Source organism: Lagopus muta, chromosome 1 (assembly GCF_023343835.1).
Source record: "Lagopus muta isolate bLagMut1 chromosome 1, bLagMut1 primary, whole genome shotgun sequence".
NCBI lineage: Eukaryota > Metazoa > Chordata > Aves > Galliformes > Phasianidae > Lagopus > Lagopus muta.
This window is the reverse complement of record NC_064433.1, coordinates 78,975,075-79,448,251: the sequence shown is the minus strand read 5'-3', so window position 1 is coordinate 79,448,251 and position 473,177 is coordinate 78,975,075. Positions and strand designations below refer to the sequence as shown.

The 473,177-nt window shown below is 41.8% G+C and overlaps 16 protein-coding genes and 4 non-coding genes across 38 annotated transcripts; 6 read left to right on the top strand and 14 right to left on the bottom strand.

The window, feature by feature from the left end:
- Positions 1 to 3,220: 3,220 nt before the first annotated feature.
- On the bottom strand, positions 3,221 to 59,341 carry POLQ (DNA polymerase theta). Of its 2 annotated transcripts, XR_007376230.1 has the most exons (31): positions 59,140 to 59,341; positions 56,994 to 57,176; positions 55,920 to 56,050; positions 54,763 to 54,919; positions 50,776 to 50,884; positions 48,356 to 48,575; positions 46,537 to 46,681; positions 46,283 to 46,429; positions 45,001 to 45,213; positions 39,106 to 39,248; positions 37,752 to 37,953; positions 36,215 to 36,357; positions 33,551 to 33,744; positions 33,106 to 33,230; positions 31,412 to 31,655; positions 27,501 to 30,637; positions 26,326 to 26,469; positions 25,555 to 25,745; positions 23,842 to 24,082; positions 22,607 to 22,800; positions 20,913 to 21,050; positions 19,371 to 19,545; positions 18,200 to 18,335; positions 15,731 to 15,849; positions 14,684 to 14,868; positions 14,217 to 14,328; positions 12,513 to 12,637; positions 10,922 to 11,075; positions 8,173 to 8,288; positions 4,576 to 4,854; positions 3,221 to 3,479 (listed from the first exon to the last, which is right to left on the bottom strand). XR_007376230.1 is itself a non-coding variant. In XM_048941416.1 (30 exons), exons 1-30 carry the CDS (start codon positions 59,339 to 59,341, stop codon positions 4,741 to 4,743), a joined length of 7,839 nt encoding a protein of 2,612 aa, XP_048797373.1. In that variant the 3' UTR covers positions 4,165 to 4,740. The 2 variants fall into 2 exon arrangements, 1 of the variants encoding a protein (XP_048797373.1); XM_048941416.1 differs by lacking the exon at positions 3,221 to 3,479 and having other exon boundaries at positions 4,165 to 4,854.
- A 524-nt stretch (positions 59,342 to 59,865) lies between these two features.
- METTL16 (methyltransferase 16, N6-methyladenosine) lies at positions 59,866 to 71,948 on the bottom strand. The gene is made up of 9 exons (XM_048941566.1): positions 71,735 to 71,948; positions 71,459 to 71,658; positions 69,236 to 69,376; positions 67,744 to 67,859; positions 67,153 to 67,295; positions 65,232 to 65,301; positions 64,019 to 64,108; positions 60,715 to 60,888; positions 59,866 to 60,631 (listed from the first exon to the last, which is right to left on the bottom strand). Exons 1-9 carry the CDS (start codon positions 71,860 to 71,862, stop codon positions 60,017 to 60,019), a joined length of 1,677 nt encoding a protein of 558 aa, XP_048797523.1. The 5' UTR covers positions 71,863 to 71,948; the 3' UTR covers positions 59,866 to 60,016.
- Positions 71,949 to 75,026: 3,078 nt separating this feature from the next.
- TNFRSF1A (TNF receptor superfamily member 1A) lies at positions 75,027 to 87,397 on the bottom strand. Of its 2 annotated transcripts, none has more exons than XM_048929967.1 (10): positions 87,229 to 87,397; positions 81,226 to 81,427; positions 80,803 to 80,931; positions 80,340 to 80,483; positions 78,683 to 78,764; positions 78,310 to 78,377; positions 77,964 to 78,086; positions 77,587 to 77,624; positions 76,707 to 76,860; positions 75,027 to 76,264 (listed from the first exon to the last, which is right to left on the bottom strand). In XM_048929967.1, the coding sequence occupies exons 1-10, from the start codon at positions 87,265 to 87,267 to the stop codon at positions 75,963 to 75,965; spliced, it is 1,281 nt and encodes a 426-aa protein (XP_048785924.1). In that variant the 5' UTR covers positions 87,268 to 87,397; the 3' UTR covers positions 75,027 to 75,962. The 2 variants fall into 2 exon arrangements, with proteins under 2 accessions (XP_048785924.1, XP_048785919.1); XM_048929962.1 differs by lacking the exon at positions 87,229 to 87,397 and adding an exon at positions 86,444 to 86,690.
- Positions 87,398 to 89,570: 2,173 nt separating this feature from the next.
- Positions 89,571 to 108,797, top strand: CTC1 (CST telomere replication complex component 1). Of its 2 annotated transcripts, XM_048927514.1 has the most exons (24): positions 89,571 to 89,667; positions 89,745 to 89,893; positions 92,209 to 92,443; positions 93,344 to 93,543; positions 94,353 to 94,497; positions 95,390 to 95,689; positions 95,837 to 95,965; positions 97,134 to 97,360; positions 98,573 to 98,747; positions 98,824 to 99,024; positions 99,275 to 99,401; positions 99,603 to 99,717; positions 100,042 to 100,492; positions 100,832 to 100,921; positions 101,181 to 101,324; positions 101,603 to 101,673; positions 102,457 to 102,566; positions 102,709 to 102,874; positions 103,115 to 103,201; positions 103,282 to 103,441; positions 103,896 to 103,960; positions 104,214 to 104,376; positions 104,516 to 104,642; positions 105,805 to 108,797. In XM_048927514.1, exons 1-24 carry the CDS (start codon positions 89,647 to 89,649, stop codon positions 105,981 to 105,983), a joined length of 3,837 nt encoding a protein of 1,278 aa, XP_048783471.1. In that variant the 5' UTR covers positions 89,571 to 89,646; the 3' UTR covers positions 105,984 to 108,797. The 2 variants fall into 2 exon arrangements, with proteins under 2 accessions (XP_048783471.1, XP_048783478.1); XM_048927521.1 differs by lacking the exons at positions 103,896 to 103,960; positions 104,516 to 104,642; positions 105,805 to 108,797 and having other exon boundaries at positions 104,214 to 104,347.
- A 176-nt stretch (positions 108,798 to 108,973) lies between these two features.
- On the bottom strand, positions 108,974 to 114,301 carry VTCN1 (V-set domain containing T cell activation inhibitor 1). 2 transcript variants are annotated; one of them, XM_048927676.1, is made up of 4 exons: positions 114,182 to 114,301; positions 113,091 to 113,155; positions 111,404 to 111,751; positions 108,974 to 110,146 (listed from the first exon to the last, which is right to left on the bottom strand). In XM_048927676.1, exons 1-4 carry the CDS (start codon positions 114,211 to 114,213, stop codon positions 109,857 to 109,859), a joined length of 735 nt encoding a protein of 244 aa, XP_048783633.1. In that variant the 5' UTR covers positions 114,214 to 114,301; the 3' UTR covers positions 108,974 to 109,856. The 2 variants fall into 2 exon arrangements, with proteins under 2 accessions (XP_048783633.1, XP_048783624.1); XM_048927667.1 differs by lacking the exon at positions 114,182 to 114,301 and having other exon boundaries at positions 113,091 to 113,384.
- Positions 114,302 to 120,058: 5,757 nt separating this feature from the next.
- TRIM45 (tripartite motif containing 45) lies at positions 120,059 to 131,242 on the bottom strand. Its single transcript, XM_048927634.1, has 6 exons — positions 127,128 to 131,242; positions 124,105 to 124,838; positions 123,379 to 123,508; positions 121,563 to 121,677; positions 121,218 to 121,344; positions 120,059 to 120,388 (listed from the first exon to the last, which is right to left on the bottom strand). The coding sequence occupies exons 1-6, from the start codon at positions 127,460 to 127,462 to the stop codon at positions 120,237 to 120,239; spliced, it is 1,593 nt and encodes a 530-aa protein (XP_048783591.1). The 5' UTR covers positions 127,463 to 131,242; the 3' UTR covers positions 120,059 to 120,236.
- Positions 131,243 to 136,773: 5,531 nt separating this feature from the next.
- Positions 136,774 to 167,543, bottom strand: SPICE1 (spindle and centriole associated protein 1). Of its 5 annotated transcripts, XM_048927558.1 has the most exons (17): positions 167,366 to 167,542; positions 166,926 to 166,973; positions 166,311 to 166,457; positions 162,327 to 162,429; positions 161,444 to 161,565; positions 157,271 to 157,371; positions 156,789 to 156,925; positions 156,416 to 156,556; positions 155,363 to 155,628; positions 146,018 to 146,149; positions 145,282 to 145,432; positions 142,436 to 142,552; positions 141,229 to 141,623; positions 139,938 to 140,109; positions 138,939 to 139,041; positions 138,524 to 138,611; positions 136,774 to 137,709 (listed from the first exon to the last, which is right to left on the bottom strand). In XM_048927558.1, the coding sequence occupies exons 1-17, from the start codon at positions 167,453 to 167,455 to the stop codon at positions 137,656 to 137,658; spliced, it is 2,367 nt and encodes a 788-aa protein (XP_048783515.1). In that variant the 5' UTR covers positions 167,456 to 167,542; the 3' UTR covers positions 136,774 to 137,655. The 5 variants fall into 5 exon arrangements, 4 of the variants coding, with proteins under 4 accessions (XP_048783515.1, XP_048783536.1, XP_048783524.1 ...); XM_048927579.1 differs by lacking the exon at positions 142,436 to 142,552; XR_007373360.1 differs by lacking the exons at positions 136,774 to 137,709; positions 138,524 to 138,611 and adding an exon at positions 139,314 to 139,429 and having other exon boundaries at positions 138,937 to 139,041; positions 142,328 to 142,552; positions 167,366 to 167,543.
- On the bottom strand, positions 150,002 to 150,083 carry TRNAS-AGA (transfer RNA serine (anticodon AGA)). The gene has a single exon. It is a non-coding gene; the product is annotated as a tRNA-Ser (tRNA).
- Positions 152,961 to 153,042, bottom strand: TRNAS-AGA (transfer RNA serine (anticodon AGA)). Its single transcript has one exon. It is a non-coding gene; the product is annotated as a tRNA-Ser (tRNA).
- TRNAS-AGA (transfer RNA serine (anticodon AGA)) lies at positions 154,402 to 154,483 on the bottom strand. The gene has a single exon. It is a non-coding gene; the product is annotated as a tRNA-Ser (tRNA).
- On the top strand, positions 157,858 to 157,939 carry TRNAS-AGA (transfer RNA serine (anticodon AGA)). The gene has a single exon. It is a non-coding gene; the product is annotated as a tRNA-Ser (tRNA).
- A 4,625-nt stretch (positions 167,544 to 172,168) lies between the features above and the next one.
- Positions 172,169 to 213,601, top strand: SIDT1 (SID1 transmembrane family member 1). 2 transcript variants are annotated; one of them, XM_048927534.1, is made up of 26 exons: positions 172,169 to 172,594; positions 186,012 to 186,133; positions 187,061 to 187,231; positions 187,379 to 187,424; positions 189,726 to 189,827; positions 190,919 to 191,002; positions 191,584 to 191,677; positions 193,252 to 193,323; positions 193,701 to 193,794; positions 195,454 to 195,497; positions 198,760 to 198,831; positions 200,288 to 200,436; positions 200,870 to 200,943; positions 202,038 to 202,104; positions 203,103 to 203,176; positions 203,759 to 203,882; positions 204,602 to 204,719; positions 205,276 to 205,412; positions 206,768 to 206,876; positions 207,219 to 207,233; positions 207,969 to 208,045; positions 209,160 to 209,206; positions 210,857 to 210,962; positions 211,270 to 211,380; positions 212,148 to 212,261; positions 212,366 to 213,601. In XM_048927534.1, exons 1-26 carry the CDS (start codon positions 172,415 to 172,417, stop codon positions 212,426 to 212,428), a joined length of 2,466 nt encoding a protein of 821 aa, XP_048783491.1. In that variant the 5' UTR covers positions 172,169 to 172,414; the 3' UTR covers positions 212,429 to 213,601. The 2 variants fall into 2 exon arrangements, with proteins under 2 accessions (XP_048783491.1, XP_048783502.1); XM_048927545.1 differs by lacking the exon at positions 207,219 to 207,233.
- A 2,831-nt stretch (positions 213,602 to 216,432) lies between these two features.
- USF3 (upstream transcription factor family member 3) lies at positions 216,433 to 246,355 on the bottom strand. 4 transcript variants are annotated; one of them, XR_007373354.1, is made up of 7 exons: positions 246,243 to 246,355; positions 235,147 to 235,211; positions 233,317 to 233,345; positions 231,146 to 231,228; positions 230,396 to 230,492; positions 222,784 to 229,338; positions 216,433 to 217,430 (listed from the first exon to the last, which is right to left on the bottom strand). XR_007373354.1 is itself a non-coding variant. In XM_048927499.1 (7 exons), the coding sequence occupies exons 3-7, from the start codon at positions 235,191 to 235,193 to the stop codon at positions 222,902 to 222,904; spliced, it is 6,693 nt and encodes a 2,230-aa protein (XP_048783456.1). In that variant the 5' UTR covers positions 235,194 to 235,211; positions 235,801 to 235,901; positions 246,243 to 246,348; the 3' UTR covers positions 220,485 to 222,901. The 4 variants fall into 4 exon arrangements, 3 of the variants coding, with proteins under 3 accessions (XP_048783456.1, XP_048783435.1, XP_048783448.1); XM_048927499.1 differs by lacking the exon at positions 216,433 to 217,430 and adding an exon at positions 235,801 to 235,901 and having other exon boundaries at positions 220,485 to 229,338; positions 246,243 to 246,348; XM_048927478.1 differs by lacking the exon at positions 216,433 to 217,430 and having other exon boundaries at positions 220,485 to 229,338.
- Positions 246,356 to 248,404: 2,049 nt separating this feature from the next.
- NAA50 (N-alpha-acetyltransferase 50, NatE catalytic subunit) lies at positions 248,405 to 270,571 on the bottom strand. 2 transcript variants are annotated; one of them, XM_048927698.1, is made up of 5 exons: positions 270,317 to 270,571; positions 256,863 to 256,996; positions 256,297 to 256,416; positions 254,619 to 254,685; positions 248,405 to 252,283 (listed from the first exon to the last, which is right to left on the bottom strand). In XM_048927698.1, exons 1-5 carry the CDS (start codon positions 270,322 to 270,324, stop codon positions 252,103 to 252,105), a joined length of 510 nt encoding a protein of 169 aa, XP_048783655.1. In that variant the 5' UTR covers positions 270,325 to 270,571; the 3' UTR covers positions 248,405 to 252,102. The 2 variants fall into 2 exon arrangements, with proteins under 2 accessions (XP_048783655.1, XP_048783647.1); XM_048927690.1 differs by having other exon boundaries at positions 256,863 to 256,999; positions 270,317 to 270,570.
- A 74-nt stretch (positions 270,572 to 270,645) lies between these two features.
- On the top strand, positions 270,646 to 298,352 carry ATP6V1A (ATPase H+ transporting V1 subunit A). 3 transcript variants are annotated; one of them, XM_048927601.1, is made up of 15 exons: positions 270,646 to 270,758; positions 282,201 to 282,295; positions 284,409 to 284,537; positions 286,062 to 286,276; positions 286,974 to 287,111; positions 287,560 to 287,711; positions 288,541 to 288,703; positions 289,794 to 289,902; positions 290,814 to 290,936; positions 291,026 to 291,140; positions 292,460 to 292,523; positions 293,362 to 293,565; positions 293,847 to 293,941; positions 295,092 to 295,263; positions 296,130 to 298,352. In XM_048927601.1, exons 2-15 carry the CDS (start codon positions 282,214 to 282,216, stop codon positions 296,220 to 296,222), a joined length of 1,854 nt encoding a protein of 617 aa, XP_048783558.1. In that variant the 5' UTR covers positions 270,646 to 270,758; positions 282,201 to 282,213; the 3' UTR covers positions 296,223 to 298,352. The 3 variants fall into 3 exon arrangements, with proteins under 3 accessions (XP_048783558.1, XP_048783577.1, XP_048783567.1); XM_048927620.1 differs by having other exon boundaries at positions 270,712 to 270,836; XM_048927610.1 differs by lacking the exon at positions 270,646 to 270,758 and adding an exon at positions 279,313 to 279,507.
- Positions 298,353 to 298,835: 483 nt separating this feature from the next.
- On the bottom strand, positions 298,836 to 302,677 carry DUSP12 (dual specificity phosphatase 12). Its single transcript, XM_048927656.1, has 6 exons — positions 302,411 to 302,677; positions 302,207 to 302,320; positions 302,016 to 302,134; positions 300,742 to 300,838; positions 299,872 to 300,058; positions 298,836 to 299,300 (listed from the first exon to the last, which is right to left on the bottom strand). Exons 1-6 carry the CDS (start codon positions 302,659 to 302,661, stop codon positions 299,139 to 299,141), a joined length of 930 nt encoding a protein of 309 aa, XP_048783613.1. The 5' UTR covers positions 302,662 to 302,677; the 3' UTR covers positions 298,836 to 299,138.
- Positions 302,678 to 310,059: 7,382 nt separating this feature from the next.
- Positions 310,060 to 318,519, top strand: TENT5C (terminal nucleotidyltransferase 5C). The gene is made up of 2 exons (XM_048927640.1): positions 310,060 to 310,158; positions 312,723 to 318,519. The coding sequence occupies exon 2, from the start codon at positions 312,749 to 312,751 to the stop codon at positions 313,919 to 313,921; it is 1,173 nt and encodes a 390-aa protein (XP_048783597.1). The 5' UTR covers positions 310,060 to 310,158; positions 312,723 to 312,748; the 3' UTR covers positions 313,922 to 318,519.
- An 18,523-nt stretch (positions 318,520 to 337,042) lies between these two features.
- On the bottom strand, positions 337,043 to 358,696 carry GDAP2 (ganglioside induced differentiation associated protein 2). 2 transcript variants are annotated; one of them, XM_048941395.1, is made up of 14 exons: positions 358,590 to 358,696; positions 357,442 to 357,689; positions 355,833 to 355,972; positions 351,494 to 351,647; positions 349,937 to 350,025; positions 348,333 to 348,409; positions 347,241 to 347,400; positions 345,473 to 345,623; positions 344,590 to 344,666; positions 343,190 to 343,266; positions 342,204 to 342,343; positions 341,592 to 341,646; positions 338,679 to 338,822; positions 337,043 to 337,797 (listed from the first exon to the last, which is right to left on the bottom strand). In XM_048941395.1, exons 2-14 carry the CDS (start codon positions 357,615 to 357,617, stop codon positions 337,750 to 337,752), a joined length of 1,488 nt encoding a protein of 495 aa, XP_048797352.1. In that variant the 5' UTR covers positions 357,618 to 357,689; positions 358,590 to 358,696; the 3' UTR covers positions 337,043 to 337,749. The 2 variants fall into 2 exon arrangements, with proteins under 2 accessions (XP_048797352.1, XP_048797358.1); XM_048941401.1 differs by having other exon boundaries at positions 358,531 to 358,644.
- WDR3 (WD repeat domain 3) lies at positions 358,662 to 380,082 on the top strand. The gene is made up of 26 exons (XM_048941380.1): positions 358,662 to 358,930; positions 359,479 to 359,688; positions 360,268 to 360,386; positions 361,963 to 362,041; positions 362,389 to 362,484; positions 362,949 to 363,059; positions 364,085 to 364,186; positions 364,301 to 364,398; positions 365,313 to 365,411; positions 365,746 to 365,976; positions 366,268 to 366,361; positions 367,047 to 367,148; positions 369,570 to 369,655; positions 370,072 to 370,207; positions 370,912 to 370,968; positions 371,851 to 371,951; positions 372,436 to 372,547; positions 372,660 to 372,794; positions 374,320 to 374,370; positions 374,974 to 375,039; positions 375,470 to 375,562; positions 376,083 to 376,130; positions 377,488 to 377,531; positions 377,991 to 378,119; positions 378,618 to 378,711; positions 379,299 to 380,082. The coding sequence occupies exons 1-26, from the start codon at positions 358,760 to 358,762 to the stop codon at positions 379,452 to 379,454; spliced, it is 2,820 nt and encodes a 939-aa protein (XP_048797337.1). The 5' UTR covers positions 358,662 to 358,759; the 3' UTR covers positions 379,455 to 380,082.
- A 14-nt stretch (positions 380,083 to 380,096) lies between these two features.
- Positions 380,097 to 472,738, bottom strand: SPAG17 (sperm associated antigen 17). Of its 3 annotated transcripts, none has more exons than XM_048941345.1 (48): positions 472,564 to 472,738; positions 465,235 to 465,375; positions 464,858 to 464,917; positions 453,391 to 453,519; positions 451,441 to 451,645; positions 449,577 to 449,771; positions 445,998 to 446,179; positions 442,916 to 443,062; positions 442,113 to 442,194; positions 441,662 to 441,783; positions 440,663 to 440,800; positions 440,471 to 440,581; positions 439,741 to 439,891; positions 437,909 to 438,139; positions 435,287 to 435,387; positions 434,530 to 434,646; positions 432,607 to 432,761; positions 428,551 to 428,663; positions 427,117 to 427,211; positions 426,050 to 426,286; positions 424,462 to 424,573; positions 423,809 to 423,937; positions 421,728 to 421,841; positions 417,079 to 417,284; positions 412,986 to 413,106; positions 411,732 to 412,150; positions 409,964 to 410,093; positions 408,141 to 408,361; positions 407,698 to 407,842; positions 406,993 to 407,147; positions 406,507 to 406,683; positions 404,795 to 404,922; positions 402,913 to 403,043; positions 401,348 to 401,475; positions 400,766 to 400,939; positions 397,393 to 397,506; positions 395,276 to 395,321; positions 393,874 to 393,973; positions 393,384 to 393,437; positions 391,908 to 392,010; positions 391,208 to 391,304; positions 389,788 to 389,886; positions 388,688 to 388,839; positions 388,015 to 388,184; positions 386,053 to 386,113; positions 385,141 to 385,285; positions 383,687 to 383,824; positions 380,097 to 381,448 (listed from the first exon to the last, which is right to left on the bottom strand). In XM_048941345.1, the coding sequence occupies exons 1-47, from the start codon at positions 472,666 to 472,668 to the stop codon at positions 383,688 to 383,690; spliced, it is 6,585 nt and encodes a 2,194-aa protein (XP_048797302.1). In that variant the 5' UTR covers positions 472,669 to 472,738; the 3' UTR covers positions 380,097 to 381,448; position 383,687. The 3 variants fall into 3 exon arrangements, with proteins under 3 accessions (XP_048797302.1, XP_048797322.1, XP_048797312.1); XM_048941365.1 differs by having other exon boundaries at positions 417,079 to 417,200; XM_048941355.1 differs by having other exon boundaries at positions 435,305 to 435,387.
- Between the last annotated feature and the right edge of the window lie 439 nt (positions 472,739 to 473,177).

Here is a 473,177-nt window from a genome sequence, read left to right as displayed (position 1 = left end):
CATTAAACATCCCCTTTATTACCACTATAACTTCCTACATGAATGGTTAAATTCTCTATTTGCTGCACGTTGTATAAAATTACCACATATAGAAATCCTCTAAAAGTTTACAAAGCCCTTTTACAAAAGCCATTTTACAGTAGGAACAGTACGTACAAAAATAAGTTTTTTTCAAGATAAAAGTGAAGAAAATGCTGCAGCTTAGATCAAAGCTGTGTTACACCTCAGGGCTCCTCCATTTATGAACTGGGTGCATTGTAACAGAAGCAAAAAGCCCAAGTTCGTTTAGTTACACCCCTGGCGTATCGTTTTCCATAACCTAAAGGTGAATTCAAGCACAGACTATTTCAGTGTGGAATGGTTTTTTGCCTTGGCGTGGGCTCGGTGTGAACACACTCTCTCTCATTAAGGAGCCACATGTGGCCATTTTGGAGTCTGCGCTTCATCTCGGTGTGAGCGCTAGGCACGTAAATCTGTGTTTCCATTCATGTGTTCTGTTCTGTGATTAAATCAGCAGCTCAAACGTTGTAATTTTTTAGATAGCAACCAGTGCTCAGATTTGGTGTCATTTCGGTGGACAGAGTCTGTGTGGCTTTAACAGTCATCGCTTCCATCGCAGAAGGAGGGCAGTGCTGGGGTGAGCCACACGCGCTGAGCTAAGCCCATCCTGTTCCCATGGGTATCCCAGGGCAGCTCCACAATAGGAAACCTACAGCAGCTTTAACTGAAGCTGTTTTGAGTTCCCAATTTAGGAGGAAAAAAGAGGGAAAGAAAATAAAGAATTGCTAAAAAAACGAGTTGGTGTAGATCGCTTTTTTTTTTTTTTTTTTCAATGCGTACTCCTATGTTATTTGCAGCAGTTCAGAAGGCAAGGGGCTTGTGCAGAACATTTGGATGGAGTTTACACTGCTCACATAGAAACACAGAAAATCCTGTGGCACCTGTTGCTGAGACTGGGATGCTCAAATCCCTTCCTCTGACAGCAAAAATGGAGTCACAGCCTGAACCCAGGCAATGCTCCTGTGCTTTACAAGTTGCTATAGCACCCATCCCTGGGAGTATGAGCCCCATTATGGACTTCTCCGCTGAGTGTCCTTCATGTCACTTCCACCACGGGGCAAGAACAGTCCTGTACAGGCTGACCTCTCAGCAGTGCAGAAGCATGCTTGTTTAATTACCAGCAATATGATGCACTTGCTCTGCCAGGAACACCACACTTTCATTCTAGTTCACCTTCCATATTCCAGCTACAGATTTAGAGGACAAAATGGTAAGAAAAACCGTGCAAGTCTCAATAAAATGAGAGAAGAAGGGGAGAAAAGCCAAAGGACTGAACCAGTTCAGAGCAGATGCCAGCTTTTGTCATCTGTCTGTCTGTCTTTTTCTGCTGCCCTGTACAGGAGTGTGCAGCGCTCTTTTAGTAGGCAGTGCTACCAAGGAGAGCTTTGTCAAAACAAGCAGGACTAAACAAGGTTGCTGTATGCATATGAGGAAAGTGCCGGGGGAGCCGTATCAGCTACTGATGGCAGTGGTTCCTGTACCGAGTCTGGAAAGCTTTGCCCCGTACTGAAAGGGGTTCAGTGTTAGGATGAAATGTGAGCCATTTTGATAGGAAAGTGGATGTGAACCAAGGAGAACAAGGCTGCTCAATAAGTCGTGGGAATGGGCTGTACATGTGAGAGTTTGGGGCATGTAGGGTCACACTGAGTGAAGAAAGTGCAGCCTCGGTGACTGCAGCTGTTTGTTGGCACTGGATCCTGTCCCTGTTGGCAGCCAGACACCCACCTGCTGCTGCAAGGCAGGAGCAGGCAGGAGCAACTCTGAGTGACAAAATGCCAAAAGAAACATGACTGTTACCCTACCTCTGGGTCCCTCCATCTTCCTCCTGGGCAGCCAGACCACGAGTGGTGCTGTGCTCACTGCGGTGCTGACTGACAAAAGCAGGCAGGCTGGAAAGAGACTCCAACAGCCAGAGGAACAGAGAGCAAGCACACAGAGGCATTGCATCCTGGCTACAGGAAGATAAAGAGGGACCTGTGCTCTGAGTACACACTCCTGAGCCAGAGAAAAGCTATTTCAACCGGGCCTCAGCCCACTGCAGGGGTGTGGGGACGGAGACACAGGCAAAAATACGTGAATAATGCACACAGCCAACCTCTTCCTGGCTCACCTACCAGCTTCAGAAATTAACGAGTTTCATTTTCAGCAGCATTCCCAGCAGTGCCTCAACTTACTGAAGTCCTGTTTTGCTTCCCATGCTTGGGGGAATCAATGAGACTCATTGGTAGTTAAAGCCTAATCAGAATGAAGGGATGCAAATAGCAGCAATCAGGCAGCAGCTCAGAACCAGTTTTGCTATCATGACTCAAACACAGCAGCTGCCTCATAGAGCAGTGGCCACTTTTATCTTCCCATTTGCTCCAAATTACTGCTTAATTATAATGAAGTCATCAAGTTTGTTTATCAAAATAAGTTTAGTTCTGTGTCAGTCATTTCATTGATTAGCATCCCCATCTGGGGGCCTTGCTGAGAACCACCTTCTGCACTCCTAAAGGCAGTCTGCAGGAAGGGAATGCTGCCATGTGCCAGAGAGTGGCTGAAATCACAGAGGCTGCAGCAAGGCCTGAAATCCAGCACAGGTGCGTCACTGCATGACACCTAGGAACAGGAACTCATTCACAAGCTGTGTGAATCGGTAATGAATCCAACCCAGCATCGATAAAGGCAGAGCACACAAATGGTCTGACACCAGGGGGCTGCTGTTCAGGTCTGGTAATAACAAAGCTTTAATACGCCCACAATAGAAAGGAAGCGGCTGCCTTATCAAGTGAATGCCGTGGATAAAGAGCTCGGCTATCAGGTGACAGATGTGGTGGAAAACCACCATGCAGAGAGGGCAGAAAGGAAACAAAAAAAAAATCTCAATGCAAAGAGAAGAAAAACATAAATCAAAACAGGCAGATGGGTCAGCTCCATACTGGGAAGGGCAGTGGGGCATCGCTGCTTAGTGCCTGCCTCCATACCATGTGTCTGTTCTGCTGCGTGCATCCTTTGCAGTAAGGGTGACACAGCACTGGCACAGGCTGCCCAGAGAGGTTGTGCAGTCTCCTTCCATGGAGATATTCAAGACCCATCTGGATATTTACTGTGTGACCTACTGTAAGGTACGTGCTTTAGCAGGGGAGTTGGACTTGATATGTTGAGGTCTCTTCCAACCCCTGTGATTCTGTGATTGTGTGATTAAAGCCCAGGATGTGGCCTTTTGTGCATGGGCCCCATTAACACCTTTTGAAACTCACCATTCCCATGAAAACTTGGTGCCCAATGCTTCTTTCTGATGTCAGGATAACAGCCACTCCAAAACCACCACATCTGAAGTTCACAGCTCCAACATGCTCTCAGGCTGCTCAAAGCCAACTGCACAGGATCGCCAGTCCAGTTATAAAGGAAACTTCAAAAGGACACTTCTGACAAAGGATCTGGCAAAGTTCAGAAGTGAAAGGAGAATAATTAGGAGGGGAAAATATCTCAGAGGAGGCAGGTATGGGAAGATAGAGGTTATCTGCACCAAGGAGGAGCTGCAGATGAGAAGACGTGATAAAGCAATTACAACAAAGAAGATGGCAGGAGGCACCCATCCTCCCTGTCTTTTAATATACAACGGCCACACAATGAAAATCATGAATCCAAGGTCAGGCATTGTTTAAAATTAACAAAAACAGTTGAACTTGCACAGTCCATGCAACAATCTGGAAGGGAAATGAAAATATGTGATGTGAAGCTTAGCCAAAGCAAAAGGTGTTAGTGAGCAGTGCCACCACACATGGGCAGATCACTTCCCTGCCAGCTCCTCCCTCAGTCTGAGGAGCCTCAGGTGGCTCCTGTGTGCAGCCTCCTCCTGCATAAGCAAACCTTCCTGCCTGTGTCAAAGACACAGAAGCTGAGCATAGGATGAGAGCCAAGCAGCTTTCAGCAGGCCACCGACGTGAGGCTTCCCCACAAGAGCAGTCTGCACCAAGAGACACAGCTCACACCCACTGCTCAAGGAAACTCTGGTAACACAACCAATCTCAACCACCACCAAGGTGAGCACCTGAGCTCACCACACCAAGATGTTTTTCATATTTTTTTTTCTCATTATTTAAAATGAAGGCTTTGGCTGGAGATTTTGTTAGTTACAAGAGTTCTAACGCTGCCCCCCACTTGCATTCAATGTGAGCACTGCACAGCTGCTCCATGAGAAATGCAGCCAGCTGAAAACCACCTCTGCACTTCAACATCAGCTGCAGAAACCACTGCAGAATGCTCCTAGCGGATGGCTGTGGAATTCAACAGTAAGTAATGTACAAACACTGTGATATTTTATTTGTTTGTCCTGTACACAATTACACATAAAAACTTCCAAGTAATCTTTGTTTTAATTAAATAATCTAGTTCATTTCATATGTAGTAAATTCATTAGGCTTTGTTTTAAATTACAAGAACAATTAATTTAAATACTGTGCTTTTAGTAATTAATAGTTTCCACAGTTCCATAAACATGTCTCAGCACCATCTGACCTTTGGAAGGCTCACCATGGTAAATTCATAGCAGTTTCCACATCCCTGTTCAGAAGATGGTTCACAGTGATGACCATAGAAACACAAGCAGGACACCTGCTGCTGCCTGCTGGTGTGCTGGGCATTGCCCTGAGCAGCTCATGGTGTCTTCCAAAAACAAGAAAGCCATGTTTCACACATCTATAGCTCCAGGTCCTGCAGGTCTCCCCAGCTAGGTCCAATTTTCACTTTAACATTCAGTTTTACTGAGAGTTTGACAGCATTTTCCATCTCGTGCTTGACAATCTGAGCTACCTGCAAGAAAACACACACTGAGTTTTGCAGCACTGTGTAGGACCCAAAACACAGCAGCTCGGTGCTCTTTCTGTTGGTAGCTGTGGTGGTTGGGCATCTGAAGCTCTTCCATGCATTCACTGGCACTGACTTCCCACTGATGGACATGTAAAGGAACAATTTAATCCTGATTAGGATTTATGAACTGGGAACCTGCTTGAAACAAGTAACATTTTATGCATTGCAGATTTGGGTTTCAGATTATTTAAAATTACTTTAAAAAAAAACAAAAAACAGAAGTAAATTCCCATTGAATGCTTCAGAGTACAGCATTCTCCTCTTCCACTTTGTTTGCATAAGTGAGCATTTCATGGAGTCTGCTCTAAAAACAGCAATGTACAGGAAGCAACACACAAAAAATAAACCAGTGCAAAGAGCTGAAGAGCTGTGTTTGTCCTCCTTTCAGTGTGAGAGGCAACCTGTGAAACAAATTCTATGGACTGCTGAGAAATACAAGTGGATTTGCCCTCAGTTTGGTTGCAGCAACTCCAACTTGCTGCCCTCCAAAGATATTTCTAAGAAAATCTTCATTTAGGTACAGTGTTGGGAACCCAGAGGATATTTTTGCTCTGGACGTTCTGGATTGTGAGACTGGGTATTTTTTTACCATGGTAAATAGCTGTCATGGAGCAAAAGCCCACATGGAGCCAGCCTGTTCTGCTTCCTTGTATGAGAGAATCATTTCATCCACACTCATCCCATGAACCACAGCTGAGTAAGAAGCAGCTCTGAAATGATTGAGGCACATCTCAGCCAGAAACTGCTGAGACAGACTGTGAGAGCTGTCCAGATATCCAACCCTTCAGAGCTTTCCATTCCTCACGGAGCCCACAGGAAAAATTACCTCATAACACTTTCACAGAATCATAGAAATTTTGCTGGGGAAGGGACAAAGGATGCTGAGAAGATCATAGCAGATATGCTCACAACAGCATTACGAAGCAGAGGGAGATCTGTCTTACAAAATCTACACTCTTACTTACCATATTTCATAATTTCTTGATAACCTAGAAAAAGCCTTTGAAATAGGACATAATTCAGTACAGACAAGTATAGAGAATGGGGAAGTAGAACAGAAAACTAGGGTAGAAATAATCTCCTGTTCAAAATTAGGATGAAAAATAACCATCCGTGGATGAGAAGAAAAAAAAGGCATTATCAGAAATTAAAAGCTGAACAGAGCCTAAGGCACACTGTTGTGTGAAAGCAAGCTAATGCAGTTCTGGGATATGGAAAAAGAAAATGTTGCTTGTGTGACATATGGATCAGTTCTCCACTCTACAGAAAACCACTGCAGCCTCGATTAAGAGCTGGGAGCAGTATTTCAAAAGAAATGTGAACCCTATAGAGGGAGCTCTCTGAGAACAGCAACAGGCCCAGCCAGCCTGCCCAGTGAGGAACACGGGATAGCACCACTGCCTTCACAGCTACAGCCTACAGAAGACAGCAGTAGAGATGCAGGAACCTGTGTGGGTCCCCTGGGGAAGCTGATGGGATGAGACAGGTCGTGCACCAACCCTCATCTGGGGGAATTTGGACTCTGAATTTCCTGTACATTAAACAAGTGTTGCCGCTTCCAGTGTTCTCAATGGCCAGCTAAAACACACTGGGAAAAATACTGGTCAACTTGTATACGTAAAAATGATGATGGTGGGATTGAGTAGGCAGTTAAAAAAACATCTAGAAAGCACCAAGCCTTTGATTCCCAATCTAGCCCAGAATTTAATATTCCTTCCTGACTCCTCCTTGCTGAGATCGGCACAGCAGGTTGGAGGTTGAGCCACTTTCTCCCATTTTGGTAATATTCTCACCATGTTGCTGTTGTGAGGAGCTCTGAAAGCTCCCTCCTTCCACTTTGTCATCCTGCACAGCCTATAAAAGCTCTGATATCTCATACTTTTCATATCTTTAGCTCAAGGAAAAACAGCTGTTACCCCAATTTGGTCTTCTAAGAGAGGCAGGCTAGCTCAGATAGTCTGCAAATGAAAACCAGAGGATCACTTGCATTGTTTCTCTCCCAAACTATCTGCAAGGACACTGTTGACTGCAACATAGACTACTAGATATATGAGAAGATATTTTTAGTTTTCCCTCGTGCATTTTCACAGCTGAAAATAAGCTGAAGCCAGCATCAAGCATGTGACCACACAAACTTGTCTGAATACAAATTACTATTGCAGCCAAGAGACACATGACTTACAGTGCAATAAAATTTTGGTGCCAGCAAGATGAAAAAGTCACCAACACAGCAACCAAGTTATTCCCACTTTTTACTAAAAAGTGTTTAGTGGGCATGGAGGTGATGGACTGATGATTGGAGCAGATAATCTTAGTGGCCTTCTCCAACCATAATGGTTATATGACTCTATGATTCTATGAAAAGGACTTATTAATTCAGACCCTACTTTGAGTAAGGGCTGAGTGGGGTGGATTTAAAGAGATCCTTCCCAGCCTGTATCTTTCCACTAGAGGAAAATTCTAATGGTGCATTTGAAAGCAGGCAGCATTATCACAAAAAGGGTCCTTTCTGGCCCTACAAACAATTAAGTGAAAGGACAGGAAGCATATTGTCATTTTGGTAGAAGGAAATCCTTGAAAAACTTGCAAGCTCAGTCAGTAACACAAATGGAAAGTCTGGGAAATATGCCTTGGGTACATGACATGCATTGTTCTATTTGACTGCCAGAGAATCAATTCTCTAATTTCCTTCAGAGATCAGAAACTACTAATAATTGTACTGGAACTGAAGGCTGTTATTGAAAAAATATAAAACAGTAAATAAAAAATATAAAACAGTAAATACTGCTACCCCTAACAATATTGCCAGAAAGATGGGTATGCAGGGATGAGAAAAGAGTACCAAATGCAGACATCTCCTTTCCCTACATAGGATACAAACTACAGTGGTATGTATTACATGCACTGAGTTAGGCAGCAAAAGATAAAGAGGCAAAAATACATGCAAACTTAGGAATTTCCAAATGATAAATACTTTCCCCTGCAGCTATCAATAGTACTAAGCTATTTCACTCATGTCTTGAGGAGAAACTGGAAGAACTGCTCCAACAGGCACTGGAAAAGAAGCTATGAACTTCAGTCACAGGGATGGTTCAAGTCTGAAAGTAAAGGAATCAAGAACATAATTGTAATTTTTCAACCAATTTAATATTTCTTTCACAGGCCCTTCAGCACACATCAAGAGAAGATCCATCTTAATTAAGGCTTGTATAAACATCCTAATGCTGTAGATAGCTAAAAAAATCAACTGCACAGCCCTACCTGGATCACATCATCTTCTGCAACTTCATAGAGGAGCTCATCATGGAGCTGAAGGATAAAGAAACCTCCACTGATGGGATGCAACATCTCTCTGTTTCTCTTCCTTGACAGCCTTCCTACATAGGTGAAGAGCACAGTTTGTTAGATACCACCAAACAGAAGCATGGTTTTGCAACCAAAAAAACCTTCACACATTCCTAATGCTATGAAAAAGAATACAATGAAAATGAAAAATCCCATGTCAATGGATAAAACCAGAAAACTTTTCTATCCTGTCAATATTTGTTTACCTACTGAGGCAAAAAAAAAAAATGTAAAACGAAAAGCATTTTAAATACAAACATTTCAGCCTTAATTTGCAAAGATGTGAATCAGAACAGAAACAAGAGACAGTTGTGTCTCCTGAACCATCTGCTTTAAAAGTAAATTTTAAACAAAATCATGCCGAGTTTAATCAGAAGTTGTCTATAATGTTCTCTCTGACAACAAATTAGGATCCTGGTTTCTCCCAAAATAATGTTAATGGCTAGTTTAAAAACACAGTAATCTCCTCCTAAATGCAATTATCTGAAACAGTAACTACTACTTCTGATTAAAAATGATAATAAAAATTAAAAAGCAGTTTTTGAGTTAGCTGGTAAAAAAAAAAATATGATCCTCACGGACCTTGTGGGCCCTTTACGGGTTCAAGAGCACCCTCAGCAAGTTTGCCAGTGACAAGAAGCTGAGTGGTGTGGTTGACATGTTAGAAGGAAGGGATGCCATTCAGAGGGACCTCAGCCAACTCAAAAGGTGGGCCCATGTGAACCAAATGAGGTTCAACATAGCAAAGTACAAGGTTCTGCACTTCAGTCGGAGTAATCCCAGATATGTATTCAGACTGGGAGAACTCCTGGAGAGTAGCCCTGCAGAGAAGGACTTGGGGGTTCTGGTGAATGAAAAACTGAACATGAGCCAGCAGCTTGGAAGGCCAATAGTATCCTGGGCTTCACCAGGATAGGAGTAGCCAGCAGCAATAGGGAGGTGCTTGTCCCTCTGCCCTTGTGAGGCCTCATCTGGAGTACTGCATAGAGGTCTGGGACCCCCAGCACAGGAAAGATGTGGAGCTGTTGGAAAGGGTCCAGAGAAGAGCCACAAGGATGATCAGAGGGCTGGAGCACCTCTCCTGCAAAGACAGGCTGAGGGAGCTTCTCCAGGCTTAATCAGAGACCTCATTGCAGCCTTCCAGTATGTAACAGGAGATTAAAAGGAGGGGAATCAATTCTTTTTACTCAGATACCAAATGGGGAATAGTTTTAAGCTCAAGGTTTAGATTAGATATCAGGGAGAAATTCTTCACAGAGTGGTGAGGTGCTGGAACGGGCTGCTTGGGGAGGCTATGGATGCTCCATGCCGAGTTGAATGGGGCCCTGGGAAACCTGGTCTGGTACCAGATCTGGAGACTGTTGGCCCTGCCTGTGGAGGGGGAGGGTCAGAATTTGATGATCCTTGAGGTCCCTTCCAATCCAAGCCATTCTATGATTCTTACTCACCACAAGTAACAGTTCCATGGCAAAAGTTGAATGCATACAAACAAAAATCCTAACACACGCTCAAAAGTTATTTGTTTTGCAGGTTAGCTAAAGGAGGACTGGAGCTCACAACTGCATTAAGGGTTTCACTGCTTGTTCCTCACATAAACCTCACACTCAACATAACTGCTTCAAAGAAGCCACCTGACACAGCGTGCATCTCTAAAGGGAGAGGCACCTACAACTTGCTCAAAGGGAATTCTTCCAAGTTCTTGAGGTAGCTTGTGTTATGAAGAAGCAAAAACTGTCTCAAAGGAATCTACTCTCCCTCCTACTTATTCTCCTTGGTGACCAAAGACCAAAGCTTCTGCCTCTGGAGAGGTAAGTTGCTGTAGATGCATGCCAACTGTCCATAGCAAACCTCTGAAATTTGCCTCCCTAAAACAAAGCTCCTTGAGATTTTGAGAGATTTGAGAATTAATTATTTTGTTTTCCTTCTCATGTTCAAAAATCATTATTCACATTAAGACAGCTTCACGCTTCAGGCTGAAGCACAGAGCTATCGATGAAACACAGCATTCTGTCCCTTATTTCTTTCTAAAAATATATGATTGATGAACAAAACGCTGTCTACATTATACACAGGAAGTCCTCATAGCACTTCTCTGGGAATGGGTACCCCAGCATAGCTTTGCTATCTGCAGCCAGAAGAAATTTATGCTGATAATTGCTTCATTGTACCACCATCGTGGAGCCTCTGTACATCAAAGGTCAGCAAATTCTGAACTTAATTCTAACTAATGAAGTATATATATATATATATATATATATATATATATATATATATATATATATATATATATATATATATATATATTTGTGGAACTAGAAGTTATTTCACTCTATCTTTTCACAGCTTTTGAAGCCTGTGTATCTGCTCAGTCTCTTCCTCCTACTTTTCAACAAATCTGTAGCAGCAACAGAATTTGCAACATCTACTTTGAGGCAAAATAGAGTTTCTAATATAATCACAGCATTTTCTTTACTATGTCTGTTGAACAGACATTCTCTCTCATTCCTTACAACTCCTCTGCCTGTTGAGCACATTCGTACTACTGTCAGGAAATAAAATTTGTGTCCCCCCTAAGACAAAGCCCCAAAGATTTTACAGACACTTATTTTTTCTCATTACTATCAGAGAAGTTTTACTTCAGAGTGCAAGGAAGAGGTGCATATACCTGTGTTATCTCTTTGGAATGAGTTCTCCCGATGTCCATGGGACTTGGTCACAGAAGAGAGAGCTTCCAAACGTCTCTGAATGTTCACAGTGGCTGTTTTGACAATGTCAGCAGCAGATCCCTGAACAGTTGTGTTCACAGCCTGGCGCTCTGCCTAAACAAAAACACTTTTTCTCAAACCCCCCCCAAAAAAATAAATGCCACGTGTACTTCATTGAAAAATAATAAGCGTATGGCCAAGTCCAGGCACAGTAAAACCTCCAGAGTTCAGTATACCTACCTGAGACATTATAAACCAACTTCCTGCACAGTACTTCTCCAGCTGACTGAGAAGAGCAGTATATACACACATTTAAAATGCATTGCTGGTATCAGGGGCAATAACCTGAAAAGTCATATGCCACAAGAGGGAGAATGATAGCACACATGGTTATGAGCTTTCGTAAGAGCCGGAAAGTCTCCCAGATAATTGAAGCACCATGCCTATCTTCAAAACTATCTATCAAAACTATTTAACAGGAATGGATAACGATCAGTTTTACTACACTAGCCCCTAACTGCCCCATCACAGCTGTGCAAAACCACACCAAACTGCACTATCATACAATGGCAGGTTTTCCACACATGGAAACTCCACCAGTCCCCTCCTCCAACAAGAAAAGCGTATTTGTAAGTTCTTCTGTCTCTCAGCTTCGAACTGAGATGTGTCAAAAAGTAATGAGGAAGCTGAAATAAAAGGGAAGATAACACACTAATTGATCTTTAGTAAGATTTTAAAGAATAAATCAAAGTTGAACAGAGAGCACCTCCACAAAGCTTCACACTGAAGATCCCTTCAGTTTAAATAGCCAAATAATCTCAAATAAAAGTTTTAAACATCTCCAGGTTTCACTTTCAACTACCTAAAGTACAAACTCCCACACCCTGTTCTTGTTCCACTCGAATCTTTAATTCCACACAACCTGACTCAGCTTCCTACTGAGAAGTGCAATGCTTCCTCCCCACTGAAATGCCAACACCTCTCCAGGAAGTCAATCACTCTTACTGAAGTACAGAGCCTATGACAGACGTGTCCAAAATGACCTTGAAAAAAATAACACCAATATGTAGGCATATACAAGTAAATATTTATCTAACAAGTCAGGGCAATTTTCCTTTGAGAGTACATAATAAAAGGAACAAATACCCCAAAATGTAGGACTTTTAATACTCTTTCTTCAACTGATGAAAGCATGTAACACGCAAAGACTGCTGAGTGGGAACAGCGCAGCCTGAAGAGTTAAAATGCATCACAATGTGGAGGCTTTTTAAAATCATGTCCACTTATATCAATAAATTACTCACTCCGTTTCCAACGTGGGAGTTCTGAAGTGAGACACAGTGATGACAGCTGCACACCCAGTAACACAAGACTTACGTCAAACAGATCATGACAAAAGCTTTGTTATTTGCAGAAGAACTGGGGGAACAATGAAGTAAGTGACAAGGGGAAGTTGCAACCAAAATGGCTCACAGGCCCTTTAGAACACAGCTATGGATAATCTGGAGGAATTTAACACCAAAAAAGGAGAAAGTACTGCACCCAACTTACATGAGCTTTACTGTAGGGATTTGAATCTCTGATAGCTGGCAGGTATCTCCGTCTTCCCAGTATGGTCTGCACAAACCCATCTCTTCTGCAGTTCCTTACTGTTTCCTGCAAGAATTTCTGAATACCTGTAAAAGGAAGAGAAAGTTTTCATTAAGATAAGTTGATTAACTTGACTAAGACAACTGATGCTTCACACTGATTCCTCACTGGTGTAAATAAAGACTGTCTGGGAAACTCAAGCCACACATTTTACATTTCCTTTAGACCCTGTCAGTGAAGGAGACAAAGCACACGATCACTTATTCAGCCTATTCTCAAGCTCTGCTGGGAAACTTATAAATGCTTATGAGGTATAAAAGAAGGCATAGTGCCAGGATATCTGGCTGTGCCTAAGGAGGTAGGAAGTAATTTCTGTACGGTGGCCAGACACAGAGGATCATGTACACACTATTGGTAATGGAGAGGTCAGGACCTGGAGCAACATTGGAAAGATAAGCAGCAGAAAGAGGGTAAGTTGAAAGCAGAAGTCAGAGCTCTTGATGACTCAGGTTGGCTTACTTCAGACTGTCACTTCAGATTCTAGGATGAAAAGCTCACCCACCTGTGCTCTGCAAAGGAAGGAGTCAATCCATCAAAGGTGTTAAAAATAAATTTAGGTCAAAGAAAGATGAGACACAGAAGAGCCCCTTTCACTGCAAGTTCAAGTAATAACTGCACTGAACTGGAAAAAGTTAACTTCAATTACTTTTCAAGGCTTTCAAAATACAAAGCATAAAAGGAGCTGTTCAAGATCAAGACTGGCAGCAGTAGCCAATCAATTACGTATGTAATTTAGCAACAGCGATATACAGAAGTGAAAATTCATAGGAATTGAAATTACAATATATGGTGTTTGTACGTTGCAATTGCGATTGCACGTACATTGGGAAGGGAAGGACACAAGAAGTCATTTCTAACAGTCTTTGAAGGACAAACTATCCAGAAATTACTGAAGACTAAACAGACTCAGCATTTGTCTCCTAAAGAAACAAACCCCAAACCTTGAAAACATACCTTATTTGTTCATTTCTAAGTTTTATGATTAGAGATAGTTCCTCCCAGTTGCCCTGCATTCATTTTCTGATTGTAGCCCTATTCTTTCTATAGCTTTCCTAAAAATTTATGTGCTGCTTCATAAAAAGACATTGCTCCATTTCTAAGTATGGAAGAACTACTCTGAACAACTGGATAAGAATGTAATGGTTACAAGCACAACAGCTAAAAGTTCAAAGAAATCAGAAGACAAAAATAGAAGAGACTACTATTTACATTTAAAAATTATAAATGTGATCTGAAATCCATTACACATCCCTTAAAACTGTGTGTTTTAATAAAGAAAAGAGTATTTCTTATTCATAAAGTTGAGACCTTTAAAATTAATCCCTGGGGCTGATAAATGTAATAACCAGACAGTGGTGCTCTCAGGACAAATACAATATGAGAGTAGAGTAAAATGTTATGGAGTACCAAACTGGTCTGTTCATAGACTGGACTTCTGCAAAATGAAAAGCTTTTTCAAAAAAAAAAAAATTGGAGGAGTGAGAGAGCAAAGATGAATTCAGGATTTGAAGAGACATGGAGTGAAGGGAATTTAGAAACAGAAAAACAACAAACAAAACAAAAAAGAAAAAAAAAAAAAGAGCTCCCAAATAGTCTTATCCTAACCTGGGTATCTTGATTTGAAGGATTCGATGTAATTGGCAGCTTTATTGTCATCAATGCCCATCTGCTCGCCTAAAGATTTTGCTCCTATTCCATAGATGATTCCATAGCAAATCTGCCAGAGGACAGGGCAAAGAACCATAATAATGTGGTGAGCCATGCAGAGAAGAACAAGCCAAAACAAAATGTGATTCACTGGAAGGCAAGTGTATCGTAACAAGGGCAAGGATTCAGGAACAGAGGTGACCTCTAAGTGCAGCCATTTATTCTCCATTTCTCCACTCTTATCCCCTAAAACTCAGAAGCTCCAACTAAAACTTACTGAAAGCAGGAGGACTTACAAAGCAATTACTGAACAGTCACAGCCAAACTCAAACTGCAAATGACATTCCTGTGACTCCCAATGTTTTGAACACCAAACCTTTCTGCCCAGAAAGCTGATTTTTTTTTTTTTTTTTCCTGAAATATACCTGCTTAGCTTGTTGCCTGGTGCTGTCTCCAACAGCTTCAGAATCAATCATCTTCCATTCTGCTGCGATGCTCTTAAAGACGTCGGTACCCCTGTTCAAGGCTTCAATGAGTCGACAGTCACGAGACAAATGTGCAAGGATCCTCAATTCAAGCTGACAATAATCAGCAGCCAAGATAAAACCACCTGAAGTCAACAAATTAGGACAAGTCATTATTTTATATATTACTCCAACAACATTCCAACCACACAACTCTCCATCTCCTGAGAAACAGAAGGTTTGAATTGCATCTTCTTGACTGTTGACATAATTTATGTCCATGTGGGCACATGCTACTAAACCACAGAACTTTCTTTCATTTGCAGCTTATCTCACAGAGGCTAACCACAGTGAAAAGGACTGATGCTTCTTAGGTAGTTGCACCTTCTGCAGTGGAAGTTATATGCAGCTGTTTCTATGCAACTTCAGACTCTGTTTTTTTGTGAATACTTTCAGGAATCACTTTTGCATCTGGTAAAAGTTCTACCTGTCAACAGTAGAAATAAAATCAAACCTAATATCTAAAATCCATCAAATGTACCCAGACAGTTATCTGTCCAGGTGCTTGTGTACAAATCTAGCACCTGATGGGAATGCACAACACAGAGACCAGACCAGCAGCTTGTATTGAGCCAGGGCAGTGTGAAAACAGGCACTAGAATACAGAATGCTAGATACAGTGTGCATTAAGAGCTCTATAGACAGAGTGCAATTTGTGTATTAAAAGCTCTGCAAATATAACTCCTCACAAAACATGTATTCTTAAAGAGAGAATGAAGGTGTGAACATTTGATTTATAACATTAGAATATTTTACTGAGTTGAAATATTCTCCTTTACAGCCTTCCTGTGAGTAATTTTGAGACCATGCTACCAACTGCATTTGTTTCCCAAGGAGGCTACTCAGATATGTACTGTCAGCATTTCTTAACTCTTCATCAGATCTAGGATGTTTTTGTTAATTACATTCTTAACAAATAGCTTGCACAGAGAGGGATCTGAGTGTTACCTGGGAAGGGAACAAAGGCATGCCGCATGCTAACAGAAAACGGGATTCCTCTTCCTTCAGCTCTGTCTTCAGCCCAAGCATTTACACCATTAGGCAAAACACTGGAATGCTTTCTACCTCTGTGGAGACAAAGAATCACTTTTCTTCACCAATTTCTAAAACACTAAAAGATGCATAATCATTTTTGCCACAAAGAAGCCATGCATGCAAACAAGACAGTAACTTCTATTCCCCAATCCATAAAAAAAATTGACTATGGGAGAATTAGCCAGAGGCCATATGCACAACTGAATGGATTTACAGAGCAGATTTAGAGGTAATTATTCCTATTACATTCAGAGTTCGGTTCAGAAATTGGGTGATTCCACTCCAAAACAGGGAAGATTAAAAGCTCCAGATCTGTGATAAATGCATTCCAGAAACAAAGCAAAGACACTCTACAGGAATCTTGGAAATTCAGTATTCCAGCCTGAGTGCCAGGTCTTTTATTAGTACTGGTCTCTTAAGTGGAACATCTATGCTACCCGATTGTTGATAAAGAAAGAACTCCCCCACCCTAGCACCATGAGTGTATGAGTGCACACAGACATAGGCCTTTAAAAATAGAGCTGAAGTTGCAGATGACATGCTTATGACATACAGTACATTTCCTCGCTAAGGACTGAGCAATACATGGACCCCAAGGCAACCTTATTTTCTTTCTCTCAAGGTTTGCTTCAGTCTCCTTGTCCCAAAGTCCTGCCTATCTGCAGCTGCAGATGGAATTGTATCCATCAGTGCAGCAACTAAACACAACTGTGACATTTAGAGTGCACACTGTGACTCTTCTTCCATCAGTCACCAGCCTGCCAGCCAGTTGATTGTGTTCTACACTAGAAGTCCAGTCAAAGCCCTTAATTAACCTTTGAAACTTGGGTTAGGGACTGTGAGATCCTAGCTAATTCCAGGAGAGCAAAGTGTGGAAGACATAATCTGCTCTTCCTTTGGGCACTCCATTTTCTTCTTATTCCTTATCTTTTCAGAGATGGTAGGGATCAAGATGAAGGACTGCATAAAAATAATGGAAAACAGGTTGTATGATGCTGTTGAATGGAAGTTCCCAACTTCTTTAAATGAGTAATGTCTTTTTATCACTATCTAATTTTGTTATATTCCTTTGGTCAGAAGATTCTTAGAGCAAGATGAAAGAGAGAACCAAGCACAGTAATTACAGACAGTTTGGATTCAAGTTCAGGAGGCCTATCATATTTGGACTACAAGACAATCTCTTTTGTGCCAGCAGTCTGTGATTTTGCACCTTCCCAACACAATGACTTAATTAAGGAATGTAGAAACTTGCCTAAAAAGCAGGCCTTTCTCAAAGTTTAGCAAGGACTCCATTCCTTCAATGATCTGCTTCTCTACAGAACCCAGCCCCCTCTACAACTGTCCAGCTAAGCTGCTGCAAGCCCAAGCACTGCCAGTGCTGTTTGTCAAGACAATGCTTCTGCCTCCATGGCTTGGTCTGGTTCCTTTTCTAGAGAAGAGGCATTGACAAGATTCTGTTACTTCTGGGCTCTCTTCCTCTGACCTACTCAAGGCACAAGGATATAATACACATGGTAAGAAAAGAAAGAGAGAAGAGCCAGAAAATTTCTGAAAATTCTCACATCTTTCTGTGCGACAAAGATGATGAAAGTCACTCAGGTGACGTATATATGACAAGAATCTGAGTGGAAGAAGAAAAGAAACTGAAAGGACAGAATCTCACCACCAAGTATGAAGTCCCTGGGCTCACTAGCTGGCTGCCAAAAGTCAACTTTGCTACTCACATGGACTTACACACACTTCTAATTTTGACATCATTATATGCCAGTGAATAGGGTTCTTAGATTAAAAAGTAGATTCAGAAATCTTGCTTTGCAGCCTAGGTGCTTATGAAGGCTGATATCTTTATCACACACGAAATTACTAACAAAGAACAAAAATGTATATCCGTGTTCCCTGACACAGGGAGATGTACAGCATAAAATGGCTGACCTCTCTTCTTCTTCTTCCACAATATCCCACCCCTCTTCAGCACAGCTTTTAGAAAGTTAAAACAGATCCTAACCAGTTAGTTACTCTTCAGACTCACACTTTCCATCCAACAGTAGTGTGTATAACACTAGTCTGATTGCTGCTGAGATTCATAAATGACTATAAAAAGTAACTACATGAGGCCACGTGCTATATATATAGATAGATAGATAGATAGATAGATATAGATATATAGATATATATATCTTTCACATGCCACTGATTTTTTTCTTATTTATACTTCTGAATCAAGCATTTTTGGTATTTATTCCCCTGAAAGTGTAAGGGAAACACTGAGAAATTAGTCACATTGACAATGACAGCAGCCACAGGCAAAGACAGAAAAAAAACATCACAACTCAACCACATTTGGATCAGGGGAGTAAACACAAACTTTGCCAAGATCCTCACCTGACCCTGGAAACAGCACAAGAATAAACACCTCTATGGGTTCTGAAGGGTGGGCTTTCTTCAACTACAATTGGCATTTCAATCTCAAAATCTCTTGGCACATTCTGGATATTTGGCTCTGCAAAACTTACTCGACCTGAGAAGGAAGATGAGGTATAATTAAATAAGAGTCCAAAAAGAAGCTCTCCAATTGGGAACACACCAATCTCTCCAATTGGTTTTGCATTATAGTGCAAAACGCAATTGCCAAGTGTTTTGGGGAAAAGAAAAAAATAAAAAAGAAAACTGAAGAAAAAGAAAAATGAGCTCATGTTAATTAAGCTGGTTCCTGTGCAACATTTTCTTATAGCTAACAGGAAATTCCAAGATTCAGAATCTGTTCTGGGGTCAGAGATTTGCAAGATAATAAGCCAGAAATAAATTATACTTCTCACAGGACAAATACATCTATGTAGGTCTCTCCAAAAGTAATGCCTCCTATTTATTTTCATGGAAACTACAACAGATACAAAGAGTGCATTAACACTATTTGGTAGAGAAAATTCTCAGCTACAACACACTATTTTTCAACATAGTAACCATAATTAGCTATGTATTTTTATTATCAATGAACAAGAGCCTGCATACCATGCTTGTAAAAATCTGCACCAACAGAGGTGACTTACAGTCACTGGTGCCACTGTTGAAATGCACTACCCACTTCCTCACTGTGCTCACACCCACTGTTTGGTCTCCATAAACATTCAGCAAACATCAATGAATGTTGATGGATGCCATTTTTTTCCATATGGAGGACTCATGTTACATACCCTTGCTTCATACATGCTTCCACGTCAGTTGCCATTTCATCAGACTGCCCCTCTGCTGCCATCTGTCATGCAGCAACAACATGTAATGGAATACTGGTGGGAAGGTTCAGCCTCTACTGCCATACTGCCAACATCTAACTCTGACATTGTGGGCCAACATAATAAAACAGGAGGTGTTACTTTTGGAGTAAACCTCATATTTTAACACATTTAGACTTACAGGACAGATTAACGTGAAACAGATACTTACGTACTCTCATTTGGTTTGAAAGAAAGCACAAGCTTGATTTCTTTACTCTTTTCCCCACAGAAAAGCTGTCAAAATTCAATAACAAGGAAGGATTTTGCAGACATTTCTTTACCTGTAGCTGTGTGAGTCTGTGACACTGGATATATCCTTTCCATTCCTAGAGCAGAATTGAATCGTTTTTCCCTCTGTAGTGGAAACACCACTTTAGAAATGGCATTGTTGATTCTTCTCCATTCCAGTATGAGCCCTGGCAACGGGTGAAGTGTCTTTAATTTCTCCAAAACATCCTTAGTGGAGAGAAACACAGTTGTAATTAATTGCCTTAAAAGCTTTATTTATAAAGCTTTGTCTTGCAGCTTTGTGGGAAGAAGTATCTCCATCAGTGAGCTTCCAGTGTCACTGACTGTAAATCAAATGGATATCTCTTCTACTTATACTGTCTACACCAGAACAATGAAAACACCATAAGACACTAGAAAGGCAATGACGTCTCTTTGGACTTCTTACATCCACCATTATTGGTCTGCACCTGAAATGAGCAAAAAAGCATCGCTTGCCATGAGTCCTCTATGTTGCCTCCTCTTGCATAGTGTTAATGATTCTCTTCCATTTACTTGTGTATTTACCTCCCTGTTGGAGGTGGGCAGGCTTGCCCATGGTAGGTGTTGGAACTAGATGACTTCCAACTCCAAGGTCCCTTCCAACTCAATGCATTCTATGATTGCTTCCTATTTTCATGCTAGGAACACAATGAAGCTCTTGACCATGCTCTTTGAAAGGCAAAGTTCATCACTAGCGATGAAGGGACTAAAATCAAAAGATAATGTCATGCAAATATTTCTCCAGTACAGCATTTTTTGTATGCAGCAGGCTGTTATTGCCTCTGCCTTTTACATCACAAAAGGAGGGAATCCTCACTGTGCTTTTGCTTCTCGGTTCTTCCACCACGAGAATACTTAATTCTTCACTGCTACTTAAGTTTTAAAGATCTTTAAAGATTTAAATATTTGCTTTCCAGTCACTGACTACTCTGAACAAGGGGACACAACAACACGTTAACGAGTACTGAAAACAGGGAACATAGGTGTTAGCCTGCATCACTTGTCTGACAAGAGCACCTATTAGCCTGCAGAAGTTGATATTATTGCAGCTGCACAGTGTCTAGCACCTGCTCAGCATGTTGATCACCTTCACATACATACAAGCTTTTGAACTACTAAATTCAACATGCCATAACATCAACCATTCTGAAGACAAATTCTGTGAAGCACCAAATATAGACTGGGCATTAGCTGGTAGGGAAGATACTGTATTTAATCACCGTGATATTTAAGTGCCTTTCAAGCTTATGTTGAAAGACACTTTTACTATTGGCTTTACAAAATCATTAACTATTTTGGTCTTGATTCAAATTCTGCCTGACTATTCTCATTGCAACTATTAGGTCCTCACTAAAATTGGGCTTTAGAAGATTAGGAGGAGTTAACAGCTCTGCTAAATGAGAAGCCAAATTTAAATTTCCAGTGGTAACTGGGGGAATAAAAGGCAAGAAAAAGTTTACTTTTGTCTAAATCAACATATCTAATTCCAACAGTACATGTGTGAAGTAAGAATTTTTCAGACAATTTCAGATTAGAACCAGACTTTACTGTACCTTGGTTGTACTGAACTGCTTGCTCAACCTAACCCGGTTTCCTTTAATAGTTGTTCTTCTGGTGTAACCCAGAGTTTTCTTGTTCCCTTGAGCTTTCATATCTCCATTTTGTGGCAACTTCAACTCTAGGAACAAAACCTGAAATAGGCCAGCATCTCAGATCAGTTTCTGCACGCTACTCCTAGGAGAATGCAGCTCTTGAACAGCTTATTACAGCCAGAGGATAGCAGGAAAGCCCCAAGTAATTAAAAAGCTGATTAAAAATCTATGCTATCAAAGTCATCTCTCCTTATTTTAATTAACTACAAAATGCAATCTAAAATATCATTTTCTAAGTACTGTAAGTTTGAGTTCAGATGTACGTTTTTAGGAAAGGTAATTAACTCCATCCATTAAGTGAGTTTACTGTTATAAAACATGGAATTAAGAAGACTAAAAATGGGAAGAACATTAGTGAAGAAAAGCAGTGTTAGTGGAGAACAGGCTTCAGCATAACAACACTGGCACTGGAGGAGGTGGCCACAGAACATTAGTTTCTCTAACAAATTGCCAAAATCTGGAAAATGAAATACATGCTCACTACTTGACAGATACAAAGCAGTTCTTCACTTTCCATTCTATACAGCATTATACACTGTTTTACAGGTATTGCATTTAATTTCACCGCTGGGAGAAGGGAATAGAAGTTTCTCTATCACAAGTTTATTTAGCACAAAAGTTTTGCTGTCACAAAATAAGAAGAGTAAAGCTCCACTAAACTATAAAAAAATACTTCATGTGATTTCAAACAAGATTTCTGTATGAAAAACAAGCAGAAAACAGAGAAATATTTCTTCCCCTTTTCTATGAAGCAGAATAAAATCAGAGTTGAGCATTATTTGAGGAGTTCTAACTCACACAAATACTGCAAAACAAAACTTCTGCATTTGCAACATGGGTGGAATATTTCTGGAGCTTCCTTTAGTGATCACTGTTTGCAAATTCCATAACAAGCCCCTCAAAATGAAATTAGTGTATCAAACAGAACTAATCTGAAGAAAATATATGCATAGCATTTCTAATCTATTCCTAACACGAAACATACATAAAAAATAGAAAGTAATGTTCTTCAGAAATAAAAGTATTAGTAATTCAAATCCAAATCTGTTTCTTAGGCTTTTTAAAAAGAAATCCGTTCTATAAACAAATGTTCAGATTCTTAAAAACAGATTGCAATTCTTTCTAAACTTGTAAGACAATCTTCTCTTTCATGTCTGTGTTAAAGACAAAAGCAATATCCCAGCCTGTTCAGATCATGTGATACCACATCTAGTGTATGTCAAATACTGCTGTTGCATCAAAGCTATTCTAGCCCTGCACCATTAACCCAAAATAATCCAAAAGCTTTTTGACTGGCAGGTGATCTCATGCTTCATGAGGAGCCAGGTCCTATAAAGGCAAGTTCATTTCCACTTCATTTCTACCTCCTTCATTCTGCAGAACTTAGCAGAAATCATAACGATCACTATCAAGCAGAAGATGCACAGCACCTTGCAGGCAGCAAGCTCATAAATGAGCACAGACAAATAAACTCTGACCAGAGTTCCTTCTTCATACAGAGTCTTCCCATGAGAGTTTTTCATTCAATGTAAGCTAAAACACCTGGAGGATATCTTCTGAAAAGTACTCCACCTCCCATCCGAGTTCTCACATACCTCTGCAACGTCATCAGGGCTGGTCAAGGAGAAACTATGGCCTGCCAGTTGATAAGCCTTGGTCTCAATCTCAGTTAGTTTTGCTTGCATGACCTGTTTCTGGGTTTCATATGCTGCTGTGCTAAAACCAATGCCATTCAGCTCCAGCAGAGCCAAGCAATAATGGTTGGGCATCTCCACTTTAGAAAACACATCTGGAGTAAGAACAAATGTCAAGAAAAACTTCTATAACATCAAAAACATATTAACTGTCACAGATTTGTCAAAAAAAAATTAAAAAAAATTAAAAAAAAAAAAAAAAAAAAAAGCAACAGGGAACCCTTGGATTTAAAAAACCCAAGTGTCCCGACACACTGAGACCTTTTAATAGACCTAGTTTAAATATTTCTGTTTCTGGAATATTTCATAATAAAACATTTATATCAAAAGTTGGTAAGTTAACTTCTGTCAAAAAAAAAAGTGGTTTTTTTCCTAATACACATCTCCTTGGATATCAACATTTTATGAACCGTGGATGTGATTAATGTAAAGCTTTCTAAATGGATAAACTTTCATTCCACCACCTACATCTTTTAAAAACCTTCTAAGGTTTAGCTGTCACAATCAGAGCCTAGACCCCACATCACCACAACCTCTTTTCAGGTAATTATAGGGCGCAATTAGGTCTCCTCTGAGCCTCCTCTTCTCCAGACTGAACAATCCCATTTCCCTCAGCTGCTCTCCATAAGACTTTTGCTTCAGACCCCTCACAGCTTTGTTGCCCATCTCTGGACACACTCCAGCACCTCAGTGTCTTTTTTGTAGTGAGGGGCCCAAAACTGAACACAGTACTTAAGATGCGACCTCACCAGAGCTGTGTACAGAGGGAACAAACACAGAAAGACCCCTCAGAGTAGCCAAGGTACTCACCTGGGAGGTAAGGACCCTTTTGATTCACAGATTTTAAACAGACTATAATCCAGATGGGTTCCTTAGCCAAAGGAACCAATGGATACTTGGGATACAAAAAAAGCATCTTAAATCCTATAATGAACTCCCAAACTCTCCTCTGGTTGTTTTTGCAAAACAGATGTATTTCCAAAGAAAGTTCCCTCTTTTCTTCTAAAAGATTCGATTTTTACCACAGAATACACTTGAATAAGAAGTCCCAAACCTCTTCTGCTCTCTACTGATCACTTACTTTGTGGTAGTATAGCTACCCTATCTCTGCCCTCGAGAGGAGGAGGTCTATTTACCTGTCAGATTTTCCTTCTGTAGTTCACTATGGAGTTGGTTCATGACATTGAAGATGAGCACAGACTCTATTGCTGCTCTGTACCGCCCAGAATGATCTTCACTGGAGCTAAGCCCCAGGCTCTGCACCCCCTGGCCAGTGCTTATCCCTTCCAGGAGAGGTAGCTCACTGGGTAGAAAGTTAGTTACCATGTTGTGAAGGGTACGTTCCTTTGAGCCAGAATCAAGCAGCCAACAAGCAACCTTAAAAAGACACTTCCATGAGACTTTTTCTCCATTTTAATCATAATACAACTTTAATACTTGACTGGGGGGTAAGGCAAGTTTATAGTGCACATCATTTTTCATTTGTCAGGCAGACTGGAATAATTTGTGAAAAAGTTACGTGATTTCAGATAAAACTTCTAAGAGGTCATGTCACTTACATGCTTTATTCTCACTGAAAATTAATTCTACAGATTTGAAAGTCTTGCCTATTGTCAACTTAAAACATCTAAGGGTACTATTCTTCATTGTTTTACTTATATCATCCTAAAACAAAGGGGACTCAATATGACAACCAGGATCAAAATGTGTTTACTCTGAAAACTGAGTTTGTAAAAATCAGGACTTGCTATTGATCTAGAATATATGAGCCAAGCTGAGCTCTTCTATTTTCTCCATATCAGCACCAACAGCAAGAATATTGTGAGGCAAATTTTATTCTCAGTAAGCCTCATGCCTCCCACTGTTTTCAAAGCAATTCTGCTCATAACTATATTTCAAATTGTTGTGTCAAAACAGGATGAAGCACAGGTTTCTTTTACGTTGTCTCTGACATACAAGCAGAAGATTAAAAATGCGTACATATGTAGGGGTCTGTGGGAGGTGTGGGGGTGTGACTGTGTATGTATGTATGTATCTATTCATTGCATTGCTACAATGAATAAGTATGACTCCTTTTCATATACAGAACAGTGTGGGGAAAGGTGCTACTTTTATTGCTCTTTAATTTTATCCCAAAGCCACACATCAGTATGAAAAGCTAAGTTTGTCCTTCTGTTGAACAGCTTTGCTACTTACCTGCAGGCTTTAATATTGCCTTGATGCTATTCAGCCCACATGTGATGTAAGATATAAATACCGACCCTAGAAATTTCTGTACTTCTAAAGCTTTTCCTAATAAGGACAAGAAGGCCATTTTAACTCTTTCAGGAGTTTCACTTGAATTGTAGATGGCATTCATAACTTTTGAAATTACATATAAATTTAGTTTTGTTTTGAGAAAATAGTGGTAGTAGAGTAATCCAGACACACAGCAGATAAACTCTTTGGTAACAAAATCTTCTAATCTCAGATTCAATAATATGATCAGAAATGCTTCCAACATTTCAGTCTCTGGCTTCTTATAAGCAACAGTATAAGCAACAGTTCAGCCCTGTCCACTACGACGGGTGAGATTTAAACTTATCCTCTCAATTTAAGTATTCAGGAATGAAATATTAATGTGTTATAAATAACATTGAATCTGGCCTGTTTCTCTTGTAGGCAACACGAACACGCGCATTGCATGAAAATTTCTCTTAATATTGTTCTACATTTTCCACTGGAAAAAAGTTTCCCAAAACCCTCTGATGTACATTCATATTCAAATCTAAATTAGAGAAGCACCAGAAGGTACTCCTGCATTTCCACTTATGTGTTTCACCCAAGTTAAATTTCTTAATCCTGCCAACCTTTGGGTCCTCAAAACTTCCTTCCAAGGAGATGCCACAAGCCAGCAGCAGGGTCTTGTAGTGCTGAATGAAGTTATACATGACAAGTGAGCGCTCGTGCTTCTCCTGCAGGTACAGCTGCAGATGATGCAGTCTCTCTGTTACAGATAGGTTTTTGTCCAAAGGTGGTGGTGCCAAACTCGGACTGATTTCTAAAGTAGAAAATGCAACCATAATCAACATTTTACCCAATGTAAAAGAAAAGAGAGATAATCTTAAATGCAAGTAACTAACATAAAAAGAAAGTACACTAGGACAGTAAATTCGTAACAATAAACCTATACAGACTTTATCTATTTTTTCAAAATAGACGTGATTCCAAAAAACATGCTGTGTTTATACTACTAAATAAGGAGGGCCAGGAATCAAAACTTAGCGATAAGAGCAGACTGGGCCTTATTCTAATGTCAGATTTAGAGTGAAAGCTAAAAGAGGTTGAAAGAGAAAAGCAGGTAAGCTAAAGAGAACGCAGGAGTAAGTCAAGATGTAAGTGGTCCACCACACGAGCAGCAGTTCTTTGCTTGTGCCAATCACCTGGTAGTACAAATCTATAGATAGCAACTTGTTCAAGCCTGCTGAACACTTAAAGTGATGAAAAATAACATGGTTAATTTACTCCATCACACAACTGAGCTGAGTAAGGAATAACCGTAACACTTCCAAAAAACTATCACAAGTACTTTCTTGAAATGCATTGTCACATAAAGCAGCACAGCCTGTCTGCTCACTTACCAGTCTGGTCTTGCATCTGCTGCAAAGATATATAGTAGGCATCTTTTCCACCCCAACAGACTGCCAGTCCAACTACCAATATGTCTTCACAGTACTGGACAGGAAATCCATCATCTTTGACCTGCATCCACTGGGGAGAATTTCCTAAGGGAATATTTTTAAGTTATAATTACAAAATGACATCTATAAATATAGGAGAGTTTGGTTCTGGAAAATGTAGACACATACAGCTGAGCTTAAATTTGTTAAATGTGAATATATACCTTTATTTCTATCTATATGGAGAAAATATCTGTGTTTCTCTTTTTTTTTGGGGGGGGGGGGGGGGGGGGGGGGGGAGGAAAGGGGGACGGTGAAGATGTTTAGGACACAGCAGTTTCTCTTCTCTTGTAGTAGAAACAATCACGAATGCAGCATTCCTGCAAAACTCCTAGAAATCTCTTCAGAAGTTCAGGCAGAACAACACTGTTTCCTTTCACTCTGTAAAACGTTACAGATTTGTCCATCGAAACTATATTTTCATAGAGAAATATTTTTTTGTTGTTGTTATTATGATTATACAATAGCAAAAACTATAACTCCATCTTATGTTTTTTAAGAAATAGCTTATATGGCAGCAAACAATCTGCAGCAAATGCATACTTCTGTGGGAAGGAAAATTAAACACTATTGCAAGAATCCAGAGGCTGACCCTGAATTTCATACATGGATACAGTTTACCAAATTAATATTCTCCAAATGTGGAAATATTTGCTTCAGAAGCACTCTCACAAGTACTGCTGCCTGGTAGAGACCCTGAACAATCCCTAGAGGTCACTGTTAAATACATAATTTTATTTAAATTTATACTAAAATTTATGACATGGAATGATATGTGTGATAAAGGGACTGCACAACAGATTTGTTTAAAATTAGATATGAGATGTTAAATACGTTTAGATGTTTTCATATATACAAACAAGCTGCTAACACTTCACCGCAACCAGCAAAGAACTAGGAGTACAGTGTCTGACATCAGTTCTCCATTCTCTACTAACATTTATCTCCTTTGCTTTACTGAGATAGACAACATTAAATTAGTGCCAGTAATTTTCCTCCTTTTTCAAATTCTTTTCTTCATCACTGCTGCTTTAAGCTGAAGATGCCGTCATGTTGTTCACAAACATGGAACTAACCTTGTTTGAATCTGCCACCAATTGTTGATTTGGTTGACAAAAGACATTTTCTTCTTTCGCATGCCACTGAGATGGAGAATCTGCTTTTCTCCTTCCATTCTGCAAGAAAAGTCTGGAAAAGTGTTTTGTTACCTGCTACATCAACAATAGTGAACCCTTCAGCACTTGAGGGAGTGAGTGGAAAAACATCCTGAGACAGCTGCAGTGAAAAGTCTTTGTCTATAGTGGAATCATCTTTTATCTCATCAGCCTCAGTTGAGGCTACCCTCCCAACTGCCTGCTGCTCCATGTCACTCTCACAATTGTGTTGTGGCAGAACCAGTTGCTCTTCATTCATGTTGGCAACCTGTCTCTTCCTTGCAGATTTCACAGAGAAAGATACAGAACTTTTTGGAAAAAGCTCTTTGGGAGGTGTTGGAGGAATAAATCCATTACAATTATCTGGTGGAGGATAGGATGTCCTGTTGCTTCCCCTGAGCATAAGCGTTACACAGTCTGATTTTTGGTTATCCGAGTCTTTTGTTTTGTTTTCTTTAACTTTGCAATAGTCTTTTAAATCCCAACAATTAGGCAAAGGCTCTAGCTGATGATGTTCAAATTCAAAAATTGCATCTGGCTTTTGATTAGCAATTGAAGCAACTAAATTTCCTTTCAGACAGGAGTTTCTTACATTCACTTGAACAAGTTCAGTGTCTGAAGGACTAGGCCATTTGTCTAGTACATCCTGAAGTCCTGGACTCAGTTCAAACGAGTGGTCAGTCCACACTAATGGATGGGTTTTCTTATCTAATACTTGCTGGCTACACTGGAGCTTTTTACTATGATCTACTTCTAAATCCTTTGGATTGGAATCATTTTCACAAATCACCATGTTTCTTAATTTAGACTGACCGTGAGATGTACAAGGAAAATCTCCTAAAAAAGTTGGGGAGTTTGCATGATCTAAAACTTCAGCTATGAGATCAGAGAATACTAGAGATGCATCATTATTCTGTGCTGGATCCTCATGCTCCCTCCAATTGTCACTGGCATCAGATTTATTCTCAACAAGACCACCTGCAGGAAGCAAAGCTCCCTGCCTCCCCTCAGCTTCCTTTCTGTCAGTTTCCATGATGTTCACAGCTGAGAGATCACTGACATTAGTGAAGCTATCATCAAACAACAAGCCATCACTCATATTCAGGCTTGTATCCATGACAGGATGGTATTCTTCTTCCACAAAGTGCTCCCTATCAAGAGGGCAGGTTGCATTATTGGGACCTTTAGAAGCACTCTCCCCTTTCAATGAATTTTGGGTCTGATAATACTGTAGAAAACTGTTTAGCTGAGAATCAGTCACTGAGTAGTCGCTTCCTTTAAGGACAGGTGCAGATTCTATTTCTTTTGCTACAGGCTGTGCATTAAGGTCTTCAGACTCCAACATTTTGTTACTGCAGTGCTGATCTGTGTTTTTTATAACATTATTTGCTGTGATAATACTTGATAAGCCTAGTTTCCTTACTGTTGCATCTAACCTTTCCCCAGTAGCATTCCCAGACTGCAAAGTGCTCAGTTTCATGGAGATTTCCTGCTGAGGTACTACTGCCAGTTCTGAATCCTGTATTCCCTGCTGTCGCGTGATTTCAGCTGCTGCCTCCTGTTTTATTATCCTCTCAGTCTGAGTATCCAACTGGAAGCTATCTTCAAAGTCTGTAGAGACACAAATCAAACCAGAGGATGGACAATTCTGAACATCATCTGCATCACAAATAGCTCTGAATTTTACTATAGAGTCTTTCATAAAATCCTTAGGATGATCGTAGCCTTTTTGTAGTGCTCCAGCTTGTAACAATTTTCCATTGGGTATTTTGTTCCCACTTATACCACCATTCTGGATCTCAGCATGGTAGAATTTATCACCACCAGGACAAAAGTACACAGACTTCTGTTTCCTATTGTCATCAAGGACACATATGTTTCCAGAGCAGTTAGTGTTTACATTACAATGACCTGCATCTAAAGCAGTATGCTGCTTATCAACCTTCAACTCAGCAGAGCTCACATCTGTTTGCATTTTACTGATTTTATTGTACGTATCAGCAGTAGTTTTATTTCTCTGTATTCTAGCCTTAGAAGGTATTACTTTACTTTCTACATTATCATGTGTCTCCTTGTTGATGTGTGGAATACTCTGTAATGTAACAGTTGCCTGAAAATCTGCTCTCTCCATATGCTTGCCTTCATTGGAGTTAGAAAGTTCTGTAAATAAAATATCCAATTTATCTTTTCTCCCTACATTATTTTCCCTCATCTGTACAGAATTTGAAACCTTTTGAGTTACAGACATTTTTTCTGGACATTCCTTATTGTTTTGGTCTGAAAATAAGTTATCTTTAGAAATGCTGGAGAGGAAAGCAGAAGGTTTTTTAATGTCCATGATAACCATATCTGTATCTTCAAGCAGTGACTTCTGCAGTTTTGAAGAAGCGTTTTTGTTCCTAGTCCGGTTTAAATGTGTGTCCTCACTTCTTAACAATCTAGAGGCTGAAGACATTTTTGCTAATGTTGGTGTCTTTCCTTGCTCAGTATGGAGTTCTGGATTTACTTTTTTGGAATCTGTCTTGTTTTTGACCCTAAGAATTCCTTCCACATTTTCTTTGTCTCTGCTCATATTGGGCCATTTTCTAGCACTGTGGGCAGTATCACCATTTCTTTCATCTGCTTGAGCCTGTTTCTTGCATGTGACTTCACTCTCAAATCTAGAGCGTGTTGTACTACTGCTTAGCTGCCTTTTATACCCCTTTTTAGTATCTGATATGTTTCCAGACTGAGAGCCAAGGCCCTTATGATCCTGAACTCCACACTCTTTTTTGTTTAACATCACAGAAGATTCAGAAGATAGCTCTGCAACTGGCTTATGTAGTCTGTCTTCCATCTCTGACTCACTGCTGATCATAGATGATGCCTCAAGAAAAGACTCTGGGTTCCACTGCACTCCCATCGCTGCCAAGTCCTGCTGAAGAAGTTCCCTGGCTTCCTCCACAATGAGGGAAGCTGCTTCACTTTCTGTTAAGCCCTTCATTCCAGCCATCCAGATGCTGCGCACAGTCCGACGCTCCTCTACCGATTCTTCATCTTCATCCACAGCCCTGCGACCACTAAGGGAAAGGCAACAAACAGATGTGAAATTTATGCAGAAAATAGCAAACAACGTGAGGAGCTGACCTTATTCTGCTCTGCTCCTATTTCAGTTAGTGCTTCTGTGAAGCCATAAATGCATCTTGCTTAATAGGAGATAACAATTTCAGTTTTCTACCAAATTTCAATGATGTCAATGAAAGATATTACTGACTACATCTACAGTGCATACCCTAGAATTCCAAGCTTCTGCATACAAATACGTGCCCCAGATAAGTCCCAGCTCCCTACCGGGATAAAATCTAGGTCTGAATTGATCCTCTTCCGTGAACTCATGCAAAGAAAGGTAACCTCAGGAGCATGAATCAGGGAGGTATCATGGCAGAGTCCAACAGGTACCTGATGTACGAATTTTGCCGTTATACTAACATGAAAATCCCAAGAGAATCTGAAATTAAATACAGTAATAAACCATGCACTCATTTGATCATATGGCAGAGCACGAAAGCATTAGTCTTTTAGAGGCAGCAAATAGCCTCCAAAAACCATTTTCAATTCAGGAAGAGGAAAATTCAGGTCTCACAATCTCTTGCTGCAAATACAACATGTTATTATTAATTTCAAAGTAATCATGTAATTACTGTGATCAGTCACAGAGACTTACAAGTTATTTTTAAGTAACATTTAGCAACAAGTCCCAAAAGATTGTCAAATTTAATTACAGGTTTCATCCTGAAATCCTTCACCTTGTAAATGAACTTCTGACTTGACTTCTGGACTCACTGATTTCTCACCTTTTGAATGGTACTGAATTCTTCAGAGCAGCTGCCACATCACCAGGACTGGCTTTAGCAAGATCAGCAATTGTGACAAAGCCAGCGTTGTAAAGCATCCTTGCACGCTGTGCATTCAGCAGAGAGACTCGTACCAGGTCACAAAGCTCCCTGTGAACCCCAAAAGTGAGGCGGCTCTGGAACTGGGAGAGCAACAGCTCCATGTTGTGCCAACCCAATCGGTTACAGAAAACTGTTACCATGCCTGGAACACAGAAGTTGCATCAGTCTCAACTCCACATCCGAACAGTCATCCTCTTCACATTTCTCTTTCCCAGTACTTACAGAAATGGCCACCTAATTCATGTTTATTACAACATTCTGCTTAGGAACTGCTCTTGCAGAAGTCAACTTTATCTAGAACTAAATAGTTCGTAAGTGAGGCAGAAATTCTGAACAACACTGCTTTTTTAAAGACTCTAGTTATGCAAATATGAAATGAAACACATGCATATCCTGTAACAGGATATAAACCAAACACACTGAAGAAGAGTGGAAAAGCAATGATGAGAGGCACTAAGAGAAGGCACTCTGCAGTGATGTCCTTACAAGAAGAACTTGACTTGCTCAATTTCATTTACTGACAGCACTATAGGAGCTAGCGAAGTTCACTATAAAGATTATAGCTGCAGTCCTCAGAACATTGGAGGAGGAAAAGAGCAGGGAAAAGACAGTTTCTTACTCATAGATTGTATTTATAAGAGTATGAAAATAACTGAAAGACACAGCACACCTCACTGCCATATTTTAACAGTAATTATAGAATACAGCTTTTTTATCATCTCTCCTAACTATATGTCATGTCAACAGTTCATTTTACTTTCCAAATTACTCTTGATCCTGCAGTTACCTACTTGATTGCTGAAAAAATGATTAACACTGGGAATAGAGAATTGTGAAACCATTATAACAAGAAGTTATTTATACTATCAAAATTAATTTAAACTACTCAGCATCAGTTGGCGTGACCTTTTCATTTTGGGGCTTTGACTCATGCTGCAACCCACGCATAGGGTTTCACAAGTTGAGATAAAACTGTATTAGAAACTGAAGCTCCATCTACAGAGTAACGAAAGACTTGGTTTAAATAATAGAAAGAAATTCTCACATGGTGAGCAGCTACCTCTACTCTTACACAGCTGTCTGAAAGAGGTTATGGTAAATATGGCCTCTCTGACCTCTTGTTATTTGGTGATAAATGACCTGGAAACTATCCACTCTGATTTTAAAACTGTAAAATTATGTTTTATGATCTATTACCTTTGTAACCAGGAAAAAGCCACTCTGTCTCAGAGATCCAAGACCTAACCCATTCTGAAATGTTCTCTTTCTGATACAGCAAAGATTCAGAATTGACTTGTACGTTTTTCCACACTTACTATCAGACAAACTTTGTTTCTGCACATTACACAGATGGTTCCCATAGCCATTAGCATGCTTCAGCACTGCTTGATTTCACCCAGCTGGCCCCATTCCCACAGCATGCACCGGGGTTCCATCTTAAAGCAGGGGCAGCCACAGATAAAGCTATAAATTTGGAAGTGGTTTTACAAGACTGCTTGTTGTTATACACTGTGACTCTTATCTCCTTACCTGGAAGGAAAGAAAATAGACTACCTGAAGTTTCCTGCTGAGTTTTTGCACACAAAACTCACCTGCATAGGTGGCAGCAGACTGCTGTAAGGACTGAAGTTGGCCACGACTACAACCATATTTGTTGGTCATATCTTTTAAGGGAACTTCACTGATCAAATCCAGGAGGGCAAGACTGGTGAAAAATCTAAAGAATAAAAAAAAAAAAAGCATCCTCAGTGATCATCATCCAGGTCACATTAGAGTACTCTGTGAATGGGATAGACAGAGTAGTACTATAGCATAGCACAATAAAGAAACACAGAAGTTGGCTTCCAAATAACACGACACAAACATCTTCTGGCAGTGCGTTCTTGGTACAGAGCACACTGGGCCCATGGTGTCTGTAGATATATCTGACCTAATCAGGTCAGTCAGCAAGAAAACCACTCCCTGAAAACAAAGAACCTATCAATTCTTCAAGCTATAGACTCCTGTCTTTGCACATTCAGATCTGTTTGTGGCTACCTTTTGTGGATGGCCATTTGTCTGTACTGTTTTTCGGTTTTAGCTGTAATTTTGCCTTTTACAGAGCGAGCCAGAAAGCCTTCTTCAATCCCCACCAGCTCAGCCACACGCTTCATTGAGGCAGGCAGCTTCTCCCATAAGCAGAAAAACTGGTACCAATCAATTGTGGTCCAATCCTCATACACTGGGGTGACCTAAGAAAACAAGATAATGCCAAAAACTATTTCGGAGAAACAGAGCAGCTCTCAGTAAACAAAAATGCAGTCTATAGAATGTGGTTGAGGCATCCCACACATAACTCAGAGGCACTGAGTCATAACCACGTACCTTGAAAAAAGTGAAAGATTTTCTAACCTAGTTTTTTAATATTTGTACTGATTAGATATGAGATATGATATGATTCATGTGGGTATTCTAACAATGAAAGAACTTGGAATCTTTGCCAGATCGCTCCATAAATCTGAGCCACTGTAAGATTTTTTAAGTAGTGTTTTTATTCTCTTTTAACAAAAGTGACAGATTATCTATCAGCCTCTTAGAACCACAATAACTACTGCCATAACACCTGATAAAGCAGTAGGGAACACAGGTTTTGCCAGTACTTAGTGTCCTCAAGGTAAGGTTCAATAAGTCTCAACTATTACTTATACTAACAAAAAAAGCTATTCAAAGCTTTCACATACTTTTAGACAGAAAAACAATTATGTTATCATTCAGTCAGCACAGTCAGTTTGAATATACGAGGGTATAACTGGGGCTGTTCAGTCTGGGGAAAAGTAGGCTGAAGGGAGACATTATTGCTCTCTTCCAGTGTCTGAAAGGTGCTGACAGCAAGAGCAGGGCTGGCCTCTTCTCACTGGTGACAGGACGAGGGGAGATGGCCTCAAGTTGCACCAGAGGAAGTTTAGGTTAGCTATCAGGAAAAACTTCTTTATAGAAAGGGTTGTGAAGCACTGGAATAGGCTCCCCATGCAGGTGGTTGAGTCACCATCCCTGGATGTGTTTGAAAACCATTTGGATGTGGTGCTCAGTGACATGATTTAGTGAAAGGTTGTTAGAGTTAGGGTAGTATGGTTAGGCTGTGGTTGGATTTGGTGATCTTTAAGGTCTGTTCCAAACTGAGAAATTCTATGATTCTATGAGGGAAAAGAACATCTCCGTATCTGTATCAACATGCTGCAAGAGAAAAACAAGACATAAAAGGTGGAGACTGTGTTTAAATGTCTGCTATTGGTTGTCTTTTTGCCATTTGTTTTTAAAGAAAACCCTTATCCTAGAGTAATATTTTTGTTTTAATTTAATTTTCTAAAATACAACTTGTTCAAATTCATTTTTGAAAAAGTAATAGACTCAAGCCTGAGAAATTGAAAGCATTATAGTGGATAATTCCCCTGCAACTCATAAGAAACCTGTAAAGAATAACACTTCCATTTAAAAAAAAAAATCTTCAGCCTTGAAAATGAATGAACTTTGCAAGAAAGTGCTTTAGACTGGGTTAATGGAAGCAAATCTCAATAATATTTTGCTTGAGACTGTATTTGATTTAAAATAACATCAGACAACCTGCTGCAACAAGAAAATACAAGATAAAAACAATTTTTTTTAATCATTGACTCTACCTCAGAACATCAACAGAATTCTTTTTTTTTCTTTTTCTTGTTTTAGAGGTACAAACAGGGAAAAATTCACTGTTGCATAGCATAAAACAGATCACTTTGCCTAGCAGGAATAGAACGAAATATTATGTGGTCTTCTAGAACTACAGAATAATGTGTAAATATGGGAAACTAGTAGGTTCTAAATAAATAAATAAATAAATAAATAAATCCATTTCAGTCAGTAACTAGGCTAACGAATACAGCCAAAACATTCCCAACATCCAGCCTCCCCTTGATTCCTACTTCAACAACACCTATAATGCCAAGCAGATTCTTCTCGGCATGAACTCTTTTTTGATTAGTCTGGTAAAGAGAATATACTTTACACTTAAGGAGGCTAAAGACATCTGTCAAATCTGGGGTGATGCTTGAATGACAGGCCTCGTAGCCATGAATTCTAAGATGTTCACTGCAACTCCTCGCTAATCTTGACAGGTTCATGATTTCTTCTCCAAAGGTCTCAAATAGCAGTTTTCAAGTGCACATGCACATAACCCTTGACAAACTCAAAAGATTTAGCACACTCCTTCCTTTCGCCCTGGCAGGATCATCAAGCAAATAAACTCTATCAGAGATAAATGAACCCACAAGCATCCCACTCACAGGACAAAAAAAATCACAGAGTTCTCAGAGACTTTTTGTAGGCAAAATAGATGCTAAACCCTCCAGTGTTTTCTGAGCCTCCCGATTCCAAACACAAATCAAAACCAATTAGTTTAATCATCTTCAAATGTCTCAGAAAAATTGCAAGTATTCCACCTCTAAACCTTACAAACTTCTGACATCTTTAGAAGTCAGGGGTGATAAAAATGGGCTTATATGGATATGCAGCATCAGTCTACACTATGGAAACAGGTTATCTCAGAAGGACTTTTCTCCATCAAGGATTACTCAAGCAAGGTAGGAAAAAAACAAAAACATGTCCATGGAGCCCTGAATTGTTTTCTCTCAATCATTTCTTTCGATTTTGAAGTAAAAGATTCAAAACAGAGAATGAAAAACCTACCAGATAGACAATATGCAGATCATTCTCCAAAACAAAGCTTTTCATAGCTCGCTGTAGGTCAGAAAAAATTTCCATTGCTTCTGTTGGTGAAAGAGAAGATGAAAGAGTAGCAGAGCCAAGATGTGTGGGGTGAAAAATCTTTGCTGTTAAAAATAAATAAATAACACATAAATACACATTTAAGTGTAAGTTTATACCTCACATTCATATTGCAGTGTGCATGGATCTCTCCAAAAATAATGCCTCCTATTTACTTCCATGGAAACTACAACAGATACAAAGAGCACAATTACATCAGCTGATAGAGAAAATTCTCAGCTACAAAAAACTACTTTTACACAGACACCACCACTAGCTGTGCATTTTTGACAGCAATGAACAAGAGCCTGCATGCCATGCTTTAAAATATCTGCAGCAACGGAGGTGACTCACTGTCACTGTTACCACTGCTGAAACCACCACCCACTGCCCCACTGTGCTCACATCCACTGCTTGATCCCCAGAAACATTCAGCAAGCTTTAAGGAATGTCAATGGGTGCCATTTTTTCTGTGTGGAGGAATTCAATGACATGCTTTTGCTTCACACACACTTCCATGTCAGCTGCAATTTTTCAGACTGCTCCTCTGCTGCCCTCTGTCACACGGCAGCAGCATGTAATGGAATAATAGTGGGAAGGTTAAACCTCTACTGCCATGTCACCAACATCTGTCTCTGCCATCACAGGCCAACATAATAAAATAGGAAGCATAACTTTCAGAGCAGGCATCATATTTTACAGATTCTATTAACTTTTTCCAACTGCTTTTTCAAACAGAAATGGAGTACTGCCCCACATTGAAGGCAGGAAATTAGAAACAATAAATTAAGATATTTTCTAGAGCCTACCCTAGGTTTTTTGAGAGGCCAGATCACAAGTTTCGATCCCTCTAACTACTGAGATTAACACTTACGGTAGCTATTTTAACAAAAAGCATCGCAATTCCAGCTGACATTCTGCCTAGGAGTTAATGGACTTTTCTTTCTTGAGACCATCAAGTACATCATCTTTCCTTAATAAAAGACATACAATCAAATTGTAACATGGATTCTATTACTGTAAAGAGTCTCATCTGAAGCCCATCTTAAGAACATTGCCCAAATAAGGAGAAAGTGCAAACTAATGCAACAAACAGTTCTAGTACAGTACTTCACTCTCTCAGAATGTACCAGCTCTTCTTCAGAAAAAATTAAAATTATAGTCTATAATTCATCTGCACAAATCCTGCAGTAAATGTTCACCTTTTTTAAAGATAGCTGAGAAACCTGTAGATTAGAATGTATCAGTCTTAAGGGTGATGTGCAGAGGCCTCCCAAGAACTCATGATGCAAAAATGTTTAAGCAGGTATGAAGACACTTCCTTGAAAGCTAAAATCTTCTTGACACCGTTAAACAAAATAAATGCATCCGACATTTACTCATCTGCAAAAGATACACTGGTTGAAAACTGCTAACTGCAATCACTAGTAAGAAAAAGAATGCAGAACAACAGTGTTACCTTTCTTATCATTGCATTCCAGAATCTGAATGAATTCATTCTCCAGCAGCCATGCTATACAAGCTTCAATAGGTCCTTTCTGCACTTTGTCTTGTTCTTTCTCATTTTCTTGCTTGTTCTCTTTCAAGCTGGATGCAAGAAGAGTGCAAGAGGCATAGGTCTGCACATCATCTGGAGTGCTGGCAACTCCACTCACAATGATCTGTTGAAGGAAATGACTTGCTCATCTTGTCAGAGAAACAGCAGGGTAGAACATCAGATCTGAGAAAAGACTGATCCATCACCTACTCAAATTTTAAAGAACCATTACAAGAGAAGAACATGAGGCAAATTAACTGCCAACCTGTAAGAGTATCTCCTGACAAAAAGTTAGACACTTTATCAAAAAGTGAAGGACTTAATAATAACCTTATCCTAGTATTTTGAAAGTGAACATGAACAGAGTAGCAATTTTGAATTGGGACTAGATATAGGCATTTTGCTTAGATCATATTGCAACATGCATTTATCTATTTATTATTTGTTTTTCACATAACTGTTTTTCCCCTGTGGGTCACTCACCTATGTGCATCTTCCTTGAGACAGAAAGGTATTTCACTAAAAGCTCTCTTTCATGACTTCAGAGGATTTATTTCATGTAATAAAGTGCTCCCACCAGAAAGGAGGACATCTTTAGATAGTTCTTATGTAGAAAAGTAAACTCAAATTTGGAATGGTCTGGTTAAAATTCTATAACCATGGAATCACAAACCAAGCTCTAAGTACAAAAGATGCTTTCATAAAAGATAGTAGGAACAGTACAGCAAAGAAAATCACTCTACTTAAAATGTCTAAGCTCAGTTCAAGCCCAAAATCAACTTTGGAAAAGCAAATAAGCTCATCTATGTGAAAAAAATGAACATTTATTCCTTTTTTAATGAAGTTTCAATGATTTCTGGTAAAAGCAGCAGATAATTTTAGGGCTGATATGGGAAAATCTTTAAGGCTCTACAAATGTTATTTAGCCTTAATCAGTCCAGCAAGCCTCAGGAACTGGTAATATACAAGTATTTCCTATTGAAGACTGACAGATTATGTTACTATGTTTGAAGGTTAAGAATTACACACAATTCTGCCTGCAGTTTGAGTATAAATAATGAAAAAGCCAAGCTTAATATCTTGCTGGAGAATTCTTAACATACAAAACAAAATGCTAAATATTGCAGCAAGCTGGCATATTCAAATAATTTTTTTCTGAAGCTGCTTGGGTTGACAAGGAAGAAACAAAAGAATGTGCACATAAAATATTTGATGGTGTCACAAAATAAACTGGCAGTGCAGGCTGTGTTCTACTTTCTCTCCACATGTCCTGTACCTCAAGTATTGCTCTTTTCATGCTAGAAGCAACACCTTCCCCTTCTCTTCTGAGCAAACAACTGCAAACAGGCTTGAGAGATCCCTGAAGTAGAGCAGTTCCTTTTGATCTTTCTGATGGCTTGCAAACCAAAATGCTCTCACCTATGCAGGAAGAAAAAGAGAAGAAAAAAAACCAAAACATTAATGACATCACTGCATCTCAGTATTGAAATAGCTACATACAGGTCATCGAGGACATTACTGGAATGGAAAGCTGCAGGCACTTTCGAAAAAGCTGTGTAAAAATATTAAAAACCTTTTTGAGGTTTCAAAGAGTGTATGGCCTTTGCTATTTAAGGACTCCGGAGATGCATAATATTTAAGAATTTAAAGCTCAGAGAAGAACAAATTTCAAATTTTCCTTAGGCAGGCTTTATCAAATCAGCTTTTACCATCTCCAGGGATGGGGATTCCATAGATTCTCTGAGCACCTGCTTCACTGTTGAACTACTCTTACTTCTTGTTGTGGAATTGACTGGAACAATGACACACAGTGGCATCATTTTTATTTTTTTTTCTATGTTAAACTGACAGAATTATTAAGTTGAAAGGATCCTTAAAAGTTAGAATAAAACATACAAGCTGCACATCACTTCAGAAGTTTGTGCTGTCAACCAGATTCCATTCTCAGATATCAAAGTAATTCAGAATTCCTTTGAAGTTATTAATCTAACTATGCATTCTCTTAACTTTCATAAATATAAATTTGTATGCACACTGATCTATCCATATATGCACATACATACACAGGCTTATAAAATCTTAAGTATCCTGAATGGCTTCCACTGAAAGTACATCTGAGTATACCTTACCTAACAACATCTAATAAAGAATTTTGAAGTTATCCTGAAAATCTATGAAAGACGAAAAAAAGGTGAGCTCTGAAACAAGAAGTAAAAATAATAAGTTAATGTATTTAGGAGATATTAGTACAGACCACAAGAGGGAAATGCAATGGTCACATAAAGCCAAGGTTTTCTTCAAACAAAACTATTACAGAGAAACTAGGTAACTAGGTCCCTAAGAGACATAGCTTTGCCAATTGTCACAGAATAGATGAATTCTTGTCTCTGACAAAGAAGAGAGCATTAGATTTGGATTAGCTGAGCAATGAATATGTTTTATTATAAGAAGATTTAAGTGCACATAGGCTGAAAACCAAGGTAATTTTGTCAGTTGATATCTTAGTAACATTCTAGGAACATTAAGTTATGGTAAGACTATAGCCACAATACTGCCGCAGTAATAAGCAAATCCAGAGCGAATGAAAACACAACTGCACAGGCACAGAATAAATACTACAAATGCACTGTAGGTTAAGTAACCATATACAACTAAATATAACTAAGTAAATGAACCGAAGGATGAAAGACATGCTTAGAGGATGTCTCTTTGGGATTCACTTATCCTGACAGGTGAAACTTTCGACACGTGTTGACCCTGTAACTTTTGCCATTGTTGAGAGAGGCAACATAACAAACTGCCTGTAAGCATTTTTGTGAAATCATAGCTTATTTTGATTTTAGCAATAAGGAATATCAACTCATTTCATATTTAGGTTATGATGTGACCTAGAATTCTCTAGGATAACTTTGACACCTCAGCATGATAAATATAACAAAAAAATGGATATTCACATTATTTGATAGTCACTCAAAATTTGGGTGGAACCCTTTCTCAAAGTGTTGCTGTGAAATTGAATCCATTAACTGCAACCTAGTAAGTAGTTTGAAAAAATAAAAGAAGCAACTGAGCTTTTTATAAGATTCCCCACTGAACATTTCAGATGAGAATAAAAGTCTTGGCTAGAACCAGATTCAATAAACACTAGACTGTTGGCTAGCCAGGCAAAAAAATACTCTATTAAAAGCAGTTCAAGTTGGTCATTAGGAAAAAATTATTCTCTGAAAGAATGGTTAGGCACCAGAACAAGCTGCCCAGGGAGATGGTGGAGTTATCATCCTTGGAGGTGTTCAACAACATTTAGATGTTGTAATAAGGGACATGGTTTAAGTGGGGAAATCTTGGTGGTAGGTGGAGAGAAGGACCAGATGATGTTGGAGGTCCTTTCCTACCTTCGTGACACTGTGAAAAAAGATTGTATTATGTTTTATACATAATAATGTATTCAACGTATCTCTACCTGTAAGTGGAAAAGAAATAAATGTGTTACCTGGTTTCTAGTTTTGTTTGCCAGTAAAACTTTACCAGTGACTTCCTGGCTAGATTCTCCCCTCTGATTACTACCCTTCACTGACAGTTCTGGCTGGCAGTGACGAATTTGCTGAGAGAAGCCTAAGGGCTATCAAAAGGGACTTCAGAGGATTAGGGTGGTTAGTTTTTGGAGAGGGAGTATAGAGTACAGCTTATCCCTTCAGTGGCAAGGAGGGATACTGAGAGGACCAGAAAAACCCATCTGATAAAAAGTTTAGAGGCTGATACCACCACAGGAATTTGGGGTTTTCTGAACATGGGGCAGTTCACTCAGCACCTGGCCTGATGACTGCAGAAGGGTCTCAAAAAGAGAAACAGATCCTAGCTTAGGAGCTGGCAGAGCTCATTGACAGGACTTTAGGCTAGGTATGAAGAGGGAAGGGGATGAAACAAGGCTCACTAAGAAGTGAGTCTGGGGGAACAATGCCAGGACTGTGGCTGAGGCCAATGGCTCAGCTGAAGTGCATCTACACCAATGTAGGCAGCATGGGAAACAAAGTGGAAGAGCTGGAAACTATTGTGTGGCAGGCAAACTATGACTTAGTTACCATTGCTGAAATATGGTGTGTTTGCTCCTGCAAGTGGAGTACTGCAGTGAATGGCTATAAGCTCTTCAGAAGGATAAGCAAGGAAGAAGGGGCAATGGCTTGGCTCACTATGTTAGAGTACATTTCAGTGTTGTAGTGCTTGGGGCTGGGAATGCTAAGATCCAGCCTCTGTGTGTAAGGATCACAGGGAGGGCAAACAAGGCAGACATCCAGGTGGGGGTCTGTTATAGATTGCCTAACCAAGACAAAGAGACAGTCAAGGCATTCTACAGCTCCTGGCAGAAGTTGCACAATTGCCTGCGGTTGTTCTCGTGGGAGATTTCAACTTCCCTGATATATGCTGGAAATACAATACAGCCCAGAGGAATCAGTCTAGGACATACATATCCAACCCACAGCCTGTAAGCTGCAAGCAGCCCAGCTCAGCCTGCAATGCAGCCCGCTCACTGGCAGCAGGTCTTCCCTGCTTAGCAGGTACCCATCGCTCGTACCAACCAAATGTCAGTGTGCAATCAGCTCTGCCTGGGCTGTAATCAAGACACAGGGACTGCACAGTGCAGTCCATTTTGATACACTGGCTAAACATTGGCTAAACACAGTTCTGTGATCAATTAAGAATACGTGGCCTTGCTTCCCATTTTGATTCACGAATTTGAGAATAGGCTTCAAGATTGTCAATATTAGTAAATTTCTGTTTGCAACTCCATTTTCATTTAACATAAATATTTTACCTGCAAGTTTTAAATGGAATGCATAGAGCTGCAATCAGATATTCAACTCAAACATTTGATCATATCTTTTTCCAGACTTTTGTAAGCCCTAAATTACCAGAGAAAAATATCCCTCAGTTCACAGTCACAACTTATTCATGTCATTGCTTTTTGGCAGTGCATACATTTGTGAACAGCTGTCAAAGGGAAAAGTACAGGAAGAGTAAAACTTCAAGAAAAATCGCCGATGAACACTTTTGAACTCACTAAGAACTGCAACAACTGCCATCAGATTGGAACAGACAGCCCAAGGAAGTGGTGGAGCCACTGTCCCTGGAAGTGTTTAAAGAAAGGGTTGACGTAGTACTTAGAGACGCTATGGTTTAGTGTCCAATATTGGTGGTAGGTGGACAGTTGGACTAGATGATCACAGAGTTCTTCTCCAACCTTCATGATTCTCTGATTCTATACTAATGAACATATTCACTTATTTCACTTTAGGAATTTGACACTTGATGAATGCAAAAATAACCCCATTTCAATTTCTAAAATAATGTTTTTAAATTTGCATCCAATCACATGTCATATTTTCAGCACGGAATTGTTTTCTTCATAGTATCTGGTATGATGTTATGTTTTGCTTCTAGGAGAAAAACTATGTTGATAAACACACCGATGCTCATAGTTACTGCTAAGCAGTGTTGTACAAGAGCCAAGGCCATTCTCTGCGAAGGGCCCAAGGAGCTGGAAGGAAACAGAAGTAGGACAGCTGAGTTAAGAGATATTCCATATTATATACATCAAGTAGAAGGAGTTTAGAAGAAGGTAGGAGTTCATCTCGCTCTTCCATTGCTTAAGGGGCTAGCTGGTCAGGAGATGGTGAGCAATTGCTTTGTATATCAGTTGTTATATACAATATATAAATATGTATGTTATAATCATTATCCTTTTCTCTAGCTTAGTAAATAATTTTATCTCAACCCATGAGTTCTACTTTTTTTTTTTCTTTTTTTTTTTTTTTTTCAGTTCTCTCCCTAATCCCACTGGGAAGGTGGGGAGTGAGCAAATGACTGCGTGGTGCTCAGCCACCTTCCAGGTTAAAGCACAACATCAGGGGGAAAAAAAAACTTCTGAGACAATTCAATACTAATATGTTTGGGAGAGGGGAACCTTCATCCCAGCAGAAATTATCTTTTGTCTGTCAGAAGAATTCTTATGGCACTTTTTTCCAGCTGAAGTTGCTGCCTTCCAGTCTTGTTATTCAGTGGAAGAGTAGCAGCTGGTAATGTAGCTTTATGTTCTCATTCAAAACACCACATGAAATGGGAAAAAATGGTACATTCATGAAGCTCATCATCATAATATCAACTGCTTACTGTGCAAAACAGTCACACCAGAACCGTCTAAAAAGGATACTAATTATTGTAACTTGAAGGGGAAAAAAGAAATAATGTAATTTTACACCTGCCAGCTATTTTCAAATGACAAAGTCTGGAAAATTTCAAAATACAACATGCAGCTGCCTTTTTCTTCAACATAAAGAGATAGCTGATTGAGAAATAGGTCACAAAATGCCATGTTGCTATGCCATTTCAGCAAAAATAGAAAGTTAAATATAAGAACTGTTTGCTTACACAGGGCTCCAGCAAGCACCAATGAAACCATCAGCAGGGCAAATCTCACTTTCTTCTTCTGCTGAACTTCATATTTCAGCAGAAATGGGTTTATGCTGAACTGGATTTATACTCATATAATGCATTTTTTTTCGACTGACATCCAGAAAAAAGTTTCCACCACAAATTAAAATAGCAGGCAGGATTATTTTGTTGAGCATCAATTGGTTTCACTGTTTTCATGAAAACATCTTATCTTTGAACAACTGTCCAAATTTCCCTGTCTCTATGTTGCATTACTACTTTTAACATCCACAAAAAGTATGTTTAGAGGAAGTTTAATAAACTCAAATCAGAACTTCAGACAACAAGAGCAGTTGTGGACTTCCTTAAATTTTAGGCATGTCTATTAGCAGTTTACTTTAAATTTTCTCACTGAAACTGTAAATGTTTTAATGAACTGACCATGTATTTCAGAATTAAGACAAATGCACAGAGCTTTAGAAGATAACAAGAATTCAAAGAAGAAAATACTGCATTCTTAGAATAACTGACATGTAAATACCAAAGTCAACCTCACGCAGTGAAAAGAGTCCTCTGGGAATTACAATTTTTACTCTATTAATACCAAAAAAATTCATCTCAATTAACTTGATCGTACTGAATAGCAAAGAAATTCATCACAATTAGTCACTAATTGCAAAGCACTGCCCTGGATTTAATCAGGTTAACACTGTTCTTAGAGAATGTTAATAAAGCCTCTGCTTACCCTCCGTGTCTACTCCTTTCCTGCCAGCCCTTCCAGCCATCTGTTTGTAAGTGAGAACATCCAGCAGTGTGCCACCAAACATAGGAGTTCGTATAATTACTCTGCGTGCAGGCAAATTCACTCCAGAGGAGAGTGTGGATGTTGCTGCTAGAACTCTAATCATGCCCCGCCGAAAGGCTCCTTCAATGATGTCCCGTTCATCAAACGTAAGACCTGAAGAAGGATGACGTTTTGCAAACCCAGTCATGTAGGGATTGGATTAAAGAGCTAATGTTATTAGTCAAACAAAAGGAAGAATAAACAAACTCAATGAATGTGTGCCATTCATTGCTAGAAACAAGAAATGCAACACTACCTCAGTTAATTTATTTCATAACAGAACTGCAAACAAAATTTCCACAAAGCTTTCTTTGTGGAATAGTTAACTGACAAAAATAGTTATGAAGTAGCTTTCCTAAGGTATTTGTACACATTGTAGCAAGATGAACAATTTACTACATATTTACATGTGTTGCCAAGAAAATAAATAAGGAAAATAAATAAGGAAATGCAATGAAAAAAAGGAAAGTGGCTATAACACACAGCAAGAAATTAGGATTCAGTCATTTGCTGGAATCCTACATCCTGTAATCCTTCCTCATTTCCATTCTAGGTTACAGGTCTAATTTGCATCTTTCTACATTTCCTTGAGAGTTTTAGACCACATTTATTCTTCAGAAGAAAAAATTCATACTCTATAAGCATTTGGAGTTATGTCCCCTATATATTCAATGCCATAAATACTCTTCTATCTTCCACAGTTGATTCTTTCCCTCAGTAAGTCAGCAGGTTACATGTACTCCTGCAGGTAAGAAATAAAAGATCCTGCCAGAAGCCTTGGTGGCACTCTCATTTTATTTTGATTTTCATAGTAAACTTCTTCTATTTACTCATCTCTTTCATTACTACGTTGAGAAAAATTGCTCTGAAATACCATAGCAGCTTTAGGAAGAATCTGAAAATCTATGGGCTGCAAATTGGTTAATTTTTTAGGTATTTCATATAAATTTTTATGTTGCATCTAGAAAGTTGCTGTTAACTAACACAGTAGAGAAGAAATCTATCATATTAGTGAGTTAAGTCTTTGTTCACAATAAAAGAATTTCAAGTTTACCCCTTCCTGTATGTTAAGTCATAAGCTACAGAAAGCTAAAAGAAACTGGTAAATTGCTGGTAACTACAGCAGTAAGAACGCATACGACTTAACTTTTACAGAACTCAAGACCTACATATTCAGAAATACCTGCATGATGAAATGCCACTCCCCACGGTAAGGTACGTTGGAGCACAGAGTCCAGACCTGAGAGAGAGCGCCTCAGCTGATCCAGGACCTCATCTATACCTTCTCTGTCCACAACAACTGGGGAAAGGGATGAGTTTTTTGCAGAACCTTCAGAGAGAAAATATTTTTAGAAAATATTTTTCTACTAAAATTAACTTAACATTAAAGTTATTACAGATACTACTACAGTCTTCGATTAAATACTTTTCTCTTACTTTCTGCCTGTTGCAAACTGTAGAATTCCCTGGCAATGATGTCTGCCAGCTTCTCACACCAATTCTTGGATGGACAGAAAAGCAGGACTGAGTGGCCATCGCAAACAGTCTCGTAGCACAGGCTCACAACATGGTCTTCGTCTCCCTGAATTGAGATAAAATATTTTCAGCTCACTCTGATATTGTACGGGGTCTGTGAATGCTGTCACTGCTCAGCTTTACAGTAGGAATCTTCTATGAAGAATTGGAAAGAGGAGCAAAGAGGAAGGAGCACTGTCCTCTTAGCTTCTGTTTTGTTTAAGGGAGTCTAGGCTCTAGGATGATTATACTGTTGATGATAACCGTAACCGTTCCCTTCTGAGGGAAAACATTCCTCCACAGTAACAAAGAAAGAAGAATTAACAGTTTGGCAGGTTGAACTAAAAGCATGAGGCATAGTAGTCTGAGCATGCCCAAAAAGATGCACGCTGTAAGTGCTGTTGATCAAAGAACGTGGGTATATACATGGATGTGCACAGAAAACCCTACCATTCACACCCTGCCTTTTTGATCACAAGACTGCAGGAGAGTTCCTGCAACAAACTGCTTGGCTTGGCTAAGCCAGGTTGCTTTCCAGAAAGCAGGACATTGGAGAAAAAGGTAGGAGTAAAGAAACAAATAAAAAGCACTGAAATGTAAGCAAAAATACGGGATCAAAGGCAAGAACTGTACATAATTGTCAGAAGTTCAATAAAGATTCATTCAAATTCAGCAGAAGTGGTGAGGGTCATCAAATATTGTCCTGTGCCTCAAAGTGGGCTTGGACAGGCAAGTCTGAAGGTCCAGCACCCAAGAGGATTGCCTGGTCTTATGAAAGAAGCTAACTCCCCTAAAGTGTTGAGTCACAAGCCTAGTTTAGTCCTTACCTTAATTTAGGACCCATCCAAAACAAGTAAATAAAAAAATATCTAAAAGGTTGAAATGTAACATCACATTCTCAGTACAAATACATAAAAATAATGATACTCTTGTCATAAACACTTTATTTATTTTTCCCTTTTTGAGGACCCACCATGCTACTGCTGCTTGCACACAAGAAGGTGTGAGTGCTCTCAAGACATTTCTGACATTTAGCCCACCTTGTCCAATTGCCCCACTAGTATTTACACACAGCAGCTCAAAGGACTGGGAAGAGAATTCACAGTTCAAAGACTCCAAATCTACAAGTAGGAATGGCACATTTCTCACCCATTTTGTTCTTCCAAATCATTATACTCATTATCCATAATTTTTTTTTTTCAGTGCAGAGAAATAGTAAATACTGAAAATAGATTCAGAAGAATTAGAGTGGACACCCACCTTATAATCACTGACAAAACTAGATCATTCAGCAGCTTAACATAAGCAGGTACAATACAGTATTTAAAGAAAATACATTTTCCCAATGATTAATGCAAATTTGTTGGGATATCTAGGAAATCCTCGTCTATAAAAATTAAGTCAATTTCAGGACACAAGGTAGAGGGGTGGCTAAGAGGGAGAACCAAGCTTGTTGTATCTATCAAGTGTTCAGAGACAAGAACTAACTGCTTCAAATCTAACTTCTTCAAGTCAGATTCAAGAAACTTCAAGGAGTTCATGACTGTTTGTTTGGATAATCAGTAACGACAAAAATGTAGTACATTTTTCCCTTAGTGTAAGCATACAATCTATAAAATAAACAACAAAGTTGGGAATATCACCTATTAAAAAAAAACTAAAAACATACCAGTAGCTGTCTTTTTAACTTGAGCTAGAGAAAAAGTCCTATGCCAAAAGCCACTGCTTAGAGTTTTGTTACCTTCAGTTGAAGTTTGGGCTGGAATTCTCGCACCAAATTCATGGAAGAGTCATAAATGTTGTTGCCAATTTTCACCCACTCCTTGAGGGGCACAGGGCGAAAATCTGTACGATACAATTCCGCATCTAACCATGAGGCTAGGAGTCCCAAGTTAGGGAGGGTAGCACTCATGCCTACTACCTGTATTCCTCCAAAACCAGGACTCGTCATCTTTACCTTTCTGGAAGCAGTTAAAGAAATTGAAAGTTAGTTACAAGACAAGCTAGTCTTCTGGAAAAAAGCCTTCAGAAAAAAATGAACCTATTTCCTTCAAGGGTCTAAAGGATAAAGCTATTTTTATAAGCTTCTTGAAAAAGATAGCAGTCACATTATGTTCTTAACAAACACACTGAAAAGATATGCATTCAATACTTTTTATCATTTTGAATCTAAACTTTACGCTTCTTTAAACTGCGTATTTGGAGAAACTGAAAGTAAACAACCATTTCCTTGCAATTAACAAGAGCACTGAAATAAGCAAAGCCCAGTTCCCACTGCAGTGTTTCTACACTTAAATGTCTTAATTAAGATACTTCAATTTGTTTTGATTTCAGGACAAATAACACTAGACTAAGGTCTTCCTAGAGTTTGGAACCAAAGCCCTTACTTCAGCAAAGAAGAAAGCAGCTTCAGTTCTCAGTGTCGATCAATAACTTCCACTGAAGTCAGTGGGAAGTAATGAATTCATAACAGACACGAAAACACAAACTATTAATTTAGATACCCCAAGTGTATATTGTAATTCAGGCTTTTAGACCCACATTATAATTCTGTGGGCTTTTTTTATGCTCCTGAGCCTACATTTTAAATCTACTTGTTTGTACTGTCCATCTACAATACTAGTAATAAATTGAGGCTTTAAAAAACTAAAAATGTCTCATAAGTCAATGTGAGCTCAGAGATGGCCTGAATCTGGCAACCCTGGAAGAGGCAAGATAAAGGAAACAAGACAACCCAAGAGCAAGAGTAAAAAAGCAAGACAGAAATAAGAAGAAGTGGAGAAAAAGACTCTTATCCAAGCTCTTCTAGCATTTCCTAGAACACCACGTATGTTGTCTGTTTTTCCTCCAGAGCAAATTTTTACCATGAAGGATTAAAAAAAAGAAAAAAATCCAGTTCCAAGGCATTCTTTTTGACTGGTGGGAGATAAAAATCCACTGCAGAAATTTGTTTTGCAAAAGCTTTGCTAAGGAGCAACAGCACTGATACTGACAGTAGCCATCAGAGAACATTTCTTTTGGTGCAAAGACACAGATTCATACTTCAGTGGGATATCCAATTAACCATTTAAGAAGCTCTCAAAAGCACTGGTCATTCTGACAATAGGTCAGGTTGGAATGACCTATTAAAAACTTTGAACAAATGGGCTCCCATTAAAAATTAAAAGTACAAAAATAAAACAAAAGGGAAAGGGTTGCATCCTTCCTGACAGCAAGTGGCATGAAGGACCGCTGTCCACTTGGCCATGACAGAGATGAAGGATCTGAGCCACAGTGTTTATATAGCGAAGGCTGAAGTATTGTGTCTTCCTAAGAACATTTCTTGATGTATCTTTTTTTCCCTGACAGATGTTTTCGCCTTCCCAGTTCTTCAATGCAAGGAAGGAAATTGAGAGTGGTCTTACATCTATCCTGCACATGCAAGACAACACAAGGGAAATAAAGTGTCAAAGCCACTCATGCTGATCTTAAGTATAGTGGACTCCAGAATAAGAAAAATGTCAGAAATGCTTCAATCTAGGGCAGTGCTGTATCCTGGAAATTAACAAGGAAAATGCTGTCTAGATGATCCAGCTGGGTGTCAGGTGCCAAAAAAGCAGTTACTCTAGAACTAATGAGGTACTGTAGGCTTACTCTAGAACTAGTATGACTCACAAGACAGGAAGCAGCTATGAAAAGCTGCCAAAATCTGAGTTTCAGTGTGCAGAAAAAACTTCATTTTAACTCTTCTGTCAGCTTAACTAGTAAAGACTAGGAAGTTGAATACAACATTTTTTCCATTTGCCTTTGTCTAGGAAAAATATTACAAAAAAACCTAAGTCAGTTTTGTTATTTTGTGGTTTGGATTGTCTTGTTGTTTGTTTGTTTGTTTGTTTAAATAAACAGGATTAAAAAAAAAAAAGTAAAGGAAAGCTTCACCTTCTTTCTTTTCCTGAGAGAATGACTCCCAAGGTAGCACACAAATTAAAAACCTTGAGGAAAAGAAGTTTTGTCTACAAAAGCAGGACCCTGGAGAGATAATATGATGAGATCTTAATAACCAAAATAGTCCAAGTCGCGTAAAAGCCGTGGAGCTAACCCAAATTTCCAATTACTCAGAGAACAAAATATTTAAGCCACCTGTAATTTGGCATTATAAGGCAAACATCCTGGTCTACCCACCTTTTTGCAGCTTTCTCTGTAATGTATCGAACTTTGGTCAGAAGGAGTTCCAACAGATATCCTCGATGAGAGTCTCCAAGCATATGCAACTCATCCACAACCACCACTCCTAATAATGAGAAGCACTCAGGTTATAACTAATAAACATCCAAACTATTGACAGCTTCAATCCTTTCATATTTCACATGATTAACTGAAATTCCATAGCATTTGAAAGATCAGTAAAAGTACTGGAAAAAATATTGTCTGAGAAACTTTCTGAGTATCAGCATCCGGAGATAACAGGGCAGATTAGGGTCTCCCCAGGGGTAAAATCACAGGATGGCAACATCTCAGCCACTCAGCATACCTTCTGCATACGTCCCAACTTGCCAAAGTTTGCTCCTTTTCTGAGCAGCCAGCAGAGCCACAGGAACTTGGGAGAGGCTGAAGAAAGGCTGTGCAGGTTTTTCGCTGTTGCTCTTTGTTTATTTTTAAAAGGGACAGGTCATACAGGACCTCAGGCTTCATTAGTTCTACTGCTGTGGAAATTTTCTTCTATGGCAGAGCTACGTAATATCTTCCTGGTACAACTATGATAGCAGGAGCTAAAGGGCAAATGTGACCTTATATTATCTACTTCAATGCTATTTTCCTTCTCGTTATTTTCTCCTTCCTACACACGTTCCTTCTTTCTCTGTTTTTTCCTCCCTTTTCTTTCAAGCCACTTAAGTTACAAAAGCACTGCAGACGCTTTTACAAAATCCCACCCAGGCAGTCCCTCTGTCTTCCTCTACTTCTTCTTTTTGGTGCTTTCTTGTAAAATTCCTGACTCACTGATCAAAAAATGCACAATTATTCAGGTACCAGAAGAAGCTGTCCTTGCTTTCCCATACAGCAGTCCAACTAAATTCTTCCAGCAATTCAGACAGGACAGTATAATAAGTCTACCAAACCAAAATTCACACAACCTTTGTGTCAAAAAGCAGCAGATTTTGCTTCCTAAAATGAAATATAGGACACTAGTGGACAAGATCTATAGGACAAAACACAGGCCATGTCGCTATTTTTCTACACGTTCTATACCTTCTATTGCTATTTAGCTATAAAAAAAAAAAAAAAAAAAACACACTAAAGCTGTGTTGTATGCTACCATAGCAGTGTCTATGCTGGTGAGACCTGGCTGTCACACACACATGGTTCCTCCCTCTGAGCAGAACTCAGAATGCATCACAGGGATGACATAGCAGGAGCTATCACATAAATGGTATTTTTCACAAGGCTGTTCTCAGCTTAAAATGGAACTGTAGTCAAGGAAAACTACATCTCCCAGCATTCTATGACATTTTATACTCAGCAATAAGCTCAGGAGTACAAATAGGGCCGTAATTTCATCATTCTGCATTGCTACTGAAATGAGACTACCCACAGTTTCTGCTTTCTGCCTGCAAATTAGGTGCCCCTAGAAGACTGCTGACCAAAAAAAAAGGCCAGAAGTACCTGAGAAATCTCACACAGCAGTATTTTACAATAACTAGACTACTTCAGGCCCAAATTCAGTTCAAAGATCTTAATGACAGGCAGGATTTGATTTTCTTTTTGCTTTCAAATACAAAGAAGCTAGAAATTTTTTTAATCTCAAGTTTAAATTCAGAAACAACTTTGGTAACACAACTGCACATTACAAATCCACTCCCAGATCCTTCTCTATTCTGCTCTCCTAAAAACATCTCTAGCGTCAGTATCAAGACTCTGAACAACAAGAACAGCATTTCCTGTGTATCTAGATCTCTAAAACTGTCATACGTTGTACAGTAATTACCAACATGAAAGTGCTTTTAACTGTTTCATATAGCAAAGAGAGCTCTGCCAGGCAGGGAATTTGAATTTCTCTCAACAGCTTCCAAAGGCAATGTGAGCTATCAGCAGGGGGCTGACATCAACAAAAGGAACAGTTTGAGCTGAAGATGGAATCCGGCCAGAACTGCAGTCATCTCTCAATAACTCATCTCAAAGATAAGACACCCTTGTTACGAAGCAGTCTAAATTTAGAATTAATTAGAAGGCATCATGCAACCTTGCAGTATTAGACAAGTTTACTTGAGGTGATAGTTAAAAGGCACTTTCAGCTCATGCCTGTATTTTGCAATTTTTATGAAGATGTATCTCCAAATAGAAAAAGATGTTGATTTCTTAAAGATTATTTTTTAAATTTGAATTCAAAAATTGCTTTCAAGTAAACAAATAAAGAAAAAAACATTCTTATTTCAGGTGTATAGTTATGCTGGGACACAAGGAAAACAAAGGGTTGCAGCAGAGGTGTTTCCAAATGGTGAAAGAAAAATATCACACTTTAGAGCTATTAGTGCTGGGGACACAATACTGAAACTCAGATTTAGCGTTCACTTCTCTGGTTATACTGCTTTGTGAGAAGAATGTGCCTGAAAAGAGCCATATAACTCCTGGTACTTGGAAGTATATGACACTTCTCATGCACATTCTTCTTACAGAGTACCAAAAACTGTGGTGATGGAATGGAGCTGCCAAAAAAGGAACTTGGCATGTCTCCAGCTTCTGAAAATTGCTAGCATTAAACAATACATTTTAGTACCCTGGTTATGCTTACAAAGCACACAAGTCAACATAAATAAGGATGTTAGAACCATGCTCTTTGCCTCGTGCTGGCAGTGCAGCTTGGAAAACATGGTGACCTATCACCTATCACCAAATAAACCCTACTTAAAACAAACAAACAAAAAAAAAATCTTTTACTGAGTAGCACACTTTGAACCATATATTGAAATCAATAACTGCATGATTATCAGTTCTCTTGCTAGGGAAGAGATGAAGACATGCATTTGAGAACTGAGTCAGATTGCAGCAGCTTCAATTCAAATGATTTAAAAATGCAGCACAGCCATGGTTACCTACTCATCTTCCAGTCTACTGGCAGTATAAAGAGTTCACAGTGATCCAGCCCCTGTTGTCCTGGTATGAATGTTCTATCTCATGATCTCATACTCCTACAAAATCTGAAAGGCTTTATTTCTCTTACTGTCTGTTGTGTTTAAAAAACTATTCTCAAGAATATTAGGACCCCAGATGAACATGGAACAGCAATTTTTTAAGTGGAAGTCTCATATCAGCTTGGTAGTCATTTATTTTTCCTGCTTTTGTACTTCAGAAATAGCAGCCAGCTATGTTACAGGCCAGAGCAAAGACAGGAGGGAGTATTGTATAAAATAAAACTAGGTATAGTTTTTCTGAGCAGACAAGCAAATAGAAGAACAAATTTCTAATTGGTCTAGGAAAACACATCTCTCTCCAAGGGCACATATGGTTCTTCCAGGTTTTATATCTCCTCCCAAGCATTAAATGAGTACCAATATTATCTAGTGGCTGTCAGGGCCATGATGACCCAGAAGTCTATGCTACAAAGACAGAGAGATTTTGAGTATACTACAAGAGAGAAATGTGTGTGCCAAAGCCCTTCTAGTCACCATGCCTACCCAGAGGATCTCTACGTATTCAATATTTAGAACCCAGTGAGCAATTAACTTAATTCCTCCTCTTCCTCAAACTAGCTGAAGATATACCATTGATGGCATATGTACAGTCCTTGTCCCAAACAAACAAAATGTTCTTGGACTTAAATTTCAGAATTTTAACTCAACTTCACTAATTAGAAGACACTTTTTAGTTATGAGAATCGCTGGTTATTGCAAATGATTCCTACCCATGGACTGTCTTTCATAGCAGACAAAATAAAGCTGCAGTTTTACCAATATACTTTCCTGCCACTTGGCTACATAGAATAGCCCAGACTGGATTCCTAAATCCAAATCAGAAATGCTCTGAAAGAAGAAAAAATTTTTTTTCAGATTTACTGTACATCATGTCTGTCAGACAGGGAACTGAGTAAACACAAACTATCTCATGAATTTAGATGCAATCAGATTACGTAAAAAAAAATCTCATCCCCTTGGCAATCAGGCCTTAGCATTTTACCCAGTGAGTCCATTTGGTTTTCTTCTATTAGCCTATTGATTAGACCATTGGCTTTCTCAATGGTGCAGACAGCAACATCCAGCGAGGAGAAACGTCCAGCAGGAGAGATGCTTCCCATGTAGCCTTCGACTCTCACATTCACCTCCTGAAATAGGGCCTGTTTTCCAAAGGATACAGAATGTTGTGCCAAGGTTATAAATCTGAATTCTGACCGACACTTGCTGGAATTACTGAAAGTCTATGCATGCTGCAACCATGATCCCTAACACTTTTAATGCCAACAAATCAAATTAAAACCATAGCTCTGACAGTTACTGCTCCTTATCCCACACTCCACTGTCATTTGTATTTATTCCCAAAGCCAAAGAAGCCAAACAATACATATTGCAGGATAATGTAAATATAACTGAGATGGAGAACACTTTTTCATATGAAAGCGTAACTTACTATTAAGGAAGTTAGAGAGCACACAGTACAACAGTTTATAATTGCAGTTGTACAGAGAAGCTTCACTCTCAAAAAAAAATATGGAGCAAAAGCTAAATGTTGGGCATCAAACACAGAAACATCAAATATCTCAGCTGAAAGTCAAGGAACAGTGACTTCTTTTCTTCCAAGGCACATCATTGTAATGACAAAGCTTTGGCGTACTACGCACATATTAACAAAAGATACAAATATTTTGAAGCAGATGAGTAGGATATCTTATGATTTCAAGTGCGCAGCTAAAACCAAACCACTGGCCCGAAGAATCAGAATATGATATTGATAATTCTCCAGCTTTACAAGATTAAAGAAATAGCACTTTTCTACTATCAGTCTCTACAAAGTAGCTTTTGCACTCAGCTGGTATCTTAACTAGGAAATAATACTAAGTTTAATAAAATCCAAAGTGTCAAACTAATGAAAAAAAAAAAAAAAAGGCCTTCTGATTTCACTATTGCCTTTAGTAATTTTTATGATTTTGACACATTAGCTAATGGAAACAATATTTTACATGAAAATCTTTCCCCCCCAAAAATATCATTCTATCTACACATTCTCTCTGAAACAACTCTGGAATATTTTTTCCCCTCAAATCCATGAAAATCATTTATTTAATAAACATGACTCAACAGCTATAAGCCATACAATCACTATCCTTGCATGCTACTCACCTGCAGATAACATTTCTTCTCTTTGGCCACAGAGACAAAGGGAAGGATGAAAAGAGCTTTCTTACGAGTCTCTAAGACTCGCTTCAAAATGAGCAATTCTGCAACAAGAGTCTTTCCAGCACTGGTAGGAGCTGAAAATAAATGTATATTTTTATTAATTTTTAAAGTAATAGAAAAAAAATATATCAAAGAATCAAACATCTTAAAACTAGCACAAAAAACAATAGGAAGCTTGGGGCAAGACTCTTCAATTTTCTTCTCTACAACTGCTTTTGCAGTTATCCCCACAAATGGGTCAAGAGGTCTGCAGACAATTTCTCTTCTAGTGTCTTTTACTCTGTTTTCACCAAGGCTTGTGCTCTCATTTCTGCTCTGGAAGAAACAGCAGCTTAGATAAGCAAGTGAGAGGTAAGAAATGAAAAAAGCACTACAGTCTCTTGGTTGGAAAGGAGAGCTTAGCCACCTTCTCACTGACCTAGCCCCTCAGTATGCTAACCCAACATCTTCTGGAGCCAAGTAATAAAACTCAAATACAAGCCTCAGAAAAATCATTCTACCCCTCCTCTAAGCTGATCATGTGCTGATTGGGACCAATCTGGGGTAGACATCCCAAATTGTAATTTCCTATGGATTTCTAGCCCACCCATCCCACCTCCCCTTCTATTCCATGCACCCCAACCACATTAAGAATAATTGATGGAAGTATTGAAGGAATTAGATAAAAAATAAAAAAAAATCAGGAGTATTTAAATCTGCCATTGCTGTTATCATTCAGTTCCTGGTTACCTAGTCTGTAATGAAAGAGAGTGTGGACTTCAAATTATCAGTTTCTAAAGGAACTGTAATAGAGAAAATAGAAAATTACTCCCCCCATCTGAAAAGCGGGCCATCAAGCCACATACGTTTTACAGCAACAGGACAGAAAAGTAAATTTTCTCTTAGGGGAGTCTCTCCAGAATAAAGAGAATGTCGACCTTTTATTCTGCCAGTTCAGCAACATTCTGCAGCAGTATGTTCTTGGAATGGCACTGGGAAATTTAGGGGGTTAAATTTAGTTCTGTTATGTTTGCATACCTGAGTAAACCAGGTTCTTCCCTTCCAGAACTTGTCCGAGCATTAGGCACTCTGCTTGCCATTCAAACATCTGTACTACTCCTAGACTGTGATATTTCTCCAAGACTGCCTTAGGAAGACCCCAGCTTGCAAGGAGCAACTTGTCAGCTTGATCTTCAGGAATATTTACCTGTTGATATTGCCCTTTGGAAGGAAAACAAAAACAAGAACAGAAACAGTACTACCCTTGAACATAAGGTCACTTAGGTAATATACCTAAAGGTCAAACTTCTTTACAGCCTCATCATTATGCGGAAAACTTAACAGAACATTAACATGCCTATATTTTTCAATATTTCCCATGCATATTTTATCATTCTTCTCATCTCTTGACATCATCTTTTTAATTTCTCCTCCAATTAGTTTTTTCACAGCCAAATAATTTCTTCGCCAAACTCTCACTCTGATATTTGCTTTTGAGACAGAGTAATCAGGACCAAATACAGACTGGAGCAGAATTTCAGCACTGATTAGGTTAGCAGCATTACAATGTATTTGCCATCTTACCCTTACTCAGACCATTTGCTTTTTAGATTACCGCTGCGGAGCCCTCAGTAGTTCTCACAGATTACAGAACTGCCCAGGCTCTTTCTCACTTCACAGAAAAAAATCTAAATAATGTAAAATCAAAAGGCAGCTCAAGCTACTCTGCACAGTTACATCTGTTTTTCAACACTGATTAGTATCTTCACCACACTGCCAGCTCCTTTAGTTTAATTAAGTTCTTTGCTTCTCATTTCTTGTCTAAATACTTTTGTGCTGGCTACAGATACTGCCTCCTCTACAGTTCTCTCTTTTTCCTAATCATTAAGGAAACTCAAACCTTTTGTCCTTTTCCTCATCTGAGACAGAAAACAGATTTCTGATCCACAGTAATGCCTTCCATGTCTACTTAGTTCCCATAGCAGCACTTTGTGAAAGACATTATCAAATCCACATGAAAAACAAGTAACTGTGTATAATGACACAATTGCACCCATTCTTCCAACACCATATTAAAAAAAGTAATAACCTAAAAAGGGTTTAACACTGTTGTAAAAGAATAAGGGCAAACATGATCAGGAAAATACAGGCTGCTTATGCATGCTAGTATTTACAGATAACAAACAAAAACTGCAGCTACTTTTTTAGGTTAACTCCAATCTAGCTATCAATGGTGCATAACCATTCTCCCCTGCACAATTACATAAAAACTATCACATCTTAGCTCTGAAATAGTTGTTTCACTGTTTATGATCTGGGCACTATGAAATACTAAATAAAACGTTCAGCATATCCAGAGTGAACAACAGTGTGTTACAAGCAAAACAAGTTTCCATGGGGCATTTAGAAGTGGCCAGATTTCTCTACCCTAAAATATCACTAGTATGGCAGAATGAGGGTTCATAATAACTTAAAAAAAAAACAAACCCAAACAAATAGATGTATAATTGGATCTCAAGCTTCTCTCCTAATGCTAACACCAACAAGCTGCCTATGAAAGACTGCACAGGTAAAGGATGACATGGCTCTAGTGTTGGAAGAATTCCTTTAGATTAACACTGAATGCGAGTTTGAAAACTCGTGCCTTAGGAAGCTTCAAATTTAAAGTTTACATGCGTAGGTATAATACTGCATCAACCTTTTTTTACCTACTAGAAAAACGCTACGAGAGAATAAAAAGCAGGATGATGCACGATAACCAGAAACGTGATGCTTCCAGATGCAACCACTCCAGCGGCTGGAATCGTTAGCGCAGCCGGACAGACTGCGCTGATTGCTGTATTAGGGCAGCACCTAGAGGCCAAGGCCCGCCGATACACGGCGTGCACCATAAACGAGCCCCGCTTCAGCGGCGTGTGGGGAACCAGCACGCTTTTGCCTTCCTCAGCTAAACGCCGAATTTATGATAAAGACAGAAAGACCCTTGGCTTCACCTTTGTGCACTGCCGGCCTTTTAGCGCGAACGCACACCCCAGCTGCGGCCGCTTCCCGCAAGGAGAAACCAGCCGGTGCTTCACACCGGCGAGCCCACCCGGCTCCCCTCCTCCCGCCGGGACGTCCCTTCACCCACACGGGGCCCCCAGCCCAGCGCACCCCGCCGCCCCTCCGCCTGCCCTCTTGCTACCTGCCGAGCCACCGCCGGGGCTCCCGCTGCATCGTAGGGAGACCTCGAGGCCGGGCGGGGGGCTGAGCACTGCGCGGCAGGGAGCCGCGGGGCCGAACGGGGCAGCCCGGGCCGTCCTGCCGCCAGCCGCGCCGCGAAGCCCTGCCGCCGAGGCCGCGGCGACGCTGTTAGAGGTGTCGCCGCCATCTTCCCGCCGCGCCATTCAAACGGCAGCCCCGCCCCGCGGCTTCCAGCCCGGGTGCCCCTAGCGGTCGGGTCGGCTCCACGAGGTGTAAACCGAAGAACAGTACAGAAATACACCGTGTTTCTAAAACGTTTCTTTCTTTAATCAGTCAACGCTTAAAGGATGTATGCATGTTGCTACGCTGTAGGCCAAAGGCTAATCACATCAAAGGGACGAGAGGTGTACTTAAAGCCCTGGCTGAGGATTTGTCGCTGCAGAAGGCAACTCCCAAGGCAGACCAATTTCCTGCATTTGTACAAAAATACTGAAGAAAATATTTCAGCAAAGTACTAGTCTATATTTCAGTAAAGTACTAGTCTACATACTAACAATATATAAACCTATTACACAAGATAAGAAAAAAAGAGCATTGTCATTATTTGAAATGGTCACAGCATAGATGCGTTTCACTGCAACACATAGTTTTATAACTGAAAAATAAGATATATTACTTCTTTGTCCTTCATTGCACATGAAGTCATACTTCATGTACTCCTTGCAGCTTTAAAAAAAAAAAGCTATTTAACATTAAAAAGAGCTTTAATTTTCATTTTACTAATGTTTAAGGGGAAATCTTATTTTGCTAACCATTTAAACCATCAAAAATAGTTTATAAAACTTGAAGACTCATTTTTACCAAAGTGAGATAAAAGGCTAACTAGCAACCAACCGAAGAACTTGGTTCCGTAGGTATGTGCACAGCTGGTTCATTAAGTCTCTGTTCTGTCCTTCAACCCAGTGCATTTCTACTAGTACATCATTTCCTTCTTTCTTCACGTTCATTAAACACTTAAAGAGGAAACACCTACTGGTTTCCTTGGGACTTTGTCCTTTTTCAGCTGATAGATCTCTAGTTTGCTCTGAAGGCTGAGGTCCCTGCTTTGCACTACTGGAACCTTCATTATATGATGCTTCTGCCTGCTTTGCTTCCATCTCCTCCTCCTCCATACGCTCACTAAGTTCTTTGGTGGCCGATTCATCCCTTAGCTCATTGTCTGCAGTCAAGTGGACATCCTCATCAGGTGCCACAAGCTCAGTTTCAGAGTCTTCAGTCTTGGGTTTTTCACAGTCCAAACTGTTGCTCACACTGTTCTGACTGTTTTTTCCCTCTTCCATTGCTTGCAGAACATCATTAGAAGCTCGAGGAAGTTCTCGTAATTGCCTTACTCTCTCTCGTTTCTTTCTCCTCAGATGAACCCAGGAGTTTTCAATGGCAGTCACAAAAAGGCTAACTTCATCTTTCCCACAAGGAACACGCTTATGCTGAACCTATTGAACACAGAAGAACTTCAAATTATTCATTCACACACATTAAAGTAGGCTATTGTAACATCTAACACTTAATATTTTACCTTTAGATCAGCAAGAATCTTCTCTATCCAGGCTCTAACAACAGCAATGCCTTCTACGGCATCCCAGCCCATCGCTGCAGCTTTGATGGACAACTCTTTAACTGTAGAAGCCAAGACTGTAAATGTAATTGGTTTTCGAGGTTTTTCTAGCTTTCTTTTCTTAGAGGGAGGTGACTAAAAGAAGAAACAAAAGCAGTATAACACCAAAAAAATACAATGCTATGCAGTATTAATGACTTTTGTACTCACAATATCTGTGTTTGTACTCACAATAGCTATGTATTAACAGTGTATCTAAACCACTAAATAGTTGCTAACATACCCTGTGTTTCACTTTACTCCAAAGAGTTATCAGATAGAAAGATCTCGAATGTACTTTGTGCTAGTCTGATAAACAGAGGGACTTTATCTTCTTATGTCAGCCAAAAACCTTAACCAGTTCTTTCAAACTGTTAGCTCTTGGTGAGCTGACAACATTTGGCTGCTCTTGAGAATACAGATCAGGTGCTAATATCCACACAGTGATTCAAGTTAATTGAAAATTTACTTGTAAAATCCTCCAAGTTTGATTATTGCCTGTACTTATCTTACATTACATGTAGATATAGATCAAAAAAGCAACAGTCTCACCTTAAGGTGAACAAGCTCTACTTATGATCATGTTTGGGCTTTTTTAAACCATGCCCTGATTGAGTTCATGATCTCAAGGAACACAGGCCTGGCAAAGAATGGAGTTAGGACCTTAAACTTCAGGAGAGCAAACTTCAGGCTGTTTAAGGAATTCTTGGATGAGGTCTCCTGGGAAGAAGTCCTTAGAGACAAAGGAGTGGAACAAAGCTGGCTACTCTTGAAAGATGCCTTTCCGAGAGCGCAAGAGCTCTCCATCCCTCAGAATAAGCAGGCAGAGAACACAGGAAACTAATGTGGCTTGGCAAGAACCTACTGGTCAAACTGAAAGAAGGACAAGTACAGGTAGTGGAAGCAACGATGTGTCACCTGGGAAGAATACAGGGATGCTGTCTGGACTTGCAGAGATGGGATTAGGAAAGTCAAGGCACAGCTGGAACTGAACTTGGTGAGGGACATTCAGATCAACAAGACAGGATTCACAGGTACAATGGTCAGAAGAGACAAGCCAAAGAGAGTGCACCTCCTCTGCTAAATGAGAAAGGAGAACTGACTACAACAGAAATGGGGAAGGCTCAGATACTCAATGGGTTATTTAACTCAGTCTTCACAGGCAGCCAGGATTCTCACATACCTGAACCTGAACCTCCAGATAGGAACTGGGGGAGCAAACTGCCCCCCACTGTAAAGGCAGAGCAAATCCGAGACCATTTCACAAGACTGAATGGGACCAGATGGCATGCATCCCAGGGTCATAAGAGAGCTGGCTGATGTGGTTGCTGAGCTGCTCTCCACAATATTTGAAAAGTCACTGAACTCCCTGGGGACTGGAAAAAGGAAAACATTACTTCCATTTTAAGAAAGGGAGAAAGGAAGACCTGAAGAACTACAGGCCTCATATAGCACCTCACCTCTATACCTGGGTAGATCATGGAACACTTTTTTCTGGAAGACACATTAAGGCACATGAGGGATGAGCAGGTGATCCAGGACAACCAGCAAGGCTTCACCAAGGGAAGGTTATATCTCACCAATCTGGTGGCCTTCTAAGATGGAGTGACAGCTTTGGTGGACAAAGGGAAGGCAACTCATGTTACCTACCTGGACTTCTGCAAGGCCTTTGACATGATCCCCCACCACAGCCTCATCTCCAAATTGGAGAGAGATGGACTGAAGGGTGGACTATTCGATGGATAAGGAATTGGTTGGAAGTTCCAATCAGAGGGTTATGGTCAATGAATCTATAACCAGGTGGAGGCCAGTCATGAGCAGCATCCCCCAGCAGTCCATCTTGGGTCCGGTACTCTTTTAATGCCTTTATCGATGACATAGATGAAGGGGGTTGAGTGCACCCTCAGTAAGTTTACTGATGACACCAAGTTGAGAGATGCAATTGATACAGCAGACGGAAGTAATGCCATCCAGAGGGACCTTAATAAACTCAAAATGTGGGCCCTTGTGATTTAATGAGGTTCAACAAAGCTAAGTGCAAGGTATTGCATTTGGGTTGAGATAATCTCAGATATGTATACAAGCTGGAAGAAGAACTCCTTGAGAGTAGTCCTACTGAAAAAGACTTAAGGGTCATGACCGATAAAAAACTTAACATGAGCCAGCAGTGTGTACTTGCAGCTGGGAAGGACAATGGTATCCTCAGTACCATCAGAAGAGAGGGGGGCAGCAGGGCAAGGGTGGTGACTGTCCCACTGTACTCTGCCCTTATAAAACCACTGCTAGGAGTACTTTGTCTAAATCTGGGGCCTACAACACAGGAAAGATGTGGAGCTTCTGGTGAGGGTCCAGAGGAAGGCCACAGAGATTATCCAAGGGCTGGAGCACCTCTCCTATGAAGATAGGCTGAAGGAACTGAGCTTGTTCAGCCTGGAAAAGAGAAAGCTGTAGGAAGACCTCATTGCGGCCTTTCAATATTTAAGGGGAGTTTATAAACATGAGCAAAATCAACTTTTTACAGGGGTAGATAGTGATAAGACAAGAGGGAATGGTTTTAAACTAAAGGAGAGAAGATTGAGACTTGATATCGGGGGAAACTTTTTACTGAGAATGGTGAACAATGAGATGCTGGAACAGGCTGCCCAGAGAAGTTGCGAACGCCCCATCCTTTAGGATGTTTAAGGCCAGGTTGGATGGGGCCCTGGGAAATCTGATCTAGAACTTGATTTAGCAGTTGGCAACTTTGCCTGTGGCAAGTTGGAACCTGATGATCCTTGGGGTCCCTTCCAACCCAAGCCATTCTATGAAATATTCAGGTCTAAAGCAGCTAAAACATATTCATATTTATTTGGTAACAAGAATCCACATGAAAATTAAAATCAAGTTCTCAGGAGAAAATTTTAAGTTTAAATCTAGCCCAAATTTGTAATATCTACATACGCTTTCTGGAGTTACAAGTGACCCATACCTCCACTGAAACTCACAGGAAATCCCTGCAGGTTTCTTTTTCCCTCCCGATACACAGGTCATAATGGATCACATGTAACAACTGCTAACAGACTGGAAGCCAATTAACAAAACCCACTGTCCACACAGCTTACTCCATCAATATTCCTTTCTGATGGAGAGCAGCTCCTTTCACAGCTGTTGTACTTACATCTCATTAGGCTCTTCCTCAAATAAGAAGCACAGACATAGAAAAGCAAGACAAAACTAAGGTACTTACAGGTACTTGCACATCATCATAGAAACTCCATGCCAGTGCCCATCTCATAGTACGTCCTTGACAGAATTCTGTGTGAGTAACTTTAGGAACCTATGTGAAGTAGCAATGTAAAATTTTCGTTTGTATTAATAAATAACACTGTTGTACTCCATACATTCTTAAGCAACAAGAGTTAGCACAGTTCCTCAAGGCAGGAACGGAAATTCCTTCTGACACAGCTCATAGTTGTTAGTGACACATGAAGCTGTTAGGTGCCAAGGCTGGTAACGGTGACTGAAATTTCCCATCGCTACCTACCACATCTGTGCACTCTGAGGACTCCAAGTTCAAGTTCAGAGACATACAACACTACCCTTTAGGTGCATTCTGTCTCTGCAAAAAGCACATTCTTTTTCCCTGTTCAGAACCTGCTCCTGTTCCACATTTGAATGTTGAATAAAAGGGACATAGAACAAAGGCAATGTATCGCTGGGAAAGTAAGCAGGGCTATTTTTCTGGGCATGTCTGTATCTTTGTTTAAAAAAAAAAAAAAAAAAAAAAAAAAAAATTGCCCTTAAACATAAAACTCAGACCCAATGTTAGCATTATATAGTCTTTCCATACATGAATGTCATGAATGTTGTACAGTATTTATGTATGGTATTAAGGATGTGCTATATACAGTCCAGGATAACTACCAACCATCCCAGTTCACTCTGAACTGTTGTCAGCTCCAGAGCATAAGCCCCAGCTCTATACAGCAAAAACCAAACAAACAGAAAAATATAACTTTTGAGTACTGCCTAAAACAGAGCACACATGTACAAGAGAAAGAGAAAGAGAGGGAGAGGGAGGGAGACAGAAATGAGACACGGAGACAGACAGACAGAGGAAAATCTCTATTCTAGATTTTTTTCCTACCTTTGAATTCCTATATCTATCAAAATTCCAATAATAAATTGAATTTTTTGGAACATGAATGCCATATTCTAATCTGAACCATCACACAGCTTGGTTAAAACAAATGTAACTCCAGATCTACTATAATAGTGATTACGAAACTAATCAAAATGGAATTCATAGTCCCAAGAATACAAAAGGAAACCTCAGCTCTTCTGTACAAAGCTCACAAGGATTTCTCTCATTTTAATGAGGTGCTGACAGTACAGCACAGGGAAGAAAGTGTGTAAAAGTTCATACTGAATTCAACATACACAGGATATGTTGAACTTACCCCCTGGATTTTAAGTTCCTCTTTCAATGGTGCTAAACTGCATTTCTTCCCCAGCATACAACTGTACCACCTGCAGACAATAAACAACGAAGAGTTTTTACAAACACAGATCAAGGGAAAAGGGAAACTAACAAATAGAACTATCTGGATCTGAAATCTGCATGAACAATATCAAATTAAAAAACAAAAAGAGCAGTCTTAAAGAGTCTTAAGAGCAGTCTTAGTCTTAAATAGAGCACTACGACAGTACAACATGAAACAGGAAAGGAGCAAAGACAGACTAGAGAGGAGAATGTGTTCTCAGAAAGTATGATGATATTAATATTGAAACAGCATCTGAACAAGCAGGAATCATGTCTCAAAAAGTGACCTTAATTACATGTAAGATATCATTCCTTACAATAATCTGTAACTTTCCTTGGAGCACAATCAGCATAAGAAGAAATATTCAGTTACTGACAAGCATATGTGCTTAAGAGGCTGACCTATTGATTGCCAATTCTGCTCATTCATAACTGATTATCCAGGTTCCTATTACCATATGAGAAATAAAACACTCTCCCACCTTAAAAAAAAGAAATTTGTTTAGCTGGAGCTAATCCTTTCACTTAGCTTCTCATCTTCAGTATCTCCAAGCAATACACTTCTGTTCTTCATTTAACTTACTTCTCAAGTCTTGTTATCCTCTCTTAAATAACTGTTCCTTAATACTGCAGTTAAGTTGATTTTCCGCACAGTACAATATAAAGAATTTCACAGAGTAATACTTACACAAAATCCCAATATTCCTGGCAAAAATAAAACACACTTCTTCCACAAAACTACTAAATACCAAACCTTCAACTTCTAGTTGAAGAAGAAGGGACGAGGAGGTGGAATAAGTCAATAAAGCCTCCTGGCCAACAGGAGTCTCAGTCCTCTCTATTAACAGTTCACAACTCATGCCCTTTGGTACTGTTGCCAAACCTTGTTTCTAACAAAACACGAAAGAGTATTTTAAGCAAGCTGTTATTTCTGTATCAAGTTCTCCCAGGTTTACAAAACTGAAACCTCCTTTTTTTTTTTTCCTTGAAAGAACTACAAGACACAAGCACTTCTAATAGAGTCCTATTTCACTTTGTCCTACTTTTCCAAAAAATGAACATATTCTTTACATTTTTTTTTTCCACAGATTCATCAGTAGAAAACATACATTCTAAATAAAAGAACTGGCATCAGACGGATGAGATCATAATGCAGTGCCCCAGAAGAGTCTCAAGAAGCACACCTTGAATATACAGACAGAAGGCTGAATTTCCTTTGCTTGGAACACTGATGAAGCTCTGGTAGTAACACCAAAATTGTGGCAGCTGTATTTTAGAAGTATATTAAAAAATCTGAAGGAAGCTCCCAGAAGAGCTAGAGGAATAACATACAGAACAACACTGCTTGGTGGGAAGGGCTGTCTGAAAAACTGAAGACATGCTATTTTTTCTTGTTCAGTAGAAGATCTCACTACAGTTATTATTTCAGCTTATATTCACATCAGATAGCATTCAGTACAACAGTGCCCTTTAGTAAATAAATCTGTAAGATATCAAAATTCAACCAGGAAAAGAGAAGAGCTTCCAGGTGATGAAGAGATTACTAGGAGTTGACATACATCCTCCTATCCTAGATGAACCTAACAATAAATGGTGACCACATGTGCTAATTCAGATGCAAGCTATGAGTGCCACTGGTAAGGGCTTTTTTGCTTTCTGCCTTCAAACAACTCCTCTAATGACTTGTAATCATTTGATGTCAGGAACAATTAATTTGATATAAACTGAGACTGAGTAAGTGAACTAAACTGGACCACAGTTACATTCTTTACTAAAACACCACTTTCACATTACTTCAGACAAAGAAGCAGGTCAACATTTAACCAGAAGGCACTTACCGTAACCTCTTTTTCAGTTGTAAGCTATCATGAATAATTCTCTTGACAAACTCTAGCTCTCCCCCCTCAGCCATGATTTCAGTGATCCCTCCTGTATTTACAGAACTTGGGGGAGGGCGCCGTGGGTTTCGAGAATTTACTCCCTGGATAAGAAAGATTATTTGAGATTAATTAAAACTGTTAAACATTTTTTAAAAGGATTACTTTCAAACTATATCCTAACTCAATTTTCAGTCAGTAGCAAAAGTCACCGCCTCTATCCTCCCCACATTGCCACCATGGGTAATAGACAAAAATATGTTACAAATAAGCCTATGTAGTGGGCACTGAATTTTAGATATAGAATTTTAGACAACAAAATCTTGTGAAAAAAATCCACTTGAGATAGGATAGCAGTTCTGAGTTCTTCAATATTTCTTTTGGGGCAGAGGGGCACAGAAAGAAAATACTTCAATGCTATTTTGTAACAATTTGGGATTTTCCATTGAACTTCCCCAAAGAGAAGAGGTTTAAGGTGACAAAGAGGATACCCTCCCACTCAGTGAACACAGGAGTAAGTACTGACTCACAACTTGTAGTTTGCTAACTTACCTTCGCTTCCAATTGGTTGGCAAAAAAAGGAGGGTTGCACATGCAGAAATCGTAAATTATCTCAGATTCTTCTTTCAGCGCATCCATTAGAAGAGTCTTCTGTGGTACCTTAACCACTAATAGAAAAGAAGGATTTAGTCAGTAAGGAGTGCTATATTTCATCAAATGTGTCATTTTTATTTCTGCATTTCTTGAAGCAATATACTGGATAAAAACTGCACTTTCTTAGCAATATACTCTACAAAAAAAGCATAGCATCAGCATGCAAATAAAGACTTTAGGTTAAGGAGTAGCATATAAACAGTTTATGGGTATACACATAGTGGAAGACATGAGTCTTTAAATCAACAATTAACTGCATGAGTTGCACTAAGTTCTCTGCTGCAACTACAAATGTAAAAGCTTTCATTTGAAGAATAAAGATTATATTGTAAAATAATCTCCGGATAAAGCTACCCAGCAAAAATTTCAAGACAGTCTTTTGAAACATGACAAAAATCATTTGGAGGAAAAAAGGAACAGATGCTGAACCATTTTCAACCTGACACCAGAACGCACGTTGCTAAATTAGTTACTGATTACAGCAGCATAATCAGCTCTAGCTAAACACTTCAGACCCAGGAATTAAGAAGTCACAGGGTAGATCAATTACAGGAAGCTGCCAGCTACATGTACCCTTAGTGGCACTCCCTGCCCTGTTGCTCTGCTCAACAGCAGTCAATTATTTACCTCAGACTATCACTGTTGGCATTACAGCTACAACTAAGACATTTTCCTATGCTGGAGCTATTTCCTGTGAAGTGTAACACCACCACACCACTAAGAATCCTACGATGGCAGTGGTTAAATACCCTCATTGTTCCCCACATCAAGATCTGGGTCTTCAAGACTGACAGGGACAGGCCAAGAGGAAAATATTCCGGTAGAAAGAATACTCCCAAAATCTTGCAGAACCAGAATTTTTATTTCAGAGATGAATAATGGACCAGCTTTACAGTGTATAAAACCCTCATTGATATCTTTCCAAGCTCTTCCATAGATAGAGTCTAGCACTCTGCTACTACCACACTGTTAAGCACTGCTAAGACTTAACTCAGAAGTGAAGAATAAGGATTGACTCTGTACAAAGTATATGTATTAGTGTCATGTAAATTATTTGAGGGGAATACTCCATGTCTCCTAGTAGCCGAAACAGCACGGACTCTAAGAAATGCTTCAGTAACAGAAGGAAACATGGAGAGAGAAAAGCTCCCTAGGATTTAGTTTAACTTATAGATTTTTGTAAAGATGAATAGCTCTTTTTCCACACTTGCCATTTTGAACAAGCTGTGACTTTTCGTTTTAAGCATACATGGACCTTAGCAAACACTCTGCCAGTAAAAATGACAGAGCACATATTGGCAGGAATATTGGTTCTGATATGCCACTTGAACATGACAAAAAAAATAGGCCACAACATTCGTTTGCCACTAAATAGCCTATTACACCATACCTTTTATAAGATCAGACAAGTTATTCTGTTCCACATTCTTCTTGGCATAATTGAAGCACATGTCATCCACTTCTGTTGCAAGAAAATACCAGCCATTCAATGTTGATCCAAGTAATGGGTATATGCACGATGCCCCTGTCCCTGCAGATATAAAAAACATATGAAGAAAGCAAAATAAGTCTCTAGCATTATACACAGCAATCATGCACGTTAAGTAACAAAAAGAATTAATTTCAAGAAAGCACTGCTCACCAATCACCCATTACTCAGTTCTTTAGTGAATAAATTTAAGAAGTAATTTAAAACACAGCATTGTGAAAGATGCATTATGAACAGAGAACGCTGCAATCCTCCCTAGAATACGTTTTCTAGTAGATTATCAACTTCTTCAGCAATTTTCCCACTTTTGCAATAATTTATACAGAGAAAGCCAAATGTATCCTGTTTCACTAAGAAAAAATGCCAAAATATATCTTTTTCTGTATTTTTCTATCTTCTTTCAAGTATCACGAGCAATTTTACTTTGATGCACGCAGCAACCACTCACACACAAAAAGGAAATCTGATATCACAGACTTTTTTCCTGTTGACAAAAAGAAAAAAAAAAAAAAAAGAACAGCAGGGGTGCCAGTTAAGATCTCTACAAAGGTAACCAGATAAAAACTTGGTAATGAACTGAAATACACTGCAGCACAAAAGGATTATTTTTAAAACGTATGGCACATCCAGGTGATCCAATTACTAAAAACTTTAAAAACCAGAGATCAGAGATTTATCAGGCATCTACTATTATATGGATTTATTGAAACATAAAAAAACGACAACAGTAAGCAAGAAAAAGCATGCACACTTATATCCAGAGGTCCATGGGAATTGTTTTTGAAAATACTGTCTAATGACAACTGTGTTGAAGTCAGCTATCGAGTTTTAAAGTTATGAAAGTAGCTGTGCACATGCCACATGATGATACAAATCTTCACAGCCTACTTGAAACCAAGCCAAGAATGCAAGAACTGAAAAATTACACCAACAAATAACAATAAACTAGAAAACGTTCATGACAAATATTTGCATAGTAACTGAGATTACTGAACCCAAACTTTGAGGAAAGTCAGTAACTGCAGCATTTTCATAATAAAGACAAGCAAAGCTCTCAGACACATGCACTGGCTGGTATCATACACCCGTGGCTGTTCAGTCCAATTTAAACTATATCTTGTTTTCTACAGAAAATCTTTTTCAATCAACAGATACCTATGCTAGTAGCTTCCTTGGTTCCTAATTAAGCCTCTTCTAAAACTTAAATAATTAAAGAACTAAGAAAATAATAATTCAAGGTTTTTGTTGTGTTTTTTTTTAAACACAGACCAATCATCTGTCACACACACCTGAAACCACAGAATTTCAGGTGGGACAGAATGCCCTCCTAGTGTCTGCTATGATGCTGTGCTTTGGCTTTAGGAGAAAAACAGTTTTGATAACACACTGATGTTTCAGCTGTTGCTGAGCAGTGCTGTACAGAGCCAAGGATGTTTCAGTTTCTCAGCTTCTCATACTGTCCTGCCTGCGAGGAGGTTGGAGGCACAAGGAGCTGGGAGGGAACAGAACCAAGAGAGCTCACCTAACCTGGCCAAAGGGATATTCCATACCATATGACTTCATGTGAAGATAAACTATAAAATTGAGGGGAGCTGGCAAATGGAAGGGGGGAAAGGAGGGTCTGTCACTGCTGGGGGCTGGTAGGGCATTGGTTGTTGAGTAGTAAGCAACTGAACTGTGTGTCACGTGTTTTGTGTGTGTGTGTATATATATATATATATAAATAATTATAATCAGAATTACTGCTCTATCTTCCTTTTCTGGCCCAGTGAACCGTTTTTATCTCAGCCTAGGAGTTCTGCCATTTTTTCCCCAATTCTCCTCCCCATCCCACTGCAGGGGGGAGTGAGCAAAGTGCTGAACGGCATTCAGCTGCTTGCTGGGTTAAACCACAACACATAGAAAAAATACCTTACTGAAGGAACCCTAGAAAGAATTACTACGCAGTTCATAAGCTCTAGTGTGTGTGTCTAAAATGCTAACATAACTCATCAGTTAGAAGAATACAGGGAAAAAAAAAATACAACCGACTTCCCACACATTTGTTTTCTCAAAAACACCTCATTAGCCGTAAATAACAGACTAATTAAACACTTTGCCTCACAAACAGCTCGCAGTAAATACCTATGTCAATGCCCCGCCTAAGCACTCGCTTGTCAGCATCCTGATGGCCAATGAGATCCTCCACCCAGTGGATGTAGTTCAGTCTCAAGGGGACGGTCGGAATGAGCCTTTCCAGAGGGATGTCAATGGTGAGTCCAAAATCCTCCTTCAGAAGGGTACACGTCAGAGCTCTCACCGCCTCGGGGTCCTTGAAGTTCAGGCTGAAAACACAAACAGGCGTCGCGTTGAGGCCCGACACGCGCGCAGCTCGGAAACCCGCTCCCCGCGGCCGCCTACCTCACCCTGCCGGCCAGGGTGGTCTGTACGTGCTGCCGGAACTCGGGGTACTTGCCGGCCAGGTAGGCGAAGTCGGGCGGCTTGTCCTTGTAGCGGTTGCGCGCGTGCATCGACTTGTTGAGCGCCATGGCGGGAGCAGCCCGCCGCCCGCACCCAGCGGCCCCACCGCAGAGCCTCCCGGCACGCACCGCGGGCCGCCGGGACGTACCAAAGGCGGAGGGCGGGGGGAGCTGCGAGGGGACGGAGCGGTGGGTTGGAAAACCCGGAGGTTTGATACGCTCGATGGATAACGGTGGCTTTTTTTTTTTTTTTTTTTTTTAATAATGTGCACACAAACATGCAAAAATCCCATTTTCCTGAAGGTGGCCGTCCAAGATCGGAGTTGCTTCTGATTGGAAGAAGTATTTACTATAAATTACTTCTAATAGGCGTTCTACTGAGCGCGCAGCAATGAAAGCTCATCCGGAGGGCAGGCGAGGAACACCATTGGCTGAAGCAAAAGGCTGTCTGCTGGACTGTCATGATGCTGAAAGGACGCTAGACGGTAGAAGAGACCATGGAATAGAATCATAGTGTGGAAAATGAAGATGTTTCTGCATTGGATATTGAAAAGGGAATTGATCTAAAGAAGTAAGGTATAGCATATCCTTAGAAATAGCTGATGTGAAAAGTAGAAATACCATATACATATTAGTAACATATTTTAGAAACATAGTTACCAAATTACTCGACAAACTCTTTCTCACAAAGCTGCAGTAGACTTCAAATGTTCTGAACAATGTGGGCACAGTATTCTGAACTAGGAAACATATTGTAAGGTTGTTCGTTAGGCCAGCAGAAGTGAAATACATTTAACAAGCTTTCAAGGAGTCAGGGCCTTTACACAAAGCAGAACTGTCCCACTCTGTGGGAATGTTAGGATGCCATAGGCAGGCTACAAGATACTCCCCTCTGTCCTCCTTCGAAGCTTATCTCTATACAAGGACAGATGGATGACCAGAACAATGAGCCAGTGTAAAGGGCACAAATGCTAGGGGTTAATTAAACAATTAAGAGGTTACATTTATGTTGTAAAGCAGGCATCTGAAAGTTATGACCAGATGTTTAAGAAAGCAATTGTTAGGAGGCAATTAACCAATTAAAATATTTGTGTTTGGGTGGCAAGGATTTGTGTTTACTTGGTATTTGTATGATTAGGGAAGCATTGCAAAAGAGTGTGAACCTGCAGCACCCAGCCAGTGAGGAACCAGGGGAGAAAGAGATAAGTGTCAGGCAATAGGGGATAAAAGATGTAACACTGTTTTCTGTGTGCGCTCCTGTTTGCAGGAGGCCCGCCATTGCAATTGTGAATAAAATCTGCTTTATCACAGATACCAGCCTGGAAAATTATTTGGATATTTCCAACACATAGAATCACAGAATCGTGCAGGTTGGAAAAGACCTTCAAGATCACCAAATCCAACCACAGCCTAACCATACCACCCTAACTCTAACAACCTTTCACTAAATCATGTCCCCGAGCACCACATCCAAATGGTTTTTAAACACATCCAGGGATGGTGACTCAATCACCTCCCTGTGGAGCGTATTACAGTGCTTCACAACCCTTTCTGTAAAGAATTATTTCCTGATATCCAACCTAAAGTTCCTCTGGTGCAACCTGAGGCCATTTCCCCTCGTCCTGTCACTGCCACCAGTGAGAAGAGACCAGCCCTGCTCTTGCTGCAATCACCTGTCAGGTACTTGAAGAGAGCAATAGTGTTTCTCCTCAGTTTCCTTTTCCCCAGACTGAACAGCCCCAGTTCCTTCAGTCTCTCCTTATAGGGCATATTCTCCAAGCCCTTCACAAGCCTTGTTGCCCTAGAAGACTGGAAACCTCATCAATCACTACCTGAGATAGGCACGTATGTGTTAATGATCTCACAGATAACTGACGAACATGTACTACCTGTGGAAATAGAATGGACTCAGAATCACATCATCTTGGAAGGGCTTATGGTGCAAATACCCCAGTGCTTCCTGGTGCTGCTAATAAAGAATACCTGATTTAATGGTAGAAAAACTTTGCCATTCAGTTCCTATGCATTGATTTCTATCGTTCGCTTCTCACAACTATACCCACAATGTGCCAAAATGGCTTAGTTACTCTGAAGGTATCTTTAAAATCCTCTGAAGCCTCTCAACACCGCGAATTGCTTTCTGTATAATTAGTTTGGGCCTGCAGCCCCCAATGGCCTGGCAGCAGCCTACCATTGGCATACCTGGTTTCCCCGTTTCATCCGTAACATGAAGAGTACACCCTTCTAGTTATTATCATACTGCTGTTTGTTGAACACAGATTTCGAAAGAAACATAACAAGGATTTTATGATGAGCTTTGATTTTAAAAAGTGGCAAAACAAAGGCTGAAAATGGGACTTAAAGCAGGCTTCAGCTCCCAGCTGTGTTCTCAACAGCTTGGGCACATTTCATTTCTACACAAGTTTTCCCATCAATACAGGAGGAACTTACTGTCTGATTATACTGTTTTGGTTCCTTGGATAACTTGGATAAATACTTGCCTCAGCAAGAGTAACATTGAAGTATAATCTATTAGTATTCTTTTATAATTTTTTCATTGTTAAACCTCCAAATGCTTGCACATTGTTTCAAAATGAACTTTATGTAGGCATCCCAGTTGACTCTCAAATGTCTGAAATGACTTGCTTTCATTCCTAGTTCCTGCCCTCACAGATGTCTGTGTCTTAAGGGCACCTAAGCTGCTAAGCTTCACACAGAAAAGACTAATTTTTTTTTTATTATTTATTTTTTTTAAACACAAACCTTTTTCACCAGAGCAACAGCCCAGCTCATGTACAACCCACCCTTTCTGCTTCTGGAAGTCATTCTCCACTTTCTGCCCTCACCCACAGCCAGAGAAGTGAAGCTGATATGGACAAAAGCAGAATGGAGGCAGAGTTAAAAATATGAATTTTAATTTGGAGCACTTAGTGTATTTACAGTAGAAAGGTTCTCTCTAGTCAAGGGACAACAGATTTTTAAAAATCCACATTCACAAATATGTGGACCTGCACCTGATGCAGGCTAATTGCTTTTTGCTACTTCTGCTTCACTCAGGGTAACAGCCATGAGAAAACAATGGTGAGAGCTTGTAGATGGAATTAGACGTCTCTTATACCCAAGTAGCACTTACATAATGGAGTCCAGAAAGTAGTGTGAAGTTATCCAACAGCTGCTAAAAAATGTCTCATATATATGTACATATACACAGTCCCATTTGCAGCTAATCAGTGAATCATTCAGGGAGAGACAGGCAAGCAGACACAAGCCTACCAACCTGTGTGCAAGCACAGGTATTCAGGGACACTCACTGCCAGGTACAAAGGTACCTCCTCACCCACACAGACACGTGCATTCTTTTCCACTCAGCACTAGAACATACACACGTTTTGTTAATGCTGTTTCACATGGTTTTTACACACAAAAGAAACTTTAGAAAAAGCACCAACCCCTTCATCTGACTCACTGGCTCAGAATCCTTATTCCTCTTGAACCAGAGGGAAATGGGAGCGTGAAAAGGATAATGCCCTCCTGTTTCTCTGAGCCACCCCTTCTAAATCTCTGCAATGTCTGCCATAGTAAGAAGGCTGAAGGCGCAGCACTTTGTAGCTGATACCAAAAGGGAGCAATCCTCTCCTGCTCCCAGAAGTAATGTGCCAGTTGCAGGCATGTCCTCTCACAACTTCCCTTGAGTCAGATTTCGCAATCAAATGGCTGCAATGTGAGCCAGTTTAAGTATCTGATATTGCAGAAAAATACATCTGCAAAAAGTGAGTAAATATTTTAGCATTTGAACAGCCAGTTCAGCATTTGAACAGCCAGTTAGCCTGTCACGTGGTGAGTGAAGCACCTGCTTTAGCAACAACTTGTCTGCAGAGTAGCTGAGGTATCACGTCACTCTGAGCTCCTGTTTTCATCTTGATCAGAGTCCACGTATCACTTCCTTTACGAGGTGCTTTCCCTCTTTGGGAAAGGAGTTGTTGCAGAGGTGTCTCTTGGCTTAAAAGGAGTTGAACTAACATGGTGGCTGCAAAGCAAACGTCCAGCATATGCTGCTGCTGTTTCCAACAACCCATTTAAGGAGGGATAGAAAGATAGGAGGGAATGGGAAAAGAAAAACAAGAAACGGAGTTATGATCCTCTCTCAGAAGTCAGAGCAAGGGGAAAGATCAAAGATCACTGTGGAAACTGCAAGGTTGATGAGAGTTCTGGTTTAACAAAGCCTCTTGAATAGCTTCACTGCAGCCACTCAGCTCCATTTGGTTGAGAACGCAGCTGATGTGCTCCACAGTAGCAGCATGGCCCATCTGCAGTTTCCAGAGTCTGACCATTTCATACTGGGCATCTCGTAAACGTCGATGCTCCATCTCAATTCGCTCCAGATCATAGTCAGTCAGACCCAGACGCCTCACAAACTCTTTCCACCGAGATGGTGGTACATGATCCACCACAGTGTACAGAATAGCAGGGTCTGAAAGAAGAGAAGAAATAAAGTGTAAGAATCAGGGTTCTGCAGCCTGAAGGGGAACGTGTCTTAAGACTGTGCATTGCCCCCTCCTGTTCAGGTCTTCTATAGACCCACATGATGTCCAGACTCACTCTTAACCCTCAAAAAACAATGTGATACTTCCATATGCATTTATAAGGTTATGAGCAGACTTAAACATACAAGCTTAGGGCCTTGCTGCCACATTTTTGTTGAAAATAATAATAATAATAATAAAGAGGCATTAAAACTGACACTACGGCAGCATATGAGACAATCCATTCTGCTGGTTGCAAAAAATGGGCGACAGGGAAGTATGCATGCACATACACAGGGCATGCACACCTGGTAAGGTCTCATCCTCCCAGACATATCTGCATAATCAACTCCTGATTTGCCTAGGGAGGGATACTGGAGTTACACTTACTGTCTGGAAGCTGCCTCTTCCTGGCAGGTCTGACGCAGTCTGGTAGCTCGTGTGAACTTTGTAGCAGAGGTACAGATGGTGGTGCATTCACTAGCAATTCTTTTTCTTTCTGGATCTCAGGAAGGACAGCAATTGCACTTCCTTTTACCTCCACCTGAAAGAGACAATGTCTCAGTTCACAATCACCCACAGTAGCACAGTACTCCCATTGCAAGGAATCACCAGCTTTATAAAAGAAAATGTTGCAAAGATAGGTGGGAAGCAGCCCAAGTTTGATTTTTCCCTATATCTCTTTTTTAAGCAGAAGGCATCAAAAGTCTATTTCACAAGGAATTTAATTCTTCTTTGAACATCAAGAAAGTGGTAACTTCGAAGAAAGCCTGGAATCCCAACTCATCACCATTCTAGAAGTTCCACAGGCCACCTCTCTCAACAACCCTCTTTGTAACGCTGTGGGAACCCGACTTTGACTACTGCTCTTAATTGCTGCTGATTAACAACGCACCTGAGGAAACACTGTAAAGCTGGACTGAGAGGCTTATGGATTGAAGTTCTGAAGTGAAATAAAACCATCTAAATTTTCTCATCTTAAAATATATAAGGAGACAATGGGATTAAGGATTAGCTGTCTGAAAAAAACAATGCATCCAGAAAGAAAAAAAGTCAGGAGCTTGAAAAGCACCTCCTAGCAAAAAGAAAGTAAAATTTTAATGGTTCCACCCGCTACAATGAAAGACTTTTGAATTAAACAGCCCTATTATTCAGCCTATTTGAAAACACAAGGTTTGAAAACAGCCCATGGGGAACAATTTTACTCTGGATCCCAGGTTAACATGGTTGAAAGAGGAAGGGAAGCTCTTATAATCACCATCTTGCTCACCTCAGATACAGGCTCCTTGCTTGTCTGCGGCAAAGATACTTGAATGAAAAAGAAAGAAAACAAATTATTTTCACTTCCTCTCTTCCCAGAGAAAACAGGAAAGCAGCTATTCACAATCCTGACCTCAAAAGGTTTTTATAGCAAACTGTCATCTGCCAGAAATGAGCTCACATGCACTTCCAGTCACAACACAGAAGCAGAGCTGCAGGAAGCATACCAGCAAGCTTGGCTGTTGAGTTTTCATGTTCCTTCTGGCCTTGTATCAGAGCAGAGTAATGGATCCCACTGTCTTCCTCACACACGTGTGCATGCATACATTCACACATCTGAGTGATGTCTATCACAGTTAGTATCACAGCATATGCTGCTATACTCACCACAGGAGTAGAAAGAAGAAGCTATCCCATTTTTCTGAACCAGCTTCACTGCTTTATTTACAATGTAGAGGACACAGATAACTACAATTATTGCCACAATGATGCCAAGAATAAGGTTCCCATCTGGACAAAAGGGAGAGGGCAAATGAGTGAGTGACTGAGAAAGGAACAGGTAAGTACTTAAATACTCGAGAAAGAAGAGCAAGGGAGCGCATGCAAATGGTAGTGAGAAAAAGAATAATGATTTGAAACAGTAAAGAGAGCAAGGGGATGACAGGTAATGTCAAGAAAACAAAAGTTCACACTGAAAAGATTCCATTGTCCCTGAGGTTCCCCCAGTACTCACTTAGCTCAGATGAATTCGGAGAGGTAGTCACTGGGCTATTGCACTGCAAGCACTCTTCTCCAATGCAGCTGAAAGAGTAAATCAGAGATGTGAGCATGCAACACCAGACATTTGCAGCAATCCTAGAATGAGTCCAGAGGAGCCTGCAAAGCAAAGCAATGTAGTGTATTTATTGACTGTGGTCCTCAGTGGTTCTCCACAATGACTACATGGAGAGGACTGGAATGGAGGACAATACTAATTGCCCCGAAAAGCCAGAGTCGTGTAAACTCAAGATGGACAGAACCTTGAGAAAAATTCCCTCCCCTTGTAGAACTTGAATCAGCTCTCTCTCCTATTTGACAGTCACACAGAGAAAAAGAAAAAAGCCTACCTGTTGCAATGCTTGCAAACGTTATTAAGTGTCAGGAAGAACATAGGCTTACACCTGCAAATTGCATCTCTGTCCTTTGAACCTGCAGAGAAAAGAAGAAAGTCTTGGCAAAATCTGGACAACAAAGAAACCAAAAGGAGAAAAATTCATCCCAAGACAGGTGAGAGATTATTCCTCTTTGAGCCTGAAGAACTGTTACTGGAGAAAGAAGACTCAGTTTACTTGGGGCAGGGGAAGAAGAAAATAACAATAAAGGTGAGCGCATCACTGTTCTGGTAGGTCAGACACCTCTGTTGAGGTTGGGAAAAGGAAAAAAAAAAAAAAAAAAAAAGAAAAGACTGCATCTGAGATTCTGAGCTGGGTCTGATGGATAAGAATTGTTGCAATGCAGAATGGGGAAAGTCACTCCAGTTCAAGTGTGACAGGAAGGGGAAATTGCATTAGGCAAAAATAAGGAAGAAGTGGTCTCTGAGCAGCTGGGACTGCTGAGGAAGTCAGTCCACAGCAGGGAGAAATCACTTCAAGCCATAGGACACACATATTCACGCTTGTGATCTGTTGTTCTGTGACTATGAAGGGTGAGAAATTGAAAAGTTATTGCTTTTAAGCAAGCCACAGCACAAGTGCTGAAATTAACAATAACAAAAAAAAAAAAACAGGCAAGAGTAGTGAAGAAAAGGCAAAGTTAAAAGAAGAGAGGTAAAAAGGCGCTAGAATAAGCAGCATACATTCTGTTACATGTGAGGGACAAGACAAAGATCAGACAAGGGAATGAAGTCACTCAAGGACAGTGTATGATGATGACCCTTGAGAGCAGGTGTAAGCACACAAACTGTAAGCGAGTTCATTAAACTCCACAGGGAATGCATTTAAAAAGAGACCAAAAAAATCACATTGAAGGGGACAGGAAAAGCAGAATTTATGAGGAAGAGGGATTGCTTTAGGACAGCGAGGTAAGGAGCATTTAAGGGATGTGAGCAGAATTAGACTTCAGGACAAACTGGAAGGTGGCAAACAGAATGGGGTTAACATCTCTGATCCCCCACTAGAAAGGAGACAGGTTGGGATAGCTAACATGGCTAGTTCTTTCAGACATCTGCACCATCCCCACATCCCAGTGATGGCAATGAAATGCACTTGGTATACTTCAGTATTACATTAAGATGCTGCACGGTATACTGTGATGGTTCAGCATTCAACTGATGAGCAATTCAACTGGACACTGACAACAGTGGCATTTTCAGCCTCTATACCTACAGTGTGTAGAGCAGTTAGTAAGGGAAATGCAACGAGCATAAGGAGAAATATCCAAGGAAAGACAAAAAGAGGAAAGCAAGTAGGAAATTGGCATTCAAACATAAAGATATTAGTTCAGTACATGCAAGGAAGGCAGAGCTACTGAAATTAAGTAGCAAATATATCATAATAGCCAACACAAGAAAACACACATTAAGGTATAGCCTGTGACAGAAAACAGGAACTGATTCCAAGGCAGGCAAAAAATGACAGTCTTCCTCAGGAAAGCAGGCAAGCAAGACAGAGTTGTCCCAAAGCTAAGATCACTTAAAGGCAAGCTGCTGCAGCACGTTAGCAAGCAAGGAGAAGGATGCTAACATCTATCATAATGGCATCTGTACCATACCCATGCTATACTCACAGTTGGCAATAACTCCATTAACACATGGGCTGCAGTTCTTGCACTGGAAGAAATCAGCCTGGCCAAACTGATATTGATTCTTCCGACAGCCACACACAGTATCCTGCTTTAGGGTGCATGGGGTCTCTTCTATCTGCTGCAATTCTGAGGAAAAGAATGAAAAGTGACTGTACCAACCCCACCTTCAGCTCAGACAATTAAGACAACAGGTGTTATTAGCCCCTAATCTACACACAGGGAAAAAAGAAAAAAAAAAAAAAAAAGAACAAAGGCTGCAAAGAGCATCTCAGACTGTAGTAACTTTGCAAGTCTTATCCCTGTTGTCCCTGAATCCCTTCCCCTACGCTGTCCCTGTACCCACTCAGTCACTTTTTTTCCAGGCTTGCTCACTCATCTTGCCACCCCCTCCAGACCCTCACCTACTAACACCACCCATGTTTCTCAGGACCCACAGATAACTCACCTGCACGGCATCGTGTACACTGGAAGCATTTTTTCATGATGTTGTCAACAGCTGTGAACGTGCCATTAGGACAGGGAAGACAGACAGGGGCCTGGTCAGGCCATTTACAGTCTTTTGACTTGTAGGTACCTGCAACAAAAACAGCTTAAGAGAGATCTGACAGGAAGATACACATGTTGTCTTACGGAGAATTGGAGTCACTGAATCCTCAAAGAAACCCTGGAGTCAACACAGAAAGGACTGAGCATGCTGCTTCTCACGAGCATGGAGGAGACTGACAGTCCAAGAGAAGAGGCAGGGAGAAAGAATTCCTACCAAGGAAATGGAGCACTGATGTAGCTAGAGGACAAGATAGTTTGAGAGCACCGGACAAGGGAATGCAATTGAGGTGAAGAGTAATGCACTTATTCTACTGTACTGTACCTGCATGGCACCTCATGCAGCAGTGGGTCCCTTTGGGATGTAGATATTGTCCAAGCTGACACCGCACTTGCCTCTTTTCTCTCCTCAAGATGTTAAAGGGATATCTTCCATCCAAAGTTACCCGACGGAGTTGCAGCATATATGGCACTGGAGCAATTCCCTCTGATTCATCCATCAGCACACAGACAAATGTTAGGATAACCTGCAAACAGGGAAAGGGAGAAAAACAAAGAAAAACATTAGAGAATCTCCCATCTCCTGGCAGACTGCACAGTTGACTTCAGCAGAGTACAGTATTAGAGGGAGTCATGCCTGTCACCTCTATTATTAATACAAGCTAGCTGTACACAGAGCAAATATTTCTTGTGAGGTACAACATATAGATGGAATGCCTTGAAGATGCTGCAGCTTGCAGGAAAATTACTCAAGAGCAAAGGAATGCTTTCATTAGGGAAAAGAACAAGTCAATCTCAAAACAGTTCCAGAAAGAAGAATGCATCCAGTACTTGCAGAACAACTGAATAAGTAAACCAGATGGCAAGTCTGGAATAAAAAGGCGCAGAATGATATCACAGTAGGCAAGTACAGAAAAGCTTCAAAACTTTTTACTGAGCAGGCCAGCCCTAGAGAAGTGGGAAATATAGGTATTCGACTTCTCCCCAGCAAATACATTTTTCGTTTTAAACTGATACTGTTAGCAGTCAGTCTGAGCAGCCTGCCACAAAGCTCTAGACTTTTTCTTTTTTACGCCTTTAAGATTTACTTTCCAGTTTTAATTTTGAAGGTTACTGTTACCAAGAATTTTAACAACAAAATCTTATTATATTATAATCTAATAATTTAATTAGGATTACTTTATAAAATGATTACATTATTATTTATTTTAACAATAAAAATATTATGATTGCCTTGACTGCAGTACGATGTGTGCGTGTATGCACTGGAAGGAACAGCAAAACAAAGAGTTAAAAGAACAGCTTGAATTGGTAATGAAGGACACCATTCCCAGCAGTAGAATTGAGAAATGTGCTTTCTGTGTCATGGCCAAAAGGTCTGCATCCTGCTAGGACCACAGAACAGATGACTCATCAGCCAAAGACCCTGCGCATGAGAATGTAGGCAGGCTCAGCACAACACATGAAGAAGAACCTTAGCCTGCAGCCCCAACAGAAAAAGTAGACCCTGGACACATATTCCAACCACGCACTCAGACAAGCCAAAATTAAACAACATCAAAATGAAAAGGAATACCATCTCTCCATCTCTCCTGCCCACACAATTTCACACTGAGCTTCATTATATTAACATTTCCACACTGCAATGTGTTCCCAGCTTTCATTTTTGAAATCAGTGAGGTACCTTGCTGCACAAGCTCAACTACAACTACAGAGCTCTCTTTTTTGCTTGCTTTTTTTTTTTTTTGGGGGGGGGGGGGGGGGGGGGGGGGGCAGGGCTAGGAGAGCTGTAGCAAAAGAGCAGCAAACCAGTAAGGGTAAACCACAACGCTGATACCAGTTTTGTGGTTGCAGTATTCAGAGAGGATATGCAAAAAGCGATGGCTATGACAGCCCCACACAATCCTGTTTCTCTCCCAAAACTGAAGCCCTGGAGGAGAAAGTTAACACATTTAAAACCTTAAGAAGGCTAGGCCTTGGCAAACTCTGACAAAGCAATAACTCAGTTTTTTCCAAGAATTTCAGAGCTCTTTGTCACACAACAGACATATTCAATACACCAGCTGCTAAAATGGTAACAATTAAAAAAAAAAAAAAAAAAAAAAAAAAGAAATCACACATGCAAATAGCTATCATTTCAAGCTTGATTAGCTGACCACAGGATAAATGCAAACATTCCAAAATTAAGTAAGAAACAAAACTTGTTCCAGCAGCTGACAGCCTCGCAAGATTGACTGTCTGCAGGAAAATGGGTAAAAGATCATTCACACAGATGGTCTGATAGTAACAATAAAAACTGATCCTTCAGCCAATGATGCATCTTCCAACAAGGGAATATATACAGCTAGACCAAAAGTCAAACAAGCCAGTAATATAAACAACAGAGGGAAGCATCAAGCATCAAGCCAAAAACAGATGCGAGATTGGACAGATACTTCTTCAGAAAGGAAAGGAAAACAGGAAAGGTGTTTGCAATCATTCAGATTAAGTGAAAGCATATCAATAAGTGTAATCAAACCAGAATCAGCACATTAATTATTACTGATTGAAATCTGAGGATCAGATTGTGTCAGACCACAGATGACTCACAGCCAATGATTCAGCCCTTAAAAAAAAAAAAAAAGAAAGAAAGAAAGAAAAAAAAAATACCACCATCTTAAGCAACTCCCGGACCATTCAGCAACTACACTTGTTTACACCCACAATAAACCTAAAAGAGTTCAGGAAATTATCAAGCAAGGAAGCCTCAAGTCTAGGCAGCAGGTCACCAAGACAGAGTTTACAGGTCCTGTACAAGTGAAATGGGTGATTCTCCACTGCTGGATATACAACTCTATGCTCCTATCTCACTCGCCAGGAGAACAAACAAGTGCCCAAAAACCAGCACCGCTCAGAAAAATGGACAGCCTGGATTACTGAAGCTGAATGATAACTCAAACCACCAAACCACATTGTGCACACCGGTGATTCATGGTTTTAGCTAGCGGGGACTGCCCAGGAAAAACGAGTCAGCAGAAACTCAAGGCTTCACTTCTGAAACTGACGCAGAAATAAACAAAATACTGCAGGCAAAAACATGCACAGCTTTCTCAAAACATTTCACTCCTCCAGGTGACAGCCACACATGCATGCTCATCACCTGGGAGGCAATCCTAGCTCCTTTTCAGACCTTCCACGCAACTTGGTGGATGACAGCTCCAGTTGATACAACAGTGTCATGCAAACTAGTAGGTCGGGGAGTTGGGAAAAAAAACAAGAGTGAGGAGACTCCAAAGAAATCAGGGTGCAGTATTACCCTTCTTGTGTGACTGCTTCAGCCAAAAGCTCCTTCTTTGAGGTTTTTAGAGATTTTGATGTACAAAGATGCATGGGAAACCGGCACTTCTGCTTTCGGCGCTGAGAAATGTATATTAAAGCAACATTTACAGGAAGCTTTTTTCATTGCTCACTAAAACCTGGAAAGGTCACGAGGAGGATACATTAGCTATTATTATACATAATCCTCCGTTTTATAAAGATCAAATGGTGGAATTCTGGGCCTTGTCTAAAACCAGGAGACTGTGCCTGCGTCCTGAGCACACACGCACAACCACCACCCAGCAGTCTGACCCTGAGGGTGCAGCCACACACCTCAAATCAGAGCACTGTTCCGATGGGGGCCTCCCCCTTCACACTTCCCTTCCCAGGGCTTTAATTTTGAGAGAGGAGCTGCTAAGCTGGGCAGCTGTCCTGGGGCCACGCACAGGTCCCTGTATCAGTGATTCACTAGGTGGATTTTTTTAGGAGTCAAGTAATTGCCACATGCTGAATCCAATTCCTTAGAATCGACAACCTCTGTTTAACAGAAAAAATGTAATGATGTTTCTTTGAGATCCTCCTTCTGTTCTCAGGTTCACTAGGCTGGATTTTCAGGCATGCCAAGAAAGCACAGGGACAAGGCCAAGACCATAACATAGAATATCCTGCTCTGTCCCAAATAAAAGCAAAGCCACCTTGGGATGACCAAAGACAATATTGTCTTTACCTCAAATAATAAGACTAGTTCAAAGTAAACCTGTAGATTAGAAAAATAAAGCCATCCAAATTGGCAATACTGATTGCTTGTGAGAACTGAAATTACCATGCAATGCTGATTGGCACAGGCCCAGCTTCATTTGGCTGGAAGTCATCAAAAATAGAAATGAAAATTGCACTAATAAGCAGATACAAATGGAATGAACTTGGATGGACAAAGCAGAAATCCAAGCAGATGCTATGAACTCTTAGGAAGGGACTTAAGAACAAAACAGAGTGTGCTGTTACATACAAATCCATGAGGACCCCACACTTGGAATCCAGACTATTGGGCTGGTCCCCCGTCCTAAGAATGTGAGTTAACCCAGAAATGACAATGGACAGAGCTACAGAACAGCTGCTACAAGAAAAGTGATTTAAAAACGCCACTCTGTAAAAGAGGCAGCTGAGAAGTGAGTCCCAAAGTCACGAACACCATGGAGAAGATGAAACAGGATGGCTGTTCTCCATTTCTTCCAAAGAAAAAACTGACAGATCTCACAAGAAACATACAAGTGACAGGTACCAAACACACAGAGAGGTATTTTTTAGGCCAACACCCAGCCAAGGAGTGGGGCTCCCCACCAGGAATATGCCAGGACTCCAAAAGCGACCACCACATCTGTCAGCAGGAGAAACATGCGCAGGGCTCCTAGGACAAAGACACTGTTCTGACTTGGGAATTTCACAGATGTCTGGAAGCTGGGAAACTTCTATTTTCCAGTATCACACGCTTGCCCTGGTCTGAAACCTCAACAGACGAACAAGACATGGTGCCCAATGCCTCTGGTAACAAACAGGGCAGCTGAGTTTACAGCTCTTGTGAAAAGAGGCTTCCAGTTTCAAAACCTTAGCCTTCAACATCAACCACTGTCAGAAGCACCCTTGTAACTGTTTCATCATTTTTTCTCATAAAACCAAACCAACTTTATATTTATTTATTTATATGCAAACACTGGCCTCAGTGAAGGGAGCCATCATTTTTTCCACTACTAAAGTTGTGGGAATACATGGTGAAAACACAGAGGATGAGGAAATGAGGTTAAGAATGCAAAGAGAATGCATACGAACAAGTTATAGTAAATCTTTAAGAATCAGAAAAACAGAATAGAGACATCAAAGAAGTAAGAAAGGCCATGAGAGCATGAGGGTGAATGCAGAAAGGAAAATAAGCAGTAGATAAAAGGACAAGCAACAGAGCGGGAATTGTAACGCTGACGAAAACAGCATGATTTTATGGAAAAGGCATAAATTATCTGTAACGAGCATGTGGTGCAATTACAAAGTTGACTCTGACCAAAGGTAAGTAGGAGGGAAATAATTCCCTGAAAAAGAACAGTAATCCTACTAAGGAGCACTCTTCCTCCACCACACCATGTAACTGAGGACAAGGTAACATATCAAGGAATTCAATGCCTTCTGTGCATTTTGTTTCTAATAACATCAGTAATATTACATACGGCATATGAATTACAGAAAAATACACGTACCACTATCATTAGGTCAGAAATGTGCTTTTTCAGGTTTGCTGCTTTAAAACCTGTATGCAAGCCACCTCTACAAATCCCAACCAGGCTCTGAGATGCCAGCGCTCTGCAGTCAGGTGAAGGGGTGGAGCGCTTCGCAGCCCCAACCATGCTGCCTTGCCAGGAGCTAAAGGACAAGACAGTCAGCCAGCTGAAGTTTGAGAAACACTTAGAAATTGGATCCAGGGTCGCCAAGAAGGAAATTTACCAGCCAACTCGCTTTGTAATGCCCCCCCAGCTGCAGAGGTCGGGCACAGCCGCCGCTCGCCCTGCACAGGGCAGCACAGCAGACAGCAACAGCGCCCACAGACACCAGGACTGCCCGACGGCGGAGCTTTCCCAGCGCCCTGGGGCAGCGGCAGCCTCGCGAACGGGAGCGGCCCGCGGTGCCTCGGGAGTTAACGGCCTCTGGGAAGCCGTCACGCATTCCTGTAAATCCAGCGGTGCGTTCCCTGACTCAGGGATAAATCCCGGAAACGGCGCAGCCCCGCCTACCCCCGGGACAGACCTCCTGGCCCGCGCCCCCCGCTCCCCTCAGCGAGAGAAAATGGGCGCTGCGGGGCGCTGCCGCGGGGTAACACGAACCCCGGCAGCGGGCTACGAATCGAATTCCCGGATCGATCCCACAGCGGAGGGCTCACCCGGCCGTGGATCCGGGGCCGACGTCTCCCAGTTTGCCCCCTCCGAGCCGCTGCCCGCAGCCCCGTCCCGAGCTCGGGGTGCGGCAGAACCCCCTCTGAGTGACTTACCGTCCCCAGCGAGCTGCGGGGCAGCGCCAGTCCGCGCATGGCTCTGCGCCCCTCTACGTCCCCATAGCGGGGTCCCGGCGCGCAGAGAAGCCGGCGACGCAGCCCAGCCCCGGACGGAGCGGCGCGGAGCGAAACCAGCCCGTCTCCAACTTCCTGCCGGCGGCAGCAGCAGCAGCAGCTAGGCGGCAGGAAAGAGGGCGGCGAGACACCGAGCTCCCTGCCCTCCCCCGCGCAGGACGGGCGCAGATCCGAAGGCAGCTGCCGTGTGCCGGGGCGGTGCCACTTCCAGCCTGGGGCGCGAAGAACGAAGGTTTCACCGCACGCTGAGCGCAGAGCTGCAGAGCTGAACTGAGCGGCGGCGGTCTCATGCGGCACCTCTTGCCGCTTTCTGGCAAAAAGTTATCTGTTAGTGCCGGTTTTCTCTGAAGTGGGCAATCTGGAGGAAAGTAATGGGTAGTATCGTGTGACTGAAACAATAAATATACGGAATTGGAGCAGAATGAAGCTTGCTGCAATCTTACATTTCCTTGCATGTGGCCTTGCTGTTCTTCAGGTACAAGCTCATGGGAAACTGAACCACTCGGCTGTAAGGCAGTAACTTGGCATTTTAACTGCCTTGTAAACACGTTTGTTTGTTTGTTTGTCTGTTTGTAAGATTTCTTGGTCAGCCCAGCTTGCATATGTTTTGAGAATACATGCCCCGCATGTACTATTTTTGGTAAAACATACATTTCCCATATGTGTCAGTGAACCACCTGCATCAATGTTGTAAGGCAAAAGCGCAGTGCAGGCAACTTTTGGGATGAGCTCTGCTTCATTCAGTATTTACTTCTAAAGACAGCATTTAACAGCGTATTCAGAGAAGTGGCTTAATCATCCAGAACTTGCCTTTATCTGCTGCCCCTTAAGCCCTGAGTTGTTTCAGCTCCAGGTGCAGGAGTTAGCCAATGGGGAAAGGGCTCACTAGCATTGGGGTATGGGGATAAGAGAGGGGCTGCGTTCCCAAAAAATGTGAGGGTCCCCACAGGGGTATGCCCCAGTGGACTCTCCCTTTATTCAAATAAAGAAAGCTGAAGACTCTCTTCTGTCTCTTTTTGGGATAAAGATAACTGAGCAAGTCTATTGGAGCAGAAACCTTCCCAACAGCATCATAATCATAGAATCACAGAATCATAGAATGGCCTGTGTTGAAAAGAACTACAATGCTCATCTAGTTTCAACTCCCCTGCTATGTGCAGGGTCGCCAACCATCAGACCAGGCTGCCCAGAGCCACATCCAGCCTGGCCTTGAATACCTCCACGGATGGGGACATCCACAGCCTCCTTGGGCAACCTGTTCCAGTGTGTCACCATCTTCTGTGTGAAATAGGAGGTATTACTTTCAGAGCAGCCCTCATATATACTATGTCTATTGGTTGTTTTGTTCCATGGGCAGGAAGGTTCACATGTGGGAACAGCTGTGCACCATTTGTCAGAAAGGGAGGACAGCCTGCCACAGGGAGTGCTCCTGACAGGGAACACTGCAGTTATCTCTGTGCTGCAGCCTGAAGTTGAATTGCTATGCTTTGTTTTGGAAGGATATTCCTGTTTTGTAAGTCCAAAAACATGCACACAACCCACACTAAGCCTTCTGTGAACTGTTTCAGATGAAGCCACGAATCTCTGTTCCTGCTTTTGCTCTGAGCTTGCTTATCTATTGTACAGGAGCCAGCAGTGGATATGCACGAGACAAAGCTGGAGCTGTGTAACCACACAGCACTTCCACACCTGGGGCAGCTCTGACTGCTCTGCAAGAGGGTTCCAGCAAGGCTGCAAACAGCCAGGCAGCTTGAAGCTGGGCAGTATCTGTCTCTGGGATGATGATGGAAGAGGCTTAGCAGGTTTGGTCTGGTTTGTGTCCTTGCTTTGAGCAAGAGCAATAATGAACAGGCCCTAAAGAGAAAAATATTCACACACTGATGGAACACACGGGAGAAAGTTACAAATCTCACAGAATTTTTTCAAGTTTACCTCAGACTGTCACGTAAGTGAATGAGAACTCAGACTGCATAGAGCTTCAGGGAAAGGGGAGAGAGGAGCTTATTGAGAATGGCGGGAGTGGCAGAGAAATCCCCACAAACCCCCACGTTTGATACTTCAGAAGAGTAGCCACACGGCTCGCAGCACGCTCGACATTTGCGGTAACCCAAGCACACCGCCTCCTAGCTTTTCACACCAAACCAAGCCGTCCTACCCGGCCCCCACAGCGGCCTTTTCGGAGCCGACGCGCGGCGCGCAGCCCCTGACCCCACCCCCCCTAAGGGGAGGAGCGGGGGGCGGGCAGGCAGCGCCAGGAGGGCGGCGGTGATTGGCCAGATGGAGAGAGGGGGCGGAGACCGGCGGGCGCGCGGCTGAGCGCGTTGCTGTGGCGACGCTGTCATGGCGGAGCCCAGCGCGGCGGTGAGTGACCCGCGGGTTGTGGGCCCCCCTCCCTTCGCCTCCCCGAGCTGAAGCCCCGTGTTTCTGCTTCTCCCTAGGAGCAGCGGTGGCTGCAGACGGCTCGGGATTTTGTTCTTCGGGCTCTCCCAGCCAGCCCGGGTCCTGGCGGGACGGAGCGGCCGCCACTGGACGCGGTGCTGAGGTGCGTGAGGAGCGCGGGCGGCGGGGACCTGCCGCTGGGCTACAGGTAAGGTGGACGGGCCGTCGCGTTGCCGTACGGGACTGCGGAGTGTGGAGCGGAGCTGGGGTCCCGCTGCTGAGCTGAGGCCTCTCCGGATGCCGGGTGTGGGGGGGGTGTTGAGCGCTGGTAACCGCACGCCTCGCCTAGGCTTTGCCGCGCCCCCGTGGCGCTTGCGGTATGACTGAACGGCGCATCCGCCGGTCTGCGGCAGGCTGGGGTGCCGGCAAACTGAGGCACCTTGCCGGGACACGGCTGCTGCGCTGCGCCGCGGCTGCAAGGCTCGATCCCACCGGGCTGCTCGGGCTCGGCCTCTTTCAGCTCAGCCAGGTGAGGGTCGCCCTCGAGAGTGGGCTCTCACAAATGAGCAGTTCAGGATAGGGGTGTCCTGGCTTTAAATGGTGAAGGGCTTTAGGGTGCTTACCATCATGAAAATGTGCAGCTTAGAGTCATGGGATGGCTTGGGTTGAAAGAGACCTCAAAGCCCGTCCAATTTCAACCTACCTGCCACGGGCAGGGCTGCCAGCCACCAGTTCAGGCTGCCCAGGGCTCCATCCAACCTGGCTGTGAATGCCTCCAAGGATGGGGCACCCATAGCTTCTCTTTCTTAGAGGCTGAAGGAACTGGGGCTGTTCAGTCTGGGGAAAAGAAGGCCAAGGGGAGACCTTATTGCTCTCTTCCAGTATCATAAAGATGCTTACAGTGAGAGCATGGCTGACCTCTTCTCACTGGTGACAGGTGACAGGACAAGGGGAAATGGCCTCAAGTTGCACCAGGAAAGATTTAGATATCAGGAAAAACTTCTTTACAGAAGGAGTTGTTAAACACTGAAATAGGCTCCCCATGGAGGTGGTTGAGTCACCGTCCCTGGATGTGTTTAAAAATCATTTGAATGTGGTGCTCAGGGACATGGTTTAGTGAAAGGTTGTTACAGTAGTATGGTTAGGCTGCGGTTGGACTCTTTGATCTTCAAGATCTTTTCCAACCTGAGCAATTCTATGATTCTGTGATTCTTTGAGCAGCCTGTGCTAGCATCTCACCGCCCTCATTATGCTGAGAGGGATTTAGACTAGAAGGTCCAGCACACTTGAATTTATTTAACTCCAGCTCCAACCCATGTTGAGGGAATGTCTGTTAAAGCCCCTGGCTTGTGTGAGGTCAGTGGGCTGTTTGTTTGTGAGTAGGCTGTGCCCACAGCTAGCTGTCAAGATTTAGAGCATTGTAGGGTCCAGGATTTAGCTGCATGTGACAACCAGGATCCAGTGTACTGCCGTTGTTTTGGTTTCTCCCAGAAAATGATCAGTACATATAATTGAAACAGGGGTGGCACTGTGTTCTCCTTGTAGGTCAAAGGCATCAGTATTAATCCCAGCTTGCTCTGTCGCTGAAGGTGCAGCAGTTTACTTATATCTTTTTCAGATAATCCATTTCCAGTTCAGGTTCCTGTCAAATACACAAGTACCTGCATACATTTAACTCTTCTGATTATTTTTTTAATGTGAATACAGTTTACAGCTTATTCTGACCCATCACTTGTCTGGATTCATTTCTGGCTTTGAACCTTTGATACCTGACTAATCATGTGAAATTCTTCAAATTCATATTCTCCGAGTTAGATTATTTTCTGCCACTGAGCAAGTGGGTGTTGTGAATACAGCCGCTGTTTCACAACCTAACATTGTCAGCTAACCTCAGTGGAAACCTCAGTGGAAAGCTATCAAAATCACAAGATGGAAACCAGTTTGTAGTAGCTCTTTAACCTTAGTGCAGACAAAGGACTTTTGTTCTCTAGCATAGACAGCCAGGATGTAAACAGTGATGATGAATACTACTATGTTGCATAAACCCTGAAAAGGTTAGACTCCTGTGAAGATACTGTCTTGTTCTCCCTTATTCACTACTATGGTCAGTCTAAGCGTGACAGCTGGGATCAGCCTCAATTGTGGTGGTTACCTGACAGTATTTCTCCTACCTCGCCAAAGCCAAGAATTTAGGCAGAAAGATTCAGGACTGCATGCACTGGTGTACTTGAAAACATGTTCTTTTACTCTCAGTTAATATTTTAAGCCAGCATTCTGTCTCTGTTTTCAGAGGGGATGCTCAGGCAGAACTGACACATCAGCTGAGATGTGAGAGATTCCTAATAAATGCCAGTGGGTGGGTTGATTCTTGCCATATGATATCAAACTATGCCAGCAGCTGAGGCTCTGCTGACTTAGCCAGGCTTTGTCCACTGCACTGATCACTGTAATCCCCCAACTTTGCAGACTGAGTTCATCCTTCTGAGTTCTTGTTTTTCTTTCTTTTTTTTTGTTTCCCTCCAGTTTCATCTCCATCTCTGACCTAAAGCATCAACAGCGTGCTCCGTGCTGCAGCCACCTGACCTTTAGCACTAACAAATTTAAAGAATGGGCTCACCAAGGACAAGGTGCTTTACCCATGCACAGCTCTTTGCCAAGGGCTTACCTGATCTTGTTTGGCTATTTAACCGATGGAAGGCAAGAGGACAAAGATGGTTGTCTTTATGTGAAAGACAATACTGGGATAATTGCGTGTGAGGTATGTCCTTGGCCTGAGGGAGTCTGTGTTTATTTCCCCTTCAGGGGCTGTATCGCAGAACACTGCAGATTTCAGATGGTTTGCCAGAGTCTGTACTGAGAAGATAATGCATTTTTGTAAAAAGCAGGAGAACAGCATGTTCAGATCAGATTCTTTTCCTAGAGAAAGGACAGACAGAACGTGTCAAATTTGTCATTGCTAGGAGAGCAAATATCAAGTCTACTGTCATGGATTAAAAAGATAAGTAAGTTTAATGTATAGTTCTGTTACACCTTGAACTGCACGAGGTGGCCTGAGACATGGAGGTCTGTGTTTGTTGAGCAGAAATAACCTTCTGGAGAGGTGTACTGGTCGTTCATTGATGCATTGATGACATACTTTCAGGAAATAATAACCTGTGTGACAGTGATATTGGATGAAAAGTCTTCATAGGAAGGGAATGTAAATACAAAATAACTGATAGAATGGGAATGAAAGAACAGTGAGGTTGTGCCTTCCAGGGAGGTGAAGACTGGGTGAAAAACTGCATTAGTTGTATTGGTATCAACTTCTAACTGAAAACACAGGAGAAAAGAAAGGAGATTAGAATTCTAGAAAAATAGTCTGGAAATAATGAAGTCTTACAGTGAATTATGACTTTACTGCAAAGGAATATGTGTAATCCAGGAAATGTGTGGAGCTCAGCACGTCTCCAGATTTGTGTCTGGAAGGCCAGAAGTTCTCTGTGCAAGACAGAGAAGTGGACAGAAGACATTGCTCTCATTTAATAATGAAGCCCAGAAGTAGAATAAGAATTTATGATGCTTGTGCAAGGGCAAATTAGTAGATTAACTTTGTAAATAATGCTGTAAATAATGCTTAATTCATCTCAAGCTTTTTTTTCACTGTCTTTTGCCTTAGCTGCTGCATTTTGAACTGGAGTGGCTGGAGTCACTGTTCCTTTTCCCAAGCTGGGCATATATACCACAGACTGACCACAGTGCAGCAGGATACATAGAAATCCTGGCGGATCCAGTGCCAGTAAATCGCCTCCCAAAGGAAGTGTCTGAGACCATCCCAGTCATCTACCCAGCGTTGGCTGAGCCACTCCTTGTCTCCAGGTAAACACCAAGCATGGCCAACTGCATCGTAGTGCTGCTGCTCTGGTTTCTCAGGTATTGTGAAGAGCATTTGGCTTAGGAAGCACTTTGTTAAGCCTCTGCCAGAGGTGGAAGCAGGACAGTGAGTGATGGAAGTCAAAGTTGTATAATAATGCTACTTTTCACTAATAAACTGTTTTCCAGGAGTTTACTTGAAATTTTAGTCTGTGTTTTGCAAGAATAAGAGAAATTATTTCCTCGTATATTTTGATACTCTAAAAAAAGCATGAGAAGAAAACATTCAAAAGAACTTTCACTGAATTTTTTACTGTTCACTATTTTGATTAGCACTGCTTTTTTTCTTAATTTTTTTTTAACCCATAGTGAAAAAGAATTATTATTAGAACCTAGAGTTACTTTTCAGTATGAAATTAATACATACCACTGGTATGGACCTGCAAAAACTGAGCTCAGTTTTCTGCTGAAGAATTGCTTGTGACTTTTTTATCCCCCACTTGGACCTATGATTAGCTTCTTGTCTGCAGTAAAGGTTCTTATAATCTGACTCTTGTCTTGGAACATGAATCTTTGTAATAGCTCTGTTGTCTTCAAATATTATGGTTTTTTAAAGTGTTGAAGTGATTTAGTATAAAAATTGAAGTAATGTTTGAAATAAGTTTGTTTCGAAAAACTCTCTGACAGATGATCAGCATTACTTTGTTAGATCCATTATTTCTAGAAAAGTGCATTCTACATATTTGTGTATCTTGTTTTTGGGATACTTCTGAGTCCTTGACTGATTTTTCTTTGCTTCCTCAATTGCCTTCTAGGATTCCTTGTAAGAAGAGATCAAAGCTCAGTGTGGCAGGTGAATTGTCCAGACTCAGCCCTCTCCTTTGTATTCACCAGAAGACATTTTTCTTTCTATTTTTGAAGTGCTTCACCTCAGTTGTTTGGGTCCCTGTTCTGGTGAAGGTAAGTAAGTCCTTGTAATTTTACCCAGAAATTTGCCATCCATATTTGCGTATGTGTTGGTTAATCCATTTTTCAAAGTTTGGCCCTTTCCTTTCAGTGATTTATTTGCCCTAGTAAAAACTACTGATGCTATTTTTTTTTCTTATTCCACACAGTCTACAATGATCCTTACGCATTGATCGCTTCAGAAGTAATGCCTCCTATTTATTTCCTTGGAAACTACTGCAGATACAGAGAGTACAATAACACTGATAGAATTGGTTCTTAGCTACAAAGCGCTCTTTCAACATAGTCACCACCATTAGCTGTGCATTTTTGCCAGTGATGAACAGGAGCCTGCATGCCACGCAGGTCAAAATCTGAACCAGCAGAGGTGACCCACTGTTGCCATCACTGCTGCTGAAACACACCACCCACTGCCTCTGTGCTCACATCCACTGTTTGGTCTCATAGCTGTCCAGCAAGCATCAATGAATGTCAATGGGGGCCATTTTTCCACATGGAAGAATTCACTGACACAGCTTTGCTTCATAGGCGTTTCTGTCAGACTCCATTCTGTCAGACTGCCCCTCTGCTGCCATCTGTTGCATGGCAACAACTTGTAACAGAATGTTGGTGAGAAGGCTCAGCCTTCTCTGACATTGTGAGCAACATAATAAAATAGAAGGCATTACTTTCAGAGCAGCCCTCATAGATAAGTCTATTGGTATTTCCTGCTAAAGAAATACAACATTCCTCCCTACTACAATTGCAGTGCCCCTGAGAGTCTTGCAGATACCACTCTTTTGCTAAAAGGAGGAGGTGATCCTCCCAAAAGGAGAGTTTTTCATGTGGGAAGAATATTTTTCCAGTGGAGGAGATGCTGATGTCACTTTTGGTCTCTCTGCTCCAGAAGCCCAACCAGCTGGCGTGGCACCATACCCTCCAGTTGGGCCACAGGTACACGATAACAGGCCTGAGTATATCCAGCCTGAAGAAATCTGGGCAAAGGATGTTTGTCACCAGTATTTCTTCCCGCCTTCTGCCTTACTGTGCAGAGAAGGTAAAGGAGCAGGCATTGGACAGTTCTTGGCAAGGAGAATCCTCTCTGTCAGCTTCACTTGAGACCACAGAGCATTTCAGTGACTCCTCAGAGCTGAGCGCTGAAGAGTGGCCAGGATTAATGAAAGAGTCCAAGATCATCTCGTATGTGGTAAGGATTCATAGCATTAACCCTTACCTACTCATGGTCTAGCAAGATCTCATTGTCATGATGAATTTATTTTCTTTTTGCTCAGGCCTATGAGTTTCTTACATTCTGGAATAAACTCACATAACTTTCTGTTCACTTTTTATGTAGGGAACTGTCACCAAAATACTCAATGCCCAAGCTGGTCTCTATGAGCTCGATAACAAAGTCTGCTTGTGCCTTGCTTACCAGCAGTTGTTGAACTCTGCACGTGGAATCCGACCAGGAGCATGTGTGGAGGTAAAGTTGAGAGACTTATGAAGTACAGCAGGGTTTTGATCTTGTTCAACCACAAAACAGACTGCTCTATTACTTCTCTTAAGGCAGACAGAGGAATTAAATAATACTGGGGAAAAGAAGCTTTTGAGTTGAGGGGGAGATCACTCATCATTACAGGCAGAACAGACTCAAAGTGAGGAAGCTTAGTTTATTACCAGTGAAGAATAGAGTAAGACACTGAGAAAGAAAAATGAAATTCAGACCACCTACCTTTCCTCTGTTCTTCCCAGACTCAACTTCACTCTACTGCTTCTGACTCTTCTGCCTCTTCTTCCCTCAGTTCCTGCCCCTGAGTTGTACAGGAGGATGGGAAATAACACTTTTGTCTCTGCCTTCTCACACTTTTCCTCTGCTGTAGCTTGGAACACTTCTGAAGGGCAGCAGTTCTTGAAACACTGCTTCTGTGGGGGCTCTCCTTCAGGCCACATCCACTGCTACACGGTGGGTTCTTCTGTAGGCTGCACATGGAGATTTGCTCTGCATGGTGCCTGTGGGCTGCAGGGGGACAGCCTGCTCTACCACAGGCCTCTCCACAGGCTGCAGAGAAATTCTGTTCTGCTCCTGTAGCACCTTCTGCCCTCCTGCAAAAACCTGGGTGTCTGCGGGGATATTTCTCTCACATTTTCTCACTCCTTTCCCCAGCCATTCCTGTGCAGCATTTTTTCTTCTTCACACTCAGCACTGCTCATGACTCAGCTCTGGCCAGCAGTGGGTCATTTTTGGAGCCAGCTGGAGCTGGCTGTTACCTGACTTAAGGTGACTTCTGGGCTTTGTTCACAGAGGCCACCCCTGAGCCTCCCTGCTACCAAAACTTAAAGCATTCAGTGAAAAATACTTACGCCCCCAGAGATGGCTTGCAAGTGTGTGTGGGTCAACAAAAGGCTGCAGGAACACTGGAAGTTTTTCAACAAGTCCCTGAAACAAAATCAGGGATTTTGCTTAATGAACTTGGTCATGAAAGTTGAAATGCTAATTATTTGATTCCTCCTTAAGCGGTGCCAGGTCCTTCAGGTCTACAGTTCACAGACAATCCAGCAAAGTGAAAAAGGATTTAGAGTGAGGTGATGGTTTGGGAGAGCGAAGGCAAACTATACTCCTCCATGAAGTCGTAATGTCTGTTTTATCTCAGCTCATCGATGTCCACCTCCTACAGAAGCCTCTGGTATCCTCTCCTTTCATTGTACTTGGCGCTTGCTTGAACAGCACTGTCTTGCTGAGGAGTTTTTCAAGGCTCAGCACTCCTTACCACCCACCAGTCACTTCAAGAAATCTCTACCTACAGTTGCTCTTCCGCTATAATCTTGGTATGCCACTCTACCTCTGGCTGGTGAGCCTTCTGGAGACATTTAAGGAGAGGTAAGGACAGTTCTGAAGTCAGACAATGTGCAGATGTGCTTTGTAAGCTACCTGAGCATCTTCCAGACCAAAGGTTCACAAAGCTTATGTGCTTGTAGACTAATGGCAGCAGCAATTGTGTCTGGTTTACTGGCTTAAGCTGTTTATCTGGATTCCACATCTAATGAAGCCTGCACTTGTAGTTGCTCTAATGAAGAACTCATGATTATTTTTCAAATGCATGTACAGTAAGCCCACTGCTTTCCATAAGCTGCAGCACTCCAGAGCATGTGCTGACCTGTCCCCACCTATGAAGCCTTGTTCTGGAGTATGGAAGCACTGTAGGGATGAGTGCCTTCCAATCTGATTTGCTCAGCAGATTTGAACTTGAGCACTGTGGCTGTAGCTGGAAACTGCTTCTACAACCAGATTATAGATGATACAAAGGCTCTTATTTCCTAGCTCCTCACAAGAGTGGCAGCAACTGCTCAGTATCATCAGTAATGTGAGCACTTGTTGGAGGAACTTTGTTCTAGCAGATTTTCCCACGCGTGCTTATGTCAACTTTAGTTCTGTTCCCAGAATGTTGCTAGCTATCAGTTTCATTTTTTTATTATGTTTTCCACTTGCTTTAAATGTGATTACTAAGTTCTGCCACTGCCTGAAAGTTGTTCCATTGCTTAGTCACTATCTCTTTTTACTTGATTTCATCTTTTGTTATTAAAACTATTTTGACTGGCAGCATGATCACCTGTGGGTGTTCAGAGTGATGAGGTATCCTTCTGAAAGGATCTGAATGCAAAGAAAGTATCAGAACAAGAGCAATCTGTGGTTATTTTGTTCTGTCTTGTGACTTGCATCCTGTGAAAGAAAACCAAGTATACTTAACACAAATAAACATATCAAGTCTAGTTAAAATGCATGAAGATCCATTTGTGTAACTTACAAGGAGATTTTCTTTATGTGTTTTTTTTTGTCCATTTGAGTCTTGAGATGTTGCCAATCTGTCTATTTCTCATGGCTTTTTATTCCTTGTCTGCTTGCCTGACATCAATCTGCTTCACCTTCAGATGTTCCTTTTCTCACCACTTTGCATTCTTTTTACGCTCTCCTTAATTCTTGCCCTGCACAGCACATTCACTGGTAACAAGCAGAAAAAATTCCTGACTTACATGCGAAACCCGCTTTAAAATTGGGATTGCTACTGCTTCTAACTGCTTTAAAATTTTTCAGGTTTTCTTGTTTCTTTGGGCACCAGCGACTGTTGCTTAGCTCTATACACCAAAACCCTGGACCTGCAGAGAAATTCCTTGTCCCAGTTCTGCAAGCTGTGGTACCAGACAGAAGGGAAACAAGAGATATTTATCAAGAAATTCTAGCAAAAATACATCACTGTCCCCTGCAGAAGGTAAATGCACTGTGAGCTGTTCTTAGTTTATTTGATGGGAAGAAACTGTTGATCTTTTTTTTTTTTCCCCCCTTAGTATCTGACCCTGGATCCCCCATACCAGGTCCCATCTCTGTCAGCACTGGGTCGTGTAGCAGAACAGAAGGGCTGGGAAGGCTTCTGTCCATCCCAGCTGCTCTCCCCCTTAGAGGCACAACACATGGGCACCCAAGAGCTGAATCGCAGGCTGGCCTGGTCCTACTGCACACTCTCAGCAGGAAGTTTCCAGCCCCGGCTGGTAAGTGCCTAGTTCTCTTTACTGTTGGCACCCTGAGAGCTCCCAGTTCTCCTAATGCCTTCCAGCACAGCCACTGTCTTTTTGCCCACTCTGATGAGTGCCTGTTCCTTTTGCTTGGCAATGATGCTGATTTTCTTACCTGTGCTGTGTTGAATACAGCCTGAATTTGGGCTGCTGCCATGCACACAGTTTTCTAGCTTTTGAATATGGGAAGTGTTTGATACTTTGTACATCTTCCTTTCTCATGCAGATCCTACTAGGTGTGCTGCGAGTCTCCTCCAGGAGAAGTTCCCTCCAGCTGCAGGACAGCAGTGGCACACTTCCCTGTGTGATTTCCCATAGGGATAGTAGCCCCTTTGCCAATACAGCTCTCATAGGTATGTTCCACAGAACTAAATTTGAAGGTGCTGAAATTGTGGTGCTCTGCCATCCAGCTCCAAAACAAGGAAGAAAAGACTTGGTGTGAAGATGCTGAAATGTCACTGCCTGGCCTCATGACTTTAAAATGAGGAAATTGAGCTTGCTTTTTTTATGTTCTCCTTTCATTAGCTCAACTCCTTTCTCTGTTGTGTTTGCAGGATCACTCTTGCAGGTGGAGAACTATCAACTTGTAGTGGAGAGGTTCATTCAGAGTGATTTTCCTTCCTGGGAGCAGCTAGAAAATTCAGAGCATGTGAGAGAGAAAAAAACCAGGTGGGTTCCTTTATTTGATGCCCTAGTAAAATCATTACTCTGCAGTTTCATAGCAATTTTGGATTATGGTAAAACTGCATATTGGCACAGTATTTTGGTGCTGAAGTCCTTTGCTAGTTACAGGAACAAGATCTTTATTGGAAATAAATCCACCATGTCTATTTTGTTCCGAATACATCCAGCCTGGTAGCTGCCCTCCATTTCACCCTTTCCTGCTTCCCTTTTGAATATCTGCTGAGCGCTTACTTCCAGATAGTTGCTTGTTTTAGACAGCTACCTGTCAGGAGGAGAGGATTTCATTGCTTTCATTGTTTGTCATTTCAGTATCTATGTGCAGTTCTACTTTGAGGATGTTCAGGTTCTCCATTCCGTGGAAGGACAAATACAGAAAGATTGTCGGAGTAACAGCAGGAAAAAGAATGATGGCAGCTCAACATCTGATCTGGAAACCCCGGAGGCGAAAGTGCTGAAATTGGAGGATCCCACCCCAGATCCTGGTGGAGATGAAGGCTGTCAGAGGGGCCAGAGCAGCACTGGAAGAACCAGCTGTGTTTCTCACCTATTCCTGGTTACCCAGAAAGAGGGGCTTATGTTGCGCAACTACCAGTTACTCAGAGAAGGAGGTGGAGAAGAACAGGAGCCACAGCGCAGTTTTCAAGCCACGGTGCTGTGGCTGGGCAGACCTCAGCTGTGGAGCCACCCTAGAGAGACCAAGAGTCTGCCTGAGCTAGAGGAGGCCAGCCATGATGGAGGAGAGGGCATGACACGGCAAGAGGTGAGGCAGGAGTGGGCTTCGGTGGGTGGTTTGATACAGCTGGTAGCTGGGTACGTGGTAAATTGCAGATCTAGATTTCTAATCAATGGGAGGGTGATTTATGTTGAGTAGAAGAGTATGTTTATGCAGGTAACTTCCTTCTGCCACTGCAAGGGGGTTCAATCTCCTCACCATCAACATCCTGTAAATATATTCACCTCACCTTGTCCTTGATGGTGCCAAATTTACTAGTCAATCATCTGCTGGACTTGCTGCAGTTTTGCTGTGCTTTTCATTTTTCACTTTTTTTTCCTAACATTTCTCATCACTTTTGCTCTTTTTCTCCCCATCTCCCACCAGGCACTACTGCTTTTTATGGGGAAGTCATTGCAATGGTTTCCATTTCTGCATCTGGATGGGTTGTATCGCTTCATTGTGCCCCACTGCTCGGTAAGGCAGAGGTTATCTTACAGTTTCCCATTGGAGGAGACTAAATTGTATATGGGAGATGAAGTGTCAGTGACTAAGCTCTTTGCAAGGTGTGGAATTCCCATCTGTCTTGCCAAATTCTGTGTTTAGTTAAAACTCTCAGAGCTTTGAGTTCAGTGTTTTGGTTTTTTTTTCTTTAAATTATTGTTTCTTATCAGTCCTCTTTTGCTTTCATCTTCCTTTGATAATAATTTTCTTTGCATTATGGCTCTTCTTTCAGGACTTGGAAGTGTTTGACAAGCTCAGTTTTCCACCTGTGCCAGCAGAGTTCCTAGGCAGGCCATCCTGCCCTTTATGCCTGCCTGTCCAAGATAACTGGCACTTACAGCATGAGACATGGCTCCCCTTCCCAGCTGAGTGCCAGGTACTGCAGCAACTTTACTGCTCTGGGCTTTCATAGCTGACTTCCTGTTCTCTCCAGAACTAGCTCAGAAAATTGTTGATATAGAGTCTCTTGTTAACAAGACAGGAGATAAGCCCCATAAAAGATTACTGCTGGGCCTCATATTTTCCTGCCTTGGAATTAATCTGAGGAGGAACCGTCAGTTGTTTGATGTAAAGGAACTCTAAGCATGCAAAATTTGTCTCTACTGCTTTGGCTACTATAAATTGAAACCAAATCTGTGTCTCTCTCATTTCCAGCTGGCAGCCAGGGCAGCACTGACAGGCATGGATCAGAGAGTTTCCTCCATTCCAGAAATACTTAGCAACAGGTTTGTTGGTCTGCCTTATACTTGATGTGACTGCCTTAGGGAACGAGGTAGTGTTGGTCATTTTTGAAGACAGTACAATATTAAAAATGAATAATTAATGAATAATGAATTTGCTGCTCTAGAGATATTGTTTGGAAATATTTTTGTGTGCAGATAGCACTGGCTGTGAACCTATCTTGTTTATCAAAGCTTAAAGGAATTGCAGGTTACAAAGCTGCAAAATGGTGTCCAGAAAAAGTTTGAGCCAACTGCTGGTGTAGAGTAGGTGCCAAAAACCTATGCTAAATTCTTGTCAAAAGTAGAAACAGGTGCAGCAGGGAAAATGGGGGTAAATGTGTGAAGTTTGTGGGGTTTGGGTTTTTTGTTTGTTTAACTTGCTTAAGTAAATAATGATGTAAGAAGCTTTTCTTTTCAAAGCACATCTAATCTGCACATGCACTGAAATATTCACCAGTGCCTTATGGTAAGTTGAGTTTTCCCCTGCTTGGCTTCTTCTAATAATGGTGTTAAACAGAAGGGTAAGCTAGGATGTCTCTCTCCTTTTCAATTCTCCCATGCCTGGAAAAGCAGAAGTGACTTCAGAGACCTCTTGGTAGGCTAGGCTGCAGCAAGCTGCTGTAAATCTAGTAGTGGGGTGCCCAAGGGTAAGCTCCCCTGAAGCCAGACTTAAATAACAGCACTTCTCTTCACCCTGTTCTTTGTTGCTGCAATCTTTGGATCAGGATTTATTCCACTCCCTTCGTCTTCCAAGACAGAAATCCAACGATTCTGGTCTGCTCTCAGTTTCAGAGGTTCCCTTGTTTCTTTCTGTGGAGAGATAGTAGAGAGGACCCTGTGTGCTTCTCCTAAGAATGAGAAGCCATCTGCGACTCTCAGCCTTAGAAAGCAGAAAGGTAAGACCATGGAAAACATTTGAGGTGAAACAGTAGCCTTGTTGTGATGCGAAGAAAACACCTCCAGCAAATTCAGCTAAGAGGCAGACTAAGCTGTCTGTGTTTGAGCTCTCATGATGTATGTTTTTCTGTGCTTTCCCAGGGAGTCTGCTGGCCAGTGATCACAGTGTGAAGCTCAGCATTTCAGCTGCTGCAGGCTCCCCTGTTGTGCTGGACATTTACATTGCTGCAACCTATCTGCAGCATCTCAGGGGTTTGCTACCTGGAGCCAAGATCCTCTTTCAGAACTTGGAACGCAAAATCTCAAGGTACTCTGGTCCTGGACTGGATCTGACCTCCCTGCCTTTCTTTGAAATGATCTCCCCTCTTCTTTGGGTTTATCCCTTGTCCACACTTGCCTAAGTCTCCAGCCCTTACTATAAATGACATTCCTACCATGTCAGATTACCAGACCAGCCACCTGGGAAAAAAAAAAAACAAAAAACAAAAAACAACAAGCCATTTGTTTTCTATGAGCTGTTTCTGACATCTGCGCTCTCATATTGCAGATTCCATAATGTTTACTGTGCATACATTGCCTCCAGCTGTGTGACCATCCTGTCTCTCCCAGCTTCTCATCAACTTTTTACCTCCAGGTGAGTCCAGGTTCTGTTCCCACCTCTCAGTGTCCTGAAGATTTCCTGTTGCAAGTTTCTCATGGTCCTGTTTCTTCTAGTTGTGCAGGAAGAGCCTCATCCCCTTCACTGGTGTTTATATCCAACTTGCAACATCACTTACAAACCCTGCCCCAGGCACGGATTTTGTGCCATGTGTCCTGTGTGTTGACTCTCTCCCTGCAGTGGGTTTGCTCTCTTTGCAGCAGCATCTTCAAAGAGGTATGGAAGCTTCCAGAGAGAATCTGGCAGAAGACCTGCAGACTTTCTACTCATATATTTTATGCTACCACGTAGAAGAAATAAGTTCCTATCTAAACCTAGAACCCTTTATTGTAGTGTCTGAAAAATACTTGCGTACTTCTCATCAGTTGTCATTTTGATCCTTCTCCAATATGCATCTGGTATCAGGCAGGTTTGCAGTGAGGAGCAGGGGTAAAGTGAGGACTTTCAGAGGAGAATCCTGCCATGCACTGTGCTCTGCTCTTGAGGTGTATCACACCTTGCAGTATGTTTTTTCTTCTCAAGAAGAACTTTTCTCAAGGCACCCACTGAAAATACAGTGAAGTTCTTTATTCCTTTGCATAGTTAGTTAGGGGAGTTAAAAGAAACAGTGGCCATTCACCTTCTCTCTTGTAGCCACCCATACATAGCTGTAGCTTTACTCTTCCTTCAGGGGAAGTGCACCCGACACAGTCCACCCTGTCCATCACACACTGGAGTGAGGCAAGCCAGTGCACGGTAAGCATGTAGAGGCTGGACATGGGAAGAGGTGGGTAGGAGGGGACAGATGGTGTGACACGGGAGGGGACAGGGCAGTTGTGGATGGGATGTGGACAGAATAGTGAAGATAGGAGTTGAGATTCCTCATGACTTCCCAGAGGTAGACAAACCTCTCTTCACTGGGACTTGTTGCCTGGGAGGTGATGTTTGTGATGGGGCAGGGTGTTGTTCTGACCTCCCTCCACTTCTTCATTGCCTGCTCTCTCCATAGGGTGCTGGTGGAGGATGGAACAGGTGAAGCTTTGGTGCTGTGCAGGAACCAGCATGTGGCAGCAATGCTGGGCCTGAGCCTTCTTGAGTGGGAAGCTGTGCAAAGCTGTGTGCAGAGCAGAGGCAGCCTGTTCATTCAGTATGGAGAAACTACTGGGACTGGGGTGAGTGGGTTATTCAGGCAGGGACTGCTGCATGCAGGGTGTGACTTTCACTGGGACTGGATTTCCTTTTGCTGTGGGTGTTTCAGGGGCTCCCTGCCCCCCTCCACACATACTGACAACACACCCTTTCCTTCCTCAGTGTGTGGAGGAACTGGAGGATCCCATTGCTTGCTACTTAAGGAACCTCTGCAGGAGTTCTCTCATCTGTCGCCCTATTCTGCTGGATTTCAGCCTAGACAGGAAGCCCTCCAAAGTCCTGCAGCCTGGTGAGCAAACACTGTTGGCTTTTGTAATAATGGGTGTGGGAAGGAAGCTAGAAGCTGTTTCACCACTCGGGAAGGGGAGCTGCCTTCTCTGCCTGCAAAACAAGACCTTTGGAGGATTTCCAAGGAATTTCCATGGATGCAAAAAATACAGAGACAGCAATTACAATACAAAAAAATACAACAATTAATATTGTTGTATAAAGTGACACTTACTGCTTTTACTTTACACAAAAGCATATTAAAATAGTATTGAATCATCATTATTGTGGTGACAAACTCGGAATACTTCTGTTCAAGTTTTAAGTGGAAAATACATCATCTAGCCAGGGTAGTGATTGTTCAAGGGTATCAGGCTGGAGAGTTGGGCAGAAAGGAACTTGGTGAGGTTCAACAAGGGCAAATACAGAGTCTTACACCTGGGGAGGAAAAACAGCATGCATCAGTAGAGCTTAGGTGCTGACCTCATGGAAGGGAGCTCTGTAGAGAAGTACCTGGGTGTCCTGGTGGACAACAGGTTGGCCATTTGCCAGCATCATGCCCTTGTGGCCTAGAAGGCCAGAGTTACTTACAAACAAAGTGGCTTTTGGCCTTAGGCAAGACAGCAGGCAGAATTGGCCTTAAACAAGACAGAAGGTAGAATTAAGCATAGGTCTGGAAATCCTCACCACGGCCACAGAAATTGAAACACTGAAGGATTTTAAATTCATGGGTAGTGATGTCTGAGCTCATGCTGCCACAGCTGTGCAGTTACTCATTTAAGGGGACGTTCTCTTCAAGCCACCTTGCTAATACCTAGCCATATGGGTGTGGGTCCAGGCATGCAGAGGCTGATTTGTTAGGCTCACCAAAAGATGCTCTGCTGTTGACACTGTCTTGGGGATATTATGTAACTCTGTAAGGCCAGATTGCTGATGGTAAGAAAAGATACAGAGCTCAGTGCAGCAGCAGTGTGCACAGCTCAGCAAGCAGCACATTGTCCATAGCAATTCACAACATAAAATGTCTGTTTCTTCTTGTATTTGTTAATCTTCCTGTCCTTTGTAGTTTAGGAGATGTCAAGCAGCTGCTGCAAGGCTTTCCCTCCTGCAGAACTTTTAAATTTGTGTGCTAGAGCTTAGGAGCCGTGTACTGAGCAATTACGTGTTGTGTCCTTCCCCTTCAGCTCCAGTGCAAGTGAGAAATTTTCGGTGCGGTGAAATGGAGTTTGTGTCACAAGTGAGACCTCGACAGAGCCTGTTGTGCCTGAATGTGGAAGAAGTAGGACAAAAAGCCTTATGCTGTCTGAACAGAGAGAGGATCGAGAGGATGTCTGGTCACTGCCAAGTGGGAACCACTACTTAACATCTTCCCCAGTGGGAAATGAATCATGGAAATGCCTATGGAATTGGGAGGGGATTTCTTCCCCTCTTTCCTCCTTTCCAGTGGGAGCACAGGCCTGTGAGCACAGCATGAAGACTGTACCCAAGAAGCTGCCTTGAATAGTGGAATTCTTGAACTGGACCATTGCCACCAGCCATTGCGGGCTGTGCTTCAAGGAAGAAATGTTCATTTATCTCCTACGTGGTAGCTATTGCTCTGGGCCTTGGGCATATAATGTGTTTTTTATGTGGCAGTATCTAGTAAATAAGGCTATCACATTGCAGTTTAAATAACAATATCTATTTTAATACCATTTCACTTGCTATATGGGGAACTGAGTCAGGGTGTAGATTAATTTATGAGCCAGAGACCAGCATTTTGCAGTTCATTCACTGTCTTCATGGAAAAGTGTGTAGTTTCCTTAGGGGAAATTCTCCTTAACATGTTTGGAATGACTAAAATGTTTTTAAAGCACTTCCTTCCTCGAAGAAGAGAAAAGAAATAAACAAGTTACTGTTTGGAGACTAAATTATGGCACTAACAGCACTATGCAAGCATTGTTTTGCAGCTTAAACATTATTGCAGCCTGAACGTTATTTGGGGCTGGTAACGAGGAATGCAGAGAGCTATGATACGAGTTGACAGTACACTCCAGGCTTGTCCATCTGCTGCTGATTAGTAAGTTGGGGAAAATATAATGCTATGTGCCTTTATCCGTAGTGGCATAGCAGCCTTGCTGGCACAATGCCATTTAAAGATACTCCACTTCCATCTGTTTGCAGCAATAACTGAGCATTCTGTACTTGTATAGGTTAATAAATTCAACCCAGAATTACTTCCCCACCTTACTCAGTGTGTAGTACCTATTTGAGCAGCTCCTCAAATAGAATTTGGGGTTTTGTTTGCTCATTCTTTCCTTCTGTCTTTTCCCCTTCCCCCTTAGTTTGAGCCTTATATTAATTTTCAGGTGATGGTTTTACTGAGCGTGTGGAAAGTATCTTCAGTCTCAAGGTCTGCTTGCCTCTTCTAGACCAAAGCATGAGTTCCCAAGACCTGACAAATGCTGCTGCTTAATAAAGTTCTGAGACTCCATCCTAAGGGAGGTCACAAAAAGAACAAAGGAAAGATCTTTGAGTTTTGCCACAGTGGCCTTTTTTTCCAGTAGGTGCTTTCTCAGAAAAGGTACAGGTTTTGCTGAAGCTTGCCTGTCTTCCCAAGGAGAAAAAAAAAAAGAAAATTTTCTCATCCTAAAGAAATGTTGACCTAAGATGAACAGATCAAAGTCGAATTAGAAAGTACTACTGAAAGTATCCTGTGAAATAGGTTAGCATAGTTACAGACAATGCTGCAGTGGTAGATAGGAAGTGCCAGATAAGAGACCTATTTAAAAACAATAAGGCAGATTTTCCCTATGTAGGTGAAACTGTTGAAAAACTGGGTTTAATTCTGAACTGGAACTTTCCAATAGCACTAATCTCCCTCTTTTCCTCCTCATTATTTAGTCATCTGTGCTGCCACAATTAATCTCTTTCTGAAGTCAAAATATCCTGTTGTTGGCAGGGATAAGAAATACAAAGGAACAACTGGCTTCATTTTGTGGCACTGCCTGACTCTCAGCTCAAGGTGGAGGAGAGCACAAAGTATGCCCTGCCATCTGTCTGTATCTGCAGTGACTGTTCTGCATGGAGGGACAGAGGTGTTCAATTTAGCTGATTGATTGATTGATTTATTTTGATAGCTCTCCATCATCAGTTTACCTCTCGAGCCCCACACCCAAAACTGATGAATCCTGCAGGCAGTTGACCTATGCTTTGTGATGGCCCCAGTGCTCCTCAGTCTAGGTGGGATTGCTCAGGCTGGCAGCTCCTTATAGCCCTGTTCAAGGTGTTCCCAGTAAGTAGCATTTACTGTAGGTAACACACAGTGCAGTAGGATTATGTGAGTAAAGGGAGTGCAAGCACGGCTTGTGCTGCTTCTCAGGGGGTAGAAGAAGACGTGAACGTGGCCTAGCAGAAGTGAACTGTATTAGAGACTCATAGCCTCTAATGTGTACATAAGGTGTATGCTTATCAGTTTCTCTTTTGAAGCTTACCTCCTCGTCCTACAGCATTTGCAGATGTTCTATATTGACAGCAGACACATGGGAAGCAGGAGCATCCAGTGACAGGCTGGAAGGGAGGAAGACACTGACTCCGTGTTCAGGTTCACCACGTGTAAGCTGGTCTCTGTTGTAATGTTGAAATCTGCAGCGGATGGATAGTGAGAGGAGGCTCCCAGATTGGAGAACATGGCAAAAAAGCAAAATCAGTGGGTAGACCTATTGCTCTTAGCTTTTCTGAATGCTGATAGCTCTTGCTGGACCACACTGTAATGAAGCCCTCACTGCAGAAGAGCCATGACCCTTTCCATGTAGAACACAAAATAATAACCAAGTTCAAGGAGTGTTTGGACAGCGCTCTCAGACAAAGGGTTTGAGTTTTGGGTGGTTGTGGGTAGAGCCAGACGTTGGATTCAGTGATCCTTATGGGTCCCTTCCACCTGGGGATGTTGTGTACAGTTCAATGATTCTGAAACCTTCTTGTGTATAGTAGTTTTACAGGTGCAAGATGCTGAATGGTTTCTGAATTAGGGGAGATAGGGATGATTGAGAAAATAAATCAATGAAAAAAACAAAAAAAGAATTCTGTGATCTCTATTAGGTGGACATATCAGAGCTGAAGTCAAGTGTCCAATGAGTTCCCTTCTGCACAGTGTTCCTCTTCAGAATAATTGAGACATCTAACTGAAAATACAAGCACAAAGCCTCCATACCCAGCTTGGAAATATACATATATGGTTTTAGTCTTATGTGCAATAGAAGATTGCCAGTAGTTAAGCATCTGTCAATCTGAGTGGTACTACAACTCTTCATGCTGTGTCAAGTGTTGCTAACACAAGTTTGTCCTAAAATAATAGACTCTAGATTTAGGATGGTATGGATGACAACTGAACATTCTTAAATCCTGCTACATTTCCTTTCAAACTATGCTTTAGGCTCTCAAGTATTGCATGCAGCTTACTGATCAGATTCTGTTCTGTACAAGCACTGCTTTAAAAACACAGCTATTCCTAATATATTAAGACCCTTCTTTTTATGTACACACGGAGGTGGCAGTAGTTGGTCGTTAACTTAATTGGATAGGATTGTGAAGCCTAACTCTGTTTCTAGAGAAGCACTGATATGTATAATTTATGTATTTGTTTATTTATTCATTTTGTAGGAACTGAACTAATGAATGAGTCTAGCACCAGGAAAAAGGAAAACCTGGTGTTATGGTGATACTAGCGTTGTGTACACATTCCCAAACTAGTTTGAAGGCTGTAATTCTGTTGCCAAACCACAGATTGTGTTACTATTAGTGCTTCAGATATGAGAGAAAAGGATAGAACACCACAAATTCCAGCTGAGGTTTGTTTGAAAGTTTGCTATGCTGTGAATAAGTACTTCTAAATAAAGGGCTGGAGTCAGAGACACTGATACCAGGAACAGCTAAAGGTCAGCTGGTTTGTTACAAATGCAGTTATCTAAGCTGAAGTGGCTAAAGAAAGTCAAAAGTTGGAGGGTTTGGTTTGAGGTTTCAGTGTTTTCAGTGTGTGCTCAGCTCCTCTGCTCTGTGCTGAGCACACACGGGACCTCGTCTACCAAATATGCTAAATAATGCTCTGCTATTTTGAATCCAGCAGAGGAAAGCAAGCAGTGGTCCCTGCCTTCTCCTCCTTTCCCAAAACTGCTCATCAGTACAGAGCAGGCAGTGCTGCAGGATCCCCCATCACACACCACACACTGACTGAACTGCCCGTGGTCTCTGGGTGCTGTTAATCTCTACCTGTCACTTTGATGTTCCCTGTAGCCTTGGCAATGCTGTTTTCAATCACACAGGTGTACGTGGCGTTGGCTGTAATGTTGCGCAGAAAGGAAACCACTTTCACAGTGATGTTCTCAGAGTTCAGCTCATAGCTGGTGTTGGCAGCATGAGGCAGGCACTTCCCAGCGTTGCTGTATGCCGTCCAGCGCACAGTGGGCTGAGGGAACCAGCGCGGCGCTTTGCAGTCCAATGTGTCCCCGCTGCTACTGGTCTGCATGTGGACCCTGGGGGTGCTGAAGGCTTGGGGAGGGAAGCAAGGAGAATCAGAAAGGTAAACATCTGAGAACCGGGCCCTACTTGCTTGCCAGTCCCAGTCGTTCCTCACATCTCACATCTCAGTGCTGCATGTGGCCAAAAACCACAGGCTCAGGCAGTCTTAGAATCATAGAATCATAGTATCATAGAATCACTAAGGTTGGAAAAGACCTAAAAGATCATCCAGTCCAACCGTTCACCTATCACCAATAGCTCCCACTAAACCATGTCCCTCAACAGGGATGTCTGTAGGAGAGCAAAGTCTCCTTGTGACAAGGCACTCCAGTTTGACAAGATCTGCTGAGGTTGTGGCACAGCTTTAGTGTTTTTAAGTAATTCTGCTAGTTACATTTGAGCTTGGTCCTGGACACACAGCCCAGGAGGTTAAATGGTTAAATCTAGCAAATACGTAATGCTTCAGGTAACTACGAGATAGGTTGTTTGTTGCTTTGATAATCACGTTTTAAAGGGGTATAAATTATAAAAACAGGATAAAGATTGTGAATGTACTAGAATTTTGACTATGCAGCAGTTCTGGCTGGAGATATGTCTTAAGTTATGAGAGAAAGAAAAAGAAAAAAACCTTTTATCTTTAACAGGCATAAAATCTGGATCTTTCTGAGATCATTCAGCAACACCCATTCTAAAAATAGGGGTTCTTCATAGACAGATGATTAGCTAGTAAACTGCACTTCTTATCCTCTTTTCCAGTTCTGGATATTCAGCTTGGAGCACGATCTAAAGCCTTGGCAGACCCAAGCGGCACTTTATGTCCTTCAGGACCTGATAGAGGTGGGAAAAAATTGTGTCAGCTTTCACCTTCTGTCATGCCATGGAATAAAGGCAACAGCACACTCACACAATCCAGTTTGGCCTTTCACAAAAATAACATTTCAGACTTCACAAGAAGTTTCCAGCTCAGCCACTGACGCTGGGCTTTGCCCCCTTCTGAACACGTGTAATTCCTTCACCAAGTCTGGTTTCACTGAAACAGCATCTCAGGGAAAAGATCCTCACAACCACCATCAGACTGTCCTACTCAGGTGTGAAGAGCCCCATGGTGACTGCCAGATGGGTCCTCCTTGCCCAACTCCTGCTCAAGCAGGAAGAGTAAGGTGCTCAGGACAACATCCAGGTGGCTTTTCCTGCAGGCGACCTGTTCTAGAGGCCTAACCTGGCCACATCATCCTATGTTTCACAGCGTGGGTTTCTTTTCTGTATCCCCAGACAGCATTTCCTCACCTCCCGTCTGGTACCGCAGCACTGCCGCTCCACTCCCTCGGGATGTGGTGACGGAGCACCTGTAGGTACCAGCATCGGACAGCTGCACCTCTCTCAGCTCCAGGGAAGCATTTCCACCCATCACCTGGTCTGCAAAAATGGCCGTGCGGCCTTGAAACACCACGTCTTGTTCTTGCAGGTGGTCCTTCCCTCCTCTGAACTCATGAACCAATCCGGCCACTCCAACTTTTGCCCACCGAATCACTATGCTGCCCATCCAGATGTCAGGCTCAAAGGTGCAGCCCAGGAGGCCACTCTGGCCAATGTTCCCAGGTGACGTCAAGGCGGTAACGTTGATGGAGTGCTTCCCTGCAAGGAGAAAGCATGGTGGCATGAAATGCAGAGAGATCAGGCCAGTCCCAGATTTGAAGACACTTCCCATCTGTGAGAAGGAGAACGGGGTCTTCAGGATTTTCTGCATGTTTGGCTTTGGGGCTCTGGGCCCTGGGACAATTCCTGCTAACACAGTGTCAAACCCCCATCAGCACAGGCTGCTTCACACTTTTCCACCCCTTTCTTCAGCAGCATAAAAAAGTAAATGTTTCAGTTGCCAGAACCCAAGATTAAAACAACAAAACAAAAGTCCCTTTAATTCTGCTGTGAAAGCAGAGGTCAAGAATTCACTTACTGGGTCAACTGGAATTCAGCCTGATCAGCCAAGCTCATTCATGCCTATGACAAATCTTCTTGGAAATCCTGTGTGTGTAAATCTCTGTGTTATTTATTCCACACGGGAGCTCACAGTCTCCAAAGAGCAAAGTACAGAGCCTCAATGAGGGGGAAAAAAATGGCTGAATTTTGAGAAATCACCAGTCCTGAAAAAAAAGTCCTGAGACACCTCTCAGAAAGGATCCGTCTTGCGTACTTGCTGCCATGATAGGGAAGCAGAGCCCTAGAGTTGACACCATGACAACTCATGTCTCTTGCAGCATCGACCAGTGTCCATGTTCTGGGAGCTCCACCATTGCCTCACAGGCAAGGCTGATCTCAAGTGTAGCTGGCAACGCTTTGTAGGTGGCTTCTTAAATCACAGAATCACAGAATGGCCTGCTATGTGCAGGGTCACCAACCAGCAGACCAGGCTGCCCAGAGCCACATCCAGGCCTTGAATGCCTCCAGGGATGGGGCATCCACAGCCTCCTTGGGCAACCTGTTCCAGTGTGTCACCACCCTCTGTGTGAAAAACTTCCTCCTAATATCTAACCTAAACGTCCTCTGTCTCAGTTTAAAACCATTCCCCTTGTCCTGTCACTATTTACCCTTGTAAACAGCCGTTCTCCCTCCTGTTCATACGTTCCCTTCAAGTACTGGAAGGCCACAACGAGGTCTCCCTGGAGCCTTCTCTTCTCCAAGCTAAACAAGCCCAGTGGTTTTTTTTTTCCCTTTTTCTCTACTTTAAGAGCTATGCAACAGCCAGGCTGTGGTTTAATGCCACGGAGCTTTGCTGAGAAATGTCAGAACGGAAGTCACCTGTGCAACTTTCACTCAGCCATCTTGCAATCATTACATTACATTAAAATGAAGCCTTAACTAAAAGCTGGTGGATGGCCCTTCCACACAGGATCACACCTCAGGATGGAGGCTACTGATGCCAGGGCAGGATTGTGTCACCCCGTGGCACCAGCAAGGAATGCAAGTGGTCACATACCTGAGATACCAAACCCGATGATCAAGGCAATCACGGCAGCTAGGATGATAATGACTGTAGTCATGCTATTCAGGGAAAAAAGAACACCGTTACCATGCAACCTACCTCCCTTACACCTGGCGTATGTCTGCAGAGCTGCTGGTAGGAAAGAGGCTGAGGCAGGAAAGTGACAGACTTGAAGTGAGGTGTTCTGGTGAGGTGCAGGACTGTGGTAGCGACAAGAGTTGCTGTGATTGTTCTTCATCAAAGGTAGTGGATCATGTGGTGGAAGGAGAGGAGCCCCAGGTTCTTCCCCCAGAGCAGAGCTCTCCAGACTGCAGCCTCTGGTTCATGAGTACAGCCCTTCCCTACCAAATCGAATCGTCCTCACTGATGAGGGAACAGTTCCCCAGAGAGGTGAACAGAGAGCACTGAGACCCCACACCCCAAGCCATGCATGAGCAGCACGTTGATATCCACTTTGCAAGCTGCCCAAACCAAGGGGATGTGAAAAAGATGGAGCATGGCTTGTGCACAGACCATCCTGCTCCCAGCTGCTGCTCAGCTTGCATGGGACACGCTCTGAGCAGCTGAAGCCTTTCCTACAGAATAAATCCAAGTGCAAGTGTCTCACACACCTCAGTGGAACCTCTGCCTTCATCCAGCTTGGAAAAGCTCATACATGAGATGAAGAAATGCAGCTTGTTGGTGACTCAACAACAGGGACATGGAACCTTCCTCAAGCCTAGGATACCCTAACCTACCAGAGCAGGCACAAAGAGCCTTCCTCAAGCCATCACTGCCCTGGTCTGCAGCAGCATTCACTTCGAGATGGTATTTATTCCACCCATGCAGTTTCTGGGACGTCTGTCTGCATTCTGGGTGCAATTGATGACCTGCAGGAGGGAGTCCAACAGATGCACTGCCTTACTGACAGTAAAAAAGAAGCTATTCTGGTATTTAAGTAGTCTCAGTGAATGCAGTATAGGGTCAAGCTGCAAAGAACTCTTCTCTAGAAAGCTCCTGGCAGCAGTGTGATACAGTCAAGCAGATTGGAAGAAGCAGCTCCCTCCCTCCTCTCACTCCCAAAGCAGACACAGATTATACTGTACCTCCAGAACATCACCTGGCCTTGGGATGCCATGGTCACTTACAAAGACGAGCCAAAGACCAACTGCCCAAAGGTTGCACACAGTGTGCAGCACAGCCCCTGTCTTTCACACGATGCATTCTCCCAGGCTGTCCTGCTTAAATAACTGAACCCAGCTAAGGAGTGGTGAGTCCAAGCAGTGAACTCCCAGGAATGAGGAAACAGTATCTTGGCTCCCCCCACCAGGCCATTCACTAGAGGGACGGGAGAGAATTCTTAAACCATCCATTTAAGAAGCATTTAATTTGATTTAAACTGAAAAATAGTCCAGCCTTTGGTTTGGTAGCTGGCTGTTCCTGCGATCCGGCTGCAGCAGTCTCCCATGCAGACCCACAGCTGACCTGTCACTGTATTCAGGACTACCTCTGGTCTCCCAGCTTAAAATCTCCAATTATGCTGTTGTCACTGAGTAGACAGGTCCTCCTCCTGGCTCCGTTTGCAATGTACACCTTCTGTTTCTCTGTACTGTGCTAAGAGGCTCCTCTGAGCTCAGAATAGCTGCACAGGTTTGGTGATGGTCACTTTTCTAATTGCTATTTTCTTCTGCTAGACTCTTTCAGACAAAATTACTCTTTCCTGAGCCCAGCTCCTGCTGCTCTGAGAGCTGTGGACATGAGAGCATGTAGAAGAAAGAAAGTGGACCAGACCTTCCAAGTCTTTCCCTCCACGCTTGGTCTCACTCATGGCTGGGGTTGGACTGAATAGCTCTTGGGGATGAAGAGGTTGAGAAGGGCAAAGATTATGAAAGACTGGAGAAGGGAAGGCAGCTTGCACCACTGCTGGGTTTCCCAAAAGGAAACCTGAATATCCTGTCATTTACATATGGATGGTGTTCCAGGGAAGATGGTGAAAAGGGGATTTTTCACAGTTCTTAGATACCTTCAGTATGTTTGGATGGTTACTGGGAGCTAACAGTTTTTCCATGCAAAGATGACGTCTGGAGGAGCTGTCAACAGTCCAGCACAGTGACCAGCCTAACAAACAAAGCAAATTTCTTTCTCTGCAACAACCAGAGGCCTAAATGAAGACCCAGCATATAATCAAAACTCATCAGTGACCAAACCAGCAGCAAACACTGAGTGATGTTCAGGAGCACAGTAACCACCTAATGGTGTATGTGCAAGATGTCAGATGTGTGTGTGCTCAATCTTTTGGATCACAATTCAACTCTAAAACAGCCCATTAACAGCTACAAGGAATGAATGTATCCATAGTGCATGACAGGTAGCAGACTTTCTAGACAACAAGAGAGCTGTAAGAGGCTGTGGCTCTTGTATACACATGCATTGAAGTCAACCAAGTATTCCAAGTCATTTAGCACCCAGAACTCACCACTTCCAACCTTCTCACACCAGGCTGGTTACATGCCTCAGCTTGTGTGGAACCTCCTCCTATGTCTTACTGCCTTGCACTGATGAGAGTGTGTATCTGAATCTGCACTATGCCTAATGACCCCGTAAGAAGCAAAGGAAAATTAGAAAGCAGATGGTTTCCTGCTTGGTTAGGAGGCTGAATTAGCTGTCCATAAGGTCAGAGGAGTGCCACATGCAGTGTTACTCGTGCTGGGATAGGACTGCAGGACAGAGGAGCCAGGCTGGGACCTTCTCCTTTCAATGGTGGGTTTGTTTGCTGTAGGATTTTTGGGTTTCAGTTCTTGATGTGTTGCTTCAGTAGGAGTGCTTAACTGCTAAGGTAATTGCTGTACAGGTAGAGGAGATGCCTGAACACCTTCAGCAAGGCAGAGATGCAGGCAGGGCCTACTTCCAATGCTCCAATTCCAGCTGCTACTGACAGCTCATCCATCACCCTACTGCCTCAGATAAAACCGAGGAGGGGCAATATTTCATTTGATAATCATTGCCACTCTGTGATTTTTGCAATAGTTTAAACTTAGAATGCAGATTTCATACAGCTTTTACTTCCCCTCTCCTTTAGCCTGGAATAAGTCTTTAATCTGAAGAGATCTGATTTATTTTGCAGCATTCTACTGATTACTCAACTTACCATGAACTAGTACAGCATTACTAGAAGCAAAGAATAGTTCTGGGACACAGTGATCTGGTGGGAAAGGGACTTCTGAGAAACATCCAGCTGCCCTCTCTGGGACCTGATTTACAGCTGCCTTTGGTGTACTGTGCAAACTGGGCATCTCCTTTCAGCATTAGTTCACTCTGGGTTGGTGGTTGGGTTACTTCCACTTGGAAAAACCAGGTCTGCATCTCAGGGACAGACTGACAAGGTAGGACAAGGGCAAGACCATTCACCCAGGGTAAAATCACATTAACTAGTGAGCAACTCATGCCAGAGACTACCCCTTACCACGTTTATCCTGTAAAAAAAATGAGGTATTCGGGATATTTGCCAGGAAAAAAAATATCCAGAGTACGTGGCCACAGAGTCTGCTTAGATCTTACTGGATTTATTAGCAATATCTGACCAGATATGACAGCAGGATCTGGTCCCACCTGATCTGGAAGCTGGTGAACACCTGGAGAAGGCAGACAGGAGCTCTTGGCTGAGGGAAGGCCACAGCAGGCAGTAGTTTTGCTGGGCCCACCAGTGTCCTAAAGCTGGCCACATCACATGCTGCCTCTTGCCTGCACAAGGGAACAGTGGGACCAGGAAGGACTGAAAGTTAGGAAAAAAGAAAAAAACCAGCAGGGCACAAGAAGTGGCCTGTGGGAGGCACATGTACAAGTACCAGGCCAGTCACTGCCCTTCATGGTACAACACATTTCTTTCCTCAGAAGCAGTAATTTTTTCAGAACAGTTCTCTTACAGCAAGTTCATGTTTTATTTCAATGTCATTGGAAAACTGGAGGAGGTATCTGTGAAGGAGAGCAACTGGGAGAAGATGGAGTGGCACACTGACAAGCCAAGTTTGATGAAACACTGAAGGTGAAGGCACAGCAAGCTGAAAAAGAAGATGAAATGCTGGAGATCTTTCCAGCCTTCCGCTCCTAACATGAGTAATGATAGCACTGAGGTGCTTGAGAAGCATTGCAAATGGGAGCACCAGCAGACCCACCCTGAAGGCTGGGAGGAGAGTCTGATGCTGCCTTATCAGTTCTACCTGTGCTTGGCCTCACCTGACCTTGAAGGGAAGAAGGAAGCAGCACCAGTCAGAACAAGCTCTCATATTTCAAAATGTGGTGATGAGCCACGTTGAGCTAGAAGCTGGCAAATCCACCTACACGACCTGTGTGCTCCTGCCAAGGTCTGCCCTGATGTGGAACTCCACGTGGTCAGTGCACTCCTGTGGATTACCTTCTGCCTTGGAAAAGCCAAGAAGCCCTGCTGAACCAGCTTCTGTATTTCTGCAGTCTTCTGGGGATAAGCCAGACACTCGTGCATGGAGGTACAAGCACAGTTGTGTCATTGGTGTGCTTTGCCTCCTCTGAGAAAGGAGAGATGCCCTATGATACCCTGCCCTAGATACACCCTCTCTGGAGTCTTCCATGCTGAGGGGACTGTTCCAGGTCTTCCAGTCCCTTGTTCTTGCTGCATTTTTCCCTCCAGCTTTCTCACATTTTCCTGTTTTCCCAATTTGGGGATTAAGTCCTCCTCTTGCCTCTCAAATCCCATCCTCATCATTTTCTATTTTTATCAGCAAGAAAATTTGTCCTGAGAAAAACATGTATCTTTACTGTTGCAGCACTGTGCATACGTCTGTCTTGAAAATGTCTTCACAAACAGAAGGACCAGCTGGTCTGAAATGACATCATGCAAGCCAGCAGGATATCACTACATCCTAATCTACCAACTGCCTAAGACCGATCACCAACATAAGAGTTGAAACCATTCTTGGGCTATCGGGGACCTGTGCAAGACTCCTGCAGGTAAGCATGATACTCAATTGGCAAAACATTTTGAGTAAGGAATACTGAATGCAAACTGCTTGCAAGTAATGGAGGACAATTGCATCTAACTCCACAGAGAGGCTAAAGTCCTTAAATGTTTTCTATGCAAAATTCTTCAGGCTACCATGACACACAACTTTCTTTGCCAAAGCACAGAGAGGCGGTCAGTCCATGAGACTGACTGAGCCTTCAAGTCTACAAAAAGATTGTAACAAGGACCTGGCCCTGGCAGGTTTAGCAGCCCACACTGTCCAAACACTTCTCTCCCCCTTTTAAATGTACAGCTCAGACAAAGCTGACTTGCAGTTCTCTGAAATTTTCTGTTCACAAGTATCATTCTCACAGTTTCTTGGAAAATGTCAGTGACTGGGTGTGTAAGGACGGCCTAACATGAAAACACATTCCTTTGTCTGAGAGAACTATGATGGTTTTAGACTGGAATTACGTGCTTAGAGGACAGTCCTGTGCTTATGTGTTCCCCCTGTAACTCTGCATGGAAGTTCCAATAAAAAAATGCACATGTAAGAGCGGGAAGGCAAAAAACCAGAAAGATGAGACATTTCTTTTCATGTTGCCTTCTGGTACTGAGCACAGAGCAAGGACAAGAATGGGTTACACTTTGTTCCATTAAAGGTTACTTCAAGTTAAACTTTCACTTTGTATTTTCAGAGTCAGCAATTTGGAGACTTAAATTGCCTAACTTGGAGATTTAAACTGCCTAACCTTCCCATGTTTGACAACCCTTTCTGGATGATTAATGGAAAGTTATAAACACCATTTGCATAAGAGTATCTGTCTCCTTTGCTGGGAGGAAGAGGTTCCAAAACTGGCTTTGTAAGACTGAAGAACAATATATCAGTCTTCTAGGTCTAAGCAAACAGTGCAGATTTCTACTATTTACAACCTAGCTACTATTCATCAGAAATCAAGAACCAGTCCTCATGTTGACAGTAGAGCAGCATTCCTCTCACAGAATGACCAACAGTCAGACCTCTGTCCCCACCCCAGCTCCCCAGGCAGCATTACAAGCTCCTAGAAGGAGAGAGCTGTGACTGAGGTTACCTCCAGGGCAGTAGCATTCCCAGCATCAATGCCATGAACGTGTTTTGTTCCAGAAGGTACATGCAGGATCTGCTTCACCCAGGCAAGTAGCAGGCACTAAGTGCCTCTTCTTCCTATCACAGATGTTACTTTCCCAACCATGGGTTGGCAGCAATCATACAAATCCAGGAGAATGAGCCCTCCCTTCCATGCAGAAATTAGAACAAGCTCTCATTCTAAAGAGAGAGCATTGCCAGGGCCATGAAAGACAAATCCAGAAGTTCTGCTTCAAATGCATGCTGCTCTTCCTGTTTGGGACAGATAACTGCAATCTTGTACCTATGACTCCTACAGATAGTCATACTGACTGAGCTGAGTGCTCTCCTGGATCCCGTATCACTCCCAGCAATGCTGCGCCCCACACTATCTCTGTGGACAAAAGGTGGCTTTGCAGTTCCTGTTCCCATCACTGCCATGGGTTTTCTTCAAATTTCTTTCAGTGAAACTACTAACCTGCCTTCCTCCTACTTTGTGGGGAGAGTGTAATGAGACTCCAGCTCACCTGGAAAAAATAGGAGAGCTGCAAACAGAACAGTGGCTTCCAGGGAAGTGAACTGTACTATGAGCACACACACAATGCCAAAATCCAGCTGGGTATCTGAGGTAAAGGCAGAAGCCATTCTGAGGCTGCCAGACCTCTCCAAAGCATGAACACAAACTTTCTGGAATGTGCCCCAACAAGCAGCTTTGGCCATTTTGAGAAGGACAGCAGACTGTCTGTCATGCAGAATGAGGCACATATTGACCCTCTTATGAGGTAGCTCCAAGTTTCCTCTCAGAGCATGAACCCACAGGTCTTGAGTTGTCAGAAGTGCAGGCACTGGTACAATTCCTGGAATTTGCTCTTGTTTAGGCACAAAACAACCTTGCATACACACCCCAGGTAGAATATAAGGCACAGTTTTATTTTCCCTCACCCTCCTTTCTCAGTTCATACCCATCACCGTGTTGTTTTCTGGCAAGATGGCTCTTCAGTAGTTGTGGGGATCCTTGCAACATGTGCTCATTCAGCAGCCAGTAGGAAGGCCCTGAACTCAGGGAGGCTCAACTGGCTGCTCAGAGTTCCACTGTCCTGAGCAAACTCCTCTGTGATCTGTCGCTGGGCAACGCACTCAGACATTCCGAGCTCATTTTGACTTGTCCACAGCATGACCAATGGGGACATCCAGGGTGACCTTTGTGTCCATGGCCACAACCTTGGTACCCACCTGCAAGAGAAGTGGCACCGTCAACTTGAATTAAAAGGCCAGAAAATCCCAGCACCAGTGGCTTTCAGAGGGTGCTTCAGCTCCAGGATTTGTCTAAGAAAGGAAAGCACACGTGTATTTACAACCAAAATTGACAGAGTCCCATAAAGAAAAGGGAACAACCATGAGGGATTTCCCCCTTCCAATCACTGGGGAAAGCTGAAGACTTCTGTCTTCTTCCCTGCCAAGTAATACAAGACATGGGCCTTCAGATCCTCCTGCCAGCTGCTATGGCCAGAGCTGGATACAGAGCAAGCACAAAAAAAAAACAACAACAACAGAGAAGAGGCTGTGTAATAAATTGTGTAATAAAAACATGCAGGATGCACAATGAAACATGCAGGCCAAGGTCAAGGAAACTGGTTGGGATTAAACAAATACGGCAATTGAGCTCTCATCCTAAACAAGGAATGAGACTTCTCCAACAAACATTGGACGCTGTGTGGCACAGCCAGGAAGCTGCCATGTTGGCAGCACTACAGCAGAACAGTCACGCTCAGCCTCACTGAGAAGGGCTGACAGATGATCATGAAGCTGCCCTTCCACATCTCCCACAGAGCTGACTCAGGTCTCTTACAGGGAATGTCCTTTAAAAACCTTCAACACATCTTGCAGCGTTTCTCACAGCTGCAGTCCCTTCCTACCAGAAGGTACATGCACAAGTTATCACAGTCCTGGTGCACAAGCAAGGGAGGAGCTGAGCTAGAATTATTCACACCTATCTACATTGTGAGTCTGAATGCAACAAACCCTTGTGATAGCAGTAGCAGAGGGAAAGCTGCACACTCACCTGGCATAGTCCCTCCACAGGCACAGCGAGCAGCTTTCTTTCCTCCACTGGAGCAAAACGTGCAGCAGTGGAACATGCCTTGGTGCTTGCGGAACTTGCTTTTCACCATCACAATGAATGGAGAGCCCTGCAGAGGACAAGCAAGCAGAGAAGCTGCTGCAGTGCATGCTACCCAACGTTGCGTCTGCATTTCTAAAAAGAAGCTGGGTGATCCTGTCAGTCACAGATCATTGAGACATGTCTTAACTGCCAAGTGATAGAACCAACTCTTAGAGAGATTTAAAGCAAATACTTAGAAAGGAGAAGTATGTAAAGAAGCAATGCATAACAAACAAGAACTGCTACCTGTACATGCTGCCCTTTCACATAGACGCAGACAGCATACAAGCCTGGCTCCTCAGGGCTGTAGGAAATATGGTAGGTCCCATCACCATTATCACACACTGTTGGTTTGACTGCACTATGAACAGAAAAAGAGAAGCCCAAGAGATCAGTGATTGACAGCAAATTGCTGTACCTGTGAACTGCTCTTTGGCCCTAGATTTCTGGTCAAGTCCTCATCCTCACCCCTGTTCAGCAGCTGTGGTTCTTGAGTGAGCCTGACAGAATGCCTAAGCAATGCTCAGGCACTGAGTAGCTTTCATACACACCTGCTACAGGGAGCTGCAGTACACATACAGAGGAAGTTGCACAAAGCTAGCTGTGCTGCAAGGATCTGCAGTAACCCAGAGCTCTGAAGGAGCAGATGACTGACAGAACACTTGCAGGTCAGATCATCCCATCTGATAAGAGCCCTCCAAAAGGGGGTAAACACATAGTCTCATAGAACAGTTTACTTTTAGAGGAGCCCATGAGGAAAACAGGACATAAACAGGGTAGGTTTAAATCACTTCAACTACTGCCCCAAATACACTGACCTCAACTCTTCTGTGACACTCTGAGGAGCTTTAGGTCCCTGCTGGCCAATTCCCCTTCCCAAAATGAAGCTCAATGGGTGTCACACTACTTGTGGACAGTGACAGGAAAAAACATAATCCAGTTACTTGGGAGCTGATTGCCTACTTCACAGAAAGAGCCTTCCACAAAAAAATTAGCAGGCAGCTCTTTAAAGAGGGAGGTAATCTTCCTAATCTCTACCATTTAGTCTCTTGTGCCCCATTTATAGCCTCACAGATTAATAGGTTGTATTCTCCATCCCCCACTATATCACATCAAATATGGCTGCCTGCATCACTTCCTGCCATGAACTGCGTGCTGATACTTCAGGCTCTTCAGCAGCTGCTGTGCCTCACACTGAAGCCAGACAGCTTTCAGCAACAGATGCAGAAACTGCCTAGGCATATGAACAGGAAACTGAGTTAATGTGGCCACAGCAACCTCTACCCTACCAAGCAAAAGCCACATAAACCTTACATGTACACTTCCTCGTACCATCTGTACACCTAATGAAGGTACAAAGGAGCAATATTCTTGAACAATGATCCTTCACTGGCAAGCATCTGTGTACCCAGCTCTGTTTCTGTATGAGCACATCAATACTTTCTCATATGAGAGAAGTTTAGCATCCTGTCTCTTTTCAGGTCATCCCACCAAGAAGAAAGCCTGCAACAATTGTGCTCGCATCTCGACTCAGCTGCAGCGTATGCACCCGAAAACCCCCAAGGATGTGAGAGTGCTCAACACTTGCAACAACAGGAGAAAGTGTGATGAAGTATTAGCAATGCTTTTTTCTCCAGAACACAATTTTAGGCACCTCCATCAGCTGCCAGAGGTTCTGGGGCTTGATGGCTCACAGTGATCGTTCTTGGCATTGCAATGTTGTACGCTCATCAGGTTTTAACAAAAGCAGGAGCTCTAGGTGGCTGCTGGTAGGGGTGGGAAGCAGCAACAGCTCGCTATGCAATACTCACTGTAAGCTGAATCCTCTAAGAAGCCTCAGACCACTAAAAGATTCAATACAAGCACGAGCCAACAGTGTCAAGCTCCACACTGTATACAACTGCTAGAAACCACTGCTACACTGGTGGGAAAAACCACTGTGCCTTTACTTCTTCAGATGTTGAAGGACTTCTTTAAACCTGTCCAAACAAGGAGGGAGTCGGGATAAGGGGGACAGAGAAGCAAACTCAGCGACTGGGGAGTTGTCTAGTGAAATACCCACCAGTCCTTCTTGTCCTTGTGGGTGATGGTGACCATCACAGCTTCTCCTCCTCTCCCCATCTGCTCTCCCATGGTGTCATTGCAGAGTAGGGTAAAGCCTGTCAGCTCATTCTGATGGGCACTGCAGAGATCTGGAAGGTGGAGAAAAAGAAAGGACTCAACAACCACAACTGCTATCTCCCACCCATGTGGTAGTATTTTAATCCTGCTAGAGCACACCTAGGACTCCACCAATAGGGTATATGGCTCCCTCCACCCACAGGAAAATGTAAATAACTACCTAGAGGTCTGCTTCCTAGAGGTCTGCACAAATCAGGTGGCCACCTGCCTACACTTCTGAGCCCAGCAGGTGTCCTCCCTATGGGCTTTAAGGTGCCCCACACACCCAGGAAGGAGCACACCACCATACAGTGCAGAGCCCTAGAGACCTCAGCACTTGCACTGTGACACAGAAAGGACTGAGTGAGCTCTGGGTCTGCCCACCTGTGCTGCGCAGGCCAGAGGTGGCTTCACCCTGAGAGCTAGTCTGAGCATTATCTGTTTGCTGGCTCTGCCCCAAGTCTTTAGAAAGCAAACATCCATGGAACCACCTATGCCAGTTATTCCCTGGGCATTCTCAGAAACTGTAAAGACAAGAAGCCAATACAGCCTTCAGCTGCATCCCACCCAGACACAGAGAATGGAAACATGACTTCAGGGAGTAACCAGTGGTATGGCACCCTGTTACCTTCCCCATGCAGGGTACATTTGGCTGGATCAACAGCTTTGCAGATAATGGCCCCAAAAACCTCATAGCCTTGACATTGCCCTGCCCTCTCCTGGGGAGAGAACTGAATGCTGTCATCCTCTCTGGGGTGGGTGCTGTAAGCAGTACTGTTCAGCTTTGCCAGTCGACTTGCCACCACCCCTTTGGTGACGAGGATTCCCAGGTCTGAGCCACTTGTCAGCAAGCGCTCTGTGAACTCCACGCCTGTCCTCATGTCCAGCAAGAGCTGCTGCAGCTGGGCCTTCTGCAAGTGCAGCAGGTTTTCCTTCTGCACCTTCAGGTCCTCCAGCTGCTTCAGCAGCCGGTCCCGGTGCTCTTCAATCGCTTTCACATATCCTCTGGCAAACAGACTGATCTCCGCGGCCACGGCCTCTGCACGAGCACGGATGGCACTGCCCACACCATCAGTCTGGCTCAGCACATCTTCTAACGTGCTCATGCGCTGCTGGGTGCTTCTCAGCAGCTTCTGCAGGGAGTCCTTGTGCCGGTGCACAGCATTGCTGGTGAAGTCATAGGGGTGCTGCTGGTGCCTTTGTGCAACGCAATCCTGGCATACAGGCTGGTCACACTGCTCGCAGAACAGCCACAGCTCCTCTGAGGGATGGGAAGGGCAGAAGAAAGGCTTCTCAGCCTGGCTGCAATCCCTGGTGCTCTCCAGCTCCATCACGACATGGGAGGCAGTCTTCTTCTGTCTCCTAGAAGGGAGCAACCACAGAACTTTATGCACGTTGGATATGAAACATCCAAGAACGCTTACAAATGCCAGTCTGCAAGTCAAAGTGCACTGCTCCCTCCTGTCTCCCCTGAAATTCATACTGCATGAAGGACTTGCATCTCTTGAGAACAAGGCTCCACACAAAAGAGGACACCATCTGTAAAGACCTCATTAGAAGCTGCTCTCAGGCCCCCCAGATGCCGTCAGCACTATTTTCAGATACAAGAACTGTGTGCCTCACCACTGTCACACACCCCAGGGAACAGGCTGCCAGGCTGCTACTGCCAGCGGCCCCTCCATGGAGCCTGTCAGGAGCGGGATGGTTGCAATCACCTCCAGAGCCCACTGTGACAAAGCCAACAGGAGGAAGGCGTGCACTGCTAAGTGAGAGCTGGCAGAAGCTGTATTAAACAGAACTGCTCACTGACAGTTACTTTTAGATAGAAACAGGTGGTGTCAACCCAATGATTTTCACCAGTGTTAGATCTGCAGAGGCAAAGAAGCTCTAAATGACCCTCCAGGGGAAAATCTACTTCAGGGAATAGGCAACAGTCTGTGGTAAAATGTTTGTTCTGAAAGTCAACCCCCTTTTCCTTTTGGTTAGATGCCACTAAGAGGATATGAGGGGTTGGACACAAAGCGTATTTTAACCAGATAGCCACCATGACACATAGTTCCACTGGAATGTTTCCATTTTCTGTTAGTTTGGACACTGGTAGCCAGTTACTGACTGGGAATGAAAGCCATCTCTCTTTTCTGTCTTCTGGACTGATGACTGTACATAAATAAGCTGTTTGTTGGCAGTTGCAGAGGGAACTCTGAGCCACAAACAATGAAAAAGTCTGTGAAGTGAAAAAGTGAAAAGTACAGTGAAAAAGTACTGTGAAGCTCTAGTGTTGTCCTGGCAATCTCGACATATGGCAAGACATGGCCCATTACACTATTCCTTTTGCTTCCCAGCAATTTCCCTCAGGTACAGCACATTTTCAGTGCTTTCTAGCAGTATTTGCTTACATCCTCCACATTTACACTTCCCAGACTTCACCTAAGATTATCTCACTTATTCCAAGAGGCACAACAGTGTCACTCAGATCCTTAGACATCTTCCTTGTGCAGCAGGAAATCATTTCAAAATTGCTTTTCTTGGCCCTGGTTCTGCTCTGCCATCAAGAGAAAGCAAGTGTTAGTCTGCAGATGCTAATGGGGTGAAAAAATGATATCAAGAAATATGGCCAGAAGTGTGTCATTGGGACAGTCCTCCCACTGCTTTATACCTTGCACAGCTATTTCTGTCAATGCAGTGGGCTGCTATTCAACATCTCTGTTCATTATTCTTCAGCAGCTTGCATGGGCTATAAGGCATTAGCTCATCAGAATGGCATGCTGAAAATTGCAGCCCTGTGGAAAGGTAACTGAGAATCAGAGCCACCTCACAGGCACTGATATCTGCAGGGAGAAGGGAGGTGAGGAATTTGCCTCAATTCTTTCTGTGGAAAGACTTTGCTGTTAAACAGAAAAAGGCAGAAAACATGGAGTGAGTAGGCCAAGCTGATTAACCCTGGCTGTAACTTCCTGGGACAGCATTACTGAAGGTTTTCCTGACCCTGCCTGTTGCCTCTTTGCTTCAGAAGGCTGTTCAGGCTTCTGGTCATTTCTCCTCTGCAGCACTGCCCTCCTCTTCTGCTCGTACATTACCAGAACCCTACCTCTTCTTGCTCAAGTGACACAACTCTCTTTGAGGTGAAAATCTCTCCCCCGCCTTTTCTTCAGTTTCCAACAGAAACTACATTCCAACAGAACTAAACTCCACAATGACTTGCACATGGCAAAGCTATAGCACTACTGCTGTAGGATCCTGGCCTCACACACATGCTGAGAGTGCACGCAGGATCCGTGGGCACAACAGTTAGGAGCATCGGGAGGTGGCAACCATAGCAGTCAGGTCAGGTCAGTGTCAGGCCTGCCATTCCACCTAAAAGTGCCTTTGTACATACTCACGTTTCAGGAGTGAAATGACCCCACAGCATCTTAACCTCCTACCACAGCCCTGGGCGGGCTGTTCCATGCCCAGCGCCCTGTGGTGCAGACCCTGTCCCTAACCCCCAGCTGCCCCTCTCCTGACACAGCTCCACGCCGTTCCCTCGGGCCCCGTCGCTGAACCGTAAGGCTCAGCGCTGCCCCTCCGCTCCCCGTGAGGGCAGCCTCCCCAGCCCACCTCCAAGCAGGCTACAGCGCCTCGGCCGGCTCCCGGCAGCCCCGCCGCCCTCACCTGTGTGCCTGGCAGCAGAAGAGGCAGAGGCGCGCCCCGCAGGTCTGGCAACGCCTCGCAGCCGCTCCGTCGGCGCACAGGTCGCACCCCGCCGCGCCGGCGGCCCCGCCGCGCCTCAGCGCCGTGTAGTCCGGGATGAGCTGCCCGAGGCCGCCCGACGGCAGCGCCACCTCGGCGTCGCACAGCGGGCACAGCACGCTGAGGGCGGCGGCTCGGCCCGGCTCTCCCAGCGTCCCCAGGCGCCGCAGGCAGGGCGCGCACAGCGAGTGCAGGCAGGGCAGGAGCCGCGGCTCCACGCAGGGCTCGGCGCACGCCGGGCAGCGCGACGCGGCCATCCCGCCTCCCGCCCGGCCGCTAAGGGTCTCTCCCGCCGGCTGGCGCGGGCCGCCCCGTTGCTCCGGGCGACGGCGGTTGGGGGCGGGGGCGTCTCACGGCGATCCGCGGTCTTTCTGTGTGAAAGAGGGGGCAGGCCCAGCCGTAAGGCGTCTTCCGAGGACCTCCAGCGACCACTTTCATTATTAACTTCAATGATGCTTTGGTTTCAGTTACATCAATTGCTCATAATAGTAATTTTGCTCTTACCCCTATGTCACCTACCAACTGTGGTAGGCAATTCAAAGGATAGGTATGTGGGTGCCCTGTGAATATCTTCAAGAAACGTAATAGGCTGCAAAGCATTCCAAGAACTAGACAGGAACACCCTTCTCCATCCCTGTTCGGTTTGCTTTGTAGCTGGGCAAAATGGAAGGGTAAAAAGAGAACATGTTAACGTACAGAGCTAGCAGTACTTTAAGGATGCCCTTCTGAGAGCACAAGAGCTCTTCATCATCCAGAATAAGAAATCAGGCAGATGAGGCAGGAAACCAGCATGGCTGAGCAAAGACCTGCTGATCAGGCTGAGGGAAAGAAAGAGAAAGTGTAAGCTGTGAAAGCAAGGATGGGTGGCCTGGGAAGAATATAGGGATGCTGTCTGGATGTGCAGGGATGGAGCCAGGAAAATCAAGGCACAGATGGAATTGAATTTGGCAAGGGATGTGAAAAACAACCAGAGAGGATTCTTTAGGTACGTTTGGCAGAAGACAAGGCAAAGGAGAGTATATCTGCCCTAATAAAATTGAAAAGGGAAAGCTGGCCTCCTCAGATGTGGAGATGGTTGAGGTACTTCATGAATTCTTTGCCTTGGTCTTCACAGCTAGTCAGGCTTCTCATGCTTCTCATGTCCCCAAACTTCTAAGCGGGTATTGGGGGAGCAAAATCACTCCCAGTGTAAGAGCAGAGCAAGTCCAAGACCACCTCATGAGGCTGAATGTGTACAAGTCCATGGGGCCAGATGACATGCATCCCAGGGACCTGAAGGATCTGGCTCACATGGTTGCCAAGTCACTCCATCATATTTGAAAAACTCTCTGGCTGTCAGGTGAAGACCCCAGTGACTGGAAAAAGGGAAACATGACTCCCATTTTTAAGAAAGGGAAAAAGGAAGACCTGGGAAACTACAGGCCATTGAGCTTCACATCTGTGTCCGAGAAGATTGTGGAGCAGATCCATGAGACGTGGAGAGTGATCCGAAACAGCCAGTGTGACTTCATCAAGGACAGATCGTGCCTGACCAACCCAGTGGCCTTCTACAATGGCATAGGTTATAAGCTCTTTAGGAAAGACAGGCAGGGAGAAGGGGAGTGGTATGCCCTCTACATCATTGACCACCTGGAGTCTATGGAGCTCCACCTGCTGATAGACGAGGAGCTGACAGAGAGTTTATAGGTTAGGGTTAAAGGGAAGGCAGAGGAAGGTGACATCATAGTGAGGCCACCTGATGAGGAAGACCAAGTGGATGAGGCTCTCTATAAACAGATAGGAGCAGCCTCAAATTCACAAAACATGGTCCTCATAGGGGACTTCAACCACCCCGATATCTGTTGGCAGGACAATACAGCAGAGCACCAGAAATCAAAGAGGTTCCCGGAATGTGTTGATAACTTCCTCTTCCAAGTGATACAGGAACCCATGAGAAAAGGTGCTATGCTGGACCTTGTCCTCACCAGTGAGGAGGGGCTGGTAAGTAATGTGAAGCTCAAGGACAGAGCTTTGGTTGCTGTGGCTACGGAATGACAGAGTTCAATATCCTCAGGGTATTAAAGAGGGTGCGCAGCAAGCTTGCTACTCTGGACTTCAGGAGAGCAGACTTGGAAGTCTTCAGGGAACTGCTTGGCAGGGAGACATGGGAGAAAGCCCTGGAGGGAAGAGAGGCCCAAGAAAGCTCGGAAGGCCAATGGTATCCTGGGCTGTATCAGGAGAGTGGCCAGCAAATGAGAGGGATGTGGTTGGCTCTACTCTGCCCTTATAAGGCCCCATCTGGAGTAGTGTGTCCAGGCCCAAGGCTCCCAGTACAGAAAGGATGCTGAGCTGTTGGAGCAGGTCCAAAGGAGGGCCACAAAGATGATCAAAGAGAGAGGGATTTGGGCTTGTTTAGCTTGGAGAAGGCTCCAGGGAGGCCACATAGTGGCCTTCCAGTACATGAACGGAGCTATAAGCAGGAGGGAGCCCAACTTTTTACACTATCTGATAGTGATTGGACAAGGAGGAATAGCTTTAACCTAAAAGAGGGTAGATTTAGGTTAGATGTAAGAAATTTTTTACTCAGAGAGTGCAGAGGCACTGAAACAGGTTGCCCAGAGAGTTTGTGGATGATCCATTTCTGGAGGTGTTCAAGGTCAGGTTGGATGGGGCTCTGGGCAGCCTGATCTAACAGTTGGCAACCCTGCCACTTGCGTGGACATTGGAACTAGATGGTCTTTAAGGCTCCCTTCAACCTAAGCCATTCTATGATTCTGTGATAAACGTTGACAGGCAATAGAGTAGCATAGTTACAAAAACAAAACAATGCAAACATCTCATTAAAACAATACACTAAGCAATAAACGTTTCCTTTTGCCACATTTCACAGAAGTTGATGGATGGCTAAATATCCCCATCATTTGACCCGAGATTTACTTGAAGTGGAACCCTCTTCAGACTTTTTCCTGCTATTGTTAAAAATGTCTATCGGAACCACTCAGTACATTTGCACTGGGTGACCTACTCTCCCTATTGCACTTTCTTTGCCAGCTCCTTCTTCTTTTTCCTGTTTATCTGCTTCCTGTTTCCTAACATCAAGCACAGGATCATCATGCAGAGACATGGAAAATTAGGTTTCCTTCCCTCTACCTCTCAAGAGATTTGTATAATATTTCCATTGTATTTGCTCATTAGTCTATCTGTACAAGAACTTTATGCTGCCTTCCCGTTAATATTTTTTCTGATGAAATACTGGTAACACTTTGTACATGTACCAGAAAGTCTTAAAAGCCCTGTTTCCTTCCTAGACTCCTTCCTAGTGAGTAGCGTGGGCATAAATCAATGATTAAATGTGGAAAAGGATATCTCAAGCTTCTTTGATCCTATATACTGTTACTTTTAGGAAGCTCTTCCTGAATATCTTGCCAGGAATAGTGAACATGACAGCAAAGAACAGGGCAGCTGACCTTGGGCTTCCAGAAAAGTCAAAGTGAAAAGACCATTGCTGCTTTCCAACAGCTCCAGCTCCACTGTAGGTCTGCCAGCCCTAGGGAGCTACCGTGGTGTAGACGATTCTGAGAAGCCACACTCATCTGGAAATGCTTTTGAAGCACCATTGCTTGTTTCTGCGCAAACTGTTTATTGTCTATCCCCTAGCCGTGCAGCTAACAACTCTTCCTGTTTATATCAACCTCACCTAGAAAATCCAAATCCCCAGTTCAGCAAGGACTCAACGCTGTCTCCCAGCCTGGGCTGAATCTCTTTCTCATTTAGCAAAATGTGTGCTTAACAGCAAGAGGCACTCAACTAGGGGAAAGCAGTGTTTCTGTACTGTTCACTGGGCTTCTGATTCCAGAATGTTTGCTATGGGCTGGCAGAAAGTCCATCAGGGTGTGCAAGCTGAAGCTGCACTGAACTCTCTGCTTGTGGTATAGCTGCTTGTAAGCCAGGCTACAGACTGAGAAACAGAAGTCAAGAGGAAAATGGGGCAAGTGATGTCATAAAGCTGATGGGAAAATGAGAGAAGGTGAATTCACCTACGCATCTTGGGCCAAGCTTCTGGGCTTTATATGTCCTCTAACACTGCGTCAGTCTAGCTAATGGCCAGTGCCATGTTTCTTATGGAGCCACATAATTGCCTTTTTCTTTCTTTCTCTCTCAGTGACAGAGGTGACTTCAACCAGCAATGAAGGAGTAGGGCTGGTCTCTATAATGGCAAAATCTGCCTTCTGAGAAGGAGGTGCCACTTGGCTTTTGCCTGTGCTGGGCCTGGAAGGCAGAGGAGTACATTGCCCCATGCCAAATCTCACGTGACACATTTTCTACATGCTGAGGCCCGGGGAATGCGACAGCTGCAGCAGGGTGCTCACACTGATCCCCTGCTTGGGTCTCTGACTGGGTAGAGAAGGGAGGCCATCTGCCCTAGAATCTCCCATGGACTTTCTGCAGGGCATTCTGGGTGTGCTTGCTCTTCTGAGAATCACCTTCACTACCAAGCACCTCCCTTCACACATACGCAAACTGCACGCATGGTAGGCAACACCTGTGAAAGATGCACCAGCTTCATATGCAGGTTCTTGGCTGGATCCTGAAAGAGAAAACTGGAAGCAGATGGGAGGGGGGATGGGGGGGGGAGTGGGGGATGGGGTGGCATGAAACAGGCAGCAAAAAGAGAAAGCTTGATCTCTCATCTACCTGATTTGCAAGAGGTTTCAGGCTGGTCAAGTGGAACTCTCTTCAAAGGGCAGCAGCTCTGTAAAGACAAAGGCAGCTGCAGTGAAAGTCCCCAGTCATGCTGGCTGTGCTCTGGCTTGTCCTTGAGCAGGCATTCCTGCACCCTGCAGCCAACCACCTGCTTTCTGTCTGCTATTTATACTCTTTTTAATCTTCCCTGAGTCCTGCCTATATTTTTGGAAAGAAAGATGAAACTGGATTTTTTTCAAGTCAGGTTTTCTAAGGAAGCAATTTGTGTGTGACATCTCTAGGTCCTGCCCATGGCTTTTTAACCTGCGCATAAGCCATAGTTGAGACAGGGAATGTGATCTTAATGATGGTAAGTTCCTATAAGCTAAAGAAGATTGATAAGAGTGCTCACACCAAGATGACAACACAACTGTTCTCCTTTCCCTTCACTGCCCATGGGGGACACAGACATGTTACATACAGTGGAGACTGTTGAATGGGGGTATAGCTATTACAGGGTGACAGCTCCTCTACTTGCTTCACTTGCCCCCTTTACTCCTCTCTTCCCTGTGGCTGAGACATTGCATCCACTCCTGTTTAGATTTTGGCCAGAAAGCACACCTGTATTGGGCAGATGTGTCCCAAACTCTATTTTCCTCCTTGTGTTGCTACTCAGACCTTCTGCTGCACTTAAAAAAAATAAAATAAATATGTGTGTATATGTATATATATACAAACACAGACACACAAGAGCAAGAAAGTGAGTATAAAGGCTTTCACTCAGATATCCCAGGAAGAATTTTGGGATCTCTACTTTGCGATAGCTCTTCTTAAGCACCTCACTCATCATTCTTACCTTGGACAGTCATCCAACATGTTGTCCAGGAGACTGCAGAGGAGGAAAAATAGCCTTTGTAAGAAAACTAGGAAATGCAGGGGTTTTTTTTCTGTCTAAGCTTCTTCTGAGACAATACTTGATAACCTGAGCTGGCAAGCTTGCTATCATGAAAAAAGGCACTCTCCCTTTTCCTCTTTGTTGCTATCTTGCACCCAGCAGTTTTCAAGAGGGCAGGGCTGAGCTGAAACTTGTGACAAATTGCTATTAATTGTGAATTAACTGTACTGCACAGCCTCAGGGAGGGGGAGGAGGCCCAAGCCTGGCAGGTTCTCCCTTCAGCTCTTCCCCGTTCTGTGCTGGAGGTCTGGAAGTCCACTTCTCTGCAGCTAGTGAAGGTGTTGCAAATTACTCCTGCAGTCACAGACTTTTCTCCAAGCTGCCTTTCCATACCTGCCTTGTGCCTTCTTGCTCCTCTGGCTCAGAGAATTGGTAGCTTTGAGGTGAATGACTTGTGCTTCCTGCACCTTGAAGGCACGTTCTCGAGGCACTGTACTTACTTAAATGTCTAAGAACTGAAATATAAAAAGTATATACATATTAATGCATCTACCTGCCTGTTATTAGGATGATAAATTGTATTCTGAGTCTTGCACCTGCTCAGAGCACAGCTGTCACAGTGCTGGGGGAGCTATCTCTAAGACCAGCCCAAAGATGAGATAGCACTGTGGGAGGACTGGAAAACATGGAGTTTTCTACAGCTTGCTCTAGATAACAACCACTAAGTCAAATGCTAATCAAGCACCACATTTAGCTGTATCTGTATCTGTATCTAACCTTCTCATTAAAAATTTAGGATTTTGCAGACCCAGAACAGCCCCACAGAATGAGCTGCCAGACTTGTATTTGCCCAATGCAGTACTGACTGCACCCATCCAGGATAACTGTTACATTAAGACAAACATTCCTCCACCCAGTAGATCTCTTTCTTAAATTTTGTCTCTCCGTCTGCATCACTGGAGGCATAGCTTCACCTCTGCGGCAGGCTCAAAGTGCAAGCCTGAACAGAGTTTTGCCAGTAGCCTACAGGGTTCAATATGGGTTGTGCACGGACTAGGCTTAGAAAGATAGGAGTGGTGCTGCTGCATTGAATTCCTAAGATAGCTCTGACAGTTATGTCAGCATTTTCATTCAAAGGCACGAAATAAGAAGTGCCTGCAGAAATATGTAGAGAAACCTCTGAAGAATAACTTTGATAGCCCTCAGTATGGTAACTTGCAGGTATTAAAATTTAATCATTGGATCTTATACTATAGCTGCTCTGCATCACAGCTGATCAGAACGTCCTAACACTACAGTTCACAAAAGGGGCATCTCCACAAGTGCGTGCGAGAGAGTTCTCTTCTTACATAGAACTCCTTTTGTCTCTCATTCTTAGAGAAACTAGTCACAGATAAAACATTCCAAACTTTGGAAAAGCAAGGCACTCAGATCCCCTAAGGTCTAATTGTCATCACACATTTAAACCCATTATATAACAAAAATTTCAATCCCTTTTTTTTTTCTTTTTCTCCATACAGCTTCTTTTTTGAAGATGAATAAAGCAACTTTTCCTATTAACAAATTAAGCTGAATAAGCATCTTTCAGCAGTAAAATACTATTCCAATGTCCTGGGCCTACAGAGCTTGGCACTTTTATCTCCCTTTTGGAAACACAGCAGCTCTAAAAGCATCTTTAGACTTCATTTTGTCACCGTAGCCTTCCCTTCTCTTCACTGTCATCACAGAAGTTCTTCAGCTTGTAAGTGAGACCTCCTTACTTCTGCAGCTAAAAAAGACAAGGCATCTCAGCAACAGTTTGTCACCCTGGACCTACAGGGCTACATCACTATTGTAAAGGCCGATCTTAATGTGCACCTACACAACGTGCATCAGCAGTGCCAGACTGCCTTCTTAATGGCATTGGCACTTCGCTGTAGCTAAAGATTTCAGAGGGAAATAGTCTCACTTGAGATTTTTCTGCTTAAAAAAGGCATTTTTTATGTCCTCCTAAGGCGTAATGTAAAACAAAGATCAAAGTATCGGTCCTAAAACTTTCCAGTTTTCCTATATAAACAGGATTTAGCAGGTAGAAGTTGAAAAAGTGAGATTTCTTTCCACTTCTCTGCTCCTTGCCCTCAGCTATTTATCAGCTATTTAATATTCCAAAACAAAAGCTAAACAAGGCAAAACATTGCTTTCATGTGCCTACAAAAAGACTGATGACTATGAAAGAGGAAATAGTTGAAAACTCAAGAAAATCTCTTAGGCTTCCCATTTCCAAAACTGAAATTGTGCCACTTTATGGAATTAAGCTTTTCGTTTAGAATTTTGTAATCATAGGAAACTTTCCCATGCTTTTCCTTTGAAACATTTTCAGAGGGAAACCTCTCCCTATTTTGCACATTTATTAAAAGAGGAGGACAAGGGAAAAGCAAAAGGTACAGCGCTTCTCTGTACCTGCCTTTTACATTTGTGCTTAATGTTGCCAGATGTCCATCTGATGACATTTAAGACAAAAAGGAAGAACACGAAAGGCCTGGAAAAGAGGAAGTGAGGCAGTAAGATGTTTCTCATGCAAAATCTTAGTCATTGGCAATAACAACACACTGGGACTGGATGATACCAGCCTATTATTTAACACAACTGAAAAACAAATGAAACGGAGCCCCAGTCTTCTTCCTTCACAACATATGAAAAATCAGATGTGTTACTAGCAGTTACAACTGCTGTGTGTTGTGCAGTCCAGAACAAGCAAAAGACAACCAACAAACAGTAACACCAACAATCCCTTAGCAACAAGTCTTCAGCTTTATGCTGTCACATGGACTTCCATCTAATATGTACGGTATATAAGTCCATGGGGCCAAGTAATATCCATGCTAGGATTCTGAGAGACAACTGATGCTGTTGCTGAGCTGCCCTCCATCATATCTGAAAAATCATGGCCCAATATGAAGAGTTGACTCTCACCATAGGGAAGTCTGCAGCCTACCTGGTGCCCAGATCAGGGATATCACCAAGGTGCTCCCCAGCATTCGATAGACTGCTACCCGCTACTGATCTTCCATAGGAGTGGGTAGGAAGATGCATCCCATGGTCTGAGGGGAATATAATAAGACTTCACGGCCTTGGGTTGGTCGGTGAAAGAGTCTGAGGCACAAGTTATTTTTCTCTTCTTCCATTTTTGGGTGAGTTCTGTCCAGTGACAGATGAGGAATGAGTTGAGTTTGTGGGTGAGAATTAAAGGGCAGGCTGGCATAGGTGATATTCTTGTGGGTGTCTATTACAGGCCACCAGATCAGGACAAGGAAGTTGACAAGGCCTTCTACAGGCAGCTGACAGCAATCTCACAATTACAGGCCCTGGTGATTACGGGGGGTTTTTAACTACCCTGATATCTGCTGGAAGGCATGCTCAGCCAGCCATCCACAGACCAGGAGGTTCCTCTACTGCGCTGGTGATAACTTTCTGATGCAAAAGGTGGATGAACCAACTAGGGGAGGAGTGCTGCTGGATCTTGTTCTCACTAATAAGGAGGGTCTGGTTGAAGCAGTGAACGTCCAGGGCAGCCTCGGTTGCAGCGACTATGAGGTGATGGAGTTCAGGACCTCATGTGGCTAGAACAAAATACCAAGCAGAATCACAACCCTATATTGCAGGTATCATGGCAACAGTCAGCAGTGCTGGCTGCAACCCTTGCTCCCCCATCAGAGGCCTCCCCTCAGCCCCAGCATATTGCTCAAACTGTGAAAGCAAAGGTCCAATACGGGGCTGGGTGTCCTGGAAATTGTTTCCTTCCTTCTAAAACTGAACTGATTGAAAGAATATGGACTGTGCCCTCTGTAAGCCACAATCCACCAATATCCTTAGAGGCATTACACCAATTAAAAAAAAAAAAGTAATACTTTTAAAAAGATTGAAACAACTTCACTCATCAAATCCAGACTTGCTGACTTTTTCATTTTTTATCTAGATTATCAAGGTTTTTGCCTGAGTTTACTACAATGTAAGGATTAAGCATACAAGCACTTTGTGATAATCCTAGATTTTATTGGTTAACATTAATACTAAAATGATGGCTATTTTAAAAAGTCAAATAAAAACAACATACAAACAACATATACGTATGCACACACACACCAGAATACCTTAATACAATTGCACTCTCATCAGTTTTCTGTTGCATCAGAGATGATACTTCAGTATGTTACAAATAGAAACTCTTAATTCAACTTCCACAAGTCAAGTTATGCTTGTTATAAAAAAATACTTAACTTTTTTAAAAAAGCAATCCTCAAGTTCAGAAGCAGTCCTTGGTATGTTAACTGCACTGAAAACACCTTTTTGGGGGGCAACTATAAAGCATAGAAGGAGCAAGTAATTTCTGAAGCAAATTCTTATCCAGCAGGAACAGACGGGCTTCCTGATCCCCACATTGCTTTTGAACACGTATGTGCAGTCCCTCATCTCAGTTTCCCTTTCTTTTTTTCTTTTTTTTCCCAATCCCTTATCTTGTAGAGATACGTGCTGCAGAAATTTCAAGTTTCTCAAATGTTTTCTTGAATCATTTTTCTTCAGCATAGGTAATACAACCTGTACATGTAATGCAACCCACAGATACAATAACAGCTCATTGCTACACCAGCCCTGGTTTACAAACTTACAGAAGACTTATTGAGCGAAAAGGAGTTGCGTTACAGCAGCATGTCTGTTCTGGAAACTCATCCCCAGGACTTCCTACGGTATTCTGTATGGCACAAATACAGTAAGCACTACTGAGCTTTTTAAATTCACAGGAAAGCACTTCAGAGTTAAAGCGTACATCCGGAGAGGGAGACTACAGTGATATAAATGTGATTTGTAAGAAAGTTTATAAAATAAATAAATAATAGTACTTGAGCGCAGCTTCCTTTACATAACGTGCATTGACAATGCAAACCAGCCTTCTTCTTTTTGCTTTTCTGCCTGCAAAAGGGGAAACAAGTTGAAATTTATACATCATAAACTTCCCACAGATTTGCTAGTTAGCACTGTTTCCCTGATAGGAAGCAATTTTCTGCCACAGACACCACAGGGATGGTCACACCACCACCTTTAGAGACCTTGCTTAAGTCACACTTACTACCTTCAGTATTCTGAAGCACCTTTATGTTTACTTCTCTATTAGGATATAAAGTTTAGGACTCCTAATTTAAGTTACTTTGGACATCAAGAAAGCCAGCATTAATATCCCCTGATGGTTGCTACTAACAGAGCTGTGAATGTTTTACCAGACTATACTACTGTCTGGATTTCCATGTGAAAGCACCTCCCTGTAGTCTACTCTTCTTGGAAATCAGGAATTAGAAATCCATACTCATTATCTTCTTTCAGGTTGGATTTATTTAACTTTCAGACTTGCTAGGTAAGAGCTTCCTTGACTCTTACATGTAGCTCCATCAGTACATTATAAAGGTTACTTGAAATTCTCTGGAGCCATAAGTCTGACCGAGTCTGACACAGGTTCCCAGTTCTAACACAAATAGATGCCACAGCAGAAAAAACAGTTACAGGAATACTCACTTGTAAGTAACAGCTCTGTGGTAGCAAACAACTCATGTCACTAGCACTCAGGCCTCCCTTTATCAGTTATCCAGAATCCAGACTGCTATGAATCGATTACCATTAGCATCAGTGCATCCAAAGTAGGACTGAGTTCCTCCCTCCTCTGTATCTGTCTTACATTCTATCTATGTAGCACAGCAATCAAGCCTTCTAGCTGAAGATTCTTCTGTCTTACCTTTGGCCTGTGACTGACAGGATTTAACGTCACACTTTCTGATGTGGTACTTAGGGGTGAAGAAGGTTTGCTAGAGCCTCCTACAGACCTGCAGATGTTAAAAATGAGATTGAAATATTAAAAACATGGAAGTGACTATCAGAATCACGTCTAGGATGCTGATTTAGGATCCCTCATCAATAGCCAACAACCCATGGATAAGTCTTACATGACTCTACAGGTATTTTAAATACAGACAATGAAAGTTGAAGATTATATCGGATGTTTGTGCCATTTCTAAAGAGTAGAGTTTGATAAGTCCATGAAAGTGGACCAGAAAGTCCATGAAGCCAAAAAATATTTATGATTATATTTCATAAGAGTTCTCCGTGTACGTAATCAAGTGAATATAAAGCAGTAAAAGGTCAACATCTACCTTCTCATAGTGGTCACACTGCCAGGGGAAACACTGTCTTCTTTGGAGCTGTCCACAGAAGCTGCCACAGGAACAGACACTTCAACTGTCCTCCTTGCATTTTCTAGGCAAAGAAGTAATAGCTTGATTTTGATGAGACCATTTCAAAATTCCATGGAATACACAGAGCAAACATACAACATCAGGCTGAAGGTCCTTTCAAACCCACATCCACTCTCTGAAAAAGACAGTGCACTAGTCAGCAGCTTTAAGACTTGAGATTTCTCTACTTCTTGTCCTTTACATTCTGCTTTCCATGCTGATTTATGTTACAACAGCCACAGAAGCATTAAAAGTGTTGTGCATGCCATTACATATGGTTACATATGCACCTACATGTATGTGCACACACAGGATCTCCCCTCCTCCTCCTTCTTCTCCACCCTCAAGTCCTTCCCTGGAATACATCCTTTATACATCCTCTAGGTTTAGGAAGCAGGAAAGTCTGGGTCCTACACAGAGCACATGTGAACATGCTGACACAGTTCTGCCTGTAATTACAGTAACTCCACAAAAAAAGATTAAGACGACTTAATCTACTGGAAGGTATTTTTCTTTGTAGTTACATATGGCAGCTCATCTAGGGCTCTTGAATCAGCAAAAACATCCCCTTCACTAATTCATCTATTCACATGACTAGAAACATCAGTTATTTCTTTCTTTTAGCACAGGCAGTAACTTACAAGGGCACAACAAAGAACAAACTGACCATGAAACATAACATTTGCACTGAACTAGTTGCTAGGAAACTAACTTCAGGAGAAGTTCAGCTGGTGTATCTTGCATTACTGTCTGGAATCCATCACCTCTAAAATGAGGGGTGCTTGTAGCATGCAAACACTGATAGAAAGCACGTTGCTGACTGTGTCTGCCGATCCAATCAGTTAAGGAAGAGACCTCCCACAAAAGGGAAAAAAACATTTTAGTAGGTTTTTGTTCCTCCTGAAGCTGGGTACTTACCAGTACAATTTCGGGATGCGGGCAGAACTGGAGATATTCTCTGAGAGACTGTATCAGCAGCAGCTAATTTCTGCTCATCTATTAGCTGCAGCAGTTTATCACGTGCTTCTGTGCTCTGACGATTCAGCTCTGCTATTCTTTCCTCCAAGCTCTTTGGTACCACAACATGAGCCTACTTAGATAAATGGATAATTACTTCTAATTAAAAACTTAAGATGACTAAACACAACGTTTTAGAACAGGTCTTCCTACAAATAGGAAGAAGAGCTCATCTGTATCATTCCAAATAACAAAACAAGGACAGAAAACCTACAACCCTCCAGCAATTAACTACAGTTAAGAAAATATTTAACCAGAAAGCCATGCATTCAAGAGCAAATGTGGAAGAAAAGCAGATTTGTAGCAGAACTATCTTGCAACTCATCTTTAAATCAGGTTTTCATCCATGTGACCCCTTCCCCTCCAGTAATTATTTTCACAAAAACATTTTAAAAGTTTGCATCCTTGTACAACTGAATGACTGAACGTTACACAACATAACACAATGCAGAAAGTGACCACACTCTCAGCCTACATTTAAAATGAGGAAATTTTATATCTTTAGGATCTTTAACTGAACAGCAATTCAGATGAAAGAAGAACAGACAATAACAAGTACAGGGATTGGGCGTTTTTGTGCTGTTAACTCCACTCACTGGGGTGCCACTGAATTTAGCTGCAGATTAAATATATCCTGTGTGAACTGAAGCCTTGAAATTCTTTCCCAAAAATGTTGGGATTTTCACTGCACAATAGGACAAGACAGACCCAAACAGATATATCTACTAGTTTCATGCATTCACAAGATATTAAGCAAAATAAATTTCAAGAGCTTTTACATCACAGTAGCAGAAAGGACACATGGTGTGGGATCTGTGGGTTGATGCAGTGTTTGCACTGTTAATATTATCTGCTGTCATTTCATTGTTAATATTATCCAAACTACAAGAGACATGCAGTAATCTCTCTCTGTGCAGCAGAACCTATTTAAACACTTATAAACCCGCCCCACACTTGGAGATTTTAAACATTCATATATAACATAGGCCCAACATTAGAAATTACTGTTGACCTCAGGGAACAGTAAAATCAAAGTCTCCAAGTGAATGAATGAACATTTGTTCTGCTACTCTTCTTAAAGAAGAAACAAGGAAGAAACACTTATAACACCAGTAAGCTAAGGGAAAGCAGATGCACACAAAAGGGAATCCAGCCTTCCTTTTTTTTTTTTTCTTCTTTTTCTAATTCTCACCTGCCCTTGTGAAGAGTCTGGACAAGAATTTGAATTCTGTATTGGGTCTGGCTGAGGCAAACAGTCACTTATGTCTTCAGAGAAGCTTCTGAATTTGCTCAGCTGAGCTTTAATTAGTGAGTTCTGCCGTGTGAGCTCAGCTATCTGTCCCAGCAGATCACTGCTTTGAGAGAACTCTCCAACTGTGTCATTTTTGGTAGCGTCAGCAGGGCAGGACAAACTGATTTTCTCTTGGGAACTCTGCAAGTCTTTGTCTGCAGGAGGAATTGGTTGCCTTTGAGACATGAGACAGTTTTCTTCAGTCATGCTCCACGTTTTCAGGGGGGAAGGTGAGCTCCTCTCCTTGCATGGCTCTCTCACAGTGTTTTCAGCAGGCTGAGAAACAGTTGTAAATACTACAGACAAGAAGTAAAGGAATAGTTCTGAATTAGCCCTCCATTTTCCACAATCCAATTATCTTATCCAATAAACTACAAATCTGCATTTTCCTTCTGCTAGTTATTTAGGCTGGTAACAAAGCTTTTGGAATAGTACAATACAATAATACAAGGCCTCTATAATAACAACAAACTATTTACCAACCCATTAAGCACACTGGCCAACAAAAATAGTTGGATATTTTTGTGGTCATCATTAGTAAATTCTGAACACACCACACACATGACCACCATGCAACCTATGGACATCCTGCTTTGTCTGCAGAACAGGCTGATTTCTAGTACTCCGTGGTTCCATAGGTGACAGAGAAAGTATTACTCCATCAGCAGATGGAGATCAGAGACAATGTGCTGTAAATCACAGAGAGAGAACTACAGCAAATCAAAAAATCAGTACGAGATAAAAATGTCAGTCTGCACTGCCACTGATAAGCCTATAAATGGAGAACTGTAAGACACAGAAAGTCTGAAGGAAACCTAGCAGGCATAGAAAGAAAAGAAAAGCCCTGGGTGCAGAAGCAAGATATTCCAGCTATAGGGACAAGGTGTCTAGGCAGAATAAAATAAGAGAAAATAACTCCAAAGGTAATATGAGCCTCAGACATTGAAATAGTAACACACAACACAGACTTCCAAATCTACTTTAGCCAGAGAGATCTCACTGTTGTGGAGGGGAGACAATTCCGGACTGTCCTTCTGTCGGGGTGGTGACAACAGTACAGCTGGCTGGAAGACCTGAGCTGGCCAGCTTCTACCTGCTGCCGCATCACCTGGGGCACATGGCCTCTGAGGAGTCCTGACAGGGTGTTCTTCCTGTGGGAATTTCAGCATATTCTTCCTTTCGCCTTCATCAGTCCTGGATTCAAAATAGCTCAGATCAGGTTTTTCTAAAGGAAGAGATGAAGCAGGAGTAGAATTTAAAGAACAGCAGAATTAGCGTTAGTGCGAAACCTGTGTAAAGAAAAATCTCAGTGACAATTCTTACGTTTAGGTATCTGGAAAGACACACTACAGCACATTCCCGACACAATCCCAGCTTTCTTCTGATTCCCAGGTACAAAACTTTCACTGGGTTTAAGAAAGTGGGGAGAAAAAAAAACAAACAATGCTATTATACAAATTCTGCTCAGAAAGTTATGTTTCCTATTTTCTTATGTTGGCCCACAGTGCCAGGGATGGATGTTGGTGGTATGGCAGCAGAGGCTGAACCTTCTCGCCAACACTGTTATGTGTTATTGCCATGTAACAGATAGCAGCAAGAGGGGCAGCCTGACAAAATGGTGCCTGATATAGAAGTGCAAACGAAGCAAAGGGGTGTCGTTAATTCCTCTATGCAGAAGCAAAGGCACACACTGACATTCACTGACATTTGCTGAACATTTATGGAGACCAAACAGTGGATATGAGCACAGTGAGGCGGCGGGTGGTGCGTTTCAACAGTGGTCATTGTGCCAGTGCAGATTTTGACAAGCATGGCATACAGGCTCTTGTTCATTGCTGGCAAAAATGCACAGCTAATGGTGGTGACTATGCTGACAAGTAGTATTTTGTAGCTGAGAACTGGCTCTATCAAGCAGCATTATTGAGCTCTTCATATCTGTAGCATTTCCACAGGAATAAGTAGGAGGCATTACTTTCAAAGCAATCTATGTACATAACCTCCCCACTTCAGGATATTAGATAAAGATCTGTTTGTAGCCCATGCATGAGATGTAAAGACACATGACTTGTGAGGCACAGGTATGTAAGTAAGCTGCATTTGGTAATACACCCAGGAGAGTAAATATACACTATCCCTGTTCATGGCAGAGTGGATAAAAATTCAAAGCTTTTTTGAACTCTCTGGTGCTCTTATTATGACTTAATTCAAATCAAAACATCTCTCCATGAGATGTTTGGGAGAAGAGACGGAGCTATTCCTCAGTACTCAACTAAAACTAGTTTGCGTATCACCTACACTGAACATACCAGGAAGGCATGAAATGCACAAACTCAAAGCTGCAGCTAGCTGTGAGACCACAGTAATTTTAATATACTTGCATGCACTGCTTCCTTAGTGCTACGTTTGAATTATCCCTTCATGATTTTGCTCAGGATATTTGTTCCCAGCAGTAAAGTTACTGGAAATTCAGGGAGAACACACGTGATCCCAAAATACAAGAGACAAAAAGCACTCTGTAAAGCGAAGAGCCGAAAGGAGCTGTTTGCCTAAGATACTGTTGATGGTTCATATTACTGAGATGGAATCTAAGATCTTCCACTCGCTACATAATGACCCTGGCAGGCGATAAGAAAGATGTTCCTCCTCTGCTTTACCACACAGAACCGCATTTCCAAAGCATCCTCCTCATAAGCTCCTTTTCATCACAATATTTCTCCTAATTCTTCCTTCAGCCATTCTTCCTCACTCCAGGGAAGTTTGTTGTTAGCTTTTTTTTTTTTACTGCAGAAACTGTGCATAAACTCTCTTTAATATTCTGCAACCAGATAGAAGCCTTAAGGGTAGAAGAATGAAGAGTTCAGCCACTCAAAAGGAAGAAATACTGTTCCAAATTCAGGAAGCTTCCCCCTCAGGAAGATGCCTCTTTCTGAGAAGAGAGATCAGTAAGGAAGAATTTTTGCAAACCTGTTAAATATGAATTAATGGTGGTTTTTAGAATTTTTTTGTTATTAATTATTACAAAGCTGAGGGAAGTCACACAAAGACATGATCTTGTGTGTGGCTTCTCCTTGAGAACACTACAGAAATAGTCAGAAAGAATGTTTTTGACTGTGCTGTTTACACCACATGAACAGCATTTAACTAAGGAACACAAAACGCTCCAAGCAATCACAGATTCACAAGAAGGTACTGACCTTGAGAGCAAAAATGATAGATTTAAATAAGTGATCAGAAAAGATGAACGGGAAAAAACACAGTCATAAAGGAATATTAGAAGTATAAATTTGGTTAGTTCGGCCATGGATGCCACTAGGTTAACTTTGCCTGTATACATTACATATCTCTCAAGTGGTCATTCACCTCCAATATAATCCACCAACATCAAACAACAGCCTTGTGCTTGATTGCTTCACAAATCAAAGCAACTGCTGTTTCTGGTCAGCAGCGACCTCCAGTGTTTAATGGAAGAACCAATCTCAAACTATTAGTATGCCTCAGCAACAGAAAGGTGGAATCCAGGATGCTGCTTCAGATGGATTTTTTTTAATTTTTTTTTTTGTAAGACCCTCAGGACAAACCTGACCTTACATCTTATTGGGGTAAGGAAAAGGATGCCCCTGATTTGTTGGGAAAGGTTACTCCCCGTCTGTACAAAAGAAGTACATGACTTGTCACTAGAACGTCCGGAGTTGTTTATATGGATAACTTTCAAGTCCAGACTGAGACAGATGGAATTCAGCATACAACAATAAATAAATAAACCTAAAAAAAAAAATAAATAAATCTGTAGATAAGTGCTCATGCTTGCAGCAAACCCACAGCATATGACTTTCCAGAAGTGAGATTCAAGTTCACAAGACGTATTTATTCAAACAGACATCTATTAACCACCACGTTTTCCACTGTAAGAATAAAAGTAGCCTCTCATTTCCTTCACACATGCATACACATTACCTTGGGTGCATGATGGACTTCTGTGTGCAATTCCAAAATGGCTTGGACTTAAGTCTTCTCTCCTAGGTTCTATCAAAGGGAGGCCTTTAAATGCTTGTGTGAGAGAGGTCATCTTTTCATCTGTTTCGATCATGTACTGCTGAAGCTTTTTCTAAGGAAAAAAAGAGACAGATTTTTATTCTAGCAATATGAATCAGAGAACTATAGATCACAAGCAGCAGTGAGAAGAAATCTGGCCTCTTAATATCTCTGCATGAATTTGTGAGATTGCAGTGAGGTATGAATTATCCATGTCTCTACATTTATCCTTTGTTTTTTTCTCTTGGATCAAAGAAATTCTCATTTTTCCTTTTCCTTATCATCTCATTTCTTCTCCAAAGTTGATTTATTGCTTCAATTCCAGACGTAAACAATAATCTACCATCAGTGCAAACTGAAAAAAATGAGAATGTAGTATTGTGTTTATTCTATTTCACAGCTCCAGTAGCTGCAGATGTGGATCATTAGATTGTATGTAATAAAAAAAAGGTCAGCTGCAGGGAATGAGATTTTCTCAGGAATTAAAGTTAAACGTTATAAAGATAAAATGTTTACAAACATCCCTGCCCCATAGCTGACATTCTCAGACTCCTTATTTAATTTTATCATTTTATTTCCTGAACATACAGACAATGCATCTCAGTCTATATGCTTGCAGCAAAACTATTCTAGCAAGTTGGAGAAAGGGGCTTAGTACCTGCATAGCAATGTTTTCTTCCCTTACTAGAAGTATTTCAGCAGTCAGAGCGTCAATTAGTTCTCTGTGCTCATTCAACATCTCTTCATGATGCTGCCTCATCATCTCTTTCTCATGCAGTTGCATTTCACTCTAAACAGGGAGAAAAAGTTAAAAGCCTACGATAGAAATTAATATTTGAAAACAGGAATGACTCACACGCATTATTCTGTAACAGCTCTTCCCACTGTTGTTTGACTGACTGCAGTACCTTCACTACAAAATCCAATTTTCAGTGTTTGAGAACCCTCAGTGACCTTACTGTTGTTTGTTACTCCACAACACCAGAGGGAATCCTTTAAATCCTTGCAACTTTTATAGGCTGAAACAACAAAGGCAGAAAAAAGCATCTTCCTCCCAGAATGGACATCATTTTTTAAGGCACTGAATCTTCTCCATGTAGAAATGAAATAATTCTGGGTATACCAATGCTTGTCACTATCCTTTGCTACCCTGTTCCTTATCTTTGTCTTTCTTAATTCACTAATAAAGACAGATTTGACTAAACAAAAGAGAAAGCACTAGCTCAGTGTTTGCTCTCATAGAGAGAAAAAGTTCTAAGTTTCCTTTTTTTGTACGGTTTGTTTTTTTAAAAAAGAAAAGCGTTGAGGAATCTACTGGAACACAAGGCAAAAAGACCTCACTGTAAAGAATCACTCACCCTCAAAAGACACAGCTGATCTACAATTTTTTAAGGTAGGTACAGCAGCAGACAGGCTTCCTGTACATGACAAAACACCCAAGACTCCCTCCCAGCCATACTGAGTACAGAAACCACACGACTGCCATTTTTACCCCAGCTAGCAGAGCAGATGTTTTACAGAGCATCAGATACATCAGAATTAGGAAATGAGCCCATACCACAAACGGTAGCCTGCATTTACTCAAAGAAATTCTTGAATAAAAGACATACATCCCATCTCCAAAAGGATCCTGAAAAGCAGTTTGGGTCCTCTTCTCTGTGCAGGCAGAATTACAAGAGCTGCCTGTCATGGACTGTAGATTATTTATTATTAGCATCGGTATCGGATGTGGAAAAACACCAAGCATGAGGGCAAAACAGCTCTGCAGCTACAAAGAATGAATGAAGGAGTAGGTATTTTTGAGAATAAACCAGAGTAATTGTTACTAGAGACACTCAGATACATCCCACCTAAGCCAATCAGATGGTCTAACCATTTTCTAGTTCTCTTCCAGGTTGACAGAACAGATTTTTCACACTGACGCAAGTGCAGCAAACTGACGCAGCAAATGTAAACAAACAAAACCCTACCTTTTCAGAAACCAGAGAAAGCACAAAATAAGAACTCCAACCCTGGCAGCAGTGATGAAGCCTATATGGATGCCTCCAAGTGAGTGGAAGAGCTACTGCAACTTCTAACAATACAATGATAATGAATCTTATTTAGTTAATTTAGTTAAACTAGTCTAAGAGGAAAAGATTCCACACAGATATGCATCTTACATTTATGTATGGGGACACTGTCAGCTAACTACTATATATATCATCATAACCACTGAAATTCCTATCATCAGACAGAATGTAAGTCTGCTATATCCTGAAAGAACTGTCTTCATTCCAGCCTACTGCCAGGAGTACCCCAATCACATAAACTTGTTTTAACACTGCAGCAGAATACACAGAAGCAGAGACAGAGAACATATGAGTATGCGCACATTACATGAATGCATCTTGCTATGTATTCATCCCCTGTGTCTTGTGAAGGAATAATGTCTTGAAGAATGGCAAGGAAAAAAAAAAGTAAAATTCTAACATTTTATAGACTTGTTAGGTTGGAAAAGACCTTTAAGATCATCTTAGTCCAACCATCAACTCGTCACCATCATGCCCACTAAACCACATTACTCAGTGCCACATTCACCCTGTTGTGGGAATGGTGGATTAACCATCTCCCTGGGCAGCCTGTTCCAACGCTTCACTCTTCTTTCTGAGAAGACATTTTTTCCTAATATCAAAATGGAAGCTCCCCCAGTGCAACTTAAAGCCATTACTTCTCATCCTATCGTTGTTATCTGAGAAAAGAGACCGACTCCCACATTGCTAAAATCTCCTTACAGGGAATTGTAGAGAGCAATAAGATATCCCCTCAGCCTCCTCTTCTTCAGTCCCACTTCCTTCAGCCACCCCCCATCAGACTTGTGCTCCAGACCTTCCACTAACTTAGCTGCCCTTCTCTGGACATGCTCTCAGGGCCTCAATGTCTTTCTGGTAGTGAGGGGCCCAGAACTGAATGCAGTATACAAGGTGCACTTGAATACAGGGGAGACAATCACCTCCCTGGTCTGCTGTCTACACTATTTCTAATACCAGCCAGGATGCCCACTGGCTTTCTTGGCCAACTGGGCACACTGCTGGCTCACACTCAGCTTGCTGTCAACTAACATACACAGATCCTTTTCCTCCTACACAGCTTTCTGCTCCAAGCCTGTAATGACGCCTGGGCCAGCCTGCTGTTTTAACCAAAACACAGGACCCTGTAACTGACCTTGTTAAAAGGTCATACAATCAGCCTCAGCCCATCGATTCAGACTATCCAGATCCCCCTGCAGAGCCTTTCTACCCTCAGGAAGATCAACACTTGCTCCCAACTTCACGTCATCTGCAAACTTCTGCATGTGTACTCAATCCTCTTGTTCACATCATCAATAAAAATAATAAACAGGGCTGACCCCAACACTGACCTTTGAGGAATACCACTAGTGACCACTCATCAGCTGGATTTAACTCGATTCATCATCACCCTCTGGGCCCAGACATCCAGCCAGTTTTTTACCTAGCAAAGAATACATTTGTCCAGCTCTAGCCATGAGCTGCCAGCACCTCCAGAAGGATGCTGTGGGAGATAGTGTCAAAGGCTTTACTTTAGTCCAGGTAGACTATGTCCACAGCCTCATCCACTAGGCAGGTCATCTAGTCATAAAAGATGAGGCTGGTCAAGTATGACCTGCCTTTCATGCTGGCTACAACTGATCCCTTGGTTGTTCTGCGCTTGCCACATGATCACAGTCAAGATGGTCTTCTCCACAAGCTTTCCGAATACTGAGGTCAAGCTGACAGGACTGCAGTTGCCCTGATCCTCCTTCTGACCCCTTCTGTAGATGGGCATCACATTTGCAAGTCTCCCACTATCTGGGACCTCCCCAGTTGACCAGGACTGCTCATAAATGATGAAAACAGCTTAGCAATCACTTCCACCAGCTCCCTCAGTACCCTCAGATGGATCCTATCTGGTCCTATGGATTTGTGACAGTCCGGATCAAGTAGCACGTTGCTAAACTGTTTCCCCTTCTGAATTACGGAAAGCTTATTCAGTTCCCCATCCCTGTCTTCCAGCTCAGAAAGCTGAGTACTCTGAAGATTACTAGCCTGACTATGAAAGACAGCAGAAACCACTGAGAACATAAACCTTTTCCTTGTCTTCAGTGATAATGTTCCCTGCTGCACCAAATAAAGGTGGGAGACTCTCCTTGGTCCTCCTCTTGCTGTTTATATATTCATAAAAATATTTTTTGTTATCTTCAACGATCATGGCCAGATTAAGTTCTTGCTGGGCCTTTCTAATTTTCCCCATGCATACCACAGCAACATCCTCATACTCTTTCTGAGTAGACTGACCTTTCTTCCAAAGATGGTAAACTCGTTTTTCCCCCAGACTATCAGCAAAACCTCCTTGTTCAGCCAGGACAGCAGATGACATTTAGACTTAATTAGGAACCCATGTTCAGATCTTTAATGAAGATATTTAGAAGAACTGTTCCAGGTATTGAATCCCTGGACACATCTCTCGTGACCAGCCTCCAAGTGGATATAAATCCATTCACCACAATTCCTTGGGCCCAGGCATCCAGGCAGTTTTTTACCCAGAGAACTGCACACCTGTCTAGGCCACAAGCCATGAGTTTCTCCAGGAAAAAGGAGCAGCCCGTAGTCGGCAGGATTCGAACCTGCGCGGGCAGAACCCAATGGATTTCTAGTCCATCGCCTTAACCACTCGGCCACGACTACTGCATGTCATGGGTGTGCACCGTCTGCCTCGAGGAACAACAAAGACAATCAAGCGCACTTTGTAGCTTGAGTAACTGCTGCCCATTTCTACTTATGAATTTGGACAGTACACTTTTACAAGCTGAAGATGATTTATGCATGCCATCAATCAACTCCTGGAAGGAAGAAATGACAACACATCTACCAGATTAAAAAAGAGGTACTTAGTAAAATTTAGAAACACAGAGTCAGGATACGTCTTTCACAACACAGTAGCCTCTACAAAAACTCAGATTCCTTGGCCTTTAAGATGTATTGGATGATTACTTTATAGATGTCCTATCTTTCTTTCTTAGCTGCTACATTTAAAATCCATAAGCAGTTTTGAAAGAATTATTGGCATTAACTAAGATTGGCATTAACTAACTTCTGTGGAACATAAAGAGAAACTAAATAGTGTTATAAATGCAAGTACAGCATGAATTTGATGCTAGCAACTTGATGTTTTCCTACCAAATTGGGATCTCTCCCTCTATAGTCCAAAAATGTCTTTCCCTGTAACTGCACAAACTCTAAATTTATTACCCTGCTCAAGCATTGCAACTTTAACAAAGAATGAGTGTTAAGAGCTGCATTTAAAACATAAGCTCTTCTCAGCCAAGGCCCATCTTCTGGAAATAGTGGCTTCTCACTCCCGAATTGAATATTTACTGTTTGCTTGCAACACAGGTCTCAATCAAAGTAATTTCTTGCATGTAAATTGAATACCACGTGGCACAGGAGTAAGTTACTGCACGTCCCTACAGGAAATAAACAAATAAATAGAATTTCAATTTTTTTTTTTTTTGTATCATTAAACACCCTGAGAAAGATTTTAAAACATTTTTTTCCAACAGTTATACAGTTTGAAGAGGAACTGGAAGAGGACTTTTTACATGGGCAGGTAGTGATAGGACAAGGGGGAATAGTTTTAAATTAAAAAAAGAGATTTAGATTAGATGGTTTGGAGGATACTCTTTACTCAGAGGGTGAAGCATTGGAACAGACTGACCAGAGAATCAAAATCACCAAGGTTGGAAAAGACCTCCAAGATGATGCAGTCCAACTGCCCACATACCACCAATATTTCCCCACTAAACCATGTCCCTTACAGCACCATCTAAATGTTTCTTGAAAACCTCCATGGATGGTGACTCAGCCACCTCCCTGGGCAGCCCATTCCAATGCCTAACTACTCTTTAGAGGAAATCTTTCCTAAAGTCCAACCTAAATCTCTTGTCACAACCTGAGGCCATTCCCTCTAGTTCTGTCGCTAGTTAAACAGGAGAAGAGGCTGACCACCTCCTTGCCACAACCTCTTTCCAGGTGCTTCTACAGAGCTATAATGTCTCTTGAGCCTCCTCTCCTCCAAACAATCCCAGTTCCCTATGCTGCTCATTGTAAGACTTGTGATCCAGTCCTCACCCATTTTGCAGCCCTTCTCTGGGCATGCTCCATGGCCTTGATGTCTATGAGGGGCCCAAAACTGAGTACAGTACTCAAGGTGAAGTTTCACCACTGCTGAATAAGTTGTGGATGTCCCATTTCTGAAGCTGTTCAAGGCTAGTTTGGATGGAGCCCTGGGCGCTTATCTAATGGCTGACAACCCCACACATGGCACAGGGTTTGAACTGGATGGACTTTGAGGTTCCTTCCAACCCACGACTTGTGATTTAAGTCAGGTTTATCTGCTTTGCTTTAAGAATTTCCTATCTGTAGTCAAACATTTCAGCAGGCGCTTTTTTCTTTTCCCCTAGCTTCTTTCATATTCACTATCCTCTTCTTTTAGTAGTTGATATCTTAAAATCATTAATACAATTTTCATGCAAGATTCACTAATTCAAGGTTTTCCTCCTAATTTTTATTATCATTTTGAGAATAAATCAAGCAACAAGTTTTATCATCAACTGTGTTTGGCTTTTCTGCAGCAAAACTGGGAAATCTTTTTCTCCTCAGAAAGGGGAATTTTCCGATAGGCTTCAGTATGTCTTGAAGACTGGTTGCTTACCTGAAATCAGAGACATCTTAAATAGCCAATACTGATTTGTTATCTTGAAACATATTGCCACCTACCTAATGCTGACCTTGGATATTTACTAATACTACTGTGGAGGCAAGATGGTGCACACAAGCACTTTTATTCCTAGCATTGCAGGCACTGGGTTTAAAAAATAAATAAATAAAAAGTACAGAGAAGCTATACATCTTCCCAGTGAATTTGCAAACTCTAAACATAATTTAAAGCTGCATGAGAAGAGGAATAGACAGTGAAGATAACAGAATCATAGAATCATTTAGTTTGGAAAAGACCTATGACTTAACTCAGTGCTAACTTAGTACTGTCAACTGTATTATTACACTACATCCCTAGTCAGCACATCTTTTAGACTTCTCTAAGGATGGGGACTCAACTATTTCACTGAGCAGCCTGTCCAGGTGCTTCACAACCCTCTTAGTGAAGAAATTTTTCCTAGCATCCAACCTAAACCTCCCCCATGCAACCTGAAACCATTACCTCTTGTCCTCTCACTCACTGCATGGAACTGAAAACAAACCCCATCTCACTACAACTTCCTTTGAGGTAGATGAGGAGGACAACAAGGTCTCCTTTTCCCAAGGCTAAACAACCCCAGTTCCCTCAGCTGCTCCTCATAAAGACTTCCTCTTTAGACAACTCACCAGTTTTGCCACTCTTTGTATCAAGTCCTATGGGACACCACCTCTGACCAGCCTCCAACTGGATATAAATCCATTCACCACAATTCCTCGGGCCCAGGCATCCAGGCAGTTTTTTACCCAGAGAACTGCACACCTGTCTAAGCCGCAAGCCATGAGTTTCTCCAGGAAAAAGGAGCAGCCCGTAGTCGGCAGGATTCGAACCTGCGCGGGCAGAACCCAATGGATTTCTAGTCCATCGCCTTAACCACTCGGCCACGACTACTGCACGTCATGGGTGTGCACCGTCTGCCTCGAGGAACAAGGATGAAAATTATATTATAATTATAACATGAATTAGATACTATTAAGTTGATGCTTTCCTACTAAACAGAAAACACATCACTGGCCGAATAAAAAGATCCTTCCCTGTAACTGCACAAAAAAAAAAACAAAAAACAAACCTCAACAAATTTCATACTCTGCTTCCAAAGTGCAATTTTAACACAGAACAAGTGTTATGAGCTACATTTAATACAAAAACACTTTTCACTTTTTCCCAGTGACTATTCAACCTGAAAAAGGCAGCCAAAGAGGAGAGATCTAGTGAGCCTTACCTCAGATCCTTCAGTAAGCTATGTTAAAGTACATGCAGAAAGAGGAGATGACCCAAAGTAGCCAGCACAGCTTCACTAAAGGCAGATGGTATCTGATCAAACCTCGTGGCCTACCATGAAGGAGTGACTGCATTACCAAGGAAGAGGAGACAGGTCCATGTCATCTACCTGGACTACTGCAAGGCCTTTGACATAGTCCCACACTACATCCTTATTTCCATATTGGAGAGATACGGATTTGAAGGGCAGACTATCCAGTGGATAAGGAGTTGGCTGGCTGGTTGCAGCCAGAGGGTTGTAGTCAATGGCCCTACATCCAGGAGGAGAACGGTCATAAGTGCTGTGCCCCAGGAGTCCATCTCGGGACTGGTACTCTTCAACATCTTTATCAACAACACGGACAGTAGGATTGAATGCACCCTCAGCAAGCTTGCTGATGACACCAAGCGAAGTAGCGTAGTTGATGCTGCAGCCAGCAGAGATGCCGCCCTGTGAAACCTGCACAGGCTAGAGAAGTGGGCCGACATCAACCCAGTGAGGTTCAACAAGGCAAGAGCAATGTGTTGCACCTGGTTTGTTACAGTCCCAGATTAGGTTTACGCACTGGGAGAACTCATTAAAAGCAGCCCTGTGGAGAAGAGCCTGGGGATCCAGGTAGATTAAAAGCTTAACGTGAGCTAGGAACGTGCTCTCGCAGCCCAGAAGGCCAAATGCATCCAGGACTACAAAAAGAGGATCGGACAGCAGGGAGGGGAGGTGACTGTTCACCTCTGTTCTGCCCTCAGGAGGACCCAGCCCAAGAAGGATGCAGACTTTCTGGAGCAGGTCCAAAAGGAGGGCCACAAAGACGATCGGAGGACTAGAGAACGTCTCCTAGGAAGACAGGTTGGGGGAGATGGGTTTGTTTAGGCTGGGGAAGAGAAAGCTTCAAGGAGAGCTCTTGGCATCCTTTCACTGCCTGGAGGGAGCTTATAAAAATGGATATCCAAGCCACAAGCCATGAATTTCTCCAGGAAAAAGGAGCAGCCCGTAGTCGGCAGGATTCGAACCTGCGCGGGCAGAACCCAATGGATTTCTAGTCCATCGCCTTAACCACTCGGCCACGACTACTGCATGTCATGGGTGTGCACCGTCTGCCTCGAGGAACGCTATGAAATTGAGAGCAATTTGTGGATTGAGCGACTGGATGACACCGTGGTCAACCTCACCTAGCGGGAGGCACCCTGGCCCATAGCCACAGGGTTGGAGCGAGGTGGTATCTAAGGTCATTTCTGCTATGAAGGAGAGCGTCGGGATTTAGCTAATGTATTCTGCTGCATCTGTTGAAGGTGCAAGAACTGCCTTAATCTTTTTCACAGTTTCTCAAAGGCCCTCTGAATCCATGAGTCACTCCTGCATCTTGAATAGCTTTGGGTTATAGATAATTTTTTTTTTAATGAAAAATTCCACACAGCTTGCAGGTATTGTCTTTGTGGGATTGCGTTCATCTGCAGCTCTGCATTGCTGTTGTCAGCACTACACATTGTTCTTGCTTAAGATGAAGTTGTTGGTATAAATGGAAGAAGAAAGCCAAGGAATCTCTCAAAGAAAAAAAAAAAAAATTGGATTTGGGTACACTTTTGTAGACCCAATCGTATCATTTTGAGAGTGAAAGAAGAAAATAAATTTGTCAACAAAGCTGTAGTGTTATTATCCTGCTACAATTCTGAACATATGTAAAAAATTAAATTCAAAAATCTTCCCATTAATATTTTTTGTGAATAGTCACCAGGAGTCTTTCATTGTAGTCATCTCCTCCCTTTTCATTAGGGATTCCTGTTTCTAACAAGCTGAGCTTTACCTGCTAGTTGCATACAATTCAAGTAAGTAATAATAATTAGACTTCAAAGTAAAATAACTAGGAGCCAGGGAAGATCAATGTTGATTACTCTACAGTAATTTTATATCCTTCTACATTCATTATATGGAAGGAACTCAAAGTCTTCTCACCTCTTTGAGGTAGCGCATCAAACGACAGAGAGCATTCACCAGTGACGAGGTAAATCCGGTGATGCCTTCACTTTTCTGCAGTTTTCTAACCTCACGGCCTGTACATCGCTCATATTCCTCTAATTCATGCTCCACTTCGTGTATCATGCAGCTGAGAACATCTAGGCTGGATTTACTGTCCCTCTGAAGGTCCATGGGGATTGAATAAGCAGGAGAATCATCTCTCCTCTGCCTTGTAGAGTTCTGTGCAGTTTGTTTCCTTTTCACTAGGGAAAAAAAAAAGTCATTGAAATTTCAATTTGTATAGAAAGCTTTGCAAGTAAGAATGAAATTATATTGTTTACTGAAATATATCTAAGGAGAGGTCCTCTTCTGCACTGAGCTGTAATGGACCATCAAAGAATGCCCCCAGACATTCCAATTATTTTCAATAATCCAAAAATACACTTTACGCCACCACGTTGATTCCACTCAAGTTTCACTGGTGCATTTATCTTAGACATCTATTTTTGCTTTTCTTCTTTCAAATTAGAAGCACAGAAACAGTTTGCTAGTGATCATCCAGTGAAAAACCATCAGCTGCTTTCAGGTCTTGTATTTACTAACTTTTACAACAATCTTTTCATGTTAATAGTTGTATATAGGGATTGGCAACAGGTATAAATGATGTGCAGAATAAGGAGATGAAAATTTGTAATATATCTGTGCAGCATAGAACAGAAAGTTGTAAAAGAAATAGAAAAGCACCACAAAGGAGAGAACTCTACGTCCAGCAAGAAAACAGGTTGCATCACAGAATTGTATTTATGGTTTCCTCCTTCCTATGGACTTTGCTTTGTCACTGGCATATACTACATAAGGGTTGCAGAATGTCAACCTTTACAAATTCTCAAAACCTCGGTAGTTGAGCCCCCCCGGAACCTTTGGAGTTAGCTCTCCTCTGAGCAGGGAGCATGAGTACATGACCTCCAAAGATCCCCTTTCAAGACACATTTTCCCATGACAGTAAGGACCTTGGTCAAAGGAAGAATGCTGTTTTTGAAAGTACTAAACTTTTTGCTGAAATTTGCTTTTCTTTGCTTGAGTTTGGGTTCAGCACTTGTCTCACAGTATAAGCAGAGTCTACGGTCTCTTCTTCATCTTGATTCTGATGTCTTGAATGGATTCTCTTGACTACACTGGAAGCATTGAGGGCTGATTTAAATACAAAGCAAAAAAACACACATAAAATTTCAGTTATGTTCTCAATAGTGCTACGTTATAAAGACATTATAAATACTAGAAAATTAGGCTTCTTAGTGTGAAAATTCATCTAAGCCAAATTAACACAACTCTATTTCTCATCTCAACCCAGATAAGAAACTTGAGACAGGGTCCTGTAAACAGCTTAACAACCCTTGAGAGGCTGTGATTAAGCAAATCCAACCTGAATGTTCCAATGATGAAGATGGAATTGTTGGAGTCAAAGGTATTTCCTGTGATACAGTAGTTTTTCTCAAATCTCTTTCAGCCCACAACTCAGAATTTGCTGAGGAATTTTCTTCTCTCAATATACGAAGTAGCCTATATTCAAAACAAGCATAACAACTAATCACGATATAGTAGCATGACTTGAGATTACTTCTGCAATCTACAAAAAGTTTTTTCTCCGTAAGTACTCAGGGGAGCTCTCCATTCAAGCTCATTCACAGGTTTAAGATTAGCACAAAGGCTTCCTTAGAATTCTGAGGTCAATAAAGTAGTGTGGGGGGAACAAAAACAAAAATCACGCAAACAGGAAACAAACCACACAAAACTGAGTTAACTATTCTCATACAACATCTTCTAACACCTTTATAACTCAGCCTATTTAACACTAACTTCTGGTATTAAAAGGGTGAAAACTTAAATGGACATACATGCACTGACCTGTCACAATTGATTCTGGATTTGAAATTCAGAGACTCGTGCTGTCCATTTTCTGATTGGCATATGGATAATGCCTCCTCTTCTCCCCCCTCATTAAGAGCCTTTTTTGAGACAAAGAAATAACACAGACCTCATAGTAACTTCAAATGGTCTCTAGGAAGAAGTTAGATATCAGATGCAGTGCTGACAACAGCAATGCAGAGCTGCAGATGAATGCAATCCCACAAAGACAATACCTGCAAGCTGTGTGGAATTTTTAATTTAAAAAAAAAATTATCTCTAACCCAAAGCTATCCGAGATGCAGGAGTGACTCATGGATTCAGAGGGCCTTTGAGAAACTGTGAAAAAGATTAAGGCAGTTCTTGCACCCTCAACAGATGCAGCAGAGTACATTAGCTAAATCCCAATGCTCTCCTTCATAGCAGAAATGACCTTAGATACCACCTCGCTCCAACCCTGTGGCTATGGGCCAGGGTGCCTCCCGCTAGGTGAGGTTGACCACGGTGTCATCCAGTCGCTCAATCCACAAATTGCTCTCAATTTCATAGCGTTCCTCGAGGCAGACGGTGCACACCCATGACATGCAGTAGTCGTGGCCGAGTGGTTAAGGCGATGGACTAGAAATCCATTGGGTTCTGCCCGCGCAGGTTCGAATCCTGCCGACTACGGGCTGCTCCTTTTTCCTGGAGAAATTCATGGCTTGTGGCTTGGATATCCCTTTTTATAAGCTCCCTCCAGGCAGTGAAAGGATGCCAAGAGCTCTCCTTGGAGCTTTCTCTTCCCCAGCCTAAACAAACCCATCTCCCCCAACCTGTCTTCCTAGGAGACGTTCTCTAGTCCTCCGATCGTCTTTGTGGCCCTCCTTTTGGACCTGCTCCAGAAAGTCTGCATCCTTCTTGGGCTGGGTCCTCCTGAGGGCAGAACGGATGTGAACAGTCACCTCCCCTCCCTGCTGTCCAATCCTCTTTTTGTAGCCCTGGATGCATTTGGCCTTCTGGGCTGCGAGAGCACGTTCCTAGCTCACGTTAAGCTTTTAATCTACCCGGATCCCCAGGCTCTTCTCCACAGGGCTGCTTTTAATGAATTCTCCCAGTGAGTAAACCTAATCTGGGACTGTAACAAACCAGGTGCAACACATTGCTCTTGCCTTGTTGAACCTCACTGGGTTGATGTCGGCCCACTTCTCTAGCCCGTGCAGGTTTCACAGGGCGGCATCTCTGCCGGCTGCAGCATCAACTACGCTACTTCGCTTGGTGTCATCAGCAAGCTTGCTGAGGGTGCATTCAATCCTACTGTCTGTGTTGTTGATAAAGATGTTGAAGAGTACCAGTCCCAAGATGGACTCCTGGGGCACCGCACTTATGACCGTTCTCCACCTGGATGTAGGGCCATTGACTACAACCCTCTGGCTGCAACCAGCCAGCCAACTCCTTATCCACTGGATAGTCTGCCCTTCAAATCCGTATCTCTCCAATATGGAGATAAGGATGTAGTGTGGGACTATGTCAAAGGCCTTGCAGAAGTCCAGGTGGATTACCTCATTTGCTCTTCTTCTGTCCACTGATGCTGTCAGTCCTTCACTGAAGGCCACGAGGTTGATCAGTCCAATCTGCCCTTGGTGAAGTCATGCTGTCTGGCTCAGACCACCTGCTGATCTCACATGTGCCTTATCTTCTCTTCGAGGAGGATCTGTTCCAATATCTTTCTATACACACATATGAGACTTAATGGCCTGTATTTCCATTGTGCTGTTGACCACTTCTCTCTGGGTACGATCTTACAACTATTTGTCTACCAACCAGTCCACCCATCAAATCCATACTTTCCCAATTCAGAAAGAAGGATGCTATGGGGAACCATGTCAAAGGCCTTACTGAATTCCAGACAGTAGCTCTTCCCTTGCTGCTGACACAGTCATACATTCAGCCTCAATAGGGAATCTCAGACTTGCTCTGTTCTTAACACAGGAGGGATTTCACTCCCCTTGTCATGGTTTTATAATTTTGTTATTGGTATTCCACATCATAACATCATGTAAAGCATGGGGAATTAAAGAGTTAATACTCCAGTTCCATGAACTGACAACCTTTCAGATTCCTGGTTCTCAAAAGAGAAGAACTACTTATCTCAGAGGACTTCACATTCAGAGAGGAAGGTAAGTCATGGGATCTATTACTCTCGTTCACTGCCTGGCAGTGTGTGGGTGTGCTCCCAAGCTGTGCACCTTCAGTTCAAAGTAAGGCTTTCAGTTTCTGACACTCTCTCTCTTATTTTATTTATTAGCCTCAATTCCAATTATATTGCATTGTACTGTGTTATCTTGCATTCTGATATGTTCAGTAAAATTGGGTTTCCTCCTTAGATCATTGCTGCTGTTCTGTTTTTGGGCACAGCTCCGATCTCCCTAACCTTCCCTTTTCCCTTCCCATTTTTGGGCTGAGGAACCCACGGGCCTGCTGCCTCCTGTCACGGGCATAGATTGATCTAGACAACTCCGTGACACACCTAAACCCCTCTGGAGGTTCAGGAACATGACAGGCATTGAAAGCTTGACTGGCAGCAAAGATCGAAGTAAAGAACTCATCTTTACCTCACCTCAGCCTCTTCCACATCAACTGAAGCCAGTTCTTCCTTCTCATTTACCAGAGAGGGTACAGTCTCCTTTGCCTGTCTCTTCTGACTAATGCATCTAAAGAAACTCTTGTTATTTTACATATCTCACAATGTTTAATTACATCTGCACCTTGGCTTTCCTGATCTCATCTCTGCACAACTGGACAGCAACCCCATATTCTTCACAGGTCACCCATCCTTGCTTCCGTTGCCTATACTTTCTGTTTTTATCCCTCAGTTTGTCCAGCAAGTCCTTGCTCAATAGTAGAAGTAAGATGGAAAAAAAATTATATATAATAAAAAAAAAAATTATATATAATAAAATATATATATATATAAAAGGCTATGTATTTCTAAAATTTCAGTCACTTGATATTACAAACTAAACAACCTTATCATGAGATCTGCATATTTATATGTCTATATTCTACGTGTAAAACACAAACAACAAACACAGTCCCACATACCATATTCACATAAAGCAAATCAAATTTGGAATTAGTGTTCCTCAAACTACCAGGTTTCTGCCCTTCTGGGTGTGCCTCACCAGATAGCATTTAACTGGGATTTTCATAGGAATATAATGAAAAGAAAATCTCAGAGACACTCAGGCAGACATCTATCAGTACTATTTTCTTCTAAACATCTATGCCTGTCCCACTGCATGCATCCAGTGATACAACTCAGTGATGCTACAGTTATTTTTTCATTATAAAAGCAAAGCAAAACAAAACAATACCTCCACACACTGAAATTATCTGACTACATGAGCACTGCTACAATTCAGAACGCAGACATTTGTGCAAGATAATAAAATACAGGAATAGGGAAACATGAAAATATGACACCAGCACTTTTAGTTCCACAGCCCTTTTGTTATTCATCAGATTGAGCTATTTTTCAGTAGTGTCACATTACACTTCTCAAACCAAAGTATGCATTCCTGCTATAAGTCATGCTATGAGAACACTTGAGGCACTCTAAATAAAATTCTGAATAAGTTTAAACAAGCATTAAGCTTTTACACAAACTAAATAATTGCACAATAACGTGAGGTATTAAAAATAAAACCTATAGGACTGATCAAGGTTTTGGAATTTGGAATTACCTGGGATACATAAACATGCGCGTGATCAGATATAAATTGCAGCCCAGTTGGCTACACATCCATATATGTAGACACAAGTACAAAAAGTCATAGGCATATTTGAATGGATAGCAATTAGGTCTAAGTGACACCAGAGTTGGGCTGTTGGATTTTTTTTAAGCCTGCACTTACTTCACTCTCATACTGGAAATTCCAGAATTTAAAAGGGAGAGCTTGCTATTGTGAGACTTAGAAAGTTTCTTCTACTCAAAGGTTAAGAAATAAAAAAGTTAATGATTCCCAGACTCTCAAAACAAATTCATGTCAATTTAATGCAGTTTTCTCTGCTTGTTATTAGCACTGTATACAGTACACAGAAGAAATGTTTAGGTCTGCTTTAGAAACACTTACCTTTGAATATCCCTATTTTGTGCAAACAAGAAACATGGAACCATACGTATAAATTAATTACCTGGGAATCCATGACAGATTCACTAAGGATGGAAAGCTGAGTGGGAGGTTCCCATTTTTGTACGATGGGTCCCTGAGATGATTCTAAGTCACAGTTAGGAGCCATTGTTACATTAGGGAAACCTAGAGGAATCAGACAAAACAGGGAAGAACAGAAAGGGCTGAGTCAGTACATGATAGGACTAAGTACCAAAACGTAAATTCCTGCATTTTGCACAGAAGTGGTCACAATGATGGGTGTTGTTCAGAATAACTGACAAAGACTGTAGAATTATCTCAATACATTCAACAACCTAGGCTGCTCCACCACCATCAGGCTCCTGTACTTCTCAGCTGTGTAAATAAACTAGTGCAGAAAAAGCACGTCATTCGGAATAGTCATTAAATGCAAAAGAGAAATGCAGCCTGAAGACAAAAGATAAGCTTAACATCTCACATGCAAATGGCCAATCCTTTTCAGAAGTGTAAGGATTCATAAACCAGGATAAGAAATGAAGAAGATTTATTCACATGTTGCTGATATATCTTCAACAATACCTAAGAACAACGAGGCAAACTGGGTAGCAACAAGAATCAGAACTACTACTGTGGCAAAAACTGGTACTCTGTATTGGTTGGTAACTTGGTTGCAGAAATCAGCATCAGGTATTTTAGAATAAGTGATCAGAAATTCCACTATGGAGTGGTACAGTGGAACAACCAGCCACAGTTCACTCTCTCCTGCCACATTAGATATTATCCTTATTTGTGTTTCATCCAACATAAACAGGATCAGTCATATCACATCAGGCAAAAACAGTTACAAAGAATACTTTGTAACTCAAGATTATGAGAAGCAAGAAGTTAGTCTCAATGCACTGTCACGTACAAATGAGATAGTTTACCTGTTCGCATGCGAGGGGCATTCCCAAACAAGTCTTTTACCACAGCCATAACCTGATCAGACCGTTTCAGTACATCTTGCAAATCATATTGATCAGAGAGAATCTGAAAGTATAGCATACAAGGAAATATTTCACACTGTGCAGAATGATTTTTCCTTTGTTTCTGAGTACTGCTCTTCAAAACAGCTAGCAAAAGAACAGCTAAGGTGGTAGTGTTTACAAAGTAGATACTGTGTGGCTAGGTCCTAATTAAGAGAGATAAGAAGACTGTAATCTGTTCCAAATGACTAGAATTCACCTCATTTTTCTGAAAAGTTAAACTGTTATCTCTCCAGAAGTGTCAACACTGACTCATCTGACAGACAACCAAGAACTGAACTAGTTGATTAGATCCAAATGATTTCAGACTGTTTCATTCAGTCTTGATTACTGGAAATCCTGCCTCAAATTAAGCCTCATACCTTCATACAAACTTCAGCAGACATAAATACAGGTGGCTGCATCTGGCAATACAAAATGCTTTGGCCATGTCCACACATTTCTCAAAGATACAGCTTCTATATTCAAGGTATCTCCCTCTCCCACTATCTGAAGTCCATTACCGCAACCATGAAAGCTGCCTCCTAGGGAGGGAAGTTTTTTGAGTTTAAAAGGACGTTCAGCTACTGCTAACTGAACAGAAGTTGATGGAAAAATGTCTCCTGTGGGCAGAACACAATTCTAAACTCACCAATTAGTAGTTTCATTCATTAAGCTAGAAATGGAGAGCAGTGAGAACTAAAAGCAAAGAAAAAACACCTTCCCCTCATCCACCTTCTTCAATTTCTTCTCCCTGAGCAGCCAAAGCAGATGGTGAGTGTGGGTTGTGTCAGTCCATAGCATCACTCATATCTGCTGCTCTTTCATCTTCACATTCCAGCGTCCTCCTATTCCACTCAAGGTCCTTTCCAGAGGACACCATCCTTCCCAAACTGATCCTGCGTGGCCTTCCCTCAAGCTGTAGCTCTTCAAGCACTGCTCCAGCACAGCTCCATACCACAGGGCCATCCCTTCAGGAACCGCTCCATACATGTCTCTACAGGTGGCAGCAAACCCAGACCTCCTGCTCCACTGTGGGCACCTCTTCATGGGCAGCAGCTCTGGCCTGGTGCCTGCTCCTACAGGGGCTCACTATGGCCTCAGCCTCCCTCAGGCCACATCCACTTGCTATACCATGGGCTCCTCCATCAGCTGCACATGGAGATCTGCCTGATGTAGCACCCAATGGGCAGCAGGGGATACAGCCTGCTCTACCACAGGCCTCTCCTCAGGCTGCATGTAACTTGTGCTCCACACGCTGTGCATCTCCTGCCCTCCTTCTGCACTGACCTGGATGTCTGCAAGGCTCATTTACACATTTGTCTAGTCTTTTGAGACTGAATTACACTGCAACGTACCACTCTTCCTCATCATCAATTTAGCAAACCAAAGAACATTCACCTCTTGTAATCATATATTTCAATCCCCAAATCACCATTTACTTTTTACCCTCGATACTAACTTTGCATTTAGCCATCTAATGTTAAAATCAAGCATGTTTTTAGATAATGTCATGCAAGGCCAAACAGGAAAAGAATGCTTACCTATTCCAAAACATGACTCCTTTGCCCAAAGCAATGAAAACTACAGTGACACACTTACTCCAACAAAACTGATCTTGACTAATTTGTTTTCGTGCTCCCTACTAGCTCAGCATTATTAGGTTCCAAAGCTTTGCTCTTCTGCTCAACATTTAAGAACATTTATTTAGACCATGGTTCCTAAGGTAAATTAGCTTACATTTGTTTGCGATCAGCAGATCCAGGCCCATTTACACTCCCTCAACACACTCACTGGGTGCTGTACCTTCTCCCACTTTAATAGCACTCACAAATTTCATTAAAATTCAGAATGTTACTGAAGATAATTAAACAGGACTAATCCTAACCTTCTCAACTACACTAATACATTCACTATGTACCCTTCAGTGTAATGCACTGACATTATTTTAGAAACAGGCTGCAGGACCACTCACAATTCAGTAATTGAAATGAAAGTCATATAAGTTTTCCTTCAGAATTTTAGCAAGTCCCTCCCTCAAAAGCTGAAAGTTAAGCTCATCCATTTGGTAATTTTTACTCTCTCTTCAACATATAGATACAAGAAAAGATATGCTACAGGCAGCATCTTCCTAAATTTTGCCTCCAGTTGATTAAGATTAAAGGGGCTTGAGATCTTGCAACAGTAAACAAAAATCATTGAATAACAGAAGCAAGGAGATAACCCACAGTGCTTATGCTGTACTGGAAAATGCAGATTGAAGAAGTTCTTCAATTACTCTGAACAACAGGACCAGTGACTAACAGAATTTAACTTGGGGATACAGGAAAATAGTGACTCTTCTCCATATTCATAATTTACATTCAAGAAGATGCCAGTACATCAAGAAGCAACAGCAGCATGTGTTTCATTTTGCCTGGAATCATCTTATGTCTTCCTATCTAGAGCAGTTTTTTCTCAGATTCAAAAGTAGACATAGAATATGTTGATTAAAAGTAAGTATTCTTTTAAATACAAGGGAGAAATCTGCTCAGGAGGAATTAAAATTAGTGCAATATCATTACAAATGGCAAGAAATACAGAAGGCTATTCCAAATGTGTGAAACAACCAAGTCGTATATTAAGTAGTCCAAACACACTTAAGAGCTTGTGGTCCTACCTGTATTTGGTATAAATTTCTCTAGAAGGAATTTTTCTTGGATCTAGCTTGCACCAGGGAATTATGTATAAAAGCCTATGGTTTTTTTTCTGGAATACTGCCTTCAAATGGATTTGGTATAAAAGCATGAAAATAACAAATGTTTAAATCAAAGTGATTCTTGGTTACAAATACCCCTAACATAAATTTTGTTGTGGTTGGAGACAAAAAAGGTATTAAATATCAATCTAGTAGGTGATTTTTAAAACCTAATACTTTCATTTGTTTTTGTCTATGCTTCAGTGTTCTCAAAGTTCACAGCAAGATTTCTGAAAATGTACAAAAACAAGATGAGAAATAGAAGTCTTTGACGGTTAACCTACTGTGCATATGCAGGACTGCTGAATTAGTACATCATTGCTTTATCTGCCAGAACACTGTTGACACTGAACGATAATGAACAAGACCAACTTTGGGTTTGTCCAAGTGCTGATGAAGTTTCAAAGCTATTATATTTTGAGATTAGTTTTCATGACATTTGGCAAGTAGTATCCTGCTGTGTGAAACAGAAAGATGGTATTTAACACAGAAATCTATTGTCAGCCACTGAAAGCCTCTTTCTCTGCAAGCTAAACTTAGTTTTGCTGCTATTGTAGAAAGTTCAAAAGCAATTTAAACAGTATTTTCAGTGAGAATAATTCAGACTGCCTAGTAAACAAACATTTATACTCTCAGTTGACAGATCTGTCTGCCAGCCAACTCAACCTTTGTTTCATCATCTTTCCTTCCAGACAAGCTCTTCCTTCTCCACTTCTTGCCTTTCACCTTTTGGTCCCCTGCATTTCCCCTGTGTCAATAAGGAATGGCAGACAAGGATGTCCTTCTCAAAACTATAAATGTTCATGTGTTCATCAAACAAAGAAAAATACTAGGTAGGGAGAAAAGGAGGCAAGATAGAACTGAGGACACAAAGAATGCGCACCCTTTTCACAGCACAGAGTTTAACTCTGCAAACAGTTCCTGTGCAGATGCAAAGAGACCTGCAGGTTACAGAGGGTGTAGACAGTCCATACAGATACTCTAACTGTACAGGTAAGATGTTACACAGTCTATGTCAAGCTACCGCATGTAGAGGAGAAAGAAAGTATGCACACATGAAGGCCAACTATACAAAGAGAGGAACTGATTTTCACTGATGTGCAAAAGCAGTTTTCTACTACTACTGCAAATCATTTGCAGCAGGCTGAAAGCACAGATTTTGCTCTTACCTCATGCATCAGGGCCAATTTCCTTTTCTCCAACGAATCAGGGGCCAACTGTTTTTGCTTCTTCCATTTTCTTCTCAGTGCCTTCTCTTGCAGTTCCAGATGTGCCAGTGCTTTGTTTTTTGATTTGTGTATTTCATGGCGACGCAGCTATGTAAACATGAAAGAAACTAGTTTAAAATGAAAGCACAATGTAAAAGAAAAACCAGTAAGACCATGATGACAACTCTTCTATCTTGATTTTACAACATGGTGGTTGTTTTATTTCATGGTAGTACAAACAAAAAACTCATAAACATCCTCAAGTGTCAAATGCCACCAATACTAGCCATGTTTAAAGTAGTTTCAAAGGTGAATGGAGGAAGCCTCACAGCTTCCATCTGCCCACCACCACTAAATCAAGAGTTTTCTCAACAAATGCACAAACATTCCCATGTAGAAAGCCGTTGCATTTTCCCGATTTAATGCTCGTGTCAATCATCAGTGAAATTCTCACTCTTCTTCTAACGCTGATATATGTATATAGTTTAAATACAAACACGAAAGTGCTTGCTAATGTAGCTGCCTGGAGGCCATCAAAACAACCACTTGTAGAACCAGCTCAGACGTTACACTTACGATGTCCTCAGGAGTTGCACGGTGAACCGTCAAATCATGGACAGTACTCTGCACAAAGGAACAAGAGAAGACAACAGAAGCAATTAAAGAGGAGAAAAAGGATAAAAATAACACAACCGTACGCATCAATATCTAAACTTTCAGGAACTCTTAATTCGCCCTGCTCACTCCAGGCCGGTGAAAAAGGTTGGACGGGAAAACCACCCCACACAACTTAGCCTCCGCAGGGAAGGGGAACGAGGAGGGGAGCTGGCTGTGCAAGCACTGATGGTGGCTGGCTCGCTCCCGCCCAGAGCCCCCCCCAGGTTTCTCTCCAACCGCTCACGGCCGGATCGGGCGGCTCGGCGCCCACGAGCCGCCACACAAGGCTCCCCTAGCCCCGCACGGAGCCCGCCCTGCCCGGCACCGAGCAGGCCGCTCCCGTCGCAGACAGCACTTACGTCCCAATCCCGCTTGGCCGCCGTCGCTTTCCTCGGTCCCTTCCTGGCAGCGCCGCGGAGCCGCTGTCGGGGCCCGCTCAGCAGCGACATGGCCGCCCCGCCGGCGGCTCGAGCGGGCCGCGCGCGCGCACCCTCTCTCCGTTGCCACAGGGACGGAGCCGTTCGCCGCGCCCCGAGGGGTGGAACGTGGCGGCGGCTGGCCCCGCCTTGCGCCACCGCCGGCTCCCCTTAGGGCGGCGCCTTGACGCTCGGCGACCTCCGCCGAAAAGTCATCTTCGTTACCCCCGATCGCGCTTCTTCGCGTCCTGGCTCACCCGCGCCTCATGCCGCCGCCTCCCTATGCTCTGGGTTTTCTATGAGGAAAGCCCCTGACGGGCGCCTCGTAGCACGAGGAGATGCCCCTGAGCGAGCGGCTGAGCCACTTCTTCCCTCTCTCACGCCAATCCTGCTCATTTATGCCAATTATCATCTTTCTTCACTGCAAACACCACCCCAGGACAACTTGTGGTGCCCCTGTCAGAGAGATTTGGAAGCTTCCAGATGTATTTCAAATCTTAATTAAGATAATTAAGAAGCAATTAAGAGCAGAACTTCACACAAGCTCTTAAATGAAGGAAACGTAACGTTAAGGAGTGGCAGCGGGTTGTGTTTTAACAAACAGAACTCACTAGCGGTGCCACCAAGGAAGCGTGCACCTCCCTACCCAAGGAATGTCCAACTCCCACAAAGTAACCGGCTGTTAACACCCATTTATTTACCTTATGACCAAGTGCAGAGCATTTCCTTTAGACTTGCCCCACAAATATGCCACGGCAGGGGGTTGGAACAAGAGGATCTTTAAGGTCCCTTCCAACCTAAGGCATTTTGTGATTCTGTGATCTGCTTCACTGGGTCACATAGGTAGAGACATAAATTATTTTGAAGGCTTGGAGTTAACATTCTGTGTTACAGTGTGAGCTTAATACTGTGTCTGTTGCGTGTGGAAAGAGAAGATGTAGGGTTTATCAGCTTTTCAGTCAAAAATCCTTCCTTAATTAAAAATAAATTTCCTTTCACCAAGATCTGATGGTGCCAAATCCTCATGGATCTAATTCCAGCTTCATCAATCCTGCTGTGAAGATGCAGATGGCAGCGTTGAACGAGCTGAGGAAAGGAATTGCTTGACATGCAACACAAGAAGAAGAGGGAAATTACAAAGGGAGAAAAAGGGCGATAGCAAAATGCTAGCAGCGATTGCCTTTGCTGAAGTGCTGCAAATGTGCCCGGGGTGTTCTTTATGCAGGAGGTTGCACCTGAAATTCAATTTCCATATGCAACCTGAGGCTGAATATCAGACTTCAGTCTGTAGTAAAAGAAACCTCTAATCCTAGGCATACGTGTAAGGCAATGTATTGGGTTGGTTACTCTTTGTTTATTTGAAAATCTGTAACACAAAAATGTAAATTAAAGACACATCTGGAATTCTGTCCTAGTGTGGCTTAAAAAGAACAAGGAGTATTGAAAAGAGAGAAAGAGATCACAGCACAATTAGATCAACGTAGTGTGTACTCTGAAAGCTCTTAAGTCTCTCTGCTATTATTAATTACATGTAAGTGTAACTGCTAAATACCTCATGTAAGCTTGCAGGGACACTCCTCATTCAGCCACCTATATAAGAATGGAGAGCAGGTCTCTGGGCTCCTAGTGTGCTTTGGACTCAAAGATCTTTGTACATCCCATCCAACTTGCGATATTCTATGATATTCTATCAGATGTCCTAGAAGCCCGTCTACCCTTCCTTGTTTTTCTTCACACTGCATTTACAACAGTGTCTGAAAATGATCCATTATCTCCGCAGAAGCCAGCTGAATACCTACATCTATTTGCTCATAATGGAGCTTATGAAACAGAGACTACATACACAGAAAGCAGTGATTTAAGACCCTCAAGTTTCCAACCAGTTTGGTTGGTTATATATTTAAAATCTTTCTCTTTCCAAAATGGTGTCGTTTGGGAAAATTCTTTTGGAATTGAGATCTTTCCCCTATCCTGGCTGTTTGGCAGCACTGGTTACTAGGAGAAATACTGCTTCCTTACAGTTTTGTTTTGTTGTTTTCTCCCAAAGCATTGAGACTTTCTACTTTTGCTGTTTTGCTACAGCAAAACAAACAAAGAAACAAAAAGCACACCAACCAGCAATGACTCTCTTGTGAGCCTCTGCTTCAATGTAGTACCTCCTTCTTTGGTCTTTGCTAAGTTGGGAGAAAGGGTCATGTGAGGAGATATGTGGCCCAGCACACCTCCAGAGGAAATGACCCTGAGAGCATGCCCTCTCCTGTAGGTCTGACACCCCAGGCTTGGTGCCAAAGCAGACACAGTGCAGCCTAGGGCTACCCTGCTTTGCTCTAATGACCCTGGAGGCAGTGCTGCAGGAAGGCTTCAGAGAGGGCTGGCCTCTGCCTTCCCATGGGTGCTGTACTTACACCATGGCTCTGGTGCTGGGCACTGCGTGTCCTCCAGCTACAGCTGTGTGACAGCCGTGATGGAGTTCCTGGCCTGACCAAAGACCTGCCTCGTTGCCATGGTTTGCCAGGCAATCTGGACTCATTATATTGAGCCCAGCTATCATCTTCAGGCCACCCTGTCCTCTGATGCTAGTGTGCTGTGGCACATGTAAGAACTCTCCCACCAATCCTACGCCATGATCTGTCTGGATCAGCCTCTTGTCTCTATATGTACACATTATTTCTTCCAAAACACATGCTGTCATTCAAGAGCAAGATCTAGGTGGACATGAAAAGGGCAAATAGGCTACTTTAGCAACAGGGCTGAGGGAAGAAATATAAATCAGCCAGGCTCCATGTTATCTGGAAAGATAATGAAACAACCTGTTCAGTAATCAGCAGGCGAGCAACCAAATAACAATAAAGTGATGAGAAACAGGCAGTGCGCATTTGTCCAGAACAAATCATGTCAGAGTAACCTAATTTATTGCTTTGCAGAGATAACTGACTTAGGAAGTGCTGAAAGAAACAGATGAAACGTTTGGACTTTAGTAAGGCTTTTGTCATTGCACTGAACACCATCGTCACAAAAGCAAGTAAGGTTCCAATTGGAATTAACACGAAAGGAGTGCGTGATTAAACAGCAATTCCCAAAATGTAACTGCAGGTATTTTCCAGACAATAGGAAGATATAACAAATTAAAAGATCTGATCTGTCTGCTAAGATTGATTATTTTAATTAGTGAGTTGGATGATGGAATTGACTTGTCTTTAAACTTAGAATCATAGTATCATTAAGGTTGGAAAAGACCCATCCCCACCATGCCCCATAAATCATGTCACTTAGTACCTCATCTACATATTTCTTCAACACCTTCAGTGATGGTGAGTCCACCATTTCCCTGGGCAGCCCCAGGGAGAAGAATAAATGTGTAGTCCTCTGTAGGATATCAAAACATACATCCATTCATGGGAAGTAATTGAAGAAATCTGTAATTCTGCACTGGAAGTGTCGACTCTATAGAGACCACTTATTTATCATATGGTCAGTGCAACATAGAAGACAGTACACTGATTCCCTACTGATCTATTGATCTGAAATATACACAACACTAAATGACCCCAAAACTATCAGTAGGTGCCAATGCTCTCTTGGTATTCAGAATACTGGCCTCATACCACCTGTCACATTGCTCTGAGCATCGGCAGAGGCATGCTTTTGCTTTGCCTTAACTCTTTCTGCTCTCTGAGGCTTTTGTCTGTGGCACTGCACAGGTTCTGGTCGGCACAGCACAACATTGCAGGCCGAAAGGCACTCTTGGTAGAATTAGAATGATATCTTAGAATTAGAATGGCCATCTTTCTGTACATCTCTCGTGTGGGGGACTTGCCTTCATGCCACTATTTCTTAGAACTCTGACGGAAGGCAGGGTGGCTTAATGGCAGCCCACTTCAAGACCAAAATAAATCAATGACAATTTTTGTATTTGTTTGCTCTTGGCAGAAACTGCACGAATGCCCAAAGATCAAAACAACAGCATAATGTAAGCTGAGCCGTTCTGCTGAGCTTTACAAATTCTCCTCTTCCTCTGAAGAGCGACCCTCAGGAAATCACTCACTCTTGTCAAGAAACCCCATTGCTCGGACAGCCTCTGTGGCCAAAGACAACATAACTAGAGAATGCAGGCTGGCTTTATAAAATCACATCTTCTATGAATTTGCCTTCAGCCTGAAGAAGCTTTCAGGTTGCTTTCTGGTAATGCTCTTTGACTTAAAAGTCCATCCCTCCGCTTTGGGGTCTGACACATTTCTCAGTGTCACGTTTTCAGTCAGAATATAAGAGGGGAAAGCAGGGGGAGAGAGACCCCTGGCCTAACAGTATCACTCTCATCTGGCTGAAAAGGTTGATTATCAAGGTGATTTTTGTAGCAGTTTCACGAACTACTTAAATAACATAGAATGGAACGAGGCATTCTTGAACTAACGGAATGACATCTTTCTGCAGCCTTTCACACCTTTAGAGCTGTTACCAGCTGAGAAGTCTGGGATGGCTCTGTGCAAAACATATTCCAAGCACCCATCATCACTCCAGCAAGCTGGCAGAGGACAAGGTGAGAACATAGTGGGCTGGGGGTGTTGAAGCCCCGCAGCTCCACTGCCGTGGCACTGTTCCCTCGTACCCTTGTGGCCCTAAACTCACAGCACAAGTCCCAAAGGTGAAAAGCTCCCTGACAACTGACGGCGAGGGCCGGCTCAGAATTTGGGGCCGGGCACACGGAGACCCTCCTCCAGGGGCCAGCCGCCTGCCTCCCTTCCCTCCCTTTCTCCTCCCTTCTCTCCTCCCGGCAGCCGGTTGGCGGAGGGTCCTTTCCCGGGGCAAGTTGCTCGGCACCCCCGGGCGGTGGGGGGGCGGGGGCGCGTCCGGGCCTCGCTGCCTCCCGCCTCCCCCTCGCCGGTGCGTGTGGCCGCGCTAGTGATTCTCACCGCAAATAAAGTACCCGGACGCCCGCACCGCCGGGGAGAGGCGGACCGGGAGCCCGCTCCGGGCGGCGGCACACGCGGGGCCATGGCCGGGGGGGCGGCCGCAGCCCCCGGTGCGCTGCTCTGCGCTTTGCTCTGGGCGGTAACGGCAGCGGCCCCCGGGGTCGGCCCCGCTCCCGGAGCCTTCGGCCGCGTCTACCGGGGAGCCGTGAACATCAGCTCGGAGCGGCTCTACGCCTTCGCCTACAGCAGCGAGCCTGGGCAGGTAGGAGCTGGGAGGCGGCCCCGCTGCCTTCCCCCTGCCCGTTCCAATCCCCTTGGCCGGGGGGAGCCGCCTTGAGGTAGTGGGCTGGGCGTAAGCTTAAAGTCCGGGTGGGAATCAGGAGGGTAAGAGCACGAGCTTAAAAAAGAAAGGGGGGGCATTGGGAGGAGGAGTTGTTTAATAAGCTTTTTAAAATACCGTTTTTCACACTTGAGTGCTTCTGTAGGATCAGGGTGCTCTCTCCCCTGGGAGGTGAGCCGGGGTTGCGCAGGTGAGCCGGGATGTAGGGAGCTGCGAGGCAGTGCTGCTGGAGGCACTGCTGCTAGAGGCACTGCTGCTGCTTGTGCTGCTACTTATGCTGCTGCTGCTTGTGCTGCTACTTGCACCCCTGCTTGCTGTGGGGGGAAGAAAGCATGGCACTCGTGTGTGCCTAGATATTGTAGCTCTCTACTTCTTCCCCCGCCTCCATTTTTTTTTTTTTTTTCTTTTTACGTTTTGTGTTTATATTAAGTAGCCAAGGGGTACCTTGGAAACTCTGCCCCCTTGGGATTGGGCACTAATGACTGGGTAAAATGCTTTGATTTTTATCCAAAAGATAGTGAGCCATACAAGTTAACCTGCCCTCCTGCCCTTGTTGTGTAAAATGGAAAACATCCCTTTATCCATACTGTCTTTCTGATATATATTTTTTTAATTTTAGCATGAAAGGAGTTGGTAGAGAACATGATAAGGAGGGGGAGAGGGTTTGGGGGGAGGGGTGTGTGCTTCTGATAAGGCTTTGCTTTACTCTGCAAGACCATAGATCCATTTAAAGACCTGTCCTCTGTGTGTTACCGTGTAATAAAATGCACCTGGTATTTATGGAGCAGGCATTTTGTTTTGGGACTGATGCAAGAGATCCAGCCCTGCTTTACTTAACCATTGAGTCTCACCACTGGACACAAATGACCAAATGCTGGCTTTGAGCATGAGCCCTCCTGTAGAAGCTCATGGTGTGAACTATGTTAGTGTTTTCCACTGTTATGGGTGCTACTACTAAGACCTGTTAGCAGACCAGATAATGTCTGGGGCTTGTTAACGGAGACAGCATACAACAACCATTGCCCCATTTAAGTGGAAATTTCAGGGCACTAAATCTCCATGTTCCTGTATGCTGGACTCTGAAATCTCCACAGTGATACTGATATATCTAAGTGATACTGAGATATCTAAGAAAGGAAGCATCAGGCCTGAGGCCTGATGTTTTCTTTAATGCAGAACTGTTCAACACTGCTGTGGATGTGTTCAAAGAGGATCATGCAGCAGTTCCTGCTAGTTTGAGAGGAAGAACCACTTAACAGTGGGCTGTCCTAAGAGGCTTTCTAGTAAGGGTTGCCTGACTTAGTGAGAAGACCTGCAAACATTGCTCTTGAGCTGAACCAGTGGAAGCCTGCAGGAAGGTGCCTGGCTTAATCAGGATAGCCAGCAGCAGTGTGCAGCTATGGCCCTGAACCAATGTGTGGCAAATCTGACCTGTTCAGAGCTGGAGGCGGGTCTCTCTTGGTGCTCCTGCATCTTGCTGGTGGTGATTGCTCAAAGTTTGGAAGCTGAATGGTGGAAATCCTGAGTTTAATCAGGAATTGTTCTCTTGTGGGCAGGCTTTCTTGTGCAAGAGTTGTGAAGGTACCTAGGGCCGTGCTGCCCACTCAGTACTTGTTCCTTCTGGAGGTTGACAAATCCTACAAAAGCCTCAGTGTAGTGGTCCTTCCCTTCCACTGCAGTCTTTACCCTCCAACTTTTAGCAAGTAGAGGCATTGTTAACTAGCTGCCTGCCTCTTGCAAGGTCTCTGCTCTTCCTGATCCTTTCAGGCTCCTCCTGTCACTGTGCTGTTGGCAATTCATCCAGAAGCCTCTTATACCTTGAGGCAGATACCACATGGAACATTAACCTTAGTTACAGGAAAATTAATTGAATGAAAAGAGTGTTGTTTCGTGCATAAGGGCTGCAGTGCTTGAGTTTAATTGCTTTCCCTCTGAAACAAAGACAGACCTGGCTTTGAAATGGGGATTTGTTTTGCTGATGCTGTGGGTTCTGCTGTTCCCCTCTGCTGCTCTCTCTTGTGAGAGCAGGCCTTCAAGGCAGGGGACAACTTTGAGCCAAGGACAAGTCATGAGGGCTGGTTTGTGTCCCATAAGTCCGTTCCAAATGCTCTGCTCACGTGCTGTAGCTGCCAAGGCATGTCTGAAAATACAGCTGGATAGAGCAATGCTTGAACAATGGATGAAAGAAAGGAGGAAACAAGACCACTGCTCCTGTTTTAGTGTTTCAGAGACCTGTCACTTTCTGAGAAGTTGTGCTTGCCTGATCTCAAAGGATGTTCTTTATCAACATGGTCCTCCTTGTTCCTGGGATGCAGGTATGGTGCAGTAGGGAGGGGGAAAAGTAAATCCTGTCACATTGTTCACTTTGTATACAACTACTCGTGAGTAATGTGCTGCTCAGCGCTCCAGAGAAGGCTTGTTTTGAGGCAGGCAAGTAACTTCCTTCTGTGCGTCTCCTTCTCTGAGTGTGAAAAATGAGAATCAGGGTATTTATATGCTGACCTTGTCACCTTGATGGAACTTATGCATGTATGAATTGTAAGAACCTCCTAGGTGCTGTGCAGGTATACTTTACCCTGTGACTAGAATTAGGAGAGCTGTCAAGCTTTTCTGTACTTGGCAGCTGTGGTTTAGGCCTTAATTCCTGAAGTGGAGCTGTATGAGTAAGGCCGCGCTGAAAGAGGAAGAGCACAGCCAACTCTGCTGCAAGAGACTCCTAGCATTGGCCTATGAACAGGGATGTGTCCTTCCTCACTCTGCCTTGATGGAAAGTCTTCATTTATTATGGGGTCTTTTAATTGCTTTTCTAGTTCTTTTCTTCCTCCTAGCTACACTGTGAAAATTTTGCCTCTGCACAGCTGTTCATTTAATGTTTAACTGCAAGTGTAATAATAATAATAAAACCAGCTGTTGTTCCTGCCACTATGTGCCCATGCTCTAATAGGAAAGACGCTATAATAGCGGACAACTAGTTGGGCAAGTGTGTTTATCTTAGGGTTGTTTAAACTGGAGATATCCAAGATAGGAAAAAATGAAAGTGTACACTCAGGAGCATCTCAAATTCCATGTATTCAACATGTCCCTTCTTGAGGGGGATGAGGGTTGATATGCTGAAGCTATCTGTGCAGTGTGCGTGCCTGGAAAGGTGAAAAACAGCTTCAGAGGTTTTCTGCTGGGTTTGCTGTTGACTAGAGAAGGATTTATGTAACAAGTGAGACAACCTGCTTAGTTTTACAATTGCAATAATACAAAGGCTTCCAAAAACCCAAAGAAGGGTTGGAGTACTGAGAGAATTCAAGGTGAGCTGTTCCCTCCACTGCTGTAAACTCTGACAGTTACTGCTGGATAACTTGCTGGAAACGCGAACAGCGCTCTTACTGCAGGTATGGGTAATTCCTGTACCAGATCTGAAGTGATGTAGGGGAGCATCTTGAGGAAGAAGACTGTTAGAGACAATGCGGTTTCCTAGTTGGCCAGTCAGCTGAGTGCATCTTTAGGTGGATACCTGCGTTTAGAAAACCAAGAATCTCTTGAGAGAACAAGTTTCCAGCTCTCCTTTTTTAGGCAAAACTGCTGCAATCTAGACAGAGCACACGGACATTCATGCGTTGCATCTTGGCTGTGATGAGCCCAAAAGCTGAGCAGTAGGCTGTACCTATTCTAAGGGAATGAGTGGGTGATATTTTTTTCCTACTCCTCCCTTGCCAGAAGTAGGAACAGAGCCCCAGCCTTGGTTCCCATATGGCCCAGCCTTGCTGTAAGCTGCCGTTGGCAACAAGCTCAGCTGTGGCTTCTCTGCTTAACAGTTATGCCACGTGAGGATGTGCTGGAATGATTCTTTCTTATGTGGAGTCTGTCTCGGGTGCTGAATTAAAACCTCTCAGTGAATGAGGGAGAGGAGCTGTATGTTGCTGTGAGACATGCTAACAATCATTAACCTTCCTTCTTTCATGACTGCGGATAGGGAAAAAGTTGACCAACCCAACACAAAATGGGAAGCAACACCAGCAAGAAGGACAGAATTCTTTTCAAGTGGATGCCTTAAGTTCTGTGATCTTCTGGTAGAATCCTGGTGCAGGTTCTGAGCTGCTTTTATGCTGCATGTGTAGGACTATTTGGGCTTGAAGTATTCTCTTGCATTCCTGCTTGTCTTCTTTGCGATGTTAGTCTTGGCTACAACCCAAGTTTCAACCCACAGCTCTACTATGCATGCAGTAAAACTTTAGTTTCCTGTTCGGAGACAGAACCTGGGCTATAGGGAGGGGAATAGGTTAGGTGCTGTCTTTTCCCTAATGCTGAGTGGAAGCTCTTGAGATGCAGGTAAAAATCAAATAAACTGGGAAGACTGCAAGCTTTTGAGTGAGAAAGAGATCTCTAAAGGCTAACAGAGCTCCTGTTTTTCAGGTTACCCAGGATATGAGCACTGTTGCATTTTGGTTGCTGCATCTACCATGTTCACTGTAGGATACTGGAAGAACCTCAGCTCACCGTTTTTTGGAGCCTAATGTTAAATTAAATGCTTGTGAGGCATAAACAAGGCACCTAAAACCAAGAAAATCAAAGAATTATAATTTGTGGTGTCTGAAACCTAGCGAGGTTTGACAGAATCCCTTTGAAACAATTTTTGCTGTGTAACTTGTTTGCATGAAAGAAAACAAACAATCTCTGTTCCACCCCAGGACAGGGATTACTTTCCACTGGGGTCTCTCTCTGTATGGAGTCATGCCAAAAGCTCTTGCTTACAAAAATCAGCAAAAGTAAACTGGGAGAAATGATGCAGGAATCTGCTGAAAATGCAAGCTTGACTGTTTTCTGCAACAGAAAACCTGGTCTTTAAGGCTCTAGCTCTGGCAAAAACGGGATGACTCAAGTCTTTCAGTCTTTAAGTTATTATTTTTTTCTTTCGTAGGGCTGTTCTGTTACTTAGAATCAAAGTGGATCGGGTTTTTTTTCATCTCTATTTCCCTGGTGTTTAGATTAAGGAAAAAAAAAAAAAGCTCTGAAAAAGAGTAACTTAATCAAAACTCATCTCCTGGTTTGAATTCCTTCCAAGAACAGTGTAATGATTTATAACACAAACATTTGCTCTGTAAGTGAAGGCTGAAATGTCCTTAGATAACTTGTGCAGAAGTTGTTGGGTAGGAAGGTATTTCTTTTCCCATGCAGACCTCATCTGCTATTTCAGGGGATATTCAGGGAATGAAAGTGCAGTCTGTAAAAGCTGTATTGCAGGGGTCTGCCATCTGCTCAGTTGGAGAATACAGTTTAGCATGCTTGCATAAGTGAACATTATTTCCTGCTGTGTGCTCTTATAGAAACACGGAGGATTTCATGAACAGCCCTCTTAGCTCTATCTATGCTGATGTTTTTGTTTGGATGTAGAAAAAAGCTATTCCAATGAGGCTTAGAACAAGTTAGAGTGGTTAAATAGGAAAAAACATGGAGGAGATATAATCCATATCAGTGTGACTGAGGTAGTGAATTTAGGATCAGAACAAGATGTTTGTATTGTGATGGTAATCTGCAGTTACCACTGTGAGTTTGTGCTGGGGGCAGATCGAGAAAGGTTATAAATCCCCTTTGTTTAAAGGGTTGTTCTAGCTCCGAGTTTCAGCTTCTGTGGGCTGGGAAGGTGCTGTTTATTAGAGAATAGTTTGCTCAAAGAAGGATTTCTTTCTTTCTCCTCCCTGAAATCTAAGGGTAATCTGAAGTAGGTAGCTATTTCACACAGCGTGGCAACTGCTAGTTGGTTTTCTTTTTTTTTTCCTTCTGCTTGTCCTAGAGTTTCCCTAGTAACATTGGTTTGAGAATATAATTTAAAAAAAAAAAAAGGAAAATAATAAATATTAGCATGTTTACTATTTGTCTTTCTTCCATTTATGCTCACAGATAGTTTTGCAAACAAGTGAACTCATGAGAATGTCTGTGTCAGACCATAAATCTGCACTGAGCATATTTACACCAAGTAGAACTTCCAAATGAAAGTATTCATCCTGGAACAATTACATGAATATGACTGAAATATCCAGTCTTCTTTGTGCTCCACATGTTTTTGCCTTTGGGAGTAGTAATGCTCAGATCTTGCAAGGGAGCAGGAAGGAGGTTCTGGATCTGCAGTCACACCTGTAGTTATTTTCTGTTGGGGTCTCTATTTCCCTCTGTTGGGCTGGCTGTGAGAAGAGCAGACAAGTTGGACACTTACGGGTATGTGCTTCATTCACCACCTCGGTTGTCTAGCCTCCCTGGCTGCACCCTACTCAACTTAATTCCACGATCTGTATCAAAAGCAGAGCACTACTTCCTTCTGTACCAGCAGAATGCAGCAGTTCAAAGCCTTCTGTGCATGTATCCTGGCCTGAGACCTCCCTCTGTAACCAGCAGGCTGTGTTTGCTTGCTGTCCGTGTTCCCTGCCCACTGGTTTGGCTCAGTGCCTCACCAGGCCCACGATCAGGTGCTGGTGCAACGTGGACAGAAAATTCCCAAAGGTGCTGCATGGAGCAGTTTGTGTGCGGGTGCCTTGAGGAATGTGGCAAAGCCCAGGCACGATCCAGAAGTGTTGCGTAGTGTGAGGTGGTGGGAAGGAATCTGGTGTTCTCAAAAACCTTTGCTTGCAGCAGAAACTGTTGTTGCAGCCTCCCGCCTGCCCATAAATTCACAGCCGTGCAGTCAGTCTTAAGCTGATGTGTAATCTCTGTGGGAAATGCAGGCTTAATAATCAATCCAAGGACTCTTTCATGTCAACAAGAGCTCAGTTTATTTTGCTTAATGTTTGCAGCCATGTTGGTCCTGCTCAGCTGTGAGAGTTTGGAACCAGCTCTTTCTGCCTGTTCCCATCCAGAGAAAGGAATTCAGATGTATGGGTTTTTTCTTTTCTTTTTTTTTTTTAATTTCTCCCTTTTATTTTTTCTCCCCCTATCTCCAAGGTGATAGAGCCAAAACGCAAATATTTGTCTTTCCTGGTCTAACACATTTTAATGTAGTGCTAAGAACTTGTCTCTATTCAGCCAACTGCTCTGTCCACCTTGAAACCTTGAGAGGATGGGGGGAGGGGGAAACGTACAGTCATCTGAGAAACAGAACTTCAGCTAACCTGATTGGTAAATGGGGATGTGCATGGCAGGGACTCAGCAATGAGAAGGGATGCATGGAGGGAAGTCTGCAGCGCAAAGGGTAGCACTGTGAAGTTATTTCTCAAGATGCAGAGTGGCCTGTTCCTCCTTGAACCAACTGCAGGCATCTGCAGGAGGTGTGGATTTTACCTGGGAGAGTATAAATGAAATACTGTGACAGCCTCTTTACTTGTATGTGGGGAAGAGAAAGGTGACTGGTTTTCTGTGGTACTAGTGGATGTCTGGTCCTAAGGCAAGTCGTTCAGCAGTGGTATGATGGAGGACAGTTGGACTTGTTAAGCTTGGAGGAGAGAAAGCTCTGATGAGACCTCATTGTAGCCTCTTAGTACTTGAAGGGAGCTTATAAATGGGAGGAAGACCAATTTTTTGCATGTCTGATAGTGATAGGACAAGGGAGAATGGCTTTAGACTAAAATTGGTGAAATTGAGGTTATAAATTGCAAGGAATTTTTTTACTCAAAGGGTGGTGAGACACTGGAACATTACCCAGTCCCTGGGGGTGCTCAAGGCTGATTCAAATGGGGCTCTGGGCAGCCTGATCTAATGAGTGAAAACTCTGCTAGTGGCATGGTCAGGTTTTAAGGTCCCTTCCAATCCAAGCCATTCTGTGATTCTGTGGCTGTCCATGCAAAGCTTCACCTCACCAGTGCTAAGTAAGAAGGGATGGATGCAGAGGAATCTCACAGTCTTTTGTTCTGCGATGGGGAATTATTACTGCAAGAGGCAAAACTTCTGCTTTCTGTCTGGATTCCTCCTTGTTTTGACATACATAGAGTCTTATTTCTGTGTCCTGAGAGAAGCATGTATATAATAGAAGCAGTGATCCTTGTTGGTTCTTGTGTCAGAACTGCTAATTCATGAAAATAAATGATCTTTGGAGAGGTATAGAAGGAGGCTAAATATTTGAACTCAATAAATCACTTTGTTTTCCTTCCTTCCTGCCTTTTTTCCCACTCTTCTAAAATGCTCTTCTGGAGATAATATCCTTGAGGCAAATGCCAAATGCACTGGCTCACTGGTAAGGTTCTTAAATGTTTTGCATGCAAATGTGTTTATCATCTGTATTCAGAAGATACTCAGGCGATAGAAACCAGAAGCAAAATGTGGACTAAATGTTTAAGACAATTAATTGGCACAAGGCCTGAAAATGCAAATGTCAGGTCATAGGTACTACATTGTTATCCCTGTCTCTTGTGATGCTTTTGTTACAGTTCACCTGCCAAGCAAAATGTCTTCTTTCAAGATGCTAGTTAGGGTTCTTTACATTCTGTAGCACAGACTCAGACAGTGGCTGACAGTAAATGAGAGAAGCCATAATATTGAAGTTTAATACTGATTCTTTCTCTACTTTCCCAAGCTTCCTCATAATTGTACCTAAATTCTGCTGAGCTCTTTGTTTTGGTATCCCCAGCCTTAGATATAAATGATGGGGGGGATCTCAAGGGAATCATTGACTAGGACCTTATTATACCTGTGGGCCAAACCTACACATCCCATCTGCTGTATTGCATCATTTTGGAGGAGTAGGTGTTATGTCAGGCTTTGCGCTGCTGGGACTGCTGCTGTATCCCTGAGACTTAGTGGGAGAGCAGACTGTGTCCTGGGCTTGGAAACTGTTTTATATAGCATATACCGATTTTCACGTGGGTAAAAAGTGAGATTAAACGTTTAGATTTTAAAGAACATTGAGTCCTGAGAATCCTGCCTCCTGGCAATCCTGTTTCTCACTAGTTTAGTGCTAGCAATAATGCAAGAAAATGGAAATAGGAGCAAAACAGAGGTGTATGCTCAGCTTAGTTGCATGGAGAGAGTGAAGCTGAACGATGGATCTGACTGCTGGATCTCTGCATAGGAAATTGACCTTCTTTCTTCTCCTCAAAGGGCCAATCACCAAAGCTCTAGTATCATCTGTGGGAGATCAGCTCCACTAATTTTGTAAAAAAATCTTCAGATCAGTAATTCATGCAACTGTAAATGTAAGCAAAATTGCTTCAAGGTCTGATTGCAAAGACCGAACCTTTGATGACTGCCAGCATTTGAAAAAAGAGGCTGGGTCGGCTTGGTTTCCCTCAAGGTGAAATATCAGCAGAGCATCAATATGGGAGAGGGGGATGTCCTGACCAGCAGAGGGCTGCAGGTCTGTCATGTGGAAGGAAGAATAGTTGGACAACTTCTGAAAAGAGTCAGGTGGATGCAACATGGAGTGGAAAATGCATCACTAGGCGCTTGCAGCTGAGGCAGCTTCTTGGCTGTGCAGTCCTGCAGCAGGCGAGTGACTGAGCTGTGAGCTGCAGGTTTATAGCCCAGTCTCTCTTGTCCTGATGCTTTTGAATGTCATGCAGGAGAAAATGTACAGTGAGCAGACCTTAAGCTTTGAATATCTCAGATGTTCATACACAATTCAGCTCTGAACTCACTGCCTGTTGCCCTCTACCTCTTTTTGCACACTTGAACCTCTGCATCATTAAAATGGGGGTTTCTGCTGTGGGCACATAGCATGCCATTGCAATATCAGAAGCCTTTCAGAAGTTGGATGTTGATGAAAGATAAAACTTGAAAAAGCCTTTGGTGGCCTGAGAAGGCGGTGCAGGCATCTGGGATGGCTGTTGCCAAAAGAGAAGGGCTGTCCTTAACAGAATGAATTAATATTATTCTTAGTTAAGTAAACATCTTGGATTCAGCCTTGGATTCTCTCTCTTCAGACTAATAGGATGTCTAACCTGGAAGTGCCATGAGACCTGAAAAAAGGTTGTGCTTAGTGTGCTTGCTTACAGGGTAAGGAGAGAAATCTGTGTCAACAGCAAAGAGAAGGCAGTGTGTAACCCTGGGACAGGAACTCATGCCCAGGGACATTACAGTTGCCCTGCAAGGAGGATTAGAGGCTTGAACTGCAATGTGGATCCAGTTTAAAATATTTTTCAGCTGTATTATTACACCTGGAGCTGTAGTTTTAATTAGCTTTCTTTTCCCAGGAAACTAAAATGCTTAGACTCAGTAACAGATGTTGAGGTTAGGAGGAAGGTATCAGGGTAAAAGTGAGCGGACTGCTATTAAGTCACTGGACGAGAAGCTTTGCTGTTGGGCTTTTCCAGGAACCTCTTATCAGATCTGATTCTATCTTCTAATTACAGAGTATGCTCTACAGAGCAACTTTTGGCAGTTAGAAAGCTGCATAGCTTTCACATCTGGAAGACTAGGTCTAGTGCTCAGGTTATTTATTTTATAATGGGAACGGTCAGAGACACAAGCAAGTTGCCTGGGACTTTGTGAAGTCTCCATATGTGGAGATACCCAGAACTTGCTGAGTCCTGAGCAGCCAGCTCCAGCTAAACCTACTTGAGCTGAGAGGTTGGACTATGTGATCTCCAGAGGTCCCTTTCAACCACAATTAGTTTATGGCTGTGGAAACAAGACTTATTTCTAGGCTGTCTGGAATGAAAGATGAATTAGGTAAAAGGGGTATGCTCTGGTCACTCTTGCCAGCCTATGTGATACTTGGATTGTCTGTGAAGCAGAGTGTGTTCTCTACATCTGATGGGGATACACAGAGAAGTATCTGGTGAAGATATACATGCACTGCAAACTGTGTTTGAGGAGAAATTCCTTCCTTTCTGGATAGGACTCTGAGAGCCCTGCTTTGTTTGGTTTCTTAATATTTTACAGACTTTTTTATTTTTTTATACCATATGTAGAAATGTTCAGGGCTGTGTCTTAGTGTGGTATTCCCACTTCTTGTTAATATCTAGGCATTCTACAAACTGGACAAACAGAATTTCAAGATCACATCAAATGTCTAGTGAAGGTCTCAAATTATGAAATACTGATGTTAAATTAGTTCTTCAGTCTTGTATTGGCACTGCTCTACCTTTCTGATTATGGAACAGTATTTGGTTACATGGCCACAGCTCATCAGACTACACAGGACAAAATGCAGGTAGTGTGTATTCTTAACCTGTGCAAGCCAAATCATGTAAGAAAGTTGAGAAATATTGCATCGCTGAAAATAAGTGCCTTTCAGTATTTGCACTGCGGTGTGACAGTGGGAAGAACTGGGATTTCCAAGGGGTTTGAGCCTAAGTCATAGGATTATCCCTAAAATATTTTAATGGATCTCAAAAGCTATTCTTTCTAATGACAAAGATAGAGCTTTATGCTGTAGACACCTCAGAAGAAGTCTTTTTTTCCTTTTGGCTGACATTTTCTAAACAGCCAGTAAATTGGTTTATGTACCTCATTTTATTTTAGAATCAGTATTGAAAGTACTTAGTTTACTGAGAGAAGGTGTGAGGTGAGAAGTAACAACATTCTTACTCATACGTTACCTTCACTTCTGTGTGAAAGTAGTACTCCCTGTTCTTAATACTACTATATTTCACACAGCTACTTAGTTCTTAAATTGAGAATATAGAAGTAGAGATTCAACTGTTAAATTTTTCCAGTTACACAACTGAACTAAACTCAATTAACTGTAGCATAAGCATAATCTATGTTGTTAAAGTCAGTGCAGAAGACCATTTCCCAATGTTTCTCTTGTGTTTGTGATGGTTAAGGACATATTACACCGTAGTACTATTTTCCAGGAGTCTGATGTGAGTTCCCAGTTATACTGACACGAACTGGCTTGCTTCCCCAGGCTGAGCAGGGTAGAGACCAAGGAAGTTGCAGAGTGATCTTCCAGTTGTGCCAACTGGCAGTGGCCCATTTTGTTGGCCCGTCAGGTGTTACCTGTGAGTCTTGCTTTGTGGTAGTTTTTCTTCACTTGATTTTAGCACCCTTGTGTGAAATTCACTTTACTTGGAAATGAAGTTGCAACTGTAGTTCTTGTGGACAGAAGGAAAAGCTCAGAGGTGTAGCAAAAGAGTATTGCAAAGATTTAGAAAACTGTAAGGCAAAGGCAAAAGAGTCCAATGTCCTTCAATCTCAGAAGCTTTTTAATTAAAAGATCTCTGATGATGTTTTATTATTTTAGGAGTTGGTTGCTATAGATGCTGAAATACGGTGATGATGGCAGGAAAATTGATAATGATTATGGCTTTCAAGAAGGAAGTATTTTGTTCCAGTAAACAAAACTCCCACACGATCTTAGAATCACTAAACAGGAATAAATAGGAAATTTTCTTCCTTCAGACTTGAGGGTATATGCAAAACCGTTACACTGAACCTTTCTAGCATCTTCATTGTAAGCATAGCTGCCCTTCTTGTGCCCGGCCACCTCTGTTCATTTCAGAAGGTGGCATTTCCCTATGTGTGGAGAATAGAAAGTTATCTGATGAATCCTTCTCTTCACAAGTTAAAATATTGTCACTAGACAAGTTGTGGTGGGTTTAAAATGTGGATATTATCTACCTGATATGCTTTTTACCAATTGATAACGTCTCATCAAGATGTGTCTTCTGATGAACCATACAAGTTCGTACCTTGTTTTCATGACCAATGCATGCAGCACTGGAGAGCAAGCTGAACAAGATGTTCCTTCTGAAATAAAAATGGAGCCTATGCAGACTGCTTGCTTACTTCTCAAAGCAAATAGTAAAGTGAAGACTGCCTTTTCCACTGCTGTCCCATATCTGCAGCCATGTGGTGGCTAGAGAGTGGAAGGCAATATGTCAGTTGCTGGTGCAGTAGGCCATGCCAGAAATCTTGCTCAGAAACCCAGGCAGCTTTTCTTGGCCTGTTGAGGGCACTTACTCCTATTTTATTAACTGATGTAAATATGGGTAATGTCATCTCAGTGTTGTTTACAGTAATCCTAACCTGCTTTTTTCATCATTGTTTTTGAATTCATTAAGTCATCTTTGTGACTTCCCCAGTACTGTTGATTGAGGTTGGGAATGTAAGAGTTCAAGCAAGGAAAGTCTAGTTATAGCCTTGGGTATTTGTTTAATTTTATAACAGAAGTTATTTTGGTTATATATCCTAATCAGGTAAGTAGGCCTCTTTTTCTCTTATTTGCTGCATTTGTCCACTGTGTCTTATCTGAAAGTCAGCTCTGGGCTGGGGCAGGACCCTGATAAGAGCAGCAGCAATGAGGTGCTTCTTAAGTGACTTCTGGTTCTGAGTAACTGGGCCAGTGGCAAACTGCTCATTCCCCTGTGTATGTTGCCAGCATCTAGGTCACCCCGAGGAAGAGGTGGACTCTTCTCACCTGGGTTTGGAGCTGTCTTTGTTTGCATCTGCTAATACCTACCTGTACTCTCCCTTTTCACAGGTAGATGCAGTGCGTGTCTACGTGAACAGCAGTTCGGAGAATCTCCAGTACCCTGTCCTGTTTGTAGTACGTCAGCAGAAGGGAGTACTGTCATGGCAGGTCCCACTAATTTTTCGAGGCCTGTGAGTACTAGGACCTCTGCCTTGTAATGTGTTGGGCTACCGTTTATATCCAGCACCAGCCTCTTTTTGGTGCTAGCTCTTGCTGCATGTGGGAGTAGTTTGGTTGCAAACCATGCTTGATCACTGTCAGTTGAACACAGAAATTTGGTATATAACCTCAAATTTGGCAGTCTGCTTTGGTTTCTCAGCTACGTGTAGAGTACCAAGAGTATGTCTGCTGTGGGTCTGCCTATGCCATTGTTCAGAAGAGTTTACAAATGCCATTGTTGTTATTTCCACAGTTGCTTATGCTGAATGCAGGTAGTTCTTATTCTTTAGTTTGGACCAGGCCTTGGAGGAAAAAAAACTGTCAGAGCCCCCTAACTACTGGATTGCAGTGCATTTGGTAGTGTGGTCTCTCCTCTGTTTTTCATGCACGGTTGAGGTTGGTGATTTGTTTTGGGGTATTTTCTTTGTTTTTGTGATCCTTTTGTGTTGCCTCAGCAACCTCAGTGCTAGTGGGGCTGTAAGTATGGAAACTCTGAGGGCACCTTAGACCATGTGAGATGTAAAGCTTCAGCCTGTAAGCGAAATATAGGCACTAAGTAGCAGGAAGTCTGCAGTCTTGTCTGATTTAGGGAATAGTTACAACAACATCTCTCTTGGGGTGTTCTTTGTGAACCCAGCAAGTGGCAGAAATGCTAAACCAGCAGATGGCACAGGCAGTCTTGGGGAAAGTGAGATACTGAGAGTGGCCAGTCCTATGTGCAGACCACAAAAGGCAACAGAGGTGGAGTTTGAATGAAAGACAGAATAAGCTGAAAAGCTAAGACCTGTATTTAATTTACACAAGCAGGGAAAAATCATATCATTTGCAGTACAATGAAGCAATGTCTTAACTGCTGACTCTTGCTTTCCATCCCTCCCTCCTTCTCCTGGCTGTTACAGCTATCAGAGGACCTACAATTACCAAGAAGTGAGTCGGACTCTCTGTCCGTCTGAGCCAGCACCTGAGACAGGACCATCTGACCAGATCATATTTGTGGATGTTGCTTCTATGGCACCATTTAACATTGCATATGAACTGCTAGTGACCAGACTTGAGAGCTTCCAACTCGAGTAAGCTGGGATGTATGAGTACAAGAGTAATTGCTTCATGTATCTGTCATACAGGGATTTGGTCCTTCTACCTAACCTTCCCTTCCTTACTCTAAATGTACTCTGTGAATATTCCTGCTCTGAAATATGCTGGTATTTCTTTTTTAGGACCAACAAGCCATTTAACTTCACTGCCAGCCCTTCCCAGCCCCAGGTAAGGAGTCTTGCTTAGTGTTTCTTATGTCTTTCCATATCTAAATGATTCACATCATCCTTTGTTAGAGATGATGAAAGCCTTATCAGACTAGGTTCTTTCCCTCCTAGGATGCAGGGGAGTTTCCTTCCTATTGAACTGTTTGTGTGGTTTGTGTGAACATGGTGAAGAGGTAGCAGCATGTTTGGGTCCTCTTGCAAAACCATTAAGTGAACTAAAAACTATGATGAGAGCAAATGAATGGTATCTGTAGTTCAGGAAATTCCAGAGACCATAGGCCTACTGTGCTTTCTTGGGAAGTGAGATGGTGTGCACTAGTGTTTAATTCCAGGCAGCAGTGGTTCAGTTGCTCTGGCAGGACTTGTTAAGATGCAATCCTTCATCAGAAAAAAAACAAATTTGCTGTAAAGGTACAGTGGAGCTCAAAGTGCTATTTCTTGTTCAGGGTAGCAAGTCAAGATGTGAGGTGGTAAATGAAGTGGCTGATAAATCTGGTTATTAGCTCGGTAGAGAGAGCTCACATTTACAGCACATTCAGCTAAACAACCTTGTTTAATGCCCTGCAGAAAGTACATGTCCTCTGTTGAATGAAAATGCTGTTGACAGTAGCTATAGTTATACAGGAGGTTGCGGAGATGGGAGGGTATGTAATTTACCCAGAACTATCTGGTACTCTGTTTTTGCTGTTGCAATCACTGGTAGTAATGCCACTTATTTTTAAGTCTCCTATTATCAAGCATCCCAGTTAATCTGTTCTCAAATATCTTATGTTGTGTGGCATATGAATACAGCATTTTATTCTGTAGAGATGTAGAGAATACTGGTTCTTTTATAAAATCTCTTTTAAATTAACATTTTGTAACTTGAATGCTGAGTATTGAGGATCTAACCTAGGATTTAGCATAGTTGCTTCGCAAAGATAAACTGTTGTCTGCTCAAGGAATCTTTTTTCGTTTTGTGAGGACTTGTGATCTCAGTGCCAGAGCTCCTTTAGCAGTGCTTGGAGTACGGTGGTGGGAATAAATGCTTTAGTAGAAATAGACAAACTAGGGAAAGCTTGAATGATTTCTGACTTACCACTATCCTTGCAGTCCCTTCTTACTTCCTGGGAAGGGAGCAGGGAAATTCTGCTTTATATAATCCAGTTTTGTATTACATAAAGGATCTTTGCCAAGTGGCAATGCCTATTACATGATAGGAGCTACCTGGCCACAGTAGCTCCCTTCCTGAGAGTTCCCTTCTACAGACTGCATGCCTTGGCTGCAGAAGTAACAGATCTTGCAACTGCAAGTGACCATAAGGAAGGATGGGAAGGTAGTTGGTGATAGTTATCTGCCTTGCATCCCCCATGAGATACCCCATCAGGCCCTTGAGGTAGTCACGCCTGTGAGACTGAGCTCTCAGAGCAAGACAGTAGGAGCCCTTGCAGCAAGCCTGCCCACTGATGTGAGCACTGAAACTCTGATTCTCCAGCAGTTACTGTATTTTATTGGGTAAATTTGCAAATAGCCATGTTCCCTGGGACATTTTTTGCCCAAATTTGAAAAGGCCCCTGCAGGGACTGGGAAGGAAAAGCATCTCCTGATCCCACAAGATTGTCCTGTGGACCTGATCAAAGCATGTAAGCATGCATTCCCTGCCTGAAGGAAAAGTAAGAATATTTCCAGATGCTATTCTCTCTTGAATTTTTTTCAGAGCTATAGCTGAATTATTTTCCAAGCTGAAGTGAGTAGAGAACTCTTCTGTTGCCTTCCCAGCTGCACTTGAAACCATCCAGCCAGACAAACCAAAATCCTGTAGTCTTGTATCAAGCATTTACTTATGGGAGTCTTGACTGAGTTCAGCTGTTTGACTTAATACTTTCCATCGTCACTCTTTGAGGCAACCCATCTGAGATAAAACTCCATGATATGTTCCATATGTAAAGTCCAGACAGTAGTACAGAAACATCTGCAAATTGCTCTTTGTGATGTAGAAAGGAACAGGCTATAAAAATGAAGTTGCTTTAACTTGATCAGGTGGAAAAAAGCTTAAGGGGTCTGTAGGCTGTGCTGCATCTTGCATGTTGAAGATGTCTGTGATTAATGGTATGCTCCAAAGGGAGATAAGAATTATCTGTATCTGTTTAATCTGCTCTTCTGTAGTATAAGGTGCTAATATTGAAATCTGAATTTTTGTTCAAGCCTGCTACATCCAACCCAAAGCAGAGATGTGGCCGTGGATTTGCCTTAGGGAAGCTTTGAAGCTACTGGCAGGGGTCATTTCTGGACTGTAACTCTCAGTATTCTGTTTCCTCCTCAGTATTTTCTGTACAAGTTTCCTCAAGATGTTGATTCAGTCATCATTAAAGTGGTGTCTGATGCAGTCTACCCATGCTCAGTTGTCTCTGTTCAGGATATTGTGGTAAGTCTGAGGAGGGGGAGGGCGAAGAGCTGTCTGCCTAGCTCTGCTCCCATCAGTGAGAAGTTCTGTGCCCCATCAGAGAGGAAAAACCCTACGGAAGGCTTTGCCCTTCTGTGATGATTGTGGTTTCTGAAGGAGGAGTGAAAATCCTGTGGGAAGGAGGCAAAGACAGATACTGAGTTCTAGCAGCTCATCCTGAAATATTTATTGCAAATAAGTGAATAAGCTGTACCTTTGCAGCCTGTCCACAGGACACTTGTTATCATGCTCTCTTCTTGAGGTTTAACAGCCCACACATCTGTTTCTCTGTGGAGTGACAGTGACACTGGGTGGGATGCTGGCAGCGAAGGAAAAAGACAGTGCTGTTCCCTTAATTCTCTCCCTGCTCAAGACAGCATGGAGGACTTCCAATTTCTAGCCATGAGGTCTATCCTCCTTTCCATTTCATCTTATTCTCTCTCACAATTGTTTGTTCTCTTTCCTAGAGAGGGGGTAACAGCTGTACCCTTCCTGGGAGGTTGGTTGTAGCCCACAGCTGGGAAGTAGCCCTCCATTTCTCCTCACTTCCTATCTCCCTGAATGATGTAAGGAGGAGCAAAACAGTGAGAAGTGCAAAATGTCCTGGCTACCAGCTCTGTTGTCCCAGCATATGCCTTTAAGACCTGTAGTTAGGAGATAAATGGCTAACATCAACTCCTGCTGTACTTTTCTGTACTTTAGTGGTAGAAGGGCAGAGGAGGAAACAGTAGCAGGTGATTTTCTTAGTCTGGCTGGTACAGAACTAAGAACTATAGTGAAAACGAGTGAAATGAGAACAAGCACTCTGCAAATGGTGCAGACCACAGAGCATGCAATGCACGTAGTGTACAGTTGAGTTAACAAATTGCTCTGTGGGATTGGCAGAGTGATTGATCAGGATTAAATTGCAGCTCTCCTGTAAGGATGATGAAAGAGTGCAAGCAAATGGTGCCTTCAGAGCAGCCTTTCTAACTCCTGAATGAGTCCTGGCTGACCTGTTCTTTTTGTCACCTCATATCCACCTATGTGCCTATCTTGACGCTTAGCTTGACCCTTAGTTGTGTCTATTTCAGTGCCCAGTGTATGATTTGGACCATAATGTGGAATTCAATGGTGTTTACCAGTCTATGACAAAGCAGGCAGCCATAACGGTGCAGGTGAGGCTGATTTTTTTTTTTTTTTTTTTATTTTTTTAATATATATATATTTTTTGTCCCAGTGATGCTTTTCAGTGCCTTGTCCTGTTCTCTCTCTCTCTCTTTTTTTTTTTTTTTATTTACTTTGTTTTAAAGAAGAGATTTTCTCCAGATTATGAAACTTTGCTTATGATTGGTTGGGTAGACGTCTTAGGTGTTGGGACCATTGGTCAGCATGGCTGCAACCTCCATGATCAAGGATCTTCTGTTGAAGCTTTGTCTTTTCCACTTAGTAGTGATGATATGGCCTTTTAATAAGCAGAGCTTCAGTAGATTGTTTCCACTAATTAAAAGAAATGCATTAACATTGGTTTGCTTACATTGGGCTGCTGCTTGTACTGAATACAGGTGAACTCAGCTTGTCATCAAGGATGAGGTGAGCATCTCAAGAAACCAGTCTCTGTTCAGACCAGGCAGGTCTCTGTAGAGCTGCTGTATGTGTAGCAATTAAAACCTGACCTCTTGCTTTTTGGAGCACCACCTCTGCATTGTACAGAGGGAGAGGCTCCTTCACTTCTCATGGATTTGTCTTCTCTGTGCAGAGAAAAGACTTTCCAGGTGAGCAGTTCTTTGTTGTGTTTGTCATCAAGCCAGAGGATTATGCCTGTGGGGGTTCTGTGCCTTCCTCTATCCATGGTAAGTTGTGCTGGGAGACAGATTTTGTTGGTCTGTCTGGGTTATGGAGCAGCAGGAAACCTTTGGAACCTTACTGTGGGAGGGTGCAGGTTGACCAGGTAGCTCTATCCAGATAACTGTGAGGAAGGATGAAATAAAAACACGCTGACAGGCAGCTTAACAAGTCTTTATCATGCAGGGAATGTCTGCATATTGTACAGCACTTGACTTGCTGGGATTATGCATTTTTGTGAGGGGTCACTGTATGGGAGCTGTTGAGTCACAGCCTGAACCACTGATTGATCACCGGGGGAAAGGACTGTCATCCCTAGGAGCGCAGGTGAAAGCAGTTCCCCTGTGTGACTAGAAGGAGTGGAGCCTGGCTGCACCTCTCTTAGACCCCATTTAAGGGCTGACTGGCACCATGGAAGGATCTCAGTTTGGGGATCTGTCCCCTGTGGAGTCCTTTCTGTGAGCTTAGATCTTTGGAGATGGGTGATTGCGTTTACTTTTCCTGTATAATACCATCCTTTCTGTGCTGGTCCCCTTGCTGTTATATTCCTGTTTCACCCTTCCACTGCATTAATCTGTCCAGTTGTTACAGTCACTAATGTCTTGGAAGGTATGGGAGATACCTAGGCAGTGCTAGTCATGGCTTTTTTTCTTCTTGTTCTCCTTCCTTCCCCCTGCCCACTGTTTTTTTTTATGTTCTCCTGCCTGCATGGAAGCCCAGATAACAGTCCTGCAGAAGGCGTTTACTCCCACTACTATCTTGAAATCTGTGGCAGCTCTATACCTGTGGCAGCAGGAAATAGTTATAATTTTGTTGAAATAATTTTGAGAGATTGATTCTAGTGCCTTCTCCAGGCAGAAGATAAATGTATTCATCTCCTTGCCCGTGGTCATTGTTACTCTTGTGATGGCTGAGACTGGAGTGGGTGCACAGCTGTCCTCACAAGAAGCTGGAGTTTTATTTTTATATATATATTTTTTAGGTCAGGGACTTTCCTGTCCTCAAAGCCTGGTAGTTTCCTTCCTTCTGAAAAAGCAAACTGACAGACAACAGATATTCTGGGCTCCTGCAATTCTACCACCACACACTATTCCCCAAACTGTCACTTTTCAGATGTCTTTTTCTTATTCTAAGCTGTCAGCAGAACTCTACTGGTGGAGTGTGCTGAGCTCTGCTGAAGGACAAGAAGCAGCTCCCTGTTCACAACTGTGTTGCCTGTAGCCTTTTGTCCAAGGCAAAAATGGCATGTGAGCTACTTTAATGAGAGAAACTGCTCTTTGGGAACTAGTCAAAGAGCAGAAGAGATGCGCTTTTGAATTTAAGCATTCAGACTTGAGCAACTTATGGGAAGCTCAACCATGTTTTTTTTAGTATGAAAAATAAGTTGTGGATGGAAGAGGGGAGGGGGGGTAAAATGTGGAAAAAGCTCTGTATTGGCAAGTCTGGGGAAGGTGCAAAACCATGCAAAGCTTTTACTGAAAAGCCAGACCCTGGTGTTTCTGCAAATACAGAGAATTGAGATCAGGGCCAGAGATCTTTAAGGCTTGATTGTCTTTGTTTACTGTACCTTTTCATCTCACAGGAAATGTCAACCGTACTTGGAACCTACAGCGGACAAAGAACCTTCAAGTGACAATTGTGCCATCTATTAAAAGTTAGTATCTCTTTGCAGCTCTATGGTGGGGACCTGGCACTTCTGTGGAGGAGGATGTGGCTTGGGTGGCAGCCAGGTGGTGGGTTGGTGCAGAGAGCACCAGCAGAGGAGCTGAAACTGTTGCTAACTTAGAGATCTCAGCTCCTGAAAGGATCTTCTGTGTTATAGACACACTAACTACACGAGGGACAGAGAAATTGGAGGCAAACCTTGCAAAAGGTTTTTGCACCTCCTCTTGAAGAAAGCAGATGGGTCTTAATTACTCTTTGGCCTGCATGTTGTCATCAAGTGATGTTGGGAAGAGTAGGGTAGGATCACAGACTCTTTGAAGGGCTGTCCCTGCTCTGTGAACTGACTGCTGCCTTCTGTTTCCTCAGAGTCTGTTTACATTCAGGCCATGTTGTTCAGCTTCCTGAGCTTCCTCTCTTTTTACGTGGGCTCAGTGGTTGTTGCTTTTGTACACTATATCAGGTAAGTCAAGGCTATTTACAAGAACAGCCTTTTTGTTTCTTTTTATCCTCAGAGGTGCCTCACCCTGCAGTGTGTTTGTTAGGGTGTCAGCTAGCATCTGATCAGAGCAGTGAAATGAGCCCTAGGCTGTTCAGTGGGCTCCTAAAACAACTGTGAAGGAAGACTTCAGCCAGAGAACTTCTCTTCCTCTGCTATGTACAATGGTGAAAACCTAAGGTTCTTTCCTTTGTTTTTTTTTTTTTTCCTCTAGTGTCCCATTCTCTGGGTTTCCATATATAGAGACATAGGGTGACAGATGGGAACTGTGGTGGGGCCTCTCTGGGTTTTGAGGTGCCAGGGCATTGGGGAAACAGAGCACTTTCTGAAATGCTGAACTGAGTACTAAAAGGCGTTAATGACCAAAATGTGGCCTTGGAGGCTCAAAGTTTCCTGCCTGACCTGCATACCCTGTCCCAGAGCTTGATGCCTAGGCTTTTGTTGTGGAATTTTGTTGTGAATATCCATAGCTGAGCTGAACTTAGGCACAGCTGCCATGACAGGTTGCTCCTGGGAGTGGGGGAAGAGTAAACTCTTCCTGGCTATTCCAGCCATTGTTACTTGCTTGTGGTGACCTTGAAGTTTGCTTGCATGAATTCCAGACTAGAGGAGCAGAAAGGGGACAGCAACCCACTTGGGAAGTAAGATTTGCCCCTGCAGGTGAAGTAACCAGTAGCAGATGATAAATTTTTGTGGAACTGCAGGTGCTCTTGAGGTTGAGGATTATGGTGGGGTTTTTGGGGATCAGCCACAGCTGCCTGTGTAGAGAGTATTAGCAGTTAAACAAATCCTTCATCCAAAGCGTGGAGGCTCAAGAGGGAGGGAATCTCTTCTACCTTTTTCCCTGGCCTTCTGGACAAAGGTTGATGTGAGAAGAGCTAAGAAAAGCCTTTGGCAAATAGCAGGTTGGTTTTGTGTGAACTGATTTTTCAGGGAGATGTTTAGAATCAGAATGGCAGAGGTTTTCAACTGCTTCAAAGAAGGGGTCTTAAAAAGTATTGTGTTTGGGGGAAAAAAAATTCAAGATGGAATATTTGGCTAAACTTTGCTTCAATTAACTTTTCATTGCAACAGTTCAGTGAAGTGGTGTGTATGTACTTGTGCATGTACACATGCATACTTTTGTTGTTTTTTTTCCTTACTGCAGGTAATTTATTTTTTTTCTTTCTTGCCTTCTGCATCTTGGCAATCTGTGCTGAAAGAGATGGTATTGACTTTTTGAACATCAAGCATGGCTCTAGCTCCTGCCACCTTTCACTTCAGTGGTTTCTCATGTGTTCAGTTCCTTGAGTGGGACAGTTGGGTTTGGGAAGGTGGCCTGAGAGTCTCTCTCAGTATAGTGAGCAGTGTAGGATGAAGTGATCCTGTAACTCATTGTCCTACCTGTGGTGCATATCCAAAGAAGGAAAATTCTGTTACTTTAGAATTTGGAGAGTTAGACAGTGAGCAGTCATGGCAATCATGTCTAGTCTAGTCTTTGCTTTTTTCTTCTTCTTTTTTGGGTTTTTGTTGTTATCTTCTGGTTTTAATGCTTACACCATTTTGGCTGATGATCCTGATAATCTGGCTGACTGGCAATGGCATTTGTTGCCTTTCTCATGAGTGCTGTCTGCTTATTTTCAGGGTTTGGAGGAAGGCTTCAGCTGAGAGATTGAGTCCTGAGAATGGTAAGCTCTCTTTTCTGTGTTAGGTGAGCAAGATAGATCTTAGGCATAGCAAGAAACAGGCAGTCTGTCAAGTATTTTCTCCTTTCAACTCTTCTTCCTTCCTTGGTCACGTACCATACAATCTCTGGTGCTGCTGAGATATTAGATTCCTCTCTGCCCTTACAAGGAAAGTCATTTGAAGCAGGCTGCACCAAATAATGGTCTGGCTACTTGCACTTCAATTTCTGCTTTTCTGGTGTTTGTTTGTTTGTTTTTTCCCCAGCTCTTATTCCTTAGGATTTCCTCTGCCTGGATTAAGTATAGAGTCTCTCTTTCTCTTCATTTTTTCATTTAAATTTGTTTTTAATTGGGATTTGCAGAGAACAGTAAATGAATGATTAATACTGTTAGTGTTGTCTGTGTTATTTACTTTGGTATTGGATTCTGTTTGCTTTATGCTGCACCCACATTTCTACATCCTGTGGATTTCTGTGTTGCAAAACCATGGCTGCATCTGAGAGGCTGCTGGTGAAAGATGGTAATTTCTGTCATGTGGATGGGGGGCACCAGGGGCTTCTGCTTCCTGGCAAGGTGTGGGAGGCCGGTTGTTTCATTTTGTTTAAATATTTTGTGCCTTAAAAATAGTTCAAAGTATTCAAAGTCTGGAGGTAAAGAAGCATCAACACTTGTACTTCTCTCCTGGGGAATGGGAGGACTTTATGATCTGGCAGCAAGAGCTTGAAGCTTCTTCAGTCTCCTGTATCTTCTACTTAGCATTACTTAAAGCATTCGTGCTTTAAAAACATTTGAATGTCATGGGGATGGATCCTGTTGTGACACAACAGCAGGTCTTGGGGCTGTGGAACAGTGTGAAGGGCATTTGCTGAGGAGTTTGGGGAAGCTCTTTCTTTCTCAGCTGTGTCCTTTCAGAGCATGTCTAACTGATGCATATGAACTGATAGCTCATATTTGCCCTGTCCTTCAGGTCGTCCATGACATGCTGGCTTGCTCTAAATTTTCTTCTCTTCCAACCACTGGAATTCATTTTCCTCCATGGTAGCCCTAGTTCCTGTCTTTTCCATCAGTCCCTTTTCCTTTTTCTTCCCCCACCAAGAAACTGAGAATTCTTAATCTACCTATTGTCTTTGAATACTCTGGGACTCAGTGTGTCCCTTTTGCTCCTGCCACCAGTCCAATGCCTGGCATTTGTGGTTAACTTTTTTTTTTTTTTAATTTGGTGAGATACCTTCTGTCTCCTTCCCCATCATCACTACCAGATGGAAACAATAGCTGGAGGAACCGCACCTAGTGTGCTGCATTTACTTTGCTGACTCACTTTCCTTCTGGGAAGTGGGACTGAAATTACAGGGTGAGTGGAGTCTGAAGTGACTGGCAGGGACACGGCAGGCTGCATTTTCTCCCTGGTGTGCTTGCTGTGTCCAGATTTGGATCTTTTATTGGGAGATTGATGTCAGGGGGAAACTTTTTCACTGAGAGAGCAGCGAGGCACTGGAATGAGTTGTCCAGAGAAGTTGTGGATGCCTCCATACAGGAGGTAGTCAATGCCAGGTTGGGTAGGTGCTGGGCAGCCTGATTTAGTGGGTGGCGACCCTGCCCATGGTTGGGGTTTAGAACTCTGTGAGCTTTGAGGTCCCTTCCAAACCAAGCCATTCTGAGATATTCAGGAGAGAAGATTGATGCATCATTTGAGAGGAAAAAGCTTGCTCCAATGTAAGAATGGAGCATCTCTGTGGAACAGGAATGATCAGAGTAGGAAGTTTGCATGTGTCTCAGTGCTGTGAACACTGGAAAAATGCTTTTCTTGCACTCTTCCCAGTAATCTGTATTTCGAAATGACTTTAAAGCAGCAGGGTAGCTGTGTTGCAAGAGATGGAGTGTTGCACAGCAGAATAGGAGCAGAAGGTGTACCTTCTTTTGCCTCCAATGAGTATGTCCCAGCTCAGAAGTGAATGGATGTATTGTGGGGTGACTGCAGCATATCCTATTGTGTTCTTGGGTGCTTAGTCTGTGCCACATTGCCCACTTTAGAAGATCCTCTTAGCTGTTTGTTGCATTGATAAAAAGTTGAAATGGTGATCAAGTGCTTGCCCTCAGCACAATGAGCAGAAAACATGCTGAAGGAAAGGAGTGATTTAGACTTAAAACTTTAATGTCATTGCTATGCGGGAGCTCACCTGCTGAGGAATAAGGCTTGAGCAGCAGCAGGTTTTGGGGCTAATTTGTTATGTTGTTAATTGAAGTGTTATGAAAACCCATGTGAGATGTTACAGAAGTGCCTGGAGCTGGCATCTGGAGAGAGGAGTCTGATGTGCCTGTCAGTGTGGAAGAAGTCAGATACCAGGAAGCTGGAGACATGGTTTGGGAATGCCAGGCTGAGGAAGGCTGCAGTAATTTAAAGCTGAGCTGCGTCCTGTACCACATTGCTGCTGACTGGCACAATGCTGTTGTGACGCTTTACAAGGAACAGGTCCAGTCTTGCTGCTTACCACCAGAGGAAGGTGCAGTCCTGTTGTCACTGCTCTTGCTCCTTTCCTTCTGGAAAGAGAGAGGTTTGATCCCTGTGTGAGGGTGTTCAGCATGCTGTGTTTGTACTGTTTGCTGTTAATTCAGCAGCTAAGCCCTGTCACAGGGATCAAACAGGCACCAGACAAAAAGGAGTGTAGAGCCAAGAGAGAGAAATCCCAGTGTAACCTGTCTGGCTTCAGGTGTGTGGGAGGGAGGTGGAGATTTGTCAGTCCTCAAAGACATGTCTCTCTTGTCACCAACACAAGATCACAAGCACTTTTAGCGTGGAACGTTTTTCTTTCTCCTTACTCAGTTAAAACTGTGTAGCAGCTGTCTTGCCAAAGACTGATTTTTGCAGGTCTAACTGGAGGTAATGTTATTTGAGTAGACCAATACACAAGGAAGAGAAGAATAGGAAACTCGTAAGGGTGCTCTGAATACCATGGGACTTGCTCTATAATCTGCCAAGTTTTGCAGCCCTGTAATGTGATCTCTGCTGTGTGCTGGATACTTATGCTTTTGTGATTCAGACTGACAGTCTCTGGGAGGAGACTGGAAGAAATGAGTCTTTCATATTGCAAAGTAAGGGTTTCCCCTTCGTATGGTGTACTCTAGAGGGAGACAGTGTAGTCTGCTTGGAGAAATGCTGCTTTTTCCAAGCCTCTCCAGCTCTTCAAGTTATTTGCGTTCACCTAAGAGATGTTTTGAAGCACTACAGTGAAGCTAACTGGCTCTTCTGGGTCTGTTTCTGTTGCAGGATCTGGGATTATGACATCTTCGCATCCCATCACAGCCAGCACACCTGAAGGAAGCAGCTATGGTGCTATTGGTACTGTGTCTTCTAGAACTGGAGACAGAGGGAGGGCCCTGTCTGGGACAGGGGAAGGCACAGATTTGCAATTATCTCGGGCTTTAAGGCCAGAAGGGAATAAAGTTACAAGCTACTTCAGTAGCTGCTTGCAAGTATTTTAAAATGGGTGGCATGAGAGGAAGCAGTTTGGGGATGTCCTGTTTGCACTTCAAGAGTAGGGGAAAAGGTAGGGAAATGTCCACCAAAAAATGGCAGATATCTGGAATAGCTTTTCAGAGAGACTCCATCACTGAGACTCAGCTAGACAAAGCCACAGTCATCAGACAAGTGTTGATGGTAGTCCTGCTTCAGGCAGGCTGACTAGGGACTTGAGAAAGGTTTCTTCCAAGCAAGTTTCTCAGACCTGGTAATGAGTTCATGGAGCCTGTTTTTAGACCCAAGCATGCTTCTTCACTGGAAGGCTTAATGCTTGTGTGCAGGTAGACAGGACAGTGACAAGAGTTCCTTGTGGTCCAGCGTTTTCATTAGCAGGAAGATAATATCATGCTGTTTAATAGGTGAACTCTGCATTGGCAGAAGAGGGGGAGGAAAAAAATCCCTGCTAATCTGGGATGATGGTAAATCCCTTCCTTTGCCAGAGTATTTCTTAGTCTCCTTGGAACTGTTTCCCCTACTGTGGAGGGACTGGTATTGAACAGTTCAATGCTGTGGATTTTTGAGTTGTAATCTTTTGGATTTGACAGCTTGGGGACCCAGATATTGGGCTGTGAAGGTGGGATGTCTCTGAACACTCAATGAAGAAACACAAAACTGAAGCTTCATGGGGTTTGGGGAAAAATTCAGGAGAAACTAAGTCATGGAAAAGAGTTGAGGGTTAATTTTCTCTTCCCTCAACCCCTGAAATGCTTTAAAAGCATTTGGGAGATGAGGAGGAAGATTGTGTTCTGCTCATTCTAGTCTGGGCAAGGAGTGGCTGGAAGCTCAGCCAGCGAGTTGGAAATGTGAGTATATCCCTCTAGCCTGCAGGTGACCAATACTGCGTGTGCAGTGGGAGTAAAGCTGATGCTTTGCTTCCTGTGAAAATTCAACTTTCTTCCTTTTTTGTCTTTGTTCTACAGTATGTTTAGAAAGGCTGAGACCTAAAGCTTATGTAAAATCTGGAGATTAACTAGGTCAGCGTGTTCCTGATCTCTGAGCAGCCTGCTGCTTTTTCTAGAGCTGTATGGCTGGTCTCAGACTTCTGGTTTTCAGAGCTGAGGCCAGTAAAGAGCAGAAAACACTAGAGATGAAAAGTAGTAGAGCAAAACTGTGTGGTTTGTGACTAGGAAGAAGTTTCTTCCTTGAAATGACCATATCAGCTTTCCCCAGTGTATTGTTGCTGATATCTGGGCACCTTTCTTATTGTGTTTGGAGGGATTTAGCCTTTACCCTGCCTGTTTTGTTTGTTTTTTTCCTTCTTCTTGCCCTGCTCCAGATGAGTCTAGCTCCAGTGGTGGACGGCAGTTTTCTTCCCCTGAGCATGGGCCACCAGGAGGCTCTGACACAGACAGCTCTGTGGAGGAAGAGAGCGACTTCGACACCATGCCAGAGATTGAAAGTGACAAAAATGTCATCCGCACAAAGGTATGGCTGGCACATGGCCAGGACCAACACCACTCACTCTCTGTGGGTTTTAACTTTCCACTTAGCTCCGCTGGATTTCATCTAATAGAGATGAACGTGCTTCTTAGTGTTCTTTCAGAGTCTAAGAAGTTTTCCTGATGTGCTAAGCATACTGCTGAAGTGAGTGACTTCATGTGGAAAATCAGAATGTGTTAGAAACAGTTGAGAAAGGAGGAGGAATCCAAGTGTGTCCAAGAATGTACAAGGAGGTGGGACAGCCTAGGGAGAAAATAATGTGCAATGGTAACTGGATATTCAGTAGGAGTAGTGACTCAAGATGCATGTCTTATAAGTACATTGAGATTTTTCTCCTGGCTTTTTCACTAGTTCTTTTCTGGTGTTTTTTATTGTTTGTTTGTTTTCTTCCCTCTTTCTTTTCCCATTAATGTTTTAGGTGTTCCTGTATCTGTCAGACTTGTCCAGGAAGGACAGAAGAATCGTCAGCAAAAAATACAAAATCTATTTTTGGTAAGAAGACAAACTGGTAAGGCCTGATCTCGGGACCTAGTCTCTAGTTGAAAGCTCTCCAGCGATGTCCACATGCTCTTCTTTTGAACCACAGTTTAGTTTGAAGGATATTCTTTCAGCTGTCCTGTTACACTCTGTTCTAAGCAGTCACTGCAGATCCCACGTACCTCAAATGAGGATATTTGTGGGCTGATACATATGTGATCCTGGCAATAGTTACTGGTTTTCATTAGCTTTTTAAAGTGTGGTAATAAGCAGTGTGCTGAAACATACTGGGGAAGGAGGAATTTAAGTGTGGACAGCAGTTTGAGGGAGATGATTGTCCTCCTCTACTCTGCTTTTGTGACACCTCATCTGGAGTATTGCAGGGAGGGGTTCCCAGCACAAGAAATGTGACTCTGAATCTGAGTTGGTCCAGAGAAGGGCCATGAAGGTGGTCAGAGGGCTGGAGCAAAAGAGATTTGTGTTCAGTGCGAAGAAGCAGGAGTCCAGGGAGACTTCATTGTGGCCTCCTAGTACCTAAAGGAGGACTGCAGGAAAGCTGGAGAGGGGCTCTGTCAGGAGTGTAGTGATAGTTATAACAGTTACCCTTTGTACTAAGGGTAGATTTAAGTTTAGATTAGACACTGGGTAGAAGCTCTTAACTCAGAGGGTGGTGAGGCACTGGCACAGGTAGCCCAGAGAAGCTGTGGATGCTCCATCTCTGGAGGTGTTCAGGGTCAGGATGGATGGGGCCTTGGGCGGCCTGATCTAGAAGGAGATGTCCCTGCCTCTGGCAAAGGGTATGGAATGAGGTTATCTTTAAGGTCCTTCCAACACAAATCATTTTTTTTTTAGCTACTCAAATATAAAAGCTTGTGGTTAGCATCCTGACTCTTCTTGTGTTCTTGCTATTTGCCTCCTGTTTGCATAAGTGCATTTTTCTTCTACTTCAGGAGGATTGTAATCTGAGCTGCTATAAAGCTGTGGCTGGGAGAGAAGGGTGTATGCCCTTAGGCAACAGGGTGTACAAACTTCTCCACCTGCACTGTAAGGCTCTGAGATGGGTGTGTGCTAATAATGCTGTAACTGCTGCTCTTACCTTCTCTCTACAGGAACATCATCACCATTGCAGTGTTTTATGCCCTGCCAGTCATCCAGCTTGTCATCACCTACCAGACGGTGCGTCAACCTGTGGCTGTCACCAGCATTTGGTGTCATCTTGCCTTTGAACCTACTCTGGAACAGGAATGACAGTTGCAGTAAAATCGGGATGACTTGGGGATCCTGCTGTGTCTCTGAAGGGCAGATTACTTTAGCTGTTCTCTGTACCAGATTCTGATCACTCTGCTAGCTTGGCTCAGCTTTCTGAGCTTGTTTCTGCTGCTTCTGCCTGGAAAGCAGAGACTGCAGATTCCCTCTCCTCTGTTTTCCTAATCCTCATTTGGGGCCTGTTTTATTTCGCAGTCAGGAGGAACCTGCTATCCTCTCTGGGGATCTGCTGAAAGCAAATGCAGTTTGCTATTATATGAGTGTTCTTTTCTGTTTTGTTTTCCATAGCCCTGAGCTGTTACTCAGAGATTTGCAAGCAGACCTACTTTTCACCCGTGTTGTTTTGTTGCAGGATGCAAACTCAAAGTATGTTTTCTGTAAGGAGTGCTGTCAGGTCTGTGGCCTGTGGCAACATCTTGACTCTTACTCATAAAATCTTCATTTTCAGATGTCAGTACTCCCTTATGGCAGTCCTACTGCTGGGCTGCCTCCAGGTCCCTACATACATCTTTCCATCCTTCCAAACCGATTTCACTTCTACACATTGACTTTCTTCTGGAACAGTGGCAAGTGGTCCCTGCTCTGCCCTGAGCACTTAAACTAGGCAAAGAGAACAAAAAGACCAGCTGACTTTCAAAGCAGTCAAGGGCTCAGCCACATGTCCTGTTTGAAGCACCCTAAGCTGCTGTTGCTAGCTTTGCTGCTTTTCAGGACCCTGTGGGCTCTAAGCTGCAGTGGTTTCTGAAAAGCTGTTTGCAGGCTGTAGTGACTGCAGAGTTGCAGCCCTCAGGTGCTGTATCTGCAGTATGGCACATCAAACTTGTCTAAACACAGTGCATGCATGATGCAAAGACATTCAAACAGAGAGGATTCACTAACATCAGCTCTCCCATCTCCACTCTGTCCAGGTAGTGAATGTGACAGGCAATCAGGACATCTGCTACTACAACTTTCTGTGTGCTCATCCACTTGGGGTGCTGAGGTGAGTCCTGCAGTCACTGCATTATTGCCTTGTGCCTCATGCTGTGCCTAGGCAGGGATTTTTCGTTACTGGGTTCACAGCAACCACACTGAAAAGAATACTGAGAGTCTAGGGCTTTGAGCAGAGTCTCCCTGAGCTTTCAGTTGAGCTCAGCAGTGGCTTTCTGTTGCAGTAAGATGTGCATCCAGGCCTATGTGGCACCAGGTTTGCCCCAGCAAAACTGCTTGCCACCAGTAGTGGGCTTATGTACTCTTTGGATGCTTTCGCATGTATTCAAAGAGAAGCAGCTCTGAAAAGCAATTCAGAATAGTCCTTTCAGTGCAGCATTTTTCTACTGTAACATTGGAGTGCAAAGAGAGCCCAGAGTTGGGAATCTCACAGAGAAAGTGTTAAATCAGTTGAAGCAGATGAAGAAGTACTCAGCCTGCAATTGTCCTCCATTGTGTAAAACTGGCAGGTGTTTGGCAGCTGCTGAAGTGGAGGATGGTGGTGGAGAACTAGATGAATTCAGTTTACTGTGGCCTGGGGTTCACCTTCCTGCTTCTGTGATGCTCTTGTCTTAAACCCTCTTTCTCCCTGCAGTGCCTTCAACAACATCCTTAGCAATGTGGGCCACATGCTGCTGGGCTTTCTCTTTCTCCTCATTGTGTTGCGCAGAGACATTCTCCACCGTCGGGCCATGGAGATGAAAGATGTCTATACCCTAGTGGGTACATGGTTGCATGGGACCAGTGGTGGGAGGGAGGGCGGCATGGGAACAACAAGGGTAATGCACAGTGGTTTTCAGTTTGCACTCCTTGCTGGAGGATGAAATCCTCTTTTTTTTTCCCTGACAAAAGATGGAGGTGGAACACATTCTCACGTACTACTCCACCACTTTGCTGCTTGTGGTGTGTCTGTGTTGCTGTTGTTGCCCAGTCTGGTCTCACAAAGACAGAGATGAGCTGAGGAATGACTCCTGTAGCTCTTCTTCCATTGTTCGCTGTGGAAGAACTGGTGCAGATGAGCTGGATGGGAGCACGCCTGGACCCTTGCTTTGTCCTGTGATGATGAAGCAGGCAGTGGAAAGGACCATCTGCTTTCTACAGAGGAGGAGGCTCCTTTGTACTAAAAGCTGAACGTGTTTCTAACGGGGCTTGTGAAAAGTGCGGCCTGGTTAGTTAACATCCTTCTAAATGTGGTGTTGCAGATTTTTTGGTCTTAAGACATCAGTTCCAAGATACTGAGGTCTTCAGACCAGAAGTTTCTGTGTAATTATTTTGGATTTGTTGCTAGTGGATTCAGCCAGCTCTGCAGTATGATACAATTACATGTGGGCTGAAGGACAAGTGTGGGGGCTTAGGAGGGCTGAGGTAACAAAGAGTGAAAGCTCTCTTGTGATCAGAAGAGTGAGGGTGCCTTCTGTCTGCCTCTGTTCTCTTCTAGGATTATGGGATCCCAAAGCATTTTGGGCTCTTCTATGCTATGGGCATTGCTCTGATGATGGAAGGGGTGCTCAGTGCCTGCTACCATGTCTGCCCCAATTACTCTAATTTCCAGTTTGGTAAGCCAAGTTGCCGTCTTTTGTGCTTGAAGAAGGATTTGCCATCTCTATCTTCTGCAGAGTTACAAGTATTTCTCACCTTTCTACTCTTGCAAAGCTTCCAGGCTTGGTCAGAAGACAGTGAATCTTTGGATGAAAAAAGGAAGCTCCATTCAAAGACAGGGGAATTTTTTTTATTTATTTTTTTTTTAACTGGAAGGGTGGGCAGAGATTGGAATGGATTGCTTGGAGTTTGCGGTTTCCTGTGGAGACATTGAAAGCCTGACAGGGCATGGCCCTTGACAGCCCTGTCACAGCTGACCTTGCTTGAGCAGAGGAACTGAATCAGATCATCTCAAGAGGTCCCATCCAGTCTCAACCATTCTGTAATTTCCTGCCTGTTTCTGTGCCCTGATGCCTTTTTATTGTCTTTGTTGCCCAGGAGCACAGATGTATTGCAAGGTAGCAAAGCGCAAGCTGCTGTACGATGTAGCATAGCTTCACTGTATGTGCTTTGAGCAGCTTTCTCAGCCTGCTGGCACCTGTCTTCACTATTTCTATTGTGCTCCTTCCACAGACACCTCCTTCATGTACATGATTGCAGGACTTTGCATGCTTAAGCTCTACCAGACCCGCCACCCAGACATCAATGCTAGTGCCTACTCTGCCTATGCCTCGTTTGCTGTGGTCATCTGCCTCGCTGTCCTTGGAGTGGTATGGCTTCCTCTTATCTGCCTTTTTCTCTGGGGAGGAAATGCGTGGGGAGACCAGGGAAAGTGTCAGAGCTCAATAAGCTGTTAAGCAGCTACTTGTACTTGCATTCCTAGTACTCTTATTATTTTTTTTTTCTCCTTTCCAAGAGAGCTGTCCTCACAGCCTGGTTGCTTGTGCCTCTTTATACAATTTGCTTCTCTCCAGTTGGAGGACTGTTACATTCAGCGGTAACCAGGCAAAATCTGTTGAATTCTTGCTTTGAACTACTGGCTAGGCCTCAGCAGACTGTTAGCCCCTCTCTGTCCTACAGTAGCACTGAATAGCAATTGATCTCTTGCAGGTAGGAGACTGTGGGATAAGGCATAAAGGAATAGCTGGTAAACTTGAGAATTTCCAAGAATTTCTTGTTACTCTGCTTGATGGGCACTTCCAATCCCTGAAGGTGTTCAAGGCCAGGTTGGACGGGCCTGTGGGCAGCCTGATGTAGTGGTGGCAGCTCTGCTATCAGCAGGGGAATGGAACTAGGTGGGCTTTAAGGTTCTTTCCATCCCAAGTCCTTCTGTGATCCTAGATTTGCATGCCTAGGTTCAAACTGCTGGACTTCTATTATGGGATGGTGAATATTTTGTTGAGAGACGTTTTCAGGTTGTAGAGTGGGGATTCTAAGCTGTATGTGCCTCTTTCTCCATTCATAAAGAGAAGGCTTCTCTGCTTACTTTTTCCCCCATGCAAATTGAGAAGTTCAAGCACCTTCTGTGGCCCCAGAGGAGGGGAGTGCATAGTTGTAGCCTGTCAGCAGACTAGAGTTTTTGAACTCTTCAATGTATCATGGAAATACTGAAGTTTTAACACAGCATTAACTTGGGTTGGTAATTCGCTTCCAGTCCTTAAATAAATAAAAAGGTTATAATAGAAACACTTTGTACTTCTGGGTTTGCCACAGTGCACTTGCTGAAGCAATGGTTGGCTCCCTGACTGCCTGTGTAAAATTTCTCTCTTGGCCAGGGGGGCTGCTGCCTAGCTCTGCAGGGAGAGCTTGCCTGGCTTAATTAGGGGTCCCAGTGTTTTTGCTTCTTGAGCCAGCTGCAGTCCTTCAAGGTCATCAGCCTTATCTGAGGGGACATGCAGAAGTAGTGGCTTATTCTCCAGAAGTGCTAAACTCCTCTTGCTTTCCTCGTCTCTGTTTGGATTTGGAGACTTGATTTTTGACTTGGAAGTTAATAGGGGCTTCTCTTCAGTGTTCAGTAGGATTGTCTAATGCTCTGTGGTGATACAGGAAAGAAAAGGAACAGCCTGCTGGTAACATTCCCCGGGTTTTTCCTTTTTTTCTTTCTCCAATACATCTCTGCTTTCAGGTGTTTGGGAAAAACGACATGTGGTTTTGGGTCATTTTCTCATTGATCCATGTTTTGGCCTCGCTGGCCCTCAGCACCCAGATCTACTACATGGGCCGCTTCAAGATGGGTAAGTGTCACAACCAAACTGTTTTGTGGGTGCTTCTTCATGGAATCTTTGCAAATCACCTCTGTGGCCTTGCGTAGAACTGTAAGGCCAGTCCTGTGGCCTGCACTTGTTTGGGGTTATCCTTTCCTCTCCCTTACCTGAAGCTTTTCCTGGTCTCTGAAGTTTTCCTGCTGTGGCTTCCCAGACAATAGGAATCAGCAGGACCAATTTGCTGTCTCTTGAGCTGTGCTCCAGAAGGGTGTGCTAGGTGGGGAGGGAAGAGAAGGTCTGGTGGGTAGCCTGGCTCATGCGCTCTGCTTACAAACATGTTTCTCCTTCCTCTTCTGCTCCTGTCTGCCTCAGATGGCCCTGACTCAGGTAACTGGCAGCAGCTCCCATTCTTTGAAATGATTGAGCAGTGGTGGAGAAGCTGGGGGTGCATGGATGCATGTGGAAGGTGGGCTTGTGTGCCACCCTGGGGTTGGCTCTTGAGAATTGAAGTTTATTTGCCAGCAGCTCTGCTAGGGCCTGCTCCTTCCTAGGAAGGGGATGGTGTAGCACAGATCTCAACACAGGAGTCTATTCGAGCTCCACGTTTGTGACTAAAGAGAGACCTTTGCATGCATGCGTGTCTGTTTGTCTTCACTGCTACTGATGGCTCTCCAGAGGAGATTCTGCAGTGGTTTTTATTTATTTTCTGTAGCAGGGGCATTGTGTGTTTTGCCTCTCTACACCACTCTCAACAGAGATGAGGGTCTCCTGTGTCTCCCTCCACGTTGTTCCATGGGAAGCACTTTTCCCCTTCCTCCATGAACATCTCCCCTAAAGAGAAGTGGTGGCAAAGCCAACATATTTGCATTCAGACAGGGCCTATCTGACTTCTGAGCAGCACCAGGGTCAAGAATGTTTGGTTTTTAACCTGTTGTTCTGAGTGAACACTGTCCACCTGCTGTCCTGCTCAGCATGGACTACTTCCAGAGGGCTAGAAATGAATCTGTGAACACCCTGACCTTCATAGCCTGCGTCCTCAGCCAGTGTGTGCCTGCATCTTTACTTAGCAGGTGTTATGGAGTTCACTCTAGCTATACTGACTTCTGTTCTCTCCTTTGTCAGACTTGGGGATATTTCGGCGGGCAGCAATGGTGCTGTACACAGACTGTATCCAGCAGTGCAGTCGACCAATGTACATGGTAGGTGATTTCTCACTTTTCTGCACCTCCTTCAGTATTTGTTTGCTTTCTAGGTAGTGTGTAGAAGAGAGGGTTGTGGCTGTTTTAAAAAAGCAGTGCTTCCCTTCTCTCCCTCAACCTCTCACCAGTGTGCAGTTATAGATCTCTGCTGGAGCTTTTTATTTGCACCAGAACTTCCTTGATCTATGGCCTGGTGGATAGAACATAAGAGCAAATGTGACACAAGTATGATAGAATTTGCCATTGCTCTTTCTTTCTAGGGACATCAGCTCAAAGGAGTTGGTGTAGGGCTCAGTGCAGTGCATCCCTTCTAAGGAATGCAGTGACTGCTGCGGTTTCTACAGTGTCTTGGGGCAGACAGGAGGGGAAAAAAGAAACAATAGCTGTTACCTTGCATCCTAGTGATTGCTTTCTTCTCAGCATAGAGCATTAATTAATGCTTGAAGCCAAATTAGATCTTTATGAATTCTACTTTATTGTTTTTATTCTTCAGTCAGACTGTATTTTGCAAGCAAAGTTGGTGCATGCAGGCATAAGATAAGCCTGACTGGCTTGAAATAGCTACTCCATGAAAGTAGCTGTGTAAGCACAAACACATAAGAAACACAGATGTATCTATTTTGCCCTCTATAGTTGGAATTCTTACCTTGTTAATGGTAAAACTGGTTTTAAAGAAAAAAAAAAAAAAAAGGAGGGGGGAAGGGCTCCATGGATGTGTGCAGGAGGCTGTCCAAAGCACCCTGTGTCCTCTTTCAAACATGCCATTTTTCTGTGCAGTATGTTTTTATGTGTAAGGAAGTTAACTAGGAAAACAGTGGAAACTTAGCCAAATGACTTGCAGGCAAGTGAATCTTCAGAGAATGATTCTTGAGGGGTTGACTCTTCTATTTAGATGCTTAATCTTTTCTATGCAATGTTCTCTTCAAATCTGTGAGGGCCAGAGCTGCATCCATCTCACAAATACTCCTTCACATGGAGTAAATACAAGAGCCAGGTACATGTGCAGTTATGGGAACCAGACTCCAAACCCTCAGGCAATGATAGCCTGAATTTCTGAGGCAAAGTCCACTTGTTTCCTTCTGCTTTCATGTAATCATTGGTGTCTTTTCTTCAGGACAGGATGGTGCTGCTCATCGTTGGAAACCTAGTCAACTGGTCCTTGTAAGTAGTGGGCTGTGGTGTTTTGCCTACTTGTATACGTGGGCTTCAGTTTGATACAGGTGGCTTTGGGTGGGGAGGAAATGCAACAGTGTTGTTGTGATTGTTCTGTGCTGGGGCTCTTCTGAGACAGTTTGTATTGCAGCGTGCTCCAGAGATACCTAAGGCACCTCTGAGTGTTTTGCTGGTGCTGTCTATTGGCTTGTTGGACCAAGCTTGCCCAGGGTTGGCCTGATACAACTGTTCAATACAAGCCTGTTCAGAACAAGCCTGTTCTGCTGTGCAAACCCATCTTCTATAGTGGGAGCTCCAGCCCAGCTCAGCTGCGGGAGGCTTGACAGAGACATTTGACACAGTTGCAGAGCCCAGCAGTACCTGCATGGTTGGAGTGACAAGCTTTTGGATAAGACCTGAAATAACTGCCCTTAACTCCTGCTTTTCTCAAAAGCTGCTTCTCAAGGATATGCCTTCTACTAAATACAGAGGTCTGGGGCCAAGCTCTACTGAGTGCAGTGTGTTTGGCCATAGGGTGGAAGCAATGCAGTGCTCCTGCCCGTACAATAGAATCATAGAATCGCCAAGGTTGGGAAAGACCTTCAAAATCATATAGTCCAATCATCCACCAGCCACCTGCCAACCCCCACCTCACCAAAACCTCTTCTCAGGGAATTGCAGAGAGTGATAAGGTCTCCCATGAGTCTTTTCTCCAGACGGAACAACCCAGTTCCCTCAGCTGCTGTTCATAAGGCTTGTGCTCCTGACCCCTCACTGGCTTCATTGTCCTTCTCTCAGCACACTCCAGGGCCTCGATGTCTCACTTGTAGTGAGGGGCCCAAAACTGAACGCAGTACTCAACGTGTGGCCTCACCTGGGCTGAGTACAGGGAGATGAACACTTCCTTTGTTCCTGCTGGCAACACTATTCCTGGTACCAGCCAGGATGTCACTGGCCTTCTTGGCCACCTGGGCACACTGCTGGCTCATGTTCAGCCAAGCATCAATCAATATCCCCAGGTCTGTTTGCTTTACACTGTCTTCCATCCACTCCATCTCAAGCCTATAGTGTTGCCTGGGGTTGTAGTGGCCAGAGTACAGGACCTGACTCTTGGTCATGTTGACCTTCTTTTCACTGGTCTAGGACAAGCTATCCAGCCTGTCCAGATCCCTCTGTAGGGCCTTCCTACCCCCAGGCAGATTGATGCTTCCTCCCAACTTGTACTTTCTCCCAGGTTGCCTGTCTCTTCTTCTATAGGAGGTAGATTGTCTTTTTTTTTCCAGGAGCCTCAGGAAAAAGCTCCTTGTTTGTCCATGCCAGCCTTCTTCCCCACTGGCTCATCTTACAGGGAGACAGTCTGCTCCTGTGCTTTCAAGATTTCCTTCGTGAGGAGTGTCCAGACTTGCTGAACCCATCTACCCTTCTGGAATATCTGGCTGCTCTCAGTGGATGAGCAGATCTGAGGCTGTTTTGCTTTGCTTTGTTTCTTAGCAAGGAGCTGAGGTGAACACTATTTCCTTCAGGAAACTGGGAGGGCTGCAGCCGTTTTGCAATGTCCTGTGGTCTGAGCGGAGCAGCAGGTGTTTGTCAGTTTGGGGATGTATCCTGTCCCCAGTGAAAGAAGCTGTCTAATGTCTCTTGTTCCTTTTCTACCCTCAGTGCTATCTTTGGACTGGTGTATCGGCCCAGAGACTTTGCCTCCTACATACTGGGCATCTTCATCTGTAACCTGTTGCTGTACCTGGCTTTCTACATCATCATGAAGGTAAAAGAGGTGGCTGTGGCTGTCATGCCTCTGCCCATCTCCAAAGAGGATGGTATGAGCCTCCTCTCAGCTGCAATCTGGGTTCTCTGCAGAGGGGCATGGAGAGGCCCTTGTGGGACTTGGGGTGAGATGAGGCACTGGTTGTTTGGGAGGGGATGCTGTGCAGTGATCTTGGTGGCTGGATCACTGGGCATCTTCCTGGGGTTGGCAGCACTTGGTGGAGGTGGTCAGGCCAGGCTTATTTGCCACTGTGCATTGCTCTGGCCCCTGGGAAGCACTTGTTGTGAGGCTACATCCCTCCCTGCAGATCCGCAGCTCTGAGAAGCTCCTGCCTATTCCCTTGTTCTGCATTGTGGCCACAGCAGTGGTGTGGGCGGCTGCCCTCTACTTCTTTTTCCAGACCCTCAGCAGCTGGGAGGTAATGTTTCCCTTTTGCTATCCTTCTGTTCATGTCTGTCTCTTGTCTTCCCTTCCTGTTGTTCTTTTTCTGTAAAAACAAAAAAAAAACAAAGAAAACAAACCACAATACTGTGGGGGAGAGCCTTGGTCTACCTTCCTTCTCAGGTCAGGAAGGGAGTGCAGGAAACTGTGCTGAGGCCAAAATAACTGTACGCATGGTATCATGAAGGTTGAAAAAGACCTTTAAGGTCATCAAGTCCAATGTCAATCCATCACCACCATAGCCACTGTGGAGTGGTGATCTTGAGGCCCTCCTTATGGGAGATAGGGTGACCTGGTGATCTGAAGACAATGGAGCAGATCCTGACCAACAGTAGCTGGCAGAATTGTCCCTGGAGAGATGAGTAATGGGAAATAACATGGGCTGTGGGGACCCCATATGGCCTGGGAGGCTTTTAAATTTGGACTGGATGCATTCTGTATCACCGTGACAATGAGGGGCTTGCTGCAGAAGTATCCAGTGGAGGTTTTGCAGCTTGTGCTATGCTGCACATCAGATGTGGTGATCAGAGGGGGTTCTCCTGAGCTCTATGCCACGATCTCAGACCCATCCCTAGCTGTGCAGTATTGCACTGCATATTGCCATGTCCTCATCTCATGTCTGCTATTTCTCTTGGCTCCTTCATAGAGGGTTAAGGCAGGAAATCCTCCAGAGGGCTCTGTGTATGTGGCCAGGGTTCTTTGTGTGCTGGTGTCGAGTCCTGACTGCCTGCTCTTCCCTTCTAGGAGACTCCGGCAGAGTCCCGAGAGAAGAACCGGTCATGCATCCTGCTGGGCTTCTTTGATGACCATGATGTCTGGCACTTCCTTTCTGCAGCTGCTTTGTTCTTTTCCTTTCTGGTGAGTCCTGCTCTGCTGTGGGGCCTCAGCCTCTCCTTCTCTTCCTTGTTTTCCTTTAACTGTGAGGTGACCAGCGAGACCTGCAACCTTGAGCTTCTCCCCAGGTCCTGCTGACCCTGGATGATGATCTGGACACGGTGCGCAGGGACAAGATCCCAGTGTTCTGAGCCTCGGATGGACAGAGGCATGGGGGTGTGCCAAGCCACTTGGCTGAAGGCACCAGGCTACCGGCGTCCGTGGGAATGAGCCTGTTTCAGTGGCCTGCAGCCCTGTGGGAGCGGAGGAGCTGGACCCACAGTGAGCATGACTGGGTGCCACGGGAACTGGGGCAGAACCAGAAGGGAAGATGACATTGGCTCCCCTGCCACCACACCCCCTGGGGCAGGCATGACCTAGCATTTGCAGCGCTCTGGCTTGTTAGGACAGCGGGTGCTGGAGCTGGTGAAGAGGGAGAGGACAGGAAGCATATTTAAGAACTTTGCTTCCTTTCCTCTAGGTTGACGTGCTCTGCTTTCTCTGTAGTGAGTGAGTTTGAGAATGCATTGCAGCTCCTCCTGTGTCAGCAGCCATTGTCCAGACCCTGCAGACTGCTGCCCTTGGAGAGCCCCTTGGGTAGCATGGGGGGAGAATTTGGTTTCTGTCCCACCACGATCCCAGCATGCAGAGCAGCTGCCAAGTGAGTAAAAGGCTCCAGACAGAGGTGGTAGTGGGGAACTATGTTTCTTTGTTGGAGGAGCTCCTCCTGTAACTGCAGGAACATATCCAAGGGGCTGCAGTGTTTCAGGGACACAGGGACTAGTGCTGCACTGCCAGAGGCAGAGCTTCCTGCCTTGCTATTGCAGCTCCTCTCACCGGTACAAACTTAACAGCCCCCCCACTCCTCTCCAGCAGCTCCTGTGTAGCTGCTTGTCAGTGCAGAGTTCTCCTCTACAGCACCAGAAGCAGCGAGACCATGAGAGAGATGGAGTGATGAGGCCTCAGTCTCATGTGCTGGGCACCTTGTGGGCTCCTGCAGTGTGCCCCAGTCTGGGAGCCTCTTTGAAGGGTTGGAGAGTGGGGAAGCTGTCCAGCAGCTCCTGACTTTCTCCTCCCACAAGTTTACTTTGGATGGGGAGTGTGGAGGAGGTCTTGGAGTCATTGGGGTTGAGCTCTTCAGAGGTGTGGACGAAACTTCTTCCCCCACCTCTTCAAATTTTCTGCATCTGAGGTTTTTAAATGTCTTTGCATTCTTTCTGAATTCTCAGTTATTTAAAAAACAAGAGTAAGGTATGAATTATTGCAGGTGTTGCATTTACAGTGTGACCTGCTTTGCTAATTTTGAATTAAAAAGTATTCTTTGAGGCCTTTGTTGTCCTTGTTTTTTATTATCTGACCGTTTTCCCCTCAATGTATGTGCATGTATCCAGTGTTGTAGAGAGGCTCTGTTCCAGTTGTGTTTACCAACTTTTTACATTGGTAACTTTCTACTCTGAGAAGTCAGCATTTGCCAGGAAGGTTTTGTAGTATCTAGTTCTTAGTTTTTTTTTAAGATGAAGTTTTTCCAAGATGGTCAAAAAGGGAATGTTCCTGGTTCCCTGTTCTGCAGGTCAGCCTGAATTCTTCCTGCTATGGCTCTGAGCAGCGGTGTGGAGAGTTCTTGGGAAAAGGGGCTGCATGATCATATTTGCCAGTCACTGCAATCCTTAAGCTTCACTAGGAGCAACCCATCACTCTTGCAGACTGTTTCCAGAGCGCAGGTACCAGCGGTCTGCTTGTTCTGTTGGCTCCAGTCAGCCCTGTGAGGGCAGTCTGGCCAGAACAGAAGCTCCTGTTTGGCAGAGGGCTGGAGCAGGAATGGCATGAGAGGCTGTTAGCCAGGCTTCTGTCCCACCTCACAGAGCTGCTTGAGACATGGCTGCATTTTGGGCAGGGCGTACAGAAGGCAGCAGTGGTCCTGATGTGCTGGGTTGGGTTATGTGCTTTGGGCTTGACTTGCAGGTTTGTTGTGCAGGTAGAGCTGTGAGCTGTCAGTATGCTAGGAGCAGGGCAGGTCTCTCACACCTGTTGCTAAGCATGCACCAGTCTTTCTTGGAGGTGCCACCATGGGCTGCAGGGAAGAAGAGGATGCTTGGAGGAGGATCAGGCTGAGGAGAGCCCATTTTTTTTATTCTGCCTCCCCTGCAACCCTGCCATCTGTTCTTGGTCTCTCTAAAGTGTCAGGATCCAATACCAGTGACACAGGCTTGCCTGCAGCTTCTTTATTCTTCCCAAAGGAAGAGACTGCAGGAAAGCCTGAGGTGCAAAACCTTCAACTCCTTGCTGCTGAGTGTGGTGAGGCTAAGCTGCTTTGATCAGTGGGGCTGCAGAATTCTGCCTTGCCTGGCAGCTTGCTGTGCAGATGGAGCCTCATGGGCTTTAGTACCCATGTGAATCTTCTGCTACGTGCATTGTGTGCTCTTCTGTCTCCCCCCACCTGCAAATGTGAGGGCTGTTGCAGGAGTCTGAGCTCTGTACTTACAATTATGTGAACAGTGAAACCACACACTGTGGTAATGTCTGTGCCATGAAGGAGTTCAGGACGTGGAGCTTGCCTGTGAGGTCACGCAGGGATGCTCAGGTAGTCCTGCTGCCAGGACCATCTGCTCTCTCTTTTCTCTGTGTTCCTGTTCCCAAAAGCAGGAGCAGAAGGCTGAGACAGGGCTGCATGGAGGCACCTGGGGGCTGTATGAGGAGCTGCAGCTGTGGATCTGCTGGGAGAGTGACAGTGTGTCACTTGGTGGTGAAGTGAGCTAGAGAGCAAGTGGGACAGTCCTCCAGGGGCAGGACTGGAGAGGCAGCAGCAGGAGAGGAGAAAGCTTCTGATGGAGCCCTCACCAGGGGCCCTGCACTGTTTCTGCTAGGTGCAGTCACTTACAGGAACTGGCAGATGCTGCCTTCCGCAGGCTGTCAGATGCAGAACTGGCAAAGGAGGCAGCATCCCTTTACAAACCTGTTGCTCTCAGCAAACTGCCAGGATCCTGGAGTTTGTAGGCTTGAATCCAAAGCCCTGTTTGCTCACTGTGCTGCGTTCAGTCCCTCTCAGCCTGGTGCAAAATGGGCTTTTGCCTTGCAGGGCCGCCCTTAACCTGTGCGTGGCTGTGGAGAAAGAGCAGCAGCTCCTCTTCTTTGTGCAGAAGTCAAAGATGTATCAGAAAGTACCAGCAGTATCATTTACTTGCCTGATTGATGAAGACCCTGTCTTCTCAGGCTTTGTCTGGATTTGTTACAGCTATCCAATGTTTTAATGAAAAATATTCCTTCTCCACATCTGCTGTACTCGTGGAGCTTGTTCCAAGCCTGTATTTGTTTCTCATCGCAAAGCTGGAGATCTTCTCTGTGTGTGAATGTGAGAAGGAGCAGTAATGTTGAGCAGCAGCAGGCAGGGGCAGTGTAGGAGGTAGGAGAGCAGCAGATGGGCTCACTGTGCTGAGCAGAACCGCACAGTGTGCATGGCACTGCACTAGTGGAGTGGGAGACTGGCACAGAGCAAGCAGAAAAACACATGAGAGAATTAAATGTAAGGAGAAATGGATGGAGGCAGAGCTGGAATCATCTTCTTGCTGCTTTCGAGCCTCCTGCTGATGCAGCAGTGTTGAAGATTCTCTCTTGGCTTTGACCTGTCTGGTTTCTGTTGGCACTGCAGGGCTCAGCCCAGCCGTGTGCTGGCAGAGGTGCCTCTGGCTTGGCTGTGCTGGGCTGGTGGCACGGTCCCTGCTTCCCCAGCATGTGCTCATCCCTCCTACGTTCAGTACAGCCTGCTTCTGAAAAGGGGAACAAACAGTTCAGTTTCCTGCTGCATCCTTTCCCATTTATTTTTTCCCTCTGTGAGTTTATGTGACTTCCTAGGGGCTGAGGAGTGTAATGGAAGTAGGAGCTGCTCTCTGTGTGGTGTGAAACCCCACATGCACAGATACAGATTTCAGCAATTGGTCACTAAATACTTGCAGGTATTTCCCAGGTCATGAGAGATGTACTTGCTGTTTTTTATAAGCAGGAGTGCAAACACTGGGCTTAATCTAACTGGTGTTTTTTACCTCCTTCCCTAGTGCTGCATCTGCCTTACCCTCAACCTGAGTGAGAAAAGCTATGCAGCGAGAAAAGCACTGAGTCAGGTGACTGGGTAACTGTGGGGAAGCAGCCTGAATCAGCTTCATTTGTGTTTATATTACAAATACAACTTCAGTTAGGAATGGATATGAATGTTTCTGCTGACAGATGTCGCATTGCTCACACATCCCCTGCCCACTGGCACCACGTGGCAGCCCTGAGCCCATGGCCTCAGCACCATGGTGCTGTGCTGGAACTGGGATCTGCAGGAGCGGTGCAAGCTGCAGAGTGGTGTCATTCCTCAGCCTGTGGAAAGCTGCAGTTTCTCCTCTTGAAAGCGGCAGGAGGTTCCATCCCTGGAGGGGTTTGAGACCAGGTTGGAGGGGCAGCCTGATGTAGTATTAAACGTGGAAGTGGGCAGCCCTGCCTGCGACAGGGGGCTTGGAGCTCGATGATGTTTGAGGTCCCTTCCAGCCCAAAACCTTCTATGATTCTTCAGCTTTATATAGAGAGAGCCCCACACCTCCCTTTTCTTTCACACAGGGAAAGAAGCTGTACTGAACAGAACGCAGACTTTGAAGAACATTTTCCTTTTTTTAATAAAATACTATTGTGTTCATATCTATACAAATAATTATTACAACTATTAAACAAAGTATTACATATAACAATAGAAATCTCAGAGCTCTGAACAAGATCGTGGGTTGAGATATTTACACCTGAATACGACACATTTGTAAAAAGATGTCAAAATAAACAGAACAAGATCTTATTTACAGTTGCAAGACGATGTTCCTCCTCGTTCATTATATTCTTCTACTGCAGATTTCCTTTCTTCATTACAAAATAAGAAGGGCTTTACACTGGGGCTGTATCCAAGTAATTGACAGCTGGATAAAACAGGAGCACAGCAGCTGATTCTGGGCTGAATATAAATAATTTACATTGTGGAGGGCAACAGCATCTCTGAATAATCTCCCGTGGCAAAATCCATCTTTGCTTTCCTTCTCACAGTGAGCAGGCAGGAACGTGGGGACAGCCTACTGCTGTCTTGTTTTGCATTTCTGATTGCTGAAACAGCAAATCGTATCGCAGACTTGAAACCTGCTTGTAAAAATGCAGTTTGATGAGAAAGCAGGAAATGCTTTTTGTAATACAAAAATTTGCTGCTAAGGTAAGGGGCAGCAACTTTAAAGAAGAATATGCTGTTTTTTGGAAATTATCTTGCAACTTAAGAATGGCTTTTGTGTAACCAAGTGAGGACCGTCAGCAAAGAGAAAATGGTTCTTTACCATCACGACCAAACATTTCTGGAAGTCTTTCACCATTCACAGAATAATTGGCTAGCAGTACAACATGTGGAGGTAAAGTGTGGGTGCTTTAACTGAGCTGTACTGTAAGGACAGCAGTGGCGGTGCTCTTAAGGGTTGACAGTGCCATCCTCCTCCTATGTGTGCTCAGCCGTGGAGCACTGCTGGACTGGGCAGAAGGGAAAAGGAGCAGAAGTGAATGCAGACTGGCTGATGGAAGTGGATGGAGCTGCTTACACCGCTCTGTTCAAAAGCAAACACACAGGAAAACCCAACAACGCAAATTTGATCATTTCAGTATGAATAAATTCAGTTCTACCCTTTCTTTCCAAGTCAAGGTGGGATTATTATTGAAGTGACAAGCATTATAATTGTGTGGGAAATAAGGCATGATCACATCTCTCCATGCATCTGACTATGGCCATCCAGAAGCAGAGGGCAGCACAGGTTTGTGAGCAGGGCTGTGAGCATACCTACTTCTCTGAGGAGAAGTAACAAAATGATGCTTGTTACTAGAAACACCTTTGCATTTTGCCCTGCACTTTGCCCTGCCAAATGATGTGTTTTCTGCACCAAAAACCAGTCACTAACCACAGTGGCAGTGCAGCTTTAAAGTGCGTAGGAAACCTGTGCAAAATGTCAGAGGCCCTGCGCTAGCACTGCATCTTTAATTCGGAGGCGCTCCCCTGACGGCAGCCGGGCTGTCAAACACATCCCAGTGTGGCTTAAACCATTCCTGGGAGCTGCACTTTGATGAGCCCCTTGCTCTCAGTGAAACCAGTGAGAATGCTCATACACCACCAGTTTGTTGCCTGCTGTCAACTCAGTCTGATTCTGCTCACATTCTCCTAGTTTTCATAAGGGATTAATTGATAAATTTACGTTGAAGTACATGCAATTCATCCCTAGGCCATTTGCAATTGTTTGCTGAACACGATTAAGACAAGCTGGAGGCCACAGCTCCCCAGTGCTCATTGACTGCAGCAGTCCCACCCCAGAGGTAGTTCTGAACCACTCCCTTTTGCTACTTCTTTTGCTAAATGAAGCAGCGTGGACCATGTGTCTCTTCAAACACAAAGCAAACCTTCCAGAAAGATACTATGAAACCGTTACGGAAGAGACAATTCCACTCTCAGGATAACAAATGGCAATTAAATCTTTTCCAAATACATCTTTAAAAGATTGACGAGGAATTCTTGTTGGAATTGTAGAATTTTGCCAAAGAAAATGTGGTTCTAGTTGTAGAATGAAGAGGCAGGGGTAATTAGCTTGCAGTGAAGAAGAAAACAAAAGCAATTCCATAATTAAAAAACAACAGAAAGTACCTGACATCTCACGTCTTCTCTTTTAATGCAAAATACCCATTCCATCAGCTGTTCAAGAGCACCAGCATGTGAGAAACAATCTGGTAAAAGCACAATCACCCCAAACCGGGGCACCTGGCCAGGCTCAGCAAGGACAATCTTGAACTGTGAACGATGCCACGAGATAGACTACATACTAGAGCCAATTTTTCTTTTAATTAATTGATTTAAATGCCAGTCAGCTGTGAGAATAATAGAATTGGGGAATAAATAGAATTTGACAAATGCCTTCATGTGAATCTCTTGCAGCTAGGTCTTCCTACATTTCCTTTCATCCTAAACAAATGCCATCGAGAACACTTAGCATCATTTATGGCATATAAAAAGACTCACATTGGCCTGTGGTTGAACTTCAACAGCAACTGTCCTATTCAGTTGGGGTGATGGAGTGGTGTCCATCCTGCTCTTGGTAGTTTCCATCAAAAGTCCAGAGAGGCACAGTGATTACATAGGAACTACCACACCCCATAAAAACAATGTAAGGTACATTCCTCTGGAGGAGAATGGTCCCGTGGTATTGAACTTCAGGCCATACACCTCAAAACTGTGCAGCTCCTGCAAAATCACACAGTCTTTGCGTCACTAACGTGACTGAATGGTAACTGCCTGCACTAAAGGTATCCTATGAGTACAATTGCTTTTTGGTCACCTTTGTAAACAGAAAAGGGGAATATGAAACTTACTGCCTGTTCAAAAATCGATTTACAACATAAAAAATGAATACAAAAAAGCCAACACTTCCAACATGTTCTGTTGTGAATGCTCAAGATCACATTTACCTTAATACAACACTGGTGAAATTTATAGTGAAACCAAACAGAAGGAATAAATATACCCATGCAACCTTACAGGCTCCCTGCAGCTTTGACAAACAGCCCAAAGTGCTGGAGCCTTCCCAGCAAAGGAAACCAATGCAAGTAACAAATGAGTGAGGAGTAAAAATGGCACTTCTACATTCCTCTGTACAGAAGACCACATAATACAACATGCAGCTGCTGATTCAGTCCTCCTGACATAATCATCTATAACCCCTGGAGCCACTCAGCATTATGGATATCCTTGCGCTCCTTTATGGCACCCTATTTGGGATCTACAGCATCAAGGAGACCAGCATGGCCCAAGAGTCCGACCAGACAAAAATCAGAGTCACATTTTGCTCAGTCAGAGTCAAGGACCGGTGGTTGTTGCTAATGCAACTGCAATCACTGCTGTTTGGAAGAAAAGCAGGCTTGCTTTGAAGTGAAATAAATATTCCATCAAATATTTGCACTAAACACACACAAAAAAATGAAGCACCACCACTCACGTTTAGTGTCCTAAAGATAAGCCCCATCTGAATTAGGTGGTGATACCCCATTTGAAACAGAACCATTTTAGTTGGCTTTGTGAGAAAACACCAGATCCCAGGTTACAAGAATGAGACATTATCAGCTAACTACAGACAGCCCAATTCTGTTTTATGCTAAAGGTTCTTTTCTTTCCTGAAAAAAAAAAAAGGACTTGGCAAAAATGGGGCCTCGGCAGTCCAGCTATGAATAAACTTTCAGCTACCTCTTTGGGCCTCCTATTCTTCAATATGAGTATTATGAGTATTGAATATGAACCAGCAGTATGACCAGGTGGCCAAGAAGGCCAATGGCAGCCTGGCTTGTATCAGGAATGGAGTGGTGAGCAGGACTAGGGAAGTAATCCTGTGCTGTACTCAGCACTGGTGAGGCCTCACCTCGAGTACTGTGTTCAGTTTGGGGCACCTCAGTACAGAAAGGACATGGAGATGCTGGAGCAGGTCCAAAGAACAGCAACAAGGCTTGTGAAGGGCTTGGAGAATATGTTCTACAAGGAGAGACCGAAGGAACTGGGGCTGTTTAGTCTGGGGAACAGGAGGCTGAGGGGAGACGTTATTGCTCTCTTCCAATATCTGAGAGTGGGGTTGGTCTCTTCTCACTGGTGACAGGTGACAGGATGAGGGGAAATGGCCTTAAGTTGCACCAGGGAAGATTTAGTTTGGATATCAGGAAAAACTCCTTTACAGAAAGGGTTGTTAAACACTGGAATAGGCTCCCCCAGGAGGTGGTTGAGTCACCGTCCCTGGATGTGTTTAAAAACCACTTGGATGTGGTGCTCAGAGACATCATTTAGCCATGGGTTGTTAGAGTTAGGGTAGTATGGTTAGGCTGTGGTTGGACTTGGTGATCTTTAAGGTCTTTTCCAACCTGAGCAATTCTATGAGTCTGTGATTCAAGATGAAGTGCCTTCCTTTCTGCCCTTCAGGAAAACAAAGTAAAACAATTACCCAAAAAACAAGCAAAGAAACAAACAAAAACAAAACAGGGAACCTGCCCCTGCCACATCTCACACAACAGGGACACTGGGAATGAAGCTATCAGAGGTCCCAGGAGCGCTAGTGTGACGTAGAGATACCAAAGCTTTTGGAGCTTACACTCCCCTGCACGTCAGCTGGGTACAGGAGGATTGCTTACTGTTATTTGGAAATGTGATCTGGAATGGTATTTCCAAGAACTTAAAATAAAAGACATTTCTGTCAAAAAAAAAAATCACACCACAGAGCCATTAAATAAATAAGTTACCCAGTTCTTCCCTTTCCTTTAAAAGAAATGGGATCAAAATCTGTGAAAGCATACTGGGGTCTCAGCTTGTACACACACATGCTCTGTCCCTCACACACACAGAAAGTCCCCCTTCCTTGTGATGCTCACATCACATCTTCCTGGCATACAACTTTTCAATCTTGACACATTCACATTCTCCCTTCACCCACAACCACATGGGCTTAGACAAAAGGTGCATTCAAGTGCAAAGTACTGATATTATATTAGGCCCCAATGCTGCCAGCAACAGTAAGCAGACAGCGTGCCCACGATCCCCATGGATTCTGTGGGATGCCATGGGCTCAGTGCTGCTCCCGTGTGCTGACCATTACAACAGGGGGCTGTCACTCACAGAAACCAGTAAGCTGGTGGCTGAGCATGGGCCAAAGAAAAGGAGAGGGGGGAAGGGGGGGAGGAAAACAACACAGAAGACATTAAGAAGGTGCTAAACAAGGTACAAAACCACCCTGAGGTAACTTGCAGCATATGAGCAATGAAATGGCAACAAACAGGACTGCTGTCCCCACAGTACTCCAGTAGGAGTACTAAGTTACATTAAAATGTTGGCCAAGTTCAGCAGCAACAGACGCCATCATTAAACGAGATCTAAACAAATTCTTCTTTGAAATAGAAAGTCACGCATGAAAGAAATTTCAATTTTCTGGAACAGTATTTTTAATTTCTGGCCATGGAAACACATGGCGATTTTTGCCAGATCAAGTTAGCCTTAACTCAAGTGGATGCAACAAGCTTCAAACAGACAAAAGCTGCACAACAAATGCCTTTATCAATTAACACCAGATTAGCAGAGACCTGTCTTCTTATGAGGCTCCCAAAATATTTTACAAAGGAAAAAGAAAAACCTAAGCCACTTGAAGTTCACCTTTAGTCTCAGGTAAACACATTGTAAGTAAAATGAAACCTGTAGCACTTGTTTTCCTGTGTCCTGTTTGGATATTCCCACCTCTTTCTTTACATCCAAGTACTACTGAGAGTGGCAATCAGACATCAGGCTTGATTGTTGTAAAATCAACAATCAGTATTTGCACAGCTCTGAAGTTGCATTCTTACCGTTTATTTGCAAGTAAGCATTGCTATAGGCACTGGTGCTTTAAAGTTAGTAAGGTGGATAGAAAGGTGTGTATATAGATATAGAAGATACCCATATACATACATTTAGGCAAATAAACAGTGATGATACGACTGGTCTCTTCAGGGATGCCGGTAAGATCCACTTTCTTTTTCTTAAATACAGAAACAACTCATCAGACTAGAAGTCAGTCTGTCAGTCTTCATACAGCTGAACTACAGTCATGACCTAGAATATGGCTTATATTGTGGGCAGGTCGGTTTGAGGGCTGCTTGGAAGAATCGGAAGCAGACGTGTTTGCAATGGAAAGCAAAGGTGACATTGCTGAACCATCTGGAGGAAGAGCAGTGGCTATTTCCGGAAACAAAGACGTCAAGTTAAAATTGGATAAGTGTGACGTATTGGTCATGTGCATGGGTGGCATATCCGGAAGCAAAGGAAAACTTGGCTGGGCAAAACCAACAGGCCGGGGAGGAGACAAGATAGATCCAAATCGATTGTTCAAACCTCCACTGCTCGGCTTCTCTGTGCTCGGATTAGGAAACATTTGGTTGGGAAAGTAAGGGATAGAAATGTCATTGGAAAGAGTGGGGTGGGCAGGAGAGTAAGGCGGGTAGAAGGATGGCAGCGTATTTTGGGGATCGACGGGGATTAGGGCTGGTGTTCGAGTGGCACTAGGCTGAGTAACAGGGGGAATGAAGGACGTGTTGGCATTTATGGGTGGATTCATGCCACCCTCTGGGATAAAAGGGAATCCAAAGTTCTGAGAAAGTGTATGTTGGTCAGAGGCTGCGTTGTCATTGGACACTTGAGGGCCATCAGACATGAAGCGGACAATACTTCCTCTCTTTTCTATAGCAGACTGCTGGCGCCCAAGGATCATACTGCTGCTGGTAGACAGGGGCAGGTGGGGAAGACTAGGGTCAAAGACATTCCCGTGCCTTTGATTTCCGGATCGATTCCTTTCAGGCTGCCGTATTTTAGAGCCGTTGTTATCTTGTAGAGGATGCCTCGAGCGCTGAGTAACTGAAGAATTGGGCTGACGAACAGAAGGCTGCCCTTGTTCACCATTTCCATGAGAAACTGCAGGGTGAGGGTGAGTTGGCCTCACAACCCCGTGCATGTTGCTGGAGACAGGTGTATTCATGTGGCTCTTCGTTCCGTGACTGTCTGTCATCCTCATGGGATTGGACTTTTGTACAGAAATGTTTGGGCTTGTATTTCGACCCTGAATATCTCCCGAGGAAGATGAAGTTGAGAAGGGAATAGTTAAAGAGCTGTTCCTGGTGTTAATTGTACTGATGGACATGTCACAGCTTTCCCTGTTCTGAGCATCGCCATCTCTCCGGATGTGGACACTCTCCCGGGCTGGGGGACAGCTGTACTCAATCGTGGACGATGCACCACACTGTGTATTCCTTGGATGTTCTGGGATCGATCGCTGGCTTCCACTGACTTGATCGCCAAGGTTAGGGGCAAGTAAACTCTGCATAAAACTTTGGTGGCATGTATTTTCATTTTCCCTTGATGGAAGGGAATTTCCTGTTGGAATACCTTGTACTGGCTGGTAAGGCAATCTCTTCTGCCTTTCTACGGGTGGCCCAGTATTCTGACCAATTCGAAAAGCTTGTGATTGCATGCCCCGGAGGGACGACACAGAATTACCAATTTCACTGTTTCTTGAGGCCTGCACATCAAAATTGCCTGCAGGTTGTTGGTTGGGTCCTGCTGGCTTAAACGTCTGGCAATCAGAAAGCCGTTGTACATCTGAGCCAACCGTATGATCAATGGATATACGGCCCTGCATATTGTGAATAACCAACCCTTTATTTCTAGAAACATCAATATAGCTCCTCATTTCAAGCTGGTCAGATACTCTAGGGCCTTGAAGAGAGATTCCTATTCTCTGCTCTGAATTAGAGGGTGTCTTCCCAATAAGTGCCTCAGCAGAGTAGCTGGAAACTCTGTTTCTCTCCTGCCTATGAGGGGTGCAGGTCATGTCTGACGGCCTGGTTACAATACTTGCCTGCGATACCATTTGCGGCTCTAAACCCCTGGAGGTCATCAGCCTCTGCATGGGATTGTGCCCTGATACATGCTCAGAAGCTGAACCTTGCTGCCTGCTGCTGACATCTTGCTGCTGTTGATGCATAATGTCCTGATTTATATGGCTCTGAGGGTGGTTATGATGGTTTCTGCTTGTTGCAGGATTTTCACAGTTCTTTTCAGGCTGGGAAGCTCCAAAGTGCTGCTGCATCTGCTGCTGCATTTGCTGGTGGTGAGGATGAGGCTGACCGCCTTTCTGCCGTGTCTGATCACTTCCATGGTGTTTCTGCTGTAAAGAAAGTTGCGGGGCTTGGGTTCCCTGGATGAGATTCCTTTTCTTTTGCATTTGCACTTCCTGCTGTATTGTTCGCTGCTGATGGACGCCGTGGGGTTGTGAGTGGACTGAGCTTTCCCCATGAGTGACATGGTGCTGCAGCTGATACAAGTGATGCCTTTCTCTTAATTGTCCAGCCTGCTGCTGCTTTAAGTAGGGATGATTATTGTGAAGGTGAGATATGCCTTGAGCGGGAACATGCTGAATTGGCTGCAAATGCTGCCCTCCTGTGCCTTGCTGCTCTGAAATTGATGGCTGGGAGTTACACTGAACTTCAGTTTGTCTCAAAGCCGGTGTTACAAAGTTGCTGTTTGATGGGAATAGCCTATTGAGGCCATCTGTGTGCCCCTGATTGCTCAAGGATGCCACCGAACTCGATGAATTAGAAGGCATCTGACTGACCAGCATCTGTGTTTGATCAGCAATACTCTCTGGTGTTCGATTCATCAGTGCCATCCCTTCAAGCCTTAGAGGTGCTGTCTGACACTGCTTTTGTCTCTTTGCTGTAGAAAGCAGAAGGTCATCCTGAACAGCCCGCTTGGCAGAGTCCTTGCGACCTTCGTGGTTTTGCTGCTTTAATCGTGATTCCTGCAGCTGAGGAGCTTGCATGGAGTTTGCCCTAATAGCGTTCAGTTGTTCCTGAGCATACTCACTCATCATAGCTGGTCTTGGAGATGGGTTGACATATGAACCAGATGGAAGAGAGAGACCCACAGTTGCAGGAACGCCTGCTGGCTCTGAAGGCTGGGATAAACTTGAGCAACTCACGAGGGGATGGACGATGCGGCTCTGGTGTATCAGGTTATTCACACTTAAACTGGTTATGCTCGGTGACTGGGAAGCTGAAATCTGCAAAGAAGAGTTGGAGGTTTCCACACCTCCTACAGAACAGCTTGGTTTTTCAACTTGCCTACCAACATTTGTTTGTACTGTATCCTGGGCACTGAATTTGTTTGGCGCTGTTTCTAATGGCCCTGCACTGCTTTCTTTCACTGGTAGAGTTTTAAAAGTCTGTTGCTCTCTCTCCAGAGTTGCAACCTCAGTTGTCTTAGATACGGCATCCCTCATGTTAACTTGCATTCCTCCTCCACTTTTCTCAAGGCTTTCCTGGTCAAAAATAGCTCTCGCTGCAAGAGCAACTATGTCAGGTTGTTCTGAAAATGTGCAGTTGTTGCACGTACTGGTTGACGTGTTGCTAGTAACATCTTCTCTGGTGGTATCTGGTAACATTGATGCCACAGAGAAGCCCCGGCTGCTACCAGAACTGGTTGACATCGGGGAGTCTGCCTGCCTGCTGGCAATGAGGGCAGCACTAACTACTTCCTGATCAGAAACGCAGGTGTGGTGCTGGGAGAGTGCATCACCTGTGTTCATTAACAAGAGTTCCTGCTTCTCAGGCAAATCAACATTTGATTCCACTGATTTAGAGTTTTCCATGGGAAAATTAGAATGCTCCCCTTGAACAGCAAAAGAAGAGCTTTTTTCCACAACTGTTCTTTCTTTTGTGAGATCAGACAGCATTTTGGTCAGACCTTGCCCTTCCAACAAGTCCACATCTTGCATGACAACTGAAGAACCCTGCGGAACGTTGCAGGATTCTGAAGTTGTTCCTGCAGTGGAAGTCTGACCTGCCGTGCTGCTCTCCACTGTTGATGCCCCAGAAACCTGAGAACTTGTCCCATGTGCTTCAGTTTCAGAGGGTGTTAAGGTGCCAGAGGGCTCACAGCGGGAGGAAGACTCTGATGAGGCTGAGCTGGTCAGCGGGTTGCTCTGAGACTGACGCACTGGCAGGAGAGGAGCAGCATCCCTGGCAGTTGGTGGGACCAGTGCCAACCGTTCGGACACCGCAAGCTGCAACGGCAAGGGGGCCGGCAGCTCTGCCAAAGTTGTCTCTGGTGCAGGGCAGGAGCCCACTGTTTGCTCTGAGCACTCAGCTTCTTTGGAAGGAGAAATACTTGCACCGGTCACCTGCACCGTGGCTAAAGCTTGTGACACTGCTGGAATGTTCTCAGGCAACTCCTCACCCTTTGAATGTTTTGCCACAGCTTCTACAGGAGCACCGTCTGTCTTACCTGCATCTGTACAAGGAACTGCTGCACAGGAAACTTTAACGTTGGTAGCTAGGTGTTTTTTTGTACTCTGCTTTTTGTTTGTCCTTTTTGATTTTGTATTAGACAGAAAACCAGCAGCAGCTTTTTTGGGGGAAACATTTGTTGAATTAGATGCACTAGTTAACACTGAACCGTCCAGAGGCACTGAGGGGGGCACTGAAGCTGGTAATGACACACAGTTAACTGTGGTAATCTGATTATGGACAGTTGTGGGATTGGTAGGGTGGCTGAGAGACAAGTGTAAGCAGCTTTGTCCAGCCATTTGTGATATGCTCTGATTGAGGTTAGCTAAAGCACCAAATGTATTGAGAGCAACATTGGTATTTGGATCTTCGCTAGTGGTGGGTTGAATAATTTGCATAGGGGCTTGATTTGAAGCTCCGGATGAAGACATGACAGGCTGCAATGCAAAAAGCTGCCCATTTAATGAGATTGTTTGGGGATGCTGTTGATTTGACATTGTAACTGAAAATGTTTGTGTAGAGCTAGAAGTTGGCAAAGATGATGGCCTTGGTAATATATGGACAAGGTGTTTTCCTCCAAAAGTCTGTGGAAGATGGGCATTTTGTACAGAGTTGTTGGAGTTTGCAACTGCCACAGGCCCATTCACAGGAACTCTCAGAGAAGCAGAAGGCTGGGCAGAGAGGAGAGGAAGAGGATTCTGACTAGCAGCTTGAATAATTACAATTTGTTGACTGACATTCTGGCTAGGAACTTCTGCTCTGACAATTGGAGGACACGGAGCAGTGTTTGGAGGCTGGAGAATGATGACATTCTGGTTCGCTGGTGCTCCTGTCACAGCTGACGCAACCGGCTGAGCCATCTGAATTACCTGCATAGTTGAATTTAATGGAAGGATACTTCCTGCAGCCTGAGTTTTAACCTGTGGTTGGCTGATTAATGGCTGCATAGGTAGGGATGGGCATGAGGGCAAGGTAACTACAATCTGTTCAGCTGCCTGCCCATCTATAGGCAGAGAAGTATTCAAACTAATGCTCGTTGTCAAAGGTCTGCTGTGAGCAGGAGATACGGTACTAGCCCCGTTAACTGGCTCACTTAGCAGCGCGGTCATTATACTGGATGGTGTTTGGCTTAGTGGCTGGACAGTATTTCCTGCTAGCTGCAAAGTTGTCCATGTGGTCTGTGTGTTTCCAGCTGAAGGCATCCGTGTAAGGCTACTCATATTTTTCAAGTCTGACGGGACAACACCTGTAGAGCCTGAAAAAGACCAGCAGTTCTCCAGGGGACTGGCAGGCAGAGTGCTTATTACAGTTACAGCCTTCATTCCTTCTGCTGCAGAAGTCACGGGCATGTCAGCACTACTTATTAAGTTTGTACTTTTGAGAACATTTACAGAGGAAAAACTATCTGCAGCAGACAGTCTCACAGATGGCACAACAGCTGTGCCAGTAGTTGAAATTACAGAGCTTTCCTGAAATTCGTTCCTAGAATTAGGTGTTTTTGAGCTGGTTGCATTTACGTGTTGAACTTTCTCAGCTTCCATGGAGGCACTGGAAGGAAGGCTGATTCCCTGCACGACTGTTTTCTTTGTTGACTTCGAGCCACCTTCATCATTTTTACTTTTGGGGAGACTTTGACCATTCTGCAGTGCGTTACCTGAAGAACACTGTAGGCCCTGTTCTGTTCCGGATTGAGAAGCGTTCTGTGAGCTGGTAGCAGCGAGCACACCTTGCTCATTTTCTGTGATGGAAAGTTCAACAGCGTTCCCTGCTGGAACCACCTGAGTGGGTGCCAGTGGAGAAACTGTACTCTGAGACCGTGGTTTGTTTTCTGCAGGGTAAATACCAGAAATGGTCACAGGAGTCACTAGGTTGCAAGTTCTCTGGACTGGAACAACATTGGCTGTTTGCTTTTGTAAATTATGACCAACATTAAACGTTATTCCCTGGACAGATGCTCCCTGGTTATTTCCGCTGGGTTGACTCCCATTTGAATAGACGATAATGTTCTTTTGAACTTGATCACTAGGAATAACAACTGAGACCTTTGCATTTTTGAGATTCCCCTTCCAGTGGATCGTAGGATCATCATACAGGCAAATATCATTGGCTTTCAGAAGTTCGATGTATCTCCCATTTTCCTTTTGGAGTTCATCCAGTTGTTTCCGCAGTTTTTTTATCTCTTCAGCTAGAAAACAGTGAGAAGAATTCAGGACAACAGCATCAGTGCAAATACTAAGTAACCCTACCAAGTGGTTTGGAGAATAAGTTATATATAATACTGAAATAAGCTCTTAATGTGTGCTTTCTTGAACGTAATAACATAAATGAAGACTACCCCAATAAACCTTTCTACTGGGCAGGAAGGTAACGAACCCCACAAACTACTCCACTCCCAATATTCAGATATGTCTTATTAATTAGTTAAAAACATATAAAATAAATCATGTGAAACCAAACAGTGATCAGCTTCTTTAATTAACAAATGAAAAGCAAATATCTTAATTGATCTTGATGAAATTGATAGCCTTGTGGTTTTCCAGTTTAATTGCATATAAAAATGACATGCAAAACTAAATAGAATGCCCATATGTAAAGCAACAAAACCCAGCAGTGGAATTGGAGAGAGTTCACCTAATAGAAAAATCACCTAGGATTTTCAAAACCAATCACATCAACAACATGATGTATGTAATAGCATCCCACTCTTTGTGGAGAAATAAAAATCACAAACTATAACATTAGCTCTGAGATTATTTCTGTCACATCTCCGCCACTGCATTTGTAAGCCTCTGTTAAAGTAGAATTTAAATGAGGCATCATATTTTTATAAGGTAGGGTGTTACTACTTTCAAAGTGTTTGAAAAGAAGGAGAAAAACAACTGCATGAGGAAAGATCCATCTTTCCAATGAAGAAAATCTAACCCTGAATTTTAACAGAATTTTTTCTGAAGAAAAAAAATCATGATGGAATCTACTAGATGATCTTGCATTACCTGTGAGATTTTTCATTATGTTACATCACAAGATGATTGCTTCAAATCTCATAGCTAGAACACGTGCTTCGGCATTTTCTTCTTTTATTTTTTTGAGGTTATTCTAAGATTTCTTTTTGTATGCATATGCCTTGGGATTCCTTAAGTCTGTTGATACAAGGAATCCCTGGCTTTGTTCTCAGTACTAACAAATACACAGCAGAAAGGACTGACAGAAATTCTAGAGCTTCCAGAGGACTCTGTACTTACCCTGTTCATTGTTCCCTCCATTTAACAGAAGCTCATCATTCTGTCTTTTCATTTCTGTTATGTACTTAAAGGCCTGATCCAGGATCATGTTCTTGCTCTTTAAGGGAAAAACAAACACATGAAATTAGAAAGAAATCTCACTATTACTGGATCTGTCATGATAGATCTTGCACTCGATCCAAGGGTCTTCATTTTTAAAAAGTGCTAAACAGAATGCTTTTCTGAACTTCTTTTGTTTTGTCTTTGCACCTCGCATGAGGACACTGTCTTCCCTTACTATTAATATCTGACTTTCAGAATTGCTTTCATTTCATTATGCCAATGATTACAGAAATAAACACACACGTTTAATGAGAACTTTGGAAAGTTGTGAAAGGACAAGCAGGCATCAGCAAGATGATCAGATGGCTATGGACAAATGAATCTGCTCAGAAACACTGCACACATGAATGAAGGAGAAAGTCAGTGAGCCACATGTCCAACTCGTACTGTTCATTACTTCAGCAGTCAGCTACAACACCTTCAGACACGAAGCTCAAAAATCTGTGCAAATATATTAGCATAGCTTTGTATTTCTAAAAAGAAATTCATAAATACTTTTTAAAATCCTACTAATAACTAGTAAAATCTCAAGCATGTTAATTCAGACACTTTTGTCTTCTTTGTGAGACAAATAGCAAAAGTATTTTTACTTCTACAGACAAGGAAACACAAACATTTTACAGGATGCACATCTGAATGAACACTTACCTGCTTAAGTGCTGGAGAGCAGGGAATGAGTTCTCCAATTCTGTTTATCCCAGCATTAATCTTTTTCTTTCGATGCCTCTCCACTGAGCAAAAATAACATGCACTATGTCATCTAGTTGGGCAAGTCAACACAACAAGACAACTACTACCAATGTAAGGGTTCATAAATACATTATTTCCTGAGTTACTGGAACCATGGTAGAACCATATGGTAGAATAAAAAATCTCCACTGAAGTAAACTTCAGTTACTGAATTAACACTCGGTGAAATTAACAGCTCTAACATAAGAAACAACAACTTTTAAAGGTGAGGATTTTCAGGATAGCTTTATGGAAAAGCAGGGCTGTCGCAATTCAAAATTCAGGTTTTGATAATACTTTCTGGTTCTAGTGATACAGGCTATCAGTTACTCATTTTTATGTTGAAAGCTCTAACTGTTGTGGAAGATCCTATTATGACTGGAACAAAAAAAAGGAATTTTAATGAACAATACTGCCAGTGAATTACCTATTCTGAAGAAAGTCTGATATTGAAATGTTTTGGCGTTCTGAATAAAGTTCTGTCACGGCTCTGTCAAGATTCATATCAATATGTCATTCATTATGAGTTCTGTTTTGTGCAGCAGGGCTGCTTTTGATACATATAGAAACACACAGCAACCCATAGACAAGCGTATGTTCTACAAGCAAAACCATGCTTTACTTCTACATTACGCTCCTTTACAAAGGATATACTGATTTATTTTAAATAATTTTGTTTCAGTAGTCTCTCACTTCCATTTACATTTCTCAAACAAGTGAAGTAATTTTTGTATTTCAGGAGAGGAAGGAAGTGATCCCGGAGACAGCAGTTACATTAAGTACTATTCTAACATAGCAAAATAAAGCCTCTTCTGCACGAAATTTATGAGGATAAAAACACACCAAAACCAACTAACCAACCCCAAACCCCAAGGCACTGTCTTCAGTCTCCATTTAGTTGGGAGCTAAGGCACATGGAGATCAGCAAGTCCAGCATGAGAACAACACATACATCTCATTTGAAGTATTCCCCCAAGGCTCCCTCTGTGCTCTGGGGACTATGTAATTCACCAAGCCTAAGGCACAGGCAATGTGTGAACATCTTTAGACTCCTCCCCAGGTCTAGCATGACTTCAACAAAAGGTCACGTACATTTACAGCAAATGAAGACATAAAAACTAAGCAAAGCTGTTACTCTGAACTAAAGCTGCATTCCATATTATTATTTATAGGCAAGGAAGAAGTTTGTGTACAGCTTTTAAGGAAATCCTGCAGCCTATCTATCTTCTAAAACAATGTAACAGCTCTGAAGAGCCTGTAACTTCTACATAACTTTATCCAATTAAGTCAGTCACACAAGAGCAGCTGTACAAACATTGAAATACGTTATCTTTGGGATTTAATTTTTAAATATCTTACTGTTGCTAATACGTGCAGATACCACAGTGGTCATGAAGCACTGTTCCTTTATTTTGATAGTATCATCCACTCAGTTTGTCCAGACACTTGTGACTAAGCAAGCAATAGGGCTGGAGGGAGCTTGTCCCCACGTCTTGCAGAGATCAGCCCACTAGAGGAAGACTTTCAAAGCTATCAGCAAGTAAAATAGGAACCGAGAATGAGCCATCTTACAATTAACTTCAGATTCTTTCCCAATACTCCTTAGTCTTTAGGAAATTGGCCACATCCTGGTCACGTGGAAACTACTGGGTGTTTTTTTCCAGTTGAGGTCGCAGAGACTACACATTTGCGCTGTTTAATGAAGGGAGAACTAGACTCAAGAGTTTAGTACGTTTTATCTATGTAGATAAACAAGGCCAAAACCTTCAGACTCTACTGAAACCTGACAGTTCTGCTGATAGTTATCAAACGATGTTGAAAGTTGAATTCAGTGGAGAGAAAAGGCTGCATACTGCATGAGGGATGCAAGTCCCACAGCATACAGATGATACTCACACAGAATTGCTGGAGCAGGCCTAAGGGAGCGATCTGTGCATAGGTATTCTAAGCAGGACCACAGAGAGATGTTTGGTAGGATGTTGGGCTTTTTTCTGTTATAAACTATTATAAAGGGACTTTCTCCAGGCAAAATAAGTTATTGAAGAATCTGTGCTTATTTACAGAAGAATCAACAAAAAAAATATTCCTACCTGCATTGTGCGTCTCCCGATTTTTCTTTCTGTTAACGATAAAGGGGGAAACAGTGATGTGAAACAGAAGGAAAAAAAAACTGCATGCAAACAATTTCCTCTTATTTTATTATTTCAATTACAGCTAAAAATACTAAATGTTACACTCTGCTCTGAACAAGAACACAGCAGAAGTAACACTCACAAGGATTGGTATTAAACAGGCATTAAATAGTTTCTAACAGAAAAATCATTAGTGTTCAGACTCGAATTAATTTCAGCATAGCAAGACAGACAATAATAATCCATTTGGTTATTACTGCATATTTATTGGACAGAGCTGGATTTTGATTATTTTGTTCATCAAAAACTAGTATGCTATCCAATGCTAAATATTATAATCCAAAAACTAATTTTGACCAACAGGCTAGGCCAATAATTTGTCTGAAATGTTGCTTTTGCGTTCAAAGAATCAATGAAAAGGGAGAAAATACTGCAGTGCAAACAGATTCTTTCAGATCTGTTCCCTTCAAAAATCAACCTTCTAGTATCAAACATGCTTCCTTTGTTAGAAACCAGAATTATCTTTCCTTTGCAACCATTCCACTGTCCTGCCTCAAAATTCTGTCTAGATATAATGTGGGGATGTGAGGTTTCTCTTTGTTTTCACATGTTCCTCTGGGATTCCTGGACCAACGGCAATCAGATGAGAATCAATGTGCAATGCCTCAAATTGCTTTTGCTGGAAGTCAATAAATTCTAAACACGTACTTCATATAAATAAAACCAAGTGCCCTGTAGCTATGCAGTAAGCCAAATATTTCCAAGAAATACAATAAAACAACACACATTTTTTCTCAAAAAAAGATATTTCATTTAAAAAAAAATAGATAAATATTTCAAAAGACTTCTGCCCACCAGTGCCCTTTCCACCAGTCTGGTGGTTTGGCTACAGTATGCAAAAAACAGTAGTATTTTCTGCTTTCCACTCACTATTAAAGCACAGTCCAGATGTAACAAGAAACCTGGAGTGAGAATATAAGATATATGTGGATGACACGAGTGACTACTATTGGCCACACACCTTTTATACTTTGAGTCAATGTACATTTATTTCTGGTAACTCACCACCAACAGCATGCATCTAGAGTAACTTAGTGGTTACAAGACAGCGCTGTTGCCTGCACATCTAAGTTAACAGTAAACTACAGTTTTCTCAGAAGATGATCACCTTTGGTTACCATAAAAAATATCCTGCATGGCTTACTAGCATAAGTTGGATGCTGTAACTAAGGACTGAAGAAGTACACTGCCAAACCAGGTGTTAGATCAATAAATTACTATGCAGGAACAAAAACTTGTAGAAGTTGTGATGAACCCTAAGCCACTTGGTTATAAACTTTGGTTATAGCATTGCAATTCAACCGCGGGTTGTGTTTTGAATTTCAGCAGAGATTTGTGAAGATCTAGATTCCACTGTAACTGGTGAAAGACAACTATACCACTCCATCAAAATGAGTGCAGTTTCGCAAGGAGTTGCTGTAATAAATACAGCCTGCACTCTAACCTAAGTAGCGGTGCAGTCACATGCATCTGAGTAGCCCGTGTGATAAAGAATCTCTTTTGCCTTCGTGGTCGAGGTAGCTATACCCTTGACAAATAATGTAGCATGGATAGAGGAAGAGAGAAGGGGAGTTTTACAGCCATAGTTAACAAACTTTTGCATGAATCCTCGTCAGCCCTCAGAACTTCTTAATAACCTCATTAGTAAATTTATAACTAGAAATTTTGTCATTACAGTACGACCACAGACTACAGAACTGCAAAATTCATTTTTTCACAGAAACTCACCGATGTTGCTTCTTAGTAGGTGTCTCATTTTCTGTCATCTCTGGCATGGTTTCAGAGAAGAGAACCTGAAGAAAATTACGGAAAGAATTAACAACTGCACTCTTCTGGATTCTTTGCACATGACATCATTTCGCCTTTGACCACAGACACAAGGCCTTGCTGTTACTGGACAAAACACCAGTCTGAAAGAAAACCCTTTAAGATGAATTTACCATTAAGAAGCAGGCATGCTTTATTGTGGCACTGGGTGCACAAGGAATAACCTCACCTAGCAGGCACACTGGACACAAGAAGTCTTCAACTTACATACACTTTAAAGTTGAATAAGCACTAATGATTCATTGCTACAAACTATTTGGTAGAAACAGATTGGATTAAGGCCACTTGGCATGCTTTGTTTGCCTATTCATTTGACTGGCAAATTTAGTGGCTATGTTTAGTTGTTATTCTTCTTTAATTCCCTATGTATGTGTTGCCTCTGTTCCTTGTGGCTTACCACCATTATTACTTCAGTAAATTTTGCAAAATATTGTGAAAGACTTGGCAAGACACATTACAAGTATCCTGCAAGACACTGCAAGAGATATAGAAACGTACACTGTAATATATTGGTACAGTCATTACATTACTACAAGGTGTGCAGAAGTCCATCACCTTTCTGTAGATAGACTGGTCATGTGGCCATTAAAAATGAAGTACACCTGCATCGATGCCTTGTGAACCTCTGCTGTCTGTGAAGAACTGGTTTCCATTTCCTCAGTTAAAAAAAAAAAAAACACAATTATAAACTCAACTATTTTAAGAAAGTAAAAAGGAAAAATAGAACATAAATTTGTTGGGTTTTATTTAATGGGAGGAGGTACAGCCAAACTCTTTTCCAGTCAGCAGGTTTCTTCCAAGGGATGCTGTTCCCTGCCAAATGCCACCACATTGAGTGCCAGCCTCCCTAACTGTCACATGTAAACAATGAAGTTTGCATTTCATATGCTTCCGTTCTGCTGGGATTCACAGCCCTCTTCCTGCAGAAGAAACAGGGTGCAAATGTATGGTTAATATTATTTTATTTTCGCTTTACTGGGAGATTATTTCAAGCCAGAAGTTCATTGAAGTTCATACAATTCAAACAACATTTCAAAACAGTCCTGTAGGGGTGGTAAGAACAAACAGGACCATGTCCATTAGCTAATTGAGCAGTTAGTTTATTTCAAACTCCAATTTTCTCCTAAAAAAAGAAGCAGTTAAGTGTATTAAATAGCTCTTATATACAACGCTTGAGTACCTACTTCAAAATTGTAACTTGAGAAAGATGGGGAACTGAAGATTTTTTTCCTATTCTTATTCTGTAAGCACATAAGCATATAGAATGGGTTGAAAAGGACCACAATGATCATCAAGTTCCAATGCCATTGCTGTGTGCAGGGTCGCCAACCATCAGACCAGGCTGCCCAGAGCCACATCCAGCCTGGCCTTGAATGCCTCCAGGGATGGGGCAAAAACCTTTGCATTTTATTTGATAAACCTCAAAACAGAGCATGCAATGGTAGGGAGGTGGTATCTGAAAGAGCTCCTGAACACACAGGGTCCAAAAATTTTAAAAAGCTGCCCAGGGAGAAACTTTTGTGGACTGCTAAATAATGTTTATCCTCTTTTCTTCCTAGCAGCCATTGCCCCACCAGTGCTTCATTTCTTTACTATTTATTTTATATTAAGTGATACTTTCAGGAGAGATTCATTTTCTGATTTGCTGCAGCAGAAGACAAGTATTTGCTCTATAAGCTCAGGGGCAAATACATTTTAAGTTCACTCATGCAATACGTTCACTCGACCCAGCTGAATAATTTCTGCAGCAATAATGCTGCAAATCCTTAATTCTTCAGACAGATCAAGGATGCAATTGGCCATTTAGGGTTATTTATTCTCAAGTTTTACATAGTTTATAGCTGTCACAATGTCAGCTTGAAATACTGATTTTAGTTTAAATGCAGTGTCATCCCCAGAAATTAAATTCTTTCTCTTCAGGAGATTTAAGTTCAGTGTAATTTAATCAGTGCTATGGTTGCACAGCTCTTATTAGTTTCATGCACTTTCAGTCATGATTTATGGATAAGATCAATTCCAAGGCATAGGTAACTTCTACACAAATGCTCTCTCTTCCTGCAAGCCACAGTTCTCTTTATTCTTATATACTTACTCTTGGAATGCTCTGTTCCAGTCTTCAATGTATGTTTTTACAACAAGGCTAGCTTCAACCAGAGACTTAATTCAAGCTTTTAATCACAAGCAAGGCACCCCTGAGATAAAAATCATCACTGCCTTTGCTTTATCCCCCCCTTGAGACACTTCTATTGCCATTTTGCAGTTAGCTAACAAAACGACAGCAAGAAATGAAACTTGAAACTCTATCTTTGCAATTGTTACCAACATACCAACTACTTTTGCTTATAAAAGTAACCTGTTAAGACTACTGGATAGGAAAACAGAGGGAGAAATGGCCCTACTCAAGGCAGTGAAAATCCCCTTGGTATTTTTTAGTTTCATTCTGAGGAATCCAATGTTTTCTTCTTACTACATTGTGTCTACTCTTCCACACACTCATGACAACTGGGCCCAATGATGAACCTAAGCAAAGTCCCTCGAAGACATGACATTCCCAGATGTTTATAAAAATTGAGCACGGGCAGAGAAGAATGAGTAAGGCCAGCACTGACAGTGACGGTGAGTGAACAGATGCTCCTCTAAGATCAGCATATTCCTGCTGGCTGACTAGTTCAGGTGAGCCAGATCACCACATGTGCTTGTTTACTCTTTATTTCTTTGTTTATTAAATCAAGGAAGGTGTACGAGGGATTGAAGGGCAGGCAAGAGTTATCTTGACTTTTCACAGAATACACATTCCCAATCCATACCAGCTGATTGCTTCCTACAGCAACGAGGCTGCTCTGTGAGCTTCTGCAAGAGTTAGTGACAGCAAACCAATGCCAATAAACTACAGCGTGCTATAAAAAATTAAGTGGGTTGTATAGTGTCTGACAGCAACAACAGATGGGGATAAAAGCTTCACTGCTTTTACAACTTCTTACTTCTTTTGTTTGTACTATCTAAATTCAAAGACTATTTTTCCTCCCACTGACTTAAAGCAATTAAGTTTCACTAAGGCTATTATATAAGATCACGTAAGAGAACTGGAAAGCAAGCTTTCTCCCCCTTTCTCTCCTTGCCCTCTCCCTCTCTCTCTCTCATTTTATTTTTTTTTTTTAAACAATATTGCAGGAAGAAGCAAGCTTATCATGCAAGTGGTGTGCCATCAAATTCATTTTTGTTTATAATTTTCATAATAAAGTCACAGTTGCTCATGACTGTTGACTAACACATGGGTTCGAGAGAGCATTCCTCAGAAGAATCCTGACCAGATTTGCTTACGAAAATTCTGAAGAAGTTCTTAGTTTATTTGTCATTACTCTTGCTCTGGCACTGCTGTCCCTTTAGTCTACAAGTTTAGTATCTCATTCACTTAAACCTTAGAGGAGGCATAAAGACAGGAATATCACTCTACTGAACAAAGCCCCTTACCTGCTGCTGATGTTCTCAAAGCTGCAGAGGCATCTCTGGACCTCTGCACGTAGCTGTGAGCTGCTACCACCCCCCACCCACTGTGTGGATGATCACAGAACTATGGACAGACCAAAACGACATGCAGTGCTAGCAAAGAAAATGCCTACACAAACTGTATCCCATGATCTAGGGGAACTGTTATATGGAAACAGGCATTTGAGGATAAAGAACAAAAATGACACAATTGGTATACAAGCTAAAAATGACAAAGACCAGAGATGTCATCCTAAAGATGGTCTTCAGCCATTTTAGATCAAAATAAGGGGACTAGAGTTCTTATTTGGGAAATCAGAAAAAAGAAGAAAAAAAAATGATGACCATGGAAAGTCTCAAGACGCTGCGCTCTGTGGACACTTTGTTAAGATGCACAAGTCACCATGTAACAATTTCATAAAGGAAGCAAGAAAGGAGAAGGCATTTCTCTAAGTTGCAAGACAGTGCTCATTTCCATGGTTTTCAGTGATCTACTGTGCGTTCCAAAACAGATTAGTTTCAAATTGAAGACACATCTAATTATGTCACATTCAACAAAGCTATCCAAGACTCTGCTTTGGTGGGCAAGGCTAAGTGGGTGCCAAGTAGCTTGTGGACAACTTCCTTCTGTGACAGGACTTCTACCTGCAGTAGCTAACACAAGTGCCACGTACAGGTTGTGAGCACATTTCTACTGCTAGGTAACAGCATCTAGTGGTGAGCCAACTCTTTTTGGCAGCATGCTGCCTAAACAACAAGTGATTTCTTCCTGAAGAAGCTGTAACTTAAGTCTTCATGGTCTCTGACTCCTGGAACCCAGATGATTATTTATAATTGAGGATGCCTTACGCAGGAAAGCTCTGTCTGAAACACCAAGGACTGGTGGAATAAATTAGAAGTTACAGAGTCAGCAACAGCTAACCTAATTCTGCTTTATAATACACCCTTACCTCCAAATGAAATCTCTTGATTTGTCACAGGGTTGCATAATCAATGTAAAATCAAAACAAAAACATTCTGGCTTACAGCATCCAGAATGCTATTGCTCACTTCATTTTTAGGTTTTAATCTAAGCTCTTATCTGTCGTGTACCCATAAACGATCCTCATGTAGTCTGTTTATAAAACTGTGTGAGATCTTAAGGAAGTATCAAGTTAGCCATAAGAATGTTCTCTTACAGCTGTACTGGACACGCAAGCGCTCTAACAAACAAGTAATGCAAAATACCCAAGAACAGAAATGTGCAGGAGAGTTTAAACTTTTTTAATACATCTTAACAGATGAGCATTAACTACAACGGATTACACAACAAAGTTCTTAAACCTTTTACAGGTTGAGGTTTGAGAAATACGACACAAAGAATTGAACATGTGATCTTAAGACCTAAACAGTTGCGCTTCCTGTCTCAACTACAAAGCTCCCTTACAACATGCAGAAGAAATCCATTGTCAGATTTGGTTACAGGGATCTTTCCGTGTGAGAAGATTCTTCCCAATGAATCTTCAGGGCAAAAATAGGCAAGGCACTATGAAACAGTACTTCTGCTGCTGTCTGGACGTGCTTCCAAAGCACCTGTTGAGGCAGCGTACTGCCGCGTCCTTCAGGAAAGGTCAGCACAGTGTTCCTGAAATGGTCCTTTCACTACTATCATCCGCAATAAGCTTTAAAAACAAATTCCACTACCCTATGCCTGACAAAAATGAACAAAACCCCCACAGTTCTGCAGCAGAATTTTCATTGCAGGCTGCTAACAAAAGGCTTTAGTGGATGGAAGAAGGCTATTTCTCTCCTTCACTCTTCACAGGTTTTTTTCTAGATAAAGTGGGCCTAATTTCTAGTTTCAGAAATAAGGGGTTCACCTTGTGATCTGGATGTCTGACAGTTTTGTATCTTGCTGGCAGGGATAAAGCTGCAAACTATTTCAGTTTGATTTAACAGAAGTACAGTTAAAGATATTTGGGAACAGGTGTGCAGCACAGACACTTTCTTAACAAGCACATCTTAAAGAAGAAATTTAAAATCAGAATTAGTATATGCTATATATCAGAATCACAGAATCATAGAATGGGTTGAAAAGGACCACAATGATTATCTGGTTTCAATCCCCCTGCTATGTGCAGGATCACCAACCAGCAGACCAGGCTGCCCAGAGCCACATCCAGCTTGGCCTTGAGTGCCTCCAGGGATGTCCTCCAAGAACAACCTCCTTGGGCAACCTGGAGCTGGTGGTTCCAGTGTGTCACCGCCCTCTGTGTGAAAAACTTCCTCCTAATATCTAACCTAAACCTCCTGTCTCCGTTTAAAACCATTCCCCCTTGTCCTACCACTATCCACCCTCATAAACAGCCGCTGCCCCTTCTGTTTATAAAATGGCACAAGATCCAAATCCATAGGAAACCAGAACTCCATACTTCCACAACTTTAAGAACTAGTTATTCAGCTTGGGGGGGGATTACTGTACACAAGCTATGCAGCGATAAGCAGACCTGTAAGCACCAGAGAAAGCAAACAGGGCACTGTAGAAGTTCAGCACTAATAGTGGAACAGAAGCTGAAAACAGACCTCCAAGTTCTTACTTTGCAGAGGTTCATAAGAACTGAGTAAAGGCAAAGGACAAGAACAACAAACAGACCAATATCACGATTACGCAAGTCTTACGTCATTAGAAAAGCCTTCTCAAAAATGATTTACCTCCATCTGCTTTCTCTACATTGGTCTGAAACCACATTGCAGTTGTCACCTGTGACTGACTTGGCAACAATATCTTGAAAGGAAACCAAGAGAAGGAGATCTCCACTGTGTTCTTCAGCAAAGGATAGCTTGAATATATTAGTTTATCCCCTTTTAAGTGGATAGGCTTATAGTTCATTTTTTTAAAGTTATGTACACTTCTGAGAGTTTATGTTCTGAAGTCACTTAGAGTATTACAGAGAGATGTAGGCAATGCAGAGATATGAAAGACAACTAATAGTTCAAGCCTGGTATATTACAAAAAAATAAAATAAAATAAAATAAAATAAAATAAAATAAAATAAAATAAAAACATTAGCTTTTCTTTATTATTTTCATCAGAAGCCAGATACTGACAGAGTTAACGAGTTTCACTCTAACATGCTAAACTAGGTTTTCTTAGTCAATACACTGTCCTTAGAGCAATAATAGGAAGATGTGCAGGGAGGCCTTAACTATTCCAAAATTACGTGATGTTGCCTCTCCCCACCTTCACTGGCAGCGCTTAGACTTCTCAAATGACTCTAGTCTCTGAATGCAGAACAAGTGAGACTTATGTAGAAGAATCAAACATTTATACTGCATGTACGTAATATTTAAACAGGATCTCTTAAGTACTGAAGATCCTCCAACAGAAATCAAACATGAAACGGGATTTAAGACTAATCTAATTCTAACCTAAGACTTATGTTCAGTTTCTAGCTAACTTCACTGATGAGTGAAAGCAGTGCAGAATTCACTTACATCAAAGAGTGAGAGCTGGCATGAAATAACTGTTCCACAAGGCAACCACTTCTCACAGACTACAGATGCAGCATGCATCCCAAATTGCCAACATTTTTTTCACTTTACACTACAGATAATTGAAGAAATACAATTTTTTGAAGTTGAACTCTCCTTTTCCCCTCATACCTTTATGCTGACTTAATAGAGCCAGCAGCCTAAAGAACAAGATTTTCAACTATCTTCCTCACCACTGACTTCCAGATCTCAGGACCAGAGAAGTCTGTGCTTAGACTTCTGACCCAGCAGACCCAAACCTGGATCTCTCCACCCTCACTAGGAATGGCCCACAAAGAACTGACTTTGGTATGAGAATACCAGCATGACTGAGGTGTGCTTTTAGGTGGAATTGATCACCTTTTGGTCAAGTAACCCGACAGAAGTACAAGTACAGGTAACAGGATGACAAAAGCAATTGCTAAAAGAAAACAAGGAACATTTTTCAGTTTGCTACCTTCCTATCTGCATCACAATGGCATACAGCTTGGCTGATGTAAAAGATTGCTATCAAGTGTCACAGTTGCTGAAGTACCCCATTCATCTCAGAAGGTTAATGCCACAACACTTCATACAGGAAACAAACTCAAGTTACACAAGATCTGTCCATCCTGCACACACCACAGATTACTTTTGCGCTCACTCAGTGCATGACAACAGTTTCACATTTGAAAAGTTGCAACAAAGCACACTTCAGATATACAAAGCACACACATAAAAGCTGGACTTTCATTCTAACCAGCAAGTTAGGCTACCATTAGATAGGTGTGGCAACGCACAGTGTTTCTTAACCAGGGAGTTACGATCTCTACATGTTTTATTGCAGTCAGGCAAAAAGGAACCCTTCTGCTCAACAGTTCAAGCTGAGATGTTCTCACTCAACTTTCCAGAATCACATTATGATCAACGGCCTTCAGAATAGGAGAAGGGGCTCCCAAGGGACCGAACTTGAGCATAAGAGTAAACACGACCGAGATGAAGAATGCTAGTGGAGGATACAAGTTACAAAGTGACTGCAAGTGAGCGGTCCTTAAAGCTGGAGACAAGCAGAATACGTCTTCAGAAGCCTGAGAGTTCTAACTCAATGAATTACGGAACTATTAGAAACATTAATGTTGTCAGATGTTATGCCTACATACATGCTGTACAATCATTTTCATAAGAACTCCTTGCGTGTACACACAGCTAGACACATGTTTCTACTGCCATTCTGATAATCACGGGGAGTATTCAGTTTTATGTTACTTAATGGAATTACAGAATGGCTTGGGCTGGAAGGGATGCCAAGGATCGTTGAGTTCCAATCCTCCACCACAGGCAGGGCCACCAACTTCCACATTTAATACCAGACCAGGCTGCCCAGGGCTCCATCCAACTTGGCCATGATCACCTCCAGGGATGGGGCATCCACAACCTCTCTGGGCAGCTCAGAGAACAATCTCAGCTGAAAGGCTGTGATGCAATACTTACTATCCTTCAAAGTGGTGCAGTGGGTATATTTACAAGTTAACTATTAAATGCATTTCCAATTTAAGATGCAAACAGCCTTATTAAAATAAATATCTTCTTAATTTAGGATCCTTCATGCCAAATGCAACTTCTAACTCCCCACAGGCACATGTCATTTACGGTTATTTTTAAGTGCACCTCGGATCTAAACAGTTATTATAAAGACATGAACGCTTGTGGACTGGTTGTTGTTAAACCCAGCATGTCCTTCTCTCACCCTCCATATGTGTTTGTTTATTACTCCTACCCAGTTTAGTACCCAACTTCAATCCACACGTTAATTAATTTACCTAAAAACTGGCTGTGCCTGGTTACAGTACCACATACCTCACGCCAACCTGCTTTGCAAAGCAAAAGTGCATTTGAACGGAGCTCTATTCCAAATCATTCTGGGGATTAATTTGTTCTATACCTGGAAGCCTGAGGTGTTGTTATGATTTCAGCACACTGGAAAAAAAAACTAACAAATATGCAACACGTAACAGGAGCTCTTTAATTCCTCTCTCTAAAGAAGTCAGACACCCCTCTACATTCACCCAAGAGGCAGAATCAGAAAGCTGGAGCAAGTTGGCCAGTAGTGTCAGCAGAACACCAACACTGAATTTTTGACACCTTGTTCATGTTGCCTTTTGAATTTCAAACTAAAGCTAACGTTCAGCTAGTGTCTCCACAATGCACACAGCAGGGACATGCCAGCAACATATCACAATGTCATGCAGGTGACAGTCAGTTCAGTCCATCCCTGCTCAGCTCCTACATGTACAGACTGCTTGGAAAAACAGGGATTGAAGCAGCAAAGCCATCACCTGGCACCCACAGCCTAATCCCCCCCTTACGGCTATCAGACTCTTCCAGGCTTCACCACTTTTTCTCCTTCCACTCTGTTAAATCTTCTCTAAGGGACTCATATCCAAACAGTTCATCATTTATATCTATTCTCAAGCCACTTCATGCGGCTGATGTTATTTTAGACACATCTTAAAACCATGCTTGGAACAAAATCATTTTCTAAGTTTAGCTCCCACAAACTGATGAGCACTTCATCCCAAAATATACTTTTGGGTCATTATTACAGCATTAATTGAAAGTCAGAATTAAGCCTCTAACACCTCATAATAACAACAACCATTCATCCATAATTTATTCCTTCCTGTTTGTCTGACTACCGCACGTAATTTATGTCTGATAAATAGCACTGTGCAGTTTGTTAGTGCCATATAATACAATCAATGTAACTAAGACTGCCCTAGTGAGCTGTACAGGGAGAGAAAAAAAGCTGAAGTCATGCTTCCAAAGCAAGCCTTTACATTACCTGACTTCAGAATGCTTAATGTACAACATCAAGTTATCTTTGCTCAATATTTTTAATAAACGTGTGTCTGGCTGCATTTAACAGAAAGCCAAGATGTTATGTGAAAAATAAAAATAAAGCAAAAGCAAAGATGCGATTCCCTGTGTGGTTATGGTCAGTGATCCAACATGTTCCCACATCTCTATTTGCCTTCTCACTTTCTCCTCTTCCTTACCAACAGCCCTACACCAATGGCACTGCGTGGCTGCACCCAGCTGTGCGTGTGCAGATGCGTGCTGTCCCTTCTGCTGTCACAGGGAACTGCCTTCTACGTGCCCTACCCTCATTGCAACCCCAAGTCCTGAGCTTCTGTACTTGCGAGGTGCTGGCTTCCATGGAATAAGGGCTTGAATCTCCTTTACTGGCAAACTTAATAGAAATTGGACAATAAGCCAACATTGCAGGGTGGAGAAGGAATAGATGAAGCATGTCCACGAGATTTCTTTCCTTAGGAAATCAAACTGGAAACACACCCAACAGGAAAATGTTAGTTAGCAAGGCAGAAGAAAAGCTGTGAAGAAGGAGGACTTTTGCATCGCACTCTGAAGCCACACTTCTAGCCCGAGCTCTCGCACAACAAAAGCACCGACACGATGCACGACACGTCCTCTGCACTACACCTCAGAGACGTTACAGGTGAGAGCTATCACAAGCGACAGAAAGCACCTGCTTTTCGCTGTCCGAAGTTAAAACTTCCTGAGCACCGGGTGACGGCTCCCGCCTCGGACCTCCAGGATTTTCCTGCAATAACCTCTATTTCCTCAATGCCGTTACCTGCACGTTTCCCCCGCTCCGGGCGCTGCCGTCTCACCCCCTCCCCATCTCGCAGCGATGCCGCCCCATCAGACAAAGGGGCTGCGGTCGCCCTTTACGCCTCGGGGCGCCCCAGAGGCGGAGGAACGCGGGAGGCCGACCGGACGCCTCCAGCCCGGCCGGACGCGGATCCGGAGTGGGCTCGCAGCCCCGCTGTCGCCATGGCGACGGGCCCAAGCGCGGCGCTCGCCCTCGGCCAACCGCCGCCTCCCTCACAGGCAACGGTCGGCGAAGGGGGAGGGGCGGCCACCGGCAGCACCCTCAGCCCCAACCCGCTCCCCTCCGCCCTTCCCCGAGCGCCGGCCCTCCCTCCGCGGCCCGCACTCACGGGGGGACTGGGCGGGCTGGGCGGCGGCGCCCCCACGGCGGGGACCATCCTCCGGGCGGGCGCCCAGTGCCAGCGCGCCGCCGCTGCCTCCGCTCTCCTGTCCTCCCGCGCAGCCTACCCTGCTGTTAGCACGCGCGGCTGGCAACAGCCAATCGGACGGCGAGGGCTCAGCCCTGCGGGCCAATCGACGAGCGTGGGTGCAGGAAGGCGTCCCTCGACACGAGAGGGCGGGGAGAAGAACACGCAAGGCCAATCGCCGCCCCAAACACCTTGAGCGAAGCCCAATCAGCGGCCAAAGAGATTGAGAGTGGCGTGCGGACCGTCAACAAGTTAAGGTGGCCGAAACAGGAACTGTCGTAGAGGGGCATTGCGACCGTCCAATAGGAGAGAGAGACGGGAGATTGGGGGCGGGCGAAAAGTCTTAAAGAGCAAGGAGCCTGCGGGAGACCCCGCCCCTGGCGGCGGCACACTGGAACGGATTGCCCAAAGAGGCTGTGGATGCCCCATCCCTGGAGGCATTCAAGGCCAGGCTGGATGTGGCTCTGAGCAGCCTGGTCTGATGGTTGGCGACCCTGTACATAGGAGGAGGGTTGAAATTAGAGGATCATTGTGGTCCTTTTACCTAGGCCAGTATATGATTCTAAGAGCTCAGCATCAGCAGCAGTCTCTGGCCACCCCCTAAAAACTGCATTTATAGGACAACTCAGCTCCCAGGTAATGAAATAACCTTTGCTGCTTCCTTTTTTTTTCTTCCCCCTCACCCTTTAAGACACTCCATCCTTTAATAGCAAATCTGAAGAATAAATAACTAATTCCAGCTGCTGTAGGCACAGAGAATAATACCCTTGCAGGCACAAAGATGTGATGAAAAGACAGAAGCACAGGGCAGGTATGACAGAAGATAGGGTCTTACAGCTGCAGGTGGCCAATGGTAGAGGCCAGTGCTAGGGCAGAATAGCCTCCTCAGCAGTGCCCCCATAAAGAGGGCACAGGAGGCAAAAGGTTTCTGTAGGCCAGTGGAGGTCATAGGAATGAGGAAGGACAGATGGACCTTCCAGTACTGAGCAATGTGAAGCGTTCTACCACTCAATTAGAGAACCCTGGCATTACAATTGTTGTTGTTGTTTTTTAAATATGAAAAGAAAAAAAAACAAACTTTGTGAAGGGCAGCAAAAGTTACCAAGCCTGTGCAGGTGCTGCTGAGGCCAGCACAGAGGGCAGCTCCAGCTGTGCCTCTCAGGCTCTCCAGCAGAGGTCAGGCTCTCCAGCAGCAGCTCAACACAGCCAAGTCCACTGAGCTTCTTTTTTGCATGGTGTTCTAAAGAGTGCACAGACTGCAGCTACTGATAGAGCATTCTCAATAAGCAAACATGCCGTAGCGTATCTGGGGTTACATTTCTTTCCCTTTCATAGAAACCACATCATCTCAACTTCATTACTTCATGAACAGTACTTTCAAAGTCAGAGAGGAGCAGAAAGAAATCAGTTAAAAGTAGGAAAAAAAAAAAATCAGAGCAGTAACTCATCTTTCTTAAGCAATGTTATTATTAACATTTGCCACACACTGTACACAAGCAGGTACAAACCCTAGCTTTCCTAAGATTGTTGTCAACACTGGAGATAGCTAGCCACTCATTTCAACACTATTCAACCTGTACAATCTGATTTTTTAAATCAGATTTAAAATATAAATTATCTTATAAGTAAATTAATCTTTAACTACAATTATATCCAGGCTGGATGTGCCTCTGGGCAGCCTGGTCTAGTGGTTGGCAACCCTGCACATAGCAGGTGGGTAGAAACTAGATGACCATTGGGATCCTTTTCAACCCAGGCCATTCTATGATTCTATAAAGCACTGAATTCCTCATGCCTGGTCTTCTTCAAGACTGTGCCAAAATAGTTCAGGACAGTTGCTCTCTCTGCTTTCCCTCATCCCCCAAGGCACAGGATTTCTGAGAAAGGCTCATGACTTCAGGGAAAACAGCCAACCCACCCCCACTTTCCTCAGCCATCAGACACGTGGCATCCATCATACAGCAGCCCCACTCTCAGCTCTTGTTTGGAATGCTCACTGTTTGTGAAGTCTTCGTGGAGTAATTCTATATCTGATTTCAGAAGGAAACAGCTGGACTGCAAGAAATGCACATGACAAGTCATAATTGACATAACTCAAATAGTGCACGTTTATTCTGAACAGTATTTCTAAAGAGTCTGAGAAAAACAAAAACATGCTTCTGATGTACAAGGGCAATGATATAGATAATAACGGACCAACTCGTTGGTAAAGAATTTGCTTCCCCTGCAACTTAATTTGTAACGTTGAGAATGCAATTGCCAACTGCAAACAGCATACCTTTAACTAAATTTAAACTCAAGAGACCAGGGGTGGTCTTAGCCAGATTAATCAGAAAGCAGTTGCAGATTCAAAAGAAACATCCAAGTCAGCAAACACTTTACAGAAACACAGACTTTATGCATAGCAGCTGACCCTGGATTACAACATGGGGGAGAACGTAACAATGGATGTTTAGGAGATCAAATTTTTACTAGACATCACAGGGCACCATCAAGAATTACCAAAATATCACAGAAGTTTGTTTCAATTGTAACAGTATGTCATATTTAGTTGGCAACTTCAACCATTAGCTGCATCATGTAAACTCAGCCAGTTTCTGTATACACAAAATAAATTCTCTCCCCTCCCCCTCCCAAAAAAGAGGGATATCTCTCCTGGATGAATCTTTTTCCCCTGTACCATGGTGTCCTCCAGCAGGAGTCTCTCTGTAGATATCATGCTTCAGTCCACGTACAACAAAACCAATTGCAGAGATTCAGGAATAATATGTAAATACACAGTTAACTCTCTAAAGCTGCTAGTTGCATATACCTTTTTCTCACTAGATCCTCATCCAGAACAGAAGTGCTGGCGTGTTTTTTTTTTCTTTTCTCCATTGAAACTCCCACCCAACTTCAAAAAAAGTTTACTTGTTCATAAACAGTTATTTTCAAGCTAGAAAGAGGTCCTGCTGCAGCAAAATATGAAGTAACTGAAGTTCTCTGCAGTAAGCTCATACTTCAGAGTTTCAGTGACTCCGGATAACAGTACTAAGATGCAGCATTCTCTTGGCCAACTCGGCCAATATACTAATACAACTGTTTGTTGTTCACAACTACTGACCTGCACTCTCCTTCATCCATGTACAGGGAACACAGCTTTCTAAGAGACTGAGATTAAACCTTGTATTCAACAACCGTTTTCCAGGATTGGAAAAGGAGTCTTACGTGTGTGGTCACTCTCACTTCCACTTCTTACAACACATTTAATCAGAAGTTACAATGAGGCAGGTTTGCTGTGAAACAGGAGCTCTAAGAATTGTTTTCAGGGATACATTCATAGAATGATGGCAGCCCAAAGCAAAGAGAGACAGAAACAAAGGTTACTCCAAGTAAGTTCAGACATCAGACTTGTACTTTTAAACCTGAAGGAAAACTGTCTGCAAAACACACTGATTTGTGGAAGCCTACGACAACAGCAAATCCTAAGAATTCATATCCCCACACCCATCTACCCAACCCAAACACTTACCATTTAGTTCTAGAAGAATGAAGAGCACTTCGCTTGGCACCAGAGGCAGCTATGGTCTAAGTTACAGCTGTGCTGCATGAACATCCTCAAGTACAATACTATCTCTCTCCCACCACATACTTCTCTTGGTTTGATCTACAGATGGCCAGGGAAACTATGTTGGCATATGACAAGCTAATTGTGCTTCAATACATTCCCTCCTCAAGACAGATATAGAACTGCCAACATAACCAGTGCAAGCAGGTCCTGGCAGTACTAAAAATAAGCTTTTGTCAAAACTAGGTTGCTTCTGGACAAAGAAACTGTTGCTTCCTAGCCAGAGTCTGCTACCAAGTGTTGCAAACACAGGTGCTCAGGCCATGCAGAGGGGCTTTTGTTGTTAGAGACCTGCCCGCCACCAAGACTCAATTAGTGCAAACCTAGCAAACAGAATAGCTATTTTCCAGCATAGGTCTGTCAAGAAGCATTCCAATAACACTACACACCTCTGGGAAAGTAGTAGCAATTCTGGAGCAGCTTGTATAGTCACCCCTCCAGGTAATAAAGGACCATATAGTGTGCAATGAGGGGTACCATCCCTTGCCTCTTCACAACTCCCATCTTGAAATCCTTGGTTCCCAACTCACCTTCAAATGACTGGACAGCACCTGCTAACAAGATGTACGCTGCAATGCGCACTAGAGGTTGGCAGGCTTTCAAAGCAGATGAATTCAAGATGCAGGTTCAAACTTCAAAAGAAAACAAACAGGAAAAGAATGCAGTTTAATATCTACTTGGGAAACAGGGCAGGGTGGTGTTGTCTCAGCTCAGTGCACTTCCCCAGATGCTTGGAGAAAAGTCCAAGCTTAAGCTGGTATCTGTATTGGCATACACAGAATTGCTGGCAACAGTGCATTGAAAGGAGCACTGATTCATGCAAAGAAAGCATTATAGGATGCAAAGCAGAGCTTAGAGTTTGCTGTAGCTTTTCTGAGGTTACAGCACCAGGAAGAAGCCATTCAGCCTATTTTCCAAACCCACAAATTGGTCTAGTACACACTGCTCTCTCCAGTGCTCCACAAAGAAGAGAGGAGAACTGCATTATTATGGCTGAAGGGTAGAAGGAAAAGAATCTTCAAAAGAGCAAACCATACTGTTTTTAAACCACCTCCTTCTGAAGAAGCACATAAACACAGCAAGCCAAGCCAATCCCAAAAAAATCCAGGAGACTCCTGCAAAGCAGTGTGATTGGGGTCAGATTCTTGTTTGCCTTCTCAGCCTTGCTGCCTGGTTTCTTCAACCCTTGACTCATTTCAGGTTTGTCACCACAGGTTTAGCATCTGTAGCAAGTTTATCTGGAGACAGGTGTTTGCCTTACATGATCAACATGGGTAAAGTGGTCACAGTCACTCTTCCCATTCCAACAGTACAGATAAAACTCTCAATGAGCCCTACAGCACTTCACCCATTTTTAAAGCAAGGATCTTGCCTCAGGATTTTTTTTTTTTAATAGGTTTACTCCTGCCAACATTAGCTCTAGCTCTTACTCTGTCAGTCATCTGCTGAGAATGTGATAAATGGAGATAAGGAAAAACAAAGTCCACTCTAAACCCTCCTCAGTCAGTTAAGAAATGTAGCACCAGCTTGGGTGAGATTTAAAAAAAAAAAAAACAAAACAAACATTCAAAAATATCAGCCTAGGCAGAGTGAAAAAGTATGGTAAAGTAGCCTGCCCTTCTCAGCAAATGATGGAGGAAAAAGCCATACTCAAAAAATATTGGGAAGAACTACGTACTTTCTTGAGGTGGGGGGGAACTAGGAAGAAGAGTGGGAAGTATTGAAATAACACTCAAAGGCTGGGGGAGTAAAGTACCCTGTAGGTTATAAAAATAATACAGAAGTCAAAAGGACAAGATATTGCTTTTCCTTTTCTCCCCCTCAGATTTACATTCTGCTTATCGAAAGAATTCTCTGAAGGAAACCTGTCATCAGGATACCCTGCTCAAGCCCTTCACACCTCAAACTAAAGAGATTTGCACACCTCTTCCCACCTCAATCAGAACAACAACAACAACAAAAAAAAACACCTTAAAAAAAAAAAAACCCCAAACATGATCTGACAATCCTTGGAAGAAGCATTACATTTTGTTGGAGAGAGGTCAAGATAAAAAAAAATTAAAAATAAGAGGATGACAATGAAGGTGTGTAATTAAAAAAAAAAAATTATCAATAGGCCTCTCTTTCCTTATTTGGCGACAAGCAAGTGCAAGAAAGTGTTCATTGGGGTTTTGTTCAGTTGTCGGTCTTTTGCACATCTGCGTTCTGGCCAAGACAAGGGGCTTTGAGGTTTTTCTGCAGCACATGAGCATCTGCGGGTTCTATCCTCTTGTAGTAGTTTTTCTTCGTCTCAATGATCTCAAAGCCAAACTTCCTGTAGAAGTCAATTGCTGACTCATTGCTGATCTGGACGTGCCTAGGACAGAAAGGAGGACAGAGAGACAGGTATCAGAACTCTCCACAGTATGAAGTTGTGCATTCATGCTGTGAACAAAGGATAAAGGAAGAAAGAAATGAATTATCTATCTAGAGAGGGATGACTGTAGTTCTAAGACTTGCAGTTTTGGTCTTCCCACAGGTTATCCTGAGCTAACGTGGTTCCTGGATGATCTGTGGCAAATATCATGAGAAATGGCAAATACTTCCCTTCAGGAAAGCTATTCTGAGGAATACAAATAGCTGAGACTTAAATACTGATAGCTCAGTAATTTCAAATTTTCTTCATTTGGAAGTGATGGATAGTTTATGGAAATATATATAACAAAGTCACATAGCAGTAAAGGCTTTGATGTGAAAATTTAACTATTTTTAAACTTCCTTTGGAAACACTTCTTATATGACCCAAAGCAACGTGTAGGATTCATCACTCAGACAGCTCTAACACAAAACTGATGATGACACTGAATAAGATTTTAACTCTTTACTCCTTGCTAACCACACTCCTCTCCTCACAGAAAGCTATGGCAGCACAAAGCAGCCCTTGAGACTTACAGAAGTCCTTTCCCTTTTAACCCCCTGAGTTTTATAGATCTTGCTCCAGTGTATTCCCACAATTTGAAGGCCTCCAAAACAGCCCTTAGTTCTTCATTCTAAGCAGCCAGTGCATTTATTTCCAAAAGTTACACTACAAAAAAAACAGTCTGGCTCAGCAAAAGACATTCACTAAGCACTTCCAAAATCCAGTGGACACTGCACAAGCTCATGAATCACTTTGTCAAACACCAGGCTGCACAACCATAGACACAAAGCAACTCCAGAAGCTAAAGCAGAGCAAAACAATAAAATATTAGTTTAAGCCCAATAAACACCAAATACCTAAAAGAAAGCTTCAAAATAACAAGTTTAAACAATGATATCAAACTAGGGGCCAAAGCTGCACGTTCAGTTTGTAGCTGCACAAATAACAGAGCAACAAAACCAATGGTCAATAGAAAAATTCTGTTGTGCCTGTGAAACCTATTTGCTGTCATCCCAAAATCCTACTCTGGTAAGCTACAAGAAGGATTACAAAGGTTTTGTTTTATTGCACTAAAACCAGCAAACAGTTCTATCACTGTGCACACAGTTATATGCAAAAAAAAAACAAAAAACAAAACAAAGAAGGAAGTTTGTGCCTGTTAGAAGGCATCTGAGAGAATTCATTACTATTTCCTCTAAGAAAGGATAGCAGGAACACAAGCCAAAAGCAGCTTTGACCAAACTCCTCTTTAAAATACCTACTCCTCTTACAGAGCAAGCACAAAGATACAACAGTAGTGGATTTGGAAGAATTTACACCTTCTTGGCAGAGAAGGTCTCAGTTTGAGGAGAAAGTTATTCATTTTTCCAGTGATATCAGTGTCCAAAACACTCTTCACTGCACATCTTTAAAAGTCCTGGCAAGAGTTCATGCTACTGTGGAAACGCATCTTAAGTGCATCCAAGCCACAGACATCGTAGGACTATCCTCACAGCGCCCTGTGATTGTGCCAGTATAGCCAGGAAGTTGTGACCAAGGAGGGAGCTGGCTCTGAAGTGATTTTGGCCAAAACTGTTCTACAGGGAACTATTAAGGCAGCCCTTTCAAGTAGCCCTGTCCTCTACCCCAGTGCTTGCTCACATGTCGATATCACACCAAGCGCTTACAGAGATGTGGCTGATATTTTGGAAACAGACACAAACCAACCAACCCCAGAAGCAAAACACTAAGAAGTTTTCCCCAGCTGTGTCAGATAACTGACCTAGTTTACTGTGCTGCTGCACAAACAGGTGACCTGGCACACTGCAAGAACTAGAGTAAGCAGTCAGGCCTTGCTACTGAATGCAAATACAGAGTGCCTGTTAAGCACCTCTGGGCTATGTTCTAATCTACATGTTAGTATTGTAAGAGACAACAGCAAATAACTTAAGACTGTATGCAGAATTTTCTACTACAGGACAATGCTGGATAGTAAAAAAAAAAAAAAAAAAAAAAATCAACTTATTTCTTCAAATCACGTAGTGCAACACTGCTACAGATCATCACTTTAACTAAAACAATTTCAAAATAAAGCAAGCCTTAGTAAATCAAGCAAGCTTTTGGTTTTCTCTGCATCATACAACAAACTCAGAGTACAGCACATCCTTCCTTCTGCTGTTTTTGTTAAATATTCATGAGGAAAGTTGTCTCATAACCCTACAAAGAGATTATAAAACACTTTTGGATTTCCCTCCATTTGATCCCATGTACATCTCTCATTCTCCATAGAAGTATGGGTGCAACTCTTACTTACAGATAGATGTTGTCGAAAGTGCCATCTTTCTCACAGATGTTTAAGACGTGATTCAGCATTTTAGTTCCTGCCGAAAGTTAAAGAAAGACTTAAAATCAGAAATGCACAATCATGTCTGTACTTAGATCACCAATTGCTTTCTGGAACAGTTAACCGTAAGTAGGATAAAATGACAGATCTCGTGCTGATGACATTGCCACGAAGTTCTAAAATCAGAAAACAGAATTTAATACAAAAGACGTCATCTGTAAGAATTGAAGTTCAGGCAGCAAATATGAATTACAAAAAAAAAAGTTGTAGAGTTGTAAGAAGTATGTGCTGCAAAAATTTTCACTGTGAACAAGAAACCCTTATAATTATTAAGAAGAAATGCTTAGAACAGTTTTGTTTGTGAAATCTCTCATGGAAGGACCTCCAATAGCCTATGATTTTTCCTCTACTGCTGCACTTGAAGAAAAGCTACTAGAGCAGGCAATAAAATACAGTGTATGAGTACTCCACCATCCTTCTGTACACAAAACTCTGCTGAATTTCATTGTTTCTTTGGAGAAAAACAATTGCTCAGAAGCATATTTATAAGTCACCTTCTCTAAATACTAGATTCTAGAACTATAGCGTAGTTCAAATATGGTCAAAGCAAGGCATAGACTAGTGAGAATATTGACTTTTTTTTTTTAAATGACAAAAGCCTATTAAAAATAAAATATTAAGTTATCTTTCCAAAGCAAATAGCAAACACCATGAGCTTTTGATTAACTTGGCCCACAGATCTGCAACAGAGAAAACAACTTACTGCTGCACAGACATTAAAGGGGTACTATCTCCGAGCAGCAGTAACTAGAAACAAAAGATATAATTTAAAAGAATGAAGAAGTAACACAATAAAGGACAGATGCATTTCAGGGCTCCACAATATAAAAAGGATATTAAGGCTCTTGAAAGTAAAGCCTTGGAAAAAAAAAAAAAAAAAAAAAAAGAGGCAGAGAGGCAGCCTCAATCCGTGCAGCTCCCTGAGGAAGGGAAAGAGAATAAGGTGCCAGGTCATGCTCCTCGGAACTGATGGCAGGACAAGATATGCACAAGACTGCACAGGGTAGTGGGGGTGGTGTGTTTAGGCTGTATATTAGGAAACATTCATTTACCTTGAGGGTGTTAAAACCTAGGAGCAGGCTTCCTAGAGAGGTGGCTCATCACCCATGCCTGTCAGCATTAAGAGGCATTTGGACAATGCCCTCATCAACATGCTTTAACTTCCAGTTAGCCTGGAAGAAAGCATGCAGGTAGCTCCCTTCCAAGTGAACTACCCCATCTGAAATGCATACAGGCTCCATATTTTAAACAAACTATTTTAGAATATCTCTCTGCTTCAATTTCATATTTATAGAAGTTTATATCACAGAACTAAAACAGCATGATTAAAAGAATTTGAAATCCTGAACAATAAAGTTCTAAAAAAACAAAAACAAAAACAAACAACCAAAACAAAACAAAAACCACCACCAAAAGACAGGAAAGCAAGAACATGTTATAAGTCATTATTTTCCCAAAGCAACTACTGCTCTAAAAGTACATCTTGAGATATCTTGGCTAAAGCAGCAAAAAACTCTACAAGGCAATTTAAGAGGCTGCCCAGACAACCTTGTTTGTTTGATGACAAGACACAAAAGAGCCTCCTCACCTATTCCTAGCCGTCGGTAGGGTGCCAGACATCCAAGTGTCATGATATACAGCCTCTTCTGGTTCTGGGAGTGATCCACCCTACAACACACTGCTCCCACCGCAATATCATTGAAGTAGGCTGTCAGGAAGAGAAACAAAGCATTATCAGTCACAAATCTCAAACTATCCATACAACTCCTTTGTTTAAACCCTGTATACGCCTTCCTAGCTGTTAACTCCCTGACCCAGATAAAGTCATACATTATGACTAACATCAAGGCAAATTACCAGCGGTACTCTAACATAGGGTTTATTACTTATTCTTAACTGTAATAAGCAAATGGTTTCAGGAGGTAAGTTGGCAGCGCATCTCTATGAAGTCTTCTGCTGTAACAGAAAACATACCTCTTTACAGTAAAATGCAAGCTATTTATAACATAAACCCTTTGAGACTGGGACAGCAGCTTTTTAAGATTCCAGCAGTTATGTGTCATTATGTTAAGCAACCAAATAGCAGAATCTGCTACTGAAAAGCATTAGGGATGGCACACCAGAGCCCACAGTTGCTGGCAAGAACATCTGTACCTAATTTGGCTAGCTCGCCAACCTCCAGTACGTCCTTGTAGAACTTGTCGTTGTAGCTGACAGGAAAGATGACTTGGTTTAGCCTCTTCAGCTGCTTAATGTTGTGGGGTGTCACATCTCCCAGCTCGATCCGGCTACTGGAACAAATCAAAATATGCTTAACATTGACACACTCTAAAATTTCTATGGACACCAAAGATCAGTTGCTTTATATTTAGAGAACTGTTCCATCTAATGATCAGTCTAATACATATTTCAACCGCAGTGTTAACCCACAAAATTAGCTTCCATCAAGTGGCTGCTTTAACTACAAAAATACAATATAAATCAGCACTATACAGTCAAAGTTTGAGGCCACACTACACTGACATATTTATAAGATGTGCTGCTTTATGGAGTGATTGACAGAAAAACATCCAGGAGAATACTAACCTCTGTAGAAGCTTAAAAAAAAAAAAAAAAAAAAAACTTGAACATGAAGGACAGAAGGCTAGGAGAGACCAAGAAAATGAAGAGTTTGTATTGATAGGTGGCAGAATTAAGAAATGAATGAAGTTTATACTTAGAGATGAGTGAAATGCCACCATACATCTATAACACAATAATACTGTGTGCAGTAGAAAACTCATATTAAGCCTATTAATATGCAACAGTGCCACTGCCAAGGTGATATGTGCATCGATATGATCATCACTAAAGTCATCCTTCCTGTTGACTGAGAGCAGAACAACAACCTTGAAACCCTCATACTGCACCAAACTATGCTCAGAAGAAATAACCCAAGCTTTTCCCTTTTCTAAAACTAGTTTTCTGTCAAAAGCACTATCTCAAGGATTACAAGAATGAAAAGTAAAGAACAAGTCCATCAAAATCTTTCTTGGTCATCTGGACATCAGAAGGCATAGGCAGGAACAAAGCCAATACACTCTATGTTAGAAATGTATGCAGTTGCAGGTTTATCTGCAGTCCTGTTCTACCGAACACATACAGGGCAATCAGGTTGTTTAATACCTGATCATTGTTACATACACCATTCACAGCCTTATTATTATTATTTTCCAAGCATGATTTTGAAAAGGCAGTTTTATGAGACTTTTGTATGCCACATTTCAAAATTACTTCTAGTAACGTGCGGTAGTGGCTTTCCATCTCTAATTTCCTTTGGATGGAAAACAAACAACAACAAAACCCAAACTTTAAACAATTAGTACTCCACATCACATGATTTTTAGTGCCATTATCAATGATGGTAATAGATATGCAGTGTTTTCTAGCCATTATATTACAGCTTGCATAATGGTCAGAAATACTACAGGAATGGAGTAATGCTACTTCATAAAGCATAACTTGCCCTCATACCCACTTTTCTTTTACAGCCTTCAGATCTGCAAAGCTATTGCAGTCTCACATGTCAAGGATCGTGACTGCCTACTCTCCGATATGACACAGTCATAGCCACCTACTGAGCATGCAGAAGTTAAACCATTTGTAAGCTTGGCCTATCTTTTAGAGAGACAACTGGCCTTAATTAACGAATTGTTGATGATTGTGTAATTCCATCAGATTAATATGTTCCAGTTAAATACCTTAACTACAAATGGACGAAACAACTGGATGGTATTTAGATTGTGAACTTTGCTGACACCAGAGCCTAATCTTTCACCACGTATTTGCCAAATGGATTAAAAAGCACCCTGGTGTTGAGCATCTCACCCCAGTACCAGTGCTTGCAGGTTGTTCCAATCAGCTTTCTGTGTACTCCATGCCACACTGAAAAGCTGAATCTTCTTCCTTCTCAACTACAGCTTGCCTCATGTTCTGCCCAACTGGATGGCAATCTTCAGATCTCTTATCACAGCTAGACAGTACATTCTCCAACAGTGATCAAGAATGACAGGAGACCACTCTCTCCATATTTTTATCTATTTTAGCCTATGCAGGCATACTAGAAGTAGCACCAATTAGACACTGTTGAAGTTTCTAGCTATAAATCAACACGCTCTGCTGAAACAGCCTGCACTGTCCCTTTTCCACAACCCCTACTGCCTCCAGCCCTTAATTTCACAATCTTTTCCACCTGTAGAATCATAGAATCACAAGGTTGGAAAGGACCTACAAGATCATCTAGTCCAACCGTCTCCTCATCACCATTGCCACCACTAGCACTAACCCATATCACGCAGCATGTCGTCCAGATGCCTCTTGAACACTGCCAGGGACAGCGACTCCACCACCCCCCTGGGCAGCCATTCCAGCGCCTGACCACTCTCTGAGAGAAAAAGTTCTTCCTTATGTCTAATCTAAACCTCCTCTGGTACAACTTGCGGCCATTACCCCGTGTCCTACTCATTGCCTGGGAGAAGAGGCCAAATCCCTCTTCCCCAGCAACCTCCCTTCAGGAAGTTGTAGAGTGCAATGAGGTCTCCCCTGAGCCTCCTCTTCTCCAGACAGAACAATCCCAGCTCCCTCAGCTGCTCCTCATAAGACTTGTTGCTCCAGACCCCTCACCAGTTTCACTGCCCTTTTCTGGACACTCTCCAGGACCTCAACATCTTTCCTGTAGTGAGGAGCCCAAAACTGAACACAGTACTCAAGGTGCAGCCTCACCAGTGCTGAGTACAGGGGGCTGATCACCTCCCTGCTCCTGCTGGCCACACTATTTCTAATGCAGGCCAGGATGCCATTGGCCTTCTTGCCCACCTGGGCACACTGTGGGCTCATGTTCAGCCTCGCATCAACCAACACCCCCAGGTCCTTCTCTTCTTCACACTCATCCAGCCACTCAGCCCCAAGCCTATAACAGTGCATGGGGTTGTTGTGCCCAAAGTGCAGGACCCGACACTTGGCCTTGTTGAACCTCATCCCATTCACCTCAGCCCAGTGGTCCAGCCTGTCTAAATCCCTCTGAAGATAATCTTGCTCTCAAAATTCTTTTCTTCACATACCACAAGCTCTGAGAATTATATTCTAACATAAAGCACTGAGCTAGCAACAGAGGATCTGTACACACCACAGGAATACTGCACTGTAAACAAGCATACTGTTAAATGATAGTTATTAGACAGTGAGGTAACTGTAATGCTTGTTCTACAACCAGCTTAATGCAGCTGTTCAAGCTAGCACAGCTGGCCTTCTTCAGGCACACAAATGGCAACAAGTTGTTCCCCTATCCCAGCCAGCAGCACCACTACTTTGTCTCACAAGGGGCAAGAATAAGACCACAGTGCATGAGGTTCCCTCCCAGATAAATTTATGTCTAGCATCCTGCTTGAGTAAAGCATCTCAGCAGCACTGCAAGAGAAGACTTCTGCACCAAGTGGAAACCAAAGGGAGCAGGTCTCATCCGCCCAGTGAGATCAGATGAGCTGCAAAGTAGAACGTCAATAAGAAAGGAGAAAAATCTCACATTTAGTCTCCCAAAAGCTTAGACCTCTTGTCCAAAATTATTTTATACTAACCTTGGTGATATCTTTCTATTTTTAAGAAGTAGGTTCAAGCCTCAGTAGATCAGTAACACTAGCCTGAACCTTTATGATGAGCTTATGGTAGACTTCTTAGAGCAACTCCTCCTTAACGCTTCAGCAAAAAATCCCCAGACTACAATCACGTACTACATGCTTTCTAATATTTTAGTCTTTGATTAAGTGAAAAGTAAGACATTAGAAGACAGTGGATTGAACATTTCCAATAAATAAAGCTGACATGGCCGAGGAGACATGGCCAGAAGACTGGCCTTCATCAGGAAGGTTCCAGACAGGAAAAACAGAGAAGCAGAGCAAGACACCACCTCTCAGGCTACAAGACCAGAGAAACTGCTCCAGTGGCACACAGCTGAAAGGTGTTGTTGACTAATTTCCCAGAGCCCCTGGGCTCCCCTCACCACCACTTGCAACATTAATTGCTGTCTCCAACATCTCCTTCTGTCCACCTCCTGTGCTCTGCCACTAGCTGTTTCTTCCCAGGGTCAGAATTACAGCAGGGCCAGCAAGATATCCTGGAGGACAGTATGAAAGAAATCTAAGAATCACTACAGCATATTGGTTTTGCTTCCTGAATGTGTCTGTTTAAATACTACATATTCAAACCATAAATTACCTTAATGTACAGCACTAGCTGATTAAATCAGCACCACGTCTATTGTGCTCAAAACCATTTGAGGCAAACTAAATGAGCCCACAGAAAGGGAGACATATACCATGGCTGTTCACTTTGCCTGAGGACAGCTCAGCAAAAGTGCCACTGGAGCCTCGAGTAGAAGCAAGGGAAAGCGAGCATTACTGCTGGAAGAAGCATCTTGTTATCCCTAAGCCACTCATTTCCACCCTCCTACTGGCACAAAGGCGGTAAACCAACCTCAATTAAAACTTTGCCCCCCTGCCTCCCCCCCACCCCCCAAAAAAAGGAAAGTTTAGCTTTAACCCACATCAGTCCCTTGGTTGGGTTTACCATGCAAAATCTTCTGTCAACAGAGGGGGGAAAAAAACCGCCAGAAGCAGAACTGCTTCTTGAGTAGAAGTGCCAGCCTATCCCACACAAAGTTGCTTCTGAAAGAACTGTATAAGAGAAGCATGGGGATCATTTGGTATTCACTTCATCTCAACCTCACATATACAGCAATGTGCACTTTGAACCTAAGGACTTAAAACCACCCAGCCTCAAAAAGAGAAAGAGCCTAGAAGAAAGTACACCAGATAGTCACTCCTTCCATTTCACTGGAGTAAAGGCAATAGCTTTTTTTTTTTTTTTTTTAAAAGCTAGTTACAAGTAGACAGGATTTTTAGTTACTTCTCAGCCAAAACAGCAATATAAATTTACTGTATCAGCTGAGGCCCAGATGGGCCAGCTGTGTATTCCAGCTTGGTAGCAGCTGTAATAGAAATACCTAATCTTTACTGCTGCAAAGAAAAAAATTAAATCACAAAGCATATAAGAACACCTGAAGCACTCAGATGTCATCCCTTAACAGATCATTTTATTCCAATCATGTTCTTAGGAAGATACAGTATACTAGCATCCCAAATAGCATCCCACACAGGAGGTAGCAGTCAATTATATTCATTGCAGGCATCAATGCTTCTGGTTCAGAGATGGAACATCCCAAGGCACCCAACTTAAGTAATTCATTTTCATATGGAGGAACTACAGATTCCCAGCTCATCGTATCAGGCCTCTTATTACATGCAGTGCTCTACCCTTACCTAGGTTGAGCACCAGTGAACTGGAGCCACTCAGACAACACCCACTGCAAGGCTGTTCCCAAGCCATCACTATTCTCATAGTTATGCATTCTTCTGATTTCCACTCAAATTAATTCAAGTTCTAACCATATGTTCTTCCAGTAGTTGATGTGAGTCAATACTCCTTACCCACAGCCTGTATCTTCAGAGAGCTACCATGCCATTCAGCTTCCACTCCATCTAAAGCCAAGATCTCAGCCTCCTTCTTTAGTGCTGCCTCTTAATTCCTGCTACTGTCACACTAGCTCTTCTTCGCAACTCCTTCAGATTAATTCTCCTTAAACACAACTAACCAAAACTGCTTACAGCACTCTAAATGCAAACCCTGTACAACATCAACAGCTTTTCCTCATCTCTACTGGAAGCATCTTTCTGACGTAACCTAGGACTACATTTGCATTTCAGCAACATAATATGACTCAGCTACTGAGAAAAACCACACTCAGAGGTGAACTGGTTTCTGGTCCATAAGGCGCACAGCAATGTTGCCCAGCTACGTCAGAGCCGAGTGAAGCGTGATTCACGAAATCCTGATGGAAATGAGTGCCATGGAGAACTTACTGAAACTGGATGTATGCCCAGAACATCAACATTAAGACTCTGGCTCTTACATGCGTTAACCTAAAGTCCTTTAAGCACTTGCAGGAACAACAAAAAGTGCACACCTTCTGTATGAACAAATGCAATCCAATTAATGATGTTGCAACTGCATTCCTTCACATGCAGCTACTAACAGAGCTGCAGTTTGAACACAGTTGAGTTACTTTTCCTATAATGGCTTAAATTCAGACTGGTGGAAGTAATAGGGGTTATGTGAGAGACCAGCATCTGCTTTTGTTGTTAAGGCTGTACTTTGCTTTTTGATGCATACTAAAGCAGGGCTGCTATAAAGAAGTTCATAAGAAGTTAATTTCCAGAATTAAGAGTTCAGGAGTAAAAATGATTCAGTCACAGGAACAGCCAGTATTGTACGCTAGTTTAAAGCAGACAGTGAGAAAAAGGGGAAATTCCAGATTTCTTAATGCTGGAAGAATCTCAGCCTCATTCAGCTTTAAGCAGTATCAGTCCCTCCCCAGAGGGATGTGCCTGACTGCAACAGATTCTTCGTAACCGATAGCTGGGCCTAGGCTTATTTAAAGCATCTGGTGCTCTAAATTTAGCTGAACTGTATCTGCAACTTGCAAAATGCACTGAGGTACAGTGGAAGAGGCAGGAGAAGAAGCAGGGGAAGAAGACTGCCTGAACAAATGAAAGGACTTCAGAGAAGGTCTGTCACCCCATTACGCAGCCAGCTTGCTTTATTGCTTCTATTTTGGCTTCCAAGTCAAAGAAGGAGTCTAGACAGGATAATCCACTCCCATAAAATAAAACCAAACCAGAGCTAGGAAAGCTATAGACCTGGAGGGTGTGGCTTTACTTAGATTCAGCTCCAAAGCCAAAAGAGCCTCTCTAGTTTTTTTTTTTTTTTTTTTTTTAATATATGTTACTATTATTTTTCAAATAGATGAGCAGTCCTGCTAGGCACACAAGCTAGTCTAGTTCTTGTGGGCAGACCAGAATGTTCCTGATTATTTAGAAGATCTGCTGGCTATGAATTTGCAAGGATAAGTGCAAGTCTAATATGATTCTGAGCCCCAGCCTCCTTTACTGTGACTTATTGCTGAGAGCACATACAACACCTGACATCCTGCTGCAAGTTATCCCCAGCTGTGTGCTGGATTGTACAACAGCACAGTGAAGTGCACAAAGAAATCCAAGTAGTTTCAGAAACAGAATTAACAGAAGACTTCACCCAAGACGTGCGCTTCAAAGGGATCTAGATGCAAAGAGGTTTCTCTGATCTAATTCCACGAAACAGTTCAGACAATACCAGTCCCCTCTATTTCACAACAGAAAGTATGTGCCAACACAACAGAAATTACAGCCAAGGTATCTTTGTCATATTTAGACATTTGCTCTTCTTCAACCTACATCAAACTATCGTACAGAACACCAACTGACCACCCAAACAATAACAACCCTAAAGCTACAGCAGCAATGCTATCATGAAGAGTCTCAGCTGCCTGGTTATGCAAGTGCAAGAGGAAGACAGGGAGATCATTTTAAAAAGAGTCAAAAAAAAAAAAAAATCAACTTTATGGAGAGAAATCAAGAGATGTCATTTTGTAGCTGAATACAAAGAACAGAAATCACCCCATGCAACTGACAAATTTGAACTAACAAAAGTAAGTGACTGCTGATCTAGAAGAGAAAAACAGCCGTACTTTAACATCACTTAGTAGCTCACAATGCTGCTTCTTCAAAGCACTTCATGAAGGCCTATTGTGTTACAACTGCCTGTCCCAGGTACAGTGAAAGAGGAAACAACTTGCCTGCGATCATACAGCAGATAAAGAGCTGCCAGAAATCCCAACTCCCCACTGCTGGTCTAACCACTTTTCCTTATTAGCCAGGTGAGCTCACGAGCACATTCAGATTTTGAACCACAATTCCAGTCAAAGCAAGAATACTTCACCAGTTTGAAATAACTCCAAATTTTTTGTGGCTCCACAACCAATACTCCTGGAATGCTTACAAATTACAGCCCCCTTCCATACCCTCAGTGTTCCTAGATATGAAAACTATAATCCTTATTTGCATCCTAGGAAATAATGAATCTTCACTAATTAATATTCATAAAATACTTAATGATCTTCAAGTGACAGCAGAGGTTTACTTTCAAATTCAAATTAGAAGTGATCCTGAGTTCACCAAGTGCCTTATTTACACAAATCTGAATGGCTGAAAGACATTTCTTGTATTTATAATTAGTTAACCACTCTGTATAGAACTGACTTTCAAGAGACAGGCATTTACCTGCTTTATACAAACTATTTATATGTGTTATGGAAACACCTTTCCTCACAAATGCTTGTGTTCATTTGATTAGTAAAGAAAATACAGCAAGCACCCATACTTAACATTTTAATCCCAGGTTTATTTATAAGATGTTGAAATTATGTATTATATACTACAAAAATGTGTTATCAATTTTATGTGCTTACCTTCAGTACCTCCTAGGCAACAATCACTGCAAGCTCCTAACTAATAAAGCATAGAAGGTGGCTTTATCTCCCCCTCTCCTTTCTAATTCTCAAGAATGAGTTGTGCTCAACTGGAAAGTTTGTGCTAAAGGGCTACTTATTAAAAACAAACAAGGATTCTTTAACTGCAAATTTCGATGTAACTCAATCTTTACTGGCAGAAACTCCAAGCACCAGCTAGAGAAGATTGCTCTAAGCCATAAGTTGCTGCATCGGCCTCCCCCATGCACTCAAGAACATAATACAACGTTAAGATGGTGGAAATGGGAAGATTTTTCAGGAGTCAAGATTCAAGCCTGCTAAGAACCAGAAATGAACAGTCTGTGAAATAATGGGAAGAGGAAGGGCACGTGAGCTCAGGAAGCATTTCGTACATCGACACCTAACTGCTGCATGACATTCTCATCTGCTGCTCTTATTCTCATCACTAACACAGTAACTCCACCCCCAGGAAAATTGAAATACCTTAGTTTAGTGCCCTAGTGACAGCATTATGAAAGTGGGTTTGCTTCTATCTTCTATAAAGCCTCATTTCATTTCCCTTCTTTAATGAATTCAATAACATTTTCTTTGATACAAAGACACAGTTACCCCATTTCAATGCTCCGCTTCTCTGCTCTCAGGTCTTCAAGTATAAGAGTTTTCTAACAATGAGTGAGTCTTCTTTGCAGACTTCTCTGTTATCATCCCCACCTCAAGTCTCCTTCCTGGAAAAACTTCTGCTCTTCTAAGGCTCCCAGGAAGAACACACAGGTCACTTCATCCCTTACCCTCTTTGAACAAGGAGAAGAAAGTAATCCCAAAATTGCCTGCCCTACCTAGAGAAAAAGGGATGCAAGGGACCAACGCACTTCCCCTTTATCAGTTCTCAAAGAAGTAAAGAGACCTGATTTCTCTTGTCCTGCCCTCCTCCTCTTCTGGGAAAAAAGGGTCTAGTGCCTTCTCAGATTCTTGTTTGAACAATTCTACTATTTGCCAAATGGGCAGGCTTTTCAAGTTCTGAATCATTTCCACTTGTATAAAAGTATTTATCTGGCTCAACCATCACTCCTTATTAGCCATGTTAGTGGAAAAGGAAAACGCATAATTTCTCTTGTCTTCAGGAGACAGCAGCAGAATCCATGGCATGTGGTGATTAACTAAAGATACTACATTTTTCACAGAAGAACTGCCTAAGTTAGCATGTTTCAAACTTGCAAGCCCATAAAAAGTCTGTGAATAGTCAAACACCACACAAGAGCAAAGATTAGGCTGCAGGATGCTTTCATAAAACAACCACAGTCCTTGCTGTTTTCCTTTCCTGACAGTCCTTCCTATCTCATGGTGTGTCTTAAGCTGATTACTGAATTAAACTTGAAGTGGCAGAAGTTATAAATTAGATTAAAAGAACCTACAGTAAGCTGCACTGATATAGAAGAGATTAAGTAACTTGTAAGCACACTAAGCAAAGTCTAAATTTACTAACCAAGAGATTAAATGCAGGAAGTACAACTCACACTTGGACATTTCTAGGAGAAATTCCCAAATCAAACATTAATTTTAAGTTCAATTACTTTTTTTTTTTTTAATCCTGCCTCTGGTGCATGTGACAAATCAGCAGTTCTCATAAGCTTGGAGCTTCCTCCCATATACACTGAGCTTAGCACCATGCTGTGTAGAGGCAAACAAATCAACAGACCTGCCTAAACTCTGTAACTCTAACTTGGGAAGGAGTGCAGAGAGAAATACTCCCTGTTCTTGTGAGAATCACAAACAACTACAGGGCCTTGAAAGATATGCTTCACAATTGTGTGAAGCAGTCAGAGGTATGAGAACTTACCTATAACTATTGCATTTAAATATGCTGAATTTGGTACTCTGCTGTTACATTCAGTGCTCTCCAGCTGCAGTGCCACTTCCACAGAGCCAGCTAAAGTGGCACAAGCCAGCACCATGATGTTCCATTGCAGCAGTTGCCTTCTGCATGGGGCTGGTCTGGAGGCTTTGTGGCAGCGAGTGGAACCTCTAGAGACCATAAGGTGTACTGAACTGTAACACAGAAGCTTGAAGGCAGTCTCTTCTGATACATATATATAAGAAAACTATGCAAGGATTTTTAAGACACTGGCAGCGGTTCCCTAGTCCAAGCAATTGTTCATCATGTGGCCAAGATATAATACATAATACAACCAACAAGCAATTCCTGATAAAAATCAAGGAGATCTTTGGTCCTCAGCACAAAACAGCACACCTGCACAGGATCACAGGTGCAGGGCCTTGCTCACTGCACAGCTCATATACAGTGCATGCTATGTAATGCTCTCTCTTGCACAGTGGGTAGAGCATGTGATGGAGCACACACATCACATCCCCTGGGTAATGTGACTTTGAGATAAGGACAATGGGAAAAAGCTGGATTTCTCACAGGCTTCTTCTGAACTGAAACAGATCAGGAAAACACCTATACTGCAAAGCCTCAATGCCACAGACAGTCACCAGCAAGTGTTCAAGAATCAGTGCAAGATTTCCTGTTTTCCTTCCTTAAAAACAATCAGAAAATCTGTAACCAAAATTCAAAGCTGCTGAGCAACAAGTGAATCAGCACTGTGAAAGCAATAAAGAATAGGGGGAATTATTTACATCTGTCTACAAAGACAGTCAGTTTACTACAGACAACACAGTCCTTCTCATTGCTATTTTTCCCCTCAAGCAAATATAGTCTAAAGTAGATTTTCAAATTCCAGAACTAACAATAACAACAATTATGAATGCAATAAATGAAAAAAAAAAAAAAAAAAAAAAAGAAGTGGCCCTCCAGAGATTCGTTAAGTTCACTAAGGAATTAACTTAGTTTTACAAATCACATTTAAGGGGAAAAAAAGGGGGGAAACATAATGGGTTTCTAAATCACTAAAATCATTCAGGAGATGAAGGAAGATTGAACATAAAGCCAAGCAGCACAAAAGCAGGAGAGAGACAACAGTAATTACAAAGTCAGAAGCTGGTATTTAAGCCATCAAATTAAAAACAAAACAAACAAAAAAACCCCACAAACACTTTCCTTGAAATAAGAGGTCCTCTGTAAAAGAGGTCACCTAACTTAACATACTTTGATGACAGAAACACTAATTTAAGTGCCATTAACACATCACGTGTTACTTTGAATTCAGAGTGCTAACAAAGAGGGCTGCAAGCAATGTGTTGTAGAGCCCAGACTTCACCATCTGAAGTGCTCCCAAAATTCTCTATGCTTCATGGTCTGCATGTTACCATGCAACATACGCGCTCCCAGGAAAAAAAGAAAAGACATTCAGATGGAGTCAGTTTGTTCAAAAGAACTGGTCCACAATTCTGAATTAAATACTGAAAACAGATCCAATCCCTTCAAACAACACATTACTTTCTGTATGCCAGAGTTGAAGCTTTAGATCTATTTTGGGACATGCCTTCTAACAGCACCCTGATCTTTGTAGCTTGACAAACAATTTGCTTTTGTTCCAGAGTAACCCAGTGTAATTTAATGTTTTCCTTCTGATGTGTTCATCTAGTCCTTTCCATCTCTCATTGCATTTATACTGGATTTTTGGCTTAATTCTATCATCCCATTTGCCTCTGTGAATTTTAAAAGAACACCTGGATTCAATACGAAGATTTTACCCAGCACAAGAACTTGCCGCGTGATGCTAACTGTACTTTAAAAAGACAGGCACATGATACTCTTCAAAGAGATGAAGAAATACCAGAAAAGCAGAAATATGCCAGCAGAAAACCTGAAGGCATCCATTCTCAAGTCACATTGGTGATAAAGCTACCTTTAAGCAAGGCAAAGAAATATAAGTTAAGTCTGGTGCTCTGAAAGCAAAAGAAGTTAAGGATCGTTGTATTGTTTTTGTTCTGCTTTTTAATAAAAAGAAGTTAGAAAAGTTCCCCAGTAGAACTCCTGTGCAGCACAAGCAAAGCTGGGACCCAGCTTCTGACAGAGCATGGCAGCAGAGCAGGCAGCTCAGGCTGCAATCTGCCTCAGCACCCTCAGGCTCCCACCAGCAGGGCTCCATGCAGCACAGCCAAACCCCACAGCTCAGTCACTCAGTTGGGCCAGTAGAGGGTGGAAGGAAGTAGTCCTCAAATTAGAGCTAAGCAAAGACCAAGCCATTTAGCACTCCGTCCTCACTAAATGCCCCATTTCACCTACAGCATTCCAGAAGATTGTTCAAGACCTTAACACACCTACCTAGCATTAGCTATGAATTGGTTCATTTTTAATTGCAATCAGCAGTGAACTTCTTTCCTACAGATACTCGTCAGCCCCTCACAATGCAGGAAGTGGCTTATGAGCTGTAGGAAATGGCTAAGTACCTGTTATCAGGCAGCCTTCCTGCATGACCTCACCCCAATTGCTAATAAGCTAAACCCCTTACCATTTCTTAGCAAAAGCTTAAGTGCTTCGGCTTCCATTCACCCCTGCCTTAAGCTGCGAAACTGGAATAGTGTTACGCAAGGCTGAGTATTACAAGTTTCAAGAGGACTGGTTTATTGCTGCTTTGAGAAACAGCTGCAGAAAACCACCTTTACATCCAAGAAGAAAGTGAGGCAGGGGGAGGAAGGTCCGTGGAATGCAGATGGCCCTGAACCAAGGAGTAATCTAAGAGGCTGAGACAACCGCCTCAAAGCAACCTGCACAAGGTCACGCGGGTCAGCTGGCCCCGAAGCCAACCCGAGTGCCCCCAGCCCGGTGCTCACATCTCGCTCCCTAGCGGTGGCAGCAGGCAGGGTGCCGCAGCAGGCAGGGTGCCCCATCAGCCACACCTGACCACCGGAAGGTCTTCCGGAGCCACCGAGGTGTAAAGACAGCCTCCCAGCACCGCTCCTTCCACCCATCCATACAAACTATCGCTTCAAGACTTCAACCCACGCTACAATCAGGCGGACGGCGTCAGCTACGATAAAATAAAACAGCCTGCTGGAGACGGGCAGACTTACAGAACCACGAGGGCTCATTTCACTGCCGGACCAGCACTCAGGAGCAGCCCGCAGCCCAAGGCCTCCCCGATCTCCTCGAGAACACGGACAGCCACTCCCATGGGGTGAAGAAGCCTCCAAGCGAGACGGCCTATGCAGGCCCCGCACCCACCGCCCGGCCGGGCCCCACACTCACCCCTTCATGGCGCGGCCTGCCCGTTCCCTGCGTCCCCGCTAGCAGCGCGCAGGGCCCGACGACTCGATTTGGGCCTTTCCCTCCTCCTCCACCGGCTCCTCGGGCCGGGCAGCTCGAGCGGCTCAGCCTCCCGCTCCTGGGACCGCTCCACATGGGCCGCCGCCTCCTCCTCCTTCTTCTTCTTCAACCACCGCCCGCCCTCACGACCCCTCACCTCACGCCGTTGGCGCGCGCGCGCGCCCCGCCCCCGCCGCGCACGCGCCGCGCCGTTGGGCGCGTGCGCGGAGTGGTCGGGGCGCGCGAAGAGCGGCGTGGGGGAGGTGGGGGGGCGGTGCTTTCGGTCACGTGGCTGCGCCGCGCGGAGTGAGGGGACGGCGCGTGCGCGCTGGGTCACCATCAGCTGATCCGCGGGCCGCCGGCGCTGGAACGGAGCGCCGCTTCGGTAAGCCGGCCGTAAGCGAGAGCTATCGCTTCTCCCCTCTCGTTTAACAGGGCCCTGCCGCCGCTCGTTCCCCCTTGGGTAGGTTGCGAGGGGTCGGGCGGTCGCTAGGGGGTCACCTCGTCTCCTCCAGCGGTCATTAACGGGTGCGGCGGGGAGGGGAAGCGCCGCTCTGCCCATTGAAGGGTGCGTGCTGCGCTTTGCCGTCGCCGTGCTGCGCTTTGCCGTCGCCGTCCGCCGGCGGGATGGGATCTGTCCGTGGGAGAGGCCTCTGCGCCTTGACCTTCAGCTCCCGCCCCGCCTGCCTGCGGCATGATGGCAGCTGGGGAACGCCGGATTTTGCGACGGGGAGCCTTCTGAGTTGTTCGACGTAGGCCGAGCCAGATATCCCCGCGGTCTGTCACAAACCGCTTCCCGGTTTCTGTGCGAGTTCTGCCTGCTGTTCTGGATGGGCGAAGCTGGTCCTCGCCGTGCCTTGGGCACTGCGGCGAACGGAGGGTTATGGGGCAGGCATGGCGCTCCCGCTGCTGCTGCTGGCAGCGATTCTCCAGTGACAGCTTTCAGCTGAAGGTGCTGTGACAAATCCCCTGCGTTTCCCATTCCTGTAGGCGATGGTGAAGCCCGAATTTAAATGAGATGTTCCAGTTGTCACCCCTAAGATCCTTTCTTGTCTTTACGTGAATTTTAGCGACTGGATTCTGGGGAATACCGTTGGCTTATGTGCCTGCGTATGACATACGTGTTTCAGGTTCTGTCCCTTCACTGCAGTTGCCCAAAGTGATTTTCTCCTATGTTTTATACCAGGCTCCACTGATGAGAGAATTTGTGCTCTCCTTGGAATAATCTAGTTGGTGATCCTTTTATTCATTGTGATGTGATACTTCAGCAAAGTATCTGGGCTATTTGATCCATCGCAGCATTTCAAATGCAAATACCTCTTGAGGAAGTGAAGGCAAACTCACAGCATGCTGGAGGTGGTTTATTGACCCACCCATCTGTGGCACCTGAGTGAGGATGTGGCAAATGTAGGTTGGCACTGGTGAGGGCAGATAACTGCAAGGCAGATCCTTAACACCTTTTGTAAGTTGTTGTGTTTGTGCTGACTTTGACGCTGCAGAATCCACGGTAGATGAATGTTTGGCTTCTCTACGCTGTAGTTTTAAAGGTGTTCACAGTCAAGCATTCATATTTAATATCTGCACTTTATTACTTTCTACTTAAGAATATGTTAATTGAGATCAGCATGAATCAGTCTTTGAATGACCAAAAATGTTGCAGGTAACTTTGCACTGTGCTTTTCAGTATATTATGTTAAATCTTCTTGAAAACTGTTGTTTGTATGGTAGAAAAAGCATTAATTCCATAATAAGGGACAAAGCCTGGCATTAATGATTAAAAACCAGCATTAGTTTGAGAGCATAGGGAAGGAAAATTAAGACAAGACTGGAAAATGTCTGCCAGCATCAGCTGACTCTTCAAATGGGGGTTGAAGTCTCGTGTTGCAATAGTAACACAAGTTCTTAGTTTCCTGTAAATACAGTATTTCCATTTTCCATATCTGTTTTCTACAGATAGTGCTACTATTGAGGTTCATCCACGAGCAATCAGTACTAGCTTAATTTTCATTTAGTGTTAGCTTAAATGTAGCTTTTATTTTGATCTAAATATATCTTAACTGTTTTATACCTCATTCATCTAGACTTGCACAGCCTGTAGGCTTCAGCGTGCTTCCATGTCTTATTGGTTTCCAAGTATTGCTTCATGTATCTATCTTACAGATGCACACGGGCACAAGTCTCACATGTCATCCAAAGGAGCTGTACACCAGCAGATTACTAGATGATTCCCCTGAAGATGTATTCAGATGCTCTGTGCTTCACCTCTTGTGTTCTGATACCGTGATTCTGTCTCTTTGAGTTTGTGTTGCCAAAACTCCCATCCACGCTTTTCCCTTATGTTTCTAAATTGCTTGTGCTGAAGGTGTGTTTGTAATTAGATGTCCCCAGTTTTTTCAAAAGTATAAAAGGGTTACAGGATAACCTAGCTGATTTGTTCAATTACTTTGGTATTAACAAAAAAAAAGTGATGCTATTGCTTGTCAGTAATACTTACTCTTCGTTATTTATTTGTTTTTAACTACATTGCCTGGAAAAGTGTTGGCACTTACATAGCAGTTACCACAAAGAACTGAAATAGATTTTCTTTCCCTGCCACTTGTATCATTAACACAAAGAAAAGTGTTTTCTTTAGACTTGGAAGCATTGAGAATGTCATCCATGTGATTTTTTTTTTTTTTAGAATGGAACACTATCAAAGACAGCAGATGATGTTCTCAGCTGGAATATCATGCTTGTTCACTATTACTCACTGTCCTCAGGCATGTGACTTCTTCAGCCTTCCAACAGGAGACAGAGAAATGGGGATCTAGTCCAACATATGAAGCTGAATGATTCAACTTGCTCTATTCATACAGAGGCTAAGCTAGTTTTGCAGGAGGTGATTGCCTGTAAATACAGTGTGCAGAGCTGGCTTAATTTGGATCTTCTGGATGCCATGAAAGCACTTTTTATGCTCTGAGAAAGTGTTTTCGTTGTTCCCCTCCTTTTGAAAATGGGAAGCTAAGCTTATATTATGTTAATGGATTTGGCTGTACCTCATGGCAGTAAGTTCCACAACCTGCATCAAATGTTTTTGGTTTGGTTACCTTATATAATCTACAGTTTATGTCTTTGGGAAAACTTGAAAGAAACAAAAGTTGAACACCCCTCTCTTCTTAAAAATAAAAAAAAAAAGACCATTTGTCTCTAGCTTTTTAGACTTCTGTATATAATTTAGGTGTAATCTAGCATCATTTCTTTACTAAAAAGACACGCTTACTCTGAAAACTAAGATCCATATGGATAAATCCTGACAGTCATTGTCTAGCAGACTTTATTACTATTACTTAACCAAATGGCACGTGAAGATCAGTCTTAGCTGCTGAATTTGTTTTCTGAGCTCATCAGCTTGTTTACTACTCCGAGCTTATCAAACAGTAAGTTTCAGAGCTCCTGACCACTCTGCAGAAGTAGTTTGTCTGACAGTGATCTAATGCATGCATGGTAGCTACTGATGGTTTCTTTTGTCCTAATTTACAGTCATGAAGGCCATTGCTATGTCTGTGAACACCTGGAATTTTTCCTTCTAAACTGTCAAGTGAATTAAAACTTATGCTGAAAGTACCCCTGTTGCAGATGCAAGCTCTTAAGGGACAACTGTGTTCCTAGAAGGCATCTCTATGATGTGAAATTCTTTGACCTTGTTAACCAGTTGAAGACCACACGTGCTGTGCAGATTCTTAGGGCCTAGCTGAAATTTTGGTGCACTGGTGAGTTCTGGGGAACCATTTAGTTCCACTTCCTGACAGCCTGCATCCCAAGAAAATTGCAGAAGTCTGTGCTGTTGAAGATACAGTATTCCACTCAACGCGTTCCATCTTTAACATGCTGTAAGCTCTGCTGACTTGCTTGAGCTGCTATTGTTTAAGACCGCATAAAAGACAGGTAGTCTGTATATCTCTGACACTGGGCCAGCATTCTGTGCCCTGAACATGTACCACAGTACTCTGTGGTTGTGATGGTTAAGTCTGAGGAGGGATGGAAAGGTTATAAATAAAAGTATTAGATTTGTAGACAGAAAATTGTTCCTTTGTAAAAGTAGTTTATTATAGCTGGATAAAAACTGTGAAGTGTGCAAGTTTGCTTTAAGGGCCTGAAGAATTACTTGCTTTTTTAAAAAAAATATTTTAGTCTAGCAAATGCTTCTTCCAAAAAGCTCAGTTAATGAGACAAACGTTTGCCCCTTCTCATCATTATATTTATATTATTATTCCCTTTCTTACTGTGAAGACACTACCTTAGAAAGCAGCTCTTCAGGAAGACTAAAATGGTATTTCCTGGCTAAATGCAGATAAAACTGATAAGCAGCTTTTACTTTAAAAGTTAGTTAGTTGAGTTCTTTCTCTCAGTTAGTTTTTTCTCTCACAGGGTGGTCAGGCACTGGAATGGCTGCCCAGGGAGGTGGTGGAGTCGCCATCCCTGGTAGTGTTCAAGAGGCGCCTGGATGAGGAGCTACGAGAGATGGTTTAGTGCTTGTGGTACTGATAGGAATGGGAGGGTGGTTGGACTAGATGATCTTGCAGGTCGTTTCCAACCTTGTGATTCTGTGATTCTGTGATTCTTTATTTTCTCTGTTAGTTCTGAATTTTCTCGAGTTCCATGAGATCTTAGAGGTTTTGGTATCCCAGGATAAATCTGAATCAACCAATAGATATTCAGACAGCTGCTGCAATATGTAGTTTACATTGGAGGGGCTCTGGCTAGTCTGAAGAAACTGTAAATGTTTCAGGTAATTGAACATAAAATCTCCAAATGTGGTTTAACTTGCCTTTAAGTATAAAAATGAAGTTTTTCCATTACAGGAAAAGTCAACCTCAATTTAATTTCCTTTTACTGGAATCCCATGCCTATGTATGTTGTGATTCCAGCCAGGTGTTTCATTATACCAAAGTGCTGTAAAAGAATAGTTTTATCTGCTGGGTGTATTAGATCTTTCTCAATGGCTTTCACACAAAATCATTCCCGGTTCAACTCTTAAAGCAAGCTAGTTTGTCAAATACTTCACATAATAAAATGAAGATTCCATAATATCCCTACTTTCCATTTAACTTTCTGAGCAGTCATCAGTGATGAAATGCTTACTGTGAAGTCTGGATCAGCATTTTGGCTATCCTGTTTAGGGGTGAGAGGTTAGGTAGTGGTGAGGCTCACAGATGAGCCCAATTTGCCAATATTTTTCTGCATGTAAAACTGACCCTAACTGTAAGCCCAGCGATAGTTGCTTTGTGAGTTTGTACACTTTTTGTTCTGTAAACTAAGAATCTCTGACCGTTCAGAAGTTACCCTGCTGAGCTGCAGTGAAGCTTCTGTAATTGCTTACAGCTTTGCATTCATCCCATTCTGATGTTTGTAATCTTAAAGATTAGAATAACAAAAAATATTTCAAGTAACAAAACCAAATGCACCTAAAAGCTGAGTGAGTGTTTTGTTTAGTAAATGTAAGGGTAGATGCTTCAGCTTTGCAGTAGTGTTAGTGAGGTTAATGAAACTATTGCTCATCTAGGGGAAGTGACTGAGCATTGTGCAGAGCAGATGGCTGGAGAACTCAGCCATAGCAGTTGGAAGGATCAAGATAAGAAAAGAGGTTACTATAGGACTTAGAAATGAATATTAATATTCTGTTACAGCTTGGGTCTCTGTTGCATTAGCTCTTTCTTTTGTGTGGAAGTTTATCAGAGAAGGGGCAGGAGGTTTTACAATCTGAAAGGAGTGCCAAATTGTTCGTTGTGAAGCAGTGTAGTAACTAGAAAGAAGGGGAAGCTTGTCCATTTGAACTTCAGAAGCTCTTCTGGAGAAGCCTTCTGGGCTGGGAGGTAAGAATCAGTGTTAGAAAACTGCGTTATGGAAAACTGGCTTTTAACCAGTCAGATGATGATCTGTTCAGATGGACAAAGGGGCTTCTCTCAAAACAGGAGTATTTTAATTGATAAAACAAGGATCCTTACCAATTCTAGGTATTGCATAACCAATTCATTGGAAGTCAAAAGGCTGGTAATCTACTAAGCTAGTCAGGTCTTCAGTGGGTCACAGCAGTTACAGGGTGAAAGACTTGTCTGTCTTTCTGTCTGAAGTTATTGCTGCTGTTAACTTCTCAATCAAGTTCAAACACAACTTTTTTCTAGTCCTTTTTTTGAGCTAACTGAAGAAATGGGCTCCCTGGGAATCTCTTAGAAGAAGTCCAGCAGAGAGCCACAAAGATGATTAAGGACCTGGAGCATCTCCCATATTAACAAAGGCTAAGTAACCTAGGTCTGCTTAGCCAAGGGGAAGAAGACTGAAGGGGTATCTGATTAATGTTCATAAGTATCTGAAGGGAGCTGGGAGGCAAATTAATGAAGCCAGGATTAGCAAAAAGACAAGGAGTAGTGGCCTAAAACTTGAACGTAGGAACTTCCATACAGTTGTGTGGGAGAACTAATTTGTGGTAAGGCTGACAGATCACTGGCACAGGTTGCCCACAGAGATTGTGCAGTCTCCTTCTGTGGAGATGGAGATGTTCAAGAGCCATCTGGATGCCTCTCTGTGCTACCTATTGTAGCAGGGAACCTGCTTTAGCAGCAAGGTTGGCCTTGATGGTCTCTTGAGGTCCTTTCCAAGCCCTGCAATTCTGTGATTCTGTGGAATCTTCCAAGCTTCTGCTAAAAGCTTGGATGCTTGAATGGTGCTTGCTTGGGTAGGTTTCACAGCTGCATTTTGTGGTTGGTGAGAATCTGTTATGTTTTTTTAGATGTATTAGTTATAAAAATTCATGTACTTTACGTATATTTGGCTAATTTGCAAGGTATGACGTTTACTTGAAGTATGAAGCTTGTATGTATTGGCGTGTAGGTCCCTGTGTATTTGAGTAGGAACTTGTAATGGGCATCATGAATTACCACATTGCACAGCATTGGCTTTCCTGAAGGCATTAGACTTCAGGACAAGCATAGTATCCTGGCAGTGGCAGCCTCTTTCAATCTGGAATGTACCTGAATGTATCTGTACATATGTTAAATAGCAAGCCTCACATGAGGGGCAGTAGCTTCATAGCACCCAAGAGAAAGTTACACAAAGGGTAAATTGCCTTGCCTTGCATGGTTGCAGGTGGATCCATAGCATGTAGGTGAGCATTACTGATGCAAATTCCCAACCTGCCAAGCAGAGACAACCTCTTGTGTGTCCTGTGGCAAGTGGAATGGTATGGGGTATTTAAATGGAAGGCTGTCTGTTGAGTGTAAGAACCAGTGATAGTTCCAGCTTGAGCTTCGGGCTAAGAGGTTGGTACAGTTACTATCTTGACTCTATGATGCTTTTTATAAAGAGAAAGGTAAGGCACATTGCTGAGCATAGGTGGTAAATCCTGCATGATTTTCATAGATTGTGGTGCCCTTCAACCCCAGAAATTCTGTTGGTGACTGAGAAATCTGGAGTAATTTTCTCTACTGTGGTAAAATTACAACTGTGTATTCTGAAGGAGTGAATGTCCTGATGATACTATTTGTCATCTGTTCCAAGACACCTGTGCCAGAGTTCTGGGCATGCTGTTCCTTCTGAGAAAATAGCCTGGATTCTCAAAATGCAGCTTAACTTCTGTATTTGTCTAGTAACCCTAGGCACTGTATCTTCTTTTTAACACTTCCTCTTAAAAAATATCATTTGTTAGAAGGGGAAGTATAAACCATCCAGCTTACAGTAAATCTGTGTCATGGATTACCATATTATTTATGGGATCCATGCAACACTTCCTCATACATCCAGATAGTGGGATTTACATCCTGTACTAAAAGCTGTTCAGGAGAACACAGCAAGTGTTGGCAGCCATGATTCTAAAACTTGACTTAAGTGCAGTCTTACATGCCATTTGAGCCAGCTAGGGTTGTTGGCTTACTCCAACATCATAGAATCATGGAATGGCCTGGGTTCAAAAGGACACAAAGATCATCTAGTTTCAACTCCCCTGCTATGTGCAGGGTCGCCAACCACCAGACCAGGCTGCCCAGAGCCACATCCAGCCTGGCTTTGAGTGCTTGCAGGGATGGGGCATCCACAGCCTCCTTGGGCAACCTGTTCCAGTGTGTCACCACCCTCTGTGTGAAAAACTTGAAGAACTTCCTCCTAATATCTAAATTAAACCTCTCCTGTCTCAGTTTAACGTAATGCTTCTGTCTCTGAATCTTGTGGTACTTAATGCAGCTTTGACTGTTGCATTTAGGCTTTTGTGCCAATTTGATGTGTTGCTTATCCTAGAACCTATTAAGATAGACTCGTGATGGCTGCTGGGAGCTCTTGGTATTGTGCAGCTTTCTGGGAGGAGAGAACATGCAGCTGCTTGTCTTTTGTACAGTATGCAGGGAAACATCAGTGCCCACCAGCCTGTGACAGCAGGAGCTAGTGGCTGTCACAAAAGGTGTAACATCAGTCTGCATAAATAAGGTGTTGGGTGTTACACACCAATGCTTCTGCCAGCAAGGCAGAGGGGTTTATGTTACAGCAGTAGGCTGTGACGAGACTATTTTGTTGAGAATCGATACCTATTCTAAACACTCAAGCAATTAGAATTGCAGTGCTTTTGGCGCCTGCCTATGCAGCCTGTTGTTAAGCAGTCGTCTTTTAGGCTGTTGGGGAACAGTGTTCACTGGCAGAGAGATATCACACTGGAGCACTGGTAGGCAAGCTGTGATTCCAGCAGCAAGCATGCGTCTCTTAAGGATTTTTCATGTATTCACATGCAGCACTTGGGCCGTCTGGCACATTGAGGTCATTGGCTTTGTAGGAGGTCCTTACTAGAACGGCGAGGGCTTCTTGTAATTTATTATGTCTGGTACTCTGCTCCAAGGAGGGTGTAGATGGGAGTTCTGCTGGGCTCTAGGTTGCTTGGTTTGCTATTGCGGCATTCCCTGGTGCTGGTGGGAGAGAGACTGATGACTCATCAAGTCAGGTGGTTGTGCCTCTGCTGTGTGTCAGAAATCTCTTTCCCCTCTGCAGCAGGCTTTCTCATCCCTGTGTATAGGGGCATTAGAAGGACAATTATTTGGGAAGTGGTGCTGCTTAACTCCTGAATTCTGGCTTTGCTTCATTTGTGGGGATTTTTGTCCCTCCTGAATTTGCAAAACAAGGTAAGAATCTGTGTTTATATTAGTAAATAGTCGTGGATTTTCTTAAGTGCTGTAAGAAGGCTCCTAAAAATCTCACTAGAAGCTTAATTTGCAGAGATCTTTGTAGTAAGGCAGATCATTGGGAAACCTGGGGCACTGATCAAATGATGGAAGCAAAACTAAAACTGTAGCAGAAAACAGGTTTCTCCAGCATTGGGAGCAGGATACTTCCACTGGGGCTTCCCACGTAGCCAAATTACTGTGCTGGGGAGAAATCAAGATAGAAATCTAGGATTGCTAGAGGATTGCTGGTGTTTTGTTTGTTGTTTTTTTTTTTTTTTTTTTTTTTTAAATGATGACTGTGGTATTACCTTAATAAATTAATAAATCATCTTTGAGTCTGAGATGTTCCTGCAGCAAGTAATATTTCAATTTCTGGCACTGTTAGATAGAAGACGACCACGTTAAAGCTTAAAAGTGTGTCTTAAATTAGTGGTTGAACAGTTTGAGATGAGGAAGATCCCTGTTTGTAAGTATTACAGGGTGCTAGATACATCCTTGTTTATAATATGGGAATTAAAATTGAGCTAATACCCTGTGTTTGTATGCTAGTAGTCTTTGTTAGAGTGAATTGCAAATCCTGTGTTGGTGAGAGGCCCTTAAAGGGCTGTAAGAACCAGTTGGCTTTCAAAATGGCTAGCTGCTGTGGTGTCTGGGTTTGTACGCAGACGAAGCAATGCTTAGCAAATCCCAACATGCTTTAGGGAGTTCTCTTCTGATTGCTAACAAGACAGATGTGTAACAGTACAAGTATGTAAAGCAGCATTTCTGCTTTCTGTGAATTTTTTCATCTAAAACAAACATCTGTAATGCTGATATGCAAGAAGCTGGACAAGAAAACTGTCCATGGACAAACAGGGTAGCATTTCTTAATTTGTACTCAAGGTTAAAAGACGTGCAGCCCCTTAACGAAGGAGTCAGTTTGGCTGGGCGAGTGATGGTGTTTTTTTTCCTGTCTGTGTTGTGCATAGGAGATTGAGCAAAGGTGAGGAAGAATTCCTTACTTTAACTGGCCCTCAGGTTTTGATTTGGATATGAAGGAATGTTGATTTAACTTGAAACTGGCCAGTGCTCTTCCGGCTTTTGTTTGCCTTGGTAGATTGAGTCTTTCCTTTCGAGACCCTCTGCCATATGGCTGCCAAACAGTACCATTAATTCACTTAGAGAGTTGTGTCTAGCGCTTTCTTGTTTATACTCCCGTAGGAGGTTTAGTAGTAGGACTCCAGAGGTTGTTTCGTGTTATGTGTTTGGGTGGATTCAAAGGGCTAGCTGCGTTTTCCAGTGCAAGAGGAGACAGTCGATGTTAGTCAACCAGAATGAGCTCTTACCAGTTGCTCAGGGACTACGGACTGTTTTGTGAGGCCCTCCCTCTGCCACTCGTCAGAAGGGGATTATGAGCAATGAAATAAGCAGTGAAATGAAAATCATCTTCTAGACCTAAAGAGGAGGCAGCTTAAAGGATAGACTGTCATTACAGGGAGTAGGGGGGATCTTACAGATACCCGACTTAGAGGCTTTGAGCTCCCACTCACCAGTTCCACACCAGGCTGATGGCGACTGAGTCACAGTCAACTGTTGGGGTAGCTGCTGGGAAATGAGTCAATGGAAGCTGTGTTACACAAGGTTTGTATTGTTGAATGGCATGCTTTTGCTAGGTAGATAGGCCCTGTAGGTATGCAGGGGCTACCACGCTGCACCTTCCACCAGCATTGTACGATACATTTGCCAATACAGTGGGAGTGGGTAGGCATTTGCCTTGCTGCTCTCTAACTCGTTTCCAAGGTAACGCAAAGCATGATAAGGGCTGACAAACCCCTTACATGTTCTTATCTGCACCAGAAGCAGGACAGCCCAACGGCCAATTACAGGGCAAATGCAGATCCGTGCGGTTTCTGAACAGCTTTTTCTGTGACGGCTGTTCAGCTTTTCCATTCAGTAACTGTCAGGAGATATCAGTCTACTGTTTAACTGTTGTGAGTTGAGTTTTTTAGCTGTTATTCTTCTCTGACGTTCTACAGGTTTCACTTAGAGCAAAGACTGCACGATACCTTTTGCTAACGGTGAGACACGTTGAGCAGTTTTGAGTGCGTGTGATATTAAAATATGTGCTTTCTATTTAAATGCTGATCCATCAGTTTGAGGTGGCAAAAATGGTAATTGTGGAAATTCTCTTTGTAGCACTGCTTTTTAGAGAATGGCGGCTGTTAAGCATCCCTGTGCTGTTCTATTTGCAGTTGCCTATGGATCACTCAGAATCCAGAAAACCTCTGTATTTTGAAGGACCCTAGGGGGGATGTAGAAGGCAGAAGATGTTCTCCATTGTTTAAATAGCCTGTTATTTGACTTGAAAGTAGGCTGGTAGTGTTAGGGTACTTTTGGAGCATATTAGGGTTCTGTGGAGCTTATTAGGGAGTAATGTTCCAGCCCTCTCCCTGCAGTTAGGAGGGATGTAGTTCTTGTTTGCTTAAACAAGTTGTTTTTTAATATTACATAGCTTTAAGATCTGAGTGGTTAAAGTGTTTTAGGGTACATTAGTTCAGAATTCTTCAGTGTTGTTCCTAACGAAAACAACAGACGGCGGGAGAGGAGGAACAAACTGCATATGTGTGTATTCTTTAGAAATGACTTTTTCCTCTTTTTTTCCTTCTATACAGTTAAACAGGCAAAATGGACTTCTCCAAGCTACCAAAAATCCGTGATGAGGACAGAGAAGCTTTTGTTGGCTATGTCCATGGAGTGTCAGGACCTGGTAGGTATTTTGAAAGGGAAATCATAGGTTCTGTTTAATCTAATGTATTGTTAATCCTGATGTTCACTTGGAAGAAGTGTGATAAGTTGTAGGTAGGGTTTTTTGGGGCTTATATTAAGAATGATTGCTGCCTTATATGAAAGATTTATGAAAGATTGAGATGTTTACTAGCGAGGTGTTAATGCTGATTAGTTTTATTAGAAGATATAACGAACAGTAAGTTTTAAAAAAATAAATAAATTGCAAGCATTCTGGTTGAGATAAAGCCGCCTAGTCAGGAATCTGCATTGGGCTTCTCAATGAGGGTGTGTGATGCTTGGTCTGTTCTCATTGAAATCCCGTTTGACCCTTTGCTCTCTGGAATACACAGTCCTCTGCCAGTGTCAGGCTGTTCTGTGTTACTGCACCATTGGCTGAAGGATTGCTGCAAAGGTCAAGGGCGATGTTAGTGTGTATGGGGGAGAACTGCTCCTCCTGTTTTATCAGCATAAATGCAGAGTGTGCTGGCTTTTCTTCTCCCTCCAGCATTCTCTTCACGAGATGTAGGAAAGCATGGCAGTGTGAGAACAGAAGAGCGTACATCTTTTTGATAGGGATTCTGTGATGAATAAGAAGCTACCAGAAGCTACCTTGGCTAGAGACTACCTAAAGAAAAAGCCAGTTTCTTAATTGCAGAAGTGATGATTGAATGCAGTTTAAAACTGATACAGCTTTCTTAAGATGTGGGGAAAAACTTTTTATTTTTTGTAAAGACGTGAAACCTTTATGTAAAATGGATGATAGAATATAAAGGACATGATGAATTTCCTTCTAAAGCAACAACACTGCATGTAAGTAGCAGTCTACATACAACCTGATGTTTATTATGCTGATGTTTAAGTCAAAATTGTAGAAGGCTTCAAGTCCAAAACGTGTTGTGATCTTCATCTGTGGAAGTGTAGCTTAAGACATTTAAGTCATTCATTACTTTTATACAAAACAAAACACCAAAATAGCATTTCCTTAAAACCTGTATAGATGTCTACTGCTTTAGATATAAGTATATATGTTGCCTTTAGGAAATACCTTTAGTTGATCGGTTCACTGGTACTTTATGTTAGCATCAAATGCTATGAAGAGAAATAGAAGTTTATAAACAACTGGAAAATGCCAGTCTCTAGTCATATCTTTCTATAACTATGATGTACTGGGTGTACTTTCACCATTCTCTGATATGTTTTAATTTAGTCAAACGTCTGCAAAGGCCACTGTGTCATTAAAGTCCTTAACATTCACCATCTATCAGGATATGTCAGAGGAATTAGTGTGAATTTTCTGTGTGCTGGCGTGTTCTGGTAATGTACTCTTATGAGCATAAAGGATCAGCCATGAAATGTATAGGAAAGCTTTTTCTTTTAGCTTTTAAACTAATGTCGGAGTTCCAGCCCAGTTTGGTGTAGTACTGTGACTAATGAGGGACCCATGCTGAAGGAGTGGGAAATAGGGAAAAGGTAGGGAGATGGGCCTAAAAACAAAATAGTGGCAGAAGAATGGACCTTAGAAACGAGGCAACAGCAGCAAGCTAAGGGAGAAAACTAATTTAGTAAATATGGTAGCAGAATGTGAGATAACACAATAATACAGTATAACTGGAATTGAAGCTTGTAAGTCAAATAAATGAGAGAGCGACTGAAAGCAAAGGCCTTACTGTAATGCTGTAGGCAAGGTGGCTGGGGAGCACACATTGCAGAGATGAGCAGGAAAAGGAGAGAACAGTCTCATGACTCCCAGTCAGTTTGATCTTTCTGTCTGAATGGAAAACGGAAATGGAATAATGAACTCTTCTGGGAGCTGTATTACACTCTTCTCTTCTGAGATTGCAGCTGCAGCATTAACTTGTTAATTCCCAGTGCACTGCGTGTTGTTGTGCTGTGGAATACCGATCACAAATCGTAAAATATCCTGAAAACACCAGGACTTGTGGCAGCCAGTTTACCCCTGTGTTAAATCAGAGGTGTACTCCTGATCTGAGTGAATGCTAGTCTCATGCTGTCCAGAGTTTAGTAGCTTCTGATCAGAATTTTCTTTTTAACTGTAGGAAAACAAATTATCTCTGTGTGTCTGTCTTCTACAGTGGTCACTGCTTGCAACATGGCAGGTGCTGCTATGTATGAGCTGGTACGAGTAGGCCACAGTGAACTGGTGGGGGAAATTATCCGACTGGAAGGTGATTTGGCAACTGTCCAGGTGTATGAAGAAACATGTATCCTTTCCCTTTGGACCAGGCAGAACATGGTGGTGGTTATGTTAAAGAAGATGAACAAAACTGACCGGGACCAGCAGTTGTTACTTCCAGTGCCAGCATCCAGCATCTGTTTTGTACAACTCTTGTAAATTCTGGTATTTTTGAGGTAGACCTTATATTGGTTGGCTGTGTAAGAAAGAAACTTCTTTGTTGTTTTTCCTGGAAACCAAGCAACGTGTTTGGATTCACTTGCATTGAAATGTTACAGCTCCTTGATGAAAATTTGACAGGTGTCAGCTATGAATGGCAAAACTACCAAGCAGTATGTTGTATTTTTTTCTTTGCTTCTGAAAACTCTGCCTGTGGCATGCTTCTGTAGGAAATGTAGGCAGGATTCCTTCTTCTGTATGGACTGTTCTAACAGATACGATCTGTTCCTTTCTTGTTTCTGCATTGTGATTGCAGAATCTTCATCCAGATGAGAGATGGACAGCATGTATTTAAAATCTAGTTGATGTAAAGTGTATTTTCTGTTGAAAGCATGTAAGAGAGTGTCATAAGAGCAATTCATGAAACTTAGATAGCTTCCCCCCCGCTCCCCCTCAATATTTTTCTGAACTTAAGAGTTGATTTTGTCTACCCATTGATGTTAGGAAGCAGCCTGTACTGGCTCCCAGTGTTTTATTTTGGGGAGCTGAATGGTAAACTGGTCAGTGGTTGTGTCTGTACCTATTAACTTGAAATGTTATTTGCCTCTTCATTGTTATATTTAGTAGTCTTCCATCAATACATTGAACAAGTCCAGTACTTAAGTACAGTTTACTCTTAGATTTCTAATGAGAGGATAGCAAGAGCTTTCTGAATACGACTTGCACTTAATCTCTCTGTGAGTCATACAGAAGCTTTTAAAATGTCTCCTGTATTCTCATAGGGCTTGTTAAACTACTGGCCCTTTGCAGAGAGGCCCATTGAGCATCTTTGGAGCTCAGGTGGTGCCTAAGAGGGACAGCTCAGTGCTGGAGAGAAGGGAGATGCTGGTCTATGACAAACTCTCATTAAAATTAGACTCCTGTCAAAAAAGCTCTGCAAAGCTCAAGGTTAAAACTGTTGTGATGTGTGTTTCTAGCAAACTATAAAGCAAAAAAAAAAAAAAAAAAAAAATCTTTTCATGCCACTGTCTACTTTTAACAGTAAACCTAGAAAACATGTTTGAAGATAAATGAAATGCTTTGATGATGTTTTGCCATCATGCTGTCTTGTACAACAAGAAATTTATGCATATAGTTGACTTGAACTGATGATTGTAACTCAGAACATATGCTCTCAACTTTACCTCTCCAGAGGATGAACAACTTCATTGCTTTAGCAATTTCAGCTGGAGTTTAGTGTAATGTCTACGTGCTTCCCAAATGATGATATGTAATACATTATCAAAACTATCACATCAATGTCAGAAAGGTGCTGTAAGGGTATGATGATGTGGGTGTGATGCCCTCTACCCTGTAATTTCTCTGGATGAACTTTTCCTCAGCAAATCTTTAGCTGGTGTATCCGTAGGAGATCCTGTACTCCGCACTGGGAAACCCCTCTCAGTGGAACTGGGGCCTGGCATTATGGGAGCTATTTTTGATGGTATCCAGAGGCCGCTGTCAGACATCAGCACCCTGACCAAAAGTATCTATATCCCTAGAGGTGTCAATGTGTCAGCTTTGAGCCGAGATGTCAAATGGGATTTCACACCTTCCAAAAACTTGCGGGTAGGTCCTGCTAAGCCTGTCTTCCCTTCTCTCCTTCCTTCTCAGAGCACCGAGGCTGTGACTGCTAGGAACTGTAGTTACAAATAATCAAGCTCATGAAAAGAGGTAATATGGTGTTTTAAGGATATGTGAGAGTGAGAACCAGACAGGGATCACCAGAACTTAGTCCATGTGACTCCCTGTATTGTTGCATATGAGAAACTTGCAAAATTCTAATGTGTTTGCAGTGCCATAAAGAATTTAATGCCTAGTGCGGTTCCACTAGCAGGAACAGGTGTTACCTTGGCAAAATGAATAACAACAGAATACAGTGAAGATAGTTTCAGAGCTAGAAAAAAATCATAGCCCTTGGCATCTTCTTTCTTTTTCAGTCCTGCAGGTTAGCAGATTCTCTACTTAGCACATTAAGCTGAGAGGTATGAAAGAAGCAAGGAGAATTCCTTGCATCAATCAGTAAATGCTACAGTCCAAGCCTTGAAATGCTCCTGAATGCATTCAGTATTGCTAGCAATGTGCTGTTAGAGTAATGAGTTATTTAAATACTCATATGTAAATGGGCTACTGTGTGTAGCAGTGCATTTGTAAAGGAAGTCATAATGGTGCTAGACTTGATAGTTATTTTATGTGATTCTTCACCTGCATTCTTTTTTCAAAATGAAATTCTTGTTTATGGCTAATAGGTGCTTTCTGATTTCAGGTTGGCAGCCACATCACTGGTGGAGACATTTACGGTGTGGTGAATGAAAACTCTCTTATCAAACACAAAATCATGCTGCCCCCACGGAACAGGGGCACAGTTACATACATTGCTCCACCGGGAAATTATGACACTTCAGTAAGTCTCCCAAATAACAGTTACCGAGGTGTTCCATGTTTCTTTCACAAGGTTACAGGACCCTTTCTCTTCTGTGAGATGCCACCTTCAGAGCCTTTTGTGCAACAGAATGTTCGAATTGGCTTCTGTTGCCCTCCCAGCAGGGATTATGTGGTTTTTCCTGTGCAGTTACTTTCTGTGTTTATGACTTACATGTGGCACTTAAGTATGCTATATTTGCCGTTCTGTGTGGGCATCTACAGTATCCAATGAATATGAAAAGTTCCCCCATAGTATTGTAAATGTGGAAACGTGCTTTTCCTCAGGGAGAGGTGACAAGGTGTTAAGATCTGCAAAATCTATGGTCACGTTGAAGTCTTAGTAGCGTGGAGCAGTGGAGGTGAGAATTTGCATGCTGATCTGTTGTGTGGTTGTTGGCTTACTTCACATGTCTGGTGCTCTTTGTTAGGATGTTGTCTTAGAGCTGGAGTTTGAAGGTGTGAAGGAAAAGTTCACTATGGTCCAAGTCTGGCCTGTACGTCAAGTCCGTCCTGTGACTGAAAAGTTACCAGCAAATCATCCTTTGTTAACTGGCCAGCGGGTGCTAGATGCCCTCTTCCCGTAAGTAATATTCTGTCTGTTCCTATACAAGAAATCTGTTTTGGGAGAAAGGATAGTGTTAATTTCTTTAAGGGTGAATAGACCCCAAACATTCATTGTGTACCACAGCATAATCTCAAAACAAGCTGAGTTGATAATATTTCTATCTGACGGAGGAAACTATGAATGGAAAATGGAAGTGGGGAAAAGTTAAAAGGAGGTTTAACAGGATGGTTCTTTTACGTTAATTCAGGAAATAAATGACAAATGTAAAAATGATTTATTCATACCAAACCTCCAGAAAAGCTGGGACTTTCAAGATTGGATATTTGCATTTGAGCACACGAGTAGGATCTCTTTCCATGTTCTTGTGGATGTGTAGTTTGCAATGAGTCTGAAGTTACCACTGACAGAAACTGTCATGTTGAATTTTAACTCAAAATTCTCATGTAAGTGGCTGAGTTCCAAGGTGCAGAATGGAGTAATTTTTTGTCCTAAAATATTGTTCTGCTCATTCTTGTAATGCACATTTAAGTAGCACTGATGTTCTTTTCTTAACGTTTGTGTTCCATCAGTGCTTCCAGCTGTGTAAACTATGTCTCAAGCCTGCAAGTGCAGTTACTGTACCAGCATACCTCATGTATTTCAAAGGCAGTAGAAAGAAAGGATAGTTTATTCCTTTGGTCTTTGGTTTAGTGAAACAGCACTGTGCTTCTCAGACCGAACACTGAATGTGAATCCTGTTGTTCTGCTTTTAATTATGCAGTTGTTTCCTTACTAGAAAACATATTCTGAAATGGAAGAGAGCTGTTTTTGAGTTCCTTGCTAAGAGTCCCTTTTCTTTACTCAGGTGTGTACAAGGGGGTACAACAGCAATTCCTGGGGCATTCGGTTGTGGAAAGACTGTGATCTCGCAGTCTCTCTCAAAATACTCCAACAGTGATGTCATCATTTATGTAGGCTGTGGAGAACGAGGAAATGAAATGTCTGAAGTGCTGAGAGATTTTCCTGAGGTTAGTATGGAAAATTCATGGAGAGTAAACCTTCTTGGAAAGACTTGCTATTATACCAGTACAGCAACTGAATAAAATACCTTATTGGCATAGTGATTTGAAAAAATCTTATTGGCTGTAAGTTTTGACTGTAGCAGCAGAAATCACTTTTGGATATACAAGCATGTCTTTAGTGGCCTCTCAAGAAACATCTGGCCTAGTGTTTGGGCATACCTTTTAACTTGTTTAAAAGAAACCCAAAATGAATGCCTGAGTATAATTTAGCACCGTTACAAGGATGTTTCCTGTTGTTGTTGTTATCTCTAACTTTTCTAGCGTAATCACGTATGCCAGATGTGGCATCTGTATTTACAAGGTGCAAGGTAGTGATGTGTGCTGTTATAAGTATACAAATTTTGCCAGTTAGGCTTCAGAATACTTTCTGAAGGAAGCTGAAAATGCCTAGTTTCACCTTATTGTTGTTATATGTTAGTGGGTTGGTTTTGGTGCAAAGCTCTGTAAAATAAAGAGCAGATTCAAACTGTTAGGTTGAAACCACTGTTAGAAATAATTTTTATGTGCTGATTTGCAATGTGACAATGGGCGAAGGTAAATCTTAGTAAGTAGAGTGCTACACAAATGTCAGGATATGCATTCTGCTGTTCATGTGCATATGAGAGATCATCTGAGTTATGTACGTGGGCTTACGTCCAGTTGTCAAAAATGGACTCAGATTAGCACAGGTGAGGGAAAAAAACTCTCTGTTTCCTAGTGGATTTAAGGATTTTTGGCTCTTTCAGCCTAGTAAAGTGAGGCTGAAAGAGGATAATGTACTTCCTGGAGAAGATTTGTCATCACTTGTTTATTTGTGGTGAGCAGTGGGATAAATAGGCATTGCTATTAGCGGAAGATGGGATGAGGCTGATGCACATGTACAACTCATTCTGGAAGGAAAAACAGTATAGAATCCTGAGATCTCTAATCTAAATACTGCTTTGTTAGACTAGCTGTGAGGAGGCTATCCTGATATAAGGTAATAGAGTTTAAATAAATAAATTGTTAAATTTGTGGGAATCTTTAAAGATGTTGTGTCTTTTTCATTGCATTATAGTTAACAATGGAAGTTGATGGCAAGGTAGAAAGCATCATGAAGAGAACAGCTCTGGTAGCAAATACCTCCAATATGCCTGTGGCTGCCAGAGAGGCCTCTATCTATACTGGTAAGATTTACAGGAGGCTGGAAGAGGCTGCATGTATGGAGCAAGTTATCATGCTCTAGTATTTTCAGTTCCTGGGATGATCAGTACCAGGACCCCTGCTTAATTACGTAAATCAAGCCTTTCAAGCTATGCCTGCATGAAGTCTTAGTATCACAAATGGATTTGTCTTTCTTATCCCCAACTATGATCTCCACATGCTGAATAAATTCTGCTTATAAATTAAACTTAATCACATTACGTAAATCAAGCCTTTCAAGCTATGCCTGCATGAAGTCTTAGTATCACAAATGGATTTGTCTTTCTTATCCCCAACTATGATCTCCACATGCTGAATAAATTCTGCTTATAAATTAAACTTAATCACATTGAATCTCCTGTAGTTCTGCCCCATGTATTAATTATGTAATTGTGTTCTTCATGAGCAGCTTTTTGCTGACAAGTACAGCTTCTCAATGGGTAGAAATAGCTCTCTCTGAGAAGTACTTTTTTCCACTGCAGCCTCTCAGATGATTGTTTTTTCTTAGTAGTTTTTCATGAAAAGCTGTCAGATAAAACATCTTTATATGTTCTGGTGACTTAGAAAGGAAGGAGACATTTTACAATAAGAAGAGGCTTTGTGAGGCAAATAGTAGCATCAATGATATTGCCCTGTCTCCTTAAAGAAATGCACAGGAGCATAAGATTTGCCAGAATGGTTTGTAAGCAAAAATGAGAAGAGTGGAACGAAACAAACAAAAGCAAAAATAATAATAATAATAATAATAATAATAATAATAATAATAATAATAATAAATCCATCATGGGCTTGTGGAAAGGAACAGTAACTTTCAGTCTTTACTGACATCAGACTGTAAACATAAATAACTTATCTTGTTTGCTATCCTGCATTGTGCTGTTGTATTTTGTTCTAGGAATCACCCTGTCAGAGTATTTCCGGGACATGGGCTACCATGTCAGTATGATGGCAGACTCTACTTCCCGATGGGCTGAGGCCCTCAGAGAAATTTCAGGACGACTGGCTGAAATGCCAGCTGGTGAGTTGTTCTTTTCTTCATCTAGACTTGTAAATACATCCTTTAAACTCAGAGCTTTTGACTCGATTTCTGTATGTTCATAATTGCAGACAGTGGTTATCCAGCTTACCTTGGTGCCCGTTTAGCCTCTTTCTATGAGCGAGCTGGCAGAGTGAAGTGTCTGGGAAATCCTGAAAGGGAAGGCAGTGTCAGCATTGTTGGAGCGTGAGTTGCATTTCTTTCCTTTGTATTTGCTGCGGTTCTTCCTCTATCTTTTTTGTATGTCAAAATACTTTCAAACAAGAGGGTCTTGTTGCTGTGTGCAGCTACAGAGCTAGGAATGTATAATGTGCATAAATACATCATGTCTGATCACCCTCTACTGTTGCTAAACTGTGCACAGGAGAAGAGAGAATGAACGTGATTGGTAGTTCTGTGTGATGTAGAACCACAGTCATGGCTGTCTGAGAAAAGGGCTCCAGGAAAAAAGCCATTAGCACTGTCACTGAAAAGTATGTCAAACCATGCTCACAATGGGAAAGAGGGGACGCTTGGAGCAACAGTGTGGGAGCATAATGTATTATGATTCTCTTGCTAAATAACAGAATTACAGGGAACAGGAACAGGATATCTCAAACTGCAGGGCTGTGAAAAGCGTGTAGTGCCCAGACAAATCACGTGAAAATTTTCAGCTAATGTGATAGATGAGAACTTTGTTTGAAAAGCATTCCTGTGTAGCTGTGGTGACAATACTGAGTTACTTCTTACTGTAGCGAAAGAGTGACCAAAAGGAAGGAAAGCAGAGGTGCTTGAAACTTTTGGTGTAAGAGAAGAGAAAACTGATCATCACTGCTTTCCTTTTTGATGTAATGACAGGTGTCTTGCAGCAGTGCAAACTGGAAGCTTACACAGTAGGCAGCCACTTTCTTGTAGGCTGTATTGATCAGTCTAACACGCTGTGAGTAAAATGGCTCTTCCTCCATAGGTTTTATCAGAGCCTCTAGCACCTGCAGCTTCTCCCAGAGTCCATTATTTGTTCTTAATTCTGTTGTCCACAACAAATGCAGCTGCTTTTCAGTTTGGGAAGCTTTTACCTGTTGGGGAAGCAGGTATTGCCATGTCAAGCCCAAAGGAAGTTAGTGCTTGCTGTATAGGTGAATATCTGATAATTATCTAAAATCACTTAAAATGGGGTATTTTGCATAAAATCTTTGCCGCTGTGTTTCAAGCTGCCATATCAGCACACGTCCTGAATCCATTCCAGTTGAGATAGGTTTGATAATCCAAACTGGAGTGACAACCTGGCACTAAATTGACTGAAATGATACCTTGATATTGTCAGTCAGTTACTGATATAACTGTAATTGATATCACACACCTGAGTAGATATGCTGCCACTCTCACTACAGTAAGAATTTGTAGTCCATTACTTATGTGATGTTGGCCTTTCTTGTTTGTATATCATGGACCTGTGTGGTCATATGTTCAGATTAAAGTGTGGCAATGATTCTGATTTACTTTTCCTTCTATGTCTTTCTGCTCAGTGTCTCTCCACCAGGAGGTGACTTCTCAGATCCTGTAACATCAGCTACTTTGGGCATTGTTCAGGTAGGTCTCGCTATGCTGCAGCCCCTTTGTGTAAGCTGCCAGACCTAGACAAAATGGTTGTACTTTAATACATTAGTGCCACTGGTTGTGGTGGGAGAGCTTTAATTTTACACAGACAGCTTTGCAGGATGTATTCCAACAGTGTAGGACGTGAAATCTCTTGTGAGATCTCTGAACTGATGCGTTTGGAAAAGGGAGAAAAAGTAATAATTCCTTCCAGCAGTGACTGCTCAGGAATATTCCTTTGCTTCTTGATTGCAGCTTTTTGAGCTGCAACTTAAGTATGGCCACTCTCAGAGGTAGGATGGAAAGTGAACCACCCTTGGCAGGTGCATTGAAATCATGGAAAAAATCCTCAGAGCAGATGACTGGGAGAAGGATAGCTCACAAGTGATTGCCCATCCCTGTTTTGGTAAAATGAGCTATGTCAAAAAGGACTCCACTTAATTAGACTTGTGTGTTCTTTGCTACTGGTGACTCCTCAATTAGGAGGAATCTCAAGCTGGATAAACCTAAATTCAACTTTTTTTTCTTTTTTTTTGAGATGAATATATGGGGGATTGGAACTTGATGATCTTTGGGGTCTCTTCTACTTCCAGCCCAATCCATTCTATGATTCATTCGATGATTCATATTTGAAAGTCACTGCTACAGTTAAATGAGTAAAAGGCAGGTTTTCTTTCTCAGGCTTTTGTTTGAAGATTTGTGGTAGCCTTTGCTGTGTTGTTTGCTCAAACCTGCTTGTCATACTGGGGGTTGTTTTGATTGTTTTTATGGTTTGTTTTGCTTTCATTTATTTTGTTTTTGAACGCTGGCTGATCTCACTGGCTTCTGGCAGGTTTTCTGGGGCCTGGATAAGAAGCTGGCACAACGCAAACATTTCCCCTCTGTCAACTGGCTGATCAGTTACAGCAAATACACCCGTGCTCTGGATGAATACTATGACAAGCATTTTACAGAGTTTGTCCCTCTCAGGACAAAGGCCAAAGAGATCCTGCAGGAAGAAGAGGATCTTGCAGAGATTGTGCAGCTTGTAGGGAAGGTGAGTAACCAGCTGTGGGAAAGCGTGGGATTCCACGAGAACTGTTTAAGCATAGTACCATAAAAATGGTGGTTTACAGGTACATAGTGTGTGCTAGAGAGGAATTTAATTTCACAATGCTTAGGTGAGCTCTACTGATTTACAAGGTGGTGGTAATGCATGGAAACATGTTTGGGGGTTGGAACTGGGTGATCTTTTTATGTCCCTTCCAGCCCCACCACTCTGAATCTGTGATTTCATGTACATAAGTACTGAACTAACAGTGGACCTTACCTTTCTAGGCTTCTTTGGCAGAAACAGACAAAATTACTCTGGAGGTTGCCAAGCTGATAAAAGATGACTTCTTGCAACAGAATGGTTATACACCTTATGACAGGTAAGGTCTAAATGGCTACAGTGCTGCCTCGTTCATGTGTAGTCTGGATTTCGATAGCTATTTTATTTGGAAGCTAATCGGTGCAGAAGTGAATTTTACTTGCCATAAACAAATGGTAGAACAGAAGCCATAGAACAAAGTATTCATATTGTTTTACCCCAAGGCACACAGACCTCTTCCAAATGCAGTCTGAGTTTCTTCAGCCTTCAACCACTGAAATGAATACAGCTCAGTTAGTTTTTGCAATAGCGTGTCCTCAGGAGAAGACAGCCACTTTGTTTTCACAGGCAACACCCAAAGTCTTCCTGTTTATTCTAGCAGCAGATGATTGCAAGTAACTGAGAAGTTTGATCTGTTTAAAAACTTACTAATTTTTTTCTCCCCTAGTGCTGTGTTTATCATCTTCCTTCACTTTTACTTCCTTCCTCACTATCCTTTCATTTTTAACAGCCTGCCAAGGGGTGCTTTGAACTTCTGCTCACTCCCCAGCCCAGATAGCTCAGGAGGTTTGGAAATATTCTCTAAAAACTTAGATGTGCATCATTCTGTATGGTGTGTGCTTTTAATTATGTTATTGGGGTAAGGCATGCTTTTATGTGATGGAGAAGCACAGGAAGTATCATGATATACTGTATAGATAATAGTGAGGTACTTTCCATCGCAGTCACCTATCCATTTAAAAAAACAAAAAAAAAAAAACGACTGTGTGTGAAGCTTCTGGAGTGCTCTTATCATAGAAAAGCTTCCTTTCCTGTGAGCAAAGAAACTTGCAGAGCTGTCAGGCTCTCGCATGCTGTTTTCAGGAAGCCTGCTCCCATAATGGACAAAACAGGAAGGAGGAATTCCGCTGACTGCTAGTGTTTTCCCTTTCTCATTTGCAGTGGCACAGATTGAGATGTCAGACTTGTATAGCAATGGTTACTGTTCTGTCCCATTTTGTCCAGTGTTTGGATGCTGTTTCAGAAACCTCACTTCAGGAAGGCTCCATGTTTTTAGATAGGTCAATCAATAGGCTGTCTCTCTCCTTTGACATGAAGTAGACTAACACTTTATTTCAGGTGAGAATTCAGAGTTGCTGCAAAGGCAGGAGCAAAGAGTAGTCCTGTTAATTGCTCCAAGATGCCTTACAGATCCTCTTCTGTTTCATCAGATTCTGCCCTTTCTACAAAACAGTGGGAATGCTTTCCAATATGATTGCATTTTATGACATGGCACGCCGTGCTGTAGAAACCACAGCCCAGAGTGACAATAAGATCACGTGGTCCATCATCCGAGAGAACATGAGTGAAATCCTCTATAGACTTACCTCCATGAAATTCAAGGTATGTTCTGAGGAACCAGCTTGGGTTACTTTGGGGGAGTTCTCAGGGCCTCTGAAAGGCTGTAATTAGAAGTGGTTATGAGTTGCCATAGATAAATGTCTATGTACTTGGGTTACCCATCCATGTAGAGCGCAGCTTTTCTACCCCTATACTTAATGCCAGTATCCTCTGGATGAGTTTTAGCATTTACTGCTAGGACGTTAACCTGTAATGCAATCTGATGTTGAAGCAGCTAAGGAATATAAAGTATGATGGTTGTTTCGTGTAAACTCTCTTGAGCCATTGCTAGTATCACCAATCTTTTAGGAACAAATACCATGAGATAACTGCATGCAAAGGTAGTGTTCTTGTGTACCAATGTCTTCTACTCCTGCTGGGTACTGGCTTGTTTCTGCAACAAAGAGATCCCTAGTGTATATTTCTAGAACAGCAAGAGCAGAACAAGGTACACCTGGGCACATAAGCTTGCTTGAGAGCTGTTTATGTAGAGATGGGGAAGTAATCCTTTCATTTACAAACCCTGGCTGTGAGAAGACACTTAGCATGCAGCGTAGCTTTGGCTGAAAAATGGAAACCAGAAGATGAATGCGTGTTAAGTAGAGATGGCCCTCTAATACACTAATAGTTATGAAAGAAAGTGATATTTCCTGGGTAACAGGCTAAGAAACATAAGAATGTAAGTGTTCTGTAGCCTGCCTCAGCAAGACAATGAGTAGTAGTGTAATCCACACATGTAAGTACATTTGGCCTGTTTGCAGGTGTTTAATCCTGAGGTTAAAAAAAATATAGCAGTGGCAAAACAGGGTTGTCTTAAGGATCAGAGGCTTTTCAAGACTGGTCTGTACACTTGATGTATTGTTTTTCAGGACCCCGTCAAAGATGGTGAAACAAAAATCAAGGCAGACTATGCTCAACTGTTTGAGGATATGCAGAATGCATTTCGCAGTCTGGAAGACTAGACTGAACCTCTGTGACCACTCTGGTTTGTCCTCTGAATTCCTCATCTCAGCTCCTCTGCTTCCCTACCTTACAAGAATGATGCAACAGTACTTGAGTTGATAAATAGCCCTATGTTTCCCTCTTCATACTCAGTGTCTTTACAAAACATTCCTTAGTTTGTGTTTGGCATTGCTTTGTGTGTCTGAAATAGTGAGTGATGTGTGAGTGGGCCTGGCTGAGTGATGAAATGCTGTTGTACACTTCTAGGGTGGGAAAAATTCACCTTGCCCTCCCCCAGATCATTTGGTAACACAACCAACTGACCTGCACTGGCAGAGGAGGTGTAGATTTCAATGCAGTCACGCGGTACATTCTGAGCTGGCAGTGGTAAGGGCATTTAGGTCTAGCATTTTGCTAACTGACTATCATGAAACAGAATTTTTGACCATATTCTGACATGACACGTTGATATAACCAAAGTTCTTCCCTACTGCGTCCCTTCTGCAGCCTTTGGCTGAGTCTGTTGTTATTGAAATGTGGTAGATCTGGATCTCTCCAAGGAAGGACTGACTAGAAGATGAGCATGTGCGAGTAGCCAGTACGCTTTTGTACACTGGAGAAATAGAATTTTATTTTCCTACTTAATACAGATAGGACTGTTGGATGGAGCACCAGCTAAAATTGAAGCTATAGGTGCTCAAATTCCAGAATATTTTTGCCTTTTTGCCTCCCACTCACCCCATAATGTTTCACAACACTCAGCTGCTTTAGTTTGTGAAGCTTGTTACTGCTGCTTTGTACTATGACCCGTAACAAGATTCCACACGTGTGGACCAGGCATATAATCTTTCCTAGGTGGTGCTCTCTACCAGCTCTTGCCTACCAGTGCAGTGTCCAGGTGGTGCTTAATCTTCCTGCTCCACCTGTGCTCATTGTGCCTGTTTGGCAGTGGCACAGATGGTCCTCATTTCTTGTGTAGAAAGATTCTGAGATGCTAAACTTCTGGGGGTGGGGGTTAAAGAGGGGAAAGATTGACAGTACAAAATGTATTTACTTCTGCCTTCATTGATAATGATGCAAGAGAAGCTAGCGACTTCTGCACCATGCTCTGGAAGCACAGTCTGTCAAGCAGCTGAAACTCTGCTGTGTCTTGGGCTTGTTGGCAAAACTAGTATGAGATGAGAAATGAGTGTAGAGCAGCTTTTCTGTCAAAATTCAAGCGCCAGCATTCCTATCATTGCTGCAGAGAGGTGAAGATGCTGCCATACTTGCTGGTCTTTGACTCTCTGGTGTCTGATGACATCTAATACTTCTTTGTTGCGCAACACTGTAATGCCCAGCTGGGTGCCAGCTGACATCTAAACTTGTTATGGTCATGAAACAGTAACAGTTGGAGATGCCACTGGTAGTGGCAGGGCTTTGCATTAATTCCACACTGAAGTGTTTTTTCCACCAGCTGCCAGCTTTGAATGGCAATGGTGAAAGGGTATCTTGGCGCCAAGGACCAAATGCTGCCACTTCCATTATGGCTGTTTGCCACGGAGAGCTCAGTTGAAACTTAAGTGGATTTACTGTGTTTAGCTCTCCCAAAATAAACTACTATTCCAGCTGATATTCTGGTAGTGAACAGTTAAGTTTACATACAGTTCACCAAACTTTCAGTGTATGCTGCTTACTTAACAATGAGCATGTGTGAATGAGTGGTCACCATTTGAGCCCTTGCTGGATTCCTCATTGTTTGTACCCTTCACCACTGTACTATGTAGCATTTCATGCTAGAAAACAGATGTTCTTATCTCTTTAAATAGAGGATGTTATAAACTTTACAGAAGATGTCTAAGATAATACAGTTCTAATATTTATTGTGCTGTACCTGGCCCTGAAGTGTGACCAGTTCAAACAGTTTCATATATATTTTTGTCTTTTTTGTTTTGTGTCTCAGTTTTCAGTGTTGAGATTCTGATGTTCACTGTGTACTGCAAGTCTTCCCTCCACAGCTGTGGGAGGAATGAAAAGATGGGCAGAACCCAACCACCTACTTTCTTGTATATTTCATAATGTATGTTGCTGGAAATTGTGTAAAAAAACAAACAAAAAAAAACATTTAAAAAGCTGTTGGGAGTCAATGAGAATAAAATGGATTTAACGTAGATCTTACTTGTTCTCTTTTGTGATGTCAAACCAAAGCTGTGTGCTACAGTGGCATACACAGACCACCATGAGCAAAGCTTACTGCTTGCTTGAAATCTTAATTCATCATTTTGGGATCTCTTTAAATGGGGGTAGACAACTTAGCAGGTATTTAACCTCAGGTCCCCCATTTCAGTACAGCTTACACAGTCTCCTCAGGCATTACATGAAGAGAAGAATTACACTGTAGGATATGCTCTTGGGATACATTTTTGGAACTTTAGCGTAAGAGAAGTAGAAATGCATCTTGCTTTTCAGTGCTAATCCAACAATGGTAACAGTGCCATGTTATGGCACTTCACTGAGCCTTACAGTCTTTCCCTCCCCTGTATACCACATGAACTTCTGTAGCAGAAGGCAAATAGTACTGTTGTCCACAAGCTAAAACAATAACATGATAGCTTATTTTTTTTTTAAATAAGGATTAGAATTTGTAAATAACACTTTTATTCAGTCTGTTGCTATAAACATCATGTTCAGGCATTTTTGTACATCTCTGGCCACTGCTTAACACATCTCTGATGGACATGCTATATTATCCATATATACATGCATTTATTTTATATGTAGATGTGCATATATATAGATGAATGTATACATCCTGTATTTTATATAGACTGAAAGCAGAAACAGATCAGGTGCTCAAGTAATTCCTCTGCTTACAAAGGGATTGAAGTCTCAAGCACTGGCAAACCCACAGTAGTTAAGATTTCTCTGTGGTCAGTCCATTGAAAGAGGCTATGAGTTCAGGTTTTGGTAGCGTGGAAGTTACCAACTGACAGCATTCTCGCTTCATCCACTCGACTTTTGTGTATCTGGAAGGCAGGGGTCACCCAGTGGCCGCAAGAACACTGCTCACCCCACCAGCTGAAAGAACCCAGTTTAGATGTGCATTTGGGACACAAAAGCTGCAAGAAAAACAAATGATCCATTGTAAGATGCATGCAAATGTATTCTATGGTATATTAAGTTACGGCAACCTGCACTAAAGCCAGCTCTTGTATTATTTCACAGAAGTTAAACAGTCTGAAAAACAGTCCAAAAAAACCCAACAACAGCTATGTAGACACGGCTGGAGCTTGCCATGCCCCATGTGTGATAGGCAGCTGTGCTGGCAGAAGGGAAGGCGTGGAAATGCAGCTGCTCTGACCTGGTGTGGTTCCAGGACACTTGCCAATCTTAGACATCTGACAGCCTTGATCAGTGTAAGACCATGACAGGTTTTATATGTCTCACAAACTCTATTACACTAAAAACACAAAAAAACAGTCAAACATCCTTCCTAGTGTACTAAATCCAGCAAGATCACCAGCTCATTTCCTTATACAGGGATATTCTAATATTTGAGAATCTGTTCATAAGCTGCAAAACTGATGCAGTAGAGACTGGGAGATCTAGGATGTTGCCCTGGGGCCTTCGCATCAAGGAACAACAACAGTTTGCTTTACCTTGGCTAGAATATCCCAAAAATGCATTCACCTGTCCTTCCGTTACTCCTAGCAGTGCTGGCTCCATCCACTGCACAGGCTCAATGAAGTAAGAGGTGCACTTATCAGGGCCGCTGCCACGAAGGTGCATAGACTCCGTTATTCTCTTGTGAGCAAAGGCTGTTGGTCCACTTCCTTCCACGTGGGACAAAATGCTGGAACTACGAAACAGAGCGCGCCTGTTCTCCGTGACAGGGAGGGGAAAAAGGTGAAACACTTTTTTAATGGTGGGTGAAGCTTAGAGAGCACAAGGACAAGGACCTTTTGACAGTAACTAGATAAATAGTGCATCTTTTCATAGGCAGGCACTGACTCCATTTAGGGCTGCATCTTAACAAACCTTACAGTCTGTGCAGTGTTGGGCTCTGCTTCACCACTGTATGCTGTTTCTTACACAGATCTGTGTTTAAACAATTCCTTACCAGTGAAGCTTTAAAACTAAGCTCATACCTTTGAGAAAAAAAAAATATCTACACATAAGGAGCAACAGGATCTTCCACCTGTATTTTAGTATAAAAATAGTTAAAATTGGGTCTGGTTTTTTTTTTCCCCTAGAGAAAGCAATTTGCAAAAACAAACTAGAATATATGACTGCAGATCAAGTAGCTTTACACAGTCAAGCAGAATTACACCTGCCTGCATAATGTGGCAAGTTAGGATGCACGAGTGCTGCACAACTTCAAGTTTTGTGATTTCATAATATATTTGTGTTTTATTTCTGTGGCACACATTGTATGGAAACTTACACAAGATCTTATCCCTGTTCCAAAAATAACAACATGGCCTCTAATTTACACAGGCTATTTTCCTCTCATGATCATTTCAAAATGACATTTTGTGGGAAATTCAAAAGGTTCCGTACCTGCACTTCCTGCATCTATACAGAACTTCTGTATTTGGAGTCTGATGTGCATTGGTTGGATCAACAGCAAAGACTTCTTGGGGTAAGTCTTGAAGTTCTGCAGAGGGGACAGTACTGAGTTGTGAGTCAGACTGATAAAGGCACCAATACATTCCAGGGAGAGAAGACAGCATTCTGCCCTGGTCACCATATACAGAAGTCACCTTCTTCACCTTTTTTGCCTTGGCAGAATAAATCCAAAAAATAGATTAAAGACCTCACCCATTCCATTAGGTGAGTTCAAAGCAAAACAGCTTCATCCCACCACATATAAAATAGGGATTCATTTAACACGGTGAAAAGGAATTCAAGATTTAGCCTGAAGAAAGGTAAATGGTTGCTTTTTGCTCTGTTTGGGGGATGATAGATTTGGCTTGCTAGGTGCATAAAAAATAATAATCAGGAAACAGCAATTTGGCCATTATTTCTGCATCTTGACAAAGAAAACAGTCAATCACAGATTTGTTTCTTAGATATGCCTCAAAGACCCTGATAATGAGCAATCAGAGATGTGAACATTTGTCTGGCCAATTCAAGGCTCAGGTACTTTGAGGGTAGCAATCCAAGTCAGCAACAGCAAGCTCTGTATGATGGCATCCCTCTGATATGCTTCTCTGCATTTAAGAATAGATGCATCATGCTCGTCCCCCCTGAGATATGTGACTATGGAAGGACATTCACCAGTTTGCTGTCTGTGCAGAGATACAGCAAATAAGCTCTGCAATGAGTCTTCCGCATTGTTGTTCCTTTTTGTTTTAACAATCTCTGAACCACAGCTCACTGCTATAGCCCCATGCTGTCCTCACGCAGCACACCAGACACAAGGGATCTAACAAGCCACAGCAGCAGGAGTCAGAGGTCACGGATCATGGCATACAGCTTACGACTGGTAACTGTCATAATTTAAAGCAGCTGCACATCAGAAAGTGGGTGCCTGGTGCTGTCCAATGCAACATAAAGCAGACTGCATGGCTGCCATGGGCACAGCCACACATGAGCACTCAGTACACTGCACAGGGGCCAGCAGCAGGACTCACAGAATCATTTGAGTTGGAAGGGACCTCTGAAGGTCATCCAGTCCTATACCCTTGCAATACACACTCCAGCCTGACTGTGAACGTCTCCAAGGACAGGGCATCTCTCTGGGCAACCTGACTCATCCCAAGCTCAGGGTTCAGTGACACGGTGTGGCTTTTGGACAAGGCATCCCCCGGTCCCAAGGCTGCCCCACTCACCGGAGAACCTCTCCGTGAGCACCTGCAGGCGATGCTGCTTGTACAGGGCGCTGCTGCTGTCCACGACACAGCCCATGGCCTCGTAGAGTTTCAGCTGCCTCTGGAAGCCGAGGTTCACCCTGCGGTGCGGGAGAGGAGAGCAGGCTGAGACCGAGCCCATCCGGCCGGGGTGCCGGGGGACGGGCACTCACTCTGCGTCGGGTTTGGCGGCTCTGACGGCGGCGTAGGCTTCCTCCCAGCCGAGCCCCTGGCTCTTCATCAGGTACGCGGTTACCACGGCCACGCTGCGGCTCACTCCGGCCTGGCTGCAGGCGAAAGGCGAGACGAGGCGAGGGCTCAGAGCAGCCCCAGGGCAGCCGGCTGGCCCCGCCACGTCAACCAACCCCGGCCCTCACCACCGCACGAGGACGGCCCCGCCGCCCGCCAGCGCCGCGCCGATGAAGGCAGCGCACTCGTCCAGGCGGCTCAGCAGGTCGGCGCCAGGCTCGTCCAGCGCTCGTATGTACAAGGCCTGCACGCCCGGCACCGGAGGCGGCTCCTCCGCGTCTACCGTCAGCACCGCCATCACCCCCGCCGCCGCCAGCGCCTTCGAGGACGAGCACGACTCCGCGCCGCCCACGTACAGCCCCGGCAGCACCGGCACCATTCCGCCACCCTGCCAGCGGCCGCGGCCCCGCCCACAAGATGGCGGCTTCCGGCGGCCGCCGTCGGTCCCAAGATGGCGGGCCCTGAACGCGGGCTGGCAGTGCGGCAGCCAACGGAGGCAGGCTGGAGCAGCCGCGGCCCAACGGGGGGGTTGGACTGAACTGGGTAGATGTGAGATAAGTCACTGCGGGAAGATCCAGCACCTATGCTTTTTCTCAAGATTTCTGCTATCCTTGCACCTCAAGTTAGCGTGGTGAGGAAAGGAAGCCTGAAGGAGTATTTATCTGGGAAGCCTCTGGAACTGGCACCAGTGTGTGAATCACCTTCTTGGAGATTAAAGCAGGGCTGCGAGGACCCTTCGTTCACGGCGAGATACCCAACTGCTCACAACAAGCAGGGTTCTTTCTTCATCTTAGCTGAGCCACAAGAAAAATCTGCTGGGAAATTAAACCAGCTTGCTTGTAAGATCTGCTACGTGATTGCATCTACATAAGTGACACAGGTTGACTTGCAGAATAAAGCAAACACTGGTAGGCTTTAACTCTTTCCAAATTGAGGCTTCTCATTTAGGATTCAAACAGAAAGCATATTTTTAATGTCACAGGTTTTATATTTCTGGGAAACTTTTTATTATAAAATTGCCAGACTGGCAGTGCTTCTAGCTGTAAGATAAAACCAAATCCAGACCAAATAATTCCTTACAGGCCTTGTGTGAAACATATGAAGAACTTCTTGCCTCTAAAAGTCAAATGCCTGGCCCAATGTGAAACCCGTCTCACAACTCTAGTTTTATGCTGGCTGTAACACAAGCGGAATTTGAACTGCAAAAGAGGAATTGTAACTAACTCCAGGTTTCTATTCCAGTCTCTTATAGCCAGGCTATAGCTTGCATTCATAACTGAAATCCAATCCACTGTAGACATAGCTAGCATGTCTTCTGGTAATCTCCCTTTATTCCAAGATTTGTTGCAAGTGATGACACGGAAGAGATCTTGGTGGGATCTCTTTATGGGGAGATCTTGGTGCAGCCATTTTTTTGCCTGTCATGAGTTTCAGAACTGTTGAGCGGCGAAAGGAAGCAGAGCACTCAGTTTTACTCCTTGTCCTGGTTTCAGATGAGGGTAGAGTCAATTTTTTTTCCCTGCAGATGATGTGGTACCGTGTTTATGATTTTGGATGAGTGCAGCTTGATAGGCATAGACCAAAGCCTGGCATGTTGCAGTGTCTTTTTGGAACTGACAGGGGGTGGCATACCTTTTTCAAATATTTTACTATTTTTTCAAGATTCTGCACTTGCTCAGGACTGAAGTTCCAAGGCACTGGAGGTGCCCATTGTTCTAGGGGATATGTGCCCATATCCTCCCACCCTCTCTGCTGTTCATAACTATCCTGCCTTAGGGCAGATCTCTGGGTGGTACACTTAAATAGTTGCTTACACCTTAAAACCTGGAGCACATTCAGGAGACACAGCAATAGGAACATGTTGGTTGGAAGATCTGGAGTATATTCAAAATTCTCAAGAACCATTGTAACTTGGTTGGAGTGGAAGGGGATGGTGAAGAAGCAGGGGAAAGTGTTTCCCCTTGTCTCTCTCACAGATTGGTTTCCTGCTAACAAAAGGTGAAGAGTGTAATTGTTGATATGTTTCAGAGAGATGGTTCCCAAAGTACAGAGATGATGGCAGTGTCAAGTCTGTACACCAGGTTAGTCTCACAGTTTGTACTTTCATCATATAACAACACAGGTTTGCACAGTACAAAGTGATAACCTTAATCCAGCCTACAGGGATGATTGAAAGCACAGCAGGGACATAGACAGTAAGGTGCTACATAACATAACTCTGAGAACAAGCACAAGTCTGATTAAAAACAGCAACAAAATCAACAGCATTGTAATGAGTAACTACTAAACTAAAAATATGTATATAACAATTTTGTTTTAACATGCTGGGGTCAGGTATGTCAATCTTTGAGGTCCCTTTCAATCCAAGCCATCCTATGATCCTCTAATCTATAATTCTCTAATTCTATGATCACAGCCTCATGTTGAGCACCTAAAGGACTGTTGTGATTTAACCAGCAAGCAGCTCTGCACCCTGCAGTTGTTCGTTCACTTGACCCCCCTGGCAGTGGGATGGGTGAGAGAATTGAGGGGAAAAAAAAAGGCAAAACCTGTGGATTGAGATAAAGAGAGATTAATGGGACAGAGAAGAAAGGTGAAATAATAATTACAAGGATATAAGAATACACTAAACAAGTGATGCACTGTGCAATTCCTCACCACCCACTGACAACCAGACAACCTCTGAGCAGCAACAGCCACCCCTGGTCAGCTCCCCCCAGTTTTGTTGTTCAGCTCAATGCCATATGTTATCAGTCATGCCTTTGGCCATTTGGTGTCAGCTGTCCTGGTTCTGTCCCCTCCCAGCTCCTTGTGCATGTCCAGCCCTTTGCTGGCAGGGCAGTGTGGGAAGCTGAAATGTCCTTGGCTCTGTGCAGCGCTGCTCAGCTACAACTAAAACATGCATGTGCTATCAACATTATTTTCATCCTAAATGCAAAGCACAAGCTACTGGGAAGAAAATTATCTCAGCCAAAAACAAGACACTCTTATAGATGAGAAAGCTCTGTGTTAGCAAGATACCTGTGCAAAACATTACCAGGCAACACATTTACAGCCGGAACTTTTCCTTCTTCTCTCAAAATATCCAGTCATTTCACTTCCTCCTCAAATCTTTTTCCAAAGTGATCTCTATCACATAGCTGCAAGATTTTCACAGCACAGACAGAAAGGCCTGCATGTTGCTTAGCAAGTTTCTGAGGAGAGGTAAAATGTCAAGATTACCATAGAAAGAGGTATGGTAATGTTCTCTCATCAGATGAGATGTGTAATATTACCCTACCTCTTCTGTATTAGATAAGAGAGCCTGAAAGCCCCAATTATCTGTCACTGGGAGCACTGGGAGTTCCTGCAGTACTCTATACCAGACAGCAGTAGGCAAAAACAGTCCACAGGGCCCTCCCGGATCCTTATAGGACAGCATCTGGCCATGGAGATGGAAGGGAGGATGTGAAAATGGTGGTCTTTGATCTGATAGCGTGAGACTAAATTCTGGTGGTAAGATTGTTATCCCCTTCCAGCAGGAGAGCTGGAAAGACCTGGGCACTGGGGAGCAGCTGTCATGCTGAGGGACAGATCACAGCAGAGAGCTGCTGAAGATGCTACCCTATGCTCAGCTCTTCAAGCTGTCATCTTTGTGTTGGAACACATCACCTTCCAGAGTTGTAGAGCTTCCCAGTAGCCCAAGGGGCAGACCAAGACATCTCTTTGTACTTTAGGTGAGCCTAAAGGATTCTGAAAGCATAAGTTCACTGCAGCTTAAATTTTGCTGTCATTCTGCCTCACCTCCCATGCTTGTGTTGCTGGAATGTAAGTACGTGGTGGCCCTACCAGCTGGCTAGCCCTGCTGAATTTGACCTCTGTGGCTGGATCATTTTTCAGTGGGGTCAGTTCCCTGAGCTGCCTCACTGCCCTGTGGCATAAACCTGACCTCTGAGGATGGGTTAGGGGAGACTCTGACAGGTCTAATTTAGATTATTTTAAACTACACAACTGCATTATCTATGCAAAACCTCCTTGTCTGGTTACCATTTCCACCAGCTAGAAATAAAAGGCCTGCTGAAAAATCCTTAAAGAATTCAGACAACTTTCCAATAAAAGCCCCTGTAATCTGTCAGGGAAAAAAAAAACAAAACAAAACATACTGAAAAGAAGGAGAGGTGGAAGTTAAAACCAGATAAAACTGTATGGCCCTGTAGCTGCAAATTTAAGTAACAGATGTGGCAAACTACTATGGTGAAACACTGGGTTATTTAAATCTTGAGGTGCTGAATAAAGTCAGCAGGCAACTATATGTTAGTGAAGGGACTATGAGTTTGATGGCAGGGACATATTATACAGGGATTGGATGAGTACTAAGAGATGTTCAGTTGTGTCTGTGGGCCTTCAAACTGTAAATCTGTGGGGGTGAACAGTAGCATATGTGACTGTTTTTGCAGTGACGGAAGCGGCAGACAGGGCTCATGCACAGAAGGGAGGTGTGGTGCAGGCACCGCACCCTGTGTGCATCATTTCCCAAAGCTGGGGATGGTGAGAGAACGTGAAAAACCTGCAATTTCAAAGTGAAAATCTGTAGTGGGGGAAAGTACATGATTTGTGGGGCAGCTTTGTGTGTCTGGGGCTGTGCTCCCTGAACAATATATTCTCTTTGCCTCCCTTTGCTGTGCTTGCCACCTGCAGCTTGAACATATGGTGATGGATCCTGAGTTTGCTCACAGCTCCCAAAATAGAATAAATGTTATTTTCAGTTTGCAAGGTTGATTTGCAAATCAACCTTCTCCACCAACCTCTGCCTCCTCCCCTCTTCAGTTCTTGTCTTCTCCTACACCACCAAAATTTCTAACCGTTTGTCCTCCCCCGGGTTCTGGGAAACTGTGACTGATTAAAGCTGCTTGAGCAAGCTCAGGTGCAAGGCAAAACAAATCAGAGGACAGACTGCTGCCCACTCTCCTCCACTAAGCACGTTCCACCTCAGCACGTGCTCTGAGGGAAGGCCTGGGCAGGAGAAACTTCATGGAAAGGAAAACCCTCATGTACACATAAACCAATTCATGAGAAGAAGAGTTTGCAGCTTCCAGATGGCATGTGGCAAAGCTGTGCCAGGATGGTGGAGTCACCATCCCTGGAGGTGTTCAAGAAATGTATAGATGAAGCACGTGGTTTAGTGGGCATGGGGGGGTTGGTTGATGGCTGGATGCTCTTAGTGATCTTTTCCAACCTTAATGACTCTATGATTTTATGATTCTATGGGCTGATAGGTAGTGATATCTTGAGTCATTCACAGGAGTCAATAACACTGAGTTTCTGTATCCTCCTCAGATCTCAGTGCAGCCTCAGCTTTGAGAGCCATCTTTGTGCTTTTTTGAAGGGCTCTAGTGGAATTTCTTGCCCCTTAGAGAGAAAGTGCTTCTCAGCTCTTTGCTTTCTGGTGGAAGCTGGTCAGTCCTACAAAGCAACCTCTCACACCTTTGACAGAACCTTCTGGATGCTGCTCTGCTTGTAGAGACAAGTATAATCTCAGATTTCTGTAAGACTGCTGTTCCCAGAACTAGATCCTGTGAATCTATACAGGACTTCCCGTGTCTATTTTTATTAATTAACATTACTGTGTCAAGAGGAAGGATTGCTGCATCACCGTGAAGGAAACCTCAAACACTTGCAAAGATGGCTACCGACTGAGAGAGAAGCTCTCTCTGGGGCTCCAACAGAGGATTTTTGAATAACCCCTTATGGGTGGGATGTTTCTGTCTGTTTCCATGCTCCTAGTGCTGCAGACTCTGCATGTCAAACCAAAGGGAGAGTTTCTCAATGGCACATTTGATGCTCAATTACAGAATAGAGCACTGCAGCTCTTACTACCATGTATTAATAACTCTCCTTCACTTTATGGCTTTAACAATTGCAGCAACCAAGATTTATGTTGACATATTACCTTCAGCAGTGCAACACGGAAGAAGACTAATCTGATAGTGTCAGGTCACTGAGCTGACTTAGAAGTTTTTAGAGTGCATTTCTTCCACCAAACTTGCTGCCCTATTTACTGGATTAAAATGAATGAGCTGCACTGTGTTTATAACATTTCATACCTACCTCTCTCTTGGTGGTCCCAGACTCTCATTTTCCTCTGTTACAGTACCATTCGATGATCTGTTTGGTCCTTGTCCATCCTCCCCTTGAAACAACTTCCACAATGTGTTCCAAATGGAAAGTCAGCCCTGCCTAAGTGTTGGCATCATGGCTGTACCCTGGGACAGAGTCAGAACAACCTCAGCAGTCACAGTGTTCATGCAATTGCCCCTGCCCTTAATCTCTTGTCTCACCAGTGGAGCTGTTTCCACATTTTCTATCCACATCATGCAGTAATCCACGACACAGACACGGAGAGCAGAATGCTGGCCTCTACTGGGGGTATATGGGCCCAATCTTCCAGGTGTCCATTACTCAAGGCTGCATTCCTCTTTCTGCCTGCAACCTACACAACTCTGAACTGGCAAGTTTTAAATGGCATGTCAAGATCTCGTCCCTCTGGCCTTTCTGTAGGACCAGTGGGCTGCGATTGCCAAGAGCAGGTGTACTGTCAGGAGTTTTACATGCACTGCGCTGAGTGCTGCCCTTCCACTGAAGTGTGGTCAATGTCTGCAAAGCAGGAAAGGCAGAAAACATCTCAGGTGTTCAATTTTAAGATGTAGTTGAGGTGTCTGTTTGTTTTTACAAACAGTTCTGTGAATCAGAAACTTTTAAGCAAATACACTGAATCGTTTAGTAATATTTTAACACCTGTAATACTACAATGTGCTACAAGTTTCTTTGCATTTATTGATATCTAATAAATATTACAGACAATATTTTTTCAGCATCATGTAATTGATGTTTGTCTGTGAGGCAGCTGTCCAAATAATCAGTCGCTGCCATCAGACAGTAACATTTTCTTTTTGGCAGGAGTGCAGCTGAAACTGTTGCTTTAAAGGGGGAAACCATTCACTGCTTTAACCTCCAAGTGCAACACTTCCTCACTGGTGGTTCTGCCTCCGTCATTTCTCCTATTACTCCTTTTCGAGTTCCCCATTTCTATTTCTTGTTTCAGAAGACCTGGAAAAAAAGCTGTTTGAAGAGGTGTCCTGGATCCTCAAGTTTAGCTGTATAACTCCACAGACAACCACGTTAAGGATTTTCTTATCTAGCTCCTCCTTGACATGAGTCAGTTTCATTCTACCTGCTCTCCGGTGCTGTGCTCTGAAGGGATGACAATCTAAAATGACAGAAGATGCCTTGGATCTTCTTCTTGCGTCAGTGTTATCCTTTAATTTAAACAGCTCTCCTCGTTTCCTGTAATTTATGCCAACAGTGTGCTGACAGAGAAAAATAAACAGAAGAAACCTGCCCATATTCCTGCTCAGCTTTTGTTTTTTGTCAAAACAGGCCAAGCCTCTTTTTGTTTGCTGAGACTAGAAGGGCTTTCCAGCTTCCTCGTACAGGCACAGCTTTTTTCTACACGCGCTCAGGTTTGAACTCCTCTTCCTTTAGGGTGTAGGAAAGTAACAGTACCCTAGCTGTGATTGGCAAACAGCGTTCTAGCTCCACTAGAAACATTCCAACTCCCTCAGCGGTGGAACAACTTTTCTTTCCCCCCTCCTCTACTGATTACTGTACAAATAACCCAGATCCTTTTCCTCCCCTTTTCGCCGCGCCCGCCCCCGCTCCTCCGCTTCAGGCGGGCGGGGAGGGGGAGCCCGTTGGTCGCCTCAGCGCGGGGAGGCGGAGGCGGGGCGGCTGCGCGGCAATAAAGGGCGGGAGCGGGGGGCAGGGAGGCGTGCGCGTGAGCGTGAGCGAGGCCGGTGAGGCGGCGGCGCGGTGTGCGCGGCTGTGGCTGAGCTGACCGGTGAGCGGGGCGAGGCGGGCCGGGCGGGTTTGACGTCTCCTGAGGGAGCGCGTCGGAGATGGGATGGTTAACGATCATTTTGGGGAACAGCCGCTCGGAGCCGTGTATGGCTCGCTGCTCGTGGTTATCTAATTGGCTGGCTGCGGTCCCCTGGTGCGTTCTGAAGGAAGCTGCGTCCCTCAGCATTTCGGTTCCTGTTAAAGTTGACGCTGTGGTGTCAGAGAGGTGTCTGCCACGGCTCTGAGCTGAGTTCTCTAGGTGTTGCGTCCTGTTATACACTGTTGCAGGGTTCTGTGATCCCTCATCGCGACAGAAACGAGTCTCGCTTTCACTTCTCCCGCCTGTGATTTGGGCATTGCATGTGACTGGAGCTGTGGTACACTTGAAGCTGGATAGCAAAAATATGTAGGGCTTATCCCGGCTGTCTTTCCAGTGGACGAGCACCTCCAGGTGTCTGACCTTGCGGTGGCAGCCAGTGGTAATGAAATACAAGCATGCAAGCCTCCAGTGTTCCAGATGTGTTAATCACTAAGGTCCTGCTGTCATGAACTTAAATCTTGCAGAGCAGGCGACACACGAGTGATTTAAGGGTGAGATGCTTCATCAACTGGCAGCCCAGGAATTAAACTCTCCCCTGAATGGAGGAGGAGAAATAGTTGATCTTCTTTTCCAGCAGGTGCTGGCAGAGAGAGCGTGTGCGCTGTACCTCAGCCCAAAGATCCTCAAGCAGAACCAAGTACGCATGATGAGGTGGAAAGCTCTGCTCAAGTCCTCTCTCTGGTTGCCTGGAGCACTGTATGTGTTGTCTTGGCTGCTAAGGAGCCCGCGAATGGAAAGGAGGAGCTTAGACACTTGCAGCTTGAAGTCAGGGGAATCTTGTGTTCTCTAGTGATCTGAAGGATTTAATGGAAGTAGTATTTTTGGGGGTGAAAGTGTACTTAATGTCTCCGAGGGCAACTCCTGTCAGCTGTGATACCACTGGGATTATGCTCTGTTGAAGCTCCAAGGGTTGAGTTTAAAGAAGCTTCTGTTTTATCCTGAACTAGTTATTTTAAGAATCATGGGCTTATTTGATGCCTACTGAAGCTGATGTGGTACACACAGCAGCAGAGCTTGTAATGCTGCAGCTTGTGCTCAGGGATGGAAATTGCATCCCTGGGAGTTTTGCTTGCTTCACCTTGCTGTGTGTCTGACCTAGTGTTCCTCTTCTCCTAGAGGAGGTGACAGTTCAAATGGTCTGTTCAGAAGCGGAAGCTAGTAGACAACAAGCAAGAAATAACAACAATAGCTACTGTTTGTATCTTGCTTAAAAAGTGCTCCATACACTTTCCTGATGCATGCTAGGAAAATACATGATTGAGTTTTAAACAGTTCTTGGTAGGCAAGAGTTAAGTAAGCTAAATCTGAATAACCTGACCTTGGCAGCTGCAAATACAGCTTTCACAAGTGTTTGAGATGGATGAATGTGAAATCTCAGTCCCCAGCTGTTAAGGAGCACCTGGCTATTATAGAAACCTGGAACAATTGAACAGGGAAGAGTGTATTAATACAATTTGGAGTTGCGCAACTGTAGAATATACGTAAGTGTCCACATACTTCAAAACAGGTCATTGAAGCACAAGGGAATGAAGAGGTCAACTGTGACAAGATTCCTTCAAGTGCTCAAGCTTGAACTAGTTGAGGTTCTCAAGTCCTTACTGTAATGTTAACAAGTGTGCCTTAATCCCATCTGAATACATGCCAGCTCTTATGAACTTGTTTTTCCTTCATAAATGAACAAAAGGACAGGGAAAGTATGAGTATTTCCAAAAAGGTAGCTTAATTGTGTAATGTATCTGAAAAAGGGTTGCTTACAGACTGGAAGTGCACCTTGAAAAACTATGTTATCTGATTTTTTTTTATTTTTTTTTTAATGGATGAAATTCTGTCCAGATGCTGAAGTTCTATCAGTTTTTGCAGAAGCAAGGTAGACTTGACTCTTATCCTGTCAGAGCTATATGCTGGGTGATTAAGAAAGGGAAAAAAAAAAAAAAAAAAAAAAAAAAACCTTCCTTCTCATAGAAGTTGTTTTCTTTTCTCTCACATAATCCACTGAAGGCACTAACTCAATCTCTAAGCTCTGAAACTAGTATTTGAATATCTTTTACCATCATGTTATTTGGAGATAAGTGTTTGAGCTTCAACTATAACAAAGCAAGTTCAGCATTAAGCACAAAACGCTTCCAAATACTATGATTGTCACTTGCTTCAGCTGGTACTGCAGATGATTTTGGAAACTTGTATGAGGTTTATGCATTATTCATTGAGGCTTTCCCTTTGAAACAAGCTACTTCTATCCAATTCTTAATGCTATCCCATGAAAAAGGACACTGACCACTAAATTTTGAGTCCATACTCGTGGGGCAGTTGAGAACCACTTCAGGTGGAAGGCTTGCTGATGACAGTCCATAAAGTTATTTCTCTCTAGTTTGTGTATGTAGACAGAAAGCAGAGCTAGGCAGTGCAAACTGAAAGTCTGACTTGTTTTTTGTTTTTGTTTTGTTTTTTCTCCCACTTCCTTACAGTTTCTTTGGAGAAGAAAAACCTTAACATGGCAAGCAAAGGAAGTAATACAGACTGCATGTCATGCAGTGTGCTGAACTGGGAGCAGGTCAGCCGCCTGCATGAAGTTCTTACAGAGGTGGTTCCAATCCATGGACGGGGTAACTTCCCAACGCTGAAGATAACTCTGAAGGACATAGTTCAGACTGTTCGAAGTAGGCTGAATGAAGCAGGCATTGCAGTACATGATGTCCGTCTGAACGGCTCTGCAGCTGGCCATGTCCTGGTCAAAGATAATGGTCTGGGCTGCAAGGACTTGGATCTCATTTTTCAAGTTTCTCTTCCAAGTGAGGCAGAGTTTCAGTTGGTTCGAGATGTGGTGTTGCGTTCCCTCTTGAATTTCTTACCAGAAGGAGTAAGCAAACTGAAGATCAGTCCAGTAACACTGAAGGAAGCCTACATCCAGAAGCTAGTTAAAGTGTCTACAGAGTCTGATCGTTGGAGCTTGATATCACTTTCCAATAAACATGGCAGGAATGTGGAGCTGAAGTTTGTAGACTGCATAAGACGCCAGTTTGAATTCAGTGTAGACTCTTTCCAAATTATACTGGATTCCCTGCTCTTTTACTATGACTACTCAGAAAACCCCATGTCGGAGCACTTCCATCCAACGGTGATTGGGGAGAGTATGTATGGAGATTTTGAAGCAGCTTTTGATCACCTCCAGAACAAGCTGATAGCTACCAAAAATCCTGAAGAGATCCGAGGTGGTGGGCTTCTGAAATACAGTAACCTCTTAGTGCGAGACTTCCGGCCCATGGATAAAGATGAGATCAAAACATTAGAGCGCTACATGTGCTCCCGGTTCTTCATAGACTTCCCAGATATCCTGGATCAGCAGCGCAAGCTAGAGACCTACCTCCAGAACCACTTCTCCAAAGAAGAAAGGAGCAAATATGACTACCTCATGATTCTGCGCAGGGTGGTGAATGAGAGCACTGTGTGTCTCATGGGACACGAGCGAAGACAGACTCTCAACTTGATTTCTCTTCTGGCACTCAAAGTGCTGGCAGAACAGAACATCATCCCTAACACCACTACTGTTACCTGTTACTACCAGCCAGCACCTTATGTTAGTGATGTAAACTTCAGCAATTACTATCTTGCAAATCCTCCGGTGCCATATAGCCAGTCCTACCCCACTTGGTTGCCTTGCAATTGATTGCTTCACCTGAGCGTTCTTCAGCAGAGGCTTCTAAAAGCTGAATGTACATAGACAAGTGATGGACATTTGTAGGTTTTCTAATAAGTAAGATTGTTGGACTAATTACTTCCTGGAATGCAGTAGTAATATGCGACCAGGCAACCTGTGAAGAACCTTTTCAGTTTATCTCTACAAATGCCGAGAAGCCTTATTACCTCTTCACTGGGAGAAGAGAACCAGCAACCAAATATTAGAGGAATAGTTACAGGACTAGGTACTTGTCTTGGAAGTGGCTGTTGACTTGTCATCTAAGTGGAGTATTCAGTGAACTGTGTTAGTTAATAGAGCTAAGACTGGGAAATATATTGAGCAGAAGCTGATTTAAAACCAAAACTTTCTGTTAACAAACTTTATACATCTTCTATTCAGATTCTAGCCAGCCTTCAATTGAATTGTTGTGTAAGAGTGGTCTTGTCATGCTCGGGCTGCTTCTACTTTTTGGCTGTGTGGAACTGGTAACTGTCTGGATAATGTCCCTCTTGTAGAGGGCCTATTGGCTGTTTCCTGTAGCGCATGGGCATATGTGGTCCTGCTTCAAGTTCAAGGTTTCTTGGAAGTTGGAGATGGATTAATGAGCCTGTCTCTAAAGCACGAGTTGGCTAGATTCTTCTGGAGTATGAAAATATGGAAGTTGACTTCTCTAAACATGCAGCAGAACAGGATCTAAACAATTGCTAATGTGAAGTCCTTGAAATGAGGAAATAAAGCCTTTAATAGAACTGAAACCACTGCTTGAATAGGATGGGAAGAATGCTATTAAGAAGAGGCTCAAGATAAAGCCTTTTTGACTACGTCTACCTAAACAGTTATTGGCACAGCTGAGAAATAGTGCAGCTCTTCCACTGAAGTTTTGAGTTTCTTTGTTGTGGGTCCACAGCAAGCAAAAAATTCCACCAACCTGTAGGCTGATGTGCACTCCTGTCAGTGTGAATTTCTAAAGTGCCGCCTTGTTTTTTCTTGTACAAATTCAGGCAGGTCCTGCAGGCTTGCCTTTGTCTCCACTTAAGAGTCAAGCTTTTTGGTTTATCATCATCCCTTGGTCATTGTGTAGTATGGTCTTTTGGGAGGTTAAGTTCTTGGTCTATTGTGGTCTTAAACTTCACTTGATGAGGTGTATAAACCCTAAGCAGAGCTCTAAGCAGAGACTGTATATGGGGAAAGTCTGCCCCTGGTTTCAGAATAACCTCTGGAGGAGTATCTACTTGGAGGCGTAGGGGGCTGAACTTCTTAAAGGGTATGTGTTGAACTGAGTGCTTTGATGCTTCTGTGCTTTGTAAGGATGGTTCTGTATATAGCAGTACTAGAAACAAGGTAATTGCCTTGACTGGCAACTTTCACTCAATTGCAATAGTAAAATTCATAATGTAAATGATTTTGTTTCTTTGCTTAATCAGAAGTAGACTAGAAAGGCAAAAGTTAGAGCTATTTAATGTACTGGTGCAATGGTTAAGGATACTTAAATACTTGTTAACTCTTGACATCTTGCTGTTCCCTGAGTGTATGAGACCAAAGTGCTGGATTAAACAAATGATTTAAGTGTAGGAAGAAAAGCAGACGAAATAAAACTATATGGTTACTGTTAGATGTGAAGAATGATAGCAGAGCAGCATTTACTTGACAGTGGAAAAGCTGCCTGTTCTTGGTAGGACCAAAGGCTTCTTGTTATGTTACAAGCTCTCCCACTTTTTTGTAACTAATGCATGATGGCCACCTTAGTATAGCAGCAAGGCTACTTTATTTTTTGGTTTTTTTTTTTGTTTTGTTTTCTGTTCAGACTTCACTTAGCTTGGGAAAGCAGGGAGGGATAGGATTGTGAAAGCAGGCTGCAGCCAGGTATGCTTGATGTCAGTATCTTATACAGTTTTGTAAGCATCTTCAGTAGCAAACTTTTTTTATTAAAGGCTCTTGAATAGTCAAAGTATTACTTCCAAGTTTTTCTAGGAATTGAAGCTTGGACTTGATGCAGTTTACAGCAAAGCACTCCTCATCTGGAATACTGACTTGGAAGGCTTATCTTAAAACTGATGTGATGTCATCTGTGTCAAATGTAATGCAAGCTTACTGATGGAATGAGTAACTTCTGCATGCAGAGCAATAATTGGCCTATTAAAGAGTATCGCTAGAAGGAAGTCCTTTTGTTTAAGAATTTGTAATTGCTTTCATCCCTTAAATAGCTTCAGCTGACTCGGGGGGGGGGGAGCTATGCCTGTTCCAGAAGTACATCTAAGCAATGGTTTTGGTTTACAAGTTTCATTTGCGTATCAGCTTAGACCCAAGTCTTGTGGGATTGCATAGCTGGACTTTAAAAACTGTGTGTATCAGCTCATGCAGAAGAAGCAATCAATACTCAAGAGGAGTCCTTAAGTTTGAAGAAATTCTTTTTCCTTACTAGCCTTTGAACGCCTTGGCTGCTGAGTGTCAGGCCACATGTATCTACTGGGAAACAAAGTGCTAGAATAAAGCTCTCCTGTGGTCCTACTGAGGCAGAGCTATGGACACCTAACTCCTCGCAATAAATATTTGTGCTCTTGTTGATGTAACTTATTGCTGAGGCCTCTAAGGAAGCTTTGTGTTGAATGCCTGCTCTCTGAACAGCTGACTCTTGGTATAAGCTTTGCAGGACTACTGGGTCTTAAGTTGTTCTGGCATATTAAATTACTAATGCTTTTCAGCTTGGATGTTAAGTTCTTGAGTAGTTAGACTGTAGCCTGAAGTTGCTTATTACCTAGTGCATTGGCACTAAATAAAAGAAAACAATGTTACTGGGACAATGTTCTGTTTCTGTGCACGCGAAGAATCCTAGTTTGGCAATTCAGATAGAGCTGAGATACTAAATAGATTTGTCAGGGTGCTACCTGCAGTCTACCCCTTTCTGGTTTCAAATTGTTTTGGCGGCCTGATGTCCCAGGTGGCAGCAGTTCAATCTGGTGTGTGCTAGTTGGTTTGTGATCAGGTTTATAAGGACCCTGCAGCTGGGAGTAATATGAGAATGAGTGCTAAGGTAATGACCCATGGCCAAGTTCAGGCTGCCTGCTTGATTCAGTCTCCTGTGGTGCTGAATGGTGCAAACTTCTCTGCTTGCTTCTGTATCAAGTAGAAGTTTGAGAGAGGCTGCTAAACTTCAGGCTATTACCTTAATGCATTCTTTCTAGGCAGTGGCATCATAGCAGAACCGCAGAAATACTGGACTGCAAGATTTGTGTCAGCACATCATTCCTGAGGACTAGGCTTCTAGGAAACTAGACTAGTTTAAAATAGCAATTTTCTTCCTGTTGCTTAATCTCTGCAGGGCTAAACCAGTCTGAAGCTAAGCATCTGTTTGTGAATATTTCTCACCAAGTTCCCTTTAGCTTACAGTTTATTGATATCATTTCCTCATCATAATAGATAAAATCTTTTTATTTGATAAAGATGCTACTTAAGAAACCTACTAGTAAAGAGCATTTCAGTCACTTTTGTGAAATCCCTGTGCTAACCACCAAACTTCTGAAAAGTGATAAGGTAAAGCATACTTCATGCTCCTCAGCTCAAGATGTAACACTGTTTGTTTTCAGCTTGTTTGCTGTGCCACTAAGCTGGACATTGCTTCTGAGCAACCATTTTTCACAATCTTTTGTTTTAACATGAGTAGTCTGTCTACAGAGCAGAAGGTTTAAACCAGGTCTCAATTAGAACTTTAAGTATTTGAGCTATAGATATCCATATTGTTGGACTGAATTATGGGGTTAAGCATATGGATGTCATGGGATTCTGATAGAATAACTGCTGATTTTTGGTAGTGATCTCTGCTTATCGCTACATGAGAAGTCCAAGTCATTTCTAAGAGGCTTTCTCCAAACAAGCTACTTCAGTTTTAAACTGCTGGTGTGCTGATAGTGCTTGTGTAATGAGAGGTACAGAAAACTGATTGAATTGGGTGCCAAAATTGTTAGACACAGGAATAAGCAATAAGCCAGTCACTGTTAGTAGCAAATGTGTGATTTGGGCATTGGGAGCCAAATGCATACTTCTAGCCTTTGCATCTAAGTCTTGCTCAAACCATTACTGTCAAATGTTAAATATGGTGAACTGTATTTCATACGGGCTATTTAATTTCAGTGGAACTTGTTCTGAGGTGGATTGCTGGGCTGTAGTTATAGAAGCTTTGGGAGTGGTTGGAATGCTCCAGCTTTTCTTCTTCACTGGAGGAGGCCACTCACTGAAGTGTTTGCATTGGGCTTGTCTCTCTTTCTGGTTAAAACTGCACTTTTTGTTGAAATGTAAAGGCTTTTTTTTTTCTGTTTATTTTTTTAAATTTTACTATTAGAAGTCAGCTCTTGAAAAATCTATCTTGTACTTGTTTTGGAAAAGTGATTTTTTTTTTTCTTTTTTTTTTTTTTTAAGCTGGCAGAACAAGATACTAGAAAGATTTCAATTTGTGATGAGCCCAAATGTGAGATTAGTTACAGTAACTACCTACTGTCCTGCACTGTGGTGTTCACTTGTCACCCTTGGAAATTGGGTTTTGGAGCTTAATGATTCTGAAATACTTGTACAAATAAACTTGTGCGAAACACTGTTTGCCTCAAGTTGTTTTTGCATCTAAGTAGTGTTGACTGGAAGTATTCGTGGAGCTTATTGTCTGTTCGCAGTACTGTAGGGGTTGGGAGGGCCCCCTGGAGACCTTCTAGCTCAACTCCCTGCTAAAGCAGATTCCTTAGAATAAAGCATGTAAACACACTGAGAGGGGAAGAAGTAGTGATGAATTCATACATTTATACAGTAATGTTTTCCTTCTAGGCCTTCCTCAGGCAAGGAAGACTTCTTATCATGAGCATATTCATCTGCCTCTTGACTGACTGAAGATGAGTCAGTTAAGCAGAATACGGTTAATCTTTGACTTAGTTTATAGTGATGGTTTGTAGAGAAGCACTCGGTCAATGTGGGCTGGTCAGTGCTAAATAAAAGTTAGGGGCATGTGGCAGTGTATGCTCTAGATTCAAAAATAAATGTTCTATTAAAAGCGTGCTTGACATGATGCCTTGGCTCAGGCAACATCTACCCTGTTAGTTAAGTAACACTAGAGAAATTCCAGCCTTCAGGAGCTTGTAATGGCTGTCAGTGGGAGCTTCTCCAGGGACTAGCAGGGAGTGCTGTAGTACCATGAAGACAGTTATGAAGCCTGTGTAGTTGCAATTTCTTCCCCAGATTTAATTGGAGAGCTGATAATCCAACTGTACAGAAGCTGGATGGCACAGACCACTAGTTTGTCATTTGAAACTCTCTTACCTCAGCTCCTCAGTTTATCTTGTGATAAAAGCTTCAGAGGCTTTTTTCTTTTTGGTGGGAGAATGCCATCCTTGGGTTTCTAGAATACCAGGCTTAAATTTGCAGTCAGATACTGAAACACCGAGATAGCCATGCATAGCAAGTGGCTGTATGGATGCTCTCATCTCTGAAAAGTGAGAATTAGGAGAGTACATGTGTACATTGTTCTTTTATCTTGCTATTGCAAGTAAATGCAGATTTCCAAGCATCCAGTTTCTTTGCTCTGCCAGAACCTAGTGTTATCTATGCTGTGCAAATGATCTTAATTTTGTGTTGGTGAGGAATTAGCGGACTAGTACTCTGAACTGTTCCACAGTTCTGGCAGCTGCAATTATTGCTTGCCTTTCTTTTGTGGTAGTAGTTCCTGTCTGAAGTTAGTGTTCAGTGTATCCTTTCAGGCAGGTCAGGTGCTTGTGTAAAAGGCTGTGTGCTTGCTTATTTTGAACACTGCCCACTATGCTTTTAGCATATTTAGCGTACTAATACACAAAGTATGTATAGCTGTTACCTTCCTTAGTAAAATATTTTGCATTTATCCAGCCACTAGAAAGTGAGGTATATTGAAGGATGCAAAACACCACTGGAGCGTGGGTATTAGAAGCACCAGTTATGTTCTGCTATAGTGGCATTACTGTAATCTTCTGCTTTGGCTCAATGATTAAAAAAAAAAAAGGCCCTGTATCCTGTAGGCAAGGTTGCCCAGTGGAAGTAGTAGTCAACCTGCCAAACCTTAGTAATTTTCCTAGTAGGAAGGAGTTGAGTCATCGTGCTGGAAAAATAGTCTTGCCAAGACCCATATGCAAAACAGCTGCTAGATGTGAACTATCAGCTTCAGTTCTGAAAACTAAGGAAAGTTGCACTATCTGCAGTAGATGTTACCACCTTATTTGACTAGGGGCTTTAGTGAACCAGTAAGAACCAGTTGCCTAGTCTGGCTTATCCAGCAAAATGCTGTATGGAGTTCCCCCTGCTGCTAACTGGTGTCTGGGACCCACCATTTTTCCTGTCATTCTGTGGCACGTTGGGTGCTTCTGCTTGCTTAGTTATTTGCAGTGAGTTCAGAGTCCATCTGCTTTTCAAAGCTGCCTCTTCAATCTGGTATTGACAACATCTGTGTTCCTGGCTTCCAGATGTAGTGTTTTGCATCTGGCAGTATTGAAAAAAACGTTTTGTCTGAATCCCACAGTTGAATGCACACAAAATAAATGGACAAAATGTTGTGTGATGGCTGGAAATGGCAAACACTCACAATTCTGCATTGCCCTTGCATGTGGTAGAATATATGGTAGGTGGTTGTGGGTACTTTGTTTTCAACCCACCTGCAGGTTTCAATGTCAGCACAGAGGTGCAGGGTGCAAGTTATTTTAGTCTTTCTTTGTGGATTCAAGGTACAGACAGCAGACAAAGCCTGTGTTCTCTCACTGTACTTTACAGCAGCTCTTCAGTCCTTTCCTCTGAAAGCTCTTAAAATACTTTTACATCTGTAAGTCATCACAACATCTGCCTGTCTTTTTTACTGTTCATGTGGGGCTCCCCTAATGTTGTATACTGCTGAATAATTGCCAGGGCTGATGGAGGTTTATAGACCTCATGAGCTGCCTTCTGCTCACTCCTCCTGGGCAGCTTTTCCCAAGACCAGGGGGAAGCAAGGCTATTTTTGGGGAGAGAGACTGCTGCCAACCCCATGTCCCAGTTCTCTGTGACACCAGAAGGTTTGAGTCATCAAAAAAGGAGGCTGGATCTGCTCGTAGATCAGTGTGTTCAGGGCTCTTGACTTGCCAACAGGCTGTGCTGGGATGCATTGCTGTCCAAAAAGGTTGAAGCCTTTGGGCTTAAATTCATGGAGTTGATCCAGGCAAACAGTCATCTGTCTGTGTTTAAGAATAAATAAAAGTTTATATATATACTATATATATATACTATATATATATACTATATATATATATATATATATATATATATAGTATATATATATATGGTGTGTTTGGGATGGAAGGAAACTAAACAGAGAGCAGTGTTCTAGCTGAGTGTATAGGCATATTGCGTGGGTTGTTAGCCTCCTTCACCACAGCACTTCTGTGACAGCAGGATTCCTGTTTGCTATCATTCCATGGATCAAAAAAGCAAGCCCTGAGGAAAAGCAGCACTGTTAGGTAAGTCAGTGACATGCTGACAGAGCTGGGAGTGAATATTTCGGAAGCACTACATATTGACTGGATTGGGAGAGAAGAGTGGGGGTACTGGGGCATCTATTTCACTTCAGAAATAGGATACTCCGTCATAGTATAACAATGGCATGTTAATCACTATGACTATACCACATGTTACAAACCGGCCTGTCCTCACCAGCTCTGAGTTTTGGTACTCTCAGCTCTTTGGTGTCTGGTTAGGTGTAAGAGAGAACCCTCTGAATAGAACTGCTTGTATGACTAAGAGTCCCAACTGACCATCCCTGAGCTTTTTGTTGAAAATCAAGCTTCACTGGAATATCAGTTAAAATATATGTTTAGTTTAAAAAAAAAAAAAAAAAAAAAAAAGAAAAGGAAATATATTTCATAAATAATATGGACAATAAGGTATTTGACAGAAATCTTGCCTTTAACTGCAAAACTGCTTGCAAAGTTATGATCTTTAGTTCCAGAGTTACTCCTATTACTCTGTAGGCCCATACTACCTGATTAGGGATTTTACTTATTGAAAGCAAAGGAGTAGTAAAAGAATGTACAATTGATTTCAGGAATCATTTCATTTTTCTTGCCATATTATATAACCTGTCTTATCAAAGAGAGTGTATCCATTGCAGACAAAGCCTGTAGATCAGAGACTTCATTGAAAAGTAGTAGTACTGCTGTCATTCCTTATATCAGTCTGTACATGAGTAGAAGAAAATCACAGAAAAGCAGTTTAGTTTCCTTATGGTGGTTGTTCTTGAGGCTGTGTGAGGCACATTTAATAAATCACCATTTATAATTTCTGATGGGGTTATCTTAGAGGGAGTCTTTCACTGTTGCTGTTGTAGTAAATAAAAAATAGGCTGCAATATAAATGGTACTGCCTTGTGTAGATGTTTGAAGCAGCCTGAACTGAATGTCTAAGCCTGTAAGATTATTAAAGGTCCGGGTGCCCAGTGCTACCTAGAATCTGATAGCTAGCAATGGGAAGGGAACCTGTATATCTGGATGTTTTTGGAGAGGACTTGGTGCTTTAAGGCACAGGGCCCTTGATTCTCCTGCGTTGTCTACTGCGCAATGAAATAAATTAGGCATAAAGTAAAATCTTCCTTCCAAATTTCACTGCTCTTGTTAATCAGGATTCATAGCAACCTAACATACTTCTTTTATTTTCTAGTTCTTTAATTTCCTTTTTTATTTCCGTAGAGGTGGATTCTTGAGAATCCAGACATGCCAGAATGCACTTAGACTTTAACCAAATCTTCATTCTCACAATATGAAGCAGCAGAGAACTCAAGCACTTAAAAATAAAATGTAAATGCCACATAAATATTGCAAACTTAAAAAAACAAACAAACAAAGAACAACAAATATACTCACAACCCAAAACTGTTTTTAAAGCTCAGAGAAGTCTATTACTGAAAACATTTTGAAAAACTAAAATCCCACATTTATGAGGTAGTTGTCATTTTAGTTTTTTCTCCCTCCCATTTCTGTTCGTGTGCCAGGAAGCCCTGCTGTGATGACAGGAGCAGAGTGTTCAGGAACAAAGTTTTTAACTCAGAGACTAGAGCTTTGTCAGGGAGAGAGATTCATATCTTTCATGTACGTTTAGCCCATTCTCTTAGCCATTTCCTCCTACTGACTTTGGTCCAAAGATGGATGAAGTCACTGTCAGTCCTGTGAACTTCAAGGATTGCTAATTCCCAAGGTAGAGAAGATGGCTTCAGAACATCTCAGACCAAGCAGGAGAAAACCAGTCCTGGGAAGTGCTGGTGACTGTGCAAACAAGACTGATTCAGACAGTATGGAAACTGTGTGACCAGCAGGGAGGTGATGCTAGATAGCCAAGGAGCTTAATTTTCATGTTTTCCTGAAAGATAATAGGAAAGTGTTTAATTTTTGGAACAAAAATTTATTTTTCTTAGGGTACTTTTTTGGAGGTAATGCTACTAATACATATTAAGAACAATGGAAATGTTTAATACTTCTTTTTTTCTGGTGAAATATTTTGGCAAACTGCCGAACTGCTCTTGAGCTCATTAGCTGTGAGAGAAAATTATGAGAGATCAGCCACTTGGGATAGGAGCTGGCCAAAGGGCAGTTTGGTTTGCTGATGGTGGCATTCAGTCTTGGATTACTGAGTAAATTCTGTGAGAATTAAAGCATATGGTCTCTGTTTCAGTACTGTAAGAACCTAGAAAGAATCACATAAATCCTCATTTCTGACTCCAGTTCTAAAGGTTAGTCCAATAAGTGCCTTGTCCTTGTGGTCTTGGCATGTGAGAGGATGCATCCAATGAGAATCACCATACTGACACTGAAATATATATTTTTTTGGACATGAATCTGAAAGTGAGCTAAGGAGAGACAACACAAGGTATCCCTTTCATTTTGTGGCACCAGCATAAGGAGTCTAATAGCTACAACTGGTTTTCTTTAGTGGAGCTAGCAAATGTGTAAGCCCCCATCCAGCCTCAGCACTTGTGGACAATCTGTCAGCACACCCAAATTTGAGGTCACACATTTCGTGTTGGAGACAGCAGGAAGCCTGGTGTCAGCTCTGAGAGCCCTTCTGCAATTTTGTTTTGCCATAGGGGTTCTCCACACTTAATCTTGTCCCACTCGGTAGTGGCAGTGAGGATGCATACAATAGTGAGCCAGCCTCATCAGTCGCAGCACTTGTCACAGTGCGCACAGTGACTCTGTTGAGTGCAAGGCAGATTTTTCCTTCCTCAGAGACATCCTGGGTGCAACAGGCCTTTACAGTGTTAAAAATATATATATTTTTCTCTGGCAGTCTTTAATATACACCAGGAATCTTCAGTAGCTCACCCTCCTGTCCTCGGGGAGAGAAGAAGGGGGGCCAAACCCCGCGGAGCATCTCAGCACCGCGGACAGCGCCAGACCCGGCTCCCGACGGCGGTGGGAAAAGGGGGATCGGTGCGGGGCAGCCACCGCCATCTTGCTGGGAAGTTGCCTCAGGGAGAGCTGCCTCCCGAAGACCCAGCCCAGCGGCTGTGCCAAAGCAGCTTCCCTTCGGAGCTGAGAATAGCGCAGGTCAGTAGCAAGCAGCAGAGCCCGGTGCTGTGCTTGCACTAGCCTGCAACCAATGGAAGGAATGAAGTTGGAGACTTGCCTTTCAAAGTGTGTCTGAGGAGAAGAAAGTTCTCATGGGCTTGCAGGTTGTGCCTCATGTTGTCCTGTGATTATGAAGAGTACTTTTATATGATACGAAAGGAAGCTGAGGGCTCATTTCCAGCTTTCTCAGGGTCTTTCTAGTACCCGTTGCCTGGACATGTCCTGTGCACTGACTTACCTGCAGCTATGGTATGTGTATACCAGTCCCTCAGCCTCAATTGATCAATATTGTTTCATATGGTTCATTTCCCTGTGAGAGTCTTATAAGGATCCATTAATTTACCTTCCAGCATGAGAGAAGAAAATATTTTCATTCAAATTTTTATTGGTGGAGACCTGTGAACATAAGGAAAGAGATAAGAATTGAAGCAGTCACATGGTGTTATATCCCTTCAGGTTCACCTCTACAGTACAACCCTCCCTGCAACTTGGAACAGCAAGGGTTCCTGTGCTCCTTCATCAAAAATCACAAAGTCTCATGGCAAGTCATTTATAGGAGATGCCTGCACAGAACAGGTAACTCAGGACAAATATGAGAACAGCTTATCCTACTACTCCTACCTAATGCTCAGTGTGTGCTGGTCCAAAGTCCCTAGAGAGTTCATAACATCATAGAATGACTCCAGGCTGGAAGGGACCTTAAAACCCATCCACTTTCAACCCCCTGCCATGGACAGTTTTGCCACCCACTAGATCAAGATACCTAAGATCCTGTCCAACTTGGCCTTGAATACCTCCAGGGATGAGGTATTCACAGCTTCTCCAGGCAGCTTCTTCCAGTGCCTCACATCCTCTTAGAAAATTTCCTCCTACTATCTAACCTAAACCTCCTCTCTTTTAGTTTAAAACCATTCCCCCTTGTCATATCACTATCAGACCACATAAAAAAGTTGGTCCCCCTCCTATTTATAAGCTCCTTTTAAGTCCTTGAAGGCCACAGTGAGATCTCCCTGGTGTCTTTTCTATCCTAAGCAAGCCCAGATCCCTCAACCTTTCTTCATAGGGGAGGTACTGCAGCCCTCTGATCATCTTCATGGCCCTCCTCTGGACTCACTCCAACAGCTTCATGTCTTGTGCTGGGGGCACCTAGGCCTGGTTGCAGTACTCCAGGTAGGGCCTCATGATAATAGAGTGGAGGAGGACAATCATCTCCCTTGCCCTGGCCACCTCTCTTTTGATGCAGCCCAGAATACTATTGGCCTTCTGGGCTGCCAGAGCGCACTGCTGGCTCATATCCATCAGGACCCTTAAATCTTTCTTGGCAGGTCTGTTCTCAATTAATTATTTTCCCAGTATTAGTTATTTTCCCAGATGCATATCTCCGACTGCTTTGACCCTAGTGCAGCATCTTGCACTTGGCCTTACTGAATGTCCAGGAGTTTTATCCAAACAGTTGAGAACATGTAAAAAGCCATACTTACTTGACTGCTGGGTTTGCATAGCAGATTATTTCTTTTCTTCTGATGTCATGGTGGGTGATCATGATGTTGTTTCAGCCCACTCACTCTCTGGGCCAGAAACCACATGTTAGAAGCATTTAAGCAGCAGTTTAACATACAGCTCCTAATCCCTTTGACATTTATTAGAGATAACAGGCAGGCCATGCAGTATGAGTTCTTACGGAGGCCTCTGTATTGAAGAGTGTGATGCTCAAGTGTGAAGGACAGAAATTGTCAGAAAGGAGAATGTGTAACTAAGGATAGTGAAATCAGGACTAGGTCAACTTGACACAGAAATGTCAATAGGAGGAAGGAGCCCAACACAAAATGGTTCTTTCTTCTGCTGCTTATAAAAACTCCATCTGGGACACATGCCTTAATGTATTGATCACCTAGTCCAAGAGGACTCAGTTATCTACCCAGGCTGCATCCCTCCAGTGTGTCCCTCTTGACTAGGGAGAAAAAGGGTGAGGGGACTCAGGGCTGGCTTGGGAATCCAACACGTGTGAGTGAACACCCTGCTCTGAGCATCCCTGCTTTACCAGGTGCTGGACCAGATATCCTCCAGAGGTCCCAGACAACCTCATTCTGTGAGAGATCTTTGATTTCTGAGGTTACCAATGATCCCTTTCAGTAGTAAAAACAAACAACACAACAAGATGAAAAGGTGCTCAGTGGTATGCTACTGAAGGTGGGGGACTTTCTTCTCCTCTTCCATAGGACTCAGCCCTTACTTCCCCTGCTTACAATTCCAAGTCTTCTCCTGTCAGCCTTCCCTCCACATCCCTTTACAGGGACAGAGGAGTTTGGGGCCAAGTACCATATCTATGCCCAGCCTATGCTTCCAGCAGCTCCTTTCCAGCTTCATTATGTGATTGCATTTTGGTGCTGCAGAGCCTGGGGTCTGCATCTGTCTTGCAGGCCTCCTGACCAGGAGCATGTACTCTGGCATGGGATGGGAGCCTAGCCAGGTGTGCAACTGTCCCAGCAGCCTTGGGCAGTGCTTTGTGTACGCAGGAGTGTGTGAATTCAGTCAAATTTCACAAACAAGGATAAGGACAAATGCAGGACATAATCAGCGCTCAAATTTAGAAACTCAAGGTTTCCTGAGAGAGAGAAGAGAAACAGAGAGGCAGAACAGGTGTCGCAGTCCCTTTGGGTTTCACTTCCTCCTACCTTGGATTCTCAGTAATGAATTATGTCCTGGTTAAGGGCCCAATTTAGATGACCTGCAAGAAGACAGTACATCAGGGGCAGCCTTATTGCTGTATGGGGATGCCCCATGTGGAGGCACATCTGGTTGCCTCTGGCAGAGACCCTGCAATAAGAGGACTCTGCGGGCTTGGGCATGGCTTGGGGTGAGGTGGACATGTCCTGAGTAAATGAGAAGAGAGTCTGAAAGTTGCAGCAGGCTTGGGGCTCTCCCAGGGCTGGATTTAGGCAACAGTTGGTTGTTGTTCAGGTCAGGACCTCCAGAGCATCAGCAGCTTCAGAATACAGTCCCAGCATACACACAGCATGCCACTCTGATTTCCTTTTCTCCCCTTTACTGTTTGTATCACTGAATTTCATGGGATGTCTGTGAGTTGCAAGTCCTTTCTATTTGAGGGACTGCATCTGCTGAGCTTTCCTACCAGCACCACAGCCGCATGGCTGGTGGGTGCTAGGGTCAATATGGCCATGCCACTGCCCTGAAAGAGAGGCCAGGACTCTTGAAGAGCTGGATCTAAAAGGGTAAACATTTAAAAACAGGCCTCTTGGTTTTGCTGAAGCTGGGGTTCTTTGAGGCTGCCAGTGCCAAAGGATGCCAGGCACCATTCTGCAAAGCTCATACTTTTCTGAGCAGCTTGATTCTGGTTTTGTCTGGGGTGGAAGACAGCTGGCTGCTCCTGACCTGTGATGGCAGAATAGGTCTGGTGGCTGGAAATAGCTTTCCTCTCAATGCCCTTTCTGACTGAGAACAGCAATCGTGAAAGAGCACGCAGAGGCTAAAATGGGATGAAGCCAGAAGGCCAGGTGCAGCCTACACAGAACCTTTATTAGCATCCCAGGTGGCGATGACATGCTGAACAGAGGAGGGGGAAAAAGAGAGAGAAACCAGCTACATTCTGCTGCACTCAAGATGCTTGGGCTTCCAGACTCCAAGCCAGGTGTCTGTGGGCTGCAAGAGCACTTTTTTGTGAGCTACTTCTGACCCCATCCTCCTTCTCTTCTCTCCTTCATACCTCTGTGACCTTGAGATGTTCTGAGAGGCAAAGCAGCAGTTCAGCATCAGCTGGTGAAAGCCATCATGGAAAGCTTGTTGGTATGACTGTGCTGCTTAGTGACTGCAGGTGTTCTCTGCCTTCGTGCTTGGGAGGAGCTCTGTGCATGATAAGCAGGAGCCTTCCAAAAGAATCAACACAAATCACTCAAGTTAGCTCATTCCATCTACAACACGAAACCTTCCCATTTCTCTAAAATTAGCATTAAAACAGAAAGGAGAGCTGGCTTTCTGTTCCTGCTTGTGAAAGGAGTCAGGGAGAACTGCTTTGTTTGAAGACTTCACTTATTTGTTTCCTTATGTGCAGACATAAATATCTGCAATGTGGTCTGGCTTTGTTTTCCATTTTTGTTTTTTGGGTTTTTTTTTTTTGACAGGAAACTAGTCTCATTGCTCTTCTTCCTGGGAGACTTTGTCCAGAAGCAACCATGTAGAGCATGGATTTGACATGGCCTAACAAAAAGGGGAAAACAAGGGCTACTAAGAGGCAAAAATGTTTCAGTTAGTCTAATTATTCAAAACATATGTGTTCTGTGTTCCTCATAGCAGCTGTTTGCCTCCAGATGTCTGACAAGTTGTCGGAAGGTGGTGTTTTATGTGAAAATTCAGTTTGTTTGCTGTTTTGGTTAGAAAAGGATAGTTTCCATCTCTATCTTATCTAACCATCTTCCAGCAGAAAACAGGGGGGAGGATTGAAACATTAGGAAAGCAGGTCATGGAAAGAGAACCCAGTTCAAGACTAAAAAACAGAAATGCATGAGAAAAAAAAGACCCTAAAAATAAAAATAAACATAGCACAATAATAAGACTCTTCTTGGCTATCTTTGTTTTTTTTTTTTTGTTTTTTTTTGTTTTTTTTTGTTTTTTTTTAATGGAGATGAAAGCAAAAGCCCAACAGCAAATAGGAATAAAATCAACTTCAGGAACCTTGCACACTTAGCAATATCTCCCCGTTCACTATGCTGCTGCTGTCTGTAAATGGTGTCCTTGTAGAGCAACGAGTAAACAGATAGTTTAGAGACAATTTCTTGGCAAAGCAGTAGTGACCCTGGGCTTTTTAGTTCATTTTCTCAGTGGATTTAATCAGCTGCCCATGACCCATCCAGGGGTAGGCAGATGTACCTCATGGGACAAGCTGAGGTTGCCTGCCCAGGGCAGTGGGCACAGCCCTGAGTGCTGGAGTACAAGGTGCATTTGGACACCACTCTCAGACATAGGGTTTATGTTTTGGTTGGTACTCTGTGGAGCCAAGAAATGAAATTGATGTGGGTCCTTTCCAACTCAGGACATTCTGTGATTCCAAAATGACCCCCCAGCTTCTACATGCTGCACTCCTGACCATTCTTTCAGCCTGCAGAGCGCTGTACCCTTTTGCACATTATGACAATAAACTGAGTTCATGAAGGTTTTAACCTGCAACCAGGTTAAAAGTAGGTTTTGGGACCCTGGGAAATGGACCACTCTGTTCCCTCATCCCTGCCCTGCTCCCACATCTTCCCTAAGGAATGGAGGCCGCCCTTGGGCACTCCAGGTTCCATGTTGCGCTGCCTGGTTCTGGGGGAGCAGTCCAAGCACTGCCTCTGCCCTCCCCTCCCAGCAACCACACATGAGGTTACACAACTGTGTGTTTGAAAATTACTCATATACTCTGGCTTATTATTTTTCCTAAGCGGCTGAGCTGGTTGGAGGCTGATCAGAGCAGAGGAGTCTCCTGGTGCATTTGTTCTTCGAACGCTTGGGTGGGCTGCTTCTTGTTATGGCTTGTTCCAGTGCCAAGAGACTTTCACTCTGGCATGGTGTGCACATGCTGTCACTGTCCTCGAGCTGCCACAGCTGCTCTTCTCCTGGGATTTGCCAGACACAGCAAATCTGTTGCTGTTTAGACTGTGCAGGATGCTGGCAGCTGGAAAAGGAGGACTTGGAACAGTGTGAGCTCAAAATCATGGCATGGTTTCATTGATCCCACAGTGTCACGGTGCAGGCATGCACCCAGTCTCGGACCCTGCAGCACATCAGAGAGTGCTGGATAAGTTCAGGTGCTTCTAAACAGCTTTGTCTTTTTCCACAAAAAATAAGCAATCCAGAAACAAGGCCAAACCCTAAGCCTCCAGAAGCATCCAGAGTCAATGTACTTAATGATAACAGATTGAAATTGCATCAAGATGTGCTGTGGGATGGCAGGGGTTTGCTGCCTGTATTGGTTGGTTGCTCCGGGATTGAAGTGCATTTCCATGCGACAGCATTGCTTCAGCGGTGTGTCCAGGCTCACCAAGGCTCATCAGAAAGCCTTGCTGCTGGCTCTGCAGTGCATTATATCCACAGGTCGTAAGACTGTTTTTAGTTCCACAGCTTGCTGTCTGCATGGATCAGTAATATAACTTGCATCCAACTGTAACAGAAGTTGCATCCAACAGCAAGTACCAAAGAATACCTTTCCAACCCAGCTGTTCTACTGCACTTTGAGGTCCCTTGGAAATGCGCCCCAGGAGGATGGGGTAGGAGGGGAGGTTGCAGCGGACAGCCCCGGTTTATTTTTAGCGACATTTATCTTTGAAAGTTCCCTGCTAATTGTGAAATATTACTTCACTCTTCCTTCTGTAATGACTGTGTAACTGGTTTTGCTTGCTGATGATAACAGCGATGATCACAGAGTGTAGAGTGAAACATTTAAATGCAATTCAGCTGAGGGAAATTTGCCTAACTGCATCAGTGGCTCCAGAAATATCTGAAAGTATCTGAAAGGGCAGTTTGCTCGCTGCACAAACACCACACCACCATCTTCTCTGGGTCTTGGTATGCTCCCGTGTCAGCTACCTATCCTACACCCCTTGGATTATCTGTCCCCAGTCAGCACATGAGCAGATGTCACTGGTGGCTGCTACTGCACCAGTCAGACTGCAGAACATCTCTGTGTATTTTCCTTTGGGGTTGTAAATTACCAGGTTGTAAATTTTATTTAAATTCCTGGTCAGTCCCTCAAAAGTGCTTCTGTGTCCTATGCCACTATAACAGAATTTTGTTCAAAAAGATTCTCAAGTGCAAACAACGTTGCTTGGACAGGACATGTCTCAACACTGGCTGATGATACAATTGCTAAGTGACCCTGGGGTCTGAGTTTTTTTCCTCTGCTCTTCTGTGCTTGGATCAGAACCTGCCATGCTGACTCAGTGAGTCTCTTTTGGAATCTCCTGTAACTGGCTTATCTCTAGGCTCTCACCTCTTGCTGATGTATCACAAAGACTTTTAGGAACCCTTGAGATTGCATAGGAAGTATGAGGCTGAGAGTAGCATTTGGTTATGCTTAGCCTGTTACTACTGATAGCAGATAATGAGAAGAGTAGATCCATTTGCTATGAATCCACCTGCCCCAAACATAACTTTTGCCATTTCCTGTGTTCAATCCAGCAGGCCACCAGTTAGACCAGCTCACTGCTCCAGCACAAACCCAGCTCAACAAGAGCCAGTGAAGAGTCTGTCACTGGATCAGTGAGTCAGAGAATATGTAGAACTAACAAATGCCAGGCAAGCATTCCCTTTTCTTGCACCACTAAGGGGCCACAATGCATCTTCCCTGTTCTTGCAGAGTGTTGGTTAGCCTTCAATATGCAAAGACACCTTTGAAATGCCCTTCCTGGGCAGACAGGGTAACATCTTGCTTGCAGACCTATTCAGATGATGTAAATACAGCTTCTTCTGCCAAAGTATTAGCAATGCCTCAGTGCGTCCAAGTAGTTACATGAGCTAACTGCTGCTTTTAACCTTTTAAATCATGTAAGTTACAACCTCCTCCTTGTGCAAATATTCTGGTGAGAATGTGAAATTGAGTTTGAAACATGGTCTTTCCAGGAAATAAGCATAGTTGACCAAATGGACAACACTTGGTGTGTTCCGTATGATGTGCACCTAGTCCCAGTGCAGGACACCATACTGATTCGCCCATCTCATTTTGTGCAGTATTGCTTTACAGTACATGAGTTTGTCACCATTCTCAGTGCCACAACAGAAATCAAAGCAGTCTTGTGAACAAGACACAGTTGTGAACAATCCTGTCAATAAAGTCATTCAGCTCAGCACTACAGCCATACTTGTGAATGTCACCTCCGTACCTTTTGTAACGTGAAAGGCCTGGCTGCAGTCTGAGTGCACCAAATCTAATTGACCAAGCAGATACTGATCTGTCAGGGCATTCACAACTCAGGCTGATGGCAACTATGCAGGCCCTCCCTGCCAAAGCATTCCAGTCTCACAGGAACCTCTTTTCCTGAAGGTGCCAGGCACATGTGTCTGTGGGGAAAAGCTGCACAGTGCAGGGTATCTGCTGCCAGGGGTATACAGAGCATGTAACATACAGCTTTGTGACAGGCCACATGATCAGTCCCAGCAGAAATGCTAAGCATATCACTCCAGGATTTTATTAAAAGGTCAATGATTATATTAGCCATTTTTAAAGCCTGCTTTTGATTGCTTTCCAGAAAAAAATAAATAAATAAATCCCCAAAGCAATGAAACTAGCAAGAGCAAAATGATCATGCTCACCCTTTCTTTTGAGCATTTGCTGCCCATATTCTCAGTGAGCTACAGGACCTTCCTAAAGGACTGAGATCGAGCTCTTCACTTTCCTGCAGCAAACTTGATCAGTGATCTGAAAAATCACATAAGCAGATAGCAGCTCCCTGCAGGCAGTGGTGAGTCAGGGCTGTGATTACTAATGTGAACACAATGCAGATTGGGTATGGATGCTGTCTCTCGTACAGGTATAGTCCCTTTTCCTCAGACTTAGTCAGACAGCCTCTCTAAGACCTGGCCCAGGCTTCATGTACCATTAGTGACTTCTTGGTTGCGAAGCAGATCTCATTCCTACAAACAGCCCCACCCAGAAGCATCAGTGTTAGAAGACATTGAAGCACAATGCCTCAGATGTTCCTCCTTTCACAACACAGGGATGGGCATTTATTACTTTTTGTCTTCACATCCCTGATAGACTGGAGGAGTGGAGAGTCTGCTGTCTACATTTCAGCTAGATTAAGGGGTTCCCATAAAATTTGGGTGAAAGTGTTAAGCACGCAGTACAATTTAGGCTTTACTGCTCTTGTTTCAACTGCACTGAAATCTCAAACAGTCCTACATCATCTGGATGAGGAATCTGGTTTTCAAGGGAAGCACAGCTGAGAAAGGCTTAAAACAGGATCTGATTAGCCAATTAAAAACAGATGTTATGCTGGCAGGCAGGCTGCTGTGGATCATCCAATACAATCCCCTTCCCCTCGTTTTTGTACATAATGTCCTTCCAAGCACAGTCACCTCCCCTATAGCTATGTCTAAATTATATTAGGAATCTTGGCAATTTTGCCACTTATACATGTTGTGAATGGTTTTGTCATTTGAAATATTTTAGAGATTCTAGAAACAAGTAGTCAAAGGTTTATCAGAAAGGTATCTGGTAGTCAAAGGAGTCAGACTCCATGCAAAAGGCCTAGGGTTGCAGTATTTTGATCTCTGCCATCCTTCACCTTTGCAAAGCATTCCACCCTTCTCTCCCAGGAAGAACTCCATGAGACAGAACACTCACCCACCACCATACTTTGCTTTTGTTTAAAGCATACAAACTAAGAGGGCTCTGTATCCTAGCACTGAAGCATAAAACATCTTTTTTTTTTTTTTCTTTTTTCTTTTTCAGCTTAGAAAGGAAATAGCTTTTTGCAGCAGGTTTGCTTGTTTCTCATTGCTTCACTGCAGTTCAGGGCTGCTTTAGCTCATCCATGTCCTCATCTGATCTTAATGCAGAGGCTTTTGGTTTGGGTACTCAGTCATTTATCTAACTTGGGGCCAATCTCTGTTCCATGGGAGACTGAAAAAAACATTCACTGGGGCAGCTGCTACGTACTAAGATTTGAATTCCTTGGCCCTGGATGATCATGCACTGAGCTGTTTCAGGTAGATAGCTTCCTACACTACTCCCTCAAATGTAGCTGAATAGTGTCCCTTCCTCTCCCAAGCCTGTACTTGTAACAGAATTCACTACGATTCCTTTAGCCAGAATCAACATAATCAGGAATGTCTGTAATATACTTAGAGGTGCAAACAATTTTCAAATGAGGACTATTGCTTCTGTTGCTTGGTCACAGATTTAATAGGATTCATCCCAGAGAGGCCAAAGAAAGGGGAAAAACAAGATTTACTCTTGTTTTTCACTTTGACAAAGGAGAAAGGCTGATATCAGCTTGCTGAATAGCGGAGCCATCTAAATTAATTTCACATGGAGTGTCTGGTCTCAGTAGTTGGATGCTAATCCTTTGCAGCACTGCAGCCACATAAGTGCTCAGGGATAGACTAGAGAGAAGGTCTAATTCAGGACAAAGACAAGGCAACAGAGGCATTTACGACAGAAAAACCAACAAGGTTTTAGGCTACTATGAGGGAAGCAAAGTTGCCAGAAAAACTCAGCAGCTCTGTTTTCATTCTAAGAAAGCAGGAGAATGAAGGAAAAGAGCAGCTCAGTTTCAAGCATACGTGACTAATTCATGCCACCTCAATCTCCTGCACAAACCTGACATTCTGACTTTGCCTTCAACTCTTTGCCACCTCCTATTCCCAACAGCAGCTGCTTAAGAAGAAAGCACAAAACGCAACAGGAAGAACAGAGGCAGCTACCAAATGCTTTACCTTTCACCGCCTTGGTAATTGCTTTAAAATTCAGTATGGCCAATGTCAGCAAGTAATCAGAAAGACTTTGATTGAATCACCTGACTCTAGTAAGGCATCAGCTTGACACAGCCTGGCCCCAAAGACATCTAAAAACAGCGTAAGTAATTTCAGAAGCTTTCAGAAGAGGTATAGCTAATAACAAATAAGTGCCTAAGTGCTGCATGTGAGTTTCACTGACAGTAACTGTGTCAGTCTAATGTCAACATCACAGGGAGTTACAGCAGCAAAAACAATGCTCGCATAATTATAGTAATATGCTTCCCTATGGTGACTCCCTCTGCGAGCCTACAGATGGTTTGAAATAGTCTAAGCAAGGCACAAGACTTTCATCAGGAGTTTTAATTCTGCAGTGGGTAGGGTTGTTAAAACACTAAGAGTTAAGATGTGCAGAGAGTGTGCTCTTGGGCCTCTCGAAGATGAGCACATTGTATCCACCCTTAATTATGGTATGCCAGTGTTTATCTCAGCCTAAAACAAATGCAGTTTGTATACTAGGATTATTTTAATTATATTGAATAACCTGAGATCCTCAATGATTTGATCTCCTTCCCCATTCACCCCCCAAAATACATTACTTCTCAGAGGCTCCAGTAAATATACAAGTGGTAAATCATCACAAATGCAGATCCACTGAAAAAAGCATGATTTTCACAGCACAGTGCTGGTCTGTCCTGCCACTCAGATATATGACTTGCATTAAAAAAATAAAAATTAAAGCAAAGTCCTTCAAGGGAAAAATATACACAATAAGATACACAGTGCCAAGATCTCCTTTTTCACTTTGCAAATGCACCAGAGACAGTTTTGCACTTCATTGAGCCAAATAATTTCTTAAAAAGACTGGGCTCGGGTCTGAAAAACGTGCAGACAGAGTCCTAAGAAAAAGCATTCAGGTCTTATGACTCTGAGCCATCTGTGAGCTAAAGGCATGGGGACGGCCTCAACTGATGAAGCTGAGAGCTCTGTTTTCGCAATATACTTTGAATCACCTTTAATGTGCCTATTAAGTGGGCACTAGCTATTTTGCAAATGTCCTGGTGGAAATGCCATGGGTGTGAAAAACAGCAGATGGTTAATGGGGGTGGAAAGCTATACAAATCGTTAGAGAGGCATGGAAAATTCACTGCTGGCTGTAAACCAGTTAGGAGACAAGGGCAGCTGTAAACGGCTAGGTGAAAGGAGGTTAGGGACATGTGGTAGCTGTTCCAGCTTGACTGCTGCTATTTTCCTCTCTCAGAAAACGACAAGCATCAAAAGAAGCATCTGTAATCCACGTATTAACAGCAAGGTGGTTTCCACTGTGCTACAGTTTCCAGCCTTCAGCAGCACCTTAGATCTGATAATGGAATTGCATAAAGATCCTGGTAGCCACTTAGAGAAGCACTATTAAGTTGTATGTGCATGACTGTTAAATCCCAGCCAAGTTTTCATCTGTAACTGACATACCAACACGCTGAGGGTATAGGGAGCCTAAACACAACATCAAGCCAAAAGGAGGCCAGGGTGGGAGAGAAAGGAAACTCAGTGTAGTCCATCTTCCACTGTACTCCGAATACAAGAAAGCCAAAACCCTCAAAGTGCAAACAAGTTGTGACATCAAAATCAAGGGAGAATTATTTTCCTATTTATCCAAACAACATACAGTGCTTTGGGAGAAAGAGATGTTTTCAGACTAACCACCTCACAAGATCTCATGATGACATTTCATACTCAGAACTTTTGGACATTCTTCCTACAGTGGACTCCATCATCCTTGATGATATTTTTTTTTTTTTAAAGAGAGCCTCCTCCCTATTCTTTTTGTTGGCAGCTGAAAGACTTTTAAACGTCCAATTCCATAAATATCACTGCTGCACTCTTGTATACAGTGTCTGTCAAAATCAGACGTCATACAGTATAATATGTAAAACAGCATATCAAGAAGTAAAAGGGTCACTGATATCTCTAAAAGACCACTTGGCCTCTCCACCAATTCAGAAAGATGTATTCATGTATCATAGAAACACATCTGGCATTTCAAAGTAGACATGAAGAACGCTAGAAGAGTATAAAGGAAGTGTAAATGCTTTTCAACTTTATTCTTGCTGGGAGGGTAGTGGCATCCTGACATGTCACATCATTCACTGAAGATGGACTGGGACTGTATCAGGCTCCTAGCTCAGTCAGCGTTTATGGTACTAAGTGCTGCAGTAATCTTTGCTTGGCTGCAGTGTTCTGTTCAGCCTGCAAACACGGTATTCCCAATTTCAGGTACTTTTGCTGCATCAAAACCAAAGTAATCATCACTAACCAATAGGGAAAGTGACCAGATATGAAAGCATAGAAATCATATAATGAGCAATATGTCAGGCTGGTACTGCACAATATTTGTACAAACCAGTCAAAAACAGGTACAAATACAAATGGATGTGGAAAACTATAATAGTTATAAACACAATCAAATGTTTTTGATGGATCTCCCTGAAAAGAGAAAGTCTGTTCAGGAATAAATGTAACAGCTTCAAAAAAGAAGAAAATAAAATACTGATCCCAAAAAAATCAACTTTTCCATTGGATAAATATATTTGAAATAGTTGTACAGTTCACAGTGGCATAAAGTGTTCTGATTGCTTGAGTGCTTGAAAATATCTCATCAGTAAAAAAATACCAGAGCTGGGGAAGGAAAACCCTCTCTCTGAATTCTGTGGGCAAATGCACAGGTTTTGGCAGACATCAGGTCATTGGATCCATGGGAAACCAACAGCATTGCAGGACTGCAGATCACAAGTCAGGGGATGGAGGATACGAAGAATAGTAAGGCCCATTTTCCTGAAATGAGAATAGAATAAATAGTTTGAACAAAAACCTTCTCCAATACACCTCAGTGTAATGGATGCTAATACAGAGACAAAAACAAAGAGGTACTCCTGACTGCTTCTTCTGTAATACAGTGACCACAATTCACCCAGGACAGGACTGTGTTGATGATCACAAAAAAAAAAACAGGCCTTAGTTTTGCCTCTGTTTTAAACAAGCAACAAGTCAAAAATTCAGCCACAACTATGATGCAAGGAAGCCAAAAATGCCAGGAGAGCAAGTTATTCAGTTCAAGACAAAGTTGCCTATGCAGCTCTGGCTGTTGCTTTGTAGTTAGAACACAACCTGTTTGAATTGACTTGGGCAGTGGAAATCATATTCATTCCACCATTTGGATAGAGACCTGGGATGGGGAAGAAAGGAGGAAGAACCAATGCTGTGGCAAGGTTCCGTACTTGATTTCCACTCTTCTTTGCTGCTTCCCCACTCACCCCTGCCATGTACTTGATACATGGCATAGGAAAGAAAAGAAGACAGGTTTTTTTTTTTTTTTTTTTTTTTTAAACATATGTGTAAATTATATAGCGTATGCATGACAAGTTATATATTGTAGACAGGCTCTTAGCATGTTAAGCTACAGTTCTTGGCTGAAGAAACAGAGTCTCTCTCATGCATACAGGAGGCTGAAACCACTGGGAACGAAGTCTGCTTCTTGGTCAAGCCCACTCCTTGGAGTACATACAAAATACAGAACAACTAGGCATTCTCTTTGCTTTCCTCATTCTTAAGATGTGGAAATCAAGCCTTTAAAAGCTTTTGCTGACCAGAACAAGAGACACACAATAAGTACACTTGGGAGCACAGACAGATATTTGCCACATGAAGTCACTCACCCTGGCATCATACTCAAGAACAAAAGGAGGGAGATCAATCTGTTCTGGAGGTATGGCTGTGAATAACTGCTGAAGGCTTTCCACATAGTGGATCTTGTCCTTTAGCCCTGAGACAGTAAAGGTAGTGAAAAACCATGTTGAGACCTGAAGATAAACCCCAAACAAAAACTAATTAAGATGGTGCTGTTTCAAAGCCTTACCATTCAACATAATATTTTTAAAATAGGCTTGAGTTAAAACTGAGGCACTGATATAATTGCAATAACACGACAAGGTCAAACAGAACACACCGTTGTTTCCCAGCAAGCTTTAGAGCTTTAAAGCTAGTGTGTCCAACTCCATACCAGCTCCTCCCTAGCTGCCAATTTAAGTTCCCTATTTTCTACTGTAGAAAGTAAAAAATATAAAGTATCAACTCTTTTTTTTCCTTCCAGAAAACAGCATAGAACAAATAAAATATGCTGTCTCTCAGTTGGGTCATAACCTTAAGAGAAACTTATTACAATAGGAAAGTTTCATTACAAGAAAAAGGATCTCGTGTGGAAAAAGCTGCAAGTAGTCTGCAACAACTTTTGTATACATTTCTGACAGCCAGAAATGGCTTTTACAATCATTACAGAAAAACAAGAAAAATGGCTCATAATGAAAATGGAGATGAGGATTATGAATATTAATTTGTGTTTCAATTTTAAAACATTCCAAAATCACAATCAAGTTACTAAACTTATGTAAACAATTTCTCTGGGTACGGTTATTCAACATCCACCTACTAATGCTTCAGTCATAACACACCAGATTCTAGAAGGCTTTGTTGCGATGAATGGAGAGGTGAGAGGACTCACAAAAAAGATGCCCCAAAGAGCCCTTTATTCACATGTAGACAGCTAGAGCAATAACTTTTATGTACAAGAGTAAAGTGTATAGTATTTCAAGGGTATCTTAACACAAGTTGTCACTCAGCAACAATTGTGATAACCTAAAAACAAAACATAACAAAATACCCCCCCCCAAAAAAATAAACAAACTGGGAATTGATCCAGTCCATTTGCCCTTCATGAATGAAGGAAAGCTTCTCATGATGAAAGTTAGGAACCCTTCTAGTTAGATGAAGTGACATTTGTTACTGTGGCCAGTTGTGTGATTTCACAGTAAAAATTGTTACTTTCCAAAACCACTCAAGAGAATTGAGTTCCTCACAGACCATAAAAATGCTCACATCAAAGTATAAGCAAAAGGCAGAATTAACCTACAAAAATTGACTGTGTAGGGAATATCCTGCTTCTACTTCTTCATGATTTTGAGAAATTGCTAAACCCTGCATACTTAAAGCCATGTGTTATAGATAAGCAGTCAGCCTTGGAATATATGTAATTTAAAAGTTTCATATCTAGAAACCAAACAATGTTTCTTGGCATCATGAAGTATGTAAGTACATTCATAACAATGCTTGTTTTCTAGGGATATGTGAATTTCCAAGTCTCTCTTATCTCTTTTAGCACAGAAATAAACACTGCTACTGTAAAAGACAGCAGCCACTCATTGTTCCAGGATTCAATAGCAGTCACCATCTCCACCAGGACTTTCTGCTGCACATCCTATATCATATTTCATAAGCAGGCTGTCTCTGCAACAGCCAGCAGCAATCCTTCTTGCCTTTCAGTTGAAGAAAATGGCTTGTCAGGATGACACTGACATATCCTTTTATCTCCAGCTGTGCTGCTAGAATTGGGTACAAACCAATTACATTTCCAGCAAGTCAGAGTTCTGTCTTTCTCATCCTCCCTGCTTTCTGCCAACTATCTGCTTCTCCTGTAGATCTGCCGAGTTCCACTGCTTTTCACAAAGGGACCAAAAAACAACAAAAAAAGGCAATGGACTGGTAAACACGACTTCCCATCCTCCAACACAAAACATTTCCCAATCAAATAGAGTTGCATAGGAAGAGAGGAGGGGGGTAAAGCACTGCTGGGAACCTGGAACACGAGCATTTCCCAGCTTCAGCTTTTCCACTCAATTCTGTGAACTTTAGTAATGCTGTTTGTCTGCTCATTCATTTTCTGAAGCATCAGAGCTGGAAGCTCTAATTCTGTACATATCTGAAGTCTGAGTGATAGGGGGAAAACAAACAATAATCCTGACGGAAAATGGAAAATACACTGCTGGGAGGCTGCAATCTCATCTGTGTAAAGACAAGAAGCTCCAAGTCTCACAGTGTCCCAGCTGTACATGCAGAAAAAGAATCTTCAGAAATTCAGCAGTTGAGAACTCCCTGCTGAACATGTAGAAACATATAGTTTTATCACATTTTAATCAATGTCAGAAATAAAAAAAAAAAAAATAAAAAAAAAATTGAACAAATACACTTGATGTGAACATGGAGGATCATATTTCTAATCTTTTAATAGGACAAAAATTTTTAGGAAGGGCTGCTGCCTGACACTGAGATCATCTGAAGTAGTCACACAGAAGCAAAATACAGAAGAAAGAGCGCCATCTTTTGTTGCCCCACACAGGTCATAGCAAAGGATAGCATCTTACAGTTTGACCAGTTTTTCATCTCCTAAAGGACAGACAGGATTTTTCAGTACTCCATATGACAAAAGTATTATTCCCACTTCCCTTTGCTACTCCACACTCTATAGTCCTAAGTAATCTCATTGCTACTTGACACATTTCTCTATTAAGGATATACACAGCAAAACAGGAACAAGACAACTGCACTGCACTGTAGGCTGGAAGACTACAGCTAGATCAAAGGCAGAAATGGATTTCAAATTCTCTTCATGAAGCCAGAAGATACTGTCTAATTTTGAAAGCCTCTATATAACTTATGTTCCTTACACTACAGTTTTACATGCTACTCTGCCAGTATCCAAAATTTTTTTTTTTTTTTCTTTTTACTATATACCTCACCTTTGAACGAAATGTTGGGTGGACAAAATATAATGCCTTCAAATTCCTCTTGTACCTGGTTTAAAAAAAGAAAAACAGCTCTTTAAAAGTGACATCTAATTATGTTCACCGAGACAGCAACTGTCAAAACACAGATCATTTTGCTTAAGTGCCTGTGCTGCCATTTTAAAAAGCTAGATTCTGTATAAGCAAGGGCACATACTAGGACTAAATGCAAAGAGAAAAAATAGAATTATTAGTGTTTTTTATCATAGCCTGTAATCTTTTATGTGGACAGTGAAAGTTACGGACAACTTATGACTGCCAATGTTACCCAAGCCTCTTCCCTCACAACTAGAAACATACTTCTAACGATGTCAGGCTCCAAAAGCTCCACTTCTGGAGAGACAATAAACTCCATACATTTATTTCTGTAACAGCTACAGACAGGAGATGGCAGAGAACAGAGCTGCTCGATTTCAAATATCGTTCTGAGCTGAAAAGTTTAAGTATTCCTTCTTGCTTTTGTTACTTAGATCTTTGCCCCAGCACAACAACTAAATGGGAAAACAGATAAAAGGAATGGCAAACATTTTCACAGAACAGAGGGGTTATTCTCATATTGACACTTACTTGGCATCAACAATATCATAGAGTTTCTTCAAGAAATTAGAATCTAGTTGATTGTAATCATTTGTAAGTGTATGAAAATACACTAGGACATATTCCTTAACTGCAATATGATCCATGACGTGGATGAAATACAGAAGAGCCTGAGATGAAAAAAAAAAAAAGATGGAATTTATTTCTTTGAAAATAATTCCTTCACAGTTGCACTGTATTTTGATATGCTGCTTCTAATTCATTCACAGATCAGAAATCATGAAACTGCATGGCATTCTGTTTGAGCCACAAAAGCAAGGTGAATATTCCAAATCTTTAACTTGACTGCAGTCATTTGAATGTCTTTTTTGGTCTACCTGACTTCACAGATGGAGATAAATTCCTGCTGTTTTCATGAAAAACTATTTTGACTTGTTATATTTAACTTTGTGTTTTCCAGTTACAGAAGCAAGGTGAGTCTCTTTGAGAAGAAAAATGAGTTCATGTAAGGCATGTCTCTCTGCACACAGTCCAGTTCCTTCTCCAGAAAAGCCATTCCAAAATACACAAAATTATATAGGGACTAAGTTTTGATCTGTTTAGGTAAATATTTTTTAGTTACTTTTTAGGGGTAAGCACCAATCTACACTCTTTTTGGTGACCAGCAATAGAACCCTAGGGAATGACATGAACATATCAGGAAAAGGCTCTTTGCCAGGAGAGTGGTCAAACATAGGAACAGGCTCCCCAGGGAAGCAAGGTGGTCATGGCACTGAGCTTGCCAGAATTCAAGAAGCCTCTGGATGATGCTCTCAGATATAGGTCTGATTTTTAGGTAGTCCTGTGTGGAGCCAGGAGTTGGACTTGATGATCCTTCTGTGTCCCTTCCAACTTGGAGCATTCTATGATTCATTTAAGCCATCTACAGATAATACTTCTAGTATTAACTCCAAGTTACTCTTATAATCTAACTCTCAAAAGTCACATTCAATCTACTTTAGTTTTACAAGTCTTACTTTTTCCATGTCTATCAATGTTACAGGGATATTTCTTCCAACAACTACCATCACTGTGCGACCGCAGTTATCCACACCTACAAGAAAAAAATAACATGATGAAAGATCTCCCAGCCATGTCAGATTCCTAAGATGTTCCTTTTTTAAACCAGGAAAACACAACTCAGAATTTTCACAATGCCTCCAGTTTCTATCTCAGAAATCAGAAGAAGTATCCTAGAGTTATTTCTCACTATGCCAATCTATGCTGGTCTAGAAAAGGCAGTTGCATCATACCCCAGAAACTTAAGTATCAAGGAATATAATTTTACACCAGTTGTGCAAATAACATTTACCTAAATCAAGAAATACCAACCCAAAACATGCCTTGTCTAAGACAAAATAATTAAAAATTAAACAAAGCGAAAGGTATCGCAGAGCCTTGGTATTTGTATAAAGATGATGGTAAGCATCTGGAGTTTCAGGATGCAAAAGTTCTGAGTAGATTTTCTCTGCAGAGCCACTGGCTATGTAGACACAACTATGATTTTAAAAGCTTGACTACTTGCTTCTTTCTGTCAGGATGCAAAGCAGTACTAAGCCACTAGGACCAGCAGGTTTCACCTTCAAATGTGACACCACCTAAAGAAAAAGAATGAGAACGTACTTCTGCTTCCCGTGCTGCAAGGATCTAGCAGCTAATACTTTCCACCAAGCTCATCAGGATGTTCATTCTCTCCCTAATTTCCATATCTACCAAACTCAAGGTTATAAGATATACTTCTCAGGCTACTACGCCACTAGTGCTGTAAGGAGGATGCAGGGAAGAGTGACTCAAATTCAAACTGAGGGAAAAGGAACAAGACTCTTTCTTCAGAGAAACTGCATCAAAAGCTGCTTGGGTTACTGTTCATTCTCTGCATTAATCACTTGAAAGCAACATTCATTTATTTGCAAGAAAATGGGTTATTCAGATCAGGCAACGAATTACCTCACACAGAGCATCTTCTAATTGGCTTAGTCTAAAGGTACTTATTACATAAAAACTGCTAGCAAGAAAGCATAACTGCAACTCTCTATAATTGTTGCTGAATTAGACAGAGAACATTACTTTTTTTTGTTTGTTTGTTCTTCACATTCCCATTCCCACTGAGTTCATTCTTCCTTTCAGAATGTTACTGGTTACATTCTGCAGGTAAATTTAGAATATGCAAGTATCCTCAGCCTGTTAAAGAGAAGCTTTCTGGGAGTTTACCACACAGAGTTCTAAAGTCAATTAAGAGAGAACGCCTGCTTTACTACAGAGGCACTGACCTAGCTCAATGATACTATATGTTGTACTCATACAGAAAATGTTACATTTTTATTCTGTATTTTTATCCTATGGCAATATACATCAGTTATCAGTACCCTGAATTTACCTGTCTGGTACAAGGCTTTAAGGGAAGCAATGTCAGAGAGGTCTTCAGCTCTTGCCTGACACAGCCAACGATTGTAACTAGAAAAAGAAAAGACATCTGGTCAAATTTACTCCTCCCCCTTTGGCATTAAAAGCCTGAAGTAATATATGGAGAGAAGGACAAAACAAACTCTCTGAACATGGATTTCTGACCAATGGAGCTTCTTTCAAATTGCAAAAGTAGTGTCAGGGAGGGAGGGAAAAAAAACAAAAGTGCTCACAGACTCATCTAAAGAGTTTTATTGGGGCACTGAATACGCAACTGCTGGTACACAATACAATTCTTGCAAAGGAGTCTAGAAGTTGTACCCAGCAACCAGAGTCATATATGGGTATTACTTTAGCTTTTGAGTGGTGAACAATTTGACTAGGAATGGCAAACATAATTCCTCAACAGCCTCTAATATTGGAATGGCTTCTTTGAAAGTGGTCAGGTACATTAAGTTTAATGGCAGAAGAGAAAGAAAACAAAAAAACAAGAAGAGAAATAAATGGATACTGCAGCTTTTTCATCTTTCTACTTTGAGACAAAGAGGTAAACTTCTGCTAGCTGCCCAGAGCCTCTGAAGCAAGCAGGCAATACTAAAGCCAGTGACCCCACCACATAGAGTGGTGACAAAGCAGTGACATCATGTGGCAAAAGGCCAAGCCAGCTGTTCCAGTGCACTGGGCATGCCAGTGGATTCAATGGCTTTCCTTTTGCTACCCATTCCATTCAGAACAAAGAAGCTGCTACTGAGACCGAGGGTGAAACCAGACTTAACAGGTAATGAAATGAACACAAAGGTTGGTCCTCTGAACAACTACCTAACCCAAAACATTCACACAGACAAGGAAATTCTCACTTCCTCTGGTGCTGTTTTTGCAGTGCTGCCTCTGACAGCTGTCCCTGAAGGATGAGGCGTCTCTGTTTATCAACATCTCCCTCCATGCGGGCAAAAGCATGGGAACCAATGAAAGACAAATCTGCCTCCAGCCCCTCTTCATCTGAAGCATCTGCAGTAGAAACAAAGGTAGCATAAAATGTTCAAGCAGCGTATGAAACAGCAGTGCTGCTTCTGAATTGCTGTACCTCAGTGAGCCAACCCATTCATCATGATACACAAAGAACACAATGTACCATGATTATAACACATACTTGAGAACTGCAGACTTAACCTTAAGATGTTGGTTTGTCTGTAAAATAACTTTGCAGGTTGTAATTATCCCCTTGTAACAAAGGGAATGACAGATAACTCTCTCAGAAGGACTCCAAAAATAAGGTCTAGAGAGAGTGACTTAGGGTTTATGATTGTCTCAGCTGTCAAAAGAGGAAAACCAAGCATGCAGAATGACATGTGCTGCAGTTTTATTCAGTTTAGAAGCTCTACTGCAGGAAAGGCTCAGCTCTTCTTTTGCACTGACACTGCTGTAACAGAGGCTGTAGACAAGTTGATAACCTGAGTTTGATTATCTGCTACCTGGCTGTGAGATGAAGTACAACAGCACAGGCTCACTCGCTGCTAACAATATGAGAATGCTTCACTGAACTTGACATCCTCAAGGAAAACTGTTGAGGCTTCTGGTACTGCCTCTCTGGGCAGTTCAGATAATAACTGAGTTTCATAGCTCTAGTATGACATGCTATACTAACAGTGGGAAAAAGGCCACAAGATTCCACCATGCATTTGCCCCCATATGTGTTAAACCAAACATTTCATAAGTTGTTAGCCAGTGGTTGAATGTCTCACAGCAATCAGTCAAAGGAGCAAACATCACTAGCCAGAGGTTCAGGTAGAGAGGGGAAAAGAAAACAAACAAGAAACTGCAGTCTGAACAGCAGTAGCCACATTATAACTCGTACCACAAACAGGAAAATTAAGTTACTGGTATCCTTTTTGCATACTCAGCTTTATTGCTACCAGCCATGCAAAAGCATAAAACCTTTTAAACTTACTCTGAATTCTCTGCTTTTCATAGCTTAAGGCCTCACTTGAAGTGCAAACTTTTCACAGGACTACTTAATGGGAAAGACATCTAAGTCCATTCACACTGTTTTAATTTTCATCTCTCAACATCCGATCCTGAAACTCAGGCAACCTCTTTACAACTTGAATTCATTCCCTAAGCGTTTGACAATCACTTCTCAAACACCTGGAATTATTTAGTTCCTCTACCTTTTAGAGTTTCTGCTAATTTTCATTAAGTACCAGCGACAACAAAAATCAGATCAAGATGCAGACAACATTTCAAGACATGGTGTGTGAAAATCCATTAACAACAATGCTTATATCAGTCAAGGACTGGTACAATTCTGAAGGGGAAAAAACAGTCCTAACCAACTCGGGAGAAAAACTACAGAAGGAATGAACACCCTGTCTCTCCCTCCAAAAAAATAAAACAAAACAACAGATTTACCACATCCTCCAGTCACCCTCCACAGTGAAGCAGAAAGCAGAAGTTGCTGCTGTGGAACATGCAAAGCTTACAAGGCAGATTGACAATTCTCTTTGTTACAGCTTGTCTTGGATGAGGTGGTATGGGAAGACATCTCTTTGCTTGCTATGCACTTTTTCCTCTTTTTCCCTGACTTTCACACAGAGACCTTATTCCAAAATTCAGTTAAAAACTCACCATCTGGAACACCTGGCTTTTCAGTAATCCTGATCTGCCGTTCCGGTACTACAGGCTCCCCTTCTGCATTACCAATATCTGCAGGGAGGTAAGGCAAGGATTGTATCTCTTCTTCCAAAGATCTTGGAAAATACAGAGGCATCAACTTCTGGTAAGTGGCCTACAAATAAGAAAAATGCATGAAGGTCCACCATGCATCCTTACTCTTCAGACATATAACACCTGCCCTTATAGCAGGGAGCTTCTCTGAGGTCTGGAGGCAAACCACTGCTTCCCTGGATAGCTTAATTTGGGCTGCTACTTGGCAATAAAAGCAGATAGCATTTCTTAAAGTTAATTTTTCTTTTTTTTTTTTTGCCACACTGAGAAGATCCTGCTTTGAAGTCATGAACTCAGGTAGAAAGTAGGTAATTCAGTTTTGTAATGAATTTACATGGAAGACAGAGTCAAAGAATGCTTAGATTAAAGTTGGTCGCTACAAATCCCCATTAAGTTATTTATTTTCTTCATCCAGAGGAAACATAATATGAATGGTGCTGGTGTTCTTCACAGGAACAACCACTAGCAAGTCTGATATATATTGAGAAATCAATATTCAAAGTGTTATCATCTATCTGAAAACAAGTCAAGAAATATCAAGGTTGTTACTTCAACAAGCCAGCAAGCAATGTTTAAGGTGTTTGTATGTGATTTGTGGGTGAGTTATACTGGAAACCAGGGCAATCTTTTAAAAGCACAAGACAAAAACACTGTATAAGGAGCAAGCCTTGCACAAGAAATCTGTGTTCTAGCTGCTGGAACACATTCAACACAAGTATGTACTATAAACTCTAATATGGCTCCTGTTCATAGCTCAGGAACAGGCAAGCCAGAAATGGAGAGACTGAACATGGTGACTTCTAGAAATACAAGCAGTGCTGGATAAGATGCTATGCTGGCAGGAAGCAGAAGGATGCTGTACAACCAGAGTCTAAGTGAGACAGGATGATTTGTAGTGGGAGTCCCAGTCCAAAACCATGTGGGAGTTGATTCTGCTGCAGAGAAGATCACACATGCCTATGAATTTTGATGGAATGAACTTCAAGAAAATACCTCTTCAAGCTCAGAGACTGCAAACACCACCTTCTCCAGAGTCTCCCCATGAACCTCCAGGAACCTTCTAACTGTGCCTGCAAGGAAGAACGAATGTAGTTAGAAGAACACACTTAGACATATGACCACAAGCAAGGGAAATCAGTGGAGTGCAGAATAGAGAGAGACATCACCCCTCTTAAACAAAGTAGCATCACGGGCAGCACACAAACATGGATTAAGTGGTGGTTTAACAAGAAATGGGGCATATCGCAAATTCCATCCTCATTCTCTCCTGCTTCTCACTTTAGAGATGGATATGAAAATTTAAGAATCTGTGATTTTAGCTTACTAGGTACACTTCAATTTGTTGAACACAAACCAAGCACCCTGCAAAAACCAAGCCAAATCCTTCCTTTGGAGAAGGACTTTTGAGTTCTAAGCAAGTTGCCAAAACCAGACGTCCCTAGAACAAGTCACGGTTCCCTCAGTTACCATAGAAGCAGCTTGACAGCAAGCCATATAGAAGTTGGTACAAAGCAAAATCAGACACACAAAAACTCAAGGGTCAGCTATGCTAAAGCAGCACACAAAAGTTATAAATGGAATGCAGACAGAGGGAGCAGGCCAATAGAAATCAAAAAGGCAGAAAAGTAAGAAATAAGCAAATACATAATATTCTTCTCAAAGAATGCAAAAACACACAAAGTCATTTCAGCCAAGGACTTTTTGTTTGTTTGTTTCCAGTAACCTCCATTTTTTAATTTCATATTGATATACTTGAACCCAAACTTGAATTTTTTTTAATCCACAAAAATTTATTCTAATAAGTTCCATACAACAAATGATGCAATTATAAAACAAAAACAAAACCAAAAACATTTCTCCTTGTTTTTTTCTCAATATGGTTCATATTAGCATCCTTTTAGAGTTCCTAGTTCTCAGTTTGAGAGACAGCAAACAGCTGATTCCTATGCACCGTTTTCATTCCACTTGTGAGCTTACAGATACACCCATCAGTTTCAATGTATTGCAGACTGAAGATGACTAGCCTTTGCTATTCCTTGCCTTTGCCTACTCTTGTTGACCTCTTCTGAGCTTCTAGCTTTTCCTCCAACACACAGCTTCAGAAGTGGATAAACCACACATTTCTAGCATAACGTCCTTTGTTTTGTTCTGCCTTGCTTAGCTTGTTCCTTTGAACTCTGTTAAGCTGATGTTTGCAGAAATCACTACAGCCTCAAGGTTTAGCTCTCCAGCATTAGCCCATTGTGTGAAGGCAGAGCCATACAAGGATAGACAGTGGACACATTCTTTTTTTTTTTAAATTACAAGCAAGCTCATCTTACACTTCAGCATCTTTTCCAGCTCAGTAATGAACACATTGAACAGTAGAAGTTCCAACAAGAATTCTCACAGATGCTTACTGACAACCTCTCAGAGAAAGCTCATTTGTTTTTATCCTCCATTTCTGTTCACCCATCTAAAGCTTGCCTCTTTATATCCTCCTCTAACACATCACAGTCCCTTAAAAAAGAACCTTTCCTGTATCAACACCAGGCTGCAGAGATGAGCAATCTATTGAATACTACCAGTGAATTTATGTTACTTCCCAACAGACTTACGCAGTGCTATGTGGGTGGCATCCTCCAAGGGGTAGCATCTTTTCAATGAATTAATGACACAAAATCCTACAGAGCACATTGCCTGTTCCCTGAAATCCAGAAAGAGAAATAAATAAATAGAAGCATCATCTATGGTCAGATGGAAACAAAGCTTCACCAATCTAGTAGATAACACCAGTATTTATCCCCTGCCTCTGTGTAGTAGTAATGTCCTTTAGGTTTGCTCAGAAGAATTTTTTACCTGGAAAGATACATGCCTACCATCATTAAGCAGAAACTGAGAGAACCATTAATGATTCCACACCATTTTCCCTCATGTTTGTTCTCAGTTTCTTCTTCTACCTCAGCTACACTGTTTCTGCATTTTCTCACATCCTGAATGGGAAAGTTCTTCCATCAGCTTCCCTGTAATCTTTTCCAAAACTTTCCTTCCTGCATAGGATTGACAGTAAGGGAAAGAAAGGAGAAAAAAAACAAAACCAAAAAACAACAAAACCAGTGCTCTTCACTGCAAATACCCTATTCCCCAACCTGACCTTGTATGTATTTTTTGGGGGGGTCAGTAGTCCAGACTCTGACTGAAATGGCTTACTTGGTCATAGCTATGATTTGACAATCATTGGCATGGAGTCACATATACTTTAAGAAAAGCAAGAACAGGAAAGTGCCACATTGTTAGAAAAGGAAAGCAAAGGTGCAGTCAACAGTCAGAGGAGTTTGAACTAGCTCAGAGCTGGTAGACAACAATTCCATAAACGTCAGAAGTTACTCTAGATAATAGAAGGACTAAAAGGCACTCAAATTAGTAAGCAGAATTATCAATACTTCTTCATTATTCATAGAATGCTCAAATCCAGTTCTGACTTTGCTCATCAATTTTAAGGCAAAGACAAGCAAACAAAACCCAATAATAACAATATACACTAGAAACTTTAGCTGTAGTCTGGATTACAAAACACTTACTACTGCACTGTAACACACAAGTCAGACTTGGGTGAACAGATCTTCCCAACCCTACATAGATATAAAGTATATTTCCTGACACTGCTTTTGTTCAAGTTTTGTTCTTTTTTTTTTTAAATGATGGCTATCATTACAACAGCCATCATGGGAGAAAAACAGAACACAGAAAAGCAGAAACCGTAAAGATGAACTGTTAGGTAAGAGGAAGTAGAAAACACCATAGATGAAAGAGAGGAAGAATTACAAGCTCACCTGCAGCAAATATCGATTTAGAAATAACCTTGCACCCTGACACAGAATTGCAGCTACAGTATGAAAGCAGACAGGCCGAACATATGCACTGCTGAAGCAGTCAGATGTGCCTGTGGGTATGTTCATGTGGCTGCACAAAGACACAAGAAGCTGCTGCCTGACCAAATTCTTTTAAACCTTTTTGGCAGCACGGAGCCCAGCACAATTATTTACTTCTCCTCAGAATGGAGGAACACTGCACAGCTCTAACTACACGGCTTCAAGACTTGAACCAGCTCAGATCTCTGTGCAGACCAAAGCATAAGGAGAAAAAGCCATGGATGGCTGCTGCTATATGCTTACTTTGCAAGTTGCAGGACATTCCGGTAGCAGCTGTACAGAGAACTCTCAGCTGCTGTACGATAACGACTTTTGTATTTGGGTCCAACTGTGTGAATGATGAAGCGTGCAGCCAAATTAAATCCTTTGGTGAGTTTAGCTTCTCCTGTCCTGCATCCTGGGAAAAAACAAACAAACAAACAAGGATTCGCACCAATGTCATGAAAAGAAAGTCAGAAGTATTCAAGCTCTTGACTTTCTCTAGAATGAGACAAGTTTCATCTTCACATGTAAAAATCAGTACTTTTTGCTATCAAATATTAAGGATAGTGCTCTCTCTCTCTCCCAAAGCAGCTGCTTAAAACTACCTAGTCATGCTGAATAGGTAAGAGCTCTGCTGATTCCTCCTGATTTTCAAAACTATACATATAAAGACAAACCATAAATTGCTGGAAGTGCTGTCTTGAGTGCTTACTATGCTACATAGAGAACACCAACACAAGTATCCTTCAGAATTTAACTATTTGGATTTCGGAGACTGCTTTAAGGAGCTTTGCAGCCTTTTTATCCAAAATAAATCTTTACAGCTGCTGGCAAACCTTCCTGAAAACAGAAAAAGATTGAGCTCACATTTCACCTACGCTCCCAGAACAAGGTTACATTCATTGTTTTGCTAATTTCTTAGTGTCCACAAGGCAAAAGTATGATTCTCAAAGGAGATCATACCTTTCTTGACAGACCAGATGTCTAACCTGAAGGCAACCAAGTTAAAACAACACATTTAATCTACTTCCCGCACCCTCCAGTTACATACTCTAGTAGCATCTTCTACATGCTAGCACACACCTTTACCTCACTTTAGTTTACATTTCTCTTTGGCAGGTCTCTGCAAGTTAGTCCTATGTAACTCCTGCAGTCTTTTGTTAGGAAATCAGTTTATCAGAATCCTTAAAGACATCCACAGGCCCTTGTTCTTTATTCACTCTGTCAAGACATTTTGGGTCAAAAAAAAAAAATAAAAAAAAAATCCAGGAGCTGCTGTGGTGCTTGAAGTCTGTCTTTCCTTTAAGAAAGGCACCTGGAAGAATAGTCTGCTAACTTTCCCCCTTCTTCAACTAAGTCACTTCACATGAAATCAAGCCTACTGTGGTTCTGAACAGATGAAGTACTCCTTTCAGTCCTCTTTCCCTGCCCTCAAGGGGGAGCATTTCCCACCTTCCTTCTTTTGCTTGTACAGCTGCACTGAGCCACTTAAGCTTTCAGGCCTGACTAAAAATGAATCTTTTCACTGGATTAGTTTTTAACCTGATCTTATAGATTGCTATTGCCCATGAAAAGGAATGAAATATGAACAAGTGGCTAGGACAACCCTTCTTTTAGCAGAACTGTTATAGCTTGGCTCAAGTCAATTATGAAGCTTCATGCTGATCAAGAATGCTTACCTCTTCTCCCTCTCCACTGTACTTGTTATGGTGCTCAGGCTGTATCACAGCATTGAAAAGCATATTTTATGGCAAGATGTGTTTCAGATTGAGAATCTTACTGAAGACTTACAGCACGCCTTCTTAACAGCAACAACACATTTCCTTTACGCTAACTCTTCATGAACTTCTTTTAATCTTACAAATCATGTCATTATTTTTACAGATGTCCACTTTGTTTCTTCTGGATTAAGAAGGAAGAATACAACAGCATACCAAGCATATATTTCAAACTACTGCACATCCTTTGAAATGCTTCAACTCAGGAGAGCACAACTAGATACATTCAAGGTGGGAAAATTAGTTGATAAAATCAAAGGAGTAAATGTATCAAATATCAAGCTATTTTCTCCTATGAAGACAGGTTGAGGGAGCTCCAATTGTTCATCCTGAAGAAAATAATGTTCCAGGGAAACCTTACAGAAGTGTCTCAGTTCCTAAGAAGGCCTATAAGAAAACTGGAGAGAGACTCTATCAAGTGATAGGACAAAGGGTTAATTGGCTTTAAACTAAAAAAGGGAAGACTTCAGTTAGTTGTTATGCTAAAATTCTTCACAACAAGGGTGATGAGGAACTGGAACAGGCTGCCTGGAGAAGCCAACCCTAGAGGTGTTCAAGGCCAGACGGGTCTCTGGGTGGCCTGGTCTAGAGAGAGGTGTCCCCGTCCATGGCAGGGGGATGGAATCAGATCATCTTTAAGGTCCCTTCCAACCCAAAATATTTTGTGATTCTATTCCTTCTCTTTGGTCCATTGAAGTCACACAAACTCAAAGGAGCAACCCAAGACCTGTAATAAAAATCATTTGAAGTATTTTCTCTTTTAGAAAAGAATGAAGCAAGCCTGAGGTACAGCTCTGAACTCGGGAGGGAAACTAATACATTCAGACAACTAGATGCAGAATCAGTTATTTCTAACTACACTGACATCACACTTAGTGCTTCCCAATGCTTTCTATGTAGAGAGCTCTACAAAATTTATAAAACTAAATTAAGCAGCAAGTATAATTCCTGTTTTAACATATGGAGAGAGGTGAGCCAGTAGTGACTTACGCAAGATCAAGGTTTGGGAAATCTTATTGTTTACCTGGTGATATTTCAAACACTACAGCAGCCCCTTGTACTTTGGAATGTTAGAGTGGAGAAAATGCATGCAGTAGAAAAAAAGCCACACTGGAATTGGAAGATTACTAGGATTTGCTATTACAGAAGGTCTTTATTAGACTGCAACAAGCATGTGTGGATAGGAAAGCATATATCAATAGCAGTTCACATGCAAGTCTGAGCCCTTGGCTATAGTATTTCTTTGTTAATTGAAACTACACTGTTCCCAGGAACACAGAAGTTTTAAAGAAAGCACAATTCTTCAAAAGTCAGCATATCACATGCTTTAAAAATCATGATTTTCCTTGGACTGTATGAAATATATATATATATAAATATGTATATGAAAGAGAGAGAATTAGGAATAACTGAGCTGAAAATCACCACTACACTCATCCTACAGCTTTAGACTAAAACCCATGCATTTTCACTTCTCATCAAGAACAATCTATGGAAGAAAAAAAAAAAAAGAAAGAAAAAAAGAGCACAAAAAGGAAGTTGAGTTGATGAATGATTAACTAGTTTCTTATCCAAGGCCCCTTCTGTTTCTGCTACTGTTAAACTCATATTAAAGAGTCCATAACAGTCAAAGTCATAATCTAGCTTCTCTTTCTTCTCCCACACAACATGCCAATCTGTATACTGTCCGAAAAGAATTCATTTCTGAAAGGATCCCATCTCAAGACTGAAGGAAAACTATCAAAAACAGAGAAATAAATCTGTAGCATGCATTAAAGAGTGCAGACACTCTTTAAACCACATATGGTTCAGGATGGAAAAAGGAATTTAAGGAACTAAGCCCAATTTTTACAGAGAACTTCCTATAGAGCTGAAAGTCCTTGAATTTTAAGGCCTCTTTGAAGCCTTGTCCCTCCCATCCCACTTCATAATGAACTGAAAGAAGCCCAAGTTTATTTCAGAAGAATGAATATATGTAGCAGGATCCTAATTAACATCTGCTGTTTTTTAACAGCTGAACAAGCTGAATGAGCAGAATAGGATATCTATTCTATTGCAGTCTAAGCCACTGAGAACTTGTACTCAAAATACTATGCCCTTCTATCCATTTTGTTACTACATGACAAAGAGTTATAGCTGCTATCCAATAGAGTAACCAGTATCACTCAGGAATCAGTCTGGTCTCAAAATTCAGCTCAGTACCATACTTCTGAGCAACCTTAATTTTAACTGCAACCTTTTTAACTGCAAAGACTCTGGTATGACCTTGGATAACTATAAACTCTTGATTCCTCACACAAAACAAAAACAAAACCCAAACACTCATTTTTATTTATAGGCATTGAGAATAAATTACTTCCTGAAAGATAGGAAGAGAAAGGATACACTGCCTGTTTTGAAACTCACTCAATTCCTGCAATGGCAAACTTAAATTTATTTCTTCCACTCATGAAGAAGATACACATTGAGCAGGGCAAGAACAAAACCTGAAGCTATGTAAGACAGGTCCCTACTACAGTAAAAGCTCAGATGAGCAAGCCATTCTAAGTAGCTTCAAATAATACTGGGAATTCTTGTAACACTAAGTATGTGCTCAGCAACTTGCACGCCTATCAAAGGTTTTCAATGATCTGTAATTTGAATGACAAAAGTGGAGGAGTATACGTGAGTTTATCTTCCTCTCTTTATTTCACCTTAATAACAGACACCAGGGAAAAAAAGGAAAAAGCTGCATCCTGATTTTAGTTCATGCCCAAATAGCCATTCCTCAAACTATGCAAGGACTGCAGATTTCTGAAGAAAAGCCATCTTGTGCTACTTACCCTTGAGCTTCTGAAGTTCATCCTTCAGGTCAGGCCCAGCATGCATGAAAATACTTTCAGATACTGGATTCTTGTCGGTGAGAGACTCATTACTGGTATTCACTATGGCTGTACAGTTCAGTAACGCTACGTCTCCTTTCCTGAGGAAACAGTTCATTGCAGGTTACATGTCAGATTAAGCAGCATATTCTCAAATGAGCATTTCCTTGTTTGTCTGTGATATGTTAAAGCATTAGCAATATCCCACAGAGTGTAGTGTACCCTGATGTGCTCACCATGCAGAATCATCCTTTGTCACTGATAGAGACTGATTGCACATGATCCTTCATTTCCTTGAAAATTCTTAACTTCAATAGTAAACTTAAGGATATACGCATAAAACAGTGTTGTAGTTGTGTGTGTAGGGTGGTTTAGTCAGCAGAACATGCAAAGCAGCATAGAATGTAACATGTTCCAAAAGTGGACATTTTGTCTCATATCTTAGAGATAAGATGACAGTCCACATGGCGTATTATTTCCTAAGTGTTAACTAATATTTCTATCTGCTTTTTTTGTTGGTCTGCAGGAACATTATCCAGGGCACCTCACTGCTGGTCTTCCTCAGTGAAGATCTCATGTAACACTGCAACTAGTAAAGTCTTCATTGCTTTTGTTCCAAAATTGTGAACTCACTATTTGATCATGTTGACACTGCTGAACAAGGGTCAGACAAGCAGAAGACAAACAGTGCAGAGATGCATGCAAGAAGATGGAACAGCAGAACTCTGACCTGCCTTTTGTCACAGAAATAGTCATTACGGATTTTGGAATCAAAGAGCATAGGAAGGGAAACAATTCCCAAGCACAGGAAGAGATTCAAATGACAGGTCAAAGTGCACAAGCTTATTTTACCCAAATCCAAGTCACAGCAGATGTTTAGCTTTTAGTTTTTCTTATTTCTTTGATTGGTTCAGGAAATCCACAAACAGCCTTATTTCCTACATGCATGAACCGGGAAAGAGGCTGATCCCTGAATCTGCACCCTGAAAAATCCTCTGTTTATACTGCTTAACAGAGTTACTCATCTAGAGAGTAGGTTTGAGTATCTGATACAGAGGAAAGAAAAACTGATGGAGTAGGTTCACCTTAGCACACGAAGGTGAATAGATTTCGGTAGAAAACGCATGGATACAGGAAGATAGAGAACGGAGAGAGGAAGGAAAACAAAAAAATGGACCAAGCAAACCACATAAAAGAACCACATAAAAAAAATACTGATAAAGCCAGCAAAGGAAAGGAAAAAAACAGGTAGACAACAAGCGTACATATTTTAAATAAATTTTAAAAAGTATCAGCACCTGGCTAGGTTTCATTATTAAAAACCCAGTATGGCAGCAAGAAGTATAATTTTGATCTGCTGCATCAAGGAATGCCTATGAATATGTAATTTACAACATATAGCATAGCAAACATCAGATTTGCAGATTTCCAGTGAACAAAAAAATATTTTCCTCTCAGATCTGTAATGCTTGTTTCAAGAAAGGAGGGCTTGAAAGCTTTTTTTCTATAGCATTGTAGGAAGCAGTAAATGGAGAAGTGATGACAGACACTAGAGCCATATGGAACTTACCACAAGACAATTTTTGCATTGAGATCTTTCCTGTATGGAAAAGGTGACCTAACATCGACTTGAGCTTTTTCAACAGGATTTTGGTAAGAATCCACCTGGGTAGCCTCACGGACATTACTCCAGCCTGGCAGACTGTCAATATCCACAAACTGGGAAGGAGCACCCAAGGGATCCATGGAATGGAAGGAACAACTTCTTTTCTCCTGTTAACTTGTCACACTCCAATTCTCAATGGAGTCTTCCGGATGCTTAAGGGAAGGAAATCAAACCAGGTCACCAGCTGTTAACAAAATGCAATTCCCGTGCAGCCAGACCTTTCACAAGACCACAACACAACTACAACTAACAGAATTATCTCCAACTCAGCTTCTCTTCCTTCCTAGTTTGGTGATCTGTATTACAAAGGACAAGGCAAATACTTTTTTTTTTTTAAGCAATGCATGACAAAAAACACCTTCTCTATTAACCTGGTCCAATTGATTCACGATCTCTTATTCTGAAAACTCAGAAAGCAAATTCCCAAGCCTAGAAAGGACTATTTATTCCTATAAAGAAGCAAATTTATTGCAAGGTGTGCATGACTATTAGAACAGGCTTAGGGTCATGCTTAAAAACAAACACAAAAGAATACAAGTGTCTGCTCCCTCCACCTCTGCCCAACCATCAAGAAAACTCCACCAAACCCCAAACACCTCTAACAAGAAAAAAAGAAATCTAGCATCAAAACACAACAGGAAAGGCCATCTGACCTTTTTTTTTTTTTTTTTTTTTTTTTTTTTTTTTTTTTTTTGGAAGGTCAGCAATAACCCAGGTTGCTGGATGAAGACCCGAGCTCTGCCCAGCTACGAGCAGGTAACACCGGGCTGCTACACTTCTGCAGAACCTGGCTAGCGAATGAAACCCGCCCCGACACACAGCTTCAGCCTGCCGCACAGGCACCTCTTATTCACGATCTTCCATCCGTAACAGCTTTGGCAAAGCAGCACCCGCATAATGGCAGTTCCAAAACAGGAACAAGAGAACATATTTCAATAAGAAATAAAAGAAATAATAATAATAAAAAAAAAAAACCCTCGAAGCAGACCCCACCTCCAACCCGAACGCAGGCTGTAAGCAGCAAAGACAAGCCAATCACGCCGCCGACTCACCCGCGGGCCGCGCCGCGCCCGCACGGCCTGAGCCTGCAATCCACCGCCGCTTCGCCGACATCACCCAGAAAAGCGGAGCGGCCGCCCAGCGCTTCCGCTTCCGTCCGCCGCGCCCCGCCTGGCTCTGACGCACCTCCGGTGCCGGCCGTGGGGCGCGGGCACGTGCGGCCATGGGGCTGACCAAGCAGTACCTGCGCTACGCGCCCGCCGCGCTCTTCGGGTTGGTGGGCAGCGCCAAGGGCAACGCCGCCTTCGTGACGCTGCGAGGCGAGCGGGGCCGCTGCGTGGCCGTGCCGGCCTGCGAGCACGTCTTCGTGTGGGACGCGCGGAAAGGAGAGAAGGTGAGCGGGTGCGGGGCGGACGGCACGGCCTTAAGAATATTGAAAGTGCGTGTTTGGGAGTTCAGTGCGAGAGCAGAATGTATTCCTTTGGTTTGTTTGTCCCGTGTGTGCTCAGTGCAGAGCAGAGGAGCTGAGGGGAGGCCTGATGGCGGCTGCAGCTCCTCACAGGGAGCGGAGGGGCAGCGCTGAGCTCTGCTCTGTGTGACAGCGACAGAGCCCGAGGGAACGGCGTGGAGATGTCAGGGGAGGGCAGCTGGGGGTCAGGGACAGGGTCTGCACCACAGGGCACTGGGCATGGAATGGTCTGCCCGGGGTAGTGGGCACAGTACTGAGTGCCGGAGTGCAAGGAGCGTTTGGACACCATTCTCAGACATAGGGTTTGGATTTTAGTTGGTACTCTGTGGAGCCAGGAGTTGAGCTCCCTAATCAGACCGTTAACAGCCCCTTCCAACTTGGGATATTCTCTTGTTCTGTTTTTTCTTTTGTGTATATGGCTCTGACGTATCATTTACCAACTTTTTTTTTTTTTTTCCTCCTAAAAATCACAGGTCCTTATCCTTAAAGGTTCCAAGCATGAAGTCAGTTTCCTCCGCCCTTCTCCTGATGGGTTGCACCTGGCTGTTGGCTATGAAGATGGCTCGATCCGTATCTTCAGCCTCCTGAGCGGGGAAGCGAGCGTCGCTTTCAATGGGCACAAGGCTGCGGTCACAGCACTGCAGTATGACCAGCTGGGGGGCCGGCTGGTGTCCGGCTCAAAGGTGAGCTCTGCACATCAGGAGGACAAGCCCTCTCACAAAGGGCAAAAGAGGTGATCTGTTGGGAAAGTTGACGTGGGCTAAAATGTTTGGTATTTTAAGGGGGTGATGTGGCATCTGCCTGTAGCAGGGGATGGCCCTGGGTAATCTGACCTAGTACCAGATCTGGGGGTTGGTGGCCCTGCTTGGAACTTGATGGTCCTTGGGGTCTCTTCCAACCCAAGCCATTATATAATTCTACGATGCTGTGATGGCACTGAATGGATTTGGAGCTGCAATAGTGTTAGGGAGTTTGAGGCTGGGAGAGTCTTGGGCTCAGAAGAAGGGAGGGTACTAGCAGAGCTACTGAAGGTGAAGAAGATTGTGAGGTCAGGAGTAGTGAAGGTGACCCAAGCCAGGACAGAGGTGCATTTATTGGTCTGAATGCTCATCAATGGAGGGGCTGTCATTTACGTTCATCATCCTTAACATTCCAGTTCAGAGTGAGAAAGCTTGATTTTAAGTAGTCTCTTCAGTCTCATATCAGATGTAGACATTTTGTAGAGAGAAATCAGTCCCTTGGTGACACTTTATCTGTTCCAGGATACAGATGTCATTGTGTGGGATGTCATCAATGAGAGCGGTTTGTACCGGCTGAAAGGACACAAGGATGCTGTCACTCAAGTCCTTTTCTTGAAGGAGAAGAACCTGCTGGTCACCAGGTAAGTCAGGCTGAATGTAGCAGTAAATTAGAAAAATAATCACTTTTACTTGCTATTCATATGTCCTAGGTGCTGTAGCCATTTGTATTTGTTTTCTAGAATCACAGCTTTTTCTGTGCGTTAACTGCTCAAAAAAGATGAGATTGTTTTGCATCATAGAATGGTTTGGGTTAGAAGGAACTTTAAAGACCACCTAGTTAAACCTCCTGCCATAAGCAGGAACACTTTGTACTAGACCAGGTTACTCAAAGTCCTACTCATACGTATGAGACCTGTATGAGTACCTGGTGTAGGGAACCTGCTTTGGCAGGGGGGTTGGACTCGATGATCTCTGGAGGTCCCTTCCAACCCCTGCAATTCTGTGATTCTGTGATTATATTGTGATGAAGAAATGAGTTCACAAACATTCCAGCATGTCCACACATTTTGTGAATCTGATGCCTGAATTCCAGGTATGTTAAGCAGAAGACAAATGGCAGATTCTGGAAAGTAACATTTGAAAAAGGTTTTAACTTACCGGTAGACTTAGCAGCTTAGAATTATCATAACAATGAATAGTAATAATGTGTTCATTTTGCATACCACCATTTTTTGATAAATAAGTAATTAAGTAGTCTTATCTTCTGTATGTGTAACTTGTGCAGCAGCGTCACAGAAAAATGGCTTCCTAATAGGTAATAATTAAATGGATTAATTAAACTCAGTGTTTTACTGAGTTGGTTTTTAGTTAAGCATCAGCAAGATGATTGTGTGCCTTCAATAATAATCAGTTGACAAAAGATATTCTTGCTCAAATATCAGTCACTAATGTTTGTATTTACTGTCACCTAATAGGTGCACTCAATCAGTTCAGTGTAAAATTAGAACAAGTTTCTTGTGTCCTTTTTTTGCTTTTTTTTGAAAAAGAAATATATTTTGTTATTTTAGCAGATGATGCTGGTTTCCTAATGCAATTTCGAATCTTGTCTTTGAGGATGCAAAAACAGTTACTTTTTTTTTTTGTTAATCTTTTAGCATAAGAAGCTTACTACAGTTCTCTATGTGCAGAAGTTTTTGTTGGATTTTCACCTGTACAATTTACCTTAGACTGCTGTGTAGCAAAAGGCACGGATTGACAATAAGTATCACCTGTAGTGATTTTTCTTTTTTCCTGAGTAAGCTTAGTAATGGATAAACAAATTTTGTATTTTAATTTATTAGCAAAAAAATTGACTCTAGCAAAGTTATGAAAAATAAAAAAGTATTAATTGCTGTAGGGTGAAGAGAAGCAGTCTACATAAATGTTCAAATTACTTTTCTCTGGTGCACTTCTAGCATTATTGTAGCATAATGTAGCCACAAGCAAGAGCTTTCAAGGTCGCTTAATCATACAGGAGCCCTGAGGAACTAAAACAGCTGTAATTCTCCGTTGGGAAAAGCAACTCAAAGTGAAGGCGGCTGCTTTTGTTGTAGCCTGGTCAGTGATACATTGCAACATGTTTAAGGTTTTGTATTTCTTCAGCTTTTCTCAGCTTATGTAACACCATGCGCTCTAGCAATCTTTCTTCATGACCTGGGGTTTTTGTTTTTGTTCCAGTGGCAAAGACACGTTGGTGAAATGGTGGGACCTGGATACCCAGCATTGCTTCAAAACTCTAGTTGGACACCGTACTGAGGTAAAGAGGAAGTGCAGAGAACCATAGGGATGGAAGGATTTTGCATTGCAGGTCATGGCTCACCTTGTGCATTTTTTTGCTCTAAGGGATTGTAAACTGGAACTGTGATATATTTTTGGTGGTTATTCAGCTTTAGGGAAAAGGAAATGAGAGACTTCCAAACTATCTGAGAACTGTTATCAACATACAGGGGTGACAGTTCAAATATGGGTATCCCTACAGGAAATCCCAGTTAGATCCAGACTTCTCTAGGTTCCCGTTTAAATAAATCAATTAAGGATGCTCTGGCATTGTTATGATAGTCAAAGAAGTCACAAACCAGCTCTTCTCATTGTGCTTTTGGACAGATTTGGGGGATGGCTTTGCTATCTGAAGAGAAACGCCTGATCACTGGGACTGCTGACAGTGAACTGAGAGTTTGGGATATCACTTACATCCAGGAGGTAAGACATCCTCTCTGTAGCCCCTTGTGCTCTTGCCCAGGTGCTTATCTTTGGACGGAAATGGGTCTGAAACGCGTTAAATCTGGTTGCTGTTTTGGGAAACAGAACTGAAGTGGTGTCTTTGTTGTCTGAGGGGTCCAGAAGCTGCTCTTGAGTTAGACTTTTGATGTCTTCTGTATTTTGAATTTGCATGTGATGCTGCAAGAACTTCTAGAACAAACTTTCTAGAGTGTGATCTTCTGGCCATCTGGATTACAGCTGGAGAAGACAGTTTTGTGGGATGAGGAGGGCAGGACATGGAGCACTCTGTGCTTACAGGCATACTGTAGGCCACTGTTGTTGCCATATATACTAACTCCTTGTTGCTCCAGGGAGATGAAGCATGAATAAATTCAGAGATGGGAACTGATACGCCTTAGTTCTTGTGGTTTAAGTTATTTCTTATGGATTTTGTCTGTGAACAGCTAGAAGACCCTGATGAGCCAGAGTCCAAGAAAAGCAAAGGATCTTCACCAGAAGCAGGAAAAGACAGTGAAGAGGATGAGACACTAGAGCTGGATGAGAGTCCTGAGGAGGTAAGCTCATTTTTTCATGCTGTCTAGGTTGGTGTATATAGTGTTCACATGGTGCTGCTTGCAGGGCCAACAGGAGTTTGAGAAATGCTGATAGGTTGGTTGTCTGTGTTGAGTTTATACACCAAGTGTCATATTTAGCCTGTTAGGGAAAATGTGTGAATTCTTGTATCACTTGGTAATTTCTTCTCCAGCAGTAGTTGCTGCCCTCATCTACTTGCAGAACATGAGAAGTGTTTGTGTCAAAGCACATACCAATTTCCTTGCCCTCTGTTTGGAGAAGGAGGGATTAGCAAGTGTTTGAAGGCTCAGTGCTAACGCTCTTTCATTTAACGGCATGGGAATGAAATAGTTAGTAGGTACTTGGCAGCTGCTGAGCTTAGTGCTCTCATTCAGTTTTGCATGTCAGTAAGTAGAAGCATAGAAACATGGGGTCAGAGTGGCACGATCACAAACTATCACAAACTAGTCAGATGGGATTGTTCAAAGCCATTCCCACTTGTGCTGCTGGTGGAGACTTTGAGTCTCCTTCTGGGGGAAGTTTATGGGATTTTTCTCTGACTTCAGACTGCTTGTGGTTATAGTAGGTAGTGAGCCTTGTTAAAGACTTCTACCTCCTCTCAAAAGACTTTTCTCCTTTTAATCGCCAATTTTAGAGTCCTTTGCCTGTTCTTTGTCTCTTTTGCATCTTCTGGCAGAGAAGCTGTGCTCTGCTGCCTTTGCAGCATGGAAATTCAGCTTAATTTCTTAAATGACTCTGGTTTGTCAGTGAAATCAAGTTATTCTTCTGCTGAGGTTGTCAACTTTATTCTTCTGCTGAGGTTGCATTTTACTTGAAAATAAAGGAGATAATCTGCAACTCACACGTGTTTTTGTCTCTGGATTATCCTTGCTATGTTGTTCTACCAGGACCTTGTAGGTTCATTCCCCTGTCTCTATCTCCTGACGTCCCTTCAAAGCAGTTTTCTCAGTGTGCCTGGGAAGATCACGTGGCCTTCCAGACCAGGGTTCTTTTTCTTTTCCTGTAGCGTCTCCTAAAGTGCAGTAAAGCTGGATCCATCATGCGGGAAGGGAGAGATCGAGTAGTTACTCTTGCCACAGACCGACTGGGCAAGATTTTGGCCTGCCATGTAAGTAATGGGGAAGCTCTGCTATTGAGTTACAGAGGAGGCTCTTGCAGCCCTTGGACCTTGTAAGTGCCAGCTAAGGCTTTGCATGTGTGTGACTATTTGCTCTATCTCTAGGGGACTGATGCTGTTCTAGAAGTATTCTCTGTCCTTTCTGAAGAGGAAATAAAGAAAAAATTGGAAAAGAAAATGAAGAAAGCAAAGAAAAAAGCCAAGTAAGCAATCTTCTGGGTGTATGAGGGTATTGTCTGTGTCCAGAAAACTGTTATCCCCTCAAGTAGCATGACACAATGGTTGAACTCCAAGCTACTGGTCGTTCTGTCTTCTGTGCCAGCTGTTGCATTTTAGAGGCACTGCTCTTGTGAATCCTTGGCACTTGTCTAAGCAACATTTATTTACTACCAGAGACTTTTCTTCTGAGTATTTCCCCTCCAAAAAAAGGTAATGTGTGGAAGGAAATAGGCAGAAAATGTTCTTTTCTCACTTTTACCTGACGTTCATGTTTGCACTGCTTACTGTGTCAAATAAAATGTCTGTTAGGATATACTGGAATGAGAGTTTCATATGAGAAGTCAGAGTGACCCTGATACCTCATCTCCTGTTGTACAGCAGGCAGAGATACAGATCAGAGCTTTATGAAAGGCTACTTTGTGTTAAATGTCTGAGTATCTTGGTACTTAATGACTGCTTCACAGTAGCCATTGAGGGAGCTCTGGCTCCACTATAGAAGCTGAAGCACAGAGCAGATAGATACGTTTGAAGTCACTTTTTGGCAATGAACATGGACTTTCTGGGAATGGTATGAAATGAGCAGAAACTGATGTCAGTCAAACATAGCTTGCTGTTGTCTGTTTTGTATCCATCTTTGTAATGTGCCTCGTTAAGTGTTTTGGCTGTATCCCAGAGGATGCTGCCTTTTTTGGTACAGTTTGTCTCCTTAGCACATGTAACAGCCTGAACTTAGCTGTCTTGCTCTGTTCTTAAAAAAACAATTAATGCTAGTGGATAACAGGGCAGTTGTTTTCAGTGAGCTTAGTGGTTTCCTTGCACTATTCTCAGTCCCTTTGTCTTAGTTTGGCTTGTCAGTGCTGAGTTACCTGACTCCCCCTCCATTATTTGATGTTTCTAGGCAGAAATCTGAAGAAGATGAGCATAAAGGAAATGTGGAGCTGAGCCTGCAGGAGGAGATCCAGCGGGTTACTAACATCAGAGCTTCTGCAAAAATCAAGTAAGTTGAAATCCTGCTGACAAGGCTGGGCTGTGGTTGTAAAGCTGCTTGGGAAGAGCTTTGCACAGCTCATTGTGGAGGAGGTGTAAGAAGCTTCCCCCTCGATATCTGTTCAACTTGGAGCTAAGTGGAGGGCTACCATGGTCTGCCAGTCCATTCGCACTGACCCAAATGGTGACCTCCTTGCAGTCTTCTGTTGCTTAGCTTGCACTTGTTCATAGCATGCACTCTCCACATTCTTCTTTGTCAGTTCTTGATACTTGATTCCTCCTACATGTTGTCTTATGGCCCCTGTGTACATCTGTGTGTACATCTAATTTGTCTTATCAAACAGGTCATTTGACATGATTCTCTCTCCAAAAGAAGAGCTGAAGATTGTGTTGCTGCTCCAGAACAACATCATTGAGTTACACACTGTGAACCTGTCAGCACAGGTCCCGCAGGCTGTCCGTGCATCCAGGATAACCATTGGAGGCCATCGCAGTGATGTCAGGACATTAGCTTTTAGCTCTGATAATATTGCTGTTCTTTCAGGAGCTGCAGAGTCTGTAAAGATTTGGAATAGGTATGCTGTGCAATCATTTTCAGTCCCCTCTGCCCTGTGCACGTTAGTCTCATGGAACCTATGAATGCTGGGTTTGGAGATCCAGTGATAAGGAAGAGGGAATGATGGAGAAATATAAAATAGAGTATTGCTTCCTTTACTAAGTAAAAGAAGTAAACAGAATAGCATGGTAATACAGTATCTTCTGGCCCCAGCCAAAAAGAAGGGTGTTGGGAGAGGCAGCTCTGGAACATGTCTCACTCAGCAGACCAGATTTTGTGCGAAAAGAGCTTTTGAACTCTTTGTCCACAGATCGACTTTGCAGTGTATCCGAACGATGGACTGTGAGTACGCGCTGTGCTCACTCTTTGTCCCGGGAGATCGGCAGGTCATCGTTGGCACCAAGGTAAATAGTGTCCCCTCTGCACTCCTGATTCAGCCCAAGTCTGGGAGTATGTTCTGGAAATGTCATTAAGGCAGCCTTAATGAAAATGTATAACATTTTCTGGAGTATTCTGTTTTAGATGTAAAAACCCTTGTGGCAGTTAGTCTGTTCTGTTCCCTGAGTCTTTATGTAGTTCCTATGGCTTGAGCTGGGCAGCTGAGGAGAGTTTTGGGAACTCCCTGATCTCCATCAGGAGTTTGCCTATCTGTGTGTAACAGTGGTGTAATGAAGTTCAGGAGATGGGTAGCAGATGTGTTAGGAGCTATTGTAGCCTGTTCAGACGTGACTGCCTAGCTCAGAGAGCTCAAATGGAGCAAGAATTCTTTTGCCAGTAAGGTGCTACTGTGACTCCTCCTGTGTGTTGTGGAGCCTGGGAATATTTGCTCTGAGCTCTCCTCTACCTTTGGAGCCTTGTTTTTCCATTAATACATGGCTGTTTTGTCGCTGCTGGAGTCTCACCTCTGGTAGCTCAGACCTTTTGTCTCTGCTTTGAGCAGTTTTAATCTTTGTCATTTCTGGAGACCTCTCTAAGAGGTCAGGCTCAGGACTGTTTGCAGATCTGATTAATGCTCTGTAAGTTGTTCCTGAGGTATATCGTGAAGTTGGAGGGTCTGATTTGTCCTCTGTGATGTGTCTTTATCCCCAGACAGGGAAGCTGCAGCTGTATGACCTGGCTTCTGGGAGTCTGATGGAGACGCTTAATGCCCATGATGGGGCTGTGTGGTCCATTGCTCTTTCACCAGACCAGGTAACTCAGCCTGCCTTGTAAGCATCATCTGTTCCATGCCTTTTTGTGTAGCTCCTTCCTGTAGTGCTATATTTGTGCTACTGGTGTGAGCATGGGAATGTCATCATGGGAGGTGAAGGATGCAGCTGGTACCGTCTAAGAACTTGAACTGCAGATATAGATGAAGTTTGAAATATCTCTCTGGTCTTGGGTGGCACATCATGGCGAGTCTTCATGGTGAGGTGGGCCATCCTCATTGCCTCACCTGGTTTGTGTATGATTGAGAACTTTGACTTCCCCAGCAAGGTGTGTGTGTGCAGCAGGGTGTGTGTTATTGATGTGTTCCAGCTGTGGAGAACTTCAACCCTTTGTAGTCTGCTGTGGGGGACTGTAAGAAAGAAGGGGACAGACTCTTCAGTAGGGTCTGTTGTCATGGAACAAGGGAAAATGGTTTCAAACTAAAGGTGGAGAGATTTAGAGTGGATAAAAAGAAAAGCTGTTTTTCACTATTATCCTCTGTGTTAAACTTTCTGCTTCTTTGTAGTTTCTGCTTGCTGAGCTTTAACTCCCAGCTGTTGGATTTGCTAGTATATTCATTTGCTGTTTAAAAAAAATCCTGTTAACACCGTGCTGTTTTTTTCCTTTGTGTTGCACTCTTGCCAAATGACCATATTACCCATTTATCTGATGATTCTTAGGCTAGACTTTTCCTGTCTGTTCCTGCAGGATGTGTTTTCCAGGCTTTTAATCATTCTTGTGGTACTTCTTATGCTACTGCAATCTTTTCTGTGCTGGTGGCCCTAGGATCTGAATGCATGGTGTGGTAGAAAGTTATACCAGTGCCAAATGCACGAGTTAGCTCCTTTTGAAGGATTGACTTAGCTCTTTTGACCTCTCAGCAGTGAGAATATATTGTTAGGTAATAATCCACCGTGTTCCTTAAAGCCAATTTGGGGCACTGCATTGCAGTAGATGTGTATGCTGAGCTTAGATCCTTGTTTCCCTGCATGTATATCAGTGTCTGAAGGAAGGGTGCACAGAAGACAGAGGCAGGCTCTTCTAAGAGGCAGTGAATACAAACTGCAATACAGAAGGCTTTTTCTAAACATCAGGAAGCAATTCTTCATCGTTTTGATGCCAGAGCTCTGGAAAAGGTTGCCCAGAGGGGTGTGGAGTCGCCTTGTTGGAAGTCTTCAAAAGCTGACTGACTGTTAGTGGTCTTGGGCAACCTGCTCTGGTGTTCCTGCTTGAGCACAGGAATGGAGCAGGTGGACCCAGAGGACCCTGCCAACTCAACCATGCTGTGATTCTATGAACTGCAGCATTACTCCCAAGGAGAAGGGTCATTTCCATCATATTATTTTTCCCTAAGCTTGTTTAAATTTTAAAATTAAAACAAATTCAATTTAATTTTACTTCCTTTGTTTGCTGAAATTGCAAGTGCCTGTTACTTCTGTTGAGTAAGCTCACAATTAACAGGCCTGCCTACTTACTCTGTCTGAATTCTGATGTTTTATTGGTTTCTTCCTGAATCTTCCTTCATATTTCCAAACTTAGTGAGCATCAATATTGATGATTTAGAGAGTACCTAGTTCTGCTCCATAAAAATTTTAGATTTGGTGAATGTGAAACCATTGATTTATAATAATCTGACACAAGCTTTTTACAGTCTTGTGAGTTTTTGGAGTCTTGTACTATGATTATGGTGCATGGCTTTTCCCTGAGCACAACAGATGAAAAATATTAAGCAGCACGGATCAAAAAGTGTGTGGATTTACTAAACATCTCTTACAGCCATCTCTAGAAATGGTCTGTGTGGTTTTGTTTTTTCTAGTATTTTTCTCTATTGCCAGAATTCAGGTTCATGTAGATTTCTACCAATTTTCACTTTTCTTCTCTTTGTTTATTATGCTTCATATCCTTAAGCTAGAAGCTTCAGTGTTGCTTTTAGTAGAATCAAAACCACAGCAAGTAATGACCCGCCTGTGATTCATTCACTCAGCAAATTAAAACATATGGGACAGTTTTTACCCTTGTTTTTAATGTAAAAGTGTTTTCTTCTTCCTTTAGAAGGCTGTGCTTGTGATGATGATGAGGTGTTTGTGACTCGAGAACAGTGAGTGTCAGCTCATTCCCAAAATGCACTTCATTACCTACAGCTGAGATGACTTTCAGTTCCAAAGTTTTAGTCCATGTCTTGTTTTACATTTGCAGTTGTTGCCTCAGACCTGCCTGCCAGAGCTCCTGAAATTGTTCTTGCTCAGCCAGTTGGTAATGAGTGTTCCAACCAGAGCAAGTGCTCCTGGTTGTGTCCTCTTAATCATAAAAGCTGTGGGAATGTGAGGCCTTTTTCAAAAACCTGATGTGTTGGCAGTTCGTGTCTGTAGCATATCTGTGTTACAGTGGAACTGATTTCATAATAACTTTGTTTTTCCCCTGCAGCGTGGTTTTGTGACAGGAGGTGCTGATAAATGTGTCAAATTCTGGGATTTTGAGCTTGTGAAGGATGAGAGCAGCATTCAGAAAAGGTGAGAAAATAAATCGTTGACTGAGTTAAACTGCAGTATTTATTCTCTTTGATGGATGGTTTGGCTTTTGCTGTGCACCACAAGAAGGGCCAATGACTTGTGCATGGAACGTGTGGTGAAGAGTGTCAGTGCAGAGCTTTGTGGAGGTCTGAGTTTATGTGAGCTCCCGTGCTTGCATGCAGTGTAGCCTCTAATCACAAGTTGTACATCTAACAGTGAACTCTGTCAGCCTGCAATGTCGTGCTCATTTCCAATCCTGTCTTGTTCAAGTCCTAATGAGGAGCAAGATGCTTCGTGTTACGATTAGCCTGCTTTCCCAGGGTGCAATGTGGGAATTGTATTCATGCCTTTTCTCAACTTGTTCCTTCGGTGTAAGGGTTTTTTGGTTTGTTTTTTTTTCTTCCTCTTGTTGCCAGGCTGTCCATGAAACAGGTGCGCATCTTGCAGCTGGATGAAGATGTTCTGTGTGTGCGGTACAGCCCCAACCAGAAACTGCTAGCTGTCTCTTTACTGGATTGCACTGTGAAAGTTTTCTACACTGACACGCTCAAGGTACGTGACTGTATGGGCTGTGAGGCACTGATAATTGTAGCTTGGAAGATGAGGAGTATGTTGGAAAAATGCCCATTTATTGTATGATCCCAATAATGATCAAAGAGAGACTTTGCATCCCACTTCTTGTGCTTGCTGACAGAATGCTGACAGAATACTGACAGAACTGTGGCTTTCTCATGCTGGGGAGAAAATGTTTTTTATCTGGAAAGGATCATGAACCTGCATATGGCAAGGTTGCTCAAACTCTGCAGGCAGGATGGTATGCCAGAGCCATGTAGAATTGTAAGGATAGAGTGAATTGGTGTTGCATGTGGCTCTTAAGTTGAGCATAGCACAGGCAAAACCTGGGGAAGGAAAGTCTTCCTTGTACAGTTTGAGGCAATATGGTGGCTTTGTGCTCTGTGTGTTAGTGCATGAGCATGAGGGAAATGACAAAAGCAAAGACCAGCAATGATAGATATGCAAAGTGAAACAGATAAACTCCACAGGTGGTGTTGGTCAGAACCAGTTAGCTCAGCTTGGTTGGGTTCTTTTATCTTCATCATCACAGTTCTGCCAGCGTGGCCATGCTGCTACCTGTACTCAGGGCAAGAGTGTTGCTGGATGGGCTTCCTGAGGAAGAGCAGAGCTAGCCTGGAGCCTGGCATTCTCACATGCATGCACCCAGCATGTCTAACTGAGACATCCTTTTTTTGCTTCAGTTTTTCCTGTCTCTGTATGGACACAAGCTGCCAGTGCTGTGCATGGACATCTCCTATGTAAGTACCATTACAGTTGTGCATCTGCTGCAAGTGGGGTTGTGGTGATGACTGTGAGCCTCTGCTGGCAGCAGTGCCTCTGGGGCAATGCTCTCCTGATGCCTCTCTGCTCCTGACATAGTCAGCAGTTTCTTGATATGACACAGCAAGCTCCTCCTCATCATACAGTCTTGTACACACTGAGGAAGGTGGAGCAACAATTATTATAGAACTGAACAGAGCATTACATAAGGAGTAGAAACTAAAGTGCTGCTGTGATTCCCGAGGCTCATCTTAAGAGGTACAACACACTCACTGCTGAAGTTACTAGCTGTCTTTGTGGGGTCTGAATTCTTTGATAGCGAGAGCAGTGAAGAGTGCTGAGATGGAGCAACTTCTTCATGTCTGTTCATTCTTGGGCCGTGATAGCCTTGCAGTGAAGCTCTTTGAATTACAAAAATGCAAAGCTTTAGCTATGATCTTAAGTGTTTGTAAAGGTTCAGAAAAGAGTCAGGCTGCTTTCTGGGGTCTCTACTACAGCTATGCACCTTGCTAAGGAGAGAAGAGGTGGAGGGATCAGAATCACAGAACGGCCAGTGTTGGAAGGGGACCTCAAGGATCATAAATCTCCAATTGCCCTGCCACAGGGCACACCAACCTCCCCATTTAACACTAGACCAGGCTGCCCAGGGTCCCATCCAACCTGGCCTTGAACACCTCTAGGGACAGGGCATCCACAACCTCTCTGGGCAGCCTGTTCCAGCATCTCACCACTCATAGTAAAGAACTTGATCAGGAGGGCATATTTCAGGAGCCAATGCTTAATGCACTGCTTAGTCCACTGATGATTCCTGATATGGCTGCCAGCCACCTGCCCACACCATTCTCTGCATTTCTCTGTAGGATGGGACTCTGATTGCAACTGGGTCTGCGGACAGAAATGTGAAGATTTGGGGCATGGATTTTGGGGACTGTCACCGCTCTCTCTTTGCCCATGATGACAGGTTGGTCAAATCCCACAGTATCTTTGGGCTGTGGGCTGCTTTGTTGTTTGAGGGCACTGTGTTCCAGAAGTGAGCTTTTGTCCTGTGTAGTGGGGAGAAGCCATCAGAAGTGTCCCCCAGGTGGGTGAATTTGAGCCTTTACTACATTTGCTGCAAGGTCTGTTGTATTAGCACCAAATTTGTGAGCTCAGCTTCCCACGGAGAGTCCAAGGCAGTGGGACACAAGCTAAAGGTGGTTAGGGCTGTCTGGTAGCTGCTGAGATCACAAGGTTCTTGTCCAAACCTCACTGGCTGCATTGGATGCTCTGCCCTCTGGCAGCAGATGTTGCTGTTTGTCCCAGGCCAGAATTTGTGTGGGCTGGTGTCAGAAGGCATTTCCCAGAGGTAAGTGATGATGAAGGCTACAAGGTTTTGGGATACATTGCTGTCTCCTATACACGTGTGTTTTGAGGTCCCTTTCTCTCCTGCTTTTTTACCTTCCCAGTGTGATGTATCTCCAGTTTGTGGCCAAATCCCATCTTTTCTTCACCGCTGGGAAGGATAACAAGATTAAGCAGTGGGATGCGGATAAATTTGAGCACATCCAGACACTGGAGGTAGGAAGTTTTGGAGGCTCTTGAAATGAAGCACTATCTTTGTGTGAGCAGCACTTTCCTCAGGAGCTGGGAGATGTGTTGTTCGTGTCTTACCTTTTTTTCTCTACTGCAGGGGCATCACCAGGAGGTGTGGTGCTTGGCACTCAGTCCCAATGGAGACTATGTAGTGTCAGCATCCCATGACAAGTCCCTGCGCCTCTGGGAGAGGACGAGAGAGCCACTTATCTTGGAAGAGGAGAGGGAGATGGTGAGTTGCGTTCTTCCTCCTAAAGACAGCTCCCAGATTTCTTTTTGGCCCATCAGACAGGTTCATTTTTCACTGTGGCAGAGTCTGGCTCCACGCTTGGTAGGCTTCCTTATCACTAACCACAGCCTGGTGCTGAGATGCCTGGGTTGACTGCCATCTTCTGCATGACTGCACTGTTGCCTTAAGCTGTCTGGAGACAGCACCACAGGTATTGCTTGTGCTCTTCTGCCTATACTGCATTGCAGATGCCTGGCTAATTTGCTCTCTATTCTGTGCTTCTGTCCCACTTCCCAGACTTCTATGGTTGTGGTTTTGTTGGCTATAGTCAACAAGCTTCTCTTACTCTCTTGTGCTCACTTCTACTGAAGTGTTTTGGGCACAGTTCAGCAAGTGGCTGTTGTGGGGTGATGGAGAGCACCATCCTTGTTGAATGCAGCTTGTTTTCTTTTCCCCCTTTCCAAGCATGAGTAGTTCATTCTGTTTCGCTAGCAGGCCCTGGAGCTCAGGGATGCTGCAAGAAGCCCTTTCCATTCCTTTTGAACCTGTGTGAGGAGTCATGTTCACAGAAGGACTCTAGTGGGAGGGAAACTCTGGGGTCTGTAGTCCAACCCCCTGTTCACAGTGCGCAAACCCTAAAACTCTGTCATATTGCCCTGACACTTACTTGGGGACTCAAGAACATCTCCAAGGAAGGAAGTTTTCCAGATTGAGCACTTGTTCCAGTGCTGGACCACCGTGGGGCAGGGGAAACATTTTCACACATTTCTAGTGGGAAATTAGCCTGGGGCAGTTTGTAACTCTTATTTTTACTGTATCCCACAGAAGAGTCTGGCTCTGTATCCCACTCTTATAGAAGTTCTCAAGCCTCAGTGAGGGAAGGACGCAGATACAGAAGCAGGAATGTTTAAGAAATGTGCAATAAACTCTTCTTCTCCTGGCCTGTTTGCAAAGAGATTCATAGGCAGCATCTTAATGCGGTGACTGGCATGCTGTGAATGGTGGTACTAACAGGAAAGACAGAGTTCCTTTTCTAGATAAGACAAGCATGTTGTGGGTCCAGTTTGAATAACAAAATGGGCAGGAATATACCAGTAGTGAATTACATATTGATGGAGCCCTATGAACATGAGAGATGGTGGGCAGGAGGCTCTTTCCTCTTGCAGGCTAGGACAACCCTGGAAATTTCCTGAGCATGTTTCTTTTGTGCTTCACACCAAGTGGAAAGTCTGGTGTTGAATTGCTGGTGTCTTAGTCCCAGCCTGATGGGCTGTCTGCAGGCTGTTCCTGCATCTAATTTGGAGACCTTGATTTCTTTCAGTCTTTTCAACCCAAGTTCTCTGTCGGGTGGGAACGAGGGACAAGCAGATTTTGCACTGATATTGTTGATCTCTGTGCATCAGTCCTGGTTTTTGCACAAGGCTGCAAGAAGCTGCAGGCTCTGTTGCACTACCAGTCTGGAAGAAACTTGTACACTTGCTAGCTGCCTGCTCACCAGTGTTAATACATTGTGTTCTCTTCACTGTAGCAACGAGAAGCTGAATATGAAGAAAGTGTGGCAAAGGAAGAGCAACCTGTGGTGAGTTATGCCATCTGAGTGTCAGTCTGTCTGACTGTACAGAGCTCCTTCCTAAGTCTAGAATTTCTGTAAGAGACACAGAAGAAATGTCCAGAGGACTGTTGATTCTGTTGCATTGGGAATTTGCATGCAGGAAAATTTCCTAGGACTGATACTGGCTCAGACAATTTCGGGAGTGTTTGGAGCTGGCCAAACTGCCATACAGGGCTGTGGATACTGAATATCTCCCCTGCTGTCATCCACACAGGCCCAGAGCAAGATTGGGCTGCCTTCAGGCAGCTACTTTCAGGTCCGCGTGATGCAGGGTGGGTAGAAAAGCCTGATTCCCTTCTGCACAGACACTGGGGTTGTGTTGTTGACAGTTCTGGCTCTGAGCAGATCACTCAGCCTCTGTTGGTCAGGTGAGACCTCCCAGTGTTCTGAGTTGGCACAGTGCTTTTGGTCCTGAGCAAAAGCTGTGCACTTGAAGACCTGTATTTCTTCAGACAAATGGCAAGCTTAGTAAATGGGGCTGATGTTTTGTGATAAGATGCAGGGGGTGCCTCTGTGTGTGTATCTGCTGCTCAGCAGCTGCAGGAGAGAACTGCAAACTGTGTTTTGTAGGTGGCTGGAGAGACACAAGAAGAGACAGGACTGGCAGGGAAGAAGACTATTGAAACCATCAAAGCGGTAAGACTGCATGGGTCACCCACCATTGCTTTGTGCCTTATCAATTTCTTAGAGTGGGGGTGTCACAGGGTCAGAGTATCTGTCTGAAGGTGAGTAATCTATGCTGTTGCATAAGTGCAGCAGCTCTGAGGAGTTGTTCTGTGAGATATAAAGGTGCAGAATCATCTCTGCCTCTAAGACCAGTCTGTCCTCTGGAGAGCTGAAGCTGCAGCAGAGTGCACCCTGGGCAGCTGGGGAATGTGGATGGTGCTTGACTCCTTCAGGGCACGACTGATGTGATCAGAGTAGTAGTGTGGTCTGGAATAGAAGTTATTTTCTGAGAAGGATGTCCTGGGATGCTTCAAGTTAGCCCCTTGGCTTCCCCCTGTGTTTGTCCAGTTGGAGATGAACTGTGCTTTGTGACTGATGGTTCTGTTCCTGTGCTGCACAGGCTGAACGGATCATGGAAGCTATTGAGCTGTATAGAGAAGAGATGGCAAAATTGAAGGAGCACAAGGCCATATGTAAAGCTGCTGGAAAAGAGGTAAATGACTAAGAAAAGTACCATTCCCAAGGTGTGTGGGTGTATCTTTCCAATTTTAGCTTCTTGGTGGAAAGGCTCAGCGTGCAGATAAAGGCAGGACAGCTGGAAGGAGCAGAGATTTGCTGAAATCTTATAGAGGACAGATGGCACTGTACCCTGAGGCATGGTTAGTGGTGTGTTCTGAGGATTTTTATGTTGAAAGTCACAGTAGAATGTAAGTAAGATCTGTGCTGCTGACCATGCTCCCATTACACTGCCTGTTCTTTGCCTTAATCTTAACACTCATGCTAAACAAGGGTCTGACAATAAGAAGTGGAATAAAATTCGTACATATTTTGAGTTATTCATACATATCTGAGAACTAGCTTGTCCAGCAGTTGCAAGTGAGGCCTTCAGTGAGGTTCTGAAGAGAGAAGACATTGGATAAAAACTGTCTTCTACTGTGGGTTGTTTTGCATTGTGAATATGTGTTTTTCGCTCTGAATAACCTGTCTCATCCTAACCTGTTCTGTGTCTCCAGGTTCCCTTTCCTTCCAATCCCATTCTCCGTGCCTATGGAAATATTACAGTAAGTAGAAAGCTCTGGCCTTGGGTCATGTGCTACCATCAACTGGAATGAGGCTGTTTGATTTGCTGGCTGAGCCAGAACACTGGATTGCTATGGGAAGACAGGATTTATGCAAAGTGAACATAATATATGTTTTTACTTGCTTTCGTATGAGCATAATGAAAGTAAAGCAGCCGAACATAACCCTGATGGTAGTCTTGACCTTATCATGTAGAGTTACAAAAAGCTACAGGAAGCTAGTTAAAATCTTCCTATGCATGTTTCTGGCAAGAGGTTGTGGTTGCCATGCTATAGAATATTCAGGGGAGCTGTGCCATCAGATAGAAAATACCTGAGCCTCCAGTGGAATGGGTAATTGAGAACCACTGTCATTGTGCACCCCTGGCCACTTGACATCTGTAAACACTTAGCCAGAACCATTCTCCCCCTTCCTCTGTAAATACAGGCATATTTAACTGCAAAGTAAATAGATTTAACAGGGGTGAGTGAAATTCTGTGGCGTGGTAGTAGCAACTTTTTTGCTTTGTACAGAGAAGGTTCTTGAGGAACACCCAAGTGTTGGTGCTGGGTAAAAACACTGACAAGTTAAGACACATTCTGTTATGTGATGAGCTGACCATGGTGAGCATTTACAATGTAAAATCATGAACAAAAGTACTTCATGCCATGAGAGTCTATCATCATCTTTTTGGGACAGACTTTGCATGTGGGACACTCGACCCAGTGTATCAACTGTATTGCTTTGACTCAAGGAGCAGGAGGTGGAGGCACTTGGAAGCTTTCTGACCTGAAATCAATTAGGCAGGGCAATGCCGTGCAAGGCATTGTGTTGCAATTGACCAGGTTTATTTTTAGGGAACTGGTACAGCTTCTACTGAGCCCATTTCTTTCCATATAGAATTTACATTCTTTTACATCCTGTCCCTTTCTCTCTGACTATAGTTGTAGTCAATTATATGTTGCATACACTGAAAATAAGTGAATGAGATCCTATGACTGAGTATTGAGACACTTCTCTTTGGCACTTGGCAGCTCTGCATTTGCTGAATACTTTAAGCAGGAGATGAGTTTGTGTAAAGTTTTGTATATATTGTCTGTTTTTATATAATTTTTTTTCCCCAATGTATCTTCACCAGTTTGGTGTGTTTCAAGAAGGTTGGGTTTCTCTTTTATGGTCAAGACTGGTAGTTGGTTGGAAGTGAAGGGGTTTCTTTTTTGTTTGTTACGTTCAGATGGATCTATCCATCTCACAAGATGTGATTGCATGTTTTTAACTGGGCAAAATGAACCTCAAAAACACATGTTTGTCTTGGAATGTTTCTTGATGTGCAGAGCTGTTGTCTTTCCTCTGTTCCAGCCTTCTGAGTACGTGCTAGAAGTTTTCAAGAAGGTCAAGTCAAGGTGAGTCCCAAGAGCCTTATTGCTGAACAGGCTTGTGCTAAAGAATTGGATCTCTGAGTTGGTTGGGGTCCTGTGTTGGACTTCTGTGCTGAGTGGGTGGTGTTGAAGAGTGGAAGTTACTCTCTGGCAGCCTTTTTTTGGAACTGGGGAGTGGGAATTTGTCCATGAGGAGTATTCAGCGAAGCTTGTATATGGGTGTTGGCTGCCTGGAGATGTATGTGTATGTGAAGAGGAAATTGGGGATACTGAGGATGGAATGCTGTGCCTCCTCTTTGTGTCAGAAGATGCCTGCTGCCGAGGCCCTGGGCTGTGCTTTGTGCTTTGTGGGCAGGCACAGACCAGCAGTGGGGAGCATTCAGCACAGCTTTTGTGTCAGAACCTTCCCACATGGAAGCATTACTTGCTCATCTATAGCTCTGCAGTAGCTGAGACTATTGTTATCATCCCTTTGCTTCTTAGTGAGCTGGAAGAGTCTCTCCTTGTGCTGCCCTTCTCCTATGTCCCTGACCTACTCAGACTCTTCAATGAACATATTCACTTGGGTGCAGAAATTGAACTCCTGTGCCGTGCTCTCCTCTTCCTGCTCAAGTGAGTCTTCTATCTGCCCAGACAGGGCTGCTGGTCTAAGTTCAGCTGTCATTACTGTCCAGATCCTGAATGCTAGGAAGGCTCTGGTCAGCAGTGGGTCTGCCTGTTCCTCAGGGCCCGTCTATAGTGTGTTGTCATGAACTCATTTTGTGCCACTTACGTGAAAAGAAAGGTGCTCATTCCTCTTGTGAGGCAGTGCCTTGGGACAGCACAAGAGCTGGGGAATATAATCTCTCTCTTGAAGCTGTAAAGACTATGTGATGCGCTGTGAACATGTGCAGCTTAAGTGTGTGGGGAAGATTTGGACTTTCTGGCTCTGGAGCTCCTGGAAAGCCACCTTAGGAATAAAAATGTGGTCTCTTGGGAATTAAGATGTGGGAAGTGAGGAATTACTGCATCCCTCAGCTGCAGCTGATCATCTGGGAGTGGGCTAAACAGAATGCAGGGTGCTGACATGCCTCTGTTGATGTCAGTTGCTGGTCCTGTGTTTGTTCCCAGGATACATTTTGGGCAGATAACAAGCAACCAGATGCTGGTGACAGTGATAGAAAATTTGAAGAAAACCACCATCTCCAGAGTCAGTGAGGCCCGGGTGAGTGTTGCTACCTCTCCTCCAGAGTCTGGAATAGCAGTATTGGCCAATGTCTGGAAGCATTTGCAGTCAAGTAGGAAAGCTGCTTGGGGGTCTAGAGCCCATTTTCATCTTCTTACTGTGAAAACAGGCTACGTTTTCCTGATGTGACACTATGCAGTAATGATCCTATGTGCACTCTTCCTCCCCCTTCCTTCTTTGGCTTTTTGTTGATGCATGTAATCGTGCTTTGGGTCTCTAGTATATGTGGGAAGTAAATAAACTCTATTTGTCTTCTTGTGGGCTACAAATCTTTTAAGTACCTTTCCCAGGAACGTCTTCAGATGGTTGTCAACAACTTGTTTTTTTAGGAAATAGTGGATTATAGCTATTTTTAACAAAAATGTTGGGAAAAGAGTGCAGGTTGTTCACCTGCTCAGATGAAATTTACATTTAAGTATTGCTGCCTTAATTAGCTGTGGGGGATTGTCTTGCTTTCATCATCCCTCAGTAGAGAGAGGCCAGAGTATCAGCAGTTTCCAGGCAGCTTGTACCTCCTAACAAGCTGGAGATGTGCCCAACAGCATGGTGCTTGTCTGTCTCAACAGGACGTGCTGGGATTCAACATGGCAGGGCTCCAGTACCTCAAGAGAGAGATTGAAGCCAAGGATGAGGTCATGTTTTTTGCTGATGCTACAGACCGTTTTGAGGAGAAGAAGAGGAAGAGGAAGAAGAAAGAGAAAATGATTCTTGCAGTGGTTTAGCATTCGCTGCCTGGAACAACGGGATGGCATCAAGTAACCTCTGTGCTGGCCATGGACCTATTCTTGTGGCTGAACATCTCTGTGATATTTGGTGACTGAAGCAAAGCCTGTCCCTTCTTCCTGTGGGATAGCCAGCCCTGCCTGGCTGGAGACAGTGCCAGCACAGGTTGATCGTCTCTACCTAGTGAGATGAGCTGTCTGTGCTCTGCTCTGTATGTCTGCGTTTCAGTTGTTTCTGAGGTGGCTGTCAAAGATCAATGCCTTTCCTCTACCAAAATGCCTGACAGAATTGGAGTTGGTTTCTTCTCCAAAAGAGATGAGCCTGCTGGCAGTGTGCTAACTGAATGGGGTGAATCAGCACATGGGCTGCTTGTCAGACTTTGCCCTGTCCGTAGGAGGCAGCTGGCAACATTCTGTGCTGCTTTGACACTTACTGATGGTTTGTGGAAGTGCTTAGAGGCTGTGGGCAAGGCTTTGAGACTTCAGAAGTCATCTCCAGCCATTAATTTTTCAATGGAATGGAGGAAACACTGTACTCTATTAAATAATGTTTATATATGCTTTATCAAACAACTTTGTCCATGGAATTTTGTCCTGATATTTTTGTAGTAAATCTTTGATTGTCTCATTCTGTTTTACTGGTTCTTAAATAATTTTTTTTTTTTTTTTTTTCCCAGAAAGTAAAATTGTGGGAGAAAATTAAAGGGCTGCAGTGAAGGATTGTGCTCTTCTAAACAACTGGCAGATGAAGCATGAGAAGTGTGGGCTTATGTGTATTGTATCTGCTCCCATATATTGGAAATTGCACAGAATTGTTGCAGGACAAGTCATACTTGTCCTGTATCAGATAAAAATGATTTAAGTGGGCAGGCCTCTGCTCCTGTTGATCAGTAATCAGTTTTTCATGTATGCTGCCTTTTTATCCCAGTGATCAAGTTTGGTAGATGTAGGGGCTGCTTCTGGGGCACTTTGTCCTAAAAAATAATATTACTTTTAGACTGACAGGTCTGACTCAGGTTCTCAAAGCTGATCTTCTTTCTAACATGAACTTCATCTGAATTTTTAATTGCATCCAAGTTGTTATTGACTGTCCAGTCTTGTTCTCTATAGTAGTGAAAGCTGTTGTTTAATCTCCAGTCATAATCTTCTCAGTCACTGTAAAGTGTTGAAAGTCGTCTCCATGTACTAGAGAAAACTCCCTATTTCTTAGGATGTTAGGTACTGGAAAAAGCACAGGAAAGCAACCCACTGGAAATACATAAAAAAAAAAAAGCAGAACTGCACTTAACAGTAAGAATAAGATATCTCCTAAAAAAGCTGTTTCTTTTAGTGACTGCTGCGTAAGTAGAAACAAAAAGGGGAAAATTGCACTTCTAAGTGGTTCAGTCTACCACTGTGATAAAATGAACCTTTGAAGATAAGTGGATATAAACAGAATTCCTTTCACGTATAACTTTGTGTGCTCAGCCCCCATCTGTTGTTTGTAGATAATTAAAGGTAGGTGAGCAGTCTGTGTGCAGAAAGTTGAGCCTCAGACTGAAAGCAAGCAGAAAGTTAGGAATTAGAAGGCCAGAGCAGATCAGCAGCACTTGCTACAGTTACTTGCTCAAAGAGTCACACTTCAGTGAAACTTGCTGCATGCCTGGTACTGGTGGGGGGTTTCAGGTGCTTCAGGGTGGCTGCAGAAACCTAATCTCTTGTAAAAACAAAATAAACCTATCAGGAAGCATTCAGCACTCTTGCAGTGCAGAGTGTCAAACGGGGGAATTGAAATTCCACGATCGTTTCAACTGTTGGCATTTCAGGCAGCCACAGAAGGCAGTGCAACTTTCGGACCACCTTTCCCATGAATAAGAGACAGACAAAATTTTCATTCATGCTAGTTTGATTGAATAAATGAAAAAGTCTACGCGGGGAATGTTTCCATAACGTTGGTCTAAAATTTGGGTAATTCAATATTGCTGCTTTTTACATCATTCTTCCAAGGCTTTGACCTGTAGGGAAAGAGGAGAGAAAATTAACATGAGAGGAAATAAAAGTAAAATAATAATAATAAAAAGGTCTACTTCTGTGTGGTTGTTGAAACACCGTAATTATGTCAGGCTGCCTTCAGTAGAACTGGCCTCTATTGTTGCTGTTGGAAGGGAACAACATGAAAACGGGTTCTCGCATAGGCTTAAACTAGATTAAGGGTTTGTTTTCATTTCATAAATTGAGTGGAATAAAAATCATGACCAGGAGTTCAAGCTGGGCAATCTGCTTGGGAATACTGAAGGCATTCACTGGCAGCTTCCTCTGCAGTATTTCATTTTGAGTGTATTAAGAGAATCTTTGTGAAATGTTTTAAACTTGAGAAAACGTGAAAGAAATGCCTGAGCCTGAGCTGCTGTTGCTTCATTGGTGATCTTTGATTCTTGGTCTCTGCTGGAAGGTGTGGCAAACTTGTGATCAGTTCCAGGCAAGGGAAGTTTCTAGGTGTCATGGGAAAGAATAATATTGGTTCTAGTGATAGTAATCACTTAGGAAACGTGATACAGACTTAAAAAGTTGTCACATAACCCTGCAAAGACTTTAATTCTGTCTTGGTGAAGCCAAACAAGACTGTTCAAAGTGATGTGAGCCTTAACATAGAAGTGTCAGTGTTTTCTGACCCCCATCAATGCTAATTTTTGATGTGTTGGAAATGGACAGGATGTTGAGCTCAGGAGGTATTTTGGGGAAGAATGTTCAAAGAAGCTTTTGGTTCAGCTGTTTGAGGAGTGGGCTGTGGCTAAGAATTGATAAATTGGTAGAAATTGTCAGTCCACTCACACAAAGGCTTTACTAGAATGGAAGGACATCGAGTAATGGCAACGAGGAAAGCAGTCTCCACAATTATCTGGAATAGTCAGGTGGGAGATGAATGCCATACTAATTTCTCTCCACCTGGAATTCTAATGGAAGGTGACGCTGATCAGAATAGGCTTGGCAGGGAAAAGTAGATTGGTGTGTACCTGGTGTACAGGGATGATCCAACAGCTGTATTTTGGTGCAGGGCTGTGATGGGCTGAGGTGGGAAAGGGAGGAGTCAGACTAGGTGAGTACTGTTCCATTTCAAAACAGTGCGAGAGGGGTTTGTCTAAACTGCCTTAACTGGTGAGCTACAAGTTGTAAGCTGCTAAGATGGAAGGTGTTAAATTTGCTATTCTTCCTAGATACAATTGTTTGTTACTCTGGAGATAAAATTCCATACTGAAAGGGTAAGAAGATATTTAAACAGGAAAAAAGCAATGCTTGAAGTAATCAGGGCAGTGCTAGAACAGATGCAGCAGTCAGAGGTGCACATCTCTCTGAAGTTCTTTTGAGAACTGACTGATGTGGTCTTTTCTTTTTTTTCCCTCCAGAGGAGCGGAAATGAGATACAGCTGGGATTTCTTTACTGACTTGTTAGATAACATAGCAGGCTTACAGATGGTAAAGTTGAAAGAAAAAAGATGATGTCAATGTAACAAATGGGAAGTCTAAACTGAATAGAGAAGAAACAGCCATAGGATTTCTGTTTATGAACTGTCACATTTGGCTATATTGTAGAGCACCTGAGTTGATGTGGATGAGATGAAACACCAGCCCAATGCTTAACGTGGTGGTCGGTGGTTTGATGAAAAATTCCCAGTAAAGCTGTCTTGTTGGCAGGGAAGATGTGTCCACTGTCCATGTATGGACACTGTTTCATTTAGGATACAGAGATGTTCTGTATGAAATGTGTGCAGAGGGTGATGTGTGCTGGAACATGCTAAGTTGTGTCTGTAAGGCTGCTGTCCCGTATTAGGCTTGCTGTCAGTGTCAAAGGGTCAGCAATAAGATGTGGTTTTAGGAAGAGCGTTAAACTGAGGCTGATTTATTAGGGCTTAACTGAAATAAATCTAGCTGCCTGATGCCAGAAGGCTCAATCTACTGCTTAATGTGGAGACAATTAAACGAAGGATTTGGGGCAGGGCTGGGGAGGTTCTACTGTATCTCCACTGAGCAGAACAGCCATAGTAATCTGTAAATCTCTCACAGTGAATCTTTTTGTTAACGATGTCACCCAGTGCATTTCTTGTCTTTTTCTTGTCTCAGGTCAAGTGTGTGATGTGTGTGTGACAGCTTTGCTGGCAGTACCTGGTGGATTTGTTGATGCTGTGGATCAGAAGCTAAGAGAAGGTACATCTGCCATTTAATTCACAGCTGGCAGCACTGCATGCAATACTTACATTAGCTTGAAAGCTTTCGGGGTAGCATAATCCGGAACCGTGGCTTGGGACATGTAGGAACTGCCCGAACTGTTGCTGCCATCTCACCCTGGGGGTATCCTTGGGGGCGGCACTCGTAAATGTCACTTCTTAACACAGGTGAGACGTTATGCTAAGGATCGAATCGTCTCAGTGTGCTTATATAACTAAAAGAATATGGCTGGAGGCTGGAAGGAACTTTGGAAGGAAGGCTGAGAGACAATTTGAATCCGAACTGCTGGCCTCAAGTCAAAGATTAAAGGCCAAGTAAAATACTGGGCGAGGGTGCTTGTTTTTTGGAGGGTGGTCTTGCAAAAGTGAGTGACTGATGTCTGGGCGAGTGGGAATGGAGCAGAAACCATTTTTGCTTCTATGCCACCAAGTTTGTCTAGCCCAATTCCTCAGTTACACACCTGAAAGACTTTCCAAAGCATATAAAACCTTGATGCAGTTGCCATTAACTAGCACTCCAGTCAGTCTCATAGGACCCTGAATTCTTCTTCTCTTTGGGACTAAGCAATTGAGCCCACACAGGGCTGATTTCTGGCAGCATTCATACAGTTCTGTGTTCACAATTGCTGACACAGCGATTCTTTCCCTTGCCTGTTCAGAGCATGAGGCTTTACCATCAAATGCTGCCATATGTTTTATTTCCAAGGGATGGCACGCTTCCCCTATGAGGACAGGCTGTAGAGATAGGGCTGTTCAGCCTAGAGCAGAGAAGGCTCTGGGAAGACCTGAGAGCAGCCTTTTAGTCTCTTAAAGGCAGGCTATAAGAAAGAAGGGGGCGGACTCTTCAGCAGGGTCCGCTGCTGGACCATTTCAGGGGAAATGGTTTCAAATTTAAAAAAGGCAAATGTAGTTTGGAGATTAAAAAAAAAAAAGTTGTGATTTTTGTTTGTTTGTTTGTTTTTTTACAATAAGAGCAGTGAGGAACTGGAACAGGTTGCCTGGAGAGGTGATGGCTGCCCTGTGCCTGGAGATATTTATGGTCAGGCTGGATGGGGCCTCCAAGCAATCTCATCTAGCTGTGGATGACCCTATTTATTGTCAGGGGAGGTGGACTAGATGACTTTTAAGGGTCCCTTCCAACTCAAACAATTCTACAATTCAAAACTGTGATTAAAATATTTCTGTCAGTGGAAAGTGGAAACAAAGTCTTAATCTTTTATTTGTTCTTAATACCCACATCTTTCTGGCCTTACCATTCCTCCTTTCCCTATTTTTCTAAGTCTTGTTACTTTATCTAAATTGCTTTTGGAGTTAGAATCTTAAATTCTTCATTTGTGCCTTGAAAAACATTCATCTGGTGTTTCCAAAAAGGACAGAAAAGCTTAAGGAAATGATGCTTAAGGCTCCTGCCAGGTAGTCAGTCCTCAGTGTGATGCTGCTAGAAGGTGTGTGTGGAGGGGGAAAAGTAAGACTGCAAAGGATATTTGCTCTCACAGGCAGCAAAAGAGTCTCTGTTTCTGTTATTATTTCAATATCGTGGGAAATTTCTTCAAAGCCATCAGTACTTTCCTCTCCAACTGACATGGCAAAAATTTCTATCTCCAGTTCAACCTGCAGTCCTGCTGCCACCTGGGAGGGAGAGAGAGTGAGAGGACTGCTGACAAACAAGGTGCATGTTCCATACATAGCCCCTCCACCAGTGCTTCCAGTTGATTCTTGTTCTGCGTTATCTGATGAAATCAGAGACTTAGTGGAGTACTGAGTACCTGTATCATGAGAAAGGTCTGTATAAAGCAGTGGCTCTTCCCAGTGTAGTTTGAAAGAAAACTGCCAGGTCTTTTTTTGTTTGTTTTTTTGTCTCATTGCAATTTTTTTTCCCCTTAAATTTCCTTTCAGTTCTATAGGCAAAAGGCAAATTGGGACAACTGAGAGAAAATAAAAAAGCTATAATGTGTAGGTGAAGAGATACCGAAGAAAAGCAGAAAGTGTGAAAGCTTTCTACTTCATGGGACAGTTTCATGTGCTGAGGTGCTTTGCAGGGTAAAAGACTTACGGTGGGGGATGGTTGCAAGCAAGAGAAAATCACTGAGGCAAAAGTTTACTAGGTTCAACTCTTGCAGATACCAGGATAGGAGATGAAAGTGCAGGCCTAACAGGTAGTAGCTCTAAAAAATACCCTAAACAATGGGAAAAACTTGGAGATAGGGTTACAGTATTCTGGGCATGTTCTGAGGCACAGGGTGCAGAAGACAGCAGAGAGAGCAGAAGGCAGCATCACTTTAAATAACTTTGAAGTTATTTACAACTACATGGTCTACTCCCAGACAGCTGTTATGGCAGCATCATCAGAGTCATGTGAATGTAGCATAAAACAGAAGACCTTCTGTACTACTTACAGGCCCAGGTGTGTACAGCACGCTCAGTCCTGTGTATGGAGGTGGCTGCTTCACCCGAAACCTGTCAGAAAGGGAAGAGAGGGAGGTTGCTAGAAACTTTCAGGCAAGCAGAAGACATGGTTAGGAAACAGCCCATCTGCTTTTCCTGTGATTGTGTAAATGACAGCAGAATTTTTTAGCTCATCCTTCCCACCACAGCGTACAGCTCTGGCTATAGCACTATTCCTGGGCTTTCAGCCAAGGCTCAGGCTCCTATCAAAAATCAAAGCAGTAGTTTAATGGGCTAAACTAAGTCTTTACATTGCTTATTATACTGCCTTGTCCTTGCAACAGAAGTGAAACAGCTGCAGTCTAAGCCTGCAATACACAAAGGAAGTTGGACTACAAGTTACACCTTTTTGGCAGCTACCTGTGTGTTGCACACCCAGAAGTCCTTAAAGATCTTTCTTCAATGTGATTTGATATGATTCTAGTGCAGAAGCATGATCCTTATAGAAATTACATGCAAATGAGCCTCTTCAGTTTCACGGTACCCAGTAAGGCAGTGATTAAATTTAATTTACTAGCATGCTAAATCAATCACTGTCAAGTTCTCTAGAAGTCATTAGAGCAGATAAGACCTTTGATAGTTCTATAAGAATTCCTGCAGTTCCTCTGGAGTGCTGGTTAAGAGAAACTGGACTTCATCTTTGTCACAGCATCCCAGCACACCCAGGCAATGGTGTGGCACATAGTAGTTCTACTGACCCTGCCCTGGAGAAGTTTTGGCTTCAGCATCTGGCAGATATGGGCCAGAACTGCCCACCTTTGCCCTATATCTCTGCCATCAGCATGTTCTGCTGTCATGGAGCGGCTAGTCACTTGCTTCTAAAAGCAGCTAGTAAAAGACTCAAGCTGGATTGAATAGAACGAGGGTGGTATTTTCTGTGTCTATATAGAATGCTCTGGTTTGAATCTAAAGAATGTAATGTGCACAGCTGGAGCTCCAGAATGTTGATATATGACCTACTGATTTATCATTTGCATGTACCATGATGCTAAAGCGTGCATTAAAGTAGAAATGTCTTTCTGAGGCCACATCTAACTAGACTGATTTAAAATAAATAAAATCCTGTCCATTCTCATAGAAGAAGTTGCACAAGAGTCTCTCAGTTGGTCTTGAACAGATTTCTAAAGCTCCTCATTGCCTGAGTAGTCACATGAGACCACGATGACTCATGTGGGTGCACCTCCTCTAAGCCCCTATTTTGATGATAATTCCTTCCACCCAAGAAAGGAGAGCAAGTATTACATTTACATTATATTTAAATGCTTCGTGTTTGTCTCATCCTTGCATCATGGCACTACAGTAGAAGGATGCTTTGATTGCTAAGGTAGCACCACTGTGACAGCACTCTGGAACACTGGAACAGTGCTATTGCTATGACTGAATGAACGTATATGTTCAGTCAGAATGCTATGCTATCTTCTCACCCACTGACAGGGGTGACAAGTGAGGGAAACATGCTCAAATGAAAGTTTTATTTCATCCTTATCTGTCTGTTTCTGAAATCATCACTGAAGCTGTTTCTAAATGCAGCTCCAGACATGTGGCTGCCTGAGCACAGCTCAGTCCATTTAGGTTGTCAGAGTTGCAGCAGCCAGCAGCACTTACAGAAGCCAAACTTAATACTGGTTACCATGAAAAAGTTTGGTTCTTCCTCTTCAGTAATAACCAGTAAATCATCTGCTGTTGGCTAGGACTGTGTGTATAGAACCTGCTGTTCCTTACCGGATTTGCATCTTCCTAATAACACTAATATACAAATAATGCTGCAGTATTGCTACTATCATATTCTCTTACACTGATTCCAAATATAAACATACATTTTGTTATCTCACATTCATCATATGAAAAGGCTGACAATTAACAAGCAATGCATATTTTGGTTGAAAACCAAGTTACTGGGAATGTGAACTAACCTTGAGAAATTAATGCCAACATTCTTCAGAATCACAGTGGCTGCATAGGTACAGCCTTCCTTTAGTACTCCAAACATCATTTGAGGTGGAATGAGGTGGAAGTCGCTCAGATGCTGTTTTGCTCTTGCAAGAGAAGATATGTTGACCCTTCCTGCGGCAGGATCTTCTACCTTTGCAAACAGAATTAAAATATTAGATAACAGACAAAACTGATGGCCCAACGACTTAGATTCAGATTTACTAAACCTAACCACCTATATTTGATCTCTGTCCATTCATCTTGAGGAATTACAGGCAGGCATCATAAATGCAGTACAAACTGAAAAGGCAAAGCTAGGTACTTTGAGTATTATCTGCAAATGTGTAGTGGTTTGAGTTTTCAGACATAATGAGATATTTTAGGGCAACTGAGCATGCTCTACACTTTTGGAAATTAGTGCTCTCATGTGAGCACCTGGTATAGAACCAGGCTTTTGGCACATGAGGTAGCCCTAGTAGTTGAGAGGAAGGCTACTTTTAGAATTGCAAGTAAATTTCTGTATAGATTGCAAGTTCTGTTGTTTCAGTAAACAGTTTCAAAACAACGTCTAGTATTGCTCCAGAATAAAGATTTCATGCAAAAGAGATGATTGAGAGGATTTAATATTAACAACAACAGAAGATGCTATTTCACCTTTTTATGTGGTATGGAGTTTGGTTTTCTTCCCAGAAGTGATGATGGTAATCTCACTTTCTCTTTCCTTGGCTGTCCTGCAGCATTCACCAGCAAACTCTGAACCTTTACTTGAAAGGGTGCCTCTTCTGACCCCGCAGCCAAGCTTGAGTCTGGAAAGCAAAGATTTCAAAAGCATAAAACAGTGGGCATCAAATTTTGCCCAATCCTGAAATTCCTATGCAGATAAAACTTTAATTTCCATGAAAGAATTTGATTAGCACTAGCACAGCTGAACTGGTCTCATTTTATTTAAAAAGTCAACAAATACATTAAAAAAAAACCAAAAACAAAAATGAAAAACACCACTCTAATACTAGCTAGTAATTAAAATTGAACAAATAAGCAATTATGTACTATAATTAGTAAAACTGATTTGTGGGAAGCATCACAGTGGAAATATGCAATGAAGGTATATAATCATCTGTGAAAGTGATTAAAAACACAAGAGGAGCTACAAAAACCCCATAAAATCATAATTGAGGACATTACTATTCCAAAGAAGGGCTTCAACTGCACATTGATCACACCCAGGCTGGTCAAGCCAATCTGTGTGTTCAAGCAGAAGTTCTAGTCCAGGTCCTAGAGCAGGATTCTGTCAGCACAACCATCTGGCAAGTTCTGTTTTTGACCAGAATTTCTTGCCTTTATTGCTGCAGTTCATTCATGTGGATTATCTGTGAACTTCTTCATCTACCAAGCCCCTAACTTGTTGTCTTTGAACTGAACTCCACTGTATAATATACATAAAAGGAGCATAGGAATGAAATGTTTTAGAGGAGGAATTACAGCTTGCCTGTGTCTGTGGTTCTACCATCACTATCATGCCCATGTAATTATAGCAGTCTGCTAGGGGAAAGGAGAGAATTTCTCCCATTATTTTTATAGCACTCTCCCTTTCTGTCAGTCTTGTGCTCAGATATATTCAGAATGTTGTGCTCAGATATATTCAGAATGTTGAACAGAAAGAGGTGGATTTAAGTATCTATTGCAGACAGTCAGAATTTGTAAGTAGATAGAAATGAACCTGCTCCAAACAATGCTCTGAAAAGCAGTTTTACCTGTTGTGCTGCTGGAATCTTCACTTTGTATGGAATGAGTCTGCAGCAGAAGACTAGGGGAAGGTGAGGAGTCACTCGTGCTACTAAGACATTCAGATTCTAAAGGAAAAAGTAATGGGATACTGTGACAAGTGTTCTTCACAATCACTATCACTTTCTTAAGCACATGAAAAAAAACCCAAAGTATTTAGCACTTTAATTTAGGCAGCCTTTGAAAGCTGCCTATGTGACCATGAGAAGCTACGTAAGTTCTGCACTCATGTTCCCCAGGCAAAAAGAAACAAAGAAACAAACAAAAACAGCAAAACAAACAAACAAACAAAACCCCAAGAAAACAACAAAACAACTTTGTATCTTGTCATTCTTCATTTATTTCTCAGTTAGCCAGAGAAGTCATCAGAAAGGTCTAATGTACAATCCAACCCAGCCTTCTGGTGACTGCAAACGGAGGAATTGTGGAAACCAGCAGGGATCTGATCAAACCCCACGGAGGACAACTATCCTAACACGAATCTTTGCTGAGTATGACTCTTGATCTCACTTCACCATATCAGTACCTTGCCAGAGCAGCCTTCAAACAGAGAAGTATCTCTCTCAGTATTGTAAAGATTAAACTTCAGAATGGATTGCTCACTCTTATAATGCGTATCCTCAGTCATGGCTTCCTCCTCTTTCAAACGCTTTCCTCCTGTATTTTACAACCTACCCTTACGCTGTGCATTTTCTTTTCCATACCCCTTCTGTTTCAGTCCTGAGCTGCCCCATCCCTGTTTCATTTCAGTATTTGCACCATCTCTCAGCTTTTTCTGGTCTTTTTTCCAAACTTGGCCCCCTCATTTCTTGCTCACTTATTCCTGACTATTTTTATTTCACTTTGGGTTTTTTTTTTGAGCATTCTGCATCCATCAATCCTCACATTCATAGCACAATTCCTCAGCTTTGCATCCAAAGCCAGTGATGTCTGCTAAGGCTCCTTTGGCACATGAAACACAGAAGTCTCATAGGCCACACTGGTACTAGTGGATTAAATGGAAACATTTCAAGATACTCAAACATGTTAATCTATATGGTCAAACTGTTGAACACTGGCATGATACTGACAGTGCTGTTGAGCAGTCTCCCCAGAAATATTGTCAGGTATTTAAGTTGGCTGGGGAAATGGCTGCCTGTTTTGTGAGACTGAATTTGCTAACATAGACACAGCCTACTCCATACTGATGGACCTCAATGTGAGGAAATGCTGCTGGGTATGCTTCGTATGTTACCATAGGTATCAAAATGTCTGAGAATACACAGAGGCAGAAAATTTATTCTTAAATTTAACCTCAATATGAAATGAGGCAACTGGGTAAAAAAAAAAATTAAAAAAAAAAAATGGAGAAGATATTAAAATGCTACCAGACAGTAGAGTCCAAATTACCTCTCCTGATGTTTTTCATTGTCTCTGGAAGGAGATTCCCACTTTCTTTTTGTGGAACTGGAGGAAGTTCTTTAGATAGTGCTTCCACATCAGGAAACTATAGAGAAAAAGGATGAAAAGAGGCTTAGGTATTCCAACAATAAATATAAAAAATTCAACCTCATCAGCATACCTCCCCTATGAAAAGAAAAAGGTCAATGGAAATAATAAGAAGCAGAACCAAAGAGGTAACAACAGAATTTATGCACATAAATATGCTGCAGATTCCAAATGGTTTTGACTATACTTTATACTCATAGCACTGATCAGGTGGGATTACAAGAAGAAAGTTCCCAAGGTCACCTCCAGTTAACACAGGTGGTTTGGTCTTACTGATTCCTTTTCAGGTTAACAGAGAGATGTTTTCTGGGGGATGGGTGAAAAGACCCAAGGTTCAGTATCTGCTTTGGATCAATCAGATTGTCCAGAGTTTACCTAAGGAATCTCCATAGTTTTGCCTCAGTAAACACATGCCACCTCTAAGATACATTTCCTTTGGCAAGAGTATCTAATTCCTAGTATTAATTCTGCCACAACTGTCCTCTGTAATGGTTGCTGGAGTTAATTTGAGGCTGAGATGTAAAACCATATCTCTAAGTGTGGGACTATGGCAGAGGTTACCTGGCCTCACATAAACTTACCCAGTTTTCATCTCCATTACCTTTTTTGAGAGAAATGCCTTTCCCAATTCTGATTTGAAGTAGGGAGGAATTATTTTGTTTCTTATTGCCATTAAGGTTTTCTTTCCTTCATCAAGTTCTTTCCTAAGAAATTTTGTCGTTGTTGGTAAGGAAAAGAAAGAAAAAAGACATAATTGAGTTCATCCTGCTTTCAGTACAATATCTGAGACACTCAAGAACAAAAGGGATAAAGCAAAGTGGCATTTCATTTTATTTTTTTTCTGTTTAATTACAGTGAACAATATTCTTGTAATTTGCAATTTTCTCAGAGGCAGACCAAGAACAGGCTGGACTGGCTTGCAGACAGTTCTCTGCAGACACTGATTTATGGAGGTCTGATAAAAATGCATACATGCTGTGCTTTGGCTGCTATAAAGAGCTCTTACTCAAAACATACTCCAGTTACCTAAATCTTGTGGATCACGTCTGAGACTGCTAATAGTGCCTTTCTGACCTTCCAACAAACATTTAAACCTGAGGATTGGTATTGCAGATGCATTGTGATTACTAACATTTGTAATATAAAATTAATCAAATTTCAGTATTTCCTGACAGAAAAACTTGATTATTCTGTGGATGCTCAGAAAAAAACTTGTTCAAACTTCTGAAGGTGGGAGTCTAATACACCAGATGGGTGTGTTGCCATTTGGAGGAACTTTGAAAGGCTGGAAAAATGGACAGAGAAGAACCTCATGAAGTTCAACAAAGGAAAATGCAACGTGAGAGACCTGTGGAGGAATAAACCCATGCACAGGTACAAACCAGGGGACAAGGCTACAAAACACCTAGGAGTCCTGGTAGACACCAAGTTGAACCAAGGATGTGCTCTTGTGACTACAACCAGCAAAATCCTGGACTGTGATAGAAGTGTTGCCAGCAGATTCAGGGAGGTAAACCTTCCTCTCTACTCAGCACTGGTGAGAGCAACCCGGAGTACTGGGTTCTGGGCACCCTAGTGCAAGAAAAACATGGATTTATACGAGTGAGTCCAGAGAAGGGCCACAGAGTTAAAGGCTTGAAGCATCTTTCATATGAGCAGAGGAAGAGACTGTTCAGCCTTGAGAAGCTTTGAAGCAGCACCACAGGTATATCTGGGGTTCTACTAGAAAAATCAGCCAGGATTTACAAAAAAGCCAGAATCTTAATCTAAAGCATTAGCATCTGAAAATATTAATATATATTATTTTTCACACTGGTGGCAGAACCAGATGATAGAATAGAGGATTTCTGACTTCAGCCCTCGTTTTAATTATGCTAAGTTAACAGAAACGCTATCAGGTTTTGACAAAATGAAAGGCAAACCATCCATTCAGCATTTGCTGAACTTGCAGAGAACACCCCTTTATTTGCTAGCAGACCACAGCACTCAAGACCTCATGAAAGCAGTAAGTCTGTCCAAATGCAGACTTCAGTTGGCTTTTAAAATAAGTGAATTTCTGCCCTACTAATACTATTACCTGTGCTCTTGTAGTTTGCTCTGCCATTTGGACACTGGAGTTTGTTCTTCTGTGCTGAATAATTATGAAAGAAAAAGGTCATGAAAACAAGAAAACTAGCATAGTGTTTTATAAGCACAAAACAACTTGAAAGACAGCCCTGGAAAGAAAATGTTCTTTATGGAAGTCCAAAACATTAACATTGCTAGTGACTCCTGACTTGGATTTGTATCATTTGGAAAATCATTCACACATATTTCCATTTTTATTGTTCATTTCAACCAAAATATTCCTAAAAAACCTTTTCCAACAGACGTTTGAGTATCTTTCAGATGAGGAGAGGCACAGAGGGACAAAATAACCACAGGAAAAACTAGTAAAACACTGGGATATGTACCCAGAGATCTAAGTATTGGTTCTTTGCAGCAGCCAGGACAATGCCATTCCTGTGTGCTTATTTCCTACTTTTGTGTTACCTACATTTACATCAGTTCTCTCAGGTACGTCCTACCTGAAGCTCTGCTGCTGGTCTGCTGTTTGCTCTGTGACTCTTTTGGTGTGAAGCAGGCGTTGAGAAGCCACTGCATGTTCGTACAGCTCAGTTATGTGAGCTGCAACGTAAAGAGCACTACTGAATGCACATGTCAAGAGCAGTACTGAATGCACATGTCCTGCTACGCGCTTGTAAGCGTTATGGCTAACAAACTTGAAAGGATATATTTTAATGCATCTTTCTTATACTTGATGAAAAGCTACGGTTAAAAGCAGTGAAGATAACATTAGTTCTTATGAATCACTTTTAATCATATTAAAGATTAATTGCCAGGAACATATTCCAGAGCCAGCTGAAGAGAAAACTGGGTTCTTTCATTTTTTTTTTATACAGACAATAAACATTAATATGAGACAGGCCAATTACAGATTCTTTACTACTGTGAGGAAAGAGGCATAAAGAACTTCATTTCCAACATCAAGTTCAGAACATTAGCTGATAAGAAATTAATTCAATCAATAGAAAACAAACAAACAAACAAAAAACCCCCAAATCGGAAGCAGATTAAGTTCATACCTCCACTCTGTATTTCCTGTATTTATGTTCAAGATACAAATCAAATAGCTGTGAGCAGGAAAAGTTGCTGACATTCAGTCACTTTCTAACTAGTGAGCAACTCTGTCTCCAGGTGAGGAAAATAACGTGGGCTTTTAGGTACCTTTATTACTTTCAGCCTACTTAGGTTGTACTTTAATTGCTGCTGCTTCATAGCCACAATCAACATTATCAGGTTATTGAACTATTAGTTCAATATATTCCATGGAAAAAAGCCAGCCTGTAAGACTGCGACAAATTTGAGGGCTTTTATAAAGAGTTTCCCTATCTACAGACATCTTTTATAAACTGTGTTGCTTCTTCCAAGCATTGAATCTAGACTGTGAGTTCAAATAAAATTCCTTTGTTCAAAAGAAATTTCTGTGGTTAAACTTAAGATACACGAGTACTGAGAAATATGAACCTATTTGGCATTTTTTTCACAATAAAACATATTTTTGTATTTTCCTGTTTTTTCTTTTTCTTTTCTATTTGGCCTCTTTTAATGAGCCTCTTTCACAATATCTTCCTTGTTAATAATAGTACATTACAAGTGCATTTTAATTATGTGGCTTTTTGTTTGTTTGTTTGTTTTTAAATCAGAAAACTGTAGTAAGCCTTTGTTGCAGAAATTCTCATTTCCATTACATATTGTGTTGTGGTCTCTTTTTAACAAGCAGAAAAACCCTTGGCAAGGCAAGAGAGGAAGAAGAATAACATTTTGAAGAGTAGTGTCACTACGAGATTGAACACTGTATATTTTTCTATGGAAAAGGGCTATGGATTATTAAGGGGATTATTAAGATAGGTATTCAATCTTTATTACCTTTGGCACTGAGATCTTCAGATGATTTCTCCCATTTAGGGAAGAACTGTAATGAAGAAAGAGTAACTGTGACTATGTGAGAAACAGATCTAACAATCATATCCTCTTTAAAGGATTTCTATCCTAAACAAATGTTATCTGTTACCTGACAACATGACTACTGGAATGGAGGTATGTCAGTGTGTTAGAAAACATGAGCTGGAAGAAAAAGAAATGAGGCACAATTTTCCTGGCCTAAAAATATAGGTTTCCTTCTTGATGATCTACGTCACGGCTAGCTTCATATTTTACAGAGTTGCTCTTTATTACATCAACTAAGCCAGTTCATATTCAAATCATACCTCAAACTCACAGGCAAAAAGAGACAAATAGGAAATAGGTTCAGGAAATTGCAGGCTTTGTTAGCTGTAGAGGAAGCATGAGAGAGCTCCTCAGTAAGCGTTTGAGCAGTGACAGACTCTTTTACTAAGCCATTTCCTTCGTTTTCATGCCGTCCCTGAAGCAGTTAACTGGAAACCAGAGTTCTTGTCATCAGACAGTCTATGTTTTAACAGAACTAGGGAACAGTGGAGACCTCGGAGGAATATAACACAGAAGGCCCACAGTGGGACTCTACGTCTCAGAAAACAGTTTTCCAATGTGAAATCTGTAGCTGCAAATGTGCTCTGGTAGCCAGGGCAATCAGCAGTGATGAGTCAGGAGAAAAATCCATTGGAACTGAGTAGCATGTGAGATTCAGCACCTGGCTCTCATCAAAGCACATAAAGGATACAGGGAGATTACCGAGAGATCATTTCTCAATACCAACCTTTCCAGAAAGATTGTGAGTTCCCTCCTACCTCCTGCTTTTTTTATTTTATTTATCTATTTTTTTTAAGGTATATTTTCTCTGCTGTCATTTAAAAAGTGCACATCACATGAAAAGTGTTGAGAAAAATGTATGTGGATGTTGTAATATCAGCAAATCAAAAAGGTCACTTTGACTAAAAGGTTCAGGGGTGAATCCTAGAATTACATGATTACATTTTATTTTTAAAGCTTGTAAGGAAGAATAAAATCCAGAGAGGTAAGAGAAAGACAGCAGCAGCATTTAACACTGGAAAGATTTAATGTCTACTGATTTTGCACATTGAAACAAGTTTTTAAAATGTAGACTCTAAGCCTAAGATGATGTTCATTTTCTAGAATACTCTCACACTTCTGAAAAATGGATCAATGATCTGGTAGTGAATATTTACACTAATGTGGCTAATTCAAACGTCAGGTTTTTGAATTCAGTATGTTTAAATTTGCTATATGCTTGTTTTTTGACTAAGTGGAAATAAAAAGGAAAGCAGTGTTTAATAACCTAAAAGTCTCGCACATTAATTAACTTGATGCCAGGTCCCAAATTTAAAAAACACTGAAGAAAACATGATTTGAAGAACTGAAAGACAGCAAACTGAATGCGCTAGGTAAGATGTGATGATTTTTAACGTAAGATGTAAACAGTGTCTCTCATTCATCCTAATGCCCGCCCACTTCTGCTGCTTGAACTTCAGTTTGTCACCACTCATCTCCCACTGACCTCACAGTTTCCTGGCCCCTAACTCCAAGCTTCTCTTCACCTTTTCAGCACCTTCCCTATTCCCCTCCCATTTTTTCCTCATAGTCTAATCAGCCGTGCAAATTAACGGAACGTATTTTACAAAAATATAAGCAGAGACAAGCAGTAACAATATTCCTCCAGATTGTTTCTAGATTACCTTGAAAAGAGGGTTTAAACTCTTGATGCGAAGGTGGTACTGACTGAAAGACAAGTCTCCCAGCTGCAGCCCTGAAACATTCTCACCCTAATGCTGGGGAACACAAGCACTTCAGTGTTTTTTGGCCTGTGTGTTTGGGAACATATCGTTCTGAAGAACCCAAATTCTTAAGCTGTTTTCAGCAGTCCTTCCCCAGATGGCAGTAGTGACATTCAGTAATCCAGCTAAACGCTCAGCGTGGCTTTACTTCACCACTAGATTACAGTGAAGGAGGCACTGTGCTATCCGAACATACACTATAACAGAGTTTCAAGTGTGGCACATGCAATGCAATACAATATATCTGTTGGAAAAAAAGTAGTTCTTTCTCACCTTAACCAGATCAAGGAGATTTGCAGCATTCTCTTTTTCCTCTTCTGTTCTTGGTTCTTTTAAATTCATCTCTTCCAGCTCATCTTCCTGCTTTAAAATGTTTTCTATGTATTTCTTGTGGGGACAATAGAAAAAGAACAAGAAAGTATGCTTTGCAGAAGTAGACTTAATGGATACATAAAGAAAAAAGTTTGTAGAAGTAATGGGTGTAAGTATACTTTGCAGTGTCATAAAGAGCACTTCTGTGAGAATGTGTGACTCCATATCTACAGGTTTGCAGGGGGAAATAGTTACAAAAAGCTGAAGAAGAGGAATATGTGCAGAGAACAAGTGAAAGCTTGCCAGGGTCTAATCAACTCTGATGACTAGCAATACTGTTGAATATGCAAGAAGTGACAAACTGAGGACACAAAGCATCTGCTTAATTTGCACCAGGCCACTTGCACACATTCACACCCACAGTGAGCTGTATGACTTGGACTACACCCAACAGGGTGGCAATCAGCTACTTAGAATCCCTTGGTGTGTGCCTGTATGATCCTGTGCTTCTCACATTGAAGTAAGGGCTGGCCTCCCAGCTGTCACACCAGCCAGGCAAGAATGAGTGAGCGTGCAAGCATCTGATTGAACTACAGGAGTGAATAAAGGAATGTGTTTAATCAACACCTATCTGTTATTAATAACAATGATTTGATCACATTACTAAGATCACATTAACGAATAAAGGGGATCGAACAAACACTGGTTGTGATCTCTATCTTCTTTCCATTTGATCCCTGTTAGGGAAATGGAAATTTAGAGTATCATAGTTGAAAAATTAGGCTTAGAAAGTGTCTGAAGCTCTGCTTTTATACATAAGCATACTTTCTCAAAATCACACTGAGTGCTAAAGAAAAGGGCATGCTCTTTTTACACATTTCTTTATCCATTAGGTGATCAACTGGATGGAAAAGAAGGGTCTTTGGAGACAGCTGCCCTAACACATCACCCTGCTAGAAAGTTACATGCAACATTGAACTTTATGCATGGAGAAGGTTGGCAGAAATAATCTGCTTCTAGTTCCAGTTCTTTTTCTTTAGATACTGATTTAGTTCTGCAAAAATGAGCATTTGGCTAAAGATTTAAGATATCTGTTTCTGGAAAAATCCATTAATTTGACATTGATATATGAGCAATGAGGGTTTTTTCACTGCACATTAATGCAGTTATTTACAAATGTTTCCTCAGTGCCAATAATTACAATTCTTCCTTCCCAGCATAACAGTGTTCTTCTTCCTCTAAAATCCAGAAGAGATCTGGTCAATGGAGTGATGTAATTTGGGATTTTGGTGTGGAACATTTACTATTATTATTATTTTTAAGACTGTTACCTTTGAAAACTCAATATGTAAATTAAAGAACAAGTTTGATATATGAGGGCTGCTCTGAAAGCAATGGTATGGTAGTAGAGGTTGAACCTTCCACCAATTTTCTTTTAGATTTTGTTACCATGTGACAGATGGCAGTTTGACAAAATAGCATCTGACATGGAAGTGCAGATGAAGGTATGTTACTGAATTCCTCCATGTGGAAAAAATTGCTCCCATTGACATTTATCAACACTTGCTGAATGTTTATGAAGACCAACCAAAGGATGTGAGCACAGTGAGGTGGTGGGTGGTGCAGTTAGCAGTGGTGACAATGATGAGAAACACAATCCATGTTCCAAATGGCCATGCACATTTGTCAGACCACAAAATTAGGAGCGCCTTGATCAGCTCATACACACAAATCAGTGGATTACAACCAGGCAACTGTGTATGGAGCTGAATATTGGTTTCAGTGCACTGGAAATGACTGGAATAGGTCGCAACATTGGAATATCAGACAAACCATCAACTCTGACTGCTACATTTTGACGCTGACTAAGCTGAAGGATCAAATTTTCAGAGTCAGGTTAGAGAAGACAACAGCCTTTCACTTGCAACACAATAGTGCCAGGCCCCAAACCAGTTTGAAAACTGTGGGGCACACTGCCAATCTTGTCTGAACTGTCCTACCACAGCCAGCAAGCAGTTTGGATTGGTGCCTTCTGAGTTTCATCTGTTTGGGCTAATGAAAGATACACCATGATGGCAACATTTTCCTAACAACAGCATCATCATAGCAGCTGTGAAACACTGGGTCACCTCTGCTGGTGCAGATTTTTTAGAACATGGCATGCAGGTTCTTGTTTATTGCTGGCAAAATATACAGCTAATGGTGATGACTAAGTTGTACTGTTTTGTAGATGAGAATTGGCTCTATCAAATAGTGTTATTGTACTCTTTGTATCTGTTGTAGTTTCCATGGAAATAATAGGAGGCATTACTTTCAGACCAACCTACACATTTATAGAATGTAGAAGAGTAAAATTTAGTTCTGATGGATTAGTGTGTCTCAAACTATGCCAAAGTTGAACAGCTGTTAATGTTTTTCTATTGCAAACATGCCTTTCTTGAAATGTAAGGTGGAAAAAAAAAGTCTAACCAGCTACAGTTTGCCTCCACCATCACAGATTCTATTTGCCATTAATTTTGAAATTCAGTCTGCAATACCACCATCAAAATGTTTAGCAATTTAATTATAGAACACGTGTATTTTGTTATTCCCTGACTGGTAAATAATAATGTTTTTAACTATACAATTTGTTTTAAGAGCATCTTGACAGTATGAATCAAATAAATCAGTGTTTTATACAAAAACTAAAAAGTGAAGTGCTAATAAGGATGAATAGCAGGACTTTCAGATCCTATCTCAGAATGCTTTAAGCTTTTAAGCTGCAACTTGTTCTTTTTTATGAACCAGGCAGTAACAAGTGATGGACAGACACTTTTGCAGAAGGCTACACAGCTATTTGCTAGACGTGAACCTCGCGACAGAACTCAGGCTTCAACCTAGAAATGTTCTATGCTGACCTATAAAAACTAATCAGTAATGAAGACTGTCCCAGTGACTTCATCACTAAGCTAACTGTAGATTTATAGTGGATTCAAAATTATTTTGTAACATTATAGATATTTTCAAGGTTTTGATCAGGAAAATAAACCCTAAGCAAAGAAAAAAGTAACATATATTTGCCTTTCTCTCAGCATTGATTTGCTAGTATACAGTCTGTGGTGTGCACTGGACTGGTCCCCATGTATCTACTCAGAAAAGTAGGTTCCAAAAGGCATAGGAGAAGAGAGACAAGCAGCTTCAAAATCACGTTTTTCGTAGGGCACCTGCCTACATATGAAATGGTTTGTTCTTCAAAAGTACTATGGTTCTTGTCTCAGAGATATATAAATCCATGTTACCCATTTTGTCTGTTCTCTAACTCACTGGAAGAATGAAGCGAATATGATTGTACTACCTTGAGAGAAAGCTGTAGCTTTTTTCTTAGTTCATCACTGAGTGGTTCATACTGGAACAGCTGACGGATTTGCAGTTTGTTTGGACATTTTCGCACAGGTACTGGTAAGCATGTCTCCTCTTTGGATCCAATGCAGAGACCCTTCCAAATGTGTGCTCTGACTGTGGTCTCCTTCTGAACATAGGCAAGAGCAAGCAAAAAAAGCAAGAGGCTATTTATATCACTGGGTAACTATAGATATCAATAATTCATGTTTCAGCTGAAAAGCACATGCTGTGCTTATAGCATTGGAGATCCAGTAAATCATGTTAGTACATCCTTGGGCATAATTTACAGATCCTACAATCTCTTCATCTGGCAAAAAAAACCTATCCCTAAAACTGTTGCAATCACCTCGCCAAGCATAAAAGAAGCCTAAGTTGACTAGATTTTTTTCCCAACACAGCCCACTCCTTGCTTTGTTTGCTTAATAAAATAAATTTAATTGCTTACTTAACTGTCACATTGTTTGGAGTTCCAATAACCTCTGTGACAAACATGGTACTGCTTAAGCAGTAAAAGACAGTTTCAAAACAATTATACCTCATAAGGAGAAAATGCATTCCAAGTTCTTGGCCGAAGATTTGGAGGAACAATACTCTCTGGTTCTTTCTTCATCACCCAGGGAGAGGCTTCAGACAAGGGGAAGAGGATGGTAATACTTACAGCACCTGGTTTGAAAGTGTATTTTGGTAAGAATCAGTTTGAATCCAAAAACAATGGGCAAGGGTCTCAGACATCCAGAAAAATATACTTTCCAGAAAAATATAAGTATAATGAAACTTATGATCGGATGTAAAACTCCAGGTGAAAATGTGATACCCAAGGCTATAGATAATATTGGATCACTGAGGTGATTATACAATAGCTGGGCAGCTCTGGATTACTCAGCCTACGTTTAACAACTGGCTACTTCTTTTAGGAAGCAGTTTGTTTGCATATTGTGTGGAATAAAGGAAGAAAGACCACTGACTTGTGTGTATTGAACACTAATTTCAGAAAATATATATTAGATTCATACAAACATAGTTCCTCAATGTGCTTTATACATCACGGCCTGATCACCAGAATGATTCTATTGGAAATTATTTATTATTTCTTTTTACTGTTGCAATTAATTTTAAAGTGTTTCAAAATGTATTTTTCTTACCCAGATCCAAAGTCTACTTAATCTACTATTATCTCTATCCAAAAGGTGGCCTTCAAAACTGATACTTCCACTGAGATGTTCTGTCACAATAATACAGAATTGTAATATCTTATTATCAAGGTAAATCTTGATAGGTTTTCTTGAATGGGATTTCCACCAGGTGCTTATCTTCTCCATCTTCCAGAGATTTCCACTTCCCTTATCTTTTTGGCTCCCTTAGCACTTTTCCTCTATTCCCATGACAAAATCATTCTTCTCAGTTTATATAGAGGGGAACAGAAGGGAACTAATCATTGTTATAATTTCTCTACATTTGTTTCTGTCATTTTCAAGATACATTTATTTCATTAGATCTACCATGTCTAGGCTTTACATCTATCTTGTTAGGCCACCATATATTTACAGAAACACTATTTCCCACTAACTTCACAATAATAACCATTTCAGGATGTAACTTATTGCATCGGTGTAATGAGGTGGCTGTTGCCAGGTACTACTGGAATCCCCCACTTCAGTCCTCTTTTTCCAGATTTTTAGTAATGTACATTTACTCTTTCTACAGCCAGACCAAGGGACAACAGATTATGTTTGTCTTCACTGATAAGGACAGCTGTATTACTATATGAAGACTGCAAGATATTCAGTGTTTTTGATAGAGATACACAGAGGATTTATGAATCTGGCAAATGCTTTTGTTTGTAAGTGTGAGAGTGAATAAAGATATGCCAGTTGTTTGTTCACTTACTTATCCTTTCAAAGCATCGTTCAGTTAATTCTCTGTTTCTCCAAGCTTTTGCACAAGCTCTCTTCCCTTTCCTTCAGTGCCAGGACAGTGGACAATTACCCACACAGGGAAAACATTTTCATATTTCCCATCCGAATGAACTTTGAAACTTCTGACTCTACTTTTGATTATTTCTGTCACTAGTTTGTCAGAAAATGAACTAAATCTTCCTACCTGGATATCCCTGTACAGGTTCCTGCAAGACTGCAACAGTTGGATCACCACAGACCTCAGCAAGATACTCTTCCACATCCTTGCTCCGCAGGAGTTCGGTTCCTGAACCATCCATATGGATGATGAAGAACCTGGAGTGCCACAGAATTCTGATTGTGTTGTGTATAGGAGGCAAGGTATTTGCAACAGGGAAGGCCGCTCAGAGAGCAGCTCTGTGCCAGACACAGAACTCCAGCTGGCTGCACCATCCCCAGCCTCACAGCTGAGCCCAAGCTGGGGGGACATTTCTGGGAAAGCATATTTAAGACAGGGTAAAATGCTGCACAGGCAGTGAGGGGTGAGAAAGACAGTATGAGAAACAATCTTGTAGACACAAAGGACAGAGGAGGATAAGGTGCTCCAGGTGCCAGAGCAGCCTGTGATACCAACCTAGGTGGGCCAGTTGATTGGCTTAAGGGTAGGACAGCTCTGCAGAGGAATCTGGATAGGCTGGGTCCAATCACATGCCATTGAACATGGCTACATGCCAGGTCCTTCATTTCTGTCACAGCAACCTGATGCATTGATATAGGCTTGGGGAACATTGGCTGGAAAGCTGACCAGTAGAAAAAGGAGCTCAGGGTGCTGGTTGTCAGGCAGCCAGCAGATGGCCAAGAAGGCCAACAGCATCCTGGTCTGCATCAGTAATACTGCAGCCAGAAAGATCAGGGACATGATTGTGCCCCTGTACTCAGCATTGCATCTGGAGGTGAGCCTGCATCTGGAATACTCTGTTCAGCACTGGGCCCCTCAATACAAGAACAATGTTGAATTGCTTACACATGTGCAAAGAAGAGCAACAAAACTGGTGAAGGGAGTAAAAAACAAGAGTTATGGGGAAATGCTGAAGGAAATGGGGTTATTTAGTCTGAAGGAGACTGAGATAGGACTTTGCCAATCTTTACAACAACCCTGCAAAGAGGTTGCAGTGAAGAGTGTGTCAAACTATTTTCTTGGGGAACAAGTAATAGGAAATCTCAGCTTGTGCCAGGGGATGTTCTATTTGGTTATTATGAAGAATTTTTTTCATGGAGAGAGTGGTCAAGCACAAAGTGGAATGGGTTGCCCAGGGAAGTGATAGAGTCCCCAACTCTGGAGATATAAAAGACTTAGGGACCTGGCACAACAGGACATGGTTTAGTGTAGGTTAGGTTGACTTGATGATCTTGAAGGTCTACCATATTTCCTTAAGGAACTGTGGCCTTGGACTGCAGCACGTGGAGAAGGAACATGCTGGAAAAGGGGAAAACTGTGAGAAGGAAGGAGAGGCAGAGAGGAATTGGGAGGGACCACAACCACAACCTCCATTCCCCACCCCCTGTACAGCTAAGGAGGTGACAGGGAGAAGAAGTAGAGTAGTCATGTTGAGCCTGCAGAAAAGAAGGGATTGGGGAGAAAGTGTTTTTTTGTGTGTCCTTCTTTCTCACTATTCAAATCTTGGCAATAATTACATTACTTTTGCTTAACTTGAGTCTGTTTTGCCTACTACAGTAATTGGTATGTGATTTCTGTCTTTATCTCAACCCACAAGCTTTTCCATCTTATTTTCTCCACTTGCCTCATCAAGGAGGGGAAGTGAAAGAGAGGCTGAGTGGGTCTGGCAGCTGACAAGTGCCAACCCACCACCCTCATCAAATCCAAGACTTCTGAATTGTGTTCTTTTCTAGATGGAGAAAATAAGAAAGCTCTATGATGACAAAATAAGAGAACAGAATTTCAGGACATTGACATCAAGTGCAGAAATACACAGTAATGAACAAAGAAAGTGCAAGTCTACAAACCCTGTACAAATACAGAGTAGCAAAGAAAGAAAGTGTAAACTTATCAACGTAGGGAAGTTTACCTGGGGACATGTTCATCACAAGAGATGGATTTGTTAACTTCTGGGACTACGGATCCTGAACTTTTGTTCTCCTTGCTGTCAAAGCCAATGCTTTGAACTAACACAGATGTGCTGCCATCAGCCATGACCTACAACAGAAATCATGCCAAATGATTTGAGATGCATGATGTATTTAAAACAGTAACTTGCTGCTGGACTGTAAGTATAATCTAGCTCAGTGACCAAAAATAAAACCATATTTCATGTTGAGCAACCTGAAATTGACGAGAAAAAGAAATGAAGAACACTGAAAACACAGTGAAAAAAGTGAAAACATTTCTAGGAAAACATGACATATCAGAAATGCTAATACTACATGCTGACATGCTTTGAGATTGTGAGTTGTCAAATGAGGTCATCTATGATTACATTATGTTTGCAATATATATATCTGCATGCATCAATAGGCAAATTCATACAAAAAATACACACTGGGCAGGACTCTAAAGCTGGGTGCTTCCTATTAAACATAGATTCATAAGGTGATACGGGTACTGCATACACCAGCTCCATCACTTGAACACTCCTCTTATCCTCACACCAATGAAAATGGGGTCTTGAGAGTAAAATAGTGTGGGATAATGTAATTGAAATATACTTCATTAATGTCAAAACCAATGAAACTTGTTTACTTTTTGAATATTTTCCATGTCTGTGTCTTCTCGTATTGCATCTCACCCTTCTCAGTACACCCCACATTGCCTGTGATCACTGCTTTCATAATACCTTCAGCTGCCCCACAGCTTCTTCAACTTTTGTCTTTTGTTCTCTATATATCAGCTGGGAAAAAGGTGGATGTTCTGATGCTGATGTCAATCAACTTCTATAATTTGAATAACACTGAGTTTGTAGGAAATTGATACCTGTTAAATTTCTACTCTTCCACTGATTAATTCAAAATTTATTAAGGAGATATTGACAGATAAAATATATTTTTATAAGCACAATTTATCCAGCTTAGGGAACCAGGTTAAAAACTGCATCATAACGCATATGTCCAGTGCCAAACTGTATGTCAGAGAACTTTGAAACTACTTGATATCCTCATTACTGTACATTCTATCAGATTTATCAGAGCACATGATGATAAATAAATAAATACAATCTGGAAAAATTGGGAGGATTATAATTGGATATCACATTTAGAAAATAACATGTATGTCACAGACACTTAAACTATCTATTTCCCGAACTCGTAGCAAAGTACTAACCTAGCTCAAAAACATGCCTTAGGTGTAGGTGTGGAAAGATCAAAGCACTAACAATATGACTTCTAAGACTGAATTTTACAACAATATTTTACTAGGCAGATTACAGTTTTTCTAAGGTCCTTCTGAAAAGCCAATATCCCCTCTAATTTTCTATCCACATTTGCAGAGCTGATTTTTTTGCTGTAATACGAGTCACAGTAACTAAGGTAACTTTACATGTGAGGTAAACTGTAGATCTTGTGTTTCACTTCAACCTCTCTAAAAAGAGGGAAATACCACAAAAGTTAAACCTGAGACCAGTCACGTTTTCTCAGTAACACTTCAGAGTTCTGATTCAGGATCTATGCCTTCTGGCTAGGTAGGCTACTGTGAGTGCCACAAGGCTATAAGAAGGCTTTGAGAGTTGTTCATGAGATAAAATTACTTAGAATGCATGAACTTGTTTATCTCCATGTATTTTACCTTGAAAAGATTTCCTTCAGAATCCATCATCTCACAAATAGTGCTGGAAGTATGTTTCATAATATATCTCCCTGCTTGTGTCCCTTCCTTCCTGGTGGTGAAATTGCAGACTTCATGGGTATAAACTGCTGAGCAATCCTCATCAATGAAAAGGGAGCCTGTCTTGAGGGGTAGAACCTATTGCAGTAAAAATTGGGGATGCTTTAATGGAATGGATGGAGAGAAGGAAGGAAGATGAGGTCCAGGAGACAAGCTAATGTTTATATCTGTAGAATTTTGACTTCAAGAAAACTTAAGGTTGTGAATTAAATTTACTATACAATTGTGAAGAATTACTTAAACATTGGCAGAGTATAAAGTTGAGAGAATCACAGGATTCATGAAATTTTCAGAGAGGGGAATTAAAACAGTCAAGATGAAACTGATGACAGGTAACCTGGGACACAGACATAAATATCACTGTCACAAACTAAAAGTAACTCCTACCTGATATGTTCCCCGTGGCTTTGCTATAATGGATGTCCCATCTCCAAAAATGGTACAACAGGTACCATCCTCACAATTTGTTGTAACAGTAGCAAATTTGGGGTTTTCTACTCGAATCCATTTTACTTTCCTTGTGATGGTTTCTGAGAGTTCATCTAGAAATTAATACAGAAAAAAAACTGGACCTGAGTAAATGAATCATAGAAAAGTCCTAGAATTCAGCTTGTATTTCTTTCCTCTGACCTTTATCTTCTCAGTAAAAGGTCCTTACATTTTTTTCATACTATCCTTTATCATCTAATTTTGTTATGGAGACACTGTGCAACCTTAAAATTTTTGGACTGAGCACTGAATATAGAAAAAATTATCTGACGATGGCCATACTTAATTTATCAAGTATAATCCTAACCATAATGATTTGGATATTTGTAACATACAAACTGAATCACTGAAATGTATTCTGCCTGTGATACATGCTCTAAGATATGAAGAAATTCTTATTCAGCAGCACAAGTCACAAAGAACAAATTGAACAGGTATATTAATTTGGCCACTGACATTTCTTTTTCACTAAATAACTTTCTTTCCCTACACAAGGCATGAGCCTTCTTGATTAGAATGAGCAAAAGCCTTTTAAAAGTATATTTTGACAGTTATCCCTATCACGAGATAAAACAAAGATAAATGTTCCCCTTTTGTTTTTACCTGTTTTCTTGCTATCCTGAGCTACAGGATGTTCTTCACAGTCTTGGTAAAAAGTTGTGATTCTAGTACCATCTGCATGATCTACTACTCTGCTGCCATCCAGCTTCTCAACAATTATCACTTCATCATCTCGTACAGTCATAACCTGAAATAATAAGGGAACGTGGATTTACATTAGCATTGAGATACCTGTAACAGCAACAACGGTAATGCAAAGCATTATGCATTATGCACTGAAACTCTGAAGAAGCTGGTCTGCTCCAACTTTATCTGTGTCAGAGACCAAGGATTTACATTTTCTTCAACATCTACAGCTTTTATATTAGTAATGATGTAATTACACAGTCTGTAGGATGTTTTGAAAATGTTTTCTGCAACAGATGATGGCAGCCCTGTCACATAGCTTAGTAGACAGTGGTATAACAACACAAAAATAGTATTACTGTTCCATCAGCTGGGTCAGTTGCCTGATAGAATAAGATTGGCTCCAGATCCATTTGCCTTCCTCCTTCAGTTCCCACTCGAATGCCTAATGGGGTTGTTGTTATCCAGGTTCCTGCTTGATTCTCCTTAGGTTGCTCAGGATTGACCAGACCCTGAGTAACGTCTTCAAATATTTCCTCCTTCTTTGGGTGCAATGCAATGTTTTTGTCACTGCCTTTTCCTGCAGAAACAAAAAATTCTGTGTAAGACTTGGTATTGTCTAAGGAAAAAGACAAAATCAATCAACTAAAGAGTTTCTGTGAGTATTGGCTTTGATAGAATTGAAAGAATAATTTATCATAGAATCACAGACTCAGGCGAGAGGGAAATAACAAGACCTATTATTCAAAATTGTTCACTTGAACCAATCTTGTTTAATATGTTTATTAACAACACAGGAAAAGTAAACAGGATGCTATGATATTCGATTATGACATGGCTTTGGAACGTACCATGAATATAGAAGGGAATCTGAATGGCTTAAAAGGAAAAAAAAACATCCCAAACTGTCCCACTAGCTTGAGGACTAAAGTACTAGGAATCGATAAAGCCCAACAGAAATAAGTTACAGCAAAAAGGATTAAGACAAATGATTTCTGCTTCATACACATTTGAAAGAGTAGAATGAGATAAAGATCTGGATATAGCATCCATGTAGAATGACTACAATTGTCAGCATGAAAGTACAGTGACAAAAAAGGCAAATACAAGCCTAAGGTTCACCAGAAGTAAAGAGATGCAGATTAGACTGTGAAAGGCAATGAAGAGATCTTATCAAGAATACAACAGAGAATCTGATCACTCACATTAAGAAAGAGAACTAGACTAAGTGTAGGTAAAAGACAATAGCATGGCCTGGGTAGGAGTCTAAAAGTTTACAGTTTATAAGTCCTAGAAAAAAAAAAAAAAAGAAACAAAACAAAACAAAGTGTAAATATTCACCATAAATTTGTCAAGACTAAGTAGCAGAGAGGAAAGGTGGGGGGCAGGAGAGGGAAGTCATTATAAAGAAATAAAAGATATATACTGGTCAGAGATATGGAGACGGAAAATTAGAAGATAGTTTGTCAGTTCTTAAACATGATTCTAGATTTCCTAAGGAATATCCTAAGAACAGAGAACTGGACTTGAAGATTCAGAAAATTTCTTTTTACAAGACTTCTCTTTAGCAGCAATTTTTATTCACATACTTCCAATAAATTATAAAGTAATGTTATGGCAAGTCCTAATCATTCTTTGCACTACTTAGCACTGAGAGTCGTGTAGGACCACACTGTGAGGTATGAAGCAAACACATATTTGCCTCCTTCTCTTTGAAATGGAATGACATGAGAATACTTGGACAGACCACAAGCTTATACAATCAAATAATGAATAAAGCAGGTGTCCTGAAATAGATACAGTGAGAAAGAAAAATACAGCAAGTCCACTGTAAATGGGACGTATCTCAATATAACAATTAAAAACTGTGTAACGTGAAAGTAAAGATTTGATGTTCCTGGAGTTACAAGGCTTTATCTGAAAAGACTGTTACTAAATCACTCTGCTAGATATGTAGTTCTTACATACCCTTTTATTATTAGAGCTCTTAAGTGTTATAAGAAAGCTGGAGTAGGAGGGAAATGATCTGCTATGAAGATAACAAATAAGCAGTGTATAGCAGCTGAGTACAGATAAATTGCATTTTACACCAGCACAATTTTTAGACCAAAGAAAAATGCCCTTTACTGAGTATCATCAGCCCTGCTCACATTAAATCTATCCAAAACACTGGAAACATTACCTCTCCTAGTACTCATCTCAGCTAAAGGTTCTGGTTCTGATAATGGTTGCATGTTTTCTGGAATTACAGGTGGTGGTAGGACAGGGCCAGAATCAGGACTTCTACTCACTGTGCCATCAGCAAACAGAATCTACAGAAATCAAAGACATATTAGAGACTAAAATAATTTCAAACACTAATAAGAAGTCTCAATATGTCACAAATACAATAGTCACTAGAATTTAGCATGCGATGAAGGAAGAAATGTAAGGCTCACAGAATAAATGAACTAAATGAAATACAGAATAAAAGAACTTATATTAAAAAAAAGAAAGGACTGCTAATTAGTTCAGTTCACATATCTAATCAGCGGGGATTCTATTTAGTAACAGGTAGGCATGCATAAAAGCAAAGGTTTTGAGTGCTTAAGTGGTCAAAGGTTGATATTTTTTGATGAATACCACTTTTCCTAACAGCAGTGCCACCGTATTTATCTGTATTCAGGTATTCCACATGTCTAGGATTGCTGCTAATTTTTCTAGCCATCAAGTCTAACAAAAAGAATTAATGGTTATTTATTTTACTATAGCTGATTTCTGAGATCTACTGTCCATAATATCTAACTCTTGATATGCAAATTTCCTTGTGTGATTAAGCACAGAATTACCTCATTAATCTCTGAACACATTTACAAATAGAAAACAGATATACTGTGGAGAAAACATACAATGTGGAAAACATATGGACAACATACGGTCATATCTCAAGACCTACAGTTCCTGTAAGATAATTAACCATTTATTTTTCTTTCTGAGTGCTTGTCTATATGCTTTCCATTCTTCTATAACTCATAGATGTTAAATTAATACAAAGAAGGAGGCATCTAGAATCTGTGCATACAAAGACTGTGGTATGACCATCCTAGGCACACGAGCCCTGAATTCTTCAGTTGGGAGACTGCATCCGGAGGATATACAAACGAAAGGCAGCTAGTTTCTTTGCATACTACAGAAATCGGTATGTTTTTCTGAAATCTTGGATAAATGGTTTAAGATTTAATGTAACAAATGAACGTAACAAAGTTGTACTAGCAGTTGTGGCCTACTTAAACTGTTTAAAAAAAAAAAGAGGAAACAAGGAATAATTTTGACAGTCTCTGAGTCAAAGCACACATCTTTTCATCAATTTGATTACAATACACAGAGTATTAGACTTAGAAAAGATAATATAAGATTTATAAGATTATAGTATCTGCAAAAGTGGCATCTAACTTATGTTACCTAAAAGGTACCAAAATTCTGGGCAACCTAATTTGTGTATACACAAAGAAGGAACTTAGGAATACAGTGTTTTTGATGAAAATTTAGGATACCAAAAGGTGTCTACAGGACTGACAAGTGTATCTTTTCTTAACCTTGTATGAAAAAAGATACGGATGCATTTGTGTCACCAAAAATAAGAAAGATGAACTAATACACACTTCAGATGATTCATGTAGGTCTCAGAACTATATTATGTAGTTCTCAAAACTATACTAAGCTGTTTCCTAATCCCAAAATTGCCTAAAATGTTCACATGCCTAAAGTTTTCACCATTAAAATTCCTTGTGCTTGTTATGGTATCTGATTCTGAACAAAGCCAGGAGCATTTTAGTCTTGACACTGCTGCAAAATTCATTGTTACTCAACTCCAACACTGACAAACTATATACTTATCTATGCCAGCTGAGAAAGCACAAATTCAATGATAACACTACACAGGCTGCTTCCAATGACTCTGCAAAACATACCAAGGTAGATCCATCCATCATGTATCTTACAACAGTTCCTTGACTGGTGATGACTCTTGATACCTCTTGTTTTCTTTGACTTGTCACTGATGCATATAGACGAGAGTTGTTCACGTTCTGGGGATAACTTTGCCTAACAAGAATTTTCAAAGCTGGTTGCTTGGCATTTTCTCTCTTGGTGTCGTCTTGTTTTATTTCACCTTCTATAGCCTCATGTTCCTTCTCTTCGCTTCCCACAGCCTTCTCTCCCTCCACCTCGTTTGCTTTGGCCTCATCTTTTTCAGCCTCCTCTTCCTTGGCTTCATCCGCTTCAGTCCGCCATTTCTCGCCCTCCTCTTCTCTGACTTTATATGTTCTGATCTGACCTTTCTCAACCTCATCTTCCTTAGCTTCAACTGTAGCAGCTGCACCTTCCAAATCTGAAAACAAATTCTGAATTACTTAGTACACATGTTCCAACAGGGTTAAACACCCAGTATCGAGTTGTTTACATATGATATTCAACTTAAGCTACTAAGACTAACTCAACTTGGCTTCTTCTGTAATCCACAGAGAGAGGGACAGTTTCTGCTTCTTGGATAGCAATTCAAAGCAGTTATCTACTCAGAAACTCTGCATCGTCCTATTGATGTGTCTTTCCCACATGAAAAAAAGGAAAATTTTAGATTGGTTTAGTATGGATGCTGAACTTTTAGAAAACTGAAATTAGATAGAGGAATCTCCAAACTAGCTCTAAAAAGGAAAAAAAATTACTGAGTTTCGCCAAGTTTGAGATGGAATAGGAAACGAACATAGATATTCTGTCTACTTCAATAAATAAAGTTTTTAGGACAAATTAAGGACACGTATTGAGTGTGCTACTGAGTATAATAGGCAACTGTGTCAAGAGATTGCATGTACGTGTATGTCACAGCTCTGTTCATCTCAGCCATTCAATATTTGAACTTATGCTCCTTGTCAAATTGTGTTTGAAAATTCTCTGTATCCTTTTCACTGCACTTCATATCACATTGATCATAGCACATTTATAAACTAAATGTGCTAAACTAAATTTATAGCACCAAACTGACAGAATATTAATACTGTATTCAAATTAAAATGTTACTTACGTTGTGATTACTATTAAACAGACTTTATAACAGAATTAGAAATCTGAGATGTTAAACCTAAATCTCTCAAGACAAAGAAACATTTTTATCTGTAATTTTAACTTCTTTAAAAGGTTCTTATTCTGTAGTGGTTCAAAAAACTAGCCTTCAAAACTTTCACCAAGGAAAGTTAATACTAGTCCATTAGGACAGGAGACGTTGAGGCTTCGGGAAGCAAGAGCAGCTGACATCACTTTTGTTTGGGAAGCTGGTTCTTCTACTTCCACCTGCAGGAAGTAACAAACCTTACTTAGTTTTATTCCACATTTATAAAGACTTAAGACAAAATTAGACTAGATTTCAGTTTTACCCAAACATAACAAAATGTACGTTCTGTCACTGATTTGTAGCATTTTGAAAGTGTATGGATTCTGAATTGAAAGCATTAGCTTATTTTCTTTGATTATGCTATCTTATTTTATTCATCTTTATTAACCTTTGAAGAAAAAACATTCTTGACTATTTATTTTGCCGAGTCGTTAAGCGATCTTATGTACAGTGTCAGGATGAAATAAAAGGTAACATGAAGCAGAAGAGCACTGAGTTTGTATCAGCTATTCTAACTTCAACAGTTAAAAAAGTGCATAAAATAGAAGTAACACTACATCAAGTCTGATGGATGTACAGCAGACGAGAAAAGAACAGGAAGGAATGCTTGACAGACAAAAAGTGTAGTCCTCTGCACTACTCCGTAGTACAAATAGAAAAGATGAGGATGACCAAAATAATGTCTGAAGGCTCTAGAAAATACAGGAAAAATACAACAATGGATCCTTTGATGTCAACCTCACAGATAAGTATGTGACAATGAACTACGCTATACCAATAATCATAAGATGAAAAGTTTTGGGTTGCAGGTGAAGGTAAGAGAGCACTAGTCTCTGTATTACCCTGTATTTTTAATTTATATGGATGGAAATATAGGGGAAAATAGGGAAAACTGGCAGATGCTTTGCCACATCTTTTTAACAGGGGACATTTTATGGTTACCTTACAAAATATTACTGGGTCATTAAGGCTACTCTCACTATCCTAAAATCACAGCCATACAATTGTGGGGTAGACATCACAGAATAGGGTGGAAGTAACCCTCACTTGTCCTCTACTTCCCCCTTTCCAATGGTAGAAAAAGTATAACTATATCATTAGAGAAAACTGGTAGTATAACCTATCCTAAACATTTCCAGGGCTAGACATTTCCTAGTTTCCCTAGGCAAATCTATTCCAATTATTAATCTCACTGAGATTTCCCTATTGGTCAGCCTGAACCATTCTGATAAAAAATTAATTTACTTCTGATTATTTCTTCTGATTATATGGGCTAGTGTAAGAGATCTTCTTGTCCCTCTTCTGCAAGCTGTTCTCTCTCTCAATTTGGGATCAAACAAACCCAAACCAAGTCTTTTAACCTTTCCTCACTGGTAAAGTTTTCAAGACTTCGGGTTGTTTTTAGTACTCTCCTCAGATGTATTTAATGTGGCCCATATTTTTCTTTACCAGTACTGATGGGAAGAATAATTTTACATACTTAACAAGTTATACTCTTGTTTAGTCATCTTAGTATGGTGTTTGCCCTTCTCACAGCAAGATGGCATTACTGACTTGTATATAAATTTTCATTCTTTTCAACTCTCAGACCTTTTTTTGCATTATTGTCACTGATAAAATGGTCGTACGTTCTACAGATTACTGATTATTTATACACAATTACAGAACCTAGTACATGTTTTTACTGTTTTCCAGACACTGTTTATGTGAATTTATCAAGTTCACTTCAGACTCTAAAGCTGTCCTTCAAAATATTTGCAGATTCACACAACTAGGTACTGCATGCACTAGCAAAGGAACATTGCTTGTCTTACAGACTTTTTATTAGAATACAAAAAATAAAGGACTGAAGACATTCTAAATGAAACAGTAAGAAGTTTTTTTGGAAAAAGAGATGGAACATAAAGGTTTTGACAGAATTTTATTGGTAGGGGAGTGTGTGGGGGGTTTAATGTACCGTACAATTGTGATATGTTATTGTCAGTGCTGTCTGGCAAGTTCCCTTGCTCGAGCTCTTCAAGTATTTAGTTAAATTTGAGAAAATTAGACCAGCAGGGCTTTTTGTGGATATGGGCAGAATCCAAGTTGAAAGAGCCACAGCATAGCATCATTTACTAGGTACCACAGAGAAGCATAGCTATTTCATATCAGAGAACCTTCCATGGATATCCTAAAAGCATTCAGTATCTTTTCATTCTTGTCTTTCTTACTGCCCTCCCCTGTAACTTGATGTGCACTGGAAACTATCTCCTGTTTCAAATATATCTATACTGCATTTAACCCCCTCCTTTCCATGTTGCCTACTCTGCATCTTTGAACAGCTCGGCCCAGCTCTGTTAACATAATTACAGTCTCCATTCAACCTCCCTTGCCAAGAGGGCTAAGAATAGGTATCATAAACTGCTGAAGAGGGCATAGCAGGAGTGATTTTGAAATAAATGGTGAAGTGACCAGTGTGACCCATTTCTCCCTCACCCACGTTTCCATGCCAAAAAATTGTTTTCTCACAGAACTTTGTGGAAGAATTTCAAGATCAAATGCTAAGCACTTTTGAGGCACATGGCTCTGTAATTTCTACCATACTTTGTGACAAGCATTCCATAAAACAAATGCAGAATCTACTTCTAAAATGTCATCCATCCTTTCCAAAGCCCTGTCCTGAGGCAGAATTCCTTCAGCCATGGGCAGAAGCAGCTTCCTAATTGCTGGAGCCTGGCTTGTGATTTGTTGAAAAAAATCAAACTGCATAGCAAGCTTTTCCAAAAATGGTAACATTAATTTGGCTAAATGCTGAGTGTTGTACTTGGGTCATAACTCCAGGAAGTAGTATATACTTGAGGAGGAGAGGCTGGAAAGTTGTCCAGCAGTGGGCCTGATAGTGTTGGTTGACAGCTAGTTGAACACAAGCAAGCAGTGTGCCCAGGTGCCTTGTATCAGAAATAGTGCAGGTAGCAGGACTAGAAAAGATATTGTCCCTCTGTATTTGGTACTTGTGAGACCACATCTTGAATACTGCGTTTAGTTTTGGGCCCCTCAACACAAGAAAGATGGTCGCTGGACCACATTCAGAGAGGGCCAACAAAGCTGGTGAAGGGACTAAAAAACAAGGATCTGAGCAGGGGCTGGGTTAGAAGGAAAGCCATTTGGATGTGTTTTGCAACCTGCCGTTTTAATTAGAGTACTGTCATCTCTTGGCTGCTTGCAGACCTCCAAAGAGATGTTGTGCCCTGCTAGAAAGAATTTCTTCATGGTTAAACATCAGAATAGGCAGTCCATGAAAGTGGTGGAGTTACCATTTCTTAAGTTATTTAATGGATTTGTGGACACGGACATGGTTTTTAGGGACATGGTTTAGTGATGGATTAGCTAGGGTTAGGTCAACAGTCAGACTTGATCTTTTCTAACTGATTCTAATGATTCTATGAATCCAGTTTGGTTGGCTGAAGACTTTCCAATACAGATTTCAGAAAGCACAGAGAAGTTCTCTTATCTGGTTAAAATAGAAAGTTTAACCATAGAAGAAGTTTTAACCATGGAAGTTCTGTACAAACACAAGGAATAATTTCTTTACTATGAGAGTGATGGATCACTGGAACAGACAAGAGCAATCTGTTTAATCTCTCTCTGGAGATATTCAAAACCCATTAGGAAACTTTCCTGTGTGGCCTACTGTAGGGAACCTGCTTTAGCAGGAGGGTTGAACTAGATGATCTAAATGTCCCTTCTAACCCTTACAGTTCTTAATTCTGCGTTGCTGCATAAAAACCAATTTCTAGAGCAGCCCTAATCAATGAGAATGTAACAGGTGTAACTGTAAAACCAAAATCAATGCAAGTATGTGGATCACTGCTCTACATCACAAAGCTTTAAAAGCTACCTTAATTAACAGCTACCAATATTTACACTTGAGAATCATAGAATTGCTCAGGTTAGAAAAGACCTTAAAGACCATTGAGTCCAACCATGACCAAAATGGTTTTTATACAACTGGAGAAAGTAAAGCATATCCTTAGAAGCACCATAAATTATTAAGAATTTGTTGAAACACTCCTCAAAATCCTGAGAAGAATATATATTTCTATTACCTAAGTGTAGGTATTTAAATTTTTGTTTCTTTTCTATGTTCAGTGGACAATCATCTGTTTTCTTACCTTTTCTTCTTGTTTTTCATTGTTGTCTGGTGGTGAAGAGCTTATTCTGCTACTGCTTGATTTTGTAGATGGCAGAGATTTTCCTGATTTTTGTTTGACTGACTTGTCTTTTTTTCCTGAAGCTGATGTAATGGAAGGAGGAACAGTCAGAATATGAACAGAAGGAACGTTCAGAATTGCTGCTAAGATGGGATCTGTTTCGTCATCTAAAGAAAGGGAAAACATTATTTTTAATGCAATTAAGCTTCATAAATGTAAATTGTTACACTCATTTTTGACAAGATTTTATACTCTAAATTTTATCCTTGAAATAATGAATTCAGTGGTATCAGATAGACGGTCTGAACATATTAAATTATTTGGAATGGGCTATTTGACAATTGAAAAGGAATCTTGAAACTATCGTTCCCCTTAGTTTGGAATTGGCCTCAAAATAGAATACACAACTTTTAAATTCTGTTTTAACTCCAGAATACTTACACACATGGAGAAATTTTGAGTCTAATGCCTAAGATAAGATAGATGGAGCATAGACTGACTCCAGCAATTTTGGGTATCATAGCTCTATTCTGTTTCAATGATTCAGAAATAATTTTTTTCTTAAGTTCTCCCATTTCTTAAAAGTCAAGCATTACAACAGTCTGCTATGTTGACATTAAGTATTCGCATTACCTTCTGAAACAGTGACTTGAAAATAATAAGATATTCTGTGAGGTAGGTGACTGTCCCCCTCTATTCTGCCCTTGTGAGCCCCATGTAGAGTACTGCATCCAAGCCTAGGGCCCCCAATACAGGAAAGACATGGAGCTTTTGGAGAGGATCCAAAGGAGGGTCACAAAGATGATCCAAAGGCTGGAGCACCACTCCTATGAAGATAGGCTGAAGGAACTGGGCTTGTTCAGCCTAAAAAATTGAACGCTGCAGGAAGACCTCATTGTGGCCTTTCAGTATTTAGAGGGAGTTTATAAACATGGGGGAAAACAACTTTTACACAGGTAGATAGTGATAGGACAAGGGGGAATAGTTTTAAACTAAAGGAAAAGAAATGTAGATTAGATGTCAGGGGGGAAGCTTTTAATGAGAGTGGTGAGGTGCTCATGAGACAGGCTGTGTGGAGAAGTTATGGATGCCCTGCCCTGGTGGTTTTAAGGCCAGGTTGGATAGATCCCTACTTGATCTAGTGGCTGGCAAGCCTGTCTGTGGCAGCAGGGTGAGAACTTGATGATCCTCGAGATCTGCTCCAACCCAAGCCATTGTATGATTCTATGATTATCTCAGAAAACAGCTTTTGGAAACCTTTAAAAAAATTTAATATATATAGCAAGCTTGATCTGCTTCGTAGTTTCTGAAACTCTGAAGTTTAATGAGAAGTCAGTCATTGCAAAAGTGTCTTTTGGAAAACTTTCAAAAATCCTTTTTTCTTTTTTGGTAAAATTACTTCTTAATTTTGCTTCTTACAATGAGCAATGTATTTTAATGTGAAAAACTAATAGGTTAGGCAAAGAAAAGTTAATGAACTCATTGACAAATTGCAAGCCAACCTGGAGTTAGACAAAGGAAAAAAATTACATACGGAAGCATGCTAATAAAACTATTCTGGCATGAGGTCACAGGGTCTTCTGTAACGTAGACAAAGTGTTAATACATTTTTGGGTCAACAAGCTAAAAGGTAGGCCCAATACCTACTAAACGCACAGTTTCCAGGGAAGTTTTGACTTACATGCTTTTAGCTCTGCAGATAAGAAGACGCTTAAAACACCCCAAAAAACATATTCTAATCCACTAGAAAGGCTGTTTGTGTGCTCAGGAACATTTGCCTTAAGGAGGATTCTGGATCTATGAGAACTGCAAAGATGACACAAAATTTGACAATCTAAGACTGAAAGAAACTATCATCACCAGAAGATCATCTAATGAGCAGTCCACAGAAAACAAGTCTTCCACCTCAGGTTTTAACCTAATTCTTCTCTCAGCTTCTGTCTTGATGCTTGCATTAGGGAAATGCAGCAATCATAGCACCATAGCACCATAGCACCATAGCACCATAGCACCATAGCACCATAGCACCATAGCACCATAGCACCATAGCACCATAGCACCATAGCACCATAGCACCATAGCACCATAGCACCATAGAATCACCCGGGCTGGAAGGGACCTCAAGGATCATGTAGTTCCAACCCCCCTGCCTAGCAGGGCCACCAAACATACACATTCAGATCAGGTTGCCCAGGACCCCGTCCAACCTGGCCTTGAACACGTCCAAGGACGGGGCATCCACAACCTCCCTGGGCAGCCCGTTCCAGGGCTGAATACATCCATAGCCTTCAGCCTGACAGAAAAATTTAGATCACCTTGAGGACTTTTAAGTACCCATTTTCAATAGCTGATGCATGGCTGATGTGCACAAATCTGATACTTTGTTAGGGGGCTCTGTTTTCAGGTGTTTAAATTTATGATATGTGACTTCTACAGTTCATTGTAGAGGAAATCTCTACAGAGGAAAGATGAACAAATCTGTTTTATTTGTAATAAGCCAGTGATAAGTTCTCAACTAATTATATAAAATCAGAAAGTTTAACGTTCTCAATGGGGACCATGTGATGTAAATTTATTAGAGAACACAACTGTGAAATGAACCACAGAAGTATCAATCTATAGGTGGATGATTAGTAGAAACAGCTGATGAATAATCTTTGGCAGAGGTAGTTCTCTACTGAGAAGCATAATAGCTAAAACAAAGGGCTGAAGGAACTGGCTTTTAAAATCATTTAGTGAATGTGATCCATCTTATCAAGTTTGTATAAAAATTCACGTGATCACTGCAAACTAGTTACAAACAAGCACTTATTTAGGTATAAAAGCTGTTATAGGCTCTCAGCCTCTGAGGAAATTTCATCTACTCTTACAACTCTGGTTGTCCTGAAAAAAGGATGACACTCTGAAGGCAGCAATGGAAGAATGGATTGTCATGACAGAGAGCAAATATCTTCAGAAATCTTGAGAATTATGGGAAATTCCAGAGGACTATCAAAGCAGGGTAGGTTCCTTTCCTGTTTAAAACAAAATCAGATCTCTAGGACTTGGGAGCTGTACTCTCAGGATTTCATCAAGGCTCAAACTGCAACTGCACAGTTTTCATAACATCCAGATGCAAAAATTCCAGAAGAGCTCAAGTAGTTCAAAGTGATGAAGAGCTTACTTACTAAATCTGAAGTTAGATTTGGGTTAAGCTAGAGAAAACAATCTAAAAACTAAAAGGTTTTTTTTTTTGTTTTTATTTTTGTTTTCTTTTTTTTAACCTTAGAAGTTTAATATTAAAATTTAACCAAGAAACAAAAAGCTGGCAAACAATCTGAGTCCTCCTCTCATCTGAACTTCAAAGAGAAATATGGAAGAGGTAAAACAAGGTAAGGAAAAAAAAAACCAAAACAAAAAGAATTTGAGAGGCTCCAAAAAATTATTTCAATGACACAATTTAATCTGTCCATGGAGAAAAGCTCTGGATTACATGCCATTATCATTCTAATTTAGGAATGGATGATGTGCAAAAACAGACTAAGCCCGAGTGTTTCTGGTTAGTATGCTTCTGAGCTCTTACAACACAAACACCCACAAGGGAAATGAAGCCATAAGCAAATGATTGCAGGAAAACTGCAAACGCTCAAAGAATGCCAGTCAGCACTGCTGCATTAACACTCAACATGGCAAAGATTATTCTAATGCAGAACAGGTTGCCTATTGGATATGTGAAAAAAGCCTGAACATCACAGCTGATACGTAAGTGTTTAATTAGACAACTCATTTTTATGCCAAAATACAAGAGTTCTCACAGTCCACTACATTGTGAATGCTATCTTTGCCCAATTTTAAATAGTTCTTCTTTAGAAAATCACTTGGAGAAGATATTTGAATAATTAAAATGGAGTATATAGTTGAATGGTTTACCACAGTCCACACAAAGGTGCACTCAATTAAATGTTTTCATATTTTAAGAACTGAAAAATGCTGGGATTATTCTCTGATCAGAAGAGGGTTTCACTTTTATCCGTGTGATGGTTTCAGTGGCCTTTCAAATGCAATGGAAACAAAAAGCTCTTGGTAAAAGCAGATGCTATTTTCACTGTGGTTTTGTGAAGCAATTGCTTCCAGTTGGTGAATGTGTTTATTGAAAAGCTGAGAGAAATCCCTCATTATGACTGCACAACTAGAACCTACAGGCCCACTCCTAACATAAAATGAAAATTCCATAATCACCTACATAAGTTAATGAAAATATTATTTCTTGGAAAACCAAAAAGATTCCTCAACAAATCACATTTTCTTTGGCTCAAATTAATTTGCTGATTTTGCTGGACTACTTAATAACAATACTTGCAAATTTCTCCCTCCACTGCTCTGTTTTCACAGTAAGTAAAAAAGCATGGAGACCTCTTTCCATTTTGAAATTTAAATCACTGAACATTCTTGACAATGTAATCTCATCTCAAGCTTTGCTGAAAATTCCCCACCATGTGGTAACAGCTGCTAAGAAAGGCAGAATTGCATGCAACAAATTATTGAGTTAAGGGGTGCATGAAAAATAAAAAAAGAAGAAAAAGAATTCCCCCTTTGGTTCTCAAATATCCTCTTCTATTTGCTTATTTTACCTGCTGTCTTCCCTGTAGGTCCATAATAGCTCAGGGACAGCTGGATTCCATTTTCTAACGTGGCTGAAAAAGATCCAAACTTGCTCACAGCTTTCTTTTTATTTTTAATTTTTCCTTAAAAAAAAAAATAAATCAGAATTTTAATGATAGCAACGCACTGCAGAACCATCTGACTTGCAAACAAATGACTGATTTGAACAGTGGCACATTAATCTGGATGACAAACCTGTAAAACAAATTAATATAGAGCAAGGAAAACTTTCTAATTAGCTAGGTGAATTAATAGCAACAACTAGTGAAAATTCTTCGTGAATTTAAACAACAAATGAAACAAGTTCTGGAGTCAAGGATCTTCATTTCCCTTCTTGGTTGACAATAATGCTGAACTGCTCATTTCTATCACACAGGGGATTCCTGTTTAGATAGAAGGAAAGCCTCCCATTGGTGTTGAATGAATAAAAGTGGCTTCAGATGCTAACACACTGTGATTGAAAGTGTCACCTGACAGACGTTAAAATGACATATGACAACTTTCAGAAGGGTGGACAAGAAACGTCATCTGTGGAAGGGTTGCAAATTTTCTATTCATCCAACCTACTGGTGACAGCTGCTGCCAAGGAGAGCAGCAGGAACAAGATGCTGTCTAATGGTAAAGAGTAAAAGAACTAATACTCCTACCTGAAGTTACACTTTTTCAATACTCTCCAGATCTGCATGAGCAATTCTGCAGTGTTTAGGGCAGAGAAATACATATCAAATCATTACAGACCATCTTCCTTCTTGGAACCACCCCCTCAGCAGGTTACAGAAAGGACTCGAGTTCTTTACAGAGAGAGTGGTGAGGTGCTGGAACAGGCTGCCCAGAGAGGTTGTGGATGCCCTGTCCCTGAAGGTATTCAAGGCCTGGTTGAATGGGGCCCTGGGCAGCCTGGTCTGGTATTAAATGGGGAGGTTGGTGGCCCTGCATGTGGCAGGGATGTTGGAGGTTCATGATCCTTGAGTTCCCTTCTAACTCTGGCCATTCTGTGATTCTGTGACTGCGATTCAATAGTTGTGGCATGTTTCTAAATGACACTCACAAGCAATAGATACAGCTGAACTGCAGAAAGGATATTTTTCTACACCAAAGGTCCTGAGAAAGCACTAATTCTACAGCTATATGTCACACAAAAGACGACTCAGTTCAAAGTGGAAAGACTTTTCTTTTCAGAGCAGAAATTTATTCTGGGTATTGTAAAGAATTCAGTTTGCATCCTCTTAGTCTTTCCCAGGCCACATTAAGATCAGATGGAGTCCTATACTAAAAATGAGAATTCTTCTCCTAAGGAATGGTGAATTTTTTCAGTGACTTCCTTGCTTAAAAAAGTGGTTAGCATCTGTTGTCCTGCACTATGCTTATGTCTACGCTTTAATAAGATTTCTGCATGATGCTTAAGTCAGCAAACTGGATTACTATTTAACCTTTTGTTTTTTAATGACTGGGTCTCATTCTGATCTCAGATACAAAGAGTTGTCTCACCCTGTAAGCTGTCATTCCAAATAACACAGTTTTCAAGGGTAAGGACAGAATGGAGCATCCCTCTTTACCATCTTTTTCATCTCCTAACTCAGAAGGTTCAAAGATCATTTCCGTTCCAGCAAGCTGGGGCAGTACTAGATCTGCATGTTTCCAAGACTCCCTCAAGGATTTGAGCTGGAAGACTGGTCACTGGAAAAAATATTTCTACATCTTTTCTGGACTTCTCATGTGGTCAGTAAATTGTAAAACATAGTAGTGACCAGAGAAGTACACATTCATTCTACTTTGTTTTTTTGGATGAGTGGTGCTAATAGCTGAACATTTCACTTATACCTCAAATTCACAGACATCCTGATATCTTTATAATTCTGAATGATGCCTAATAACATACATTCTTGTATACATTCTTCATTTGAAAGAATGCATCTATTCGCAGCAGCACTGATCTTATTTACTCTTTGCAATTAGGAATTTATTTTATGTTAGTTGATAAGGTTTACATCTGACTACTAAATACATCAAACTATTACTTTTTTTTAATGAGTGATGTCAACCCACTAACCTGGTGCAGTTTTCTGTTCTTCGTTATTTTCATGCACTTCAATTTCTGTTAAGTTTTTCTTGGGGTCTGTGATATGAATGAAGAAGTTGTGATTGTCCTTTACCACTTTCACCTTTACCAAAGTTCGACCTACAAAGCAATGGAATACTTTTAGGCTTCAGTACTGATTTCTGTCCCCCAGAAAAGCCTGCACCTGCAACTATAAGTCATACAAAAATAAAATTATACCCACAATAAGAAGTGGGTCCAATTTCTTACTATCAGGCAAAGACGACCAAATTAAGTTTATCTGAATTTAGATTATCTTACTAAGCGTATAGAAAACTTTCTGACAGTTACAACCAATAGACTGTGGAACAACCCTGTTACTTACACTGGACAATTGACTGGGATATGAATTCATGGAATACATTGCATTGGCTGCCACTGAACAATTCTATTTTTTAATACTTTATGAATTTGTTAACCTACTACAGAAAAACTTAAACTTCAGCGGCAATAAAAGCTAACATGGAATTACATGGTACTGTCACAGTATCTTTAACAGAATTTCTACTACTGAAATGCAAAAAAGCATTTATGGATAAAGGAAACTTTGTCATCAGCTATTAAGTGAGACAAAACAAAGTGCTTTGTATGTATAAAATAATCACCTTTTACAAACTCTATCTTCTCTACTTGAATCTGCCCTCCATCAGATGGATAAAGATAGTGATTGATTCCAGATACTTGAATGAGATTCTCCCCTGTGTTGTAACCAAGAAACTGAAAAAATGCAAGTTTTAGACTGTGGGTAAATGAGAAAGGCAAAAGTTGTAAAAGGCAAAAGTTGTGAAGTAGGGTTAGGGTAACCACACTAACATTGTTCAGATCAATATTTCTTGTTCAGAGATCTAATTGTGACTTTAACAAATATATGGCATGTTACTCTTATATCTGAGTAATATATCACTTTCTAACTGAAGTAACTTGTTTCACATGAGTGTAGAATCTAGTTATTCAGTTGTACATAGCCACCATGGGAACTAAAAAGTAGCAAGTAGTCTGGTGGCTTAATAAATAAAAGAGAGAAAGAAAAATTCTGGCCAAATACAAAGAGATAAAATACAAAGTACAATGCCAAGAGATTTGTATGTCCAAACCAAATCTGATAAGGATTCTGATTTCCAGCCCTGGATTTTGGAATTCAGACATGGAGTGCACAGTTAGGCAAGTTCAGATCAGAAATTTACATAGTTATGATTTTGTAGGGTGTACTCAAGCAAGCTCAGACTAAAGTATACTGACTTAAGGAGGTCACTTTATCTGCAGTACATTACCACTGTTTATATCTAGGAAATAGAATTCTGTGCCATAAAGGAACTCTAAGCTTCCTTATTTACATTCCTAAATTTCAAAGAGATGTAAGTAATGAAAAAAGGAGAACTACTTTCATGAATCTGAATCTTCTGTTTTTGTAGATTAATGTCCAGCAAATTTCAAGGAGAAGTGGGATATTATCCATAACTGTCATTTCCCAGTTCTGCAACAATAAATTGCTTTTGGAATATCTAGTCTAATACTTGTTTTGCAGGTCTATAGTTTCTTGGTGTATAGTGAGAAGAAAACTCTGGAATGACAGTCTTGGATGTAAGGCTTACTCTGCAAATAAAATCCAGTGCAAACTGCCTAAAAATGGTTTGGATACTATTGGTAAAGAGTTCCCCCAGTAAGAAATCTCTCTCTGTTAGTGTAACAGACAGAATAGCTTGTATTATGGCACTCCAAGGACATGAATTTTGAAACAGGAAATGGAAGAAACAGTAGATTCCTTTTATTTGATTTCCAATGTGTATAGCCAAAACTTCAGCCAGGTCTAGCAGTCCCCAGATAAATGAATTGGAACAGGTCCTCCTACCCTTCCTACCCTCTCCCATAAATGACACTTCTTTAGGCAAAATTCATCCTATGAAAATACTAACCAGGGACACAAAACCAATATAAAAAATATCAAAATATCAAGTGTTTATGTCATATACATTTAAAAACATCCAAGTTAATTAAATAGTCTTAAATAACAGAAGCTGCATTTCAAAACGTTTAGGAAGCAATCTGATGCAAAAATGATAGAATTGAACAGGACCTAGCTATGATTAATTAGTCCTGCACTTCAGTTTCATAAAGGATTATAGCTTTGCTAATCTTGGCTATATATAAATAGCTGACAATCTCCTAATGTGGTAAAATAATAACACTCTTTACCTTATAAATTTTCTCAGATTGTGTTTCTGGGATGCTGAGATCCTCCTCAGGTTCAGGCACTTTTGCTGGCTCACCCTTAAGCTTCTCTTTGGAAGATTTCTTATTGGAACCTTCACTTTCTTCGCATATTACTGTCTCTTGTCTTTTCATTTTACCACTCAAATTTTCTCTCTTTGCTTCTTTCTCTTCCTTAAGTCGTTCTTCCTCTAGTAATTTATTCTGTTTCTCTTTGCTAGCCTAAATGATAATCAGGAGTTCAGGTTACTTTCTAATCCATGATATTTTATATGTGAAAATTGTATGAGTAAACAAACTCAAAATAACATAGGTTCCTTTGGTCTTCTAAGTTAAAAATAATTTTAAAACTTGCCTACAGTTTCCCAATATTGCATACTATAATCTGCATAAAATTACTGACACACTCAATTCACAGGATCAGTCATTCTTGATCGAAAGAGTTGTACCAGATGATAATTTGTATCCTACACACTCAGTCATAGGGAATTATTGATTTTATAGTTCACTTTTCCACAATGTTTATCACCATATCAGAACAAATTATTGACTGAATTTATTCCCAAAATGTGACATAAAATGGTTTTATCTTTTACAGAAAGAGGGAAGAGCTATTAAGACCAGAATTATTAACCTGTATTAAGACAACATTAGGCATCTGACATTTTCCAGGTTAGCATTTTATATTCTAAGCACACTAATGCATTATCATGAAAGAAACAGTAAGCATTCACAATTACAAGTTAGGCCAATGGCTAACTTGAGCTATGTCAGATCAAGTTGAGTACCCAGGAATTGGTTAAAGCCGTTTCATAGCTACATTCCAGTGGCAGTACTTTAAGTGCAGAGCACTGCACACTGTTAGAAAGATGAGACAGATACACTATGACTGTCTAAAAGAACCAAGAGAGTGCAGCATCAGTTAAGCTAGATCTACCGAGTATAACGGACAGTGCAAGTATGCATAAGTCTACATAAGAATGAAAGCATGCCTTTCTGGCAAATCAGTGTTAATTAAGTCCTTTTCAGAACCATACACATTCTTGCCATACCTTAAGAGAACCTTCTCTAATAAAAGGTCTTCTTTCATTGATGGACTGAGATTCTAGAACGGTGTCCGTTGTGCTCTCTGGTCTTGATGTGCTGTCTTTGAGAAAAGGAGGAGGAATAACTGTGATCATAAATATGTGAAAATTGAACAACTGTAAAAAAAAAAGTTCATAAATGAAAATAAAAAGGGTATGAGTAAACAAAATAAAATACACATTGGTAAATAGTAAAATATACAAGTATAAGAGCAGAATGAAGTCAACGTTAAATATTTTTAGAGATATAATACGCTACTCAGATTAGAAGAAATTTATCTCACAACTAGTATTAATTGGCATTCATAATTGGGGGCCATATGTTCCTTTGGCTGTTTTGGGTAAACAGTCTTCATGGTGTTCCCTCCTAGCTTCATGTGCACTCCCAACCACCCTGCTGGCAGAGCAATGCGAGAAGCAGAAAAACTCTTCATGCAAGCACTGCTGAGTAACACCTGAAACACTGGGGTATTGTCGATGTTATTTTCCTCCTAAATACAAAACATGTCACTGTATCAGACACTAGCAAAGAAAATTAGCTCTAATTAAGCCAAAACTGGGAGAGCTACATGGGTGCAAGATAAGATTCTAAAGTCATAACTGTCCTTTTGGTTCTCAAGCTATAATCAGAAGCATTAAGCTAGTTAAGGAATGGCAATCCAATTTTTGTAAATGGTAATCTTTAGTGCTGGAAAGTTTCAAAGTAAATTCTCAAAGAAAGTTAGTAAAGTAAAGGCTACAGAACAAATCATTTTAAATTCCACTTAAATACACACATTGAAAATTTGGACAAAAGCTCTCTTTTTTGACAATATTTGCGTTAAAAATTTTGTTGCCTGCTCAACATTTACTGCATAAGCTGCTTACTATTTTTGATATTCAAAATGCTGCTTGTAGTTAAAGTTCGCTTTGCAGTCTAGTTAATTCCAGTTTCCAGTTTTAGTTTCTAGTCTGCAGCTTCTGACTTCCAGCTTTTATTCCTGCTTTTTCAAAAAAGTTGTCAATTTCAATTACTGCTTGTCTCTTCATATTCACATATGTCACGTGACAGAGATTTCATAGTTGTATGTAATCTTTCAAGTAACTCCATTAAATAAAAACAGATCCTGAAAGTGTATACTTATATTAAGGGACTCAAGTTTGCAAAATGAAGGATGATGCAGAGTATTTAAGTAAATATATTTAATTTCAAAAGATGTTTATGTACATATAGATGACAAGACATGCTTGCCCTACTAAAAATATATGGGATTTTACTATGAACAGATTTGGGTCTCAGCTCTTACCACGAAGAACGAATTTTGTAGGATAAAACAGAAAGATACCCACTTGTAGCTTTTATAGATAAGCCAGGCTTTTTGACAGCACAGTCAAAAAATTCAGATGGTCCTTCTGTCATACCTTCTACCTTCTTAAGAGCCTTTATTTCTCTAGCTATCCTCTTCTCTTGATATTTGACTTCTTCTTCTTTAACCCAGTCTTCAATTGAGTTGGCTACCAGCTCAAGATAGTTCCTGAAAAGCATAACATTTATCTATTTACAATAATACAATTTTCACTAAGATGATTTCAGATAGGAAAAATTCACTCAGCTTCTCAATTTATATGAATATTATGCAGTGAGCTTTGAGAGAAGGACTGTGTTTAACAGATTTTTTTTAATTTTTTTTTTTTTTAAATGCAGACACTGGTATTTATGCCTGAATGATACTTGTTTAAAATAACTGATGTTTGGGATTTGGGTTCTCCTGACTGCAAAGAAATAGTAGAAACTTGTTTTCCAAAGAACATCTGCCATCAAACAAAATCCAGACATCCAGAAAACAGACATTCAGACCAATTCTATTTATTTTCTTAGTTGCTCTTGATTTACATTGCCTTTTAAAATACACTTTTTTTGTTTGTTTGACAGCTAAGGAGGTGTTATTTTGCTTAGTTTCTAGCACACTGCTTATTTTCTAGCTCTTTTCTATCAACATGACAAGGAAAGACATTTGGAAATTATCACCCAAATTCAGATTAGAGAATCAGTGCACTGTAGCCTGTCATAAATTAAGAATATTGGTAAATAATAGTGTGAGTCAGCACTGAATGATAAACTGATGCAGAGTTTGCATTATTTTGTCTTCCAGTGGTATCTGAAACTACTAAATAGTTTACTGTGCATGACTGCTTTCAAACCAAGATAAAAGCTAAAAATTGCACATGTAGTAATTCCTCAATCTCTTGTTTGGAGGATTACCATAATTCTTCAAGTATAAAAGTAAAAGAAGCATGCATAGAAGTCATTTTATCTTCATAATTTTTTTCATTCAAGAGTTCAAGATGCTTCCACTGTATTCTAAAGCCATGGCAGTATCCACAGATTTTGGTGGTGAACGCAGAACAAGCAATTTTTGACCTCATGATGGTTTCAAATTTATTACTGTAGTATTACCCTGTATATCAAAGAGACTTAATATGTAAGCTGTGTACATAGGCTGGATATATACACAGCTTATATACAGCTTGAAGATATACTAGTCTGACCTACTTCCTGCAGTGTGCATACAGCCTGCTTTGAGATACCTGCATAGAGAAACTGTTTGTCATGTATTCAGCAGGGACAAGTCAACTCTGCTTTTATTTGAAGCAAAGAATACAAGTTAGAAAAACAGAGGTGCTGAAAATCAAATGCAAAGCTAAGCTAGACCTAGAGTTGCCAGTACTGGAATAACTTGAAGATGAATATATGTTACAAATAAAAATGAGATTATTCGCATGGAAAGTATTTTAGGGCAACGAAACAGTCATTCAAAGTCAAAAATACATATTCTATTAATATGTATTCTGATGTCACTACTGCCAATGTCTGACTCAGAATCATTTCTCAGAAATAATTATTTTTTCCAGTAACTTGTGCAATGTGCTTACTATGAAACAGTAAACAAATGTCATTAAGATTCACTTTCAGCAAAAGAACAGTTACGACAACGTTGAAATTGGCTTTCTGACAGAGTGGTCACTTTTAAACAGAAATGAAGGGTTTTTACACACGTATCACTGTGCCCATGCCTTTGGACCCAGTTAGTCCACAGAATCCACTGGATTTCACAGGCATTCTCATACTGCCTGACCTATGAAGGACACAATTCTTGCATCTTTTGGGTGTTTTACACGAACTGTAGGACTTCATAGCCATGGAGAAGAAGGAGAAGTAACTGAGATCTCCAGGAGCAAAGCCAACTCCAAATCAAGCTGTTGCAGCACAAAATTTGATTCCCTTCTGTATGAGAATTTGCCACAAAAGGAACTACTTGAAATCCACTGGCTGGCAGTAATTTCTCAAGTATGCAGGTAAAAGAACTATATTCCAGAGAGCAACTATGGAACAACCCTACAAAGCAGGTATCTGGTTTGTAAGATATCACAACAAAGAAGTAACAAGTAAACACACATGGAGAAAACCCATAACAGAGAGACAGTCAAATATCTCCCCTGTGCTGAAAGTGTGACTCCTAAATATAACCCCCAAATGAGAATGACAGTAATTTTAATAAAAGGAAAATTAATCCATAGTTACATTAGAGGCCAATATTTCATAGAAAAGTAAAGTGCCACAAGCAATACAACTACATTAGTAAGCAGGTTAGCAAGTATTTCTGACTGTGTGTATGGCAACTCAGCAAGATTTGGGAGCCAAGAGAGGCTACAGCTTGAAGTGCTCCAGGTATTTAAAGACAGACTTCCAAAGAAGCGTTAGGTTGCCTGGAAACATACGCTAGCAAATATTTGTGATTACTTTGTCTGGAAATCTGACATGATCTTTAGCAAAAACGTTGAGTAAGGTCAGAAAATGTGGTAATTACTTTGCAGAGAAAAGGCAGGTACAGATGCTACATAACAGAACTAAACAAGAGCCTACAGCTCTTCATAGATACTAAATAGCAGACAGAGAGCACAGAGTATTTCCCCAAAAGAAGAGTAAAATCAAACCTTTCAGTTAGCTTTCATTCTAGTTTCTTTAGGAATGCCTTTCTGCTTTGAAATAGAACTCCAAGAAATGTCAGTGAACAAAGCTGGCATGCCCTACCAAGAACTTGTATTTAATGTTCAAGTCTTGTTTCCAGTGTATCTGGAAGAATAATAATGAGTAAACATATAGCTGGCACAGCCTCAGCAAAACTAGTTCGTCTGCCAAAGAGTGTGCATTACTCCTTCTTTGGATGTAAAATCATTATCTTTTGTTTTGAAGGTTTCAAGAGCTCTTCTCATTTTGCAGTTGGCCTTGAATTGACTATTTCAATACTGTGTCGAGGTGAGCTGCCAAACTGTTTTAGGAATTGTTAGAAGAGTTGTTTCAAGTCTAATTGCTTCCTGAGGAAGTCTGGTTCCACATATTTGCTCCTACAGGTAACACAACAGCAGGTCTCAACTCAGGATAAGTTACTACTAATCACAACAAACTGAGATGGATTCACGTAGATATCCCTAAAAGCAAGAACAGTACAAAGTATGTCTTCTGGAAGGCACACTTCACCTACTTAGCATTAAAACCTGTTTAAATCTGTTGGTATCAACAAAAGTTTACATTGAAAGAGTCCAGTATTCTGATAAATAGAATAGGTTCCTCAGATAGTGATGCTTACTGATAGACTTGCAGAAAAAAAAAAACCCAACAAAAAAAACCAAGTTTGTCCACTGATAAGTTACTTTATTTGATGAATCAGATTTAAATAACTCACGGAGAACCACTGTGTTATGGTTAAAGCTAGCTCAGATGTCTCTCCATAGCATTATTGCTTCTTAACAGTACATGGACACATATTCTACATTTGATCAACAAACTGGAATAGCAGTTGGATTCATATAATCTATACTGCCCATCAGCAGTGCAAAAAGGTACCAAAATAAATACATCCACTGGAAAAAGCTCTAATAGTAGCACATTTATACTTCTTACTGATGAGCAGATAGTGACAATTAAGAGGAATGTGTTATTCCAAGAAAAAAAAAAAAAAAGATCCTAATACAAATAAAAGGCTTCTAGCTTTTCCCAGAAAAACTTTATATGATAGCTGTACCATTTATATAACTATGGTTGAAAAATGTGGAAATTAAGTTTTTAGACAGTTTGCCATTTGAACTCCTCCAGATCAACATTATTTTCTTGACACGTATATCCCTAATTTGACTTTGTGTGTATTATCATATTCTTAAACCATGTGATAAGGACTCATGCACAGTTACTGTATGGTTCTCCTCGCTATGAAAAGCTTTATCTCATCAGAACTCTTTTGATACAGTACTGCTCTCTACCTTTATGCCTTGCTTTCTCTTAAATGTAGTTACATCACGATACCTTTTAATTTCAAAGCTTTGATCATGCAGGACGAAATTTCAAAAGATTTGCCATGACCATATAGGGCTTTAATTGAAAATGACTATGATTAATATAGAAGTGATAAAATTAATTACCTGAATCCAACGTTAGAGTGCAATGCAACATCCCAAGTCTCCTGGCACAAACGATTCTGATTCATAGGATTGTGAAGAACCATTAGCAAAGACTTATCTTGTGTATGATAATAGGAATCGATACATCTATATTCCCGGGCTGCAGTATGAAGAACCTGAAAAGGAAAGAAAGAAAGGTACATCCTCTTTGTACACAGTAGTACTTGTAGATGGTAAACAGCACAGCTTTCAGCAATGGGTACTTCAGAACTTCACTCTTCCTGTAGGATGCACGCAAACTACTTGGATTGTAGCAATCTGCAGTGATCCAGCATGTGGAAACTGAAACTCTGCCACTATCCATATGGAGAATACATACTCTCTGCCTTTCACCTCTGAATCAGACCACGAATGAAATAATTCAGTTAAAGAATAGATAAATTATTATTCATACATTTTTAAGATTTTAAAATGAGTATTGAAATAAATACATAACGAGTAAACGCAGAACTATTGTAAAGTGGGTAGAAAAAAAGAAACAAGCTGTTTTTCAGCTCATTTTGTATCCAATTTGCTCTACTGTGCCCTGAACATCTCTGACATTTGTTGTGTTATACATTATTTCACGCTGTTCTGTATAGACCATCACTTTCAATGTTTACATTCTCTGGAAGCTGCAACTTATAGCTATATCTAACATAAAACTTTCTTTCAAGCTACTGTTTCTACAAAACTATCAAAATGAAATGAGATGGAAGTAATTCCATATCAACAAGCATTCTCTTTAAATCTGAAAACCTCGTTATCACCTGGTTGTATAAACGGTGCTTGTTACAGTTGGAAAGATTAGTACAGTGAAAAGGTAATACAAAAATAAAACAGCAAAACAGACAAACAGAAAAAGATCTAGGCTCAGAGAGGAAAACTCTGCAAGGGAGGGATCTCTGATGAGAGACTTCCTCTGTGGCAGTCAGCCCTTAAATAGGGTCTAAGAGATGTGCAGCCAGGCTCCACCCCTTCCAGTCACACAGGTGAACTGCCTTCATCTGTGCTCCCAGGGCTGATCAGATCCTTTCTCCAGGTGATCAACCAGTGGGTTTAGGCAGTGACTCAACAGTTCCTATACAGTGCTTATATGTGAAATAAAGAAATACCGTCACCAAAATGTTGCTGTTTTCTTCTGCAATTATTTTCCATCAGCATCTTTTGACTTGATACACTAATTACTGACAGTTTAGTTTGTATTAGCTGTTTATCTTGCTTAAGTAGGAATTCCCCATGTACTGAAATCTATAACCCAGACCATAATGAGGGGATGCTAAAGTATTGCTGAAAAAGCTGCCATTTCTCCATCCTTGTAAAGCATGCGTGAGGATCAAAAAGAATTGCCTTGAAGGTCAAAACAGCCCTGAATTTGTAATCCACTTCTCCAAAGAGAATGCCTAGCGCTTCATGCCATCTACACCTGAACTCATCTTTCGCATTTGTTGTTCTTTCTGCAAGATCAATCGTGGTCTTTAGCTCACAAGATTTCTGTAAATAAAGCTTGTAGCCCTCAAAGGGTGAAGAATTATTATGACAAAATTTCCTGCTTGTCCATAAACCATATGCTGCACAAATATTTGTAAAGTATGCTTTCATATACAGTGGGCTAATTAATCTTGTAATGATCAGGGAGGGTCACCTTTAAGGGTAATTTTTTTTTCATCACACAGTTAAAAGACTCGTACTGAAAAAAACAGCTGCAGTGTGGCCAAACCATGAAATAAAAAACAATTATTAACTTCAGCTTCTCATGCAGGATTTAAAGCAGCTGAACAACGAGTTTTGGTGAAAATGCATCAGTGATGAAATTGAACCAATTATCTAGGAGGGAAATACCCTGTATTCCCCTACTAATTCTGAGACATGACTGAATCTGCAAAACCGTCTGTTCACAAATACCTGAAGAAGGACATCAGGATGAAAACGCTCAGCAAAATTCCAGTCTGTCAGACAACGTTTCTGAGTCTTTATTATTTCTTCCAGGTTTGGTTCCAGACCAGAATTTTCCAGACTCACCTCAAAATACAATGAAACAAAGTAATGATTATCAACATTTTAGTGTCAATTGTATCAAATTAACTGTAATTTGTTGATTTAATAGACAGCATCACATGTTACTTCACAGTTAATTGCATAATGCTGCACACGTGTAGAGCCGTATGGCAATATTTAGTAAAAAAACCCAACAACTGCTCCCAACGGTTTTTGCTTTTGGCTTTTTATGTCAAACATAATTCAACTATTTTTATTGCTAGGTTATATGTTTTTGAGTGCTGTAAGCAATTATGAATATTTAGACGGGTATTATGAAGTAATTTTAAAATTGCTGTATTTATCCAGGGCTGTATGGCAGGCAGGTGTTTCTGAAGGAGCCAAAACGCTCAGTCTGTTAGTTTGAAACAGTTTGGCAATTTTTCTTGAACATTCATTCAAGTATTTGACTCCTGGTATTCAGTAAAACCTGCATTTCCATTAGTAGCTTCACCAAACCCATCACATTAGAATTCAAAGAAAGTGATAGATAGCGCTTAACGGTCATCTCCATATTCCCCAAACACAACAAAATTGTCATCTGCATGCAGCACTGGATCTGTATAAACATTTCCCAATACTGAACAGCACTTTCTGTTGTCTCATGCTATAAAGCAGAGTTTACTCCATTCATCACACTTGCCAGATCAGAAGTAGGAAGATTCAATTCTTTGTTCAAAACAGCCAGACCATCTCTTTCATCCTTGTCTTTTCCTTTTGCATGTCCTAGAAATTGAAAACTGAATTTTAAGAACTGTTCCAGAAATTTCAGCCCTAAACACTAAGGTCAGAGTGCTGCAACTTCCTTAGCATATTTGATGAGATTGCCATCAAATTAAAGTTTCCTTTTATGACATTAGTGTGCTAAATACATGATCACTTCCAACCCACTTTGAAATCCATATGCAATAAGTATGAGATTAACCAGAAAAAAAAAAAAAAGAAGAAAAAAAACAGAAAGGAAAAAGGGAAATCTACTCAAATTATCTTCTTTATACGACATGTAATAGCTTTGCCTGCCCAAAAAGATTAAAAATACTCTAAGAAGTGGCCTCAAGATTCACAGGTAAAGAACCACCTACCAGCTCATTACCTGAGAAACAAGTATTCCTTTGCAGAGATAACATAAAGAAAAGCTAAAATAAATTATTTTGATATTAGAATTCTTGGAAACCATGTATTTTAAACTTAATTAATTGGATTTGTAGAGCTCTACAAGCTAATGACAGAACATTACACTTACCAAGGATCTAAGTAGTAATTGTGATGCACAGATTAGACTGATAAACTATCATTATTACAATGGGCACCGGAATTTAATAGGATTACATGGAGATTTTCATTTCTATATTCTTGTATTTTCTCTCACTTTTAAAAGTAATTTTCTTTTAATAGAATTCTTAATGCCCTAATGTAGGGCAGAATTCACTAATATTTGATTAAAATTCAGATATACAAGAAAAATTCTACTCCAAAGAAATACTCCTGAAATTATTTGTTCATAAATGGTTCATAAACAGCTCAGCTTCCAGACATGCATTCTTAGACTCTGCTTCTCTGAAAAATTGCATCTGTTTGCTGGCTGCCTTTAGGAGGTTAAAGAAAACTCATTGCAAAAGCTTAATCTTCCTGGTATTTCGTACTGCAGAAGCATTGAAATGTTGACAGCTGAGTTTGTAACTACAATATTTAGAATTGTGACTAACATAGAAGTAAAATAAACTAACATTAAAAAAAAACAACAAAACTGTTCTCAAGCTGCAGAAAAAAAGCAGATAAGCAAGATTCATTTTGTCTGCTCAAACTTCCTATCTAAGATGGTTGCTTAGACATCTACATTAGCAGAGAATGGACAATATCATAAATATAAAGATGTAGCAGATTAAACTGATCTGATTTTTACTTTTCTCAGATCTCAAAAAAATAATTTCTTATTTTGAATGTGGCTTCTAGAACCAGTTCACTACATGATGTAGTCTACAAAGTAGAGCAACTAAAGTCTTTGACACCACCTCCCACAGCATTCTCCTGGAGAAGCTGTCGGCTCATGGCTTAGACAGGTGTATTCCTCACTGAATAAACAACTAGCTGGACTGTCATGCCCCAACAGTGGGGATGAATGGAATTACACCCAGCTAGTCGCAAGGGGGTCAGTAATGGGACTGGTCCTGTTTAACACCTCTAGAATAAGAAGATCTGGATAAGTGGATTGAGTGCACCCTCAGTAAGTCTGCAGATGACACCAAGGTGGGAGGAGGTGTTGATCTGCTTAAGAGTAGAAAGGCCCTACAGAGGCATCTGGATAGGCTAGACTGATAGGCTGAAGCCAATTGTATGAGCTTCAACAAGATCAAGTGCTGAGTCATGCACTTCGGTCACAACAACCCCATGCAATGCTAGGCCAGATATCATAGAACCATTTGTGTTGGAAAGGACCTCTAGTCCAACTGCCCTGCAATGAACAGGGACATCTTCAGCTAGATCAGGTTGTTCAGAGCCTGCTCAAGTATGACTTTGAATGTCTCCAAGGATGGGGCTTCCACCACCTCTCTGGGCAACCTGTTCTAGTGCCTCACCACCCAAGACTGTAAAAACCTTCTTCCTTATGCCCCACCTAAATCACCCCTCTTTTATTTTCTACAAAGTAAAAGATACATATGCATGTGTAACTACAAAGCATAGCACAGATTTTTTTCTGGTTTTTTTTTTTTTTTTTTTTTTTTTTTAAATTAAATTTCAACTTTTCACATCACTATCTAGAGTCCTTATGTGTAAGGTATGTATCTTACCCACTCCTAATACTCATTCACAACTAATCATCAAATTAGTTGACTAGCGCCCTATGCATCACATTTGATCTTACTCCATGGTTGCTACTAAGGTGACAAAAACTCAGGAGCCATTACAGCTTTAAGGTGCCTCCATTCAGAAAGGTATTTAAGCTCATGTTCAGTATTCTACACCTTTAAATATATATTTAATGTCATTAGCAATAAAATAGTTTTCTAGTACACAGCTTTTTACACATACCATTTTAATAAGTTGATAAATCAACTTTTTAAAGTTATATCATACAAAAACAGCTAATTTTTGTCTTTATGTATATACTCAATGTTCAGACTACACAATATTTGAAATTTGATGATTTGTATAAGGAATAAAAATCACTGGCCTGTAACAGCAAATGATATGGTAAAATAAATAGATTCAAATTCTTCAGGAGTAACATAAACAGAGAGGTTTTTACCAGAGCCTCCTGGTGATTTCCCATTAAGTTTCGTTTCCATAAGGTAGAGTTGTCTCAGCTGCCTTGCAAACTTGGCTGGATTATCCCAGGGTATACAAGATACTTCAGAATCACCTCCAATCAGAGATCCAGAGCTCTCCAGGAGTCCAGAGTCACTCAGCTCAGTCAGCCTCAGGCTTTCAAAAGTAAACACTCTGAAGGCTCTTTCCACTTCAGCCCAACTCAGAAGTTCTATATGAGAATTACAATCATTAGCAGAAAATGTTCTTGTGGCTCAGCAGAAGATAAATAGAAAACTATGCAAGCATATTGTTCTTGGCAACTCTGCAAAAGCCAACAACAATTTCCTTAATGGTAAAGGATCAAATTATGTCAGCTACATTCTATACTGCATTCAAAGTTGAATGCTTCCAAATTGCAAAATGATATACCTAAATGTTAATCCATCTTAAATGAAGTGCTTCCTACATCTGAAGACTTCCTGGCTCATTAGCTTTATATAAATTATGATGATTTTAAAATACTGAATAGACTGTATCAAACCAATTAACAGCTAGCTATTTTCAACTGCAGCTCATGAAAAAGCTTCCATTATCATTAACGTTTTTTATCATCAGTAACTTTTCAAGCAAAATTTCAAAATTTTTTTTTCCCTTGAAAACAAATTTTACACACACTTTCCATAGAAGAATTCAAGGTGTAAAGACAATAAATGCTACTTATGGTTGTTTGTATGAGTGTTTGTTTAACAGTGATAATCAGGAGAAATGTTGAATTTTAGGAAAGTTTATTCAGATTGAAATGTTCTCTCCTTGCAGTAGTTAAGTACCCAAGCACATTGCAAATCCTGAAAAAGTGAAGAAATTACTATCAAAGTTAACAGTTGGTAAAGCCTAGCAGTACAGTATGGTCCATTGAAGATAATCGAAATTGATATCCAGTAGCTGGCAAGCTACAGCAATATAGAACACCTTAATAGCTAAAACACACAGTCTAAAATGAACATACCAACACCTAGACACAGTGCAGCTAGTGTAAACTAATCCAACACATGGCATTTGGGGAATGAATAACCAGGGAAGTACCTCCAAATACTGCCCCTTATATGATGGCACAAATGTAACCAAAGAGATCGTGATGTCCATATTTCTTAGAAGTTGTAGAGTAAACTTTCAAAAATGCCTAAAGGTATTCATGCAGTCTTGGGGATTGTTTCACAGTGTACGTCATGGTGGTGGGCACATTCCAAGAAAAGTTAATTGCAGAAGTGATTATGGTTGAAGAAGTGAACGTATTCTGCTGGTTTGTTAAAGAGACTATTATAAAAGCCAGTTCATTATTAACAGCAGAAGCTTAAAAAGAATATATTTTGAAAACCAGTTACTGTGTAACAAAAATTTTCTACCTAAAATACACGTGCTCCTCCACCCCAAGGATGCTGGTAAATAAATATACACTTTATGTCATTATTTACCAAAAAGCACTGTGTGCTAACATCAGAACAGAAATTTGCAAGATTGTTTCTTTCTTTCTCAGATGTAATAACCATTTGTATGTTACTAAACATAAATAAGTAGAGACTTCTGAGATACTACCAGCTCTTAGTTTTGCAATGCTTAATACTCATTTGCCTTGTCCAATTACCATGAAACTGAGGTGTGAAGTTAGCTTAACTTGTATAACTTGCCATGTTATAATCAAGAATATAAAAAATGGCAAATTCCTCACAGGTTTCAGGTAGCTGAAAAATCTCATCCTCAAATTGCCACTTTTTAATAGGATCATCAATAAGAAGAAAAAGGAAGAAGTTATATCAATGAAAATCAGCTCACCACTGGTACAATAATGCATAAGCTCGTGAACTCTGGCCAAGCGTTTAGAGTCATTTTCAGCTGAAGGAAGGGTGAAATGGATAAGTTCTTTAAGAGGCAATTTATCCATCATTTCATGTTCAATCTTTTTTGGATTTAAGTTGCCTTGGATCTAAAACAAACACCAAAGTACTAGAGTTAAAAAAATTAAACTTTAACACCAATGGACTGCTAAAAAAGCATGTTAGAATAAGTAAGTCTTTTTGCAGCAAAAGACATAAGTGTGTGTTTAAGCCAGTCAGATATTAACAGTGCGTTACTGAATCATGGTGTCAGATATTTTGGGCAAGAAAAGTGAGATAAAAAGAGAGTGACAGAGAGTGTAATAATAGGCACTTGTTAGAAGATATTTGTCTGTGCTACCTAGACTCAAAAATTTTGTAATACTGGAGTAAATCAACAGAATTCTGTAACATCACTCATTTACATAAAAAAAAAAACAACCTTATTATTAATGCAAACAGTATATCCATTTAATACTCTGTGTTATGATGTGTCCTCAGTCTGTATAAGTAATCCATTGCTTCTTAAGCAGACTAAGGACTTGTGTTAGTGTCTATCCCAGATGGAAAAATCTAATCTATACTGCATGTTTTTGTAAAAACAAAACTCACTCAGTTCTTTCTAATGCCTTGAGTATTTACTGTCTGTGAACCTTAGAACTTTCTATATGTGACAGATAGCACTATACCTTCAGCAGGTGCAAGCGCTGAGCTAGAGTATCGTGGTAGTTAAATAAGAGTGGGTATTTGGGGGTTGCAGTTTCTTCGCTGTATTTGGGAGAAAAGTAGTCATACAGATTCTGTTAAAAAGAAAGATGCATTAAACACCACTAATAATACAAATGTGTCATTGTAGGAAACAAACTAAAGACAATGCAAACCTTTTTTTCACTCTCAGAAAGTGGAAGTGAAGGAAGCGCAGAGGCTATATGATCTGCAATCTTATGATGTATCCCATCTGCCCGTTCTTCTGGCACCACCAGACTAGGTGGTGTTAGGTTTTCTTCACTTGCAATAACCTAGTGAACATAGTATATGGTAGCTTTCATTAAAATATTACTGCTGCTTAACATCATTAAAATTACCAGGCAGATTCTGTGATAAGTTACATATAAACTAAACACTTATCCATACATTATGTAAGGAAACAAAAAGAAAACCTTTTTTTCTTTCTTTTTGGTATAAGCAGCAACAAGTATGGAAAACAGAAATATGTTCTCTTATTATTCACCTTCAGAAGGATGAGAAGAAAAAGACTTACAACTTGAAATGTTAAGAATTGTAATGAACACAGATTCGGTCTGCATTTCAGGTGTCACACTTTTTCTTGAGTATTTTTGCATAAGCCTATCTTTGGATAAACGAATTGTGCTGAAATTTCAATTCAAAAATAAGAAAGATTTTCAAATCATACTGTGGGGTTTTGGTAATGTGTAGATTTTGCCTGAACTCAAAAGTAATCAGACCAGCCTAGTGCTAGCATAGATGCATAGCACTTGTATTGTTAAGCTTTCCATAAGACCTTTGTACTGAGTTAAGTATTACAAGTTCAATACTGCTGCATAGGATGTGAAAAAACAATTCCTGACTTTCTTACAAAATAACACCTTTTTCCTCATTTGATCATATTGGATCTGTAGTCTTAAAAATGAAACTTTAGGGTAATACTGTATTTACAGGATAAGTGAGCACACTATAAAAGGAAAACAAGGAAGCCATGTTTTAGTTATGAATCCTTAATATTGAACCTCCATCGTCAGTGCCTCCATTCATAACCTTCTGTCTTAGTATGAAAGAGATTGATTTATTGATATTTGATCAATCATTACACCAAGTCTAGAAAGAATTAGCCAAGGGAAGAGAAAAATATATATTTCCACCTGTTCCAGCATGCAGTTCAGCATTATGGGCACAGAAAAGCATTCCTCAGGAATCTGATTCAGCAAGTCATTGTAATATCTCATATCCATGGAAGTAGCCATAAAAGAAAATTCTTCCTCTGCTGTAAAAAGAAAACTCATTAAGCTAGATTTATTGAATTCCTGACCAGTTCAACCTTCTGACAATTTTTCTGAAAAGATAATGTCCATGATTGTGTCGCTATTAAATCCAACTGTGACTAGGAAGAGGTAGAAAAAGTGATTTTTCTAAAGAACCTAGTTGTCACCACTGCAGTTTCCAGGGGTTTTCACAATGTATTCACCACAAAACTACTCTCACAGCATCAAACCAGATTTTGCTTCCTGTGAAAATAATTTCTGCTAACAGGTGAATGAATGATAAGACAGAGTGAACAGCTAAAGGATCATTGCTTTCATCCTTTAGACATGCCTTGTGATAAAATTACAGTTGTCAGAACTTCTTCTGCTTGATGCTTTTTCTTCGAAGGTGTAATCTGTGATGCTGGTTGTATCTAAAAAGAACAAAGACAAAGATCAAAAAATAATAATCAGAATCACCGAAACAAGTGAGAATTGCCAGATGCAAATAGGTGGGAAAAATAATTTCATTTAGCTTTAGTTTCTTACTCTTAACTAGATACTAAAATTTCATGTGGCTTAAATCAAATCTGACTCTGAAGGGAACAAGTTATGTTGTTTTACAAATGCTTTAAGTGAGAGTTCAGAAGCACTGCTACAGATGTAGTAATCCTATTTTTATCCAGTCTCTAGTTCATGTCCAACAAACTGCTTTCTTGAGCACACTTGTTTTGTCTACTATAAGCAAAATAAATTAACTGATCTGGGATAGAACTAAATAATAATTTTTGCATAGTTTGCAGATCTGTAAGGAGACATAGTAGCCCTGTGCATGCATAGTGATTTTCCAGGCATAAGAAGACATAATCATAAGTTAAATAATTTTTAAACCAGTGATAGCTTATGACAATATCTGTATGATCCTTCAGATGTTTATTTTTCTGTTTCTCCAATAATCTTTTTTTCTCTAATAATTTTTCCCATTTTTGATTTTTTAAATGCTGAAGACAAAAATCCCAACTTTGTTTATGAAACATTATACATGGAGTGATGGTCCAAGCTGGTATTTTCAGTGCAGAATTGAAGGAAGGTAATTCTATCCTATAGTTCATTATTTTCTATAACAAACAAGATAAAGCAAAAGAAAATCCTTGCCTTGGTTACTACAGGTGGCTGTGTCGATAGTTCAGGCACATTAATAAACTTGGTGTTTTCCAAGTAGTTACAATGCTGTCTTCTCCAGTCTATGCAGTCATACATTAAACAAGCAATGCTTTCAAATAGTTCAGTGCCAAATGCAAGCTACGACAGAAAATCAGATATAAAGGATGAAGTGTGCATGCAAATGTGGCATGTAATTTAGCCACATGAGTTATTAGTTCTCTATCCAGCAGATCAGAACAGTCGTTTAAAAATTTTCAAACAGAATTGAGATCAACCATAATTTTAAATTTGAAATACTTTTATACTCATACCAAACCCTCTCTTGGACCACATGCCACACTCAGGTTTCAGTGGCTTTAATGGCCATACTCTTCTTTTTATCCTAAACAAGTAATTGGATATCTCAACCTTAAGTTTTCTAAAACGAAACATGGTGAAGAAACACAACTGTCCTCCAGTTCCATAACTCACAGTAAACATATTAACTTACCCCTAAGAAATATCAGGCATCTGCTTTCTCTACCACTAGCCCTGTTTATATCATTTCTAAACAAGCACTCAGGTCAGTCATCAGTTATGGAAAACTTGTAGTAGTATTTGTAATATTTGAATATTAGAAGTTCAGTTTGCAAAAACAGTTTTCAGAATTAATATTTGCACATTTTTGCTTTTCTAATTCAATGCTCTTTTATAGAACTTTTCATTAATGTTACAAGAGATCACTAGGGCTACTTGAAAATTTCAATTAAAGTACTGGAGAGTTTTGCAAGCTCAGCCTTTTTAACAAAGTAAGAATTCAGCAGTTTGAGGGAGTTGATTGTTCTCCACTACTCTGTGAGGCTCCATCTGTAGTACTGTGTCCAGAAGAGGGACCTCCAGCACAAAAAAGATATGGAGCTGTTGGAGGGGGGTTTAAATGAGGGTCATGAAGATGATTAGAGTGCTGGAGTACCTCTGCTACAAAGAAAGGCTGAAGGAGCTGGGTTTGTTCAGCCTAGAGAACAGAAGGCTCTGAGGAGATTTTAAAGGGTCCTTGCTGTACCAAAAGAGGGCCTATAGAAAAGATGGGTAGGCACTCTTCATCAGAGAGGGTAGTGATAGGACAGGGTGTAATTTTTAAACTAAAATAAGAGGAAATTTAGATTAAATATTAGGAGGAAATTCTTTGCTCAAAGAGTGGCAAGGCACTGCAACAGGTTCCCTGGATTAGTTGTAGATACCTCATCCCTGGAAGTGTTCAAGGCCATGTTGAATCATTACAGAATGGCCTGGGTTGAAAAGAATCACAGTGATCATTTAGTTCCAACGCCATTGCTATGTGCAGGGTCGCCAACCAGCAGACCAGGCTGCCCAGAGCCACATCCAGCCTGGCCTTGAATGCCTCCAGGGATGGGGCATCCACAGCCTCCTTGGGCAACCTGTTACAGTGCATCACCACCCTCTGAGTGAAAAACTTCCTCCTAATATCTAACCTAAACCTCCCTGTCTTAATTTAAAATAATTCCCCCTTGAAAGTTGGGTAGGGTCCTGGGCACCGTGATCTACTGGGAAGTGCCTTGACCACATTGGGGGATTGGAAATAGATGGTCTTTAAGGCCTCTTTCAATCTAAACCATTCTATTATTCTATGATTCTAATTTTCCTCATTTCAGGACAGACATGTTTGTCAAAAGTTCTGAGTCCAGCCACCAGTTACTATTGAAAAAAAGAAAATATTCCTGAAAGTATTTTCCATTACATGAAATATCTGAAATGTAGATAACTTCCTGCATTTAATACTCCATCACTTTTCCAATGCCTATCAATCTGTCACAGGAGTTACTCTCTGATAGCTCTTGGACTTCAGAGATGCAGCAAGATAGTACTCAAAGACTTTCCAGGAATTTCACCAGAACATATTTACTCTATGATTTCATTACTTGCATTTTCAACATCTGTATCTTTAAAGAATTACTTCTTTAGAGCTCATCTGAATTTTGAGATAGAGAAGAATGTGAAATTACAACTACAATCTGCTGGAACAATTTCAGTGACAGACAATTTTTCTTTTATTTCAGTAAAGATAACTGCTCATAGTATATTTACGGACTCTCAGAAGAGAAGGGGAAAATAGAAATGATTAAAGAACATCTTTCACAAAATTGGCCTCATACGTGAAGATCAGATTAAGAAAATATAATGGTGAATAATGTTATAAAGTAGCAACTCTACACATTTTCACAATTGAGGTGTTTTTAGTGAACGCCTTAGAAACCACGGTGGATTTTGTCAAATTCAGTTCTGATCTCTTTAGGATCAAGGGTACTTCCTAGCTCACCAGATTGTTTATATACAGGATTTAATGTACTATAAATAAGTGTTAGGGAGATACAGTCTGTCATTTAACTGTAATAATATAGACCACAAATACAGTAGGATAAATCATAGAAAGTTGTTTTATTTTGCTTTAGCACATATTTTTGGACATACTTTACATACTTTAGCTGCTGTTATGGACTGGAAAATGCTGGACACTTTACCTTGCTGCATTTGAAATCCTCAGTTCAAAAAAAAATTCTAATTGTTCACCTTGCCTCCCTTTACCAAGTAATAGTCCTTACTCAGCAGGTTATGAAAAGTAATAAACCAAAACCATGTTTTGGGTAGGACAACAAGAAGTAGCACAGTATGTGCTAAAACAACAGTTTATAACCAAAAACTTTGTTTTGCATTTGTTTGAATTTGTTGTCATGTGACTTTTCTGATAAATAGTAAGTAGGCCTGTTGTTAGAAGGAAAAAAACATAATTTTTATGTTATTTCATGCTGACACCTGACTCTCTAATGAGATTCAAACTGGGTCATTGTGAAGACGGAATAAATTTAACACCTCATATTACTTTCAACTTGGCTGTTGTTGCCTACAGTATTAAGAAACTCCAAGTCAGGTGTTTTTATTCAAAGGACTCCTTGTGAAACATACTTTAGTTCTTTTTCACAGAAGAACAAACTAAAATTCTTGCCATTACTAAAATGAAGCTAAATGTTGCAAACTTCAAAGCTTGCCATATATAGTGAAAGTATTATCTACTGACCAGGATTTCTCTGTCAGACCAATCAGAAGGAAAGGCATTCTCCTTAACTAGGTGATGAAGTCTGGCAACATCAAAGAGTCTTGACCCATGCTTTTCACTGTTCAGAACTGGTTCCAGGTATTTCCAAAATGTTTCCAGGTCTTTGATAGATTCATTTTTCCTTTTTTTTTCTGCTTCTACATCTAAAATTTTAAAGTAATAAATCATGATACAATGTCTCCCTTCTATAGAAAGCACAAACTGTTATTAATCTTCTGTAAGTACTGTTAGAATATTCCTATTCTCACCATCTCAGAAAAAAATCTGATAACCAACTTTGAGTTTAAAAACTTCAGGAAGAAAAAGCCTGAGTGAAACATGGCAGTTAGAAAAACAAAGAAACAAAATATAAACAAACTCCCAGAATACCAGTAACGTAGGTTTGAAACTTACGAAATATTAAAATCCCAGGCTGTGTTTTTCCAAAGCTGCCAGCACAAACTTAGAACCAACAGCTCTTCAAGTATAGGATAAGCAATCCTTACTAGCATCGTTTTGTTGAAGTGCAAACTGAGGTTAGAGGGAGATTAAGGTAATAGACTTGCCAGTAATAATCATGCTGAAGTTGCATGGTTTTTATTTTTATTGTATGGTAATGATTAGTTTTCAAAGGTGCCATCAGGTACAGAAAAGGCTCTCTCCCTAAATATCAAACTCCGAAGTCCCAGATCAACCGCACACATTATACCCTTATTTTAAGAGAAATGGGGACATTAAACCTGCAATGACTTGCTTTCATCTGAACTAGCAGGTGCTCAGTACTTCTAAAACCTAGATATGAAGGCCAAATACCACACTTGTACCTACACAGCAGCCCTATGGATTTAAACCCAAATAACCCTGTGAGGCTGTGGACTCTTCAAAACATGCTGATCTCTTTAAAGAATTCATAGATATACCTTCCTTCTGTAGCAGCCATCAGAAGTGATGGCCAATTAACTTTAAAACTGTCCTATCATAGAATCACTCAGTTTGGAAAAGACCTTAAAGATCACCAAGTCCAACCACAGCCTAACCATACTACCCTAACTCTAACAACCTATGGCTAAATCATGTCCCTGAGCACCACATCCAAATGGTTTTCAAACACATCCATTGATGATGACTCAACCACCTCCCTGTGGAGCCTATTCCAGTGCTTAAGAACCCTCTCTGTAAAGAATTATTTCCTGATATCCAACCTAAACTTACTCTGGTACAACTTGAGGCCATTTCCCCTCCTCCCATCACCTGTCACCAGTGAGAAGAGACCAACCCTGCTCTCGCTGTCAGCACCTTTCAGGTATTGGAAGAGATCAATAATGTCTCCCCTCAGCCTCCTTTTTCCCAGACTAAACAGCCCCAGTTCCTTCAGTCTCTCCTTGTAGAACATATTCTCCAAGCCCTTCACAAGCCTTGTTGCCCTTCTTTGGACCTGCTCCAGCATCTCCATGTCCTTTCCGTACTGAGGTGCCCCAAACTGAACACAGTACTCGAGGTGAGGCCTCACCAGTGCCGAGTGCAGAGCAGGATGACTTCCCTAGTCCTGCTCACCACTCCATTCCTGATACAAGCCAGGCTGCCACTGGCCTTCTTGGCCACCTGGGCACACTAAACTAAACCATTGAGGTTTACTGAAAAGATACATCAGGATCAGGAAAATACCTTGACTTGAAAATAAATGGAGGCTATGTTAAGTGCACATGAAGTAGTCTCATCCATGCTTTTCTTATACAGTTATCCTTTTTTTCTATTATTTTCATTCCTTTCCAGTGCTCTTTTCCTATTATTCTTCTCCTTTTCCTCTTCATTAGCATCAGCTCATGACCACTTCTGGGGACAGAATGCTGGCCTTGATTTTAACTGTTCCATGCTCCTAACAGCTCACCTTGGACGAAGGAACATCCTTCCTTTTCCCTCTTTTTTCAGGTGCTCATGAAAGATAAGCTCTAATTCTACATGGTATCTCACCAGTAGCAAAGTTCTCCTAACACTCTTTGAACATATATTTTGGCAATATAACAGTATCCAGACTGCTTGGTCCTAGAGTGATCTCTTCATGTTCCTGAAAGGAAGTGGAGCCACTCAGCGATAATAATATTGTAACTAGAAATTCAATTTTAACAACAGAGGAATAATGTTTTACTATCTCTATCCTATAGTTTAATGATAAAACAAACAAGTTTACGATGCTTAGGTCTCCCCTTGCACCAAGGGATGTCAGGATCAATCATTAGATGTTCTACCTTTGAATACTGTCTCTCTTCTTCATTGTTACTGAATTAACATGAAGTCATATTACTGAAGTGTTATAGTCATTATACTACTATTACCATATATTACTACTATTCTGAAGTCTTCAGGAATAGAAATGAGACAGTATTTAGTAGTACTCTACATGATTTCAGCATGTAGAAAAACAACAACAAAAATCTGTAACAATCATATAACAGTGGAATAATAACATCTAGTATATACTAACACATCGCATAGTGATTTTGAACCATCACTGTGTAAACAGAAGTCCAAAAATTACTAGGGTGTGTCAGGTCACACATTTCCAACAGATACATTGAAAAATGAGTTACATTTTGTCAAGCTGGGAGATTGGTCTGAGTTCTGAATGTTAACTCTAAGAGAAGTGGAAGTAATAGTAGTGAAGCTAATAGAGTGTTTAGAGGAACAAAAAACTAACCATATGAAAAGGGTAATGACAATGCTTGACTTCATTCACAAAAGGAAAGCCATTAGTGGATGTAAACAGATAAGAAAAAAAAAAAGAACAAGAGAGCTACCTTCCTAATCCAGGATTTATGAGTCTTAATAAAAAGAACAACAGAAACATTATACCACAATTGTATGTACAAGTTACTATCTTCCTTCCTAAGATACATCTTCATGTGTTACACTGTTTCAAAAGCCATGCAAATAGGACATACTTCAACTCCTGCTCCAAGCCACAAATAAATAAATCCTTGTTGACATACACTGATCTAATATAATCTTAAAAGTCCCAAAGACTGAAAGATATTCCTGCCCTTCAATGATGGCTCACATTTAGCTCGCTGTCCACCAGGATCCCAAGTCCTTTTCAACAGAGGCACTACTCAGCTATCTTCAGGCAGCTTGTTATTCTGCGATACATTCTTCTTTAGTTTGACCCATGGTCCCAACCTAATAGAAAGCTGTGCACTTCCTTGGAAATTACCAAATGTTTCAAGACTTCTTAGAAACAGATTTTCCTGGATAATGACACACAATGTTATACATCTGATAAAATGTTCTATGGTGGCTGCTGCACAGAACTGTGGTTAAAACACTGCCTCTTTAATCATTGTCCAGCTAAGGCAAGTTTTTGTACTGGCAAACTCTTTGGTTTGGTGACTGAACCAATGGCAATACCATTTTTGCACATGGAAATACAGCTGCCCACAAGTATTATGCATAAACATAAGGCACAGGGATAAGGAGAAAAGTACAGGGATAACAGGGAGAACAGTATGTACTTGCATATGAAACATTATTCTTTCTACACAAATGCTGTTCTTAAGACCAAGTTACCTTCAGGTGAAAGTAAAGACTCTTCTTGAAGTCTAGCTGCTTCCAAGTATGCCTGTAATGGCTCATAATTCTCAGAAGAAATCCTGATTACACTTGAAACATTAACTCCAAGCTCAGACATCACTGGCAGTAGCTGAAGGTTGTGGAAACCCAAAATTATAAAGTAATAATGGGCACCGTCATCTGGTTCATCATCTGTTCAAAGCAAAATCAAAAGAGATTAGAGCATGGAATTCAACAGCTAAACAAAATTATATATATATATATATATAATTTATATATATATTTACATTACATATATACATATTTAGTACATAGGGATATTGCAAATTAGGGTCACAGAAGCAGCTCTTCTATAGCCTCACTGGCATAACTGTACATAATATGCTAAAATTTATATGTGTTAGATTGAAGTCTTCAGCAGCAGACCACCTAGAGAAAAACTGTTTGGAGAAGAAACAGTAAAAAAATTACTGGAGAAGTTTATTATATCCACAATGCTGGCTGCAGCAGTAACATTTTCTGCAACTGCTTTTCTCAAAGAAAAACTATTTAGTTCCAGGACATACTCACATGTTCTACTGGTAGTTTCAACCCACCTAAAGCTAGCCAGGGAGCACACAGAGAGTAAGTTACTGTGTCACAGCTGAGAGATGTTAATTGTGAAGGATTAGCCACAAGAAGGAGTAATCACTGGCTCCCTGCCCAACATGTTTGTTTTTGCAAGATGGAGTCCCTGTCAAAACTCTCATCATCTGGTAATACCAACTCAGACTAGTCCTTATAGTTGGCCAGAGTCATCCAAATTCCTTTTAGAGACTGGATGAGAAGTTTCATTAAATGTCTGCTTCCGTAGTAATATACACAACAATATGAAGCTTTGGTTCTTACAAGCGTAAGCATTTATTCAAACACTTCTCTTCAAGTTTCAGAAAAACCTTAACTTTATCAAAAGAATATTATTATTGACCAACTTTATCTGAGAAAACAAGGGGTTATGAACAGAAAGGTAATGTTCAAATCCTGTGTGCTTTTGCCAGCTTGACTAAGATTCAGATTTGTTCTAAACATCTGAACTGACAACTGAAGAATGCCATTGACCTCAAAAGAAATGTAGACAAAAGTCTGATGAAAGAGGAACATCTGCATTGGTTCAATAGCTACACATCCAAGATGAGCAACTTCTCTTCCAATGGGAGAGTTCCTGTTTTTTCTGACATAGATAGAATGGACTTTAGTCCAAATTAAATATAACTGTGTTCTAAATGAAGAGATGTATGTACATTCTCCAGCAGTTTTTGTTCCAGTGATATTTGCAACCATGCATGCTATGTATGAAGAACAAAGATTTTCTCAGCAACATTATTGTTTATCTTACAAATCTCATTTCTGAAGTAGATTTTTTCAGGTCTGAGTACCAGCTGCATGTTTTTACAGCAAATATCATATTACCTTTTTTATAGAATTTGGCTTCACCTCCAAACAGTGGTGGACAGCTCTGTGTTACTTCATTAACACAAAGAGAAAGCTGCCTTTGGATACTGACAAATGCATTTAGTTATTCTGAAATCTTTGTGTAAAGATATGTTTTATTTATCCACTTTAGTTTAGTCTTAGACACTTTAAAACATTTTGATGTCAACCTGCCACATATACCTCATCTGTATTTTTCTTAGACATTACCATCTACTATATTTCTATTCTTCTAAGCAGAGCACAGTGCCCTCTTCAAATCCAAAGTGGCAATGCTTTAACATTGCCAAACATACCTTTCAGCATGGAACAGAAAGGAAGAACTGAATGAGAAGCTAGTTTTAAAACTTTTCAGCAAGTTTCTCAGAAGCATATCTGCAGTTTTACATACCAATATATTTGTATTCCTCTTCCTTTTCTCCTCGTCGCTTCAGTTGGGTATTTTTTTTACCAGTAACTGGCACTGGAGGGGCTGCTTCTGTCTTTTTTCCTTTTCTTTCTTTCTCAGTTGTCTTGGCACTAGGAGGTTTCTCCTTGCCAATAGGTTTGCCTGTCTCTTTCCCCCCATTCTTTTCCTTTTTTTGCTCTTCTTCAGCCTGACAAGATAAAGAAACTAAGTTGTCATTGCTGCCTTTGTGAAGAACAAAGGGCAGAGTGCTGTAAAATCAATTTATTTCTTTGAATACTTTTCAGAGTTATAATGTTGTAGTGAAGATGTCTTGAATGCTGTTTTATTCTTCTTAAACACATCATTTAGTTTATTACATTCTCAATGAATTATAGCGTTAAGACTTCACATTAATAACAGGGATAATGGTAGAAAGGTGAGTGAAGAATCACTGTCCTTCAGTTACTGACACTACAGTACTTGCAGTCAGAAACCTCCTCTGGAGGGAAATCAGACCAAAATTCAAATTCTGTTAAGTCTTAAGCATCTCTGTTAACACTTGAATAAGGTGTAAAATAGTACCAGCACTACTTTGTCTTTGATGTAAATATCTGTCTACTATAAACAACAACCAACAGCCTTGTGCTCATTTCATTCAGGATATTACTTAGCCATTCTCATTACTTTCAAACAAAACCCCCAACATTTAAATTTACTCAGTAATTTAAGAGTAAAGAATGAAAAAAAGATGGTGATAGTGACCCAAAGTCTCACATTATACACCTAAGGAGCTCAGATCAAATAAAAAATTTAAATAATCCAAATACATTATGGTAAAGGGAGGTGCTGTAAGAGCAAGAAAAACACCATATTTCTATCCAGCCTCATGACTATGAACTAACTACGTAAGAATAAAATTTCAGTTTTGTAAAGTTTTTTAAATACACTAAAAAGATACTAATTTTAATTACTGCTAGCATTCCTTTCGTGTCACTTTAATTGCTATTAAATCAATGAAAAAATATTTCCATGCAAATTAGATAGGTCAATTTATTCTACACAATTGTCTTTCTCACGCTCAGTTGGTCAACCAGGATTTCCAGCTGCAGCAATTGTGTTTAGCTCAGTCCAAAATCAGAGCTGAAAATCTTTTCCTTCCTTCCCTTCATTAACATTCCCTTTTTGTATCACTTAGGAATGTCTTCAATGATTCTTAAAATTGTTTGTGCTGTGGTGATTCTGATCTTATTTACTTCCAGATTTTCTCCACTTCAGACATTTCAACTGGAAGGTTTTGATATTATGACTTTGAATTCTAAGCTGATTAACACATCAAAACAGAGGATACAATCATCAGACAACAGTGCTACAATAAGCTTTGTTTATTGCACTTGAATAATTTTATGTAATTGAGCCTCAAGAAAGCAGAAATATACATTAGAATTTGTCAAGATTCCCACAAAGAGCACTAGTTGTCCTTGGTACTTCAGAAAGTAAAAGCCTCTTTTGAGGATCTTTTCCCTTTCCTCTCAATGTCACAGTGATTCTGTGCAAGCCTGCTGAAATTCCTGCTATAGAAGTTAAGCAGGCTGACTAAGGCAGTCTTGGGGCTAGTAGTGACAGCCCTAAAAGATATGTGGAAGTCAGTTCAGGGAACACCAGAAAAGGACAATGACAATACATAGTTTCCAGCTCTATCATCTCTCAGTCCTAAGACTGAGATACCGCATTAGTACTTTTTACTCAAGCAAAGAGTTCTATTCTTCCCCTTATCTCAACTACTTTTGGATAACTGGGAGCTTCTTCCAAAAACTTAAATAAATTTGTTTACATTTTTTTCTAATGATGTTTACAGGAAGTTAAGCATGAGGAGACAGCTGAATTTATGCAAATAGTTCCTGAATTAGCTTCGTAAAGTTAATTAAGAAATCTCCCTGAAGCATACTGTAGTACCTTTTCAGTGTCCCTTCTCTGAAGATCCCTCTGTTTAATGCAAAGCAGTTGAAATTTCAATAGCTTTCCAATTAGTGTAACAGGAATTTCTTCTCCACTATCCAAAATCGCTTTGGCTACTTCTACTACCTGCAGAGAAAAAATAAAAATAACTATTACTTGTATGGTTTTAACATTGCATTTGACTTATTTTGCATGCAGAAATGATGGGGTGTTACTTCACATTGTACAGTGTGTGGCTCAAAGGCTCAGAATGGCCACACGTTCCAAAAAAACAACAAATTCATATGATACATAGCTATTCTTTATTTCCAAAAACCTCAAATGAAGTTATAAATGCTATAAAATAGCAGATGGGAGAAAACTTCCATGATTTATTTAAGGGTCAACAGATACACAGTTTTCACTGTAAATTACATATATTTTTTAAAAACAAAGAAGCAACATTAGGCAATCACTTATTATAAACTAAAATGTATTTAACAGACACCAAATCAGAGGGTGTTATTTTGAATGCTATTTACAAAGTGACTAGCATCTGAGGCATTGAATGAAAGATATAAACTTCTTGAAGGGAATTTGAGAGGGTCTGTACTGGTGAAAATATATCCCCTCCCTGTATATTGCTGATTCTGTTGGTATGCAGCCTAATTGGGGTGAAATAAGGCTATTGAGTTTTCTTAGGGTGATGACAGCAGCGGGAACATACGGCTGCATTGTCCAGATGTGTGGCATTGACAGGCTGTTTTATGACTATGTTTTTTACAGCTTGTTTCCACTAAATTTTGTACAACACACTAACATCTGGGCTGTTTTCCTTGGAGCCTCATAACCACTTTATTTACTGCGAAAAAAATAAAATAACATAAAAATATCATAAAAACTTGTTATACGTTTCTTTTCACTCGTGTTGTCTCCGTAATAAAGTTCACCTATGTAGGAAGCACCGTTGAGGAATAATATAACCATAATATTTTCCTACTTTTGTTTTTAAGCAGCCATCAGCATTATTTATAACCATGAGCTGAATTAGGTGTTACTCAAATGTTCTGACATGTTTCTCTTTTCCCCTCTTGGAGCAATTACAGTTGGGCACATATGGTGTCAATTTTGCTTGCTAACATTCAGACAATGAAGGTGCACACTGCATCTCATTGAACTGTGTCTTGTCTAATGCAAACAACACCATTAGCTTTGAGCTTTCAGTTTCTCACCCAGCTTAGAAATTTTCACTTCTCAAGTAAAACCTGGGTAAGTAAGTATAACCATTAAAAATGCTTGTTTGAATAAAACAAAGCCAGAATGGAATTCAGACTATTATAGGCCAAATGACTGTTTCATACAAATGAAAACGAAAAGGAAGAAGAAAATCTGGTATAACTTAGATTTTTCTGGATCACGTAAGAGGGAAACAATACAAAATATTTGTATTTATAACCTCCCACCACCAAGTACTCCTCCCACTTCAACACTAATACATCTGGTAATCTCCTTAGAGCACATCTAAGAAAATGGTAAAGCTCAGTTTTGTTTTACATCTTTTGCAGTCTGAGTAAGAATAGTTACTGGTCACTATCTCAACAAACCAACCATAGAAGGCTTCTGGAAAGATTCCTAGTGACTTCAGAGTCCTGGCAGAAAACCAATGACATGTTAAGAGCAGACTTAAAAAAATTCACAGACTCTAGTCACCCTAAAAGCTTCAAGCCATTCCAACAAAAAAGTGTAATTTAGAGCTAGCTAGAGAAAATCAAAGCTCTGAAAGGAAGACAGTTTGCTAGAAATATCAGATTAATTTCTCTTAGATAAAAAAATTCTCATACTTCTTTTTTTTCATAAATGGTGTTAACAGCTTATGCAAAAACATGTTTCTTAACTGCCTAATCTAGATGAGATGCACATTTCTTGATGCACAATAGAGAGGAAATGAAGGGATTCTGGAAGGATTCCTAAAAAGTATATATAGTAACCCAGTTTGATGGCAGTTGCTGATTTATTGTTCATGGAAGAAGGAAGGAATGCACAGACTCTTACAATCCATTCCTCCTGAGAAGCTCAAAGCACTTTATCAGTTAGATGCAATGCATCATGACTTTTCCTATTCTGTAGACAGATAACGCAGAAATTAAGAGACATGTCCAGTTCATTATAGAGTTTAGACAACTCTAACAAGTTCCAACAATTAGGAATGGCAATTTTTGTATTAAGTGTTAGAAAGGTATAGACCAAACTCTCTTTCACAGGAGTACATTTTACTACTGTGGAGTGAGGTCACACAAATAAGATGAATAAAATAAGCATCCAACATTTGGCAATAAAAAGAAAGTAATCAGTTTTTCATACAGCAATGTGAAATCTGCAACAAGCCTAAGGAAATAAAAAACAATCCTTCATCACAGCTAGTTTAAAGATAGAACATAAATCAATTCACACAGAGTAGATAAAAGAATTTATTACATGCATGCACGTTTTCTTTATTTGTGGCCCTGTGAATTATTCAGGCACCTGGCATAAACAACTAAGAATCCACAGAGCCTCAGTAACAAAAAGCTGAATACAAAGACTTGGTAAGAGTACAGAAAGAATCTTTCGGGGGTACTGTGAGGTGGATTCATTTCAGATTGACTATACTTTATCCTGCCAATGATGACCTTCTCCTTATGTAAGAAACCATGGAAACTTGGACAGACAAATTCAGTTAGGTAGAGCCTCTTTTCCTTTAAAGGAAAAGGAAACTTAGCATTCCTCACACAGCAGGGGTCACTTTTGTGAAGTGCAGAAAGGCTGCAGTGATGCAGTATTTGATCTCACATAGTGGCAGTATGAACCATGCAGAGACTTAGCTGCCTGGTGCAAAGGGCATGCATTTCAAGCCACTCAAACATTTCATGAGTGCTTGTAGGCGATACTATACCACTGGCATATGCTGACGTTGTTGAGACTGGAGGCAGGTTTTAAATGTTTAGGAAACATTTAAATTCTGAGCCTTCATCTTTTTTTAATTTGCCTCCTTTTTAGTATAGCCTTTTCAGCTCTACTGTGGCTGCTACAGCATAATCAGAAAAGCACTTGAATTACCAATTTTCACAGCTTTGTCATTACATCCAAGATAAACTTGCTAGAGCCCCATCTTTCCTCCTTCTTGAAACTAAGCAATTAAAGCCATCACATATATGTTAGATTCACACACATAATGGTTCCTACCAGAAACATAATGGTTCCTTCACAGTACAAATCCCTTTCTAGCAGATGCAGTGTGAGTCAGTTTGAAGCTGGTAAGCTACCTTTAACAGAAGAGTCAAGAGGCTATGTGGATTACATATACCAGTGAAGACACTATTTACTGTTCAAACATGTATTTTTTGAGCAAGCTAATGAAAGAAGGAAAAATAAGCAATCTTCACTTATAACAATCTGCCATCAGATTAGTGTGGTGCTGTGTTGTGAGAATCCTTTGTGATAAGCTTTCAAGCCAGACTATGGAATGAAAGCTGCATGCCATCCTGAAAAACTTCTGTCCAAAGAAGACACGTCTATGCACAGTATAAATATTTCTGAATCTGGTGATATTCATTTCATTCATTATCTGGTGATAACAGCATACTGTAACATCATTTTGAAAGAGTACCAGGAGGGTACCTTGAGCTGACAAAAAACTTATTTGAGACTGCACCTGCAGTTTATCAAAAGGTAATTCAGCCTATACTGTCAGACCATTCCCCTTGTTTCATTTTTGCCTCTCAGAAAGTCTTCCCAATTACGATGTCAAAAGATTACTTTCTTAGTCACCGTCCTTCACTGGTGAGTTAATGACTCACAATTCAAAGTGAGCTCAAGGATTATCTAAATCAGTACATCAAGTGTGTATCTGAAAAGAGCTCCATACAGAGCTTATGTATCCATCAGGTAGACTGAATAACTTACACCAAATCAATGAATCACCCTCATTAATCAGTAAAGACACTACCAACATGTATTCCAGAGAATTTTAAAAACTAATAAAAGCAAATTTGAAGTCTTTTTCTTTCTCTCAGTATCCCTCCATACCTAAACCCTAGTTTTCAAACAAACCTACTTAAATAAGACTAGTATACTTTCACTTTAGATCAATATTGAGCAAATATGTATGCTATTCCTGTATTAAATATCTGCCTTTCTATTTCTCATTTCTCAAAACAGCAGCAATGGCTGTTCATGCCCTATTAAAATATGTTGAGTGAGTTTGTTTTTGCCAAATCGCAATACAATCTAATCTGGTGAGAAGAAACCTAGCTAGAAAAATATATCATAAGAAGGTCTGTGCTTTAAATCTCTCTCTACAGTCAATGCGCAACCTGAGGGGATCACAGAATCACAAAACAGCTTGGGCTGGAAGACCACCTAGCTCCAACCCCATGTCATGGGCAGGAACATCTCCCATCAGATCAGGCTGCCCAAGGCTCCATTCAACCTGGGCTTGAACACCTCCAGGGATAGGACATCCACAGTTTCTCTGGGCAGCCTGTATTAACAACTTCTGAGTAAAAAAATTCTTCCATATCTTTTATTTGAATCTACCCTCTTTTACTTTAATGACATTCCCTCTTGTCCTGTCACTACACTCACTGATAAGGAGTCCTTAGCCAACTTTCCTGCAGGCCTGCTTTAACTATCAAAAAGACCACAAGGTTTCCTTAGAGTCCCTTCTTCTCCAGACTGAACAAGCCCAGTTTTCTCTGTCTTTCTTCACAGGAGATGTGCTGTAGCCCTCTCCGTGGCCTCTTCTGGACCCTCTCCAACAGCTCCACGTCTTTCTTGCACTGGGGGTCCCAGGTCTGGACACAGTATTGCAGATGGAGCCTCATAAGAGCAGAGTAAAGGCGGGCAATCACCTCCCTCTCACTGCCTTCCACCCCTCTTTTGATGTAGCCCAAGATACAGTTGGCCTGCCAGGCTGCAAGAACACGGTGTTTGCTTGTGTCAAGCTTTTCACCCACCATTACCCTCAAGTCCTTTTCCACATGATATCTCCGCAGGTTTAATTTAAGCAGTACAGGAGAACTTTCTAAGACACATACGTACAGAGCATGTATGTCTTACTATTGCAAGCAGGCAATGTTTAAAGGAAATACAAACAATTGAATAACACAAATTAAATAAAAAAGAGAAAAAATACATTACATAAAAATTAGGATGACTTTTAACTTTGGCTTTATTAAAGATCTCAAACAACAGCTCTAGCCATCTATGATATATACTTCCAACGCCTTCCTGGTCACCTAACTGCTACCAAACCTAACTGCTCTAAGGAATTAAAAAATATAATGTGAATATCCAGTGACCAAAAGGATTAATCATCAGCACTGATATCTCAGCAAAGATGAACTTTATGGAAAGCAAAGATTCCCTCATACGACCCCTTAATACCTGTTCAATTTTAACACTCTAACTGGGGAGAGATGAAATGGCATTTAAGTAATTCCTGAGGAACAACCAAAGAAATCAAAGCTCTCTAAATAGAAAAGATATACCAGTCTGCTGTGATATGTTTTCAGAAGAAGAGATATATTGCTATGATCAAATCTTGAAACATATACATTTCAGTGGTATAAATGTGCTCAACAAATCTTGTTGAGGAGCAGAATATTTTGTGTTTCTGAGAAGCACATTCTTTCTAGTAACTTCAGCCAAATGGATTCACACAGTGAACTTTACAAAGCTGAAGTCATGTTTCTCTGGTACTGTATCTGGCGAGGGAGAGAAATAAGACGAGTTATCTCAATAATAATATATTATATATTGTTATATATATAATAATATAATAATAATACCTGTTATCCCAATAAGATGAGGAACAAAAAGATTTAAGAAGTGAAGTTGTCTCATCAAACCCTGTGCTGGCAGAACCCGCCTAGTTGCCAGTTTCCTATGAAACCTAACAACCTGTGAGACAGAAAGTCCCAATGGCCTTATGGACTTGGCACCACAAAACTCCTCAGCAGCACTTTTCCACTGTGGTCCATATTTGCAGTGGGACTTAAGCACTTCTTTTTTTCCTTCAATGACATTGGATTCCGTGGTTATTTATTCTACTTGAGAAATATGACTCTTAGTTAACCCCTTATAGGCACCTGATATTGTGAAGGCAACAAAACAAGAACAGCACTTCCTTTTCCAGAGGGTCTCTACCAGTTCCAAGATCGCTACAGACATCACTGCTATTTGCTTAGTTACACACATATTTCAACAAAACCTGCATGGAAACACCAAAAAATTTTATATCAAGTTGCATACAAGTTGGAAACAACTATTTACCTTGTAGGTTATTGGCAACAGGTGAGCTGAAAACCACTGAGAAGCTAGTACCCACAGCTGGACCGAAATTTCCCTACCCTTCCCTGGCGCCCTAATACCTCTGTAAAAGGCATCTTCATTTAATGAAAACTCCCAATAATCTCTTGAGCATGTATACCTATACAGTATAAAGACAAAGTGCACCTGCAATAAAATTCTGTTAACTCACATTCACACAATTGCACTTGATAAAGGCTGACCTGAGAACAGTTCTATTCTATTATAATATTTAAGATTGCAGTATTTGCAGTGGCCTTCAAAATTAAAATTAAACTCTTCTATCCTTCTGAGCAGTCAGCATGACTTTTGAAGCGATTTTTACTATCAAGCATTCTCAACACGACAATGACACACACGTGTGAAGAGTTCTGGTTCTTGAACTATTCGATCTTACAATCACTTTTTGATGTAATTTTTCTTCCACAGTGGAAAGAAAACAAAATCTAACTTTTACTACAAAATAAATTCTAATCACATCATCTTTTGACTTTGAAGGCTAGATTTTAGATTGACTATCTCTACTTTCAAGAAAGCCTAGTCTTGATCTTACCCTTTCTGATGGTGTTTTGTCCAGACATACACTTCCACAAAAAAAATTCACCTTTGATCATATGTTTCTACAAGAAACCAAAAGGAATCCCTAACAATATTGCTTACTTGTGTTATTTCTGAAACTTGTTTCTTCAGTAACACATATCCTGGCTACTAATCAATCTTTGCTCTCCTCTAGCTGCCACAAAACTCACAAGAGCTTATGCCTTCTTGGGTAAAAATACTCCTAGTAGCAAGTATTATGTCTGCAACATTAAGAGTTTTGTTTCCACATTGAGCTATTAATGTGATGTAAAATCCAAGTTAAAAAGCATTGCATATATCAACTTTATGCAGCAAGAATTAAGCACAAGAAATATATAATGTTACAGACGTATACTCTAGGCCATTAGATTGCAAAAATACTTATGGTAGTAGGGTAGGAAACTGTACAGCTAAAAGGGGGATGTGAAATCATGAATGCAATTAGGGACAAGAATCTAATGGATGACAAAAGAGTTCATGGGAAGAATCACTACAGAGGACAGTGAGAATTCTTATAGGAGCAGGGGTCAATGGGCTAAAGATGTTGATTTTCATTTCTACTTTTTCAAAAGCAAGATGTCTGATATATGAAGCTACTTCATTCAGGAAAGTATAAGAGAGATTCATATCACTTTTTCACCAAAGGTATGGTACCATTAGCCACATTACATTAAAAAAACAAACAAACACAACACAATAAAACCAGTAGCTCAGTTTTTCTACACTATAAATTTACTGTAAGATCCTTTTGGCAATATAGATGCATACCCTTCTTCCTAGTTCCTTTTTTTTTTTTTCCCCCTCCTTTCTTCAGTGAAAGTATTGTTAGAGACAGATCGCAGAAAAAAGGGACATCATGGAAAAAACATAGAAAGGCATGAGGTATTTAGGACCTACTGAAGAAAGGACACAAAAATTGTTTTGAATTCCTCAATGCAATTCATGCCATTGAGGTGAGGGAGTATTAGAATAAGACAGCTTTGACTATTTGTGCACATCAGCACACACATACACATATGCATGCATGCAAACGTTCATAATACAATAGCACCTATGCCAGGAACTACATGCTATGTTCCCTTCCGAAGTGGATCTCTTCTTTATTGTGGACACTGTGGTATCACCGAAAAATAATACTTACTTCAAATAATCTTACAGGCAGCAACTCTTACCACATAAATCTATATTCCACAAACTCCAAGCAAAAAAATAATCCACAGAAATGCCTGAAGTAAGACTGGTTTAAGTCTATCATTTTCTGCCAAAATTCATTCAGTTTGCTCTCCATTTCAACTTTTTCAATTTTTACTGTCCTACAGTAGATCTTTATATTTCAGGTAACATATCCTGAGTTAGAAGTGATAGGATGGGAATCTGCTTCACTTACACCTCAAAACTCAAAGGATACTTCCGATCCTGCTGTTATTAAGGCAAGAAGTACTGTTAACATTACACAAAACTCCCAAGGATTCTGACAGCACAGACTTGGGGAAAAAAAGAACAACAAAAAAACCCCAACCATTAAACAAAAAACAAGTGCCCCATAAACAATTTTAAAGCAAGGTGAGATTCTGTTTCTAATCAATAACCTTCTAGTCCTCAAAAATGAGCTGTACAAAACATGCACTAATTAAGATTTACGTGCAAACATTCAATTTAACTGGATTTTGACAGGAAAACTGTGCATACTATGCATATCAGTAGAAGGTTTGATTTGGGGGTCTCTTTGGGTTGTTTTGTGAAACTGCACAACTAGGTAGATACCCCTATATGCCTGTCTATGTCCGTCAGTATGAGCTAACTCTTATGTATCTTCACTCAAACAACAAAACTGGCACATTCTCTGCTTATGTCAGTCCTGAAGTGTGAGGTATCTGAGTTGATACTTTCTCTGTAAGCAATAAGGTACACTCTCCCGTGCCCCTCCCTCTCAAGGCCACATCCATTATTCAGCTGTTTTTTTTGCAGCAACCCTGTTATCTACTTGCAGTCTTCTCACATGTAGGGACTGCATGATGTTCCAACTTCTCTTAAAATCTTTTCTTACCATGGTACTACTCTCCAGCTCCAGCTTATTCCCTTCCATGTATGTGGCAAGAATCCTTCTCAAGATTTTCTGAGTAACGTAAGGACAACATTCCAAACCCTGCCTTTATGAGTATGACAAAGCTGGAAAACAAATGCTGTAAGGAAAAAAAAAAATCTTTCCATACCTATAGGCCTTGAACTCAATCTCACTAGAATTTTCCAGAAAAAAATAATTAAAAATAGTGTGATGAACAAAGCCAGTATGGAAAATGTAGGCTTGAAAAGATTTTCAAAAATCAACATATGGAAACTGAGTCTCATATTTTGTAGTGGTAAAGCATCGTAATTACATATAACATTACCCATCCTAACAGAAAACTTACAACACAAACAGGTACATAAACAATAGAAGATATGCACCTCGCATATATAATACATTTATTTTATTCAAAATACAGCTTTAGGTCTTGTCTGTTAGAAAATCTGTATAGGATAAATAAATCTGATTCAATATGAAATCTGTTATTATTTTACAGGAAATGTAATGTAATGTTTTTCTTTCCATTAAAAAAAAAAAAAAAAGCCATCTTTGAGATAATTAGCCTAACATCATTTAATTAAGTGCTGGAAATAGCAATAAATTACAAATCAGAGCTCCTACTCCTCCTCAAGTCATTTCAGAGGAAGAAAAGCAGTTAGACACTAAATTCGTCTGGATTTGGAAATCTTTTAGCTATACATCCATAAGCCCTGCTATTATCCTGTTCAATTTCTACAGTAAGTTATATGAAATCAAACACACTAAGATGTTAAAAGCCCTGAAGGGAAATAATTTAGAATAGACAAAAGGAATTGCTTTACTATGATATATATCTAGCTTGCAGTACACCAACACAACAGTTTGTTAATGTTTCTTGACTTAGAGCAGGCACTGCAGACTGCTACATTGGAACTTATTAAAACACCCAACATCTGAGTAGACACAATTTGCAGGGTAACAGTGTTGCTGTTAATACCATTAACAGCCACATTAATATGCATCAGTCATCAGTCTGAAATTGACTCACATGCATACTTTACACAAACAAAGATCATTAATGGTTTAGTAATTTAATTTACTGTATCACTAGAAATGAATATGCACCTGTGGAATGTACATATTCCTCAAGTGTGTTGAATCCCACAGCAGAGAAGAACTGTGTGCAGCAGGGTCAGAAATGCTCCTCTCTAAAGAGCATTTCATAGCTCTGTTCTGTGCTAGCCTCATACTTGTTCATTCCTATTGCAGCAAAAGCTTTGAATGCACAGACTGTACGTGGATTTGAAGCACGCACTCAGGAGCAAATTTCTGCCCAGAGAGGCAGGATCCTAATGCTTGTGGCAACATGATCAATCTTCTAATTTGCTACAGCCAGAAAGGAAACTGAGTCCAAGCAAAAGGTCAGAACAGGCATTTTATATTCTCTGTTAAAGGAAGGGAGGAAAAAAATGTCTTTGAGGAATAAAGTAAGTAGCTAATGAGACACAGAACTGACAGCTGGAATTTAATAAGTATCCACTTCACAAGGAAAATTGCTCTTAGTAATTAAATACAGGTATCATACAAAGCTTCTGCTTAGAACCAGACTTCAAAATCTTTCCGTCAGTAGGACTGAAAGGGTTTTACATCCCAGGTAATATAAGGGTGGGTTTGCCTGGGAGGCTGGTCCTAAACAAAGAGGGTTAATTGCATAAAATTCACAGTCATGTCAGTGGTAAATAATTCCAAAGGGACTTGTTCAGATAGTAGTCTGGCATTACCGAAAAACAGACTGCAACTAAAAAGACCTGTTATAAAGTCCACCAAAACCCGAGACATATAAAAACTTTATTAGTCATTTCAGAACTAAAATGCAAACAAGATCTTTTTAGAGGGATCCAAAATTCTTAATGTTCCAGGTCTGTAGGGCCATAAAACACTACCTGAGAAAATTTTAAACAATCTTCTAATTAATTACAGAATTTTATAGCCTCTCACAAGCTGTACGTAAAACATTAACAAGGTAGGGAGAAGGAAGTCCTCTTTGTACTAAGCATGACTCCCAACCCCATTGACATACCCCACTTGACGAATCAGGTTAGAATTTAACATCAAACTGAGATTATAATGGATACTAGCACACAGAGCTGGTGTTTCGTTTATGGGCTTGCATGCCAATAAATGAAGGTATAAGTCTCTAAATAACTGTGAGCATCTGGAAGAGCAGAGTCTATTTTTCTGTAATTTTTACCATCAAAATAAGACCTCATAACATATTCTTAATAAAACTAATATCTCTAAAAATATATCTTGATTCTCACCTAATTAGTAGTCCAACAGAAATATGTTGGTATCAGAGAAAGAAAGCAGTCAAGTATCTAAACTAAGCTGAGTGATTATACCAGACATATTCAGTAGAATTGCATTTACTCTGGTATGTATAACATAATTACACAGCTGTAATTGCCTCAACATAAGAGCACTGACTTTGCAATATATGTTTTAACTTACCTCATAGAACATAGGCACATCCTTAACCTTTTTCCCCTTCTGACTTCCAGATTCTGCAATCTGCAAGGAAATAAACCATTCTGCTGTGATCAGATTTTAATTTTTAACAAATTATTTTACTTGTTATTGTAAATACAACAAAACTTGCTATTGTAAATCATCTTAAAGTTCCTTAGGGAGGGAGCTTTGATGAGCACCTTGAAGAAAAGTCTGAAGAAGACTCAAACACAGGGAGCAAACCAACTTACATAGTAAGGTTCTCCACCTCCATTTTTAACTCCTATGTTCTACTACTCCTAAGTAGTGTAACTTTTGAAATTTCCAGAGTGATTCATTTATGGTTTGGTTTGTTATCAAAAGTTCCTTTCTTGGAATACCTGTCTGAAGATATCTTCACGTGCTACCACGCTGAACAGCTTCCGCTGTGGCACCTGCACAGCAAGGGACAAGGCCTTTGTGTGAATTTCATCCTCAATTCTGGCTCCCACCACAAAAGCAACGCTAGGCTTCCAATCATCCTGGTTTCCAAAATAAAATATTTAATGCATTAGAACACGAGCACACAATAAAGCTTCTCTGCAGTTTGAATGAGTGAGCACGTAGCCATAATTACTTTATTTAACACATATTCATTATCATATGAAACGCACTACAATAAAGTGTACAACCTGCAAAAGCACATACTGATTTATTCCAATTATTTCTGCCATCAGGTGGCAGCATTATGCTGTGGAAAAAGCAAGAGCCCAATAATACCAGAACACCTTAGAGGCAGATGCTGCATTGACATTGCACAAAGGTGAAATAACTTTTGCATGTCATTTGCACATTTGAGAGTCTGGAAAACAAAAAGGATGTAGAATTTAAACGTATGTATTTATACTGCTGGCATTATCTATTTGCTCCAGAAAAATGAAAAAAAATCCAGCTTCCTCATCCCGGAAAAGAGAAACTGACTGGATACTATTTTCTAAAAAACATGGCATTGTTTGTATGTTTTATAAGGGTCTGTCTATTCATGCATTCTTACAGTTTTTCACTAAGTATTTGAACAAAGATAAATTTTGTGCAAATGGGTCATTTAAGCAAATCTTCTCCACTGTTTTTACTCCAACTGGAATCCCTTTCAGAAAGTGAGTGGTCATCTCCAACACATCTATAACTCCCTCCAGTGTTCTTTATCAGCATCAGTGACACCTGAACTGGTGGCACCTGAACCAGAAATACATCTGGGAGTTGTGTTTTCCACACTTCAAGACACACCATGTTATATATATTCTATTGCACACCTGCATGTTTAAACTGCAAAGATATCAATAAAACTTCATTAGGGTCAACACGGAAACAGCTTCAGCAAGATCTAAGTGGTCCAAAGACACTGTCATACAATCAGGAGCAGGTTAAGCAGACTGCTAAAGAGAAATTTAAGAAAAGCTAATCATGCAGGATTTTTATGAAAATATTTTCATATTAATATACCATGAAAAATGCATGCATGTATACTTGCAGAACAATAGAACAAAATCTGAGTATACAGTAAAGACAGGGAAAGAACCTTTCAAAAAAGAAGAAAAAAAAAAAGAGTATGATAAAAAGTCAGGTTTATCTTTTTTCCAGTTTTACAACACTATTCTTCATTTGTTCCTTCTCATATCTGAAAAAAAAAAGTCTACCCTAAATTTTTGCAATAGAGAAGTGTGTTCAGCCACATTGCAGTGGTGACACTGCTCACTGGAGAAATGGCAACGGCTGCAGCACTGCTGGCAGCTCAGCTCTCCATCAATGACCCATGTGGGGACTGAGGTAGGTCCACTCAACTCCTTTTTCCCCTTTCTACAGAGCTGGGGAATACTGACAGCTCACCCTGCCTAAAGTTGTCAAGATAGCTGTGGGTGTATGAACGAACTTGATATTTTGACATTACCATCAACACATGTACAGGAGCTGCAGTTAATGTGAATTACAGTTAAATTTGCCATTGTACAGCTGCCTTCTTTGAACAGAGAGCATTTGGATGTCCATACTTGTGTGCAAACGCATTATATTCTAGGCTTCCACAAGTGCAAGCTGTCGTGATTGAATGACTCTCGTATCAGCATTGTGAGCAATGCTGGAGCCTTGAGAAGGACCATCCAGACGTGAGGTAAGCAAACGGAGCAGCTAATCACCAAGATGTTCTCCTTAGTGTAGGTCACCAAGAGGGGAATGAAATGCAGTAGGTGTCTCAGAGACAGGCCAACAGCACAAACAATGAAATATTCAGAAACGCAAAGTTTTAGTCTTGGCTTCAGGTGGGGAATGATCCAGTAGCAACAGTGCCTGTTCCTACAATGTCTTTGTTTTTCAGATGTGTGAAAAAAACTCCATCAGAGTTCTAAGACCTCTCTACCTCATGCTCTCTTTCTCTTTAGAACACGCCAGTACCTCGGTGCCCAGAAATTACATCTACTTAGAACTAACATCATCCTGGCACAGTGATGCCTGTGAAACCTGTATTCCTCCTAGCTCTGACTCTTCTTGACCTTTGCACCCTTAGCCCACAATTGTTGCTATCTCACTTCTTCTGTTTCTACTCTCTGTTTCAGAGTGCCATAACTTTTCCAAATCCTTCTCACACCCAGTTCTTGCATCCCTAATTCCTAACATCATCTTCTCAGTCTCCCCATGCAGTTAGTCCTCAGATTCATTACATGACTTCATTGCCAGCTTTCTCAAGTCTCAGATTCCTTGTCCAATTCCAAGCACCTTTAATATTTTCCCAGGCACTTGGCTTATGTGTAATTGGACTTTTTTCTTTGCAACACTTCTTCATTTCTTTGAGAGGCAGTTGAAGCAAAGGATAAACATTTCCTGATTTCTACTGAGGTAGTCACCTTCAGAGAAGCCCATAGCACCGATGCAAAACATCAGGATAAGTCCAGCTTTTGAAAATGAATTATCCAAAAAACCTTCAGATTTATCCAAACAAAACATTTTCGGGGATTCACCAAAGGTATGCTCTTGACACTAGTAGTGTCATTTTCCCTCCATTAATTTTCTGCTTCAAAAGAGCTTCTCCACAGAACAGCTCCTATCCCTCTTTAGCTGGAATACGAATCAAAAATATATTCCTTTTATACAAACACACAACACCTGTGAACAGGAGCTAGATAAATACAGCAATAGCTATACAGACTTGAGCAGGGAATAATGATGCAGAATTCCCAGTCACCAACATCATGCCATCTATTTCTACACACACTGATTTTGAAGCCCTTGAGGTTCTTTTTCCAGTAAAGTGGAATGTTCATAACAGCAATTGAGGTGAATGTGGACAAAGAATAGCAGCATTAGTAGCATTAGTACATAGCTTAAGATGTTCAACTGACTGTCTTTCTTCTGACCTTAAAATTTATTATTTTTTGCAACACTGTCCTTATATTATCAATACTGTAACAGTACCCTTAATGTTCAAGGCTTTGAAAGGTAAGAGAAGAAACAGACCCTGCTTCTACAGCTCACCACCTAAAATCACAACATAAAACTGAGAAGGAAGAGTAATAAAATGTATACGGTTACTTTTAAAACATTTTCTCCCTCAATATACAACTGCTGCTCTGCTCAGTTCAATTTTTTCAAATGTTATTCTAGAAGAGAGTCCTAACAAAGGATCTGAGGGAGCACAGATTAATGACCTCAGGGTTACCTCAAATGAAGTTCCCAGCTTAGAGTATAGGACAGAGAAAATCATGCAATAACTAGAGGAAAAGCACAGAGACAGCGTGGGGTGGCTGCCATTAGAGGAACAGCAGAAGCACTCCTGACTGTCTGTGGAGATGAGGGAAACAGAGATAGCAGACTGCCCAGAGAATCAACAGCACTGGTTCAAAACTGAGTGCTAATAATAATGGGAAATGTGACATTGGTAACTGGATATCTTCTATGCAATTTCCAGTTATGGGTAGGATCACTCTAACTGGAAGATACTTGGTTAAAATCACTGTCACAAATGATTACGTGTCCCTCATTTCAAAACACTTGACCGTGTCAAGACTTGAAACAAGTCAGAATCTCTCAGAAATGATCAATAAGGGAAGCTTACATGTCCTTCTGCAGAAGAACCTCTAGACCCAGCAAGATCCACCTAATTCCCAAAACTCCACACAAGCAGCTTTCTTTCCATTTTTAACGTCTTGCTTCATTTCCTAGATATAGAAGAGCAGTTGTTTCAGAGGAGACATTTGAACAAATCAGATACATTGGCTACACTTGAAGTACTGGTTTCTAGATTCCTGTTGCTAGAAAAAGCATCAAACAGTTGTCTCATCTGTGGGTGTTTTTTTTGTTTGCGTGTGTGTGTGTGTGTATGTGTGTGTGTGTGTGTTTCCTGCAAAGGGCCACAACTAGTAGGCTCATTTCTTTACACTGTAATTTCAAATGTAACTCTAATTGCTAAAGGGAAACATTTGAAAGCTTAAAACTCCAAATATTTGAGCATTGAAAAACGAGATTCTTTAATCTCCTCAATTTTAAGTAAAGCCCCAGAAAAAGCAAGATTTATGAGTAATTTACGAAGGCTTGGGAAGGCATAACCCTTAGCATTTTTTGTTTTCAGCAATGATGAAGCTTGTATACCAGTAAATACAGCAGGAATTAGTGGAGAAAGTGGTTCATCAGCAATTTTGCAGCCCTAATGCAGAGATGTGCAGGGCATCAGTGTTAAGATACCTTCAAGTCCGCTTTCATTACCTGCTGACTGACACCTACCCATGTTACTACTGGATTCTGGTTTCAGGAGCTTGGCTTTTGCTGCATGATTGCAGGTTACAGAGCAACACAATTCAACTGAGCATTTAGTTTCTCTCCAAAGAGCAAGCAGAATGAATAGAGATCAAAAGTTGAGCCATCCTATTCAGAATGTTTTCAATGGTTTTACAAGGTCTAGATTCAGTTCAATTTTCAGGCCTTAAAATGCCGATAAAGCAAAACAGTACAGATGGGAAATCAGAGCAGAACGCAGCTTCCAGTTGCTATGCTCAGTTAGAGCACCTAATAAGGACATAGAGTAGATATATCAGAGCTGTGTTTGCTCAGAATTCACTTTTCAACCAGCAAATACAGCCTTATATCTACTTAAAGCATGAAAAATGTAAATCTGAGCATCTTAGTTTATATTTTGTGATTTAATTTTGCAATTAATCCAATCAAATTATCTTGATAAATAAATGAAGACAAACTCAACTTGTAGCTCCATTTTTTTTTCTGCAGAGTATGTTAGAAACAAAAGATGTATATAAACTACAACGTTAGGCTCTGCAAAATCCGTATTTCCTCTGTACCTGTTTTTATGTTGTCTGTTTGCCAGTTTTCACAGTGTTTTTAAGAAAAAGCCATTATTTAGTTAGTAAATACCAGTTAAATCATATTTTGGTTAGCATACCCTCCATAAAATGTTAACACCACATGTGAAATGACTCCTTTTCATAAGATCAGGCTAATAAAATATTCTAAGTAAGTCATAAACACACATCAAAATGTGAAATTTCATTGCTTAGCTTACCTGGTACAGTATAAAACCAGTTCTAGTAAATGCCCTCTGACTCCACTAAAGGGAAAGAATATTCTCTAAATTGATAAAAGATTTTAAAATTCATTATACATGATTTACCAGGAGAGAAATGTACTTAATTGGTAGGAGTTCCTGTCATCTCCCAAATATTTCAGCTTCATACAGTATATCGCATACGATGCAAGAAATAATTTTGCACAGTGTGGTTGGTGACACCTATAATTAAAATAGTTCAACACTTTCTATAAAAAGCTGCTTTCAGTGTCTGACCTTTACATATTTGAGTTTAAATGCTATATGCTGTAACATTGCTGAGGAGGGCAGGGGGAGAAACGGATACTGAGTTTAGACTATTTGCTGAACGAGGTTTGATTAGAAAGATCATTTTTATCCCTTCATAAAAAAACCTTACGTGATTAAGTAAGAAAATCAGTTTTTTCCACGTTCAAGAGGAAGAAACAAAAATTTGGCAGCACAGGCACACATACACCAAAGCTATGGCTTTACAAAGCACAATCATTCACATTAAGTATATCCACGTCTCGGCATCATGAACTCTGATGCTCGGAAGAGCATTCGAAAGCTAAGTACTATGTCTGTCTCTGCCCAGGATAATCAGAACTGAGTAAGAATTCCCTCCAACAGGGCGTTTTAGCAGTTGCCCAGCACCACAGAAGCTTGAGCTCAAATTGACCCCAAGGCTCTGCCTGCCAGCAGCAAAACAGTGAAAATGGAATTAGTTTAATTGGAACATAAAACACATGGACAGTATCACAATTAAGGAACCAAGGAATCTTAATTAAGCTCCCTTGGGTACAGGCATTACAATAATCCTTAATTAGGTGATCACATACTTTCTTCCAACAGGATTCTGATTCCATTCAGTGAATACATTCAATATTTCTTTCCATCTGCCTCAATGTGTGGTCCTGAATAATCCTAATTTCGGTATTTCCTAAATTTTGAGCATTTATTTCCTACCTTTTAAAATACCTCAATATAACAGTTTATATTTAACAAATGTAATAAATTACAGATAGAAGCAGTAGAATAAACAGAGCACTTTGTTCAGTGAATTCACTGGACAATATCCACAGCCACAATAAACACCACCATAAAAACAAAATTTCGCTAATTGGCACCTTGCTAGCAAGCCCAGGAAAATGGCCAGGAGCTGAGAAGGGTATGGAGAGGGAACCTCCACCTCTTTCTCAGTCTTTGGGGATGTTCTCCTGGAGTAAGGATGGAATTCGACAGCATGAAAGGGCTCAAGTACTTTTGAAAATGCAAATTCAGAGGGGGGGAGGGAGGGGAGGAGAAGAAAAGCAACAGGCTCAGATAAGCAGAACTTACTGCAAACAGTGATTTTGTTTGGCTAAACTTGTACAAGATGGTGACTACCAAACGAAAAAATGAATGCAAGTTAAGTACTTTTGGGAGACTTTTGGAATCAGAGGCGTTTTTGGAAAACTGAGCGGCCAATTTAAAAACAGAACTCTGAAGTCTTCACGCTTACCAGAAGTGTTACCACATTATGAAAAAATAACAAGGCAAAAACACAGCAAAAAATACTCTGGGTCTTCAAATGAGGCAGGAACCCCCAAACCCCCCAAACAAGGGGTGCATGGAAGTCATTTGTCTCACTTGCAGAAGTGGTGCTATACAAACACATGCTAGAGAAATATTATTGTTTGTAAAACTGCCGTGCTATTTTGAAACCAAATTTCTTTCTTGCAAGTCAAGATTTATTAGAATGACATTGCTTACGCACAGAACCTGGAAACCCAAATACGCCTTTAGACCCTCACATGTTGTTCAAAAGCAAAGGAAAAAAAAAAAAAAGAAAGAAAAAAAGAAAAAAAAAAAGCGCCTTTTAGCTGCTCACGCTCACGCAGGAAAATTACAGCCTCACATTTTCAACGCGGGAGTTAATGCTGTGTCAGCACCTCCACGAAACCCCCGTTGTTCAGCAGTTTATAAAAAGTTCACTCCGAGTCGAAACTTGGCGCTCGACCCGGGGATAGGAGAGCAGGCGGCCGTGCCGTGCCGAGGGCGGCTTCCGGAGGTGGACACGGGGTGCCCCGCACGACCCGCGGCCCCCCCGAACGTCCCTCGCCCCGTCAGTTTCAGGCCCCCCTCGGCCGCCCTTCGCTTTCACCTCCTCCAACGGGGCGGACACCAGCGCAGTCTCCCAGCTCTTCGCTGCGGTCCCCGCGGAGGAGGAGGCGGCCGCCCCGCCGGCCTTGGCCCGCTTGGGGGCCATGGCGGTGCCGGCAGCTGGCGGACCTCACGCGTCGCCCCGACGACCGGTCTCCGCGTGACCGCGGCTTGTAGCCGCGCCGTCGCTGCGGCAACCGGTCCCGCAGCTCTTCGAGCCCTATAGGCATGTGCTGCCTGCTGGTGGGCCCGAGGCGGTGGTGGAGCCTTTCGAGGGGCTGTAGGCTGTAGGCTGAGCAGCGCACCCGGCATAGAACCGAGGCGCTGCGCCTCGAGCCGGCATTTTGTGCCTCGGAGAAGAGCGTGGGGTTGGGTGCGTGCAGTGGGTCTGGAGGGGGACTTCGGTCCCCTGACCCCCTCGACCTCCTCCTCGTCCCCTTGGAACTGTGCTCGGCCCCTGGGCACAGGTGTGGGTGTCCCGGGCCAAAATCACCGGCTGAATGCTGCCAGATGTGCCGGCACGGGGACCCAAAGGGGAGAGGGAGGAACGGTTGGGAGAAAGCAGGAGAGCTGCCAAGATAAAGAATTCATTACAGAGGAGTCATGTTGTGATCT

Bases quoted from the DNA above. Each gene is read 5' to 3' on its own strand.
- POLQ (XM_048941416.1), bottom strand. From the start codon at position 59,341: ATGGCGCGGCGGGAAGATGGCGGCGACACCTCTAACAGCGTCGCCGCG. The intron at 48,576-50,775 runs GTGGGTAGACCA...AACTGCTTCCAG, and splicing joins ACAGAGAAAGCTGCAAAAAG to AAAGGTAAAGATGACGAGTC. The intron at 31,656-33,105 runs GTGAGTTTTGTG...TCTGTGTTCCAG, and splicing joins GTCTGCTGCCACCTATGCAG to GCATGGTAACAGTTTTCTGT.
- METTL16 (XM_048941566.1), bottom strand. From the start codon at position 71,862: ATGGCGCTCAACAAGTCGATGCACGCGCGCAACCGCTACAAGGACAAG. The intron at 67,860-69,235 runs GTATGGTGTAAT...CTTTTCTATTAG, and splicing joins CTTGTCTGATCTTATAAAAG to TGGTTAAGGTACCACAGAAG. The intron at 67,296-67,743 runs GTAAGTTAGCAA...TTTCTTATCCAG, and splicing joins CCAACCAATTGGAAGCGAAG to GGAGTAAATTCTCGAAACCC.
- TNFRSF1A (XM_048929962.1), bottom strand. From the start codon at position 86,590: ATGGTTGGGGCTGCGAAGCGCTCCACCCCTTCACCTGACTGCAGAGCG. The intron at 78,087-78,309 runs GTGAGTACTGGG...CCTTTTGTCCAG, and splicing joins TCCGAATTCATCTGAGCTAA to ATGGGAACCTTATTCTTGGC. The intron at 76,265-76,706 runs GTAAGTGTAACT...CTCTTCTTTCAG, and splicing joins GAAGAGGCAGCTTCCAGACA to ACCCTGCTATTCTGTACACT.
- CTC1 (XM_048927514.1), top strand. From the start codon at position 89,647: ATGGCGGAGCCCAGCGCGGCG. The intron at 97,361-98,572 runs GTAAGGACAGTT...AAAATTTTTCAG, and splicing joins CTGGAGACATTTAAGGAGAG to GTTTTCTTGTTTCTTTGGGC. The intron at 102,875-103,114 runs GTACTCTGGTCC...CTCATATTGCAG, and splicing joins TTGGAACGCAAAATCTCAAG to ATTCCATAATGTTTACTGTG.
- VTCN1 (XM_048927667.1), bottom strand. From the start codon at position 113,334: ATGAAGAACAATCACAGCAACTCTTGTCGCTACCACAGTCCTGCACCT. The intron at 111,752-113,090 runs GTATGTGACCAC...TTCTCCTTGCAG, and splicing joins CATCGGGTTTGGTATCTCAG to GGAAGCACTCCATCAACGTT. The intron at 110,147-111,403 runs GTGAGGAAATGC...TCCCTCCCCAAG, and splicing joins GCTGCGGTACCAGACGGGAG to CCTTCAGCACCCCCAGGGTC.
- TRIM45 (XM_048927634.1), bottom strand. From the start codon at position 127,462: ATGGCCGCGTCGCGCTGCCCGGCGTGCGCCGAGCCCTGCGTGGAGCCG. The intron at 123,509-124,104 runs GTAACAGGGTGC...TCCACCTTCCAG, and splicing joins ATGTACCCTGCATGGGGAAG to ATCTCTGCAGTGCCCATCAG. The intron at 121,678-123,378 runs GTGGGTATTTCA...TTCTGTTCATAG, and splicing joins CACAAGGACAAGAAGGACTG to TGCAGTCAAACCAACAGTGT.
- SPICE1 (XM_048927558.1), bottom strand. From the start codon at position 167,455: ATGTCGCTGCTGAGCGGGCCCCGACAGCGGCTCCGCGGCGCTGCCAGG. The intron at 155,629-156,415 runs GTTTAGTACTTT...TTTTTTCCCTAG, and splicing joins AAAGCAAATTTCAGCAAAAA to TGAAAAGGAAACAAACTGCA. The intron at 139,042-139,937 runs GTAAGTACCCAG...TTCTTTGCCTAG, and splicing joins CGCATCCCGAAATTGTACTG to AAAATGCAAGGAGGACAGTT.
- SIDT1 (XM_048927534.1), top strand. From the start codon at position 172,415: ATGGCCGGGGGGGCGGCCGCAGCCCCCGGTGCGCTGCTCTGCGCTTTG. The intron at 186,134-187,060 runs GTGAGTACTAGG...TGGCTGTTACAG, and splicing joins CCACTAATTTTTCGAGGCCT to CTATCAGAGGACCTACAATT. The intron at 187,425-189,725 runs GTAAGGAGTCTT...TTTCCTCCTCAG, and splicing joins CCAGCCCTTCCCAGCCCCAG to TATTTTCTGTACAAGTTTCC.
- USF3 (XM_048927478.1), bottom strand. From the start codon at position 246,290: ATGGTCCCCGCCGTGGGGGCGCCGCCGCCCAGCCCGCCCAGTCCCCCC. The intron at 231,229-233,316 runs GTAGGAATATTT...ATTTTTGCTCAG, and splicing joins TCGGGAGACGCACAATGCAG to TGGAGAGGCATCGAAAGAAA. The intron at 230,493-231,145 runs GTAAGTGTTCAT...TTTCCCTTAAAG, and splicing joins GCTCTCCAGCACTTAAGCAG to AGCAAGAACATGATCCTGGA.
- NAA50 (XM_048927690.1), bottom strand. The intron at 254,686-256,296 runs GTGAGGAGGCTC...AACTTTCGGCAG, and splicing joins CTACCGACGGCTAGGAATAG to GAACTAAAATGCTGAATCAC. The intron at 252,284-254,618 runs GTAAGTAAGAGT...TTTCTGTCCTAG, and splicing joins ACTTTCGACAACATCTATCT to GCACGTCCAGATCAGCAATG.
- ATP6V1A (XM_048927601.1), top strand. From the start codon at position 282,214: ATGGACTTCTCCAAGCTACCAAAAATCCGTGATGAGGACAGAGAAGCT. The intron at 284,538-286,061 runs GTATCCTTTCCC...GCAAATCTTTAG, and splicing joins CCAGGTGTATGAAGAAACAT to CTGGTGTATCCGTAGGAGAT. The intron at 290,937-291,025 runs GTGAGTTGTTCT...TCATAATTGCAG, and splicing joins ACTGGCTGAAATGCCAGCTG to ACAGTGGTTATCCAGCTTAC.
- DUSP12 (XM_048927656.1), bottom strand. From the start codon at position 302,661: ATGGTGCCGGTGCTGCCGGGGCTGTACGTGGGCGGCGCGGAGTCGTGC. The intron at 302,135-302,206 runs GTGAGTGCCCGT...CCCGCACCGCAG, and splicing joins GCCGCCAAACCCGACGCAGA to GGTGAACCTCGGCTTCCAGA. The intron at 299,301-299,871 runs GTGAATGCATTT...TTTTTCTTGCAG, and splicing joins TAGGAGTAACGGAAGGACAG to CTTTTGTGTCCCAAATGCAC.
- TENT5C (XM_048927640.1), top strand. From the start codon at position 312,749: ATGGCAAGCAAAGGAAGTAATACAGACTGCATGTCATGCAGTGTGCTG.
- GDAP2 (XM_048941395.1), bottom strand. From the start codon at position 357,617: ATGGATCCCTTGGGTGCTCCTTCCCAGTTTGTGGATATTGACAGTCTG. The intron at 355,973-357,441 runs GTAAGTTCCATA...CTGTTTCCTCAG, and splicing joins AATGCAAAAATTGTCTTGTG to GAAAGGAGACGTAGCGTTAC. The intron at 345,624-347,240 runs GTGAGTTTTTAA...TTTCTACTGCAG, and splicing joins AAAGCCAGGTGTTCCAGATG to ATGCTTCAGATGAAGAGGGG.
- WDR3 (XM_048941380.1), top strand. From the start codon at position 358,760: ATGGGGCTGACCAAGCAGTACCTGCGCTACGCGCCCGCCGCGCTCTTC. The intron at 362,485-362,948 runs GTAAGACATCCT...GTCTGTGAACAG, and splicing joins ATATCACTTACATCCAGGAG to CTAGAAGACCCTGATGAGCC. The intron at 364,187-364,300 runs GTAAGTAATGGG...CTCTATCTCTAG, and splicing joins GCAAGATTTTGGCCTGCCAT to GGGACTGATGCTGTTCTAGA.
- SPAG17 (XM_048941345.1), bottom strand. From the start codon at position 472,668: ATGGCCCCCAAGCGGGCCAAGGCCGGCGGGGCGGCCGCCTCCTCCTCC. The intron at 449,772-451,440 runs GTATGTAAAACT...TGCTTTGAACAG, and splicing joins AGAGGAATACAAATATATTG to ATGATGAACCAGATGACGGT. The intron at 391,305-391,907 runs GTAATGGAGATG...TTTTCTCTATAG, and splicing joins AGGCATTTCTCTCAAAAAAG to TTTCCTGATGTGGAAGCACT.